We start from the raw sequence: 554,697 nt of genomic DNA on the forward strand, positions 1-554,697 counted from the left end.
GTTTCAGTGCCTGTCACTTTAAATGCAAATGAACCACTGCTTGCCCCACCCCTTCTACTGGTACCAGGTAGGGGTGGGGTTATGCTAATTCAAATCCTAGTTACATCACTGACAACTGAGGGAACAACTCATACAGCCACATGGATTTCAACCTAGGGAGCCTGAAAATTACAGATGTTTTAAAGTTCCATAATATGTGTCCCCTTTAAATACATCAGTGAAGGAGACGTCAAAGAATAACGTTCTGCATGTGTGTAGGAACATCTTAATAATAAGCTGGGGAAAATACCACCACAGCATGGTTGCATGCAGTTTCTTTTTTGTATTTTATTGTAGTCATTTATTTTTCACTGTAAAGCGATCTTGGGTTTCTTGAAAGGTGCTATATAAATTGAAGTTATTAATATAATTTTTTACATGCTCCTCCAGGTGGTGGGTTGAACGTCCCATGATTACCAAGGTGAAGATTTGAACAAGATGAAATCAGTTAGAATCAAGCGACAGAGGATTCAGCATGGAGCTGATGACGGCGGGTTCAAATCAGATCATATTTCAGAGCTGCCTCCACCCACCTTGTTCTCAGAGCCAGGATGAGTCTGAGTTTGTGGCCTCGGGCTAAATGAATCATTGATGTGAAAATACGGTGCAGCCCCTCCTCAGCTCGAAGTGAAAGCTCAGCAGATGAGTTTTATTCATCAGATCCAAACCTGAACAGATGAAGTATGATGAAGCCACTGGAACTTTTAGACCTGGAGGAAGAGACTTTACTTTATATTATAAGAAGTGATTCTCTTCATCAGGGACTCATCTCTCAAAACAACTCTGGGCAGTTTATGTTTACACAGTAGAAGCTCTGACCCTTGTAGACACTGAAAATATTATAAACTATTATCTAGAAGGGACAGAAAAATAAACAAATTCATGCTGCTATATGCTGCAAATATATGCAAATATTCTCAATCTGATTATATTTATTTCTTATAAACGTATTATATTGTGAAAATTCAAAAAGTAGAATAACCTCCTTGTGGTTGTTTCCTTCACCAACCAATGAAGTTACATTAAATACTGTCACACCTCTCCTTTCTGAGTTATAGCCTTAAAGTGCCAGAATATTGTGATCACAGTGAAGTTGATCTTTGTCTTTATGAATGTAATATATTATGAATTCAGAGGTTAGGCCAAAAATGTGCCTGTGATGTCATCGTACCTTTGACCACTGAATTCAAATAAGTTCAACTATGAGTCCTCTGCTGCGTTCCAATAGCGGAGGGAAAGTCACTGTGACATTGCAAAATGTGGTTTTAGCCTTGTGAATGTAACATGTGTTGAAAATTAGCACATGTGATAAACACACCCAAGCAAAGCATCTGGTCTGTCCACTGGAACAGTCTCAATGTATTTGTTCATATCAAATAAAATAAACATAACATCTCCATAACGTCTTCAGTGAATACTGGTGCCATTCAGTGACTGTGACCTCAGAAAACACTTTTTAACCACAACTCAAGACTTCACACAGTAATTACAACAACATTTCACACAACCATGAGGCAGTAATTCTAGTTGCAGGAACGACTGACAAACCAGCATGAAAAATTGATTTCTTTTATTTGCATAAAAGGCACATTTAGAGGACACACAGTACAGAGAACAACGCTGTTGCACTAACAAAAGGGTGTATTAGTAACTTGTGTGTCTGGCAGTGTCCAACTGCCTGAAGCTGGAGATAATAAATTAATTTAACTTTCTTCTGATCATAGTCCAGGTCACTGTCAGCATCCTGCTGCACACAGCTCAGTTACAGTGGGCAATTATTTTTGGAGTAAAACAAGAAACAATATGTATGTGTGATATTATGATATATACTATATTTTTAACTAACACATAAATCTAAGACATGATGACATCATCTGACCCTTCAGACTGTTATGTGTCCCAGTTGCACATAAGAATACAGACTTTAAATGGCTTTAATGCATCAACAGTGGGAAAAACACAAGGTAACATGCACAGGGAGAGGAGGTTGCTGATTAAACTTCAGAGGGGCAGACTGGGCTGCTCAACAAACATCTAATCATCACTAATCAGGTCCTATTGGGCCACACCACAATCTCTATAATATGAGAAATGAGAGTGTTATTAGGTGCCACAGGGATGATTCCATTTGTAGGCCAAGCCTGGAGTTCACATCAACAAAGTTCAATCCACAAGAAGCCAATAGGGTTTTTACATGATTACATGATGCTTGAAGTAAAAATCTAATGTTAGACTATAAACCAACTACACCACAGTCACACAATGACTTTATCATCATCTCTACTGAACTTCAGCTTGTCCTTGTCCAAGTCTGACCTCTTCCTCTCTCAGTAAGTGACAGTTTGTTAGAGTGTGAACACCACCAGGCTGTAAAGGTGGACTGGTGACCTGACCAGTTTTCACAAGTTCACTGTGATGATGTTTTATGTCCTTGACAACCTCTGTCGTCTCATTTAGACACTTGTTGACAACTGGCCTTAAAGCTTTTTTTTACGGATTTATGGATCTGTCAGATTTCATGTTGAAAATGTGTTTTATTCTATTCTTTAGTCTTCTAACTAAAAACACATTCAACATACAGGTTTTGGCTTCATGACCAGAGAAGTGGACAAGCTACAATGCTACTAGTTTGCAGTTAATAGGACTCCATCATAATGTCCACTGTAATACAAACTAACAGCCAATTCAACACCATGGTCACTTAACAAATCTATGGCCTCACTAAAACACAGTACCAACTAGAGGTCAACCAATTATCGGCATGACCGATAATATTGGCTGTCATTCGGCATTTTTAAGGTAATTGGCATTGGCCTTTTTTTTTTTTTGCACTAATAAAATAAATTTATTTTAACACGCGCTACTTTGGATTTGATGCAGCGTCTCTCTGCCTGAGGTCACCACTCTTGGCTGTGTAACAATGTCCCACCCACAGCCACCACTGATCCAATATCTATGTTGGAATTTGTGTTAATCTACAAAAATTTAAGTTTTTTTAATCACAGAGTTTTACAGTGTACAACAGACAAACAAACTGTATACTATAATAGGTCTAATTCTAGGTGTGTTATTTTAAATTTTGACACCAAAATTTCATTTTAACTGCAAATGAATACTGGTGCCAAATATCGGTTATCAGTTTCCTACATTATTATTAATTAGTAAAGGCCCTGAAAAAACCTTATCAGTCGATCCCTAATACCAACTGATACTATCATGGCTTTTCCAGATCTCAGGTTGCTGTAGTTTCCCCAATTAATATATGCTTAATCAAATTACCACAGAGTCAATGATTACATCATTTTGCATAAGGACATCATGAGTGCGTAACAAAGGGGAGGAATGTGAGATTAAAGGTGGCCTCTGAGCAAAGAAAACTGAAGTTATTTACAGCTAGAGCAGCATTTAATAAAAAAGGCAGGAAGTGTGTTGATAAAGCAATAAAATAAAATAAAATCAAAGAAATCTTTTGTCCTCTGCTTGAGATCTGAGACTGTCAGTAGTGTCAGGACATGATACAAAACAGCACAATGGTTTCTTGAATAATAATGAGCGACATAATGCACAGCCAGGTTTAGCACAGTGGTGAATTTACACTGATGAAATATACAGTCTGGTTACGGCAGGTCCACATTATATAAGTCTAACTGGGTCGGGTCAAAGTGTTGCTGTTCTGGATCAGTGTGAACCTCCAGAACATAGAATATAACTGGGACATGGTCTGAGCTTCAGTCTCTACGATAATAACATAAAGGAAACTACAAACTGCCACTGTTTGGATTTAACTTGTTGACATCAACAGACCTGATGTGAGAGAATCTTTCAGGAAACAATCGTGGTGTTTTCTCTAAAGCCTGAGTTGACGACAAAGACTTGACTTGATATCTGACGTTGTAGGACGTCAGCAGACATCTGTGAGAAATATCGCCACCAACGTCTTCAAAGAACTGTGCATTAGGCTTCTCCCCGTGGGACTGACGGGGGGCTTCGCTGTCCCATCAGTTGGTGTTTGCTCCCAACGCGTCTCCACCTGTCGCCCGGGCCTTTCGGCCTCACGCAGTCCTGGGCGGCAGCTTCTGTTTGTAGATTCCAGCCAGAGCTTTGGCGGCGCTGTAGATCATCTGACGCTGGCTCATGCCCGTCATGGCCTGATGCCAGTCTGTCCTGTTGATGTTGGGCACGCTGCGCTCCAGGACCTCCCCCACTGGAACGATCAGCCCTGACCAGCGCAGGCCGTAGTCAGCAGGGGTCAGGGAGTGGGCCTGCAGGGAGGACGGCACAGAAACAGGTTGATGATGAAGTGCTGTGGGTGGAGGAGGTGACTGATACTGAAGGAATTCTGAGGCTGACTGATCTCCGTTTAGACACTGAAAACAAAGCTGCAGCTGCAGATTTAAAGGTTCTGTAAACGAGACGTTAGGAGTAATGTCGCTGTAATCTGAGTTTCTCTGTGCTCTGTTGTGGTCTCCAGGCTGCAGTGTGTGCAGGCTTTTGCATTTGTGTTGCTTCCTACATGGGGATCAGATGAAGGGACAAAGAATGTCCTGAAACGCCTCAGATGCAGGAGTTCTAGTGTGACATCTAGTGGCCACACATCACTGACTGAAAACCTTCAGTGTTGATTTCAGGAGAAGAGGTATCTTAAGGACAAAGTGTGCTGTTTGTTTAAACAGGCAGCTGTAGTGTGTTGTAGTGAGAAGCTGTGAGTATTGTTTTCATCTTCAGTGTAAAAAGCTGTTGCTTTACACAGTTCAGTTTAGCCTAAACCAGTGGGCTGATACTCGTGCTAAGTGATGTGTCACCTGTGCAGTTTCATCCACATTCTGAGCATGTGTGCAATGCATCACTGTAAACCGGAGGCGACTGTCTTCTCTGCAGCTGGTTGCTTAGTTGCAGAAAATACTATGGACAGGGAGCAGCAAAGGCAAAAAGCATGTAGCAGCCATTTTGGTGAGCCTCCTTTAAAACAGGAAGTGACCTACTGCACAAGGGGCGCGAGGGCTATTTGTATCTGTGAGGAAATCAATGCCAGGTGTTGCTGGTTTGAAACCGTGCCACAGTGTTTAAGGAAAAGGTATTTTTGGTTTATATTAGAACCTTTGTTAATAAAGGACTTAGATTTTGTTCACAATAAATATTGGTTATCAATGAAGCTTTGTTTGGACACTCTTTGTTTTACCCACACATGCACGCGTCATCACAGATCAGCCACTGTGAGTTTCTTTTATTTGGGCTTGGAAAGAGAATGGCACAAAAACACTAAGTAGGCGACATCAGCAGTTTATACACATACGTAGCTGTTAGGCAGCTGTGTATGATTGGACATGAACTATGCTGTGATCTTGTGAAGGTCAGGGTCAGCTGACCGCAGAAGGACCGTCAGTACGAAGAACCCATGTGAAGCCTCACTGGTACGACAAGGAGATTACATGTAATTCAGTTTTCTTTATGGTTTCGATGTTGTTCACAGAAACCATGTGTGTTTATTTTCTATTTTTGTTGAACTGTTTTCTGTGGCATTTACTCAAAATAAATCACACTGGAACAATTAAAAGAATGGTACTACAAAGTAAGAGCAGAGAATTCTTATAAAACACTGAATGTACGTGCCCAACAGCTGGAAAAGACAACAAAAAATGTCATTAACTCTTGTAATTAAATAGTCAAAGACTCTATTTCTGTCAGTCAAGACTAATACATAATCCAAAACAAATGCCAGGCCAGCAGTGTTTCTAGTGTGGACAGCAGGAGTAACTGATGTTTTAAAACACGATGATTAGTTCTATACCTGTTGGACGTGGTCTAGAGCCAGAGGAGTGGCCTGAGTGAAGACCTCGATGTGGACGCTGTAACCAGGATCCTCCAGGATCAAACAGCCGATGTCAAACCACCTGGAGACAACCACAGTAGAATTATGATGGCTGCACACACACACACACACATCCTTGTAATGCTATCTTTGTGAGGACACTCATTGACATAATGTATTCCCTAGCCCCTTACCCTAACCTTAACCATCCAAAACAAATGTCTAACCTTAACCTAATTATATCCTGAAGTCTTAACCCTCAAACAGCCCTTGGAAAAAGTGCTGACTGGCCAAAATGTCCTCACCTCCCAAAAATGTTCTCACTCTGTTGGTTAAAAACTATCGACAGTCCTCACAACGTACTAAGTACAAGAACACACACACACACACACGGGGCCTCAGGAGTCACAGTGCAGCCAGCAGACACACCTGGAGGAGGCTGCAGCTTTCCTGGTTAGTGGGCTCTGTGACTCAGTGTGTGTGGAGAAACTAAGAACACTGATGCAAACATTCAGTCCAGTTCACCACAGACTAGTGTGTATGTTGCTGTCAGTCGGATGGTTTTCTTTCTTACTTGTCAGGAAAGAGCTCAGCGATGAAGTTCTCTGTGGAGACCACGGGCTGTTTCTCATGGATCACACCAGCTCGGCGCAGGCTGTCAATGCGCTCCTGAGCCCCCTACACACACACAGACAGACATTAATATGAGTAGTAATGAGCTGATGGATGTGTGAATTTGCACTATGACTATGGGATGAAGTATCTAAATATCCGTAAAGGTCCTTTAAATGGATCAAGTTCAAGAGAATTAAACAAAATAACTATCTGTGAAAAGAACTTTCAATATACAGTACTACAGACAACAAACACACACTCAAACATTTTAACTATTCAGCACACACTCAAACATAAACACACACACACACACACACACAAACCTCATGTTGAGGAAAGGACAGGTCAGCATTCTGCATCTTTCTTTTGTCTGAGCTACAGCTGGACGGTGACGGAGGCTGCAGCCATAAATAAACAGCAGTGAACTGACCTTGACACCGGCAGCGTAGCCCACGGGCTGTGGGGCGATGTTGGACTGACCGGGCTCTCCGGTGACCATGGCCATCCCAAAAACCTCCTGGAAGGCATCTCTGACCGCATCCACGTTCATCTCCTTGTCTGAGGTCACCACGATGTCGATGTCCCCACCAGACCCTGGAGAGCAACGACACAAACACACGTTTGTTCCTCTATATTTCAACATGTAGCTAAGTGTTCTTTAAAGGGATAGTTCAACATTTTGGCAAATTGGCCCATTGCCATAAACCCTATAGTTTTAGGAGTAGGTTTGTTATCTTTAGTTGTCGGTGCAACGCTACGCTACGGAGGCTCATGGGATTTCTTGGTTTCCCTCATAAAACTCATCAAATACACAATCCAACAACTCCAGAACGCTCTGGTGGACAAATTGAGACCTGCACATTCACCACGCTATGAGATAATAACAGAACGTTACGAGACTGAGTTGTTTTCGAGGTAAATTCATGCAAAACCGCTGATGCGCGCTCCCGTCGGAAGCCGTTTTTCAGCAAGCAGTCTCTGCATTTGCCTCTAAAACAACTCAACGCTTCGTTATTATCTCATAGCGTGGTGAATGTGCAGGTCACAACTTGTTTAGTTTGATGAGGGAAACGTGGAAATACCATGCACATCTGTTGCTTGAGCTGAGCAGCTTGCGTCTCTACTCCGCCGATCTAAAAATAGCTTGCACCAACAATTAAAGGTAACAAACCTACTCCTAAAACCATAAGGATTATGGCAATGGTCCAATTTGCCAAAATGTTGAACTATCCCTTTAACGTGGGGGTTGTAGTGGTGACTCACTGATGTACGGAGCCATGCCAGGATCCAGAGTGGTGATCATGGACTCCACAGAGTGTTTGGTTTTGTCCAGGACTGTCTTTACGACAGGGTTACCTGCTACACCCTGAGGACACACACACACACAGTTCACTCAGTCAGGATCAAACTACAGTACGGTGGGAAAAAAAATCTTACATCTTTAAAGGAGCTATATGTAAGAAATGTATGGCAGGTAATTGAATCATATTAATTTCAAAAACTGATCTCACAATATTCACATCTAAAAAGTTTATTCCCAGCACACAAATCATGTTTATGTTTTGATTTTGTGTTTTGCCCTGTTGCTCCACCCACCACTACTCGGCAGTTACCACTGAGCTGCAGCTACAAGCGTTGTGGATCATGTCTGACGTGACTAACATTAAAAGACCTCGCTATGACTCTAAAAAACATCATGACAAAAGCAGAAACAAAACCAGGATCTGCTCAGGAGGAGGTTTGAAAGGTGGAGACAGCTGAAAGCGGAGAAGAACTTGAGGTCAGATGCCGGGGTGGCTCATTTTCTCGTGGACACACATTTTTGCACAATAATCCACATCGTCGTGGTTCCAGTGGCGTAGAGACCGTGTGGTTTGGCCACAATCTTACATATAGCTCCTTTAAATCTCGTGTCATCAGAGCTGGAATATCACAGTGGCGTTACCCTGATGAAGCCCCAGATGCCTCCACCAGTGTTGACGTCCGCAGACACTCTGGGATCTTCCTGCTCCTCTGGAAAGGTGATGGGAGATCCGGCGTCCACTCCTCCTGTCATGGCTGGCTGTTGGACCATGGCACTGGACACCACACCTGGAAGATGAAAAATATATATAATGTACATTATTCCCCTTGTGTTGCTCTGTCAGAGTTATATTTCTTCTACAGGGGATCAATGAAGGTTCAGCTTAAAGGGATAGTTCAACATTTTGTTGATGAATGATAATGATAGAACATTACGAGACTGAGTTGTTTTTGAGGCAAATACATAGCCGGAACTACATTCCACACGGCTGCTGGGCGGAGTGATTTCACAAGCAAAAGCAAGCCTTGTTTTAAGTATTTGCTTTGTGTGTCGTAATGTTACATAATTATACATGATTATTTCATTATCGTGGTGGGGGAATGTGCAGGTCACAACTTGTCCACGAGAGCATTTTGGAGTTGTTGGATTGTGTATTTGATGAATTGATGAGGAGACCTGTACCATTCACCTCTATTGTGTTCACTGAGCAGCTCACGTCTCTGCCCCGCGGATCTCAAAACAACATGCACCGATAATTAAAGGTAATGAACCTACTCCTATGACTATAGGGATTATGGCAATGGGCAAAAATGCCAAAATGTTGAACTATCCCTTTAAGCATTCACTCCTACGCCATAGCTGGTATTAATACTTAGTTTTTATCTGTCTTAATGAATAAGTAGAGATGTGCATTTGTACTTTTGTTTTTTGTACTTGAAACAGACTCCAAAACAGCTTTCTGTGGTGAGGTGCTGTCAAAAACCCCTGTGGACAAGACTAATGGTGCAAGCTGCTGACTGTTCCCTTCTGCCGTTTCTGACTGAGCCTCGCCCTTCTATCCAATCAGAACAGGCCAAAGTCAGCTGGGAGCTCTTGGCTGCCACGTAATACATGAGCTTCACCTCTTGCCCCAAGGCTTCCAGCTGATATTCACTACTGGGAGATGTCACTCAGACACTTCCTGTGTGCGGAGGCTGGGCAGAGTGGAGATATCTGACACGTGAAACAAACGTTCACAATCTTGTGTCCTGATGTGTCCAGATGTGCAGCTCTCACCTGGCATGGTGGCAGCGGTGGAGAACGTCGGTATCAACGGAGTCTGAGGCGTTCGACCGGCGTGACCCCGCGTGATGTCGTATCCTGCGCTCATGGAGAAGTTGGACAGGGGCCGTCCTGTGGGGGGCGCGGGCATGGCGGGAGCTGAGGGCTCAGCCGGTCTGACGGGGGAGGCCAGGGGAGGCAGAGAGGGGGAGGCGGAGGGAGGGAAGGGAGAGGCGCTGGTGAAGGGGGAGGCGGAGGGAGGGAAGGGAGAGGCGCTGGTGAAGGGGGAGGCGAGCGTGGCAGGAGGGGGGAACTGGGAGGAGATGGAGGAGTAGGAGGAGAGGGGCGGGGCCAGAGGGCTGCTAAAGGCGGGGAGGGTGGCGACGGGGGGGAGAGCGGCGGAGACGGAGGGGGAGCTGATGGAGAGGGAGCTGATGGTGTCTGGGAGGGACAGAGGACTGGACAGACCTGAAACACAGAACAGCTACAGTTACACCTCAGAGCTGAAACTGACAGGAGATCAGTACGTGTGATGTCATCAAACCCAAGACTAAATCTTTACACTGAGCTGCTGCTGCTCAGCTGGTTGCTAGTTTCACTACATCAGAATCAGAATCGGTTTCGGCAAATGAGAAAACACAACGTTTAGTTGTTGTGTTTAGTAACTTGTCGTTGTTTTCTCTTTTGCCGTTGTGTTTTCTCTTTTTGTGTTGTGTATTCTGATTTACTGTTGTGATTTGCATTTGAATGTATGTAGTGTCTTATAAGCCCATGTGGGCTGGGGACAAAAAATGTGCATGACATTCAAATAAAACAAACAAAAAAATGAACAGAACAAGGACAACAACAACTGAACAATAAGGTAAACAATACAAAATAGTTAGTGGATGTGGATGGGACTGGATAAACTGCAAAAAACAGAAAGCTGTAAAATACAAAAAAAAACAATAATGTAATGATGACACACTGATTTTTAAAGAGCTGTGATGAGATACGTGCCAGAAATAACAAACTAGATGCAAAAAATGAAAATGAGGCAAAAGTAAAAACGAGGTCTTAAATAATGATAAGAAATGAATGAACAATGACTAACTGAAACAGTCTTTAGTTAATGAATGAAGAGCAGTGATGCGCTACACAGCTGCAGCTGGACAGATGGCCTCTACAATGTGACTTCCACAGTGCTGTGGAGTGAACTGGAACAAATCACAGGTCCTGACTGAGGATGGAGGGGGGGGTTAGAGTGGACTTCACAGCTGCTCTCTTACCTATGGTCATCGGCGGAGCGCTGACCGGGGTGGCCGCGGTCAGAGGGGGAGTGGGAGTGGTGGGGGGTGTAGTCTCGATTCCACTCTCTTCCATCATCTTCTCTGCCTGATACCTGCACTTCAACCCAGAATATAGCTGCAATAAGATGTGAGGGATTAGGATGTGTTCAGCTTGTTGTTTCATTCATTCTTCAAGTCTATATGTTTTTGGACACAATTTTTTTTTTACATCTGTGCATTTACACCACCACTATAGATTTGTAATGAAACAGTCAAGATGTGATTTAAGTGCAGTCTCCTCAGCTCTTAAACAGAAATATTGCATTCGATTTTAATCAGGGGAAAACAGAGCACTAGTGCCAGAACAACACTAGTATTGCCAGATATCAAACCAGTGACATACACTTACAGTATTGACACTTGTTGGATGCAGAAAACCAAGGTGGAATTACTGACTGTCAATGCCCATGTCCAGTTTAATTATCTGTATCCATACACGGCAGAGCAATTAAAGGAATAGTTCAACATTTTAGCAAATTCTCCTATTGCCATAATGCCTATACTCATAGGAGTAGGTTCATTACTTTTGATTATCGGTGCATGTTGTTTTGAGATCAGCGGGGCAGAGACGTGAGCTGCTCAGTGAACACAATAGAGGTGAATGGTACAGGTCCCCTGTCCCTCATCAAACTCATCAAGTACACAACCCAACAACTCCAAAATGCTCTCGTGGACAAGTTGTGACCTGCACATTCACCACGCTATGAAATAATCATGTAGCATTACGAGTTGTTTTCGATGCAAATACATAGCCGGAACTACATTCCAGACATGGCTGCTGGGCCGAGAGATTTCAAAAACGCAGGTTTGGTGCAGCTATATTCAAAGTTTACTCAAGAAAGTAGTTCTGCGTATTTCCTTCATGTGTTGTAATGTTAATTATACATGATTATTTCATAGTCTGGCAAATATGCAGGTCACAATGTTTTGGAGTTGTTGGATTGTGTTATTTGATGAGTTTGATGAGGGATAGGGGACCTGTACCATTCACCTCCATTGTGTTTAGCAGCTCACGTCTCTGCCCTACGAATCTCAAAACAACATGCACCAATTAAGGTAATGAACCTACTCCCATAGCAATTATTAAAATAGGCGAATTTGCCAAAAATGTTGAACTATCCCTTTAAAGTTGTAACTTTGATTTGAAACATGGACCACTCCTGCACAACACTGTAACAGCCTATGTTCCTCCATTCAATACTAACGAGACCCAGCCTGGCGGATGTGCACCAGTTTCTTGAATACTTTAACATTTCAAGGAGGAACTGTTGTGCCTCCATCAGACTGTGACCCAGAAGTCTGCTGCCACGTTTCTGGACCAGAGAAACTAACTTTTAGTCCCCTGGGCTTTAACTCAGTGCTGTTCAGGACGACACACCAGCTCTGTCTCAGGTTGTACCCGGTTACTTAAAAGCAGCTGTGGGTTTATCTAACGTCCATTAAAACGCTGTTTCTTCCCCGCTGCTCTCTGTACGTGTCACCGTGAGCGACACAACACCCCCAGTGTTAGCTTCTCCTCTCTCAGCGCAGCTCCACGTCCAAACCGCGCTCCGCTCCGGATTCAAACATGCACAAATTGCGTTTTTTACATTTTTGACCTCATTACAAAGGAAACAAGCGTCACTGGACGGTGTTTATTCCTCTGAGAGTAACTGTTGGACTACTCACCTGCTAGCTGGAGTAACGTAACTCTGCAAACCCCATGCACTGCCCACCGACCCACTGTGATGACGTCATGTGTTGCCACGTCTGCTCGACCTCGACTCCTCCCACAACCGGGAGCACCCGGACAAACACGACACCACGTGACCACACCGCTGTCCGACGGTACTGTGCCAGCGTCAGGGTGAGGGTAATAAAAATATAATAATAATAACAATAATAAACTAAATATTTTGTTTTCAAAGAGCAGTGATGAATTCAGGGTAAAGATTTAACATGAATTAAAAGTTTATTTTTACATTACAGTTATAATACATCTAACATTTGTACATTAATGTTGAAATAAGAAAATATGTTCTTTTTAATGTTTACACGTATAAAATTAAATTGAACAGTTAATTACAGTTAAAAGACGGTACACATTTTGTGACACCTGAGTGAATAGATTACCAGTTTTTCCATAAAACATTAATGTCATATACAGTACAAAGTACAAAACTGGAATGGAAAAAATAAATGCAAAGCTTGTTAATTCATTACTAAAATTAAACCAACGTTAAAAAAAAGAAAAAAATTCAATTGTTTAAAATAATATAACTATTCCTGAAGTTGGTAAATTATATTATTCAGATAAATTAATAACATCTATCTTGTATTCTTATTGCATTGATTCAATACCATACATCAAATAGAAGTTGTCTGATATGGACTGTTAGAGGCTACAGTGTTCTATTATATTAATTTTCAAAACAATAAAACTGCCATCTTCTCCCAATCTCTTCTGTTCACATCATATGGTAACATCTGTTTCTATGTATCTACCTCTACATTTTAGCTTGAAGTGTCAAAGTTATTGTAGGTAGAGTCAATTTTATATCAATGTATCAATAAGTCTTAAACGTATAAAGCTTCCATCTAGAGAACAGTTATATTATACAGTTATACTACTGATAAGTAGGAATGTCTATCTTATTCTTCCCAGGCATCGGAAAAAGTACATAATATAAATTCTTCCACAAAAGTCTACGTGCATAATAACAGTTCAAATAAAGGCCATCATCAGTATCAATTACTACTGGACCAGACAGCCACTGATAAAAGGAATGACTCAACAGCTCTTATTTCATCAATAATGTCAGCTCATTTTAACCTTAATATTATCTTCACTCACCACATGTTTCTAATCAATGCAAGTTTGCAGTTTTGTGTTTTTCTTCAGCACTGTAAAGCAGGCATCAATGAAGTCGAGTCAGAAAAGGGACAGCTTGTACACTCTGGACCTCTGAATGCCACAAGGGGAAGAGCTGCTGGGTCGAGTTTAACTATAATAAATCATGATCCAGACTCTGAGCCTGCTTTGTGTCCAGAGGACAGGGAGGTGGACAGCTGTAAAAGATGTGAGGGAAAGAAAAATCATATATAACTTCCCAATCCATCCCACGGCCCTTTGCTGCATGTCATACCCTCTTCTCTTCTCTCTTTAACTTTGTTATCTCTCTCTCTCACAGAAAAAGCAGAAAAATAACTGGAAATAACAGTTTAATAAAAATAAAAAAAGCATTTCTGGCAAAAACAGACCGTGCATGCAGTGGATTGGTTTGGAGTTGTACTGGATTACCGTAGTACTGTGAAAGTGCGCATGTCATGAATGATGCTAAACTCAATAAGTAGACCATAATGCACGGAGGTTTGCTAAAGTATGATCCAATATATCTACTGACTTTAACATTAGAAATAGAGTCTCCAATAAAAACCCATCTCTAATTAAGGTCTAACCTTTGTAATTAAGATTAAAAATTACAGTTAGTTGAAAACAATTGTTTTCTTTTTTTTACGTTTTAAATCAAATTTCCATGGAAATCCAGCTTTGTTTTGTTAAATCCTGGGAACTACTGTGACCACAAGTCAGGGTTTTAAACCCATACAAATGGAAAAGCAGCCGTGACATGAATCATCTTTATCTCTGTCTCGGTGAACCAGTGTTAAAACATTTATAAACTGAGCTTTCCTGAGACAATGTCTTCATATATAGACCCAGTCAGGAGAGTAAAGTCCTTTTGAGAGGCATCTAAGAAATACAAAGGTTCTTGGATGACATCTGGATTAAAACCCTCTTGGACCAGCTTCACCTTCTGCTGCTTGAAGGTCTCAGTAACATCCAGAGAAGTCTGAAAATACACAGACACAGATCAATGAGTTTACTTTACATTTAAAACTACACACTGAGTAGTTGTTACAATAATAATAAAAAAATACATTTTATTTGGAAGAGCTCAACAACACTTTACACTTTTAAAAATCATAAAATAGAGTGAAGTCAGAATAAAATACAATTCAAAAACGGCAATAAAACAGACAAACTTATCCATTAAAAGCTTATAGGTCTTGTATGTTGGGAGGTGTGTGCAGATACGGATGGGTTTGTGGGAGTGAGTTATGTATGTAACTCACCTGTATTCTGAGGAAGCGCGGCCAGGCGTATGCAGGAAGAGTCTGTACTAAGTGACTGTGCAGCTTCGGTCCATTTAACTTGTGGTCATGCTTTAAGACAACTGCAGCCATACCTGCTCGGCCTTCAGATCCTGCACACACACATTTGGAAAAGGTCACCAAGCGATGCTGAATGAATGAACAAGTGCAAACTGACTGCAGACTCCTTCTATTTCATCAATTTAATGTTTTATTTCTACGACACACAGGTAAGTATGACTGTGGGGTGGAAGGAGCTCCTGGTTCTGCTCCAGGTAAAGCCTGCATAGTCATGATTGCGTTCCAGATTTTTCTTACTGTTGCTGGAGCTTTTTTGTTCTTTTTTATAAATCCGTCACTGACCTGGTACACTGACTCCATAGACGTTGACTTCCCTGAAAAAATCGAGGAGACCTAAAACCTCTGACACCTCTGTGGTGGACACGTTCTCTCCTTTCCACCTGTGGAACAGAGTTAAATGTAGTTAAACCTACAGACAGTCAGATATTTGATGCTATATTGTAACTTATTATTGAATCCAAAGAAAAGACATTAATTAACGCTTTAACGTAAATAGTACCCAAGAACATAAATGCAGTTTGAATAATACCACAGAGCCCTATATAAGTGTGGCCTTTCACTCTTCAGAGTTCAACATACAGTATAAACATCTACTGTAGCATAGTACACTGTTATTATCAGCGTATTTTCACCGCCTACGAGAAGTCCCATCTCAAAATAATACACCAGTTCAAGAGTACCATCTAAAGTAAAAATTCACAGTGCATCAGCTGGTCGGAAAAAAGTTTTTTTTTTATCTGGAACTATCTAACTCACTCACTACTCCTCTGTATTCCTCTACACAGACTCATTGATAACAGTGTACTACTGCCTGTGTCTCAGTGCAGCGTGATGCGCCGGTGTTTCTCAGTGGGGGGGGTGGAGGGGGCGGCAGAGACATTTCTACTGCATCTAGTGAACTTAATGGGCATTTGAAGCTTATACAACCCCACTTAAAAAAAAAGCTGAACTATACCTTTAAATTAAAGAATTTTTGTGTCATTTTTTTTTTCAATAGGAGACACTGTTCAGTGACCAATACATGACCATTCAATCACATGTGATCGCCATGACACTGGGTAGAAACAACAAGCTGAAACCATGAACTAATCACTAACCTACACTGACAGAGAATCAGAAAAGACCTGAGTTGTGCTGATTCTGATACCTGAAGGTGTCTCCGATGCGGTCATGGAAGTAAAGGAAGTCCCTGTGATCATGGAGCAGCAGGTCTCCAGTGTTGAAATAAACGTCCCCGGCTTTAAACACATCCCGGACCAGCTTCTTCTCAGACTGGACCTTGTTTCCAGCGTAGCCCAGGAACTGGCTGGTGGCCGTCAGGGGAGCCACCAGGATCCCTGGCTGTCCTGTGCACAGAAACAGGACATACAGGTGGAGGGCTCATCAGCTCTTCCTCTGTACTGCACGCTGGATGTACGAGTGTCATTTGAAAAGGACTCAGCATGCCATTAAATTACCTATTTGTGCTCGTATGCATCTTCCAGAGGCTGATCTGACCGGCTCATACGTGTGTGGATCATATCTGAGGAGCTCAAATGGCATAAAAAGCTAGAAAAGAAAGAAAAAAGAAAGACAGAAAGGTTTTTGAGACATGACATGAGTGAGCAATGGTTGACACAATACAGCCAGTTAACAGAACCTTATCAGGGCCATGTAAAACAATCCCCCATATCAAGACCAGGGTCTGAACATATCAAAGCAGAACATGTAGCAAAACATGCACACCAAATAACTAACTAATTCATGAATAGAATAAATGTGACCCACTATATAAAAAAAAAACATGTACTGTATGTTACAGTGATACCTGGAACTTGATGAACCATTGTTTGAAGGGATAGTTCAACATTTTGGCAAATTGGCCCATTGCCATAATCCCTATAGTCATAGCAGTAGGTTTGTTACCTTTGATTGTGGGTGCAAGCTATTTTTAGAACGGTGGAGCAGAGCCACGAGCTGCTCAGAGCTATGCTACGGAGGCTCATGGAATTTCTTGGTTTCCCTCATCAAACTCATCAAATACACAATCCAACAACTCCAAAACGCTCTGGTGGACAAGTTGTGACCTGCGCATTCACCACGCTATGATAACGGAACGTTACGAGACGGAGTTGTCTGTGTGTCAGTGGTTTTGCATGAATTTACCTCGAAAACAACTCTGTCTGGTAACGTTCTGTTATTATCTCATAGCGTGGTGAATGTGCAGGTCACAACTTGTCCACCAGAGCGTTTTGGAGTTGTTGGATTGTGTATTTGATGAGTTTGATGAGGGAAACCAAGAAATCCCATTAGCCTCCATAGCATAGCTCTGAGCAGCTCGCAGCTCTGCTCCGCCGTTCTAAAAATAGCTTGCACCTACAATCAATGGTAACGAACCTACTCCTAAAACTATAGGGATTATGGCAATGGGCCAATTTACCAAAATATTGAACTATCCCTTTAAGCAACATGTCATATATTATAGATATTACTGAAAATATCCAGTTTGAGTTGAATGTTTACCAAACTAACATCATTCTGTCAACCTCATAATTAATGTTAGACTCATTGTACATTATCAAGGATACATATTGTACATTTCATAATCATCTCATTTTAACTAATTAACTGTCTACATACCAGAGTTGGCAACAAAATGTATCATGTTTAAAATTAGAATTTGTTTTAATTTGAATTATTATCAACTTTATGGCATCATAGGACTTGTAGCATTTTCTGCCAATTAGTTTTGGTTCAGTCTTTCATCAGCTGAGGTTTTCATTAATAAACCCACTGTACACTACAGAGTTAACTGATACACTGGGATTTCTATTCATCTGATTTGAGTTCTAGGTGTGGGTGGAGCTCCAGAAACACCACAACAACACGCATTTCAAACATGACAAAGCAGTCATCTAAATGAACATACTCTGTCTGTAAAAGCACAAGATTAATCCAACTGCAGAATAAGGTAAGATGTGTTCTTCCTGACCTTGTTGAAATAGCTTGCCCTCCCAATCGGGCCCACTTCATCGGTGTAGTTGAGGAAGCCGACGCTGGCCTCAGTCAGGCCATATCCCTCTCTTATCTTGATCCTCCCAAAGCGTCTGACAAACTCCTTCCACACATCTGACCTGAGACCACTTCCTGCTGCCAGCCGAACCCTTTGAACACACTCCTCTGGAACCTGGAGGCAGGAAAGGGTGTGGATGAAAAAGCAGTATTTAACTTCATAAAGATGTAGTCACACATGTTGGCAAGAGTCATTAGGGAGTTGTATTAGACGATACCTATGCCAAACAGTAAAGTATACAGGTAACATTGACATAAAACTGTAAAGGTAACATTCTGGAAGAGTCAGAGTCAGGACAGATTATCCAGTTCAACATAAGATAAGTGAGTTCAAGTCTGGTTTTAGAGATGTGCATTAACTCTGGTTGTTATCGCAACCCAGTGGTTAAATTGGCTTTTGTAAGGAGGGGGAGCCCATTTTTATTTAGGGGAGACCGGGGATGGTTGTAACAGCATCACTTTCACCAATAAGGGATAACATTAGAGTGATGTGATCAATATCATGTGTATACCCACTCACTCCCTGACATTGCTTGTGAATTTGCATGGCTGTGTGAAGAAGTGTGTATAGGTTTTACAGCCAAAACACTATTTTTTTTAGGTCAAAAATGTTTGGACCAAGTCTAAATTTTGACTATCGATACTGTTGAAGTTTGAATCAGGTGACTTAAGATGAAAGAGCAGGTTTTCAGGTGAAATATGAGTCATTTCATAAATGTTTAGTTTAAACCACCATGCTGGTACAGCTAGTCAAACAGGGGTGGGGATGGTTGTTACACCTTTTATCTTTTATCTTTGTGTGTCATTCAGTGCCCTGATCCCTCTGCTTCACCATGGGCTTCTTTCAGGCCACACTTTACTGTTCCTCCACTTCTGACTTATCCTCATCTCTATCTTGATAGCTGTACTGTCAGGTGTGAAAGGAGACTCCCACATGTTTATTTTCAGCCTATCCCTTTAGCCTACGGCACCTGATCTATCTGATCATACAAATCAGTGGCCCTGAAATGTGTGTTTGTCTTCCCATTTTGGGTTTGCCTGTATGGCACACACACACACACACAACACGCTGTGCTGTCTCTCTCTTCTCAACAGCCGGTCCGGACGCGTCAGTTCGAGTAACGTTTGGCGGGAATATGTAGCTACAAATGACTCAGGTCAGGCTGTTCCTCAGACTTCTCCTTTTTTTTAAGCAGGTTTGGACATTTTCGGGGACAGCTTTATCCGGTGACAGGTCAGCCTAATTGGGGACTGTCATTACACTTTGTTGTGACAGTAGGCTACTTGACTCTGAGCGTCAGCAGCACTGTGTGCAAGGAGCTGCGGAATGGATTCAGAAGCTCTGACACCGCGCTCTGAAAACAGCGCTGAGTGTGGGGGGGTCCAAATGAATGATTTTGGTATGATGAAGTCGTATAATGGTAGCTACACCCACGATTATTCTATTATCTACAATTTAATAATTTGATGGCACACACTGGGGTGGGCTTGATACACATTCAAAAGATGATTTAAGCTCAAAAGAGTTTTTTAGCTCAAAGGGTATTTTAAAAGCATTTGAGCTTTTAAAAATATATACTTTTCTTGCTATTTATGTAATATACTGTATACCTAAAAATGACCTTCTACAGTGTAGTGAGAGTCCTTGTGGCAAAGTTACAGACAAGAAAAATCAACATGTGTTAAAAGCAGATTCTATTATATTAACAGAGCATCCATTTAGTTTGGTTTGGTTTTATATTTGAAAGCATTCTACTATTCTATCTATATCTCTATCTATCTATCTATCTATCTATCTATCTATCTATCTATCTATCTATCTATCTATCTATCTATCTATCTATATGAAAAAATGCCTTCTATCTTCTAATGTCTGCATTGAACACTGCAGCCTGGACTTGTGAGTCTTACCACAGGATGGTTGACCAGGTATCGACAGAGCTCTCCTATGTACTGCACCACAGTCACTTTGTGCTGCACACAGTCCCTCCAGAACTGACTGGCAGAAAACTTCTTTTTTAACACACACGTTGCACCTGCGGTCCACAGGAAAAGACAGTGGGGATGAGAAGGCAAAAACAGGAAGAAGTCGAAGACAATAAACTTCTAAAAAAACTCAGAAAAAGACTTTAATGCATACTCTATGTCTAACAATGCAAAACAAGAACTGTTTGTGAGGAATTTCCTCTGCTTTGTTTGCTTTGCCGTTTCTTCTGGCATGCGAGGAAGTGAGAATTCCTTATAGACCTAAGAAAAGCATATCTGCCGTCGTGTTGGTTTCCTCCAGCATTTCTAAATATGACTGGAAAATCTTCCAGCAACTGTTTTTGTTTGATGCCACTGATGACACAGTCTTACAGCTTTGTTCACTCACAAAACACAGCCAACGGAACAGTCATAAAAAAAAAAAGATTTAAAAATGAGGGAGCAAAACCAAAAGCTTAGGAAACTAAGCTCACAGATCGGCTTTGTATTTCAATTTGGATAAATTTATGCACAAATAACAGATGAGCCAAACTATGGTGATTTTGCAGTTTTAATCCTCAAATGTTCCGTGTAATTCTTTGGGAAATACACAAATTTACTTTGTTTGAGCCAAATCTGATGAAATTTCCTCAAGTTATAATGAGATATTGTGTTGAAATGGCCCAAAACTTGTTTTGTGAGTGAACTTTGACCACCAACATGGTCCACTCTCTTCCTTTAGGAGCTCCCACTATACTTCATTTACAAGGTAAAACCATGGTTTGTCCGGTCACCATGACCTTGACCTTTGACCACCAAAATCTAACCAGTTTACCAGTGATCGTTTTAATGTTTGTGCCAAACCCGAGGAAATTCCTTCACAGACAAGTTCCTGGACATGAAAGCGGGGTGGGGGTTAAATCCTACGCTGACTGAGGTACAGCTGTTCTTGGGTGGCACGGTGGAGCAGTGGTTAGCACTGACGCCACCCAGAGACAAGGTTGAGGGTTTATTCACGAGCCTGTGGCCTTCCTGGGTGGAGTTTGCATGTCTGTGTGGGTTCTCCCCACGTTCTCCAGCTTCCTCCCATAGTCTAAAAACATGCACACCATTTATCAATCTTCTTAGAATTACTCCTAAGAACACTGCTGAGAGTTGACTTAAAGAGTTCAAGTAAAAAAAAATCTTGGCTGAAATCTGCACTTAAAGGTAGTCATCAAGTGTCTTACTCACACTTTATCTTAAAGGGATAGTTCAACATTTTGGCAAATTGGCCTATTGCCATAATCCCTATAATTTTAGGAGTAGGCTCGTTACTTTTAATTGTTGGTGCAAGCTATTTTTATAACGGCGGAGCAGAGCCGTGAGCTGCTCAGAGCTACGCTACGGAGGCTCGTGGAATTTCTTAGATTTCTTCATCAAACTCATCAAATGTATAATCCAACTGGTGGTTGAATGTGCAGGTCACAACTTGTCCATCAGAGCATTTTGGAGTTGTTGGATTGTGTATTTGATGAGTTTGATGAGGGAAACCAAGAAATCCCATTAGCCTCCTTAGCATAGCCCAGAGCAGCTCCGACGTTCTAAAAGTAGCTTGCACCCACAATTAAAGGTAACAAACCTACTCCTAAAACTATAGGGCAATGGGCCAATTTGCCAAAATGTTGAACTATCCCTTTAAGTTTGAGAGTAGGACGAATTTGTACAAATTGTCAGCACTTAAGACTAAAATGGCACTCTAAGACGCTTGGTAAATACAGCCCGAGGTTGACTGGTGACTTCAAATTCCCTGTAGTGTGTGTTTAAGTGGGTATTGTGTGTTTCTATGCCGGCCTGAGATAGACTGGTGACCTGTTCAGTGTGTTCCCACCCTAACCTCAGCTGGGGTTGCCTCCAGCATCCCATTGACCCTGTGTGGATAGTTGGATGGACGGCTGTTCTTCTTACCAAGGTGTATGCATCCTCCCATTCCCAACAAGGAAGCAGACATGTGGTAAAGAGGGAGAGTTATGTAGATGATGTCATCAGATGTGGCTCCACACATTTTAAAGAAGGCCATGCTGGCAATGGTTTTCAGATGACCCACACGGGCCGCCTTGGAGAGACCTTGAGGAGAATGATACCACAGTTTGTATTGAACCTTTTGCTTTACTATTGGTTTATCAGGATCCATTGATTTTTTTTTTTTACAATAGAACTACAATATTGTCCATATGTGATTTCTGTACGGTATGAGGTGTCAGTCTCCTGTAGGTGAGCCTACCTGTTGTGCCCGACGTAAAAATGAAGAGGAAGTTTGACATGATGTCAACTTTAGGAAGTTCACTTAAGGTTTCTCCAGACATGTGCTCCACCTTGTCCAATAAAGTGTTGACGTGCTGCAAGGGAGACGTGTGATCCACCACCCACACAGACACGTTGTCCCTCTGTAGGTCAGGCAGCACCTCCTCCACCAACTGCATCAAATCTGGAGGGGCAGACACAGTGGGTCAGAACCAGAGCTGCAGCGTGTGGTCACAAACATACAGAGCTGTTGATATACAGTTTGTATTGTTGAACAGTATTAGTCAAACCATAACAGTCAGGAACTTCAAAAGTCAAGGTAATAATCACATCGGTGTGAATCAGGGACAGCCTCTTTCATTCAGGCACAGGTGTATTTACTGATGGGAGTGGTCACTGAAACCAGCCAACTATCAGTTCAACTGATAGCTTTTCAAATGTGAGGAAACTTTCATCTTTTTATCACACTTGCACTCTGCACAGTCCGTGATATGTCACAGCACACTGCTCTCTGTATGACCATACATGTATATATTTTTAGTTTTTATGGTGGAATTGGCTCATTTTGACAAATGACTTGAGAAACTTGGAGATGACTTTAAGAGTTTAGTGTCACACTTCAAGTTTTATTATATAAAGACAGCAACACAACACAGTATTGTCATGATTTTCACTTAAAGTAACTATAGTGGGATATTATGATTTCAATCAATCCAATCTCTCAGCCTCACACCAAATGATTCACATTCTGTCAACTCTGTTTTCTGTTTGGTGCTGGAGTAAGTGTCACTGGATCTGTTTTTCTCAAGTCACAGATCTTCAGAAAATTCAGACAATTAAATGACATTTTCCAGATCTGTTCAGTTGTGTGCTGCTGACACTTCACTTTCCAACCCCAGTATGTGTGACTTTAAGTTAAAACTAAAATAAAACTTGTATTTCTTTGCTTAATGATTCGTGTGAACTTTTGGGAGTGAAAACACAGAGTCTTAGGCTGATATGATCTTGTGCCTGGTTAATTCAAACTGTGTCTAGTGTTGTGTTGATGAACAACGCTCACTTCAGAGATAGTAAGTGTGAACCATTTCACAACACATGGTTATCTTCTGTTATCATACCATACATCCCAGCTGGGTTCGTCTTGTTTCCCCTGGAAAGGATTCCTCTATTCTCTCTGTGATTTGTTACATTGTAAGATGTTTTATCAGCTTGAAGAGGGTGTTTTTTTGGTGTGTGTGGTCTATTAATATGTGTTTTTAGTAGGCCTAATTTAAGCATTCAGGGCCACCACAGACAGTCAGCATAGCATGAACTCTAGCTAACTCAAGGGCCTGTGGGAAATAAAGGGAAGCTTCTCATTAAGGCTTGTTGTTGATAAGAATCAACACTGTGCATGTAAATGAATGCACTAACTATGGGAGGTCTAACTTGAAGGGGGTTGGGGTGGGGGGTAGATCAAGGGGTTATGGGGGGGGGGTTAGGGGCCCCCCAAAAAATCAAATCCAGCCAATATAACCAGTCATAATTGGTCAAACCCTTATTCTGCCCAGAAAAATAATGAACAGAGTGGACGGATATACATCCCAAAAAACTGCTTTTTTCTCCCATAGACAGCACCAGATGGCTATTCGAACATACAGTACACCGAGGGGTTTGTTTACTTCAGGATTTACATGTTTATAAACAGAGCTGTAATACAAAGTCTCGCCAAGTCTCACGTGAGAGTCAAGTTGACGGCTAACTATGTTTACAGGTCGTCTGAAGCTCCCGTTTGTTTGATTAGGAATATAAACTCTATTTTAACATTAACAAAGTTTTGGAAGTAGTAAGAGTCTGGGTATTGTTTATTCTACCTAGCCTATAAATATAGGCTGAGCACGTCAACTTGACTCTCTCAGCTCTGTTTACAAACATGTCCTTTTTCTTGAAGTAGCCTAAACAAACCCCCCGGTGCATTTTTGAAACCATCTGATGTTGTCTGTGGAAAGAAATGACGGTTTTGTAGGATGTAAACAGCCTATCCATCCACTCCCATTATACGCTGCTGACAGACAGAATGCTGCATACTAGGGATGTCACGATTACTTGTTTTGACAATTAATCGTGGTATTAAACGCCACAATTAATTAATCGTAAAGATTCCTAAATACCGTCACTTTCCAAAAAACATGATGGTAGAACCTTATCGGCAGATGTGAAATACAGGTAAATGCTCAGATACTGGTCCATTTATCTAACGTAACACAAATTGGTAGGAATTTAAATGTTAGCGTGTTATTTTTAATAATAAAAAAAAAAAGCAAAACAAAACAAAAACCGATTAAAATAAACGCAAATATTTGGTATAGATAACATGACCTGAAACATTTCCCCTGGGGGATTAAGAATTGGTCATATATTAATAGATACTTGAAACATTTTGTATAAATAATGAGTAATGTAATTATATTTTGACTGTATTTGATTTTACACATTCATAGTGTTGTGAAATTAATTAGTGCATAATAATCGTGATAATCGTAGTGCCGTGATTATTTCTCTGACAATAATCGTACCAAGAAAATTTATAATCGTGACATCCCTACTGCATACTAGAGCAATTAAAAAGAAAATTTTCAGATTCATTCTTTTAGAGCTAAAATATTTGGAAACTAGAGCCCCGCATTGAATTTGCCTGGAATTTTCCTTTAAATTAGCCTTGTCCATTTATCAAGCTAATGATTTTTGCAATAAGACACATGCTGACTTTTTTCTATTCTAACTTTAAACTCAGAACTCTGAGTTTCTATGAGCCCCCCCGCCCCCCAGCCCTTGGGGGTGAATGATTGTAAAGGGCCCCAAATAATCTGGATCCGGCTCTGCAGAGACTCGTGTGAGTTTTACAAACAACAGTGTTTGTCACATCGCAGTCTCTGGCCCTCTGTGTGTGAGAGAGCTTCACTCTTGACTCCCTCACAGACTCACAGACTGACTGACTGACAGACTGACTACTGACTGACTACTGACTGACTGTTTAAGACCAGACCGAGAGAACGTGTCAAACCTGCGCCCACCACCAGCGTCCTGGCTCCGCAGCTCTGAACACAGTGGAGCAGAGTCTTCGCCTTCACGTTGACGTTGAGAAACGCCACTTCGCAGCCCAGTTTGCACAGTCCCAACCACGCACACATAAAGTCCGGCTCGTTGCACATCAACTGGGCAACAATGTCCCCCTTTTTCAGAGAGCCCTCCGTCCTGAACGCGTTGGCGAACCGGTTGCTCCTGTAGTCCACATCCTGGTATGTCAGGGTCTGGTCCTCGAAGATAATGAAGGGTTTGTTCGGGTTCGTCCTCGCCTGGTGGAGAAAACAGTCGAGGTATGTGGTGATCCCTCGCTTCATACTGGCCTGCAGCGTCTTTTTGTACCTCCGAAGTTTCAAATAATACATCAGATCATCCCAGAAGTAGGGATAAGTGGTCCTCTGGTACACGAGCAGGGCCAGCAGTCCCGCTACAACGCTGCTGAACACCAGAGTGATCATCTTTGACTTGAACACACCTCACCTGACTCCAGGACTTTCTCCAAACCTTTAAATCACAGCCTGCAATCGCGCATGACTTGAAGAAACCTGCAGCCGAACTGATAGCTCGCTCATTATGCCGTTTCATGGCAGCACGCTGACAGCCAATGAGCTATGAGCACACGAACATACACACACACTCTCACACACACTCGCCACCTACCACCCCCAAGGTGCAAGACATATTGCAGATGACCTTTCCCCTGCTTTGCCTCCCTTGTACTTTGAGTTTGTGTCAAGACAGAAGGACCTGCTGAGGAAACCTAGTTCTGGTCTGTCCCCACCCGGATGTGGGTCTCCGGCAAACTGGATCGTCAACAAGAGCCCCCCTCTTCAGATCTCAGAGCCTCCAACATAAAGGGACTGCCATCATGCCATGTAATAGCCTGTAATAAAAAGGAATTCACAGGACTCATTATGCTGCTGATGCACATTGTTATGTATGGAAAATCAATCAATCAATAAATAAGAATTGTGATTAGATGAAATATGAGGGTGGCATGTTGGGACATGTAAGTCTGGGAACTCGTTGAAAGACCAGATGGGCTGAAAAGGGAAGTATGATGGTATGAAGAAACGTACCAAGAGGAGTGATTAATGTGCTTTTTACAAAACACTGTTTTTAAACCCTTTTGCATTTTGTAATAATCAGGAAATATGTTGATGAAGAGATGATCTGTACAGAAGCAAGGCAGTCGGGCTATTAGAAAGCCTACTGAAACACGAATTCTATGATGTTCTGCTGTTGATTTCATATATGACAAAATACTGTAGATTACAGGGTGTGTTACTGCAGATTACCTTTTATGGTTATGGACCACAGAAAGAACATTATGCACATACACAAAGTCGAACTTGGGACTCTGGACTGGGTCGGATCATCTCAGATCCAGTCGGGATGAGGAGAAGCAGCTGTGGCCAGCTGATCCCTTCAACCACCTCCATCCAAAGGGTTAAATAAGAAGCTAACCAGGCTAATAATGTGTGATTTATAACAGTATGATTCTTATTGATTTTGCAGTTTGCAGTTGAATGCTTTGACCCTATGTGCTAAACCTCATCATTTGTATTGCAATTAAAGTACAATTTGTATTCTCTGAGACAGTAATGTATTGATTAGCTATGTGCATTTAAATGATATCCAGGTATAACAACCCACATTATATTTGTATGCTCTTATACAAATGAACAATGAAGGTTTACCGTCTTAATGTATTTTGAATGAAAACTATATAAACTAAGTCAGCTATCCTCTTCTGAAGTAATTTTAATTTGAATGCATCAAACTTTCAAACGTATGTCATATCATCATTAGAGGGAATAAGTCAAATCACGTAGTTCACCCTTCTTTAGCCCTTTGAAACCCACTATGTCCTCTTTGTGTTACAGCTCCTCAAGGAATTTCTTTTAGGAAAGATGAACTTGAGAAAATCAAAGATCTTCATATGTTTACCACTGACCAGCTACAGTAAGATACGATAAGATAAGATAAGATAAGATAAGATAAGATAAGATAAGATAAGATAAGATAAGATGAGAAGACTTTATTGTCCAATGGTTTAAAAACACAGTGGAAATTTGCCTTTGGCATCTTGGTAGTCAGCCAACAATAACAGCAGGACACATCTAGCACAGTAACAATAAAATAAATAAACACATGAAATACAATAAACACATGAAATACAACAATACAGTATCATACAACAGCTGCGGTTTCACTGTAGCTCAAAGTTCACCTGAAGATGCTCTGGTTCAGGATATCCACTGCAGACGGCACAAATGACTTTTTGTACCCTGCTTTTTTTCAGCTGCCTGCTAACTTTTTGGTCCAGTGTATTTGCATATTCTGTATACAGTATGTTTATCATGCTGTCTTTGTGTTTTACATATTCTCTAACTCTATTTTACTGTAATTGTCATTTGAACAGCTGTTTTCAAATGTACCTTAGAAATAAAGTTGACTTGACAGGACTTATACCCTCCATGTTCGAACTGAGGAAACAGGAGAACCTGCAGGAAACATGGATTTAGTTTTCACTTCTTCAGAGTGAGTTAGTATGACTTCACATACTGGACTTATTTGCATTACTCAGCCTGTCTTAGCTACCAGATCAGGACACAAATGGTCTCTCCATAAAAAAATAAAAGTCCTACATACAGGATAAATGTAAAACTGTCCTCAGGACAATGTGGCTCTGATACACGTGTGATGTCAACAACATGTTTGATTGCATCATTTTCAATGAAATATTGATATTCAATATGCATTTTATTAAAGAACAAGACACATTTAAGTTCACTCAACTTCAATATTTGTCAAAAATTTGACAGTGAACAGTCAAGTGCTGGTAGTGCGGCGTAAAAGTACAATCAATAGAAAAACCCCCACAAAATGTGGCAACATACCACACACTACTGTGATCTATGATTTATCATAGATCATCCTTACACAGTCTAGACACTGTGTAAGGAGGATCAATGATAAATCATAGATCACAGTCTAAGTGTGCGGTATGTTGCCACATTTTGTTTTGTTTTTTTTCTATTAAATATTTGTCAGTTCCTGTGTTCAGCAGCCCAGAACCTCCAATAATTTTGACAACTTTAAGTATAAGCAGAAACAAACAGCAAGGTCAACAAAAACTTTATCTGCGTAGATATTACTGCAAACAACATGATCCAAGTGAATACAACAGATTTGTCTCATTTATTCATTCATGTTACATAATTACACTCAGGATTGGTCAGTACAGCCAAATACACATGCACCAAGTGCAAACAGTCACTAATGGTTTCTGTATCCTGGGGGTACAGACATTTGACAGGCTGTGGGGGGGAGGGGCATTAAGTATCTGAACTTACAGTAATATCATGAGAAAGTCTTAAGGGGGGATGTGTAAAGTACCCAGGTCATGTGACTTTATTACGGTGGCCCTGAAGTGCAAAACACAACAGCAAATCAGACAACAACGGCAAAAGAGAAAACACAACACAAAAAGAGAAAACACAACGCAAAAAGAGAAAACACAACACAAAAAGAGAAAACACAACGCAAAAAGAGAAAACACAACACAAAAAGAGAAAACACAATGGCAAAAGAGAAAACACAACACAAAAAGAGAAAACACAACACAAAAAGAGAAAACACAACGGCAAAAGAGAAAACACAACACAAAAAGAGAAAACACTACACAAAAAGAGAAAACACAACGGCAAAAGAGAAAACACAACACAAAGAGAAAACACAACACAAAAAGAGAAAACACTACACAAAAAGAGAAAACACTACACAAAAAGAGAAAACACAACGGCAAAAGAGAAAACACAACACAAAGAGAAAACACTACACAAAAAGAGAAAACACTACACAAAAAGAGAAAACACAACGGCAAAAGAGAAAACACAACACAAAAAGAGAAAACACAACGGCAAATCAGAAAACACAACAACAGAAAACACAACGGCAAATCAGAAAACACAAAAGCAAAACATTTTGGGCAACACATAGCGGCCTCTGTGCTAGTCCCGCTTGCGATACTTTTTTTCCTACTATGGCCACGCCAAGACCCGCCTTACTCTGCCTCTGATTGGCTGCCTCTGCAAGGCTAAGCCTATCCCTGCATCTTACCCTAACCTTAACCACTCCCTTCACACGCCTAAACCAACCGTCTTTGCCTAAACCAGCCCGAGGGTACCTACCTTTTCCGGTTAATGTCGTTGTGTTTTCTCTTTCTGTGTTGTGTTTTCTCTTTTGCTTTTGTGTTTTCTGATTTGCCGTTGTTTAGTAATTTGTCGTTGTGTTTTCTGATTTGCCGTTGTGTTTTCTCTTTTTGTGTTGTGTTTTCTCTTTTGCCGTTGTGTTTTCTCTTTTGCCGTTGTTGTCTGATTTGCCGTTGTGTTTTGCACTTCAGGGCCACCACACTTTATGGCAGCATTCAAAACTAAATTGATACTTTTATGTCAAACTCCAAAACTGCCGCCTACGTGGACAGAGACCCTGGACATAAGTAAAGTGTTTTTGTTTTTCTTGTTAATTACATTTTGGGGGGATTTGTTTTTGAAATTATTGGTATTTAAGGATAATTTTATGTATTCTTGTTGAAAAATAATGAATTACATTAACACAATTTTGATAAACAGGCATTGAATGTCTGTATCCTGGGGATACGTTGTCCAGACAGGGGTATGTAAAATTAAATATTTGATAAATTGGTAAATGGCAAATTTATAGCTACCCTAAACGGGCAATGTATCTTGGGAGATACAAACTCTAAAATGAAAAATAAAGGTCATATTTTGAAAAAAAATCATGAAATTGTGTTATTCTACCCTAGAAACATTAGAAAATAGCATTTTTTTATTTTTCCAAATTTTTTATATATGCTTGCCCATTTAAGGGTTAACACTGTTTTACTGTTATACACTCCCAACTTCAAATGGTCACTTTACATGATTTGTAAGGCAGAAAATTAAGCACTTAAAAAAAAGTGCTCAACTAGGTGTAGCCTCATTTAGTTTAGTAATATTGCAGTTCAGGTTCAAAAGACAATTGCAGTAACACAGAGACAAATGCATTTTTTTCCATTTTTTTCTCTGAGTTACAGAAATCACTGCTGAGTAAATATGATGTAACAGTTTTCCCCCCTATTATGAATCACCCATAATACATTTCTTTAGAAACTGTAGGGAACAGCAGTTGTTTTCCTGTGACTATCACCAGATGGTCAAATAATTTCTATTTAGCAAAGGACACAGTAGAAATTGACCCACAGATAAAGGGCTTGTCCATAGAAATTCCACCACTTAAAGGAACTCTGTGGGGACTCCATATAGCCTAGTTTTGTAAATCTTACAGGCTACTTAATCTTAAATGCAGTGAAGGATCTTAGTTAGACGGTGCAGCAGTCACAGTATGAAGTAATCAGGGTGTGCTTTGGGGGTAACGCGCAGTAAGCCAATCAGAGATCTCCCATCCCCTCTGTAGACCGGGTTCGGACGTCCTCGTGCGGTCATATCTAGTCATGACCGACCGGTCCGGTGTGGGTCTGTCTCTGATCATAGTGCAGCTTGGTCTCATTTTCTAACAGTAAAATACTGCGACACTGACTTCAGACCAGCAGGTGTCGCTTTCTACCTTTCTGCCGTTGCCTCAAGGCGACGACGAGTCTGATCAGATAAGGTCCAAAACTTCATGACCACCGTCTGCGTCTTCTCTTCTTTGTGTTGCTTTGAGTTTAATTTGTCGCGTGTTATGCATAATATATTAGGCTATATTTAACAATAATAGGCTACTATTACCGTAGGCTATATGATAATTTCAAGGATTAAATTTGGGAAATTGACTTTGTTGGTCCAGAATCTTATAAGTGATCATTCAAAAAAGTTTGTTTTAATTGAAATCCAAGTTGTATTATTATTAATATGGTTGTTGTTGTGATTATTAGTATTATACACGTTAAATGAAAAATTGAATAATATAAAAGTGCATAAAATAATGATTGTGATCATAGGCTATACTATAAGAGCCATTACAGTGAAATCATAATAATAACATGTTAATAATATGTTAGGTCTATATTCATATGGTGAATAATAGCGGCAATAGGTTTTTTTTTTATTCGAAACTTTAGCTGTGTCCCAATTCATTCAATTTTGTTTCACATTATAAAAAATAGCGGTTTAGAGGGGGTGGGTCCTTACGTCATTACGTCAGTGAAAGAGGCGTCCCATATTTGGTCGCCGCTTCCTGTGACAGCTCGGCGCCTCATGATGGTGTGCATGTTACGCCTGCTGCAGTCCGGTTCCGTGTTTGCCGCGCGGCTCCGACAGCGGGACCGGCTGTGTAAGTTGGCGGGCATTTCAGTCCGACTCTACAGCACCAAGACGGCGCCTCAGATACCGGGCATGGAGTACCAGGTAAGCGGTGTCACAGCCTCCTCAGCCCGGCTGCTAACGAGCTAGCGACTCAGCGAGCCACTAGCAGCGTGATAGAAGTTTATTAGAGACATGAGTTGACGCGGCGCCGCGGTGTTTCGGGATGGAAACACGGTGATAGCAGCTGACATTAACTTTAGCTGCTGATGTCAGCCGAGCCGGGGGACGGTAACCTGTCACCGTAGCTGCTGCCTGGACGCTGTGTGCCAGCGCTATGAAAAGTTACACAGCGTGGACACAGCTCCCAGCACATGTGAGCTGTACTATCTCTTATTGCCACACTGGCTGGACTGAGTGGACGTCAGTTCAGTTTAGTGAGCTAACACGTGCTCTAAACCTCTGCTTTGGTGCCATATTTGAGAGTTTGACTCGCTCTTGTAAACTTGGACATGTAGCTTTTTTCCTGAATACAACTGAAACCAGTACAACAGACAGTAGAGGTGTTTTGTGTTCAGGGACATGTCAAGACAGCCGGTCAGAAGACACTAATTAAACCTAACTTTAATGAACCTGAAGATGAAACTGTCAACACTACTCTGGGCGAACAGGCTCATCTCTGTGGTATGTTCCCTAATGGTTCGTGCAATTATAGTTTTGCAGTCTTTAACCAATGTTCCCCAAATGTTCATTTATGAAACATAATAGTTCAGGTAAGCCTTGTCAGGTGCTGCCACCTCCTTCTACTGTAGGCTATGTGTTTCACTGTGCAAAGTGAAAACTATATCAAATTAAATAATGCACAGTGCATTAAGTTTATCATTGCATTTTTATTATTATTTGTGCATAGAGACATTACAAAGCCAGACTCTTAAACCTGGACATTGAACAGCCTGTGCTGCATCCACAATGGCTGCAGCTTGAAATGTCAACAACAACCTATTCTTAAAGTCAGTGTAATAATTGACTGCAGTTGACTAATGTATATAAACTCACTTCAGTGGTTACATAACCTTTGAAATGAGCAACAAGTCATACAGTAGTACTCTGGTACTTAAACAGTAAACTTTAATGACCTCCAGATCAACCCCCTCCCCCCCATGATAAGACTGTGATACTATTTATATATCACTTTATACATTTATAGTTCATTATGCCCAAGTGAGTGGAACAAGCTGCCAATACAAATCAATACAGAAGTATGTCTGGTCAATGGAAACCCAACTGTTTGGCTGTAAACATGGTGGAATTACATTGCAAGGTAAATATTCAAAGTTTGTATTTGCATGTCTTTTTTACAATATCAACTTTATAGTTATATCTTCACAAATGGTTTGCTTTTCATAGTTTATAAAGAGCTAGCTATGTAGCATGTGTTACAGTTAGTTAATGAAAGTGAAGCTAACGCTATAATAATGATCTTGCCAAGTTCATCCAAATATTTGAATTGAAAATGTTGAGTTAACAGTTAGTGTCTGGTATCTTTAAGAGTAAGGATGATGCCGTGTCTGTGTTCACTGATCATATTGAATTTCTTTGGTTTTGTTTTGTTTTTAATAATACAAAGTTAGCAATTAGATAAGAATGTGTGCTGATTAGTACAGCATAAACATAAACTACAGCAGCAGATCTTACAGTAAGCTAATAGAGCTGTTTTTATGTTTTTCTATTGACTTGCCAGTCTTTGCCAACAGTTTCAGCCACGGTTGTTTTTACAGGCCTTCAAAGGATGTAGCAGTTCAATTGGGATACAGACTTATGCAACTATAGCTACCTGAACGCCTTTAATGTTGGCGTTTGTTGGTGCTCTACACAAAATCAGCAACAAGTTAGTTAGTCCTGCAGTTTCGTCACAAGATAACATCACTGGAAGAATGTAGGGCTGAGGTCACTGACCTCAAGGGAACCAGAGGTCAGACAAACTGTATGCTGAAACTCCCAGGCTTAAGTCATGAAATGTTCATGGAGTTTGTTTATCTGCCACAGGATAACATTGACTTAAGATGCTGAACTGTTGCGTTTGCTGGTAAGTAACTGCTGTTATGATTAATTAATTAACGCGAACATTAGCTATGTAGCAAGTTATCAAAATTACAGACAGCTCCTTTAGCTTTTGGCAAAATTTGAATATCGGTTAACTCTCAGTTTACAGAGGTGAGAAAAATCTTCAGGACAAAGAGCTGGATAGATGTCACTAGCCAAACATGTTGGACATCTTGTTATTTTGTATTTTTGGCAGCGGTCATGAGTCTGACAACGTTTCTGTGAATGTGGGAGCAGCTGCATAGATATGTGAGTGATACATTATGTTGTTAGCTAGAAGTTAAGAGCCACTCTAAGATCATTTGGCTTTTTCTTTTTTTTTGGAAAACATCCAATCCATGTGAGTTATGTTAAGAGACGTAATGTCCTGCGTTGAGAGACTCATACTGGATGCAGGACGTCTTGGACATCGCTGCGAGTGGTTGAATACAGAAGTTTCCTGTCTTTTGAGCCTTTGAAATATTTCCATGTTGTTTACCTGCATAGTTCACCAACTTCTCTCCCACGCTGGGAGCCAAACCGCATCTTTCACGCAGGTGTGAATGCAGATATCAGATAGAAGTCACTTCTATTAGAACATGTAAACAGACAGTCAAGAAAAATTGGATAAAGGCAACAAGTCGGAGTTTAGCATCAAGACCCGAAGTGTAAAGACAGCCATAGTGGCTGTAGACATAGCTGTGTCTTGGCTGTTATTATAAATTAGTGTATCATTATCTATGAATATCATGCACACACTGAACAGACAGGGCTGTGCTGGCTTTATGGCGTGGTGTATTCTGAACTCTTGTGGTGTTTATGTAACACATCAGTTGTACTTGATAGAAGCGCCATGGAATCAGATTCAGTGTGATTAACAGTGTGTGGCTGATGTTGACAGGAGGAGCGAAGACCTTAAGCACAGCACCTACATATCTACAGCTTTACAAGTAGCCCTCCGAGTCACCTGGTGTTCTGCACCAACCTGTTATTAAATGTGATCTAACAGTCTCAAATGTATTTAATAGCTCCAACAGCCTGAAAGCAGCTCTTCCAGTAACTGCTGAACAAAACAGCTCAGTTTGGTGCAGAATTTGGCTTCAGACCAGAAATATTCTCAGATTTGCATTTTTCTTTTCAGCTCAGTCACAACACCACTGCTGCATTCAGGTCTGGGCTTTGACAGGAAGGTGGATGTGTTTTAATGTCTAGGGTCATTGTCTATTCTGACATTATCCTGGAAATCAAGTGAAATCATGCAAATCTACAACTCTTGATTTTTATTTTTACAAATCTAACCCAAACTTAATCTGATTAACACTGATTAACTCCTGACTCCAATTATTCTGTTGCCCTTAGCCAAGGGGTTCAGGTCCATTTCCAGCCTACACTGTGAATGATTTGTATTATAGGTTAGAACAATAATGATTTGTGTGTCAGTTGATATATATTGTCCGTTCGTATTTGTAACTTGGATGTTGATCTAACTATATTTTAAGACGATTTTATACATGATCGAATGTAAATCCAACATTTACACTAACCCAGCCAATCAGAACAGCTGTAGCTGTATAGTGAGGTAATGCAGAAATAGTTCAGAGACAATGTGCACTTCGATACAGCTGAATGATCTTGTTGTCTTTGTTCATTTTCAGTTCAGATGCAGACTGGTACGGGCTGACTGACCGTCACAGCTCACTCTCTGGAGCTGGATGGACACTGGATTCAGTGCTGAGGTCTTCTCTTTCTAAATGTTGTTGTATACCTTCTATGCTTTGATCTTGACTGGCCTTTCATCATGTCTTTTCATTAGCAGCAGCTCCCCCCGTATGACCTCAGTGACTCATGCAGAGGCTCCAGAGGGTGATGCCCCTACCTGGACCTTTGTTATTATCAAATATTTTTGTAATTACACTGAGTGAAGTTGATACTTATAGTGATAATAATTTAATCAAGCAATTCAGAAGAATATGAAGACATTACATCAATATCTCAGTATTAAGAAATGATAATAAAATAGTGGGAGAGGACAAAGAATGATAGCGACCTTCTATAGACAGATGTGTGTCTGTCCACATCATGTCAGCTGAGTTCACCACAGCTGGATCCAGTCGAGGTGGAGAAACATCTCAAAGATTAACCGGAGAGATGGAGGAAACCTGAGCTAAATTTTAAGTGTCTGAATACTTAATTATTTTAGTTAATTGCTATATCTTTGTTTTGAATTTTAATACATTTGTAAAACCTAGTTGCTAACATGTGATATATGTATTTCTGTTGTAAATCATAGCATACTGAACACAATCCTGTAACACAATTCAGTTTACCGTACATGTGGCGTCATACAAATTGAATATATTTTGTTGTAACATTTGTTGTTTAAAGTGTATTTATCACAGAGTATTTTCAGTAGCATGTTTATCCACGTGATGCTCCCATCAGTGATTGAAGGTACTTCTGTATACAGACGACAAATCAAGCCCAACTATGACACCATAATAAAAGAACATGTCATCCAGTATTAATGTGTGTTGTGTTTTGTTTTTAATAGTTTTTTGGATACCAAGAGGCTGGTTCAAATTTAAAAAAAAAATGTAAACACCTGGTCAATACTACGGCATAAATCTAAGTAACATGAGTGGATCTAAAACATAATGATTCTAATTTGTCTATTAAGTTTTTTTAAAAAGTCGATCCGACACAGCCAGTATTATTCAGTGCCTCAGGAACTCTGTGAGAGAATCTTTAGAAATGTGGTACAAATGTTCACTTGGAGTCAAAGCTGAACTGATAAGAATTTGGTGGTTAAAGGTCACTGTTTCATACAATTATCTAATTTGCAGTCTATCATTTATATCCAAAAGTTCAAAAGTCAACTTCATTGTGCTCATAGCAAGTATTTAAACACTTACTCAACACCACAAGTCTCTAGTACATGCTTTACAACCAGTTGGAACAGGCCTGGATTTAATGTGCAGCCTGAATGGTTGGTAGAGACACATGTGAGGTTGTTATTGTAGTTCATTGAGAATGTGTGAACTCTCTGTTGAGAAGCATAAACAGATTATTTTAAGCACAAAACATTTTCAGATCCAGGTTAAAGTTTTCCTTTTTACCTTCTGAGATTTGATAATAGCTGACCAGCCATCTTATCAACTGATGGATAAGACATGGACTTCAACACAAGTGATCGATCGACAGCCAATAATGACACTTTGGCTCCTAAACTTGTTTCCCTCATTTGATATGTAACATAAAATGAAACAAATCCAAACTTCTGTGGTGGTTTCCAGCTGTGCCGTGGTTCTGAACATGTGACTCTGTGCCTCTGCTGCAGGATGCTGTTTGCACTCTGAACACGCTCCAGACCAATGCCAGCGCTCTGGAGCAGGTCCGACGGGAGCGGAGCCACCCTCAGCAGCAGCTCCAGGCCATGAGAGGCTTCCTGGAGCGAGCCGGTCTCACAGTGAGTCACACGTTACACACAGTCAGCAGGCCTGTCACGCAACAGTGACCGCTGCAAGAATCACAAAGTGTCATTATCTGATGTGATAGACGTCTTATCTGACATGTGTATGTGTGTGTGTGTGTTGTGTTTCAAAGGTGGAGGAATTAAACCATCTCAATATTATTCATGTGACGGGGACAAAGGGCAAGGTGAGCTGCTTAGACGTTCAAGCTGCTTGTGTGTGTTGCTCTTTATATTCTGGGGCTCAGTCAGTAATATTTAACTCATGCAGATGCATGCATATTAAAGGGATAGTTCAACATTTTGGTAAATTGGCCCATTGCCATAATCCCTATAGTTTTATGAGTAGGTTTGTTACCTTAAATTGTCGGTGCAAGCTGTTTTTAGAACAGCACAGCAGAGCCGTGAGCTGCTCAGAGCTACGCTACGGAGGCTAATGGGATTTCTTGGTTTCCCTGATCAAACTCATCAAATACACAATCCAACAACTCCAAAACGCTCTGGTGGTCAAGTTGTGACCTGCACATTCATCACGCTATGAGATAATAACAGAACGTTTCAAGACGGAGTTGTTTTTGAGGCAAATGCAGAGACTGCTTGCCGAAAAACTGCCCCTGTGCGTCAGCGGTTTTGCATGAATTTACCTCGAAAACAACTCTGTCTCGTAACTTTCCGTTATTATCTCATAGCGTGGTGAAAGGTCACAACTTGTCCACAAGAGCGTTTTGGAGTAGTTGGATTGTGTATCTGATGAGTTTAATGAGGGAAACCAAGAAATTCCATGAGCCTCCGTAGCGTAGCTCTGAGCAGCTCACGGCTCTGCTCCGCCGTTCTATTAAAGGTTAGAAATCTACTCCTAAAACTATAGGGATTATGGCAATGGGCCAATTTGCCAAAATGTTGAACTATCCCTTTAAAAACTGAAGAGTTTGGTTTATAGGTGCTGTCAGGTCCCAGCTCTGTGCTGTATTTTGTGTTGTGTTGACATTTTAATGATTGATGGCTCCTCCATTTTCATATTAAGTTGTCAGCTCCTATTATGTAAGCTCTGGCAGAGGCCTGTGCAAACATGTTGTCTTTTATTCACTGAAGGAGAATGTCACTGTTTGAACTGTTGAACGTGTCTGCTTGTCTTTCAGGGGTCAACATGTGCGTTTGCTGAGCAGATTTTGAGAAGTTATGGGTTCCGCACAGGATTTTACAGGTAAAAGGTAGAGTGAGTGAAACAGGAAGTGATGCATGTCTTGGTAACTGTTAAAGTTAATGACATAGAACATGTTTTTGTATTTTCTTCGTGTTCTTGTTCCTTCTTCTTCATCTACATCTTCTCCTTCATCTTCTCATTCTCCTTCTCCTTCTTCTGACCAATTTTGATGAGGTATTATCAAGATTAAATGTACATAAACGCTCATAACTCCTAATTAGCTGATGTTACTGAAGCCAAACTTCCGATGCCAGGTCCCAGCTATGTTCTTCAGTCTTGTAATACTCCATTTTGACATATGTCATCTTTGTTACCTTGATTCAAGTCTATCCCTCGGACCTGAGAGTAAATGTATGAATGAAGCAGTAGCAGTTAAATGGGGAAGATGACGAGGTTGGGCTTTTTATATGTTTTTTATTTGTGCACTTCAGTGTGGTAATTACCTTCCTTGGTTGCAGTTCCCCACATTTGGTACAAGTCAGGGAGAGGATCAGAATCAACGGGCAGCCCATTGGGAAGGAGCTCTTCACTAAATACTTCTGGCAGGTTTATGGACGGCTGGATGAAACGAAGGTAGGTCACCGATTATCAATATGAATTACTTTATTAATCACCAAGAGGAAATTCATTTTTCTGGCAGCTCATCTACTATTTGCAGAAGAGTTAAAAAGCCTGATGGCTGTAGGTACAAAGATCTTCTATATCTCGGTCCTGCATAAAAGAGAGTTTGAGTTGATCATGTAGAAATGTTGTGCCTTTATCAGTTTAAATCTAAGCACTGACACTAATTCTGGCTACTCATTCACCTCAAAGGATTGGATGTGGCAGTGGAGTGAACTTTAATCAATAAAACTAACTGCAGTGATTTCTCAGGTATTTTACCTCATTGTGAATGTACTTGTTACTTTATCTCAGCATGAGCAGAGCTTCAGTCTTAGCTGTATATTATCAGTGTCACAGGTTGTAATTGAGTCCATTGCAAAATGAGACCCTCGATGTCAGGATGAGCGTGACCCTCATGTGACAGACCCGATTGGTTGCATTACTGTTATTCATTGTGTTAGTGTGACTGCTCTTTGAATAGTTTGGGCAGACCAATGGTCAGCCTTTACATAAATACCATAACCACTGAAATAAATGGTTTAGTTAGCACATGAGTTTACCTAATGTTGAGTTTTTTCAAGGGAGAGTGATTGCTTAGGTTGTGATTTTAGCCCAGTGAATAAAGTTTTAAAAATGTACAAAATTTTTCCTGGGTAAAAATTCAGAAAATATACATTAAAAAAAAAAAACTGTGTGTTGTGTAAAACATTTTTGAATTCATGTTTGTATCCACTGGGAAGATAAAAACATAATTCACAGTTTTTTACCCCTAAGTGGTCTCATCGACTGCTGAGAAATACAATCCAAAATGTAACACAAGTTCACAAATGTGCTGCTTCATGCTACTTATATATGCTACTCAGTGCTTATAGAAACTGAAATAGTCATTAGGTTTCCAACTTTGAACAGGTATAGCCTTGTTGTCATTGAAGAAAAGAGTAGAATAGAATAGAAAAATACTTAGAAACACACATATGACAAGTGGTAAAACACACACATACACAGAGCAATAAATAACCTGAGATAATAAAATAATTTGTTTTGGTTTGTTAACCGAGTGAGCTGGTAGCATTCATGCACAGTAGTGTTGGCCTCACACTTTAGCAATGGCAACCGTTTTGTAATCACAGAGATTATTGTTATTGAATATTGAGTATTATTCCATTGGTAAAGTTTTTTAAGTGGATGTATAGTGTAGTACACCCACGTTCCAGAAATTAAAAATTAGCCTCACTGTAACCTATTAACCTAGTCTCTTAGTCTATATCTTAACCCGTGCAAAATCAGTTAACATCTATATCCCCACAAGACCCTCATTCAAATGCTTTTCTCAGAGTGGAGGCATCTCTTTCAGTGGCTGGTTACTCAAACATGAAGTGATGTGCACTACTTGTGGAGTTTATCTTCTGTCACTCGGCATTCATTTTCAGTCACATCCTGTGTCAGAATAGCTCCAAGTTTCATTGATACACTAATGAATGGTCAGTGAGACTTAAAGGAAACTCAGAAACTAAGAATTGTAAATAGTTTTATTGTCCTTCATCATTACAAATTCATGATCCCTGCCTGGTGAATCACAAACATAATTGTAGAGGTCAATTTTGTAACAGTGGACAGTGTGGAGAGCAGTGTGGTCTGGTTCATGTGTGACAATAATACATTTACTTTTTGCATACCCTAGTGTATAGAGTAGAAATACCAATTCAATTCCAGTAATCCCTGCAAAAGGGTTAGAGTCTGCAACACGTTTTAAATTGGATTTACAATAGAAATATTGTAGCTTCAAAGCTGCTAGGATTTAGAAACTCTCTAGTTGTGGTGCCCCCTGCAGGCATATTTAGAAAAGACACTGGTGTTGAGATAAATGAACAAGAAATTAGATTTAAAAATGCTGAATCTGTTAATGTATTGGTTTTATACTGTTATGCTGTACTATGTGAAAACCTCTGACCTCCTCAGGAGGCCCATGGAGGGACGATGCCAGCGTACTTCCGTTTCCTCACCATCTTGGCCTTCCACGTGTTTCTTCAGGAGAAGGTACGCCAGCAGCTTGTCTCTGAAGATGGACATTACAATATGATTCATACATACATACATAGGATTTAAGACTAATGAGACTGAGAGCAGTATGACTCAGTGTGTCCATACATATATCATTATACACTACTGAAGGTTTAAATTCACCTGTCAGTGTTGAAATGACAGTGAATTTGCACTGTCATCTGGGCTGAAGACTGTTTTTATTTGAAGTCAAAAAATCTCATTATCAATAATTAGAATGGTTCATTCATGTTCTGGGTCAGTGTGTTGTATCAGTCATTATTAGTGCAAAAAGTTGTATCAGTCTAATTACTAACCTTCTCTGGATTTCATCATTCTCCATTGTCTAGGTGGACTTAGCTGTTATTGAAGTTGGGATTGGTGGAGCATATGACTGCACCAATATCATAAGGTAGGTTACTCTATGTCTGTATTAATATCTTGGACTGTGGACTGTTATACATATCAGATTATTCCTCACATGGTGTTCTAGTGAGTATTTTCTGGCAGCAGGATGGTGATTATGAGTTTAGGTCACAATAAACTAAAGCTTGTGTTCATAGTAATGAAGGAACAACAGGCAGTGCAGTAGTGTGGCTCATTCATGCGTTTCTAATGTGTAGTCATGCCTCTTGTGTTGCTCATGTTGAGTGGAAGCAGAATAGTTAGTGTCCTGTAGTTGGACACACACTCAGCGATGGAAACACTGTCGTCCTTAAAGTACTGGTACCAAAATAAAGGGGTGTAACTGTAGATATGTTTTTGTCTCTCTATTGTCATTTTTGGGCTTTAATTTCTTGAAAATTAAAATTTTAACTAGCAACAGGCGTTTAAAGTTGGAAGGCAGATCTGTGTTGGTTTGTTGGAAGCATTCAAATTACTGGAGAATTACTTATAGTCTTCTACTACCATCAGTTGAACTCCAAACACTGCCAAAACTGAAGTTATGTTTTTTGGTTACAGGGACACTGTGTTTAAACCTTCATTACTATTAGAGATGGAGCCATCACTGAGCATTGATTGACATTTTTATCACCAGTTGCACCCTAAAGTTTATGGTTTTATTACAACATTAATCAATGCAGTAAAACCAATGTTTTGTCCCAACAGTCGGCCGTGGGTTTGTGGTATTTCCTCTCTGGGTATCGACCACACACAGATCCTCGGAGACACCATTGAGAAGATCGCCTGGCAAAAAGGAGGCATCTTCAAGGTGTGTTGGCTGTTAACACAAGAGAGTTGTTGTGATTGGAAGTAATATAAAAAAAAGAAAGAAAAACTGAAACAAAAGTAAGTGGACCTTGGGTTGAAAGTTTATTTTTCAGATTACTGTTTCCAAAGTCAAAGCTAAACTTTCATGGTCTGTTGTCAATAGACATTTCTTAATACCACTTAACCGGGGTTGGGTCATAATGGCAGCAGGCTGAGAGGGCATTCCATAGGTTAAAGGGATAGTTCAACATTATTATTATCTCATAGCGTGGTGAATGTGCAGGTCACAACTTGTCCACCAGAGCGTTTTGGAGTTGTTGGATTGTGTATTTGATGAGTTTGATGAGGAAAATCAAGAAATCTCATTAGCCTCCGTAGCATAGCTCTGAGCAGCTCATGGCTCTGCTCCGCCGTTCTAAAAATATCTTGCACTGACAATTAAAGGTAACAAACCTACTCCTAAAACTATAGGGATTATGGCAATGGCCCAATTTGCCAAAAATGTTGAACTATCCCTGGACATTTCCCTCTGAGACTTGATGTACAAGAAGTTATCATTGTTCCATATCCAGCATGTCCATACAGTCCACTGTGTGTGAGCCTGATGTGAAATCCTGGTGACTTGTTCATGACCTGCACACTGTAAACAAGGCTGGTTTTACCTGGGCAGTGGCTGGCTCCAATCCGGCTCCAGTTTAGTCTGGTTTGCCGGTCAGTGTGAACCGGTTCACTGTGAACCATTTGGCTAATACCGGTTCCAGTTGACCTGCCGTTGCAGTATGGTTTACATTGACTTTATAGGGACAAAATACAGGTGGACCTGCCGTCCATGAGGATTTTCTGTATCTACTGTTTATTCAGCTGTGATCTTTTCTCACTGGCTGTTGATCATGTGCATGTGTTTTCTTCAGCCAGGGGTTCCTGCCTTCACAACCAAACAACCAGAACATGGGATGGCTGTGCTCAAGGAGAGAGCCAAAGAGATAGGAGTGAGTGACCCTCAGACTAACAGTGTGCTGCTCAGTCCTATGTCATGTAATACAATCTGACGTGCTGCTGTCGTCCTAGTGTCCCCTGCGGGTGTGTCCAGACCTGGGGGACTACCAGGCAGACTGTGGACCTTTGCGTCTGGGCCTGGCAGGGCTGCACCAGCACTCCAACGCCTCCCTGGCTCTCCAGCTGACTCACGCCTGGCTACAGAGAAGATGTCTACCAGGTCGGACAGGATGTCATTTCATTCATTTATTTATTTCACACAAATCAGAAAGAGACATACAATACATGTATACAAACATAATAGTGAGCCAATAAGCTTCAAAAGCTTGTGAGTAGGGGCTCTGACACAGCATTTATGAAAGAAGTCTCCTACTATAAACTATAAAAACAATAGCTAAATAGTCCAAAACATACAGATATATATATATATTTAGTAAGCAAGATTAACACTAATAAATAAATGGCAGATAAAAAATTAACAGGAAAAATCATTTTTAGAAACAGTAGCTCAGTAGAGAAACCAGTTCTGAAGAGCCAGGGTCCAGGTTTAAATATTTGAACTATGGCAATGAGAAGAAGAAAATAACAGAACAAAAATGTATAAAAATATGATCTTGATATGACAGAAGCAGTTTCTTCACAGAGTTGAGCAGGAATGTCTGTTTAGTTTGACCGTTAATTGTATATAAGACATATAGCACATGTCATGTACCGGTATTTGACTCTACTGAAGCTAAGTTAAAAACTGGCTAAAGCACATGTTAACATGTCGGTCTGAGTATAAGTCACTGCAGTAATCTAAACAGAAAGGTAACACATGGAACACAGCAGCAGACTGAACTGAATGCTGTCTTTAATGATGTAAATAAATACACAGAGCACTCCGACAGGAACTTCTTGTGAAATTTGCTATTATTACAAAACATTAGCATGAACTGTTGTTTACTACTAGTCTAAGAAAACACATGTCAGCATCAACCTGATTCTTTTTCTCACCAACATCTGGAAACAAACACCTACAGTAAGTCAACTCAGCAACAGCTAGCTCTGGACTGTCACATGACTTTCTGACATCGTCTCTGTCCTGAACACACAGCTGCTCAGAGGACGTACTGTATATGACCTCTTGTGTTACAAAGACAATGATGGTTAAAGGCCCAAAACGAAAAGTCAGTTATGATAAAACCATAAAAACATTGTGAATAAGGTGTTTAGATCACATATTCCTCCCTGTCTGAGTTGTGACCACAACCTCTCCTCTCTGTCAACAGATAAAAGTTTTCCCTCCAACACTGTTGAGAAGACTGGTTCGCTTCAGGCTGTGTCCTTCAAACCCAGTCCCATCATGGTGAAAGGTGAGTCACAGCTGATCACAGTCCTTTACAGTACATGTGCCTCCATATACATCCATGTGTGTGTGGGTGTAGAGTGGTAAGAAAATGTCAAGCTGTGTGTGTGTGTGTGTGCTCTCAGGCCTGGCAGACACTGAGTGGCCGGGGAGGAATCAGACTCTGAAGCACGGAGCGGTCACCTACTTCCTGGACGGAGCCCACACCATGCGCAGCATGCAGGCCTGTGTCCAGTGGTTCAGAGAGACGGCAGCGCAGCATGAGAGGAATGCAAGGTGAGTGTTTGTGTTGCTGCTCCACAGAGCTGTTTAGCTGTTAAAGTAGCACTATGGCAAATACAGCAGTAATAGCAATAAAAAAAACTGAAATATGCAATAAATAGGTCCAGAGGAGCCATAACTATCTGTACACTAAATATAGCGGTGTCATGCTTGTGGAGCAAATACAGAATTCCTTTTTGTTATGAGACAAGCCGGCCCGGCGCTTAGCTCCACCTCCTGAACGTCACGCTATGTAAAGAGGATGAGGATGTTTATATCTGATACGCTGCACCACTGGCTCCATCTAGTGGCCAAACAAAGTGTTGGAATTTGCAATAGTGCTACCTTAACTGCTGCTCTTTGCTTTTATTATCCAAACACTGAAAACAAGTGAGTACAACGTGTTTGTGTTGCAGCGGCTCCGTGGCCAGAGTGTTACTGTTCAACGCCACAGGAGAGAGGGATTCAGCAGCCATGCTCAAACTGCTGGTGGTGAGTACAGTACACCCACAGAGGATCAGAGATATGGATACTGTAGTTTACATGTTGTACTTCCGGTATTTCACCTTATTTCCTATTAAATTGTTTTTATCATGTTTATTACTGCTGGAAATTCACACATTAAATGATACTCTTTTATTCAATTTATTACATCAAATTAGCAGTAAAATCTGGGGACATAGCTGTAGGGCTGGTCATCTGCAGGAAATCATATCAGTTTTTTTTAGATTGAATCATTATTATTATGATTGTCTGCTCATCGCCCATAGTGCTTCTTTATCACATGACAAACAGTCTCACTGCTTTGGACAGCACACTATGTTTTTATTTGGAAGTTGAGTTTCAGCAGAGTTCTCATCCTGTGGACCAGACTGTAACTGTCTGGACTCACTGCAGCTGCTGATGGTGGTGACAGCAATGACCAAAGTTAAAATCAAATATCTAAATATAGAAAATTTTGAAAAGTTAGATTGTGATCCCAAAATCATCTTCAGTGTTCAATGATAAATGTGTGTAAATCTTGTTAATTCTTTGTTTCCTGTTTCTTTTTAGCCGTGTCAGTTTGATTTTGCCGTGTTCTGCCCAAACATCACTGAAGCCATCGCCTCTTGTAACGCAGGTGAGACTGTTGTTTTCAGGTGACACACACACGCACTACGGCTGTCAGAACCAACTTCCTTATTCGAACAGAATTCAAATTATTTTAAAAATGAGAACCTTTGAAGGTGGAAACTGACATTGGAACATGTGCCTTCCGCAACGACCCAAATTAACATCGTGCATCGCAGCATTCAGGATAGTAAACATGTTGATTAAACAAACAATTTTGTTTATGTGCGCAACAACTTTTTTTTTTTTTATTGATCAATCTGCGGACCACTTGATAACGGATCAACTGTGATCCGTTGCACCACTACTTAAAATATTTCGATTTCCCTTCTTGAAGTTTTATATTGAGTTGGTAAAACAAGCAAATGTTACATAACAGATTTGGTTGGAATGCCCTTTAGTGGACGTGGGATGTAATAATAAGCTGGTATAGGTGTAGTAGGCTACATAATGAGGTAAAAAAAAAATTAATTTGAATATAATTCCAATATTTAACATAAGAAGCATTAGAAATTTGAATCTGATTTGGGGGGAAGATTGACAGCCCTAAGACTCAGTCACTCACTCAGTCATTCAGTCTAATGTTTGTCCTTCCCTTTCAGACCAGCAGAACTTTAACGTCTCGGTGGAGAACATGTTGACCCGTTGCCTGGACAACGAGACGAGTTGGCACCTCCACCACGGCGGGGAGGACGACGACGCCGGCTCCCAGCTGCTGATCCAGGACAGCCTGTCCCTGGTCCCCGACAAGAGCTCAGACACGCTGGTGTTCCCCTGCATCCTCAGCGCCCTGCAGTGGATCACACAGGGCCGGGACTCGGCGCTGGCAGACTCCACCAAGAGGGTCTTCACAGTCAAACCCAGCGTCACAGCCAAAGCCGCCCCGCTCCGCGACGTAGCCGAGATCCACGTCCTCATCACGGGCAGCCTCCACCTGGTGGGAGGGGCTCTCAAACACCTCGACCCAGCTTCCTCCAAGTAACCCGGAGAAACAATGAGACATACTAGGTGGATTCAGCTTGAAGAAGAAATTGGTGCTCTGCTTATATGAATTTATCCCTTGAAAGAAAGAGAATTGTCTGTATAGGTGAAGTTTGTGACTTGAGGTGTTGACCTGAGCAGATTAGCTGCACCCAGGTGATGCTAACAGCCAGCTGGTTTGGACCAGGGCAGCTGCAGACCTTCACACAGAGCCTTACCGTCTTCAGTCTCACCTGAAGCCAAACGTGTTTACATGAATTACCGAGGTACAGCGATGTACACCACCACACACGAGCTGACTCATCTGGAACTGTGTGTGTGATATAATGGTTATTATATTATATCACATTTATACAGACACTGCAGATTAACAGACACCAAAAAGTGCTACAGTTTTTACATTATGTGTGAGACACATGTACTATTACCTTTCACCTTTTTTATTTAAAGGAAATCCTTTTGCACGGTTTCCACTTTTATTTTGTCAGTATTCACAAACACACACACACACACACACACAGAGGACTTAGCTGTTTGTTTTAGACATGTAAATATTCTAACATTAGTGATGACATCAGGTGGATTCATGTCACTGACAAATCAAACGTAGTGTAATGTTATACACAGGATAATATTTAAGTGGCCCTTAATTTAAGTTTGCATCATCAGGGGGTAATACCTTCAGTGTATGTATATGTATGTATGTATAATGATGAAAGATGTCATTGTAAGTGGTGAATATGAGTCAATTAAAAAAAAAAATCTAGATAGTAGTTATATGTTTGTGAATATTCCATGTATTGTGTTGTGGATGAATCCTGGTGCTCACCACAGACTGTAACATCATCTCGTATACAACCTGTTTTATAATGAGCTCACTTTACAGGAAGGAAACCAGTGCCATTTCACCACACTACTACCGTCTGTCACCTTCACACACTGACTTTTACTTCAAAGAGAATAACAAAATATTTATTTGCCCCAAGTCTTCATCTCTTTTCCATCACAGCTGATCATCTGAGAAATCACAGTTGATAACAGATCCAGTATTAAATCCAGATTGACTTTCAATTCAGATCTGGAGATAGAGGGATTTACTGATCAGATCCAGATCAGATTGCTGCTGCTGCTACAGTAAGGACTAACACCAACACTGGTATGATTACTCTTGGCATAACAACACTGATGAAAATAACACAAAGCAACCAGTGCAAATATTAAAGTATCAATTTAAAAGAAAAAAAAAACTTGAGATTATCGTGCCCAGGCTGAAAGATACGTCAGGTGGAAGAGAAAGAGAAATATTTGTATCTTGCCTTCTGGCCCATAAACTAATAGTGTACGACAAAATCAACCTATTTTGCAGGCTGCCTAGATTTAAGTCCATGTAGTTTTATACTGTTCCCTCGGTTGTTATACTGTTACGTCACTAGTTTTTACACATTTCCATAACGCCTCTCCCACCTGAACGTCTCCGCCCACGGCTCGCGAGTTGTTTCTGTGTGGGAGCAGCCATGTTGGATTTGCCGCCTGCAGGAGATCTTCATTCAGCATCATGCCTAGATGCCACCGCTGCTCCGTTGTTGGCTGTAACGACCAACGCGGACCTTTGCATAGACCCCCAGCCTCGGAGGACCTCAGGGCCAAGTGGATTAGTTTTATTTTTGACGGGAATGTCCCTGCTGCTGTTGGCAAAAACCTGTTTGTGTGCGCCAGTCACTTCTCACCAGACTGCTTCTCCAACCTGGGCCAGTTCAACAATGGACTGGCTACCAAACTCTTCCTGAGCACCGGCTCAGTACCAACTGTTCGTCGCCAAACTTCGGCCGGTGAACATGTGAGTAAGGTCGCAAACTGTGGATGGAGGAAAGGGGGAAATTGTGAAAGAAAAAAAAGTCAATGAATGAAGTCAGTGTTTGTTTTGCGTTCTGCTTCAGATAACAGCAGAGACACTCCACATGTTGTTCAATTTGACATAGCTGCCTTTGTGATGGACATCACCGACGTCACTTTGTCTGATGTTTGTAAGGCTAACTAACTCACTAACTCACGACTTGGCGGCCAGGGGCGTCACTCGGTCTTAAGAACAGGGGGGGCTTAAGCCTAGGTTATACTTTCGCCTGGCTCCGTTGGCAGTTGGCGCGCGCACCTCGGCAGAGCGCACAGGCGTTTATACTTGCCGCATTCACCGTTGCAATATTCGTAGCAAAGACAGGGGGCGGTAGATAAAAAAATACAATAGGAAGTAGCAGAAGCAACTAAAAACAGAGAAGAAGTAAGCAGGATTTCTCCTATAGCTCTACTATTTACCTTAATTAAAAAGCTCCGGTGTAATTGTGATAGTTAACTACATGATTTGAAAACCAACCGTCCTTGCAATATAACGTTATCGATCGCTCCATGTATTGATTTTTCGCCGGCTTGTTGTAAACAGATGCACATGGAGGAGAGGAGGGACCGGATTTGCATAGTTCCTCGAGTTCTGGGTCATTTGATGGTGTTTATAACTTAATTACGAGTTGTACAAATGCTAGAGCGTACCAGCTCAGCCAGTCTTCCCTCAAATTCATCCATTTTGAACCGAGCGACACTCGCGCGGCGCGCGCCAAGTTTCAAAATCCTGGAGGTGCGCGACAGCGCAACGCGCCAGCGCGCGACGCCGTCGCGAGGTGCGCGTTTACGTCATTTGTGGCGCGCGAGCCTCGCGCACTCGCGACTGCGTTGAGCATAAACCAGGCTTTAGCCCCCAGGAGATGCACAGGATGTGAGCCAACGTAGCACACGAGCGCACAACTTCACAGACAGTTAAAGTCCCTGGAAAGTGACACTAGATTCATCTTCTGAGTTAATCACATCCCAGACATTTGTCTTATAACCATCCTGCCCAGAACCCGCCGGCCGGCTGGAGCCCTTCTGTGTGGAGTTTGCATGTTCTCCCCGTGCATGCGTGGGTTCTCTCCGGGTACTCCGGCTTCCTCCCACAGTCCAAAGTCCAAAGACATGCAGGTTAGGTTAATTGGTGACTCTAAATTGCCCATAGGTGTGAATGAGAGTGTGAATGGTTGTCTGTCTATATATGTTAGCCCTGCGATAGACTGGCGACCTGTCCAGGATGTACCCCGCCTCTCGCCCAAAGTCAGCTGAGATAGGCTCCAGCTCACCCGTGACCCTAGTGCAGGATAAGCGGTATAGAAAATGAATGAACCATCCTGCCAATTTTGAATGCTAGAAAAATTCGTTTAGTGGGTGAAATTAGGTTTTATAATCATGACTAAAGGCGCACTCAAACTAGGGCCAGTTGATCCGTACCGTGCTGAAGCCCGAATGCCCCCCCTCCCCTGTCCCCCACGGTTGCCTCCGACACATACGTCATCACGTTGATATACCAACACGGCGGATGCGCTCTGACTGCAGAAAGAACGGCGCTTTGTCATGGTTATATTGAAGTTTAATCAAAGCGACGTTAGCGCAACATAATCGTAATCGTTAAGTGACTGTTGTTTACATGCGGTTGCAGACACGTGGTGGAGAACGAGCCCGCAGTGTATTACGTGTGCGCATTCCTGGCCAAGCGTACCGTGCCCAAGCACACCTCTCCCAACCGTGCCAGGCCAGGAAAGTGTACCGTGCTCAGGCACGGAACGCTTGCACTCACACCAGCAATAGAATCCGGACTTTAGGGGGCAAACGTGCTTGGGCACGGTACGATTGCCTAGTGTGAGTGCGCCCTAAGGCAGTTCTCTCAGCTCTGGAAGTCTGCTGCAGGCACCGAAGCCCCGCCCACTTGCTGAGCTTCGTCAAGTTTCAACTGTCAATCAAATGGCCTACCGGCCAACTATGCTAATGCTAATGCTAACTGTAACATCGTACCCGAGCAGCTACAGGTTTGAGCTATACGCTTGAGCCTGAGCCTGAGTCCAGCTCTTATCTGAATGTCTTGGATACACACCGAGCAGTGAGGGAAACACGAACCTCCGCTTGCCCTGATAGCGTTAGCTCGGCGGCTAACACTAGCCACGTTCGTCCCGAGCCACAGTCCCGGTGAGCATCTGCAACATCAGACCCACGGCTGACCGCTACAGCAACGGGAGCTTTGAAGGCTACACCACAACAACAACGAGGGCCGCCGCCGTCAGCACGAGACGAACAGGCCTAGCGTTAGCCGTTGAGCCGGGCTAGTTCTAGCCGCCGAGGCGTGCTATCAGGGCAAGCGGAGATTCGTGTGCTGAGGGCGGCGGCATTCACACGCAATTTCCGTTTCTAGTTCCAGGCAAAACTTTTGATAAAAGATTACTTAAAGGATAATTACCGTTTTTTACAATCTGGACCTTATTTCTAGCATAAAATACGATCATTTACTCACCCAGATAACTTTAGTGTCATTACAAGTCGCTCTGACGAAATTGGCTACAGCCGAGAACCGCGTATATCTATAATGCGAGAACGCGGGGCATGCAATGCAGCCTCTAAATAACACATTATCCGCCACAAAACTCGTTCATCTCACCAATATTTTGTTATGATATGCTAGTGCTATTCCCCTCTGAGTCTGTGGTGGCATGTTATCAACATCCGGGGTCTGTAGGTTGACTACTAACCTCTGACCTGGATGATGTCATCTCCGACCGCGGAGCGGCTTGTTGCTACCGCTGCGTGTTTCCAACTTGTCAGAACAAAATGAGCAGCTGGATAAAGTTCAGCTTCCACAGGCTTCCTCTCCACAACAGTCGGAGATGACATCATCCAGGTCAGAGGTTAGTAGGGCTGTCAGTTTTTAGAAAAATGAGGTTCGAACGATTATTGAATGACCCGTAATTCGTTCGGATATATTCGAATATTACCCCCCCACCCCCCACCCACCCGCAGCACACACAGTCGCGGTGTTTTATTTTGAAAATTGACCGGATACTCTCGTTGTTTCATGTTTGACTTCCTGCCCAGCTTGACGCGATTGCTCGCGGCTCTCACACAAAATAGACCAGACGCTGCACGGCGCGAGCCAGCCGCGGAGGTGCACGCCGCGACACCACACCAGCGGTTAATATGGGCACAGAAAGTAAACTGGCTCCGTTTCTCGGCTGTTCCGCGGCGCTATGCAGGCACCGGGCACTGCAGCCAAAGACGGTAAATAGAGTATCTTTGCTGCAGCCTGCATATCGAGCAGGTCATTACTGCTCGAATACGAACTTTTCCCCCCACATTTGAACGAATATTCGAATGTCGAATAAAAAGTGACAGCCCTAGAGGTTAGTAGGTCAACCTACAGACCCCGGATGTTGATAATATGCCACCACGGGCTCAGAGGGGAATAGCATTAGTTTATCATAACAAAATATTGGTGAAATGAACGAGTTGTTATTTAGAGACTGCATTGCGCTGCCCCGTGTTCTCGCAACACGGCTCTCGGCTGGATCTGATTTCGTCGGAACGATTTGTAATGACACCAAAGTTATCGGGGTGAGTAAATGATCGTATTTTATGCTAGAAATATAGCCTGACAAGCCAGACTATATCACTAAAATGTCTAGTCTGGCAACGACCGGTAGACCTCGGCTCAATCCAGGGGGCGGGATGAAGGCTGTCTTTCAAACTGCCTCTGCACGCAATAGGGTAGCGCTCGACTAATCAGAGCAAAGAGCAGGATGACGTTAGCCTGACAAGCCAATTAAAATGTATGTCGTCATTGCGTTAAGCCCGCCCAACGACTCTCTAAACAGATAGAGCGCTGTGATTGGTGAACAGAAACGGTGTTCGAGACTCAAAAAGTCAAAAAGTTCCTATGGCTCGTTTCTAGACCCACCTACGGAGCAAATATATTTGCTGCCACTAGGGTGCAGCTAGATTTCTAAGCTACTAGAAACAAGGTCCAGATTGTAAAAAACGGTAATTATCCTTTAATAAATGAAAACCTCCCAGGATGTTAAAGAGTTTGTATTGGTCCTCGTTGTCTGTTTAAGGGTTTTTCAGATGAATCTCATTCAGAATGTCACTTTCTCATTCTAATAACCTTTGTAAAATATGGACTTTGGATATAACTTCTTATCACAGGAGAAACCGACAAAGAAAATAATTGTTTTCAAGCCAACAATTTGACATAACACCGGCAGTATGCTATAGCATGAAGATAGTAATCTATTGATTCACCTAAGATGTAGACCTTGATATGTGGTTATTAATCACTGACATTTGTAAGTAAACGTATTTTTGCTTCTTGTCTTTAGGTGAGCACATGTGTACAACCACAGGCTGCAGTCCTCAGTCCGGACTCATGTGTACAACCACAGGCTGCAGTCCTCAGTCCGGACTCATGTGTACAACCACAAGCTGCAGTCCTCAATCCGGCCTCATGTGTACAACCACAGGCTGCAGTCCTCAGTCCGGACTCATGTGTACAACCACAAGCTGCAGTCCTCAATCCGGACTCACAACCACAAGCTGCAGTCCTCAATCCAGCCTCATGTGTACAACCACAAACTGCAGTCCTCAATCCAGCCTCATGTGTACAACCACAAGCTGCAGTCCTCAATCCGGCCTCATGTGTACAACCACAACCTGCAGTCCTCAATCCGGCCTCATGTGTACAACCACAACCTGCAGTCCTCAATCCGGCCTCATGTGTACAACCTGCAGTCCTCAATCTGGCCTCATGTGTACAACCACAGGCTGCAGTCCTTAATGTGGCCGCATTTGTACAACTACAGGCTGCAGTCCTTGTGGCCCCATGTATACAACCACAGGCTGCAGTCCTTAATGTGGCCCCATGTATACAACCAAAGGCTGCATTTGTTGATGTGGCCCCACAACCAAAGGCTGCATTCGTTGATGTGGGCTGTCAGGTAGACCTACCTAAGCGTAAGATGACAGTTGCAACACAGCTTTCTAAGAGGACTCTAACACGCTACAGGAGTACAGGTTTGTGGATCTGCATGTGTATTTTATGTAGATTTTAGGAAATTAAATTGCATCTCTTTTTGGAGTTTGTGTTAGGGAGGGGGTCTGACTAATGAGACATGGACTTTCTTTTCTGTTTATCAACAGGAACACAGAAAAACATGCGCTGCACAGATATTGGTGTTGGCACTTCAACTGATTCCAATACTGCACAACTGTTCCTCATACCAACACTGATAAAGAGGCCACGCAAGAGACCGAGTTCAGAGGCAGAGGATGAAGATCCTGACAGACATTCAGAATCTATGTAATTCCACAACGATCCAGCACACTGTGAGAGTCTGGAGGGAACCATCAGATGTTAGATGAGTTATTTTTTTGTAACCGAAAACTTGTTTTGTAAAATAAAAACAAAATTTTTTAACTCTGATTACTTTTCTGTCTCCACCTACTGCAGTATTTAAGTCAATTTTTTTCTATCAATCAAGATGCTGACATGACGTCTTGGCACATTCTTGTCTGTAGGACATCAGTGCCTACATAACAGTAGGTTCTCTAGAAAATGGAATGGAATTTCAGTTTTGTCACATCCAGGGCCACAGCATCAGGGCCGTCGCTGGGAATTCTGGGGCCCCTGAAAGAATACTTAAAGGGATAGTAGCATTTTTTTAAAAAGTGGGGTTGTATTATCTACAAATAGCCCCTAAATACTTTAATTGCAGTAGAAGACTCTCTGCACTCCTCCCGTTAGCAACGCCAGCCCATAGCCCTGCCCAGAGATTTACAACATACAGTATTGTGAACAGACCCAAAGAAACGGCCTATTTTCGCGGCCTAAAAGAGGTTTTACCTGGGGGAAAAAAATACACAGTTCCATTGTTCGCTATAATATAATTTTTTCCAGCCCTTCAAAGTGCAGGAAAAACGCAGTTTTTATTTGGACCTAACCAACTCACGTATCCCTCTGCCTAGAGTTAGCGCCCGCCGATCAGCAGTTTTTTTCAGGTAAAACCTCTTTTAGGCCGCGAAAATAGGCCGTTTCTTTGGGTCTGTTCACAACACTGTATGTTGTAAATCTCCGGGCAGGGCTATGGGCTGGTGTTGCTAACGGGAGGAGTGCAGAGAGTCTTCTACTGCAGTTAAAGTATTTAGGGGCTATTTGTAGATAATACAACCCCACTTTAAAAAAAAATGCTACTATCCCTTTAAGTGGGCCCCTGCCCTCTGACTTTTCCACTTTTTTTCTTTGACTATGTATGTATTATAATTTTTTATTTAGCCTACTTTTTGTTTTGATGCTAATGCAGCATTACTATGAGTATTAGTCAGGGTCTTATGCAGAATAATTCAGTCATACAAAGATAAGACTACTGGGATTTTTTGTGGAAGAATTATCATCACCTTTCTCCCCTATACAACGGCCCTGCACAGCATGAGGAAAACACAGACATTATAGTGATGGGAATTCCGGCTCTTTTTGGAGAGCCAGTTCTTTCGGCTCGGCTCACTAAAAAGAGCCGGCTCTTCCGGCTCCCAAGTGGCTCTTCAGATTTTATGTTGCTTATCACCAAAATAATGCAAAACTATGTGTAAAATTAATTACTAATGTAAAAAAACAAACATTATATCAAATATTTTCATTTATGCCTTTATTTACTGAACACACTCAACCTTGAATAGAGTGTTACAAAAATAAATGATAAAGTAGGCCTATAAAAAACAAAGTCCAGGGCTCCAGACTAACTTTTCTTTTGCACTTATGGATGAAAATCAAAATCAAAATAATCAATCAAAATTGTCAATGCTGTACATCCTGCATACATATGTGCCTGTACATGTGTTTGTGGAGCCTGCTCCATATGAGATTTTCACCTTGCACAATCTACACTCTGCCTTTGAACTGCTTACTGCTTATTTAAATGCCCAAATGCCCCCCCTCCTCCGTCGGACGGTCAGACTGTCAGATGGGGGGAGGATAGCAATTTGAACGCATTAGCGCGATTTAGCGCATTTGTTTATTACTGTCACTACCCTACCTGTCCATGTGCCTGCGTGAGTGCCCGCACCAGCTAGAGAGAGAGAGAGAGAGAGAGAGAGAGAGAGAGGTGCTGCCACAGGCTCGTGCTGGATGCGCTGGTTGATTAGTTTCGTTTTTACCCCCTTCCCCCGTCGATCTGTGGCTTTCACTACAACAAGCAGAGGAGAAAAAAAAACTAAAACGGCCCCCAATGAGGAGCCGGCTCCCGTCGTTCACTTCAAAGAGCCAGCTCTTCGTTCGCGACCGACACATCACTAAGACATTACTCTTACAACACCAAAGAAGTCGCGTTCCCCCGTCTCATTTCACTTTCAATGGTAACATCCAGTTTAATGTAAATTATAAATAAAAGTTTTCATTGACTCACCTCAACAACCTGCTCACATTACATTATCCCTCACTTATTACAACTTCCACTATGTTGCTGATGAGCCATTCCCTTATCACTTCAATCAGTGGAATCAATGTGAACTCATGAACCTGGGACACTTCATGACCCAAGTACAAAATCATACCCCTCAAGTTCATCTCAAGAAGAGTCTCAGACTCTGAGCTGAGCTGATCATTGACGACGTCTCCATGTGCCAGTTGTCTGAGTTGTTTTCGTTTAACTACTAAAGACAAATTGCCACTGCAAACATCTCAGATTTCTTCTTTGAACCTCGTGCACCCTCAACATCTTTGTCTTTTTGATACTGAGAGTGGGAGGAACAATGAACTGCTCAGCAACTCAGTCCCTTGAGAAATCTGACAGCAAGAAAAGACAAGCTTGTGGGGATCAGAGTGATTGTTGTCTTGATATATTTTAATCATTCACACTATTTAACAGTAGATAAATGTTTCCAGCCAGTACCAAGAGGCTGGTTGAGAAAGTGACAGTGAGTGAGGACAAGACGAGCTGCTGACATTACATTACATTACATCAATGATGATGACAAACACAACGACGATCGTTGCACTCTGTTAGTCGAATGTATGAATGTTAGACAAGTGTTACTTTGGTTTGCAACAGAGACAAATTAGAAAGGCACATCAGTATAGAGAGCAGGTCCTGAGCCAGTGACTGGTGTTATGTTGGCTCCTCATACATATAATACAAATAAAAACCATACAAACTATAAAAAGATCAACAAAACAGCAGGCCTGGGTGTGGCGAGTGAAAAATCAGAAACACAACAGCTTTAAAATAATTCTATATTCAACTTATGTACATGAGAAAGTGTTAATACAGGCGTCGCTCGGCTCTCGATGATTCGACTGAAAAGATTTTGCGTACATTAGCCCCAGCTTCACGGTCATGCATACATAGAGTGGCAGTCGGTGCAGGGGGGTGGAGGGGGGGGCCCGGCGCTTCTCAGCTGTGGAAGATGCGGATCCTCTGGGAGATGCTGCTACGACACAGAGGACAGTTCTGCAGAGCGTCGTTGCACACCTGACAGCAGCACACGTGACCACAGGGCAGGAAGATGACCTGAGACTGGAGAAAGAGAGACAGGAATCTGCTGAGTCATGTTTATAAATCAAGGTTTTACTCCATCAGACTGAGGCCTGAACCAAACCAGAGGCTCAGTTAACATACACCTGCAGCTGTTCATGTCTCTGTGGACACATTCACATGTTATACATTTGACCGATTGACTGAACTTGTCTTATTTCTTCACTTTTTCACTTTTATTGAAGAAGCAGACATTACATATCTGCTACTTCAGAAGTACGTTGGAACTTCCTGTCAGAACTTTCAGAATAAAAACTTAAAATAGCTTCAGATAAAATTTAGCCGAAATAAACAAATGGATAATTAACACACCTCATGCTTTTAAATGGATAGTACAACATTTTGGCAAAATGGCCCATTGCCATAATCCCATCCCATCATTACCTTTATTGTTGGTGCAAGCTGTTTTTAGTACGACGGAGCAGAGTCGTGAGCTGCTCAGAGCTATGCTATGGAGGCTAATGGATTTTCTTGGTTTCCCTCATCAAACTCATCAAATACACAATCCAACAACTCCAAAACACTCTGGTGGACAAGTTGTGACCTGCACATTCACCACACTATGAGATAATAACTGAACGTTACGAGACAGAGTTGATTTTGAGGCAAATGCAGAGACTGCTTGCTGAAAAACTGCCCCCGACGGGAACGTGCATCAGCGGTTTTGCATGAATTTACCTTTAAAACAACTCTGTTTCGTAACGTTCCGTTATTATCTCATAGCGTGGTGAATGTGCAGGTCACAACTTGTCCACCAGAGCGTTTTGGAGTTGTTGGATTGTGTATTTGATGAGTTTGATGAGGGAAACCAAGAAATTCCATTAGCCTCCGTAGCTCTGATAGCTCACGGCTCTGCTCCGCCATTCTAAAAACAGCTTGCACAGACGAAGCTACTCCTAAGACTACAGGGATTATGACAATGGGCCAATTTGCCAAAATGTTGAACTATCCCTTTAATGGGAACCATTAAAAGTAACAGTGAAAACACAATGGCAGGTTTGTGACTGACAAAATTTCTGACCAGGTCACTGTGCTGGGACAAGAACAGACAGGGTTCAGGGTTCAGGTCTGTCCTCCAGCTCTCCTGCTCTGAGGTCCAGACACCACAGCCTGGTGCTACTATGAGGGTTTTACTTACCCTGGTTTCCATGCAAACCACACACTCGGAGCTCCCTGGTCCTTCCACGGGGCTGGGTGCTGAGGGGGTGACGGGGGTCCCTGGGGTGAGCGGTGGGCTGGGCATCTGGAAGGTCGATGTACTGGGAGGAGAGTTGGGGGAGGGGGAGGGGGAGGGAGAGGGAGAGGGAGCACTGGGGGCAACCACAGCTGCCTCCTTCTCCTGCACGGCCTCACAGGCTCCTGCTGAACCACACCATGGACAGACAGTTAATGATACACAGGGATGTCATCACCTGCACACTCACACACTGATTATAGCTGATCAACATGTATGATAATAAGTAAAGAGACATTAAAGGAGACATATTATGCCTCCTTTCCACAAATTAAAATAGTTCCCAGGTGTCTTAAAGACATGTCTGTGACATGCTTCTATCAAAATATACCAAGGATCAAACATCCCATCACTCCTGGGATGTCTGTCCCTTAAAATGAACCATTGCTTGCCCCGCCCCTTCTACTGGTACCAGGTAGGGGTGGTCTTATGCAAATTCAAAAACTAGTTACATCACTGGAAGACAACTGAGGGAACAGCTCATAAAACCACATGGATTTCAACCTAGGGAGCCTGAAGATTACAGATGTTTTTGTCAATTCTCACATTTTGGGGGCGGAAGGCAAGACAAACACCCAGATATGTTAAAGAGCCTTCAGAAAGTGATATTTCCATAATATGTCCCCTTTAAATGATACAGGGTCATTTTATCACCAGTCCTGTTACTTTGTCAACCAGAGAGCACAGAGAGACACACCCATCCCAGCTCCTGGTCACAACTGGTTAACATCTGTCTCAGGTAATGGGATCACAAATGGTGTGAACACACCCAGGATGTATTTGAGTTCAGATCCCTCAGAGACATTCAGACCTGGTCTGGACCACATGCGTCCACATTCTATTAGCAGTGTGAATTTGTGTGAAAACATCTGTTAATGGTTGTCCAATATTTTTGTGTGTGTTGTACCTTGAGGTTGATATCCCTGAGCCCAGGTCAGTAGACTTTTCTGGATTCCCACTTCAGTGATGCCGAGCTGAAAGCAGAGGGATGATGAGTACGTTATAAACAGCTAACCTTTGTTCATGTAACACAACACTGAACTTCTGAGGAGGTGTGGAAAATTTGCAAATGCATTAGCTACTATTCTTGCAACAGTTGTAAAGTAAAGAACATCAGGCTGCTGCAGTAAAGAGTCTGGACCAAAACACTGAGCTCAGCAGGTGCTAATAGTAGGATAAGGCAAGATAAGAGATACTTCATTCATCCCAAGCTGGGAAATTATTGTGTTTCCAGGAGCAGGTATTCACATTAGTACAAATTAGCAGTGTAAGAAAATATATATTTACTGAAATATCACGATATGTCTATATAGTATTTAGATTCAAAAACACTGTGCATGTATCTGCTCCAACTGAACAATGAGAACGGTGAGTAATGGTACATTTACTGTCAGTAACGGTAACGGGGTTATAACGGGGGAAACAGTAACTTTTTGGATTACTCGTTACTGAAAAAAGTAGCGCCGTTAGTAACGCTGTTATCTCCATCACTGATCATGATGCATATCGTATTGCCAGATTCTTGCCAATACACAACCCTGGTACAAATAGAAAAATATATATCCACAAATCTATAATTAATTATCATCTAAAAATATCCAAAAATAAATAAATAGTGCAATGATACAACAACTGTCCAGTGTCCAGTGTTCTCTGTTGGATAAATGGTCTTAATGCGTGTGGAAAGAAGATATTTTTAATCTTTGTAGTCCTGTGATCCACCATCAATAACTAAATATTGACTCAGCTGAGTCTGATGTGAGTCATGATGTTGCACACACACCTTCTTGAGGTCAGATGGGCTCATGTGGCGAAGGGCGTCAGCTGTCACTCTGTGATGAGCCAGGATGGGCAGGTAGTGCTGAGCCGACAGCTTACACATCAGGTTGACCAGCTCCTTGTCAACGTCCGCCTCCTGTGACCACATCTCAGCTTTAGGACAACACACTCAAACCCCACAACTATGTGTGTGTGTGTGTGTGTGTGTGTGTCCTGCTTTGCTCCGTACCTGCACGCGCAGCGACACCGGCTTGGCGTCCAGCAGCCTCTGATACTGGATCATCCAGTAGTTCTGCTGGTTGGACTCGGACTTGAGCTCGATCTCAGCCTGGAAAACACAGAGACAACATGACGCCATTATGTTACAATAGTGAGCTTTTCTATTCTAATAATTGTTTGAATGCAAGTCACAATTATTACAATTAAAAGGAATAAAGACTTGAAATATTTCAGTCTATGTGTAATGAATCTATATAATATGAGTTTCACTATTTGAACTGAACTAATGAAATAAATTAACTATTCCATAATATTCTCATTAATTGAGATGTGTCTGTACACTGGTGTGAGGCCACTAACACTATGGGCCTGATCTACAGTACTAAGATCCCAGATAACAGGCGCAAAATTGCATGCTCCTGGTAAAAATGTGCTTGTTTGGTTAGTGCACGAAAAACAGGTGATCTACTAAGAGTAACACGCTAAATGACAACACACGCAAACCGCAGTATTTAAATGAGGGTTTTGTGCGTGGTAATCGTTTCCGCCATGGAGAGAGTGGACAGAGAGCTGGATGGCCGCATGAAATTTGATCCGATGGATTAATAGAGAGGAGAGGAGAGGAGTGCACAGGAGGAGAGACGTGCGGCGTGCGGCGTGCATAACTTAAATTATTTTTAACACACCTAAAAAACTGCTACAGTTCGCTGGAATGAGCCCGATGCGAGGAAATGCAGAGATATAAGAGCTTTTGCCCTGGCAGGTATTAAATTAATAAAAGAAAAAAAGCTGTGCCAGACAATATTTGCCTTTCAAATGATAAATAAAGACGCAAAAACTTCCACCGCAATCTGTTTCAGGTTTGGAAAATCACGTTGCGTGTGCTCAATAAATCTATTTGCATCTACTCCTCCCAATATTTTGCACGTTCTGGCCGAAACGCCCATATCTGCATATTCATCAAGGCAAACGCTTTTTTGCCCATTTGAGAGACACAATCCTCAGTGCACCCGGTTAGTAGATCAGCTTGCACATTTTTTTGCGGGTGACATTAAGTTTGCACAAGTTTTTATACAAGCAAACCTTTAGTAGACCCTCAGTGTGTGTGTGTATATGTGTGTGTGTATGTGTGTGTGTCACTGACCAGAATCTGGCGCAGCTCCTGCTCCCTCTGGCTCCTCTGCTTCAGCAGCTGCTGCAACAAATCACTCAGAGCCGTGCGCTGCTCCACCAGAACCTCCTGCACACTCAACACACACACTCAGGTGAGGTACGGCCACAACACACACGCATTGTGAAGAATGTCAAAAGCCAAACACAGGACACTACGCTGCCTCTGACAATAACTACTATACTATCAGTCTGTTCAAATGTTATTAAATCCCTTTACTGTTGGTTATCTTCATGAACATCAGCGTGAACAATGATCAACTGCTGCCATGGAGCAATGACAGGGTCGTAACCAAAAGAAATTATAAGGTAATAAATAGGATAAAAGGAAAAAATTAAAGCTCTAAATGTGGGAAAGAAAGAAAGATGGTGATGACACCCACCTGCAGGTTCTCAGCATTAAGACTGCGTCTTTTAACCTCCAGTTTAGTCAGCTGCATTAATTCACCCTCTATGAGCTTGATCTGGGGACAGTGGAAAAGCAAACATGAAGCAAATATGAAGGTAGCAGGGAGGAAGGACGAGCTGCTGATGAAGATAAAACACGGGTGAAATGATCCATCAGATGTGAGCAGAACTCTGTGTGTGAGTTATGAACATATAGATCATAGGCCACGCCCACTTTTACTAATCAGTCTGACACTCTGTCCACCAGGTTGGCTGCTCCTGTGGGTCCAATTGAAGCTCTTTGATTGGCTTCTGGAGAAATGTAGCCATGTGTGATGACTGGACAAACAGTTGATGAGTCATGACGGATACTGACTGAGCCCATCCTTTGCAAAGGCACTGGTTTGTGGTGGTGGCCATGTTGTTTTAGTGATACAATTATTTCCCACCTTGTCATTCTACTGTCTGTCACTTTAGACAAATTCTTTAAAGGGGACATATTATGGAAATATGACATTTTAAGGCTCTTTAACATATATCTGGGTGTTTGTCTTGCCTTCCGGGCAGAATTGATAAAATAATCTGTAACTTTCAGGCTCCCTAGGTTGAAATCCATGTGATTTTACGAGCTGTTCCCTCAGTTGTCTTCCAGACAGTGATGTAACTAGTTTTTGAATTTGCATAATAAAACCCCTACCTGGTACCAGTAGAAGGAGGCGGGGCAAGCATTTACATTTAAAGGGACAGGCACTGAAACCAGCCATTCTCAACAGGGCTGTTTTGAGGATGAAAAGAGCTGTGATGTTTGATCCTTGAGGGATTTTGACCACAGCATGTTACAGACATGTCTTTAAGACACCTGGGAACTATTTTAATTTGTAGAAAAGGGGCAGAATATGTCTCCTTTAAAAACTCCTTCATGTTATTTACTCTTACCACAGATTTTCATGGGGAATGTTGACTAGTAGATGCCATGTGACTTTTTTGTGAATCATCATTCCTGAACATGGATGGAGTAAGTGCGTGTGACACTTCAAACACTTGCCCAAACTTGGTGCAACTCCAAGTTGTAGATTTTAACCTGTGAATGAGAGCTAATGCTGGCCATCAAGATGTAGCCTGCAGTGGTCCAGGTTCAAGGTCAACCAGTGGCCCTTTGCTCCCTGTATCATTCTCTTTCTTTTAGAATTAGAGCAATGAGAAACTTAAAAAGAAAAGTGAGATGAAGCTGAACTTGTTATTCAATGTTTTTTAAGTCGAAATTGGAAATTGAACAAACCCAGCGAGGTTCATCACTTTTTACTGTTCCCTGAAAACACATCTGTTGTGTTTTGAGTCACTGCAGTGCATGATGTATTGTCAAACTGATGGATGTTTCCTGTGTGTCTGTATATTTGCATGTGTTTTCCTAAGCTGCAGGGGCTTTGAGGCCGTCAGTCAATGTGCCCTCAGATCATAATTTCCAAGAATTAAAATAACCTGCTGCTGGGAATCAGTTCAAACACATCACTAGTTTCCACTTTGAGAAACACAAAGCAGAACATGAAACATGATGCTGAACGAAAGCTAAACTGGGATGTCTTGCAAAGAATGACAGAATGTTGAGTTTGTCCAGACTGAGCTGAGACTGGGGAGGGATCCGACCCCGCCCGTCTCCACCCACACACCTGGTTGCGGATGTATCCGTGTACGGCGTCCTTCTGCAGCTGCAGAGCCTGGAACGCTGCTTTCTGCATCTCTTCCTGCAGAGAACGGTCAGAGGAGAGGACAGGTGAGTGAGTCGGCCGCTGACACCAGGTCAGTCAGTCGGTCAATCAGTCACACACCACCTACCTCCTGCAGGATGTGGGCTATGGCTTTAGATTTGTCCAGAGCTTGGAGCGACAGCATCCGATCAAACTTCCTGTCCAGGTTCTCCATACTATCACAGACAGGGGGGAAGAGCACAGACACATGCGTTAAATCTGTGTGTATCAGTGTTATTATAGTTAACTAAAACTAAGGCTAAAATGAAAAATAGCAGTGAAAAAAATAATTTCATTAAAAATCACCATTAAAAAAAACTGAATTTCAGATACAAGTTGCAGAAAGAAAACACCACAGCCCAGTATGGGACTATTTCCAGTATGACCCCCAGGTAGATGAGAGTAAATGTATTGTGATGGAAGTCTGATGGGAACATTTGTGTGATGCAACTAAAAGAAATCCCACGAATTTGAAAGTTCATTTTAAGAGCTCTTCAACAAATCTACCTGAAAAACTAAGACTAAAACTAAACTAAAACTGCTTAATCACTTGTTGAACTAACTAAAACTAAATTAAAATAAAAAATCTAACTGAAAAACTAGATTAAAAAAAAAAAACGAATGACATTTTTAAAACTATAAGAATCTTGGTGTATATGTGTGTGTATGTGTGTGTTTCACCTCCTGTAGGTCTCAGACACCAGAGTCTGTCTGCGACAGTCACTGGCCTCCTGGAGGAGGTTCATGGCACAGCTGTCTGACAGCATCTTCTGCATGGCCGCTACAAACACAGGACACAAGAGTTTGCAATATCAAGATCTGATTGGAGAATGTATTAATCTAGCCATTTAGTGTTTCTGATTAAATTTTGTGCACAAGATGTTTACAGTTTACAAATCAAGTCTCTTGAGGATCATGGCAGGTCTGTGTGTTTCAAAAGTAAGATGAATGTCAAACAGGCACTAAGACACGACCTTCACAGAGTGTTGTTATGTCACTGTGAGCAGTTTCTGGCTTTTGCCCACAGCTGATATTACGGTAAGTCAGCTCAGCTCAGTGTCTTTGTAGTGAACACATAAAAGTGTGTCTTGATTTAATGCATGCAATACACAAACATGTGAAAACACGTTGCAGTCTCATGCTGAAATAGCACCTAGCCCCAGCAGATGGACATGTATTGTTAAAAGTAAATTAAAAACAAAAAAAAAAAGAAAAGGAAAAAAAATGATGATAGAGGAAGAGAAAAAGTGGGTAGGTAAATAAATAAACAAGTGAATAAATTAATGTATGAATAGATAAAAATAAATAAATAATAATAACAGTTGTAATACTCAATAAAATAAAGAATAAATAGACTAATAAGATCAATAAAGAAGTAAATATCTGAGTTGGCAGGTAGTAAGAGATATAAATCAATTAAAAATAAATAATTAAATTCTATCAATTAGAGAAAAAAAAATAAAATTGAACAACTACTTGAGAAACGTTCAGTTTCAGCTCCAGCAGCTGATCTTTACCTGCCACCTCCCGCTTCCTCAGTGAGCTGGCCTCCTCCTGAGTGATGGTGGTCAGATGCTCCATACGGACCCTGAGGGGGAAGACAACAACAACAGCAGTTTATTACAACAATACAGGACATCGCAACATTTACTTAATGTCATAAAATTATGAAAATAGAAATAACTTCAGTGACTTAGATGCCGATGATACAGAATGCTTCAAAACAAATGAGAAACCATTTCTTTACATAAACGTTTCTTTGTGCACCCTTCAACTAAATAGCTCTTTTCCAGTTTCCAGATGGACTCAAACGCACGCAAACGCAAGGCGTGGGATGGGGGTGGGGGGGTTGCATGTGTGTGAGTGTCCATGGATGAGTGTGTACATAAGCCTGGAGAGTCGCTTCATCTAGCCTCACAATCAGTGCCTCAGTTTGCTCATGTCATCGCAATAACACAGCAGGTTGCCATGGAGACGTCCTTGATCGGGTCCCAGACAGAGTCAACAATCAACAGGTGAAGGGAGGGAGGAATAGGAATACAGAGCGTCTCACTGCAGCGATCTCCTGGGGGAGTTGTTCAGCAGCGGCCTTGGCCGAGGCCGGTGCCGAAATACAGATTAGATTATGATTGTTTGGGTTGGGGCGAGTAGTCGCATTTCAATAGACTCGACTTACTTTGTTTGTCCTTTCTGGTTTCCAAATCGATCCATTCGCCTTTGCAAAGCCAAAAGCTTCTTCAAGATGTTTTCCATGTTGCGGTTTATAACCACAGTCTGAGCGCGAACAGCTCTGTCCACCCAATCAACCATGTCGGGCAGCTCCATGGGGCTTTGGACTGCTGTCACCGTCTCCCGAATTTTTCGATACACCAGGGCAATGCCTAATCCAATCAGCAGATAACCTATTATCATGGTAACGAATATGTAGATATCCTCGATGTCCTCAATGGAAAGAATCGCCAGGCACACGACCCTCCACTTCACCGACGAATCCATTATGTAACCAGCGAGGAACGTTCCGTCAGGGCAGACAGGTTCCCCCACACCCGATCTTCTCGTCGAGAAAATTCTGTCAACTGCGTCGGGAGACCAGTTGACCAATTCCATGATTTAAATTTGGAGAGCAATGCAGAGAGAGGCTCCCAAAGTTTGAGACAAGACAGGATGAGACGTGAGAAGCAAAGCTGGGAAGATAAGGGAGAGATGCGTCCGCCTTCGCTGAGAGCAGGAAGAACGTACGTACCGGTATTTGCTTTGAAAACAACTCCGTCATGAACGTTCCATTATTATCTCATAGTGTGAATGTGAAGGTCACAACTTGTGAGTTGTTGGATTGAGTATTTGATGAGTTTGATGAGGGAAAGCCTGGAAATACCGTGCGCTGTGCAGAGCTCACATCTCTGCCCCACCGATCTAAATACAGCTTGCACCGACAATTAAAGGTAATGAACCTACTGCTAAGACTATAGGGATTATGGAAATAGGCGAATTTGCCAAAATGTTGAAATATCCTTTTAAGCTACAAAGTGCAGGATCTGAAGATGAAACTCTCTCTCTCTCTGCAGCAGCTCTGTGAGGAGCTTTGGCCTGAACACAAACAAGTTAGCAGCAGGTTAACATGTTTACACTGACGACATGCTGCTCATTTACTTTCCAGATATTAGATCACAGAGTAAATATGGGCCCGATCTGCTCTTTCAGCCTCAATGCTGGATGTGATGGATCTTAATGCTGGATCAATGTCTCCACTAGAACTGTAGATGCTCCATTTCCATTAGAGTTGTGCTATGAACAGAAGCACTGTGGTTTATGGTATCTACAGTTAGCAGTGTACGTCTGGAGGCGACCATGTGCCAGTCTGTCAGGTAATTTAAAGCATGTCCAGAATTCTGTTCTCTGAGATTCGTCCTTCAGGCAGAATAAGTTCTTTGTTCTAAGTTTTAATAATAAACTCTTCAATCTAATGTCCCCCCAGGCCCAGGCTCCCTGGCTCCAACACGGACAAACAGAAAGAAAACACACCGAGGTGTGTAACTGTGTGACAACAACAGAGGGAGCAGCATCTCCAGAGGAAGGCTGACATTAATACAAAAGCCACATTAGAGTTGGTTGTTATATCATGGCTACACCCCTGGTTTGAAGGAATAAACATGCCTTCAGAATTTAAACCCGAACATTATCCTGCTCTTGATAAATCATTTTTGAATATTTCTTTTCAGTCAAAGCGTCTCTCCTCCAGTTTCTATTTTTGTGTATCTGTAGCATTTAGTGTATCTCCCATGATAAGTGCTCTGTAAACTGGTTCAGTCTGGTAAAGGGAAAACAACTGAATGACAGTGAGTGGCTCCTATCTCTCTGTCATGGATCACTCACCGATCTTCCTCCATGGCCTGAAGAAACTCTGTGCTCTTCTTCTGCCTGGACAGGGAGGTGTAAACACACTGTGGTCAGCATGCTGCATTTACAGATCTCTACAATAAAACACAGCCGCTGTGTGCAGGTCCTCACCGGTTGTTGTCCATCAGCAGGTTGCTGATCCGGCTGCTGATGTTGTCCTCGGCTTGTCTCACTTTCTCCAGCACCTGCTGCCTCTCGGCCTCCTGAGCCCTCTGCTGCTGGCTCAGCCCCAGCTCCACTCGCTCCTGCTCCTGTGGACCACACAGATCATTCACAGTGATGAGGCAGAAATCATCAGGATGCAGCACAAAATCAAAGCTTTCAAAATACAACTGATCAGAAAACCCCCCTGAGCTGTAGTAACTTCACTGGGTGATGGGTAGTTATTTATATGAACATGTGACTGAACACAATGAACTTCAAAAATATATCTATTCATACTTTCACACAGGGTTTCCAATGGACAAAAGAAACTATGCCAAATGTTCACATGTTTACATTTATTTGCATTAATTAGGTCATATTCTCATTGCAATACTAATGTTAATCCTGCATTCCAATTTGAATGGGTTTAGATGTCCAAACTGAATGAAAATAATGAATGAATGAATGAATGAATGAATGAATGAATGAATATAAACACCTCAATCAAAATAAACAGGCTCAAACCGAGTGGAATTTCATTTAGTTTTAAAGGGGTAGTAGAATATTCCTTTTCCCCAAAATTATATCATGAAAATGGTGAAACTGAATGTTGTTTGGTTGCGTTTCTGCGAATGCTCCTTCTTGAAGTAAATGTGTAGTGACGTTTCTTCACTTGCAAATGCTTGAATAAAAGTGATAAAATAATGACAACTACTACTAATCAGATCATAGATCTCCATCTATGATCAATCTGGGCTAGAGTTCTCAACAGGCATGAAAACGAAAACCCGACCTGGCCCGGCTTTCCACTTTTACTAAGAGCTCCCTGGGATCCTTCGCCTTTTCACATCTGGGTGTGAAACTCATGGATCCAGTTTCAGAGTCAAATATAATTTTGGTCTGAACCAGTGTGTCCAGTCAGGTTGGTCGGGCCGGACTCTCTACGCATGTCACACGGCTGTAAAAGGTCCATTCTGAATAAATGCAGTGGCACCAGATCAGAATAGATCACATGTAAACAGTTGACATGAAATCATGTGAATCAGAATGAAAAGAAGTCTGCCTGGCAAGTGTCTCATTCATTACAGTGACAGCTCCAAACAATAAGACCGAGTGCAGCCTACCTGTCGGACAGAGTTGAGGATGTTCTCCTTGCGGGAGGTGTTACACAGTAGCAGCTGGGTGTGCTCCTTCTGTCTCTCCTCCAGGTGGCGCTCAAAGGCCATTCTCTCCTCCTGCTTCTGTTGCTGCAGGGTGGAGGAGGAGGAGGTCAGAGGTCATATAAAATACATGTGTGAAGTGTATCACTGTAAATAACGATCTGCTACCAAGCTGTGATACAATCCTGCACTAGAGCTGCTCCAAAAAGTTTCAGCGGCATAAAAAACTGTTTTTGTGTTTTATGTGTGGTGCAGAGCCACAACAACTGCACACCATCACCACCATTAAAGGGATACTTCACCCAAAATCGATAATTCACCAATTTTCTACTCACCGTCATGTCAAGGAAGGGTTTGGAGAACTTTCGGAGTTATCAAAACACTTTTAGAGTTCCAGGGGGGGTCCGGCTGGCAACAGATTTTCATATAATGGCGGCGGATAGTGCTCACTTTTGAATCGTCCAAAACACACACTATGAAACATCCAAATACCTCCATACTGCTCGTCTGTACTGACCCAAGTGTCCTGAAGCCGCCACATGAAAAAGTTGTTCGGAAAAAATTAATTTGATCTCTGTTTATAGCCTTGTTGTAGTAGTTGCTCCCAGTTGCTCTGTTGATGTTTGTGCACATGCGCGAGATTTGCTGCAAGATGTTCATTCGTCGTTGTAAACCACTGGATGTCTGATGTAAACACGGAAGTTCTCCAAACCCTTCCTTGGCATGACGGTGAGTAAAAAATTGGTAAATTAGAAATTTTGGGTTAAGTAACCCTTTAAGCCACCTCCACCCTGTTTGTTTTCCTGATTCCTGATGCTCTCTTCTTCCTCACCCCTCATCCTCTCCTCAGCTCCACCTCATATTCTTTCATTTTCCCTTCTCTGCATTTAGCTGCATCATCATCCCGTCCTGCTCCACTGCAACAAGGTAAACCCACTGAACTGAAAGCTGAGACTTGGCACTGTAATGTAGCATCCATTAGTATTAGTATTAGAGGTCATACTTGTGGTCTAGCAGCATTAAATCTCTACATTTTCCACCTCTCAACAACAACAATTCAGTGAGCCAATCAGAATAGAGGAGGCTCTGAGCCTTGCTTCTGATTGGTCTGCCGATGAGTGAAAACAAGCTGAAATATTATAACACACATCTGAGGTGAAATCTGAAGTCACAAACCTTCCTCTTGTTGTAGTCACTGAATTTGTTCTGCAACAGAAAGTGAAGGAAGGCTGGATTAATGTCTGACGACAGAGAACAGTTCATACAGCATCAACAGCACTTGATTGGTTGATAGTTACCTGCCAGGCCTCCTCCTGGCCATCCCAGCAGTCACAGCCCTGTTTCCCAGAGTCATTCTCCAGCACTGGCAGCAGATACTGGGATGGAGCGCAGTACTCCTCCCCCAGCTCTGAAAACAACACCGACCAAAAAGACAACAGCCTAAGTATAAGTATAAGTCTCTCTACCAGACTGAGGTCACAGAGATTACAAGAGAAATCCAAGGGGAACCCAACTATAAAAGAAATCTAACACAATCTGGACATAGATGACATTCACATTTATGTTGCATTTATGTTCTAAAGCCGGTCAATAAATGAATGAATGAACAGTATGCATTTCATTAGATTCAACTGACAAAACAAAATATGAGACAACTAGAATCACCTCCTCCACTCACGTTACAATTTATCCCATATGACCATATGTGTGAAATATTGTTATTACCTGGCTAGTGATGCCTTCTTATGGGCTGATGTGAGGTTGATCTGCTCTGATTTTGTAAATATTTTTTACATCATGTGTGTGTATATATCTAGGTATTTTGGGCCTCATGTGTCCACTGGGGTTCTGTATAGAAGTGTTTGGGTATAGTATACACTCTTCTTTCTTTCTGAAATGGACTTCGAGTTGAGTGTGAAGCATTCCCCCCCCCCATTTTTTTCTAAGTTGACTGCTCCAAAAGCTAACTTGTGATGTGCGTTACTCTCTTTCTCCCACTAAATGCTATGATTATCACTATGAAGTCTTGAATCATGGCTAAAATACGTTTTTTTGAGGCCACCATGACTTTGACCTATAGATCTCATCAGTTTCTTAGGGAGTCCGAGTGAATTTCAGTGTCAAATGAGATGTTGAGATGCAGCTGAAATACCTTTGTATTGTGAATCTACCCAGGTATTTATAAGGTAATTGTGTATTTATGGGTCCTGGGTCATATACAGTTGTGCTCATAAGTTTACATACCCTGGAAGGTTTTGTAACTGTGTACCATTCATTAAGGAAAACATGAGCGATCAGACAAAACTGATTTCTCTTATTTTTAATGGGATTTAAATTAAACTGCTGAGACATCCAGAAATAACACAATCATTAAAAAAAAAAAAAAAAGATCATCAGAGAGTCTGACCAACAAATTTTGATGGTACCAGACCGTGGCTATCAACAGAACCCCTCAATTTCCACTTTTATGAGAACTTGAACACTGCTGATTGGCATTCTCAAATCTTTGGATATCTTTTTATCTCCTTTTTATGTTTTATAAAGTTGAACAACCTCCTCCCTCAGGACTTCTGACAGTTCTTTTGCTTTCCCCATGGCTCAGAATCCAGCAGAGTCAGTGCAGCAATGGATGAAATGTGCAGGTGTTTGTCAAGAGCCCAGAATCTCATTGACTTTTTATACATAGACACAAGCAATCAAGTTAAAGGCGTGGATAGTTCCCCTGAGTAGCCATTTAAACCTGACTGTGTCAGTCTGTGTGTATTATCAGGGTAAAATTTTGAGGGTATGTAAACTTTTGATCAGTGCCATTTTGGTGTTTGCACTTATGCAATTATTAGGATTCAAAAAGATCAAACATAATTGTGTGATAATAAATGGCTTCGCCCAGCCACTAACTCTGAATAAAAAAAGGTTTTGTTGCATTATCAATTATATTTTCTGAAATGTAGCCAGTATTTCACAAATTATGCCAGGGTACGTAAACGTTTGAGCACAACTGTATATCTGTTACATCCATCAGTTAAAATCAGGGATGCAAACGGGTCAGGACCAAAAAAGAGAGGAATTGTCTGGCGTGGGGGGGGGGGGGGCAGCTCACCATTTTTTCAGATATTAAAAATGCTTAAAAAAAAAAAAAAAATCCTTTGCAATATTTCAATTTAGGAGATACTGAATTTTAGGTCTTCACTGAATGTTAGTCATAATTATTACTATTAAAATAAACTGAATAAATAAAGACATGGGATGTTTAATTCAGTGTGTAATGGACATGTGTTAGTTTCACTTTAATTGAACACATTCTACATCGCGGAGGCGACGTCTCTCCTTCACCTCTGAAACGGGGCAGAGCTCCGTGGAAACACCTGCCTGACACAGCAACGTAGAGAACCGTGCATGTCCGCGGTGCACAGCTCCACAGACATGCACGGGGGGAAAAACGGCGTCGCCGTCGCACCGACTGCACGCGGATACGCCGCTTTGGGTAACGAGCGCGCACGTCGCGCGTCAACATTGGAGGTAGGCTGTTATCAGTGTAATCAGAGGCGACCATGAATGAGTTCGCATTAGATTGTCACTGTCAGCCTGTTAGAAAAACATTTTACTGACCCCAGCTGAGACCCCCCCCCCCCCCTCCCCTCAAAAACAAAAACTCTTCGGATCTGAACGATTCACACAAGTCACCTAATTGGTCATGAAAAAAGCGAGTTTCGCTTTTCGGCGCGCTGTTTGCATCCCTGTAAAATACTCAAATAGTGAAAGAAAGTAAAAACTCACCGCTGCACAGGAAGCGTTGGATGCTCTCTGTGCCCTCTGTGCACACAGATGCAGGTGGGTAGGTCATGTTGGCGGCATCGAGGGTAAAGCTCTGTCACACACACAAAAACACACACTCAGGGTTTGTCTAAAAGCAGATGTGTGTTTCAGTTTGCATGTGAACCTGCGCTGAAGATCAACAACACACCTCCAGGGTGCGGATGTGAGCCACGGTCTTCGGGAGCTGGACAATGCTGTTGTCGCTCACGTCCAGAGTGCGCAGGCTGCTCAAAGAGCCGATGGATGGCGGCAGCTCGCCGAGACAGTTACCTGTTGAACACACAGGGATGTGATGTCATGATCTGACTCATACACACACGTCCTCTCAGCGGTGGACAAACAGGCGGTCGGTTTCATACCCTTTAGATTGAGTGTCTGCAGAAACCGCAGAGCCCCGAAGGAGTCGGGCAGGGCCTTCAGACGGTTCTTCTCCACATTCAGAATCTGACAGGACACAACAACACAATGAGCACTTTTCCTTCACACTTCCTCTGTGCCGTGAGTTGAGCTCATGACAGTTTTACCTGCAGTGACGTCAGCTTCCCAATGTCTTCTGGGAGTGAGGAGATCTTATTGTCATGTAGATCCAAAACCTGGAGGTCAGAGATGGGGCGTCCGTTAGATTTTGGGGTTTTTTGATAAACAATTTTTTCATTATCATATCTGCTACTTGCTCATAGGTTGTCTATGGAAGATTACTCGCACTGGTTTAGAGGTTATAAACCACACAAAAGCATCATATGCTTTTATTTACCTTCAAAGTGGAGAGAGCACTGAGGTCACATCCTTTTGGCAGCAGCGACCTCAGCTCATTGTTATGGAGGATAAGAACCTGAAGAAGAGCAACACAGGACACGTTGAGTTCAACCACCAACAAACTAGTACTAGTTCTACACTACATATTACAAACAGTGACATAAAAGAGCTGTAACTGAGCAGCTGCACAGAGCATTCGTACCTTCTTCTGTAGCACCTTGCATATGGAGAAGACATTTGAGGGAACCTGTGGCAGAACAGAGCAAAGACTTCACCACCTGCAGCTCTAACCACACACCAATAAACACTGAATGTAATAATAATGAACTTCATTTCAGATTTGGGAGTAAAGATAGAATGGCAATGAAATGAAAGGATGAAGTAAAGGACAATGAAAATAGACAAAAGAATGACGAAATATGTGAATGAAAATATATACAGAATTTTAAAATATTATATAATATGATATAACATATGATTTAATAGATTAAAAAGTGAGAGAAAGGTAAATAAATAGTTTCTCAGCTATCATTTTTAAATGCTCACAGAGTCTGATTGTCTTATAGCAGGATGCTCCATAGTTTTAGAGTGGAAAAGAAACTGTGCTGCCCATTTTCTTGTCTGTTTTTTTCTTGTTTGTGGTTTATTATAAATCTGGCAGTAGGAGATGTGAACGCTTGTGAGGGAGACTAAAAACAACAGAGGATCTTTAATGTAAGCCCTACAAAGCATTAGGAGCTTTACATCCTGGGAGTCAGAGTCACCCCTACAGCTGCAGCAGCATTGTATAAGGTCAAAGAGAATGCTGACTAAACATGTCGGGTGTTAGCTCATGGTTTAAGACTCTGGACGAGACAGAGGAGGACTATTAAAGTCCCAGTTCTGGGTGTGAAACAAATGCACCAAATTTCCAGCTTCCAATTTCCGCCATTAGTGACAAGGCGGCTGACAAAACCCAGCTGAGCCCACATACACACACACACACTACTATATTGTGCTGAGATGTACTGATTGTTTTTGGCAACAACGTGTTTTTTTTAATGTGATTTAATTATTTGATTCTTCAGAGAGATTACATTTATATTTTAAGTAGACTTTGGTTCTGTTACTTGTCCACCTCAGTATAACAGTGCAGTGATGTAGTGAAGCAGAATCAGCTCAGTCTCATGTGAGCTAATGTCTCCTCAGAGAGACTTCCTGACGCTGGGCAGAGATGAGAGCATCGTGATGGATCCAGAGAGCAACAAGTGATCAGATATGGACGATGGAATAAATGGAATCAGTTCCTTCAATTAGACTGCAGTTATACAGCACAATTCATGTCTTAACAACCAATCAAAGCACTTCAACTACTAATCACATTCACTCATTGATACAAACATTCATTCAACCCTGGTAAGATGCTTTTTTCTTCATACACGACACATCAGTGATACACTGGGGGTAGATTTTAGTTCATCTTTGTCTGCCTTGCCCAAGGATGTTGTAACCACCAGGGGCCTCATTTATCATTGTGGATACACGCTTTTTTACACGCTCTTTCCCCCATTTTGTGCGTACGCACTTTTCTCCGCCTAATTTGGGATCTATCAAACCAAAACTTGTCGGGAGTAAGAGCAAAAATTTACGACCAGTCCGACCATGGCGTACCGGCATTTACACGCTTTTTGAAGAACAAGAGGAATTGGCGACACCGCTGCAGAGTCAGAGAACTGCAGTATGCGAGGGAGAGAGGAGCGCGGACACTGTTTGAAGTAGCAAGTGGTGGTGATGATGACCCCCCCCCCACCACCACCACCACCACCACCGCACACGTGTTGACGTCGGCACTTTACATGAAAAGCACAGCGACTCAGATTTTTCCCCTGTGCATTTACACTAGTTTGCTCCTAAATACTGGCTTTATAAAACGAATTTCGTTTTCTTTTGATATCATATTGATATTTTTCCCTTGCATGTAGGCTACACCTCTTCCACAACCAGTCTGTCCAGTCTGGAAAATAATTTCTGCGACGTGCGTGTGTTACGTAGCCAGACTGGACACACAAAGCAAGCAGCAAGCACAATAATGTCGGCGCAAATCAAAGGAAATGAGAAAACATGATCCATATTTTTTGTGTGAATAATATTTATTGTATTTAACAAAACTGGGTGCTGCCCAACATCATTTTAGGAAAAGTCACAGACTGGTGGACTTCAATGTTTTTTTTTTTTGTTTTTTTTTTAAATATATAGCTATGCACAAATGAAAATCAAAGTCTTCCAGTGAACGGAAGTTGGGGGTTAGTGGAAAGGGGTGCAAAGTACTGACTGGCAGTGGAAACCCTGCTTTAAATTATTATGACATAATCTAAAATAAGGGGCAGAATAAATATGATTCTTCTTCTTTCTGTTCTGTTTCATTTAGATTTGGGAGTTTTTTGTTTTTATTGAAGCCTTTCAATGCAAGATGATGTTTCTGACTGATATTGCCGTGTTACCGTGTATCTCGCTTTCAGAGAAATTCCGCTTCTTCCTCCCCTCTCCGTCCGTCTGTTGTCTTCACCGTCTTCCACTGACGTCATTCCACAGGTTTCCAGAGTGCACATGGCTACTTAATATGCACGTAACTGATTTGCATTGACCACATATGGTTGCGTGGGGCCGTTTAGGGGGCTGGGTATGTGTTCTCATCCACGCTTTTCTCAGGTCCGGTGTGATCTATCAAGGGAAATACCGTGCAGCCGTGTGTACGCGGAGTTTGATAGATCTGAAAAGAGTGTATATTTTTTGGTCGTACGCACATTTTGCCTTTCCGTCGTACTGAAAATTTAAGAGGACTTTTACACGCTCTTTGATAAATGAGGCCCCTGGCCCGTTGAGACAGCAGACAACATTTATGTTGAAATACTTAATTTAATGCTTCATGTAACTCTAACTCTATAATCATGTTAAAACATTTACTTTGAATGACTTCATGTAACTCTTCTAAAATCATGTTTATACATTTACATTGAATTACTTCATGTACTGTAATTCTTCCTATAATTATTCTGTAATCATGTTAATATATTTACATTGAATGACTTAACTCTTTTGTGAAAATGCTATAATGTTTTAATTGTCTCTGTTTGGTTGAATGTGGACCTCAGGAAGAATAGTCTTCATTTCAATAAAGACTAATGAAGACCAATAAAAGTAATTCGGTACTCATCCCTAACACCCATCCGTTTGTGCCCCTCCCCTCAGGTAGAAGGCTGCAGAGCATCATCAGGACATCATGGCTGAAGTCCAGCTTCTCTCCAGAGGCGGTGAGATGAACAAACTCACTGCCTCATTAACTGAACCTCTGCTGGTGCTGCTGTGGAATTCACTTGTTTTTACTGTCACTTTATTGCACCACTGGGACCTGAGTAACAAATTCCCTTCCACGTGAAAGCATGTGACAATAAATGAACCTTAAACCTTATAACAGACAAGTCAACAGCCAAGCTTTACGTGACACACTCACCTCTGAGAGCTCACACGCTGAGATGTCCAGGATGTCATCAGCTCCCACCTCCTTAGCCTGAATAAGGATGAGTCACAGTTTGAAACAGAATCTGTCTCTTCTATACAGACAGGAAGCATCATGTTCAAAGAGTTCCACCACTGATAGGTTTTCCATGAATGTTGTTTGTGTTGGCTGGTGCGTGTAACATGAACAGACTCCTCTTACCCTGCATATCTGATATTCCAGTCTTTTTTGGGAGTCTTCGCTGAGTTTCTTCTTCCTGAAGAACAGAGGCATCCTGGGTCTGGCTTTCCCTGTTGTGTCTTTGTCAGCTGGGTTTCACTCCCGCCCCTCCACGGCTCTCCGGAACACCGATCCGCAGACGGACTGAATCCCTACGATCTGCAGACAATTCACGCTGGTTAGTCATTACAGTTAATACCGTACACACAGACACTTGATCCATTGTTAATTAAACAGGACAACAGCAGGGTTCATTGTGACTGGTCCTGCTCTGTATTGTTGGAACAGCAGCTTGGCTGTTCACTGCTTTTCATCTTGGACACACTGAGGTTGTAATCACTGACTACGTTTAAATGCAGTCAATAACCCTTTAATAACTGGAATATTAGCAATAACCTGGTTGCACACGGCCATGTAAACACCAATAACCCTTTTGAAAAACCTGAAAATGACCCCTGAGTTACTGCTTTTCTAACCCGAATATTTGGTCATGTACTGTTTATGCCTATCGGGATATCCCCATCAAAAGGAACATTAATTTGTGTTCTGCGTGTTTGTTTTTATTACAATGTATTATTTATTCTAACTCTTACTCCTATTCCTTACTATTATTGTATAATTATTGTCATGATTATATATATTTTTTAATAACACAAAAAGTTAACGAACACAGAGAAAGTAGGCTACACTAAAAAGGAAAGGAGTGTGCCTCTTTAATTTAAGAAATTTTAATATCTTGTGAGCGCCCCATCAAAATGGCAACAAGGTATTGTTTGTTGTATTTTCTTATGTTTCGGTGATAGTGATTGTGTTTGTGATCTGTGTGTTAATGTTAGCAACAAAAACTTTAGCTAGAATGGCTGAACACCAACGACGCCTCATCGATACTTGTAAAGCTAAAAGCCATCAATTGACTGACTGCTACAGTCTGCTACAGCTCTGAGTTTTTACTCAATCTTTACTTTACTTGCGGTTTTGTCATATTTTGACCACACAAAATGGTTTGGCCACTGGCACAACTTTTAACTCACCTGTAAAGGTTAGAATGTTTGGTCAGCATAAGTGCACCACAAAGAAAAGAAAGCAAGAGAAGAGGAAAACAGAGGCTTGAGGGATTTTATGAACAAATATTTTCAAAAAGAAGGTGATGATATAGCTGCCTGGAACACGTAGGGGAGGATACGCCGGACAGTCACATCAACAAGGGTAGCCATTAACATTTACCAGCGTGGTCGTTACCTCAATGGTCAGCTCTAATTTCAACGTTCATTAGTATAAATCCCACGCAATGATTACCAGTTCTCCATGAAGATGTTGCTAGGATTCAGACTAAACAACTAAACGTCCTGAGGCACTTTCAATAATACCAGGAGACTTCCATCATGTTTCCCTGATGGATCCACTGGGGGATGTAGTGGAGAGATGTACACTGAAGATGGTAGAGGCCATTCTGATCAACTCACTTCATAACATCTGGATGGACCAAAAAACAAAAACAGCAGTGGTGGACGGCTCCTCTCTCTTCTCTGCAGTAAGAGATATAGAAGATCCTCTACAGTTATAAGACACACAAATGAATTTCCCCTTGGAGAATCATTCGTATTATTATTATTCTCATTAGATGCCGTACCTAATGTTTCTTCTAATGCCTGCTGCACTGAAGCTTTAGTTCTGTCCCCCATTTAAGTCTTGTTTCACATCAGAAGCTCTTACTGCTCTGTTTTTGTCTGCAGAGTTGCATCACAATTGAATTAAGTATGGAGTTGTTTTTCACTGCACCCTCTGTTATTGCTCACGGGTAGGCCTATCCTACCAAATATGGACGCTACTCTCCTTATCCTATCCTCTTCTTCTCAAATGTGTTACAGTGATCAAAAACTGGTAACATTAGTGGATGAAATGGTCACAGGTGGACATCGCACTGAGACAGTCCACGTAGTCCACAGTGGTAGCCTGTTAGAGCTAATATCTCACACTTCAACTTCAATCTGTGACATGTCATGACTTAAGAAATATTAGTATTCACAGTTCGACTCTGGGATGTCCTGAGTCATGGATGGTGTGATAACATAAGTGATGCTGTATTGTTATCTCCTCTATGTGTGTACGGAAACAGCAGGGGCCCTGGGCGTGCGTGGGGAGGGGGTGGGTTACTGTAAGTGACGTAGCTAATGTTATACATATTGACTACCACTACTGTTGCCAAAAAAGTGACGAAAAGAGCGGCTCTTAGTCCCTCTTTAACCACTAAGTTAGTCGTAATAACAACGTCATTGTTGGCTAACAACGTGTGGTTAGCTCCAGCGCTGCCTCGGTAACGTTACAGCGGTAACGACTGAGGATGATACGGTTAGCTTCCCAGTGACAACTTAGCAAACACGAGCAGCTAACAGCGGTGTCGTGTGAATAAAACACAAACACACACACAACGACGACACGACGTGTGTATGTTATGACACGGAGTCAGGTTAAAAGCCCGGTTGTTAGACACTCACCGTCCGCTGGTTGTTACGGTGTCACGGCTCCTCTACAGCCGCTGCTGCTCCAATAAACTGTAACAGAAGGAGTCCCGATGTTCGCTGGAGGCGAACGGTAACGGCGGCCGGTGATTGGTCGAGTCAGCCCTCTGAGACAGGAAGTCCAAAAGTGTCCTCTGGGTCGCATTTGTAGTTCATTGAATATTAGATAAATACAGCGATGTGAACCATGATGTACAGTTGTTCACTTGTATTTACTGTTTCGCCTCCGTCTTCCTCTCCAGCTTCTTCTTCTCTTGGTGGATTTCCGGCAGACTGGCTCAAGGCCGCCCTCCATAGACACACACAACTGTTAACCCCGTGTGTACCGTGTGTGTGTTTCCGATCTACATTTATGAAAGCACATGGGTTATTGTGTATCAAGGGAAATGGTCACACGTGAAATAATAACTCGATAAAGCAACATTTAGAACTTTTTCCTTGTTTTATTGAAGAAATTATAAAAAAAAACTCAAGGTGTACCCATGTTGTCAGAAAGTGAAAAGAACATTACCTCTTTTACAATAATACTCTCAACTGAACTGTTTACATTTTCTGCTGCAAGTTAAAACTGTGTAAAAAAAAAAATGCATTCACCTGAGCAGTTTTATATGAATGTTATTCTTTTTAGAAACTCCTCACTTTTTTCACTGCACTTACATTTTTATGAATGAACTCAAGTAAGTTTAAGGAGTTTTCTTTTATTTTGAAAATGTGATAGATTATATACTGTGTTCTTCAGGAGAAATGCTCCGTCAGATAAAGATGAGACAGGATTCTTCCCCGGAGCAACACCACCAACCCTCTCCACAACACTGAGACATGTCATGTCACTGTCAGGTTCAGGAGATATGTGTCCTCCTCCCTGTCATCAGGATGTACCAGTGGTGTATATAGTGTTACTTAGCATAAAAATATATTGTCATTTCCAGCCTTGACATTCATCAAGAAGAAGACATGGGAAAACAAACTTCCTTCAAAAAAACAAACAAAACAGTCTAACCCAACAAAGTTTGTCAAAAACTGGGGTTGACACTTTTTATTCAAACATCTGAACGTGAAATAACATTAAATATTTACAATGTGGTGGTCAACTTGGTCAAGTCAACATGTACACTCTAGAAGCACATGGGACCATTTGAGATAGTTTACCTGGAGGTCCAACAGAATGAGCTACATCTGCTCCAACAGTTGCATGTCCTACTCATCCATCAGTGAACTGAGCAAATGAATAAAAAAATAAAAACACAGTGTTGATCATATACTCTCACAACACTGAAACATCTGAGGCAGGGTTTCGTCGGTGGTCAACCACCACTAAAAGACCCGGTCAAATTCAGTCTGACTGGTGGTGGCCGGGTTTCTGTTCTGATTGGGCTGCTGCTGAGGCATGTGGCCTCTCCGTCTGGGCGGGGCCAGGTATTCGAACATGGAGGTGTTGTGGGTGGAGAGCATGTTCTTCAGGTCTGACGGCATGGGGTCGGACCAGAAGAAGTCGTGGTTAAGTGCGTCGTCGCTGTCTATGCGCGTTGCCGGGTCGAGGACGAGGAGCTTGTCGATCAGGTCCAGAGCGTACGGGTCTTTGACGTAGGCCTTGAGACGATCCTTCACTTTCCTCTTCTGGCCTTTGGGCAGCTCCATCTTCTGGTACAGCTCATATTTCTTGTCCACGCCGGGCCACACCTGATGTACATGAAGAAAAACAGGTCAGGATCCAGTTGACATAATAAGAGAAGCGGCCTCCACGTGATGTCGGTCTTCTCTTACCTCTGCGGTGATGGAGCCACAGAGCTGGCTGATGAGCGTGAGCTGGTGCTGCTCTGTGTTGCCCTGCATGATAGGACTCCTGGTCCACATCTCTGCCATGATGCAGCCCGCTCCCCACAGGTCAATGGGTGGACCGTAGTCTCGCTCACCTGGCAAAAACATAAACAAATTCACAGATAATGTTGACCAGAAGCACGATGTAGGGAACGACACTGCAATGAAGGTATGACCTAATAAATACACAAATATTAACAGTTACCATGGCCCCTGATCCAGGCTTCATCTGACAAGTTTCTAAATGTGAGCTGTATAATGCTGTGTCTAATACAGCTTTTCAATACACTACAGTTTAACCAGCTCTTTATTGATACTCATATTGCTTCTTAAGTTTTGACATTAAAATGAAAGATGAGAATAACCTAAATTACAATCATTCTCACAGCAGCAAAGTGACTTCTTTTATAAAACTTAATAACATCTCTTTGGAAACAAATGTTAAATAAATAAAATAACATTTCTGACATAAAACATGGGTTCCCTCACTGGTCACCAAGAAGTTTCTAAACGTAACATTAGGGGTGCACGATAACTATCGAATGACGTCATTCCAATAAGTGGAAAATAAAATTTTTCCACTTTGTATTTATTTTAAATTCTGAGTCAAAATATTTGCATCAGTTCTAGAGGCCTTTTTTTTCTCTTTCCTGCAGGCGGAATATCGTTGAAACACGAATATTGTGTATTTGTAACATGAAAATTATAAACATGAAAAAATGACTGCACTTCCAGAGCACACAAGAATTAGCTAGCTAGCAATTTAGCTAACTTCAGTCAAAGAAAGGAGGTCACAGAAAGTGAGGGGATTATGTTTAATGCTGAACTCAACAGTTTGTCTAGCCTACTAGCCTAAAGCCTACTTCCAGGACCTCCAGTTCTGTGTCACAGCACAGGCTAGTACAACTGCTTGGCAGCACCTGGAGACAGGCATAATGGCGGGCTGCACCATCTCCCCGCTGGCGTTTACCATGGCAATGGAGCTCATCATTCGCGCATCGCGATGGGTGGTTGGAGGGGAGCGTTTGAAGAGCGGGCTGCGCCTTCCTCCAATCAGGGCGTACATGGACGACATGACGACAATTACAACAACAAGCGCATGCACCAAGCGACTGCTGGATAAACTCCAAGGAAACATCAAACGGGCACGAATGGAGATAAAACCCAGCAAATCTCGCAGTATCTCCATTGTCAAAGGCCAACTTGCAAATGAGAGGTTCCACGTCAACGGCGAGCCAATACCAACAGTTCTGGAGAAGCCAATCAAAAGCCTTGGCCGCTGGTATAGTGCAGAACTTAAAGACTCGAAGCAGGTGGAACAACTCAGGCAGGATACCATCACGGGCCTCAAGCAGATTAACAACACTGCTCTCCCGGGGAAATTAAAGCTGTGGTGCTTTCAGTTTGGACTGCTGCCCCGTCTTATGTGGCCAATCTCCGTCTATGAGGTCACCTTATCCCACGCCAATCGACTAGAGAGACTGGTGAATGCACAGGTGAGGAAGTGGCTTGGACTGCCAAAATGCCTTAGTAGCATTGGCCTGTATGGCAACGGAGCCCTCTCCCTACCAATCTCAAGCATGGTGGAGGAGTATAAATGTGCCAAAACAAGGCTGGAGATGACCCTCACAGAATCCCGAGATCCATTCGTCAGAGGTGCTGCTCCAACCCTAGCAACGGGGAGGAAATGGAAGCCATCTGCAGCAGTCGCAGTTGCAAAGACCGCCCTCAGACACCGGGATATAGTGGGGCACGTCCAACATGGCAGAGGGGGGCTTGGTTTGGAAGCAACAACACCCACATGGCAAAAGGCTACTCCAACCGAACGGCGGCACATGGTAGTGGAGGAGGTGCGCCATCAGGAGGAAGCAGCTAGGTGTGCCAAAGCAGTCTCCCAAGCTCAGCAAGGCCGCTGGATGAAGTGGGAGGGTGTGGAGAGGAGGAAAATCACCTGGAACGAGTTGTGGAGCATGGAGTCTAACAGGTTGAGTTTCATCATAAGAGCCACATATGATGTCCTGCCTTCTCCAACCAACCTTCATCTTTGGTATGGAGAGGACCCAGCCTGTCACCAATGTGCAGCCTCAGCAACCCTCAAACACATCTTGGTGGGTTGCAAAGCCAGCCTGACCCAAGGAAGATACACCTGGCGCCACAACCAGGTCTTAAAGTGTTTGGCTGCCGAACTTGAGAACAAGAGGGTATCCACCAATGCCATTCCTCTAAACGCCCAGTCTACCGTCCCACAGAAAATGTTTGTCCGGGAAGGGGAGAAACGGCGGACCAAGTCATCTCCCCCGGAATCTGGCCCATTGAGCGCAGCCCGGGATTGGGAAATGCGGGTGGACCTCAACCAGAGGCTCACCTTTCCACCTGAAATTGCAGCAACCAATCTGCGACCAGACCTGGTCCTCTGGTCCAAATCCTGCCGGCATGTTTTCATCGTTGAGCTGACTGTCCCGTGGGAGGATGCCATCGATGAGGCATTTGAACGGAAGAGGCTGCGGTATGCCAACTTAGCAGCTGAAGCAGAGGGGCGAGGCTGGAACGTGAAGGTGTGGCCAGTGGAGGTCGGCTGCAGAGGCTTTGTAGCAAGGTCCACCACAAGGCTCCTGAAGGAGGTGGGGATCAGAGGACAGGCCCAACGGAAGGCAATCCAAGAACTTGCCGCTGCAGCAGAGCGGAGCAGTCACTGGCTGTGGCTGAAACGCAGGGACGCAACATGGGCTGCCAAGTGACCGTGCGGTGCCACCGCTTGACACTCACCCAGGTCTGATCAGCCTGTGGTGGGCCAACCCCAGCAGAGGGTGTATTGTGTTAAGTGGCCAAAACACCTGATGAAGCTGGGGCACACAACTGATGATGTGTCGAGCTGGTGGCACCGCACGATCAGTGCCTAAGTCCACCCCACCCAAGAGGACCTCAACTGCTGTGCTGATTAATTTACTTTGGGATCTATAACAACTAGTCCTATTAAGAAGTCTGAGTCAAAATATTTGCATCAGTTCTAGAGGCCTTTTTTTTCTCTTTCCTGCAGGCGGAATATCGTTGAAACACGAATATTGTGTATTTGTAACATGAAAATTATAAACATGAAAAAATGACTGCACTTCCAGAGCACACAAGAATTAGCTAGCTAGCAATTTAGCTAACTTCAGTCAAAGAAAGGAGGTCACAGAAAGTGAGGGGATTATGTTTAATGCTGAACTCAACAGTTTGTCTAGATCAGTAATTAAAAGCTGTTTATGGCTCCAGTTGGTTATGTAGAGAAAGCAAAACTTACAAACAGCTCCTTTAGAGTCTCCCTCACAAGTTTGTTTTTCACTATTTCAAAAGTGGTGAATACGTTCTGGGTCATTTTACATATTATTTAACAAATACATCACTTAAGGCCTTGATAATGTATGCATGTACGAAGTGTCCGTAGTACATATTTATCCCCACTGCCCATGATGTAAGGAGGTGGGGCCCATGAACTACAGTCTCTGTAGCAGCCATTTTGGCCAGTGAGGTCCACTGGAAAGGACACACTGAATTTGACAAAGCTGCAATAGAGGCCTTTATTTTTATATCAATTTAAATAGATGTTAATTTGAGATATCAAATAATTTTGTTTGATATCTTTTCACAAATGTTTAAAAGGCTTGCTAATAGAATATCTTCATTTCAAGAGTCAAAACTGTTTTTGGTTTTGTTTATAGTATTGGTGTCATGATATGTCGTCGGTTATCGGTATCGGCCTTTGGAAGCAGGAAGTTATCGGTATCGGTTTTAAAAAAAAGTTATCGTGCATCCCTACTTAACAACACTAATTTGTGCAGTTTTGTGTTGGTCTCTTACCGAGCAGCAGCTCTGGAGGCCGGTACCAGAGTGTGACCACGCGGTTGGTGTAGCGGTTCCCCTGGCTGTTCTTTGCCAGGCTGAAGGCTCGGGCCAAACCGAAGTCAGCCAGCTTCAGGACGCCGTCTCTGGTGATGAGTACGTTGGCAGCCTTCATGTCTCTGTGGAGGATCTGATCCAACAGAAGGCCACATGCCATGAGACATTGTACTGGTGGGATTTATACATTACTAATGGTATATCTTGGATTTAAGACATTAAGATATTGCTGACTATTTCAGCGGCCTCCCTCACCTCTAAACCAACATGCACCTCACCTTATTTCTGTGGATGTAGTAGAGTCCATTCAGCAGCATCTGCATGACCTTCTTGATCTCGGCCAGGGTGAACTTTACATTGGCGTTGCTCAGCAGCCCGGCCAGGTCGTGCTCACAGAAGTCAAACACCAGGTAGATGCTGCCTTTATATCTGTTGAACTGTGTAGCTGGGAGAACAATGAGAGGAAAACGAAGAATGAAAGACCATCCATCAACAAATTAATACTACGCAAATATGCTTTCTGCTTATTTTCTATTCGTCCCTCTAACTGAAGACATTTTCTGCTATACATGGCTTAAGATGTAACTGTACAAATCCAGAAGAAGGCAGAAGTTGGTTGACTGTGACACCAACCTTTTGTTCTGCAGATCTCAATCAGATTGACAACGTTCTCGTGTTTGAGCAGCTGCAGGATCTTGATTTCTCTCAGCGCTGTGATTGGAAACTGATACAAAGAGAAATATAAGCTGCACTGTGAATATAAGACACACAGGATCGAAAATTGTGGTGCTTTAGTAAATATTTAAATAGAAGACAGTTTACAGAATGTCTCACAATAAATAATGACATGAATGGATGCTAAAGGAAACACTGAGCACAGACACAATATCTCAGATTCAGAGCTGGTGAGTAGATTGAGCAGTAGACTCTAAATGGACACTTACTCCTTCTTTCTCATTTTCCATCAAGACTTTTTTCAGCGCGACCTTCTTCCCCGTCTGTCTGTGCTTTGCTTTGAAAACCTCCCTGTGAAAGAGAAGAGAGAATTACACATCCACCTACATTTCTTTGATTCCTACTTATCAAAATCAGAATGCAAATGAAAATATTATACAAATATTCTAAAAAGCATTATTTGTTTAATGGATCAACTTTCTCTACTTTATTTTATTTATTTAATTCACCTATCTTATTTCAAGATTTACCCTGTAGAGAGTCAGAGACAGGAGCTAGGACATTTCAATGTTTCATTGCTAGATTATATGTACCTTGTATTATTGGTCATCTGTCACATAAACATCTAAACTACTACATTAAAATCACATATCACACATACAATTAATATATTGGACATGTACAGAGCAGGCTGTATGCTCTTAACATATTTCAGAATATGGTCCTCCAGGTACTGGTATTATACTTGCCAGGCACCCTCACTGGGTAATAAAATGCCATTAGCTGGTATCTAATATTGGCAGCCTGCTTGTTAGAGTAGGGGTATCTGGCACAACTTCACCAGTTAACAAGTTGCGTGGAGAATGCTTGATGACCCTGATGAAGGCTACGAAACCAGTCGGTCAAATAAAGTTGTGTTCGTTTCTTAAAAGTGTTGCTGTAGTGTAGCCAGCTTGTTAGAGACATTACTTCTAACTTCATTGATGTAGTGTACATCTTCTCAATAGTATATTTTGATGTGCATCACATTCTGTGCTGTAGCATAGTGGAAAAAATGTACACAGCTGTAATGCTATTCATACAATCAGTCTCACCACGAAAAACTACAACATAAACCATAATTTATTCATAAGGGACCGTTCGTTATTTATGGAATGGGCCACCGGAGGAAAATGGGGGGGGGTCATGTCATAATATTCTTTGTTGAGGGGTGGGTCCACTAAAAAAAAAAAGGTCAGCAAGGGGGGGTCATTCAACATTTTGTCTGGAGGACACTGCAATGCCCGCAAAAAATAAAAACAAAACAAAAACGGGACATTTCTAAGCTGCAAACGCTGATGACAACGAGAGCAACGGCCCCCGAATCACAACGTTATTTTATATTGCTCTGGTCTGCCCTGAGTGGGGTTCGAACCCGAGTCTCCCGCACGGCAGGCGACGATGCTAACCGCTTCGCCAAGAACTCAATAAGGATTTTGCCCGCGGCTTAGCACGTGTTTTATGGGTGAGTGAGTTTAACTTCAGTACCGTACAGAGGCTACGCTGCCTGCCTGCCTCATTGCGTAACTCTACATAGTCTGAGCAGCACGTACGTTCACGTTGCTTTCGTGAATTGTAAACACACAGACGCCCCCTCGGTTTTCGCGTCCAGCAGTTTAGCGGCTAATTCAACAGCAGTGATGGATAACTGTACCGGAGAGGCTCAACAACTTCATGAGCTTCATTTGAGGAGCAAACGGCAGCTTTTACCTGACGGGAGACCAACGCCTGCGCTACGGTAGCTAACAGTTAGCTGGTTTTATCTACTTCTCTCTCTCTTTCCCTCTCTTTCTTACACACACACACACACACACACACACACACACACACAGAGTTGTCTGTCATATCTGTCGTAAACCTTGTAATACGTTGTTGAGTGCAGTTCACATTATTGTTGCTTCGGTTTGAGTGTGGATTAATTATTAATGGTTTGTTGTGTAATGTGAGCTGGTCCAAAATCGCGATTCTGTTATTGATGAGTTGGGTTTTAATAACAGCTGATAAATGGCATGGATTGATGAGAAGGTGTTGCACACATGGTTGTCAAAATGAAATAATGTAGTGTCACGCGCTACGTGATGCGATGTCACGTACTTGATGGCGGGGGGGGGGGGGGGGTCATGTATCTTTTGATAAGGCTTATGCAGGGTCATGTTAAAATTTACTGACTCCGACAGGGGGGTCATGTAAAAAAAAAAAAAAGTCCTGTGAATCCCTCCGGTGGCACTGATGATAAATAACGAACAGTCCCTAACCCTGTAAAAACAGCCATATAAGTTATCTGACACAGACCACCAACTAGTCTGCAGTGCACACCATCAGATGTGTCAATGATGATACATTTCATTGTTGCCCATTTTGAACTCAATGCCAACAACACCATTCAAAATAGTACAGAGGTGGTAACAAGACTGGAACAGTAGTGAAATTGCTAGAAGAAAACAACCGGTCAAACAGCTCTCAATTAACTTGTTTACCTGGCAACAGGTAGGTTAGTCACATTATTTAGGTATGAAAGAGGCTGAGTCTTTCTGAAATACACATAGGGACAAGACCGTGCTGGCAAATAGTGCAACAATTGAATACTTCAAATCTGAAGTCACCTCTGGACGCAGGCAAGGGACTAGGCCCAAAACCAGTATTGGATGGTCTACGTGTCCACTCCAGAAACACCATTTATTTCATAACGATTATACACTTATACAAATATATTCCTGAATAGTATATTCAGATTTTGCCAATGAACCTTGACAATTATTACACACTGGACCTTTAATGTACACAACGGGGGTGCGCGCTGTGGAGCACTGGCACCTCTCCTGCTATCACAGCCACTACTCCCCCACACCCCCTAACCCCGTGGACACACAGTTAACTACAGACTACTACATCTCTATTACCTACACACTACTCTGTAACGTATAGCTCCGGACTGTAACATAAACAAAGGGGAACATCCGGTGTGGACCGGGGTTCTCCGTGTGGCTACCGTCCTCCCGTTAGCACAGCTAGCACTAGCATTCACAAATATAAAACACACAATAAAAAGTTAGTGTAACACTCACCCAAAGGTCCCCTGTCCTATTTTGGCCATTTTTTCATATTTGGAAAATTCGTCACAGAAAGGAAATTCAACTCCGTCATAGTACTTTGACATTATGGCGGCCTCCCGGTCGGGCCTGAGAAGGAGACAATACACTCATTATTAGGATATTTAAGTTAACACAGATACTTTATTCACGATAATTAAGTAGTATATACACATATATTTTACACGTAAAGCTATAAAGTGATTTAAACTTACTTTTCAGCCGCACTGGCGTTACTTGTTCGATCTCGCTGCATCTTTGGACCTCTTCAACCACACAACGACGCAATGCTGTGTTTAAGTGCAACTGGGACTCCTCAGCTTCAGCTTGTTACATTGCATAGCTACCCATTTCAAATATCCCTTCTATCGGGTTACAAGGTTATCACGTCTTTTTCATATTAATATCCCGTGAATTTTCTTCTTGTATTGATGTAGTTTTACTGTTCTGGGTCGCATCGGCTGAACCATTTACATTACTAGATGCAAATTTTTTTGATATCAACCAGAAGTGTGTGAATTCCTATAATTATGACTGCACCTCAAGGCAGCAATATGGGTGACTTTATTTGACAGCGTCCCCTGGTGTCTCGGAGGAAGGGTACCGTCTAGCACGACCCATTAGGACCCATAGGGGGCGCCACAGACACAAAATAGCTGTACCTCAGAACGTGGTTGGCAGAATTCAGAAAATCTGTTCAAGGAGCAAGGAGGAGCTGGAGCAAGGAGTTTTAACCTAAATCTAAAGTATTGGTATTGCAGTATTCATATTGATTTCTGAAAGTGGGTGTAGCTTATTCATCCCACTATCTAAGTCATAAGAAACACAAAAATTGGCGCCACAGCCACAAATGTGCAGTGTATTTCAGTGCACAGTTGTTACCGCAGAGGGAGGCAAGAGGAAGCAGGTATGTCATGAGTGGGGAGAGGAGAGCCTGGTTTTTAATTTGATACTATTTTGATTGGCCTCAGTACAGGCTGGGGTCACATCCTCATGGACACCAGCACAACAGCACTAACCTACTGCTGAGAGATATTCAAGGGGAAACACTGCTCAAAACTGAACCTGAGTTATTTTCTAAAAACAAAAAAAACTGGAACCACTGAGACAGATGCTATAGAGGTCTGTTGGAGTGCCATGCCACCAGTTTTTCCCAGTGCCCACTAGCTACAGCTTTTTTCAGTAGGCTATGTATGGTAACAAATTCAACTTAATAAAATTGTTGCAGTCCTATTGTATTTGCTGGATGATATTTGTATAATCATTATAATTAATCTGTGGACAGACCATTGGAGGAAAGAACAAAATTACTGAAAAATAAAGATGAAAAATAGAAAAGAAATGAAAAAATAAATTCATTTCAATAAGTGTGCTCTGTATGTGGAAGCCAGTCTTCTACATGTCCAGTGATAACTCACATACATTTTTTCAAACTCTGTGACGAAACCTTTGGTCAACAAGGCTGCAGGCAAATATGGCTCAGGCTCTAAGCAACTGGTCAAAGAGCCAGTGTGTGTTAAATATGTTCCAGTCTGTCTTGCGTAACTCAATGTATTTCAATATAGCACCTTTTGGAGGATGTGGCCTCGCATACCCTAAGCAAACAAGGGTCTAGCAAAAATCCAGAGAGCAGAGGCCTGAAGGAGGTTCAACATCTCCAGGATGTGTTTTCATTTCCTGGTCTAAGTGAACCTGACTATTCTGGGTAACCTGTACCATGATGTTGGTCATCAACCGACTGACTGACTGTATAGATCAGATAGACCGTACCTGAGCATCTATCTATCTATCTATCTATCTATCTATCTATCTATCTATCTATCTATCTAGATAGATAGATAGATAGATAGATAGATAAACTTTATTGTCTGTCACGAGTGACAGAAATTCATCTTTGACAGGCTCAATAAAAACACTAAGAAACAAACAGACATTAAAAACAACAATGTTGTGCAATCATTCTAAAAAGGGGAGGGCGGGGGCTGTTAAAAGCAGCAGAATGTTCATTTCTTATTGTTCAGGATGGTTATTGCAGAGGGGATGAAGGATTTTTTGTAGATGTTTTTCCTGGCCAGTGGGACCTTATGGCGTTTGCCTGATGGCAGCAGCTGGAAGCAGTGGTGAAGGGGGTGGGAGGAGTCTTCTGTGATCAGGGTGGCCTTCCTGATCACAGACCGGCTATACAGTTCTGAGAGGGGGGTTTGTGGTGCTCCAATGATTTTGCTGGCCTGGTTAACTGTGCGGGAAAGTTTGATCTTGTGTTTGGATGAGAGGAGGCTGTACCAGGAAGAGATGTTGAAGGTGAGTAGGGATTCAATGAGGGACTGGTAGACCAGAGTTAAAACATGTGTGCTGACGTTGAAAGTCCTTAATTTCCTCAGCAGGTAGAGGCGCTGTTGTGATTTTTTAAAAATGGTGTCTGCATGCTGAGAGAAGGAGAGGCAGTTGTCCAGGTCAGTTCCAAGGTATTTAAAAGACTCAACCTGCTCCACCAGCTGACCCTGGATGCTGAGTGGTTTAAAAAAAGCAGTTGCTGACTCCCTTCTGCCCCCACAGCACAGCTCTTTGGTCTTCTGGACATTTAGCTCAAGACAAAGCTGGTTAAAAGTCTGTGCCAGGTTTTCAACAGCCTGCTGATACCGGTCCAGAGCAGTGGTGTCGGTCAGGTGAGCCACCAGGGCCATGTCATCCGCATATTTAAAAAGGCTGATCCCCTCGCTGTTACAGGTGATGTTGTTTGTGTACACAGAGAAGAGAACAGGAGATAAAACACAACCCTGGGGAACACCTGTGTTTAAAATCAGCTTCTTTGATTTAAAACCATTTAAAAGCACCTGTTGTGGCCTGTCATTTAGAAAATTCTTGATCCATAAAACCAGTGTGGGATGAACTTGGAGATCTAAAAGAGCATACAGCAGGGTGTCTATGTGCACAGTATTAAAAGCAGAGGAGAAGTCCATAAATAAGATCCTGGTGTGAGGGTGTGGAGAGTCCAGATGTTTAGTGACAGTATTCAGCAATGTGAGACTTGCGTCCTCGACACCCCTTTTTGCCCTGTAGGCAAACTGAAAAGGATCCATTTTGTGTGACAGCATTTTAGCCAGGAGGTCACACAGGACTCTCTCCATGCACTTGCACAGCACGGAGGTCAGGGCCACTGGTCTGTAGTCTTTCAGCTCCTTGGCTGGTGTTTTTTTGGGGATGGGAATTATGGTGGATTCCTTCCAATTATTAGGAACGTTTCCCGAATCCAAAAGGCACTGAAACAGTCTTGTGACCACTCCACCTAGCTGAGCAGAGCAGTCCTTAAGTACCCTGCCTCTGAGCTTGTCAGGGCCAGAGGCTTTATGTGGTTTGACCCTATCTATCTATCTATCTATCTATCTATCTATCTATCTATCTATCTATCTATCTATCTATCTATCTATCTATCTATCTATCTATCTATCTATCTATCTATCTATCAGCTAACCACTCATTAATAACACCCCTTCATCAAAGTTGCATGTAATACAATACAGATCTGTAGCTATTATTTACATAAAGTTCTACTACGTTCATGCCAGTTACATAATATAATGATAATGAGTACAGCTGCTTCTGGTCTGTCAGTTTCAACATTCATTAATTTACATTCATCTATAGAAAGTTTTTTCTACAGCAAGACGATGTGTGGATCTAAATACTCTCAGAATGAATGAATTCTGGGAGTCAGTCCCGGAACCCAACATGATGCACTACAATGCAAATACTATGCAAAAATGTGATCTATGCAAATCAAGTTGTAGGCTACTGAAACAGAACAAGCCTCTCTTCTAGAACATATTTACAGTAATAGAAATGTAAGGTGTAAATACAGCATGAACTATCAAATGGATAATGTAAGACCACCCAAGCTCTCCGTCATCTGTTATCCTCTAAAAGAAAGATGCTGGAACGCCTCCATTTGAACAAGCTGCTGGCTGCTCTCTGCAGGATGTTGAAATAATTATGGCAGTGGTTGTGTTTTGCAATGTCATCAAAGCAAGGAAGGGTGTGGCCGGCTGCTGAGGGCTCAGTGATTGTGCCCTGACTTTAACCTGTCAGGGGGTTTATCTCTGTGCTGTGAGGTCAGTACTTCGCTCCACTGACAGTGTCTGTCCTGACAGTGCTCTGTGTCCAACATCAACAACCCACAGTCTTTGATGGGCAGAGCTTTCTGTCACATTACATAACTTGGGAGAATATGATGCCTTCAAGACTGAACCAGGGGGTAAACCCTTCACTTTCTTTAGTGTTGAGCAGCAGCCAGCCTCACCAAGCTTGCCACACTCACTGTGGCTGTGTGAGGACACACTCATTTCCTGTTTCTTTCACAGTAAAAATACACAACGCACTAATTTGGGGTGGGATTTCCAGTGTTGAAATAACAGCAAAAAACAACATTTGCTGTTACTGATTTATTTATATAAGAGTGAAGTCAAGTTTAACAAAGAAAAAATCGATGAATCATTGTGGTAGTTGAAGGAGCACAGTGTGTACAGTATGCACATGATAATATATCTCCTCACAGTTGAAATTATACATGTGCCAAATTTAATTGGGTTTTTATTAATACAGTTGGCTTATATTCTTATTTACAAAGTGATTATTAATAAATTTGCAGCCCTAAAGGAACCCCCTCTTTTTTCATTGATCAGAAATGAAAGGAAATATTAATATACTTCTAACAACACATAAAACTAGAACACATGTCAAGATCTAAATTCCTATAAAAGAAAAATTTGGTGGTAGCCTACACAAATGCACAAATTACTTATGTAGTTGGCAGTAGCAGGGAAATGTTCCCGTATTCTTCCAGAAATACATTACTATTTTAGTCGTTTGATAAATGAAAAATATTCTCTGTGTGTAGGATTTTTATCGAGGACAAAAGTTTTGGGAACCAATCTATCAAATTTCTTTTTGGAATTTGAATAATTAATTTAAGCAGATATTCGGTAGAGGTTGGATCCTTGTAGTAACAAACAAGACTGAAAGAGTAGGGAGAGTTAGCAGCATAAAAATATCCTTAAAGCAACACTATTGGCCTTAAAGCAGAAGTAAGCGGAATATTTGTGTTAATATAAGTCTTAAATAGTTATATCTTCCGACAGCAATCACTTAGAGTGTTTGGTCCAAAACACGGGTCTGTCAGTCACTCTGCTCAGCTGTAAGCCGAGGAGAAAACTTCTTGTAGGCTATACTTCCTTGTATCCTACAACCTTTATCCAATGAGGAGAGAGAACGGCATGAAGCTGTGTGTGCAGCCAAGGGATGCGCGTGAATGTGGTGACGGGACAAGGACCAATAGATCCATGACGAGGGCGGGGGCTGCTAACTCCATCGGCTGACAAGAACGACCGGATCACTTACTTCTGCTTTAATATAATGTTTCTAAACTCATTTAGGCTAAACTACTACTTGACTGTTTTTCTACCAATTAATGAGTTCAGAAACAATATTTTAAAGGTGATAGCTACAAGTTTAATTCCTCCTGGCCAGTAGGTGTAGAACTCACACTGCCTGCTCTCGCTCCAACCTTCCGTTTTACTGGTTGCCAGTTACAGCAGTAGCTAAAGTTCTAATGCTGTTGCCACAGAGATCATTCCATGCCGACGTTGCCAGTGTAACCCAAGGGGGGCAGTTGTCGGTCTGAGAAGTGAAGCTCACTTCCGCGTTCAAAAAACTGCAATCCCCTCGGCTGTCGCTGGGGGCTGGTGTCAGAAGGGAGCAACTCCAGTTGAGCCCCATGTTAAAATAGCCGATTTTACAGCTTAAAAAAACATATTTACAGCCTGGTACATTTTATTTTTTTGGTCTCAACCGATAGTTTCTACCCCCGCACACACTCTGAGGGGGGTGAATTTTTTTTAAACTCTACCATTTTACTATTAGGTTTAAAGTTCTGGCCAATTAGGGCGCAGAACCGTTGAGTGACAGGTCTGGCGACCGCTACTACGAGGCCAGTGGGCGGGTTCTCGGCCGGCCAACGGCCGCACCGCTCCAAATATGGCAAGTAGAATCCAACATGGCGCGGTTCAAACCCCCGTAGTAGCAGCACAAAACAGACTCCCCCAAACCAATGGGTGACGTCACGGGTGCTACGTCCATTCTTTTGACAGTCTATGGTGTAACCAGATGTAAATATTTATATATTTCGGACCCGCCAAAATGTATTAAACAATTATTTATATACTATTTTTTTTAATTCAGTAGGCTACTTTTATTCTGCACCCCTCTAGACATTCTGTGGATGCATTATTTTTGAAAAATTAATCCTTTTGATGAAAAAGTTGTAGTTATAACCTTTAAGGTAAAAAAAAAAAAAAAAATTACATAGTGTTGCTTTAATTCAAGTTACATAACTCAAAACTCCCTGCTTTTACTTTGAAGGCTGCGACCGGAAGCTGCTTTGTCCGTCCTCTCAGTGCGGCTCCTCCACTCCTCCTCCTCCTCCTCCTCCTCTCCTCCACGCCCCCCGGGAGAAACAGCGCTGCGTTGGGTTTCAACAACGGTGTCACAGCTCAATTCAGCGCATTTTCGTAATTCGGCAGCATCGCAGAAGAAGTAGGAGGAAGTGCAATCATGGCGCAGGGGATTAAAGAAAGGTTTGAAAAGTTCCTCCACGAGAAGAACCTGATGACAGATGTCCTGGAGAAGATCGAGGCCAGGACCGGAGTGAGCAGGACCTACATCGCTCTCGGTGAGTGTTGATGGAAAAAAGACACGGAGACGGAGACTCCATCACACGGGGAAAATAGCCCACAGCGCGTGCAGCTCCGCCCGAGGCGACGAGTCATCACTACCCCGAACCGCTTAAACAAACATCACTCCTGTTATTGATTAGCAATAGTTTTCATTTTTTTACCAAATGTCATAAAATATGTGGAGTTGATTGTGTTTGTGGTGACAAAGGCCTTCTCTCTGATTTGTTCCAGCTGTCATCGCTGTCATCGCAATTTACTTGGTGATCGGTTACGGAGCCTCGCTGCTGTGTAACCTCATCGGCTTCCTTTATCCAGCATACATATCGTGAGTGTTTTATCCTGAAAGCATTAAGGAGGGGCTGGGCCGCACCCCCCACCCCTTCCCACACACACACACACACACACACACACGAGCGCACGCACACGGAAACAACACTGTTTGGATTTCGATCACCTCAGAGTTTGCATAACTGTTCATATCTTCAGTTAAGTCACTGCGCTGTCCATACTACACTGTAATTATATTTATTTATTTATTATAGCTGTATTATCTTCACTTCCAGTTTTTCTGAGCAGTCTTATCTTGAATGTGCGTGCTTGATTTTCTTTTGTTTTTTTCAAAGCTTCCCCACAACCACAGAGACGTCATACAACCGTCTCTACACTCATTAGGCTACTTCCTCTATCTACAAAGCTCTGGTGCTTCCCCTTAAATGATCCTGTCATAGAATTTCCTCAAATATCAAACTGTGGATTTTAAGACTCGAACACCCGTGAATCAGTAGTTATCTCAGGGACTGGTGCCCTGTGTATCATGGTAAACCCTCTGCTAGAATAGAATAGAACTTTATAAACCCGTTGCAGGAAATGATTGTGCCACAGCAGCTCCAAAAGAATAGAAATAAAAATAAAGATAAGATAACTAAGAAGAATAAAATAACTTAGATTAGCAAAAATATTAAGGAAATAGTAACAAAATCTGTATAAAATTCTAAGGAGACATAAGACATTTACAGTAACACTTGTGCAACATAATGTACAAAGTGCAGGTGCAACTATTCTGCCTGTGTTGCGTCTGCCTCCAGGCCTCAGAGAGCGGCTCCATGATGAGACAGATATAGAGTGACCAGGATTATTCTCAGCAGATGAAGCTTTGGTTCTGTTCTGTGATTACATAAATAGAACATTTGATAGCTTTGATTAACGATATCGTCCTGTCATTATTTTTAGGAAGCCGAATTAAAAATACGAGCATCAGAAAATAAAAGTAAACAGCGTGTCTGAGTCAGGATGTCAACGTGACACGAGACAGTCGGTCTGAGAGTGACCACAGCCACGTGATTCTGTCACTGCTCATTGTAAAAGAGACAGAGTTGAGCAGGATTCAGCAAACGGCTCAGTTAATTTAGATGTAGGAGATTAAACTTAGTTCTAACTGAGTTGATTACCTGAAGTTACAGTAAATTTGTGGTTTGTAAATTAGTATGGATTACTTTTTGTGTCTGAGTCATTTATTGATCCCTTGTTTGCTGTATTTGCTGACAGTCACAATGAACCCAGGAACACTGCTCCTCAACAGAACCACTGTGAGCTCAGTCCCTCATTAATGAGGAGTCATTTAAACCATCGTCATCATGGTTCAGACAGAGAGGAGACCATGTCACACCTCAGACACTTCAGACAGCCTCCATTATGTAACTTGTGTCATAATAAATAAAATTGACTGAGCAATTTTAACCTTAAAGTTAAACAGTATAAAGACGTTTGTATTAAAGCTCCATATTAAAGCTGCATACAGTATAAAGGTAGATGTTTGTATTAAAGCTCCATATTAAAGCTGAATACAGTATAAAGGTAGATGTTTGTATTAAAGCTCCATATTAAAGCTGCATACAGTATAAAGGTAGTTGTTTGTATTAAAGCTCCATATTAAAGCTGCATACAGTATAAAGGTAGATGTTTGTATTAAAGCTCCATATTAAAGCTCCATACAGTATAAAGGTAGATGTTTGTATTAAAGCTCCATACAGTATAAAGGTAGATGTGCTAGTGTGATTATAAAGGAGGATTAGATTCTATATTAATATTGTAAGCGTATCAAAACCAGCCGTCAGGATTTCTGTTACTTTGTGATGTCACAACAAAGCAGTCACCACCCTGCAGCAGCCACTCCCTAATCTCCGCCCACTTTGACCCATCATACTCCCTTGCAGGATTTGGTTTCTCTCAGTTTTTATGTGAAATCTGCTCTAAACAGAAAACAATCAGCCAATCACAGGAGAGGCTCAGACCCTCCTTTCTGCTGATTGGCTCACTGAACAGTGAGCTAAGACACTGTCATGCAGTAGAAAGGTAAACGTGCTTGTGTAGTGTGGTTATAGAATAGGTCTAGGTTCTATATTAATATTGAAAGCGTATCAAAAAACCAGCCGTCGGGACTTCTGTTACTTTGTGATGTCACAACAAAGCAGTCACCACCCTGCAGCAGCCACTCCCTAATCTCCGCCCATCTAGACCCATCATCCTCCCTTGCAGGATGTGGTTTCTTGGGTTGTGGATGTGGATTTTAGGTGAAATCTGCTCTATTTATATGCCATTACACAGAAAACAATCAGCCAATCACAAGAGAGGCTTAAACCCTCACTGAACTATTGTTCCTTGAGCTCGAGAGAAAACTACATTGAGATGGTTTTTGGTTCTTAAAACCACAAATACGTCTGGGTCAACAACTCCAGGATTATATGAAAGAATGGACAGTTCATTTTCCACAGACTCTGTATGTAACTAGACCTACACTGTGCCTGAATAAGTGAGGTAAACAAAACATCTCACATCTTGTCAGCTGAACTCATGGTTATCACAGTTCTTTGTCCCTTGTCTTTATATAAAAGCCAGGTGTGCTTGTACCTTGGTGGTTTCTGTGAGAGTGGCACAGAATCAGAGTCATTGTGGTGAGCTGATCACACATTGTGACTGAGCAGTGAGCCCAGCCCTGGCACACACACACACACACACACACACACACACACACACACACACACACACACACTGGCTATATGAGCTCCCGCAGGGAAAAGAAAGGCCTGAACAAATCAATGTGCAAATCTGCAGCTCTGCAAAGAAACTACAGAACAGAACACAATGTTTAATGTGAAATTGTGATGAGTAAATAAATGCCTGGTTCACTATGAAACGTTGATGGACAAATCTCTTCAAGGCGCTGAATGGGAAACACTGTGGAGAAGTTCCCAGGTTGTCAGAGAGAACACTAATATAAGACATGATAATGTAGTGTAATAAAGATTCTGCCTTTATGCAACAGATCTTTGAGTGCCATATAATTAACAGTTTAGTTCCACCCTTGAACTGATACAGGACTGTTGCCGAGCAACACATAAACATTTCCCTGACTTGACAGTGTCATATGATATGAGCCCATCTGGAGGAGTCTGCTGAAGTGTCCAGTCTTCTCTCCTTCCCATCCTCCTCTGACCACCACTCAGAATTTACTTGAATGAATGAATGAAAAAGTTATATTTGGAAACGTTTTAATTTTTGCCAAGTTTGTTACAGTCTGTGATAGATGCCATTAATTCATGTATTATAATTAACGGTAATTAAAAGTGGAGCAGTACATGAAATTTAAATTCCCAGTGCTGTTGTTGTTCTCTGTGCCAGCACTCAACAAGTGACTCTCGTCCAATCAGATGACTTAGTTGGAACCAAGTGTTGTATAAGACACATATACAACAATGAACGCTGTGACCCTGAGGCTGTGTTGAGATGTTCATGACATGTGAGTAACAGGCTGAGTGTAGGTGACTGTTACTCAGTGAAACACTGCACCACTGACTTCAGACCAGCTTTTTGTTGGTCAAGTTAACAATGCTCCTGATCAGACCTCATTTCAACACCAACATGGGGCCGTGACGTCCTCTCACGGGGCTCAGGTCATAATGTCAAAAAGGCCTTGACATCTGTAGTGACAACAGTTAGAGGTAGGTCACAGGACATGATTGAAAGACAAGGGGAAAGGGGACATATTATGGAAATATCCCTTTTTGAAGGCTCTTTAACATACAGTATATTTGGGTGTTTGTTTTGCCTTCCGGCCCCCAAAATGTGAGAATTGACAAAAAAATCCGTAATATGCAGACCCCCTTGGTTGAATTCCACGTGGTTTTACCAGCTGTTCCCTCAGTTGTCTTCCAGTGATGTAACTAGGACTCGAATTTGCATAACCCCACCCCTACCTGGTACCAGTAGAAGGGACAGGGCAAGCAGTGGTTCATTTGCATTTAAAGGGACAGGCACTGAAACCAGCTGTTCTGAACAGGGCTGTTTAGAGAGGATGAAAAGAGCTGTGATGTTTGATCCTTGGGGGATTTTGACCAAAGCATGTCACAGACATGTCTTTAAGACACCTGGGAACTATTTGAATTTGTGGAAAGGGGGCAGAATATGTCTCCTTTAACACTTGCCTGAGGTAGAAGGATGACATCTGGCGCCTCAAATACCCTCACCCAGGTAGTCCTGGATGGATGCCACGACATCAACTGAGGTGTCCTCCTCCCCATAACAAACAGACCAGGGGATTAAAACCAGTAGGAACACTGAACAAAGAGATTGACTATAGCTCAGTGGACAGAGGACAGGATGTCTCCAGCAGCTCAGAACTGAGCTGTTAACATTTACTCAGCCCGTTTCTCTGAGAACTTCAGACCCAGACGTCTGAGGACTAATGAACTTCATCTGATTCAAATATAGAGTTGAAAGATACTGAAAGTATCACAGTGGATGTGGCTAATTAATAGATTAAAGTCAGTGTTGAGCTTCTGGCAGGAAACACAACGCTGACACATGATCATAGAGGGTATGATCTCATTGTCAGGTGACCAATGAAATGTTACTATGATAAAAATCACTTATTTCTGTGGTTTGAGAATGAATGGAAACAACTCAACAACATACAGTGCATGGCATGCAAAAGTTTATATTTTTATTATTTAAAGGTCAATATATCCATTAATGTGAACAGTTCAGCAAGTGGAAGATGAAATGATCTCCAAAAAGCATAAAGGATAAAGGGTACCCCCTTGGAAACTCTCACAGTGTTTAAATAGTAAATATCTTGTCTGATACTTTGGTCAAAGTTATCTGAGAACTCAAGTCTCCTGGGTTTCCCAAATGCTGCTGTTTTGTTTTGTTTCCCCTTTTCACTCTAAAATTGTCAGGGGAAAAAGTTAATACACTGATACTGCTTCAAATATTGCAAAAAAGTGTTTCATGTTTTACTTTATGCCCTTTGGAGATCATTTCATCTTCCTCTTGCTTCAGGATAGTTCAACATTTTGGCAAATTGGCCCATTGTTTTGTTACCTTTAATGGTCAGTGCAAGCTATTTTTAGAACAGTGGAGCAGAGCAATGCTACGGAGGCTAATGGGATTTCTTGGTTTCCCTCAGCAAACCCATCAAATAGCCTACACAATCTAACAACTCCAAAACGCTCTCAGGGACAAGTTGTGACCTGCACATTCACCACGCTATGAGATAATAACGGGACGGTTGCGGTTTTGTATGAATTTACCTCAAAAACAACTCTGTATAGTCTACTCCTAAAATGGATTATGGCAATGGGCCAATTAGCCAAAAATGTTGAACTATCCCTTTAACTGTTAACAGAAATTTTGACCAGCGATGCCCAAACTTTAGCATGCCACTGTATAGAACGTAGGTCCAGTTGTTTTTGGACATTTTAAAGTGGAGGAGTCACAGATTCTAACTGAAATAGTCACCGTGGTTTCTGTGGCTCTGCTGGAAATCAGGTGATGTCATCAGGGTTCATCTGGAGCCTGAAGACATTTACAACAGAGAGCCTGTGTGACAAACTGGAGGTTCAGTCTCAGATGGTCATGAGTCATGATGTCTTGTATATAAAAACCGTCTCTCTCCGTCTCTCCTCAGAATCAAAGCCATTGAAAGTGCCACCAAAGACGACGACACTAAGTGGCTGACCTACTGGGTGGTGTATGGACTCTTCAGCGTGGCAGAGTTCTTCGCTGACATCTTCCTCTCCTGGTTCCCCTTCTACTATATTGGAAAGGTAAAGGTGTTTGAAACCAAACCATCAACCTGAGTGTGAGTGTGCAGCAGCTTCCCCCATCTTGACTGCAGCTGGAGAAGGTGTGTGTTCACCCTCAGTTGTTCTGAGCAGAGTAAGCTAATCAGCATGTCGAGGGTGGGGCACACGACTGGAATGATAAAGACTATCTGTGGGCTGAGACCTTTGTCAGCAGCTGGCAATGCATGGAAGTGTGTGTGTTTGCCAGGGAGGGGCGCCAGGCAGAGAGACACAGTGGAATCGTACACATTTTATTTTAGGGCAAGGCAAGGCAATTTTATTTGTATGGCCCGTTTTTACAAACAGTTTGTCTCAAAGGGCTTTACATGGCATCATAACAACATCCTCTGCCCTTAGACCCTCACATCCACTGAGGAAAAACTCCATGGAAAACCCTTTTAACAGAGAAAAATCAGAGAAACCTCAGGGTGAGCAACAGAGGAGGGATCTGTCACCCAGGACGGGCAGACGTGCAATAGATGTTGTTACAGACAAGAAAACAGTTTACAACAGAGAATGTGAGAAACATGGAAATATTAACAACAGCTGAAGAATTAAGCTTCTGGTAGGCAAGGGAGGCAGGGAGAGCAGGCCAGCTTAATGGGAGGACTGGATCATAGGAAGGGAGGGCAGGCCGGTTTAACAGCAGGGAAAGGGTAGGGGGCGATGCAGAGAGATGGAGCTCCCGTGGATCTGTGGAAACACAGAGAGAGTGCGAGACACCAAGGCCAAACTAGTGCAACAGATAATGATACTGACTGTTCAAAATGAGAGGAGAGGAGAGGAGAGGGCTCCATGTAACCAGATGTGTCCCCCAGCATTTCCTTTCCTTTCCTTTCTTTTCCCGTTTTTCTTTTCTTTTCTTTTCTTTTCCTTTCCTTTCCTTTCCTTTCCTTGTCTTGTCTTTCTTTTCTTTTCTTTTCCCTTCCTTTTCTTGTCTTTTCTTTTCCTTTCCTTTCCTTGTCTTGTCTTTCTTGTCTTTTCTCTTCTCTTCTTTTCTTTTCTTTTCTTTTCTCTTCTTTTCTTTTCTACTCTTTTCTTCTCTTCTCTCACCTCCACACTCACACTTGCCATTTTCAATATGTTCACAGACCATTTTTAAGTCAAGAGAGCAGAGCTGCTCCCAGGTCGGTGACGACACCTGTTGCCGTTGTGTTTACAGTATTTAAGTCAACACAACCCTGTTGAAATACACGCTCTGCACCACTGACTGTACTGTGTAAACACTGCACTGACTGAAGTGTCTGAGTCATGGTGTCAGTTGGCTCCTGTAAACCGCCTTTAACCATTAACAAATGTCAAAGGTGCCACTATACAATCAGACTACCTATAGAGGATTCAACTAGTTTATTGATGAACTTGTTAACAGTTAATAAATCATAAATGACCACATTTGATCAGAAAGGACAACAGTGACCACCTGTTACCTGCCAAATAGTGAGCCTACCTTTCTCTGTACAGTTAAGCCTCATATCTCATCTGTTCAGCCTCTGTACCTGCTGCTTCATCACATGTTTGTTAAGTTACTGACAAATAACCACCACCAGCATCTTAATAGTCAATGAGTTTCATTTTGATCAATAATGGAAGATTCACCAGTTCCACCAGTTATAAATTGACGTTACTTGTTGGTAAGATTAGTTATAGTTAGCATTGACTTGATCTTGCCAGATACATCAACGTATGAAAACTGTTTATTTATGATTCATAAATTATTCACCACCAAATGAATAACCTCATTATAAACCATCAATACATTTTCTATGAGCCTCATTGTAAAGAGCAACCCAGAACTGTATCAAATGAAGTTTAAGCTTTTCTGTCAAGGTTTCTCCTTGAATAGACTTCTCCTTTATAAGAGCTGTATTTGATTGTTTTGTTCAGTTGTTGTAGATATATTTTATTTGAATGTTTTATTTGAATACTGTTTAAGAAAGACACATGAGTTAGAAGAAACAGAGAAGAAAGACATATTAAAGGCTGTGTGTGCTTGTATCACAACACAGTGCAGTGGGTGAACAGTAGCAGCACAGACACAGCAGGCAGCAGCATAAACAGAGTCTAACATTACAGCTGTGTGAAACTTGAGAGCTTAGGAGACAGATGTGGTAAAAGTGATGTAAATGTTAATATGAAGTAGCCTAATTAATGAAGTATTTGTATGAATGTGTGCCTCCTCATCAACAGCCTGAGTACTTATGCACTCATGTGCTGCCAGGTGTGAATAAATAGCACCAACACACACAGTTTACATAACCCACACAGGTTGCACACCTCACCACAGCTGGCCAGCTGTGGGTGCTGATGTTATCTGACCGACAGTAACAGACAGACCTAACTTCAGATATCGTGCATAATATTCAAATCCATTCACATTATTTGCATTGCACCAAATCAATATGTTATCGCGAGTCACAGAGTCAGGTTTAAACCTTAAGATAGTGAGGAAAAACTAAATCTAGATGGTACAAGTCCACATGTAAATTTGTGCGCACAAATTGTTGATTACGGTGACACCGTGGTGCACAGCTGCTGACTAACCCTGTGTGATGTTGGTATATTTTCTTCCCCTGCTACTCCCCACACTCTACACACACAGGCCCATTGGTGTCCATAGGTGTGAGTGGTAGTTTGGTTCTGTGTGTCAGTCGTGTGATAGGCTGGTCCAGGGTGTGCCCCAACGTCACTCCTTTCACAACCATATAAGAATATGGAATAATAATATATGATTTTTCAGTCTGCATAGCTGATGGAAATCTGTCTTAACTCTGCACCTGTGATACATTTTAAGAAATGTGTATGTGAGTATATGAGTGTATTGGGTTTGGCCCTGGTGAGGTCACACATTCTATGGACACTTTGATCATATAAATATGTATTATAATCACTAATGTATGTGACTGTCTTCTTTCCCAGTGCGCCTTCTTGGTGTGGTGCATGGCTCCCACTCCCTCTAACGGATCAGTCCAGATTTATAACCGCATCATCCGACCGTTCTTCCTGAGGAACGAAGGCAAGATTGACGGCGTGATGAAGAACATAACGGACAAGGCATCCGAAGCCGCTGACAAGTTCAAAGATGAGGGTGAGTAACCCTGCAGAACATGTTTGTTTGATATTTACTGTAAACACTAGGTCGTTCTTATGATATTTCAAAAAAAAGAAAAAAAAGAAAAATTCAAAAAAAAAAAAATCCAGATAAACAAAAACCTGTTCAATATAAATATAATAATATAATAATAATAATAAATATATAATATGTAACTTTTTACAGTGTAAAACAACTTTACATTGTACAAGGGTATATTAAAAAACAGTAACTTAAGAGACGCCTGTACAGCAGTATTAGGGGCTGTGTGGGACATCATCTAGTAGTACAATGCAATATTATTCTAGTACTTTTAATATTTAAACCCCATTCATATTAAAATTGGGTCTTGGGAAATATAACAGCTCATTTCAACAAAATATATAACAAAGGTCTGGTTGTTTATACAAATTATAACTTTTAAACCTTTACATTTTTTTCCAGTTTAACACATTACTAAAGTGGTTAACAATTCAATATTACATTTTCTGACAAATAAAATAGCTTGACTTCAACATCTATTTCAGATAACCTATCAAGTTTGAAAAAGAAAAATTAAACATTTTAATTTGAATAATTTTGATTTTATGGATAATAAAGATATCTGTTTGTGTGTTTCTCCCACAGCCAAGAAAGCCACAGCAAACATCATATTTGAGGAGAAGAAGAGCTCCTAAGAGGCTTCCTGTCCACAGCGTCGTCTCGTCTTGGAGATGCTTCTGTACAGTAAATGCTGAAAAGTTGCCTTGAAAATGGAAATGGTTGTTTTTAAGAAGAGAACATGTTGAGTTTAAAACCTAATCTTCACTCTCTGTATTAGATGTTACACGTATCACTCGGTTGAAGCCATCCCTCCTCAGTTTACTTATTTAACTTTGCCTTATGGGGGGCTGTCAGATGACTGTTTGCTGGCCCAGGTTTGCTTTATGAACCCAAATAAAGACAAAGTGCTGTAGTTGTTCTCTGGTCGTAATTATTTCTTCTTTGTTCGAACATCCATCCATCTATCCATCCATCCATCCATCCATCCATCCATCCATCCATCCATCCATCCATCCATCCATCCATCCATCCATCCATCCATCCATCCACCCATTTTTCCACTTATCCGAGGTCGGGTTGCCAGGGCAGCAGATCCACCAGTGAGCCTCAAACTTCCCTTTCCCCGGCTACATTGGCCAGATCTGATCCTGAGACGTTCCCAGGTCAAGTTGAAGATATAGACATGCCAGGAGCCCCTCCCTATGGTGCACCTCCCCAAATAAATAACATGAGGTTGAAGCTGGCAAGGAGTATAGGTATACTAGGTAGAACAAGACATATATTGAATCAAAAAACACTATATATCACGCTCATATTACCATACTGTGTAGAGATCTGGGGAAATACCTACAAAACCAACTTCCAACCTATCTACAACCATACAGGATACAACCACCACACCAATAATCTGTAAATGGAGAGCAGGGCCGTTGTATAGGGGAGAAAGGTGATGATAATTCTAGGGGCCCAGAGCCCAGTAGGGCCCACAAAAAACCCCAGTAGTCTAATCTTTGTATGACTGAATTATTCTGCATAAGACCCTGACTTATACTCATAGTAATGCTGCATAAGCATCAAAACAAAGTAGGCTAAATAAAAAATGATAACACGTAGTCTACGAAAAAAAGTGGAAAAGTCAGGGGCCCACTTTAGTTTTCTTTCAGGGGGCCCAGAATTCCTAGCAACGGCCCTGATGGAGAGTATTAAAGTTTGCTGACTTAGTAAAAATTAAAACTGCACAGATGATATACAAAGAAAAGAATAATCTATTCTACTCCCTATATTCAAACAATGTTCATCATCAGGTTGTCCAGCATTGTTACTTGGTCTAGTGACAACACAGTCAGTTACAGCACCTGCACAGACTGTGAGATAGTTCTGTTCTTGTCGACTGTGCTGCTGAAAGTCGACATAAACTATCTGAGTGATGTATTAGACCCTGATATCAGAAAACCACAGGGCTGAGGAGATGAAAGACCCAGACATAGACCAGAATCTGCCACCTGTGAGTGGAAGGTGCTTCCAGTCTAGTACTTTTAAGATGACTCATCTATTTAGTCGACTATTATTAGCTCCATGTTGTGTTGTCTATGGAAATCTTGAGGGATCTGTGCAAGAGAGAATTCGGCTGGGAAGAGATCTCACCCAGTTACCAAGGTGATGTGTTGGCTGCAAGAGCTCTGTTACCATCCGCATGAATGCCACAATGGTAAGTCACACTGATGTCTCATAGAGAAAGGAGTTTTATATGAAGGACTCTGTGTCTAGGGCAGGCAACACATCTCTATTGAAATATGTCAGGAATGAGATATCTAGGTTCAAGGTCTTTGTCGCCAGCTGACAGAAATTCTCAAGCTTTTGTGATTCTCACATTGGAGATATGTAGACCCTGCAAGAAATCCAGCTGATAAGGCTACTAGACGTTTGAGAGGGGATACATCTTTCTGTCAAGGTTTCTCCTTGAATGAACTTCTCCTTTATAAGAGCTGTATTTGATTGTTTTTTTCAGTTGTGGATATATTTTATTTGAATGTGTTATTTGAAGATACTGTTTAAGAAAGACACATGCGTTAGAAGAAACAGAGAAGAAAGACATATTAAAGGCTGTGTGTGCTTGTATGTCAGATATAGTTCTTCAGAAGTGAACCACAAAAAATAAAATAATAATGTTTGATGACAGAACAGAGAAGACGAGAACATACGGAGGAAGGTAAGTTCAACTGTATGTGTCAGAACAGCCTGAGAGTGAGTGGCCAATAATCCTAAGGATCTTCATCAGCTTCCAACAGATGACCTTGAGGTCAGGAAAGCTGTTGCAGTGAATGCACATTTGGAAGATAAGGCTGATGCTGTGACTGACACAATCCATTATTTCTCTTCTTGACTGTGGGAAGGTCTGATTACTTGTCTATTGTGTATGGATCTCCATTAGTCATCACCATAGTGAAGACTATTCTTCCTTGGATCCATTTTTAAATGGCAACACAAACAACTTGGGCAAGTCAGAACACAAAAATATACAATATTAACAAAGATCACATGTACAATCAATACAACAAAGAAGATCAAACCCTCAAGTCATACAATTGGTCTAAAACATAATTTCTCTGTGTAGTACAGGTTTTTTGAGTTTCTTTTTGAATCTTGATTTCTTTTCAATGACAATTGGACAGTCTATTACAATATGATATGGCTCTCTCTAACATATGAAACTGTATTCTTAAGTGCATTGGTTCTAGGCCGTGGTAAAATCACAGCTTGAGGCCTGTCTGGTATTATTGTGATGTCTGTCACGGCATACTAACTGTGAATACTGGCTTTTTGGTTTATGTAAGATCTGGATGTTCTTTAAATACAAAACAGTTTGTTGTTTGTTGCTTGGATCTCCATGTGGCCAAGCTCCCACCTCCTAAGTTACAGTATTAGGTGCTGGAGGCCAAAATCATATTTTTATTACTGAGGTCACCAACCTTGACCTTTGAACACCAAATTATAATCAGTGCCTGTTTCTGCCTGTGGTCAAGTAGACACAGTGACACAAGTTCTACATTTGTATCAGCACTGTGGTAAAACACATCTCATAGTGGCCCTGAGGGCTCAACAGACTGTAGCATATATGCAAACAGACAAAACACAAATTCAGAATAGAATTACCTTCGTGTCTCTCCCTCTGATATTCAGACTGCTTTTAGGTTACATTTCTACGGAGGATTCAGGCCACTGTGGGGAAAAAAGGGGGGTTCTGACTTTAAACTCAGAATTCAGACTTTTTCTCAGAAGAGATTTTTTTTCTTTCTTTTTTTTTTGAGACAAAAAAATCTCCAGAGCTCCATATTCTTTAACAAAAAGAAAGAAAAAGAGTCAGTCAAAAGTCAGAATTCTGAGTTTAAAGTCAGAATTTCTGTTCATCCAGAGTTCAGTTATGGCAAAAGAGAATTTTGTCATTGTAACCTTGAGGTTTGATCTTTGACTGCAAAAATCACGAGTTGAACTTTCAGGCAAAGATATCTAAACTGTCACTTGGTGAGAAGGTGTGGGACTGTTCACATGATGCGGCATGTTAGGGAAGACGGACACACCTTCTATACATTAGGAGTGGGAGAGACAGTGAGACATAGATGCAACACATTAGAGTGGGGCAGGTAATGTAACTCGATGGGACATGGAGAATGACGGCGGAGACAGAGACTGTTGAAATAAAACAGGAAGTTACACAATGACACAAATTAAATTCTTTGCTTAATATGCACCATACTTTAAACACAAATACAAAAACTACCCTTGCTTGTGTACCTCCTTAGTAAGATGGATAGCTGTACAGTGGAGCAGGTGACACTGATGTGACCTTTGCCCCCTTTTTTCATTTATTTTATTTTTTATTTTACATGTCTGTGTCATTGTTGGTTTTTATTTATATTCTATTTTCTTATTACTGTTTATGAATTTGTCATTGTCTCTTTGTCTCTTACTAATAATACAAAAACTCCATCTGTGAAGGCTCTCTGTCATCCAGGTCAAAGTTGGATTTAAGTCAGCTGGACTTGGTTGTTGATTCTTGAAGATGTTTCCACTCTCATCCAAGAGGCTTCTTATGTTCAGGTACATGTTTAAACACAGAAACACTTTAAAGTCTTTAACCCCACCTGCCCATATCCTTACCTGTATTCCCAGTGAAGTGTCAGCCAGAGGGAGATCGACCTTCAGCTCTATAGGTACCACACTCAACAAAGGTCATCATGCTCGCCAAACCTGTTCTGACATTATGATGATGATATCATTTGTCACTCTGAATTAAACAGAAAGGAAAAGACAGTCTGACTGATCAGAACACTCTTGTATGTACTTGCAGGCCAGGCTTCCAGTTCACCAGTTATTTAACATTTAACCGGTACTGTCAATTGTGTGTGCCACAGACAGGGCCGTTGCTAGGAATTCTGGGCCCCCTGAAAGAATACCAAAGTGGGCCCCTGCCCCCTGACTTTTCCACTTTTTTTCTTAGACTACGTATGTATTATTTTTTATTTAGCCTACTTTGTTTTGATGCTAATGCAGCATTACTATGAGTATTAGTCAGGGTCTTAGGCAGAATAAATCAGTCATACAATGATTAGATACTGGGGTGTTTTGTGGGCCCCACTGGGCGCTGGGCCCCTAGAATTATCATCACAACGGCCCTGGCCACAGAGGCTGATGTGACTTTACAAACTGATCATAATGAATGGAGCCGATCATGGAGCCTCTGAACCTCCATCATCCAGTCTGTACTGATAGCTACTGACACACTGTGGGTCACAGGTGAACGCCAACTCACATGAATCATGTCGGCAAGGCTACAACAACAAGGTGGACAGGTCTGTTCATGTTCATTCAAAGTGTGCACATTATCTTCACATTCAGGTGTGTTATTTAACCTGTGAGAGATGCCCTGAAGCATCATTTGTTTGGCTGCCTAACAAAAGTCAAACAACACTTCAGTTTAGAACAGGAGTATCAAACATGCGGCTCGTGGGCCAAAACGGCCCACCAGAGGGTTCGATCCGGCCCACGGGATGAATGTGCCAAGTGCAACTGCAACTGCATGTGTCAGAATGTGCAAGTCACCATGAACCATCACCTAACAGGAAGAAGTCACACAAAGAGCTGCTACTCTGTTGTCATGATCATGACTTCTTACCTCATAACTATGACTTTTCTTTTGACATTTTTTTCTTTCACAAATGCTCTTGATTGGTCGAACACACAGGCTGTAAATAAAGATGGACATCACAGGTCTCTGTGGTTTTAAAGCCCAACATTGCCATCTTTCTAGTTCCTGATGCTGCCCGACTCCCAGCTACTACAACAAATGGGCAAAGGGAGGGAGGGGTGCTGGCATGTGGCAGCTATATTCACATGGCTGTCACTCAAAGCTGAAAACCTACAATTATACAAAACTTTAAGCCTCAGTAAAATTATATATATAGAAAAAACGCTGCACAGTAGTCCTGAAGGGGGAAATTAGCACAGAGAGAGCACACCCGTTTTTATACCAGACTGAACATGTAGTACATACAGTGGCATGCAAAAGTTTGGGCACCCCTGGTCAAAATTTCTGTTAACAGTTAAGCAAGTGGAAGTTGAAATAATCTCCAAAATGACACATTATACATTTTAAACAATATAACCTTTTTTAAAGGGACAACGAGGAGTTTCTATTCGGTTATAAAAAAGTCTCACGTTAATGTGGATGAATCTCCGCTACCCACACTTGTTAATGGGCCCATTTTCGATAAATATATCGTTCTGTCTCTATCGTTATTTTGTTATTATTAGTGGTGGCGGAAATGCTGGTCGAGCCGACCAGCGTTTCCTTCGTGGCGAGTCATGAGAATAACGCAGCCAAATCGCCGTTTATGGTCGGAACTACGACGGTATGTGATTGTCTTTGAACCTCTGACTTTAATTATTGATGAATGAAAACATGAGTCTGTCTTGCGCAGGTCAAAGAATTTTACGGTGCGCGCGGAGGCTCATAAATGTAGTGTGAAAACGCTTCGCTTTTCCAAAACTCCTCGTTGTCCCTTTAATTTCAAGGAAAAGGAAAATGCCCTGCATAGTTAGTAGCTAGTAGCCCCCCCTTTGGAAATCACAGTAAGTAAATATCTTGTCTGATACCTCGGTCAAAGTTATCTGAGAGCTCAAGTCTCCTGGGTTTCCCATTCTTTTGCAGGCTGCTGCTTTGTTTCCCTGTTTCACTTTAAACTTGTAGAAAACAAAAATAACACACTGAAATGTTTAACTAAGATCATTTTATCTTCCACTTGCTGAACTGTTCACATTAACAGACAATTTGACCAGGCTCGCCCAAACTTTGTTCACATGCCTGTCACTCAAAGCTGCACACCCTCAATTATGCAAATGTTTAAGCCTCAGTAAAATTATATTTAAAAACAAAACACTGCACAGTAGTCCTGTAGGAGGAAATTAGCAGTAGGGAGAAAAAACTTAATTTAATTTTAATTTTTTTTATACCAGACTGAATATGTATCTGCTGTAACACTGAACACAGCAGTCTATGGGAAATTACCTTGTTAGAGCCAGTCTCAAGCAGCCATTTGAATAAGTGCAGCTTCTGGTTGGAGGTTGAACAATACTGTATTTTACAAACATTCTCTCCATCGGCCTCCTTCCTGATGGAGATACAGCGCCTTGCAAAAGTATTCATACTCCTTGAACTTTTCCACATTCTGTCACGTTACAACCATGAACTCAAATGTATTTTATTGGGTTTTTAACGTGATAGACCAACACAAAGTAACGCATCATTATGAAGTGGAAATAAAATGATACATGGTGTTCAAGATGTTTTACAAAACAAAGTCCAAAATTGAACTTTTTGGCTGTCATGCAAAATGCTATGTGTGGACACTGCACATGAACCTGAACACACCATCCCCAGTGTATCATGGTGGTGGCAGCATCAGGCTGTAGGGAGGCTTTTCGTCAGCAGGGACAGGGAAGCTGCTCAGAGTTGATGGAAGATGGATGGAGCTAAAAACAGGACAATCCTGGAGGAAAAGCTGTTAGAGACAGAAAAAGACTTGAGACTGGGATGATACAAAGCAGATCCATGTGTTAGAACGGCACAGTCTTGAGAATCTGTGGCAAGACTTGTAAACTGCTGTTCACAGACGCTCTCCATCCAGTCTGACTCAACTGGAGCTGTTTTGCAAAGAAGAATGCAAGAATGTGTAGATGTGCAAAGTTGGTAGAGACAGACACACCCCAAAAGATTTGCAGCTGTAACTGCAGCGAAATGTTCAACAAAGTGTTGACTCAGGGGGCTGAATACATCTGCACGCCACACTTTCCAGAATTTTTATTTGTAAAAAAAAAAATCTTGAACACCAGTGTCATTTTCGTTTCACTTCACAATTATGCTCTACTTTGTGTTGGTCTATCACAAAAAAACTCAATAAAATACATTTAAATTCGTGGCTTAACATCCAATAAGTTCAAGGGGTATGAATACTTTTGCAAGGCACTTCAATTAGATACATTAGAATAAACAAATGTCAAGGGAGGGTGATGTTCCAATGTCAGGCTGAGGTTTATATAATAATGTGTCAAATGGTCGCTTTTTTTTTTAGAGAGGAATCACTCCAGCTCTTTTAAAATCACAGAAGAAAGGACCTCGCTCCACACACACACACACACACACACACACACACACACACACATGAATCTATTAATAGTTGCTTTGGAGCAGCTGAGCTTGTTGAGCATCTCACGGTGTGTGTTCTGTCTCTCTCTGGGACTCCCTCTCTCGGTGTCTCATTCCTAATGCTGGCCTCTAATATCGGCTTCTTCTTGTATTTCTTGCTTGTGTCCTTGGATGTTTCCCTGTGTATTGCATAGTCTGTTCTCTTTCCAGGTCTCCATGGTGATAGAGAACAGGTTGCTTGCTTGCTCAGCAACAGATCATGTTCTTCTTGCATGTTTACAAAATGTCTTTGTCATCCGTCCAGGACGAGGATCCCACCTGTGCTGCTTTTCCTAGTCTGTGATTGTCCTGTAACTGTTATGTATATGAATAAACTGACCACACTGAAACAAGCAGACCTTCATTCAGTGCTTTTATCTCGGATGACATTGCAATGGTGAAGCATTAACACACATAATGCACTTACAGTATAAAACAGCCGTCAAATGAGTTAGTTGTATAGTTTTTAGCTGTAACAATAAATGTTAATTTGATCTGCATATATATTTCAAACCACCCCCCTCCAGTCATTTGTACATTATTGAATGTCACATTTCCCGCCACCCACAGTCTCATTAACGTCCACGCGAAGAATCACTGTGCAATATCATAATAATACTCTCGTAGTCTTGGCTCAACTATGGAAAATCCAGGTCGTTCGTCTGCCCTGGAAGACATGACAAAGCAAAAATGTTATCTCTCTCACACACACACACACACATACTGGATTGTTCAGATGTCAGCTGTGGCAACAAGTCAACCTTGCGCTGACTTACTTGTACGTCCAGCAGGTTCTCATGAGGTCATACATCTCCTCTGGACAGTTCATCGGTGGGTCCATGCGCTTCCCACCCTCAATCATCTGCATCACATCATTTCCTTTCATTCCCTGTCAAAATAGATGCACGTACCGATTAGAGTAAAAAAAACAGTTTGGAGGACTTGATCACTGATGTTATCTCAACATAACAAAGCTGCACAATCTGGTTTGTTACTCCAGAGACAGCCATAGACACAACCAAGCTTCAACCTCCATGGATGAAACAATGGAGGATCATAAGCTGCAGTTCCTCTATTCACCACTAGAGTGTGTGAGTTGTCCCCATAGACTCTCATGTTAAAATGCTCAACTGACTACAATTTCCAAAGGACTTCCGATGTCTACAGCATGTACATATCCTAACCCCACTCTACCCCACCCCTTTTATTTTGTGCTTAATTAATTGTATTATTTTAATATATTTTTTAACTCCTTAAAGCCTGAACCATCAAATAATTGACAGAAAACTACAATTCTTTAAAACTGGACATTTTAAAGGACCTTTTGGGGAACAATGTGAATTTTGTTGTTGTTTTTTTTAATTTTTAAAAATGATTTGCTCACAGATAATGTGTAAACTGTGTAAATTTTGTTTTATACATAAGATTTTCTAAGAGAAATAGCATGACACTGACGATGTAGAGGTCTCAAAAACTGTATGTATCAAATATGATAAAGTTGGCATTAATACTTTCCTCTGTTTTTCTTTTTTCCCCCTCATTAACAAGTTAATTATGTATTTTCTCTATGTCTATTTTGTTATGTTAAATTCTTTACTATATTTCACAGTTGAATTCACCTATTTGTAATGAACTCTTCTGTTACTCCATACAAAGGTGTAATGAACAACATGCTTGTACTGAGAACAAAAATTAAAAGTTCCAAAAAAAATGACAGTGACCAATCAGCCCTGCCAATCCCAGCGAGGGAACGACTTAATATTCACTTCTGAGGTCATCAGGACCTCTAATAATCAAAATAAAGTGTCACTTTGTCTCAGGTTGGCAGGTAATTGTTCCTACCTTGTATGGTTTCTGACCGTAGGAGTAGGCCTCCCACATGAGCACTCCGAAGCTCCACACATCACTTTTGGAGGAGAATTTGAAGTAGTTTATACACTCAGGAGCATACCACTTCACTGGCCACTTCCCATGACCCTTTGCCTGGAGGAATAGATAGACAAACATCAGTGGCTGTGACTTCCTGTTCTACTCTACAGCCTGAGCAGGTGTCATGTTCGACTCTGTGTGTGTCCCGTGTGACTGTCAGCTTTTACCTTGTAGTAGTTATTCTCTTCACCCACAGCCTTGGACAGTCCAAAGTCACTGATTTTGGCATAGTGCTGCGTGACCAGCAGCACATTCCTGGCAGCAAGATCCCTGTGGACAAAGTTATGTTCCTCCAGGTACTTCATCCCCATGGAGACCTGATGGACCAGCTCTGTGATGTTCTTCCCACTTGTTTGCCTGGAAATGATCATTTGGGATTTGAGTATGAATTACAGATGTGATACAGATAAGTGCTTCATAAAAAAAAACCTTTAAGATACCTTCAATTCTGAACATGAAGTTTAAAGGAATAGTTCAACATTTTGGCAAATTGGCCCATTGCCATAATCCCTATACTTAGGAGTAGGTTCGTTACCTTTAATTGTCGGTGCAAGCTGTTTTTAGAACAGTGGAGCAGAGCCGCTAGCTGCTCAGAGCTACGCTACGGAGGCTAATGAGATTTCTTGGTTTCCCTCATCAAACTCATCAAATACACAATCCAACAACTCCAAAACGCTCTGGTGGACAAGTTGTGACCTGCATATTCACCACGCTATGAGATAATAACGGAACGTTACGAGATGGAGTTGTTTTCGAGGTAAATGCAGAGACTGCTTGCCGAAAAACTGCCCCCAACAGAAATGCGCATCAGCGGTTTTGCATGAATTTACCTTGAAAACAACTCTGTCTCGTAACATTCAGCAGCTCACGGCTCTGCTCCACCGTTCTAAAAAAAGTTTGCACTGACAATTAAATGTAACGAACCTACTGCTAAAACTATAGGGATTATGGCAACGGGCCAATTTGCCAAAATGTTGAACTATCCCTTTAAGATCAGCTTTTAAACTCGGAAAAAAAATCTGTTTATCAATTAAACTGTGTGTAATAATTGAAATGATTAGGGATGTGGATTTCTTCCCTAGTCAAACATTGGAGTCACTATTGGTTTGTCTTTACTGAGACTAGAATCCTATGAGCTGCTAAAGGCTCCAGCTGGCTCCATGTGTCACATTTGTTGTTCTCCTAGATGCTGGTGGTCTATTGTGATATCAAATGTCAAAACAAACCAATGCATATCATCATCCCAAATCATTCTGTAAATTAAATAACCTATAACAAGGATCTGCTTGGAGCACGCACTTGTTTTTCTGCAGGAACTTGTTGAGCGGTCCCAGCTCAGCCAGCTCCATGACCAGCATCAGGTTCTCTGCCTCACAGATGCCGATCATACGGACGATGTACGGGTTGTCCAGCTGCTGCATCACGTTGGCTTCCCGCAGCATCTCCTCGCGCACCGAGGGGTTGTTATCGTCGTTCTTCAGGATTTTGACGGCGACCGACTTCTCTGTCCTGTGAGACGGGAAGGGCACTTAACACAACATGCACTTTGCAGATGTTACACAGCCACACAAACACAGATCAATAACCAGAGAGCCACAACATCATGAGGAAATATGACGTCCACAAACTCTATGCATTAATTCTACATATATAAACACAGTGTTCAAGATAATGTTCACACATTCAAGCATTCATTTTGTCTGATTTGTCGTGTGCAGACGTCTGCAGAATTTATGTATTTTGCATTTTCTCAGAGCACACATGGAGGACATAGAAAAAGAAAACATTATGGGAATGACAGAAGTATAATGTTTGTGCTTTCACTTCCTTACATGATTTGGTATTTACAGTAAGATTTAGAGTGTGTTTTCCCTAATCTTTGCGCTTTCACTCTCAAATGTACTTTCTTCTTACCCATGGGCGGAGAGGGTGTGTGTGTGTGTGTGTGTGTGTGTGTGTGTGTGTGTGTCAGCTTCATCATCTCTGGAATGAGGATGTTTTATTGTGTGGATTTAGGGAGATCGTGCTTGTAATATTTTTTTCATTTTATGTATCTTTGTGAAGTGTGCAGAATGCAGATGCGTGATAATCTGTCACCGTGACTTTGTTCACTTGGTGATAAAAAATGGAGAAGTGGTGCTGGTGGTGTGTTTGGTGTGAGACAGCATACTTCCTCATCTTGTAGATTCCCTTCATGACGGTGCCGAAGTTCCCCGAGCCCAGTTCTCCGTCCTCCAGGAACAGCTGGCTGCGGTCCACCGTCGAGCTCCTCAGTTCGTCTGGGTCTGCATACGGACTCTCATATACCTCTGTGTCCATGGGCATGGCCTCTGTTGAAGAAAGAACCGGATCACATTAGTCCATCCTGTACAATACACATATATATCAAAGAATGTGGACATGGATATTGTTTTCAGCATGTTCTTTACTTTAACCTAAATTACAAAGAAGTAAAACTTTGAACAATATGATCATTTACTGATGCAACATGGTTTGGGTTAAACAGACATTTAAAAAAAATACTAAATACACTTCACATCAAATGTATTTGATATTGAAGTACACTTGTAGATAGGGTTAGATTGGGGATAGATTGATTTTATGTGTGTACACTTATAGGTGTATCAATATTTCAATGAGCCTGAGTTTTCCTACTTTCTGATACTGGATAACCATAACATCCAAACTAGGTCTGTTCTGAAGGTGTATTGTTTAAGATACGACATGAGATAAATAAACTGATATTACCATTAGCTAAGTAGAAGTTTCTGATCTTAAATTAACCAAGTTTGAACTCAAGGTTAATGTGAATAAAATCAAGTTTTACTTGTAAGTTTAGTCGAGTAGCACTGCTTTTTAGTTCAACTTCTGAATTAGAAACCAGTGTGAGTTAAATTACAGTACACCTCCTGTCAGATGGGACTCCTTCAATGGTTTATGACATATTAACCATCCAACAAGTCAATTGATTATGACTTATATTTTAATGAAAACCCCAAATTCTGCAAATCAAAAAATGAGAATATAGTGTAAAAGTTCACTATTTAATGGTGTCACACTCTACTCAGCTAATGAACTCCAAACACCTGCAAAGGCTTCTCTCTTAGTCTGGTTCAGTAGCTCCACTATCATGGAGAAGACTGCTGACCTGCATCAGATTCTACTGTATTCAGATGCACCTGTACTTATTGCTCTCAGTCTGATACCTGGTTTGGAACTGGAGAGTCAGAGACAGGTGGGAAATCAACAAATGATCTCTCCACAGTCAAACAGAAGAGAAAATCTGAACTTCCTGCATGTTCCCCCTGCTTCTATTCAGATCTCATTGTTTGATTATCACTTGGCTGCTGTACTGTCAGATGTGGGCTACCAATATTCTCTACATTTTTACGTGGGCCGAGGCTCAGAACCACGTCTTCTAAAACTCACACAGATCAAAAAACACTAGTTCTTTTAGTAAAAAACCTTCATGTTGTATCACATTTCCTTTCATAGATGCAACAATTATAGAGAGATCGTTTTGGTTTTATTTCTTTGTTTCACTTTCAGCAGTAAAGATGAAACTGTGGTGTGTGGTGTGACTGGTGACAGCGTCTGAGAGGCACTTCAGCACCTGAGCAAAAATAAAACTGAAGCCGCCTGCATGGCTGCAGACTACTAGAGGAACAAGACAGAATATGTTTGTCTCTTCACTAAGTTTAGACAATTACATTTGCTCACATATTCATGTACATGCAGTGCTGTGAAAAAGTATTTGCCCCCTACTTGATTTCTTACTTTTTTGCATATTTGTCAAATTTCAATATTAGACAAAGATAACCCAAATAAATCTAAAATGCAGTTTTTAAATTATGAATTCATTTATTAAGAGGGAAAAGCTATCCAAACCTACCTGTTTTTTATCCCTTAATAAATGAAATCATCATTTAGAAACTGCATTTTATATTTACTAGGGTTATCTTTGTCTAATATTAACATTTGTTTGATGATCTTAAACATTTAAGCATGAAAAATATGCAAAAAAGTATGAAATCAGGAAGGGGGCAAATACTTTTTCACAGCACTGTATATGATGTGACCATCCCATAGTTTGGGAACCACAGGTCTAAAGGAGAAAAGTCTGAAAAGAAACCAACATCCGTAAAGTAACAGCAAGCTCAACATACTGTGCAGGAGTTTGCTCTAACATACCAGCAACAATATGAAATCTGGTTAACTACAGCCATGTTAACATCTGGGATAACTTACCTTTACCACCTGCCTGATTGACGGGCACCCTGGTTTCATAGGGATTGAGATTGTCGGTGTTGTTGTGTCGAGAAGTCTGGCTCTGTTGTTTACCATCACAGAGAACAGAGAGAAAACATAAGATGAAGCATATTTTCCACAGAGTGCACTGGTCAAATATCATTACATGTATATGACGACTGCATTAATTCAGCACTGAGAAAACAATATAATGTTTCTCTTATGCAGCAAGATGCCACTCTTTACATGGAGCCTGTGTTTCAGTGATAGACTGAATGAAACCAATTGAGAAAAAGAGTGAGAATTGAGAAAATGTTAATTTTATCCAAACAGTTGGTACATTTAGTATTTATGTATCAGCTATCAGTTAGTATCACGTTAACACACGGGGTCCATTAAATAGGGCATTCCATATAAAAGGGTTGAGAGGAAGAGAAGAAATGCATGGCGCCAATTCACATGCATTCAAAGAAGGGGTATGGAACAAGTTTCAAGTAAAATGTGCAATGTTCTTCAGAGCACTGACACATACAGCCTGCCCCACACCCCTGCTTTAAGAATCTTCACATTCAAGACCCCCAGTTGAATGTCGAGCATTAATAACTAGAGTGCCATAGAGGGACTTTTGTTTTTTGTTTTTTATCAAGAGCAGCTGCATTTATGAAAGTTGGAGATGCTGAACTCAACAAGCAAAGAAAGGCGAGATGCAAAAAAAATAATAAAAAATTCAAGGTCAGTAAAAGCAGGGGGTCAGGCAGAGTGTGCTCAGCAGCTGGCTCTTACAAAGACCACGTTCAGCATGACCAACCAAAGTGCTGGTGGTTCACCAGAGCCTCACAGGAGACGACTCAGTGTTGTGTTTCAGGGATTCCTTTGTCAGCAACATGTTTCAAAACCGAATACATCAAACACGTCGTAAAAGGCCGGCGAGGCCGTTCGAAACCAAAGGCTGCTCCACGTAATGTCCTCTGTCCCCGCAACCTTCACTCTGAGACCACAAACACCCCACTCATTTATGTAATTGGTGTCTTGTGGCAAGTGATGAGATGTTAATGGTTTGTCTTGATTTTTTTCATATGAACGGATAAGAGTCATTCTATAATCAGGGGTACATGTCATGACTCATGTCCATGGGCTGCATTCATCAATTTGACCAAAAATGCACTTTAAGTAATGATCAATTCTACATCAGGGCACATCTCTCTTTCATTTAATACAAAAACCCAACAGATCCCATCATTTATTTTACTAACAGTGCATGTTCTATACTGATTTGCTATTTTAGTGCAGATTTGCTAAATGTCAGGTTTTGCTCTTCAGATGAACTCATAAATACATATTTGGGGTACATTTTCACAAAATATTTGTTCATAATTAGTAGTAAAAAAAAAAACCAAGAAGAATGTGTTTTAAAACTAAAAAAGGGAGACAGTGGGCTAGATCCAGACATCTGAGTGGTTGGTTTGAGCTGGTTATCAATCAAACATTAAAGAACCAGACTGAGACCTCCTTTTCAGCTGGTCAACTGGCTGTTTACTTTTGTACAGATTGTTTTTGGTGTGAAAGCCAAAGAGACAAAACACAGGACTGTGACACCAGAGCTGTATGATTTTAGAATTTACTTAAAGAGCAACTATGCAAGTCCTGTCACTTTTCTGCTGTTTTGCTAACCCTCCGCCTGGCCATGTGCATTTGTTTACAACAAGGCTGGCAAAAACTCAATAAATGTTATGACGTGTATGTTTGTGTAGTCTTAACTCTCATGAACAAAAGATTATGGGTTACGGAGCACATTTGTGTCATGAGAGCTGGGACACTGGGGCGGTGGTCAGGTACTACACTGATGTTGCACGGTTGGTTTTCGCCAGGTGAAGACAGAGAGCCTCCATTCTCACTGTAACAAGTCATAAGTCATGTAGTCAACTATCACAGTTACTCCGGAGCTTTTTAATTAACATCCTGCTTATTTCCTCTTTAAAGGAGCTATTTACAACACACTTCTGCTTGTGCAACCGGGTGTAATGGGCATCGTGCAATACAACCTGGCACTTTAAACTGATGTGCACTTTAGGGCCTTGTGCAATAGTATTTAGCAGTTATATTCTTATAGGGCATCGTGCAATACAACCTGGTACCTATGCACTCCTGCACTTTAGCACTTGTCACTTTAACCCAGCACTTATGCACTTTATCTCAGAGAACAAAACTCTTATTGTCCCCCTGCCTGTGGAATGTGTTTGTCAATGTTATATATTGTCATAGTCGCCTTTTTGTCTTTTTGTGTTGTCTACATTATCATGTGTACTGTTATTGAACTGTTTTTATCTTTATGGGACTCCGGATGGAAATTAGCACTTTGCTATAATCCGGCACATTTACATGTTTTTATGTCCATTAATGTGCACTGTCCCATTCAAATAAACAAATAAAGTAAGTAAAGAACTATTGATGGCACTAGAGGAAAAGTTGGATGATCATCCTCAATATTTAAACCATAGTTATTAACTTCCACTAAGACAATATGATGGCCCAGCATACTGACTTAACCATACTAAAACCCACATCACCATCAGGTTAAAACTATAAATAATAAAAGAGAACATTCTAACAAATACAGTTAAAGGAGTGGAGCAGCCTTTAAATAGGATATGTTTGGTTTTGACATGTTTGATGTCGTTTGGTCTTGACATGCACAAGGAGGAAGGAGGAGGCAGATAGTGATCGGACACAGCGTCAGAGTAAAGTGGTTGTGGTTATGTAAGTGCACTGAGGAGCCGCTGGGTGGTGTGGGACTGCCATCAACAAGCACACAAACCACAACCAGGAAAAGGTTTTGTGTGAGCAGTCGGATCTATCGGGGAGGAGACGTGACAGGGCAGAGGGCTGAGAGCTTCAGGCACAACTCAAGTGAGACAGGGAGGAAAACTGAGTTAGTGAGCAGCAATCCACACTAAAAGCTAGAGGGGGAGAGCTGGGGGATGGGGGGCGGGTGGGGTCACACAGCGGTGACCGGCATGACGAGGCAGGAGGTGTGTTAGTGCACCTTTTTTCGGCCGGGTATGGGAACAGTTTTGAGTTTGGAGAGAATTCCACCTGCTGCATTTTGCTAAAAGAACCAAAAAGTCAGAGAGGTTATCAGCAGGAGACCTGACAATGGTCCAGTCAGGCATGTGATCATTACAGGAACAGATTCAGGGAAAAGATAAAAAGGGATAGTTCAACATTTTGGCAAATTGGCCCATTGCCATAATCATTATAGTCATAGCAGTAGGTTTGTTACCTTTATTTGTCGGTATAAGCTTAGAATGGCGGAGCCACGAGCTGCTCAGAGCTACGCTATGGAGGCTGATGGGATTTCTTGGTTTCTCTCATAAAACTCATCAAATACACAATCCAACAACTCCACAACGCTCTCGTGTCCAGGTCACAACTTGTCCACCAGAGCGTTTTGGAGTTGTTGGATTGCGTATTTGATGAGGAAATCAAGAAATTCCATTAACCTCCGTAGCATAGCTCTGAGCAGCTTGTGGCTCCGCCGTTCTAAAAATAGCTTATACCGACAAATAAAGGTAACAAACCTACTGCTATGACTATAGCGGTTATGGCAATGGGCCAATTTGCCAAAATGTTGAACTATCCCTTTAAACCAACAGACAAATTATTCGCCCATCTCACCTTCACGATACATACATATACTGTACATTCATCTATACACATAACATATATATGCTATATGTGCTAAGGTGCACCAACAGAAATGCTGCAATTATAGCCTATTATGTTATTAAAATATAGAGAAAAAAAATTGTCAGAGAGTGTTAGACGTATTTCTGACTAAAGGTTGTTAGGAAAATATTTCAAAAATAAAGTTTAATTCAAATTGGCAGGTCAACAGGGGAATGCATGTTTCCTTTCTCTTAACATATGGCATGAATGTAGTTCCTGTTTTATTAGAGTACAAACACATAAATAACTTACCAGGGCGGAGCTTAGTCCAGGATGGTCCCGTGGGAGCAGTGGTCGCCCTGTCATGAGCACAACAGACCACAGATGTGTTAAATCGGAGCATGTTTCTTCATTTTTAATTAAGTAACATGCATGGATGTCATGTTATGTTGTAGACGGGTGTGTGCGTGTTTACCAGTTTCTCCATCAGGTCTTGAACAGGGCTCTGTGAGCACTCGCAGCAGGCCGTCTGGTTTGTATGAGTAGTGCTCCACCAGCTGTAGGAGGGGAGAAGTTATCATAATGGACTATATACAGGCATAGGCAATACTATTTGTCTTTAGATTACAAATGTTTGTAATCTAAAGACGATAAGGAGGCAACCAGGCATCAACGTCTGAGACTGAGTGGTGAAGCCAGATATGAAGAACCAAAAAACTGCAGTTCCTCTAATAACCACTCGAGTTGTCCCCATAAACTCCCACTGAAGTTCATTAGAGGGATACTTCACCCAAAATCAGTAATTCACCAATTTTCTACTCACCGTCATGCCAAGCAAGGGTTTGGAAAACTTTCAGAGTCATCAAAACGCTTTTGGAGTTCCAGGGGTGGTCCGACTGGCAACGGATTTTCATATAATGGCGGCGGATAGAGTTCACTTTTGAATCGTCCAAAACACACACTATGAAACATCCAAATACCTCCATATTGCTCGTCTGTACTGACCCAAGTGTCCTGAAGCCGCCACATGAAAAAGTTGTTTGGAAAGAATTCATTTGATCCTTGTTGTAGCAGTAGCTCCCAGTGACTCTGTTGATGTTTGTGCGCATGTGAAAGATTTGCTGCGAGATGTTCGTGTGTCGTTGTAAACCATTGGATGTCTGATGTCAACACGGACGATTCATTATATGCCAGCTGAACCCCCCTGGAACTCCAAAATCATTTTGATGACTCTGCAGTTCTCCAAACCCTTCCTTGGCATGACGGTGAGTAGAAAATTGGTGAATTATCTATTTTGGGTGAAGTATCCCTTTAAGAAACCCACTTTTGCACATTTGAACATTATCTGGGAGTTAGGGCTGAAGTCACAGATGTTGCAGCATCTCAAAGCTGCTCCCCACAAACCAATGAGTGACATCACAAAGGCTGCATCCATGCACCAATCTCATGTTCATCCTCCCACCACAACCTCCTCTTGACGTGGACTTTGTCTTTTTATCCTGCATCTCTGCACCTTTCCCTTTACTCCTGTCATGATTCCGACCACTAGATGTCATGTTACTATAAATGAGGACTAAAGATCCCCAAAATAAATGACTACCAGTAAATAAATTTGTGCAGCTTAGTGAGGTTGTGTCAGCACACTGAGGCCTCCAGGCCAGATGCAGTAGAATTATTGCTGTCCAAGGACTAAAACTAACACTTCTTCTTTCATTATATCTCATCGCCCTGCAGTTCCAGGCAGATGGAGAATCAATATCAAGAAATACTGCACAATTTCTGGAAGTCTGACTACAGCACATTTCAATACAGTTTACGTAAGTGTAGCTATACCAACCATGAAATACATAATCATATTATTTGTGAAAGAATAAATAGGTATTTTATCACTTTAACTGCTTGGAAACCTTTTGAATATCAATCTAAGAATAACAAGAAATATGAAAGTCATTGTGTTAACCTGCCACAGGGTGTCAAACTTCTTGCCATCTGGGATGGAGAGCTTTCCACTCCGGTCCTTGTCCACGCGATAGTGCATGACCTGTCCTTCATGTAATAAACACAGAGCGTAGGATCCGTTCATGTCTCTCTGTCGAATCCTGTTCACACAAAGTAGAAAACCAGAGAAAGTGTTATAGTCTTGTTTTTACCAGCTCAGGATCATTTCTAAATTCAGATCTTTTAAAAAAAAAATCAATCTCTGATCTACAAAAGTTGTACAACCCTTCATTTAATCTTGGTTTGATTAATGTGGCACACTTTATTAAGTATCAGCTAGGGCTCCATGCTCTGCCCTGAGGTCGTACAAAATGCTGCTGCTCATCTTGTTAATGGATTTTGAATTGAAATGATTCCTTTTTAGTTACAGTAAATGATGGCTTTTCCCCTAACAACTTGATTTATTGACAGGGAACTGTATGTGCCCAATAGAGAACTGAGATCTGCAGTAGTATAGTAGCCTATACTGTAGGAAAAGGTTTGAGGACCACTGCTGCCTTCCAGCCTAGCACAGTTGACTTTCTGCAATAACCCAAATAACTACAGTATAACCCCGTTTGCTTTTTGTAGAGGGTTCAGGATGATGCTAAGTTCAGGATTGGATAACAGCTATAAATCAGCCCTGCTATAGTGTTCAGTGAACCACTTTGATTCAATCAGTTCTTGGCAGATGATCTTACATTTCATTTACCACATCAACTGACTTAGAGCTGCTGTGTCTCATGTTTTTAATTTTGTATTTATTGTCTTGTCACTCCTAGGCCATTCCATTACACCCATTTAACTATTCAAAATATGGACAGGTCAAACTCAAGCAAATTTAATTTTTTTTAAAAAATTTTTTTTTTTACAAGTTTTCTAAGCATTTTCTCAGTTTCTCAGTCCTGTTACGAAAACTTCATACAGTAAAGAGTTCAAAAGCATCCAGTAGTACTTTTTATTAGATTTTTATAGCAGGTGGTACTGAACCCTGCTTCAATTGTCAGTGGTTGCAAATGTGGCAGTACTGTAACTGTCATGAACAATATTATGTAAAAAAACAAACAAAACAAAAAAAAAGTTGATTCCTCACAACAATTGTCAGAACAAAGATCCAGAATGGAGGAGGCAGGAGAAAACAGCAGTTTGACATTTCTGCAAAACTCACAAACAATATCTGCCTACAAACTGTTGCAGAGCAGATTTTAACATTTAATTACAATTTTTTTTTTCTTTTTTTAATTTTTTGTCACACAAAGATGTTTTTTTAAACTTTTGATTTTAATTTTCACCAGTCAAAAGTTTTGAGTCACTCTGAATAACCTTCAGTGGCACAAACACAGTAAAATTGCTGAAGGACTACAAAAAAAAAGAAAACAAAAAATAGGCCACCAAAGACTGAAAAACCATGTCAGTGTGATGGAAACAGACTGTTTTTTTTTTCTTGTTTCATTTTAACTTTCCTGCAGCACTGAGTGTAAATGAGGCCCTGTCTGTGCAAATGCAGTGTTGGAACAAACTTTGTTACAAAAACTCATGTTACGGCAACACCATCATGCAGGAAGTGGTGAAAGACAGGCCAACTGAGACAGACTGGCTGGTCAGGGCCTTCGTCCTAATGAGACAAGACATCAGCTCACCAAGGAGCCAGACTTAAAGCGCATGCAGCTGGTTTCACATGAACTGGACTTATCTGTCTGCAAGTACAACACATCCATTTGAACATGCTAGTGCTGGGACAAACGTTCTGAGCCGTGTTTCATTCACACTGCAGAAGTGTGCTCAAATAGTGGATGAGAAAAAAATCCGTTAAAGTGAGTTGTTTTGAACATTTTCTTGACATCAAAAGTTTGTCATTGTTTGACATTAATGTAGGAAATATGCATAATGCAAACTTTAATCTGAATTACAAAAATAACGAGGAGTGGGGTGGAACCTACTGTATGTACAAGCCAATCGGCTTTGTTCCCTCCTTGCACCATCGAATATAAATGTGTGCTAAATAAATAAACCTAAACCTAAACCTAAACCTAAAGGCTGAGGTTCATAATAAATGAGAGAAATCTTCTCTGTGTCATATTCATATCCATATCCATCCACCTTTATTCCACTTCATCTGTGAGTTGAGGGATTGTAACAATTTCCCTGTGAGATCAAGATTTTCTGACCAATCTCTCTTTACAGTAACTTTAATAATCTGTTGGAAGACTGATCACCTCAGAGAGAACCCTCTCCTCTAACACCTCTCCCATATCTAACTAGCTCTTATTAGCTTTTAATTTTCTTATTTGCTGAGCACATTACTAAGAACTCCATGATCTCCTGGGGAGATGCGAGGGGTGGCGTCCCACCTGAAGCTATGAGACGACAACAGTGAAGTCCCTACAACAACTTCTGGAGCACCAAGAATCTAAAAAAGGTCCAACTGCTTCCACATGGGTCTGAGAGATCCTTATAGAATTTGGCTCATAAAAAGTTAGTTATTATTTTCATTTTTGCCAAGATTACTCATTTCTATAGCCTCTGTGTTGTTCTTAGGAATGAGACACAAATGATGTGTGTTGTGTTGTCATTATTACTGTAATATCCAATATGTGGCCTCAGTCTTTCTAAAATGCAAAACTCCAATGTGTTGTGTGACTCCAGGATATTCTATAATATCCATGTGTGTGTGAGTGTGACACATGCCATACACCCAAATATAAAGCTATGATCATGTTTCCCTTCACACAAGAGGACATAACAGTCACATCTGTGTCTCTGGTTTGGCGACTTCAGGAAGCTTTGCAAACTACCAGAACGGAAACCACAGTGTGTGTGTGTGTGTGTGTGTGTGTGTGTGTGTGTGTCTGTGTGTGTCTGTGTGTGTGCGCATGTGCATGTGTGCGTGTTTGTGTGTGTGTGAGTGCGTGCGTGCGTGTGTGCTACTATAAATACTCTACAGTCACTTTGTTTAAATACAATAAATGCAATATGTTACATTTGAAAATTGAATAGCTTGATTTAAATATAAAACATAGCTCATCTGTGCTGCTCTAAGTGTACATGCAGATTTCTATTTATTTCACAGTCTTACAGTACAGACCCACTCTCACACCACAGTGTTCGGAAACCCAGCAGTGAGAACGCCACACTGTACTGGCAGACCTGTCTGAGCTTCTGTGGCTCACTGTAATAAATCATTGTACCATTAACAATGAAACCATGGCAGGAGGATATTATTGCTTGTAACAATTAGACTACTGTATATCTGGAGGCTCATGTCTTATTGCCAGACACAGAGTGGATTCAGTTAGTATTCAGGTGATTCCTTATTAGAGGTCGACCTCTCATTGATCAATTAATCTGTGTTGATGGAATATTTTATAAAGTATTGTTATCAGCAGTCTGGGCCCATGCCTCAACCAGCTGTGCAGCCACTGTGGTCCAGATCTCCATAAAACAGGATGAATATAAGGGAGAGGGTTGTTTACCTTATTTCAAATGAAAACCAGCAGCTATGCCTACTCAATATCACCTGCTTTACATTTTAAGCTTTAAATTATTTATAGACTTGTTTGTTGCAATTTGTTTGAAGTGAAGGTGGAGCTGGTTTCAAATGTGAAATCAAGAAGAAAAGGGGAAGTGTACGCTCTGAATAAACTCATGATGTCGATGGATGAAAAATAAATGTTTTTTTTACTTTTTCTGTCAGCCAAGTCATTTCACTTTCTTTTAATCTTAGACTTGAACGTTAACTGCGGAACAGCTTTGACTGTAAATGCTCTGGAGAGCTGGAGAAACATTGAAATATTCGGATTATGGTTCATTTTGCACCACTGAGTGTAAACACAGCCGACTGACACGTGAAAATACTCACAGGAATTTTCCATTGGTGCGGGAGCCGTTTTGCAGCCTGGGTTCAGACTCTTCTCGTGTGATCTGTCCGTGGAACCAGGGCATCCGTTCATGTGCGGTGGTGGCGATGAGCTTCTCCAGCTGAGGCCGCTGGCTGATGATGGCCTGCTCCAGAGCTGCCCCCTGAACACACACACAATGAACCCACGCTTATGATAAGGAAAACATTCATGCCAAGTCAGATCTGTGGACCGTTAGTTGTTGTAGTGTTAATTATTTGACACGAAGCTACGGTACATGTTTACACGTGAGATCACACAGTGGTACAATACACACCACAATAACAGTCAGAGCTGTGGATGTTCACACTTCACATGGCCTGAAAGTTATTTTCACACAGATTAAGAGGAGCTACATCACGTTTGCTGAGTCACAAAATTAGAAACTGTTCACATTTGGGTTTTTTTCTTTCTTCTTCTCCTTTTTTTTGCTCTGCTCTGAGTTTTTCTTTTTCAGTATAACATCCTTCTTACAACCCAAAATGTAATAGTGGCCAATAATGTAATAACTGCAATAACGTAATGATTTGGGCCATTTTTAATGTAATAATGCTAATGATGTAATAACTTGCCAATAATGTAATAAAATGTTTGAGCCAATAACGTGATAACCATCCAATAATGTAATATCTTATGAGTCCAGTTGGGTGGGGCTTAAAAACTGCTTCATTGCGACATCACAAAATACCAAAAGTTCTAACAGCTGATTTTGAGGCTCAGTTTCTGAGGCTTTGATACTTTCACAGTATTAATATAGACTACTAGACCTACTTTATCACCACACCTAAATGTGGACAAGATAACAAGATACTTTAACAAACAGTCTGAGTGTATTGCTGCTCTTATTCTATCGTTTCTATGTGACAGTTGTTTTGAAACTCACCTGTAGGTTCCAGGTCTGCTTGACATACTCCCGGATCAGTTTTTCCTTCAGGTCCTCAAACGGCCCCACCTTTGGCTGCATGTTTTTGGGCCGGTTGCATGGCTTCTTGAGCAGAGACACCAGGCCATCCATCTCCTGGGAGTGGTAGTCGATCACATCTATGGGACTCCTGTGGCTCTTACCACCTGCTATAGCATATGTTTCATTTGGTTCTCTCTCAATGGTGTAGTGGTAGCAGCGCCCTGAATGTAACACAGAGAGTGCAAAGCCTCCAAGATAGTTGCGGCTTTGTCGTAGCAGGTACAGGCCGTTTACCGAGCCCGACTGCTTCAGGTAGCTCTCTGCCTCCTCCCTGGTGATGTTGCCATAGAAGAATGGCAACGTATTCACCCGGTCGGCCATTTTCCAGACGGTGGCTCCTACAAGGTCAGTCCCCCAACAAGTATAGCCACCGGGATGCAAACAACCTAAAAACATAAGCAAAAAAAGTCAAATGACGACGTCTGTCAAAAACAGAAGAAATTGATGGATGATTTAACACTTCACTCAGATCAACATGTCAACAACATGTCATGGTGGTCACTAAATTTAGAGTATTTAAATTAGGTCATGGTGACATCAACACCACCAGACCCAAATGCAAGTGTGGTTTGTGCTCTGGGTCATCTTTGGTATTGACTGAGTGTTAGTAGTTAGCCTACAGGTCATCTGTGCAGCAGCTTTTTACGACCCAGAGTTACATTTTGTTGCTAGGCGACATCTAGAGGTCATAGTAATTATGACAGGAGCAAAGGCAAAAGTGCAGTGGTGTATAATATAAAGCAGGCGTCTCCAACCATTTGCTCTCTGCTTTTACAAAATGAAAATAGCCAAGAGCTACCCATGTTTTGTAACAATCATGCTTTCATTCTTTACATTTGTGAAACTTGTATCAAGTTTGTACTTTGTATCAAAAAAAGAAAAAAGAAAAAACCACACGCACATCTGTGCCAAGCCGGTAACATGCAAAAATTAAAAAGAAAATAGAACGGCTCGCACACCACAGGGCTCCAAAATGCAGTCCATTTATTCACAGGAGATAAAATGTGTAACGTTTCGAGCAACAACAGCTCATCTATGTCTGACGAAGAGCAGTTGTTGCTCGAAACGTTACACGTTTTATCTCCTGTGAATAAATGGACTGCATTTTGGAGGCCTGTGGTGTGCGAGCCGTTCTTTTTAATTTCTACATTTGTGAAACAAAACTTTGTTTCCCACTCTTCGTGAAAATAGAATGTTTTTAGCCTCTGAGATATTGTCTCTCCTCTGAGGCTGAAAATCACAGGACATGTCTGTTCTGATGATACAATTCAGCGGTCCTGAAATTTGCATTTGTGTTCTAACAATCCACATTGTACATCTAGGGGCGGAGCTACGTGGGAAACAGTAGAGGAGACACAGCCTGACAAGGAACCGGGATCTGGCACAACACCAGCAAACACTGAGAGCCAGGTAGCATTGTTGCTGCGGGAGAGTCCGTGGAGCTGATTGGATAACTCACAAAAATCACAAAATCACATGAAATGCGGTGCACTTGCTGCCTCCGAAAAACTTACGTTGCACTGACTGCGTGCATGTGACCATTAATAACTATGGCAACAATGGTAAGAAGGCCACAGGTTCTATTATAACCATCACCACCACCACTGTATCAGAGGATTATAAAAACAGGACCTGTGTGGTTGTTCAACAAAAGAAAAGTTCAACAGTTCATCATCGGGGGACAATGTAACACAAAATTTCAAATCCAGCCAGTAGCAGTTGAGATACCATGGTGCGACGTGAGACAAACATCTGATCAGTGTCACATACATTTAACCTGCAAGGTAAAACTGACACATGCGTAAAAATTACCAGCAACACAACGGACCTTGAGCAATCTTCAGACCTCGTCACAGTCACCACGGTAACCGCAATAAAGCTTTCAGACACATGTACAAACTGCTCCACACTGCAGACACCACCAGAAGTCAGTCAGAAATGAAGAAGCCTTTCACATGAGAGGTGAAGAACCTCAAAGAGAGTCAGTTGCCTTTGTGTAATATTTAGAAACAACTGTCTCATGGAGCAGAGCACAACGCTCAAATCCTATTTCAATCATAATCGTTAACTTGTGCCTGCAAAAGCTCGGCCTCTTTAAGTTTCTAAAATGGTGAATGGACTGCAACACAACGGCTCATAACATCCACTTCACAAAGCCTCACCTTTGCACGCCCACGCACACGCAGCACGGATGGAAGCAAGAGGATGGCATCCATCAACATCAACTGTCACATTACTCAACCTTTACAAATGTGACTGGTCAGTTATTTACAAAGGTCATGCCATCTAACAAACACAAGTACAGACACACAAAAAAGGATAAAATATACATATCTAATTGACACACAACTTCTCTTGATCATCTCTGAGATGTCTCTACACTTTGACCGGGAGCACAGATCTAGATCTTATCAGATCTTTGACTCTTTGGGGATTTTCTGTTCTTGTCTCAGACTCTCATACTGGGGAGTGGAGATTGATACTAACGTAACCTAGGAGTTTATACTGATAAGTGTTAGATTAGATAAGATATAGCTGTGCTAAAGGAGGAGGAGTCAGGATGAAGTTTAGATTGAACAGAATAACACAACACAGAACCTGCTGAAGTCTCCCACTGCTGACTCTGGTGCAACCAAGTTTTTCAGATGGTTACACAAGCATACTCTTAAACACAATTTTAATTATTTTAAAGTTATTCAATTACATTACATAAACCAAAGTGAGTGAGAAAGACATTTGCTGTAAAAAAAAGAAAAAAAAGATGTCACTTCAGTTGTGGTCTCGAATCTCGAGTCCAGCTCAACCGAGACCAAGATGAGACCAAGACTTTGAAAATGCGGTCTCAAGACTGGTCTCAAGTACCACAACACTACAGGAAGGTGCCCATCCTGGAGACTACAGAGACAACGTGTACCTCAAAATAAATAAAGCATGCATATCCTGCATGAGGTCTTCTCTTTAATCTTGTACTCAGACTGTGAGAAACCAGATGATCTGATCTGATGTAGCAAAGACTGAATTGTGGCTTCAGTCTTCAGGAAACCAGACGTGATGTAGAAGTGGTCATCCTCTTCACAATCCAGAGGAACCTGAGCTGAACTTCAAGGGTCATAGTGAAGCAATTTCTGTTTCAATGAATCCTTAAATCCTCTTTATGCTATAGCTCATGAGTGCAGATTGATGAAGAGAACAGATGAATTGTGATGATTTTAGCATGGTTTGTGCTCTTTTTGTTTTTTAAATATGTCCTGAAGCATCTACGCAGAATTGTGTTGGATGTTAAGCACCACCCGTGGGATTGTCTGCTACCGTGGAGGACTTCTCTCCCTCACCTTCACACACAGCTGTGAGATAGCCTACATCTCCTCCACCCGTCTCCTCAAAACGAAGAGAAGACTATGAAAACAGCTCTGGACTGAGACCGTGCAGCGTGTCTGAGCCCAGAGCTGAAGACAGCAGTTCTACCAGCAGGGGACAGATACAGGTTTATGATCCTCCACAGAGCTAGGACAACTAACTCGTTATACTGATGTGACAGTAACTGGCAGGGTTTATATTTCAGGGGAAGGACAATAATTCAAGAAATTATTATTTATTATTACTTATCTAATTGGATGTTGAATTAGGACAGGGTGAGCCATCGAACATCCTTTAAGAGTAACTACATCAATTATGATGTAAAATACTCAGATAATCACTTTCTGACATGAATATAAAGCGGGGATAGAACAATTTTTTAAGTCATGGGGTCTTTAAAGTCCCCTTAGGAACAAACATGTCTATGTCTGACACGTTAACAGGGGAAATCCAACAAGTAAGTAATAATAACAGGACCTGAAAGCAACTGCAAAAGTGCTGACTGTATTATTCAAACAAATGGATTATACTCATGTATTTATCTAAATCACAACTAATTAAAAGTATTGCACAATATTTCTTCTTTTTAATTAAATTTGTGCTCAGATGAGATCATAAACCAACCAACAATGTGCTGAAATCAAAAGTTCCGATAGTTTCTATATGACCTGCAGTGCAGCGACAGAACCAGGCTTTGAAAGTGTTTCTGAATGCGTGTGTGTGTGTGTGTGTGTGTGTGTGCATGATATAAAACAGGCTTACTCATTGGGAAACATGCAGAAGTATTTTTACAGGCTATTTCCTATCATCCTATTTACCAGGTAGAGATGTATGATGTGTGTTTGCTGTCTGAGTCTTGACTTGATGGCGTCACTCAGAGAACTCTCTTTCATGTTTTTATGAAATTTTGCACTGCAGGAGATGCACTTTTAATTTTGTTGTTGTGGAAATGACAATGACAATAAACGTATCTATCTATTTATCTATCTTCATCATCCTGCCTCTTTTGTTTTATGTCAATGTCTGTGTTGTTTGCTGTTAGAGAGTTCAGATTTTGATTTTTTTTTTACATAAAACAATTTTAAATTCACATACAGTTAGTCCTCTCCTCAGACGGTATGACAACACTCATGGTCTAATTGTGTGTGTTTTACAGGGATCAGCAGAGAGAGAGCTTAAAAAGCTGATTGAGCAGCAGCATCGGGGAAGTGGCTGCTGACCGGTCTTACAGTAACTTGGAGCTGCTGTCTACTGCAGAACCTGACACAGCCTGAAGAGTCCAGTGAAGGTGTCAATTCAAATTCAAATTCAATTCAAAGCAACTTTATTAACCCCACGTGGAGCAATTGGTCATGAGCAGCAGCTTGACCTGTACACAGAGCAAACCTGTCTCATCCACACAAGAGAAATATGACATCAAAATAAATGAATAAATAGGCGCTGTTTAGCTCATTTCCTGTCTCTCTCAACTAACCTGTCAATTAAAGGCAAAAAGCCGCAAAAATATACTTTCAAAAAAAAAAAAATAGGCCTATATATAAATAAATAAAAACAGTCTGAGTGCAGAGGGGATAAATAATTTTGAGAAGTGGTTTGTTTTTACAAGCAGGTAGGGCGTATCGACGGTGTGGTGGCAGTGAGACTTCACCTGCATGTCAGACAGATTCATTATACTGCAGTGGTGGAGTAAATTTACTTGAGTACTGTACTGAAGTACATATCCAGAGGATTTTTACTTAACTTGAGTATTAGATTTCTTTGGTACTTGTTACTCTTACTTGAATACATTTCCAAGACAAATATTTGAACTTTTACTCGAGTTCTAGAAAGGCTGAAAAGTACTCGTTACTTTCAGGTCTGCTTTTTTTTTTCCTTTTTTTTTTTTTCTAAAATACTATTGGACACAAGCTGTGTTAGTCAAAGAAGGAAACTCTAACCCCTAACAGCAGCACATCAGTGCAGCTGGTTTCAAAGAGTTCATTCTCAGAAACAAGAGTTAAAAGGTCCTTAATTCATTTAGAAAAAATATTCATTGATGTGAAAAATAAGAAATGTACTCTTACTCTTACTTTTACTTAAAGTAAATTGAAAAGCATGTACTTTTGGATACTTAAGTACCTTTAAAAGCAAGTACTTTTTTACTCTTACTCGAGTAACATGTCGACTGAGCTACTTTTACTTGTAACGGAGTAAATTTTGACCAGTAGTATTTGTACTCTTACTCAAGTACTGGGGTCGATACGAGTACTCTGTCCATCTCTGTACTGTAGTCTGTGCACACTGAGGCTAAAATCAAGCTGGATTGGCCTGCATGGCTACAAACATGGCCGCTGGCCTCACATCTACTTTCTTGGACTGTGAAAGAGACTTAAAACTATCACAACCTCTTTTCAGAGGTTTGTGGCAATTTGGAAACTGGCGACTGTCACTGGCCTCTGAGTTCAGTTGTCATTCAGTTCAGTGTCTCTGTGTCGTCTCGTCATGTCAGTGTGTTTTAGAGTGAAGGAGCTGTGAAGCTATTCTCTGACTAAATGTTGTCAAGTGTTCGGATAAGTGATATGTCGATAACACACCACAGACTTGGATAAAAGTGTTTACCGAATAATGTTATGTAATACAATGTAATATGATTTTGTGTGGAGACTTCCAGCTCCTTTTCCTCTTCATTGGGTTATAATGCTGTAATTTATTGAGAATACAGGAAGCTACTGAATGGATGGATATTATTTGTTTAAATTTTTTATTCTGGGGTCCAACCCCAGATAGGCATATATAACCCATAGTCCAACAGCGCCGGCCCGGGGTCTCGCACGTCATCCCTGTCTCTCTCTCCGCTGATTTCCTGTCTCATTCTGTCCCATCACAATAAAGGCATTAAAAGCCTAAACCTAACCAAGCAGATTTAACATCTAAACTGAATGCGGCCCCCATACGTTGATGTGTTGACTAAAATGAGCTACATTGTTGTCAAGGTTGGAAGATTGATTGTAATCTTCACAACTACTGTTGGTTAAACTCAATGTTCATATGAAGAGTCCCACATTTTTCTAAGTGTAGTCATTTTTACTAAATTTAATTCATACGATGACTTCAATTGGTTGAAAAAAATCCTAGCTTTTTCATGGAGACTATAACCTCAGTTTTTTTTTATGTTTCTTTATCAGATTATTTAAATTCTTAAATTATTGAATTTTATCCATATTATAAAATTCATTAAACGTACAAAAGGATTTCTGCAATTTTTTGGTATTGTTAGAGACAACAAAGAGGTAATTTGAATTACCAAGAGCAGCACCATACCTTTAAATCTATTAATCTATAATCTTATATATAATCTAATCTATTCTTTGCTCTTAGCCTTCAGGTATACTTTCTGTAGCTGGAATAAATACACTTCGCCTCTGATCCTTTAAAATAACACTATGCTGAGCAGTAATGTACATTTTACTGTGCATAACACAAATATTAGTGTAACTCTTTATAATCACATCTGAAAACACAAAACTTCACAAGAAGGTCAAGTTTGACATTTGCAAACTTCAGTTGCAAAAACAACAATGAGATTTCTGAAATTTCATCTGCAAATAACGATCATGTCAGATGACCAAAAGCTCTCGAACAACGACTAAACGGACTCTGTGTTAAGACAGTTGCGTCAACCTTTGAATTCAAGCCCTTTCTCTTAGAAAAAGTATTCTTAGCCTCTGCTGCGTTTCCTGCAGTCGACTATCCAGCAGCTACAACTCACAAAACCACAGAGTCTAGGCCTGTACGCCTACGTGTGTAGCCTACACACTGAGGACCAGTGGTGGGAGAAGAACTCAGACACTTTGCATAAGTCAAAGAACTAGTGCAACAATGTCTAAACACTCCACTACTACAAAGAGACGCACGTCTGTTTTTGGACCATCAAAGTAAAAAAATTGTCAGAAAACGCACTGAATTAAGGTCAGTGTCAGTGTGGCTGGACGCAGCAGAGCTACAGTTCAGTAGCTGGGTCGTTTGCTTCAGTCGTTGACGACCTGGAAGTCGGCCCCCCCCCAGTCTAAGACACTGAACAGAAATCTGGGGAGCGCTGGGGCGATTAATGTGGTTGGAAAGAGGCAAAACCTGAGCTGTGCTACACACACATGAGACAACAACTCACAGGCACACAGCTCAACTGTGACAAAAACTCTGGTGAAGAAAAAGTCCAACATCTCCCTCTGAAATGCACTGAATGAGAAATATGAAGTAGAAAACAAACGCAAAACACTCCCAAAAAAGTTCCCAAAATAAGATATTAATTTGATAAATTAATTCTTCATCACTTTCGTCCCCTGATTAACAAATGGAGAAGTGTGTTTTTTCCTTATTAAAATAAAAAGCCTACTGCTGTCTGAGTCAGGACAAAATGTTTGTTCCTGTTTCCTAAAAATATCATTTACAGTCAATATACCTAGAAAACATCAACCGGTTCTGTGCTGTTCATGCTGATTCATTCAACTTTTTAGATCATTTATTCCTCCGAAAACACAGCAAAGTATAGCAGCGATGACCACAGCGGTGACCACAGCCAGAGTTTTGTTTCTTTTGTAATTCAGCAAAGTGGCAAAGAAATAAAACAAAAATCTAAAAACACGGAACTGTGGCAGTTCAGTGTGAAAACGCCCGTCTTAAAACATTCACGCTGCAACTTACTGTAGCTATGTGATGTGGTTGAAGCGGAGCCCGAGCCGGTCCTCTCCTCTCCTCTACCTCCGTCCTCTCAGCTGCCAGCAGCCTGAACAACATGTGAACAAGGTCATCGTCAATTCAGCTCGTCACAAAACAACAGAAGGAAAAAAAAAAAAAGCGTTTGGCGGTCAACGCCAGAACAACAGAGGTGGAGTTCACTCACACTGGATCCTGGCTGCGTTTTCCAGCTGGAGCACATTAACCGTCAGTGTGTTTACTGACACACACACGCTGCTGGAGCGCTGAGGCTTCCTCATTTCAACCACTTCCTTGACAATTTAATTTTTTAACTTCCCTTTTTTTTTTTTTTTTTATCTGAACATTGACCAACGCGTCTGTTTTGCAGAGGAAATGATGTGACAACTGCTGCGACGCAAATGACAGTGCTAATTATTTCAAAGCATATGCAAATGATGAAAAAATAAAATGTGTTTTAAATGTTGTTCTTTTTTAATTTGTCAGGAGAAGAAAGAATTGGACCTCAAGTCCTTTTTTGTGGCATATTTGACTTTAATACATTATTAACTATAAATAATTATTATATAATTTTTCCACTATTTTTATTAAACTTTTTTTTTCATGTCTGTCAAGATCTCTTACATCTACTGATTAATTTAATTCTGCAATGATCAGATAATGAGAGTGTTAAGTTGCTATTCAATTCTTAATTAAAAAAGGAAATTCAATATATTTGTGTCTGTCTTGTGCCATTAAATCTTCACATTGAAAAAATGTTGAGCTTTACTTTGGAGAAAATTAATATAAGTATCATACTGGCCATATGTGACAACTACTAATCATACGTGAATATTATGGAAGACAAACCCCAGGTTAGTCATCTTCTTATTTCACTTTGCTGGCAGCTAATTCACTATGTGAAAAAATATTGTGTGGCTGTTTGCACTTCATCCTCTGCCACCAGCGTATACGTACGGTGCTTTGGCTCTGCACTAAGATTATACTCTGTGTATAGATAAGATTATATCTGTGAAATGTTGTTATGCAGTGGTAATGTACTAGAATAAGTTGTTTGTTTAAACATCATATCTATTAGCAAAATATGTTGTACTTAAGTACTTAACACAGAGAATTATGATACACACTATCTGATTTATATTATAATTATCATAGATTATTATTGCTGTTAATAATGCATTATTAGTAGGCCTATATGATGCATTAGTAAAGCAGTATTTATACGTTTCAGCTTATCAAGGATCACTTTAACCTGTATAAATCATTTACATTATATAAGATTTACATATATTCTGAATAAGAAATGTGAATCTAATAAGCAACAATGGCTTTTTATATAATGTAGTGGAGTAGAAGTGTAACATAGAAGTAGCCTACTGACAACATGTATGTTTAAACAGATGAAATGACTCTTTCTTTCATTTCCAAGCAGCCATGGTTGATTAACAGGCCCAGTTCAGCTGGATCAGTCTATTGATGGATGGATCCATTAATGAAGTCAGTGGGTTTAAAACATAGTGTTGCATTCACATTTGCATCTCCTGCCTCAGTTATCACAACTTCTGTGTTGACCACACTTTCACTTCAAGGCGCTGCGTGTGTGTGCATGTGTGTGTGACTGCGTGTGTGCCGGCCGCTGTTAGCAGCACTGAGGGATGTAAAGCAGCAGGGACAGTCAGTCAGTCAGTCAGTCAGTCAGTCAGTCAGTCAGTCATGTGTCATTACGAGAACATGTTTACCACTCCGGAAGTGCCAGCTGCCCGTGGTGCGTTCACACTCAACAGCACAGCGTCAGTGAAACACACACACACACACACACGCCGGTGCTGAGGGGTTCAGTGCTCTGCTCACCAGCACCGTGGCCAAAAAGTCTCACCTCAATTAAAATGACAAATTCATGTAAATGTGAAATGTTTGTGCCAGTAACTACAGTAGGAGACATGACGTGTGTGTGTGTGTGTGTGTGTGTGTGTGTGTGTGTGTGTGTGTGTGTGTGTGTGTGTGTGTACTTGTACAGCTATACTTGTGAGGACCAGTTTGAGTGTTAAACCATCATAGTGAGGACCGTTGGGGAAAGTGAGGACATTTTGGCCGATTCTCACTTTCTCAGAGCCCTTACAAGGGCTGTTTGAGGGTTAAGATTTTGTGATAACTACGGGCGGTGTTTAGCTCAGTTGGTAGAGCACCGGCCCCATGAGGCTACAATCCTCACTGCAGGTGGCCCCGGTTCGAACCCCGCATCGAGGGGCCCCTTTCCTGCGTGTCATTCTCCCCCTCTCTGCCTCCCTAATTCCTGTCTCTCTCTTGACTGTGCTATCAATTAAAGGCCAAAAAGCCCCAAAAAATATACTTAAAAAAAACACTTTGTAATAACTAGGTTATTATAATTAGGTTTAAGTTATGTTAAGAGTAATGGTTAAGGTTAGGCATTTGTTTTGGATGGTTAAGGTTAAGGTTAGGGTTAGGGAATACATTATGTCAATGGGTGTCCTCACAAAGATAGCCATACAAACATGTGTGTGTATGTGTGTGTGTGAGACAGCTCTAGCCCTTCACACTTCCTCCCTGGGCTGTTTGAAGATTAAAGTCAGGGTTCAGGACTCTGGTTCAGGTTGAGGATCGTACTGTAGCTGTGAGTGAACTGCTGCGTTCTCACGTACTGTGTATAAATACACAAGTGTGTGTGTCCACACTGTGCAAGTGTTTGTGTTTGTGTGAATTTTGTTGGTGCACACACACATACGTGTATTTTCCTCATGCACATGTTCTCTTTAACTGTACGCCTTCTGTACCTTAAAAAACCATTCATGCTAAATTTATATTTCATATACTCATGCATGTGCGACTTTGATGTATTTTCAAATACATAGATTGACATAACTATCTATTTTTGAAAAAGAAGAGTTCAATTTTCCATTTTCACAAACTAACAGGCCAAGAGGATTGCTTTACCTTCGTGAGTTATTATAAAACCAGCGACTGAGGTATCATAAGACCACTCCTGCCTCTAACTCCTCAATCACACACGTATTCGCTATGAACAAACTTGTGATGATAAAAACCAAAATTCTCCAAAGCCTGATGCAGAAGTGATTTAAAAACCACTTCCATTACATCTGTTACAACATCAAAGCATAACTAAAAAGAGTTTTCCCATCACGAGAAATGAAATGAAAAAAATCTGCATCATTCATCTCTTAAAAAAGCAAAGAATTTTTTAAAAAAGCGTTGTATGATTTTGCGGATCGACGGCCTGCAGCAGAGTCAGAGGGGGGAGCAGGAAAACAACGCACCATGAAAGAGATTGTGCAACTCTGTGACATTTCAGACAACAACAGGCTGAAGGGAGGTCGCGGTGGGCCTGCAGGTTGGTTTGGAGCCGATACACCGAGGAGTGGAAAAATCTCACCGTATATGTGCACTTCACATTCAGCGGTTTTTTGTTTTTTTGTCTGTTTTTTGTTACTGTGGCTGTGTCAAACTCACATCTGCTCCTTAGTGAAGGAAGTGAAGTCAAATGTCTTCACTTCCTCAGCGGCTCTGGCCACAGCTCAGTGAGGCCTCAGAGGCCTGGCTGCAGGTCTTTATTTACACACGAGCTGTCACCTTTATCTTTGCAACTGAGAACTAATTAGTTTTATATTGAAATGTCTTGTTTTTTAAACTCCTTCCTACTTCTGAAGAATTTCACTGTTTTCTCACATGCGACTATAACGGACTTGAGACTTGACGACTCTGATGACCCCTGGAGTCTCTTCTCCTCTCTCTACATTCATCTTGACTAGTTAACAAAAACCGGAGGGGCCGTTTTTTTTGTTTCGTGAAGATTAATTATCATTCAAAGTTATTTTGATTTTCTAAAATTTCCCATGAATTTCCCAGGATTTCACTAACAAAGATCTCTCTAGAAGAAAACATTCAACCAGAACTTCAGTCTCCACGGCTCCATCTTGTGGAAGAACAGAATAACTACAGTCAGGGAGGGGATGAAGTTTCATCCTGACTGTAAAACACCACTACCAACAAATATATGTATGTTGCACTTGTGTATATTTTAAATGGTGTATAGATTTGTGTGTTTTGTATATATGTTTTGTACTTTTTATTGTTCTTTCTTTGGGAGAGGCTAGAGACAAATTCCCACTGAGGTGAACAATATAGTCAATCAATCAACAAACAATCAATATTTGGATCAGTTATTCTTCGTCATTCATTAGTTCAAATATCAAAAATAATTGTACTACTCAGTCTGATAAGAGATGCATAATTAGTTATATCTTTTCATTTATAATGTATTTGTAATAAACTATGTGTTATATGTATAATACACTGTGGTAAGCCTACACTAACATCATATTTAAATGCAAACGTTAATTTAAATACACAAAGAACCCCTCTGCACAGAGGAAAAGTGTGTGCTGTGGTATTCAAACTGCACCACATTATGTCTGAGTCTCTGCTTGCTTCTGCCAGGTTCCTCTTTTCTATTCTTAAATATCATCACAAACACGTTGAGTTGCTGCTACATTACCGACACTTCCGGACCGTCCCTGGGCACAGCTTAACACAGAAAATATGATGTAAATGTCAAGTTTGTCTCTCAGTCCTCTGGCCTTCAGAACCTTCAGGAGAACTGTTCATGTCTCATCCACTGATGTAGCCTATATCACCAAGAGCAAAAGGATGAATATCTACGGTAAATCAAAACGGCTGTAAAAAAAAAAAAAAAAAGGTTAAATGCATCATTAATGCTCCCTTTCATTTGGTTTGTATTTCTTACATAACACACTGAGGTTCTAACATATCCTGTGTGAACGGTGTTGAGAAAGCTGGAGGCCGCCAGTTACTTCACACTGGAAGAAGCTGAACAACAGCAAAGCTACACCACAGGGAAATCTACTTTAGTAACTACAGCTATTCTATAAAGCAGTGGTTATCCAACTTTTTTTTACATCAAGGACCTTAAACTGACACAAATTAGACCACAGACACCTCAATCATGGACAACATTTTTGAAACAAACACCAGAAATAAACAAATATTTGTTCTGAGACTGAATAATGTAATAATTTTAGTCAGTGTGTGTTCAAATTACTGCCAGTGTCATGAATTCTTGGAAAATATTCAAGAAACTTCTGGAAAAAATGTAATATTTCTGGGGGGAAAAATTGCGGTAAAATTTTGAGAAAAAGTTGGGGACCCCCTTGAATCTGCTCAAGGGCCCCTGGGGGTCCCCGAACCCCACTTTGAGAACCACTGCTATTGGACCACTACATGGCCGATCAGATCATAATCTGTTTTTTCTTCAGCTATAGCCCAGTGTACTGAGGTAGAGACTGCAACCGCCTGCTCACCCAGGAGCTGGACTCAGGTCAGTGAGTCTGTAAAGGACTGGTTTGAGGACTCAGTGCTGCTGGAGTCGTAGGAGAATGAAAACAGCAGAAATACTGACTTTGACAGAACAGTTGGACACACCACACTACATTAACATCTGTACAGACACTGCAGTCAAGGACTGGACACTGCTTTCCAATCAACCCCCTATGATCATCCAGATCACAACATTCAGGATATAGGGGATATAGAGTAAGCGCCACAAACACATCAACTTCTACAACAGTGCCCTCTAGTGACGTGGACTCTTTTCAACTCTTCCCTAACGTCTCCGTCTTCTGTTCAGCATCTGACTTCAAATATGAAACTGGTTTCCTAAAAAATCTCCTGAAACACTGGCACTGTAAAGAATCCAAACCAGGAGAGCTTCACAGTAATGGTAGTGAAGACTCCCATGATGCCATGCTCTCATGATTTCATCACCTCACACCTTCTTTTGTTGTTGTTTTTATTGTGAGGCCTCTAGAGACTGTACAGTCCCCCTTTGCATTTGCATATTTCTCCCAGAGGACCTGTGTTCCCCCCACACCCTGCACACTCAACAGGCCCACCCGTTCTCATGCTGGGTGCAAGACTACATGTCCCACAAAGTAACGTTTAAGTAAATCTTCAGGATGGTTAAAGTTATTCTGTACATTACTAAAGAAAATCTCAAGGCTCTCCACACCTGGACATACAAACAAGGTTACGGTTATTCAGCATTTTTTGTCTCTTGTACGCACATATCATAATTGTCAATTGTGTTTGGTTATGTTTCTCAGAAAATTGGATTAAAATGTCAAACCAAAAAAACAAACAAACATAAGTCCATCCAGTGTGGGTTAAATGAGTGTTTGCACATTTCAGATGGTGCTTTTTGTGGATACTGACACCATGGGTCTGTGTTGAAGCAGAGAAGGTGAAATTACTATCTTATTAATTTCCAGTAGCTATGTGTGCATGTGTGTGCATGTGTGTGTGACCGTGTGTGTGCTGGCGGTGTCAGCAGCACGGAGCTATGTAAAGCAGTCAGACAGTCAGTCAGTCCATCAGTCATGTGCCATTACCAGAACATGTTGCTGTGTGTGTGTGTGTGTGTGTTGCGTGTGTGTGTGTGGTAAAATCATTACCTTCATCTGCGTTGCTCCTCCTCCTCTCTGCAGCCACATCTTGCAGTATCCTGAAATATTAACAATACAATTATACAACACAATATTATCAATAATTAGTAATCTAACATAATATTACTTATGATTATAGTAAATAATAAACAGTAGTAATTCAGTGAGTCCATTCATGTGGCCAGTCTTTTGATGAAGGTGTAGTACAGTCTGATGACAGTGAGAACAAAGGATCTCTCAATGTCTCCAGGTAAGGTTCTTATAACTGTGGAACAACTCAGTATTAACCCAGACCTCTGACAGTCAGAGACCATCTCCTTGGTCTTGGAGGTCCTCAATAAGAATCAGTTCTTGATGCTCCATTCATTAAAGGTCATTATCAGATCCCTGTACTGTATTTCTGGATGTGGTCAACAGAAACAGAGCCAGAACAGTGAAGCAGAAGACATATTATGCCCCTTTTCCACAAATTAAAATAGTTCCCAGGTGTCTTAAAGACATGTCTGTGACATGCTTTGGTCAAAATCCCCCAAAGGATCAAACATCACAGCTCTTTTCATCCTCTCTAAACAGCCCTGTTCAGAACGGCTGGTTTCAGTGCCTGTCCCTTTAAATGCAAATGAAGCACTGCTTGCCCCGCCCCTTCTACTGGTACCAGGTAGGGGTGATATTATGCAAATTCAAAAACTAGTTACATCATTGCCAGACAACGGAGAAAACAGCTTGTAAAACCACATGGATTTCAACCTTGGGAGCCTGAAGGTTACAGATTTTTTTTGTCAATTCTCACATTCTGGGGGCCAGGAGGCAAGATAAACACCCAAATACAAGAGCCTTCAAAAAGTGATATTTCCATAATATGTCCCCTTTAATGATATGTTCACTGGTTATTCACAAGTGCCGCAAACTCATCACACTTGGCCAAGGAGATAACATTTCCAATGAGCTTCTCTCTCCGTCTCCTAGCCTTTAGCCTAGCCTCAGCTTTGCATCCATGATACACAGAATGCATGATGCACCCCACTTACCATTATCTGCACAACATGTCAAGTACAATATAGGCTCTGGCACTCTGAATAGTAGCAGTGGCACTTGTTGGGAGTTCAGCAGCAGTCCCCTCCATGGGTCAGGCCTGAAGAGGAATGAGTTGACCAGTTCTAACAGGTAACTGCAAATAGGACAACATGTGACCACCCCAGTGCACTCAGTGGGAATAAAACAGAGAACACAGAGCCGTCTCCTCTGACACAAACAGGTCCATCTCCACCCAACTGTATTTCTGTATTTGAGCCATCACCTTGATGTGGAGTTTTCAGTTTCAGTTCTTTCAGCCAATATTTTCTGATGATGTGTGTCTCTTGATATACATCACTCACTGTGTTATTGTCCGTTCTGACCAGAGCTTAGTGACCACAAGTGGCTGAAAAAGTCAGTGGGACAACCTGGAGTTCCAGGCAGCTTATGTGAACACACACACACACACACACACACACACACACACACACACACACACACACACACACACACACACACACACACACACACACACACACACACACACACACACACACACCTCTCACAGTCTGAGAGGGAGTGTGTTCAGTGTGTTTTCTATTGTTTCATATTAAAGAGTTAAAGCATATTTGTCCTACTTTTCCTTTTAGAGAGGTTTATGGGCACCAGTGGAAAAATGAGCTAAAAGACCTATTAAACTGAGATATTAGGCTGAAAGGCCTCAGAGGTTTACAGAGGAATTACTGAAAACATGTAGGAGTATTTTGGAGTTTTGTATTGTTCTTGTGAAGTATGTCCTGTATGTGGCCTTTTATAGAAGAGGCCCAAAAAAAACAAAAAAAAAAACGAGTTGATGTAGTTCAGGTTTGGCTTTAGTGATGTGCAAAACTTTGATCTTGCAGATTTATTTATTATTTATTATCTATTAAAGTATTCCTTATTTTCTTGTCTTTATTTGTAACAAATTTGGTTTTTGATTATGTTCTTCATGGGTGAGGTTTTCATATAAGCCCTTTTGGGTTTCATACCTCCCCCTTCGCACATCCCAATCATAATAACTGTTCATACTATATCACCCTGATGCTGATGAATACTCCAGAGTAGTTTTTTATTCCTCAAAGTGCATCTGGAGACCCGGGAGGCCATCAATAATGACTGAATTTCATTTTTTGGTGAACTATTACTTTAAGACTTTTATTTGCCATTTACTTCACATGACAGTCTATAGCAGTAGGCCTCCATATGACCTCTGTACTCTGAAGCCTGATGTATGATGTAACCTGAACTAGTGTTATACTCTCCAAATCTGTCTGTGCCCGATTGTCCCTGATGGTCCATTTGACGAAAAGTTCACCACAGCAGACTTGGTGTGGACATTAGTGTCGTCAGTCCATGCAGCGATTATTACAAGGGCACAAACTACGCATTACACCTCAGAGGTATATCAACAGCAACAACAACACATCAGTCAAGTGAGTCAGCATGGTGAGAATGCGTCAGCAGGGAGACTGGACAAGACAAGGCAAGAAATGGAGCGAGTCCCATTAAATTCAGACGAGAAGCACTGACCCTGGTGTCCACTTCAGACAGCCATCTGCAGTGGAATTACTCACTGCAGGCACCTCTGCCCAGGGACAAAGAATGTGGTTTTCATCAGGGTTGGAGGGAAGCCAACATCAGCTGACAGGACTCCAACGGCACAAGGCAGGGAGCTGAAAGTCAACCTATAGGGATGCTGGGGCTTACAATATGCTGGACATCACATGGCCTGTAGGGAAGGTCAGACACTGAGACAGCAAAGCTTGTGTTAAGGGGGCTGTGGATCAAGAGAGGAGAGCCACAAGTGGGACACAAGTCAGGGGCTTGATCTGTCCCAGGTAGATGATGTTGAAGGACCACAGACATCCAATAACCCAGAGGACACCAGGACTTCTGATTGAAATGTGTTGAATAGGAGTTAGGGCCTATTTAAATGAAAATATTTATCCAGGTAAGAGAAGGAATTGCAGAAATGTGGCAGAAAGCTTCAGTTCAGCTGGCTGTTCAATCATCTCCCATAAACTAATCAGCACACATGCAGCAAACCTGCAGCCAGGTGGGATTCAAACAAAGCGTATCTTTGATGTGAAATATGAGAAGCCTCATGTGCCATGATCATTACAGGAGTCATTTGTATGTATGTTAAAATGTACAAAGTAAAACAATATAACTTAAGTGTATAGGCTTTGAAGATGGAAAATTTTAGTCTATACAAATACACCGCCTGTCCAAAAAAAGTCACACACTCTAATATTTCGTTAGACCGCCTGATTACGGAATGCATTTGCTGTGGCATCATCTCAATAAGCTTCTGTAATGTCACAACATTTATTTCCGTCCAGAGTTGCATTAATTTTTCAAACATTCTCATGGGGTTAAAGCAGAAGTAAGCGATCCGGTGGTTTTGGCTAACTTTCTGTCAGCCGATGGAGTTAGCAGTCCCCGCCCTCGTCCCTACGTCACCACATTCACGCGCATCCCTTGGCTGCACACACAGAGAGGACCGCCCCTTTAAGCCGTTCTCTCTCCTCATTGGATAAAGGTTGTAGGATGCGAGGAAAGTTTTCTCCTCGGCTTACAGCAGAGCAGAGTGACTGACAGACTCGTGTTTCAGACCAAACACTCTAGGTAAGTGATTGCTGTCGAAAGATATAACTATTTAAGACTTATATTAACACAAACATTCCGCTTTAAGGTCTGGACTCTGTGGTCACATTGGACCACATTTCTTCCTTGAAGATGATGGTTCCCCACTCTCCTTCCAGTTTTAAATAATGCCTTGGACAGTTCAATCTCCTTAGATGTTTTATTTGCTTGATGCATGCCAATAATTGGACCCTTCTGAAATCTTCTCCACGACCACAGGATGTGTCTTCCGACCTGGTTGTTTAAAAAATAAGACTGCTTGTTAAAAAAAGAGAGAGACTGCATCAGTTAGGGTTAGATAAGTTGTTGCCAGCTGAAACATCCATGCAGGAATTATCCAATGGGAGGCTCTTACCTATTTGCTTAGTTAAATCCAAGTAGTGACTTTTTTGTGGATGGGCAGTGTATGTACAGTAGCTATATCAATCCTGAAGCCTATCAGTATATGTAGGGTCTAAAATGATGAGACCACTTTCCCAGAAAGTGAAGTCTGACATGTTTCAAATTTGAGGAATTAAAAAAAATATAAGACTTACCTAATATTATATATTTTATAGCCTACGGGCCTACAAACTTTACTCTAGATTTCATATATTGAGAATTTATATCTTCATGCAGTATGTGCAGAGGATGTAGGCTAGGTGACACATTGACATACATTTCTGTAGGCTGGTATCACGATCACAGTCATTGCCCACTCCCACTCATGTTAAATGAACTGCGACTTTACAATCCTCCATGCATGTAGCTTCCCCACATAGCTGAAGGTTTGGTGTCTGCGACGACAGCAGCGCCTCCGCACCGAGCAGCCTCTGTCTGTGGAGCTGCTCCTCCGCATCGCCTACGTCGGTCCATTTCTGCCCTGGGACATGAGTCTGTCTTAGTCTCACTCGTCTCTTTCACGCACTTTAATAACGTCCTCCATCTCCGCCGCTCCGTGTTTACTGTTTAGCCTACTCAAACTGCATGTGGCGGATGTCCTCTGCATGATACAGTCAGAATAATGATGATGCAGCTACGTGAATCGATAGTGGCGGTCATATACTCACCCTGCAGAGTGCAGTCCATTCACTCTGAGCATCGCTCTTTCACCCCATTGTTATGATCCCGTGGGCTCGCCTACTTCAAGTCTCTCTCTGTGTGTGTGTATGCGGGAGATCAGTCTGAGTGTGTGATGTGGACGGGACGGGTGGTGTTTTCACGGCTCAGCAGCAGAAGCATCCTTTTAGCACTGCTTTTAATGTTTGTAGATGCAGAAAATGTAGGCTACTTCCGTTCTGGGGATGCCAGAACACAGGATCCTGGATTCCTATTGGAGATGCAGGGACACAACGACTTGACTCTGCCGACCAATGATGCTCTCTGAAACACATCACCAGGCTGTCAGACCTCTCTCCTCTTCACTGCTGTGTCACTTTTCAAATTTAAACCTGAGCTGTTCATTCAAATATGATATGAATAGTGTCAATATGATAAGCTATAAGATATAGGCCTACATGTAACCCACTGTAAATCTAAAAATTATCAACAGGACAGTTTCATACATTGACATGTATCTATGTTTAACCCAAACAAATGTTGTTATGCAGGCTTATTGTGGATAAGCCTGTCAATGTTGATATTATACACAACTGGTTCACAGAGTTTCAAACCTCTTTCCCAGAAAAGGGAAAATAAATAAAACTCCAAAAACAAAAACATAGCCTAAACATATAGATTCTTTAATATTACATACTGTTTTGATAAACCTGGATAATAAATATATTTGTCTGTATCCATAGTATGTGGTTACAACGTACTGTAGTTATCATATAGAAATGTGTAGATTTATAGATAAGAAAATGTAGGCTATACAAATATTTAGATGGGCATTTCATAAACATATCAGGGGAATGAACAGTAGCCTATATATCCTGGTATGTATATAGCTACTATTTCTCTGCTGAGGGAAATGCAGATGTCTTGCATTTGTAATAATAATAATAATAGTTTTTAATAAACACTTATGAAACAAACACATTACCATTTGTATGTGAGATTATAGCGAAGATATGGCTGCATCACTCTGGATATAGGGAAATAATTACATGTAATACTACAACTAACAATAATAATAATAATGGGGTTAGAGTTAAAGAAAAAAGAAAAGAAAAATAAACTACAAGTCCTTGTCATGCAAAGGGAATATGAGAAAGAGAACCCAGAGATGAAAGATGATAATTGGAATGATGCCTCAGACAGTGCAAAAAGTTCAAAGACACACCCTCCCTCCAACATCTTTCATTATAACATTAACTCCTCTTCACCATGTTCCAAATGTAAGTTATAGAGTTGTAGTTATAGAAACTGTCTCATCCATTGCCGTGGTAAAGCAGGAAAATACAGCAATTTGGGGCAGGAAATTCATAATTCATAAGATCTATTAGCTACTACTCGGGTCGACCCACTATGTTACTTTGGGATATTTAATGCCTCTACGACTGATATATATTTCAAGGAATTCTACAAAAAGGAAAATATGCTTGGTCATGATTTGACATGCATGTTATATTGCAATTTATAGAATAGCTAAAGGAGCAATTTATGTTGTATCTAGTGTCTTAGTTGACTGTTGTTCTATTTTTCAATTTTATTTTGTTTTATGTGAATCTCTCATACAGAATAGAGTAGGCTAGCATGATTGTGGTGTTTTGTTTTCAGTTAACAACTAGACACATTAAATGTAGGCTACATTAATAAGCATTCAGTGACCCTTCCAATCCCATGAATATAGACATTGTCATCCTTTTTCTACACTAACTTTTCAGGTTTTTCCTTTAGTGTTGTCACCTGTCTGTATCAGTGGATAGAACAGTCCTGATTTCTTAAAAAGGGAACTAACCTTATCCTTATAACAATGCTTTCACATTTTACAGTCCTGCTGCTGATTGAATTTAAACAAACCTCTCATTGTACAGTTTCATTTATTATCACCAAGAAGTCCTTACAGCTCGCTGCCAGATGTTTGCTGCTGTTACTGTAATGAGAAGCCCAGTCGTTACGTCACTGCCCGGGGTTTCCTAGTGAAGTGAACCCTACGGTGTCATGGCGGAGGCCGGTGGTCAGAGGACCCTGGACTGAAATGCCAGCTTTCTACGATCGCAGTTGACCGACGAGCGTTAGACTAAACTTATAACTAAAACGGGAAAGGGGACTTAACTTGTTTTTTTTGAAGACAGAGGAAAACCAACATTGCACCAGTTTTACGGAACTGAATCGTTCGGGGCTGCTCTCCCGAACTGGGAGATAGCTAGCTAGCGTAAGGTAGCGTTAGCTACCAGCAGCTGCTAGCTCACTAGTTAAATAAAAGAAGAAAGGACCTCAGAAGTGGAAAGGTGGATTTAAACAACTATTTCATTGGACTTATCCAGGTAACATAAATAAATGTAAAGTATTATACAGCGTTGAGCTACGCATCTCTTAGTTGAGCGAGAAAGTGAGCTAACGATGCATGTTTATGTGGTAAAAGCCGCGAGAAGTGAGCGGCGAATTAAAACAAGATGGAAGAGGGTGAAGTTAGGTTAGCTAATTTGGGTTTGTGGGTTTAATGATGAATAGTAAATAAGTTCAGGGACACCATGCCCCACTGCTTGCACGGACATTTGCATAGTGAAATGTAGTTCTCTGTTAAAGAGCGAGTGTCGACCGTGACTGGTGAACGAACAGTCCAGCGGTTCGCTACTCAGATGAACTGGGGCAAAGTTTTGTCATTTTGTTAGCTTCCGTGGTAGCCTCGTGCTTCACAGCGTTAGCCAATGGCACTTTCCCTGACAACCCCAGTATGAGCTACCATCGTCCTCAATGTTTACGGAGCTCACGTTGACTTTAAATAAATATGGCACCACATTTAACATTTGGCTCACATGGTTTCGACGCACTTTGTGGAATTATATCGCTAACTGCTGAATTTCTTGTTTTTACAAGTGTTGTACTTTTCTTACATAGAAAATCATAACGTTAGCATAACACATTAGCGCTAACAAACAGTTATTGATTATACTTAGGAGATAGTTGTTAGCATCAATCTAGCTGTTGATGGCAGCACTATTTGCCGATTGTTGTGGGATTTTGTTGTCTGTTTGAGTATGGAGAGAAAAACACTTCTGCCTGGCGCGTTGGACGTTTCTGTGTATGTTGCTGCTACGCACCCCGCCAATAGCTGACACTGGCGTCACGAACCGGTATTAGCTAGTTAGCAACATGCTAAACTGTAGTTACCAGTCAGTCTAAATAGTGCTCTGAGTCGAAGGTTGGGACAACCCCGATTAGTACACGATAGTTTCTGGCCATGGTTGAGGTTCGTGTGGTTATTTTGTTGGTTAGAGTGCTCCCGGAGCTTTGTGTGAGTGAGATAACACGCTGCTGCTGCGCAGGCCCGATAGGCCTCTGCGGTGAGGGAACAAATGCATTTAGCAACAGCCGACCGCACAGGTCTATCTGTTGTAGTTTTAACTTGAAATATGAATGTAAAAATGTTTAAGTATGGAACAAAGCCACACGATCTGACCCTGTACATCAGCGCAGAACATAAATTAGTTTTGGTTTTCTTAAAATCTCGTGCGTATGTGTGGTGACAGCTCCACAAGGACAGTTCATTTGTTGAACTTTGATGCAGGGACTAGTTTGTTTGGGATGGTGCGCACTGAGCTGCACATGCGTTTTACTTTAGGATGTTTACCCGCGTTGTGCAATTTTTCCAGGTTGTGCCAAATATGAACAACCACGGCATAAGTGTATATTTCTCGCATTCCTAGGCGGTATTTCTCATGTTGTTGGTGCGATGTGTGTTTTCTCCCAGGTTAACCACGAGGAACATAGTACAACAGGTCGTCAGGTGAAGTCTATATTTTGGACTTCAACATGGCTGGACGCAGTGAGGATGAAAGTGTAAGCAACAGCAGTGGAGAATCAAGGTAAATCAGTCTCTCACAAAGTAACATCAACGTGCTGTTGATGTTAATCAAAATCTTTATCACCCTTTTTTTTCTACACATAAGTTCAGTTCAGAAAATGTTATTTATCCCGTATGGGCAATTCAGTTTACAGCTCCCAGTTCAATTAAGTTAGAAAAGGAAAAGCACAACACATATAACAATCATTCATTGGACATACAACTCTGACACTTGACTCTCAGTTTTCACTAAATCAGTTCAACTCATGGCTTCCCAACAGCGATGTCATGTACATGTGCAGATATTCTAGAGTATTCCAATATGGAAAAGAATGATTCAATAGGATAAAGTAAATAAATAAATGACAAGCACAAAACTACTCATTAACATTGGCATTCATCAACCTAAATAACTGAAGGGATAAAAGAATTTGAGTCGTTGTTTGTCTTCCTCAGGGGGGCAGGACAGGATCAGAAAGCTTTGGACAATTTGTCTCACACTTGTTTGTGTGCAGGTCGGACTGTTGTCCTATATTTGTTTGCCTCTTACAGACTGTTATCTTATGGTTTGCCATTGTTATTTTGCACAAGCCAGTTGTTTACACTGCATATCAGTTTACTATTCAGTTCAGTTTTATTTGTATAGTGTCAAATCACAACTCATGTTATCTCAAGGTATATTACAGTGTAATATCAACACCAGTACAACAATATTAAATCTTATATTGTCATAGCCCAACCAGGATATTGGCTCACCCTGGTCGCTTCCCCAAAAGGCCAATGGAAATGTTTTCCTTGTCCTTGAGATTATTAAAGAAGATAAGATCTGTGACAATCAATAGTTTATGATCCCACCAGGTTTAGACCACCTTCACTAATGAACTAATTTGAAGCCTAAATACAATCAACAGAAGTAACACGCTAATGTGAGACTATGAACAAACTGCATCAAGGTCACATGACTTAAACATCAACATCACTAAACTTCAACTCGTAATTTCATTTAGATCTGACCTTCTACAAAAGCATGTCCTCACACACACTTTGTAAGATAGTGAGGGTAAACACAACAAGGCTGTAGAGGTGGACTGTTGACTAGATAATGTGATAACAACTTCTGTTGTCTCTTCTAGGCACTAGTTAGTGTCCAACCTTTGTAGTGGCTTTAAGAAATCAGAACTAGAGTATTGTATTGACAGATTTTATGATGAAGAATAAAAGGTAAAAATGTCTTGAGCTTGTGTTAACCATTGACCTTATATAAGTCTAACTAAAAACCCAATTAACACATATTATTCAGGTATCCAGGAGGTAATTAATTTCAAAATAGAATCAATTAATAATAACACCAATAACACCAATGTACAGGTGAAACTGTGATTTTATCTAACATATTGTGTTGTGTATGATTTTACACTTTATGTATTAAAGTTGCGTGAGGACAGACTTTGTTGCCAGAGATCAGCTTCTTTGTGGTGACACTTTTTTCACTGAAATGGATGACTGAGCTGATTAATTTCAGCAATTATATAAAGCAAAAGCAACACTGTATGGCAGTGTGCCGTTACGTTAAATGGTAAGACTGTAATAGATGTTAATACAGTTTAATAAAGGTTTACAACTGTAGGATGTGCTGGTATGCATCAAAAAATGGAATAGAAATTTGATCTATTTGAATGAATGAGTCAAACTGATTTGGTCTATGAATGATTGATCTATTAATCACTAACGCACACACGTCTTGTTTTCTATTTTACGTAGTAACTCTGATGATGAATCCGGTTCTGGATCGGGCTCTGCATCAGGGTCCGGCTCAGGCTCCAGTTCCAGCTCCTCCAGCAGCAGCAGCAGCCAATCAGGGAGCAGTGACTCAGGAAGTGGCTCAGATTCTGGCAGCCAGTCAGACTCTGACACAAAGAAATCCAAGGAGAAGATGGAACCACCAAATAAGTCCAACATCGATGGAGCTGAGGTAAAGAAACGGTCATCGACAGACGACGACGACGATTTCATATTATCACTATTAAAGTGCTTAACACTGTGTGAAACCCTTTATCAATATTGACTGTGCATGTCCATCTTCATCTTTGCATCAGGTGTTAAAAAATGCAGAGTTGTAATACTCAGAATTCACCTGGCTTAAAGGGATAGTTCAACATTTTGGCAAATTGGCCCATTGTCATAATCCCTATAGTAATAGCAGTAGGCTCGTTACCTTTAATTGTCGGTGCAAGCTGTTTTTAGAACGGCAGAGCAGAGCCGCGAGCTGCTCAGAGCTACGCTACGGTGGCTCATGGGATTTCTTGGTTTCCCTCATCAAACCCACAATCCAACAACTTCAAAACGCTCTGGTGGACAAGTTGTGACCTGCACATTCACCACACTATGAGATAATAACGGAAAGTTGCAAGACAGAGTTGTTTTTGAGGCAAATGCAGTGACTGCTTGCTGAAACAATGCCCCTGATGGGAATGCGCATCAGCGGTTTTGCATGAATTTACCTCGAAAATAACTCAGGTAACAAACCTACTGCTCTGACTATAGGGATTATGGCAATGGGCCAATTTGCCAAAATGTTGAACTATCCCTTCAACACATTTTATTATTAGGGAGCACACAGTTCTTTTCGGGTGTTAAACACGGATGAAAGCCCTCTAAACCTCACATATTTTGGTTAACCTTTGACCTCATTCTTTGATTTAGTTCTGGAAGTCCAACCCAAGTATCCTAGCAGTGCAAAGGTCTGCTATGCTCAGGAAACAGCAGCTTCAGCAGCAGCAGCAGCAGCAACTGCAGCAGAGACAAAGCTCCTCAAACAGTGGATCTGATGAGGTTCGTTTCCACTGAGGTCTAATCAAAACACACTGGAGATTTTATCGGTGTACCAAAATGTAACGTCTTCAAATCGATTTCTTACTCTGTCGTTGCCGATTATCTTTTCTAGGACTCGTCCAGTAGCGATGAATCAGATTCATCGAGTGGATCGAAAAAGAGAAGAAATTCTGGCTCCTCTGACTCTGGATCTGGGAGTGGTTCTGGATCAGACTCATCAGCAGAGGACAACAGTGATGAAACGGCGTCAGACTATGAGCCCAGTCACAAAATCAAAAGCAGAAAACCTCCAACCAAGTAAGTGAACAATCATGTCCCTCCACAGCGGTCGCTCACCTCCGCTGACCTGTGATCTTTGAAGATATGCACAATAGTTTGGCGTATGCATCATTTTCTTCACCTCTTGTCGTGCCTCAGGATGAACTTCCGTAACGGGAAGAAAAGCAGCAAGCAGAGGAAGAAGAAGGGCTCATCTTCTGACGATGACGACGACAGCTACAAGAAGGCGGCGTCGGCAGGGCCGCGGCGGCAGGCCACGGTCAACATCAGCTACAAGGAGGACGAGGAACTGAAGACGGACTCAGACGATGTCGTGGAGGTTCTGGGCGAAGACGTCCCGCAGCCTGAAGAAGATGAGTTTGAAACACTGGAAAAAGTGATGGAATGCAGGGTTGGAAGGAAAAGAGGTAAGGGAGATGACGTTGAAGTTAATGACGCCACCCGCTCTCATTTAACCAGGACCTTGGATGAATGAAGAAATATGTGCTAAACCATTCCTTTTTTTCCTCCCAACAGCGATAGGAAGTGTAACCACTGTATACGCGGTAGAAGCAGACGGGGACCCCAATGCCAACTTCAACCCCAACAAAGAGGCTGGTGATGTCCAGTATTATATCAAATGGAAGAACTGGGCCCACATCCACAACACCTGGGAGACAGAGGAGACACTCAAGTTGCAGAATGCCAAGGGAATGAAGAAACTGGACAATTTCAAGAAGAAGGAGCAGGAAAAAAGGAAATGGTGAGAGCTTATTTTATTTACACATTATAGAATATGAGCTGCAGGAAACACTATTCACATAGGGTGGATTCAGGGGAATCCAGCGACTATAACCATGCTATCTGAATGTAAACATTTCTATCCGCATGCAAAAAAAAAAAGGAAATATCACCATGTCATCCCATCTGAACAATCAGTAACACTGTCTTAAATTAGTCACATGCATGTAATAAACAAATGTCTCTTGTAGTGTAAACCAACTGCAAGGCCCCATTTAACCTCTGTGAATCTAAAATAGCGCCTTGGCTAACCCCCGACCCCATGTGACCGATGATGACCGGCCACCGTAATTGGTTAAAAATGTAATAGCATTTGTCCCCTTTAAAAAAACAGATGCCTAATTTATTTCATTGGGACTGTTGCATCAGTATGAAAAGGTTAACTGTGGCTGACACAGCTCATGCTCCATACAGGGATTCAAACGGCTCGGCTTCTGCTCTCAGACCTGCTCGGTTTGAGGATGAAAAGTTTTATGTCGTAGTTTTATTTAATACCCACATGTTATAAATGAATTACAGACTATTGTTTACATGTTTCCCTTTCTCTCCAGGTTAAAAGCGGCTTCTCCAGAGGATATAGAATATTTCAATTGCCAGGAGGAATTGATGGACGACCTGCACTCTCAGTACCAGTTAGTGGAGCGAATCATAGGTGGGTTTTCTGCTCTGTACTGCTTGTGTACATCGAGGTCTTTACCCAGCGCCGCTGTATGTGACTAAATACGTATCTGAATTTCCTCCGAGCAGGCCATTCGAACCAGAAGTCGGCGGCAGGCTACCCAGACTACCTGTGCAAGTGGCAAGGCCTATCATACTCGGAGTGTAGCTGGGAGGACGGCTGTCTGATCGGCAAAAAGTTCCAGAAATGCATCGATGACTACATGAGCAGAAACCAGTCCAAGAACATTCCATCCAGAGACTGCAAGGTACCGTATAGTCAGAGTCTCAGTGTGTTAGTTATGTTGTTTGTTTGTTTTGATGAGAATCAGCTGATTAATCTGAGCCTCTCTCAAATGATCTGAACACCAACTAACTGTGGTTCTGCTCTGTAGGTGCTGAAACAGAGACCCAGGTTTGTGCCCATGAAGAAGCAGCCGTCTTACATCGGCGCAGGACTGGAGCTGAGAGACTACCAGTTGGACAGTTTGAACTGGATGGCTCACTCTTGGTGCAAGTACGACTAAAACTTATACCTAATTCTCACCTTCATAAGATAATGTGCTGCTGTCTTCTATCGCACAAATGCAAAAATTCAAAATAGGGAACTCTAAACATGTTTCTTTGCTACACACACAGATCTATGAGGGAAAATATGTAAATAAACAGAATAGATCCCAGGTTCACATGTTGGATGTGTTCTAACAGACACAGAGAGCCTGATCTACTGCTGTTGTTTCATTCATAGGGGCAACAGTTGTATCCTCGCCGACGAGATGGGTTTAGGGAAGACCATCCAGACCATCTGCTTCCTCAACTACATGTTCAACGAGCACCAGCTGTACGGGCCTTTCTTACTGGTCGTGCCCCTCTCAACACTAACCTCCTGGCAGAGAGAGATTCAGTTGTGGGCCGCCCAGATGAATGTTGTAGTCTACCTGGGAGACATCAGCAGTAGGAACATGGTATAGCACCTGTTGCACGCTCACACACTGAATTTGGCTTCATATCGTCTTCTCTTGCAGTCAAATGTTTAGATATACAGGATGCATCGCAGCTACAGTCATTGATCTAATGTTTCCTTTTCTCCCCTGCTTTCATTGAACAGATCAGGACACATGAGTGGATGCATGTCCACAGCAAGAGGCTCAAATTCAACATCCTCCTCACAACATATGAGATTCTCCTCAAAGATAAGGTGAACAGCTACCTAACGTTATTATGGAATATGGTCTTGCCATTGTTTGTGTCACATAGGCTTGTCATGATACTAGAATTTCAGTAGCCGATACCAATACCAGTGAATTTCCATTGTTCTCGATAGTTTTTCGATATCACGATAAAAATAAAAATACTCACGTGCGTATAATGTCCGCATCAGTCCCGACAGGACTCGTCACAGCGCGCTGAGGGCAAAGTTGTTGGTACAAACTCATGGTAAAAAAGGCAGGTACTGACATCTTTTCAGTCCTTCCAGAAAAAGAGTTTTTTGTGATTGTTGGGGGCAAAAATCCTTGATTATGCGGCACGTTTTCTTTAAAAAATGTAATGGAATACGCAGGATATTTATGCAACTTTATACAATGAAATTGAAGGAATTTGCAAAAATTGTGGAAACCTGCAAAAAACGGCGCTTTGATGAATAAGAAAATTGGCAATTTATGCAGCATCTTTGAAAAAAATGCAGCCCCCGCATAAATGTGCGGACTTTGGCTGATTATGCGATTGCATAATTGCGGTTTTCTGGAGGGACTGTATTTTTTGCGTGTCGGCATCGACTTGGTACCGAAGTATCGGTCCTCATGACAACCCTATTGTCACATGAAGTGGTAAATGTCAGTTCTAAAGTATTACAGTATGATGTCAGCACATAACACAACTGTAATAAATGTGTGTATCTCCAGTCGTTTTTGGGAAACGTTAACTGGGCCTTCATCGGTGTGGACGAGGCGCATCGTCTGAAGAACGACGACTCCCTGCTCTACAAGACCATGATCGACTTCAAGTCCAACCACAGGCTTCTGATCACAGGGACGCCGCTGCAGAACTCGCTGAAAGAGCTCTGGTCCCTGCTGCATTTCATCATGCCCGAGAAGTAGGTCACATCCACCGTTACAGCTTTGTCTGTGCTGTATGAATATAATGAATATGTTCACTGGTTTGAGGTGTGAAACACGTGACAACATGGCACATGTGACGAAAGACATCTTGTGTCCTCGGAGGAAGCTGTGATAAATTATAGATAAATCAAGTGATGTCACTGTAGTTGTCATTTATTTTGGCTGAAGACACAGTGCTATTTCTACCAGCATAACACCAAAATCACAGAGCAGAGTGTTTACAGATGACTTGAACTATCTGATTCAGGCATCATGTTTTGTCAGAGGGACGATGTGCTGAATAAAAAAGTCATGATAGAGAGACAGCTTTGCTTGTCAAATATTGTTTGACATTGTTTTTCAGGGATGCAAACAGCGCGCCGAAAAGCGAAACTCGCTTTTTTCATGACCAATTAGGTGACTTGTGTGAATCGTTCAGATCCGAAGAGTTTTTGTTTTTGGGAGGGGGGGGGGGGGTCTCAGCGTCTCAGCTGGGGTCAGTAAAATGTTTTTCTAACAGGCTGACGGTGACAATCACGTGAAACTGAGGCGAACTCATTCATGGTTGTCTCTGATTATACTGATAACAGCCGACCTCCAATGTAGACGCGCGACATGCGCGCTCCTTAAAGCAGCGCGTAGCCGCGTGCAGTCGGTGCGACGCCGACGCCGTTTTCCCCCCTACGTTGCTGTGTCAGGCAGGTGCTTCCACGGAGCTCTGCCCCGTTTCAGAGGTGAAGGAAGCTCTGAGTGGAAAGACGTCGCCTCCGCGATGTAGAATGTGTTCAATTAAAGTGAAACTAACACATTATATAGGCCTATATGTCCATTACACACTGAATGAAACATCCCATGTCTTTATTTATTCAGTTTATTTTAATAGTAATAATTATGGCCTAAAAAGACCTAAAAATCAGTATCTCCAAAATTGAAATATTGCAAAGGAATTTTTTTTAAAAGCATTTTAATATAGACATGTTGGCCTTCTGAAAACTATGTCCATCTATATGCACTCAATACTTGGTTGGGGTTGAACTACTGGAAATTGACTTTTGGCAAATGTACTTATTTGTTAATGGTGAATACCCCCCCCCCCCCGGAAAATTCCTCTCTTTTTTGGTCCTGACCCGTTTGCATCCCTGGTTTTTATTTATCATTTTATTAATGTATTCATCTATCCTTTTTCCTCTCTTTGCATCAATTATTAAAATAAAACAATCTAACAAAAGAAAAAAGAATGAGAGGATACAAAGAAGAAAATACAAAATTTAAGGAGTTAAAAAATAAAAAGGAAACAGAAGCAAGGTATCAAAATGTGGTCATTCTTAGGAGCCAGTATATTGTTACACCAATCTCAGTGTAACAATATGAAATATGATGAAAACAAAGTAAAAAGGTTGAAATTGAACAGGTTTCTCTGACTTTGTATCTCGTACTGTGAGCTGACTCTCCTGTATCTCTGTGTGTTGTGTCTGAAGGTTTCACTCTTGGGAGCTGTTTGAGGAGGAACACGGTAAAGGCAGGGACTCTGGCTACACCAGTCTGCACAAAGAACTGGAACCCTTCCTGCTGCGCAGAGTCAAGAAGGACGTAGAGAAATCCCTGCCCGCCAAAGTGGAGCAGATCCTCCGAGTGGAGATGAGTGCTATCCAGAAACAGTATTACAAGTAAGAGCTGCATGCTACGCTAACATGTAATCAAAGAAAACATGTTTTAGTCATTAAGTAAACCACACACATTCCTGTTTCCCTGGCTGTCAAAAAAAGATTAATAACCTACAAATTACTACTAGTGACTATGCTGTGGACATATTCATGGTGAGGAGATGAAATATAAATCCAGTTTTTATAAAGAAGAAAGCTCTAGTTGCACCAGTATAGATTTTCACCACCTGCTGAGTGATACACAGAAGGGTCGGCCATTATTGAGGGGGTTACAAAGGCCTACAAACTACGCGTCCTGGAAAACCTGGAAAATGGTTGACCGATTTTTTCCATGGAAAACACATGAAAAATTAGGGAAAAAAGTCAAATGTCCTGGAAAAGCTTGAGTTGTCCTGGAAAAGTATTTATCACATTGTGACATCAGCTACGAGAGTTCTATTTGGTACCAAGGATTTCTTTTTTGTCTCTTTTTTTTGTTTAGTTTGTTTAGTGGGTTTATTTCGGTCATGTAAAAACAAGTACAATAGACAAAGTATAAAAGTGTAGATACAAAACAAAAGAAAACAAAAGAAAACACAACCAAGAAAGAAGTGCCTAGTGAGAAAACCTATTGTCTCCTCTGCTGAGTGACAAATAGAGGAGCAGCAGAGAGCTGTAGAGGCCGTGGTTTAAAAACAAAAACAACATGTTTGTGTTCTTTGATCAATGGGCTCTATGCATAACTCCACTACTTCCTGAACTTAATGCTGCTCCTTTATTTCCTGTCTTGCATGTCTGAGTAGTCACAATGGTCAGACACACCTGGATTAATCAGTTTGCCCAATTATGCAAAGGAGCAGCATTAAGTTCAGGAAGTAGCGGAGCTATGCATAGAGCCCATTTGTCATAATTTCTAAGCATGTAAGAGACGATTTCATAGAAAAGTTAGAGCCATAAACTGCACATCTTTAAATTAGACTTCTGGGGGTGAGAGAGGAATAAACATAGAAACAAACCAGTTAAATGTACAAAATAAAGTACAACTGTGGAAAAGAACACTTCTCCAAAGCATGAATGGGATGGGGGATGTATTATACTGTAGCAGCTGGAAAGTGGGAACCCTGAATATAAGTGTGTTGTGTGTGATTTAGGTGGATCCTGACGAGGAACTACAAGGCTCTGAGTAAAGGTACCAAAGGCAGCACATCAGGATTCCTGAACATCATGATGGAGCTGAAGAAGTGCTGCAACCACTGCTACCTGATCAAGCACCCAGAGGAAATCGAGTTCCTCACCAGAGCTGAGGCCTTACAGGTTGGTTGGTTTGTGTCACATCAGGGTTTAAGTCCTGACAAAGTTGTATATAAATGTCTCATTTGGTGTCATGATTGGCATCTAGCCAATAGCACTGGATGTTCAGAGTTGAGGATGGAAGATGAAGTTGTTAAAACACATTCTGCTTTTTAGAAACCCAGATTATTCATCAGCATCATGTTCACAGAGACATGAACTACCATAAGTTTCACACGTTCGCTGTCTGTCATCATTTTGTTGCTCAACAGGTGAATTCACAGTGGGTGTTTAGGGTCACGTCTCTAAAAATAGCTGCAGCAGCATGAAACTCACTCTGAGCAGTGGGAGTGAACCAGAAAGATAAACAATGAGCTGGAAGTAGCAGATTCAGTTGATAATAAACTATCCCCCCCACCCCACACACACACACACAGACCCTCATGCTGCTACAGGCTCGGCGACTAACTGTTATTCCCTCTTGCAGCAACTGATTCGCAGCAGTGGGAAACTGGTTTTGCTGGACAAACTTCTGGTGCGTTTGAAGGAGCGAGGCCACAGAGTTCTCATCTTCTCTCAGATGGTACGGATGCTGGATATCCTGGCTGATTACCTGAGGAGCCGGCAGTTCCTCTTTCAGGTAGCTACACGCCCTTCTCACATGTTCTCTCATCATGTCAAGTTCAGAGTCACTAAGATGATATTTTTATATATTTTTTCCCCTTTTCTTTTGTATGATGATAAGTAACATGGCAGCCACATGATTAGCTGACTGGACAATTGCAGGAATCAACAGATGTTCCTTACAAACTGATGTATAAACATGCTTCACTCATGGAATTTCATTTCAGCTAACTTGAAAAAATGAAATGTGTTTGGCTTCAGAACATCGTCATCATAAAATGTTACTGTGTTTTCCTTTACTACAATAACATTACATTCTAAATTGATAATATTGCCATTATTGTCCATCCCCAGAACCCAAAAGGTGGCTATGTCTTAAAACATGTTTTAACTTGTCAACAAGACAAATGGCAGTTTTGTCCATTTACATTAAAAGAAAACAAACTTTTTATTGTGCAAGTTCAGTGATTAACAAACAACACATATGGCACAGGACAGTAGAAACAACAGGTGTAACATACATAACCAGACAATAACCAAACACACAAACAAACAAACCAAGAAAAAAAGTCAATTTACAATTGAATCTACAACAGACAGTGAGCGGTTATGCATGTTATTGGAAACCACTGTATGGCTGGTATAAATGTGTGGATCTGGATTGTTGTATGTTTTTGCAGAGATTAGACGGCTCCATCAAAGGGGAGATGAGGAAGCAGGCATTGGATCACTTCAATGCCGAGGGCTCAGAGGTGAGTTCTGTTTTCTACTGCAGCTTCACTTTCATTTAATGAAGCCAGGAGTCTTATATCGAGTCAACCCTCCCTATGTGTTTGCAGGATTTCTGTTTCTTGTTATCAACACGAGCGGGCGGGCTGGGAATCAATCTGGCATCGGCCGACACGGTGGTAATCTTCGACTCAGATTGGAACCCCCAGAATGACCTGCAGGCCCAGGCCAGAGCCCACAGGATCGGACAGAAAAGACAGGTCAGCAGCCACTGACTGAAATTCACCCGTTTCTAGTTCTTGTTTTTGTTGCAACATATTATGAAACGGGTTTGCAAGCTGTCACCAATACTAGTTTATACAGTTTGTTACTTAGAACATACACAAAAGATCTGGCTCTCATAAGTCTGTTACATTGTGGAGATGAAGTAAATAAAGACTAAACTGTTGTGGATGCTGAACCGAGACTGCAGTGTCTCAGAATAAATTTACTTTTTTCTCTCTCATGTAGAGCACAAAGTATTACATCTGTGGCAAGTTGTTGCACCACATGCTTCAGTTAGTTTACATCTGTTTCTCAGTGAGATCATGTGAGCTGGTGTATTTACTCCCTGTTTGCTCCCTTTGGTATGGTGATCTAAATAATATCCTGTGGTGTGTGTGTCTGAGTTGCACCATTAATTTCAAACATTAAAGTGTGAGCATGTTTAAGATGAGGGAAGAACATCAGTGAAATCCCTCCTTAACTGTTGTGAAGCAGTCTTGTTTTAAAATGGGTCAGGATCCTACTCCTCAGACTGAACCAACACAGTGTTCACAGTGCTGGATTGTTTCTGTGAACTTCGTGTAAAGCTGCTAGTTCCCAGTGTTGTAACGGGAATTAACCTTGACCTGTGTCCCAGACTCATTTAATCTGAATGTTTAAAGTTTAATTAAATGTACAAGAACCCTGATGAGGACAATAGCTGGCCAGTGGGACAGTGAAAGAGTGAAGCTCTGATGGGAAGTGTAAGCTGGACATAAACAGAAACAGCAGCTCCACAAAGAATAGTTGAAAAAGGCAGAGGGCCTCCATTCTCCCTCGTAACAAGTTATGCCATTGATTAAACCATCACAATTATTCTAATTAATAATTAATTAAGGTAAAAAAAATTGTAGCATAGTTAAGCTACAAATCCTCTTTTAAAAGGGAATGTAATGTGCAGTCAGGAGAAGTGACACTGTGCCGTACATCTCACTGACTCCTCGTGGCCCGGCAGGTGAACATCTACCGTCTGGTGACAAGGGGCTCGGTGGAGGAGGACATCATCGAGAGGGCAAAGAAGAAGATGGTGCTGGACCACCTTGTCATTCAGAGGATGGACACCACAGGGAAAACTGTTCTCCACACTGGTGCTGCTCCCTCCAGGCAAGACAAACACACACACACACACACACACACCACCTGGTTCCCTCCTCCACTTTGTGTCTGTCGATCATCTTGTTAACGACAAATGTGTCAAAATAAGGGCAGCTTTTCTCCTTTTGCCTGTGTACTGCAGACAGCCCTGACTTGATTTATTAATGTTTGAGTTTTCTATTCAGCTGTACAACTCTCATGAATATAGAATCTCAGGAACTCCTTGAGGGCACTTTTTTCTCTCAAAGATATTCACACACCCAACTGTCTTTACTGATCATCCTAATTTTTCTCTCTAGACCTCTTACAAGTATTTTTATTTCGCTAAAAAGTTTGCCCAGACTCAAGGATAAAATGATTAGATTTTGGTGCTCAAAGGTCAACCAGTATTCCAAATCAGATTAATCTCCAGGGTTACGTCTTCTGAAAGGTTTCTGCTGCACTTAGCTGCTATCTTAGTTGGGTGTGTTTTATTTCCTACAGCTCGGCACCTTTCAACAAGGAGGAGCTTTCTGCCATCCTCAAATTCGGTGCTGAGGAGCTTTTCAAAGAGCTAGAGGGAGAGGAGCAGGAGCCTCAGGTACAAACTTATCTACTGAATTGTATGAACATAATTAACAGTTTATCTGCACATGCCAGAGTAGAATGTCACGGTCTGTTCTTCGCTGTAGGAAATGGACATTGACGAGATCCTCAAAAGAGCCGAGACCAGGGAGAACGACCCTGGACCCTCCACAGTGGGGGAAGAGCTGCTGTCTCAGTTTAAGGTTAAAGATACTTCTCAGACATTATTCATAATGGCTACACTCTGTTGCTCAGCAGCTTCCCACTTACAGCCGTTTTGTTGACCCGGCCTGTGCAGGTTGCCAACTTCTCCATGATGGAGGAGGAGGAAATCGACATCGACTCTGAGCGCAGCCAGCGGAGTTGGGACGACATCATTCCTGAGGTGCAGAGGAGGAGGATGGAGGAAGAGGAGAGGCAGAAGGAGTTGGAGGAAATCTACTTGCTACCACGCATGAGGAATTGTGCCAAACAGGTCAACAAGCATGATTACCAGCGTTTAGATTTTGAGTTTTCAGTGTCATGTCTGTGCTCGGGGCTTTTGCAGCAGAATCCCCGGGTGACTGTTCTCGGTTCATGTTCACAGATAAGCTTTAATGCTGTGGAGGGCCGACAGAGCAGGAACAGGAGATACTCTGGGTCCGACAGCGACTCGCCCTCAGACCGAAAGAGGCCAAAGAAACGAGGGCGGCCTCGGACCATTCCGCGAGAAAACATCAAGGGTTTCAGCGACGCTGAGATCAGGAGGTAAAGGTTTCAACAACAGGTTTCTGAGTGTGTGGCTTTTCCCAACTCCCTCCCAGCAGATTCCTCTTAACATCTGTGATCCATTTCCAGGTTTGTCAAGAGTTACAAGAAGTTTGGAGGACCACTGGAACGGTAAGCCACATCACATTTTCAGATCTTATCATCAACAACTTGCTACATAGTTGGCTGACGGCGTGTGTGTGTACTTCCCTCAGGTTGGATGCTATCGCTCGTGACGCTGAACTCGTGGATAAGTCTGAACATGACCTGAAACGATTGGCTGAAACAGTTCATAACGGCTGTGTGAGAACACTACGAGAAAACCCCTGTGGACCAGAAAAGACCTCAGGTAACCAAAGAAATAATGGTTTCCACACAATGTCACAGATTTAATTTCTAAATCATGTGGTTGTAAATAACTTGAATACTTGAGAGTTATTTATTATTAATCCTGCTGGAGGAAAGAGAGCAGCTTCGTCAAGTTTTTATGGTTTAGGTCAGGGGTTCCCAACCACTGGGCCGGGGACCGGTAATGGGGCGTGGATCATTTGGTACCGGGCCGCAGAGGGAGAATGAAAAAATATATAATCGTTTGTTTTGTCTAAGTTACACTTCCGGTCGTTAAATTTTGGGAATTTTGCCACTTCTGTCTGTCCCTAAATGTGGGGACCGGCTCTCCACCACTTCATCACTTCGCAGAAAACTTAAAATATCCCTTCATTCTTGATTAAAGCAGAATATCCTGAGATTGCCACAAAAGCACGTATTAATTGAATGAAAAACGTAACGTACAATCGTTTTTATATTATGTGTGTAAAACTGTCGACTGGTGACCAGTCTGTGGTGATAAAAAGGTTGAGAACCCCTGGTTTAGGAGAATCGTAAAAATTCTTGCTGTTTGACTTTAATTGATTTAATGGCTATTCAAACATGAAACTAAACCCTGATCCATCACTTCAGTCAGTCTATAATCAGTGGTTTCTATACGGATCAATCGAATGGCGCAAAGCTTGCAAAATAGTTTCTCACTGCTTTTATTGATCTTTGATCAGCCTCAGTAGTCCTAATCAGAGTGCCCTTGGATGAAACTGCTTGTTTTTCCGATTGTTTGATCACCAGGAGGCAGACGGGGGAAGGTAAAAGGCCCCACATTCAGGATATCCGGGGTCCAGGTGAATGCCAAGCTTGTTATCTCCCATGAAGAAGAGCTGGCTCCACTCCACAAGGCCATTCCTGCTGATCCAGAGGAGAGGAAGAAGTAAGGCTCCAGATGAAGTGCATGACTTCTGTTAGACACCATCGGACACCACAGCTTGGTTTTATTGAGCTGTTTTCACTCTTGATGAACAGACACCACTAAAGCAAAATGTACCACACTGAGGCCACCTGTCAATATGACAGCTGGAGTAGACTATAAGTCCTTTTAACATTAACTGAATATTATAATATAATATAATAATTCTCTATTGGTCTAGTTCTGTCTCTTTAAGAAGGCGGAGTCTGGGTCATTTATTTATTTATTTATTTCTCAGCCCCAGTCTGTCATGTCCAGTAAATTAATGGCACATACTAGATAAGAGATAGATCATTTCTACAAGAATCAACCCAGTCATGATGAATGTATTTGTGTGTGTGTTTGAACAGGTACATGATTCCATGCCATTCAAAGGCAGCTCACTTCGACATAGAGTGGGGGAAGGAGGACGACTCCAGCCTCCTGATCGGCATCTATGAGTACGGTTACGGCAGCTGGGAGATGATCAAGATGGACCCGGACCTCAACCTCACACACAAGGTGAGTCGGATGAACACACACACACACACACACTTCTGTAATAACAACAATACTGAGAACGCCATTAGACCAAAACTCTAAAAAACAATAACTTACTATGACATGGCATTGTGAAGCATGGGACAGTATTCAACATCAATAGATAAATAAATAAGGTAATTGCACAACCCTAAATCCATACCAAAAATATGTAAGAACATCACAAGAATTAAGAGCCAAAATTGTGATTAAAAATAATATAAATAAAAGATGAGACACCACCATCGATAAATGAGGATAAAATATAGTAAAAATAAATAAGTAACCAGTCGTTTTCCACTGAGTTACAGAGAAGAGAGATGGAGGTGGGGGGGGGGGCTCTATCCATGTCACTTTGACCACTCATAGTCAAGGCTGATGTGTCTCTGCCATTGTTTCCAACAGCAAAAGCAACCATGTTCGTGTCCTTCCAAAACACTGCAAAATCAATGTCTTATGTTCTTTGATAGAAAAATATACAATAACGTGAACTGTGTCCACTGTTGATCAGCTCCTACCAGACGACCCCGACAAGAAGCCGCAGGCCAAACAACTACAGACCAGAGCAGACTACCTCATCAAGTTACTGAGCAAAGACTTGGCCAAGAAAGAAGCACAGAAACAAGCAGGGACAGTAAGTCCACCAGCGTCACAATCCTCATATGACTTGTTTTCATCATTGATGTACAAAGTGTAGGTAACAATAATAGGTTAAAATGTCTACCAGAAACCTAACATGCCCCTGTGTGTGTGTTTGTGTAGGCTAATTCACGGAAGAGGAAACCAAGAAGTAAAAAAAGTAAAACTCTGAAGCCGACAAAGACAGACGAGGTGATGAAGAGTCCGTCCTCAGACGCCCCGTCAGACAAGAGGTCAGACGATGAGGACACGGTTAATGAGGAAAAGGTACGTCCAGATACCAGTGAGTTTGATGTTTCCTGTTCTGAGTTTGGAGTCGATGTGTGTTGATGTGTTTCCACTCTTCTCAGGAGATCGCACCTGTGAAGCCACCGAGCAGACGGGCCCGACCGGAGAGGGTGGTGGTGAAGGAGGAGGAGGAGGAGGAGGAAGAAGAGGAGGAGGAGGAGGACGGGGACGAGGACGCGGAGCCCGAGCAGGATGAGGGCTCTTCGTCTGGGGAGAGGGAGGTCAAAGAAAAAGAGATCAAAAAAGAAAGCAAGAAGGAGAAGAAGGAGGACCCCTGGGAGATGAAAGAGTTAAAGGAGCCAAAAGAGAAAAAAGAAACAAAGCCCGTGGAGGCTGTTCACAAGCAGGAGGAGAACTCAGAAAAGGTGAGGCAACAACTACACAGGACATGATCAATAGTGATTAAATGATGAGAAATGAAGGAGAATACGTGATGATGTGGTTGGGTGTTAACTCTCCGTTGTTCTTCCATCAGAATGAAGTAAAAACTGAGGTACGAGAGCGGACGAAGAAAGCCTCCGACGTCCCGGTTCACATCACGGCCAGTGGAGAGACGGTGCCCATATCTGAGGAGTCTGAGGAGCTGGACCAGAGGACCTTCAGTGTGGTACGTTCCACTGACAGCCTCTGAGCTAATGACCCAAACAACCTCTGTGTTTAGTTTGATACAGCCACCAGGGGATTGTGTTTATTGTCAGTGGCCTGTTCACATTCTCAATCGTTAGTTTAGTATGAAACGTCTTTGTATATGAAACGTTTGTTATTTTCCAAGGCTTTGTTTATACTCCACTGCTTCATGGCTTAGCACGGATTGGTCACAACGTTTTATACAGATGATACACGATGGGATCAGATAATGGGGCTGATCCATGACACCGATCTATTCGCTTCAATTCTATATTTATGAGGCGTGTCAGCGGCACAACAAACACAGAGCAACAACGTTTTACAGAGTTAGGAAAGTAATGTTAAAGTCCAGCCTGATGCCTTCACTGTCTTCCACATGGCAAGGTATACAGTTCAACAGTGGTATTGGATTGGTATCGGTGGATACTTGGGCGGTATCCAAATTTTGATACCTTCAAACTTCCTCCACATTTTACCGCAGTATACGGTATTATCGTGACTAATTAAAAATGATGACGTAAGCCTCAGGTGGCATTACCAAACATTGGCTTGTGTCTTCACCGTTCAGAAACGGAGTACTAGGGCTAAACATTAGCAGACCAAAATCTCATTGGTTGATTGATCACAGGGAAAAAAAACAAACATTTGGAGCCCTGTCTTGTCAAAATTAAGTCAAAATCAATATGACTGAACTGTATATGAAAGGCTATAGGGCTTTTATTTTGAAGGGCCAGATACAGGAAGTCGTGACACTACTCGCTGTCAGTTTTTTGTGTGTGTGTGTTTTTTTACACTGCACGGCAGGTCCGGTCCCTACTTTTTTTTTTTTCCTTGTCAAGAGCGACTTTTCGACGTAAAAGCACGTATCACTGCTGCGTTGTTTTAGTAGGCTAAAACATATTAAAATTCAACCACACGTAAGTGCTACTGGACATATAATCCATTTTAGACATTAAATGACTTTTATTTAATATTTAATCCTTATCTCCTGTATAAGTGCATTGCATGTTTTCATGACGGTATTGAAACTGATACCGTTGCTATTTTTAAACACCTGCAGTATACGGTATTACCGTAATACCGCCCAAACCTAATACACTATAGTCCAGGTATCTTTGAGCTTGTATGTGGTCGACAGAGCAGCAACCACATCTAGCCTGAGGCCCAACCAGAGTCATCTGTAGGGTTTGGGCACAGAGAATCAAATGGAACAGGTTCGATTCCATCGCAATCGTTCAGAAGTTTTGATTTTGGTTCCCCTAAATTATTCTTAAACAATTTTCATAATAGCGGAACAACAATGCTTCCAGTTCTGTTGCTACATTTTATACAGAACTGCTGGAGGAATAATTGTGCAACAGAATAAAAGGAGCTTGAGTCAAAACATGAGCATCCGCGAGAGGAAGGAGGATTGTTGTTGGCGCAGAGAGCTAACACAAGAGGAAGGTTAATAAAGTGGTGGGAGGAGTTGCTGGAGTTAATTAGCGTCTGAATGTTGCAGTGTAAGGAGCGGATGCGGCCGGTGAAAGCCGCCCTGAAGCAGCTGGACCGGCCGGAGAAAGGGCTGTCGGAGCGCGAGCAGCTGGAACACACCAGGCAGTGTCTGATCAAGATCGGAGACCACATCACCGAGTGTCTGAAGGAGTACTCCAACCCCGACCAGATCAAGCAGTGGAGAAAGTTCGTAGACGGCGATGCTCATCATCAACACAGGTTGCATCTCTCTGGATGTGTTGCAGGAATTAACCCGGAGCTCTTTGTTCTGTCTTTTTACAGAAACCTGTGGATTTTTGTTTCCAAGTTCACAGAGTTCGACGCCAGGAAACTTCATAAACTGTATAAGCATGCAATCAAAAAGAGACAAGAGAACGCCCAGGTAGGAGCAGGCTTTACAGTAGTTTGGATTACACCATCATATCCTGTTGTTGTTGTTGTGATGATGATGTTTATTGATGATTTGTTCAGGCAATGGAACAGAACACTAGAAACACTCACGGCTATAAACACGCAGGTACAGTGGGTTTCTTCAGTCCTTCCGCTGCACATCTAAAATAAGAAGTGGTGTAATAAGCTGAGCACTGATCGATTCACCTTCCTCCTCAGATGTGGAGAGACTGAAAGACAACTCTCACCAGGACGAGAGCAGCAGGGACAGCTACAGCTCGGACAGACACCAAGCTTCGGGTCGATACCACGAGAGCAGCGGCAAAGAACGGCACAGCTCCGAGTCCCACAGGAAGACCTCCGGAGGGGAGTCCAGGAAAAGGCCGCACTCCTCCTTCAGCAACGGCAAAGACCACCGAGACAGAGACCACTACAGACCGGACAGCAGGGACAGGGACAGGGACAGGGACAGAGACAGAGACAGAGACAGAGACAGACACGACAGGTGAGAGACTAATCATTTGGTTTGTAGTGGTGTTTGTGTTTGGAAAAAAAAAAAGAAAGAAAAAGTTTCAATCGTGGCGTAATCGTTCTTTTACTGCTCTTGTTTTTTTCTGGCAGTGTAGATGTTTTCTTTAATAATCCTGGGTTTTAAACATGCTTATTTTGGTGCTTTCTCCTGGCGTCACATCCCTGCTCTGAGTTCACCCAATCAGCACAGAGTAAACCTCGAGCCCCGCCCAGGTAGTTGTTAAGGGCTGTTTGGAGTACCTACCCCAGGAGATGGTCCTTCAGGGACAGCTCCTGCTATGGAGACAAGTTAATGACCCCAGCCCAGTAGAAATGACCCCGAAGTTCCTGCAGTGGAAACGTGGCTAATCTCTTCTTTATTATTAGTATTAATTAATTTTTTTCTATTTTATTTGCACATATAAAAAAACTTTAAGCAGTTTGTGTAGAGTATAAGGGAATGTGTGGGTGAGGTCAGAAACCCCAAGAGGGCTTATGGAGTGAGATTCTGTGGAAAAAAAACAATAAAAAAGAATAATGATTATAATAATCTCTCTCTCTACATATGACTGTAAGTGACAGTTATCAGGGTCCAGCAGCTCTACAGGATATGGATTTCAGTTGCCCCTTTGTAGGACTAAGAAACTCTCATTCTGTTTTTCATAAATTTTTATTTTTTTCCTATAAATTAACTACAAGTAGCAGTAACGTAGTTAATAATCCCAGCTCTGTAGGACGTATGGTTGATACTGTTTGTTTTTTTTAAGTGAAATGTTTAATAAGCTAAGCAACAAAAGCTTTAATCGTTCATAACCACATTTTATGCATGAATTTACATGGATTAGATTGTATTAAACCTTTTAATCAGAAGCAATTCAAAGTGCTTTACAGTTTGATTGAAAAACAAAAACAACATAAGGACTGAAATCAAAAAGGAACTATCAGTGAAATAACAATAAAAAGGAATAAGAACAAATACATGAAAGAGACACAAGATCAAGAGTAAAAGCTACAAAGGATCAATAAATAAACAAACAGGAACACAACAGGGAGCTGCTCTGTCAGCCCACAATTGCATGAATTGACACTGGTGCAGAATATTTCTTCACTGTGCTACAGAGTTTTCTTCTGACAGTCTGGTGCTGCCCACTCATGCTTAGTTTGTTTCCGTGCAGATACTACAACGACAGTAAACACAGGAAGCTGGAGGAGTTCCGCAGCAGCAGAGACCACCGGCTGGACGCCAAGGACTACCCCCACTCGGACCAGCGCTCCTCCTACCGCTACCACTCGGACTGGCAGTCGGAGCAGCGGGCCTCGGCCAGCGGGCCCCGCTCCCCCCGGGACCAGCGCTCTCCGTACGACTCGCGCTCGCCCATGGGCCACCGCTCGCCCTTCGACTACTCGTCGGACCACAAGAGCACACCCGAGCAGATCTGGAGCGGCCGCAAGACATAACAGGAGCTGCGTGGGTCTGCTCCCAGCAGCCATAGACTCAGCAAAATGCCTTACAGGGACTGTCGACTCCAACCCGAAGCTGTTCGGAAAAAAAAAAACACTGTGTATCAGTCAGTTCAGCATGACTGTCATCTCCACGCTTCAGCTCATCTCGGGAACCTGGGAGATGAACGCCGGGGGCGCGGCTCAAACCAGGTAGCAGATTATGAAAAAAGAAACAAAAAAAATCAAAGCATATTTTTATATTTAAGAGTTGAAAGCTGCATCGTTGTGTAGGCTCAGCAGCATGCAGCACGATCTTTTCTTTTTTTTGTTATTTTTATAAAAGTTTTTTTTTTAATTCTGGAAACGGACACAAATTGACCCTGAGTGCTGCCTCATATTCCCACCAACCCACGACACTGGATCCTGTATTTGACTGTTCTCTATGTTCATCTGTCTTCTCTGTCTCTCATCATGCTCAATGTGATTATCAAGCTTATTTAAGTGTCAAACTCGACGGAAACGGCACATGACTATGATTAGAAGCTGATGTAAAGGTTGAATCCAGTCTGGGCTCAGGCTCACCACCTGAAGTACCTCGTTTACAGCATTTCTCATTTCCTCAGTAGGTTTTCTTTTTTTTTTCCACCAGGTGTGAATTATTTAATAACATATCTTAGCTGTAAAAAATAACTTGGATTTTTTTTTTTTTGGAGCATCTTGTATCATGTTTTTCCTTCAGTAATACCGTTGTAAATTTTTGTAATATAGTAAATCAGTGGTCTTTTTCCTCAGGCTTTTTGGATTTATTATGACTCTACTTTTCCCCATCAACTCAGGCTTTTTTGTCGTTCTACTATTGACTTTATGTACAATAGGTCTTTCCTGATAATGCTTTCAGAATGTAACTTTTAGTAAAGGGAAAGTTCTTAAACAATACTCAGTTTTATTCACTAGTGCTTAGTTCTTTTGTCTCAGTGAAACAAGCGAGTTGGAAGGAACTGACTTTTTGTAATCGCAGTCTGAAGAGAGACGTCGTCTTTCACTAGAAGCACCTGTTAGATCTTAAATAATCTTTTTACATGATTATGTTTTCTTTACCTTTTTTTTTTCATTTTATTTTCTGTGTAGGCAATAATAATGTTTCTATGCAGCCAAGTATATTTGTGGTGAACCACCCAACTGAATGAAGTCACTGTTACAGTTCACACTGTTGTACATAAATTTCCGCTATTTCAAAAATGAATTTACACTGAAAGTGCATGAATTTTTATGAACTGTTTTATATAGTTGTTTACAAAGCCATTAAAATCAATCAGTGTACTCACTCGTACCAAGTCTTCGACACAGTGTCCAGTTTGTAATTCTGTCAGGACGCTCGTTCCGGTACGCTTTGCACTTTACTGGGAACCCCTGTACTCATGTGACACAGTTCAGCCAATCACGCGGCAGCAGGAGGGTGTAGAAATGAGGAGCTTCAGTTCATGTTCTCATTAAACATCAGAGCGTCTTTGACCTTCTGGACGTTCGAGTTTGTACAACGATTAAAGTGAAAGAGCAGAGGAGAGTGGACGCTGGCTGGAGCTACAGTCACTCAGATAAACACTCTACAACTCTGAAGTCTTCACATCTCCTCAGCTTTATCATCACATCAAGACCAAAGAGAGAAAGCTGACCGTTCCCAATGTGAGCAGCACCTGGTGACACCTGAGAGGAAGAAATCTTCAGAAGAACTAGACTCGGGGAGGAAGGGTAAACCTGAATCAATTCTGACTGGAAGACAATCTGAGGCCTGGTGTAAAATGTAGACACAACTTCTACAGACTCACCCCTGGTCAAAATGTCTGTTAATGTGAACAGTTGAGCAAGTGGAAGATGAAATGATCTCCAGAAGGAATAAAGTTACAGATGACACATTCCCTTTACATTTTAAAGAATATATGTTATGTTATTTGTCTTTGGATTTTTCAAACTGACAGAAAAGGAAAAGGGCCCTCAGCAAAGGTTTGGCCATCCTGCTGCATAGTTAGTAACTAGTAGTAAATATCTTGTCTGATACCTTGGTCAAAGTTATCTGAGCTCAAGTCTCCTGGGTTTCCCATTCTTTTGCAGACTGCTGCTTTGTTTCCCCTTTTTCACTCTGAAATTGTAGACAAAAAAATAATACTATTATTGCTTCAAACATTGCAAGAGTGTTTAATGTTTAACTTTACCGTATTTCTTTAGGAGATCATTTCATCTTCCACTTGCTGAACTGTTCACATTAACAGAAATGTTGACCAGCGGCGTCTGAACTTTTGCATACTGCTTTATCAGTATTGATCTGAAGCTGAAGCTGAGTGTCCCCCCCCCCTCTCTGAGACACAGGTGATGATAGGACTGGATGTCTCCTCCTTTAAGGCCACGGTGCTGGAGACAGTGCAGCTGTTGATGGTTCCTGGATGATACGGTGTGGGATCAGCCTCAGGTCATTTAATCAGCAGTCACTCTGGTTTCCATTTACACCACTACACACCAGGAACAGGTCTAACAGCCCTCTCTGGCATGATGTCATGTGGTATTGCTGACTCAACACACGCTTCACTTGCAGAACTACAAACTCACACTTTGGTTTTTAGTCCAGTTTTCAAGATCTAGACCTTCTCTTAAGCTGTGTGCCTGCCACACACACACACACACACACGCTCATGAGGCCCATTGTTGTGCCATGTGTCATCATAGTGTTTGTCATGGTATCAGTCCTTTGTTATCTCACAGACGAGCATCAGGACAAAGACTTTACTTTGTGAATTCAACATCTTCACAGCATTAGAAAAGTTGAGCTGACTGTATCATAACTAACAACATACTGCAGATGAAATGGAAACAGTTGCATATTAAATCATCAAGTAACATTATGATCTAGTTTGTCTTTACAGTTGAGTTTCAGTGCGACGCTGTGAGAGCTGCTGCACCAGCAGGAGGCAGCACACTCACAATCATCTCCAACTGAAAACCTAAGTTTAGAGTTACCAACTTTACTCAACACTAGTTTTCTCTGTGTTTTAGTATGAAGGTCTCATCACAGCTGCTTTTGATTTACCTTAAAGGGATATTTCAACACTTTGGCAAATTCACCCATTGCCATAATTCCTATAGTTTTAGGAGTAGGTTCATGACCTTTAATTGTTGGTGCAAGCTATTTTTAGATCAGCTGGGCAGAGACGTGAGCTACTCAGTTAACACTACAGAGGCATATGGTATTTCCGTGTTTCCCTTATCAAACTAAATACACAATCCAACAACTCCAAAACACTCTTGTGGACAAGTTGTGACCTGCACATTCACCACGCTATGAAATAATCATGTATAATTACGTAACATTACGGCACACAAAGCAAATACACGGAACTACTTGTATTGCGCTTTTGAAGTCACTCTGCCGAGCAGCCGTGTCTGGGATGTACGCATTTGCCTCAAAAACAACTCTGTCTCGTAACGTTCCGTTATTATCTCATAGCGTGGTGAATGTGCAGGTCACAACTTGTCCATGAGAGCATTTTGGAGTTGTTGGATTGTGTATTTGATGAGTTTGATGAGGAAAACCAAGAAATCCTATTTGCCTCTGTAGCGTAGCTCTGAGCAGCTCACGGCTCTGCTCCACTGTTCTAAAAATAGCTTGCACCGACAATTAAAGGTAATTAACCTACTCCTAAAACTATAGGGATTATGGCAATGTGCCAATTTGCCAAAATGTTGAACTATCCCTTTAAAGAAAATATACAGTATACATCAAGTATTATACATAAAATGCTAAAAATTACATTTGCGGTCTACAATCTGTTTTCTGAAGTAAACTCATGAGGCCATTAACCCAACCAAGACATTTAGTGAGGTTCATACAAATCCCATGTATCAGTACAAAAAGTCAACCACACATACACACAGTGATGTTAAAGGGATAGTTCAACATTTTGGCAAATTGGCCCATTGCCATAATCCCTATAGTCATAGCAGTAGGTTCATTACCTTTAATTGTAGGTGTAAGCTATTTTCAGTACGGCGGAGCGCAGCAGCTGGCTGCTCAGAGCTACGCTATGGAGGCTAACGGAATTTCTTGGTTTCCCTCATTAAACTCATCAAATTCAACATCCCAAAACTCCACAGCGCTTTTGTAGACAAGTTGTGACCTGCACAACCACCACGCTATGAGATAATGACGGAACGATACGAAACGGAGCCGTTTTCGAGGTAAATTCATACAAAACCGCTGATGCGCGTTGCGTTCAGGGACAGTTTTTCAGCAAGCAGTCTCCGTATTTACCCTGTATTTACCTCGAAAACGGCTCCGTTTCGTATCGTTCCGTCATTATCTCATAGCGTGGTGGTTGTGCAGGTCACAACTTGTCTACAAAAGCGCTGTGGAGTTTTGGGATGTTGAATTTGATGAGTTTAATGAGGGAAACCAAGAAATTCCGTTAGCCTCCATAGCGTAGCTCTGAGCAGCCAGCTGCTGCGCTCCGCCGTACTGAAAATAGCTTACACCTACAATTAAAGGTAATGAACCTACTGCTATGACTATAGCGATTATGGCAATGGGCCAATTTGCCAAAATGTTGAACTATCCCTTTAATGTATGTAGGTATAGACCTGTATCTTGTTGTCGGTCACAACAGATTTTGAAATATTAACCATTTAGCCCAGTATTTTCCTCTGACTCTGGGTGGCGTTACCTTGACCTCCACTGCTACACTCACAAACCTTGGTGTCACTTCTTGACCTGGACATGAACTTTACCTCACACATCAAACACGTCTGTAGGACAGCCTTCCTCCCCCCTCCTGCCAAGTGCGTCTCTCTGTGGGAACTGTTGGTTTCTCTGTAACAATGTAAGGGCAGGAAGTAGCCATTTAACTGGGAATCTTAAAGGTCCATATACCAACCTTTACTGGTTCAATCTGTCCTGGTCCTGTCCATGTGGAGAAAGTCGAGTGAAGCAACAGAAACATTTAACTACTGACATTTACAATGATTTTCAGTGTTTCTGTCACTGACTCTGAGACTAGGAGATAAGAAAACATAACCATTAGATATGTGATGTCATGATAAAAAGGCAACATTTTTGAGTTCAATCATTCACAAACATCTCTAGACAGATATTACACACATCTGTGGAGAAATGAAAAGGCTTGTGAAACATCTCTTAGGCTGGTTGACCATTTCACCTTTGACCTTTTGGAAAAAGCTACAGTGCCTCTTTAAAATGTAAAACAGCAGAGGATAGAGGGAGATACAATTACTATTTCTGCTTGCACATGATAGATTTAATTACTGAGCACCTTTAGAAAAGTAATTCACTCCACAACAAGTGAAGTCAATTAGCACATCACAGTGGACAAGACCAATAGAATCTTATGTCAGATGTGGAGTCATTCATCTCATCCAGTTTTTAATTTCAGTGCCTGTGTGTCTGTATGTGTGTATATTGATACACACACACAAAAGTATACCAGAATGTACACCAGTATGTATATATATATATACTATATACAGGGCTTCAGACTAACTTTTTTTGCTGGAGGCACAGTGGCCCTGAACTTAAAATTTTAGGAGTACAAGCAGAAAATGTAGGAGCACAAATCAACTTACAAAGCAAATATTCACATTTCTTTGTCATTCATGATCCTCACACACATTGGTCTGACACCTGTAATGACAGATATCAGATATTTTGAGTCGCACCTTTAACGTTTCACCGGTGTTAAAAAAAAAAAAAAGGCAAATTTACTAGTCATGCAGGTTCAAGTAGATGAAAAATGTACTTAGACACTCAAATTTTAGGGGGTAAATGCTCCTATTTAGGGGCAGAGCCCTGATATATATACCTATACCTATACCTATATATATATACATATTTGTCTATATGTATCTATGTATGTACTATATATATACACACACACCTATATTGTATATCCTGTATGTGTGTGTGTATATGTCTTTCAACAACCTCTGTGACCTGGTTAATGTTGGTTTCATCACACCATCAGCAACAAGTGTGATTGAACATGTTTCTGTGTCTAAGCTGTGACATCTGTGCTGTAATTGTGTGTAACCACGGCTACCTGCTGCCTTATGCATCACAGTTCACTATGCGTTTTAGTGGGTGAAACCATGTTTGGGTTTTGCAAACTGCAACTTCTGCAACTTGTGTCTAACTGCTGAAACCTATTTATAGTTTTGCCTAAAGAGTGATTGAATGGATAAATGGGCTCCGGCCACTGAGGATTTGATTCAGACAGTGAGGTTTAGTGTTTTAGCAAGTCAGAAAATCTAAAACACCAATCCAGGAGGAATCTATCAGTGCTGACAGTCTGGGGGTTTCTTTATCCAGGTTTTTCAGATTTCTGCAAAACCCCCCTGGACAGAACCAAGCTGTTACACTGTTATTACAGACACCTGTGGTGTGAAACAGTGCAGAGCCGATGAGCATCTCTCCTCGTACCCATCACTGAGGATGATGATGCACAGCTGAAACCGAGGCCGAGATCACAACGTCTCAAAGTGTTTACTCCACTCGGGGTTCCCCTCGGCAGCGTTTGGGGCCCACAGCCACCTGCTGAGAAACAGTTGAAACAGCAAACAGCATGTCCTGGGAGGAATCAGGCTGGGGCTGACCTGTGGTGACAGAAGCTGTTCGCCAAGAAAAATAAACTTAAAAAAGAAAAAAAAAAAGGTCAAAAAACACAGTGAAGGATGCCGCTTACAGTTACACCTTCAACGTTTCCCATGAGCAGCAGCCTGGGTTGCCTTCAGTGTTGGGGAACCGGTCTTTCTTTTTACGCAACCTTGACTTGTGGTGGGATTTGAAGCTGGACATCTGCCGGAAGGAGGCCAGCCACAGTGGGGATGTGCAGCCTGGTGTCAGGCTCTGTGCAGCAGCAGCACCAAGCCACAGGCCAGGCCTGCACGCAACCGCTGGCCAGGGGCTCAACAGTCTGTTAACAGGCTCACATACACACACACACGTACACACACACTCCATTTCTATCCTCCTGAAAATCCTGACCCCAGCATCAGCACTGAGGCTCCGAGGTCACAGGGCCACGACTCGGCCCTGAACTCCGTCCTGGTCTCAGACTGGAGACAGACGTGGCTGCAGTGATGTCACACACACACACACACACACACACACACACACACACACAGGCCGACTGGAGACTGGAGACTGTCTGGGACTTCACTCTTCATCTCTCACCTAATGTGCGTTGAGCTCGCAGGTCGAATTTTGTTTCAGTTCTGAGGTTGAAGTAAATAACACAAACTGACTGAACACATTCAATGTCAACCAGAGATCGGAGCAGTGACTGAAAACAAGCTGAGGTTAATGTGTTTAACTGAAACTAGATGTGAAAAAAACATTTTAAATAATAAAATTAAGGCCTTATCACCTGATGACAAACTGAAACAACAACAAAAAAAACTAAAATTGGAGAGAACATGTGTTTAGTTTTGGTCTCTGTCACTTTAGAATACTGTAGTGAACACACACTGGTGTGGAGAGGAAGAGATGATATTGATATATAGTGAGGGAAGAGTGCCATTGTTTTTCTGATGTGAACTGTGTGTGACAATCTGTTTTATTATTTAATGGGTAACACTTTATAATAAGTACACACTATTAAGCATTAGTTAAGCATGAAATACTGAATTCATCATTTATAACACATGTAGTTTATAAACACAATTAAAAATGTTTTACTCATCATTGATAAGCAATAACTGTATTTATAAACTACATACTAATGAGTATATGTGCGTTATAAATGAAGAATTCAGTATTTATTAATGCTTAACTAATGCTTAGTAGTGTGTACTTATTATAAAGTGTTACCGTGTATTGTATATCTTGTATGGGCTGATTTTACGTGGCTGCTACCTTGGCCAGTTCTCTCTTGTAAAAGAGATTTCCGATCTCAATGGGACTTTCTGGTTCGATAAAGGTAAATAAATAAATAAATAATAAATTGATGATGATGAGGAGGATGTCCAGGTTGCTCCCCCTAGGGACCGGTGGGACGAGTTGAGCAGGTTAAACCATCTCAACCACCACTGACCCAGCTGAGGTGAAGTCAGCATTTTAATGTAACCACTGGGACGGTTGAAGACATCGAATAGATGAATATAGTTGTTGTTGTTGTTGTGGACAGATGAACAGACGAAAGGCTATCATATATATATATATTTAAATACACACACAAACCTCAAAAACAACTCTGTCTTGTAATGTTCCATATATTGTGGTGAATGTGCAGGTCACAACTTGTCCAGTTGAGTTGTTGGATTGTGTATTTGAGGAGGTTGATGAGAGAAAACAAGAAATCCTATTAGCCTCCGTAGCGTAGCTCTGAGCAGCTCACGGCTCTGCTCTGCCATTCTAAAAACAGCTTGCACTGACAATTAAAGTAACGGACCTACTCCTAAGACTATAGGGATTTTGGCAATGGACCAATTTGCCAATGTTGAACTATCCCTTTAACCTGATGCACATCAGACTGTTTCATAAAAACAAAGTCTGAATCATTTCATGCAAAAACAAAATTAATACTCTCTTGTTACCTTGCCTTGAGCCTAACTGAGGTCTAAGACTAATGTTTCCATGGTAACAATCAATGACATCTGCATTGACCAGGGCACCCAACAGCTAAAATGAAAACTTGGCTCCTAATTTGTACAATGATGCTGTTGTAGAGCGACAAGGACACCCCCCCCCCCCCTTTTATTGTTACACTAACACCTCTTTGTAAGTGTTGATTCTTCTTTAAGACAAATGTTTTCTACTCAGGTAAAGGAAGCTGAGTGTTTGGATGTGGTTTCAGCCCTTTTATTTGTAAAAGTCATAACTGCTTTGCCTCTAAAGTCTGACAATTTGTTATTAGTCTGTCTTTGTGAAACCAGGCCCAGGCTTTATTAAGTTCTCCTGAGCTCCACCCAAGCCCATGGATCACTGTGACCAGCACCCATGGGTGCTACCAGACTGAACCTGAGAACTTATGGGTGATGTCAATTTTATTTACAACCTAAATTCACTCATCCAGAGGTGTAAAATGCACAAGCAAGAAGCTCTGTGGTTGAAAACAAGTGTGTGTAGGAGGTTTTAATGTTATACAGGTATGAAAATGTGACAGTCTTAGTGATAAGTGAGGTGGCTCAGTGTTTTGTTGTCTGGTCTCTGAACATGAACGACATGAGGGAAAAACCAGCTGTTTAATGATTTCATGCAGACACCTCTGGTGTTATTCAGTGCTATGAACACAGTAGTACATTTCTACCATAGTAAAAAAAAACAACAAACTTTCTGAAGCATCACTCATCCGCAGAAGTCACAACTTTATGGACGTTTCAGCAGCAGCTCTTGGATTGGTTCGTTAGTCAGGGAAGCAGTGTCCAATGGTTAACTCACTTGGTTTCTCCAAATGCTCTAGTGACAGTTGACATATCCAGCTTTACACGTGAACATTTAAGTCACTGGCCCAAACAGGGGCCAGGATCGACCCTCATGTCCTGCGGGCCCCTGGATACTGTACAGGTTAATGCATTGATGTGAACTGTCGCCCATAAATATGTTGGAAGCGGTGGAAACAGGAGCAGAGCTGAAGACAGAACTGTCTCTGTACAGAGGGACGTCTCATTCCCCCTTGAAGTTAGGACGCCTCTTCTCCTTGAACGCAGCCAAACCCTCCAGTCGGTCTTTAGTTGGAATCACCTACAGAACACGTGTGTCAGTACTGAACAAGACATGGTTCACTCAGTATAGAGTCAATGTTTACTAAGGCCCCACCGATGGAAATAAAAAAGTTTGATAACCGATATATTGGCTGATGCACAAAATAAAATAAAATAAATGAAAACAAATAGCTTATTTTGATCCCTTAAATATAGTTCAAACACTTGTTACAGCGATCTAAATTAAAGGCAGATCATTATACTATTATCAAAGACTTTTATTTTTCAGAACTGCTGTGTGGGGACAGCAGCATATGAACAATTCTAAGATAACATCATAAGCCCCAAAATCAAGTACAAAATGATGTGCAAAAACTTAGTAAAGCTCTGGGAAATAAAATAATCATGCAAAGGGCAAGTCTATGTATGAATTAAGACATTTACTGTCACATCGTTAATGCCAAATAATCTAACAGATTGAAATAGTAGCAAATGGACGTTATTTCCATGTAAAAAACCATGTCATATTCCCTGCACTTTAGCAGTGAAAATATACATGTTAATATCGTCGTCTATCAGCCAACTTTTGCCTGATTAACGATAATTGTCTAATGGCTATAATCAGCCAGGCCCTCATGTTAACTGCCTCCTTTAACGATGAAGTGAATAAAAGTTAATTCAGTGTAAACTCTCACCTGGGCATAGCACGCTTCTTCAATGGCCAGACCTGTGGACAGATCCACCTGAAAGACAAGTGGATGTTGTCAGTAGAACATGGAGAGTTCCTGTTGCCTCTGCATGTTTCTGCTACAACACCTAGCAGCCTGGTGGAGCTCAAGCCTCCGTCTACATTTACAGTGTCGTCCATCTGCTTCAGCTCAGTTTTCACAACAGAGTTTCACTTTACAAAAACAATGACAGAGAAACTCAAAACCAGGGTCTCACCTTTAAACACAAAGAGGTGTACTTCAATACAGTAGCAACAAGAAGAATAAAGTCTCATCATCCAATCATCTTTACAAGAGGATTTCCAGACTTTGGTAACTGTATTGTTTTGTTTTCAACAGCTTCTTCCCTAACCCCAGGGCCTAGACACAATAATACAACGTGTATGTAATACAATACAACGCCCTGAAATCGGAGTATGAGTGTAATTTACTGTAGAGTAGTTGTCATAATCCTACAATAATGTGTAAATATTACAGAATGGGACTTTTTCTGTGGTTTTCATGACAGGTAATTACAAAGCAGAGTACAAGGCCATCTTTTCTCTGAACAACAGGAGATAAAAGAGAGACGTGGACCTGATTGTCCAGAGGACAGTACATGACATGCTGTTCCACCAGCTGATTCAAACAGACAGAGTTTTATACATCACAAAACTAAGGAAACAATACTTGTGGGGATGGGGGGGGGGGGGCTATATACACCAGCTACCATGTCACTACAGAGAGAGGGAGTTAGCATTAGCACAGCCATTAACACTGTGTCAGCCACTGCCTGCTACAAGCTAACAAACAACATAAACATATCAGATGCTAACTATGCTAACCACTCTGCTCTGTGTGCTGGTCTCCTCCTCTGGGTCTGGGTCTGACTGAGGCTCACACATGAAGCTGAGTCTCTCTGATGTTTCCTCCTCTTTCACCTGGAGACAGCAGGTGGTGGGCGGGGCTTAAGGCCTGATCCACATTTCTCAATCAGAAAGTCAGAGCTTCAGATGCCGTGAAAACCTGTGAAGCAGGCGATGGAAAGGTGCACAGACTTTTTCGTGGACGACAGTTTTGTGATGGAAATGTACTGCTCTTTCAACGCATATTGTTTTGAGAAGCAAAGTGCTTTAGTTTTGTGAGCCCGGCCAACTAGCCGGAACTACCTTCGTCAACACCAAAACCAGGCTGGAACTCTGCTCACAGGACGCAGTGGGGGAAAAGTCACTGTTGATGCATGACACTGCTAATGGGGATGTCATACAACTTCATGTCAAAAAATCCAAACTATCCCTTTAATGCAATATTAACACAGTAGAGGAGTTTCTTTCAAAGTGTTTTGGTAATTGAAACACTGTTGTGACTACTGAGCCAAAGCCAGAGTAACACACTGCAGAGGACTCACCTCGATCCCCTGGTTGATTGCCAGCTTTGCCATTCTTATTGCAATGGGGCCCTGTGGAGAGAAAAATTGGAACATGACTTTCAACGGTTTCATAAATGACCGTAAACTGTTCTCGTACATTGTTTTCTTTCTAATGTCCTCTTAACTCGTCAGTGAGTGGTTACCTGAGGGTTGATCTCTCGGGCGAGCTCTAGGGCCTGCAGGTAGGCAGCGTCTCCGCTCTTGTTCTGCTCCACACAGCTACTGACCAGTCCCAGACGACACGCCTCGGTGCCGTCCACCGCCCGGGCGGCGAAGATGAGCTCCTTGGCAAGAGACACGCCGATCACCCTCGGGAGGCGCTGCGTTCCACCTGCACAGGAGAGATCAGACACCTGGATGGAGCGCAGTCCACGCCACAGAGGCCGACGGTAACACACACATTTAAACACCGACATTTAGAATGAGTAATAAAAAAAGGGGGTTGTTGTACTACAAACGTTAAGCATCTAGAGAAGCTGCAAACATGTGGTCAACATTCAAACAACAATGCCACTTCAGTCAGAGGAAGACTGGAGTCTATGCAGCACATAACACCACCTCATCCACTTTATCACCACACCTCAGATAAGAAGGAAACCACTGCAAACACAGAAGCAGGCTGGAGAGGAAGCTTGTGTTTTGGTCATGTGCAAATATACAGTCATTGTGGGACAGAATACTAACTACAAAATCCCTGGCAGGTCTTGCTGGAATTAATACCTGCTGATGCCACAGAAAAGTGGTCACCTGTCTCTTTAAGAATTTGTTACTTGCAGGTAAAAAAGTGACTATAAGTAACTGAACGATTCATTGATTTCTTATTAGCGTAAGATATAATATGTGACTTTTCCACATTACCCATAATAATTTCCCATATTATTTATTTTGTTTAGCTGTGTGTACAATCCAGATAAATCTGTATAATGATCCAAATCATTTGTGTCAGTGACATCATGTCCCTTTTGTGTAAACTTGACTTTTTATCATATTTTTTACAATACACTTGGTGGTTTTCACCTATACATTTTAACCAGATAAAGAATTTTGGTCATCAGAAAAACTGGATCTTTAGTTTTTGCCACCAGTTCGTCCCAACATTTCCTAAATTCGGTGAAAAGTTCCACAGTAACACTGATTTTTAATGGGAAATGCTGTATTGCTGCGTTTAATCACCAGGTCTCCCAGTTAAAACCCCCTGGATGTCTCTATCATTAGTTGTCAGAGAAACAAGCTGAGCCTCACAGCCTCCTGTGTTTGGCTCCTCCTCCTTTAAGCCACTGTTTTAAATACTTTTGATCACCATCCATTAGTTTTAGAGCGGTGGAGACCTCTGTGTGAAAACTTTCTTAACTGACACTGAAGGAACTCAAACTGGAGACCACCACCACCACCCTGTCCCTCCACATCAGGCAGCAGAGCACACTTACAACTGCCATACAAATATATAGCCATGTATAAATGAAGTCAGTGCAGATGTGCCCAACAACAGAAGGTTAAAGCAGACATTATGAAGTAAAAGTCTTACCTGCTCCAGGGATAATGGCAAGTTTGGCCTCCACTAGTCCCATTTTGGCAGTAGTTGCTACAAAGATCGAAGAGCAGCTTTACTATGAATACAACTACACACATAAAAACTACTGGTATAAAGTAAAGAAAACATATAATTACAACATCTTACTAACACACTTTATGTTGGGTTTTAACTTTCATTTGTCAGCTTTTTATAACTGGTTCACAACCAATCAACTGCTAACTGCTAGTATCAACTGTTCAAGGGACAGTTCAACATTTTGGCAAATCGGCCCTTTGTGTATTGTGTATTTGATGAGTTTGATGAGGGAAACCAAGAAATTCCATTAGCCTCCTTAGTGTAGCTCTGAGCAGCTCGCGGCTCTGCTCCGCCATTCTAAAAATAGCTTGCACCAACAATTAAAGTAACATTGCAGAGTTTTTCGGCCTTAAAATAATGTTTCCAGACTCATTGCAATGGTAGAAAAATGGTTAACAGGATGAATGGTGCTGCCACTGCAGCCTGAGCCGGGTCGCGTCGGCTGAAACTGCACTATGTAACTTCCCTGCACGGGTACGAAACACCGCGCTTCTCAACCAGATGGTGGAAGCACTGAGCTGAAACTCGGCAATGTTGCTTTAAAGGTAAGGGACCTACTCCTAAAACTATAGGGATCATGGCAATGGGCCAATTTGCCAAAATGTTGAACTATCCCTTTAATGACTCTACTGAATCTACCAGACTTTGTGCTGCTTCTACTAAACATGAGCAGGAGCTGGACCAGAGTGGTGTTTATCAGTGACCGCTGACTGAGTCTTACAGGCAACTCTGATGTCACAGGCCAGGGCCATCTCCAGCCCCCCTCCTAAGGCAGCTCCATCGATGGCAGCGATGGTCGGTACTGGCAGGTTCCCTGGAAGACAAAACACCAACCGTTCAGGAACAATCAAGAGATGTGAGGTGGTGAGTGAACGTGTCTTCTGTTCTGATCCAGCTGTCACCTGGTGAGGAAGTAGAAACCTCACCTCTGACTGTGATTATCAGTCAATAAAATCTAATTAACCTGCCAAGATTGTTTTGATCATTAAAGATTTTTTTTTCCAGTTTTCAAAGTAACTATGACGACAAAATAAGATCTGACAGTCAAATACATTTCATTGTTATTAAATAGAACCATGAGTCATGGACATGAACATGAATCTCCATCTGCAGCACAGAACAAATCATCAAGGAAATGATCATTATTTGTCTGGCCTGATATTTTTGGTGTCTTATAAACAGAGCAGTCACTAATACAGATGCTGACCTGTAACCTAGAAGCTATTGACAATTATTAGAGCACTAGTAGTATGACTCTATGTAACAATATGATTACTGTAATGGATCATTTGAAGAGGTTTCTACTAGTGATGTGCAGATCGATACTGAAATATCGATACTTCCGATACCAGGTCTGTATGCTCTAGAATCGATACTCAAATGAAAATATCGATACTTTTGATACTTAAAGCAGATATCAGCGGCACGGCCGTTTCGGCTAATGCTGTGTTCAAGGCAGGCTTTTGAAACCGTAAGTTACAGCTTCAAGTCACAACTACGACTTGGTAGCGTTCCAGGTAACCCGTAGCTCGTGTTTTTACCGTCCTGTTGTCTGTGAAAGTTCCCTATAACGGCCACTCGTAACTTCCGACCCGTGAACTCGTACCAGATCGAACTGGTATGACTTCACAGGAAGGAAAAACACAAAGTACGAGTTTCCTTGAACGCACCATGAGTTAGCAGCCCCCGCCCTTGTCAGGCATCAATTGGTCCTCGTGCTACGTCACCACATTCACGCGCATCCCTTGGCTGCACACACAGCCCTTCATGCCGTTCTCTCCCCTCATTGGATAACACTTGTATCCCACAAGGAAAATTTTCTCCTCGGGTTACAGCAGAGCAGAGTGACGGAGAGACTCGTGTTTAGGCTGAAATACTTCATGTAAGTGATTGCTGACGGAAAATAGGACTATTTAGGACTTATATTAACAAAAACATTCCACTGATATCTGCTTTAAGTCATTTGTGGTTATGCATATCATTAACAGAACACAGTGGAAAGTAACTAAACTATTCAGATCTTGTCTAAATGACACGCGGTTGGTAGGAACTACTTTTTCCTCCGCCTGAGTAAGTGCGTAACGTGTAAGCGCAGCGGCATGCTGCTCACGGAGTCAGGTGTGGAGCTATTTCAGCGCCACAAACAGTGAAGATGAAGTCTGTAATATCTGTGGGAAAATTATAAATAATATTATAAATGAATGAATTAAAAATATATATATGTTTGTTTATCCTATTCTTATTTAATTTATGGTTTTATTATTTTACTTATGTTCTTTTTTTAGTGTTTGAAACACTATTTTCGGCTATGTTCTAAACAAGGCCACTATACCTCAATATAGTTCAGAGTTTAAAATAAATATGTTACTCTGAAGTCTTGCATCCTTAGGAAGCTATGACTTAAAATTACAGTACTTTTTTTTATTTTATTAGATTTACCAGGCACATTAGGTGCATATGCACAAAGTATCGGTATCGGATCGGTATCGCCGATACCAGCCTGAATTTTACTCAGTATCGGATTGGAAAGCAAATTTGTGGTATCGAACATCACTAGTTTCTACAGTAAATAGAGAAGACATTGATGTATTTGTTCATGTTATCTACAAAAGGTTTCAACCTGAGCCTTCTCACACAACGACGACAGCAATCAGAGCTGATTGGCTGGAGCTCAGGCGTGTGGGTGAGGGCAAAGTGTGACCAAAACATCTCCATGACTCAATCAGTAAAAGTCCATCAGTGTTTACCCAGCTCTGTGATCAGGGCTCTGGCTTTAGACACAAATGGTCCCACTTCACTCTGCTGCATCTTGGCCCTCTCCTTCAGGTCTGCACCTGCAGAGAAGAGAGAGAGAGAGAGAGAAAGAGGGAGAAAGAGAAAGAGGGAGAGTCAGCATGTCCAGCAAACTGCAGGAGAGAGAGCTCCAGTCACTGTTTATAATGGTTCTGATGTTGGTCCATTAGTTTTATAGGGAGGTGGAAACCTCTGTAAAATCCTTAATGGTTTTTGCTAAGACTTCATCCAGAGTCCTCAGTATGTAACAGGATACAGTGTTTCCTCCACTGTACTAAACATGAAATGTTACAAGCAAAACACCATCCAATAAACAGGAGAGTGAGGATGTACCTGCACAGAAGATCCCAGGAACCAAGCTGCAGATAATGACACTGCGCACTTTGTTATTCTTCTTGATGTCCTCCACAGCATCAAACATCTGGAAGAGAAAAAAAAACATTTCTTCAACATTTTCCATTTTCTATTGGATAAGCAAACAGACATTTATTCTAGGAGATATTTGGAAATGTTGAGAAGAAAACAAGTGTAAAAGAAAGAGCCAGACAAACAGGTAGCTACATGAAGCTATATGTGAAGCAGGACTCGAGCTTTCCTTCTGACTTCATCATCATCATCATCATCATCATCATCATCATCATCATCATCACATTAAAACATTTTAAAAAGAGGAAAAAAAGCCATACATACCATTTTGACCAGATTTTTGCTGATGGCATTTTTGGCTTTTGGTCGATTTATCCCAACAACAACAATACCTGAAAGACAGAGGTACAACATTATGATTAACAGCAGGATGATGTTTCATTTTTAATCAAGAAGTGTCACATGACCAGAGCTGATTACTTCCTGGTTGCAGCATGAAAATAAATTGACGACATCAACAAAGGGTTCATAAACCAACCAGGACCTTGGCTGACAAGCAGAGTGTGTGTCAGAGTGCACAGGGCTGCCTTTAAAAACCCACTGAAGCAATCCCATATGTGTTTTAAATGTTCACTATGTAAAATATTTTTTAATAGTTTCCTGAGAAATCAGCACTTTCCTTTAACACATTACTGAACTACAGTATTCCTACACACAAGACCACCTCACAGGGTGCAGGGGGAGGAGGAGGACCAGTTCTGGTTACATGTTTGGGTCCAGTTACAGCAGCAGCAGGTGTGTCGTGTGTGAGCTGGACCCCCTACGACCGGACCAGGCTCTGGTCTGGGTCTTGTGGGGGTTCTCATCACCTACGTCACGTCAGCGGGATCCCCTCTCGGTGGGCGGGGCTCTACTTTTGTGTACGTCCTCTGTGGACGGCGGAGCGAGACTTTACGTTTCTCACTTTTCCCATTTGTTGAGATATGACGTCACGTACCGTTTTAAAAAAACAACCGTTTTCACCCCCACTTGCACGTGAGCTGCTCGAGTTTCCGTCCCGGGACTTACCGTGGTCCTCTCCGTCCAGATACCGGACCCGCAGGTCGTCCTTCGCCTCGGAGCTGTAGCGTCGTGCTCCGGCTCCGTGGCCGCTCAGCCGGGCCCCGGCCGCGGTGAGCGGCCGACCGGAGAGGAGGAACCGGGAGGTGGAGGAGGAGAAAGCCGCCGACAGCCTGCACGCGCTGTCCCGCTCTGCCGCCGTCACGCGGAGGGCCTGCACCAGGGATCTGCGTCCCGCCAGGACCGCCATGCTCACCAGCTGACGAGCCGCAGTCTGCTTGACTTTCAACTATGAACCCGGTCACATGTCGTCATCACGTGGTCCTCTGCAGTCCGAACGGGACCGTTCACAGTTCACACCATTCATATAATTTGTTATATAAGAACAGTGTCATGTATTGTTATGGATAGCTTGAGATTTAAGTTTAACTTATTGTATATTAATTATTTTAATTATAAACTTACAAGTATTTTTGTTATGTAATAAGTAGTTATTACAGTTATGACTTAGTTGAATAATTCCATTATCAGTTGCAGTCGTTTATAATTTCTAAATCATTGAAAAAAAAATAATATATATATATGTATATATAAAAATATGATATAAATAAATGTGTGTCATTAAAGTAGGTGACCTCTACCACCTCCAGCTCCCAGCTGCCATTGCACAGGGACAGATATGAATCAGTCTGTGAGTTGAGTAAGTCCTGCTAGTGATCAGAATGAAGATGAGTCTGTCCTGTTAGTGGTGATGACAGAAGACAGTTCAGTTGTCACCTGCTTGTCACCCACAGCCCAGAGAGACTGGAGAACAATAAGGACCAAATACTATAGGTTACATATTCACTATACTATTACTTCTCCTTCAGTCTGTTATGAAGCCAGTCATGCCAGTCAGTTTCAATACTCAACATCTCTGAGACTCTTTGTTTGTTGACCAACATAACTTTTATATATTAAACTCAGAACTTCATTTAAAGATGATTATATTATTAATGTGAATGTACGCATTCAGTTGTTGCAGCTGACCTTGACCCTGTGGGGACAGTTACAAACTAAAATGTAAAGTATTAAGTAAATATTAGTATTAGTATCATCTTCTATCTGCCTCTGTGGATAAATCAGTCAAATCATCAAACTTAATAAGGGAATCCTGTCGACTTTTTCGGTAGTTTTGGAATTATACAATTTGTTAACATGTGTAATTTGAAAAACTACTACGGTAATTACAAACCTTTTTAAAATGACATGTGCTCATAGTGGCTACTATGAAGAAATACAAAACACATTTTTATTGACAAGACGTTTATTGTAAACAAAACAAAACAAAAAATCACTGTTACAATAAATCTTGACAAAAGTGTTCTGCTGGGAAAATGGAGTCATCATCATCTTCATCAGTGAGATTTTCATAACTGTGACAAATTAACACAGCACGTGTTTAAAAATGAAGTGTATTGTTTAATGTCATAGATCAGCTAGGGCTGACCACAGAGGAAGTTATAGGGTGTGATGTCATCACTCTGAATGGCTGCAGGAAATTCATTTCATGAGTTTCACAGAGACATTTTGGAAATAAAAATCAAATTTCCACAAACTGAGGAGAGAAGGTGACGGAAGATGTCGGAGATTTATAAAACACATTTACACTCCAATTCTGCAGCCGGTCTCACACACACACACACACACACACACATTCTCAGTAACAAGTGAAAGCCTGAAAAGTCTAAGTCAGCAACGAGGCTACTGAAAAAAATAAACACAGAAGAGAAGCGATGGCTGTTTGGCAACAGTGAACCAGTGAACACAGCACAGGAGTCTGTTCAAGGGTTAAACCCTATGTGTAGGTTTCTGCAGAGACAGTGCAGTGTGTGGTGTGGTTCACTGATGAAGGTGAGCTGCATTAACACTGTCAGTCAGTACAGCTGCAGCTCATGGGTGTGTAACCAAAACACTTTCCTAGAAAGTTTCCAGTAGAAATGTCATTTGACACTAATTACTGGGAAACAAGTGAACAGAAACTTAACTTGAATTTAACTTTATTCATAAGGCATTCATTATTCAATTCTCCTATGTTCATTTGTTCATTAAATATTGTTTTTTTTTTTTTTACTTTAAAGGTCCAGTGTGTAAAATGAGGGGAAAACAGTGACATCTAGCATTCCGATTCTATTATTCATTTATGAACGTGAAACTCTTGAAACGTGCTCTCTGGTTGGCCGGATTTTCCATACCGTACAAGACCCTTGCTATAAAAGAAGAATTCTAAGGCTATGAAAACCAAACAGATTTTATTTTATAATGATTATTATACACTTACCGTATACAAATATATTAATTGGTAGTATATTCAGATTTTGTCAATAAACCTTGACAAATATTACACGCTGGACCTTTAAGTTGCCAATTAAACATCTTGTTTTCCCATGATGTGTATCAAATCACATTTGTCTTTCAAGGAAAGGGGATCACAACCCTTCAAAATAAAACCTCCCTGTAAAGCAGAGGTGTGTGCTGCTTCTCCAACCACTTGACTGACTCCATGGATTTGAGCTTTAAGGCATAGAAGGGCCAAACCGCTGCCCCGCCAAACATGTGATGAGAACGGCAGCATGGTCAACACAACAGTGTTCAGTAGCAGGAGGCGTGTGATGACGGCTGGCGCCCGGTGACAGCAGTCAGGAACGACGTGGTAAAAAAATGAATAACTTTCACACCTAAACAATGTTATCTCGTACATGAGTGATGAACAGGTGATGGTCACTTCTGTAAAGCCTGGAAACACTTTATCTGAGCCTCCTCCACTGACGGGAGAAGCAGGCTGCAACATGTTTCTGAAGGGATGGTCCATTATCTCTCCCCTCTGTCTTATAAATATCTGTTTCATCATCTGCTCCTGATTTAATTATCTGTTTGTGCACAAATTATACTTGATCTGTCACTTCCAGTGAAAGTCAAATCATCTGGCACAGATTTGTTTTACTTTATACACCCTCTTCTCTCCTTACAGGAGAAGCTGTGTCCAGCTGTTTTTAACATTGAAGCGAGTGTTAACTTTGACTGATGGAGCAACATCCCATCAGCCTTTAGTGAGGAAACAGTCCGTGCTGTAAACTCTGCCCTCATCTGACCACCATTTATCTGAAAATGTACAGGTATGGAAACATTATTTGACCCTAATAAGAACCACACAGTGCAACAGCAAATGAAGTGGAAAATGCACAACATTACAAAAAGTTATTAGGAGGAGCCTCCTTCTGATCGGCGGTGCTTTTGGTTGATTCTATCACGGAGGCCGGCTGCGTGGCGGGCGGTCTCCTTGCGGACGCGGAGGCCGGGTCCTGCCGTGTGTGAGTGTGCGAGTCCTCGGCGTGCGAGTGTGCATAGGAAGGTTCTTTTGCGTGGGGCGGGGTCCTGTTAGAGACGGAGGTCCTGCAGCCGTCCCACAGTGTCTCTGTGCTGCCTCTGGGCCAGCCCGACTGCTGGCTCCAGCCTTGCATGTTGGTGACCTGCACTGACAGAGGGCAGGGGGCCGGCTGCTGGTACTCTGAGGAGTCCTGAGTGCTCTGCTGGCTAGCTCCTCCTCCTCCTCCTCCTCCTCCGACGCCATCAATGCCACCGCCACCGCCGCTGCTGGGGGACGGGGACTCGTACTCGGGGTCGACGGCCTCCACTTTGATTTGGATGGTTCTGGCTTTGATCCTCAGTTTGTGGGGCAAAGCTGAAGAACTGGCATCGGGCACTTTGTGTGTGGCGACAATGACGCTTCTCGGGTCGGCCGCGGACGGCGCCGGCCCTTTGGGGACCTGCTGCTCGTCCTCGCCGTCCGACGATTTGCTGGCGGCTCCGTCCTCGGAGCTCCTGGGGGAGTCGCTGGAGGAGCGGGCCATGTGCAGGAAGGAGGCATTCTGGGAGTAGGCGGCGGACAGGGGGCTGGCGGTGTAGTTCCTGTAGAGCTCGTAGGGACTGCTCCTCTCCTGCGCGTAGCCGCCGCTCTCCGCCGGCTCCTGCTTGACCTCCGAGGTCCGACGGACGCCGAAGCCGCCCGGAGTCGCGGCGCAAGTCTCGGGCATGTGAGGTGAATGCTTGATGACCGATATGCAGCTGCCACGCAGATGAAGCTGCTCCAGCTCCCTGCTGGAGGAGCCCTGCTCGGCACCGGGCGGGATGAACTCCTGGTAGAGGTTTGCGGCGGCGCTGGATAACTTCTGGGCTTCCTGCGCGTACGCCGCCGAGCTCATGAGGCCGAACTTCAGCTTCAGCGACAGGAGCTCGGCCTTCAGGGAGGCGTTCTCCTCCCCCAGCGCCATCAGCTTGTTCTCCAGCACCATGTCGTTGATGCGCCGCTTCTCCCGCGACCTCTTGGCCGCCTCGTTGTTTTTGCGGCGCCTCTCCCAGTACAGGTTGTCTTTCTTCTCCTCCGGGATGAACTCCCTTTTCCTGCGACAGCTCGTTTTAGCCTTGAATGGAATCGCGGAGATTTCGTGGCCCATCAGGTCCCTGTTGGCCCCCTGTAAGGCCACGGCCAGGACCAGGGCGTCCTCCCCGCTGTAGGACTCACTGGAGTCCATCTCTTGTTTGATTGATTGCATATTACCACTGTGGTAGTGTCAGTATTCACACAGCTCTTTAACTGTACATCATAACGCTGGTGTGCATCAACAGTGACCAAACTCAGTTCATCCACTGGAGTTCAGGAAATCTGTGGAACAGACAAAGAGAGAGTTGAGTCAGAGTCATGTTGACACAAACTTAATCATCTTACCAAGTTAATGTGATAGCTCAACATGTTGGCAAATTCACCTATTGCTATAATCCCTATAGTCATAGGGGTAGGTTCAGTACCTTTAATTATTGGTGCATGTTGTTTTGAGATCAGCGGGGCAGAGACGCGAGCTGCTCAGGTAACAGTAGAAACAGTAGTCAGTCAGCAGTCCCCTGTCCCTCATCAAACTCATCAATACACAACCCAACAACTCCAAACCTGCACATTCACCACGCTATGAAATAATCATGTATAATTATGTAACACTACGACACACAAAGCAAATACTCGGAACTACTTGCGCTTTTGAAATCACTCTTCCCAGCAGCCGTGTCTGGAATGTAGTTCCGGTTACGCATTTCCCGCGAAAACAACTCAGTCTCATAATCTTACATTATTATCTCGTAGCGTGGTGAATGTGCAGGTCACAACTTGTCCACCAGAGCGTTTTTAAGTTGTTGCATTGTGTATTTGTTGAGTTTGATGAGCGACAGGGGATCATTACCATTCACCTCCATTGTGTTCACTGAGCAGCTTGCGCCTCAAGCAATATGCACCGATAATTAAAGGTAATGAACCTAGGGGTTACGGCAATGGGCGAATTTGCTAAAATGTTTAACTATCCCTTTAATGATATTTTGTCATGTATTTCCTCTGAATGAATATATGATGACTTGTTCCCTTGAATCTGATTCAAGTTGATATTGATGTTTCTCCACTGAGTGTCTGCAGTCAGTGAATCCATGTAAACATCACTCCTTCATCCTCAGTATGAACAGAACTTGGCATATTTCACTATCCCTAGTAACCAGCTGTCAGATGTACTGACAGTGTCAAATAACAATGAAAAATGTTTGTTTAATTTTCCATCTGGCATGCTGTACAAAATGCAAAGACATCAACAATTAATATTTATCATCTTTTAACCAGTTTTGTTTTGTTAGTGACTGTGCTCTTTGTTATCCGGCAGCAGACAGGAGCTGGTGTTTGTTTTCTTATTGTTGCTGCTGTGATCTTATTATGACCGTTGAAGACAAGAATGGGCAAAAGGCACAGAGGCAGAACGAGGCCATTATTCATTAACCTCATGTTGTACTCATTAACAGTGGGATGGGGGGGGGGTGTCACTCTGACCCAGTGGAGGGAGGTGGTGAGCACACAGCAGTGACAGGCTGCTGAGTGAAGGAGAGACACTGCATGTCTTTCCATCCTGCAACTCACCATCTGTGCAACATCTGCTCCTATTTTTAAGTAATTAATTGTACATGTTACAATTTGACATTGTTAATCTTTCTAAGTATAGTTATTGTCATTCTGCAGTTGCTGACACTTTAAGGAAAACCTCATCTTCTCTTATGCCCAGATAAGACCAGTCTTTCTTTGAGATACCTCATAATAAACCTCCACCTCTGATATCACTGTTATTTACTGTTTTCTCTTTTGATCAACATGGTTTCCCATAACTCCCAGACTTTTGCGGGCTACACGTTGCAGTGTAAATAAAGAGACGAGGCCCTGGGCACGTAGAGGAGCTGCAGTCCGCGCACACATGTCAGGCAGTTTACACACACACAGAAAGTGTCTTTAGAAGAGAGCACGGGTGTGTTTGTATACAAGTAAAGACTAGTTATCCACACTGCCATGTGAGCTGTAGTGATCAGTGTACTGTGGTAACATCACAGAGGTTTTAATAACTAACATCAGCTTGTTTAGTACATGCAGGTTGGTCTTACAGTGTGGACTGTGAACTCCAGAGGTATCCTCCATGTTTCTCAGAAAGGCTGGAAAGGTGGAGAAGCTGAAAATACACAGAGAGAGAGAGAGAACACAGAAAGAGAAAGTTACATATTAATATATTAAAAACACTAATAAATGTTTGTATTGTTCTAATTTCTAAAACATTTTATATCTAACTACATATAGAGCTTGTTTCCATGTTATATGTATGTATCAGCCAGTCTGTGGCTCTAAGTAACATACTGTAGGTACAACACTGATTTCTCTCTGTTCTATTTCTGTTGCTCTAACAAGGAAACTAGCATGGCCAAACTAAGGCCCGTGGGCCATATGCGGCCCTTTGGGCTTTTAAATCCGGGCCATCAAATATTGGTACAAAATTGTCCAAATTATAACAAAGACAAAAAACGTTGATGCAGTGGTAAAGAAGGGAGACCAACAACACTGCTCCACAGAAACTGAATGTAGCAAGTTTTCTTTTACTTTTAGGTAATGGCTTTTACATGTCATTTATAGCTATTTATATCCCAGCTCTCTTCTCTGCGGCACCATGACACAAATGCGCTCTGTAACCCGCAATCTTTTGTTTATGACAGCCAACATACATGTTGTAACATCGCATATGTTATATAACGTCATCCACCGCTCTATGGATTGATTTTTTGCCAGCTTCTTTGTAAACAAATGCACATGGCCAAGAGGAGGGTTAGCAACACAGAGGAAAAGCGATCAGACTTGCATAGTTCCCCATTAAAACTCATTGTGGCCCCTGATCCAAAAGGTTTGCCCAAGTGTGCTTTCCTCTACACACCTGAACTCATCACCCTCCATGTTTTCACATAATACCACTGAAGCTGTATTTCATGTGTCAACAATCTGATGCAAGTGTGTATCACTCCGGCCTGAACATGTTTTAGGACAATACAGGTTTGGCTGTGTAAACAGTGTGAATAGGTTTTGCAACACCACCGGTCACATCACAGGACGCAGATCAACTGATCTCACTCTGACAACTGCAGGTTTTTACCATCATGAAAAATTGGACACAGGTTTGTTTTCTGTTTCACTGATCTGGAAACAAACTGCTCCCTGCTTCTGGTTTTTCTCATTTCAAAATGAAAATCAACTGGTCACAGGGTACATGACCCAGTCTCATTCACTGTACCAGCACACAACGGGCCACTAAAACCAAACATGTCGGTGCGCGAGGCTGATGTAACACACACCGTCTGCAACAAAAACAATCAGGTAAACAATCAGTATCGGCTGTGGATGAGTCGGTTTCACTTTCAGATGATGACAAAAAAACAAAACAAAACATGAACGCATAATCCCAGTGCATGTTTGTGAAAAAACAAATCACATTTTCAGATTATGTCTAGTTTACCACTGAGTTACAAGTTCACAATGACACCTGTATGATATTAAGTTTCATTCTCAACAAACGAGTCTGTTTTTTTAATTAACCCAAAACAGTCTACACTGATTCATGGATTTTGCAATGTGTTCTACCTCTACTGTCGAGTGTCGACTAGATCCAACAGACCTGAGGTCAGTCAGATGCCAGAATGAATCAGGTTTTGCTTCCTCAGATCCTAAAAAGTCAAAGCTGGATGAAACTTTAGGAAAATGTGTAATCTATCAAGAATTTTCAAAATGACACATCAACCAGACGACAGGAAAACAACACGCCACATGTACAGTTGTGTTTAACATAGGGTCCATACAGTAATACTGTCGGTTTGAACTTGAACCAACTTTACCTTGAACATACAGCACTGAGCTCAGTTTTCACAAACTGTTGAATAACTCTGGAACAGCTCTTCACTATAAAGATATCGTGGGTTTACAACAACGGGTTTGAGTGGAGTGTTACCTAAAAAGGCAATTCTGTCTGTTTCTGTTCATCCAGGGAAGGAACAAAGGACGACAGACAGCTGTAATCATAACATGTGACCCGGCAGTCACTCGCCTTCATAACACACACACTCATCCTAACACGCACACACCCCACATAACTAATGTAAGCCCTGGCTGTGGCAGGGAGATGTCAGGTTGGAGACATGAAAAGGGTTGAGGGTGTGGTGGTGACATCTCCCCTGGCTCCCAGGGCTGCATGGATCAACATTCAAGTAAATGTGATGAAGAATATAAGTGTGGATTTACAGATTTAATATGATCTTATCAGCTCTATTGTAGTTTACAAGCAACTTGGATTTTTCATGTGTAATTTCTAAAAAGCTAATTTTTTTATTTGTCTATTTCAGCTCAACATTACAGATGTGTAACTGTGTCTGTGCGGGAATAATCTCTCCCTTTTGTCTCTTCTGACAAGGCAACATATGACATCAAGACTAAATCTGGATGACACGTGATGCGGATGGGTGGTAGTGTTACCGCACCAGGGTGGTGGTGGTGGTGGTGGTGGTGGTACTGGCGGTGCTGGTTCACGGTCGGTTCACCCGATCAGAAGGGCCAGGTGGATCTAAAGGAGGGCTCGGCCCAAACGTCCTATTGCCCCAGATTTCCTCATTGTGTCCGTATTACACAATACACACTCCCCTCCGGCCACCGACTACCAGCAATTTCTATGGTTGCAGACATTATGCAATATCTGCCTGTGTGGCAATAACAATACAGGCCTCTGTTTGGACCACTCCGCGTGTGAGAGTAAGTGGGTGTAAATAAAAAAAAAATATGTTAATGAATAATTAACACATATAACATTATAAAAAGCCTTGCGTAACAGCCTGCATTGAAACAATGTGGGCATTTACTTCATTACATCATTGTGTTGCTTACTCATTACAGTGGCGGCTGGAGCGTGGGGGTCTACCGGTATCTACGCCCTACGAGCCCCGCTGCTCCGGTCACTTCACTGGGGTTAATACCGTCCACACACCGGGGCAGGCAGGCAGGCAGCAGCCACAACACATGAAACTCTGTGTTACAACACCGTGTCGCAATGTGTAAACCCGTAACAGACAGGCCCGTGTGCCTGAACACAACACTCACTAGTACACAGCTCCACTGTCCGACACTGTCCGCCTTTTATCAGCAGTGCACGCGCAACAATAAGTTAGAAAGACACGTTCAACATGACAGCGCGAGGTTTAGCCGTTAGCTCACAGAGGCGCCGCGGGGAGAACAGCATCCCACAGAAAAGCTTTGCGACACTTCAAAAAAAAAAAAAAAGGAAAAAAAAAAAGCCTGGCTCGGGGTTGACCTCAAATCACAACTGTACCTCTCCAGCAGCTCCCGGTCGGGGGCTCGGCTCTGGGGGCTCCGCCGCGTCTCGAGCTCAGGGAACAAGTGGAGCTCTCCTGTCAGCTACTAAGACAACAACTACAGCGATATAAAAATCCTACAAAGTTGTAGTTGATGTGGCTCGTTCTCCTCCCGTGTCTTTTTCCTTTCAAGGTGGCTCTGGTCTCATGGATGTGTGTTAGTAGGTCACTGGTTAAGTATATTGGCAGCGCGAGGTTAAGTGGCAGCCGCCGGAGCCAATCGGAGCGCGGCATTTCTCAATTTCAGCCAATCACTCTCGGCCTCAGCGGAGCGCTCCAGTCTCTTATAAATGTATGTCGTCATCCACGGTGCGTATGAGGCGTTCAGGTGCGGTGGTTCACCGGCAGGAGGTTGACAGCGGAGCGAAATCTTTCAGTACCGCGGCTGATACACAAAAAGTGAGCCGCAATAAGTCCTGATGGAGATGTGTGGTGTAAGATCAGACTGGCTCATACGTAGAGTCAAATTCATCACTACATTTATATCTAATAAACCTTTGTTTGATCACTGTGTCTAAATAACAGACGGTAATGATAAGGTTTAAAGAATACACACAAAATAGATAATTAATAATAATAACAGTAACAACAACGACGACAACAATAACAACAGTATTAATAACAACAGTATTAATAGCTTAATAATAATAAAAGAGGAAGGATAAGAAATAGTATTAGTTGGTCTGAAAATGCTAAAACATTTAGTAGGCTATAATTCCATTCTTATATCTAAACGTAGGAATTTACTTCATTAAAAATAAAAATAAAAACGTAAAACGGTTTATCAACAAAATGTAGCATAGACAGAAATAACACAACAAGCAAGTGGGAAAACAGAACAAATTTAATTTTAAATTCATCTAATAAAGATGAACACATCAATGCTCAATACAAGAATAATGAAATAAGACTAATTAGTATTTATTTTGTATTGATTCATTTTCCTTCTCCTTACCACCTCTAGGGGGCGCTGTCGGATCGCTCTAGCTCGTGAAAACTGGGATCCTCCTTGTACCTGGAGGTTCAGAGTTAAAATGGCTGCTGCAGCTGCATACCAGGCTCCGGGCGAGTCCAGGGCTGCGGTCCAAACCTGAAGAAGTATGTCCTCTCCTGACCACTTTTCCTGACCTCCATGGAAAACATCATGAGGTCAAGGGATGATGTGAGGGAGGATTCATAAGGAGTTGGACAGTACAAAACTACAGCCGCTGTGTTGAGAGTATTACTGCACTTAAGTTTTTTTTCCCCTAACCAACTTTATGTGTAACACATGGAGGCACAGTGGCATCAGTCTACATTTAAACATCACTCACAGGAGGCAGCAAGGTGATTTCCTTGTCAACTAAAGAAGAGGATCTGATCTTGGTTGGTCCTTAGATAGCCTACTTAGTCATTCCATTCACTAAGGAACCTCCAGAAGAAATAAGCAAAAATGTCAAACACACTTGCAATGTTAAAGGGATAATCTATCTCCTATAGTTTTAGGAATAGGTTCATTACCTTTAATTGTCGGTGCAAGCTATTTTTAGAACGGTGGAGCAGAGCCGCAAGCTGCTCAGATCTACAAAGGTTAATGGAATTTCTTGGTTTCCCTCATCAAACTCATCAAATACACAATCCAACAACTCCAAAACGCTCTCGTGGACAAGTTGTGACCTGCACATTCACCACGCTATATGAGATAATAACCGAACGTTACGAGACAGAGTTGTTTTAGAGGTAAATTCATGTCGGGGGAGGTTTTATGGCAAGCAGTCTCTGCATTTGCCTCAAAAACAACTCTGTCTCGTAGGCTAACGTTCCATTATTATTTCATAGCGTGGTGAATGTGCAGGTCACAACTTGTCCACCAGAGCGTTTTGGAGTTGTTGGATTGTGAATTTGAGGAGTTTGATGAGGAGAAACCAAGAAATCCCATTAGCCTTCGTAGATCTGAGCAGCTTGCGGCTCTGCTCCACCGTTCTAAAAATAGCTTGCACCGACAATTAAAGGTAATGAACCTACTCCTAAAACTATAGGGATTATCCCTTTAACATTGCAAGTGTGTTTGACATTTTTGCTTATTTCTTCGGGAGGTTCCTTAGTGAATGAAATAAGGAACAACCAAGATCAGATCCTCTTCTTTAGTTGACAAGGAAATCACCTTGCTGCCTCCTGTGAGTGATGGGCAGCTCGCGGCTCTGCTCCGCTGTTCTAAAAATAGCTTGCACCGACAATTAAAGGTAACGAACCTACTGCTATGACTATAGAGATTATGGCAATGGGCCAATTTGCAAAAAAACGTGGTAGGAGCGCACACCAGAATTGAAGAGGAGCTGACAACCGGAACAAAAACAGTGAAGGAAGAAAAAAGCAGTCGCTCAACTCGTAGCCTTGATGTAGAAAATATATATATAATTTATTAAAAAAGGACCGACGTTTCGACCTCACATAGGTCTTCCTCAGGGTGTACTGGCACAGAACACTGATGAGAGGATAAATAGGTACAGGTGTGTGGGGCTCGAGGGGGGCGTGTCCATCCACAATCGAGCCAAGACAACATCAGTATACACAGGGTAACCTCATCACATATTATCACAATGTATGCCACCTTTTTTTCTTTTCTTTAACAATAATATAACAAATATATAGAAGATTTTATGGACACCACCATAATGTGGTGCCAAAAAAATGCAAAAAATACAGCCACAACACAAAATACATAGAAATAATTGTATACAAAAATGTCTATATAGGCTACGAGACCCAATCAAATGAAAAGGATAAATAACAATTTTTTCTTCCTTCAATGGGCCAATTTGCCAAAATGTTGAACTATCCCTTTAAAGTTTGTTAGTGAGTAGGCCTACTTGTGTGATGTATCTCTCAGGTAGGACTCTTGTCAGCAACTTGTTCAGACCTGAGTGCTGAGATAACACCGCCCACATCCCAGGGTCAGATGCATCTACCGCTACAATACCAGGCTGAACCAAAACTGGTGAAGAGGAACTTGAGATGGGAAGCAGCTGGGGGTCTCAGGGTCCAGGTGAACCATATGGAAGAGGTTGTTTTAGTAAATGGTGGATAATGATGTGTTGATTCTCTCCGGTGCTGTCTTAGCATGGAACTTATGTTTCTTCCTTTGCACAAACAGTTTGTTTTTCAGAAACCTCAGGGGCAGCTGCCAGACAAGACAAATGTGTTCAGGCATGTTTTTAGGAAAAAATGAGAATGTCATCTTGATAAACAAAAACAAAGCAGCTTTTTGAAATCCCTTACCGCATCTATCGAGGCCTGGAAGACAGCAGGAGTGTTGGTTAGTCCAGCCGGCATCATGGAGAAGTCAAAGTGGCCGAGTGAATGCCGTCTTCCACTTGTCCCCTGTGATAGCCTACTACTGCACCAGCGGCAATAAAATCTGATCTTTACTGTTAAGTTAGCAAGACCCTGGACATCATTGCAAGTGCAAAGAGATTCATTTGACCCAATCACAGGAAAATGCCAACACCCAGGGAAGGAGATGGATGGGTGTTATCTACGGCTGGAGATTCATTCATTCTCTATTTCTGCACAGCGAATCCAAACATCCACCACAAATTTGGATCCATGTCACAGATTTAAAAGGTGTAAAAACATTTCTCAAATTGATCAGAGCGGTAAAAACACAGCTGTCTTTACAGAAACAAGATCAAAACAGAACAGTGGACATACAAGACAATTAATTCCAGTATACCAATACATAAACATCAGTCTTTTGTGCGTAAAATGTGAAACCCAACACAGATATACAGTTTGTGATTCCTTAGATTCTTTTATTAGTATCAGTTATAAATGACTTATATCCCCATTACAGAGTATATTTTCAACTGGGTGTACAGTGACATAATCAGCAAGCGACATCACACCATGTTCCTCTATCACAAAGGGGATATAGCCTACACCATCTTATTCACATGACTCTACTGGATACTCCACACACTATGTGGGAACTGTTAAATCAGAGTGGTGGACATAAACAAAGAGTATTTTATATTTACACTAGGCTTAGCAAATCTTCACCAGTAAAGACAACTATAAACAAATAAAATTACAAATCTGTATAGCTTGGTTATCAGAGTTGATGTAAAATGTATCAGCCTGGTTGGAAAAAAACAAACAAAAAAATCAACAAGACCCTTTGTTTTTTTGTTTGTTTGTTTAATAGATGCTCAGAGTTCAAAAATACATCTCAGTGAATATATTTGTTAAAAAAGTTACTTTAAAAAAACTGTAATATTTTATTCATCGTACATTCTATTGTTCTGTGATTGTGGCTTTTCACAAACCATATGATAGTCACTTCAAAAGCAACATTAAATTGTCTTTAAGGGTGCAGGAGGAGTGAAGCGTGTCCCACCGCTGCATGAAGCTGTAGTTGTGGTAATAACACTTCCAGCCTGATAAACACAACTGGTTTCCTCAGTTAGTGGAAGAGTGTGACACTATTAAGCATTAGTTAAGCATTAAATACTGATTTCATCATTTATAACACATGAATACTCATTAGTATGTAGTTTATAAACACAGTTAAAATGTTTCATCATTTATAAGCAATAACTGTATTTATAAACTACATACTAATGAGTATTCATGCATTATAAATGAAGAATTCAGTATTTATTAATGCTTAAAGGGACAACGAGGAGTTTCTATTCGGTTATAAAAAAGTCTCACGTTAATGTGGATGAATCTCCGCTACCCACACTTGTTAATGGGCCCATTTTCGATAAATATATCGTTATATATATCGGTATTTTGTTATTATTAGTGGTGGCGGAGATGCTGGTCGAGCCGACCAGCGTTTCCTTAATGAGAATAACGCAGCTGAATGGCCGTTTATGGTCGGAACTACGACGGTAACTGAACGTCTTTGAACCTCTGACTTTAATTATTGATGAATGAAAACATGAGTCTGTCTTGCGCCGGTCAAAGAATTTTACGGTGCGCGCGGAGGCTCATAAATGTAGTGTGAAAACGCTTCGCTTTTCCAAAACTCCTCGTTGTCCCTTTAATAGTGTGTACTTACTATAAAGGTTTACCAGATCATCTTATGCTACGTGCACACTACTGCCTTTTCATTCTTTTCATTTGTGTTTTAAAATTAAAAGATCTGTCCAGTTCACCACACTAACTCTGTATCAGAAAATGATTGCCATCCGTCTGTACGTACACACCTGGAAACCCACATCACATGACCGTTTATAGTGAGCGTGTGCACAGGAAGCAGATTGTCCACTCTGCACCTGATTAGCTGCAGAAAATACAATGAATTAGCAACAGCAAAGATGTTTGCAGCATTAAAATACAGAATTTAACCCAACAACGACAAAGACAACAGGGTCAGTAACACTGTAATTCACTATCGAGGTTAATGAGAGCCAATCAGGGACGAGCATGGGTATCTTACATCAGCGTTTATAGAAGATCTCAGTTTGTGTCCATGTGAACGACAACACAACCCCAGAGTTTTCAAAATAAAACACGTCCAGACGTCTCAGTTTTAGGCACTTGAAAAAACTCCAGCAGGAGTAAACGTAACAAAAGAGAGGCGCCTTAACACAACTAATAACTCCTACGTCATCTGAAGTGGGAGGGTGGTGTAGCGGGGCGCAACACAGGCATGTAAGAGGTACAAACATGAGATACACTTGACATTCAGATGTGTCAGTAATATCTAAAAAAAAATCTCATAGAAAACATTCAGTCTCTTTCACTTTTTTTTGGCAAGCAAGGACAGCTCACAGAATATTTCAGCTCCTCTGTGTGTGGGACGGCGCCGCGCCTACGCGTCCGACAGGTGGACGGCCAGTTCATCAGTCTGTGGGGGGTCGTTGTCCCCTAACAATTCTGTCTCGGGCACCGACGAGTCCTCATTGTGGTCCGGCTCGGCCTGGGACGCCCTGTCGGCTAAGTCCTCCTCATTGGTCCTGGAGTTGTCTCCTAGTAACGCCGACCTCTCTGTGACGGAGGCGCTGGAGGGGGCCGAGGTGATGTAATCCGTGGACGTGGAGCCGCTGCCGCTGTGGTGGGAGCCGGCCTTGGCGACCATCTGCGGCTGGTGGTGCATCTGCTGGTGGGGCATGGCCATGGGGATCTGCATGGGGTAGAAGTTCTGCAGGTAGGGGTAGGGCGACATGGGGTGGTACCCGTTGACGGGGATGTAGAGCTGCGGCGGGACCATTTGCCGGTGCATCGGACCCTTCATGGGCACGAACTGGGGCTGGTGGAACGGCAGGCTCTTCTTGGGGCTGGCGTAGCGCGAGGCGTTGGCCGTGCTCATGCTGACGTTGCTGACGGGGCTGGTGCTCAGGGAGCTGGTCTGGGTGGTGTTGCTGGCGCCGGACGTCTGGGCCGAGCTGTTGCAGTTGGACAGGTTCTCCCAGGAGCGCAGGCGCGCGTGGACGTCCTTGAAGCGCGGCCGCCTCGCCGGGAACTCGCTCCAGCACTCCAGCATGAGGGCGTAGACCCAGGCGGGGCAGTCGTCGGGGCAGGACAGCAGCTGGCGCCCGTGGACCATCTCCATCACGTCCTGGTTGGAGTAGCCGCAGTACGGCTGCAGGCCGTAGCTGAACGTCTCCCACAGCAGCACGCCGTACGACCAGATGTCCGACTCCGTGGAGAACTTGCCGTACATGATGGCCTCCGGCGACATCCAGCGGATGGGGAAGGAGCTGGTGCCCGTCAGGTTGTAGTAATCGGCCGAGTAGACGTCCCTGAACAGGCCCAGGTCCAGGATCTTCACGCTGAGCTTCTCGTAGACCAGGATGTTTCTGGCGGCGAGGTCTTTGTGGACGACCTGCTGGCCGGAGAGGTATTCCATCCCCGCCGCGATCTGGGTGATGACGTGGAGGAAGTCGGCCTGCTCCAGGGTGGACTTGACCGTCTTGTCGTCGTCGGAGCTGCCCACGTCCGAGTTGGGCGAGCGCATCACCAGGTACTCGTGCAGGTCGCCCAGGCCGGAGTAGGCGAACACCATGCTCATTGGCTGCTCTTTGGTGACCACGCCCAGCAGACACACCACGTTCTGGTGCTGCAGGTGGAGGCGGAGCATGGCCTCGTGGCGGAACTCCTCGCAGAGGGCGGCGTCCACCTTGTCTTTCAGGGTCTTGATGGCCACCACCTGGCTCTGCTCGCCGGGCGCCGTGCCGTACAGGTGGCCCTTGTAGACCTTGCCGAAGCGATCCTCGCCCAGCTCCTCCATGAAGCGCACCGCCGACATGTTGATCTCCCTCAGCTTCCCCTGCACACACAAAGAGACGGACTTCAGCACCAGAATGCAACAGTTGTGAAGTTCTTTCCTGTCAGGACCCGTTTGGATCATTAAGTGTCTGTTTCTGTTCTGTCTTGTCTTTTGTTTATTTCCTGTGTTATTTTGTCAGTCATCTGCATCATTGCTTTCTTCCTGTTAAGTTTCCCACTGTTTGTGATTTGTCTCCCCAACCTGTTGTGTATTTTAGCTGTGCTCTCCTTCTGTGACAGATCATCTCATCTCATCAGTGAGGGGGGGCAAGAGGGATCCAGATTGACATGATGTGTTGTGTGTAGATCTATGTATCTATGTATTGATCACAGATCCGTCAGTGTGTGTATTACCTGGTGCTTCTGTTGACTGTGCAGCTCCATGTCCTGGCTGGGGGAGCTGTTGAGCTGGCAGCGCGGCGGTATGTCAGTCGAAGCCTTCTGCTTATTGCGACACGCACACACCAGGAAGAAGAGGCAGGCGATGACCAATGGGATGGCGATGGCAGGGATGAGAATGAACAGGATCTCCTTCCTGGTGCTCTCTGGTGGCTCTGTAACATAAATATGGTAAAGACATAAAAACAGGTTGTAGTGACACAGGTCCTCTTATTTGTAATGTGCTTATCACAACATTGTCTGTGACAACAGCAACACTCAATCCTCATAAATATTGTCATTTTTTCCTTTGATCATTGAAAAGAAAGGCCTTCATCCGTTTCTCCGGTCGGCATTAGTGATGGCTTTATTCATTTGAAACAGTAAAACACTGTGACCATGGACAGTGAATGAAAGAATGAGACAGAGGCTACAAGTGGTGGATGTAACTGTTTGGGATTAAAGAGATAGGACGTCACTAGTGTAGTTGGTCCTTCACTGTGGTCACTATGCATTATTGTGACACTAACCGTATGTGGCCATACGTGGTCTGTGTCTGAGTGATCAGGTCTCACATCTGGTTCGAGCGGATCATTTCGGATGGCCGTTAAAACCAGGTCTGAACAGGGGGATTCAGCTCCTGATCATGTGATTTTTTCCCCCTCTTTTTGCTGCTACGAGCACTTTGCACTTTGTCGACAACCAACAAGCAAACCAGCACTTTATCTATGCACATTCCTGCCTCGCACTTTATACCAGGGGCTGCTACTTGGCCTGCCTTTTACTGTTTAGTGTTTTGTGTGTTGTTCTTCCCTGCACTGTAACAATTTGGTCATTTTAAATGTGGAAATTGTATGTCAGTATAATCCCTGTGCTGTCCACTGTTCATCTGTGTCATTTTATGTCTCAGGTTTCTCCTTTGTATTTTAGATTGTGGTCTGTGTCTGTTGTGAATTATATGTTGGAACTACAGATGGAAATGAGCAGTTATAGCTACATCTGGTGCAACCATCTCCTCATTTCTTATAAATGATTCATGTTATTGCACACTGTCCTTTGATAAATTAGATAAACTAAACTAAATTCTACAACATGAAAGGGAAGAGACGTTTGGTGTGACTGATGAGAAATGAAGCACCACATAGTTGAGAGTTTTCCTGTGGTTCAGGTTCTTACACTTGAGACTGAGGAACATCTCTGATGCTCTACTGTGGGATGTTTTGGATGAGCACAAAGCAGCGCCACTAAACTAACTGTGTATAGATGGAGATTTATGCTTTAACCTCTCTGCTGTTCAGTTGCTGTTTAGATTTTTATTTGTGATCAGCATGCTGACATTGCATACAGGTGATTTACAGTTATGCTGCTGAATCTTGATGTATTTATCATCTGGTCTTCTGTAGAACACCACACATATGGAAATGAGAATGCTCAGAGGTCTACTATCCAAGACTGGTTCTATGTAATCGCAAAAATAGCAAAACTGGAAAGAGTCATAATCTGTAACACAAACTCTGTGGACAAATATGAAAAGAATTGGTCTCCTTTTTTATCTGTTATGGCATGATCGATAATAAAATTGATTTGGTTTGAGAGTAACATTCCTGTCTATATAAAATATAGTCTCTGTCAGGGTAGACCACCACACTGTGTATACTTCGGTTTTGCCAACCCTGTCTGTTTAATTATGTGAATGTGTTGGAATCTACAGCAATGTGTTATGTAAGGCAACTATGGTGCCCAATTTGATGTCTGTGGACATACTGAAGCACTGTATTGTTTTCTTTCTTTCTTTCTTTTCCCTTTTCATTTATTTATTTATAAAAGTCTGTTATTTATTTATTTATTTATTTTGTTGATTGTATTTCATTTTGAGCGGGGTGGGAAGTGGTATATGAGATTGAGAATGTTTTGGAGATGATGAATTGTGGCGGCGGTGAAAGTTCTTTGACTGAATTCTAAATTGAACAAGGCATTCCTTGCCTTCAACACTGTTTTGTGATTTTTTTCTTCTTCTAAACTAAATGTATGCCTCATCTGCAAAACCTTCAATAAAAAGACATAAAAAAAGAGAGAGAGAATGCTCAGAGGTCACCACATAGGTTATAATGCATTACTTACTGCAGGGGTGTATGTCACACAGGTCCACCCTGACATGAGGGTCCAGGGTGAAGCACCAGGGCGCCTGCATCTGGCCTCCCGGGTTCCGACAGAAGTTGTGACTCCCCCAGAGCTCGGGGTATTCCTGGGACAGGTGGTGGCTGTGGGGGTACTGGGCGCTCCAACTCTGGCAGTGGTGTCCAGACTTAGTGATGCTGACTGTGCCCCTGTAGTCGGCCCCACTCCCGTTGTAGCAGATGTGGTCTGTGGGGGAATCTGTGGAGCACACACACTGATTCAGAATAGATCCTATTGGACACTAGAGGAGAGGTGACCCTGGTGGCCATGGTCACAACTGGACTGAGATGTCTGACATTTTTCAAAATCAGTTCAGTTTTTTTACTTTCACATTCTGGAGCTAACTGGATGGAATATTTTAATATTTTGGGAAATATGTTGATTTTCATCCTGAGAGATGCTAAGATTTGCTGCCACATTCTGACAATGAATTTCACTTTGGAGGTTAATGAAGAATATACTACAGTTTTATTCTTATTCCATTCATGAACTCATGTTACTCCCAGAAAGAAGGCAAATGAGCATACACGTGCATCTCAAAAAATAGAATATCATGGAAAAATCTATTTCCCTGTAGTGAAACAGCCCCAACTAAGTATTGAGTTCAGAAGGCCAACATTTCCATATTAAAAATGCTTTTTTTTAAAAATTGGTCTTTTGGAATATTCTAATGTTTTGAGATGCTGAATTTTAGGTCTGACTAAATGTAAGCCATAACATTACAATTAAAAGATGTTAAATAAATAAAGACACAAAATGTTTCATTGTGTGTGTAATTAATCTATATAATTAATTAGTTTCACCTATTGAATTACATAATATATTATATAATTATTATATTATAATATATTATAATATAATAATTATATTATAAACCTTTCCATTATATTCTAATTTAGTGAGATGCACCTGTTGCACCTCAATGTTCAAATATTCTTTTAAACAAAAAGTCAACAACAAGCTCTGAGGCTGTGTGGCTGAGGGCAGTGACTGCTTTGTTGTGACATCACAAGTTACAGAAGTCCTGACAGCTGGTTTTAAGGCTCAGTTAGATCAAAATTTGTTCCTTTAGATTTTTTGTTACTGTACTATATATATTTGACTACTACTAGTCAAACATTCTGTCATTTGTCATCATGTGTTACTAATGGATGGAATTATATTGAAGTGACCAGCTCCATTCTGTGTTACAATTTTAGACTTGCTATAATAATACATTTTTCATTGATTTCACAATTCAATTTCTGTCATGAGTGTGCTTCTCACAGCATCTACTTACATGGACCCAGTTTCTCCTGTGGCACTCCGATCCTCATGCAGGAAGCAGCATCAGTCGTGCCGGGCCGCGGCAGCAGGTGGCAGCTGGGAAGCTTCAGCTGCATGAGGATCATGGGATTGGTGCGGGCCACCGTGTACTCTGCCTGGCACAGGTCGTTCTCCAGGGCCTCGCACTCGTCTCGACAGAGCTGCCGCTGCCGGGGCCCCCGGGAGCCCTCGTCGCACAGAGGGAAGACGTAGTAGCAGAAGGACGGGATGGCGAACTTGGAGCACTGGTCCGACAGGTGGGTGGAGGTGCCGATCATGGTGAAAGCAGCTTGGAGGGAAGAAACAGAGACGCACGTTTCAGCTGATGTCATCTCAGATATCTGCAGTAAGAATTAAAGCCAGCTGTTCACTGTACAATGTGATTGGTCCATCTTTACCTGTGATGCGGTTTTCACTCTCCCCCTGCATCTGCAGTGACTCCACGTAGATGCTCTGGTTGCCGATGAAGCGAGCACAGGCGATGCCTCGGTACGGCTGGCAGAAGCCTTTCTCACGTGACCTAAAAAACAAACAAACAAACAAGGATATCACCTCAAACATCCCAGTTGATAATCCAAGCCTTGGTGCACAAGAGAGCACATATGAGTTTGATTTTAAACCAGATCAGTTTACATCTGTGTCTCAGTCCTCTAATAACCACATATACCACACATTATGAAACATGAATAAAAAAAGCCTTAAAAAAGCCCCTGTTATTGAGACCTCACTGTGCACAAAACACAAAAGCTGCTGCAACAGCACCACCATGTGGCCACTTACTGATGTTTTAATTTTTAAATCCTTCAACTTCGTGTTTCTTATATTTTTGCAGTGACGACAGTGACACACACCATACAGGGAATAGTTTTCAAAAGCAGGTCTTTGCTGAAGTTATTTTCTTTTGGTGCAGTTTTAGTGCCCCAGGTTGAGGTGTCTTCCATCAATGTTACGGTTATAATTACATTTTGCACCTCAAAGCCATTTACTGTGTTCAGTTACATCTACTGTATCTGCTAGAGCAGTGGTTCCCAACCGATTTTCCTTGAAGCTATTGTAAATATTTGTATTTTATCTTTCTGTCCATTTTCCTTTGTTGTGTCACAATTGTTATCATGTCCCTATAAACAGGTAGGTTGTAGATTTGTATTCCTATTGTCTTTGTTTATACATGATTTTGATTATCCAATTGTGTGAGGTATTGGGATTTTAAAATTTGCTAACACTTTATTTGATGCCTATCTAAGCATACCTATAAAGAGTTATAATGCAGTTATAGCACTGTATTAACTATAGTTATGAAGACTCATAAATGATCATTATGCTTTATAACAATAATCACAACACACTATAAAGCATTTTAACATGACTTATAAGGTCAGGTATTATATGTTATAATTGTCAGTAACTCACTGACAATGCCCACATCGATAATACATTATAAATGTAGTTATAATGTGTTATAATTGGCTTATAAACGTGTATAACTATCATTATAAACACTCATAAATTATCATAAGGCTTTATAACAATAAGCATAACACATCATAGAGCATTTTATAATGGCTTATAAGGTCAAATATTATAATAGAGTTATAATGCTCAATAATGTGTTATGCTTATTGTTCTAAAGCATAGTTATACAGTGCTATAACTGCATTATAACTCATTCTAAGTATGCTTATAATACATTATAGAGATAGGCGTCATATAAAGTGTTACTCATTTCAATATGCACAAATATAATTTTGATAACCTCACAACCTCAGAACAGACAAAGCTCTGTGGACCCTCTGAAATCTCTGACGCCACCCTGAGGGAGGCCTGGACCCCAGGTCGCTTCAGTACAGTAGATCAGATTAGGAGACCTAAGCTGACCTGATCACATTATATACTATTAGATAGGAGTGGCTGATAAAATACCCCTCATGTCCTTTACTTAATAAAAGAGTTTAACATTTTGGGAAATAGGACTCTCATGACTGAAAGGAGAAGAGTAATGGGCCAAGTCCGGATTTGATTCAGAGATAATTGCAGGTGATGGACGGTGCCAGAGCTGAGCTGTACAGGATTCAGAACTCTCTGATTAAAGTAAATGTATACTATTGCTTCGATAAATAAAAAAGAAGTCTTTGTACCCTGCCCCTGACTCTAGATGTGGGACATTAAAGGGGTTATATTGCTGGCTGATGAGATAAGCTCCCTGGAAGAGGCATTCAGGAACAGTCGGTCTGACTGAGAACGTGAAGCATTCTTTCCAGTTCAGAGCAGGGCCTCTCCAAACCGCCGCTGAGCGTCTGACTCTTAGCTTGAGGAATCTGTTCTGAGCCCCCGTCCTGGTGAATCAAAGCCACAAGGCGCTGAGAAGAATAAAGCTGCTACCCTCATCATTTGGTTGCATCAATCACTGCGGCATAGCACAAGATCTTCACCATTTTAACAGTTAGAGCACCTCAGGTATGACTGTTAGCTGTGACGTGTCTTTACATGCCCACTTCAGCTCTGGGCAGACACTTCTGACACTACAAACAGAAACCAACCGTCTGATTCACCCTCACCACAAACCTTCTTCTTGTCTAATTAGGGAACGACTTTTTAGCTGTGAGGGGTTTCTAATTAATTCAACATGGGCTCTAAACCTAAAACTTTAATCACTACCACACAACAATGGCCTTAACCCACTGAGTTGACCATGAAATCCATGTCATTTCCAGACTAGTACCTCCATAATCCACTTGGTACTTTGATAGATAAATAGGTAGAGCAGGGATTTTTTCTCTAGGTTGGAGGATTTACTCAGCAAACATATTAAATAATCTGTTATAAACTTCATTAAACTTAACAAAGGAGTTATCAAACTAAATGCAAAGCTTCCAAACAGATCTTAAAACTTAAAACAGACTTGAGATAAGACAGGATCAAGTAAGTCTGGATTTACCAATGTGTTAAACTCTTCCTGTTTTACATAAAACAGGATGTTACTGTAATCTAGCTGCTGGAGTAGCCTGCATCTGTTAACCCTCCTTCACAGTTTGTGATGTGATGACGGAGCTAAACACACTTCTTCTCCCACTGATCACTTTTTCTCTGATGAAAATATGAGTTTGGCTTCTGGCTCTGTTGCTGTTCAGACATTTACTCATACACACACTCATCCACAGGAAGGGGGTTTACTTACGGTTGATCTGGGCCATGTGTGGGCACCTGTCCTGTGAATTCAAAATAAAAATACATTAACTATTAAAAGTGATCTATCAAGTCTTATGACACTTTAAGCATGGCTGCTAGTTGACTAAAAAACTATCATCTGTTTTTACAATGCAAAGCAACACTTATAAATGACACCATCAGATAGATAAAATAACAAAACCAATGTTGTGCACATTAATGACAGAATCAGTGAATAAATCCAGTGAGCCTTACCTAGTTTGACATACAGGACCCCCGTGGCAGAGATGACCTTGAATGAGTTGGAGGCGACACACTGATAGTAGCCGGTGTCGGTCGTGTCCAGGTCCTGGATGCGGAGCTTGGACCCCGACTCCATCTTGCGGATGGTGATGCGTCCCTGCTCCTGGACCACGGGGGCATCGTTCTTCAGCCAGCGGATGGTGGGCCGGGGGTTTCCTGTCACTCTGCAGTGCAGCGTGGCCGTCTGGCCCTGGAAGTGGGTGATGTTGTTGACCGGCCCCTGGAACTCCAGGAAGTAACCTTGAAGAGACGAAACACAGCAGCTGAAATACACAAGCAGGAGTCCACTGCTGCTTTTAAACAGAGCTCACATTTTAATCAACTCTGGATTAAAGGGCCACCACTGCACCCATGGCAACTATCATGAAACTATTTTTTTTTTAAAAACTTTCCTGTTAACATTTCATTGAGGCTTAAAGTTTTGTGTAATTGAGGTATGATTATGGTGTGTGGTGGTTTCGTTTTGAACTGATTTTAAGATTTTATTGTTTGTCTTTAAGGCTCTTCATGGGCCCCTGCTACACATTCATGCCCCTACCAGAGTATTAAGACCTGCCAATCAGCTGCGACTGGTCTACACTAAAACTGAGCTAAAGACCAAAGGGGCGGAGCCTTTGGAACAGCCCGCCATGGCACACACCCAGTCGGCCGAGTCTAAAGAGGTTTTTAAAGCACATGCATTTTTTCTCCCTGGCATTCAACTGAGCTGACACATTTGTTTTTTATTTGTGTTTCATTCATTTATTTATGGCACATTTGAATTTAACTGCACTTTACTTATGTATTTTATGGTATTTTAATTACGTAATTGTATTGTCTACTTTTATGTGCTGTTTTTACTGACCTGTATAGCACTGTGGTCAACATCGGCTGTTTTTAAAGTGCTCTATAAATAACAATAACTTTATTTATATAGCGCCTTTAAATACAAGTTTACAAAGTGCATGACAAAACACATATAAGAGACAAGTGCCATAAAAACATGAGAAATGGACCGCCCAAGCAATATAGCAACACAGGCATCATTGAGACCAGGAGGACTCAAATTAAAATGTAGGATGCAGTTAATTAGATAAAATAAAAAAAAATGGGCTATACGTGATAAAAGGAGATAAGATAAAAGCAAATAAAGTAAAACTAAGAGCATCTGAGTAACATTATGAGATAAAACAGATGATAGAAAGAAAATGATGACATCACATATAGCAAGTCTGTAAAAGTGGGTTTTAAGAAGTGATTTAAAATAATAAAATAAAAACAGCTGAGTCGGGTTGAGTGTGGGGAATGCTATGGCATGTCACAAAATGTGATGCACAAAGTCTCAACCAAGTTTATGCTTCACCTCTTTGCCAGAGTTAGGGTGGAGTCAGACACCCCCGAGATGGTGACAGTGGAGCAGCTCAGGCTGAGCGTCAGAAACCAATGGGTGACTGTCTGTGTTGCAACCACACATCTATTGGCATTCTCATTAAAAATGTGGAGCTCCAGATGTGACTTCTTCAAAAGAAGATGCAGAAGTGCACAGCTGTTGCCCCAGGACTCGAGGGGATTGCAACACATTGTTGCTTCACATACTGCAGTTCAGATGGATTAGAGTTTACAATATTTCCTAATCTGGATACTTTTAGTAGCCTACCTCTGGCTAATCTGTGTATGGTGGGTGGCAGTGGTTCAGTTTTGGGGGGGGGTGTCAGGCATTAGTCTTAGTCATCATTCAGTTAGAGCAGAAGTGTTTCAAGACATCTTGCAGCACTCTTGGCTCTTTGCTGAGACTCCTGTCAGCTATGTAGATTTCTGAATAAGGGAATAAAAAGGCACAGTCCAGGAGTCCATGATAAACACGCACACTCACTCACTCACACACTCACACAGAAGTCCCCTGGTTCTCCGTACCATCTGCATGTCATGCGGCAGCTGGGCTGTGGAGTTTACACAATGGAAAAACAGATGTGTGGCCAGCTCCCCACAGAGCGGGCTGCAGATGAGTGATGTCACCACACAGCTCTTTAATTACAACTCCTCCATCCGTCATTAGAGGATGTACTGCAGCTCTGATGGAGCGAGCCACGGTGTGAGGGCGGAGCAGGAAGGGGAGGATGAATAAAGCTGACAGGCAGCAGCGGTGTGCAGGGACTCTCACAGTACGTAAGAGGTAAGCGTCTCTGTGTGATCAGAGGTTAAAGGGATATTTCAACATTTTGGCAAATTTGCCTATTGCCATAATCCCTATATAGTCTTAGCAGTAAGTTCATTACCTTTAATTGTCGGTGCAAGCTGTTTTGAGATCAGCAGGGCAGAGACGCGAGCTGCTCAGCTAACGCAATGGAGGCTCATGGTATTTCTACGTTTTTATGAAATAACGTAAATAATTAACGTATAATTATGTAACATTACGACACATGAAACAAATACTTGGAACTACTTTCGCTTTCTAAGTCACTCTGCCGAGCAGCCGTGTCGGGAATGTAGTTCCGGTTACGTATTACCTCGAAAACAACTCTTGTCTCATAACATTTCCTTTATTACTTGTCCATGAGAGCGTTTTGGAGTTGTTGGATTGTGTTTGTGTTGTATTTGATGAGTTTGATAAGGGAAAGCCCGGAAATACAGCGCAGAGCTCTCGTCTCTGCCCCGCCAATCTCAAAATAGCTTGCACCAACAATTAAAGGTAGTGAACCTACTTCTATGACTATAGGGATAATGGCAATATAGGCGAATTTGCCAAAATGTTAAAATGTCCCCCTAGCATCTTCGGCAAACATCTCCACCCACACCGCAGCTTCTCCCTCCAAACGCCACATCCGCAGTCGCTCTATTACTCACATTTCACGCATGGTGTAGCAGCCTTTTCCGTTCCTTGACATCATCGGCTTTATCACCTCCACCCATTCACTTCTCAAAATAAGAACGTCCACCGTCCAAGTTTACACAAGTGGTTTCAACCTCCTCCTTAGTCTACTCACTGGAGCTCTACCCTCCCTGAGCCTGACCCTGATGTGTAATTAATGTCGGTGTGACCTCTCTCTCCTTGCATTAGTCACTACTTCAACCTACAGCCCATTACGGCCTGTGGAACACTCTGACATTTCTGTCTCCACCCCAGAAAGTCAAACTGACCAAACCGTCACAACCTGATGCTGATCATTATGGGCTTACCAGAGCTACACACATGGGCACTCGTTGGGGGCAGGGGTAATACTTTCTGAAAGTTCAGGAGACTTTGGGGGTGGGGTCTGCGTACTGAACATCTCTGATTGGATGAGCACTCACAGCACTGTATCTCACCCAGTACATCTCACCCAGTACATTCATTTCCAGCTGTTCGATTGTTTTCCATCATAGATATAAATAAAAAATGCAATTGTAGGAGACAGAAGTTATTATCTCCTTTAGAAAAAAACAAAAAAAACATACACATTCCCTCAGACATTTAGATGTGTCCTTGTTAAGTCTCACTTCCTGGATTCCTCCTAAGGCTGCCTCCTTTGATGTGTGTGACCCTTCTCTTTCATCCTATTTGTCTCAGTTCCCCAAACTCCAATAAACGAGTGTGGCTGGGCCCACTCAGGAATCCACTGGGAGATTCAGACATCACCGGTCATGATCAAAAGTCAAACAACTTTTTGACGGGCAGGTCTGGCTGTTTCACATTTCAAGGCTGATTTGTCTTATCCCCACGAGACAGAGGTCATGAAACTGAACTCTGTCTTTGAGAGTCTGCTCTCTGGAAAGTTTCTAAAGTTGGTCCATCAGCCAGTCCATCAGCTTGTTTGTCTAAGAAATGACCACTCAACAAATGCAGAAAATGACACAATGCCAAAACTTCATTATGGAGGGTTTCTTAAATCAAATATCATATTTGGCCAAAAGCAGCTGGAATACAATCTGCTCAACTGTGGTGTGTTGATAAGAAGCTTTGGCATCAGAGATATGAGCCGTATAGACCTGCTCATGGGAAAATCAAACCCACAATATCATGTGAATGTGATATATGCTAGCCTTAGAAACCCTGCTCAGCTGCCAACTGTCGATCTACTGATATCATGCTTTATTTGGGGTTGCAGCGCATTGGCCAAGGCTGTATGGCCTGGTCTCTGACAGCTACTGAGCAAAATGAGTCAGTAACACACTGTCAGCTACTGTTGATAATAATTTATATGAAGATTTAGTGTGTGACAATAGAAATTTGTCGTGGTTATCTCTTTATGGTGGTTTAATACTTAAAGGTACTAAACTGGCATGGACAATATTGGCTGGAATAAGCAGCTCTATATCAGACCCCAAAACTGATGAAGAGATGGAGCAAAGATCCCCCACTCTGTATATAGACCGATTATCGGCGTGGCCCATAATATCGGCCAATATTCAGGGTTTTTATGATATTCGGTATGGGCTGTTTTTTCACCGATAACCAATAAAACAAATGTATTTTAAAACAAACTCCTTTGGCTCTGATGCAGCCATTTCTCTACCTAAACTCACCAGTCTTGGTTGTGTGACAATGTCCTGGCCACAGTCCCCACTGAACCAAGATTTGGAGTTTGTGTGTTATTCTACAGAAATTTAAAGGGATAGTTCACCTTTTTTTTTTTTTTTTTAAAGTGGGGTTATATGAGCTACAAATGCCCATCCCTACTAGATGCTTCCCCCCACTGAGAAACATGAGGGAAAACTACGAGAAGTCTCGTCTCGAAATAATCCACCAGTTCAAGAGTACGACCTAAAGTAAAAATGTACAATGCATCAGCTGGTCGGAAAAAAGTTTGTTTATCTGGAACTAACTAGTTCTCCTCCGTACAGGCAGGATCAGCGACGTGCTGTATCACCCCATTGTTCAGCTGTTTGGATCTGCGGTGTGAAGAGGCTTCAAAAAGCTGAACTATCCCTTTAAAGTCTTTTGATCACCAATTTTTACAGTGTACAAAAACAAACAAACAGTATACTGTATTCAGTCAAATCCCGGGTGCGTTATTCTAAATTTGGACACTATTTCAACATTTTTATGGCAAATGAATATCGGCTCTAAATATCAATTGTTCTTGATTACTAATAATCAGTATCGGCCCTGAGAAAAACATATCAGTTAATCCCTAATATATATACTGTATAAAATTGTGTTTTATATCAAACTGGGCCTAGAGCCATGTATAAACATACTTAGTTAACCTGATACCAATGCTGATATCAAAAATGTCTGTCAATTGCATGATGATTATGTATACAAGCTATTCAAATGTGCAAATGAAAAAAAAAACAAAAAAAACTGTCTAATCAATTAAAATTTCATGACCCCCGAGCAGTACCTCCACGGACCACCTAGGGGTCGTGGACCACCTGTTGAAGACCTCTGCTTTATAGCAAAGCAGAGCTTTTACTATGTATATACAGTATATAAGTGATATTCCACCCTCCAGGTGTTAGATTTGGATGCCAGTGCTGTACGTGTCTTAACTGATCATCAGTATTTACAGATTTCAATTAGTTATCATTATCAATTATCTGATTAAATATTGTTGAACAAAGTCAAGATAATGAGTCTGTTTTCAGCTGTGACAGGAACATCTCAGTGGAGGCTTCATGGTGGTAGGGTAACTGACAGAGTGGGCAGGCCACTGTCAGACACAGGCCCTGTCAGTGGAGCAGTAGGTTTTACCGTGTGGTCAGGACACATTTGCATTAATACTGCTGAAGGAATGTAGCCACATGTGGCCCCGACCACCTCTGAATGTGGTCTAAACCAGTCCTGGGTTCACACCTGTAAGCAGACCACTCGTGATTGGAGCAGATGTTAATGCCAGGCCTGAACCAACACTGCTGCATACAGATGGTGAAAGGGAACTTTTCTCAGTGAGGAGGATCTCCTGTGCATGTGAAGAGAACAGAGCGAGCCAGGTTGGTGACCCAGAAACAGGCTAACAGCCAGGACTGAACCTCTGGAGCGGCTCCTCCACACATGCTGCTCTGCCCCTGAACTTCGGAAGGTGTTTTACTGAACAAACTGGACAGTTTCACAACATCTCCACCACCGACCCTTTGATCTGAAGAACAGAGCTGCTGATGTTCCAGAGTTTGACTCAGGCACCAAAGTGCTTCTCCCGTTTAGAAGACACATTGTCAGGGTTATAAGGTCAGGCAGCAGATTACTCATAGATGTGGGAAGTACTTATAAGCCAAATGTGAGCACATTCCAGACCAACGTGCTGGAGAACAGCCGTCCAACTGCTCTTCACTGGTGTGAAACCCTCATACAACTGGAGAACCTCCCACTCACACTGACTGATCCTCAGCTTGAATTATGTGCTGCTGTGTTAACATGTGGAATTTGCAGAACTCTTTTGCGATTAGCTTTATCTTGAAGCTAGATTTTATAAAGATGCTGTTCTTTTTGATCATCACCTCCTCCTACGATGTCTATTACAGACAATGTGGCTCAGTAGTCAACCATTCCAACTCATGACCCACAAACTCACAAGACACTTATAGGGGGGCTATGAGTCTGGTTGTTTGTCTGCTGTTTTGGTTGCTTTTATTTCTATGGACCATCACAGTTATTCTGAAGCTGTTTAATTAAAGGGATACTACAAAATCGATAATTCACCAATTTTCTACTCACCGTCATGCCAGGGAAGGGTTTGGAAAACTTTCGGAGTCATCAAAATATTTTTAGAGTTCCAGGGGGATCGTCTGGCAAAGGATTTTCATATAATAGTGGCGGATAGTGCTCACTTTTGAATCGTCCAAAACACACATTGGATGTATGATGTAAACACAGAAGAACATCTCGCAGTAAACCTCGCACATGTGCACAAACATCAGCAGAGCCACTACTTCTAACCGCACTATCCGCCACCATTATATGAAAATCCGTTGCCAGCCGGACCCCCCCTGGAACTCCAAAAGCGTTTTGATAACTCCAAAAGTTCTCCAAACCCTTCCTTGGCATGACGGGGAGTAGATGATTTGGTGAATTATCGATTTTGGGTGAGGTATCCCTTTAAGTTTCTCATTGAACTGGTACAAAAACATCCAAGTAAGTAATGTATCCACTTTCAATCCATTTTCAACCAGATTAAGGGGTCTCATATCTCAGGTGAGCTGTTTCAAGCCACCAATAAAATCAGCGGGGCAAAACAAAGAGAAAGACTTCTACCTCTACGACACATGTTTCAAACTCAGTCTGATTCTTGAATATGATCTCAGCAGGCAGGTTGAAACACACACACACACACACACACACACACACATGGACTCAGGAGAGAAGAACCCTGTTATCATCCATAAGAGGAGGGATCATTACACCGCTCCTTCACACCATGACCAGGTGAAACACCAAGGAAGTCATCAACCTATGGACACAGAAACGTGAAGGACAAAGATCTACCATTCACACAAGGCCGGTTCATAGCTTCCACGTCCGTCTGTCCACGATGGTCCACGAGGACCCGTATGCAGACGTCTGTGACTGCCTAGTCTGTACACACAGCAAGTGTGCCAGCTGTGCATAAAAACTGCTGCCCATGTTTATATGATTTTATTTTCACCCCACTTTATAATCCAAAGACTGCCAAACGGGGGAAGAATTCCACGTCCCTATGGCTCCTATACCTCCTCCCATCCTCTTCTTCTACTTGATTTTTATAGTGGTTGGCAATCAATGTTGAGCTGCATAAGGAAATATGCATGCATGGAGAGCCAGACCAACACAGAACCCAATTGTGTTATGAATCTGAGTGACCTTTCACACAACTGAAGCAGAATTCCTCAGGTATTATGTATTTTATATTTTTCTTTATTGTTGCTGTTTTATGACTCTGTTGTAAAGGGAGTTTCCTCAGTTAATGTTCACATGGAGGCAAGTTACATTCTTTCACTCCACTTGAGGATTCTAAAAGGCCGTTCTTATTACAATAACACTGTTTTTTTTGTGTGTGTATAATGTATGTGAATGAATTATCTTTGTGCGTTCCCATGAATTTATGTGTCTGTCTGTGTATAAACTGTATACACACAGGTTTCTCTTAAAAAGAGATCCTGACCTCAGTGAGACTAGACTACCTGTACTAATGGAGGTTTTAATAATAACTTGCCCTACATGCACAACAACCACATACCGGTACATACATTGATATCATGCTGTAATATTACTTGTATGTTACTTGCCTATATATTTCATGTGTTTAGCCTACCACTGCCTCCAAATACACAATGTTGGCACCAAATGTAGCCTACTGTTGGATCAAACAATCCTACCAATAATTTTCACAGCTGTTCTAATTAGGCCTCACAATTAGGTCACAATTATTAATAATTGCCTGATCACAATCATTTGAACTGACCGCAATCATTTATGCGTAATTGTTAAAATTGTTTCCATATATCTGTATAAAAATGGCTGGATCAAACTAACAGAAATGTCATATCACTATTTCCTCGACTTGTCCTCTATTAAAGGACAATTCCAGGCGAATTCAACTCGGGGGTGTATTTTCCTATCATTTTAGGTCTAAAAGAAGGAATCTGAAGATTTTCAGTTTAATTGCTCCTGTTTTGCGGTAGTTAAGTCTGTCCCCGCATCGCCACGGCAGCAATGAATGGGAGTGGATGTAAGTTCCGCTGTTTAGGCTGTTTCCAGCCCTCAAAGCCGCATTTTTTGTCAAACTAGATCTAATTCAAAGTCTCCCGGAGTCTCGCGTGAGACTCGCGCGAGACTCCGGGAGACTTTGAATTAGATCTAGTTTGACAAACATGTCGGCTTGCTTGGAGTAAATAAACTTCTGGGTGCATGTTTGAGTAGCCATCTGACGCTGTCTGTGGAAAAAAATTGCGTCTTTGAGGGCTGTAAACAGTCTAAACAGCAGAACTTACATCCACTCCCATTCATTGCTGCCGTGGCGATGCGGGGACAGACGCAACTACCGCAAAACAGGAGCAATTAAACTGAAAATCTTCAGATTCCTTCTTTTAGACCTAAAATGATATGAAAATACACCCCCGAGTTAAATTCGCCTGGAATTGTCCTTTAATGACATCATCACACTGCGTCCTCTTCTTCTTGGTTTAATGACACGAGTTGAGCCCCACAAACTGTTTATCTGGAGGAGCTTCATTTCTAATATTCAACGACCGCATTTTGATGATCATCAATTGACATTAGCATCATGGATTTAGTTGCAAAGGCAATAGGCTCTTGTTCTTCATGAGGTGTATGTGTATTATGAAACTAAATTGTGACAGCTCTAGTTCTACTGTGCTGTGCTAACGCTGGTTATACAGGCCACCATCTGGCCTGCTCTGTATTTCTAACTGAAATGCAAACTGTGAGCTCACTCACTGTTACACAAGTCTTATACATTAACAATTGTGTTGTGAAACTGTAAAATGATTACGAAAAGGAAAGAATAATTACACAGACAGCTCTGTATTATTTTCTTTCTGTCCTAAATGTTGATGGAAACTGTTCCCGCTCTGTTCACTCTGGTCCATACATGGTCATTTCTCTACCCTGGTATTAACTAGACGCTGCCAGTGTTGAAGCTTCCCCTTAAATTATAACATGATTGATGTTGAGAGGAGGCCGCGCCGAACACACACCGTGCTGCCCGACGGAGCCGAGCTCAGAGGACGGGGCCTTTACAAAAGGCAGAGGCATTACCGGATCTGTTTGGATTCATTAATGGACTCGTTAACGCAGCCGGTTGCCTGACTGTTGTCATGACGAATGGCTGCCGAGGAAGGTTAGTTTGAAACAACTGAAACAACGAGACTGTAGCAATAGTGCAGTCTCCAGCTTTGTGTTAAGAGCTGGAATCATTTCTTGAGTAAAAGCAGATTATTTCTGAACACTGGATCCTCCTTCAGTGTTAGTTGTCTTTTTTTAAAGAGGAGTGATTAAGTGCTAGGTCCTCCTAAACTCAACTCAACTCAACACAATGCAAACAGGCCTGAAATGTTGAAATAAGATAACATAAGATAAGATTTAGGCTTTACACAATCAGGATTTTTGAGGCCGATCACTGATCATGATCCGATCATGTGAGGGAGCAATATGTCTATTTAAATCTGTTCACTGAATATCAACAGAGGTATGTAATGAAGAACATTATACAGCAGTTTCAGATAAATAAAACAAGTATTATAATATATATACACATTGTTTATATTCAAGCAGCTTTCAAAGAGACTGACTAAACTTTAATCAGTTATGATCTACACAAGAAATCCCTGTGACGTGTCATCTATTGCAGCGACATGATTTGTTCGGTGCAGCACAACTCTCATTATTACTGGCTATTTGTATTGTCTGTCAGAACATGGCTGAATGAAACCTAGGGTCTTTCTATCGACCACGTCTCATATTTCTATCGAGGAAAAGTTATTTTGCGATATATATCGTTATCGTTTTATCGCCCAGCCCTACAATGACATCACTGATCGGATCGGTGAATGAAGACATTACAGCCGATCTCACAAATTGCATAAAATGTGAAATATCGGCCGATCCGATATAGTCGATTAGATTGGTGGAAAGCTTAATAAGATTACAACCAAAGAAAATGATAAATAAAGAAAGTTGAGCTATTGAAATTAGAACGGAATAGAAATCAAGAGCTGAAAACGGCCTCACTAATCAGACACAAGTACAGTTTCCAGGCAGAGGCTCTTTTAAATGGGTGTTAAGAAAAAGTGTCTTTGTGCTTCCACCGTTGGGGGAGGTGGGAGGGTGTGTGTGTCTTCAATCTCATTGTTCTTCCTGATGACCCACTGAGGAGAATAAATCTTTATTTATGGATTTGGACTTTGGTTGATCAGATAAGGATTTCATAAGATTTGGATCATGTCACGAACATAAAACAGCTGCTCTCTTGATTTATATTTATTTATTAGACAAGTCTGCTGAGGAGAAGCTGCAGTGGTGCAACGCTGTAACTGGGATTGTGGGGCCGTTTCCTTTCATGAAGGAGGGTCCGCTGTTTCTCTGCTGAAGGAGATAAGACAGGAAACGCTGATGCTCCTTATCATGTAGAGAAGTGGAGCGGCTCTAATTGTGGCTGCTGATTCTTCAACTTGTTTCAGTTTGAACTTTCTTAAGAGAAGACGTCGCTGGCTGCAGCCTCGGTGGTGATCTCAGTGTAACGACGGGACTCTAGGAAACCGTACACCTGAGTCTGGCATCTCAGACATGAAGTGTTCCCTAAAACATTTCTACACATCTTTTTCTGTCGTATTAAGCAAATCAGATTCAACATATCAGAGGCATTAGAGGACAAATGGAGGAGTTTTTCATCTTACCTTCAGCTGTGGGGGCAGCGCCACTCTGAGCCTCGGCCAGACCATCTGTATCTGGACCTGGATCAGCTGCAGAAACAGCAATAGAGAAGTCATTAACAAAAGGAGCTGCATAAGGAACTGTTTGTGGAGGCTTGGCAGAGGTTTAGGTCTGTAGTGCTCAAGAAGGCCAATGTTCAGGAACGCTCAGAACAATCAGTCCGAGTATGAACGTGTTGTGTGCGAGGTCTGTTGGTTTGGCCGGAGTGTCCGAAATGGAAATGATTCATCCTGTGGGAAGAATTAACGACCTCAGTACAATTTCAAAGCAGTAAATCCACTGGTTTTGATATTTCCTGTGTAACAATGGAAATTTAGATTTGTTGTGGCGCTATTAGAACAAATGAAAACAGCATTAGTTTCTGAGTGATGAACTTCTTAATTGAGTTTGCAGGGCTTCCCCTAGAGAGCACACACTGATCACACACACCTCTTTAAGGTGTTTGTATCATTCACAAGGAAGTGCCCACCATCCCCCACAGAGCTCCAGCATCTGATCTGGGGGCTGCATGTGGAGGTTAACTGGGGTCGGAGCTGAGCTGTAAATCACACCCTGCTGGAGCACAGGTCTGTCTCTTCAGTCACATCCTGCCCCGCTCTCTGGCATCACACCATTATACAGGAACATTTGGGACACCTCCTGATTTAAAGGTTTCTTTCCCAAAACTACCAAGAATCATTTTCTTTGCTCCTGAAAAATTTAGACCTCTAGAGACCTTACTCCTCACAAGACAAATACAGACAGGTTAAAAGGCAGCAACAGTGGTGCACTGGCTCTGTCAGTATGTTTACATGACAGGTGAAAAAAGCAAATTATGGCCTTAATCTGACGCGGCAACTAAAGTGCATGCATATGCCTCATCCAACCAAGACTGGACTTCTCCAGATCCGATTACAGTAAGACACCCAGATAATGCCATTAGAAACCGGTTTTCTTCAGCATGTATACACCTTAATCTGACTGAAACTGGACAATGCATGTGCGCATGCTTCACAACAGTGTGGCACAAAGGTGTAGAAGCCAAAAAAATAAAGCTGATTCAGTGCATTTCACACAGTGCAACCAGCGAGAAGATGTGTTTTATAAAAAAACAAACAAACAAATAAAAAAAACGCATAATTCATGGAGTGTTGCTTATCTTGGTTGGTAGTGCAGGCGCCCCATATGCAGCGGCTACAGTCCTCGCTGCAGCCGGCCCCGTATCGAAGAACAGAATCCCGACTCGGGCGGCCCTTTGGTGCATGTTATTCCCCCTTTCTCTGCCTCCCATCTCCTGTCTCTCTCTACTACTACACTATTGATTAAAGGCAAAAGCCCCACAAAATATACTTACTGTAAAAATAAAAAACCCTGCATCATTTAGTATATAGATTTTCAGCCCAGACTGACGCAGCCGATCAGGAACTGCAGTTGAGTTAAGTTATTTATATTTCCAGGTAGATAGATAGATAGATAAAATACAAAAAGGAAATATATGATAAAATATATCCTACAATGTCTAAAACAATAAAATATACTCTACTAGTGCAAAGGGAACAACCTAGACATAAGTTAAATACAGTGCTACATCATTTTAATAGGATATAATACTAGTGCAAAAGGGCCAACACATAAAAATATTGCCACCATGTTGAGTAGGTGGACACTGTCAATTATTTAATTTTCCCCGTTGCATGTAAACAAGGACCAAATTCCAACGAGACACTCAAATGGAGCTGAGCAGAGCTCATGTAAACGTGGTCAGTGATATCTTGTGTCTGGTTTGTTGTCTGTCGAGGACACTGCCACCTCCCTCTGTCTTGTTGTTGTGGGGCAGACTGGGTTTCCCCTCTGATTTCCACTCCACAGTGTTTTTGAGGAACATGTGTAATGGATACTCAGGCCACTGGGTCTGATTGGACTCTGGCTCTCCCTGGGAGCTAATCAGGATCGGGCACATGTAAGCGAACACGATTCACGGCTCAGTTATTAGTGCGAGTCGGCTTGGCATGGGCTCCCGTCTTCCCCTGTGATACAGAGCATGTGCTTGACAGATGTGGGTGGTGGTAGAAGTTGGTGGTGTGAGGATCGCAGAGACTTAAAACCACCGCATTCCTTTCGGTAGCCATACTTCCCCGTGTAGATTGGACTTTAATCCGGCCATTGATGTAAGACCAAACGGAGACGGCCCCCTTCAATATGAGAGGGACGGATTAGCTCGGCATCAGATGCAGATGCTAGATTTGGATTCAGTATGTCTTGGTTTAGGCAAAGTCCTACTAGTCAAACTGCGGGGATGAAGCATAAGCACCAAAACAAAACACAAGTCTTTGATTTCCCTCTTGATCACATTTAGCCCACAGCTTGAATGAAAACAACAAAGGGTGATCTATCCCTAGAAGAATGAAAAATACATCTACATTTCCCACAATGCAGCCAATGGCATCTTTCCATGAAGGCCTTTCTGTATCTTTTATTCTCCATATAAGAAGATCCTGGCCTGGGTCATGCAGGACGAGCTACAGTACACAAAGGGAACTGGAGTTGTGTAAAGACCATTAAGCGTCAAGGTCAAAACTGGAGCGACCGCTGCTAAACAAAGGAGGTGGTGTGTGACGCCACTTATAAAACACTCATATCATCACTTCATACCACAAGCGCTCGGCTGCAGACCAGAGGAACGCTTCTCTGCTCCGGTCGACAAGCAGCTCTGCTCTTTTGTTACTGACACGCAGAGCAGATCTTTAATAACTTGGATTTATAACACGCAGCTTTTTATGTGATGCTACTTTTGCAATAATGAAGTTAAAAGGATTGTTATCTTGAGGGGAGCAGCTTCTCTGTGTGTCTCTGTTTGACTTATTATTAACATACTAGTCAAGGTTGTCGGTGCCGTTCCTGATCGTTAGTTCGTTTTAACCCCTCTGTAGGTCTGCACAATGTGAGAAAAAGGTGTGTGTTGACACTGTTCAATATTGCAATGATGATATGACTTGCTATAAATAAGCAAATATTTAAATTTGCATATTAACCATACAGTTCCTGACTTTTTCTGAATAGAATAATAAAAAAATATATCTTTAGCATACTTTTATTGAACAAATTGCACATAAATAACCAATCGGTTAAACAGAACATTCATTTAACCCTCCTTAACTCTTCTTGTACCAGATGAAAACCAATTAACCTGCAGAAGGTGAGGGGAGCTAGTGGTCATCTGATTGGCTGAGGCCTCGTCCACACAGAAATGGAACTTTCCCCGAAATGACCTTATTCTTTTCTTGTTCATTTTCAAAAAGATTTCTGTAAACATGGCGTTGTTTCAAGAAGATGTCAGCGTGCACACAAATATAAGTATGCATGTATACAGTGGGCAAAATAAGTATTTGATCCCCTGCTGATTTTGGAAGTTTGCTCCCCCACAAAGAAATGGATAGTCCATAGTTCTTATGGTAGCCTAAGTTTATTTTAACAGAGAGAGATGGAATATCAACAAAAAGTCCAGAAATAATATCACCATATCAAGGTTATAAATTAGTGAATGAAGGGTAAAAATCAGCAGGGGATCAAATACTTATTTTCCCACTGTATGCCAGGCCTGTGTGTGTGTGTGTGTGGTGCTGCAGCGCTGCCACACAAATACACCAAAAACAAAGAAGACAGAAAGCTTGCACGCTGTATTCAAACTCCAAACAATATAAGTCGCCTAAATGTTGACTGGGAGTCGAGCCAGTCCAGTACGACTATCGATGCTGATTTAATGGATGTGTTTCAGGCACAGTATCTGAGGACCCGAGAGGAGTCTGTACAGTCAGTCTTTACAGGTGCCTGTAAATAATGTATGCAATGCAATAATGCATTGCATACAACCTTTTGTGATGTGTTTATTGCGTGTGCCGTGTTGATATCGTGATAATGACAAGGAAATTTCTTCACAAAAACACAGTTGAACTAACTTCACCTGAGACTGCAGACTGTTAGAGTGTCCCCTCTCTGCCTGTGTCTCTGTTCTCTGTCTCCTTTGCCTAATGACACTGTTATGTTACCAGTTCCATAAACACTTCATTCCTCACTCCACAAATGACTTTGACTTTGATTGCTGGCATTTGCACTGCGCTGCACTTGAAAACACATAGTTCTGCATCAGTGGCTTCAGACCTAGCTGTAATACTATACATTAGTGCCGAGTGGTGAATTTCCTCATTGAATGGACGTGTTTCTGGTAGCGTTCCCTGACCGCAGGCGGCTGATTGACTCCATTTATCTACAGTCTCTGTCTTCCAACAACAAGATTAGAGAATGAGTCTAAATACTGGACACTCTATGGAAGGTTAAATGACAGAGTGCTGTGGTCAGTGCCTTCAATGTAGGTCAGGAAGGCTGGATGCTGTGTGAACCTCTTTGTTAGGGTTGATAGTGTGTGATTGTGTGGCTCTGTATTTGTGTGGAAATGATGGTCTGCTGTTGTTGTTTGTGTGTGTGTGGGTCTGATGTGATTGCTCTTAAAGGATTGAGTGGTTGTTGTGTGGTTGGTGCTCCATGAGCTGGGGTTATAGATTTGACTCTTCCTCATCTACAGACTGTAGAGCTCACTGGAGCACACACTTGTTGGCATCCTGGACAGAAACTAATCCTTCCTCACCTCTGCTAGTCAGAGGACCATTGTTCTGTCAGCAGTTCTGTCTGTATATTGTATTTTCCACATTCTCGCCTCCTGACTGTGTGTGTGAGTGTGTGTGTGTGCTGCCGTGCACTGCCTTTTCTCACTCCACATTGCACCCTGTATACAATCCAGTTCATGTGCTGTTTACAGCTCTGCCTGAACCTCACACAACAGTCTGACTGGCCTCTTTATCTTAATTCTGTCCGTGTTTAAACAAAGTTAAATGATGACAGGTCAGCTGACTGTAGATGTTCCACATGTTACAACAAGGTAAAGTAAGCAAAGCATCCAACTGCTCCGGGAAAAGGAGAATTTAAGTTGGTAATTTACACATTCACACATTTATTTAATGTAGTTGGTCCAAGTTTGGGGTGTAATGAACACTGCAGCCTCTCGGGTAATGGTTCTCAACCATTTTCGGGGGAATTAGGCCCCCTGCATATTTTTTTAGCAACCCTGAGGACCCCCCTTCGGCCCCCCACCACTACCCAGGCAAGAGGTGGGGGGCAAAACACTCCCAAACCAATGTGACAGGAATAAAAATAGGCTTTCTAATTGCACAATTGCATATTTATCAACAGCTTTTCAATGCTGTGCACCATGTTCCTATATTTCACAATAAAAGCCCAATTAAAAAATGAATGGGGACTGTTCACTGAAACGTGTTGAGTTTCTAGTAAATTGGACGAGTGAATCAAAAATAATGACCAATTTCCCATTATATGGGATTGGGAAAAATGCCAATTAGCTTAGCTAATGACTATTTTAGTAAAATGATAAATGTCTGTAAAATTCAATATAGTAAATTACATTTTATCGCTTTTAAAGGGATAGTTTTGTTTTTTTGAAGTGGGGTTGTATGAGCTACAAATGCCCATTATGTACACTAGATGCAGTAGAAATGTCTCTTCTCTCCCCCACTGAGAAACACCAGCGCATCGCGCTGCACCGCGACACAGGCAGTACACTGTTGTCAATGAGGGACCATTAATCATCATATTTTCGCCACCTATGAGAAGTCCTGTCTAAAAATAATACACCAGTTCAAGAGTACCATCTAAAGTAAAAATTTACAGTGCATCAGATGGTCAGAAAAAGTTATTTTTTTAAAATCTGGGACTAACTAACTTACTTAGTACTCCTTGGTACTCCTCCACACAGGCAGACTCCACAATGCGCTGTATCAACAGAGACCTTTCTACTGCATCTAGTGTACTTAATGGCCTTTTTGTAGCTCATACAACCCCACTTCAAAAAAGCTGAACTATCCCTTTAAGTACCCCTTGCATTTACACCAAGTACCACTAGGGGTCTGAGTACCCCCGGTTGAGAAACACTGGGGGACATGAGCTGCTGCCTGATGACTGTAACCCCACCTAGAAACCTGAACCACACAACACAGCATGTCATATTTTGTCATCCTACAATGTCAGCACACTAGAAATAACACAACTGAGCTGAGCCTCCCTGAGCCCGGTCTTGATTTCATTTATCTTACACTGTTGGAAAATGTGCAGTCGGGTCCAATAGGATGCTTTTCCATCCAGAACTGAGTGACTGGGAGCCGCTGCATTCCAGCAGCCTGCTGTCTCCTCCATGAAAGGGCCCTTTGAGGGCAGAGAGGCCAGGCCACAGCTCCATCTACTGGAGTTTTGACTGAGGGCCTAATGGCACACCTCAGCACTTTCCTTCCTCCCCTCTCCTGTTAAAAGTGCTTGTAACTGTGTGTGCATGTGGGGTGGGGGGATGGTGGTCTGAGTTGAGTCACTTTTTGGGGACAAAGACAAGTTAATGGGAGGACGGCTTTAGGTCAGGGTCAGGGATTAAAGCATGTTTCGGTCAAGTCCACAAAGGTAACACGAGTAAATGTGCTAGTTGAGGTCAGATTAGTGTTTGACTGGGGCTGTCCATAATGAGTAGGATAGCAGCACAGACCTGCGCCCCATCCTCCACCCCTCACTATATTTTCTGCACTCACTTCCAACCTTTTTTTTTTTTTTTTTGGCAAGGGTCGATGTGACAGTTCATAGAGAGCAGGCCGGAGTTATACAAACATTTCCGAAAGACAGAGCTGCTGCGGAGGCAGTTTCTGGTTCAGCTGAACCTCAGTGGATGGAAGCAAAGAACCACAATGTGTCAAAGGAGGAAAACGTGACTGAAAACTTCGACCGCTGCTTTTCTTCCCTCCGAGAATGAGAGTGCTTAATGGAGTGTTTGAAAACTGCAAGCAACCATAATATTTCTTTTTCGTCGATGTATCTGGATGGATCAGAGTGTGTGGCTATGTGACATGTTTAATGACGTATATTTTGCTGACACTGAAAGCTGATGATCATCTTCCTAACAAGGGAAACAATGTGCACTCGATGCACCAACGGCAGCTCAGCGTTCCTGTGCTGATCACCCTGGTTTCTTGCTGGGAGTGGGCGGTGGTGATAATGGTCACTTGAAAAGAATACGCCCTCTGGGCACCACCACCACTTCACCACCATGCTGACTGGACCTTACAGTGACTCACTATCACAAACAGGGCCTATACACAAGCCAAGGTGAATGGTAGCTGGTTAGCATGCAAAAAGAAGAAAAGAATTAACATTGGCATTGTGCTGCATCTCTAAAGACAAGTGTGTTGCTGTTCTCCTGCATTAGAAGCAGCTGGCAGCCTAAGGCTAATGTTGGCTATGTAGCAATGATGAGTTTTTTAGAGTTTGGGGGAAAATTGTGGCTTTAGAATAACTTAATATTTTCCTTCTTCTCTTATGTTTTATATTAGATGTTGATCAATAATAAGATATATTAAAGGTCCAGTGTGTAAAATCGGGGGGAATCCAGCGAAACGTTCAGATTATTGTTTACAGCGCTCACTCACTCGCTTGCACTCACCCCTCCGGCCGGTAAAGTGACGGTGGCCTCCGAGGACGATAACACTTGTTTACCACAACTGGGACGACTGGGAGTATTTCAGGAGCACGGAGCGATGAGGTGAAGATCTAAACCATTTCCTACTCCTTCTTTCCTTCCGCCTTCTTCTATTTATTAATGCGAAACATGCAAAACTTTCTCTCTGTCTGGCTGGATTTTCCGTTCAGGCTGCCGTACAAACATGGTGGTGCAAGATGGCGACGCTCTCTAAAGCAAGACCCTTGCTATATAAATGAATAATTATAAGGTTATGAAAACCAAACAGATTTTATTTTTATATTCATGGGTAGTATAGTTCAGATTTTGCCAAGAAAGCTTGCCAATTATTACACACTGGACCTTTAAAGGAGAACTATGCAAGACTGGTTGCTTTTTTCTCTGCGGAGCTCCCCCTATGCATATTTTACAACACTGTCAACTGTATTCAGAAACTGAGCAACATCCACCATCCAACCCTCCAGGCTTTGGTTTGGTTTGGTTACTGATTGGCTCACTGGCCTGTTTTTATTAGCCTGGAACAGGAGAGGTAAAACTACACCGGAGTGTTTTTTTTTTTTTTTTGGTTCTTAAAACCACAATTAAATCTTCTTATGGATCAACACTTCAAATAAAAAACAGCAGACGAGTCACCAAAATTCCCTGTTCAGCGTAAACAAAAGAAAAATGTGTTGTTGCTAAGAAACTGTATCTTCAGAAGATCTACTTCATCTCATACAGTGTGTAGCTGAAGCAGAACTGCTATGAAATGGGAGAAGTGCACATGTGAAGGGGGGGGGGTCAGGCCTTCCTTCCTCACGCTGAAGCGGAAACGGCAAACGTAGAACAAGCAGGAGCAAGGCGAGGTAAACCTCCCTCCCTGATCGAAAGGACGGGCTAAGTTTTGGGGAGAGGCCACTTATGCACCATCACAACCAACGTCCTGTCTGGCGGGCCGAGCTGCCAAGGAGAGGGACAGAATCCACGCTAAATCAAACAAGGAAAAAATGAGAGTGGAAAATTAAATTATTACCCTCCCAAGCCAGTTAAGAGTGGGACGGAAAGTCTGGACGTAACCTGATGGAATGTGTTGCTGCTATTTCAACGATCACTTCGCTTGTCCTGTTGCACACACACCTTAACCTCCTCCCCGCTGGAGACAGACAGAGAAGATGTGTTGAAAATATGACCCCTCATAAAGACAGGCAGGTCAGCGTATCTGGTGAAAGCATCTGCCCTGAGGCAAAGCACCAGGCCCCACTGACAGCTGGTTGTTATGCACTCCAAATAAAAAGAAATACCTCATAAAACGTTTATGATTCACTCCTACTTACTGGGTATGTATTCATATTTCCGTTTCTCCTTTTATTACAAAAAAATAGACTTTTTTAATTTTATTTCACTCACTCATTTCAACTTCAATGGTCAAACTTTACATGGTCTTTTTTGGCCACTAGAAGCAGGAAAAATCCAAATAGATCTCAGATGTTTTATATATGTCGCCTATGTATGAAATTAATGACACTAAAGTGACTGTTAATAACTTGACTTCTGCACTGTAAGTGAACCTTTAGACAAATATTTGTTTCAGTGATTGCATCAGTCATGGTTAATGCCCTGACAGAAGAGCTGTGGTGTCAGTTACCACTGATGTTGGTTAGGATCAACAGCTACTGTCTCACCGATACCGATAATGAGTAATCAAGGCAACTCATAACTGATATTTAGAACAGATATTCGTTTAGTAAAAATGGCAATTTTGATGTCAAAATTTAGAATAACACACCTGGGATTAGACTGAATACAGTATAGGCTACTGTTTGTTTTGTTTACACTGTGAAAAGACCTTACATTTTTGTAGAATAAGATACTGGTTACTTCAGGCAGAGAGACGCTGCAGCAGAGTCAAAGGAGTGTGTGTTAACATAAATGTATTTGATCAGTTATCAGTGGAAAAAAACCAATGATCCTATAAATGCCAAACATCAGTCAATATTATCAGCCATGCTGACCCCTGCCCCTACTCAAAGTTTCTAAGTATACTCCCCTTAAAAGGGCTGTATCCATTTTTTTTATTAGCTACTAGACATGCAAACATTTATGGGTTGTATTTAAAACTCTGACTGTTGGTCTGCTGCAGTCATTCAGCCCTCTACTCCTCCGCTCCAACTGAACAATGAGATCCCAGAGAGCTCAGGTCTGTGGCTCATCACATGCTCACTGCAAAAACTCAAATATCTTACCAAGAATAGTCAAAACAAATCTCATTGTACTTAAAAAAAGGCAATATATAGCAATGTATCGTATCGTTGTGACTGTATTGTGATATGTATTGTATCGACAGATTCTTGCCAAGACACACCTCCACTACAAACCACAAATTTCCACTTGTTAATTTCAGTTTTTATGAAGGATGTGCAGTAGCCTACCTGCTCAGGACTGGTGCAGAGACAGTGTTAGCACCGAGCTGCTAAACACAGGGTAGCATTTGGCAGCTGAACAACCAGATTTTTTCCCCAGGGGACGGTGGTGGAGCACAAATGATAAACTTATCTAAACTCAGCTTATCACTCAGAAAACAAAGCAGGGAAATCACGACTGAGTCGGCCAACGCCAATAAGAAGCAAACTGTGCTCTTCTTCATGTTACAAAACAAACCAGGGTAAATGAAGCCACAAGATCCCCAAGTCTGTCTGAAGCATACTCAAACTACAATTATCTGAAATGTGAACCTATGAAAATTTAACCAAACACGCACTGAGAAGGTTTTTCTTTTTTTCTTTTTTTTCCAGCGGTACTGGAAATGTGACACAAACCTGGTCCAGATGTGACCACTTCTGTCACACAGGCTCCATTGCTCTTATTTAGACGTATGTGCATGTAAAGCGTGTTTACAGTCCCTCTGACATAATGACTGAATCGTGGCGCTCACTGGATTGTCAGATGGTATCACTTGCCGTGGAATTTCCCCCCTTTACTGGCTCCGATGCTATCTTCCCACCCCGCGAGTCCTCATCAAAGGCAGCTTACACAGGGGGTAACTCCATCCCCATGACTGAGTTAAAACAACAATGGCCATCTCATAAAAAAAAAAAAAAAAGCAGCGACTTCCGTTCAAATATTTGACCATTTGGAGACTGAAAGACAAAACAATAAATGAGACCTGGGAAGGTCGGGACGGGAGGCGAGCGGAGACATTTGCATTTTATTGACTCTCTGATAAGATACCTGGGACTGCATACCAAGCCAGGGCTGTGGAGAGCCAGGCCCATGCCACGGACTATTTTGGATGCTTGTAAAACAAAGCTCTTGTGTCAATTGTTGGTACTCAGCCATTCTTTCCTTCACCTAAACAGTGTGATGCAGGAGCAGGAGTGTGGATCCGAGAGGAACTAGACAACAGAATACCACCGTCAGTTTCCTTTCAGTTGGATCTTCCTCTGTGCTCGCTGCCTCTCAGCTGTGATTAAGTAAGCATCTGCTGGAGGAGGAGGGAGGGGCTGCCACTTTGACAGGCCTGCTGTTAACATATTTTCACAGACCCACGGCAACCTGTAAAGGCCGAGCACCCAAACATCCTGAGAGCGTTTGACTCTGTCGCTGTGAACACATTGAGTTTCAACAAGTCCTCCGGTCAGGTTCCTTCCTACACCTCTTGAGCTGAATTTGGTGTACAGCCCACAAAGGATTTTATGACATACCATATCTTAATTGTCGTAACCCTGACGATGTCCTCTAGCTAAATGAGGTGCTTCTTTTAACCCAAACCACCCTCTTTCCCTAAACCTGACCAAATGTTTACTCTATCATTGTCACATGAGTCAGATACACTTGTCCTATGCAGTTCTCAGTGATTTATTGAATTGAAATTTGGAACATGTAAGTAAAAATAAGGCACAAGTTCATATGTAGAACCAATGTTATGTAATAACATCAGCAAGTTATGGAACTAAATTACAAGATTGTCAAAACATAATCATCTCATTCACATACATTTTGGAAAAGGAGTGAGAAGAAGTAATGCTAATTTAATCCCTGCCCTTCTCTCTCAATCATGAATAAATTAATTGGATAAATTAATCATTTATCCAACTTCCTTAAAAGACAGAAACAGCAAAGTCATTATGACATTTATGTACATTCATTTATCAATTTAACTGAAAAACATATGGCTGATACTGACTTTGTGTGAGATATTGATATAGATTTATGTGTAGCTACACCTTTCTATTATAATAATAACGATAATAGGATAAATAATTATATGGAGCAATATTAGCCCTCTCATATATACTATATTAGATACACCTAGTTACATTTGTGTTTCACACAGCAGTTATCCTTACACTATCTGTGATTAATTCATCAATTGCATGAATATGTTAGTGAGAGTTACTATGGTAACTTTCTGCTGTGGTTCTCAGTGACCGGGGGGTGGGGGGGGCAGTTACAGCAGTTACAGCAGCAGCTGTTAATCCTCATTTGAACAAGCAGCTCTTTCTGTTGTGGAGATCAATGTTGTTGAACTTAACCCGGATCATGACCGGGATTATTTGAAATCCAACCTGAGACTGTTTTTTAAAGTGGGATCAGCCATGACTGAGCTGGTGCTTTTAGAGTGTCACTGTGAGTTGTTTGTGTTTTAAGCTGTTTTGTGTATATTATATTGTTCATTACTTAAAAACCCCACCTTAGGTCGGGCTCTACAGATTCTTATTAATGCTGTGATTTAGCTCATGCTATATCCCTGTCCCTATGTAAATAGAAATTAAAGGGACGAGGAGTTTCTCCATCGTCAGAACGAAAAATTCTGCAACAATAAAAAGGTCTCATATGTGGATGAATCTACATTACCACTTGTTAATGGGTCCATTTTTGATAAATATATCGTTTTGTCTCTATCGTCATTTTGTTATGGTGGAAATGCTGGGCGAGCTGACCAGCGTTTCCTCCCTTTAGGTTTCACGGACGCTGCCCGGCGGGTCATGATAATAACGCAGCCGAATCGCTGTTTATGGTCGGAACTACGACGGTATCTGATCGTCTTCGAACCTCTGACTTTCATTCTTGATGAATGAAAACATTCTTGGCAAGACGTCCGTCTTTCACCGGTCCAAGAATTTCACCGTGTGCGCGGAGGCTCATGGTGAATGTCGTGTGAAGACACTTTGCTTTCCAAAACTCCTCGTTGTCCCTTTAAGTTACAGAACTCCAAACAGAAAAAAGGCAATTAAATAATGAAGATACAGGTGTAGGCCTACTAGCAGAGATGAAATGTGGACTACAGAGAACAAATAATTTCTTACGAACTCCACAGCCACAGATTCTCCTCTTCAATCTGTTGTATTTAATGTCTTGTTTGTTTGTAAATCATTAATACATTTAGAACTCCATGAATGTCTTTGTTTCAGTTAGATTTTTCTTACAAGTGTCCATATGGCTTCATTTTATATGAATATTAAAACATGTGGTAAATAAATGTTCTGAAAACTCGACAGAGACAGTGTTTACGACAGCCCAGAGGTTTGACTGTTAGCCAATAGCCATCCAAAGAAATACTACGACTGTGTCAGTTTGATAGACTTGGTGTCTTTGGAAACGTCGGGGTCTCCACTAGAGATTAAAATGAAGTTGTGAGAATTTGAGCCGGAATCCTACATGGATCTGTGAAGATGGAGCCAAGGGCAGGTCTGCAGGGATCACAACGATTAAGGCACACTTTGATTGCTGGGACTTTAATAGCCTGTTTTCCTGTTATGGTTTTAATACTTCAGAATGAGGAAATGATTTGAGTGTTTTTCCAGAACGGATGAAGCCTCTTGGATAAGTGGCAATTTCTACAATACATAGAAAATCCAGCCGTAGCTTACTTTTAATACATCTGCTTTTAAATACAACATGTTATGCTTGGTTATAGAGGAGACTGGAGACAGTGGCAACATTTTTTTATATACTTCTCAGTTACTCAGAGACTACTTGTTCTAGACAACCAAACATTTCTATATTAAACTAACATCTGTCTGTAAAGTACATTCACAATATTTGAATGAATGGAAGAATTCAGACTGACGCCAACCCTGGGGACAGTTGCAATAAGATCAGGAACAGTTGCAACATATTAAAAACACATTATATTTGACCATTCAAATGTAGCTTTTTGTCTTCAGATGCACAGTATTGCATTTACAATATTATAATGTTATTTATAGCTATATTTAATAAAAATACAGACTTGTGTAGACGTAGAACCTATCTTGAGTCATAATAACTACAATTTATCTATAGTATTATCAATTATAATTAAAGCAGAAGTAAGCGATCTGGTCGTTTTGGCTAATGCTGCGTTCCAGGCAGGCTTTTGAAACCGTAAATTACAGCTTCACGTCACGACTTACGACTTTGTAGCGTTCCAGGCAACCCACTCGTGTTTTTCCGACCTGTTTTACCTGCGAAAGTCACTATAACGGCCACTCGTAACTTCCGACCCGTGAACTCGGACCAGATTGAACTGGTACTTCACAGGTCGGAAAAACACGAGTTACGAGTTGCCTTGAACGCACCATAACGTCTTGTCAGCCGATGGAGTTAGCAGCCCCCACCCTCGTCATGAATCTATTGGTCCTCGTCCCTGCACACACAGCCCTTCATGCCGTTCTCTCTCCTCATTGGATAAAACTTGTAGGATACGAGAAAAGTTTTCTCCTCGGCTCAGAGCAGAGCAGAGTGACTGAGAGACCCGTGTTTCTGTCCAAACACTCTATGTAAGTGATTGCTGTCAGAAGATATAACTATTTAAGACTTATATTAACACAAAAATATCGCTTACTTCTGCTTTAACACAACAAGCAAAAATACAATAAGATCACGAGAGGCAAAATAATAAAACTATTCACAAAATAACTGTTGAGCTGTTGAGCTATGGCTCAAAATTGTCTATTTTGAAGTAAAATATTCAAAAACACTGTTGTCTGTTGTGATTTGGCTAAGTAGCTTGAGGACAGTCCTCTCAGAGCATCATGTGCTTGACACTCAGACCATGACACATGCTAACCACATCACTTACAAGTCACAACACTGATTCTTCTCAAGTAAGGTTTGATTCATTCATAAGTAAAGTCAAGTATGGTTAGAACTACGGGGTGGGGGGGGGGTGGGGTGTTGGCAGGAATCTGCTAACAGGGGCAGTGATAATGAAATGCTAACACTTGAGCATGTGATGAGCCACAGACCTGAGCTCTCTGAGATCTCATTGTTCTGTTGCAGTGGAGGAGTCGATGGCTGAATGGCTGCTGCCAACCAGAGTTTTAAATGCAAAACAGATATGAACCACTGCTGTGGATGTCAATATGTACAATTTTGAATATAGATACAGTATTGAGAAACAAAATATCCCAATATTTCAATGTATTGATATTTCCTTACACCCCTGGTTAGAATGATGATGTGGATCTTCCTGGTGGTGTTATTACTTCAGCATGTTTCTGATAGGAGGAATACGATTCCTTACAACCATCATGTCTTGCCTCCATAGAGAGTTGGCAATTCACTGAAATTGTCAGTAATTAATAAAAGAATTAATTGTTGGGTGAAAACCTTGCATCTGCTTATTTATTGCTCTTTATGAGTCCATATCAGCCATTTGACTAATTTAACTGTTCCTTAAATACTTTACTGTGTTTCTCCGTCAGACTGAACAGCTGTTTGCTTTGTTCGCTAAAACACACACATTGTGGCGATAAAGGTTTTCACTGACATCAGCAATCTGCTTTAATGTTGAATGATCCAGGATCTAAGTCAAATCGCGCAGGGCAGCAACCCTGTTTCTATTAATGGAGTTAAGTAGGAATGTGTGAGTGATCCAGAGTCAAATATACATAAATACAACAAAGCCCCTCCAAAGACAGTTACACAGGTAGAGAAGTATTCACCATAAAACACAAGAACACATCCTGGGGACGCTTTAACAAGATAATTATGAACAGACTCGGCAACACACTGCCCGTGGCTCCAAATATCTCCTCATCCAAACAGATGATAACCAGGCCCATGCCGGAATCCAGCGCGATTAAAAACATCCAGTGTCGTCTTCTGGGAGGGTTAGGGTTAGGGTTACACTGATAAAAGAAAAAACTTAAAACTTCAAAAAGTATTTTCCTTCTCCACACATAAATACTCCTGAGGCAAAGGTGTTGTGACAAAAAACACAAAGTGAGACACAAAAGGTCTGGCCACTTCTCAAGTGCTCCAGGTGACCTCTGACCTCTGGGTGAGCGTAGCGGGGGTGGGAGGGGCCGGTCTGGCTCTCACTTCGCAGACTATACAATTTATGTTCACCGGGCAAACAACAGATAAAACCTCCCAACATGAACATCCTCAATGCTGCGGAGGGGGAGGCTTCATAGGAATGCACTCGATCATACAAAACTTTATTTAAAATTCATTATCTTAACAATTCATTTATCAACTTTTTGTGCATCAAAATTTGTTGGTCTAACCCTTTTCTCTTTTCCCTCTCTCTCTCTCTGTGTACAGTGAGGTCGCACTCTCATGAATAGTGACCATCCTGTTTATACTCCACGCATAAACACATAAACATATGCAGCGCGAGGCATTCGAGGAACAGAGGGCTCTACAGCCTCTGCCTTCTCTCCTACAAACACTGAGGCCTCCTGCTCGGTTTCTGCTCGGTAATTAGCTGCATATGTTCACATGGAGTTTCCTTTTAAAACCAAATCAAGATTACGCTCATCTATATAGTTTTAATGCACAGTGTCGCGGCGCTGACACAGTTAAAGACCGAGCTCTAAACGACCGATCGCCAGCAAAATGAGACGCCCGTAGAAAAAGCCAAGTCTAATGTGTCTTAAACACACAACGTTTGTTGCAGCGCTGCGCTAACCAAGTCCATCCTGTCTACCAGTCGGTCCACACTGAGCCCTGTCCATGGGAATGTCTTGCGTTGCTCTAATTAGTCCCAGATCCAGAATTATAATTAGTACCAGACCCAAAACATAGCAGCATACAGCACCGTGCCTCCGAACAGTCGATCCTCTCTGTCAACAAATACATAGAAGAAAAAGCTCTTAACTTCATTTCTAGCTGAGGATTGTGGTTAAATTCTGTCTTGCAATTCAAACACAGAGTAAAAAAAACATCCTTGTCAATCTGACAACACAACCAAAAACAAACCATGCTGTGAGTGAGTGTCACAGCTGGAAGTGTTTCTAAGGGACACAAAAAAAATGATGGAGCCCACTCGTTGTTTAGTGCTTTTAAAATAAACCCCCCCCCAAAAAAAAACATACACACACGACCTTGAAGAAGTGAGTCACATCCTGGTTCATCACGTTTTGCGAAGATGTTGAAAGACCCAGATTCTTATCTGGGTTTTTGAATCAAAACAATAAAGAAGACAGTGTTTGGTGACGTTCTGATGGGCATGATATCATCAGAGTTGTTTTCCACACCACCATTGCTGCTTTGGCCTCGAGCTGAATTACCCACAGAGGTCTCCTCCCTCCTCCTCCTTCCCAACACAAACAGATCCGGTGATTATAAGCAGTAAAAACATTGAGTAAAGCAGTTTCGCGTTTAAAGTCAGTGTTTCGTCACAGTTGTATGGTTTAAGGCAGCAGCACCAGCCGTCCTGCTCATACCTCTGGCCTATGGTAGGGGCTAATTCTCCTTATAAAGGCCTCATCCATTTTTACATAAAAAGATTTTCATACGCAAAACCTACTTTTTGGAATTGTTGCATAGAGTCTGATCTGTGTCATTGGTCCATGGTTAAAATTTGGTAATAATTGATGAAAGTGAGTGTGGGCTGTCCGCATGTCCAATGACTAAGATATTTCATCTGGTTAACGTGTATAATTGTATATAAATATATTTTGCATAAATGTAAAAAATGCATGTGGCTTCATTTTGAACTTTTATAATAAATATAAACTTTGAGAAATGTTGGAAATATCTGTAATGATATTAGAAGAACACAGTTCAACAACATACATAGGTCTGGTTGTCCTTCATGTTACAATGTTGAATTCAAGGAACAACCTGATCTGAAAAACAAAACAAACGTGAATTTTTAAAATCCACCATCATTGAAATAAAAAAGGCAAGCCATGGTGAAGCATGAGGGATATGAGAGCACTGAGTGTTGCACGAAAAGCTTTAAAAAAGCAGATCCTGTTCACCTCAACACACGGACCAATCACGGGGCGAAGCATCATGTGTTTAAGAAAATAAACTGCCCAGACGCAGCTTCAGATTAAACCTGACTGAGCAGGTATCTTTCACTCTGTTGACTCTTCACCTCCACTAATTCAAACTGTGTTACAGCGTCTTAAAGAAAAAGCCCAGTGTTAGACCCAGGATAATGTCAGACATGTTCAACCTATGTTTGACCCATTCATGGCAGACGGCTGCCGTGGGTCAATCCCTCCTTGTTACTGTTCACACAAGACCCAACTCTGTGGCTCCATTCACTTTAAACATGCTTGTTGCAGTGTTTACACTGGAGGACCGGGGGTGGGAGACGTTTGCTGCCGAGGTAAGGACGTTTCAAACCCCACACGCTGCTGGCTTCGACTTTACAGCTACTTCCTTTGTAATACAGATGAGTCTTTCTAGGCCAGAGGGCATCCCGGTCGTCAAGCTGGAATGATGGCCACTGCACCAAAATGGCAGCGCAGGGAGCTCAGAGTGACCCATTTACACTGACCGCAAGCACTATGCTGTTTAACATTTGTAATGCCCAGGTTTCAATTTCAGCAGAGCTTAAATGAACAGCGGTGGTTTAGGTCTGCAGGTATCAGGGGATTGGGAAGGGGGGGGGTTCTTTCAGGAGCTCTGTCTCCATGTTGTGCTTCAGTCCTGAGTGTATTAATACAATAGCACCCTGCAGCCTTCCTCAAGCACTTTCACACTCCTTTGAGTGCTTGTCACCAGCCAGCAATTAGCTGCAACTTAGAACAAAGCTAGCACTGTTGAAGGCAGGATGACTAGGCACCAGCATTGATGGAAGACGGTTATATGGTTATAGACTTTTTTACACAGCCTGTTGAAGGCAGGAATGTTGCACCTTTATTGTTGCACAATGTCGGGCTGTCACAATCATGAAATCTGAGTTGCCGTTCAAATGACTGCGATTAATGATTGAATTGTCTTTTTCTGATCATTTAATGCCGCTATAACACAGTTTAATGATACACATGCACCTTATGAAGACGAAGAACAGCCATTTCTTGGCTTTGCAACTAAATCCACGATGTTAATGTCACTAGATGATCAATGAAATGCAGTCGTTCAATATTATAAATGAAGCTCCTCGGGATAAACAGTTTGTGGCTCCACTCACCATAGCAGAAGAAGAAGTGGGCGCAACGTGATGATGTCATTAGAAGAGGACCGGTTAAACCTCGAACAGTGGAAAACGGCAAGGAAACAGTGATGAATTATGACATTTCTGTTTCATCCAGCTGTTTTTATACAGATGAGTGGAAACCATTTGAATGATTATGCTAAATAATTGCGGTCAGCTCAAATAACTGGGATCGGGCGATTATATAATGTTGTGACAGGCCTACAAACATGGCAGCCTCTGCCAGCAGCACAGTCTTCACAGAGCCCAGTCCATGTCTTTATAAGACAGTCTCCAAAGATGTTGATGTTGCACACCATGCCACTAATTCCTGGCGGATAGGAGGGTCAGATACATGACACTCAGTGAGTATTTTGTTTGACTAACCAACACCGGTGTTTTACGGTGTATTGGAATGAACCAAAATGAGTTCCAATACAGAACTAAAACAGTCATCAGGGAGGGAATGGAGGTAGCAGTGTAGATCCATTCACTTCAATTCTGTGTCTGTAACGCAATAGGGCTGCAACTAATGATTATTTTCATTATCGATTAATCTGTTGATTATGTGAACGATTAATTGATTAGTTGTTTGGTCAATAAAATGAGATACTCAGTTTATTGTCACAAAGGAACAAAGAAACCAGAAATATTCACATTTAAGAAGCTGAAATCAGAGAATTTGGACTTTGTTTTCTTAAAGAACTACTCGAACTGATTATTCGATTATCAAAATAGTTGATGATTAATTTAATCATCGATTATTGTTCAATTTAGGAAAGTAATCAATGTAAAGTACTGTAATGTGCCTTCACTCTCCCAGGTATCAGTGTCAGCACTGGGACTGGGACTGAAAAAGTTTCATTGGTGCATCCCTACTTCACACATGCAGCGAGCAAAGAAGAAAACCAGGAAGCACCAGAATGATTTGGCTTGTAGGTCAGACAGATTTCATCATGGAAGCTGGTATAATTCTTACAACACCATCCATGATGCCGTCTCAGCGGTTTAACGCACCACGGCAACAAAACAATCCTCTGTGGCCGCCGTTCTAAAAGAGACATCTGTAAAAGTCAAACTGCAAAGATAATTATGACTCTTTGTAGTAGAAGCTTCAAAACCAAGAAAGTCTCAATTTGTTGACATTTCACAGGGACTATAAAAGATGAGACAAGTGGCACTTTGGTAATGTTGATGCTAACGTGTATTATATAAGATGCCACTCAAGACTCCCAGATTAAAACGAGACAAACTGCACACGCCGTCAGCTGTCTAACATAAAGTTTCCACGTCTCAACAGAACTGAACTTTAAGTTCCTTTAAACGGCCCTGCACGACAATCTACCGCATTTTCACGAACCTCCAAATTAATGGGGTGACCCCTGGCTAACTCCTCTGGCTCTGTCCGGTTGCTGCTACGCTTTGCTTCACTTCACAGTTCGACTGGGGCAGGGGAAACACTGACAGGAGGTAACACAGCACATGGTGAGGGCAATAAAACTCTGGGAAAAAAGTGTGTGCTGCTAGCGCCGTGCAACACTTAATCATCTCCCCTTATGTTTGTCATTTACATCAGCGCCTGGCCTGCAGCTAAATAACAACACCATTAGTTCACGGTGTTCGCCAAACAATGTGCAGGCTCCACGCTGGAGGTGGAATATATGGATATACTATATGGTTTCTTAACTAAAAGAACATGACTGGACATTAATCATTCTGCTGTTTTAAACTGCTTCAGCTCCAACCATTAAAATAAACTGGTTGGATGCTTTTAATCAGAATGAAGTAAGTTGTGTCAGAAAAGTTTAACAATAACTGTTAAGTGCTGTCTGCACCAATGAGCATGTATCCAAACAAACATGAGCAGATACACAGTCGTACAGGCTGAAAACGAAAACTAGCCGATGAAAATTAAAGCGAGCACAAATAGTGTCACTAATATTTCTTCGGGCGAAGGCAGGAAATGGGTTTTGTGTGTTTTATCTGACCTGATTACTCAAACATTGTGTTTCCCTCCTAAGGAGGGATGATATGTGAGCGGGGAGGCTGCGCTCAGACCAGCCTGAGCCGTCTCATTCATCTGAAAGGAGCCAGTCAGGCAGCGCAGCAGGGGGCCGATGCTGGGGGCTCTAGCAAAACAACACAGTGTTGTCCAGCAAAAAAACCCCAAAACTCAACTCCTGCTGCAGCACAGTGTGACGTCACCTTGCGCCGGCCAATCAGACTGGATTTCATTGTACCGGCAGCTTTAAGGCTGGACACAAACTGGTTTTTTATGCGTGTGTTTAAAGGTTTTCTTGACCTGAAAGGCCACATCACGGTGAGGCATCAACACACAGCCCCCCATGCTGGTGCAGAAGAGAAGACCCCCAAGGTTTATGAAGCAGGCTCAAACAGAGCATCAGAAACTGGTCTTCTGAGGTTTGATTACAGGTATGGTGGAGCTCTCTCCATCCTGCTCTAACCTCAGTGTGGTGAGTCATACCACTGGGAGTACTCATTAGTAAGGCCTCAGTCAGACCTGCATGTGGACACACAGGCAGCTGCAGGAACCAAGGACATTATTTTAACACTGTCTAGTCCACCAGGATAAAGTCTGTGTCTGTCAAAATCATAACACCAGTCAAACATGTTCCTACCTCCGCATACTGCTCTCACATCAGTTTAACTCAAACATAAAGAAGCAGGAAAAAAATGTATAAGAATCCTTGAATGAGCTGGTTTCCTGCATTAGAGGAACAGATCCCGACGCTGCTCCAGTACACATCATCATGCTCCTGATTCCTCTGTTTGCTTCAGTGTAAACAAGCCGAGGCAGCATCATGACAGATCTCTGTTTAACAGAGGCTTAAGTCAAAAAGTACAATCTGCTAATAATAACACATGAACGATTACAATCTTTTGCATCTTCGTAGAACACATCCATTAAACAGGCACCTCATTTGGCAACAACAGCCCAGAAACAAGCACAAGCACAAGGACCGGGACCAGGATCAGGACTTGCACAATGTTCACATTCTTCCACCACAGTTTAGACATATTCTCAGGATGTCTGACGTGAGTGGGTCTCTGTCATCATTCTGGACTTGGCTCATTAGAAAAAGAGTTGTAACTACTACCTACTACTACTACAAATGTGATGCGAGCAAAATATATGACACAATATTTCTTCTGACTTACAAGTCAACAAAACATGTAGTTTCCAAACTTGCAACTGTATGACACTGGTAAGAATCAGTCAGTGAAGCCTTAGGAATCAGCTGTTTCTTCCGCCCTGGTCATAACATGTGGTCTGATCTTGACTGGCTGAACCTCTTCACTAGCTGCTGATCAGAGGAACCATTCTTGGACCATTCCCTTTTTTTAATAGAGCTGCTTCAGTCAGGATCTACCAGGATGCAGATCTTCAGCTCAGTCCACAGCTCTATAGGGTTCAGATCTGGGTTCTGACTGCACCACTCCTGAGGGTGGATGGGCTTTAAAGTTTAGGGTGACCGTCCTGCTGCCTCAGCAGCTTCTCCTGAGCTCCAGCAGGTGGACAGACACCCTGACATGATCCTGGACGAGACTTCGATGAACTTGATTTCATCAAAGATGTGGAGCTAGAGGCAGAAGGGGGTCAGGATAATGATGACATTCAGCTCTGGGAGGATGTTTTCATGTTGGTGTGCAAAGTATGTTTACAGAACACTTGAAAAAAACTATTTACGGCTTTAATCCGTCTAGAACTGGACAACTAAAGTGCATGTAAACATGTTAGAACGACTAAGACTGGACTTCTCCGGATCCGACTAAAAAGCCCAGATAAAGCAATTGGAAATGTTCATGTATACGCTTTAATCTGACTGAAACTGGACAATGATTGCGTGCATGCTCCGGGTCCGGGTCAGTACCGACAGCACAAAGTGTAGCAAAGAAGACAGACTATTGTTGTAATCCTCCAATAGCAAACAGCGTTCTGGTCTGCCCTGCCTCTGTGTTCTTGCTGTCTCTGCCAGTTTGAAGCCTGACTCATGTAACCAGTTGTTGTAATGGATCAACTGGAAAGGGGTCCATATTAACCCACTGAAACGATGCATATCGCCACATGTTGAGGAGGTGGACATGTATCCATTAACTATTGAAGTTTCCCCGTTGCATGTAAACTGGGACAAGGACAAAATTCTGACGAGACGCCCAACTCAAGCTTTAAACTCAGTTTGACTCAGCTGTGCACGTAAACGCACCGACTGACTGCACACCAGGTTTAATAACTCCTGACTCCTGTTAACTTCTCGGACGGATTCCTCTACTTTTATCCTTGTTTGTTTGTTGCTATTTTATTGTTCTCCTCTTTTATTTACTATGTTATATTTGCTGCTGTTTTATTTGTGCAGCACTTTAGTGCTATATAAATAAAGATTTACTTAATTACTTACTGGATTACTTATGTCATTAGCCGTAGCCTTTGCGGAACATTCAACCAACCACGCTGTGATGTTCTAAAGAACCAAAGTTGATAATAACAGTAACGTAGATCAAGACCAGGACACATTTTAAGAGTTTGAAAGTTCATACAAAAACAGATAGTCCCAAAGTGTTCACTTCCTGTTTAAAACACTGCCCCAACTGCTGTGTTGAGAATCATCCTAGAAAAATCTGTGATTAATTTGCTTTTTTTCCCCTTCTTTTCTTTTTGTCCTCCCACAGCGAGGATAACAGGACGACAGACTGACACCACCACGGTCCGTTCTAGTGACACATCCTCATGTGTCTGTGTCCCAGCACAGCTGATCAACATTAATCTAATTTGGGCTGATTTGCAGTGGTGTGAAACCCGTTGGCAGTTTGTCTTTCCAATATGTTCCTCCTCACCGGTTGTTTCCACTCATGCAGCAGCAGCAACAGCGTCTCGTGTCTGAGCATTTAGATATTTTTGCAGCAATGGACGACCTGACTTGGGCACGTTAAAAAGTTTTGATAGTTCTACGAATGGGAGCCATCACCACCACCACCACCACCAGCGCCTTAGAAATCACTCATTGGTGGTTTGCTGTAAGAAACTGACAGAAGTCCCGGCTGAGTCAAGTTTGGATGAACATTCAAAATGACTGCTTCTCCACTAGGAACTTATAATTAAAAACCAACCAACTACCATCTGCTTTGCACATATGGAGAATTTGTAATGGACAACAGAGGAGCCTGGTTTATCGTTTAACATAAGTGCTGGTGGCTGCACAATTCATTTCGGTGCAAGACCCGACAAATATAACATCGTCATTACCAAAATAATCATCAATAGTATGTTTTTTTGCATATTGTGCAGCCTGCTCTGAGTATGTAATTGTAAATTTATCATGTGTAAAATAAGCTGCATTTTTATTACATGTGAACTTATGTGTACATTAGCTACTGTGTTGTTCACACATTATTTCCACAACCAAAATCAAGTGTAACAGCTGTTCACATCTGGTAAACCCACTAATAAGAGCCTTCCACCAAAGTCAATCTCATATATTCGCACAAGGAGAGAATTCTGGATGAAACTGTGGTTTCCTTAGCCTTCCTTGTGCATTTTGTATACACACATGTGAAATTGACACATTGAATTAATCAATCATTGAAGTTTTCCAGCATTAGATAAGATCTCTCAATACTGTGACCTGGGTTTAACCACACCAGCTCATCCTCAGGCTTTTGGACTTGCAAGATGGTCTCAAACGTGATTATGCAGTTAAAGGGCCTTTAAAGACAAAGGGGGTTGCATAAACTAGGGGTGGAGGGGTCATTTATCCCATCGCGCCCCACCCCCCATGCTCCTTTCACTTCATACCAAATGGTTAAGTCCTCAAAGCCAGAGCTGAAAACAGGAAATCTCCACAGCTCTCACTCCCGCAGGGGGGGAGTAAATGAATTAGCATAACTGACAAAGACGCGAGATCACCTCGAGCTGTGCTTTCTATTAACATGACAACGACACAGTGGCCATTTGAGTCCGACACAAGAAGCTTTTATATGAAGAGCAGGAGCTGCAGGGGAACACATGTCAGCAGAGGCCGCAGGAACTGTGCTGCTTTCATATTAAAGTGTGTATGCCTCAGTCAGATGATGGAGGATGTCATCTCGTAGGCCTTTCTCTCTAAATCTCAGCAGTGATGGAATAACGGCGCTACTTTTTTCAGTTGTAAAGTTGGCAAATCAAAAAAAGTTACTGTTCCCCCCTTTATAACACCGTTACCTACGGACAATAAAATGCGTCCCATCACATATTAAAACACCCGTGTAAGTGTGCGTTATATAGCTACACTTTTTCTCTCTTTAGAGTCCATTACTAGTCGGAAAAAGCCGTTAATTCGGAGGCTCGTGCGTCGCAGAGCCTGCATGTGCGGAGGAATACTAAATGAGTTGGTTAATTTGCCAACGCAATTACTTTTCCTGGTAATTAGTTACTTTTATAATGTAGGAACTCGGTTACTTTTGGGGGAAAGTAACTATAACTAAATACTTTTTTTTAAAGTAACGTGCCCGACACTGGTTTTCAGTGAACCCGGTGCCAGTTTTTACTCAAGTGCAACAAGAAGCAGTGGAGAGAAAAAGGCTCCATCTATTGTATGAGATCACATCAACGCACCAAGAAAAACCCAGGAATGCCCCCAAACCCCAAAACATCTCTGCCAGCTTTCACACATGAACGTGAACTGTTAGAAATTGTAGACCTCGTGTAAACGAAGTCTACCTGTTGAGCAGTGCGTCACATCTGGCTTTAAACCGTCTTTAGGAAGTTTGCAGTTAAATGGAGAAAACTTACCGTCACATCTCAGGTTCGGAGACAAGAGAAGCATCCAGAGCCAGCTCCTCAGGAATGTGCTCATAGCGTCACTCTTCACTCACAGCGAAGCTTCACTAATAATAAAGATGGTAGTTTCATCCAGTTCCAGCTTCTTCTTCACCTTCTCCTTCTGCTGCTTCTTCTTGGAGCTTCTGTCCGCGTTGTTTTCCAGGTCAGTAGCGGCCCGCCGGGGACAGCAGCACTTCCCAGGTCTCGGAGGACTCGGACCTGAAGGTGCGGGACTACAGATGCGGGTTCAGAGGAGAGAGAACAAAGCACGGTCCGACAGACACGGAGCAGCGCGCGGCGCCGACGTCGCAGCGTTTGATCCCGGAGTGTCCGCTGCTGTCCTCGCGCAGCAGAGAAGTGAAGCTGGAAAAGTGGAGCGGACGCACGCACGCGCGCACTCACACACACACACTTTCGCGCACAGAGAAGAGCAGTTAGGTTTACGCAGAGGGCCCCATCTAGAGACAGGACCAAGGTAGCTGAGCTGAGCAGCCAGGTCACTCACTGCTCTGTCTCATACCCTCCTCCATTTGAGCTCAGGAACTTCGTCTGCGGAGAGCAACAGTGAAAATTAAACAAAGTTAATTGCAAATGATAAATAAAAAAATGCTAAAAATGTTAAAATACAAATGTTAAAAGAGAGAAACACACAGAAAAGAAAAAGAGAGGAAGAACAGAATACAAACACATCAGGAGAAAACGAAAATAAATAAAAGGGCAGCAGCACATATTTATTGATATCAGTGGAATTTACACACATATGTGTGACTTTTTCTTTTTTCCATTATCACTTTTTTTTGATATGTCCTTTTCATTTTAGTTTGTCCCAACCTTTTTTGGCTCATGACCCCATGACATCACAAAGTTATGGTGACCCCTGTCAATCCAGATTTTATATGTTGCATTTTATGTGAACTCGATTTATATTCGAGAAAGTAAAAGTATAACATACAGTTGTTTTAGATTGTCTGTAGCGTTCGTTTTTAATAATAATTTTAAAAAGAATAATAATAATCTTTTTTCTTTTCTTTTTTTCATCAATTACTAGACATTTCAGGTGAGTCCATTTGAATTCCAGGCGACCCCAAGATTGAAAAACACTCCTATCTAGACCTGAACCTATGATTTATAAGTTACAGAGATGATTAAACTTTTTTCAATTCTATTTCAATGAGTCTTCCTTATTTGAACTCCACTGACCTATATAATGGAAGTGTTTCTCAAATAAAGTTAGTTTCATTCCCTGATTGATTTACAAACAGAAGGGGCAGTATTGAATAGGATGTATCCACAAGACACCTAATGTTTTTTAATTCCCTGGGGAGAAACTGAATGTCTCCAGGATAGAACTGGCAACAGAGAGCCAGGAACAAAGACATCTCACAGGCAGCACGAGTTAAGTGGACCACACAGCAGCATAATAATGAAAGGATGTAAGAGACTGTACAAGTTTATATTAGTGGCATTTAAAAATGCTCTTTTATCCCTGCTTTCTGGTTACAAACTGCGTGGAGAAGTGGAACTATTATGAATGTGCATGAATGAATAATGGTTTGTGTAAAGCGCCTTGGGTAACTTGAAAAGCATTACATAAGACCAATCCATTATTATTATTATAAACAATGATTGGATAGACTTACAATTTCAGATCACAGGATATTCTAAACATCAACTGAACTAAACCTTTTGTTCATACAAGTTGGTTGCAGACACAATGAAATGAGCTTCAAAAATATACAGTTTCACTCAATTTCAATGTGACATTTTATTTTAAAACACCATACTTATGAATCTACAATGACACCTGCACTGGGGGATGAAAATTCAAGTTCACGGACAGAACAATGAATCAGTGCCATTATAAATGAGCTGAAGGAGAAGGAGCTTGGTAAAGGTCTGCAGGCCTGTAACTTAATAGCCTTGAGGACATCATTATGACATCACCATGGAGCATTTTTCTCAGGCTTCAGATAGTACGTGTTATTATAAAAGAAAAGATTCTTTATCTTGTTAAATTTTCCCTGATATAACATTGTTTATTTTCCTGAATTGTTTCCTGTCAAACAGTTGCAATGATTAATCTGCAGTTTCCTTTTCCAACTGCTTGTTCCTCCACTTCCTTTGTGTGCTGATTTATGGGAGAATAGTTTGTATAATCCTGTCACTTTTCCAGTGTGAACGGGCAGTGGAGTCAAACCTGTTGAGAACTGGTCTGTAACATGGATTTCTTTTAAACTAAAATAGATTTTTAGACAAAGAGGCAGAGAGTGGTTGGTATTTCAAATATGAAATGGCTATAGAGCTAAAAACTAAAGAAAGCAAAACACACACACAATAACTCAGTTGAAATCAGATATATTTACATTTCAGTAAGTGAAGTGAAGTGGTTGGGTGAAATGATGCCTTTATACACAACAATCGAACAAAAAACAACAACAACAAAAAAAAACCCAGTAGTAAAAAATCAGTGTCTATTTGAGGTAAAACAACCACGGTGTACAGTTCATGTACTAATAGACTGAAGAATATTAAATAAAACATCTCCTCTTTGGTCAGTACAAAAGCAACAGGTCATTTGGTCTGTGAAGATCAAGTCGAGTTCTCGCTGCAGTGGTTTGTCTTTATTAGGAACTGCAGAGGACCCACACTTACATTCATAATAATACACAACATGTAGTTTTGATTATGACACATGATAAATGAGAAGGCAAAGAACAGACAAAGTGTCCAGTAAAACCATGAATGGGAGTGTGTGGTCAGGAGTGTCCCCTCACAGTGATGTCCTACTCTGTCCACCGAGTGGACTCCAGGTGAAGCTGTAGTGATGTCAGCGGTCACTGGCGCTACGCTGTCATTTGAGGACGGCTGCAGCTGCTTCCTGGATACAAGACACCAGCTTCTGGACGTCGTCCTCTGTCTGTTCGATGGTAACCACCACTCTGACGCTGAGGAGACACAGTCACACACAACATACCATTACATTAAACACAAACATTTATTTGGGATACACTGAGGGAAAAACAAACCTGAAATTCATAATTAAATTATTATTCAAAAGAAAAAACAAGATTTTCAGGAATATTGTTGTTTTTTATGCAATATCCATAAAGACTTAGTTATTACAGAGCATAAAAGAGAGAGAGTTAAGAGTTAAGAGTTAAGAGTTAAGATATAATTTTGAGATTTAGATTGTAGATAGAGATATATCATTCTATAATAATATAGTTAGTTTATTTATTTAGCACAGTTTTAAAATATAAAGGAAAATTATGACAGGTAATATACAGTCAAAAATGCTCATGATATTTCCAGTAAACAGTATGAAAGGACAACCAGCTGAGCTACAACATGGAACCTAAAGTTACAAATGTAGTCTCATAATATTACAACTGAATTATTGAAAAATTATACCAGTCAATCTGCAATTTTCAGATATTATTTTATTTCTCAAAATTATATATTTTTCCCTCATTGTGGTGCTTATGCTCTGTAATAACTAATCCTTTATGGACCACATAAAAAGGATGAAATAGTGAAACTGTTAGGAAGTATTTTCAATGGAAGATTAGACACACAGCTGCTTTAGTGTATGTGAGTGTATGTTGATGGTAGTGAAGGACTGATGATGTGTGGCTCAGTAAAGCTCACAGGACCAAGATGTATTAGACACCTGTTAGAGAGTTACATTCATTGTTGGTGGAAGTGGGAAAAATACAGTTGTAGACAGAAGCTAGAGGAGACTCAACACAATGATCCACTGCACAGTCAGGTAGACCCTCACCTTGGCGGGGGCAGGAAGCGTTCCTCTCTCTCCAGGTAGCGAGCGAGGGTCAGAGCCACTCGTCCTTCCAAACACTGAGACAGAAAAACACACCAAATATAAATACCTGTCGTTTGACACCTAAATCTGTGTCTTCACGTGTTAAAATGTTCTGGGCTTACATGATCTACGATGGAGCGCAGCAGCTGCATGTCGGTGTCTCTGGAGCCTGAGCTTTTCTCCAGCTGTAAGTGGAGCGCTGGGGCCACTGGTTCTCCCACTAACTTCAGACCTGGGATTCTGGGACACGGGGAAAACAAACATCATGACATGATTTAACACAGACACGCTGTACTACAAGCTCTTCTCCCTGTTGTCCCCGACATGTATTCATGTGGTGTGTGTACGTAATAACATCATACCCCCTCATGTTATGTCTTTATTTGCTGTATGTGTTTCTATATATTAGCATTTTAGTGACATGTGCTTTTAGGTATTATTATTTCAGTGTTGTACAATGTAATCTTTATAACACCTCGCCCTGGGACTACAGTTGAAAACTAGCTACTTAGCTAATACTGACACATAAAGTAATGTCAATTAATTAGCACTGTAAAAATTTTTAAAAAAAAAATAAGAGTACAGTTAAAAGGATTTTGGCAGCAGTGACTGAATTACTATCTGAGAGGAGGATTTTCAAAATAAGACGCATTACAGTTTCTACAGGCAACATGAGAAGGATTAAATGCTCTGATGGGCAGGACCATTTTGTTAATAAGCTATAGACCAGTGGTTCCCAACCTTTTTTGGCTCGTGCCTTCATTTTGACATCACAAATTTCTGGTGACCCCCGTCAATCCAGATTTTATATGTTGCATTTTATTTGAACTCGATTTATATTCGAGAAAGTAAAAGTATAAAATAAAAAAAACACTGCAGGTCGAGGGCAGCCCGCATTATGAAGGACATTCACCATCCCCACAACAGACTCTTTGCGTGGCTGCCCTCAGGCAGATGGTTGCGCTCCCTCCAAGCCAGGACCGAAAGGCCGAAAAAGAGCTTTTTCCCACAGGCAGTGAGGCTTATGAACATGCCATGATTTTAAGGACTCTTATAGGCTTCCTTATTTATTATATTTATTTTTATCTTAGTTTATTTATTACTGAGAGCGATGTTTTTACAACAGTTTTATTTTAAAATGTGTGTGTGTGTGTGAGAGTGAGGGTATGTCAGGGCATGATCTATCTATCTATCTATCTATCTATCTATCTATCTATCTATCTATCTATCTATCTATCTATCTATCTATCTATAGTTGTTTAAGATTGTCTGTGGTGTTTTTAATGATAATTTTAAAAAGCATAATAATTAGTTAAAAAAAATATTTTTATCAATCTATTTTTTTTTATCAATTACTAGACATTTCGGGCGACCCCATTTGAATTCCAGGCGACCCCATGTGGGGTCCCGACCCCAAGGTTGAAAAACACTCCTATCTAGACCTGAACCTACGGTTTATAAATTACAGCGATGATTCAACTTTTTTTCTATTCTATTTCAATGAGCAGGTTAGGATTAGTGCTCTGAAGGCTTTCATCACATGACACCTCTCACCTGACCACTATGACTGAACTCAGACCCATACCCAGTATTAAGTTGTGCAGGAAACTGTTCAGCCCTCCTCCTCCCCCCATTAATCCTTAGTAAACATGAAAAACTACCACAGCTCTGATGAACTCACCCATTTAAAGACTTGTAAACATGTCGGCACTTTTGCCTCAGGACAGCGAAAATACCTGCAACAGAGGAGGGATTGGGAGCAGATCTGAGAACAGCTTGTTATGAAAACATTCAGCAAAGATTAGAAATGAAAGGCGCCTCTGTGCCTGCAGCAGGTCTCGAAAAAAACTGATCTGGCAAGAAAACACACAGGTGTTGGGGGAGCGTACCTGGATCCTCCTCCATGATGTCCAGAGCCTCGATGGCAGCAGCTGCCAACATGGGAGGGAGCGATGCAGAGAAGCAGTAGCCCTGACCCGACAGACGCTACAACACACACACACACACACACTCAATTTGTCACAGATCACAGAAAAAGCAGTAATAACCAAAAGAAATATGGATGCCAATTGCCAAAGACTCATTTCAAAATGCTACTTTCATTTCCCATTAACCATTAGGAAATAAATGTCAACGAACACCTGAAATAATAAAAGACATGCCCTCTGCAAAAAGCTGATTGTTAAAATAATAAAACCTTTATGCATACATTTCTATCCATTCCATCTATTCCATCTATTCATTGGAATAGCTACTTCTATTCATTTTTTGACTAACTTTGATTTAGGTTTCCACATTTATTTATTCATTTACTAACTTATCTCAGGATTTATTTTGTGGCTGTAATTATTTATTTATTAAACACCGATTCAGATGAGGTTCCATACTGAGGTTGAAGCAGGTCTATATAATGGAACAAATGACTGCAGGTCTGCAGCTGGAAACAGACACCACACAAAGGTGGACTTGTGTTATGACAGCTCAATGCTGAAGTGAGGGAGATGTATTGTTCTTGTTATAATGCAGAAAAAGTCATTGTGACATTCCTCATTCACTGACACTATATTTCAGTGTATGAGGTCCTATGTCAGGCAGTGTATTCTTCTGTAAAATAACACAAGCAGTTCAATAATAAAAATTAAAAAAAATTGGATGGGGGGATGGGGATGGAAATTAGCCGCTTGGCTACAATCCCACATATTTACATGTCAATGTCCATCAATATGTACTGTTCCCATTTTTACAAAAATAAATAAATCTGAAATCTGAAATCTGGATACAGATCAGATACAGACTTAACTTTCAACACTACAGTTGACTATTTAAAGTCAAACACAACAGGCTTCCTGCCTGTTAAATGGAACGCAGCCATAACTGTTGTTACTAAATACAGCTGTGATTTCCTGCTATGGCAGGGATCTGTAGCAAAGTATGTGTGTAAGCTTCATGCAGAGCAGCGACACAGTGTATTAACTTGAGGTAAAATGTAATTAACTGAAATGATCAGACACTTCCAGTCAGTTATTCAACATGTATCAATAAGACTTGCGTTGCATTTACCTGGTGGTCGATGACGAAGGAGCGTCCGCAGCAGAAGCCCCCGATGGAGGCCACAGCGTTCTCCATGTTGGCACTGATCAGGTCAATGTCATCGATCTGCATGGAAACACAACAGACGTCAGATATTTATTTCATGTTTTCAGATGTCACCTCTGTGTATCACCTCTTTACAGTCACTGGGAAAGTTAGTTTTAAATACTAAATCATCATAAGAAAGTGTGAGGTCAGTTAGTTGCTGAGTTGAGGCACTGCTGCAGGTTAGAGGAAGGCAGCTGCAGGCTCCAGGCTGAGAGTCACGTCAAGCACTAGACAAACAGGAAACTGGGCTAAACTCTTATTATAAATTAAATTAATTAAATTAATAAATTATTATGGTTTCTGAGGGCAGTTGTTGACCTACAGCTGAAGGCTTCCTGCGGTCCAGCTAAAACAGATAAATGCATGCTACTAGAACTACAGCTGGTTGGTTATTTAAGTGTGGGATGGCAGCCAGACAGGGCAAGGTCTCTCCTGATCTCATATAGAAACTCTGATCCAGCAAGCTGCTCATGATGACGTACGCTGAAAGGTTGAAAGGCATCCTGGAAGTGGATGAGGGGATGGTTTTTGTAGTGGGGGTGGAATTAATTGCAAAGCAATAGAATATCTGATTTTCATAATCATTGGAAAAACAGAAGTGAAACGAAGATCTGATTAACTGCCCAGCATTCATTTCTAATGAGTGAGTGTGATTTTACAGTCCGCCTTCATTTACTCACATTAACCCCAAAATGTTCTGTGACTCCTCGGCCGTATTCTCCTAACACACCGAAGGACAAACTCTCCTCCAGGAAGATCCGCACCTTGTACTTGTACTTCAGCTTCACCTGTAGGTCACAAAGACAAGAGTGAAACAACAACAACAACAACTGGAGTCGCCACATCACACACAGTGAACAACGCTGCAGCAGCAGCAGTTCAGACATCAACAGCTGCTGTCTGTAGCAGTCTCTACAGACAGAACCAAAAACTGCAGTTCCTCTCCTGACCACTAGAATGAGTCTCCAAAAGTGAGTTAGTCTCTATAGACTCGCACATTAAAGATGAACTATACAGGATTTTTAGCTTAACTATGCTACATTTTTACCTTAATCAAACAGTTTCAGAATAATTGTGATGGTTGAATAAACGACATGTAACTTGTTACAGGGAGAATGGAGGCTCTCTGCCTTCCATGTAGCGTCTCTTGGCCCAAAACCAACCTTGCATGATGATGCACATGGCCGAGAGGAGGGTTAGCAAAACAGCAGAAAAGTGACTGAACTTGCATAGTTCCACTTTAAAGGGATTGTTCAACATTTTGGCAAATTTGCCAATTGCCATAATCCCTACAGTCATATGGGTAGGTTCATTACCTTCAATTGTCGGTGCATGTTGTTTTGAGATCTATGAAATAATAATTTAACATTACGAGTTGTTTTGCATGCATAGCCGGAACGTAGCCGGAACTACATTCCAGACACAGCTGCTGGGTGGAATGATTTCAAAAGTAAGTACTTCCAAGTATTTACTTTGTGTGTCGTAATGTTACATAATTATACATGATTATTTCAAAGTGTGGTTTCAAAGCGCAGGTCACAGTTGTTGGATTGTGTATTTTATGTGTGATGAGGGACTGGGGACTACTGTATGTACCGTGTAAGCTGAGCAGCTCGTCTCTCCTCCCCCAGATCTCAAAATAGCTTACACCGACAATTAAAGGTAATGAACCGACTCCTATGACTATAGGGATTATTTCAAAGGGTGAATTTGCCAAAATGTTAAACTATCCCTTTAAAATGTCCAACTTTACAGCAAAAATACACATTTTTTACAGTTTACAGTGTGTTACAAAAACTGTTTTAGTGCCTACAGCCAATTCCCCCCTTCATGGCTACTGATCAAATCACCTTTTTACATTTTATCCCTTAAAATTATTTATCATTGAGGATGTGGCCTATTTGAGTGTTTACGTGCTAGCTGGGTTGGAGTCGAGGGCAGCAAAGATGGTGCCTGCATGTGTCTTTTGATAATCATTACATCACAGCTCCCTGAACAACAAGTAGCTGATGAATACTGAGCCTGAGCAGTCAGTGAATCTCTGACATGTGGTTTATCATGGAGTATAACACTGACAGCCTGTCAGGTGCCTCAGTTTTCTATTTACCAGTTCAGGAAGAGGACAGATGTCTGCAGTGTTCATGAAGAGTCCCTCCACTACAATGAACTTCCGCGTCACTCGAGCTTTCCGAGGATTCTGCGACAGAAAGAAAAGCGGTGAATCACACAGCAGGAGTGTAATAATAAAAACCTGAGACTTCCCCTCTCAGCCCTGCACCGACCTTCTGGTCCTCCAGCTCCTGCTCCCTCAGAAGCCTCTCCAGGTCTTCCATGTCGTTGTGTTTGAAGTATTTGATAAAGCTGCGGGACGCCTGGAGACCCTTCTGGATGGAGAAGCAGGCAGCTTCGTCCCTGAGCACATATACAGAATAAAACATAAAGAAAAGAGGAGTCAGAAAATGACATTTTCAATTCAAATCATTTAGATCAGGGCTTCTCAACTGGTTTCACCCTGGGACCCACATTTTCCCATGATCATTAAGTCGTGACTCACTTTTATAGGATTCAAACCGAGCCATTTCATTTTTCAAAAATAGCCTTTGAAGTACGTCACCTTTTTCAACATAAACACACATATTTTCATGTGTAAAGTGCATTTCACAGCACACCAATAAGAAAATGAAGAGGACCATGACAATGGGCTTTACTGTATGCACAGCTTCACTACTTCCTGAAATAAGCCAGCTCCTTTATTTCCTATCTTACATTATTGGACCAACTGATTAATCCAGGTGTGCCTGACCATTGTTGTGAGGTCAAACACACCTGGATTAATCAGATGGTCCAATGATGTAAGATAGGAAATAAAGGAGCTGGCTTATTTCAGGAAGTAGTGGAGCTGTGCAACAAAGAAATAAAAACTAGACAAAAAAAGTAAGACCCACAACATGAGATGTTTTCCAACTGCAAACATCAACCCAAACAATCAGGTTACCATGGCTACTGTGGTAGACTGCTGAGTCATGCCTGTCAATATACGTTTTTTTTTTTTCCAAAATAAAAATCCAACATGCACATAATGCTCTTTATTTATTTTTTGACCAGCTGCTTGCAACCCACCCAGAACAGGTCACGACCCACTTTTGGGTCCAAACCCATCCGTTGAGAATCTATGTAGTAGATCATGTGTAATATATAATAATATATGTCTCATATAGTCAGGAGAAGCTAGGAGAACACTATGAAAACATGGCTAAACTAGTTTTTATTTCCAGCAGCACAGTATGTCTAAGTTCAACAGGCTGCCTCTCTACTGATTATCTATTAGTTGACTGAGCAGCTCAGACAGGACAGGTGCTACTGAACATTGGTTGATCTACACCAGACTATCAGTAGCTGTACTGGGTCTACCTATATCTTTTTTAGCAGTGGCAACACTCACACAAAGATGATGTCCCCTCTCTTGGAGTAGGCAGGGATGGCACTGGCAACTGTTGCAAAGCCGTATGAGTAGATGATGGCCTCTTCTGTTTTCATGAATTTGGCCAAACGACTCTCCAGCTCCAGGTGAACATCTGAGGCACAGAAACAGGAGGGTTGTTGGCAGTCTGTTTTTATTCAGTCAGGCTGCAGAGAGCACAGTGGCTTCCCTTCCAGAGAGGCAAAGCTACATCTGCTTTAAACAATTTACTAACGATAAAACAATGCTTTTATTTTGAATCATTTCTCTGTGATTCTGTAGTGGGTGTGATGAAGCTGGCTCTATGTAGGGAAATCAGTGCATTGCACAACCACACATAAACATCGTTATACTGCGGCCTGTATTTTCTTGAATGAGAGGGCCTCAGCCAATCACTGGCTTGTCTCAGATCAGCTCTGCCGCTGCGCAGGCTCCATGCTTTAGACACACTGGAGCCAGATTATCCACATATCTTAACATACACACTGAACAGCTTTGATGTCATCTACAGCCTACTGACTAATATTAATAGGGGGTGGAGGAAAGTTCATAGAAAAAGAAAAGCAGAAAGATTTTTTTAGATTGATGTTTTGTTTTCTCACCAAAAGTCCCGTAGAAACCTCTTGGACCACATGTGCCCACGCCATATTTCTTCAGGGATGCCAAAGCCTTTTGCTGCCATGAGGAGAAAACAGGAAATACAAAACAAGGAAAAGAAATGTAATAGGGCAATAAATGAATTAAAGGTCCAGTGTGTAATAATTCTAAGTGTGTAATCGCTATAAAATAAAATTAGTTTGGTTTTCATAGCCTTATGATTATTCTTTTGCTACAATCTAGAATCTGAACGCTAGATATCACGGTTTTCCCCCCATTCTACACACTGGACCTTTAAAAGTTGTTCAATGTATTTGTAAAATGAGGGATCCAAAATAGCTGACTTTTTATTTTATTTCAATGTATCATGTCCATAATGATGACGGTCACGGCAATGATCCCATTATTCTTTGTCAGGGCCGGAACAGTGGGGACAATTATAATGATATAATTTCTTAGGAAAACAAGTTCAGGCAGCGCTCCGGCCCTAATGTTTTTGCTGCACATTGGAAAAGTACAACTACAGGTGGTAATAGATTAAAAAAAAAAAAAAAAGTAGTAATAAAAGGTACTGACCTTAACCCGCTCGTTGTCGAGGAGACCCAGGAAGTTAAATGATGCAAAGTTAATACACTCTTTTCCATTGATGATGATGTTGTGGCTGGGAGGTCTGTAAGCAAAACACTGTCATTAAATGCTGTGTCCACAGTTCAGACCACAATGCACTGGATAATGTATGGTATATGCTCCATAGTAGTGTTGTGCATTTTTTTAGTCCAATTACATCATTTTACAATCATCAATTTACACTGCACTGTTTTGTGCAACTTTCAGGTAACAACTAGTTCTCTCTCTTCCTACACATTTGACATTTCAAAGTTTCATACTTTTTCCAGACGCTAATTTCGAGACTTCTCTGTAAAAGAAATTCAAAGAAATTGTTACATGTGAGTGATTAGATGTGTATCATGTGAATAAATTATGCAATTAATCCTTTGTTTTCATTATTCTGAATTTGTATGCCATTATGTCACCAAATACTTTCCAGGAGATTGTAGCTAGGTACAATAGCGCATACAAAATAATTTTCCCAAATATGTTCAGACAAGACCAAACCCAGAGAAGTATTAAGATGAATATATTTCCATACAATAGTTTCCATTTTCCATACTTTTACAGACCTGGAAATGTATAAAATCAAATTCCATACTTGTGTAGGAACACTGTTTTTAACCAATGTCCCATAAATTGTTGGGAGTCATCTACAATACGCAGACACACCGGTGTAGAGTGTGTGTGAGAAAATCAAGTGGCAAACAGAAACAGAGGAAGTATCTGGATTTGGCTCCTGAAACCAGTGCTGTTTAAACACAGGTGGCAAAAAACTAACAGTAGAGATAAAGGTTGCAGGTGATAAGCTGAGAGACCTGCAGAATAAACCACTGCAGAGTTTGTGAGGCTGATATCAGTTTTGTTCAGTTTCCTTAAGATATGCGACCCAGATATGTAGAGAACAGGACATGTTACTGCAGCTTCTCTTTTTGGATGTGTGTTGTCATGGTGGCAAAAGGTGGTCCTGGAGACACTCTATTACCAGGTGGTTTTAATAAGAAGCACTTTTCATTAGCAACATCCAAACTATATATACTTTTTGTAGCATCTCTTTTGTTAGGTTTCCTTCTCCCGGCTACACATGCCCCCAAAAACTGAGACTTTTGAAAACTCTGCTGGATCAGTGTAGCCAATGTGAGTTCCAGATAAATACTGTAGTAATGGGTCATTTCATTTGTTGGTTGGATGAACCCTCCACCCTCACCAACACTTGGCTTCAGCCAGTCTCTTAAAGAGGAACTATGCAAGTCTGGTTGCTTTTCCTCTGCGTTGCTAACCCTCCTCTTGGCCATGTGCATTTGTTTACAACAAAGCCATCGAAAAATCAATACATGGAGCAGTGGATAACATTATATAACATATACGATGGTACGATGTGTATATTTGTGTAGTCTTAACTGTCATGAACAAAAGATTACGGGTTACGGAGCGTCTTTGTGTCGCGGTGTGCAGAGGCGAGTGCTGGGACAGGTTCTACACTGATGTTGCAAGGTTGGTTTTCAGCCGTGAGGTGAAGACAGAGAGCCTCTGTTCTCACTCGTAGTCGTAACAAGTCACAAATCATGTAGTTCACTATTACAATTACTCTGGAGCTGTAATTAAGGTAAAAATGTAGCATAGCCACGGGAGAAATCCTGCTTCGTCCCTCTTTAACAGCAGTAGGTAAAGCAGAGAGATGGTTTTACCCGGTGACAACGTCATAGTTGAGAGAAGGGTGGTCTTTGGATACAGGAGGAACCAGAGGCTCGGGCTGCCACTCCTCGATCAAGTCCTCCTTCTCCTGTGACATGCATAAATAAACACAACATTATAAGTTTGGCAACACAATGAAAAAATAATTTTAAAAAAGAGCTGTATGTTTGAGCTGACTTTACCTTCTCTGTGAGTTTATAGGCATCATGAAGTTTGTAGGTCTTGGAGAACAAGAGTCTGATGATCCACAGTATGAGGATCCCCTCCAGGATCAGGTGGTAAGCAGGAGCCTGAGGTAGACACGGACATGGTGACTGTGGTGGACTCAGAATGAAGACATTGTCTACTCAGTAGTCACATTTCCTTTGATTTTTCTACCCCAGTTTCCTGTATCTGTAATAATGAAGCATGTTCCCTCTCTACAACATGATCTGTATAGGCAACAGGCGCTGACATCTCTGTGGCATCTCTATTCCAAATATGTAGGCTTATGGTTTGCTGGGACACATTTTATACTTTATCATAAATGACAGCTGCTGTGGACTTGGATATTGCACATATTGTGATCAAGCTTAGAAAATGGTCAGCCTTATTATTAATATTTAAAAAAAGGCCACTGAGAAGTAATCAACTTTTACAGGCCAATGTGGGTCAATGAACAGACTCATAAGAAACAGAACAATAATGATAAGTGTCTTGTTGAACTGTTTCTGCTTTTAATGGGCCATGATCTAACCAGTGTTTATGCTCATCCAGTCATTCAACAATAGAAACAGAAAACATTGAGAAATGTTCAACAGTTGGTGTGTGTACATTAAACACTATTTCCAACCTTGGCTAGTTGAGCCTGGATGTAGATAGCTAACAGGCTTATACTAAAATCTGTCAACAATAAGGGTCAGGATGTTGGACTACTGTAGACACCTAGATATGTTTGACCATATGATCTGCTGAATATGGTGCGTTTCCTTAGGCTAAGGAAACTTTTAAAGTAAGGGAAAATGTCAACACCAGATCATCCTGTTTATCTCCAAGAGGCAAGAGTTTAATAAAGCTCTGTCTGAGCCTGTGATTGGTTACTTTTTTTTTTTTTTTTACACACAAAGGCTGCTTGATTTTAAAGGGAACGCAGTTAAAACATTACACTGTGAGGCTTTAACTTTGAAAATCAACATAATGACATTGTGATAAGTTAGTTGTGTGAGTGACAGATGTGGTGGAAAGAGGTGTGTGTAGTTCTAGTGTACAGGTCAATATGGACTAGAATGTATTTGTTACTAGCCTATCAGCAATTATAAATCAGATTTCTTTAAAAGTTTCGTCTTTTTTTGTTATGCTCTGGTCTTATTTATTGTTTATTGTATTAATCACTGACTCACTGGATGGGGATTTGATTTACCGTAATTTTGAAATCAGTTTGTCAGGCTGTTACCGTAATGCCTGGTATAGACTCGACCACAAAGTGGGGGGCTAGCTTCACCGTGCTCTGGTTTTGAGTTTTTATTTACTTTCAGACTATAAATTGAACATGGTCCACGTAGAGTTGCTGTTTAAACTAAACGAACAACCCGAATGACTTTTAAAGCACAAACACGTCGCTAAACGTGCTTCTGTGCGTTTGCGCAGTTTGTTTCTTCCATATGTTTTGTAACTTGGTTTGGTAACTGCTGACGAGCAACAGGTAAGTTAGCAGGATGAACACAGAACACGACACACGTTCAACTTCACGATGAATCGTAGTTTCAACGAACTTTAGTTTAAATCCTATTTTATACTTTAGTGATGAAACCACTGAAGAAGCTGAGGAGTCAACTTCCTTGTTACGTCGCCTCTGGCCGCTGACTGGTCGGTGCGTGAGCAGTAACACAGGCAGCAGATGATTGGCTTCGAGGGACAAACATCTCCTGTCCGCCGCGGATGTTTCCTGACCGACGACTTTACAGCCACCGACCGCACGGGACGAGTCCGCCCTGCCAACGCCAGGAGATAGTGCTACTCCGCGGAGCTGTAGAAAGGAGAAACTTACCTCATAAAACGCTTGCACCATTTCCACCAACACCCATTGCTGTCCGGACGCCATGTTTAGCTTCCTAGTGCGACGTCATCAGTTACGTTCAGGTGCTACGAGAACAATAGTATATCTGAAACACATCCCACCGACGTACATTGACAGAGCATGAGACTCTGAGGGATAATCTGATAACGTTTGTAGCCTATGTTCTATTCTCTGAAGCGGATTATCTCAGTTTAATATAACATTTCTATCTTGTATTTTGCAATTATGACTCGTCACTATACCCACAAAGCTACATTTTTGAGATGTTTGTATTATTAAATATTTTCAATAAAGAAAAAAAAAAGATAATCGGTAGCCTAAATCAGTGCATGCACCTGATCCTCGTCGTGAAATAAGAAACAAAATGAAATAAAACACGAAAGTCAGTGGATGCAAAATAAGGAATTAACACACAAATAAAAATTGTAATTCAAAAGTGTAGAATACGCAGAAATTAATGAATCAAATCATAGTGTCAACTAATGGCAATTGGCACAGTGGCAACACAGTAGAAACATAATAGCCTATCCTTGTTTTCTTTCACTCTAGCCTACCACTTTGTAGCCTATGCCAGGAGTTTCTTCTTTTGAACTTTTTATCATTTTATCATTATCATTTTATCATTTATATTTTGTTTTTTAATTGTTTGTATGTTTTGTCCACGATGTACCATAATTAAAAGTTATGTTCTTCCTTCATTTTCATTCCAGTTTCAATGTAGGTCGGCTGCCAGAGTCCACAAGACGTCTGGAGATGTAGTTTGCACTCCACTGTGGTTGTGACACCTTTCTGTCAGAGCTACCACTCAATGGGACCAGACAACCCAGGCTGTCCTTCACTCCACATACACATCAATGAACCCATGAGCCTGTCATTAGTTAATCCATCCATCCATCCATCCATCCATCCATCCATCCATCCATCCATCCATCTGTCTTGATGACAACTCACCCGAAAAGTGTCAGTTCAGCCTGCTGCAGAAAAATGCCCCTCTTACTTGTTCACATAACACAGTCTGACTGTGGAAGGCTGTCTGTACACAGATGACAACCACACTGCTTTGCATTTAGTTTTGGGAGGTCCATGCTGCCCTCTGTTGGACAATACTGAAATGTAACACATCCCTTCACCTGATTAATAACTGATTTAAACCAGGCTATCCACACAGGCAATTTAGTCTCTAATCCACAGAGTATGCAAGTCTTTAGACTGTGGGATGAAGCAAACCCAGAACCTTCCTGCTAAGAGGAAACAGCACTAACCACAGTGCCACTGTGCTGCACTAAACCAGATCAGCGAGGTTCATGTAAAACCACTGACAAGTTCCAGTCATCAAATGCAGCACTAAGGTAAGTAAAAATAATAACATGATAATGAACTGTATTTACACAGCATCCTTATACACAGGGTGCAGATCAAAGTGTTTTGATAAATACAAAAGAAAAGGAGAGTTTAAAGATAAATAGATTAAGACTGATTAAATAAATAATGAATGATGCTTAACTAATACTTGACAGTATGTAGTTAGCATTACCTCTGCTCTGATCATAATGAATCAAAGTGAAAACAACCACACTGACATAATACAGGTCAGAGAATATACCCATACCTTTGCGCATTAAAGTTTAGTGAAATAAAAAGAAATGTATCGTCTACATACAAACACATGCTGAAGAGTCAGCTTTACTGGAAAATCATTCACATACAGTATGTAGACTGAGTTACACTTCCTTGCGAAGAAGAGAATCATTTACAGTAATCATTACCAATATTATTAAGTGCTGAATAATGATATAATGCATGTCTCCTGCCGACTATTTCATCACATTGTCATTTAAAGCTGTGTTTTTTCCAAAGTCAAAGATCATGGTTGTGGCGCTCGTGCAGTGGGAATGTGTGTGTGTGTGTGTGTGTTTTTAGGAGGCAACAAACAGATATTTCTTTCAGAGCAAACATCTTTAGTGGTCTTTTAAATACACAGTATTCTGGCAGATTAGAAAGGACAAACATTACAAAAAGAAATCCAGAGTCTCAAGTTTCCTAGTTTACAGACTGTAATTGTTACATGATTCACCAAATGCCACGTGTGTTCCTGCCCTCAGTTTTAGACATAAGACACTGGGTGATATTAACCTTTTTACATCAGCAACATTATTTACATTATTTTACAGATATCTCAAAACAGGCTCAGAACAGCTTAAACCTGTTTACTATTTTAGGCCATTCAGAGTAAATACAAACTACAATCAAGCTAAAATTCAAAAGTGACATTTTTTTGTGTGGAATATTATAATTCTTATAACCGCAAACATTAAAATGTGAACAATTTCCGTCACGATTTTCAAAAAGCTAAAGGCCAGCTTAAGCTTGCATTTCATTGGACACACTGAGCCCTAAAATTTGTGCAGTATTAAAGATAAAGAACTGTGTCATTGACTACTGACAGATGACTGGGTTAATTCTGGTCATATAAAGATGAAGTGGTGACTGTTGTGGAATTCATGTCCCACTGCTTCAGCAAAATGTTGTGTTGGGTTCAGTCTACAGATCGTCAATGGTTGAAAGTCCCTGGAACTGAATCTGGGTTTTGCTCAACAGGTGATGTTAACTCCTGGAAGGTAGAGTGTTAGCAGTGCTATTCATTGTGATTGGTCAAGTATCAACCACAACAATCATCAGGAAGTTATCTCCTAGGATTCCAAAAAGTTATACAAAAAAAACAATGTAACAGTGGACAAACCAACACTGAAGAAATGTAAGATTATGTAAATAGTAGTTTAACATGATGCCATTGACACAGACTCTGATTTTGGGCTCTGCTTGGAGGGTGATATACATGGTTCAGGCACTTTAAGGGGCAAGAACATATGACTTTACCACTATTTTACTATTCTGTGGAGCTGGAGAACCAGAAAGAACAACTGGTGGACAAACCATCACATCAGGGTTTCACTAGCGTTCAGTAAGAGGAAGCAGTTTATCTTGTGATGGCCCAACAACGCCACACATTCTTCATCTGCAATAAGCATCTGTTAAAAACTTTACTTTTTAAGAATAAAAATGAATATGAGTATTAAAGCATGTATTCTTGATGGTTTACATCTGAAACATCCTGGATTGTAATAACACAGTGAAAAGCTATTAAATGTCCTGGTTGTGGTTCCTGCAGGGCCTCCTCCATGTAGTCTTGGTAATTTCTCTACCATGCTGCTCTGTCTACTTTCATACAGAGCCTAGAATAATGTATTAAGTAACACTCCATTCATGCATAACACAAAGTTATTCAGTACACTAACACAACGAACAAAAAAACAAAACAAAAAGAGAATGCATCTAACTTATATCCAGTATGTCACCAGAAAGATATGAAATAATTTCAGTGTCAGAGCTCGTAGCCTTCATTCTGCCACGGCAACATTTCACAGACACCAATATCAAGTGTTCAGAAAATCAAAAAGTACCTGCAGTATACTGAATAACAACCTCTCTGGGAACCAGGGACAAATGCATGACATTTGGGTGTCCATGTCTGAACTGTGATTCAGTAGATAGCCATAGCCTCGCTGCTTTATCAGTCCAAAATACCAAACTACTGCGTTAAACTCTAAATGTAGCACAGTTATCATATGTCCATGTGTTGTGGTTACTGACACTTAAGAAGAAAAGGTCTTGGTCATGTATGACATCATTTTTCCATTTGCTTTTATCAGGAGCTTCTGTCTGTGTAAGGGACTCAAGCTGAGGCCGCTGTCAGTGGTGTAGGCGCTGACATATGAAACAGACCCTTAGGGTTGGAGAACCAAACTTAAAGGAGACATATTATGCCCCATTTCCACAAATTAAAATAGTTCCCAGGTGTCTTAAAGACATGTCTGTGACATGTTTTGGTCAAAATACCCCAAGGATCAAACATCTCAGCTCTTTTCATCCTCTCAAAACAGCCCTGTTCAGAACGGCTGGTTTCAGTACCTGTCCCTTTAAATGCAAATGAACCACTGCTTGCCCCGCCCCTTCTACTGGTCCCAGGTAGGGGTGGGGTTATGCAAATTTGAAAACTAATTACATCATTGCCATACAACTGAGGGAACAGCTTGTAAAACCACATGGATTTCAACTTAGGGAGTCTGCAAATTGCATATTTTTTGGTCATTTCTTGCATTTTGGGGGCCAAAAGTCAAGACAAACACCCAAATATTAAAGAGCCTTCAAAATGACATTTGAATAATATGTCCCCTTTAAACCAGCTCACCTGAGCAGTAAAAGCTGTTTTTGTTCACCTACAGTATATCAACAAAAAACAACATGGTTGTCTGTATAAACCAAAATTGTTTTTCATCTTTAAGACTTGGGATCTGATCACAGTGTGTGAGCCTCACTCAGACTGAGGTGTGGTCAGGCCTTTACAGCTGCATCAACATGTTTTCACCTGATGCCCAAACACACCATGCCAAGCAACCAACTGGAAACAGGATCGACACGGGGCCACAAGGATCATATCAACATGATCTTGGTTCCAAAAACCTTTGATAATAATTGAAATGGTCCACAGTAGATTAGCAGCACACCCATAAAATGTGCAGCACGAGGAGGGCACAGATGATGGTGACCACAATATGAATAACTGATGATGATTTAGGAAAGATGGTTTAGTGGTTTAAAATAAAATGAATTAAACAGGAAAGGATCTGAAATGACATATAATCAACAAAGCTTAGGAACTCTTAATATGTTTGTAAAAATGGTTTTTGTACTTTGGCTAACTTAAATACTAACTCACCACTGGCTGACTGCATCTGATGTCATTACTTTGTGCAAACATCATCACCATCAGCAGCTCCCTCCAAACTTCAACATCTAATCTTTGATATAATTGCTAACATTCAACCAAATTGGCCATTTTCTAATACTGTTGTTATAAACAGATATTTGACTGGTGTTGGATATACACAAACATCATAAAGGTTTCAGTATGCTTGAAACAAAGTGCTTTTGATTATTTGAAAGCATCTGAAACCACTTTTCCAACAGTGGGATTACAATAGGGAGTGTTTTTGCAACTTTTCCAAATCACAGAATCATCGTGCCCACTAATATACAGCAATTAGTGGGTGTGTGGAGATATGACGAGCAGGCAGGTCACGTCTTGTGTTTACAGCCAAGTTCAACAGCACAAATGTTCTGCCATCATCTAAGTATGAATGTTATTTGAGATTATAAGATACAGTTCTTGGAGAGAGATCGGGATCAGTTGAAACACCTTTGTCATTACCCAAGGTCGGACGACACCTCATCGAGCCGGTTTCATTCTCTCCTCGACACATGGAATGACCTATGAAGACTTCATTGCGGTTTTTACAAAAACGCTATAAAATATAAAAAGCTGTACCTCCGAACTCGTACCCACTGTGTTCAGAGAAAAGTCACGATACATAATTACACTGATAATGACAAGGTATAGAATGAGAGTATGACGTGGGTATAAGGTGTGCCTGCTCCAGGGATCATCCAGTGCTGAGGCCGTTGACTGGAGGTGAGACCTAATCTGTGTGCCGAGTCTCTGCACCATCATTCACTGTCCAGCTCCTTGAGCTCTGATGACGGACTCTCTCTGGCTGGGAGGATGTCGTAGTGACACGGGATGTGGCTGTTCTTTGGTAGGTCGTATGGATCCTGGCCGAACTGTGCGGAGCCATCGCTGTCTCCAGTGAGAGGGATGGTGCTTAACGTTGGCTCTGAAATGAAGAGATAGTATAAATACTTTATGATTTAAACATTTGGGGACAATTTTATAGTTCAAATATAATTCTCCTCAGTGCGGAGACTGGTCCAGAACATGTTTAGTCAAGCTTAGCACGCCTGCTTGCCTCCAGAAACTGCTTTATGAACTAAATTTCACCTCATAAAGTTGGAACATGTTTGCAAACAGTTGCAAATTTTGACATTAAACGACAGAGACACTTATATTTTTAATCAGAGTCATGTGTGTGTAGTGTATTACCTCAGTTTTAGCTCTGGTTTCAATCAACTCCTGAGAGGAACATCTGACTCATCAGGAGCTGAATGCTCAGCAGAGCAAACTGCTAATTGTGTACAGTGTGGAGTAAGCAGTTCTCTTCCAATATTCTTTATGTTGAGATTAGTAAATATCATCTTATAGCGTGTGGTCAGTCAAAGATTAGAACTGTGTTGTTAGCAGTCAGGCTCTGTACTTCTCTGCATCAACCAGATATTGTAACAACTCCATAGATGTTTAGACAGTCCATCAGCTGACTGGTGTACCCAGCTGAGATGTCCTGCACTGACCTTTGTCAATAGGCCAGTATTGTTTTGTCTCTTTTGCTCAATGTCTGTCATGGCCAATCCCAACTGGCTGGTTAACAAATAGGCACTGGTGTCACATGTGTGTTTGATATGATGTAGTTTGCCAGTATGTTGCTGGTATAATGTTACAAGCAGGATGTAGTAGAAACCACCTCTTGTTATGTGTGTGTGTGTGTGTGTGTGTTAGCTTTCCAACATCAGCTGTGACTGCATGCCGTCTTCTTTGCTCTCTGTTTTTGTTTGGATTGATGCATAATTCAAAATGCTGTGCTAGGTAATGTTTCCTTTCCTCTTACCTTAGCTACACACCTACTTTGCTTTGCTAGTTTTTACACCGCTGTGTTTATAATGATCTCATGATAATGTTTGATGATGATCTTTTCATATTAAAAGATTTGCTTTGCTTCAGCAAGTGAGTCATCATTGTGCCATCATTGTGCATCCATTTGGGGGGTGTAGTTTCTGTGTCTGTATATGTTATGCTGCTGTAGCTTGCTTACTGTACCCTTTTGTCCCTCCTATAAAAATGAAGGTAGGGGCAGCGTTTAGCTCACTTGGTAGAGCTGCCGCCCCATGTTGAGGCTATAGTCCTCACTGCAGGTGGCCCCAGTTCGAATCCTGCGTCGAGCAGCCCTTTCCTGCATGTCATTCCCCTCTCTCTGCCTCCCCATTTCCTGTCTCACTCTCACTGCACTATCCAATTAAAGGCAAAAAAGCCCATAAAAATATACTTAAAAAAAAAAAAAAAAAATGAAGGTAATGGAAAAGTGAAGGTAATAGTAAGGTAATGCTTATTATTTATTCACGAGTTATACCCCTTTATAATTGGAGAAATGGAGCATTATTGTAAAGTGTGAAAGAACATGATGTCCTATGACGATGGCGCACAAAACTGCACAAGTCACTTTGGAACATGTATCTTATTTTTTATTTATAGATTGATTCATTTTATTGAACTGTTTTGATTTTTCATTCATTCATTCATTCATTTTCTATACCGCTTATCCTGCACTAGGGTCACGGGTGAGCTGGAGCCTATCTCAGCTGACTTTGGGCGAGATTGATTTTTTTTAACCTATATCTGTAGGAAATTTGCTCTTGGCGTTTTAAATTATTTAAATTATTTGTTTTTATTTCATGCTGTTATTTCATAGTTTGCAGCACTTTCTGTCGATTCTAATTTGTTTCTTGTTTTATGTTGTATATCTTGTTTTGATTGTTTGAATTGTGATGGATGTTTCGACTCTCGACTGTGAAACTAGTTTCCCCTTGGGTATCAATAAAGTAACCTGAACCTGTTGTTTGATGATGATTAGCATCCATCTGGGCAGAGTTTCTGAAGGAGTATGTGGTGAATGTGTTATGCTGCTGTTCTTGCTTACTGCTCCTTTTTATGCCTCCTATAAAACACTGAGAACAAAGCCCATGCAAAGGGAAGTAAAGCGCCTCACCAACTTCATAGACGTTGCGGTTGTTGGCGGGGTTGCTGTTGCTGATCTCAGTGTACGGTGAGTCCCGTCTGGCCGGTGACTTCATTTCCACGTAGCCACACTCTGTGTTTCTGGCTGTGAGCAGCGGCGGGTCCTTTATCGTGGCGTATGGGTTTTCAGAGCTGTTGAGGGAACAGGAACTGGCGTGATAGGGAGTACCCTTCACCAGATCTGGATGATAAGAGACACAGGAGCCAGTGAGAAGTGAATACCAGTATAACTGTCATTTTCAGCAGTAATTGGTGTAAATCCAAAAAGTAGCCTACCTCTTAACGATTTGCCCATGTATCTCCTATCAATTCCGTATGCTCCTGGTATGAAGAAGAAATGGAAAATCAAATGGTGGAAATAATGTGAGGGATTATTAGTGTTGCTCAAATCATCATTTAGTAAGAGCTGCAGTTGCAATAGAGAAACGCCTTTTGTTCAGTAACTACATATCTCCACTAACTGTTCACAGTAGAGGGGCAGAATGTCTTTTTAACAATCCACTAAACACACAGTGATGACACATAGGCTATAGTGAGACAGAGGCTCTGAGTCATTTAAAGCCAACATCGATGCAGCATCGATACGTGAGTCCACAGCACTCTCCAACATCCTCCATGACTCACCCAGCTCATTGAAGCAGTCCCCTTGTTTCCAGTCTGCAGGCAGGGTGCCGGTGTGGTCAGGCAGAGGAGCCCCCTTCCTCTGACCCACGTTCTTCAAGTTCACAAACAGCTGGTTGTTCTTCTGCAAATACAGCATCACATAGAGTTAAAGGGACAAACATCAAACCTAGGTACCACTCAAAAATAAGGCTACCCTTATGAAGGATTTGTAAATGGTTGGTTACTTTATACATGATAAATATACAATTAAAAACAAGTTATAACACTGTGATTACAACTTGGTCACTGTCTGGAAAAATGAAGGTAATGCTTACTATTTATTCATGAGTTTTACCACTTTATAATTGGTGAAATGGAGCCTTATTGCAAAGTGTGAAAGAACACAACAGTGGGCTCCCTAATTGGAAAACAGTAGGTCACTGTTGCTCTTGTAACAGTTGTTAATAAGCAAATTAATAAATTGGATGTGAATACAATTGTTACCTTTATTTTTTTAGACACTGTGTTTTTAGGCATTGCTTTTTTTTTTTTTTTTTTTTAAAGTATATTTTTTGGCCTTTTTGCCTTTATTTGATAGCACAGTGAGATAGACAGGAAAGGGGGAGGCAGAGAGAGGGGGAATGACATGCAGGAAAGGTCTGCCCGACGCAGGGTTCGAACCGAGGACGCCTGCGTTGAGGACTGTAGCCTCTACATGGGGCGGCCGCCTTAACCACTGCACCATGCACTGCCCCAATTATGAAATAATTTTTGAGTCGCATCGTATCGTGAACAGGAGAGAATCGTATCGACAGGAGCTTCAGTGTATCGTTAATGTATCGCATCGGTGGCAGCGTATCAAGATGCATATCGAACCGGCCTCAGTGGTGGAGATATACAACCCTAACGTGAACCCATACGTTGCTGTACAAACCTCTTTTAAAGGTCCAGTGTGTAAAATGGGGGGAAAACGGTGACATCTAGTGTTCAGATTCTAGATTGCAGCATTCACTTGTTCGCTCGCACGAGTTATTTTATAGCGATTATACCCTTATACAAATATATTCATGGGTAGTATATTCAGATTTTGCCAATAAACCTTGACAATTTTTACACACTGGACCTTTAATTGACAGGATAATGAGAGACTCGGAGAATGACACGCAGTACAGATCGGCATAGTCGGGAATCGATCCCTGCATTAGGAATTGCCAACATTCCCACGTAGCACCCCAGGGTGGTGTTAACTTTAAGTGGTACAGAATATTCATTATTTGCAGACAGACCCTCTTCATAATGAGCTCTCACTCCCATACCTTTCCATAGGGGCCGTTGTTCATTCTTGGGGGGCTGATGCACTGAGTCAGAGTGTGGTAGCTGGGGTTGGAGAAGTAGCTGCTGGGGTGGGGCTCACATGGTGGAGGGTGAGCATCTGAAAAACATCAAGGTGAGAAGATCTGAGCACGATGATTAAGTTCCTAACTTACAGGATATCATTACTATTGTATATTTATTTATTATTCTACAAAGAAAATCACATTGTGTAACAGGATGTCCCGCTGTGAGCTACCTGTGATGGTGTAATCTGCGGTGACCCTCATGGCAGGAGTGTAGGTCACGGCCGGCATGGTCTGCTCTTTGCCCTTCTGCTTGTTCCTGTAGATGATGAGGAGGAGGAGGAGGAAGAGCACCAGCAGCACCAGGACAATGATTCCTGCGATGGCTCCGATCTGGTACGTGTCCACCGGCAAGGCTGCACTGGTCAGACTGTTGAGACTGCCCACCACCACCACACCAGCTGTAGAGGAGGAGGAGGAGGAGGAAGGGTCAGACAGGGAGTCAGAGGCTGTTTACTTTGAATGAACATTTAAATCATAAATATAAAAAAAATAATAATATGAGAATGAGAAGTTTGATAAAGACTGGTCAAGTAATCTTCATAAAGTAAATTGATCTGCTGTATTAAAATATACTTTATTCCCTGATGACCGGAAAAATGTAGATTTTTAATTTTAAATCTTTCATGTCTCTGATTGTGACTTTTTTTTTATTTGAGTATTTCTTTTTTTTATGCTCATATGTTTTCTCTATTATTAACTTTTTATTTGAAATTAAAATGCAACAGATCTATTCCAATTCCACCTTTTATATGGAACATTTTAACCACAGATATACCTACAAGAAGAAAATCTTGCCACCTGGTTGGTGCTATTAAATACTGCTCTATACCTTTCTAGGCTGATATTTTGTCATCTTCAAACCAGTAACTAAGACTTTTTTAACATAAATGCCCAGTGGTACAGCTTGAAGTTTGGACATGCTAATCCCCCAGCTTTCTTATTGCACTGAAGTACAGACCACTTTATATTGGGAGGTATGCCATTCCAGACATAGCATCGTTTGTTTTCTTTCTGTTTATCACCCCTCAGAGTATCTTAATGATGATGATGATGATGATAAACCCTCACCTTGGTCACAGCGGGCTCCCTTCCAGCCTGGGTTACAGTAACATGTTCCGGTCATGTGATCACAGGTGGAGTTATTCAGACAGTCACACACCTGTCGGCAGCCGTAACCGTAGGTACCTGGAGGACACTCTGGGAGAGAAAATGTGATGTTATAAATCAGTGGATGTTGAGAAGCATCTGAAGCAAAGGAAAAAAAATGTACCTAACAAAGACTTATGGAAACAGTTGATGATGCTGAGTGGAATTGGAGAGTCAGTATGAAAATGAATGGATGCAACTGTAAAACTGTCTTAAAGGGATAGCTCTGAGATACTAATGGAACGTTACGAAACGAAGCCGTTTTCGAGGTAAATACAGAGTCTGCTTGCTGAAAAACTGTCCCTGAAGGCAACGCGCATCAGCGGTTTGCATGAATTTACCTCTAAAACAACTCTGTCTGGTAACGTTCTGTTATTATCTCATAGCGTGGTGAATGTGCAGGTCACAACTTGTCCACCAGAACTTTTTTAGTTGTTGGATTGTGTATTTGATGAGTTTGATGAGGGAAACCAAGAAATTCCATTAGCTGTAGCTTAGCTCTGAGCAGCTAGCCGATCTGCTCTGCCGTTCTAAAAATAGCTTACACCGACAAATAATGGTAATGAACCTACTGCTATAGGGATTATGGCAATGGGCCAATTTGCCAAAATGTTGAACTATCCCTTTAACCTCTTGTGGGCTCCAGAATGTGGAGATAGCAAAACTATCTGATCCCAACCAGTATACTAAAACAAGCCCTCTTGACACCAATTAGCAGTCTGGCTCACCCGAGTAGATAAAGCATGATTAAAAAAAATCTAATTGAGAAATAATAAAATAAAGAAAAGAACACCAGGCGGCCTGGTGACCTCTGTGGGACGGTGGAACGTACTCTGCTCACAGTGACGTCCCATGAAGCCGGTGCGACAGGTGCACTGTCCAGAGATGTGGTCACAGTCTGCTCCGTTCCGGCACTGGCAGGTCTGAGAACAGTCCTTCCCATAGAAACCCAGAGGACAGCCTGCAAGGAAGACACCACACCGTCACACCTCACGTCACAGTCTCACCATGCTGTCTTTCTGAAATGCACAATGAAGGTTGTGTTGTCTTGAAGGCAACCTTTTATCATATAGAGCAGCAGAGCTCAGTGCCTGGGGGTGCATGGATTTACAAAATATTTCATCTAGAAACACCAAAGAGTTCAGGAAGTCCTCTGGACACTCACAGCCTCCTTCCTTTTCTGATAGGAGCTACTGTTTTGTTACAATAAGACTAAATGTAAGACCAGCGCTGAGGCGGAAAATTGCCATTTTCCTCAATGTTCCTGTCTGCCTCAGCCTGGGGTGCATCTATCGCTGCGGAAACCCCCTCAAATTGTCGTGGCAACCTCTGAGCCTCAGGTCAGTTCAATAATCAGAGACTCCTCTGATATCTCTGCAGTTAATCTACTGCTGAGCCCATCTCCCATACATTTATATGAAGTCTCTATGAAACACAACCACACATGAGTTTCATTTACAGTTGTACGCAACAGTCTGAAGTGAGAACAAGTGAGAAAAGCAAAGTGTGAGTGTGTGTTTGTGCGACTGACGCTGTGTGCAGTAGAGGCCGGTCCATCCCGGGGTGCACTTGCACTCCCCATCATAGGCGCTGCAATAGGCTCCGTTGTGACAGTTACATGTGTGGATGCAGTTGGGTCCCCACTGACCAGGTGGACACTCTGCAGCACAGACAACACAGACAACATGTTAGAGCTTGCAATCAGATTGAAACATAATATCCTCTCTCAAACATTATAAATAAAGCATCATTGTGTTATTTATGAGTGTGTGAACGCACGCTGGGAGCAGTCGCTGCCGATCCAGCCTGGATAGCACTGACAGGAGCCGTCGATGGGGTTACAGGTGGCGTTGTTGGTGCAGCTGCAGCTCCATGCACAGTTCTTCCCAAAGCGGCCGCTGGGACACACTGTAAAACAAAGTGTGTTTGTTTAAAGTGTTGGTGAGACTTAAACTACATAGCTTAACTACAATTTGCTGTAACTTGCTGGTTATTGCTGGTTACTGGTTACATTCATATTTTGTGCTGCGTTAAGTATTTCAACTACTCTTTGGGTATTTTTTTGTAGTTTGACTACTCAATTTACAAACTACAATTTCGTCCAATAACATGAAATAATTTTTATTAAAAAATAAAAGACCTATATAATATAAATTTTATTTTACCATTATTGTGTTCCAGAACTGTCTTTGAAAAAAGGCACGAATCATGTCATGACATCCAATAAGAGGCATATGTCGACATCTTTGTATTTTTTATTATATTTTTTGTTGACTGATTTACATTTCTGATTTACAAGTGGGTATCATCAAACTCATCAAATACACAATCCAACAACACCAAAACGCTCTTGTGGACCCGTTATTATCTCATAGCGTGGTGAATGTGCAGGTCACAACTTGTCCACCAGAGCGTTTTGGAGTTGTTGGATTGTGTATTTGATGAGTTTGATGAGGGAAACCAAGAAATCCCATTAGCCTCCGTAGCGTAGTTCTGAGCAGCTCGCGGCTCTGCTCCGCCGTTCTAAAAATAGCTTGCACCGACAATTAAAGGTAACAAACCTACTCCTATAAGACTATAGGGATTATGGGAATGGGCCAATTTGCCAAAAATGTTGAACTATTCCTTTAACACTGAGTTAAATGAGTATAAGTAGTTGCTACAGCTATTTTTTTTAGCTGTAGTTTTACAAACTATACATTTCTCCATGGGTAGAAATGTAGTTTCTTCAAACTACAGCCAGGCTGAACTACATGTAGTTTTACAAGTTATAAAAGTAGCTTCCCCAACACTGTTTGTCTATCGTTCATGTTGAGCTGGGAGTTTTCCCATGAATCTGATCTCACATGTCATCCACGGCTGCTGATGAGCTTCACACATTCATATTTAGAGCAGGCTTTTTTCTCTGAGTGTCATAACAAGAGTTTCTTGGAACAGCACTTCTAGGACTACAACCAGCAGGACCCACGTGGGCCGACCCCCGAGGCGCTTGTAACACAAGGCGCTGTGGTGCTCACCCTCGTTACACAGCGTCCCCTTGAAGCCCGGCAGACAGTCACACTGTCCCGTGATGTGGTGGCATGGTCCGTTGCTGTGGACGCACTGTGGACAGGTCTGGCTGCAGCGGTGGCCGAAGTAACCAGGAGAGCAGACTGCAGCAGAACCAGAAGAGACTTTGTTTAACCTGGATTTCTGATTCTCTACAGTACAATTGGTTGATTGTTGACTCTAATTTGCTTGTAGATGTGAACATGGGTGTGTGAAGTTGTTAATTTCTATATGTGGGCCTGTGTGTACTGTCCAGGGTGTATACCCTCTCCCAATAGGACCCCTGATTGGTATGTTAAATGGATGGCAAGTACAGCAAGAGGTGGATCTATAAACTCTAATGTCTACTCTGCTCTGCTGTTCATCTATGTTTCTTCTTCATAAGGTTTGTATACGTCTTATGTCTCCAGATGTCAACTCTTTTCTCTAATTTGAAAAATGGACAAAATGAAATGTAGTTCAAAGTTCTAATAAACTCCTCCATCCTTATAGTGGGGTATTAGCAGTGTGGTGCTGATGCAGGACTTACTCCTCTGGCAGGTGGTGCCTCTGTATCCTGGAGCACACTCACACGTTCCTTCATCCGGAGAGCAGGAGGCTCCGTTCTTACAGTTACAGGGGACGGAGCAGTTCGGGCCCCAGCGGCCCTCCGCACACACACTGTCACAGTGGATACCTACACCCATACACACACAAGTGATGTTTTTAAAACACATTTTGTATAGTAAAAACTGACTTCAGCAACAGTCACATCACAGATGAAACTCATGTCTATAAATAAAAAAGAACGAACAATATTGAATATTTATCAGGCTGAGAGTCATATATTAGGACAAGGCTTCACTTTATAAGTGACGGAAAAAAACCTCAACATTCAAGTAAAGTTGATTGGAGTAGTGAATTTAACCTAACCTTAAAGTATTTCCAGTTTGTACTAGACACAACTTCCCAATTCTTATGTGAGAAAGACATGTTAAACAAATTATGATATATACTGTATATATATATATATAATATGAATCAGAGGAGTTTTACAGAGTGAAAGAAACTTTAAACCCTGTGCTTTTTGTGACTGAACAGACAAAAACAACTTAATATTATTGATGCCATTAAATAATTAGAAGGGATCCCTTCACTATTAGATTATTATCATATTATGTTTAACACATGCTATTGCAATGCCAAATTCAGTGAAAAAAAGAGTCTCACCAGTCCATCCAGCCAGACAGCGGCAGTGACCAGTGGAGGGGTGACATCCATCAGCGTGACTGCAGTCACAACGCTCTTTACACTCCAGACCATATGTGCCGTCCTGAGGAGGATCAGAGCTGCTTTAGTCTTTGATGCCAGTTGATGTCAAAACTACTACAACAACTACAAATGTGATTTGCAGTGTAAAAACTGCAGCTGAGTATGATATTATTAGAAAAGTGTTGTTAGTGGTATTCTTATGTTTGGAATTCCTAACATTTGTAGAACTATACTAGCATGTATCCATTATAAATACCCTGTGCGGTAACACTTTACTTGAATAGGTATTCATAAGATTGACATAACACAGTCATAACCATGACATAACAGCTGTCATAAACATCAATGAATACATAAGACAGCTGTCGTTATGTCATTTGGTAAGTTATGTCACTTTTAATGCAAAGTTGACATTGTTTGAAATGTCCTTGTTATGAGAACTTGACATAAAGACAATTTAAACTGTCATAGCAGACCTAACTGCCAAACTTTAAAAATTATGTCAAGTTCTCATAACAAGGACATCTCAAACAATGTCAACTTTGCATCAAAAGTGACATAACTTACCGAATGACACTTAACGACAGCTGTCATATGTATTCATTGATGTTTATGACAGCTGTTATGTCATGGTTATGACAGTGTTATGTCAATCTTATGAATACCTATTCAAGTAAAGTGTTACCCTGCAAACTCTTAATGCTATATATCACAAACATGCTATAATAAGAGCATCTGTTAATACAAATAAGTCTTTTTTTCTTTCTTTTTCTTAGTGGACTACAGTTGTGTGTGAGTCTGTGATTTCCTCACTGCCCCTGAGCACAGCCATACTGGGCACTAGAAAGATGAAACAAACACAAAACAAGTAAACACTCCTGGGAGGGTCCATGTTCTCTCACCTGACAGTGCAGCTCACACTTCTCCCCCCTCCACCCCGGGGAACAGGTGCAGTGTCCGTCCAGAGCGTTACACGAGCCCCCGTTCCCACACATACAGGTGAGGTTACAGCTCAGACCCCAGGTGCCGCTGGGGCAGTTGATGGAGCAGTCCACCCCATGCCACCCTGATGACACAACATCAGATCCAATATACAATCAGCGCACAGTAGCTGCACATTAAATACAACACAATTATCTAATAATGTGAACAATGAGAGTCATCAGGTGAGAAAATATCATGTGTTTCATAACAAAGTCTTTGCAATAGAGAACGTACAACATGGTGTCCTACAGATAATAATATAACTAGGCTTGTTCTACTTAACCATGGTCATGTCTTATAAAAAGAGGCTTTTTCAAAATCCAAATTATAGAAAAGTAGATGACTATTAGTTTTTCTACAGTATATTAATACCAAGTACATAAGTTCACCTTTGTTGTGTTTTTGTTGTTGTTAATGTTGTTGCTACTGTTTTTTATTTTGTTTTTGTTGCTGTTGTTTTTTGTCCTTCCCTTTTGGTTTAATTTTGCATGGATTTGTATCAATGTTTGGGATTTTTGTGAAATAAAATATATTAAAAAAATACTGTGAAAGCATGACAGTGATCACTACACAAGGAACCAAGGAAACTATGGGCCATTAATTAAAAATAAGGTGAAAAATAGTATAGAGTCATTGAAGTTAAAGGTTCATATCAAATTTATCTAAAATGAATTGTTACTGTATCTATATTATAATGTATCTATCATTCCTACTCAGCTCACCTGGTTTACAGGAGCAGGATCCATCCACAGTCGAACACTGAGCTTGGTTCTTACAGCTACACCTGGACGAGCAGTTGACGCCGTGTGTCCCTGCTGGACAGGGGATGGTACAGTTGGGACCCTGAGGAGGAGGACAGATAAACACTGATGATTAAACATAACTGAACTGATTCGATCCATAAGTGCATCACAACTCTTCCCACCTCTCCGCTTCTTGTCTAGTTGTCACATCATGAGACATTTAATCTGTGTTCTGTGAAGAGCAGATGTGTGACATCCCTGATTTATCTCCATCAGTGCAGTCCAGGCCGATGTTGCCAGCTTTGTTCATTTTCAGCAGCTTCTTTTAATAAAGAAACACTAGAGGCTCATCTGGCAACCATCAACATCAAACTGTGTTGTGCACTGTTGGCCAGGCGCAGCCTAATGATGAACAGTGGAGAAGTCAGTATTTACGGTTCAGAGCTTTGACTGTTGGATGTGATGGGTTTGTATGTTATTGCTTATTTATGATTCTTGGTGCAATTTCTTCAAAACAAATAAAAACACAAGATTTAATCAGCTTGTTCATCTTGTTTGTTTGTTCATGTCAGACATCGCTTTATTCTGAAAATCCAGCAGGACAGGTGAGCTTCAGGCTCTCAGGTGAACTCTGATGTCTCAGGACAAGATCGATGTCCAGGGCCTGAACGTGACGATGAGGTGTGAGTATCGCTCTGAGAAAAAATATCTGATCATGTTTCAGTTTCACTTCATTTCTTCATATTAACACACTGTTAAATCTCTGTGTATAGAGATGCTAAACTATGAAGAAAGCTGAAGATCACTGCTTTGAGAAATCTCCTGTTTTCCCACAGACTTCAGTTCCCATGCCGAGGGATATAAAAGAGCTGTGAGCAGACACACATGGAAACAATGAGGAGCTCTCTGCCGGGCCGGAGACCACAACAACGTGCTTGGAAACAGGTGTGTGACTGTGTTCTGGTGAGCCAAGGTCTGACTGCTGAAGCTTCTTCTGTGAAATTCATTTCTTCATGCGTTAGTGTTTTAATGATGCTGTATTACAGCTGCTCAGGTTGGTTTAGTCAAATTACATTTGATATTTACAACTCAGGGAGAAGCTTATTTCCTTCATTCCATTTATCTGTTTTTGGTGTCATGTTTGTTTGGTGACATTATGAAGTAGTGAAGTTCTTCCACTGTCAGTGGGTCAGGAGGTTTTACCACCTGAGATCTCCAGCCCAGTTGTTCTGAGGTAATCTAATCGGATTTTGGATAATGGATTGGATCAAATCTTGAAAATGGGTTGTTTAAAACTAAAAACAGATTCTGAGATCAGATCACGTAATCCAATCTTGGTTTTAATCTGGATCAAACCCTCAGTTCGTGTTCAAAACGTTTTAGTAGGATCAGGAAAACTTTTATCCGAAAATCAGGATTATTCTGATTCCAACAGTTTGGTGGATTCAGGGAGTTCAGGAACAAAATGTGATTGAAATCAAATTCAAAGTGGTCAAATAAACAACATTTATCATGTAGTACATTTATTGATTAATATTTTGTACCTGATTTCCAAAAAATTAAAGAGATAAAGTAGAGAAAGTTAACTTTTGATTATTCCACAAATTAAGAACTTTTCTCAAACTACTGGACATGTATATGAAATTTGATGTTTGAATTTGAAACACATGGAAAAATATTCACAATGTATTTCACTTAAACAGCCAGACCGGATAAGGTCTGGTTGTTTAGAAGATATTGAAGGAACAACAAAGACAAGGGATTTCAAAATCTGGATAATATTGATCCAGATTAAACCTTCTTCTCTTCAAACAAGAGAAGAAGTCCAGTTGCTTTTTTTACTACAACTCCACAATGACTGGATGAACTAGTTTCATGTTTAAGTCCTGGAGGAACTGTGATGCTCTAGTAACTTTTGACCCAGTGATGAAGTATTCTTTAGTTCTTCATTAGAAAACCATAAACATAAACATAAAAAAGTAAAATACCAAACAAAAAAAACACAGCATGTAACACATGTCCATGGAAATGATAAAAGAAAGAAAAAAGAAAGAAAAGAAACCCATAAACAGGATAGATACTGTTGAAGTAGTTGCAGTTCCTAATTCCTGCCAGTAGATGCTGATAAAGAACCATTTTTACTGACAGCACCTTTACTGACTGAACTTATAAGTGTCCGGGGGGACAGCAAGGCCACACACACACAAACCTGGTGAGTGAACATGACCTGTAAACAGTGAGGGACTTTACCGTGAAGCCTGGAGCACAGATACACTCTCCGCTCACGCTGTGGCAGTCGGCACCGTTCTGGCACTGGCACACCTGCTGGCACGACTCGCCGTAAAACCCTGGGGTGCACGTCTCGTTGCAGTAGAGGCCCGACCACCCGGGCTTACACACACACTCGCCTGACATCGGGTGGCAGCTGGAAACAAGAGGAACACATCATGATGCTTGTGCTTTGTTCTTGTTAATGATAGAATCATTATTGGCTGAGGGATTTGATATGTGTGATGTGGTTTTTCCACTTGTCTTGAATTTGCCACACAAAACAGCACAGGCCTTCTGATGTTGATGTGATTTTTAGCAGCAGTCTTAACACTCTCTGAAGTGTTGGTGCAACTACACAACAGTTTCATGGTACATCACGACATTGTGTTGCATTTTTTCTCTTGGTAGTAAGTCACCTAAAACATTTACAGTTTAAAACCTAGTTTTTGTCAGTTATTTGACCATTGCCTATCTGGTTTAATTAGAGACATCATTTTACAGCCTTCTTGTATTTTTACTATTATTAACGTAAGGCAAGGTAAGATAAGGTACAATAAGATAAGATACTATACTATACTATACTATACTACCATACTCTGCTATACTCTACTATACTATACTATACTATTATACTATATTATTATACTATACTACCATACTCTACTATACTATACTATACTATACTATTATACTATATTATTATACTATAATATACTACCATACTCTACTTTACTCTACTCTACGATACTATACAGTACTATACTATACTATACTATACTATACTATACTATAATACGACTGTCAGGCTGAAATTCTTTTTACAACCCTTTGCAAAAACAAAAACACATCCCATAACAATAAAAAAACTGTAGCAGTTTAAAAGAAAATATAAAACAAAACAAAAACTATTTTCCCTCTTAACAGTAATTTAAAAAAAATCAACATCACATCTGATGTTTTCCCTCGTGATGCACCCAGTGTAGTTTGACAACTGAGAATCTGTTTTGACGTGCGCGGTGCGTATGAACATTCTGCTGTGAAGGACTAATTGTTCAGAGATTTGAAAAATACTTTTCTCATTAGAGAGCTGAGCCCAAGGGAATGAGAAATACTGTAAACCTGCGCAGGAGCTGACTGAACGTCACTGACACTAATGAGCTGAGAGGCTCCGTGATGTTTGCCCCTCCGGGGGCAGCAGGGTGGGGGGATTATCTGCACAGCGACAGGTGGGATCCCTCTGTGTTTGTTAGTCACTGTGTTTGACTGACAGCTGCTCCACCTGACACAGCAGTCCCATTGAGCAGCGGCAGAACAGCCGCTCCCTGCACTGACACATGCAGCTGCCAGCTGTGCCCGTCTAACTGATCACTGATCAGTTGTTTACAAGGTCAAAATCACACTGGCAACAGATCACCACTCGTAGTTAACACCTCAGCTAGACAGGCACATTTTAACACTGTGGATGCTACGTTGGAATGAATCTAATCACTGACACATAGTCAAATTATGGTTGAGTTGTTAATATTGTGGCAGGTTTAAATACATTAGCCAAACAGGTGGTCACATACCACTATAGACTGATATACAGCACAGTCTGTCTGCTAGATAGAAACATCTTATTCTATACGTCTCACAGTGATACAGTGGTTACCAGTATACCACTATCACTTTCCAGGAACAAGCTTCCGGGTTTGAACCTGCAGACTGTGGTGGAATTTCCATGCTCCTAGTGTGGGATTCCCCACACAGCAGACGTGTACATCACTTCCCTGAATGAGCCCTGGGCTAGGTGTAGTGATAGTGGGTCCACAGTGTTCCCTGACCGTGCCCAGTGTCCGCTGGGATCGGTTATATCAGTATATTTGTTTCTTCTTTCATTCTTAGATAAGTTGTTTGCTCCTTCTGTTCTGATGAGAAATAACCACTGTACGGGAAGACAAATTACCAGGAAAAGATATAAAAAAATTAATAAACTGTGTAACTCAAAGGCTAATGTCACATTTTAAAGGGGTAGTTCAACATTTTGGCAAATTTGCCTATTGTCATAATCCCTATAGTCATAAGGGTAGGTTCATTACCTTTAATTATCAGTGCATGTTGTTTTGAGATCCATGGGACAGAGAGCTGCTCAGCTAACACAATGGAGGTGAATAGTACAGGTCCCCTGTCCCTCATCAAACTCATCAATCCAACAACTCCAAAACGCTCTGGTGGACAAGTTGTGACCTGCACATTCACCACGCTACGAGATAAATATGTAACATTATGACACATGAAGCAAATACTCTGAACTACTTGCGCTTTTGAAATTACTCTGCTCATCAGCCATGTCTGGAATGTATAGTTCCAGCTATGCATTTCCTTGAAAACAACTCAGTCTATTTATAGCGTGGTGAATGTACAGATCACAACTTGTCCACCAAGTGGTGTTTTGGAGTTGTTGGATTGTGTATTTGATGAGTTTGATGAGGGACAGGGGACCTGTACCATTCACCTCCACTGTGTTCACTGAGCAGCTCACGTCTCTGCCCCGCGGATCTAAAAACAACATGCACCGATAATTAAAGGTAATGATGAACCTACTGCTATGACTATAGGGATTATGGCAATAGGAGAATTTGCCAAAATGTTGAGCTATCCCTTTAAGGCCATTACTCAATACAAGAATTGATGTGATGAGTCAATCCATAAAACTTAAATGCAAAAACAACAACAACAACAACAACACGAGTCACGACCATTCCATTGGTTTTTATGGGCATCACAGATGGCTTTGTGTTTAAATCTAAATTTTAACCAGATTGTTCAAAGTGCAAACAGTCAATTTACTCATTCGGAGAAAAGAGGGTGTGGCGTGTTGTGAATGTGCACTCCAGCAGCAGGAGGTGAGCCCGGTCCTGAGTCACACCTGCTCCATGTTCACCCTGAATGACAGAGGAGGCTGGTACACAGATGGGTGCAGCAACTGTCCAGCAGCCCACTGATGTGGGGACCCACTGGGATTCATTTGTCCCACTTTAACTAATGGCCAATCCAACTAGGCAGGGTTTTGTTGTTGTTGTTGTGTATGTGTGTGTGTGTGTGTGTGTGTGTGTGTGTGCATGTGTGTATGGCAACCCCCACACTGGCAGTTGTAGTGACTATCAATAGGTTACAGGTAATAGAAATGCAACTGAAGTTGAGCTGGTTAAATCTACCTCTATCTCTCGTCAGGTGTCAACACTTTAACCACCTTTCAAATTAAAAGCCCTACACAGAGTTGTGTTTCCAGGTTTCTGTCTGCATTTTGGGGCCTATTGGAAACCGACCTCGTGACAGAATGAACCAAAGAAAGGCAATGGGAAAACACGGAGGTAAAATACGAGACAGGTGGAGCATAAGGAGAGAGAGCACAGGAACACAAGACAATTTCAAAATAAGACAGTATGTAGGGGAGACGCTGCTTACCTCTGTGTGTTCTGTGCAGAGCACGGACACTTCCTGTCACAGCGGAGGCCGTATCGCCCTTCGGGACACAGTCGGACATCGCAGATCTCCCCCGTGTACCCGGGCTCACACAGACACACACCGTTGGTGTGGTAGCACTTGCCATTGTTCTTGCAGGCACATGTCTTTGCACAGCCTGCACCATAAGTACCAACTGGACACTCGTCCTGGCATCTGCTCACAACAAGAGACACAGAGATCAACACGGTCAATTGATTGAGAAGGTGGAGCTTTCATTTAGAATATTAGCTATACACTTAATTTTGTCGTTACTGTTAATTTTCTATTTTAGTTAATAACAGTGCTGACATTTCTGATGATATAAGAGGGGAGTGTTGTTGCAAAGATTTAAGACAAGCTTTACAAGTTAGGGTGACATCAGGTAAATTGGGCCACTTTTTGGTAAATCACTTAGGAAACTAAGAAAAAGCACTGTGTGACACTGAATTATATTTTTGTAGTTAATATTGACTGTTTTTAATATTTTTTTGTTGAAATGACATAATAAAATATAATTGTTCAAGTCCTATAGCTTTTGAAACGTCGGCTGTCCAACATTTTTGAGATGAGCATTGTTCAGGTAAAATGGGCCACGTGTTCAGGTAAAATGAGCCACGCATCAGCTAAAATGAGCCACCCAAGCAAAACACAGTCATTTCTTCTTCCTTTTCTTCTTTTTTAAAGTTTAGTTTGGGGCTTTTAGGCCTTTAGGTGATAGGGCAGCTGTAGAGAGACCGAGAGACGGAATGACATGCAGCAAAGGACCACCAGAGGAATCGAACCGGGGCCAAGGACTATAGCCTTTGCATATGGGCACCTGCTCTATCTACTGAGCTAAACAATGCCCTCAAAACACTATCATTTATGATAAAACAATTCACATAGCCTATATAGCCTAATATTATTATATAGCCTAACATTTGAATTAATGAACAATAACATTGAAGCATTAAGAATGAATAGAATATTAGAATAACATCATGACAATTTTGGAACTTGTGTGTGTTTGTGGTGTTAGTGTGCGTGCGTGTGTGTCTGTGTGTGTGTGTGTGTGTGTGTGTGTGTGTGTGTGTGTGTGTGTGTGTGTGTGTGTGTGCGTGTGTGTGCGTGCATGTGTGTGTGTGGTGTTAGTGTGCGTGCGTGTGTGTGGTGTTAGTGTGCGTGCATGAGTGTCTGTGTGTTTGTGTGTGCACAGGTCACGATGCCTCCTGCACCAAAGCTAAAACACACACACACAAACACTGGGTCTGTATAACAACAAGGACAATGTGGAGATACGTAATATATGCTGGAGAAACCATCAAAACTCAACAGTGAAGGTGGCTCATTTTAGCTGAAATGCTGAAATGATGCATTAAGGTAAATTGGGCCACCCACAAAAAATGCATTTAAATTAAAAATAAGTAAGTTTATCAAGAATTTTGCATTCTATCCAATGGGGGGAATCACAATGTGTATTATAAATCACATTTTTTAATGTAGATCTGTTTTTTTACGGAGTTATCAACCTTATCAGTTTCAAGTGAAATTTGTTTGCCAGGCCACTTTTTGCACACTTCTCCTCAGCAGGCTGGATATAAAGCATTGTCCCACCCACAACAGCAACCAGATACCACTCAAATCAATTGTTTTTTGTCAAGTACAGTTGTAGCAACAATTTGAAATAATTTACAGCCATTGCCTGTTAAAACTTAAAAAGCTAGGAGGCTCAAACCTTAACTGGCTCATTTTACCTGATGGCCCAATTTACCTGATGTCACCCTACATGTTCATGTTTAAATGAAATGAGGGAAAGAAAGATCGGTAACACTTTATTTGATGCCTATCTCTATAACGCATAGCCATACTTATAATGAGTTATAGCACTGTATAACTATAGTTATAAACACTCATAAATGATTATAATGCTTTATAACAATTAACACACTATAAAGCATTTTATCATGACTTATAAGGTCAGGTATTATAATACATTATAACTGTAACTCCTGTGAGCCTGTGGCTGCTTCACCACTCTTCCTTCCTTGGACCAACTTCTGATAGATCCTGACCACTGCAGACCGGGAACAGCCCACAAGAGCTGCAGCTGCAGCACATGACAGACCCAGTCATCCATGGAGAACTGGATCAGATCCTTACACTGAACATTTTTCCTGCTTCTAACACATCACACCTTTGAGGACAACATGTTTACCTGCTGCCTAATACATCCCACCCACTAACAGGTGATGGTGAAGTGTTATTATGCCTGGCTACCGTGAGCAGTGAAGGTGAACCATGCTTGTTTGTTTAAAAATGCTGGGTTTGTTGGGAACATCCCACATCAGTAGCCCGCAGTTTCACCTCAGCTCATTTGGAACTCTGGCAGAGCTGAAACCAAAATAAAATACCAGGTGGCAGATTCCTCTACTAACTTTGCCTGATGGAAAACCAGAAGAGCAGAGAGCCAGGAGGAGTGGAGCTGGGACCGCGCCACAGAGATGGATTTAGCATCACTATCCTCTGTGTTGGAAAATAAGTGCAGCTAAGGTCCCTGATTGAAGCAGTTTACACACTTGTTTGAATCATGGCACACCGTTGAGAAAGCTCTGTGGTGAGCTTCTTGTTTATGTCTCACTCAGTGGGTCTATATTATCTCTGCCATGATTACAGCATAAACATATATCGGCCCAAATCAAGCAGGGGTTTGAAAACAGCAGGACCTAATCCTGCCCCATCACTCAGAGCAAACCCAGAGAATTTACAGAACCTTCACTCGACAGTTAAAGTTGTATTTCTTATATTCTAACAGCAGAGACATGTCAACATCCCCTCCAGCTGACAGTATTAATAAATGCGTCACATTCTGTTCAATATATCATCTGCATTCTTGCAGCGTCCTCCACCAGCCTCCTGTTAATGGTTTCCAGTGGGTTTGGGTGTGCCATGGCCGGCCCAGTTCCAAGCAGCACTGCTGCTGTAATGTTTGGTTTGCCTAAAACCCTTATTTACTCATAAAATTACACTTGGAAAGGCTATTCCTGACTCGTCACTGGTCTGCTTAAGTATATGGTACGTGCTCTCTGATATTGCTAATTATATGGCCTGAAGCCCTGCGTGGCGCTCGGCTGAGATCTGTCTGTGAAAACACTGACTTTGCGCTTCCTGGTTGTGTTTTCTCTCTTGGCTCTGGGGGGATGTGGACGAGTTCAGCAGACACACATGATTTCATTTGGATTTTGTTTTGTTGGGAAACTGATTTATGTCTTGGTATGTTGTTGCTGATAGTTTGTGGATGACATTTGGATGTTTTTTTCTCCTTATAAACACTTTCTCAAGTTGCACAAGCGCTGATGCTGAACACAACATGAAAACTGATCAAGTCACCACTTCATCTTCATCATCCTCACTGTGGTGACACTCAAACCCTCACAAACTGTGTGAGAGGGAAGGCTTCTGTAGAACAGTGTTTCTCAACCTTGGGGTCGAGACCCCACGTGGGGTCGCCTGGAATTCAAATGGGGTCGCCTGAAATGTCTAGTAATTGATTCAAAAAAATTACTGATAAAATACTTTTGTAACTAATTGTTATTCTTTTTAAAATTATGATTAAAACATCATACACAATCTTAAACAACTGTATTCTTTACTTTTAAATAAAATGCAGCATGTACTGTATCTGAGCTGGCGCATCTTGATTGACGGCTGAGGTCACATGACTGCACATGATCGCGGGTTCGCCAGAAATTTGTGATGTTAAAATGGAGCCAATGGAGTCACGAGGCAAAAAGGTTGGAAACCACTGCTGTAGATGAGCTCAGAGCTGAATGAAACTACAAGCTGGGGTTCAGTGGTGGTGATGTCATGTCATGTGACCACAGTGTAGTTGGTTTATCGTCTAAAACCCTCATTGCTGTTCATCCCACCTACAAAAGAAGGTTTGCCACAAACAATCAGATCTTCACCCTCTGTAGACATCTTTAAAACTCAGCTAAAAACTTACCTCTTCTCTTTGGCTTTTAATTCAGTCTCATGAACTCCCCCATCCCATCATTTCAAATCACTTGTTGTTTTAAATCTCTCTTTGTTTCTGAATTAATCTTGTATGTAAAGCATTTTGGTCAACACCTGTTGTTTTTACATGTGCTCTAGAAATAAAATTCACTTCTGCTAATTGTTTAGGCTTCAAACATCAAATATTGAACTAAACCTGTTAGAATCATAAAACACTGGTGTTTTTTTCTATAAGAGAGTGGAACACACACACACACACACACAGTGAATAATGGAGCAGCAGTGTAAAAGAAGCTCTTACCGTTCTCCTGTGTACCCAGGGGTGCAGAGACACTGTCCAGTGGACAACACACAAAAGCCGTTGTTGTGACATTGACATTCCTGGGAGCAGTTTTGTCCAAATCTCCCCTCAGGACACGGCTGGCCACACACTGTACCCTACACACAGCAGTGGAGAGAGAGGCAGACTGATCAACAAGCTGTTTATCTGATATTTTACACATGTTTTTATGTTTTTCCAGGCCAGCTGACATGACTGGACATAGCTCCTCTGTTCTGTAGCGTGCTATAGTTGGAACTGTTTACTTTGAAGTTATTGAAGAGTGAAGTGTTTACCATCCATCCTGCAGGACAGGAGCACTCTCCGGTCACATGGTGACACACTCCTCCGTTCTGACATGGACACCTCTCCTCACACTGCCGCCCGTGTTTCCCTGGAGGACACAGGTCTTCACAGCTGGAAAGAATGAGAACACAGTGTCAGGTTCTATCTGTCCACTGTCCACTGTCCACTTTCAGCTCAGACTTACATTATTGTGCGGGTCCAGAGTATTTTGTGGGGGGGGCAAAGGGGGAAACAACAGTGAATCTGGGGGGACCATCCAAAAGTAACATAAAAGGAAGGCTGCCATTGATCGCTCTCTTGAATATTGACACTGTTTGCAGGATGTCAATATCTTATACTCTTACCCAGTAGTTAGAGCTCAACTACAAACATCCTATGCAACAGTCAGTGTATGCAGAATAACCAGAACAAGCATGACTTAAATGGTGAAATTGAGAACAATAACAAGCTTACACAATGTCTTCATTTCCTACACAGAACACTGGGATGTTTGCTGTACAGAGTTAATTAAGAGCCGTAGTCAGAAGTTAGTGCCTTTGTCTCTGTGCAGTGAATAAAGCAGTGGTAAAGAGCTTTGACTGACATTACCACAGGTCAATGACCATTGGGGGGGGGGGGTGGCCAATCAAATTCTAGGGGGGGGCATGGAAGACCTGCCCCCGATTGTGCAGTGTATATTTCATAATTTCATCATTTATTCGCAGTGATTTCATGGTTAATACACAAAAAGAAACAGATATTTATCTTTAAGAGGCTTGGAACAGCTAATTATTGGGGTGTTTGGTTGGTCAAAATTGATCAGACATTGCAATTTATTTAATGTGTGCTCATTACTTGCCAGTTAACCAGCTGCCAAGAGTTCCCATAGAAACATTAAGTCAGTATATCAAGGACATGGCTGTAAGCAAGTTTCAGTTGATTAAATACTGGCTGAGATCTCTGACAGACACTTGTACAAGTTAATAAGAGAAAAAATATATTTTGTTGGCCTTGGTTTAGGGAACATCTGTGTCAGTTTTGAAGAAGACTAGATCTAAGACTAAACACTTTTTTATCCAAAGAATCCATTGGCTCCTCATATTTGAAAATTGGACACTCGTTTCAAAAGTCCCACATCTTCGACTGAGCTGCTTAGAAGCTTTGTGAAAAGCATCATGGGAGCATGCCGTACCGGTGTACAGAATGTCAAACCTTTGCATCATGTGGTTCTAGCTACTATACTTTCATGACAAAGAAGATAATTACAAAGAAAAGTAGAAAGATAATGAGTTCTCCCAACAATGCTCTGTGTGTTGTTGGGTATTAAATACCATACCAACTTTAAATGGTTGTATATTTGTCACGAGCATTAAAACACAACTTCTACCCAAACATGAGCCCTGCTTCACTGTGGGCACTGGGCTGTTGCTTTCATGCCACTTGTGGAGACTGGAAACAGGAAACCACACACTCACAAAGCTCCAGTATATCCCGGTGAGCACTTGCATTCTCCGGTCACATGGTCACAGACGGCACCGTTCTGGCACTGGCATTTCTGTTGGCACCCGGTTCCATAGGTGCCCACTTCACACTGGGCCTCGCAGCGCCAGCCTCTGTATCCTGGCGTGCAGATACAGGCTCCGGTGATGGGGTTACACAGGGCTCCGTTCTGGCACTGACATCTGTTGCTGCAGTGGGGGCCCCAGTGGTTACTGTCACAAGCTGAAAGACATTTAAAAAAAGGAATTAAGATTGATTGTTATATTCTTTGGGGAAAAAAAGCGAGGTTATGTCCGCACACTGATAGTAACAGTGGTTTCTATTGCACACAAACGTTTTCGACCTGTTGGTCTTCTTCAGGTGCTGTTGGAACAATAGAACACACACATATATATACTGTATATATATAAACATGAACCACATGTCACAGGTGTGTTGTTAATGTGTGGTCCAATTGGATGAAATGGGGCAAGCCTGAAGGTGAGGGGCACATCCTTCGACTTAAAGTTGCCTCACTGAGCGTTAAGACAGTGGAAAAATTTGACAACCATTCATAAATACAAACAATGACATCATATATTAATTGATAGCCCAGATAAATGTGTAATCTTCTTTGACATTTATCACTGCACAGGTTGTAGGTTTTCATTTATCATGTCTGATTGGTAGCAAAGCTGAAAAAGGGGCTATTCAATTAGTGGCCCCAAGGCCAAAATCAGCCCATCAGTCAAGTCAGACCAGCCTGCGGCCCAAGTTTTCTTATAGAACAAAAAAAGAGTGCAGAAATTATGCAATATTTTTGCCAAAAGAAATGTTTGCCTCTCCTATAAACTGTACATGCCCACTTTACGACATCTGCGGCACTTCATGACCAGAGAGAGTCTGGGCTGGAGTATAAACATGTCACTTTCAAAGTAACTAGTGCGGCAAATAGTATCTAAAAAACTAATTACTTTTGAAATAAAGTCATCAGAACAGTAACATGACTATTTTTAAGAGTTGTCATCAGAACTACCGATAATTTCATTATTTTTCCAGAGTAAATTTGCCCAAACAATGCTGCTGTCGATGAAATGGTAACAGAAGATAGCTCAGGAGAAAGTCTGGCCCACAGGCCTCGGCCCTCCAACTAAATTGGCCCCCTGAAAACTATAGTTGAATAGCTCTGCCTTATATAATATGAGCTACTAAGGCAGATACAAGAGACTGGGTGTGTAATTCTCATCTTCCCTCAGATAAAGAAGACATTATATAAAGATTGTCTTAGTTCTGATCAATGTCTGTTCATCATGGATCACATGATCAGTCTGCATCACCAAACCTTATAACCTGTACAATAAAATAATATGATCATATCTGTTTGGGTTTCACCCAGGTAATGACAGCCCTGTTTTCAAAGGAAGGATCTGGAAATAGGATAAAGCTTGTCTTATACATGTGTATATGTATCATACATGCACTGCAGGTTACAGGTATATCCAAACCCATAGCAGTGGCATTGTAATGGTACTGGCAGGTTATGACAGTGATTGGGATGGAGGAGTAGACTGTGATTGCTGTTTTTTTCTCTGATGATCACACTGTATGATTGAATATTTTCAAAAAAAAGGAAAATTTGACTATAAGCTTTCCTTCAAAGTAAGAGTCTTTCACAGAAATATTGACAAAAGTAGGCCTAAAATATTTGTATTTTAAGTGTTTTTTAAAAAGAAAGAAAAGAAAAGATAAAAGCAAAGTACAGACATCCAAATTTCAATGAAAAACCAAATTCATGAGAAAACTGCCCTTTTCTGTTCAAACCAGCTGTCAGCTGCATCCTGTTTGCTTTATTTAGCCTTGTGATACATCAATAGCTTGACTTCAGTCCACCTGTGGCAAAAACAGGTCTAAAAACCTCTCTGAGGCCGGTGCATGGTGATCTCAGTGCAGCCTGAGCCAAATTTGCCATCCCATCATTAAGCCGAGAAACCCAATCAAACAAACTCCGGAGGCTAAACCCAAAGCCTGCTCCTCCTCATCACTAACAAGAAAACCATCAGCTTCTCCAAGCAGCCGGAGCCTCCATCACTGTGTGGCGATGACCCGAACCCACCTCATTAACCTTTGGCTTTTTTGGATTTCAGTCCTAACCAGACCACACCTCATACACACACAGCAGAGAGCCCTGCAGTCTATCTGGCCTTCCCATCGCAATACATAATGAAAGCTTCACCATGCGTAGCCGCGGTAAACTGGTAAACCTGACAATGTGTTGCACCGCACGTTTATTCTAGACGCCTTTCATCTTGAGTTGAACACGTCAGGAGTCCATTGGCCTCTCGGGGGCCAGGCAGCGACTGGGGACAAAATAGGAGTCAGAAAGGTTTACAGTGACTGCCAGACTTGTAATTATGGGACTCTGCGTCATGGAGGCCTATATTAAGTTCAGTGGAGAATGAGATTTTTTATTAGGAAAAAAATACAAGGACTAGATAAACTACAGTGTGTGTAGGCTGCTATTGCAAGCCATTTAGCATATATATATATATATATATATATATATATATATATATATATATATATATATATATATATTATATCTATCTATCTATCTTGGATATTTGTCCTACATTAGAAAAGGATGACTGAAGTAAACACAAAATGCAGTTTTTAAATGATGATTTTATCTTTCAAGGGAAAAAAACCCACCCTTAGCAGCAACAACTGCGATCAAGTGTTTACGACAATGAGTCTTTCACATTGCTTTGGAGATATTTTTGCCCACTCTTCTTTGCAGAATTGAGGGTTTTTGAGCATGTACGGCCTTTTTAAGGTCATGCCACAGCATCTCAATTGGATTCAAGTCTGAACTTTGACTAGGCCACTCCAACACCTTCATTTTGTTCTTTTTAAGCCATTCAGAAGTGGACTTGCTCGTGTGTTTTGGATCATTGTCCTGCTGCAGAACCCAAGTGCGCTTCAGCTTGAGGTCACAAACTGATGGCCGGACATTCTCCTTCAGGATTTTCTGTTAGAGAGCAGAATTCATGGTTCCATCAATCACAGCAAGTCGTCCAGGTCCTGAAGCAGCAAAGCAGCGCCAGACCTTCACACTACCACCACCATGTTTGACTCTTGGTAGTATGATGTTCTTTTTCTGAAATGCTGTGTTACTTTTACGCCAGATGTAACAAGGCACACACCTTCTATTCCAAAAAGTTCAACTTTTGTTTTGTCAATCCATAGAATATTTCCCCAAAAGTCTTGGGGATCATCCAGGTGTTTTTTTTTTTTGTTTTTTTTTTGCAAAAGTAAGACCAGCCTTTATGTTCTTTTTGGTCAGCAGTGGTTTTTCACCTTGGAACTCTGCCATGGATGCCATTTTTGCCCAGTCTCTTCCTTATTGTTGAGTCATGAACACTGACCTTAACTAACCAACAGTCAATTCACGATTTAATAAGGGGGGGCAATTACTTTAGGGCCAGGGAGGTTTGGATAGCTTTTTATCTATCTATCTATCTATCTATCTATCTATCTATCTATCTATCTATCTATCTATCTATCTATCTATCTATCTATCTATCTATCTATCTATCTATCTAATAAAGAAAAAAAAATCTAAATAAGATTCTGTTATTTGAGCTCCTCTCCTCTACTACATAAACACAGTCTGATGTTTATGTGCCTTGCATGCAAAGTAACACAGCCATCCCCATCCATTCCACCATTCTGAGGTTGTTCAAGTGATTAACAGGCTCCTTTTATTCCTCCTGCATTAGCCTACTTCACTCTGACCTGATAGAAAGTGCTTACTTCCTTTTCCTCGGGCAGTCTGGCCCTGTGTGACAAACAGTTGTGAGGAATAAAGGGGGGGATGGGTGGGGAACAAAGAGGAGGAGGAGATTAGGGATACTGAAATGCACATGTAAAAACCCTTCCTGCATTCAAGTCTGCCATCCTGGTACTTTTGTGAAACCTGACCTAGATTGAAGAAAGGCCAAACTCCAGGAGCTCGGGGCTCCTCATCCACTCACTGCAGAACAAACTGTTCTCTTTCACTGGCCCATTCAATATGGTCGAGAACAAAAAAAAAGGACCGTACTGTGCCAAGGCTCGGTCACAAGGCTGGATGCATCCCAGTCTCAGACGGGATCTCGTCGTTTTCAAGAAAAAGACCTCGCAACGCTCGACAACGCTCGTGTGTCAACGGCAGATTCTCAGTTGTGTTTAGTCTTCACACCTCAAACCAAGAAAAAGAAAAACGACATCAGTGGGAAAAAGAGTTGTCAGCGTCAGACACATCATCACCAACTGGATCCTCATAGGTGCCCGATTGCAACACAAGAGGCAGCACAAGGCCCTGCAGTGTTTTGTTTACAGGACATGGCATGCCTGACAGAAAAACCATCATCTGTAAATCCTCCAGATAATGTGATGTTCTATTGATGGGCTCAGTTGGACATTACATGGACTAAGTCCTCTAGTGAGCTGGCAGGGTGAAGTCTGCCTCATGCCCCGTCCAACTAATTCACACGTCGGCATTCTCACGTAGCTATAGCTCCTCCGCTAAATGTTGAGATAAGTTCATTATTGCAAGTTCATGTGTGAAAACAGCAAAAAAAAAAAAAGTCTTGAACCAGTAACTTGAGCTTCCAGTTGTTGACGGCTGGCCCGGCTCTCACTCTCCACACTTGAGCAGGGACTGGGACTGGAATGTTTTTCCATCTATTTAGTGATTACCCAGTCTACCAGGCATGGGCCACCCATGGGAACAGAAAATGCCTCTCACACTGATACAGAGGATTCGCAGTGAGAAAAAACATCTGTAGCACACCCCCCCCCCACACACATTTCCATGCTGAGTGGGAATGTGTATCCTCCTCCAGAGGTTTATCATCATATTACAATAAAACTATCACAGCCACTGAGCCACGTCTTAACACAGGGATACTGGGCTTTCATGTGTAGAAAACAAAGAGCCAACACCACAAATCATCTGTTTGCTATTTTCTTTTTTTTCTCCTCTCTATGAAATCTGAAAATAACCCTGATCATGTCACTGTGATGCCAGAATTATTTTTCTAAGCTCGGGCTCTGAGACCATGAACAGAAAACAGGAGGTGTGGAGTTCAGCAGGCATCAGGCCAATCAGAGAGGAGCTAATTAGATGCTATTGAGTTGCATCATGGGAAAAGTTAGGAGATTGACCCTGAATGTTGTCATGTATTAGCATCTACTACTTCAACCACAGTCAGTTTTATTTGGATCTAATGGCACTGATTTAATTTAATATTGCTAATTAAGTTTCATGAGTGTATAATCACCTTGAACTAAGAAGTGTGTTTCTGTTAGCTTAGAATAAGGGCACAGAAGTGGCCATTTTGAACTGGCATGTTTCTATGGTAGCCCAGAATGGACAAAAACAAACACTGTCTCAGAGGGTCAGGGCGTTTTATTGTTATTATTTTACCTTTAGGCCACCATAGATTCTCTTACACATGTGGATCTGTCACCTGTGTTTCTCAATTCCATAAATGTATGATATTAAATCTTTGACACTCTTCGTTAGGCTGACAATTTAAGAATTTGCAGACATTTGGCTCAACAAATATTTAGCAAATAAATGATTAAAAACTACAAAATATGTTCAGATACACAGCTGTGTAATGATGGACTCACTCAAAGTCACTTTTTCAAATGCCTTTACTTATCTTATTATTCATATTTTCTAATCTTTTTTCTTTTGTAAACATCAGTTTATTTATGCATTTCTTCATCTGAAAAACATTTATTTTTGACAAATCAGTTCCAGATTTGAACAATAGTGTGGTTGCTAACAGGTGAGGTCTTTTCTGATCAAACATAAAACCTACAAATAATATTTGCAGCCACAAGATTCTGATCTTTAATTTGATTTCACACTTTGTAATGTTCATGTTTTATCCAGTGTTCATCAAACCTGGGACATTCCCTATCTGGAATGAAGTGCAAACGAAGGGTTAGTAAAGATTGTTGAACAGTATTTTGCAGTCTGTACTGAATTGCACTTTGACAGATAGGGGGCAGACATGAACATTACTATAATTGTATTTTTAATCAAATAAAACATGCTGCAGCAGCTGCAAGCCCCTGCAGCTGCTGTCCTCAGTATCTGTCAGTAATCAGAACTGTATTGTCTTCAGGGATTGCACGATCTAGTTCTTTGATTTCTTAGCAGTCACCACCAGAAAATGATGCTCACATACAAGTCAATAATAGGAATTATATTCTAAAGAAAGGTAATCCCACCCACATTATGTTTGGATTAACATACTGATGGTAATAAATGTTTTTGCAGGGCAGCTGGATTTCTTGTGAGTGAAAAGCCATTTTGCCAGGCTCCCGTAACTCACTTGTGGCCACTTGTGACCAATCAGCGTCCTGTGAGGGAGGAGCTATTGGCAGCTACAGAGAAACGATAAAGCTGCTCAAAAATTCCCTTCGAAGATGCCAAGAATCATAGCTAGCTTTCTGTCCTCGGACTGTAACTTGTTGTGTGTCTTTTTCTGTGCTCTCCTAATAGCCCACATCATACGATGACAGGTGGTTCATCCCATCACCTGCCACGTACTTTCCCATCTAAGCAGCCATACTTGCCACCTGGTATTGTGCAGCCAACCACCAAGTTATATTTAAACATGGTAGGTACAGATTGTGGTTTAGCTCAAATAGACCTATGCATTAGAATCATTTATATTTATAATGTTTCTAATAACTATTTTAATTATTTTACAATTCATTGTGGTCTCTCACACTATAGACACTTAATTCATATCAGTTATGTTTATCAGGAATCACGCGCCATCCAGTCGCAATGAAGTGACTGATGATATTTATGACGCCACACCTGAGAGTGCGGTCTCCCTGAAAATATGCTGGTCCAGCTCAGATCTATATAAATATTAAAGTGTATATATACAAGTTGTTTTTTTTGGTGTTGTTTCACTTCTTACAGCAGCAGTAGCTCCACTTCAGCACCACTAAAACACTTCTTACGTTTGGAGTCCGGTGCTCCCTCTTTGGATTATAGCCTAGTTTTGAGCATTTCAACTTTCTTTCTCGCTTCACCTTCTCAGTATCTGTGTGCACACGGCCCTGCAGTCTCATGCCCTTTTACGGGCATTGGAGCGTTTACCTATGCTAATCCTATGTTCACCTCGCACTTGCTCTCAAGGAGATGGCATTCATCAATGTAGTTTCTGTGGAGAGCACGTTCATGAATCTGATGATTTTTGTTAAGAAATTTCTTGAAAAACGTCTTAAGAATGAATTTAACCTTCCACTTGTGTTAGGGTCGTCACCGACCCGTTTTAAGGTTTTTAATGCATAAAGGCACCATATAAATTAGTTTATTGCATCAAGGCTTTTTGACTTGGTCAGGAACCTCTATTTAAACAGAATAAAACAAACAAACAAAAAAAGTGTGTTTTACATCTGATTCAAAGGGATAGTTCAACATTTTGGTAAATTGACCCTTTGCCCCAACGCTCTCGTGGACAAGTTGTGACCTGCATACGGAACGTTACGAGACGGAGTTGTCCACGTAACTTGTGTTTTTCGGAGTTGTTGGATTGAGTTTGACGAGGGAAACCAAGAAATCCCATTAGCCTCTGTAGCGTAGCTCTGAGCAGCTTGTGGCTCTGCTCCGCCGTTCTAAAAACAGCTTGCACTGACAATTAAAGGTAACAAACCTACTCCTAAGACTATAGGGATTATGGCAATGGGCAAATTTGCCAAAATGTTGAACTATCCCTTTAAGATTTGGGTCAAAACCGACCCTAACACAAGAGAAGGTGGCAGGAAGCTAACAAGAGGGAGGTTGGGGTAGACTGACAAAAAAGGTCCAGGGACCCACACCAAAAATAGCTAGAATTCTTAATTGGTTCCCACCATTGTCATGCTGTAGCTTACTGTATGTGAAGCTTATCATCTGAACTTATAGCTGCAAAGGCTGAAGCTCAGTGTGTTTAGTTAGTGGGGTTTCAGCGAAGCCACATATTCCAAATAACCCTTCAAAAACAGTTCAAAATGAATTGAGAGAGTAAAGTAAATTGAGCAGTAAAGCCAGTTGGGTTTAAGGGAAAGTATTAAAGCTTTCTTTTGCCAAGTGCATTTTAATATTTCAAATGACAGTATTGTTTATTGATGTCGTAAAAAACATCTGGACATGTTTAATAGTCTTACTGTCTTGTCTGCCTGATGAAGACCACAGAGCACGGAGTACAGTGGGATGTATTGGAGCTTTGTCGGACTTGAGTACGTTCAATAGAAGTATGTTGACTTAAATCACAGGAAAAACATGACGTTAAGACCAATGTTTAGAATTTCACTGTTTAGAACTGGAAGATCACTGGACAGATAAGAGACATAAAAGAGGATTTGACACTGTGAGATACAGTAGAGGATGTTGTTCAGCTGGCTATATTCACAGCTGAACTTGAGGCCTCCTGAGCATCTTGTGCTGTTATCATGTGTACTAAATCACAAGCTCCAGTGCCCCAGGGCATTTCCTACCACAGTCCCCCCCACGCTATTATTCGTGCTTAACAGTGAACACAACCTAACCCCATTTCCTGTTCTCCAAAGAATTGATCCTCAGATATATTGCTTAAGCCCACTGACCCATAAAACTCAGCCAATGCATTGTAGTCTTTGTCTGAAATTAAAGGAATAAGGGGGGAGTGAATGAAGAGTGGCTGAACGTCTTGAAGTGAGACAAGAAACGTATACGCACACAACACATTTGCCTAGCATAATGTCCAGACTGATACTGACCTGTGGGCCTCTAGGACGAAATCACAATTAAGAGATACTATGTAGAGAACACGATGACATTATGCGCTCCGCTGTACTGAGCTAAATGAGATAACAGAAAACCTCAATTAAGAAAACTGTATAATGTAGTTAACAACCTCGAACCCAGTTTACTTTCAATAACCCATTAAAATGAAGTATGTAGGCCAGAGGGGGGAGTTTGAAAAGGTTCACTGTTCACCTGAAGGAATCCTTAAAGCTGTTAGTATAGTTTTAGGTTGGCTAAGTCAAAGTCAGCATTAACAACATGTGATAGAACAAGAATCAAAACAGGAGTCAGCACTGATGTTGCTCTTGGTGACTTAAAGGGATACTTCACCCCAAATCAAAAGTGAACTCTATCCGCTGCCATTATATGACCCCCCCTGGAACTCCAAAAGCGTTTTGATGACTGAAAATTTTCTGCACGTTGCCTTGGCATGACGGTGAGTAGAAAGTTGGTGAATTATCGCTTTTTGGTGAAGTATCCCATTAAGTACACAATCATCATTTATAACACATGAATACTCATTAGTATGTAGTTTATAAACACATTTAAAAATGTTTTACTCATCATTGATAAGCACTAACTCGATTCATAAACTACATACTAATGAGTATTTATTAATGCTTAACTAATGCTTAATAGTGTGTATGTGACCGATGTTGTCTGGCCTGCCCTGAGTGGGTTTCGAACCCGGGTCTCGCAGACCGCGGGCGACGATGCTAACCGTTTTGCCAAGAGGTCAATGACCACTTGGCAAGTGGGTTAGCACATCTTTTATGGGTGAGTGAGTTTAACTTCAGTACCGCTAACCGCCACACACAGTCACTTCTCCTTACTGGTACCTCGTGACTGTGACTATACCCGCGGATCTCCGTTACACTTATTATAAAGTGTTACCAAATACATTTAATGCTGAACTTCTTCTGGACAGCTGAGTAAATTAAACAGCTGTTATTGCTAACATAATTGAGCTCCTTATTTATATATAAATAAGTTATCATCATCATACTGTTATCATCAATGAATAAATCTCATATAGCTTACAGAGCCAAGCCAATGTGCAACAGCAGCCTCACTATGTATCCAAAGCTGATATATCATAGTGTTGGGTGTTATGAGAATCATAATAACAACAGTTCGACTTTAAATATGCTGTTCTCATCTGTACACATTTTAATTGTGCTAATTGTTCTGTTATCTTTTTTTATTCTGTCCTGCCTGCTTCAGTGGCTTGGCTGCAGGTTTCCATCTGACCTGTCTATGTGTGGATTAATGACACATACTGTACGTACAAGCTGCAGTCAGTACAAACCAGAGGCTGCTCTGATAACCTTCTTTCACTCTTTCCAAACCTAATCAGTTCTGGCCACAACTGTCTGAGCTGCCATGCTGCAGTAAATCAGTGGGAACTAGAGGCTTCTAGTTAATTTTGCGGAGGGGATTGGGGCATGTGTGTGTGCGTGCATACAGTACATGTGTGTCTGCGTTTGTGTGCGTTGTTTAGTTCACTTAATAAGAAAGTGAAAAACAAATGATGATATGATTAAACTTCACATTTCCGAGTCATTTACACTTTTTCTAAGTTCCAATTGACAAGAATAAAGTTTTTTTTTTAATAGTTGAATGCTAATGTGTGTGTGTGTGTGTGAGAGAGAGCAGACAGACAGGCTGGGCTTAGTGGGGCCCAGGAGAGCCCTGGGGCCCATACACAACAATAAGCTTCTTTATTACAGACTGAAACTGAAGACAGCGGGGGCACACCCTGTGGGCTCTTCATGCATATCAGCTTATAGGCTCGCATGGAGACACATTCAGCGACTCATAAGCAGAAACAAAAATAACCTCCCGCAGATAGTGAGTAGACACTGTCTGCAAGTTTCGATGCAAACAAAACAGCTCAGGTTTCAACCAGTGGACATAAAAGGACCCAAACTAATGCTAATTAAATGAATCTGGTGTTAACCTGTTGAGAATCGGTATTACTATGCTGAGAAGATGAGTTCTATTAGCCATGGTAAAAATAACGCTCAATATTAGAGCAACAGAATCCAAGATGTGTTGACTCTTAGCCCCTAGTATGTGTCTGTATGTGCCTACATTTTCCATAATGCAATGAATACATCACATCTGTCTTTCTCTAGAATCATTTTTTGAAGTTTCAAATCCAAAGGCTCCAATAATCCCAATGGCAGCACTATGGCATCAACTGGGGCGATTTAGCCAGACTTGCACCTCCAGAGAAACACAACAGATACAATCAAAGTTTCCATGTGGTTGTAATGTTTAACATCTGTGGTGTGGCCCCTGAAAGCCTGAACACCAGGGGTAACCGCATCTTCAGGGGCAATCTCGTGCTCTGCTGGTGGGCACAAGAGCCAGATTCATCATTTTTTTAATGCTTTTGTCTGGAGATCCAACTTCCTGTTTCACTGTAAATTCCTCAACACAGAGGCACAGAGACCTCATGGAAATCTAAGATTTATCGACTAAAAATGAGACTGAGGAAAAACCCTTGAGCCTCAGCCACCAAAGCTAAACTTAAGTTAAAACATTGGAATTGCGCTGATGCCATGTTTGTTTTCAAAATCTTATACTCTCTACTATATTTGTGCATGATAAGTGCTGTATGGTTAAGGTCGGGGAAGATCGTGGTTATGGTTATGAAAAAGCAAACATTAATTGTAGTCTGGGATGGGATGTGAGCTCCGTTCTCCTGCTACACACCCATCCATCATTCCAACCTCCACACTCTTACATTCTCCCACGCTGCATAATGCAATACTTCCTGTCTTAGCGCTGAAATTTGGCACTGTCCATGGACTTTATTCCTCAGGACACTGGACTACAAGAGGCAATTCAGATGTGTAAATCATGGGACCTTCAAGGAAGTACGATATAGCCCTTTAAAAACAAACTGTATGTAATGTAATTATAAATGGATAAGATTTCAGTTGTTGTTCCTCTCTCATTAATAAAAGTATACCCAGACCCTGTATTCAGGACTTGAAGCCTCTTTGGCAGCAGTTAGAGATTCCAGTCTTCTTGGTTAAATCTCTACAAGCTTTGCACATCTGGAATGCTGCTGTCAGATCAACTCTGTCCGACTGGATGGGACATGTATGAGCTGCTGAGGTTCTCCTCAGGTGTTCAGTGAAGTTCAACTCTGGACTTTGGTGGTTCCACTCAGGAACAGCTAGAGACTTGTCTCAAAGCCACTTTGGACTCTTTTCTCAAGGTCATTGTCTTCCTGAAAGGTGAAGCCTCACCCCAGCCTCAGGTTGTCTACACTCACTGACCTCTGAGTTTGGCTGCAGTCACCCTGCTGACCAGTTTCCCTGCCCCTGACACCCCTGAAAACACACTACCATGTTTTAATTTGAAAACACTTTTTTTCAAACTAATACAATCTCCATCCATATGGACATTAACAGATCTGAAAATGCATGCAAACATGAGCAATCACACACACTGGGCACACATTGCTGGTACACACAGGAAGCAGACTGTGTGTAGGCCTACTGTTGCAGCTCATTAGCTGAAAAAAAAAACTATTAAAAAAAGAGGTTAAAATACAGAATTTCACTGAACATAAGCTGCAGCAGACAACAAGGTCTTCACCAATGGTTGAGACCCAATCAGGGAGCATCTGTGGGCGTCTATGTCATCATCAATGAATCTATTCCAGTTTTCATACTAAAACGGGTCCAGCAGCATCGTTAGATGCAAAAATGTAACAAATGAGATACATTTTAAAATGAGGTGTGCTCAAAACTCACTTTAAAATGTTTTTTCCCTCCTTCCAGATCTCATGGATTGGTGTTTTTCCCAACATGCAGTGCGTAAATACCTTTGTACCATATTATGCAATTTCAGTTTTGATTTTTAATTTTAAAAATTGCTAAATATTCTATGCATGTTTTACTTGGTTCATTGGCTTTTACATGTCTAGTGATTGGAAATCAGCCACTTCAAGTTAATCCTTGAGGTCTATTTTTCTTTTCTTTTTTCACCATGCATTTCTATAATGGTTGAAATCTCAATTGCATTTACACCATTAAGATGAGGAAGTTCTCTGAAACTACAACCTCTGAAGCTGTGGATACTCTGTCATCCCATAATGAAAATGAAGGAGCCCCTTGCAAATGGTCCAAAGTGACAGATAGTGGCTGATGGTAACAACAGTAGAGACTGTGTGAGGGTGTCATAGATCATGCTGATGTCTCCACGAAGGACAGACCTCTAGATAAGCTTCTGTGGAGACTAATTCAATTGGAGAGTAACATCAGCCTGAAGTGAGGGTCTGTTGGGCTCAGCCAGACCACAGTGAAGAAAGCACAGAACGGCAGCTGCTGCTGCTGGGGTCAGGACCACGTTCAGGACAATCAGCATTCACAATGTTGATGTATTTTGTTAAAGGGATAGTGTTTTAGGAATAGGTTTGTTACCTTTAATTGTCGGTGCAAGCTGTTTCTAGAACAGCGGAGCAGAGCCGCGAGCTGCTCAGAGCTACGCTACGGAGGCTCATGGGATTTCTTGGTTTCCCTCATCAAACTCATCAAATACACAATCCAACAACTTTAAAACACTCTCATGGACATGTTGTGACCTGCGCATTCACCACGCTATGAGATAATATCAGACCATTTTTGAGTTCATGCAAAACCGCTGATGCACGTTCCCGTCGGGAACAGTTTTTCAGCAAGCAGTCTCTGTATTTCCCTTGAAAACAACTCCGTCTCGTAATGTTCTGTTATTATCTCATAGCGTGGTGAATGTGCAGGTCACAACTTGTCCACCAGAGCGTTTTGGAGTTGTTGGATTGTGTATTTGATGAGTTTGATGAGGGAAACCAAGAAACTCCATTAGCCTCTGTAGCTTAGCTCTGAGCAGCTCGCGGCTCTGCTCTGCCATTCTAAAAACAGCTTGCACCGACAATTAACAGTAATTCAGTCATTCCAATTTAACCTCAGGCACACAAAGAACAACACACATACATATAAACACACACACACATACTCACATACATATGCATCTTCCACCACAATATATGTACTGTACAGCACCACAAACACCACAGCCGTTGTCTTTGTTATTTTGTCTAAGTTGTCTTGTCAATCCTTGTAATAAGTTGTTTTCTATGTCCCTCTATATTCGTGTTTTTCCCCATCTGTCCTGTAACTGTAGTACCTAATAATAATAATTAAAAAAAAGAAAGAAAAAAAAAAGGGTAACAAACCTACTTCTAAGACTATGGCAATGGGCCAATTTGCCAAAAATGTTGAACTATCCCTTTAATACACAGAAATGTAGTGAAGTTACAGAGCATCTCGTGTTTGGACAGAGAAAACATCTGACAAACATGTAAAAGCCCGGCCATGAGAACGGAGCGTTTCTCTGGTGTGTGGTGTTTCTCACTGCTGGTGTTGCTGTGGTTCAGCCAGTAAGACGATACAACAGTCTGTTTTTCCTCTTGAGTGCTTTCACAGAGAACCGGAGTCACACTCACACAAAAAAGACGTGACCGCTCACAGACAGCAACAGCTGGAGGACTTACCGCTGGAGCAGTTGGAGCCCCCCCAGCCCGGTTCACAGTGGCAGGTGTTGGGAGCCATGCAACGGCCGTGAACACAGCTCTCCGCACAGTGAGCTGGACAGAGAGGAGACAGGAAGACAGGCCGCTGATAAGTACAGTCGCTCACAGACAGACACTCCTAAAGAAGACATCTGCATTAGTATTAGATATGTAGGAGGAAATCACCTCGGCTTTAACAGAGCTGTACACACTGGGATCTGACTTGAATTACAAGAGTTAAGACTTTGGACTTCCGTGTTTAAAGACTCCACTTACTCCTCAAGTGCCAATATAGAAAAGAAAAGGATAAGTCCACTATGATTAAAATAATAGTGAGATACATAAATATGAGTAAAACTTCTGTAAAACAGTGATGATTGAGTTTGCTGTTTTATCTTTGGTTTCTTCCAAAGAAAGTACAATAAAAAATATAATCCACATGCAATATGTCCAAATCGGTACAAATAAGCAGGTATAGCAGCAGGTGGGTACAGTAAATAAATAAAGATAAATTCTTATTAAATAACAAGATAGTAACAATTGGTCTCTGGCGCTCATGTTGTGTTCAGTGCCTGTGTATACCATAAGGAACAAAAGACATCTTATATTCTCCAGCTGGTCCTCGCGGTCCTGAATCAATGACCAGACGGAAGCAGTTCAGTGGGTGTGAGGTTTAGCCTTCCTGTCAACAGCACTGTCAAATATATTACCAATTATACCAATTCTGGAGAGCATGATTTATTTATTTTTTGCTCTCTCCACTCAAGCTGCTGAACCAGGCTGATGCCCTCGGTGTGTCATTTCAAGTGTGTGTTGGCAAACACCACTTCCTGATTGGGAACAATTGTTGCTTGTCTCCTTAAAATGCCCTCTGTGTTCTCATTAAAGGTTAGAGTCTGCTCAGTGATTGTGCCCAGATACCGAATCTTCTTCTCAATCTCATGACTTCCTCTTTTTTAGATATTTTTTTTTATTGGATTACTTGTGTTAAGCATTATTAGGCTATATTCATCAGTTGTTTCTGTTTTTTGGCCCCTTGCTGTCCGATCCTCAGATCAACTGCAAACAACAGATCTGACATATGAGAAAGAACTTCAACTTTCAGCTCAGCAATTACTGAGAGGACGGCACAGCAGGAAAGGTTAGGGACGTAAAGTTTAACAGTGTAGATTGATAACCTCACCTCAAGCAACTCAATTAAACTGTTCAACATTGATGTAAGTAAAGAAAAGCAAGGACAGAAAATAACAACAGCAGCCAATGCCTCCTGCTCTTCTACACATTCAAGTCTGATTCTTGTCTTTGATTATTGTTTCTGCAACTGGATGTTCATCATGTTTGGAAAAGATTCATGTGCAAATGATGTTTACTTTCCTTTAGATTCTGGTTTGGTCTCCTGCAGCTTGAAGAAAAATATTTGGATATTCAACTGCTAAATGCCCCCCCCCCCCTCCCTCCCTCCCCTCCCTTACTCTCTCTGTCTCTCCCTTTCTTTTTCACCTCTGACCCAACATTTACACCCACTTCAATCTATTTTTGATGTGAGAGGTGAGAGAGAAGTCAGACATTATACTTGTGTACCTCTGATTCCCACTCTTCCACACACACACCAGGATATATCTGGGCACCTCACTTTCACATAGATCAGAGAGACGACTTACTGAAAACTGTTATGAAAAATATAAATATTAAAGAGCTATACATCCAGAAAAAAATGTATCCCTCTTCCCATATTTGTCTATATGACAGTCTAGACCTGTCAAATACGAGGCAATGTTGATGTGTTGCAGCAACAGGCTGAAGCGACCAGCGACCAGTCTAGGTCTATGGGTTCATCACGACAAATTTCTTTCACAGTGTTGATCCTCTGTTAGTAGAAAAATATGAACTTTGTGCACTAAAAAGGGAAAATGTGATTTAATAACATTCATTTCTGTAAAAGAACAATAGCAAGAAGCAGTAACTTCCTTTGGCACCAGCTGCTATTTTCAGTATGGTCTCACTAAATCTCTGATGAGTCATTAACAAACTCATTTCATTAACAAGGCCACTCCGGCTGCATCCAAACTAAATCTAATAAATGTAACCTTAATGCAATCTGGTCTCTGACATGCTGTGTGGTGTGAGGATGTGGTGGATCCTCGCTGCGCTGCTTTGTTGAGGAGCTCAGGGAGACTGCCACTGCAGCATGTGATAGCTGCTTACACAACAGAGTCTTTTCACACCAAAATAAATTCCCCTCTGAACTCCCGGGGCACAATATCACATCCCCTGCCTGCCTTGCATCAAACCGCGGCCTCCCGTCTCCTCCAAAAACACACACATACTATGACTTTCTTCTCTCACCAACCACTGACACTGTGTGCTCACATAATGCTTTCTTTTTACTCTCTCCTCTGAACACCAGTTGTTGTTTTTGCCACTGTGGCTTCACACCTGTCACCGCCTGCTGGCCACAGAGAGGGAGGGAGCAAGGGGCGAGGGGAGGGGAGGGAGGGTGGGGGGCTAGCACAGTAGCCAGTAAGGTCACTATAATAAAAATACACGGAGACCCTAAAGGTTGTGTTTTTTCAGCTTGTGATAGTGATTCAGTTGCACTGTGCTCAACAGCATCTTCATATATTAAAGAGATACTCCAACATTTTGGCAAATTGGCCTATTTTATATCCCTATAGTTTTAGAAGTAGGCTTGTTACCTTTAATTGTTGCTGCAAGCTATTTTTAGAACGGCGGAGCAGAGCTGCGAGCTGCTCAGAGCTGCGCTACGGAGGCCAATGGGATTTCTTGGTTTCCCTCATCGCCGCTGATGTGCATTCCCATCGGGGGCAGTTCTTTGGCAAGCACTCTCATTTCGGTACGACACTGGCTTTGCATTTACCTCGAAAACAACTTTGTCTCGTAACATTACATTATATTATTTTTTATTATTATATTTTATAGCGCGGTGAATGTGTAGGTCACAACTTGTCCACAAGAGCATTTTGGAGCATTTCGATTGTAAGAAATTCATTTAGCCTCCGTAGTGTAGCTAACTTCCCTGCTCCAGCGATCTAAAAATAGCTTGCACTGACAATTAAAGGTAACAAACCTACTTAGGGATTATGGCAATGGGCAAATTTGTCAAAATGTTGGGATATCCCTTTATATGTTGCATTATATTATGTATTATTTTATTTTCCTTACACTGTCCAAGTCACAACATGACAAACTTTTACTTTTTACACTACACCTGAGAGCTGATCAAGGTTGAGCATACTATGTTTTGATTTTAATGAATTTAGATTGTTGAGTTGTGAAGAGTTTTCTTGCATTCATAACATTAATACTATAGGATGCCTGATTGATGAAATACCAACAAAATAAAACCATTCATGCAGGACATGTAATTATAGTGCTATGGTTTAAGGGTCCCATACAAAGGTAGGTGTGCATGTGTGCTTTGATTATGAAGCGGGAATATAGGTTTTATATTGTGAAAGTGTTAAAGCCTTAGTCCACATAGAAATGCACACAGGGGTGCCGTGTGTCGCAGTGGGTTGAGCAGGCACCTCATATGCAGAGGCTATGGTCCTTGCTGCAGTTGGCCCCGGTTCGAATCCCACATCACATATCCCCTTTACTGCATATCATTCCCCCTCTCTCTGCCTCCCCATTTCCTGTCTCTCTCAACTGCACTATCCAATAAAAGGCATAAAATGCCCCAAAAATATACTTAAAAAAAAAAAGAAACGCACACAGCCTCTATGAAACTGAGGTTTAAACCAACCGTCAGGACTTCCTGTAACTCTGTGATGTCACAACAATAAAGCAGTCACTGTCCTCAGCCATGGCCTAAACCCACTGAACGTCCATCCAACACTGCAGGATTTGGTTTCTCTGGGTGTCTGACAGTTAAATAAATATAGAATTTGATATTTTCATTGGTTTACTCAGAAAACGGTCAGCCAATCAGGAGAGAGGTTTGGAGAATGCACTCTTCTGATTGGCAAACTGACCCATTGCCACTAAATGTAGAACTACACAGAGATAATTTTGGTTATCTAAATACATCTTTGAAGAGTAATATAAGGACGTTCAACATATTCAACATCAAGGTACTCACGAGCACAGATCTCTCCGTCCTCGTCAAAGCCTGGACAGCACTGGGACTTCCTGCGGTACATGGTTTTCTCACCTCTGCGATATGCTGTCCGATAGCTCACCCTACACACAGACAGGAAGTGAGATCACACACATATTCACACCATGTAATTAACTTTCATTGATCATTTCATTGTGTGGTATAAAATGTGGAGTAAGTTCTCTGCATATGGAGCCAGGAGGAATTAATCATTTAAAGGGATGGTTCAACATTTTGCCAAATTGGCCCATTGCCACAATCCCTATAGTTTTAGGAATAGGTTTGTTACCTTTAATTGTCGGTGCAATATATTTTTAGAACGGCGGAGCAGAGCCGCGAGCTGCTCAGAGCTACTACGGAGGCTCATGGAATTACATGGTTTCCCTCATCAAACTCATACACAATCCAACAACTCCAAAAAAGCTCTCGTGGACAAGTTGTGACCTGCACATTCACCACGCTCTGAGATAATAATGGAACGTTATGAGACGTTGTTTTCGAGGTAAATTCATGCAAAACTGCTGATTCATGTTCCCGTCAGGGGCAGTTTTTCAGCAAGCAGTCTCTGCATTTGCCTTGAAAACAACTCTGTCTCGTAATGTTCCATTATTATCTCATAGCGTGGTGAATGTGCAGGTCACAACTTGTCCACAAGAGTGTTTTGGAGTTGTTGAATTGATGAGTTTGATGAGGGAAACCAAGAAATTCCATTAGCCTCCGTAGTGTAGCTCTGAGCAGCTCACGGCTCTGCTCCGCCGTTCTAAAAATAGATTGCACCAACAATTAAAGGTTACAAACCTACTCCCAAGACTATGGGCCAATTTGCCAAAATGTCGAACTTTCCCTTTAACTCTGTTCTGATGACAACCCTGTCAGACCAGAACAATTCTTATTATATACGTATGAGAAGCCTATCCACAAGTTTCCGAACGTCATCTATGGTCAAAACTGGCTTCCGGTTTGCCGGTTTGGTGGAATTTTACGTTTACGTTTCCATGGTTTTCAGGCGTTGTCATAGTTGCGGTAAACGCATATGGATCTATTAACGCTGGCTTTTAACACAGATGTCAATTTGTGTGATATCCACTGTTAAAAGCTGCTGTGATGATCCATGCGTTCTGTAGCTGTAATGCTATTTAAGCAGGTCTACTGCACCAGTGAAACAGAACTGACTGACTGTGAATTGCATTTGAAGGAATTTATATAAGAAACTGTGCGAATGTCATGCTACTGGTTACTTGGCCATTCTCTCTGCAGCTGGAAGAGAAGTGTTTGTAGTGACTTTGAAGTCTTCTGTTTAAACCTCATTTCTGTGGCCTGGATGCTCAAGAAAAAAGAAGTCAGTGGACTTTGTGATAACAATTTCTGTCAGACTTCTAATTTCTAAGTTGCAATAAATAGATTTTGTTTGTCCTTACTTTGTGATCATGTAGTTGCTAGTGTAGACTGACGCCACAATGACATAAGCTTGACAAAAATAAAGGAACTCAAGCAGCTTCAAGCCACGGAGGAGAAGGAGGAGGTGGAAACACTGTGGCCTGGTTTGGTTAACAGATGAGGGAAGCGTGCCAGTGCACTACAGAGACCAAAGCAGGCCGACCGCCCACCCTCTTCACCCATACACACAGGTTCTTGTTTGGTGCCGTCCTTACCTGTGTCTGGTGCACTTGAACCAGTTGAGGATGTCTGTGCAGCTGGTGTAATAAACCTGATCGAACGGATGAGCGTACGACTCCTGCACGGTCACCGAGTAACTGAAACCACAGGAAGAGACAGAGGAGAGACACATCAGATAACACTGCGAGGGCTTAGAACCAAAAGGGCGTAAGTGACATTTGACAAACTTTACAGGAGAGGCAAAACAAAATTTTGACCAGACTTCAATCAACTGTATTCATTAACCTTAAACCACAACATTGCAACCACAGAGATGCTTATATGAATGAGTATTTATGTAATAAACTTTTGACATATTAACACAATGAACATGTTCTTAAACATTTTAAAATCAAAAAAATATGTCAAAAACGTCACATACGCCTTTTTGGCACCAAACATTTTCAAGTCTTCTAGGACATATTGGGCGTATCTGCTGAACAATGCATTGAACTGATTGAATAATTAACACTTGAATAAGTAATTAATTGTCATGTAACTCATTCATTAATTATTCTAAAAGGGTCCTATGTTCCCCGCGGTTGCTGGTCGATGGACTCTCTCTACTTATCTGGACTCTATCCATCTATCTGGCCTGTCTAGCCTCTACCTGGTCTTTTTACTGTACTAAACTTAACCAACTCCTGTCTTTATTGCCTAAACCCAACCAATGGGACAAATACACTTCTCACTCAAAGTCACAACTCAACTTCTCACTCAAAAATAGGCAAAAATCTGCAAAGTCACAACTCCACTGCAGGTATGGGACAAAAAATGGCATGTTGCCCTGGTCTTTTTGGGGAAAAGCGGGGAACATAGGACCCTTTTTCTATGAAAGGGTTCTATGTTCCCCAGTCACACACAAAACAGGTACATAGGAGCTGGGGAACATAGGGATGACCCCAGTAAGGCTCTCAAGGCATGATTCTGTCTTACTGTAATCACTCTTGTGAGGGCATACATTCAAAAACAACTCTGACTCATCTTTAACTTCTTTAATATAGGATTCATCAGTTTGTTTCATAATATTCATCAAAATCTTTTCTGCCTCAGACAGTTCCATGTCTGCAGTTTTCTCAGCCATTTTGAATGCTGTTTAAGGGCAACAACTACGCTTACGCCCTTCTGGCTCTGAACCAACATGTGGGTCCGACATGTATTTAGATGTATTTTTCTTCTGGCTCCAAACATTACTGACATTTTTGAGTTAGGTCTTTATTGTTTTGTTGCTTTATTCAATACAGTTTGATCTCAGATGGGTCATTTTGGCATCATTGGATAGAGCTCATTAAGACCTTTCTTTTGATATATAGAACTCATTTTCGCCCAAAATGTCACTTACGCCCTTTTGGTTCTAACCCCTCGACTGGCACTTTTACATTTCATTATGTCCATTAATGTGCATTGTCCTCCTTAAATAAAAAAAATAAAAAAAAATAAAACAAAAATACAAATAAAAGATATAAGGATCAGGATCTGTGTTAGTGTGTGTGTGTGCTTATACTTATGTTTATTTATTTGATATGATATCACAAATACATTGAGACTGTTCCAGTGGACAGAACAGATGCTTTGCTTGGGTGTGTTTAGCACAAGTGCTAATTTTCAACACCAGTCCATAGGCGGCAATTCAAAAAGCACAGAACATATTATTAACAGTATAAGATAAAACCAAGTGCGTGACGCTACATCATGACAGTAGCATACTAAAAAATACACAGCACAAGATCAACGAGAGGAGATTGAGCAAACAGAAATCATGAACGTAACAGTAAAAATAGCAACAGTGAAAAAGTCCATATTTATGCATGTGGGCATTGTTGTTTTGCTTTTAACCACGCTTTTAATCCTCTATCAAACGAGTTTGTATCAGTCTCCAGTTTCAGGTGAGTGGGTATAGTGTTCCATAAGTTTTATTGAGAAGGCGGACTGTCCAAATGATGTTGTACACTTGGGAACAATGCAGTCGCCATTGTGGGAGGCTCGTGTGTTTACTCGGCTTGAGCTACAGCGTCTTTTTATCAGTGCAGAAAACAGGGGTGATACACAGTTATGAAGACATTTAAAAACGAGTCTGATATTACAGTAAATTATAAAGTTTTCAAATGCATGTTCATCCCACAGGATTCTGAAACACATCTCTGTCTGAAGTGAGTATTTGTATGTGTGTGTTATTTAAAAAAAAATCAGGGCCCCACTATTACTTGGGGCCTTGGAGATTTATGGGGACCAAAATGCAGGACCCTGAGTTGATGTGGAAGCTGTGTCATTAACAGGTCCCCACAAAAATAGTGATATGCAGGTATGTGTGTGAGAAATACTTATGCGTACAGATGTCTCCATTCTCATACAGTGTGCGTGTGTGTGTTAATGTGCGTTTCAAGTCGAGAAAATTTTCACTTTTATCTAATAGTTCACCAAACAGCCCAGAGCACATGGTTTTGATTCAACAAACATTTGTGAAGCATTATTTTATGTGTGTGAAAATTCTTTATTGTGTTCAACAGATTTACTGGAAATAAGAATATAACCTGGTTCTGATTAGAGGGGAAACAAGAAATCAATTGGTACAATAATACAAGCCTAAATCATAGAAGGAGTTATAAATTAAATTAATAGATACATGTTAAATAAAGTTTCCAATAACAAGTGAATAATAAATGAACAGTTTAGTTGGTGTTAAGTAGAGGTTTTCTTCCAAGGACATTCCTATTCCCTCTACAAAAAGTGTTTATTTTTGTTTTATAAACCAATTAAATGAAGTGTGACTCTACTTTCATGCTAAAGCAGGGAGCCAAGGCAACAGGCTTTAATGACTGCATGTTGTTTAAATGAGTCATTTGTATTGTTTTTTGCAATTGTCACATAGTCAGTGTTACTCTTAACAGATCAAATATGTCGGTTCAGCTTCAAACTGATTTTTTTTACTCCCAGATTTGAAAGCATCCTTTTTGTTTTGCTTCTATTTCTATCCCCTTTTTCACAGCAGCAACTATTTTTGCTCTTGATTTCATTGCATTTTGTATTCATGTTACAAGCCCATGCAGCATCTTACTATACTTCATGTTGTGCTACAGGAAAAGTTGGTTGAAAGGAGCCCTTTACCTCAGCAGCCCTGCTACGCTAACGGACTGCTTCCATTAACATTAATGAGAGGGCAGTGTTATTTCACACAGAAATGTTGGCCCGAGTGTGGCCTGTGGTTCCCTCATATGGTTTGATCTCCTTCTCCAGTGTTTGACCTGTAGAATTTGTTCCCGTGACAACCCAAATGGGCGGCAGCGTGAAACTGTCTTTGTGAAGCAGGTCCCTGTAAAAGAACATGATAGCAAGAAATTGTTGACTGACCTCTCCCAGTGGCTGCAGACGTTGGGATCCTCCAGGTTGAGGGAGGAAGCGATGAAGGGCAGGAAACAGAAGGCCACGGCCAGGAGAAGAGTCCTGTGGCCGTGCAGTAACAGAGCCATCTCAGTCAGAACTGCACCTTCACACAGGGAGGGGTGAGGAGAGGACACAAGTCAGAGGGTTTCAATCTTACAGGATAGTGATAGAAAAGAATAAAAATGAATCCATTTAAAAAAGAGAGGTCAAAGTCACTAACTCAATCAGATCTCTCTCTCATTATTTTGAAATAAATCAAACCATAAGTGATTTTTTTGGGGGGGGGCAGCCTAAAAATCTAATTTAATTTTCATTCCGTGGAAACCGACATAAAAGCAGGGAGTGCAGCAAATGCTCCATGTGGTATACACCCTGAGCATTTGGCTCAGATTAACCCAAACTTTGTGTCTTTGTGTGTTTTTATAATGGGATACAGTTTTGAATTACTGATGTATCAATTTCTACTCGACTTTCAGCAAGTGTTCCAAGTCAAAACCGGTTCTAAGACCAAAAGATTTAAATGCAATCTGCAATTCTGCTCTCTGGCAGGAGCAGTTCAGGGGGCTCAGATTTGAAAGATGAATGTGAACTATGGTTATTGGTTATCTAATGCTAGAAATCAGATAAGATGCAATGGTTTCTTTGTGGGTTTCACTAACAAGTTGAGTTTTGAGAAGCAGCAGCGGCGGCAGCATCAATACATCACCATAATCAGAAGGGTGTGTTGGGTCTGTGTTGAGTGAGTTGACTCTGCAAATGTTACGGTCTGGCACCGCCTGCCTGAACTAACTTTGGCTTATGTTTACCACTTGAAATCTCTTTCAGCACATCGCACACAGAGACTGGAGAGTGGGTGTTTTAAATAGAAGAGAATGCAGGTTAAGTCATTATTCTAAAAGATACCCTCTCCTGCTTTATCTACCATCCAGACCATTGCGTCTTCTCAGACCAAGAGCTATCAAAATAAACCGTGCAGACCACCACTGGGAGTCACAACAGAAATTTAATACTGAAGTGTTGTGGTCCTAATGACTCGGCTATCGAGCCATCCAGACCTGGAGGAGGACCTTGATTATCAGGAATCTCTGCACTTCACATGCTGCACAGCAATGGTGCAGATTATATAGCATCAAAATCAGCACCTAGCGATGGTCAGACACCATGAGTCTCATAGTGACTACATCACTAATGAAACGTTCCTGTGTGCCCCTTGTGTTTCATCTGATTTCCTTTTCAATATGAAGCTAAGTGAGTAGACAGTGTCCAAGTCCAACTACACTGTAAAACAACCAGTTAAAAATAATGTTTGTTGCTTAATCAGAGTGTTTTGGAGTTGTTGGATTGTGTATTTGATGAGTTTGATGAGGGAAACCAAAAAATCCCATTAGCCTCTGTAGCGTAGCTCTGAGCAGCTCGTGGCTCTGCTCCGCCGTTCTAAAAACGGCTTGCACCGACAATTAAAGCAGAAGTAAGTGGTCCGGTCGTTTTCGCTAATGCTGCGTTCCAGGCAGGCTTTTGAAATCGTAAATTACAGCTTCAAGTCACAACTTACGACTTTGTAGCGTTTCAGGCAACCCACTCGTGTTTTTCCGACCTGTTTTACCGGTGAAAGTCACTATAACGGCCACTCGTAACTTCCGACCGGTGAACTCGTACCAGATCGAACTGGTACCACTTCACGGTCGGAAAAATACGAGTTTCCTTGAACGCACCATAACAGTCCTCGTCCCTACGTCGCCACATTCACGGCGTTCCTTGGCTGCACACACAGCCCTGCATGCCGTTCTCTCTCCTCATTGGATAAAAACTGTAGGATACGATAAATGTTTTCTCTTCGGCTCAGAGCAGAGCAGAGGGACTGAGAGACCCGTGATTCAGTCCAAACACTCTATGTAAGTGATTGCTGTCGGAAGATATAACTATTTAAGACTTATATTAACACAAATATATTACTTACTTCTGCTTTAAAAATAATAAATCTACTCCTAAAACTATAGGGATTATGGCATCGGGCCATTTTGCCAAAATGTTGAACTATCCCTTTAAGAGCACATCCCATGTTGGCAATGCCCAAAATCTCTCTCATCACTTTCCTGTCTCTCTCCAGTATCCTATCAACATCTGTCTGGTGCAGCCGTCTCATGGCTGCACCTCTTTGCACTACACAACATAAGATTCATACCACCTCCTTTGCACACAGTTATTTACTACTAAATAATAAACCATCAAGTAATTAAACAAATTGATCAACTATGAAGAAACCAACACCATCAGACTGTAAATTCTTCAGAATATTCATGACGTCAAAGGACATAATCACATTTAGGAACAGCTGTTTGTGTGTGAACCATGACATGAGGTCAGAGCCGACTGACCTGCAGGGAGCAGGGTCATCTAAGTTCAGTTGTGGAGCTTTGATCGTGTTTTTTTCTGAACTAGCAGTAACATGACACTGAGCTATATTAACATTTACAGTGAAAGTCACAGGTTTCATTATGTACAGTCTCTTAAGATCATTCTTTTCATGATTACAGCTCATTCCAGCCACTTACTGTATCTCTGCAGTGCCTCACTGTAAACATTCACCACAAAGCCCTATAACCACAAACATGGAGGACTGCATTATGTTTAATACCATTTGAGGATCAAACCTGGACAAAACAGCAGCATTAAACCATAATACTATTGCTGGGATAAATATATACACTTGATTTGAGAGCTGCAGCTTCATATTAGCTTTATGCTTTATGATCCATCATTTCAGAAGAGTTTGTCTGGTATTGGAGTCACGCTAAGAAGACACCACCTCACAGCTGGAGTTGACACAAGGAATGACAACCAGTACAGAGATCATGCAAGTTTTTGTTACAAAAACAACTGAAACCTGTGGTTTTAGTTTGTACAAAATTATAAATGGCACTGTGCTCTTTAATGGAGGAGGAGCCTCGACCCAGTCTATCATACGTTGCATTTCCAATGCAAAATCTCTTACTCATCACTGCATTCTCTATGATTTAAGTGGCTGGACATCACTGAATATTCATAGACGGCAGCACTGGTACATATTCATCTACAAAGCTGTGTTGGGTAAACTTCCAGAATACCCCTTCTCTCTCTCTATCTATTGTTGTAGCTACCATCTGCATGGTTGCTTTAATGTACCTTGGACAAAACATGATTCTCCTACCATAGGCTAAAAAATGGTCTTGGAATAATTTACAAAAAGTTCTTAGAGGGATATTTCAATTTTTTTTTTGCAAATTCACCTATTGCCATAATCCCTATAGTCTTAAGGGTAGGTTCATTACATTTAATTGTCGGTGCAAGCTGTTTTTAGATCGGCGGGGCAGAGACGTGAACTCTGCACGGCACACAGTATTTCCATCTTTCCCTCATCAAACTCATCAAAAACACAATCCAACAACTCCAAAACGCTCACATGGACAAGTTGTGACCTGCACATTCACCACGCTATGAAAGTAATAATGGAACGTTATGAGACCAAGTTGTTTTCAAGGCAAATGCGTAACCGGAACTACATTCCAGACACGGCTGCTGGGCGGAGTGATTTCAAAAGCGCAAGTAGTTCTGAGTTTTTGCTTCGTGTAATGTTACATAATGATAAGTTATTATCTCATAGCGTGGCGATTGTGCAGATCACAACTTGTATGGTGAGGGAAACATGGAAATACCATTAGCCTCCGTTGCGTTAGCTGAGCAGCTTGCGTCTCTTCCCCGCCGATCTCAAAACAACTTGCACCACCAATTATGAACCTACTCCGAAGACTATAGGGATTATGACAATAGGCAAATTTGCCAAAATATTGAAATATCCATTTAAACTAAAAATATTTATATCTATTAATGGTTTTAAGCGTATTTGTATCTATAGATATCTGAGTTTTTGTTTTATTGTTTATTGTATATGGGTTGATTTTACATGGCTGCTACCTTGGCCAGGTCTCCCTTGTAAGAGAGATTTCTGATCTCAATGGGACTTCCTGGTTAAGTAAATGTGAATTAATAAATAAATAAAATGATGTGTGTTTATACACTGAAGGAACCAAAGCCTGTGTACATGTTGAAAATGATGTGAGACATGTTCTAAGGTGCGAACGACTAATCCGAACTGCTGGGTATTAAAGTACCGCCTGAATCTCAGGGGGGAGACTTTTTTTTGTAAGTCTAGTCTCCTTCCTTAATGGTACAGAAACAGCTGGCGGCTATACAGCACATGATATGGCAACTTTATTACTCCAGATGCTTGATGAATCTAAAAAAACGGGTCAGTGAGGTTAGTCCCGTGTCTTGTGGGGGAACCTCCTGTTGAAAACGGTCGGTCGGTGGAGGAAGCCCCCGTGAGATGTCTCCAGCGACTGCGTGGCTGCTGACAGTGTGTCTGTGCAGGTGCTTTATGGGCCAGCAGAGGCCAACGCTCTAAGGTTTCACTGAGCGAAGAGAGGGCACAGCTGCAACCACCGACGCCGAGACCCCTCCCCGCCCCAAGACAACTGCACTGCTGCACAAACAAGGGCCATGCTGTGTGTGTGAAAGGGCTCTAGACACACAACCTCTAATGGGGTGGATTAGGCCGGGCTGCATAACTTTGATACACTGTTCCAGGCAGCACAGTATTGATGCCTCTCTGTCCGCTCACAAAGGACTGCCAGGAACCAAGACCTGCTGTCTGAAGTCCCTCCAGGACCAGACAAAGGGTGCACTCAGGCCATGGACCAATATTTATCTGCAGGGGCACAGTCAGTTTTTTTTCCAGGGCTTGAAATTGTCAAAATGCAGCTAAAATATGACGTACAGATGTGTGTGATCTTGATTCCCTTTTCCACGGACAGTAAAGGCTTTGAACTTGTTACAAATGATCAAAGACATGTTTTGTCTGTTTGATGTGACTGAGGTAACCAGATATTATTACGTATCATATCATTGTTTCTGTTGCGGTAATGAGATAATTACCAGGACTATTCCATGAGATAATAACCAGGAGAAACTACAGTCACCCTCTTCCTTGGCAACAATTCTTTGTTATGAGCTGATGAGGGCAGATCTGAATTCTTTTTTTTTTTTTTTGATCGATCTGAAAATTAACTTATATTATAAAAAGACACATGACATCTGCCTTTAATTGAAATGCTCTCTAATCAGTGCATCATCCCATCATGCAGTCTGTCTGATCTCTGATTAACAAAAGTAATCATAATGAGAAAACAGGCTTTGTTATCTCAAGATAACAGGATCATAACCTCATTATCTGGCGATAACTGCAAATTGTTTTCTCCTGATGATGCCTTTATTTCCTCTGCACACAACGAAATCTGTGCTAAATTATAATAAGAGACAAGCAATGTTGTTGTGACCTACTTACCTAGCTACTACCACAATGCCCACCGCAGCAAGTCACTGCAGGTTAAACCCCCGTCCAGCCAGACTATCCCCTAAACCTTGCATTTCCTGTCTGTCTCTATCAAATTAAGGCCCTAAAATGGCAAAACTCATTTATTAATGAAAAAACTGCAAGAGGGGAAAAAAAGAAGAGCAACAATATAGGGTCTAGATCAGGGGTTCCCAAACTTTTCAGCCCTTGACCCGCAAAATAACAGTGCCACAGACTGGCAACCCCCGCTATCGGAGGTGACCGACACGCACCAATAGGTGCATTCGAAAACAAGCGTATAACAACAACACAAACCAGAGCAGCTTCACAACAAGGATCTGATTTTACATAGCAATTTACCATGTGATAAAAGTTATATCCATGTAGTAAACTATCTATCTATCTATCTATCTATCTATCTATCTATCTATCTATCTATCTATCTATCTATCTATCTATCTATCTATCTATCTATCTATCTATCTATCTAATCTCAACCAATGAGATGGGTGGGCACTGGGCACTATTTGTGGAGCACAGCATTCTGGGTTTAATTTGAACTACTACTTCATCTTTTTTTTTTTTTTTTTTTTTTACAATTATGGCTGAAGTATGGTATTTCTATAATAACCTATATAAATAATAATAATTTTTCTTTTTTTTTTTTTGTATTTTTTGAAATCATCTCGTGCCCCCCCGGGGGTTCCTGACCCTCACTTTGGGAACCACTGTTCTAGCTTCATGGATGTAAACATTTGGCAGCAACATTTCTCTGCAGGCATGACAGCTATGACATCATGATGATTTTAGGACACACGAGGCTCAACTCCAAACTCTGCAAGTGTTCCCGTCACACTCTGTCTGTACACACAGAGTGGTCGGGCACTAATGTCCCACAGTGCTACAGATGGATAAACTAACTAACAAATGCTTGTCAGCATGCACAGCATGTGGAAAAGGTTTGGTATACAGGTTCACACTGAAATATCACTAAAAATCAGTACGCACAGCATAGGCCGTCACTTTTTCTTTACTTTGAGGAAGATGTGGACACGAGCAGCTCTCTAAACTTTCCCATTGACGCAGTCGTACCAAACAAAACAACAGCTGAGATTGATGGAGCGGACCTACAGCTGACTCTCATGGATGCTAAGCAAGCATGACAAAGTACAGCTTGGACTGATTATAGTTTACAAGTCCGACCACACAGTGTTGACTCTGATGTGCCATGATGACAGTCACGTTGAGGATGACACCGAAACAAGTGATGCAGAATGAAAAACAGCCTCCCTGACTGGAGGGGAGATACAGTATATGCAGCCAAGTTTTCCAACAGCCATCACAAACAAATTCTTATCATTTTTAATAAGGACTTCATTTCCATCCATGCAAATTCAATTTCCACATCACAACTCCAATCCCCTGTGTTTTATGAGAAAGGAAATTGATCACACAAAGATGTTTGTTGGTTTCACTGCTCCTGGCACCAGGGATGGAAGTAACAAGTCACACTAAGTCACACTTACTCTCCTCACTAAACACAACAGCTTTTTGTGTACTTGTATTTTTAAGTATTTTCAATTAAGTATTGGACTTTAGGATATTTAGAGTTGAGATAAAACAAATATCAAGAGTCAAATCAGCAGCTGATGCAGGGAAGAGGCAAGTGACCCACATCGTGTGACCAACAGCTGCATACACTAAATATTAAAAACATGAAACAATGACTTATATCTGTTCACTTCTATCAGTGAGGTGTGCACCACCTTTATCCTGTTTCAAATCATCTCTGTTGCGGCTGCAGATCTTCCAAGCTCTAATTGAGAAGGCAGCAATATGAGACTACTGAATAGACCAGCTGTACAGTTAGTTTACAGTGGGAATGAATGAACAGAGAAGCTGGATGATCACGGTGCGCATGACCCAGAGTGATGCTCAGAAAGACATTTTGAATTAGCCGGGAGCCCCTGCCAAGATGGTGACGGTGGAGCAGCTCGCTCCGAGCTTCACAACTGCTTTTCGGAAAACTGGAGGACATCACGGAGGTTATGTCCATTTCTTTTTCTTTTCTTTTTTTTACAGTCTATATGGACACCTGTTTTATTGTATCAGTTTCATAGCCTGCAAAGGGCCTGACTAGAATTCACTGGTTGCTCTTTGCTATTGTATTTAAAAATGGTGAGTTTGTTGAAAACCAAAAAGTTGATAGCAAAAACGTACCAGGTCCTATCCACAACTCTACGCATATTCTGCAGACAAGGTGGATATTTTTCAATTTATTAGTTTATTATAGCCTGTCAGACATCACATAACTGTTGCCTGTGATAAATACTACAGGCTTTGCTGATAGAAGCAATGGCTACTGCTGGACTGACTGTTATGTTAAACAGCTGTCTATATGGACCACTGATACAAGACCCGTTGACAGCTCAATGAAAGATTTGTTCCAGCTGAGTAAAGACGGGTCAGTGAGGTGGAATCCAAAAGGTTTTGTAATTCTATGGGACACTGTATCGTTTCACTATTGTCAGAGAGAATAGTAGAGTTTACAACCCATCCCAGGGGAGGGTGTCACTTTTCCTCCCACCTTACTTCCCATTCGAAAACACATAGGAAATTATTTTCCACACAAGGGTTTGAAAACGTACTGTCAGATGTGCCTCCTGGACATGACGAATGCTGAATGCCAGTACGTACGTATATGTGGTAAGGTTACATGACTCATCTAGTAACAAAGAGTTATTCATTTTGTTGTCATGGAATCAGCTAAACATTGTTGTGAATATTTGATCCCTGCTGTCCTTGCTGTAATCTTTGCACAAACTAGAACTTGCTTGGTCATCTGGTATTTTTTTTTTTTTTTTGCAAGGTCTTTTAGTGGGAGCTGTTTTTGGTAATGGGCCAAAGGACAATCCTAATGAAGCTGACAAATAAGTCATTTTCTTCAAACCTTTTTACTTTCTTGGTTTGAATGTCAGTCTTGTTCATTTCAATTCACACCAGTTTAAGCGGAACCAAAGTGGGAGGACGTTACTCCATGCTAGTCAGGCTCAACATGCAAAATGGCTTTTTTTTTCTTGCATCTCAGTAATCCTTCTTCTGTTTTTAAAGTTTATTAATTATTTGCTCTGGCGTTGCAGTGAACCCAGCTTTGGACGTCGCTTCCACAGTTCAGCGTACAACTTACTTTTATAGCTTTTTTAAAAAAAACAAACATTTCATTTCTTCACCAGACCACATTCGCTACCTTCTTCTCCTTCCGGCTCATTTTCACAGCCGATATGATGATGTCACGGTTTGCAAAGGAAAAAACAACATTTTTTGTTTCCATTGAGCAACTTTTCATTTTTCCAATCCCATTCTTTTTTTGGTCTGAACGTACCAGAACTGGCTTGGAGAAAGAGAAGGAAAAACAGAAGTCGTGGTCAAGAATGGAAGGCTGTCGGGTATTCATGAGTTTCAAATGTAGTCCTACACCTGCCTGTTGGGGACCAACACAGGTGTTTCAATTTGAGTTGTGTTTCTGATTGGTGTAGAACTAATTAATTAGTTTGAAACACCTGTGGGTCCCCAACATGGCAGGTGTAGGACTACTGTACATTTGAAACTGATACCAAGGTAGAGATGTGGAGAGGTGGTCAGGGGGTGAGTTGTGTTGGCTTGAGGGGGCGTAGCCTGGCAGGGAAGAGGGAAAGTACTGAGCAGGAACTGGGTGACCGAACTGTGACAGTCTCTAATATATGAGCCCGTTATTATTGTCACATGAAGACTTACATTTATGAAATCTGCCAAAAATCAAGTTGAGATCTAAAATACGTCAACCACCAGAGAGTGCACCGCTACCATACACATGGTGACAGAGCTTGTGTAAACTAACACAATGTTTATTTCTATCCTTTGCAACTCAGTTGTGTGGTTGCCATCTAAAAACATCATCTTAAGTTGTTAAACAGGCTTTGAGGAGAAGCTGGATTTTCCCAGGCATGTGGTGTCTTTCTCAATGTGATGATCACAGGCTGGTGCGGGATGGAGCATGGAGAAATATATACACTGGTGTGATTCAGCCAAAGCCAGACAGCCGGTCGAGTTCCTCTCTTGCCTCTTTGAGGATCTGGATGATCTTGGTATTTCACCTCTCAGCACTTCCACTGCCTTGGTTCTTCCTTCTTTTGAATATCAATTGTGGCTCTCCTCATGCTCTTCTGGACTTCATTCCCTTAGATGCCTGTGGTTTTTCTGATTTCTGACGTGGTGCTTTTGTAGACAGTAGCCTGCCATTTCCAAACAACCATGCTCTCTCTAGTTCTTCTGGTGGTTTTCAGGTTTTGAGGATGGCTCTAAGCTCTTGCTTTTCTTCTTCCCAAGTCTAGCAGTATAGGCCTACTTTTTTTTGATTGCAGAGGTGGAGTTTGTTTAATGTAGCCCAACTCTTTCAGAACCCATATTGTAAATAATGCTGCTATGCAATACCATCTCATTAATTTTAATCCATCTTTCACTGTTTAACACCACCATCTCCATTTATGTCATTGGTTGTCGAAGTTGGTGTCATGTCCTAAATTCATTCTTCCACCTTTCTGGGGTTACCCCTCAATAATAATGGACCAAACCATCATTCATTCATACACATTCACACCGGTGGTGGTAAGCTACGTCTGTAGCCACAGCTGACGGAAGCGAGGCTGCCAATGTGCGCCAAACGGCCCATTTAACCACCACAATGATCATTCATATGCATTCACATGAGGCAAGTTGGGTAAGGTGTCTCTTGCCCAAGGACATTACGACCTCTGATTATTGGACGACCTGCTCTGCCTCCTGAGCAGGGCCGTTGTATAGGGGAGAAAGGTGATAATAATTCTAGGGGCCCAGCGCCCAGTAGGGCCCACAAAAACCCCAGTAGTCTAATCTTTGTATGACTGAATTATTCTGCATAAGACCCTGACTGATACTCATAGTAATGCTGCATTAGCATCAAAACAAAGTAGGCTAAATGAGAAATGATAATACATACGTAGTCTGTGAAAAAAAGTGGAAAAGTCAGGGGGAAGGGGCCCACTTTAGTATATTTTCAGGGAGCCCAGAATTCCTAGCAACGGCCCTGCTCCTGAGCCACTGCCGCCCTTGATTCTTCCATGTCAGACATAAGATGTCAAGGCAGTGTGATGGGGCGGCTGTATAGCTTCTGTCTGGTATAGGCCACTCTCGTAATAATGGCATACAGCTTGATGTTATTGCTGCCTATCTTCAGACGAGTCTTCATTATTAGATGTTTGATCCCATGTGCTCTTCCCAGGACGGCTCGGTGGGGCCCCTGGCTCCTCTCTGGCAGACACCCACCCCCCCCACCCCTTCTGCAGGCATTAATCCACCAGTGGCTGGTATCACTACTGCTTCCTCTCAAACGCCTACTTCAAGCACTCTCGAAGCACTCTTCCCATGGGACAGCAAGCTCCAACATTTTAGTGGTCTTTATGGCTGCAGACTAGATTAGCTACAGTGGCAACGCAGATTACTGTTTTATAGTGTTACTCTGTCTATTTTTTTTAGGTCAGTACATTCTTCTTTTTGGGAGACAAGAGTTGGCTGAACATGCTGCCCACCCACTCCCAGACCATCAAGTCCTCAACCCACCAAACATAAAACACTTAGCTCTGTGACATGTCAACATGGTTGCACTAACCTTTCCTCTCAGTTGACACACCTGTGCTTGGTGGTCTGGGAAAATGGGACTGTGCATGTGTGGCTGTGACAGGTGTAACTTATTAGACCAATTAAAGTCCCTCAGGCCCTATTTGTTCAGACTTTCCCCAGTGAGTCCCTGACCATTACCAGGAGCAGGTGGGTGGCACATTTGGAGAAACTGCAGTGAAATGTCAAGGGATGTAAACTACACCTTTGAGAGGGTGATGGGTGATTTTTAAATGTTCTGCTATATTATACTTTATTCAACCAATAAAGTAGATAGTCCTGCAATAAATCTCCCCTCAAGAAGGTTATAATGTTCACTTTTTTATTGAAGCTAATGTAGCCTAGATGATGTAGTGGTGCTTCTCAATCTGCACTGTATTGTGTGTTTCAGCCACACTTTACTGGGGGCTATAAAGGACAAAATAATAATAATAAAAAAAAACACCTAGACACCACAGCGGGTGGTCATAGTGTTTATGGAGATATATCAACCTACATAACCCAAACATTACTGCTTCTACAACAGCAGGAAGGCAGAGATGTAAACAGCAGAAACTCAGCAGCAGCTGCAGCCGACAAATGCTCCAGCACTGGTTTCACTTTTCACACCCTGGGTCTATGTTCATTTGTTTAGACACTCTCTGGCTGTTACTTTCATTTCCATCTGTAATTAATGTTTGTAAGTTATGGCTTTTTGATATAGTTACTGTTTCCTTCAGCCTCTTTCTTTCTACTTTACATAAATACACCAATTTTATAGACTATATACTCAGAAAGCTGTAGGCTAGTTATTGTTCATGCACTGGAACATATTATTGTGATCTCAGTGGATGGTGGAAGAACCAAAGAAAAATATTTCTGCCATCTCATTTTTTGTGGCTACAGAGCTTTTACTGCCCAAATATATTAAAACATTACTCTGTATCAATAAAAAAAAAGAATACTATTTTTAACGTAATATTGACCCACTGCCAAAACCTGCTCCACATCCCCAAAGAAAAAATGAATCCCTCATTAATTCTTCAAATATTTTGAATTTCAAATATAACCATTCAATGTCACATATGATATATAAACATGCAAATAAACCATCACCCCCTTTTTTTTTTACACTTATTTTTTCCAAAATAGTCATTCATGTTGAATGGGGAAATAAAACTTCCCCAATGATTTGGTGAAAAATGCACCAAAACTGGACAAAACACATTAGCTGGAGTTCTGCAGTGTACTGGTCACACAGTCTGCCACAAACACTTGGGGGCAGAAGCAACTCATTGCAGCAAATCACAGAATAATAAAGAACAAGTAAACACATTACAGCAGAATAATGTTCCATCCAGACACTGTTCCCTGACTGTGGAAATGAGTGAAGAACTGAAAACACAGAATTCGGTTCCCTGACAACCAGCTGCAACATCCTCCATCCTAAAATAGTGAAACCCTATGACTTTTAAAGAGCTGTTTGGTTTCCGTTGAGTGGTGTAGTAAGCCGTGCCAGGCTCTCTGCTCCTCAGCTATCAATGGATGAGAGAAGTGGTAGGATGTGGGTCAACATCACCTTCTGAATTTAATGGCTTGAATTCCCAAGGCACGGATAAAAGAATCGTAGTCTTTTTTCTTTTTTTCCATCTTTTCTTTAGTGTTATTTATTCGTTGAACTTTTTAGCACAATGGGCAAGAAATTCAATATTCCCCTATCAAAAAGTTATTCTTTGAAGGGTGGAGCAATTGGATCATTATAGCCTACTGTTGGATCAAGTCATTAGATTACATCCTGCAGCAAGATATACTTTAAGCATAAGTTATGTGGTTTCTTTCAGAGACCATATAATAGGCACACACATACTGAATACAGGGTATATTAACACCATATAGCTACTATTTAATGCTTAAACTGTGCATGGCTTCCCCTGAGACCATTTTCCTATTCCCCTTGACAGAACACTGGACTCTGTAGCCTACACATCTTAGTGTAGCTGCGGAGTTGACTCTTGATTTGTGCAGATGATCTGCCTGAATTTGATGTCTTTCATTATTTCAAAATTTGAAACAAAGTAAAAATAAAAAAAATTAAAAACTTTCATTCGCCCCGCACAGGTAGGTTTCTGCTTACTTAAAAGACAATATTTACCTTATGTATACGAGAGAATTCGGCTCCTGTCGTGGCGCATGGATGCGTCCTCCGCTGTTAGTGATAGTCCAGTGGTTAAGAGAGAACAGCTCCGTCCCTCTGGAAGCCCATAAGAACCATTCAGTGTAGTTGTTTGTCGCAGGGTTCACTCTCCGGCAGCGTCTCAACAACACACTGACTAAACTTCCCTCATTCTTAAAACACTGGCAGGACCACCGCGTGACGTCACTCACCTCTCCACCAATGACGGGCTATCATCCACCTACACTCACCAGGCTACAACCACTGATTTCACATGATGGAGGATGGAGGTAAACAACAGAGCACACTTGGAAGAATAGAAAGAAAATAAATGTCTGTTTTTATCTTTTATTTAAATTGGAAAATTTACTGTCAGAACATATAAAAATATAAACAAATTACATTAAATAATATGGTTAGTGTGAGAGAAAAGATCAAAAACACAAAACTAAAGTATGTATTTATTTATTTTCTTTAAAAGTAAGTCACCTTTTCGATCCTGTTCATGATGTTGATGGACTGTCATGAGATCGACATGAAAGTAGGCTACACATAGTCTAAAAGTGCCCAGCCCTGTCTGAAACAGTTACAACAACTGAGAAAGGATCAATACATAAACAGATATTTTGATCATAGATGCCGAAAAACAGATAATATTTACAAAAAAAGTAGCATAGGTAATTTCCTCTATTTGGACACTTCTTAAATGCGCTCTCTCTCTATTTAGGGGCAGCATTTGGTTAGTTAAACAGCAGTTTGCTGTGTTCACCAATGACATATAGGAATAGGATAAAATCATAGTAACCGACCAAAACAAGCCAGTTCCTCTGACTTTGATGTGGGACAAAACTATCTCTTTCATGAGTAGTTCATGAGTATTATATTTTGAGAATTGTGTACTAGTCAGTGTAAAAGTCGCTTCCGGCCTGACCGCAGCTGACCACTGTGGGCTGCGGCGCTATTTTCATGTCTTGGGTTATTTTTTCAGTGAAATTTCCGATTCTATTTGTAGGACTCAGAACGCAGCGTCAGCGCGCGAGCCAATCACAACTCGAGGCTGACTTGCCGTAAAGTGTGACGGATGTGTTTGGTTTGGAGGAGAGAGGTGTCCTCTTCTCTCAGAGCAGTTACCTGTCACTGTCCCTGTCCTGACACACTGTTGTGGACGAACAGAGCAGCGGTGAGTGTGTGTTTGTTACCTTGGTGTTTTGTCAGTTATAAATCCAAATAACAAGCGTATAAATGAGCAGTTTACAGCCGGCTAACTAGCATGCTAGCAGGTCAGGGTCTGTCGCAATAGCAACACATGCATCAGTAACTTAGCATCAGGGGTCTTCAGAGAGGAGACAGCCCGCTGGACGGCAGTGAGCGGTCAAAGCTGTGCCCCCCCCCCCCGAGTTGTCCTTATCACTGCCTTCACTGCTCCGGCTGAACAAAACAAAACAAAATTCGTTCTCTGACTTCGACTCGTTTTCATAACCGACATGAACTACCGGCGACAGGCTGACGTCAAGCCCCGGTCACATTCAACTTCCCGTAGCATCGGTGAGCACGCGGACACTGGACGGTCCAGCTGCTGGCACAGCTGTTCAGACCTGTGTACCTGTCAACAGCGTCGCTGCCAGGCCGCCACACACCTTCAATACAGAGATTATATACTCTAACTTTGATAACAACAGTATCAGAACATGTCCCAGAGGTCGCATCCAGAAACTGGTTGCCACACTTGTTTTATATGAATGTTGCTGAACACGTAAATGCAACACGTATAGTTTTAGTCCCATTCTTCATGATCCAATCCCTGCACAGAGCCAGAATCTTCCAAGTGTCCAAAACTCAATCTGAATAACTCTATACAAAGATAGAAGTTCTCATTAACACACATATAATAACATTACAGGAACCTTCATAGACAGACTATTTACTGTGCGCTTGGAAAAGAAGAACAAGTGCTGCATTCATATTTTATAATACTTAAGCTGAAGCTTGAAATTACTACTTACTACTACTTAATACTGGGTTGTCAGTGAGAGTCTCAGTGTTCAGTGCATACAATATGTTATTGTTTCCATTAAAGCTTTTGTGTATGCTGTAAAACCATAAATCATTTTGAGGATTAATTGTTTTTATACTCTTGGTTCCTTGCTATGACTGTTATCTATTATTTGAGAGCTTGTGATGGGGTGGATAGGGCATATGGGGCTGTGGAAGTGGTGTGTTTTGTGTCTGTTGGGTAATTGTAATGTATGTTTTGTGTTATTTTTTGTATCCGTGTTGAGACCCCCTTGAAAACAAGATACCGCATTTCAAGGGGCTATCCTAAATAAGATGAAATTGAAATATGTGGGTCAACAGACTCATAAACCTAAAACCAGGGGTTTTGTAGCATAGTAAAGGTGTCACCAATCGACCAAAACCTTGTGGACACCAGACATGTAGCTGGTCTGGGGGAACAACAATAGTAAAAAGGAACACTAGAGGAACGTGAAACACACTCAAGAAGAGAGTGTTCGGTTTGTAGCCTTCTAATAAACAGAGCCTTTTTTGTAAACTGGTGTGTTTCTTGCAGTCATAATGTCACAGCCTGCTCTCCTGGTCCTGTACGGGAGCCAGACCGGCACCGCCCAGGACACAGCCCAGAGGATCGCACGGCAGGCCAAGAGGAGGCATCTGCAAGTTCAAGTGTTGCCTTTGGATAACTACAATGTGGTGAGTCTGGTGTATTATTGTGAGTGTGGTGTATTGTAGTGTCCCAAATCTCTTACCACTCTCTACATAGGCCACTATTTAGTGAGATTACCACTTTGTATCACCGTCTGAATGTACAGTGAGAATTATTGCCCCCTATAAATTGCATTGAACTCATGCTTAAAGGGATAGTTCACCATTTTGGCAAATTGGCCCATTGTCCCTATAGTTTTGAGTAGGTTCGTTACCTTAAATTGTCGGTGCAAGCTATTTTTAGAACGGCGGAGCAGAGCCGCGAGCTGCTTAGAGCTACGCTACTGAGGCTCATGGGATTTCTTGGTTTCATTCTCATCAAACTCATCAAATACACAATCCAAAACACTCTCATGGACAAGTTGTGACCTGCACATTCACCACGCTATGAGATAATAACGGAACGGAGTTGTTTTCGAGGTAAATTCATGCGTTCATTGGCAAGCAGTCTCTGCATTTACCTCGAAAACAACTCAATGAAACCAAGAAATCCCATTAGCCTCCGTAGTGTAGCTCTTCGCAGCTCGCAGCTTGCAGCTCGCAGCTCTGCTCCGCCGTTCTAAAAATAGCTTATGATGACAATTAAAGGTAATGAACCTGCTCCTAAGACTTTGGGGGGTATGGCAATGGGGCAATTTGCCAAAAGCCTAACCCTAACAGTGTTTTTTCATTTATCCAGTGAGTTTACTATGTGGTCCTCTACACTGAACTCCCTGGGTAGTGAGTAGGGAGGAATAAACGACATGAATGCAGGTATTTTTAAAAGCTGATGTGAATAATAAAACCGGTGGTTTCATGTGTTTCCTCAGGCCAACCTGATCTCAGAGCCTCTGGTGGTTTTTGTGTGTGCCACCACAGGCCAAGGAGACCCTCCAGACAATATGACGGTGATAAAACAAACTTGCATGTGGAACACACACAAAAAAAGATGAAGATCAATGGTGTTTTTGAGTTTTTGGGCGACCCTTTCATTATCCTCTCACCTTGTGCAGAACTTCTGGAGGTTTCTCTTCAGGAAGTCTTTACCTCTGGGCTCTCTGGGTCGACTGGACTGTGCCGTACTGGGCCTGGGGGACTCCTCCTATCCAAAGTTGGTGCTCCTCAACATTCACAGTTCTCACACTTCATATTCAGAACGACTCACTGTCTTCATAACACCACCTGCTTTTGCTCTTAGGTTTAATTTTGTTGCCAAGAAGCTTCACAAGCGCCTCCTGCAGCTGGGCGCCAACTCACTGCTGCCTGTCGGGCTGGCTGATGACCAGCATGACCTCGGGTAAGAAAGTCATTATCACTGACAGATACAGTAACAGGTGAGGTGAAGCAAAGAAAAGCTTGAATTTATTTCTAATCTGACACAAACAATTAGATACACATAATACAGTTTAAAAACAAATTAAAACATAGTATGATAGAAAGCTATGAACAGGATTGAACATTTGAGATTTGACTGCAACTTTAATGCTGATTATTTTTTTGGCTTCATCAGTTGATTATAACATTTCTGAAGAATTAAAGGGTAGGCACTTATAAGCTGAATAGTTTCAGCCTACACCTGATGAATTAAGGAATGCATTATTGAAGGTTGATTGATTGTTGATTAATGCCTGACTGTAACAAATTGTGCACAAGATGGAATAAACTGCTACTACTATTTTCAAAATGTTAAATGCTATGAAGGCACAGCTGCTGGGTTTCTAACCCAAAACACAAGGACAAAGGCTACATCCACACTAGTGCATTTTAGTTTTAAGAAGCACCTCATTTTAGTTTGAAAGTTCAGTGTAGTGTATGATCATTTTTAATTGCTCGATCAAAGTGGTAATCTTTAGGGGCGTAAGGAAATATTGATACACTGAAATATCGCGATATTTCGTTTTGCAATACTGTATCAATATTCAAAAACACTGTATTGATTTTCGTATTAACAATCAACATATGCAAACATCCACGGCGCTGGTTCATTCTCGTGTTGCATTTAAATCTCTGACTGCTGGTTGGCAGCAGTCATTCAGCCATCGACTCCTCCACTGCAACAGAACAATGAGATCTCAGAGAGCTCAGGTCTGTGACTCATCACATGCTCAAGTGTTAGCTAACTGAGCAAAGACTAAAAGGAAAAAAATCACAATCATCTTGCTTATAGTATCACAATTTGCAGTATATTGCATCGTGTACGTATTGTATTGCCAGATTCTTGCCAATACACATCCCTAGTAATCTTTCAAGATGTTGCATCATTATGCAAGTCTGATCTGTTCATGGGCAGCACATGGACAGGCATTTTTCACTTTTAACAGCTGTTAGAAGTGAAATCTGAAACTTTCACATTAAAAGACAAGCAGGAAAGGGAGGATATCTGTTTTTAAGCTGCTAAAGGCTTTTAATGTGAAACAGCATTGCAGGAAGTGTTTAGTTTTTCTGAAGGTCGCTAGGTAACTGTTGCAAGTGAGAGATGATGCTGATTTCTTGTCTTAAAGAGACAGAGCAGTGATCAATGGTTCTACCTGACTGTATACTGTGTGTTAATGAGTGTTTCTGGGCTCATTAGCTCCAGGAAGTAGATGATGTTTTCACATGTGTCATCAACATTTACAACACAAAGATGATAAATGCACAACTTGTTACCATAAAAAATAATTTGTGCACATACAGATATGATTTGAATTGAAATAAGAGAATATTAACATTTTGCTGTTCACATGTACAGCAGCACATCACCTTTATGGCCATGTTTTGGCCATAACTCTCTCATTGATATGCACATTATGACACAATTAACACAAATATATAATATTAATCCAGCTAATCAAAGGTCAGACTGTGTCTGGAAGGCAGAGGATGTGACTGGGACATTTCTGTCTGTCATATGTTGACTTCAACATCTATCTGAACAGGGCAGATGCTGTGATTGACCCGTGGCTCACTTCGTTTTGGTTCAAAGTGCTCACCCTGTTCCCGTCTTTGGCCGACGTGACGCCGCTGAGGGAAGACGAACCGTGAGTGTGAACACTCGATTCTCACTCTGTGGTTGAGACTTTTACGTTTCCGCTTCATTATTAAATCCTCCTCGGTGTTGATGCAGCTGGACGCTGATTTTCTTTGCTTGTTTCTTGTGGCAGACTCCCTCCAACCTTCTCCTTCCATTTCCTGGACGATGCGAAAGAGGAGACGGAGGACAGGCTGAGGATTAGCACGGACCAGACCGTCCCCTCCCAGTCGCGGCCCTTTCCTGCCAGACTGCTGTCCAACACGAGAGTAACAGACCCGTCACACTTCCAGGATGTGAGGCACATTGAGTTCGACATCACTGGATCCAACATCAAGTGAGTAACTGAAACATTAGCTCAGGTTCCTGCACCTCACAATGTATCCATGCCAACCACATTCTCACTATGTTTTAAACACCAATCAGCCATAACATTATGACCACTCTTAGGTGAGCTGAAAAACAGTGATTGTCTTGTTACCATGGCATCGGTCAGTGGGTTGGATGTATCAGGCAGCAGAACATTCTGTTCTTGAGTTCTTAAAAGGCCTGAAAATAAAAACCTGACCCGGCACGACCCACCGGTGTTGAAGCCTGGACCTGGCGCAGCCTGACTCACTAGCATTAAAGGGATATTTCAGCATTTTGGCAAATTTGCCTATTGCCATGATCCCTATAGTTTTAGGAGTAGGTTCATTACCTTTAATTGTCGGTACGAGCTGTTTAGAGTTCGGCGGGGCAGAGCTGGAGCTGCTCAGCTAACGCAACAGAGGTGTGCTGTATTTCCATGTTTCCCTCATCAAACTAAATACACAATCCAACAACTCCAAAACGCTCTTGTGGACAAGTTGTGACCTGCACATTTGCAACGCTATGAAATAATAACGTGTAATTATGTAACATTACGACACATGAAGCAAACACTCTGAACTACATTCGTTTTTGAAGTCACTCTGCCGAGCAGCCGTGTCTGGAATGTAGTTCCGGTTACGTATTTACCTCGAAAGCAACTCCATCTCGTAACATTCCATTATTATTTCATAGAGTGGTGAATGTGCAGGTCATAACTTGTCACTAAAACATTTTGGAGTTGTTGGATTGTGTATTTGATGAGTTTGATGAGGGAAAGCCCGGAAATACCATGCACTGTGCAGAGCTCACGACTCTGCTCCATTGAAAACTCTGGGCCTGGGTCAGAGCTTGAGATAATAACGGAACGTTATGAGACTGAGTTATTTTTCGAGGTAAATTCATGCAAAACCACTGATAAATTCTCGTCGGGGGCAGTTTTTCAGCAAGCAGTCTCTGCATTTGCCTCGAAAACAACTCTGTCTCGTAACGTATGGCAATGGGCCAATTTGCCAAAATGTTGAACTATCCCTTCAATGTACTGTAAAATAACTTGATGAGTTTTAATATATTTCTTCCTTTAAACAGGAAAGTTTGTAGTGTGATCCAGACTTGACCCATCCTGAGCTGTGTTGTTGTGCAGGTTTGGTGCTGGTGACGTTGTGATGATGTATCCCTGTAACGCGCCAGAAGACGTGCAACAATTCTGCCAACTGCTGGCGTTAGATCCAGAGGCCAGCTTCACTCTGAGGCCCACAGACAACACTGCAGGTGCGTGTGTGGTTAAAAAAGCCACAGTTTGAGCTACAAGCGACTGCAGAGGTGGGCAATAATTCTGAGCCTTCACCCCTCTCTTTGTTCATGATGGTCTGTCTCCTCCTCAGTCCCAGCCAGGCTTCCTCAGCCCTGCACCGTGCGCCACCTGGTGGAGAGCTTCCTGGACATCGCCGCCGTGCCCCGCCGCTCCTTCTTCGAGATGCTGTCCACCTTCGCGACCAACGAGCTGGAGCAGGAGAAGCTGCTGGAGTTCAGTTCGGCGGCGGGACAGTCGGAGCTGCACAGCTACTGCAACATCCCCCGACGCAACGCGCTGGAGGTGAGGGAGGAGGAGCCGGTGCTGAGGCTGCACCTCAAACCTTACAACAGGGGCATCCAACTGTTTGATTTGATTAGAAAAAAAACCCAAATATCTGTGGCTATGACTTGTTTAGTTTAGCTTCAAGATGTTTCACCACTCAATTCACTAAAGGTCAGTTGCTGGTATGAATTAAGTTCGGTCTTGGAACATCTCTTCACATTGAACTCAAGTGATGGTCTATTGGCAAATGAGATGAAAACTATTTTGTCTTAAGTGAAAATGACTGAACTTTCCACCACATCTGCACCAGATGGGTTTTGCTATTGACTTTCTGCCATTTTTCTGAGGCCATGCCTGCTACAGTACCCAGCTTCCTGTTTTGTTGTCTGTATTCACATTAACCCACCTGGATTACAGATGTTTTTAATGAACTGTAGAATAATGCTGTCACTGAGAGGTCAGTGGGGAAAATGGGAAGGGAACTTGGGTCATTATAGGTAGGGTTGGAGATCCTAGAAAACGTCGTCCAGCTCAGAGCTACATCACCACCTACCAGACCTCAGTGTGGTACATTCTATTGCTCGCTGTTGTTGTCTTTCCGTGGTTGTAACTTGTTGAAGACTCTGATCTCACACACGCATTTAGCGAGGTAGAGCGGTACAACACTGTTTTTACAGGATTGTCCGTCACTTTTAATGTTTTCATTTTGGTGAAAAAGCATTTAATTAATTGGTTGCAATCGGAGAGTGAAGAGGATTTCAAACAATTTTGTGAAAAATGCTCCAGAACAGGATTTAACTGATACAATGTGATGGTTCACATAGTATTAGACAAGGTTGTGGGCAGTTTAAAATCAATCGTGGTGATAGGCCTGTGGGTTGGACTTAAAATGATGCCCTATTCCAGCACTTGTCATATGATTATTGTTTGTCCTCAGGAATCAGGAATCTGTTTGGTCTGTCTGGTTAAATGTGTGCAGCTGTGTTTCTGATTGCTCTCTGTGCTGCAGGTCTTGGCAGATTTCCCCCACACCACGGCCCAGCTCAGAGTGGACTACCTCCTGGATCTGTTCCCTGAGATCCAGCCTCGCTCCTTCTCCATCGCCTCCTCTCTCCAGGTACAGCATCCAGACATTTAACTGCTATTATAAACACAATCTGTGTTTCATCTATATAACTTTGATTATATAAGTAAAGGCAAATCACATTAAAGAGAAGTCTGTCCACACAGGCTCACCCACACAGGCTTCAGATACTGGTGGCTGTCGTCCGCTACAAAACCAAGCTGGTTAAACCTCGGAGAGGCCTCTGCTCCACCTGGTTGGCCTCACTGGACCCCACACAAGGTCTGTCACTACGTATTATATCACTCAATATTTAAAACAGATAGCTAAAGGCTGTAGCCACATATCTCTCCACATAAAGTTGGCATGTTTCTGGAATGTTGGATTTCTCTTAATTATTAATTAATTTAATATTTATTTTTGACAGGAATGCCATTTAAGTGTCTTTATTTTAGGAGGTGGATAAAAACATGGTTTCATTTTAAAATAGAAACTCAGAATTAGCTGTGTGTACATTGCACATTATCCTGAATTTATAAATGTATTACATTGGATCAATTAAAAAGTACCAACTGTTAAAGGCTGGTAAGTTTGGGAACCCTGTAGAGCGTGGTGTCTGTAATATCATGCTGCAGGAATTTTACATTTTTACTTATTTACAAGGATCTTAGCTGGTGTTATGTTTTTTGTTTTGTTTTTATATGTTTGTTTTGTTCCGTTTGTTTGCTTGTTTTGCTTTTTATTTCTATGGACCATATTATGTATCCATCCTTTACTTGTAAAAGTGAAAAATTAATTTAAAAAATATTGTTAAAAAGGAAATAAAGATAACAGCAACATAAAGATAAACGGCAGGATCTGAAACCAGGCAGTATTCTTAATGACACTCCTTTGATATAATGTTGATTTATACATATCACTGATTGTGTGTGTGTGTGTGTTTTAAACTGTTGCAGGGGAGGTGTGTGTTCCTCTGTGGGTAAAGAAGGGCACTATGAGGTTCCCCACAGACCTGGACACCCCTGTCATCATGGTTGGACCTGGGACAGGAGTGGCTCCATTCAGGTCTGCTGTACAGGAGAGGACGGCCGAGGGGAGGGCTGGTGAGAGCTTCACGTCTCTGACTTCATAAATGAATTTTTGTCCGTCCACATCATGTCGGACCGCTGATAATGAGACGCCTCCTCTCTGTCTCTCTGCTCTTCAGCCAACGTCCTGTTCTTCGGCTGCCGCTCAGAGTCCAGGGACTTCTACTTCAGGTCAGAGTGGGAGGAGATGATGAAGGCCGAACAGCTGACACTCTTCACTGCCTTCTCACGAGACCAGGTCAAACACACACACACACACTCTCAGTATTTGTATGAACAATCACAGGCGTGGACTGAAACTCAACCGCTCATGCTGACACACACTTTGCTGCCAGGGAACAGATGCAGGAAAAAACAACAGACAATAGGAGAAATTAAATAAAATAATAAAATAAAATCTCTGATCAGTGAGGCTGTGGTGGACACGGTGAAGAAAACCAAAATAGATAAAGAAAGATAAATGGATAGATAGAACCAATATAATCGAATGCAATCCAGTTCACAACACCATGAATGCCCTTTTTTTTTACTTAACAGAGACACAGAGGCTGAACTCTACTGACACATTAAAGGGATAGTTCAACATTTTGGCAAACTGGCTCATTGCCATAATCCCTGTAGTCATAGCAGTAGGTTTGTTACCTTTAATTGACGGTGCGAGCTACTTTTAGAACAGTGGAGCAGAGCCGCGAGCTGCTCAGAGCTACGCTACGGAGGCTAATTTCTTGGTTTCCCTCATCAAACTCATCAAATACACAATCCAACAACGTGGACAAGTTGTGATTTGCACGTTCACCACGCTATGAAATAATAACAGAACGTTACGAGACAGAGTTGTTTTAGAGGTAAAGGCAGAGACTGCTTGCCGAAAAACTGCTTCCAACGGGAAACAACTCTATTGGCAATGGGCCAATATGCCAAAATGTTGAACTATCCCTTTAAAATCAGTATGTCCAGAACAATTTGGCTTCAGTTGATGTATGGGATGATGCATCAATTTGCTCATATAAGCACAAAAGTAATTTAAAAGTAATTTAACAAAACAAAGCTTCTAATGTTGACATTCATGTCACAACAGTTACTAATACGACCAGACTGGAGTGGATCATGTCGTCCTTCATGTGCTCCACCAGGCTCATTCTGACTTGGATGAGGCAGTTTCTTACATTAAGAAACTGCCTCATCATCCATCATTCAACCCTGCAGTAGATTCACATCGGCTACGCCCAGTGTGGAGAACTACCTGAGCTGTACAGATGTTTTTCAGGGGACTGGTAGTGAAGCGCTGGACTCCTGTGGTTCAGAAAGATCCAGGAGTTAGTTGTAACCAAATCCCACACATGGCAGCATGCTGTTCAGGTCTGTGGGCTCACAGTCCACACATTAGCAATGCCTTTTCTACAATACCAGTGATCCATTGTTAATGCTGCTCCTGCCTCAACAAGCACGTGTCGTTCATGTCCTCTGACTGTTTGTTTGTTTGTTTGTTTGTTCAGGAGGACAAGGTTTACGTGCAGCACCGTGTGAAGGAGAGCTCTAAGCTGCTGTGGGACCTGATCGCTAATAAAAGTGGCTGTTTTTACATCGCTGGGTGAGTGTAAGGCACATGTTCACATCTGGATCACATCTATTCTTATTGTCTCTGTGGTGACGGAATCACAGTGCACCCATCTTCCCATTACTTCCATATATAGCTGACTATATTGTGATGGTTGCAGGATATGGTACCAAACCTGGCAACTCACTCACTGTGATAAGTTGCACCAGAACCAACACCAGCTGTTGTTCAATTTTAATTCACTTCAGCTCAACTGCCAAAGTACAATTCAATGGAATAAAATCATCAGAGAAGAGGAAATGTCAAATATAACAGAATATAATTATTAATATGATTAATAATTGAATGAATTGATCATGAAATAAAGAAAGGACAAATAAATTTGATTAACATATTACATTGAATACTGAGACATTTAGGTGTGAGCAGTTTCAATTAAAATCTCGTGATGTTTTTTGTATATAACTTTACAATATATTGCTTTGCTTATTTGTGTTATATTTCTGGATCTGCCATTTGCTTTTTTCCTTCTCTTTCTCTTATTCTTCATTCACTATTTTTGTCATGTTTCTGTGCAGCAACGCCAAACAGATGCCAGCCAGTGTGAGTGACGCTCTGAAGGAGGTGTTTGAGAAGGAGGGAGGCATGTCTGCCAACGAAGCTCAGCAGATGTTCGACACCATGGAGAGGACGGGCCGGATCCAGTGCGAGACCTGGTCCTGATCACAGGACCTGCATTTGATGCAACCGCTGCTGTGAATTCACACATGAGCACTGCTGACCATAAGAAATGGTCCAAACTGGTCCTGCTCTCAGATAAATACATTCACTCAGGCTGCTGAGCCAGATGAACTCAAGAGCACAGTCAACATGTCTGACACATGTTGCTTTATAAAGCAGCTCACACTTAACAATCCAAACCCAGAGGTGAGCTGAACAGTTAATAGACATATTATCAGTTGCCTTTCGGTCAAATGCAATAAATCAAATCACAGGAACCATTAGTTTTTTATGATAAAATTCAAATGTGTCTCAACAGACCATGGAAGAAGCGCTGTGGTGCTATAGAGATGCAGTGACCTGCAGATTAGATTCTGTAGACACAAGGGAACATGTGGATTTGTTTCACACTCAAATTCAGTGTGAAAATAGAAATGTTAAAAATCACAAGTTCAACTGTAATCATATATCACAATATCTGCCTAAATAATCACAAAAATGTGTTGTTTTTTTTATCTGTGCATCTTTCAGTTGTAGTTGTGACTCTCATGTCTTGTCATTTCACTATTGCTGCCTGGCAAGGCTCCAGTAAGTCACTAGACATAGACATGGACACAACCTCTCAAAAGCAGAGCTTGTCCGTCTGTGCTACGACACAGGCAGCTGAGCAGGGACACACACGTACTTAGATGCTCTAATTTATTTTTAAAAAAGCAGTTTATTAGGTTTAGTTGAGCTGAAATGATACAGTGGTAACCACAGTGATCACTTTTACATTTGGCCTTCTCTAAGTGGGAACCTTCTGCCTTCTTGTCTATGCTGCTTCACAGAGCAATGACATTAAACTTCATAGAAACATCTTCAGTTTAAAAAAGTAGTTAAACTCAAATGAGTTACTGTGTCTTCAGATAAACACAATCGTGCTTTATTTAACTACACTGCTCTTCACATGTGATTAAATGTGACAATGAATTACTTTTTTCCGATATCATAATCAATGTTTCATCTACTGTAGGAAACAGCAGTGCTCATGACTGAAGGCCACACTGAACTGCAGCTCAGCGTCTGAACTAACAGTAAATTAAAAAGTAAACTGAGTGGAAGCCAAAACCTGTCACACAATAGATGCATAGTGCAACATCACCACATAGTGGTCTGTTCAAGCTACTGCTACTGATGTGATGAGGTGCTTGACCATGTGGGCTGTAGCTGTAAACCTTTAAGAGAACTGAACTGATCAGAGCTTCTCTCTGTCGTTCTTGGACCTTTAACCCTTTAGTCTCATGTGATCCGTTAATGTGTCCACGGGAGGAGAGGCAGATTCCATTCAATTCAATTCAATTCAATGTGTGCTTTACTGTATGAATGAAGGAGAGCAGCACCGTAACAGTCACTGTTGTGATGACTGATGCACTGAACAGGCAATGTTTTTTTCTTCAGTACTTTAATTGTAAATCTTAAAGTATAATTGATAAAATTTTCTTGATATGCAAGAACATATTTTCCCTTTTTCACATAAAATGAGTGTTTATCCTGACACAGCGCTCTTGGAGGGAATTCCTCTGGAGGAGCAACACTTCAAATAAACATAAAGTATTTATTGTATTTACTGAGATTAACAGACACAGTCTGTTTGTGTGCAACAACACGAAGGGAAATGTATTATGTATGGAAATAGTCCTTATTTGAGGAAATTATTAAACTTGACTATGAGACACACAATATATGGACCAATGGTGCAGCAGTATATGCAATGTGTGATGTAATGTATAAATAAATCATAATAAACTTGTCCAAAGATATACATACACATCAGGTTGATTGGTGACTTTAAATTGACTGTTGGTGTGAATGTGATTGTGTGTGTGTTGTAGACAACGGATAGATGGGTGGATGTTGTTACAGAAGATTGTGTTTGAGAAAGATCATAAAGAGCCTGTGAACCGGTCCATATGATCCATATGAAACACATGGATCCAAGAGCTGGTTAACCATTTATTGCTTCAGGAGATGATGGATGGATGGTTTCTGTGCAACAAACATTAAGTATGTGCCTTGCCATGCATGAAAAAATAGCAATGGAGAAATGGTAACTGAAAACATCTTACATTATCCTCACATCCAAAAGGGTAAAACAAGGAATTAGTCACCAGTGTCAGGCCTATCCCCTTTACAAAAATTTAACTAAATGCAGCATACAACTCTTAATACCTCTGTTTCAAAGTTACAATAATTGACCAGACGCTCTTTTATTTAAGGGAACAATTTGAAAACAATAACTTGAAAGAAAGGACATTGGTTTTCAGTAGGTACAGCCAGTGCAATCTCTTCCTCTGACATGTCAGCTTCAGCTTTTGAGCAACCACCCCTTCAAATATGAAATATTAGAACTGACTGGGTATCAATCTCACTTCGTAGCATCTCCAGAAGAGGAGTCTGCTGCAGGTACTAGACAGGCCCCAGGTCTAACACACTGTTGACCATTCATGGTAACTTCCACAGTCTGGACTTCCACTGGCCATCACTTTAGTTATTTTCCCCACAGGACACAAAGCCCAGTCGAGGATCCACGTCTCTGCCATTTATGGTGAATTTGAAGGTTGGGGAGGTACAGTAGTCCCTAATAAATTGAGCGCAAAACTATGTCTTCATCGTCTCCTACTAAGGATCTCAGTACCTGTATAGTGTCTGTAATGTAGATGCAGATCTGACCATATTTTAGTTGTTGCATGTTAATTCATAGGCCACAGCAGGTGATTGTGTTTGGCTTTTTGCTTCAGTACTAATAATATAGTTTGATCAATTCACATTAACTTATGTCAGACTAGGAATTCAGTGATGCCATTTAAATGTTATTTTCCATCAGTGCTCATTAGATTTTCACATTTGAATTCAAGCTAGAACATTGTGGCTTCTCCTCAGTCTGTTCTGTGAAGTCAAACTGAAAATGACAAGAAAAAACACAACTGAACAGAAATGACCTGATCTAAAACGGGTTGTCAAACATGTGGCCCGTGGGCCAAAACCAGCTCGCCAGAGGGTCCAATCCAGCCAAGTGTGAAAATTATGTATAAGACAGAAGATAAATAATATTGTTGAAATTGCACGTATTTTTTAAAACATCTTAATGACATAGCTGTATATTTTCGCACTAAAAAAAATGGAATCGTTATTTATATGTTAAAATGTTATTATTCTACTGGTTCGGCCCACTTGAGATCAAATTGCCCTGAACAAAAATGAGTTTGACACCCCTGGTCTAAAAAAAACCCTAGAATGTTTTCAGATTCAAGCTACACACAACTGATCTGAATATGAGCAAGATTACTTTACTTTAATTTAATTTTTTTTGGTAATCTTAATTTCTTTTGAGGAGCTGGGCTACATCACAGTCATGCTGCTAAAGAGGAAGGCTCCAGTGGTCTTCCTTGTGTTGTCTGAAATATGATCGGGTTTATTAGAGCACATACATTCTATGTAAATATAAACAAATGTAATGAATTTTTTCATTTTATGATTTTCCATATTTAATTGGCAGTTGGAAGTGCTGTATCTGATGTTTTTTATTTCATATTTAACCAATAAACATTGTATGACTGTCATGTCCTGCTGCAAAATGTTGAGTGATAATTAGCCATGTGACCCACGAATGGGGGGAAAGAAAACACACACCGCCTCAGTTTGATGGTTTGTTTTGTTTATGGTTGAGTTTTCCCTGAGATAAAAGTCACTGAACAGTCCACTGCTGCTGCTGCTGCTGTCCCCGACTCCCACTGTCCACTGGATGAAACCGTGTCCCTGCTCCTGGAGATGATCCACCACTGCAGCTGCTGTCCACTGGATGCTGCTCTCTTATTGTTGGGTCTGTTCTCCTTGACAAACCTGTTATTGACTTCTCAAAATCAATAGTCACAGCTCATTTTCCAATTGTTTTCTTAATTAGGTTTTGTCCATAAATATTTAAAAGCCCATAATCACACTTCCACAGAGCCAGAGGTCATGTCTGCACATCATGTTTTGTCCAAAATCTAAGCATGAAGAGAAACTGGAACATGCACGTCTACTATATTTGTTTTAAAAATGACTCATTTAACTATTTATCAAAATAGCTCATAAATTATCTATCAATTAATCACCTTTTTGTGCTTATTACATTGTCTGTTTGCTTAAGCAGGTAATTCAGACAGAAAACAAACAGCATTGTGGTATCACAGTACCTAAACACATCAAGCTGTGTTTTCATAATACATCGAATCCACATCCAGTGGACAACGGGCTTCGGTCACACACACTGTAAACTTTCTGTAGGATGTTGCTGCTGTTTGTCGTTCTGATGAGGAGAGTTTCTATTGGCCCACTGTGACCTCTGACCTGTGAGCCTGGTCCAGATTACACTGCAACAGTCAAGTTCATGCTTACAATTTCTTTTTAAAAATCCTGGATGGGAGATTGAGTGAGTTTTCACAACACGGAGCTGCATCTTAAGGCCAGAAACAATGACTCAGCAATAAGCACAGAGCCGGGCGCCGATGCTAACAGTTAGCGACATGCGCTGCGCAAACACATCACACTGCAGATCGCTTCCAGACGGATCATAAATAGAGAAAGGCCACTTCCTGCCCCTCTATCTGAGAGCCAGCGTGTGGACTTGGTAGATCTCCTTAGGGAAGTTCATCTGTTGCTCCTCGTGGACAATCTTCAGGCCCGCCTTGACCACTAGACTGCGAACTATTTCCAGCTCGCGGCAGACGCTGCTGTCCACCTCGTCGGGCACCACGCCCTCGTACGACACATTGTCTTTGATGATGACCAGGCCGTTGGGGCGCAGGGCTTTCTGGCAGCGGCGCAGGAAGTCCACCAGGTGATCGTCTGTCAGGTGGCCTGAGGGGAACGGGACAAAATGTTAGATCTTCAAGTTAGAACTTCAGACTACAGAGCACTGATCTACTCAACCACCGCCATAGCCGGGTTTCCACTGCAGGAGTTCCTGGTAAAGAACTTTACAGGAACTGTCCTCTCACTCGGCCGCCGTGTCTCCACTGCAGAGCAGGACCCCCAGACTCTTGAGGCAATGTGCAATGGTTTTGATCGCGCAATCATTTTGCGTCAGTCTTTTTTTTTACTGCTCTTGTAATATAAACGTTTTTTAATAACAATGGGTTTTAAAATGCTGTTTCAATAGTCGCGTAATCGCATGATTCCCTCTTTATTTCTGTCAATCTTCCCCCCAAATCAGACTTGAATTTGTAATGCTTCTTATGTTAAAGCAGAAGTAAGCGGAATGTTTGTGTTAATATAAGTCTTAAATAGTTCTATCTTCCGACATCAATCACTTATATAGAGTGTTTGGTCTGAAACACGGGTCTGTCAGTCACTCTGCTCTGCTGTAAGCTGAGGAGAAAACTTTCCTTGTATCCTACAACCTTTATCCAATGAGGAGAGAGAACGGCATAAAGGGGCGGTCCTCTCTGTGTGTGCAGCCAAGGGATGCGCGTGAATGTGGTGACGTAGGGACGAGGGCGGGGACTGCTAACTCCATCTGCTGACAGGAAGTTAGCCAAAATGACCGGATTGCTTACTTCTGCTTTAAATATTCAAATTTTTAATGGCTTTTTTTTAAAGCTCATTATATACACCTATACCAGCTTATTATTACGTCCCGCATCCATTAAAGGGCATTCCAACCAAATCTGTTGTGTAACATTTGCAACACTCTTAAGTTTTACCAACTCAATATAAAACTTCAAGAAGGGAAATCGAAATATTATAAGAAGTGGTGCAAAGATCACAGTTGATCAGTGATCGTCACACAAGTGGTCCATGGGTCATTCGATAAAAAGAAAAAAAAAAAGGTATGCGTGTAATGGGAACACCTCGGGGCACCGCCCCAGCCGAATAAACGGGCAATTAAAAAGTAAATTTGAAGCTGCAGGTCTACGTCGCGCCCAACGACAAAAGTGTTTCTTTTATCAACATGTTTACTGCCCTACTATTTATCTTTTTTTTTTTTACTACTAGCTACTACTACTGTCATATGTCTTTTACTGTCTTATTCTCTTTTTTCAGCCGTGAAGACGTTTTTTTTTTTAAACAACGCTGGTTTTTAAAAATGCTGCTTATTCTCTTGGCGTCAAATCCCACTTTGAATCTGTCCAATCAGCACCCAGGAGTTTTTCAGGACTGATCTGAGTACCGACCCTGAGGCAAGGCCTGCTTTCGGCCCCGTAAAAGTTCCTAGAGATGGCCCTTCAGGGGACATTCCTGCAGTGGAGACACGCACCAAGGGCCCCGGCCCTGTAAAATGACTCCAACTCTCCTTCAGTGGAAATGCCCCTCATAACTGAACAGGGACATCTGCTGATCACTGATCCCATCAATCTCCTGATGACAACCACTGCAGCTGACTCACCAATGACCCACTGGATCCAGATGACATCATAGCGTCCACTCTCTGGTACAAAGTCCTGCAGACCGTTGCAGAAGTAGTTCCCCACTCTCTTGCTGTCCTCGCCCAGGTAAGTCTTGGCTTTGTCCAGGAACTCCTGCGTCACGTCCACCAGGTCCACGGTCTTGAACAGAGGCAGCAGCAAACGCTTGGTTATCCTTCCGATGCCGGCCCCGCAGTCCAGAGCACAGGTCTCGCCTGTTTTCCCCTCTTCTTCCTTCAAACGCAAAAACACATAAAAGATCAGTGGTGAGTAAAAACTGCTTCTGTCTAAAAGAAGAAAGAAGGCTTTGATAAAAGCATTCGAATAGAAGTATTACTCTACTCTAATTGTAGCAACATGGTTAGAGGAGGAGAGCTGGTCATTAAACATTGCGTTACCTTCGACCTTAGTTTTGATAACATAATTTGATGAAAAGACTGATTGGCTGGGATGAGTAGGGGTTGGGTGACATTTGATGCTCAGTGTCGTAGCATAACAGTCACATGAAAAGCCATATGAGCATATTTGGGCCCACTGAAGTGGTGGCCAGATTCATAACTCTGGTCTGATTTAAGGTCAAGTTGTGTGTCCTGTGAATCGAACCCGGCCTCCTACTTGCTAACATGCTAACATGCTAACATCCAGATTTAGTGAAAATGGTCATTAGTGAGTTACAGTGGAGACATGGACATATCTGATCAGATTGGACTGAGAAGAGTTTCTTACACCGAGGAACTTCTGCAGGAAGGCCTTGGAGCCGTTGATGTCGATACTGGAGATGCTGCCGTAGCCTCCCAGCATGCCCTCCACGGTGGGGGGGACGTCCTTCCAGTAGCCCTCAGCGTTGGAGTAGAAGCTCGCTTCATCTCGTACTATTTCAGCCATCCTGTCGTGGTCCACAAGCAATACGGTTCAGTCACATTAAAGGGGGCATATTATGGAAATGTGAGAATTGACAAAATTCCCCAAAATGTGAGAATTGAAAAAAAACTGTAATTTTCAGGCTCCCTAGGTTGAAATCCATGTGGTTTTATGAGCTGTTCCCTCAGTTGTCTTCCAGTGATGTGTTTTTGAATGTGCCCCGCCCCTACCTGGTACCAGTAGAAGGGGTGGGGCGGGGTGAGCAGTGGCTGATTATTTTGACCAAAGCATGTCACAGACATGTCTTTAAGACACCTGGGAACTATTTGAATTTGTGGAAAAGGGGCATAACATGTCTCCTTTAATGTTCATGTTAATTTTACTCACAGAGCCTGAAAACACAAATCCCATCAGGACACACTCTGTCCTTAGAGCCTGTGATCAGACGAGACAGGATCCCCCAAAGAAAAATAAACTACAAACATCGAGATGATGAAAACACCAGACTGATTCCACTTCTGTTGATCAGCTTTACTCAAAGTGTGACTTGTGAGTCTGCATCAGTTCTGATATATTCATCAGTGAATCAAAAAGGAACTGGCAGACTCTCACTTTCAGCTACAGCTGAGCTGAGGACAGTCTTCTAAGGTGTTTAGCAGGATTTATCTCACACTACTGTGGTTTCACCAGACTCTTCTTCTTCTTGTCCATAAATAGATGGACCAGGTTCCTGTTTTCCAAAAAGCATCTTCAGGCTGAGATATCAGGATATCTTGGAGTAAATATAGCCTATTGCTTGGACTGAGATTTTTTAAAAACATGTCTTATTACAATATAAGAATCAATCCATATACAAAGATTTATATATTTCTCTCTCTTTTAAATTCACCTACTGACTGGCTACTCTTGACCCTGAAACTACAGTGTAAGTCATTGAATTATTCCTATTGTTAGTCTATTATTAGTTGTATCAGTATTGTTGCATGTGAAGTGAGCTGCAGTCATCAGGGTGCATTCAGCTGTGTGAAGATTGTGCCTAAAAAAAGATGAACAGTCCAGGCCCACACGAGGTCTACCTCCTGCTCAGAATGTAAGACTTGCGCGCACACTAACACTCTCTCTCACTCTCTCTCTCACACACACTCACACACACACACACACACACACACACACACACACACACACACACACACACACACACACACACACACACACACACACACACACACACACACACACACACACACACACACACACACACACACACACACACAGGCATCCAAACTAAGTGACAGTTCAGCTGTCAGTGCCCATTTCGTGTCCAGGGCAAAGGCTGTGACCAACATTACACAGACAGGCCCAGTGAGCCACTCTCAAAACACATTACCTGCCTTACTGCAGGGTGTCCATGCATAATAATAGCCACATTAAAACACATTTTAACATGTAGAAAAGTATAAAAACATGTAGGTGTCCTGAAGGGAAGGATGGTTACAATGACCATTCAAGGCCCACAGGAATTGTTAAGACGTGATTCTTTTAGAATAAAAAAATAGATCCTCATTGTAAAGTTCACTAGCTGGCTCGTGTCCATTTAAATAAATAAAATCATTGAAAGCTGGATACTATTAGCTAAATTGTGCACTACATAGTTATAATACGTGTATTATCTGAAAGAAATCTAACACCTCATGTCCTTCCACGCTCTGAGGTTTAAATAGGAAACTACTACTCAGACTTCCCATCAAACTGCTCATTACAGTGTAAAGTGATGCTACGGCCCTGCACGTGCAGCGTTAGACAGTAGTATCTGGTCAGCCTCCGCGAGCTCGGTCCCCCGCGTGAACTCCGGTGACTCTTAACTTTATTAAACGGACTAAGTTACAGAAAGGAACACTGACCTGGTCTCGTGTCAGCACCGGCTCCGACACCCCCTTCACCTCACACACACCCGGTCCCGGTGTCCGTGCTGCGGCTTCTACTTCACTCCGCCGACGGTCCTCACGGAGAACGTCATTTCCTTATTTGGCTCCTGAGAGAGGCGGACGGAGGCAGCAGCGCCCCTAGCGGCGGATTAAATATACACACATAGGAAAAACTTTCAACTGTTTGGACCATGGATGTATTATATTATCGGTTTGGATTTAACAACATAATATTTTAAAAATATATATTCTGTAGGCCTATCAGCATTGTACATCAACCCCTCTCAGCAGGTCTGGAAGGAGTTGGCGGAGTGTCACCTTTCCCAGGACTGAACCAGGCCTCTGCATCCCTGCAGGAGGAATCACTGAAAACAGGCAGAGACACAGAGCTGAACTCCATCATCCTGTTAGCAGCTTCATACAGACCTCATATCATGATTAATCTGAAAAATCTTGATTAATTTCAAGGTTCAATTTACTGTCATTTGCATGAATACGCATTAAACAAATTTTGTGTTTTGGTGTTTGGCACTCTCGCCTCAGGGTTCAATTCTTGGGCCAGGGTGGAGTTTGCATGATCTCCTCGACCCTGTGTGGGTTCCTCCTTCTTCCCACAGTCCAAAACATGCACACCAGGTTCATTGGCCATAAGTTGCCCTTAGTGTGTGAATGTGAGTGTGTTTTGTTGACCAGTCCAGGCGCTGTTAGCTGGGATTGACTCAAGCCCCCCTACTGTGACCCTACATGGATAAACGGTGTATGGGATACATACTGTATATGAGGTTTACAGTGAGACACTGAAGAGTCTGTCATTCTATTTTATGAAGGTACAACAGCGTCAGATGAGAAATAGAGAAAACTGAGAAAACGTCCTGATTACATAATAAAACATGTGCTAATCTGTGAAAGCTGACCACATCAAAGTAACTGAGAAACACTGTAAGACAATAATATCCAGAGGACAAAAGCTATTAAAATGAAAACTTTCAATTTTAATGTTTCCATTTAAGTCACATTCTATTTACTTATCTGCAATATTGTATTGTATTTCACATAATAAAGTCTTATACAGCCTAATATTTATGTTATTATCATGTAACAACACAGTAATGCTGGATTCTGTTGCCCTGTCTACACCATTGACTACTTGATGTCATGTCATCAAAATGAACTAACACACACTACACAACCTTATGAGGTTGCACACAGAGCCACAACCAGTAGGCTACTTGAATTCACATCATTCCCTCCTCAGAGATGAGCCAGGTTTACTTACACAATAAAAAAATATTTTTCAAACAGTTCTTATCTGTCTTCAGTGGAGATTCCATCTTTAAATTGAATATTAATATGTGTAATCATCCACATCCTCTTTGTTTGTCATAATTATAAAAAGGTGAAGTTGCCTGAGTGGCGCCGCAGTGCACTAAATATTCCACAGGAGGGCAGTGCAGTGTAGCAATAAGAAAGAACAACTTCAACTCACCACATGTAGACTAACTATCATGACTCGTCCACATGTGCATTCTTCATAAAGGCCAATGCTTTATAATTACCACTTATTCACATTTTATTTGTTGTGTCAATTTATTCCACACGGAGATCATCAGTCCTGATGAAGTAGTAGTAAACAGAGTATGAATTTTAAGGGGACCATAATAGAACAAGGGAGCATGACAGAACAGTGATGAGCATGATGACTTGTCCCTCCTATGACAACAGATGGTAGAGACTCACCACCGTGTTTAAACCCAGTGGTCTGATTGGCCCCTGTCAGATTTCCTCTGACTCTTCCACCTCCATCCACTATAATGACCGGCAGAACAGATATTTCTGCTGCTAATCCATAAAATCAACATCATTTGCGTCATCTGTGAGTTTTCATCATTTGTACACACAGACACACACACACACACACACACACAGACACACACACACACACACACACACACACACACACACACAGACACACAGTCATTACGCCTCAGAGAACAGGTAGGTTTTGAGTTTGCTCCTGAATATTTAAATGGTTGTGAAAGACATCAGCTCAGCCTCCAGCTTGTTCCAGAGAGCAGCACCACAGAGACTGAGGACACCTTCACCACACATGGATCTAATCCTGGTTACAGTTAGAAGATCCCTGCCTGACGTGCTCCAAAATATCACCAAGATATGTCTCACTGCTCTGTGTGGGTCTGTCTGTCTATTTTGGGATGGTCCAGTTTTAATTTTTTTGTTTATGTAAGACTGTTTCACAAAGATAAGGACCAGGGAATCAACATATGCAACTAAACAGTTTCAATATTTGAATATCGAGATTTCTTTTATGTTGATTAATTGTGCAGTCTTAATAAAAAACAGATCCATTTTTAAGCCAAATGCATTAGACGCCTCACCCCAGGCTAATTCAGACCGAAAACCAATGTTGCCATGGTAACAATCAATGACACCTGTGCTGACCAGTAGCATCCAACAACCAAAAAAAACAACCAAACAGGAAAACATGGTTCCTAATTTGTGGTTTGCAAACAGTGAGCTCAGAGAAGATTGGGAACACATGACCAGCCCTCCTCAGTCTCTCATCTGATTGGTTAACATGCTACTTTTTGAGCCTAAACCAATATCAGTCCTCATCATTAGGCTATGTCATGCATGCCATGTCACTGATTATGATCACTCAAAAGGTGGTAATTCATAGTAAAGATGGTGCATACAACAGGAAACTGAAACACAGGCACAGCAGAGAAAGTGTACCATGTATCTGCCACATTTATGATTGCACAAGGTGCAACTTGGTTTCCTATTTTTAAATTTTATTTTTGCCAGAAATAACTTGTCTAACTTGTGGAGAAATATTTGGGATTTGGTCATTTATTTCATGGGAGAGCTCTGTGTAAGGGGCTGCCCTGGTCCTCAGTGGAGTCAGTGTGATTCTGGTTACACAGCAGGTAACATGTTGGGAATTTAAATTTATAGATGTTATATGTATATATTTTAACTTTTGTGTGTACTAGAGGACATTTATTTTTATTCAGCACTTTTATTTTCATGATTAGTTTAATAATTTGCACTGCTGGGGGCGGTGTTTAGCTCAGTTGGTAGAGCCCCCGCCCCATGTGTTGAGGCTATAGTCCTCACTGCAGACGGCCCCGGTTCGAATCCTAACCCTATCCTGCGTGTCATTCCCACTCTCTCTGCCTCCCATTTCCTGTCTCTCTCTGAACTATCCTGTCCAATAAAGTATATATATATATTTTATATGTATATATAAAAAATAAAAAAAGAATAATTTGCAAGCTGCTAGCCCAGTAAATAAATCACACTTCAGTCTTCAGTCTGTGTTTTCCCCCATGGAGACAGAAACCTGCAACACTCAAAAGTGTAGGCTACTTCCTGTAGTTAGAGTGCTTACTTTCAGCCACCTCTGATACAACACTTAATATGCTGTAAGTGCACATGGATTCTATTATTGTATAATTACTTCGTTAATAAGTTGATCACGTGACAATTTGGTTGGGATGGGATCTAGAGAGGAAGGCTAAGACCAGGTGGTGCATGACTGTGACTGTGAGTGAGTGTGACATACCATACATCACTCAGTGCCTTCAGTCACCAGTAAGGGGAGCTTTAGTGCAAAGGCTGATACATTTAGGTCATGTAGAAAATTTGTTCATTCTGCTCATTCCTGTACTGAACACACACACACATACACACACACACACACACACACACACACACACACAGGCCTATATGTTCAGTAGCCTATATAAAGACTTATTGTGAGGTCTTTGGACTCAGAGACACCCCAAACACATAAACATAAAAGACACACTATGTATATTAATAGAGGAGATAACCGTCTTATACATCAGGTACTTTCAACCAAGTAATCTGATTGGATGAAAAGCATTCCATGTGCTGATATCATGCAGGTGTAATGAGAACTGGATGAGAACTGGATATGGCGCCAGTTCATCCCAGTGGCCACTTATAGTACTGCAACAAAAAGGGCACCAGTCCTTTTATGACTGCAAATCAGACAGAAAGTTATTCATCTTTGATCAGTAAATTCAGTTGCGTAGAAGTTTGTGAGAAAAGCCAACAAATGAGGCAAAGTTATTGTTTTAACACATCAAAGTTCTGATTTTGTAATAGTGATAAACAGTTATTGGTCACATTTCTTAGTTGTTGAACCAAGGCTAGGCTAACTGCTTTTCAGTTAGTAAATCATTGACTGGATCCACTGATGTCATACTGTAGTTGATTTCCCATAATTAACCCCGTGACACTGTCTTTCAGTGTATCTTAATTCCTAAGTCATTTGCCTTATATGTGATTCTGTGACGTGTATCATCAGTGTGTCATCCTAACGATCACCAGCCTGTCACCGTTCATCTGTCCACAACCACATTCATCTATTTGATGTCTTCAACTGTCCCTTTAAAAGGCTGACTTCACCTCAGCTGGGTCAGCGATGGTGGTCTGAGATGGTTCAACCTGCTCACCTTCTCCCATCCAAGGAACCATCCTGGACGTCCTCCTCCTCCTCATCATCTCTCTTCCGCTCCACTTTGTCAGTATATGTTCAGTGTACAGTATTCTAAATGTTCGGTTGTATTAATTATCATGTAAATGAAATCTTTCTGAAAGAGAATCTAATTTGATCTTTTCCAAATCAAACATCAGGGACATTAATATATTTAATGGAAATGAAATACCTGTAGCAGCTGCATTTGTGGACATTGAAATTCTGCAGCATGAGGAAATATTATAAAAGTCTTCAAATGAGTCACAATTTGGAAAGCAAGTACAAGTCATCAAATAAGAAGGAAGATGAGTTTTATTGAATTTGATTAAATTGCATTATTGAAGGCAGATGAATTTTACTTTTCTACCAAATATAGAGCAAAACCGAAAAGGCTTGGTGCATCATAGTTGGATAATTGAAAATAAACCATGGACAAAATGTCATAGATAAAAATGACCTAAATAAAAGACAGACTTTATTTGAAATGTTTCACTATAAATAAGTTGTTCCTCACTGGGTTGGGAGAACAGTGGGAAAAAGACAGAAGCCTAATTAACAACACAACAAATGACTTTTTTTTTCTTAAAAAAGAAAAAATAAGACTTTATATACCAAGGTGAGAAAGTAAAGCTGTGCCTTGTTTTATTTGATATATTGCATCCAGTGCTGTGGGACCTACAGTTCTGGATCAGACACACCATCACAATGTCAAAGCAGTCGTTCCACTATTCTCTCTGCCTGTAGAGTTCAGTTTAAAACTGTTATTCTTTTATGTGTTTGAAATAGACATATAATTTTGTTATATCTTCCGACAGTATGAATCATTTGCTAAATGTATAGATTGAAATGAGTTCAAGCAAAGGCAATTGGACTTGTGTTCAGTTTTCACCTCTCATAAGAAAGGCTTCTTAAGTTCTATAAGTGGTTGAAGAATCCCAAGTATTGAACCTAAGTGGGCTGAACACCTTGGAGTTGGTCTGGAGAGTTACCTCGCCCTGTCATCATGTGAGTTGTTATGATGAAAGCTTTAGATATTTGGAATTCATTTTAAAGGTAGAGTCAGTGGGTTTGTTCGTTGCAGTTTGGAAAACACAACGTTCAATTTGGTCATTTTCTACTTCCTCCAAGACAGCGACTGGACGCTCTCATCCCAGAGGAAATTGTTGATACACACTAACCGGCAAAGAAAAGGAAAAACAGTCTGAGTGAAGCGCTGGGGCTGACGGCGGCGAGTCACCGAGGCTCCCATTGCCAGCGACGGCCAGGTATCTGGGCCCGACAGTCCAGTTTTTCCTTTCAAGTCTATATTTATTTTTTTAGGAAAATCAATACAGACTCTACGTTTAAACCTTTTAATTGGAAAACATTAACATGTATAAATGTTGCACTATTCACAGTCATTTGCATCTTAATGACACAAATTCATCATAATCATATACATTTTTAATAAAAGATTTCATTATACATTCTAAAGAATTACTAATATTGAGAAATAATTTGCACATGCCACAGTTATTCATTTCAGGTTTCAAGTCAACATATTTATCATTTTATTTTATTATTTTTAGTTAGGGAACCCTGAATAACGGAATTGAACTGAACTGAATATATTCTTATATCAAGTCAACTAGTACATGTATGTCATTTGACTGACATATAGTTTTAGCGATTCTTATTTTTTCAGGCATTATCCTCTGAAATGTTAAACAGGAAAAAGTAATTGTAACTTGTAAAGCAGATGATTTGAACCTGCAGTACGAGCACAGGAAGCCTGTCTATATAATTACATTTCTTCAGTGAGGCAACATGATACCACTGTATTACAGTAAGGAGGCACAGTCATGTTAATGATTTTGTAAAGGCATAGTGGGCAAAACCCATTTCTGTATCATGAGAAACTTTGAGCGCCACAGACACAGAGTTACTGTAACCATAGCAACTCACACTCCCGCATGAAGTGAGAGGAGCAGTGTGGAGGAGCTACACTGATGATGGTCTGAATAACTAACTAGCTGATCTTCTCTTCATCAGCCATGCTCGTATAGGAGCAGGATGCAGGATGTTGGAGGACATTTGAGCAAATACCTGATTTTTCTTATTAACCAGTGGTTACCACCTCAGTCGTTGAAAGCTGACCTGTGTAAATCTTTGAAGCTCTTGCTCACAAACACCAACCTCTTGTAAAGGATCTTCAATCATGGGCAGGAACAGGAATCTGACAATAGCCTTGTGTCAATGGAGTGAAAAGAACTGTCTTCTGCTGAACATCTCTCTAAAATTAAAAATACATAGGCTACCGGTAAGTTGACTTGAGAACAAAATATCAAGGTCACCTTGGTATTTTTTATAGCTAATGTGATTCTTATGTTTCCAACTCACTCACCTCCAAGGTGAAAAATAAGATACAATTATTGAATGTACTTTATTAAAAAAAAAAGAGGTTCAGAGGTAGAATGAACCAGATGGAGCAGGAGAGAAGGAGGGGAAGACAGACCACTGCAAGCTAATAGTTGGGGATTGGTGAAAAAGTTACTAAAAGAAAAACTAAAATAAAGGAAAAACTAAACTAATAATAAAGAATTAAGAACCTGTTTAATCCAGAACCTCCAACACAGTGACATGACACTCATCTGACCACTGGTGGAAATATTGCCAGTCAGTCAGCCAGACTCTGGCTTACAGGGCTCAGGAGACTGTCCTGGGCTGCTGGTCCAGGTTGGAGGACTTTTAGTTCAATCTGAATGCTTTTGATCAAAAGTGAAAGATTAAAATATAGTATAGTATTAGTATTTCTCCACCATGAAATTTTGGGAAAAGCTTTGAAAAATAATTGAAACCAATGTGTAAAAAATGTAAGTTATCCAGAATATATATTATACATACATCCAGTGCCCCCCCTCCCCCCTCCCCTCAAGAAGCGTATGCCTCTTGTCAGGCCATCATTGTAAATAAGAACTTGTTCTTAATTGATTCTGCCTGGTTAAATAAAGGTTAAAAAAAAAATATTCTAACACTTGAATTAAAAAGTGTTTAAAAAGTGACATATGCCAAACATACTAAATCATACAAAAGCAGTTGCTAATGGAACATTAATAAAACTCATGTGGGGGTCTCTGTCCGTAATGATGACAGCATGTAGAGTGGACAACTGCTGTTTAGAGAAGTGATCTCATCTCTGGGTTTGAACAAGAACATGGAGAGAGGAGGCTGAGAAACAATTCCTTCGAAAACAAAACCGCCACAAAGAATCCTCACCTCTGTAATAACAGAGAGGAAATAGAGTTGAGAAACAGAAAACATGAAGAGAGGAGATAAGAAAAGAGGGAACTACAGCTGTATAGTTGACTGTTGCACAGTTGGATTGGTGCATTTTCTCATAAATATTTCAGGGAGGTAAACTCCCACTCAACACCTCTATCCTGCACCCACTGCTGTGATTTGAACTGCAGAGAGACAAAGAAAATAAATCGACCTCACCATTACCTCAGCTCTGATATGATTTACAAAAAAAAAAAAAAACAGCTCCTGTGAAAGAGTGGAAAATCACTCACTTATTTGTTCCACTCTTCATGGTGGGGTAGAGCACTTCAAGGAGGTTTGGTGAAAGTAACCCTGCTGCTTGTAGGATGTTCAGCCAGGGTTTAAAGGACAAGGCAGTTGTTCTTTTGTATTGTTGTTGTATTTTTGTATTGTTCTTCTGTATTTCTCACTCGTGTCATCAAATACCATTAAGACCTAACTGAATGTTTCATCTGAGTTAGAATGGGCCATGGGGAGCATTTAAAGTAGCTATGGCCTCATGAAATAAATCTATCCAACTTCTCTTTGGTAGGATACATGGCCTGTTGTGACTTTTACTGATTGAGAAAAATCCTGAACCAATAAAACAACATTAAAACTTGGCTTCCTATCACAGGTGTGGGCTTATTGTTGATCCTGCATGAAGAATCCTACAACTTGACTGACAGAAAGGTTAAAAAAAGGCTTTATATTAATGGGAAAACTAGAAAATTTCCTTGCAGAAATTTTGCCACGGGGTTCGCTGTCAGGATGTGATCTCTGTCAACCCACGGCTTTAAGATCAAGAGTCAAACTATCAAAGTGCATTTTTTGTGATCGTGTGTGTGTGTTTGACAGTAAAGAAAGTGATAAACACCACAAACATTCTAGATGTTCCTAATAATCTAATTTAAAACACCTGTGTCAGCCTGCCCTCAGACGTTGCCATGGTGATTTTACCCAAGGGGATGGATCGGGCTACACGCAGACGTAACTGACAGATGGCCATCTTGCGTCGGTCCACTGGCTCTGACTCTGGCCGCAATAAGGTGGGTGATCCAGTCATCTGCACTAAAAAGCGACACAGAAATCTGTGATATTTTGAGAGTCTATGATTTGAACTGTTTGCATAGTTTTATGTAGGCTACATAGAAAAGTACATGATTTGCAATGCAGTATTATAACTGTTCATAACAAACCAAACTGTTTTAAAATCGGTCAAAAACTGAACAAGTTCTGGTTGTTTTAGTAGAACACGCGCCATAGGCTTAAAGGGATAATTCAATATTTTTGCAAATTGGCCCATTGCCATAATCCCTATAGTCATAGCAGTAGGTTTGTTACCTTTAATTGTCGTGTAAGCAATTTTTAGAACGGTGGAGCAGAGCCGCAAGCTGCTCAGAGCTACGCTACGGAGGCTAATGGGATTTCTTGGTTTCCCTCATCAAACTCATCAAATACACAATCCAACAACTCCAAAACGCTCTTGTGAACCACACTATGAGATTATAACGGAACATTACAAGACAGAGTAGTTTTCGAGGTAAATACAGAGACTGTTTGCTGAAAAACTGTCCCTGAAGGCAACGCACATCAGCGGTTTTGCATGAATTTACCTCAAAAACAACTCTCTCGTAACATTCTGTTATTATCTCATAGCGTGGTGAATGTGCAGATCACAACTTGTCCACCTCTCACATTCAGGCTTATTGTGACAAAACAGTAGCTCCTATCAGAAAAAGAAGCAGACCATGAACAGACAGAGACCTCCCTGATCATATTGATATATTTTTGGGTGTTTCCAGAGTAGCCTAAATGTTCTGGAAACCCATGTGAGTTAAAAACAGAAGGCACTTTGGCTTTTCTCTGGAAATCTGCTCCACAGTGGCGTCATTAGGCCTATTTTAGGGGGGCTGAAGCCCCCCTAAAATATTCTTAAGCCCCCCCAAATAATTTGGTGTTCTTTTATTATGTGACTTTTTTTTATATATATATATGTGGACATTGTATTCTCCCTTTTAAGAACCCCAGCTGTCACCCGCATTTGTCTCTTGTTATTTCTGATTTGTTTAATTTAATTAGTTTGTTGAGTGTGTGACCACCCCCCTCCCAGATGTGAGTTGGTTGCGCCCATGTTGCGCGGCTTGTTTGAAGCTCTGCTCCGAGCCTGCAGTGACGGGCTGCAGGAGCTCTGATGTCAACAGAGGGAGAGTAAGTCCACCTGTAGCTAAAAGAGGACTAGCAGGTATCAGACAGTAAGCTACTACATCTTCTAAATAGCAGTGTTGTTAAAATGACCAGCGATAAAATTTGAATTCATGTGAGAAATATTAATTTGTACGTTGTAAACGATCAGTTTTTTTAAAGCTAAAGCGAAGATACAGATATCATGTGAGGAAACCGAGACACAAGTCCTTCTGTTGGTACCATACCATGGCATGATAGCTTGTCAGAAAACGGGCTAAATAATGCTCCAAAGTTCGGCTAGTTTTTTTTTTTAGATTCTGGTGGGGAAAAACTTTTAAAACGGGGATCCTGAACACATCCTGTCATCATGTGTGTGTTCCTCTCTCTCTCTCTCTCTCCTCTCTCTCTCTCTCTCTCTCTCTATCTCTCTCTCTGTCTGTCTCATGCGCCCGTGTGTGTGTGTGTCTTGTGTATGTGTGTAATGTGTTACTGTAACATCCTACTTTTATAGCTTGGCTTGTGCTAAAGAAAATAACATTTAGCAGTAAAACAGATTATTTAATGGATTAATTTAAAATACTAAATGATATCTGGTGGACACTGCTGAGACAGGCAGCACAGACAGACAGGGAGAGAAATGCTGTGTAGGGAGAGGCCCCAGACTGAGACATGCCGCCTGAATATGCAGAAGATACAGGGTAAGACACAGGAATATATTTTTAAAAAACAGCATTGATAACAATATAGGTATAAATTATATATCTATTTTTAAACCTAGTCCAAATAAAACTACTAATAAAAGCAGAATATTCAAATTAAAATTGGATTCTCATGTCAGTCATTTGCACAACCCACCCAATGTCTATTTAAGCTCAGAAAAAAAAAAAAATCTGAAATTTCTTGTGAAGGTCCTTGGTTGTGTAGAAGATGAAGGGGTTTCTAGGGTGAAATGTGCACTCTTTACGCAATAAATATTGCTCGCAGTTGGAGTCGCACGTCATTTCTGTTGTCTGGTCTTATTGAATTGGAAACTGTGAGGAGTCTGGGTGAAATCAAAAGAGCCAAAAACTGCTGTATTTGGATGGAGTGTATAACCATTATGACACAGGCTTACTAGTGAAATATAATTAGATTTTCCCAGTCCACCTGGACATATTCCGTGATAGTCAAACACCTGAGAAATTACTCAGGTTTCACTCTTTTTAGCATCCTACCTTTTACACGGTAAAATTCAAAAGTAGTTGAATTCTTAGATTCAACTAGCCCATGATTCAATACTCTAAATTTACTCTAAATTCTAAATATTGTGTTTTTTCTGGGCCATTGTGAAAGTTCGTGCTTGCGCACTACATTCGCTCACATCCTGTGCATCTACTGGGGGCTAAGCCCCCCCTGTCCTTAAAACCTAGTGACGCCCCTGCTGCTCCAAATTTTGTATTGGAGTCAATGGGCAGCTGGGTGAGATCTGGCCTCACTCAGATGCCCATCGTTCAAATTCTGTACCCCTCCCTGATTTTTGAGCATGTTGTGAGAAAAGGTTTGAAGTTTGTATACAACTGTGGAAAAAATCATGTGTGTAGAGTGTAATTTGTCCCTAGCTACAAAGCAGAAGACAAGAGACACCAAGGTCGTAATTAAATCCAGACACCAGGTTATCTTCTTATTCTGAGGTGGGCCACGAATGGATCAATCTTCCAGTTACCGAAATAGCAGCTTTTGAGTATAAGTGACTAACACTATAACTAATCATCTTGTTGTCATACTGGACACAAGCTGCACTAAGCTGCACTGTGTCATTTTCCTTTTCACTTGCTGCTGCTGCCTCTCAACACTGAGTAAGAAAAGGCCTTGAAATACACAAGTGCTGTTTTCCTTGTCTGCACATATGTGTATAATAACATGTGCAATATCATTACTGATCTCAGCAGTGAAAGTTGAATCAAGAGCAGCTTGGCAAGCAGACTTGTCCTAAAGTATGTCACCAGCCAAAGATGACAGAATTCATTCCTCAGTAGCCATGTTTACATGTGCATTTTTTCTACCATCTGATTATAATCATTCTGAACGGAAATACCAACTTCACTGCTTACATGGACGCAAAATAAAGTGATCTGATTAAAATGTGTGTGTAGATGCATCACGCAGTTAATCAAAAATAAATTCACCGACATGCGCAGTGAAGTTTTGCTGGTCAAATTTGTTGAACACAGTAGAAGAAGAAGCTTTTCCATCCGTGAACAAACACTGTCAAATTTCGCCTTTGCTCACCCCTCTCCCCGTGCATACCTTCTCTTTTGTACGTGCCTGTCGCCTCCTCTGATCAAATGGACCTATATCGTGTGCTGCAAACGTTACTTTTGTTTCAGTTTTTCTCTTTAAAAACTCTCTCTACAAAAAACTTTTAACTAGATCTGCAAAAGTCTCTGGTTTCTGCTGATGTCTCTGTTTGACGTACAACAGCAAATGAGGCCATCAGTGGGAAGATCAGCTATTTCTTATTAGTCTAATAAACTCTGGCAGTGGTCGGGTCGGTCCACCAGGTGAAATGATTTACGGCGCTCAGACTGGAGACAGCGGTAACGAGCCAGATAAATGTCTTTACGACAATATGCACTAGAGCTCATGGGAAATGCAGTTTTCCTTCTGGCAAAACAGTACCGCTTTTGTCCACAGGGGTCGCCAAAATCAACACAAAATGAAAGTTCTTTGTAGATGCTTTAATTTTGCCACAAGCACAGCAGTTGTGCAAGGGGGTCGGCTATAGCACGACTCTCGCATAACAGCAACAGTTAATTTTGTTTCCCTTCCACCATCAAAAACCATGAGCCAATGGATGAAGATCAGAAGAAGAGACTTGCAGTGCATGTCCATATAACGGTTGCAAATAGATACCAACTATCTTCGTAACAAAAAGACACACCAAAAAACATCCAAATACCTCCATGCTGCTCGTATGTAATGTCCGCCTTGTATTGAAGCCCCAAAATGCGAAATTGTCCCACTAAAAAAATTAAATAAGTCTATATTTCAAGGAAGCTTCTGGAAGCTCCTCTTCCCGGTTCGTCAAATTTGGACGAACTGGGAAGAGGACAGACCCTGGTTCGTCCAAATTTGACGAACCGGGAAGAGGAGCTTCCACTATACAAACAAGCTCGAAAATAGACTTATTTAATTTTTTTCGGGACAATTTTGCATTTCGGGGCTTCAATACAAGATGGACATTACATACGAGCAGCGTGGAGGTATTTGGATGTTTTTTGGTGTGTCTTTTTGTTTTACGAAGACAGTTGGTATCCATTTGCAACCGTTATATGGACATGCACTGCTATGCCGAGACCCCCTGTAACTCAGAGAAGCCACGGAGGACTCTGAAACTTCTCCCAGTCCTTAGTCGACATGAGGGTGAGTAGATAATGAGTGAAATTTCAATTTTGGGTGAACTATCCCTTTAATGCTCATGAATGACAGAGATGGTAGATTCAAAAAAGCTGTTTGCAACCTGACCTGTGTGTTATAGCACCTGCTAAGATGGTGCAATTGTCAGCTATAGCAACTGTAATGAAGGCAACCACCAGCCTATGAACTATTTAATACCTCTGAACTGCTGAATCATTTGGTCCATACAGGCTACAGGATAAAGTTTATATTGCCTCTGCAGCATTCTTTCACTTCTCTTTTTTCCACTGTCTGCACAGTAACAAATACAGGCCCATATAGAGCTGAATCATATTTGTTTTTTATCTGTTTTGAGTTTGTTTTGTGACACAACAGTGTGAAACATTTACTCATGTTTTTCTTGGCTTTTAAAAATCATCTCTGTCTGTGTACAAAATAATTCACTAATTATTGTTGAGCTTGAACTGAATTAGAAAAGCTCAGAGCAAAATGAGAACATAATGCAAAATCCAAAATTATGAAGTATGAACATTAGCCTCAGTTTATTTTTAATCAATGTGAACTGAAGTCTGCGGCCTTGTTAAATATGGCCGTCATAGCCGGCGTGAGTCAATCCAAACCTCCACATCTACGTCAACGGAGGCAGACAGAGGGACAGAGACAGACAGAGGGAGAGATGCACAGAAGGCAGACAGAGACACACAGCTATTTAAACTTTGGTGTTGTCTCCCAGCCTTATTGGGAAACCGTCCACTGTGAGCTCAGCACTGAAATTAGATATTGATCCTTCCAACCCCCTCCCTCTCTCCCTCCCTCCATCCCTCCCTCCCTCCCTCCCCCTTTCATCTCCCCCTCCCTGGCTGTGGGACTGCATATATTCCCTTCTGGGGATCCATTCTCTTTCATTTAGTCCTTCTCTTGTTCCTCTCTCTCGCTGCCTCTCTGGAGGTTCCTCTCAATTGGGATTATTGTCATTTATGCATCCTCGGTTTGCATCAGGACATGAGGACATTTTTAAGAATGAGATTTGAGGATGGAAGTAGCCACACAAACACACACACACACAATACAACCGTACTGACTTGGATGTTTTCAGATCTTCTCAATACATTGTCTTTCATAAACTTCCTACAACAGAACATGGGATTTATTCTCAGTCTTTGAAATATGGATATGACCTCAGAGAATCTTCTGAAACAGCATCTCTACAACAGATGGTAGAACATACATCTGCTGTTATTGTACAGTAACCACATGAACGGGCTTGCCAATGTCAACCATTGACACAGTGCTAATGGCTCGGGCAGATTGAGAAAGGATGATTTGGGTTAAGACAAGTACTTCTTCATCATTAGATAATGTTTGGCATCATGGATACAATAATAAAGATCAATAGAACAATATAAACTGCTGGTTTCTCATGGGAATTGAACACCACGTTCCGTGTCACATCCATCCACCATAACCCCCTTCTGATGTGGAAAAAAAAATAAAAAATCAGACTTTTTCCTTTTTCATAGGAAACTTAAAGCATGTTGTGGTTTGTTATTCTGGATAAACTGGTTTATCCTTCATGCTTTCATTCTACAGTCAGTCAGTGGGTTGTTTCTGAGTCATTAGGTTCTGTAATATGGAACACAAAAGTGCTGACATAAAAATGTTCTCCTGAACAGTCCAGTATTTTTAAATTCAGTACTTTAATACCTCACCTGAAGTTAAATCTGACCAGAGGATCTATACTCTGACTCGTGTGATGGAGCTGTGCAGTCTGTCCTCCCCTGCTTAAAAAATCTGCTGATGATGATTGTCATGCACTGGCCCTTCCTCATCTGTCACTGTCATGATCTATTCATCACTGTAGTGTGTTATACCTGCATCCAGCAAGGGAGAGCCGATGTATGTATTGCATATAATCAGCAGTTGTAGTAACATCAATAAAAGGCGCTTATCATCAAGGCTCACAATCCCACTTTGCAGTACACTCATATTACAAGATAAACTGCACTGGAGCCTCTATAGATTCCTGATTAGTTTCTGGATGTTCCTGCATAGATGTTATGACCCTCTTATCCTGGTTGATTTTCTATTAGCAGTTAATTACAGACATCTGCAAACTTTCTCTACATCACCTGACATCATTGCTGTTGTAATCAAGATGTCTGAACCAGCCCCCATTAGTCGTACCAGCTGCAAGGTAAGAGTCGATATATGAAGCCGGTTTGTCATTCTCTCACTTTTTCACTCTTGCTTTGCGTATTTTAGAAAGGAGTGAGAGAAGTTTAGCTGAACTTCAGTGAGAGACTCTCTCCATTCTGCTTTCACCAGACTCTTGTAATCAGCTGACTTTACATGTTTAGTGACAAATGAAATCTCGCGGCAATCTTAATCAGCCAATCACGTCCCTGTCTCCTTTCTCAGACACACCTCCACCATTCTCACCTCTACTCTTCATGTCCAGTGTGACTTGCCGAGACCTCCTTCACTCATGTAAACCAAATATATCACAGTCACATGACTTCAACATCACTTGCACTGAAATTCAACCAGCCAGAGACTTCATGACCAGGGAACAAGATTGTCACAGTCCAGTCCATTCAGACAGTAACTGATATCGAACAGAACCAGTGAAAAGATCTTCCCTGGCTTAGTTATCCAGAAAGCCAAGGAAGTCTGGCTTTTCTTCTCAGGTGGAGTCAGTAAGCTCACCAGAGGAAACAGAGTCTCAGAAACCAGGAACAAGAAACCAGGATAAGTGGAGCCAGGAGGAAACCAGGAGGAATGCAGCAGAGTAGGTGGAGTCCCAGGAATCTAGAACAGGGAATCAGCACAGGTCCCAGCAGAACACCTGCTACAGGAAACCAACAAGCCAGGGCTGTCATACCCCCTCCCATAAACCAGAGACCCCTGAAAGTCTTTGGTTACCTCATACCAAGATCCAAGAAAGAGCATTGAAGAAGAACAACAACCAGTTCTGCATTCTAGATAGAAAGGTTGAGGATTATAATCAGTGATGGTAACTGTTCTGCACCCAGAAACCATGGAACCAGAAAACATGGAAAAGCCCAATTGGATGATGCTGGCTGCACTAATACCACACAATCATGTGCTCCACCTCGTTTTCCATCAGTTTTGGAACATGATACATGCACTGCTTAACTGGTTTATCGTCTCCAACATCTATGTCAAGCTACACAATATGAATCCATGAATGCATGTTTGAGAACAGTGAAAGGTGAGAGATGATCAAGTGAAACAAAACAGTTTGTTGAGCATCTGACAGCTGAGCCTCCAGGTGGTTCAGATAAGCTGAGCTATCCAGCTTCCATACCACTCCTCTCTGATGGGACATCATGGGATCATGGCAGGCTTTGCAACCACCAGCGCAACTTCAGATTAAGGCACTTGCACTAATGTATCAACCCCCCCTCTCCAACATCTGGGTTCTCACAATCGTATCACATCAGTAGTCTGACGTAACAGCATTGTACACTCTTTCCTCTGACGGGTGTATTAGAAAGGGTCACACACACAGACATCCATAATCCATCAATGGACACTGTAGAAAAACCTGCACTCTCCAGACAAACCAAAGCATTAGCCAGGGAAGACCCATCCCATGAGAGAGCCGTCTACAATGGGACCATAACCTTGACTTCAAAGTCTGGTGGTACCTTCCCAGCTCCCTATGACATCCTGCTTCAACCAAGGCCAGAAGAAATGACTTAACACCCAGTCATTGGTTTTCTTCACTCTTCACACCCCAACATCAATTTCCTGAACTTGGAAGACAACAACAATCTGAATCACCAGGCCTACCCTGATATTGTCAACCAAACATACACTTCCTCAGCAGCACACCTTCTTGCAGGATGTAGCCATAAGACCAACCCTGTCAAATGGAAGCATTATTTAAAGGGGACATGTTATGGAAATATCACTTTTTGAAGGCTCTTTAACATACATCTGTAATTTTCAGGCTACCGGTTGAAATCCATGTGGTTTTATGAGCTGTTGCCTCAGTTGTCTTCCAGTGATGTAACTAGGATTGGAATTTACATAACCCCACCCCTACCTGGTACCAGTAGAAGGGGCGGGGCAAGCAGTGGTTCATTTGCATTTAAAGGGACAGGCACTGAAACCAGCCATTCTGAACAGGGCTGTTTATAGAGGATGAAAAGAGCTGTGATGTTTATTACTATTTTAATTGATGGAAAGGGGGGCATTATGTCTTCTTTAAAGATCTACAGTGTGTTCTAGACCTGCAACAGGAAACCAACAAGCCAGAGAAAATGCATACAGCAAGTGGTGTCCCAGGACAACAGTGGACAAGGGACAGTGATAAAATACAGGTAATTCCCATGTTTTTGGCTCATTCCTGTAGAACTTTGGAACAGTAAGAAGAACCGGGTGAGAGAGTAGACATGCTGGACAGCTGGATGTGATGGTAGTCTTTTCCCATGGAAGACTGAAAAACTTTTTTGTGCATTTCTCCTCATATCTGCTGTGCTATAACCAGGGGTGATAGAAGTTTTACTTTTTTTTTTTACCACCACTACAACCACAACCATCATTACTTGTGTTGTTCACCTTCCTCCTTTGCTTCATCCATCACTGACAAAGAAAAAAAGAAACATTTGACATTGTGTAGAGCTATGATTTATTTCAGTGGAAAATATTTTATTGTTGATAGGTGATGGGAAGATTCCTCACAATTATCACTGCAGATAAACAGATTACTAATCTCTTTATCTTTGGATTTAAAAATGAGCATGCCAGAACTCACTTTTCACAGGAGCTGTTTGGCACGTGATGTCATGTAGCATTGACATGCAGGGCCGTTGCTAGGAATTCTGCCCCCCCCTTAAAGAATACTAAAGTGGGCCCCATACCGCTTAACTTTTCCATTTTTTTTTCTTAGACTACGTATGTATTATCATTTTTTATTTAGTCTACTTTGTTTTGATGCTAATGCAGCATTACTATGAGTATTAGTCAGGGTCTTACGCAGAATAATTCAGTCATACTGGGTTTTTTTGTGGGCACCACTGGGCGCTGGGCCCCTAGAAACCTTTCTCCCCTATACAACGGCCCTGTTGATTGCAGAGCCACTCATATCAATGCTGTGACGGTATGATCATCGTCTCACACACAGCTCATCTGTGCTGCTGTCTTTGTTGCTGAAGCAAAACTGAAAATCATCACATCACAACTTATTCTACCACACATTTAACTGGGGAGATTCTGCAACAAGCGTCTGCATGCTAAACCCCACAATTCTTGATATTATCAGTCAGCTGCAGCACATTGGCAGAAACTCAAGCTCATGTTAACTAGCAACGATAAAAGGCAGCGCTTCAGAGGCAATTCTGACTGATTTAGAGATTCTCCAGTCTGACTGATTTAGGAACAATTAACTACGTGACTATGTGACTACGTGTTGTTTAAGATGACATAACAGTGCAATGACTTTTCATGAATGATGGTTTTAGTAGGCAGCTATTGTCCTCTTCTACCAGTAGGGCAGGAACGCAAAGGCAACACTGCAAATGCAGAAGAAACGACAAAAGGCAATAAAACACTGAGGTAGAATGCACAAGGGAGAAACCAGACACAGGTGGAGCAATCACACACAGGTGAGACACATGAGGTAATCACAGGAGGGACAGAACAGGAAGATGAGACATGGAGAACTTCAAAATAAAACAGGAACTAGACTGGGAACAACTTTCACTCCAATTTCATTTAGAAAGTTCTAGCCATTATGAGTCTCTGCCTCAGATTTCATCAATTATTGAGCATCCTCTCTGAAGCTGGTGTATTATATTGCAATCTGTTATTATTTATTCTTCTAAATTGAAATTAGCCCAAATACCTTTGCAAACAGCATATTCAATCTATCATTTTGTTATATATATGTAAACTATTTTGTCATATAAAACTCATGTCTCATATCTTGTAGTTCATTTAAAGTATTTTTGTAAATTGAACAATCATACCTGACCTGCAGGTTAATACAGTGCTCTCATAGGTGATTTTGTGAGTAGTAAAAAATGTAGTGTTGTTTTCACAGGAAGACAAAACACTGGAAATATTTGACATGAAATGCACATTTAAATGGATATTGGATTTTTTTCAGGGGCATTTTTCAAAGTGTAGGGTTACTTTTTTTTTTTTTTTTTTTTTGGTGCACACACATAACTGTTCCAGTCTGCTGGAGCTCCCGGTTGGCTCGTCTAACTGGGAGCTCACTGGTCAGGATCTACTGCAGGTAAAGTACAGACTACGCATGACTACCTCACACAACCCCACATCCAAACATCCAAACGACCCCTTTTACAGGCCAAATCAAGCACATAATGTCCAGTCCAGTATGTGATGTGAAGCTATGACTTTCAAAAAGGGATAGAACTTTATTGATAATCAAATTTGTGCAAGTACAGTATGTGTCTGATTCAATAGGAAAGAAACATATAGGGAACATAAGTTAGATGTTTAGAAACTTGGATAGAGCAAAGAGGGATCATTAAAAAGTCAGCTGTAAAGGGTGAAGAAAGGCAAACTAAAGCAACATACAGCAAAATGTAAAATAATTATCATGATTAATTATTAATTTTTTATTTTTCCATTCATTTCTATGGTAACTTCATTATTTTTGTTGTGTGAATATGACATGATAACCACATTAAGGCATTCGTTCACCATCAAGTTCATCATTCATTCAGCATCGCCTCTTGTTATTTGCTTTAAAATGAACCTTTCAGAACAGAAATGTAACGATCTACACAAGCTTGCTGAGAGGAAAAAAACAAGCAGCCCTTTACTCCCCTCCCATCTCTTCCCTTTCTCTTTCCTCTCCCCCTATTTCCCTCGGGCTCACCTTCACTCATCACCTCAACTATTTTTCCCCTTCTGTTGCCAGGCAACAGACAGGAACAGCATCACGTGGAGACGTCAAAACCACAGGAAGGGCTTTCAGATAGACACATCATGTAGATGCTCCATGAAAGAACCGGGTTCTTTATGTATGTTTTTAAAAGACTTCTTTTCCTTTTTTTTTCTTTTCTTGCCTCCGTGCACTAATGGAAAAATGTAAAGGAGCAAATATTCAACGAATGTAATCATTATGAGTAATAACATTTTTTGAAGTTTCACATCACAGTTTTTTTTCTTCAGACCCAGAGCATCGGCACAGTGAATTTAAAATTAATTAATGAATAAAAGTCTCTTTTTTGATTTTAAAAGACCAATACAATAAATGTGTGGCTGGAAGATACAGTATAGGCCTTTCAACACAGTTACCAAAGCTTGGAAAGCCAGAGGTGAGATACACATGTCAAAATACTTGTATTCGAGTCTAATGCTCAAACTGCAATGATGAAAATCCTCCAGATAAACACCTCAGTCAGAATAAACAGGCCGGTAAATGGTAAAAAATGTCAGGCAGTTGCAGTGGCATGGCAAAACTGAGCATCATGAAACATGATTAAACCTATACTTTCTGAATACTTCCCAATGATCTTCTGTGGGTGAGTTAATTTTTAATACAACCTGAAGGGAACATAACAGAAAGGCTAGATAGTAGGAAAAAATAAAGAATATTCAAACAGTCTCATGAAATCATGAACAAAGCCAGGCTGGACCACCGTTGACCAATTGAAAAACCAATGGAAAAAAAAAAAACTTTGATGAATGCCTATGACAAAGCTTTACAAATTTGGATCAAACCACACCAACCCTATTGAATGAAGGTCTGCAAAGAGTCTACAATCCAAGTGGACTGTAGCATTCAGTTGGTGGCAGTAATTTGCCAACTTTCTGTGTGGATCAGACTGTGGAGGAGAGGGCTTCATCATGTCCCTCAGGATGATGGCCTGTCCTAGGAGATGGAGACGTTGGTAGAGGGGGGCTCTCATTGTAGAAACTGTGTAGTGGACCCAAAGACAAGTGTGTTTTCCACCTGACCTGGAGCATACCTTTGATGCACCTGTTTCAATCTGACATACAACTCTCCAGTTGTAGCATCTGCCGTACTGATGTAGAGAATGTCACAATGATCTGCTGCTTCTGTTCTCAAAGGTGCAACCCATCAGTATCAGGTGGCACAAATAAAACAAATCAACAAGCCACTGAAAAACCATGCTGCCAATTCCCTGTCACTTCCTACCCAAGCCCTCATTGATAGGGACGGAGGACCAGGTAAACTTATACATGACCTGAACCTTCATTGTTCAGAATGCACACCCCTGGTACAGTTTTTAGAGCTGACATGTGGATATGTTTGTCCTTGGGCGTCCAAGAATCCTCTTTGTAAGTTTTTGTGGAGATAAGACCTTTGTCCACTTGGAGGAACCTACTTTTAGGATTAGGTTTGTCCTGTGGTGTCCCTCTTGCTGTGTCCCCTTCCATTTTATGTTTGTCCTGAGTGCATATGGTATCTGTGTATAGACTACCAGTCAAAAGTGTGGACACACCTTCCCATTCAATGGTTTTTCTTTATTTTCATTACTTTCTACATAATCTATGAAGGAACTCGTATGGAATTATGTAGTAAACAAAAAAGTATTAAACAAAGCAAAATGTGTTAGATCTTTCGAAATAGCAGGCAGCAGTTGTCAAGGCATTGTCAAAATGTCAGAAATTCTGTTATCTAAACAAAAATCTGATAAAACATAAATTGCATCTTGACAGCATGGACATGTTGGTGATGTGTTTTTAATGATAAGTGTTTTGCTTCATAAGAGAAAATCTGATGTTTAAAAATGCCACTCTTACACTGACTGCAGTTGTTCCCATGAGAGCAGAATTCAAAATGTTCTATAAAAAATTCTGATATTTGCCAAACTTCATCAACCATGATTCCAAAATACTGTCATTTTTTCTGGAAGATTGAAAATGTATTTAGCAGGAATTGGATGATATAGTACTGTTTACAGTCAAACGTTTTCATGCACTGTTGGCTCAATTTTTGATAAATCAAAAATCTGTGTGGATCGTTTGTGGGGGACAGTCTGGAGATGCTCTCTAGCAAGTTTGGTGTCCTTGGAGTTGAGTAAATCTGGCATGGTGTCGAACATTTCTATGACATTTTGCATGAAGATGAAGATTATGGGAAGTAGTACTTCCTTGGAAGAAAAAAAGAAAGAAAGAAAGAGTGGTGTTTACGAAGTCGGGACCTTCTGAGCTTTCTGTTCTCTGCAATAAAGAACTTGTGTGTGCACTATTTTACAGGTCAATAGGACAGGGTCCTCAGAGGACAATCTGCTTAGATGCAATGTCAGACACTTCCACATTTCAACGTTCGGTCACCGTTAGCAAGTGATCCAGGCTCTATATGAGAGTAAAAGTCCATGGCTGAACAATTTCCTCTGCAAGTTTCTGCACTAACCATTCTCTTTCTGTCCTTGTTCAGACTCTGCCTCCAGATCCTGAGACGTCTCACTCCCCTCAGTGCGCAGATTTTTCAGCACCTCTGACACCTAAATAAACACAATGCCCACATTTCTCGGACTGCTAACAGAATGATTCTAGAGTTTTGCCATTCTGTTGTCTGCAGTCTGCTCTCCTCCCTGCTGTCTGCTGACTTACATTGTCTCTCCCACAACAAATCCTGAACCACCTGATCTCTCTGCAATCCCAGGTGAGCACCATGCCCTTGTTGAGTAAAACCAGTTTGCCACCATATCACCTTCATGTCTGTGCCCTGGCTGGACCTGCTTTCTGGAACACCTCTGCCATCCCGTTGTCATACAGCGCCAATCAAAAGTTTGGACACACCTTCTTGTTCAGTGGTTTTTCTGTGTCTAATTACTTTCTAAATTGTAGATAAATATTGAAGACATCAAAATTTGGAATTGGACAAACTTCTACTGGTAACTCCTTCCACTCCATCTTACATTAAAAAGACCCTGAGATACTTGAGTTCCTCCACTTGGGGCACCAAGCTTCTAAAACAGACATGCTTTTTGGCAAATTGGCCCATTGCCATAATCCCTAGCAGTAGGTCTGTTACCTTTAAAGGGACAACGAGGAGTTTCTATTCGGTTATAAAAAAGTCTCACGTTAATGTGGATGAATCTCCGCTACCCACACTTGTTAATGAGCCCATTTTCGATAAATATATCGTTCTGTCTCTATCGTTATTTTGTTATTATTAGTGGCGGCGGAAACGCTGGTTGAGCCGACCAGCGTTTCCTTACTTTCGGTTTCGTGGCGAATCATGAGAATAACGAAGCTGAATCGCCGTTTATGGTCGGAACTACGACGGTATGTGAACCTCTTTGAATCTCTGACTTTAATTCTTGATGAATGAAAACATGAGTCTGTCTTGCGCCGGTCAAAGAATTTTATGGTGCACGTGGAGGCTCATAAATGTAGTGTGAAAACGCTTCGCTTTTCCAAAACTCCTCATTGTCCCTTTAATTGTCGGTGCGAGCTATTTTTAGAACGGCAGAGCCAAGCCGTGAGCTGCTCAGAGCTATGCTACGGAGGCTCATGGGATTTCTTTGTTGCCCTCATCAAGTCATCAAATACACAATCCAACAACTCCAAAACGCTCTGGTGGACAAGTTGTGACCTGCACATTCACCACACTATGAGATAATAACGGAACGTTACGAGACAGAGTTGTTTTAGAGGTAAATTTATGCAAAACAGCTGATGTATGTTCCCGTTGGGGGCAGTTTTTCAGCAAGCAGTCTCTGCATTTACCTCAAAAACAACTCTGTCTCGTAACATAGCGTAGCCCTGAACAGCTCGCAGCTTGGCTCAGCCATTCTAAAAACATCTTACGCCGACAATTAGAGGTAACAAACTTACTGCTATGACTATAGGGATTATGACAATGGGCCAATTTGCCAAAATGTTGAACTATCCCTTTTAAATATCACAAACAGGACTAAGGACAACGAGCAACCATGATGGAGTCCAACATTCACTGAAAAGACATTTCAGAATGGAAACCACCAAAATTAGCACCCCTGTACAGGTACATCGCAGTTATACTTAATTACCGATGCACCTTGCTAACAAAACTAGCCTTAGTTAATAACTTAATTTGATTGCAACCTTCCGCTGTTTGCCTAGCAACCTGTGTAACCTGTGGTTCTTCCTGGCAAATTGGAATATTTACCAAATGTGAACATGTATACAATAAACTACGAAGGGTATATTTTTTACTTTACTCAAAACTTACCTCAAATTGTAATGCTAATTGAACATTGCACCACAGTCTATAGGAGTCTGTTGTTGTTGCTCAGGTTTAAGTAGACATAGCCTAAATGGTGTCCTCAGTTCCCAGGTCAGGTCCACCCCTCTTCTCCTCAGCTCCACTCTCTCAGCCAAATATGGTTTCTTCTGGTTTCTGAAAAACCAAGATGGCAGTGGCCAAAATGTTAACTCCTAAAACACCAGGTCATAACCATTAGGCGACATCATGGTGGGTTGTCACAGATCTGCTTATCCAAAATAAATAAATAAATAAAAATACTTATAACGACAACAATAACAATAGTTCTTGTGTTTGTGTATGTGCATGTGTCTCAACTACACTACATGCCATTTATGGCAGGATTTGGTTGCCATTTGCCTCACTGTGTGTGTGCATGTGTGGATATGTGAGCCCAGCTCAGTGCTCATCAGCCGCTGTGTGTTGTTTGCTGCTGCTGCTGCTAAGAAAATGTCCACATTTTATTTATCTTAAGTCAGTAATGTGGCTCCGTTTCATGCAAGTAAACTCATCCTTATCTCTGCACAGCTCTCTTTCTCTCTGCTCTGCTCTGCTTTTGATTCTCTTTTTCTTCCTCATGGCAAGCACAGCAGCAGCGTTTCCTTCTCCTCTGTGTCACCTCCACTCCCTCCCTCGCTTGCTGCCTCTCTGCATCTCCTGCTGCTTCCATCCTCTCTTTTTTGTTGTGTGTTTGCAGATGAAACAGGCAGCCTGCCAATTTTTCATATTTCTTGGCAGTAAAGTGGCTAACCAACTTCCTGGGGAAGAGGAGGGGTGGTGGTGTGGCTGAGGTTGGGGCGTGCAAAAGGTTACATTTGCACAATGTATTGGTGAAAAAGCAGAAAAGAGGCGGGAGGAAAAGAAAGAAAGAAAGAAAGAAAGAAAGAAAGAAAGAAAGAAAGAAAGAAAGAAAGAAAGAAAGAAAGAAAGAAAGAAAAAGGGCTGGCCTGGATCAAAACGACTCCAATGTTGTGGGGTAATGGAAAAAGTCGTCCGGGGGAATAGTCACTATGCAAGAGTATCATAACAATGATGTCTGTCTCTCTTCTTTCTCTTCATCTACCATCTCAGGAATGTTCCCTCCCTGCAGCGTGCACACACATCCTGACTAATCTTAAATGCCAGGAGATAGACCTGGCTGGCACCTACAACAAAACCATAAAACTTATGAAAAAAAACCCCAAACACATGAAGTCAAACTGTCACAACATAGACAAACACTCTCTGTGAATGTGACAGTGTTCCGAGCTGGTTGAATCATAGTAGTTTGGTGTCTTTCTCTGCGTATGTGTGTTTGTGTATGGATGTGCGTGCCCATTATATCCCAACAAATCTCCACCACAGAACATCTGCATACTCTGTGCTGCTGTACTTTCAGGACTGACTGAGTGTGGAAAACTAGAGTAAGAGAGAGGGAACGTTAACCAGTGGGGCAAATAGAAAGGGGGAGAAAATTATGTTTTATGTTTAGAGGCTCATCATGCTGAACTTTACGAAGGTAGAGCAACAGTAGGGTGACCAAATGTCCACATTTCACCTCCTGTCCGGGAAGTCGGGGGGGTTTTATGAATTCAATGTCCGTCATTGTTTTTCATGGGACTGCAGACACACAAGAGCTGAAGCGGCTCGACTTAATTCTCGTCTGATTGGGTTGGTCAGACGTGACTGGCCCATTGAGAACTCAATTGTAGCAGCCCATACAGATCCATGAACATCTGGAAGCTCAAAGGAACAGGCAAGCAGCCCACTGCTTGAGAGCAGTTAGGCCAGTGGTTCCCAACCTTTTTTGGCTCGTGACCCCATTTTGATGGCGCAAATTTCTGGCGACCCCACGATCGCGTCGCTCTTTATCAAGATGCACTAGCTCAGATATTTTTATATGCTGCATTTCATTTGAACTCAATTTATAATCAAGAAAGTGAAAGTATAGAATATAGTTGTTTAAGATTGTGTGTGGTGTTTTTAATCATAATTTTAAAAATAATAATAATTAGTTAACAAAATATTTTTTATCAATTACTAGACATTTCAGGCGACTCCATTTGAATTCCAGGCGACCCCAAGTGGGGTCCCGACCCCAAGGTTGAAAAACACTGAGTTAGACAGTAAAGAGGCCTGTGAGTGAGTGAGCGAGAACCTACAGTACAGAAAAAAATAATAGAGAGAGAGAGACACACACACACACATCACATAGGCTATCACTGAAAATTATACAATTGACCTTTACAAAAGGAATGGGCTTTATGCACAGCTCCACTACTTCCTGAAATAAAGAAGTAGTGGAGCTGTGCATAAAGCCCATTAAAAGAGGAATGTGTCTGAAAATAAAATTATTCCAATATGGGCAACTGTGTATACTATGAGGCATCTTTGTGTAAACTCCAGGTACCATTTAGGCTAAGTATCTCGCGCTGGAGCCTAGTGTCCTCTTTTTTGGAAATCAAAATATAGTCACCCTAAGCAACAGTCTGTGAGGCCACTACAACAGTGGAAGTACCAGACAACACTGGTTGGATGATGAGCATGGCAACATCTGCTGAGCTGTGTTGTTAGCGTTCTGCCTAGGTATGGTGGGAAAGCTAACTAGGAAGCCTTCCACGCACAATTTGAACTGTTAACTCAGGATGGTAGGTGGTCGAGTGCAGAGAAGCCCTCCAGCTGGTGATGTGTCTTACCAAAGATGCTCTGCCAGGCCTCCTGCTGCTATGCCTGGATGATAAGAGTGACCGTGCTGCTTATGTTGGAGCTTTCAAGAGCCGATGCTAGCCTGCTTTGCTATGAGCTTTGCAGCTGCCAGCAGCATCCTGAAGAGCAGGTGAGAGAGCCTGGTTCATTGTGCTTACGCAGCATGTCCCCTGCTTTATAGAGTGAGTTAGCATGTGGCCATTTCCTCCAGGCCTTGTTAAGGGTGTGCCTGGATGCTGTTGGCTTATCCCAGATGTGATGGAGGATAGAACAACCGTTTTCCCCACTGTGGTAAAGCTTCAGGTCACAAGGGACCAATCACCTTAGTGATTTGGGGGGTGGGGCAAACATTGATCCGCAGCTCAGTGTGGGTTGCAACTTTGGAAGACGCATTAGACTCAGTGCATTAGACTGCACTGTTAACACAAAGAGGCAACCCTCACTTTTCCAGATGTTCATGTGGTCCAGATGATCAAAAGCCACCCAAAATGAACTGCTCCGCACCCCAGTGGCAGTTATAGCCATAGATATACTATAAGACGCTGCTGCCCAATGACACAGCGTTACCACAGGGCCGCCATCTTGGCTCAGTCAACTGGCTCCCTCAGAGCATTATGGTGCATATTCTACTAAAAAAACCAGAACTTGCTCAGTTTTTGACCAATTTTCAAATGGTTTGGTTTGTTATGAACATCAAATGCAATTGTATGATACTGCCTGCTTAAAATCCCAAATACTTTTAATCATGTAAGTTACATGTGAGTAACATTATAGTAACATTATGCAAATAGTTAAAGTGATAGATATATATGTACAAAATTTCACAGAGTTAAAAAACATTTTTTTAGTGTCGATGACTTGATCACCCATCTACTGGAGCCAGAGTCAGAGCAAGTTGCCTGATCCAATATGGCCGCCTGTTAGTTAGTACGTCTGCGCATATAGTCTGATCCACCCCCTTGGTTATAGCAACCAAAACAATAATGGATTGGTCTTATATAGCACATTTCAAGATACCCAAGGAACTTTACACAAACCATTATTCATTCACAGTGGTGGTAAGCTACGTCTATTTCTAGAAGCATGGCTGCCAATGTGCTTCAAACGGCTCCTCTGACCACCAAAAAGTATTCATGTGCATTCATACCATTCACACCAGGCAAGATGTCTTGCCCAAGGACACTATGGCAGTGACTGGGGGATGGAGCGGGATTCAAAACTGCTGATCCTCTCTACCTCCTGCGCCACCGACGCCCCCAAATGTCAATGGGGCTACCAGCTGCTCCTTCCTCAATGATTCACCTGGTGATCCACAGCTGCAGCAAACCTCAGCCACTCCTGACAAGGGGCAAGAGCCTTAAGTGTCAGAGAAGTTTAGCAGAAGAACAATTACGGCCTGTCTCCCAGTGAACAGGTGCTGCCATGGCAAGTTTAAGGACAGTTTTTCATGGTCGGATGGTGATGTAGGCCAGGAAAATCTCAACCAGCACACAACAACAAAACTGGACATGTCAGCCTGTTAGGATGAGACCCCAGTGCCTTCCCCTGGCCAGACAGACCGCAGCAGACAAAGCTGAGAGATGCAACAGATTGCCCCAGTTGTCTTTGTTCCCAAGAAGCAGAGATATGATTGGAGGTTCTGTGTCTATTTCAGACCTCCCAATAAAGTGACCATAAAGAACCCCTACTCCCCGTGCATTGATCAGACCCTGGACACAGTAGGTAGTCTTTCTGGTTCTCCTCTCTGGACCTGAGTAGTGGATACTGGCAGGTCCCCATTACCCCTGAAGCATGGCCAAAAACTGCCAGCAAAGGCTTGTGGCGGTTTGAGTTCCTCCCATTTGGCCTCTGCAATGCCCTTGACACAGTTGAAAGGCTGATGGACAAGGCAGGCGTTCCCTGCCAGAAGTGAGTTGTGTACCTGGATAATATCCTTGTTCATGGAGGGTCTTTTGGGTTAGCTCTCAGGGCTCTGAAACCGCACCCCCAAAAGTGCTGTGTGGGGGCATGGTCGCTACTATGGATAAAAAGGTGTAAACAGTGAATGACTGGCTGATCCCCTGCTGAAAGCTTCCTAAGAGTAGCCTCATACTAAAGAGCGTTTGTGATGAGGTTCTTCTGAATTGCTACACCACTACCGCCATGGACGTCGGAACTATTTTCTGAGAGGGGGTGCGGGATTTTTGTTGGGAGAGTAGGACGTTACACACACCTGGGACTTTTCTTTTATGAAGCATTGCACATTTGTGCTCCGAAAACACCCAAAACGGATCTTTTCTGAAACGATGATGTCATATCCCGACCGCTCTACCTGTACCGAGACCATAGACTGTAAAAAAAAACCGAGACACACCGCGACGTAGCCTACAGCTTCAGTCTATGGACGTAACTTAACAACAGCGGCTGACTACTGTCGGTCCCTCGGACACTGCAGCTGAATCTCGCCCGTTAAATCATTATCGATCGTCACATTTTCACTGACACGACTCCCAGTCAACATTTAATCCACTTGTAATGTCTGGAGTTTGAATACTACGGGGAAGCTTTCTGTCTTCTTCTCTGTTGTTGGTGTTTCTGTGTGGCAGCGCTACAGCGCCACACACGCTCCACACAGGCCTGGAGTAGGTACTACAGCGTTTTCTACTGAAATGGTGGGAGTGAAGCGCTACAACAGCGTGACTCCATACGCCAGATGCCAGGCTGCTGTATGGAGCCAGGCAGGCTGTATATCACATCAAAAGCATAGATCTGCGTTATATGAGATAAGTCTAAGTCAGACAAATTCAGTTTTTTCATTTTTTTTTTTTTTTTTTTAAAGCTAATTATGTGGATATAGGGAGGCTGGTGGAGTGCGGGAGGGGGGGGGCGGATGGGAGAGGGTGCGGCCGCACCCCCCGCACCCCTAGTTCCGACGTCTATGACTACCGCCTACTCTAAGAAGATGAGCCATTCTTGTGGACAGAGCAGTGCCAGGTAGCATTCATGTCACTACAAAAAGCCCTTGTAGAGGCTACAGCTTAACCCACACTGGACCCTACACTGCTTTTTGTCCTTGACACAGATGACGCCTGGCAAAGACAGAGTGGTGGCATTCTACAGGCAGACATTCAATAAAGCTGATAGTCGCCACTGGGAGTTGCCCCCTTTCATCGGTGCCATCCTGCATTTCAAGTATTATCTGGTGATGTCCACTTCACAGTGAGGACTGACCACTCTGCTTTACAGTTTCTTATGTTTTTCAGGGAGCCAGAAGGCCAGCTAATGTGCTTTGAAGAGCTTCAGGCATGACTTCTATGTGTTCCAAAGACCTGGGGCTCAACTTGAAAATATGGACACTCTCCAACCGCCCCTGCAATGCTGATGGTAGCCATGACTGCTAAATATGTACCCTCTGATAGACTTGCAACCTTTCCAGGATGAGCGCCGCCCTCTCCCTATGTTGGTTGGGATTGGCTCCATCCACTCTTGTACCCCTGCACATGGATGGATGGAGGTGGGACAATGGTAAGCATTAAAAGAAACAACTGATACAAGAACTCAGGCCAATCATCATAGAGTATTCTCCATGTGCGTCACAGAATATTTCAAGGCTTTTTTCATATTAATAATGCTTCATGACTACATGACTACAACCAAGTGCACTTTGGTATGTTCATGGTTAGACACAGGTATTTATCAGCTCTGACTACTACTGTCAGTAATGTAAACACAACATAAAAACATAAAAACATGTTGGCTAGGTTAATCCTCCAGTCAGTGCCCCTGACCAAAGGCACTGGCTCATAATCTGGAGTTGGTCCCCGGGCGCTGCACCGTGGCTGCCCACTGCTCCTCAGGGATGGGTTAAATGCAGAGAAAGAATTTCACTGTACTAGTTGTATATGTGACAAATAAAGTACCTTTACCTTTACCTTTACCAACACCAGGTGTTGACTAAATAACCAATTAAATATATTGTGGGAGGGTGTGTTAGAGGTGTGATTGCCACCTTTTATGTGAAGAAATAGGCTGGGATTGGCTGCAGCCCGTGACCTTGCACAGATAAGAGGTATAGACTAGTCTCTGTAAGTTGATTTAAGTTGATAGTGTAGGCCTACTGTAATAAACCCAAACCAATAAAACCCTGTGGTAAAACAAAGCCATATAGAGAATTCTACTGCAGATCCTCTACTGACCCCTAGCTGGAAAGTGAAGCCAACAATAAAGTACAAAAAACTGCAATTCCTCTTTTGAGTTGTGTTAAGGCTGGCTCCAAAGATATGTTTCCTCTGCAGGAGTTCCTGGGGAGGGGGGTTGGAACTTTACAGGAACAGTCCTCTTGGCCTTCTCAGCAAGACCCACCGAACTCTTGAGGCAACAACAAGCAACAGTTTTGATCATTGTGCAATCTTTGTGCTGGCAGTTGCTGGCTGCTCTTATTGTTATTGTTTTCCTGGATTATAGATGCTTTCTAACAAAGCTGGGTTTTAGAAATACAGTTTTGCATGATGGCATGATCGCATAGTTGTCTGTCCACTTATCATACAACTTTTACTGCTACTGGCAAACGTCTTTTACTGTCTTATTCTCTGAGTATACCCAACCAGCACAGAGTAAACCTCAAGCCCCACCCAGGAGTTTTTCAAGGCCGCTCTGACTTCCTTCCCCAAGGCAGGGACTCATTTAGCCCCCGTAAAAGTTCCTGGAGATGGTCCTTCAGGGGCAGTTCCTACATTGGAGACACAGGCCAACAGGTCCAGCAAAATTACCCTGAAGTTCCTGCAGTTGAAATGCCCCTAAAGAGTGAGTTATTCCACGTAGTCTCCCATGTTAAAATCATGTTTACAGTACTGTACAAAAACAGTTTGGTCTCTACAGCTAATTACCTCCCGCATAACAACTGTACAAGGGTTGAAATTTATACAGTACAACACCCTTATTTAAATTTTATTAAGGCTTAAAGTTCTGAACACAGAAGAACACTTATAAGCTTTAAACCCACTCCTCAGAAACCAGTAATAAAGCCTACTTCCATCTTTGTTTAGTGTAGCCTATGGTCAACCCTCATATTAAAATGTTCAACTGATTTTGGTTTCTAAAGCTAAGTTTCTTCTGACAGCTGTGGTTGTGTTTACATTTTGATAAGAATTAAAAATTCAGTCAGTGAAGTTTCAGCTCCACACACATCCAACCTCTTTGGCCATTTTTTTTTGAATAGCTGGGAGATAGGGGCGGAGTCAGACACCGCCAAGACGGCAACAGTGGAGCAGCTCACACTGAGCTTCAGAACCAGGCTCACCAATAGGAGGCTACCTACGTCCATCTTGTGATTTAATGTTGATCACCAAACACTGCATAATGACATCACCATCAGCCCCATCTGCAGTGTGTGGATAGTGCTATTTGTCAAATGTTACAATGCTAAAATGGTAAAATAAGATAGCGAACGAGATAATGACTGACAGGCACACAAGCGGTTTTCCTTATTTGGAACATGTATATTTAGGTTTGTTACACCATCAGTATTTTCATAATCAGTGTTTCACCGCACTGAACACGTGTACGTCTTTTATATTTTACTCCTCGTTATAGCAGGGTGAATCGAAGACAGTTCCAAACCTGCTTTTCAACAATGCCTTTGAAATAACAGCTTCCACTGCTGAAATAATTGTCTCTCTGTGTGTCTCTGCCACACAGGAACAGATGCTCGCACACATACTGAAACAAACCCTCCTCTTCCTCCCCTGCTCCCTCTCCTCTTTGCTGTGCTTCTTCTATAATTCAAATTCTGTCATGCTTGTTCCAGACTGCTGGCACCAGACCCCTCCCCCTCGCCCTCCCCCCTCAAGTCTCTCTTGCTCTCTCTCTTTTTAGGAAAAGAAAAGCAAGAGGAAAAAAGGGAGAGCGGGGAGAAAAAAAAAAGCTCTTTGAGGGACAAAGCTGACAGAACCACACACACACAAATACACCAAGCTGAACTAAGCACCAAATGTGAAAAAGCTGGCAATGCATTTGGATTCTTGCAGAAACACAGACCATCATCTGCACTCTCTTTCATACTTTCTCTGCCACTTTTTGCATTATCCACCAACCCAGATTTCAGCTGTAGAGATCAATCATGCAGTTAAAGGGAAACTCAAGTTTACTATTGCATGTCACTAAAGTGGGGAGGACCTGAGAGAGTGACCCAGATCAACTCAGCAGAGGTCAGGATATTCTGATATGTAGTCATCACCAGTATGAGTCAAGCTCCAAAAGGATTGTATACTACTTTCCCATGATGCAACTTGATAGAATATGTTGTGCCTGTCTCTACGTCTTGGTTTCTCTGACTTGATATAGTGCTTCCAGAGCATCAGAGGTGGAGCCTGTGGGTTGGGACCTTCATCACCATGATCACCACATGATTAGAGAAGGTTTAATCCCAGATTTTCTCATTTTTAATTCTAATGTCTTTGTGAACCATTTCCTCTCTTTATGGGATTTGTTGCTCTATATACAACGACACCACACTGCCTATGTTGTTATTGGCATAAGTACTATTGTTGCTACTTGAACCATGAGTCACTTGAACATTAATATACAGTATGTAGCCTACCATGGAAATAGCAAGTGAATGAACCTTTCTCATTTATATTCCATCATCTAAGTTGATAATGAACAAGAACAATCAATTAAAATAAAAAAATTAAAAAATAGAGATCACAAAAGATTATTATCAAGAAATGTAATAATTTGGATAAAGCTGGAGAGAGTTGCGATGGAATATGTAAATTCAAAGAGTTGAAATATTCATCAGTGTGAAGATGAAGCAGCTCTATGAGAACAATGGTCCAAACTTCCTTGTGAATTTGAGCAGTTCTGATCAGTGTGAATCATGCAAGCATTGGCCAATAGGCTTTATGCACAGCTCCACTACTTCCTGAACTTAAAGGGATAGTTCAACATTTTGGCAAATTGGCCCATTGCCATAATCGCTATAGTCATAGCAGTAGGTTCATTACCTTTAATTGTAGGTGTAAGCTATTTTCAGTACGGCGGAGCGCAGCAGCTGGCTGCTCAGAGCTACGCTATGGAGGCTAAGGGAATTTCTTGGTTTCCCTCATTAAACTCATCAAATTCAAAATCCCAAAACTCCACAGCGCTTTTGTAGACAAGTTGTGACCTGCACAACCACCACGCTATGAGATAATGACGGAACGATACGAAACGGAGCCGTTTTCGAGGTAAATACAGGGTAAATACGGAGACTGCTTGCTGAAAAACTGTCCCTGAACGCAACGCGCATCAGCGGTTTTGTATGAATAACAATAATGTAAGGCCCCGTTTACACGACAACGCTTGCGGATGAAAACGGCAAAATATGTTATCGGATGTGCCTTTCGTTTAGACAGCGACAGGCAGCATTTTTGGGGCTTGAAAACGCAAAAAAGTGAAACCACCCTCCAGAGTGGAAATCTTAAAGACGCAAAGCATCTCCGTGTAAAGGGTGAAAACGCAAAACCTCTGCTCCGATTGCTATGACCTGAGGAGGACACAGAGGGCAGCATTACGATGACCAGCATACAGGCTGCCGGAAATCAAGAGGAAAGAAGAAGAATACACAGGCGTGCGGACTTGGTGGTGTTGTGTGTTGTGCGGCACGCTACCACCTAGGCTCCTGGCGTGCATACAACATTGAATTACACAGACTTTTGCATCACTGTATGCACGCAGATTTCCACCCCAAAAACGCTCATCTAAATGCGGAATAAAAAGTGAAGATGCGACGCCACAAGGGAAAGGGATGTGCAGATACTACTGCTGGTTCCTCACATGAACACGAAGTACAGGCTGTACAAGTTTGAAATTTGTTTATGATGCTTGATAAAACGTTAGGACATTACAAATGTGACTGGGATTCTCTCTTGAATATGAATATTGTCAAATATTTAAGTATACAACCAAATTTATGAAACTGGAGCAACCAACATCATCATCCTTTGAGCCGTGAAAACTTGAGCCATAAGTACACAAAAAGAAAAATGTGGATGAACTGTCATCTCTGAATTTGAATTTCAAGGATCAATGTCAATTTCACCTGAGATTCCATTTGTAAAAGGGGAATATGACTGACTTAACTCTTGATCTTAGAAAGGCTAATTACAAGGTCCTTTTAGCTGTTGTTGTCATCATATGATGCTAATTCTATTCTAAGTCAACATGGATGACAAATCTTTATTAAAAGAAAAATAAAACTGAAAAATATTTTAAAAGTACAATTAAGTCACAGCTGAGTAAAGTATCTTTGTCCAAGCAGCAACTAACCCCACAAATATATGTGCCGAATAAAAATAAGGAAAAATAAGTTCATTTAGCATAAGCAATGCAACTTTTGGACTCTTGTCAATCTCTTAACTGCTGTTCAGGAGATAAGTTGGTGGTAACGTTCAATTGTGAACCAATAAAACCCACTGCAACTTTGAGAACTTCAATTCTACACTCTTCAACATTGGTCTACTTGGCCATTAGACTAACAATCCTTCCTGTCCTTCCTCTGCATCAGACAGTGAAACAGTGGGAGGAGAAGTTTGCGTCCAGGTGGAACTGCTCAACTTAGTCTGACTAGCTAATCAAGCCAAGGTGCTGAGCAGGGTTTTGCTTTAGTTTTTAGAAAATCTGATCTTGACATGTGCCCTATTTGAAGATTTTGTCTTTGTGGATGAGCTCTGTAAAGACCTTGGCTATCTTTCAATATGAACTGTGAACAATGTGACAAAGTTGCAAATGCCCAGGAAGTTCCAACATGGCAGTCATGGTCTTGATGTGTTGGCTTTTCCTGTCTGGGGTTCAACAACCTTGGTATCCGCCAACAAGTCAATGTACTCAACCTACAAGCTGCACCATTGACTTTTTAAAAGGGACAGATTGACTTGAATTTTGGTGAGGTGTGCTTCCAACAATTGGCTCAGCATCACTCATGACCTTTAAATGTCCGAATGTGCAGTGATTCCAGCTGAACTGTCAATTCATACCCTCATCATTCTGTAGCTGTAACATCAACTTTACCCAGAAATCACAGGTAATGAAGCAATGCTGAATGACTCTGCCCCAACAAGGGTCACTGGACTAAAGAGTGTGAAAGAACATTCAGAGATCTTAACGAAGCCATCTGCACCCAGTGTGTTCTCCACAGCTGAGATCTAAGCAAACTGTTCATCCTGCAGACAGATGCTTCACCAGTTGGCCTCGGAGTGGTCCTCCTACAAAAGACAAATGGAGGGAGGAGGCCAGTGGGGTTCCTAAGCCCCAAGCTGCAGAGAGATGCACTTACCATCGTGGAAAAAAAGTATTTACCACTGATTTACTCCATCTCTCTCTGTTCAGACAAAATCCTTGAAATTTAGAAAGACACAGCTTTGCATTTATAGCACTTTATATATTATTATTTTACTTAAATGTACTTTTTTAGGTTTATAATCATGCACTGAAGGGAATGAGCAACTTTGAGAGACTCTAACACCCTGACTGTTTGTCCAGAGTATTGCGAGTGCAGTGCTCCTATAGAAGACAGGGGTGGAAATGTAACACAGATGTACTTTGTTGCCAGGTTTGACTGGGTTTTAGGTTACAGTACCAAGACATGAGTAGCACATTAAGAAGCAGACAGTTGCAACTGGAATATCTTAATGGTTTAATGAGTATTTATTGGATATTGTAACATTGTGCATGTGGTTTATTGTCTCCCCAGCACTTAAGGCAATATATGTATTTTTGTGCTCCCTGGTCCATATACTGTACCTCATTTGAATTAAAGTTTTTTTGTTGTTTGGTTATATCAACTGTATGTTCAACACATGGAGAAACATTACAGTAAATGGTTTGTGGAAGTAAAAGCATCCTCGTAGCAGTAATAGCAGTGATTTTAGCTGGTTGGTGGCAGAGTATAAAAAGCTGCAGTTTTCCACCAAGTTGCTGGTGTTGACCACAAATGCCCCGCAGCAACTTCATGTTTTCTCGCTGAGTACCTGTAAAGTGTTTGGAGTGCACATTACACCAAATGGCTGGTCTGCACCATAGTCTTCCTCAGCCTTCATCACTTGTCTGCTGCACAGTGGCCATTTCTTACCCTATACCCTTTAAAAATGGACTGGTTCTATGGGTCACAGCAGAAGAAACAAGACAAACCCAAAGAAGGCAAGATTACAAAAGAGGATAAGATGCATTGGGAACTCATTAATTGAAGTTGTTTTATTTGCTGTAAAATAAAAAAGAAATAAAATCCTACATCTATATTTTTCTACCTTCAGAATAGATTTCAAAAATGCTCACAAAAACGCTACAACTGCCAGCTGAAATAAACCAACAGCAGTCCTCGTGCAGACGGAGAGAGGACGAGCAAGAAAAGGAGACAAAGCTGGAGGGCTGTGAGCAGAATTTTTGCAAGCTTCACTTCTGTTCCACTGCTCCCCTCCCTCGTTCCCTCCAGTTAGCTGGAGACACAGAGAAAAATGGAGGCAAAACACCAGCCACACAAAGGCAGGGCTTACTTTCTCCATTGCCTGCTTACTAATCGGCATCTTTGCTGCGCTTGATCCATGCCTGTCGCCTGTTACACGGCAGCATTGCCATGGCGACCAGGGTCTGAGTAATCATTTGTGCAATGACCCCTATTCTCCAGAGGAAAGACGAAGGGGTTGGAAGAGAGCTGAGGGGGGAGGAGGCTGGAATGAAAGCATAGCCAGCAAAAGCAGAGGAAGGGAGGGTGGAGGGAAGAGGGAGGAGGGTGGAGGGAGGAGGGAGGAGGGTGGAGGGAGGAGGGAGGGGTGGTGAGCAGCAGAGCAAAGCAATAGGGACCCAGACAGAAAGAAAGAAAATAGATTTTCTTTCTACTAGCAGCGAGGAAAGAAACGTTTTATGTTTTTATATAACGAACAGAACTCACTCTAGAAAAGTAGGGACATGCAGAGCTCAAGTTGAAGATTACAGCCGTTAGCAGCAGCATGGACCAAGAGCGTTGTTTGAATATATACATTATATAAAGTGTCAACATGTGTGAGGACATGGCTGATGTGCAAAACAAAATTCACACAACAAGTTTGCCTAATTGGTTCCCACCAGTGATTCTGCTTTCCCAGGGCGTGGGTCTATATCACTAGACATGGACGTTGAATGTCTGAATCCATTATAATGATATGCTCTTAAACAATTGCTGGAAAGTCTGTGCAATATACTTCAATAGAACAGCAATCTGTTGATGATGTTGATGTTTGATTATATACTAGATATCAGCTTGGTGCAATAATAATAACTATAATAGGCAACAACTGACAATAAAGAAACATTGATTCTACTTGTTTGAGGCTCTCACTTACAGTTAGAAATACTATTATGTTTCTGGATCCATATGTGTGTAATCACCAGTGAAATTATATAAATGTACAAATTATGTTTGAAATATGTACTGACAGAAATAAAATAGGAACATATTTTTACAGCATGTGGAGCAAGTGACATCTTTTCTGTCAGAAATAAATAAGAAATGAATGTATAATTAAAGAAATCCAACTAAACACTTCTGTAGAAAGACAGAGCTGCAGCTGCAGTGACGCAGCAGACACAGCCAGTGTAAACACACACACACACACACACATGATTCTCTGCAGCAGCTCAGCGACGCCACCACGGACACACAAAGCAAAGAGTTTGGTTGGTAGAAGTGTAAATATGTGATGATCTCATAACTTCAGCAGAATAAAAAGATATAAAACACACACACACACACACTCACACACACACACACACACACACACACACACACACACACACACACACACACACACACACACACACACACACACAAAATGCAATTTAAAGTTAGTACTAAGTGCGGGACTTTTGACCAGACTATACTGACTTTGTACTTTAAGAAGTAACATTACAAATAGAGATTGAGCAGGGAGCCACTACAGTATATTGTATAAAATTGTGTATTGTATTAAACTGGGCCTAGTGCCATGTATAAACATACCTTGTTATTGTGCATTCATTACTAAGCTTTGTGCATTCATTACTAAGCTTTTCAAATAATACACAGGTTCAATCAATCAATCAATTTGTTTATTTCGGGCATGTCAATTTAAATCATCATCATCACACTTCATCTTAGTTCAAATAATACAATACACACGGCCGAAAGGGAAAGCGGGAGAAGCAAAAGCTTATGCTAAACATGTACAGGTACAGTGAATACGGAGGCCATCCCACTGCCATTCATAAACAGACCTTGTTAACTGATACCAGTGCTGATATCAAATATGTCAATTGCATGATAATTGTGTATACAAGCTATTAAAATTGGTGATTTTATTTTAAACATAAATGTGGAAACAAACAAACAAAAAAAAAAGTCTAATCAACCAAAAATGTTGTGACCCCTCTATAGAGAATGTGAAGCTGACGTCACGCCGCTTTGCGTTGCGGGACGTCGGCGCCATCTTTGGAGGAACGCAAATGTAAACAGAGAGTGGGGACTGGATTCAAGACCCAGATTTACTCCCTCCACTGACTTATCCAGACATCATGAACTATCTCGTTTTTGGTATTAGTGCATACTACTGTGGCATTTTTTTACGCAGCAGTACTGTCCCACCATGATTACTTTTAAGCGACTTTGGGGAACTTTTTTTAGGGAGACGAGCAAGTGTTTACATCCGCGATCCTCCAAAGATGGCGCCCAACGTCCCACGGCGTGACGTATCTTCACATTCTCTATAGTCCTCTGTGGACCCCCTAGGGGAAGCGGACCCCCTGTTGAAGACCTATACAGTGTGTTTGTTGTGTTTTTCTAACAAAAAAAATGATAGGGTTAAGTTGTTTGTTACAGTAATATCATCACAAAGTGCCCTCATGTTATCTTGAGTTGCAGATGTGGAGGCATATAGTATTCATGGATGGACACGTGTGGTGTCAGGAATCCTCCAGGGAAGGAAATGATCTTTGTGTGTAACATACCATCATTAAAGGAGACATATTATGCCCCCTTTCCACTAATTAAAGTAGTTCCCAGGTGTCTTAAAGACATGTCTGTGACATGCTTCGGTCAAAATACCCCAAGGATCAAACATCACAGCTCTTTTCATCCTCTCAAACAGTCCTGTTCAGAACGGCTGGTTTCAGTGTCTGTCCCTTTAAATGTAAATGAACCACTGCTTGCCCCGCCCCTTCTACTGGTACCAGGTAGGGGTGGTATTATGCAAATTCGAATCCTAGTTACATCACTGGAAGACAACTGAGGGAACAGCTCGTAAAACCACATGGATTTCAACCTAGGGAGCCTGAAAATTACAGATTTTTTGGTCAATTCTCACATTTTGGGGGCTGGAAGGAAAGACAAAGACCCAAATACATGTTAAAGAGCCTTCGAAAAGTAAACATTTGAGAGATAACTCTCCCACTGTTTCAAAGAAGATTTAAAAGTGGAGTGAAACCTGGAAAACCAGAGAAAGTGAAATGATCGTAGTAATCTACAGTATAAGTATGTAATGATTTCACTTTATGGTTGAAACTTTTGTCCCTGTCAGAGTCCATCCATCCATTGGCTTCACTGTCTATCTCTGCAGGGTCATTGGAATCCCAGCTGACAAAGCCGACCTGTCCAGGATGTAACTCACAAGAGCACAAGCACAGAGAGAACACGCAAACTCTCCATACATAAAAGGGAATCAGACCCAGTACCCTTGTTGCTGTGAGCCATGATCTAGTCAGTGGTTGGAACGTGAAACCCAGAAAACATGAGTTATGCTCAAAGATAGCTTTAAAAACCCAATAATACTTCTTTTTAGTACAGGCCTGTGTAGTGCCAAACACTCACTCATGCACCAAGTATGGATTAATAAACTAGTATAAAAAAATGTAAAAAAAAAAGTCCAAATGTGCATTTCTTCCTGTTTGAGTAATGATTAAAAACTAGAGCAACCAGCTGTTTAGGAAATGACTTCAACATTTGTTTGCTTCTAGTTAGGAGCCTGTTTTTCCACCTTCAGTAACTGTAACAACACCTGGTTCTCACCTGACCACACCCATCACCACAGTGGGTGTGGTCCGGTGTGAATGAGCTGATGAACTGTAGTTGGGCTGTTAGGAAGAGAAAGCTGCTTCAGCTGGGTTCTCTGGCTCTGTCACACTCTCACAGGAGCTGGTGTGAGTTTTCATTACTGAAACCTGCCATTATTGAAACTCCACCTGCTGATACTGCAGCCTCACTTTCATCCTGTGACATGCTGCATCATGACTGTGCCTTTAGTAGATCAAACTTTTGATATTGGTTGGTAGCACTCAGATTCACCCCAGGATTTGTTACTATTTGAAGGAAGGTAAATTGATTACAAATAGGCCTATATACTGCATACAGGTTTTTATGAATGACCAATCAACGCTTTTATATTGATAATTGATCAAATAAGTGCATTTTATATGAGAGATGGGTTTCTGTTCTGCCCTAATCAGCCTCACATCCAGATGCAGGCAGCTGCTATGATCATGATTAATCCACTGCCTCTCGTTCCTCACCACGCAGACTGAGTCAGAAACCACTTGGTGAATAGAGCCTGAGCTGAAACCCTGCTACAAACAGATACTGGGCATCGTTGAATGATCAGCATGTGTAAAAAAAAAAAAAAAAAAAAGCAACTGTGGTTTAAAATATTGACCCTTTCAGCTGGACTATAGTCACATGCTGTGTTTATGTAATAATAAAGTAGCCTAAAGATGTTAGGTTTATTTAAAAAAGTCAAGTTAAATCTGTATCAGACCAGATTTCCATTCCAGTTGTTCCAGTGATGGACCAGCACCCTGATCCTTCATCTGTGTCTGGACTCGTCAATCATGAACCACATCACAGTTACATTTGCAGATATTTGCCATGTAAATAACACATTTTGTCAATTGTGTCGTTCACTATCCAGAAGGTCGGTGGTTCAATTCCCGGCTCCTCCAGTCCGCATGAAGTGTCCTTGGACGTGTGAATGATTAGCTTCCCGAAGCCTGTCTGTGAACAGCCCTGTATGAATGTGTGTGTGTGTGTGTGTGTGTGTGTGAAAGGGTGAATGCAACAGACAGTGTAAAGGGCTTTGAGTGGTCAGAGAAACTAGAAAAGTGCTATATACTGTATAGTCCATGCAAGTCCATTCACCATTTTGCACATCTTCTATCAAATCCTCTGCACATCCAGCCAGGCAGGACACTATTGTACACAGGTGTAAAGTATTTTTGTGCAGTATTTTTTTCATTCTTATATATAGTCATCTTTTTTGACAGTTTATTTTACCTTTCACTATATATATATATATATATATATATATATATATATATATGGATGGTAATAAATCTTAGTTTCTAGTTCTGCCTTTATGATGACATCATCATCCCTTCTGCTATAGCCACACAGTAAGATAAGATAAGATAAGATAAGATAAGATGCCTTTATTGTCACTGCATTTAAAATACAATGAAATTGCAATTGCCCATTACAGTGGTATTTCAGAATAAACATACACACATACAATCAGTGCACATCATAAAACAGAAAATGTTCCTCAACACAAAACAAAGAATGAGGTAGGTTAGAAGAAGATAAGGAAACAAACATAGCAGGTTATATGGGATGAAGTGCTTGTAAGTGGTGATATATGTATGATATGATGTATGATGAATGGATAAGAGTATTTGTTGAGTCTGGGTGGATTTCTGTTGACCTGTATCGCCTCCCTGAGGGCAGAAGTTCAAAATGGAGGTGACCGTGGTGGGAGGAGTCTTTGGTAAGAGTCTGTGTTTCTTTTGAACAATTTAAACAACATCACACTAATATAAAGTTCAAATATTAGTAACATACTTGGATGGGAGAGATACAATAGTTCCCCCTATGGATGTGGAGTGAGTAGCACAATGTTATATACATTTATACTTTACTTACTTTTACTTACTTATTTGCCTACTTTACTTTATTAGGGGATTTTTTTTCTTTTTTTTTTTTAACATTTACAGATCGTTTGAATCCAAAAACATGTAAAAACACGATTTATATATTTTATTTCCTGTTTTTCCAAAGGATTTGTCGCCTCACTTGCAGTACCTTCACCGCCCAGAATAACAGAATAACAAACAATGAGATGTTAGAGCTGAAGTATTTTCTCTTAATTTCCTCTTTGATATCTTATATCTTGTATCTTATATCAAAGAGGAAATATCTGAAAACATGGAAGACAAAAAAAGAAGAAGATGTGTTCATCATTTGGGTGAACTAAGCCTTCGGGTATTTGTGTTGATTTTGATATTGATTTCACTGTAATTGGAAGCAACATACATATGTTGCTCAATCTTGTATGCATCAGTCAAACGTTGTTTTTCATCTTGGGCCAATCACTCACAGACTTTATTCATCAGGGTTTCATTAAAAATCCAATCAGCAGAATCTGATACTTTGTGCGACAGACATAGAGGGTTGGATGGAGATCAGGCATTATGGTCGCTCTCAAGCTTCACTGTGGAAGAAACTGTCTTAAATAAATCATCATACTCCTAATTTTTTACAGTTCATTTTGGAATACAGTGTAATGTGATCGGCTGTGGAAGCTCTTCTACAAAGTCAAACAAGAGTCCGAGGATGCAGACCCATGGCAGCAGAAACAGACAGACAACTATGGTCTCCAGTGCTGACCGAGCACACACGCACGCACACACACACACACACACACACACACACACACACACACACACACACACACACACAACAAGCTGGGAGAAAACAGCATTGGCTTTGCTGACACCTGCAACTATGCTGCAATGCTGCACTGTGTGCCTGTGGGGCAGAGAGAGTGAAATAAACATGCTTAGGAAGAAACAGAGGGATGAAAAATAAGAGAATGTCATTAGAGTAAGCAGACGAGTGGTAAAAGGAGACAGAGACGATCGAGCAGTGAGGCTGAATAGATGAGGGGGGAAACAGAGGAGACGGGTGAGGGAGGGAGGGAGGCAGAGATCAGGGGAGTGGAGATACAATGAGGAGAGAGTGAAGGTGGTAAATGCAGTGTAATGGAAGAGTGTGAGAATGGAGAGAGTGCATTATGGTGAGGAGAAAACAGCATTTTGTGAAAATGAATAACATATGCAATTGCACCCCATGTGTGTTGCTGGTGTTCACCTGTATAGATAGGTGATGCACAGCAAACAGTGACAAAGACATTCTGCTTCATACAAAAACATGGGTAACACTTTATAATAAGTACACACTATTAAGCATTAGTTAAGCATTAATAAATAGGCTACTGAATTCTTCATTTATAACACATGAATACTCATTAGTATGTAGTTTATAAATACAGTTAGTGCTTATCAATGATGAGTAAAACATTTTTAAACTGTGTTTATAAACTACATACTAATGAGTATTCATGCGTTATAAATGAAGAATTCAGTATTTATTAATGCTTAACTAATGCTTAATAGTGTGTAGATATTATAAAGTGTTGCCAAAACCTGTCATATTGTGTGGAGGTTGTACTTCTACTGGCAGCATTAACAGATGTACACACAAGACAGTCGTGTCAGATGTACCGTTGTATTTTTAACAAGAGAAAGAACTGCACTCACTTCTGTCACAATGTACTCTATTGTATTAGATTTCATTATTTATGATAATAACATCTCTAACTGTGGAGTGTTTTTGTCAGTAATACAGTGGAGTTTTATATGAACTGAACGGTTAAATATTGGTTGGAAATTATAATTATGTGTTTATTCATGACAAAGAGGCTGTAATATTGTCTATTTATTATGTTGCAGCAACAAACAGACACAAAAAAGATTCTCCACCCAGGATCTGTGGAGCTCACAGTGACCACCAGGTTCTTGGTCTCTTCTCACCCCCCTGATGGCTCAGTCAGTCTCATTCTGGTTCTGTTCTTCCTGCAGGAATGTTTGTGAGCTTCATTACACTCCTGTCTGTGAGCTCTGCAGCAGCTCCTTCCTCCTCCTGACCTGCATGGTCAGCTGTGACGCCTCCTACAGACAGATGTGTGTCTGTCCACATCAAGTCCAGTCTTCACCACAGCTGGATCCAGTCAAGGTGGAGAAACATCTCAGAGACGATCCAGAGAGACGGAGGAACCTGAACTACACCTCAAGTGTCATAAGTGTCTGACTTCAGATTTTCCTTTTTAATACAACATTTGCCTGTAGACACACAATACATAACCACACAACACATCAACCTCTTGTCTGCATTAATCTTGTGGGTGGGGTCAATGGTAAACTTAGCTTAGCATGAGGACTGACGGCCTGGCTCTGTCCAAAGTTCAAAACTACAAACTTCAAATCAGACAAAGATAAATACAGGAAATCACAAAGCAGCAGAGACACATTCACTTCAGACATTGTGTAATAAGGCAGTGACACACTCACTGTGCTAGGCTAGTGCGTTCAGTCAGTGTATGTACAAACTATCTGACATTTATTAATTTTTTTAGTTCAGTCTGTAGCTACATAATTGAAATACATACTTGATGTTTTTATGTAACATACTGTACATTTAACACAGGAAAAGCCTTCAGCTTTAGAAGCAGCCATGACCAGAGATAGATGTGTAGTTCATGACCAAAGAGAGAAAAAAAGTATGCGGTGGGAGTTACTGAACAGTGCTCTTTAATTACCAACAGCTGAAGTGCTCTTGAGCAAGGCCACACTCTTCCCTGCTTCGCATGCTGCAGGGTTCTGTGTTTGTGCATTTCAACATTGAACTTAAATTTGACTCGTTTTCTGTCAATGGAAAAATGTATTTAAAATGTTATAGACACATAAGACCCAAGAGAATGAAATATTTAGAAACATATTCCCTCGCTGCCGTCTCTCTAGTAACAGGGACAGGCTCTGGTGTTACATGTTGATATTGATTTTTTTTCCCACAGACCAATTTCATTCACCTCCATAGTGCTGAGGCAGATATCTCAGAGAGGAGCATCTCAGACTATATCTGCATGGCTCTTTGCCTCCACATGTGTATATGGTGGAAACACGTTATGCATTGCATGCTGCAGTGTGGAACTGTGTAATCTGAGCTCAGCAAACGTCTACTTGGATTAAGAGAATATTGATTTCTCCTGTTGGTCCAGATGCCTCTTGTTCTGCTCTGCTCAGTGGTACACACCAGTGCACTCTTTGTCAAGATGGAGCTACATTAACATTACTGCAATGTATTATGTAAAGTAGATTTTTTTTAATGCATTGTATAAACATGAAAACATCTTTTATGCTTGAAGAACATGAGGAACCAAAGGGTTCTCCAGTCACTGAGCTGCTGTGTGTGGAGCTCATGGAGTCTCGGATCCATCACCTCCAACAAAACCTTTATCTAGTGAGCATACACACTAAAAAATGTTGGGTTATCTCTGTAACCCAATTTCTGAGTTATTGGTGTTGGGTTAAATTTGGGGGTTATTTTTCTAGAGTGTAACACATTTTCAGGGTTATAGGCTATGCATTTAACCAAATTCCTGGGTTGTTCAAGTAATTGGGTTATTTTTCAGTGAGTAACCCATTCGTTGGGTTAAGGGTGTAAAAATAACCCAATGTTGTAGTTAGCATAACCCAATTATTCAACCCAAAAGTTGGGTCAAAAAGAATAACCCAACCTGTTGGGTTAAAATATCCCCCAAAAAAGGGGTTCGTCCTTATTTTAACCAGCAGTTGGGTTAAAATTAGGTTATTTTTTAACCCAACTGTTTTTAGTGTGTAGACCTTTACATAATGAAGTCAAAGGAAACTCTCTGTGCCACCCTCCTATTTTTGCAAACAGCTACCTTCTCTGCAAGAAGAGATGAGTGTATGTGTGTGTGTGTGTGTGTGTGTGTCCTCCCCTGCATCACACATTCATCATTCATGGAGCACGTCTCAGTCTCAGTCAGTGCATGGTGCAGACGCCCCTCACTGTGGTTCCTGGGCTCATCCTGAGGGACTCCCCGGCGTCGTCGCTGTGACTTCTGGTTCCTCCTGCATGAAAATAATGATGCTGTTACACTCTGTGGGCTGCAGGCGCACCATCCCACCTCAGAGAGAAGAGGAAAATTTGGAAACAGTAACAAAACACTAATCACGCGGGGGCAGAAAACTAGTGCTGCACTGGCCTCTACAGGTTCAAGGCAGGTTATTGCACTCACTTGGCAGGCTTTTGAACCTGTGATGAATGAGAGGAGGCCACTGCAATGCTGCTTCCCTGCGCTGTGTGACAGAGTGGGGTTTGAGTGCGGTGTTGCTCAGACACACAGATAACCTGGTCAATGTGTGTTTTTTCTCTTATTCACACACTATCATCCTTTATTCAGCCAGCTGTTACATTTATGATTCTATTATTCATCAATTATTGTTTTCCCACAATAAAAATGATGAATATTCATGGACTTAGAGTATCACAGACATGATATGATATGCAGGACATCCCACCAACACTCTATAGCTGCTGTCATGTAAATTGCTGACACTGTGTCTGCAGTGTCAGCCACAGGTTAGTGTCCAGAGGTTGTTTTGAAGCTTTTACAGCTTGCTGCCGCCTGCAGTCACCGGTGAAGCACATGTGGCCAGAGCCTGTGCAGTCTGAGCCTGAGTCTGCTACAGAATGAGACGTTCGTCAATCTTGCCGACGCCCCCAGAAGAGCGCATGTCTCTCTCTCAAGCTCAAACTGATACAGTGATCAGCTGCCTGTTCAACATATCAACTGGTGCCAATCGAAAAACTGTGACAAAAGTCTGAGGTTCGTCTTCGTTGCTATACCGCAGCCTGAATTTACAATGCATGAAATTCTGATAAAATATAAATAAAGAATGTCAGTCAGTCTTCTTCTGCCACCTCCACACATTCAGCAGTCTGAGGGAATTACACAGTAGGAATCACACAGCGAGGTGCTATATCTAACATCTGTCCTGTGTCATACACTCTGTTTTACAAACCTTATAGATGATTTAAGAAGACTTGTGCTCATAGTTACTGAAAAAACACAATATAACACAAGAACCAGCAGCAACAACCATAAAACAACATGTCCTGCTTTATTTATGTAGATGTGCAATGAACAGGCCTGTGTAAAACTCAGAGGGATGATAGTGATGTCAAACAGTACAGTGTGATCCAGTGTGAGACAGATGACGACTGTGAATTTTGAGGCTGTAAAACCAAAACAATCTGCTAAACGATGGTAAAAGGCTGCAGAGAGCAGCCGGAGCTCCGTGGTGACGCTTCTCTGCAGTGACCCCTGCAGTACGACTGACACATGACACCGGACATCATGGCTCTTTATTTCAGAGCATGTATTAGAGAGGGATCCTGTGCATATGTATCTATACCTACACCAGCCATACGATGGATACCAATGATAGGCTACTTTGTGTAGTTTTATGATTTAAAAACCATTTCAAGCATCAAGAAAAAAGTGGCTCCAATGAAAACTGATTTAAGTGTGGTGTCATTTGCATAACCAATAAATATTAAAATAACAATTTTATTTAAAAGGCTCTTGTGCCTCTTTGTACTGGAAACACAAAATTATGTCACAGTAACAGTCTATTGTCCCAGAGAGCTGAAGATAACATGAAACAACCCCCCCACACCCCTCAGCTGTTTGTACACAGACACTGTCACTTTTATTTGCTTAAAGTGGTTTTCTTTATTCAAGCAAAACAACTGTACTTACTGTCACTATATTTTGCAAAAGGCCATAGGTGAATATTCATAGACTATTACTTTATGAAAATCACCTTTCAGTCTTATGATTGTTTCTAATTTGCAATGTTCATATGATTGAATATGAAAATTCATAACTTTTTACATCATACAAAGTATTTTAAAAAGTCTCCAGTGTGAGATGAGTCCGGGAAAGTGTGTGTGTATGTGTGTGTGTGCTGTGGAGGTCCCCGCTCTGGGACAGCTGAAATATGGACCCTCCTGTTACATAGCCTGAGTGGAATTTGAATAGTACTGAGGAACCGCCGGGCGCTGATTGGCCCAGAACGACATATTTCCAACGCGCCAGCCTGTCACTCAACGAGCCTCGGGCTGCTGATTGGCTGGTCCGAAAGAGGGCGGGTCCGCTGGCTTCACTCTCCTACATATTCTGGTTTCAGGGCATCTGCAAATGATCGCTGGATTTCACAGGGAGACGGGTCGTTGTGTCCAATGTTTCTCCACACAGCTCTGACTGGAAGCCTTTCTCTCAGAGCAACACGGTTCCCAGCGACACGAGCGAGAGGCGACCTTCCTCTCCGCGGACAGCAGCTGATGTGGGCCGGGGGAGCGCATTAATGATCACCAACATGGAATGCGCAGTGGACGCGCAAAGCTTGATCTCGATTTCCTTAATGAAGATCCACAACTCCAGGACGCAGAGAGGGGGGATCAAGCTGCACAAGAATCTGCTGGTCTCCTATGTGCTGAGGAACGCCAGGCAGGTCTACATCAAGGAGAAATATGCGGAGATCTACAGGATGCAGCAGTACGAGGAGGTGAGGACGGTCTGCAACGAGATCCAGGAGCTCAACCCGCTGGATCTGGACGCGGAGGACGCGGACGACGAGGAGCAGGCGCGGGTCGCTTTCTGCGGCGAAGAGACGGGTCTGAGTCTGTGCGACTCCGCGTGCCACAGAGGCGCGGCGGCGGCGCACGTCCGGGCGGCGAGCGCTCACGTCGGCTGCCCTTCTTTCGAGGACGGAGGCAAAGAACCGGAGCCGTCCGACTACCGGAGCTGCTGCATGGAGGCGTCCCCGGTGTCCCACTTTGAGCAGTTTTCCGCAGACAACAGCAGGCACTGCAACAAAACCACGGTGCTGGATTTGGACACGCATGTGGTGACCACCGTGGAGAACGGCTACCTCCACCAGGACTGCTGCTGTGACGCGCTCCAGTGCGGCCAGGGCGCGCAGTGGACGCCGGTGGCCAAGAAACGGAAGGTCGAGTTCGGTTGTTGCGCATCCGACGCGGAGGAAGTGTGCGATTTCACAGCCGCTCGCAAAAGAGCGAAACGCGAGGACTGCTCCTTCTCCAGCCCGGACCACTACGCGGACACTTCCAATATCTCCAACCTGATCTCCATCTTCGGCTCGGGGTTTTCAGGGCTGCTGAGCAGACAGGCGGACTTGGAACAGATCTGTAGCAAACAGGCCCTGGCCAGTCTCGGAGCATGGACCCGGGCGATCGTGGCATTTTGAATCAAACACTTTATAACAGGGGAGACCGGGGTCGGTTGTAAGAAAAAAAAGAAAAAAAAACTCATTCCATCAAGTATTAGTAAACCAAACCAAATGGAGAACAGTGTTCTACTGCCAGTTCCTGCTGAGGAACATCGTTGTTTAAAGCTTAGAGAGGCATGTTAACAAAGAAAACGTCCCCATGCACACACCAACATCGTTTCTGCCTGGAAACAGATGGTATTGGAACTTTTTTTTTGCGTTGTTACAAGGTCAAATAAGTTTCAGTCAGAGCGAATTAAATGCAACACGAGAAAAAAAAGTTGTGTGAATCCCTCCAAAAACTCCAGTGGAGGGTCAGAGGAGACAGAGTGCACACTCAGTGAGGAAAGAAACAGCAGCATATCTCAAGTGTAGTGGTGATTATGTATTTCTAAAAAAAACTGTGCATTGCCGCCAAATTCACATTTCTTGTGATCTGTCACATCTCATTCAACTGTCCACTTTGATCCAAACAAGTAAAAAAAAAAGTGAGAGAAACAGTTGGAACTGTGCAGATGGCTAAAAATTGGAACATTGCAAATATTCTTGATTGGATGTGTTGAACATTGATCAGGGCATTTAAAGAAAAAAACAAACACACATGTTGAAATCACAGTAGCTCTGACACTGGCTAACCTCAGTATCCTGTAATCTTTAATACAGCCAGTGTTTCAAATACATGAGTTGGGATGGTGAAGAAGTTGCACCTGAAAGCATCCTGATCTTCATCATCAACACCATGTGACTGTGGTTCATCAGTGTGCTGCTTTTCCTGATTGGAAGAAAAAAGCAGGCATTTACAGCCGATCCCCGGCCCCCCCCAACACCCCGCCCCGCCCCAACCCAACCCAACCCCCTGTAATGTATAAAGAAACTTTATTTTTGCAAGAAAAAGAAAAAGCTATTTAAAATTTAGCAATTTAAATGACAAATAGTTTTGACAGAGAGAGAAGCATGTTTGTGCCATATGTATACCACGTGTTTTTCACAGCGGGAGAGAGGCTATACATGTCTACAGATACACTTTGGTGACTGAAATCTGATGGGATGGATTGACTGTTGTTGCCTTAAGTCCAATGCACACTACTGCTAACCACTGTCAGAAGTGAAAGTACATAGAAAGTGATGGAATGTCTCTCCTGCCCTGGGACGAAGAAGAAAAAAAAAAACCTTCTCCATTGTTAAATGGAACTTGCACATTCGGAGCAGTTTGTTGTCATTATGAAAAATCACCAAGAAGACTCATGTGTCTCCTAGGTGATCACCTGGGAGACACATGGAGTCTTAACCAGCTCATATCACTTGATGGAGTGCCAACACTTATTCCTGTAATGTTATGGGGCTGTTCCTGTGGTCATCACTACACACCCCACAGCAGTTTGACGTCTCTCTAATCACAGTTATTGCTCAGAGCCTTCACAGCAATTCATGATTCCAACATGTCTTGGTTTTGTGAGTTTTTACTTTATTTTGTAAAAGACTGATCTTAGTCCTTTTGTTTTAAAAAGGCAAACTCATGATTTAGCCATAACCTGAGGATCCATGCATTAGCTTTATGAGCACTATGTGTACCAAAATAAAGAGAGTATTCAGCCATTCTCTACATAGTTTGTTGTTATTCTTGTATTTTTGTGTTTAATAAATTGTAGCTTTCCGGGTACAACTGTTTCACAAAATATTTGTAAAAAATTTATAATCTTAATAAAAAATTGAAACCTTAATTTCAATTGTTGTTGTTTTTTCACAGACTCATGTTGTGTGGTGCTGAAGCCTTTGTCAAACTGAGACAGACTTACAGATAGGTGTAAGTAATGGCTTTATTGATGCTTAATGAATCCTTTACTATAATAAAAGGCAATGTATTCCTTTTTAGTTTGGTAGCAATAAAGACCCTTTCCAATAGTACATCAGATTTGCATGTGCTTAAGAAATAGAATAACATCTAGAGAAACAGGGTTATTAGCTTCCTTATACAGACAGAAGCAGCTAGTAGTTAAAGCACTGCCATTGAAGAACATTAGTTCACATGTTATATCTATGTTTATTTAACTCAAACTGTAAAAAGAACAACTGGTTATTTTATGACACTAGCTAATGACTTAACAGTAATGACTTACAACAGATTAGTTAGCCATTCAACATTGATAAAAGCATTAGTTACAGTATCTAAACCCTATAAAGGAGGTAGGACTGACTCTATAGTATTGGTTCAGTGTAAAGTTATCCAGTACAGTACAACAAAGCCTTTTTCAGGGCATCTGCATCCCATGGTTCTCATCAGTTATCTGTTATATATATAGTCAGTCAACCCAGTCATTGTATTATATCATACAGTCCTTCATACATGTGTCACATATTGCAATCAAGCTTTTTCCATCAGCAAACTTCATCATGGGATGTGGTTGAAGCCACTAAGTGGACTTTTATACTATTCCACATAATGAATCATCAAATATTGGTTGATCTAATGGTATCGTTCAGGTTTGTTTTATAAAATAGTGGAAGTAATTAATAGCTGAAAGTCATTTTTCACACCTAAGTCTTAAGTGTGACTGAGCCTGCACTTTCCACTCCGGCCTGATTCCCTCCCCTAGCTGCTAAACTTTTGCGTCCTGTTATCTCTGCTCTGTGCCACTTGGTGGTGTTCTTTAAAATCAATGAATGAAGATATCAGCTGTGTATGCAGAGCAGAGCCACATCAAGCTGACCCTGTCTCCAACTCTCTCAGCTCTCCTCACACCCCTCCTCCTTCCTCCTCCTCCTCCTCCTCCTCCTCCCCCGCCCACTCCTCCTCTTCCTGGCTGCCTCGCATCGCTCTGCCCCGACACATCACATGCTGCTCTCTCTCTCTCTCTCTCTCTCTCTCTCTCTCTGCTCAGGCTCTGCAGGCTGTTTGCAGCTGCCGGTACCCATAATAACTTGCAGTAGATAGGTCGTAATGGAAATGATGAGGCAATGAGAACAATGCATTGGGTAATTGTACAGAAATGAGATGCAGGGGGGTTTAATATCTGATGGCATCTGCCTGCTGCATTAAAACACACAACTTTTTGCTGCAGGAAATAAAAATGACAACAAAACAAAAGCTGGGAACGACAGAAACCTGAGTTCTTCTGCTGCTGACAAATGACAACGGTTCTGCTTCATGATGTAGCCTACACGGCTCCTCCATCTGGATCATGTGATCACACAAGATCAAAATATTTAAATCACTTTTTTAATTTATTTCAATGAAAAATCATTTAGAAATGTGTAAAATGTCTTTGTCTCATTCATTCATATAAACAACACAAAACAAAGACACTGATACTGTGAACACGTGAATATGTGAAGACATTAAAACAATAGAATATATACATTCAAATAAAAAAAAGGCAAAATCAAAACAAAAGGAATGTTTTACCCAGAGTTAACTTATTTCCAAATAGTTCTTATCAATTTATCCAATTACCACCTGATCCACATTAAAGGACAATACCAGGTGGTGGGGGTGACACGAGGGAGGCGGGGCAACCAGCGTTGTTGTGTAGCGATACTGAGAGGAGGAGGACGGGAAGACAATAGAGGGAGGGGGAGAGGAGCAGTCTGGAGGGGGTTAGTGGAGGGAGAGGGGGGGGGGGGGGGGCATTCTTTGTCAGGAGAGGAGGGGGTTGATGTGTTGGGGGGTTTGCAAAAGGGGGGAGGGAGGAGGCTGTGTGTGTGTGTGTGTGTGTGTGTGTGTGTGTGACGTCTGTGTGTGGCACGGTGGTTGGGGTATGTGTGTGTGTGTGTGGGGGGGGGGTGTACTGTAGGGAATAGGTCTATAGGGAGGGGGGAGGCAGACTGTGGTATAGCAGCAACTGCACAGGTCAGCCAGGTTGCACAGAGGTCTGTGGGGGGAGGGCAGGGCAGAGGTGGGGGCAGGGGGGAGGGGTGGGGGGTCAGTCCAGTCCAGGTTCTGTCCTTTAGGTCCAGCATGGAGACGGACCCAGTGTTTCCTAGAGAAGGGTTTGGGTTTGGATGTGAACACAGTGACATGTCTGACCTGCTGAGAGAGGAACATGAGGGTTGGACAAGTTACATGACTCTCGCTTTAGATAATAACATGGTGTTTTATTGGAGCTAAAGACGTAGTGTGAAAGCAGTGTGGTACAGTGTGTGTAGGTGCAGGAATGTACTCACTGTCAATGAATTTATTCTTTAAGATCAGTTTTCTGTCCACTCAGGGTTCATTTACTCTAAACATAGTCACACTGCAGCAGGGTCTGGAAATCACTGAATAATCCTTATTTCACTTTTAATGTGAAAATTAAAACTAAAAATGAAATTATGTAGTCTATGCTGTTTTGTTTGCAAAAATGGAAAAAGAAAAAGAAAAAAAGAAAAGAAAAGAAAATTTAAAAACTGACCCAATTTTGGTGTTTGTGAATTCACTTTTCCATTTCCATTTGGAGAAGACAGTAGGTTAGTAGGCGGACTGGAAGAGGAAGTGAATGACAAAAATGTCAAAATAAAAGCAGAGAAGATTTGAATGTGTAATGGGTTATATAGTTATAGTTATATATAATAATCGGTTGATTGTGTCAACCGATACCAGGTCAGGATAATGTTAGATGATAGATAGATGAATAAAAGTCACCATATGTTATCAATAATGTTTTTTTTTTATCACAATTGAGTTTTTATGTTATGAAACAAAAAAGCTTTATTATTATTATTATTATTATTATTATTATTATTATTATTATTATTATTATTATTATCAAAAGAACATGTGATGGACTAAAACCATAGAGCCAGACACTGACATTGATCTGCTCAGACCTAATGAAACACAGATTTAGTCCATTTCCATCAAAACATACCAATGATTTAAGAGGTGTCTCTCAGTGAAACTGATTTTCATTCTGTGGTTTCATACAGTCGGAGCCTTTGTTTTCAGCTGCACTGTTTACCACACTTCATAGTAACCATGGTCTCCGTGCTTCTAGAAATAAACAGTGACAGGAAAAAGTCAAAGAATGAGCTGATGATGATGCAGCACAGCAACTGAGAGATTCAAAACTACAGTGTATTGGGCAGCAACGATAAATCCAGACATCTGCCTTGTTTACATATTTAAGTAAAATGAGGAAACTGGCTTATTTCCATATTTAATGAGACACATGCCACGCCCCTTGCCCCATATAAAAAATGACGTAGATTAATTGACCCAAACATAGATGCCTTGTAGAACAATGAACAGAACTGATGCTGCACATCAGCATCCAGGAACGTTGCTAGCAAAAAATCAAAATGAACAAGCGCACACACAAGTTACTGACATTTGAATTTTTCTGCCTCTTGAATATTCATTGGGACGGCTCATTATTCACAACATTAACACTAATTCAATATGAAGATATTACATTCTTGTAGTAGCCTTTCAAAGGCTGCAGACTCAGGACCTTTATAATGTTGTTATCATGGTAATGGGGTCGATGGCAAAAAATTATAAAGTAATCTCTTCACTATTTTTTAATATAAGAGCTGTCATACTTATACAATGATTATCATCCGTTATATTAGCTACAGTGAAACGTGGTGCTGCTGTCCACTGTCTCTGTAGCAGTGGGAGGTTTAGTCCGATCTCAGCGGCTCTGAAGGTCCAGGCCGTCACAGAAAGACACTGATCAACCAACAGGAAGAAGAAACAGCTTCAAAGAGAAAATAATTCTCAATTCAATAATTTATCTACAAAATGGTTTTATTTACAAATGATGTTATTTGTTCATGAATTATCACTAGAACTTCCCAAGATGGCTATCTATACAACAGCAGCGAACAACAGACCAGCTGTCATATAAACAGCTGTGGCCATGGACATTATTACAACGTTTCCATATTGTTTTCATGTAACATTCTATATGAGAGAGAAAAAGAAAAAGAGACAGAGTAGTAGAAAGTCATATGCATGTTTGTTAGCATTGTGAAAGACTTATAGGTAGCTGTCCATAATAAACTACAGACAAATAAGAATAACAATCTAATTAAGATTCTTGTTATGAGAGCACACACATCTGCAGATACAGGTGTGCAGCAAAAGTAACAGTGCATGTACCATGGGCGTGTCCGATGGTGCCGCACAATTCCTTTTTTTTTTTTTTTTTTTACATCCCTGGTCCTCCATAGATCATCATTCAATGTGCAAAAGGGATTTTAGAAACCTGAAAGTTAAGTAACTCATGCATTATTCAGATGCTAAAGTTGCCTTGTTAGCTTAGCTGCAAACCCACGCTCCTCTTTTCAGTATCTGTCTGTACTTCAGTGAAAACCATCTAGACCACACGTGCGCATGTTGTTTGTGTGATGATGATTCATATCATGAGGTTTGTTTTGCTTCATCTCTGGATTCCATCATTGTGTCATCGCCTTCGAAATGCGCGCCCATGAATTTGGGGGCGGAGCTTCATAAGGAGTGTACGTGTTTTGCTGCTGAGTTCAAATATGAAATATATTTCGCCAAAACTACCATTTAATTGTGTCTCTCACCATATCCCAATCTGCATAACAAAATGGGCCACACCCTTGTCTCATTTGCATAGGATTACAGAATTTGCATATGCTTTGCATATCCCAAATGGCAACAGCCTTATTTGCATAAGTTAAAAAGCAAAAATAGACCACATGTCTTGTCACTCACACAAACTACAGTACTGTTATATTTAAATAAATAGGACACACCCCTGTTTGAATATTAAGTAGCCCACTAAACACAATGTTACACTGGTCATGTCCTGCTTTTGCATATTTTCATATTTAGATGATCCACAATAATTTACGTATAAATCTATAAAAACACAGCAGGGAAGTCTTACTCATAAGAAAAATATAGACCACGCCCATGTGAAAGTCAATATTTTTGCAACTGAAGTGATGGTTATACATTCAGCTTTTTAGACTATGGCTCCTATCGGCATATTTTGTGAACCTGCCAACAATCACAGACTCTTGAAAAGAAGGGAGGCCAAAGAAAGAGGTCACAAGCAGACTGATGGATGGAGCGTCCATGTCCTCAATTTTGCAGAACCATGAGCCTCAATTAAGTTTAACCAGGGAGTTAGATAAAACCAAAACTCTTTGTACCAGGCTGTAAAAATGGAGTCTCTCACTGTTGGAGCCACACTCTAGTGGTCTGATTTTACCTAAATGTAAATGTAGGCTACCTGGTTATTTTCCGCTTCTCTTCTGCGCTAACTTAAGTCTGTGTCTGCTTCCTGTTCCAGAGAGCGCCTCCTGTGAAGCAAAGTCCACTTCTCAAGCCCGGACGTGTCGGAACGGGTCGGCACAGCTGTCCAATTCCAGACATTCTTCTAAATGTTTGGCCAAGATCTTTTGTGAGAACACATCAAATCGATCAGCTGAAGCTGCTGCTGCTGCTGCTTTAACAGCCCGAGCATGTTGTTGAGCAACACGTTCTGGAACAAACAGTGGTGTGTGTGTGTGTGTGTGTGTGTGTTCATAGCTTCTAGTTGTTTTTATTTCAGCAGATCAGTCGATGTGATATATTTAACCGTACACCAAGACTTGGTGTTAAGATTTACAGCATCACCCGAATGCACCACTGCATCGTCTGGGCCGCTCATGGTACTAACGCTGCTCTGTCTGTAGAAAGCCAGTCCTCCTCCTCCTCCTCCTCCTTCACCTTCATGTGCTATGCTGAGCAGCAGAGGCCTCGTCTGAAATGAGACACAGCTGCTCTTCTGGTTGAGCAACATTCACACAGGGTCCTTCAGTCGCTGCTCCACTGCTGTGCTTTATTCCGTCACTCTCTGCTCTGCAGTCCAACATCCTGTATGTAAGGGGAATTCCAGCGCGGTCCTTACAACCGCTGCTGGTGGAAGGACTGTTGCATGTTGTTTTGGAGGCGTTTTTCGTAAAACCATCCTACACATTGAGGAAGAGTATTAAAGATTCAGACTTGTGCAATATTCAACACTTTCTCCTTCATCTCACAATCCATCTGGCTCACTGCTGGGTTCATCTCAGGGTCACATGAAAGAAAAGAGTCTGTTTCCAATGAAATGTTTGGCCCACCAACAGGTATGTTCTTAAGTGGCATGTATGAGCCAGGTCATTCAGAAGAGTTTTCTCAGCTACTAACGGAATTAACTAGTGGTTTTGACCTGATCGTATTCAAGGCAGCTGAATTTCTCACAGGCAACACTTCATCCTTCCTCCAAACTGTTGGCTGGTGAGTGTCTGGAGAAGTAACACAGCACATTTACATGAGCACCATACACAAGCACTGTACAATTTCCTTGAATCTGTACTTTTCTGAGATATTATTGCTATTGAGAAGTGGATTTCTATGAAGAACCTTAACTTTGAGACAGCTTTTCTGTCTGTGCAATGCATTTTATTTTATTTTGAAAATGTGATAGAGCATACACTGTGTTCATCACAGGAGGGGGAAAAATATAGCATGGTTTTCTGCATGTTTCTTAAAGCAGAAGTAAGCGATCCGGTCGTTTTGGCTAATGCTGCGTTCCAGGCAGGCTTTTGAAACCGTAAATTACAGCTTCAAGTCACGACTTACGACTTTGTAGCGTTCCAGGCAACCCACTCGTGTTTTTCCGACCTGTTTTACCTGTGAAAGTGCACTATAACGGCCACTCGTAACTTCCGACCTTATTATGTATATTATATACCAGATCGAACTGGTACGAGTTCACAGGTCGGAAAAACACGAGTTACGAGTTGCGTTGAACGCACCATAACGTCTTGTCAGCCGATGGAGTTAGCAGCCCCCGCCCTCGTCATGGATCTATTCACCACTTTCCGTAGAACGCCGCTGGGCGTCGCCATGACTCTCAATTCACCGACAAGTCGGTTTCGCACTTCTGTCTCACTTCAAGCAGAATGGAGCTAGCCTAGCAGTCTGTCTTAGAAGTGTTTTTATTATTATTACAAGTTCATAGAATGTCCTCCGGTACGACATGTGCTGTTGTTGGATGCACAAACAACTCAAGGAAAGTTAAAGATTTTATGAATGGAGCCTGTAACGACCATAAAGCCAATCGCAAGAGTTGTGGATGTCCGGTTGCTACGTTAGCCGCTAGCTGTTGCTACGTAAACAACCGACTTCCGGGGTGGTGTGACGCAATGGATCATGGGAAAATAAAGTGGTGAATTGGTCCTCGTCCCTACGTCACCACTTTCACGCGCATCCCTTGGCTGCACACACAGCCCTTCATGCCGTTCTCTCTCCTCATTGGATAAAACTTGTAGGATACGAGAAAAGTTTTCTACTCGGCTCAGAGCAGAGCAGAGTGACTGAGAGACCCGTGTTTCGGTCCAAACACTCTATGTAAGTGATTGCTGTCGGAAGATATAACTATTTAAGACTTATATTAACACAAAAATATTGCTTACTTCTGCTTTAAGTTCTTTATAATTCCCTTTTTTTTTTTTTCTTTTTTATATTTGAGTATCAAGTACTCAAGTTAAAACCTGACAGAAGAACTTTCACTTGTTCTGAGGTTTTGATAAAATCAGACTGTCTGCTTCACTCCATAGAGAAAATGTTTTCACTCCTCTCGAAACTTCTGAAAAAGACTGATTCATGAACTGGCATTTCTAGTAGTACAACAATGGGAATGGCGCAACATCTGATTGGTTGAAGTGATAGATATGTGAAAGACATGAATATTTTCTGAAAGTGACCACCTGTACAGATGGTACATATATTTCACTTCATACCTTAACTGAACTTAGAGTTGAAAAGTGATACCAAAATAAACTTTCATAAACATGTAATTCATATTTGTGCTTTTATTGGCATTTCAAAGCAAAGCAATACTCTGTCGTCTAATATCTCAGTGACTATGACTTCACCACCTCTCATTTTCACCTGTTACTTAATTATCGATGGGCATTTTTGCTTTTAAACATGTTTAAAATTTCCCAGCGTGGGATCAATAAAGTATATAAACCACTGCATTTATCTCAGTCCCAGTAAGACTGATCATTGAAAACAACTCACCGACCGACAGTGTGCTGGGTGAACTACAGACACACATGTTTCTGTCTGATGCTTTATAAGCAATAATTGTTGTGTTGTAACTGTTGTTCGTCTCTTTGGCAGTATTTTTGTGAATGAATGTGAACACGTAAACAGGTGGCTTTATATGACAGTTTTTGGAAATGAAAGAGGATGAAGAGACAAACCAGGCAATTTCTGACTTAAGCCACAGTGTGTTTGGATGTAATTATAGCATTTTTCCAATTAGGAATGAGCAGCGCTGTCTTCTATTATATCACCATTATCACCATTGGTGGCGGCAAAGAGGGAAATTTTCAGATTTTACACATTGTGGCCTTAGTATCAGAGAGGAACTTCGTTTACATGGTAGGAAACCAAAATAAAACATGAGGTAACTTTAGTTTATTATGTGATGTCAATTCAGTAACACAAAAATAGCTTGTCTTTGATTTAATTAAGCAACACATGAAGTGATTTCTAAATGTGGATGTGCCAATAGAATAAATCCAGGATTTCACAGTGAGTCTTTTCAACCTGGAGTGGGAAAACCACAACTTTCCAATTGAGTAGAGAATTTTGAGTGAGAAAAAGCTGCACAGCACAACCACAATCATTTATTCACCTATGGTTCATCAGTTTACAGTGTTTTTCACAACTGCAGTGATAAAATCAAAGTGAGCAACTAAAATGTGGGTACATTAAAACGTCAGACCTTAAAGGCAAAAACCAAAGGGTGCAACTAAGACTGAGGAGGAAACAAAAGATTTTCAAGGCGTCGCACAAAGTCTTATTTGTATCATGTCACTCTGCGAATGAGCCTACTGCTCAGGAGGATCCAAACTCTGAGGTAAATCCAAGCATTAAGGATCAATGAGCGCAAATCTACAAAAGAGGATGCTCCAAAAAAATCATAACCACAACATGCTCAGCATTTTTGTTGTGGATGACGCAAAAGCCTTCACGACCACACACATGCACATGTGGGAATGCATGTTAGACTACACGTGGTTGATTGTTGCTACTGTTGTATTTGGACATGAGGATGCCAGAGAGAAGAGGGGGGGAAATGTTGGTTTCCAAACTGTCGGGATTTTGGTCTTTCCACTGTGAGCGTGGGGCTCCTCCGGTAGAGTCAGGGGTTCACGGGCTGGATGGAGAGCAGGCTACCAAATCTGAAGTGCTGGATCACAGGGAACTTCTCCAAACACTGGAAATGGGAGAAGAAAAGAAAAAAAAAGACTTTTTATTGACATAAAAAAACGATATTCATGTCTAGATATTTGTCTTAAAGGGATAGTTCAACATTTTGGCAAATTGGCCCATAGCCATAATCCCTACAGTTTTAGGAGTAGGTTTGTTACCTTTAATTGTCGGTGCAAACGATTTTTAGAACGGCGGAGCAGAGCCGCTAGCTGCTCAGGGAGGAGGCTCATGGGATTTCTTGGTTTCCCTCATCAAACTCATCAAATACACAATCCAACAACTCCAAAACGCTCTGGTGGACAAGTTGTGACCTGCACATTCACCACACTATGAGATAATAACAGAACGTTACGAGACAGAGTTGTTTTAGAGGTAAATTCGTGCAAAACCGCTGATGCGCGTCTGGAGCAGTTTTTCTGCAAGCAGTCTCTGTATTTCCCTCTAAAACAACTCCGTCTCGTAACGTTCTGTTATTATCTCAATGGTGGTGGTGAATGTGCAGGTCACAACTTGTCCACCAGAGCGTTTTAGAGTTGTTGGATTGTGTATTAGCCTCCGTAGCGTAGCTCTGAGCAGCTCGCGGCTCTGCTCCGCCGTTCTAAAAATAGCTTGCACCGACAATTAAAGGTAATGAACCTACTGCTATGACTATAGGGATCAAGGCAATGGGCCACTTTGCCAAAATGTTGAACTATCCCTTTAACAAAACATACACAGTTTCTGAAAGTGTGCCTACTTGTAAAGCTAGATGGTGAACTACTATAGCTGACCAGCTAACCTCTAAGGCCCTGTCCTCCCCTTTTAAAATGGAAACCCCCTCCATCTGTTTTAGATCCACATCAGAAATAATCTCTGTCCGTACTAACACACCTGAAAACACACACCACATGACCATGTAAACTCTGCAGTTGGGTCAGTACAGAAGAAGAGTCAAGTATATTGTAGCGTCAAAACACAGGACTTAACTGCAGCGAAGATACACAAAGACAGTGATGCTTGAAATTCATTATCATGTATTGGAGGGTGATGAGAAACAAAAACAGAGGTCCAGCTATTTTTCAATTTTGGGAGCTTGAAAACCTCCAATCTGCAGTCACAATATTCTTTTTTCCTGCTGTTCTGTGTTGTGACTGTAGATTGTAGTGGGAAAAAGCTGGCTAACTGTTCGGACTAGTAAGTTCTAAACAAAATCCATAATCAGACACTTATTGATACTGAAAATTCAAATCAGATGAGATGCTATCGATACCAACAGTGTCAACTTCCAGTTGACACACAAACTTCACACATGACCGCTGCAGACCGGGGGCTCACAGCCCCTCCCCTCACTAGCAGCTGAACTCATCAAAGCTGGTTGACGTTCACAACACTGAGCTGCTGCTGTCGCCAACATAAAACTAACGTCACATGGCTGGTTCAACATTTACCAACAAGGTGGGCCTCATAGATTCCTGGTGTTGGGTCAACATAGCCTGGTCCTAACCAGACTCCTGCACTTCATTGCATTTGTGCAAACAGACTGGCCACTCTCCATTGAGAAACCTTTACTTCCTGGTAGGTGGATACTCTGTTGAAGTTTAAAACTATTGGATCTGCCTTTACCCAATTGCAAATGTTTAGTCGATGATCCCCCATCACAATGAGCAGAGCAAAGCGAGTGTGCGCTAGATGTCCGTCAACGACAGCAGCGTTGCCACAATGACACAAATGGCTTCACAAACATCCATCTTCGCCGCCATTATTGAACCAAAACTTCAAACTTAGCGCATCGCCTATCCTCTGCAGGAGAGCGTTTCAATCCCAAGCTGAGTAATGAAGGGAAATGCAAATTGAGTGGAAGTACGTAGGTGGGCGGAGCCAACATAGAAGCGAAAAAGACTCAGAATCATTGGAAGAAAATAAGAGGAAATGTTTAGCAAGTTATATTTATTGTATACTTATTGTATACAACTAGAACATTTTAATTCAGTGGTTTGGTCACTTGGATGACCAGTCCAATTTTTCATATTCAGATCACACAGCCAAACAGAGCAGAGACCAAATAAAAGCACCTTGAACCTGAAGTCCCAGTCGCACAGCATTAACCTTGACCTATAGGGAGTGCTGCAGTTAACTTGTCCCACTGGCCTTTCACTTTGAACATGTTCAAAATGGCCATTGAGAAGCCCAGAGAACGCCCTTTGTGCGTACTGACTGACACAGACCCAGTTTCGGGGAGCAGGGGTGGGGGTTTTGGGTGTCTGGGTTGGGGGTGGGGAGACTGCATTAGAAGAACACCATGGAATTGAACACTTGTGCACAGTCTGTGTGGTGACACGGGCTCTGTTCAGACCTGGTGTTAACATGTGTCTGCAGTGATCCCATCACAAGTGGTCAGTTCTAAACACGTCTGCTGTCTGACACCTGTTTAAAATCTGATCAAATCTCACTTCCTGCTCTGTATGTAAATGAACCGCTACGTGTGTCTGCATCCTCAATGAGCCTCGGGTGTGTTCACACCTGATGTTAGAGCTGACCACTTGTGTCCTGTCTGAGCTGATCTGGGGTGGGAGGATGTCAGAGAACTTTTCTGTTAAATCTGTGAAACCATCAGTGGGTCAAGGAGCACACATAAACTTCTCATAAACACTGACAAAGTGAAACTGCCTTCATTAAACAAAAGTTGAATGCACTATATCATTGATGAAAAAGTTCTCTACAACCAAGTTTAAAAATAAAATCTCTTTTAATTTGGGGAATAAATAATTATTGGTCTTTTTTCATTGGATGACTGCGCTGCACATTTTCTTCCTGCCTGCCTGACTCTCCATCCTGGTGACTGGACACCAGTAGGTTACCCATGAACGCTCTGCCAACAGCACCAGCTTGGACTTAGCTGCTGTGCTCCTTTGACACGATGGCTGTGGGATTCGTACCGTGACGGGAAGAGAACACGGTGGCGACGGCAGGGTTTGGTTGGACAAGAGGTGTTAGGGTAACGAGACAATCTAGGGTGAAGATGGTGAATAATGTTACTAAAGGCAGTAGTGTGATTTAAAGGTCCAGTGTGTAAAATGGGGGGAAACCCGTGACATCCAGCGTTCAGATTCTAGATTGCAGAACTCACTCACCCATCACCCGTGTCGGCAAAGTGACGGTGGCCTCTGAGGACAAAAAACTTCAGGACTATAACTCAAAAACTTTTCACTATTCTCTACTGACTAATACTAACTCACTCTCTCTGCTGTTTCCTTCGTCCTTCCTTCCGTGTTCTTCTTTGTTGGTTTATTTATGCGCGTGAAACAAACTCTCTGGTTGGCTGGATTTTCCATTTGGGCTGACATACAAACATGGCGGTGCAAGATGGCGACCCTCTCTAAAGCAAGACTCTTGCTATATGTATGCTTTTAATTTATTGGACAAAGAAAGTTATATTTAACAAACGCTAATAACAATTAGTTATTCACTGAAATATATAACCTACAGTATACTTATCAATTGTGGTTCTTACAAAAATTATATCTTATAAAATATAAAAGTAAATATGTCTTTTAAAGCTCTGACCGTTGAATTAGTGCATACAAAATAATTCAACTTTACTACTTTTACAAGCACATTATTTACCAACAACATAAAGTGAAGCATTGGCTCCATAGCCATAGGAATAGGCGTCTGGTCCCGCCACAGTCTCGTTTGGGCCCATAGTGTCTCACAGAAAAAACTATTATTATTGTGGTGTTGAACAGCGTTTCACCATCTCTCCTCTGCCAGTCAGCCCCTCCCCCTCCCCCTCTTCCTCCTCCTCCTCCTCCTCCTCCTCCTGCTGCTGCTGCACAGGTCGCGCTGAGCGCTAATAAACGCTAAACGCGCTAAATCACTAATTGGACGCAATCGCGATCATCACCCCCAGTCAGCAGACCCATACAGCGCTGCTGGTGCATCTTCTAGCTCCGACTCTTTTCACTCGCAATGATCACAAACGTTTCCACGACTGATCGGCTGATACTCTTGAGTGAACACGCTTCGCCTCGTCAAGAAATGAGAAAAAGGAGCAGGACATGCCTATGAACCGATCACAACACACCGACACAGTCGAAGCGTTCGGTTCAGACACTTTTCATAAACCGTTCCTTCCCTAGTGACTTATATTCATGGGTAGTATATTGAGATTTTGCCAATAAACATTGTTAATTATTACACACTGGACCTTTAAATACTTCAAAAGTTTGTTTTTGTTTTTTTGCTGCAAATCAAGATCAGTTAAGTTAGGTTCTTAAACTTACAAAGGTAATGATTTTCCACAAGGTGTGTGTATATGTATATACAGTCCCTCCAGAAAAACGCGTTTAAGTGCAATTGCAATTTGGCAGAAAAATCATGAATTTACATCAAAAATGCATGAAATATGTGGGGCTTGCATTACTTCATCATCTCCACACATTTTTGTTGAAAAAAAGTCACATCTATCTTTGCAGACGGGAGCAGCCATTTTCCCCCAGTAAGTTGCCTTGGGAACATTATGAAGTCATGTTATTACGCAACGTCAAACGTCATTGCCTCGCGCTGAAAGCTAGCGCACATCATGTGATGAATAAGACAAATCAGTCTCCTTTACCAATGACAATAAGTGCAAAAAGACTGCGTAAAAGCAGTTTCATGATGTCTTAAATGAAAATGCACTCTGTGGTGGACATCGATTCTGACACTTTGCTAAGGCCAAGCATTCCAGGATGTTTAGCCAGCTTCCACAGTTTTTGCAAGATCCTGCAATTTCAACGTAAAAAATTGCATATAGTCATAAATAACTGAATGTAGACACACTGCAGCACACCTTTGACTGCCAGGTCCTGTTAATTGTAGTCTATTATGAAATTAAAGTATCTCTAAAAGATAGTTTGCGATAGTCTGTTAGCATGTAGCTGACTTAAGTATTTAGCTGGTGTTGTGTGCAAAGAGGTATTTTCTTTAGAAATGGAATAGGACTGTACTTATTTACCAGAGGCTAGTTAACACAAGGCCTAGAAGATTACAGAATAAAACCAACCATCTAGCTGGAGAGTATTATTGTTTTAAATGAAAATGTGTTGGAGAGGATGTAGCTGTTCTGACAAACTGACCATTATAAAGGCTTATTTATCTCAGGTCCAGGGTCCAGATCTGGACCAGGGTGCTGTCCAACCCAGACCAGGACATATAACCTATACATTAAGAATTACTTAAATTCTGGCGCAGGATTTCTATTTTAACTGCAGCGACTGCTCCAGCCTGAATGCCACTGACTGGTCACATGATGCTAGTCAGCAAATGACTGTGACTTGAGTCAGTGAGTGAGACAGACACACAGAGGAGAGCAGAGACAATAGTCTGAGGAATCAGTTGGGGAAAGTGGAGGAGAAAGAAGGAGAACAGGAGGAGTTAGGATGTGTGGACTGGACACTGCTAATTATAAATATGATGAAACAAGGAAATCACTACAGTGACTTTTTGTTTAATTTTTCCAAAACAACCAAAAGCTCAGTTGCGACTTTAAAAAAGTGAAAGAGCAGTTAATTATCATTAGAGCGCCAATTAGTAATAAAAGCTCTTAGTGTGTAAAGTATGCTGGTAGGAGCATTTAGGATTTACACTGTAGCTAAGAGCTCGGCAGCTGCTCTTTATTCACAGCGGGGACAAGATAGACTACACAATTTATAACAAGTCTATTTACCATTGTTGCACTGAGCGTGTTTGTCATTTCACACATTCAGGTTCGCACAGGCGACCGGACCCCCAGAATCAACTGTGTCTGAGACAAACAGTGGATTCTCCTCTCTGGGTCTTGTATAACTCTCTCTCTCTGCCTCTGCCCCAAAACCCTGTGTGGGGCCAGGAAAAGGGAGAGAGGAATGCAAGTCTGCTGATGGTTGCTCCAGGCTCGGAGGAAGGTCGGGACAGAGAGAAGGGGAGGATTTAATGAAGGGAATGGCAAAGGAGGAGGAGGAGGGAGGGAGGGAGGAGGGAGGAGGAGGGAAGAGGAGGGAGGAGGGAAGGGGGAGGGGTGTGTGTGTGTGTGGGAGGGGGGGAGGGTTGCAGACAGCTTGGCCCCTCAGCTCTTTGGGAAGACTCACAGGCCCGCTCTGGAAAACACAGGATGTGGCCATGCAGGCGGGCAAAGAACAGGCTTAGACATCCCCCCAATCCCACCCCTAACCGCTCACACACACACACACACACACACACACACACACACACACACAGACACACACGAACACACGCACACACACACGATTCCATTCTCTCCTTTCTTCTCTTAACCCTTTCCTGCCTCTGCTCTCCTACCCACAGTGAGTCAGTCACACAGCGTTCTGCTCTAACTTGTTCGGTGCCGTTGGAAACGTGCTTTTATATCTGACGACTATTTTATTTTAACGTGGCGTTCAACTGTTTTATTTCCACGTCACTGCTTGTGTTGTAATCACACTGACAGATCAGAAAATACTGGATCACATTTACAGTTCTGTGACACATAAACTCACTGGCCAATTTATTAGGTACACGCAAATAAAACAAATGTGGTGTAACGGAGGAGGTCTCTTCTGTTTTTATACAATCTGTTTAAGGTCATTTTGGGCGCTGGGATTTGTTGAATTGTACCGGGCGATACTGTGAGGTGTTCCTAATGATTTGTCCACCTTCATTCATATAAATGGAAAGGGACAAAATATTAGGAACACCTTATTGTGCATCAGTGACTCTTCGGTCAGCTGCAGATGAGAGCTATCCATGTTTCCACTCTCTGCACTTCAGATTTTTATGCTTTTTCTATATGAACCGCAATTTATCATCTTTTCAATTATTTTCCATCCACGGTAAAACTGACGCTTTCTATCGTGCACGTACCCCACAATTCACTGGGCCGATCATTCAATGAAAAACCGAACCAGTGAGTGAGAATGAGAGCAGAGGAGGAGGAGGAGGAGGAGGAGGAGGAGGAGGAAGGAGGAGGAAGGAGGGGGCGTACCTCAGCCTTGTACATTTTGATCAGGCCCTGGTTGACTTTGGACCAGGAAGGAACAGCGCTGATGTTCCACAGCTGGTTGGAGTGCTCAGCAAATGGACCCGTCTTCATCTACAGAACAGAGACAAAAAGACAAGAGGTAAAAGAGGAATTCCCCATCAGAACGACACACGGCTCATCTCTAAAAATCTAACTTTAAATGAGTTTGAACCTTTCTAAAACCATCGATAATGTCATATATCCAACATCACCTCTAGTGTACCAAACTGCTTTGGTTCACTTAAGTTTGCTCAGTTGTGATGGATTCCAATGATGAGCCATTTTGATGGTAGATGAGAGTAAGTCTACGTCCACACAGCCATATTTTTCATTTTAAAACGTTCCTAAAAACACACACACACACACAATCATTCACATAGATTGGGCAGATGAGAGCCGGTGTAAACAGGAAGCTGACTGTCTACTCTGAAAGACTCAAATACTAAAAGATGGATCAGCTGAGAGTTGAAGCCCTGAAATGCAAATTGATCGATAATCATGTTGGTTTCACCGGCTGGTGAGATCGTTTTCCAAAGACTTCACCTCCTGGCTTCGTCCATTATTTACTTACATTTTAAAATGCATCTCTTTTCCCCTTCCATCTATACTACTCCAAAGTTTTTGACTCCCCCAAAAATTTGGCTTTCACAAACGCTGTTGGCCCAGTCTCAGGGGCCGTCCCACATGAAAACAGCATTTTGAGAAGCCAAAAAACTGTATTTTTCAAAAGACGGGTCCCAGAGTGGGTAAATCTCAAAGTGCCGCCCCAGCGCTTGCGTGTAGACACCCAAAACAGATCTTTTTTTTGCGAAACAAAGATGTCTAGTGATGCATCGAACTGGCTTTTTCAGTCTTAATGCTGATACCAATACCTGGGCTTAGCGTATCGGCCCATACGAAAGTAAGTAGTACGTGAAAATAAAACGTTGTTGCTGTGTTTGTTGTCTGCCGGCATGCTGCACGTGCTGCTGACACGTGATGTAGCACGCATCACAAACATTAAAGGGATATTTTAACATTTTGGCAAATTAGCCCATTGCCATAATCCCTATAGTTTTAAGAGTAGGTTCATTACCTTTAATTGTCGGTGCAAGCTGTTTTTAGATCAGCGGAGCAGAGCCGCGAGCTGCTCAGAGCTACGCTACGGAGGCTAATGGAATTTCTTGGTTTCCCTCACCAAACTCATCAAATACACAATCCAACAACTCCAAAACGCTCTGGTGGACAAGTTGTGACCTGCACATTCACCACACTATGAGATAATAACAGAACGTTACCAGACAGAGTTGTTTTCGAGGTAAATTCACAACTGTGAACATTTACTTGTAATGTTTGGAGTTTGTTTACAGCGTGCAATCTTTCTGTCTTCTCTGTTTTTGGTGTATTTGTGTGGCAGCATTACAGCTCCACATACAGGCCTGGCATATGTACTACAGCGTTTTGAATCGTTTTCAGTGGATTCCTGTGTACGCAGACATTTCTTGAAACGATGCCATGCTAACGGCTAACTCTTTTAAAACTAACAAGAAATATATCAATTTTTGGGAACGTGCTGTTTCTGTTTGGACAAGGCTTCAGTTTGAAAATGTTGAGATTGCATGGTAGTCTGAAATGGGAGACGATGGTCAAGACAGTGTTGCTCTAATTGGGTCTCATCAGCCTCCACTACCAGTGGTGAAAACAACACATTAATGAATCAAAGTGTTACTCACCTTTTTGTCTTTGCTGTTCCTTGTTTGTGATACTATGAGTACTATTTACCAATATTAGTCACACAGTCTCCATCCTGTTTACTTCAGCTTGCACAGTCCTAGTGTACATGAATGTGCTCATGTGTGTTTCGGTTGTGTTAATATGGACAGAAATTATTTCTGATACGAAGCTAAAACGCTAATTTTACATTTGAAATGAAAACGTAGCAGTGTGAATGCAGCCTACGTTTGAAGCTCTGGGCTGGTGTGTGTGGAGATCTGAGAGTTCGGCGCTGGTGCGTGTCAATATTTCTGTATCAATAACACAAAGAAATCCGCAGGGAGTTGTGCATGTTCTTTGCTCTGTGAAGTTTTCATAGCATCTTTCAGCTCGGTGTTTTGGTTTTCGCGGCCTACAGCGCGCAGAAAAGCGGCTGATTACGTTGTTTGATTTTTTTTTTTTACACTAATGACACTGCTTTCAGCAATACAATAAAGAGCGCGCAGAACAAAAGGCTGATTGTTGTTGCTGCAGTCACCTGAGTAACCATGATTCATTCTAGTTTCGGGATGAATCACAGAAAAAAACCAGTGCAGAGAAACAATAGGCAGGCATGTGTATTGTAACAAGTATGACAAAAACAAAACAAAAACAAATGTATGGATTTATAAATGTATGAATGAAGCAGCGTCTTCAGACTGTTTTCCCATCATTTTCCCCCAAGAGGCTGTGGAACCCAAACCCAGACCCTGGGGCATCCATCTAACAACCTCTCCTTTTTCCATACTCCCCCCACCACCTCCTCCTCCTCCTCCTCCTTCCCTCCATCCACCCTCCCCCCTAGCCCCCCTCCCTCTAGCCCCCTCCCATCCCCCCAAACCCCCCACTCTCCCACATACACAGACACACACACACACACACACACACACACACACACACACACACACAGCTCCAGACACTTTCCAGGGCCTCACATGAGAACACATGGGGGAAGGGCCATGGAAGAGGGAGGAAAGCAGGCGGAGAGGGAGGGAGGGAGGGGGGGGAGCGGGGGGTGGAGACAACCCGTATTCCCTGGAGGAAGGAGTGATTCACAGCAGCATGTGGTGAAGGAAGTGACTCATGTTTAGGACGACACACGCACACATACACTCACACGCACACTAGGGCCTTGTGTGTGAATAAAAAAAGAACGGCAGTTTAAAGTATCCATGTGTGTGTGAATGGAAGGGAAAATAGTCGGGCTTAAAGGCAGAGCAGCGCAGAGCAGCACTGGGGCTTCCGGTCAAAATAAGTCTCTGACCCGACCGAGACGAAGTTGCAACGCGTCGTCTATTCAAAATATATTTGGTTTTGGGGCGTGCGGTTTCAAAAAGAGCAAAACTGGTGATTTCAATTCATTCCAATAGAGAAACTGATCACAGGATCGGTTCTGTACTAGTTCAGAAACATTAGCCTGTCCTTTGAATAAATACTGTTATCCATCAGTGATGAGTCACATGAACATTAGCGTTCTCATCAGTTGCGAGTGAATTTTATTTGCTCCCCTAGAAACATTTTATAGAGCTATATGGTATGTGGCGGTGGGGAAGATGTTCAGCGTGGAGCAGCGGCAGCCGAGTGAACCGAACACATCAGTTGTGACTCACAGCCAGGTCGCCTCCTACAGCCGCTTTCTTTAGAACAAAATGATCAAATGAGTTTTCGCATGTTAGCACAGCACGGCCTGTTATTGGTGAGCAGTCCAATCAGATGTATCTGTTTGACCCCAGCAGGCTCCTGTTCAAGTCAGTTAGCCTGATTTCATTTACTTATGATTTGATACCAGTCTGGATTTTACAGTTAAAAAAAAAAACAGATTAAAGTGATGCTTTATATTATTTGATGTGGGTTCTTTGAGGCACTTAGACATAATAATCAGTGTATTAGCTGCAGTAGATTTGGGTCATCGCCCCCTCTCAGTTCAGAGAAGCAGCAGGAGCTGAGCGACGTGCTGCTGTGGACGTTTAACATTTAACAAAAATATCAACAAGCTACTATCTTCAATATATTTTCACTGCTTGCCATCAATCAGCTCTTTCCTCTGGAACTCTAAGCCGTTGTATGCATTGAGCACAGCTATGACACACGCTGTATCACTCTGCAGATGAACAGTTTCAAGTGAGAAAGGGTGACGTGTAAGCGCAGGTTAACGTTTATCTGGAGCCGCTGTCGTAGCAACAAGCCCCGAAGCAAACAGCTGCAGAAGCTGCAGACGTATTCACAGCTGGACCATGACTTGTGTTTTCAGACTGAATCCTCCATAGCTCTCTAATGTCCAAGTAGAGGTGACCATTGGTCAAACTACAGGTAAAACTGAAGTCACTTTATAAAACTACAGGTAAATGATTTACTTCAAACTGACCCAGAGAGTTTTCATTTATGAACCAGACATTTAGGTTACAACCAGAGACTGGACATACAGCGGGGACAATAAGTACTGACGGCATCAACAGTCCTGCATGGTGAGCGCGCATAAAGGCCATGTTGGTTGAGTCCATTACTCATTGTTTACCTGCTGATTCCAGGTCTGTCTAAAGCTCTCTGTGAGTTCTCATTGGCTCTTGGACTGAGTATTCTTTGGACTTTGTCAGTAATCTTGTAGGAGCACCTGGTTGTGGTGAAATGATGTTCTTTTCACTTCCGGCCCCAACGATGCATTCAGGGGTTTAGAAACACGTAACATAAGTTAAAGGGATAGCTCAACATTTTGGCAAATTTGCCCATCGTTGTAATCCCTATAGTCATTGCAGTAGGTCCATTACCTTTAATTATCGGTGCATGTTGTTTTGAGATCAGCGGGGCAGAGACGTGAGCTGCTCAGTGAACATAATGGAGGTGAATGGTACAGGTCCCCTCTCCCTCATCAAACTCATCAAATACAAAATCCAACAACTCCAAAAAGTTGTGACTTGCACATTCACCACAATATGAAATAATCATGTAACATTATGAGACACAGTTGTTTTCGAGGCAAATGCGCCGTCGGAACTACATTCCAGACACGACTGCTGGGTGAAGTGATTGCAAAAGAGCAAGTAGTTCAGAGTACAGTATTTGCTTTGTGTGACATAATGTTACATAATTATACATGATTATTTCAGAGTGTGGCGAATGTGCAAGTCACAACTTGTCCACGAGAGTGTTTTGGAGTTGTTAGATTGTGTATTTGATGGGTTTGTCACTGGGCACTGGTTCACTGAGCAGCTTGCATCTCTGCCCCGTGGATTCCAAAACAACACGCATCGATAATTAAAAGTAATGCACCTACTCCCATGACTAGGGATTATGGCAATAGGCAAATTTGCCAAAATGTTGAACTATCCCTTTAAAGCTGTGAAGAAAGCTCTTTGCTTTGATCCATCATGAGATGCTTCTTGTGTTACACCTTGGTAAGGAGAAATATTTTTATAGACATCAATTATATTCATTAATATAATTAAAAAAGAAAAAAATCTATCAAACTATTAGGATGCTATTAGAAAGCAGCTAATATTAATGAGCACTGATAGGAGACAGGATGATTTTCTAAACACTGACAAGATCCCAGCTGCTTTCTTGTCTTTCATCCCTTTATTCCCCCTTTTCTTCATGTCTTCTTCTCATTCCCTGTGTTATTACACAGATCTTAATTTATGGACATATATGTTTGGATTTATTGTTATTTGTGGATTACTTGGGTTGTTACCAGCATCTGGTGAAAATTTAATGTCAATAGCTGCATTAGAAATATATTTACTGAGAAAAATGTAATACTTTAATACTAATTTTCCCTGCTGTAGCTACACTGGTTTTGTGGACGAAGGCGACACAGATGACAGGACAGACACGTCATGGACGCGCTTCCTGGCTGTGAACTCCTCGGACAATGACCTGCTCTGTCTACACATTGACTCAGTCGGACATTACATACTGTACCAGACTTAATACTGAGGAGCTGACTGGCCACACTTCTTTTTACCAATCACTACAGACCAGGCATGTCAACCAGTCACACCCTCAAAGACACTTCCCACTGGGGCCTAAAATTCATTAATCATGAATTATTCTCACATCAAGTGGATAATGACATCTTAATGCGTTGCGGAAAAAAAAAACAAAAAACATAATTTTGTTGCTATTTCATTCCAGAGTCTATTGGAATCAGAGATCAGAGTCAGCCTCTATAGTGCACACGTTGCACTGGCTCCACTACAGTATGTGCATTTTTATATACAGGCTATGATAATACAATGATTTTGGAAGAACACACAAAATTATTTTAAAATTGATTTGAACTTTGATGATACATTATTTTAATTACTGATATATAAATCAGTCATATTGAGCAATTTATAGGTTGATGTTTGTAAGTTCAGTGGAAGGGAAAGCTGTGCCTGTTCCTGATGACAGTGAGAGCAGCAGTGGTGAAAGGTAAAAGGTGGGGGGAAGCAACAAGTGATTCGGCAGTTTTAGTTTAGTTTTTATTTTTGAAGAATTGACTAGTTTCTATTTAGTTTTTTAGTCTTAGTTTTTTCCAGGTTTTAGGAGAAAGCCTCTGTCAGACCTCTGAAGATGAATTTCCAGTTTTTGTGGGATTTTTCCCTTTCAGTTGCATCCCATAAATGTTCCCATCAGTCCTCATCACGTTACATTCACTCTTATCTACCTGTGGGTCATACTCCAAGTCATCCCATATTGAGCTCTGGCGTTCTCGTTTTTTGAAAAATAGTAATTTCTATTTCAGTTTACAAAATTATTTTTTCACTGCTTGTCTTAGTTTTAGTTAACTTTATTAACCCTGGGTCTGTCATGTGCTGCAGCTGCAGCTCTTGTGGGCTGTTCCTGGTCTGCAGTGGTCAGGATCTATGGTCCAAGGAAGGAAGAGTGGTGAAGCGGCCACAGGCTCATTGATACACGTGGGGAGAGAAGGCTGGCCCGTGTGCTCCCATCCAACAGACCAGATACTGTCCATAATGCTTCTGATAGAAAGCTGTCAGAACACACAGTGCAGTGCAGTTTGTTGTGTGTTTGGCAGCAAAAGGGACCGACACAATATTAGGCTGGTGGTCAGAATGTTAGGTCTGATCGGTGTACAAGACAGTGAGGATGGATGTTAGGAGTATCAGGGTTATGGCTCCTCCTTTTTTTCTTTCTATCTCTTTTTCTAAACACTTCTGGTTTCCATGGAGAAATAATAAAGAGGTGTGGTTTAGGTGAGACGACGTCACTGGGAGTTAACGAGGTGATGAGTCTCACCTGTGTGGTGAGCGCAGCTGCAGCTTGATTGAGTGTTACCATGGAGACGCTGCCCTGAGAGGACCACAGCTCCACACCCTACACTTCTGAGAACCAGCCTGTTTTATCATGAAGATCCATCCACCGTCAACCTACAACCTGTGTGGGAAACCAGTCCAACTCCTCTCTGTTTCTGTCCCCCAGGCTTTTCTCTTTAAAGGGATATTTCAACATTTTGGCAAATTCGCCTATTGCCATAATCTCTATAGTCAGGAGTAGGTTCATTACCTTTAATTGTCAGTGCAAGCTGTTTTGAGAGCGGCGGGGCAGAGACGTGAGCTGGTCATGGTATTTCTTCGTTTCCCTCATCAAACTAAATACACAATCCAACAACTCCAAAACGCTCTGGTGGACAAGTTGTGACCTACACATTCTCCATGCTATGAAATAACGTATAATTATGTAGCATTACAACATATGAAGCAAATACTCTGAACTACTTTTGCTTTTGAAGTCACTCTGCCCAGCAGCCATGTATGTAGTGCCAGTTCCAAATCTGTCTCATAATGTTACATTATTATTTCATAGCGTGGTGAATGTTCAGGTCACAACTTGTCCATGTGAGTGTTTTGGAGTTGTTGGATTGTGTATTTGTTGAGTCTGATGAGGGAAAGCCCAGAAATACCGCGCGCCGTGCAGAGCTCACGTCTCTGCTCCGCCGATCTCAAAACAGCTTGCACCGACAATTAAAGATAATGAACCTACTCCTAAGACTACATAATAGGGATTATGGCAATTGGCAAACTTGCCAAAATGTTGAAATATCACTTACACTCCAGGTTAGGACTAGTTTTTGTTAGGGAGCACTTAAACCCGCCTAGACCTGACTAGTCCCTCACAAGAGAAAGAGGAGCAGCACTGCACTGAGAAGCAAGGCCACAGTAAAAATGACATACTGTAACTGGGCAAACACAGGTGAAGTGCAGGACATGGCCTGGTTTAGGTTTATGTCTAAAAAAATCTAGTATACCCTGACAGGATGTATTCATTAAAAATATCAGCAGCACAAAATGGTTATTTAGGCCTAATTACACTTGAAATGAATGTTTTTTTCCCCATTTAATACCCTTATCCTACATTTCATTGACTTTTAGAAGTCTTTACTTTACTTATTAATCAATCTGTCAATTTCCAGAACCCAAGACATCTTCAAATGTTAGTTATATTTTGTATTAAAAAAAAGAAAGACCTAAAACAACTAATTAATTTTTAGACATATCGCGAACTGCAGTTCTAGGACTGTCATGACAGACATGCTAATTAATTTTACTTTACAATGAAAACAAGAAAAGGCAGTGAAAAGCCATGAGGAACGGGTGAGGAGAACCATGGACCGCTCCGTTGACGCGTCAGCAGCATCTCGTGAACGCGAGGAGTATAGGGAGAGGTCAGGCGTCAGGAAGAGGAGGAGGGGCAGGACGGAAGAGAGGGAAGGAGGTGGTGTGTCTCAGTGGGAAGGAGGAAAAGGATGTAGCAGCTCCACCAAAGCCCTCCCCCGCTTCCTTTCCCGCCTTTTCCTCCAAAAACAAAGCGCACGGGTTCCTGCTCCGACTCTCCACCGCCTCCATCCAGCTCCCTCTTTCCCATCTTCCTCTTCCTGAACACAACCCCACTCAGCTGTGACCCGGTCACTTTCATCTAGTCATATGTATGACGCATATACAGTTGGGTGACAGTGAGTACAATTAGGCAATTGACCTATGGTAAGCCACGCCCCCTTACCCTGCATTTCATTACTGTCACCATCTCAGACAACGAGTTTAACTAGAGACCTTTGGACACTGATGTACAGTTACCCTCGTACAAAAACTAGAACAAAATAAGCTACTGAACTCCAATGGCGGCCCACGACCCCCCAGTACCTTGACTAAGACTTTAAAGGGATAGTTCAACATTTTATCAAATTGGCCCATTGCCATAATCCCTATAGTCATAGCAGTAGGTCCGTTACCTTTAATTGTCGGTGCAAGCTATTTTTAGCAGAGCGGCGAGCTGCTCAGAGCTACGCTGCGGAGGCTAATGGCATTTCCTGGTTTCCCTCATCAAACTCATCAAATACACAATCCAACAACTCCAAAACACAACAGAGTTGTTTTGGAGGCAAATGCGACTGCTTGCCGAAAAACTGCCCCCCACGGGAACGCACATCAGCAGTTTTGCATGAATTTACCTAGAAAACAACTCCGTCTCGTTCTCCTATCTCATATATAGCGTGGTGAATGTGCAGGTCACAAGAGCGTTTTGGAGTTGTTGGATTGTGTATTTGATGAGTTTGATGAGGGAAACCAAGAAACTCCATTAGCCTCCGTAGCGTAGCTCTGAGCAGCTCGCGGCTCTGCTCTGTCGTTCTTAAAACAGCTTGCACCGACAATAAAAGATAACAAACCTACTCCTAAAACTATAGGGATTATTATTGCCAAAATGTTGAAATGTCCATTTAAAAAGGAAAATAAAAATACTTTGAAAAGCATATATATTTTTTAGATGAGTGAGATTAAAGTGAGTAAGTTATACATGCAAAGAATCTTCTCTACAATACAAGAGATAGGAGCTCCTCGGGGTGCAGGAGCTGAATGCAGCTCATTGATGGTGCATTCCAGCTGTACTTGGAAGTCAGAATTTCTAACATCTAGTGTCTACAAGTATATAAACATTGTGTTTTCGTTTCATTTCATTAATCGGCAATTTTTCTGACTTCCATGTTGTTTTTCCAAGTGGAAAATACTCAACTCGCAGGCCCTTATCCAAGCTCTGAGTTCAGACTTCCAATGTAAATGAAACGCACCATTACATACCATGATATATTTTACATTTGTTAATATATCACGGTATGTTTGATGTTCAATTGCTCATGCCCGAGTTTTTATCTCTTCACCTGATGTTCTCAGTAAAGTTAAGCTGCAGCCAACAAGTCAATACTGACTCCAAGTGTGTTATTTTATCATAAGAACCAAATGAACTATAACACATACCACCACCACCGCTATAATGGCAGTGTATCTCAGCAGCAGCAGCAGCAGCAGCTGTGAGGGCCCAGGTGATCTTCAGAGTGTACAGAGGTGAAGCTGGGCCTAAATGTGTGGTGTTGGTCTTTTACAATGTTGTTAATCCTAGTATTGCTGTATTGTGCAGAAACATGTGGGACAGGCCGGAGGCTGGAGTTTTTGAACTCCTAAAAAAGATTTTCAGAGACTCTGCTATATCTGTCCAAGTGTTTCATTTAAAAACTCTTGGATTTTATGTGTTGTAGTCTGGACGGACAGAAGCTGAGACCTTTGGAGACAATGACCGTCGCTCCCTCTCCTCAGCCTCCACTACCAGTTACAGTGTAACTGACCTTGTTGTCTTTGCTGAAGTCTGCATCCTGTTTACAGCACCTGGTCCAGTGGTTCCCAACCTTTTGTGGCTTTTTAATTTAATAATTTCTGGCGACCGTCAATCAAGATGCTTCAGCTCAGATATTTGCTGCATTTTATTTGAACTCGATTTATAGTTGAGAAAGTGAAAGTATCGAATCTAGTTATTTAAGATTGTGTGTGCTGTTTTTAATCATACATTTTAAAAAGAATAATAATTAGTTAAGATTTTTTTTTCATCAATTACTAGACATTTCAGGTGACCCCATCTGACTTCCAGGAGACCCCACGTGGGGTCCCAACCCCAAGGTTGAAAAACACTGACCTAGTCCATGTCCAGTGTAGGTGAGTGGTCATGTGATACGTGTTTGCAGGTGTGATAGTGACAGAGATCAGATCTACAGACTGCAGTTTCCACAGTCAGTGAGGATTTGATATGATGTCATCTGCAGATGTTGGTCTATACTGTGTTTCGTCAAAGGAGAATAGATGTTGGACTACTTAATGTTCTGTCTTCTCATGAGCTTTTTGGAGCAGCTGATTCCCTTTTCCAGCAGGACAGCACCAAAACCGTGGCCAACTGGTTTGTTGACCATGATATCACTTGCCAACTTGCCTGACCTTAATATACTCCATAGATTTTCCATGGGACATTCACTGTCCAAGGGAAGATGAGAAACACCCAACCCATCAATACAGACGAGCTGAAGGCTTCTAGCAAAGCAACCTGTCTTCAGGAACACCTCAGCCGTTCCACAGGCTTATATCCTCCCGTCCCGTCCCCACATGAACTGATGCTCTAATTCCACCTGAAGGAGCCTGACCAAGTATTAAGTGCGTAAATTAACATACTTTACAGAAACTGAACATTTCTGTTTTGTAAATATTTTTTGGATTGGAAATGCTCATCATGGAGTTTTGATGTTCATGAGTTTTAGGCTGTAACCATTGAAATTAAAATAACACATGTTTTAATGTTACAGCTGAAGGGTGTATATTATAATGTTGGTGTTTTTTGTGTGGAATTCATATCCATTAACCTAAATGTAGCCAGTACATGAAAACTCCATTTTAAAATGATCTGTGTGTTATTTTTAATATTATTTTTTTATTTAGCTATGCCCCTCTGGCTCTAACATTGTTTTCATGTATAAATGATTCAGATAAAGCATCTTTTTTTCAATAAAAACATGTGGGAGAGAAACATAAAAAACATAGAGGGGAATATTACTGCAGCAGGTCTAGTCAGCCCTTCATTTACTACTGCACCATCAGCTGGTTTGTGTACACAGTGTCCATGTTGGACATATGACATGTACCAGACACAGGTGAACATCAAAGGGATCAAATTAGAGTCGGAATGACATTCTGCTTCTAGTGATGTTCACAAGTCATTCAATAAAATCAGCCTTTGTAAACTGGTGAATTACATTTGTGAAGAGAGGTTTGTATTTGTATAAAAAGACAATATGAATAAAATGATGTCATGGGTGATATTACACAAAGATGCTGCCAACATCTGTGCATTGATACTAATATGCAGATAACTGGGTAATATTTAGTGCTTAAAAGCTCCCACACTGACAATGAAGTTAGGCGTAGGGTTTTTAGCCCTTTTTTCACGTGAATCTGATTGGACAATGACGAGTCAATCACAGAACAGAGTCCAATCAGAGGGTAGGTGCTTCCATAAACTTAAACTCCAAAGTAAATTTCCAAGATGGATGATGGTGCAGACTTTTCCTCACCCAGTTGGGTTTAATTATATTTAAAGCCCCAGTGTGTAACTTATTTGGCTTTTTATTAGCAAAAATCAAATATTGCTTTCATAAATACGGATTTCACTTAAGTTGAAGCACAGCCGCATACAAAAGAAAGCTTTCTCGTACCTTAGAATGAGTTGTTACAAGTCGTTACAAATACATACTGTAAGTGGGCACCGCACCGCACCGTGGCGGCCATGTTGCATCGCCATTTTTTACGTTCAGTGGCAGCGTGACCGTAGGTAACCACGGAAACTCAGCGGAGCTGTCGGCTCGGGGAGAAAGTTTTCCAGGTAGCGCCTGTTAAAACTGTCACCACTGTGTAGTGTGAGGAAGGACGGAGGCACTGGTGTTGCATTCAGGTGCAGTCAGGCAGACGGCCGTCGGCAAACCAACCGGATGTCATTTTACTCGACGAGAGAAAGACGGTGAAACGTGGGTCAGGTAAACAATACGACATCACCATGACAACATATTGTCACGCCTGTATTGTTTCGCCTCGTGCTGGCGGAGCACTTGTTTACATAGAGGCTTGTTTATCCTGTTACATGCAGCATCTGTTGTCTGTCTGACGTCTGCCCCATTTCACGTGAATGCAACATCAAGAATGCGTTCCAATATCGATATGCAACTGCACTGCTAGATGGGGGGATTCCTACATACTGGGGCTTTAATGAATAATCTGGGAACAACCCTTCAAACTTGAGAATCTTTTTGACCCTAATTTCAGCCCAAAAATATGTATTCAATCTAAAATATAAATAGCTGTGAATGTGTGAGTTGTGTTTCATTTTCTACCTCATTTATGAACTTGATGCAGTCCAGGAACATGTAGTCTTGGTGATGCTCATTCACCACCCTCTCGTCGATGAAGTGGCGAGGTTCCAGTGTTGGGTGATCTGGAGGGAGATTTAGGTGTAAGATCACGTGTCCACCAGCAGATGTCTCTATTTACCTTCCTATTACACAAGCTCAGACTGCCTGAGTCCACCAACGGTGGATTTGTACATTCCTCGATGCCACATGGTCCCAGATCTGAACCTTTCATGAGTTTATAGTTCCACAGCAGAGACCTGGTATCAGTACAGTACAGCTGTTTAGCTCTTATTCAGTGCTACTGCTGCATCTCACAAACAGAACACTTACTTATAGATAAAACAATGTAAAAAACAGATTAAAATTCTTCTTCTTCAGGGCAGCCCTGTCATTACAGTGATGAGATGGTCCAGTTCGTCAGCCTGTGAAACCTTTCTACTGCATCTAGTGAACTTAATCGGCATTTGTAGCTCATAGAACCCCACTTCAAAAAAAGCGGAACTATCCCTTTCACATGAGGCAAATGTCACTGTCCAACTGGATTTGACTATTTCCTTATTCCACCACAAGAATGATGTGTCATGTTCTTACCTACAAACTGGGCGCTGCCCCATATGAAGGGCAGAAACTGGAAGTCGTCCAGTCCCCACACACCTTGGCTTCCAGCTGGCTCCATTCTGTAGGTCCTCTGCAGCTTCCTCATCACTGAGAGATACCTGAACACACACACACATGCATAAATAGAGGAGTGATCTCACCCACAGGATCAGGAGTTAAATTTAAGATAATCTGGGGCTTTGACCAGTTTCAGTTGTGTGTACCACAGGGAGGGTTCCCTCAAGTTATATCATAGTTACCATAGTTATACCATAGTTCTCCTGATAAACATAAGAGTGTTCCTCTTATATTGCTAAGTAGAATCATGACTTGGAGGTCAAAAAGTTATTCTAGGCAAAGAGATTTTCTCAGCACCACATCTTGACTAAAGGTTTCTGAGGGACAGTGTATCGACTCTAAAACTCCCCAAGGAAACTGATCAGCTGCATGAGGCACGATCCGGCAGAGCAGAAGTGACTCCCCCACCAGAAGTTAAATACAACATCCTGAGTTCTCTAAAGAACACCTTCATCACAGATACAGAGTGTTAAACAGCACACACTGTATGCCTGAGTGCTGACTGTTGACACTAAAAGAGAAATTAACTAAAGGTGAGTCGTATTTCATTCAAATAAGTGTTTTAACTCCCACAGCCAAGAGTTTATTCCAAATCCTGAAAAAAGTTAAAATTAAAAATGCAACAAATGAACTTTACAACATCATAAACACAGGAAAGATTATTCCCTCAGCTGTGGGACAATGCACCTTTCTGTCACATCGTGGACCTTGAACCAATAACCATCATCATGAAACGCAGATATCGTTTCCAGTACAGTACAGTTACGTACATAGTGACAAGACAACAGAGTCTTTGCAGTGGACCTGTCTGCTTTATGGCAATGTGTTTGTTCCACATCGTGGCATTAAAGGACAATTCCAGGCAAATTCAGCCTGGGGCTCTAGTTTCCTTATAATTTAGGTCTAAATGAATGAATCCGAAGATTTTCTTTTTAATGCCTTCTGTTTTGCAGTAGTTCTGTCTGTCCCTGCATCGCAGCAGCGATGAATGGGAGCGGACCGATCTTACGCTGGTTAGGCTGTTTACATCCCACAAAACCACTTTTTTCCCCCACAGACAGCATCAGATGGCTTCAAACATACACCAGGGGGTTTGTTTACTTCAAGAAAGTTGACATGTTTAGAAATGGAGCTGTAATACAAAGTCTCGCGCAAGAGTCAAGTTGACACACTCAGTATGTCTCACGCGAGACTTTGCGAGTTCACGCGAGACTTTGTATTACAGCTCCGTTTACAAACATAGTAAACAAACCCCTTGGTGTATGTTTGAAGCCATCTGACGCTGTCTGTGTGTGTGTGTGTGTGTGTGTGTGTGGGGGGGGGGGGGGGGGGGGGTTGGTTTTGAAGGATGTACAGACACAACCACTGCAAAACAGGAGCAATTAAAAAGAAAATCTTCAGAATCCTTCTTTCAGAACTAAAATATTAGGAAACTATAGCTCCAGGTTGAATTTGCCTGGAATTGTCCTTTAACAGGCAGTGTGTGACTTTGGAAGTGGGCTACCCAGTCAGAAGTTGAAAATGGTATTGGTATTTTCCGTTTCTGTTTTCCATTAGCTGTGACCACAGCTGAACCCATGGTCAGGATAATCACAAGTGCCCCAGGTTACAGGAACTCATAACACTGATGCATGAGATAGTGTGTATTAGAATTAGACACCGCCTATGTCCAGAAACACTGTTGTGGTAAACCAACTACTGCTCTACTACCCTACTACTTATATAACAGACACTCAGCAGCAGTAAACAGAGATTTCAAACATGTATTAGTGATCAACATTATTTTGCATCATCAGGTCAATCCTCTGAGCAGCTACGCCTTTAAGACACATGATTGGACGCTGCTGGGAATCACTATCAGGAAGTGAGGAGATGGGGCTGGGGCTAACTGGTTAGCATGCTATCTTCAGTAGAAGAAAATACATGATCAAGGAGGAATATTGGTGTTTGTTTCTGCCTATGGAGAAAGCCGATGGTGAGTAAAGGAAGCAAGTGTGCTGATGATAGTATTGAAGAAACTTGGGTTTTGTACTGATGATGGCATTGCATTAAAACTCACTAAACACTGTCTGTATTACAGTGGAAGGACAACCAACCAACACCAATCTCATTGCGGTATCTATCTATCTATCTATCTATCTATCTATCTATCTATCTATCTATCTATCTATCTATCTATCTATCTATCTATCTATCTATCAAGCAATACAGATTTCTATGGCTAACAAAAAATCTTTGAAAAAGAAGGAGATAATGTGCATAATCAATGTTATATGGGCAAAATGAGGAGATAAAAATCTGAGTAATTAATAACAAGTGGAGAGAGTGAAAATAAAGTACAAAATATTCAAATGTATATGTCTGGAGAAAGCGGCAAGTGACTGTATGTAGTGTTTATAGTGCTACGTACTTAGTATGAAGAGGAAGACTGCAGCAGGAAGGGCTCACCTGTTAAAAACTTTGAATACAATAGCCATTTGATCGTCTATCCTGAGAGCTCCCACCTTACAGAGGCAGCAGAGGAAAGCAGCAAAGGCAGCTTCATGACCTGAGGACACACACACACACACACACACACACACACACACACACACACACACACACACACGGAGCATCAACCAAATATCAACATGTTGTGTGCACACATCTCATCTTCATTTCTCATTCCTCTCTCCCTCAATGAATCATAACTTGGCTTTATACTTTTCACAGCATTATGACCTCACTTTCAATGTGTTTCCTTATGGATTAAAAAATACAATTAAAACAATAATATTTTAAAAGATATACACTACACAGTCTTTAATATGAATGCTATGTCTTTTTCCTCAGCTGTTGCCTTTGTGGAGATCTGAATGAAGCCGCTGTGGACAATAGTGGAGTTATAATGTAATGGTGCCCCCCACTGGTCAAACGTAGAATATCATCTGTGCTTTATGTTTGTAGATCTAGAACTTGAATAGTTCAAGGGAGATAGAAAGGGACAGTGCAACATTTTGGCAAATAAGGTTAGGTTCATTGCCTTTAATTGTCGGTGCAAGCTGTTTTTAGATCAGCGGGGCAGAGACGTGAGCTGTTCAGCTAACGCAATGGAGGCAAACAGTACTTTTGCCTTTCCCTCATCAAATACACAATCCAACAACTCCAAAACGCTTTCATGGACAAGTTGTGACCTGCACATTCACCACATTATGAAATAATAATGTATAATGATGTAACATTACGACACATGAAGCAAATACTTAGAACTACTTGCACTTTTGAAATCACTCCACCCAGCAGCCGTGTCTGGAACGTAGTTCCGGCTACGCATTTGCCTCAAATACAACTCTGTTTCGTCATGTTACATTATTATTTCATAGGCTGGTGAATGTGTGAGTCACAACTTGTCCACGAGAGTTTTTCGGAGTTGTTGGGTTGTGTATTTGATGAGTTTGATGAGGGAAAGGGGAAAGTACCGTTCGTCTCTGTTGCGTTGAGCAGCTTGCATCTCTGCCCCGCTGATCTAAAAAAGCACCTAAATATATGATCTAAAAGCACCGACAATTAAAGGTAAAGAACCTTCTCCTAAGACTTATAGGGTTTATGGCAATAGGCGAATTTGCCAAAATGTTGAACTATCCCTTTCAGATTTAAGGAGCGGCCACTGAGTATCATCCCAGACAGTGGCCGAAATCTCAGAAAATGGAAAAGTAATGTGTGAAATGTGGTTTGATTTATTATTATTTTTGTCCATTGACTTTTTAACATTATAAGAAACACAGGATGACATTAGACTTGTGATTTTACTGAAAGTTAATGAATAAATTAGGTCTGATTTAACTGTGTTTTGTATTGAACTATAGTGACAATGCCGTTACCTGTTCCATAGTCTATCCTGGTGGAGTTCCCCACAGACTCTTTCAGATAGACAGCTATCTCTGGAACTGCTGCACTTTTGTCAGCAGGGACCACTGTTGACACCAAGGCCTCTGCCTCCTATTCAACACAACACAATACAACACAGGCATCACTTTCTACTAGGGCTGTTTTCGACTAAGGATTTTCATAGTCGAATCTGATTCGTCAGATTTTGCCATAGTCGACTGATCGTCGAACCTTTTTTTTTTTTTTTTTTTTTTTATAGATAGCAGCAAATTTGCGACTTTTTCCGTTTCAAACAAAAGAGCTAAAACACCCCAAAAATATGGTAGGTGTAAAACAAATACCTTTATTTATTTTCCACACTTTGGATGATTTTTAGTAGCCATTGTGAGCCAGGGTATGCGTTTATGTTACGTTGCCCTGGACAACGCTCCTTTTGCTCGGACTGTGAGTCATCCCTCATCCCTCAACGTGGTGAAGGATAGCGGTGGTCGTGGACACAGAGAAACCGGGTAAAACATAGTATCAAAACAAACGGAGGTCAGAAGGACTCGACAATCCGTACATTACGTTAATCAATCCTGTAACACACACAGTGTGACCGCGGCACCGGCAGAGAGACAGACAGGCTGCAGAGGGACGAGATTACAGCTGTGACTCCCGACACTGATGGTGCGTTCATGACAACTCGGAAGTCGGAAAAAAAAACAAGTTCCTCTTCTGAAAAACTCTGACATGTCAAACTTTAGGATGTGTTAGGGAATAATTCATCTGTCTAACCATCAGAACTATTAACACTTGAAACGGTAAACACAGCTGATCCATCGAAAAAAAAAAAAATCACCGCTGGAGTTAATTTATTTTCCGTGACTGAAAGCAGGTTCTTGAATGTAACTCGGTCAAAGTCAGATGTAAATGTTTTGCTGTTCTGTCAGGTCATGCATGATAAATGTTGACAAAGTTAGACTGTCAGACTTCCTTGATTTTAAACTTTGGCGGCTCTGCCCCTCGTCTTTTTGCCACTCCGTGAGTGTTCTGCAGTGACTTTGACGGTCCTACTGCTCACCTCCGCTCATTTGAAAAAAAAAAAAAAAAACCTCCGCTCATTTAATTGTGCAACTGCAGTGGGTGATTTATTAATACGTAAGACTACCGTTTAAACGCACACATAATTTTGAACTCTTTATTAACAGAAAGTAGGCAGATTTTGTATCAAAATAGTCTTTTTATAACGAAAAAAGACATTCTATGTAACAATTTATGCTCAGCAGCCGTGGGCACCCCCATATAGTCAGAATGGTAGGGGTTAGATTCGACTACGAGGTTCATAGTCGAATCAGACCCCTCCGAATCGAATCGTCGAATCGTCGACTTTTGGAGGTCAGCCCTACTTTCTACATACCGACCGAGCGTGTGGTTGTATGCACGACTGGCCGTGTTTACACCAGGTATTAACACGTGTGTCTGAGGTGATCTGATCACTGGTGGACATCTATTACAATGTGTTTCCACGTGGGTCTCGTCGTGTGTCTGACTTGCAATCTGATCTTATTTCCCTGATTTAAAAATGTGCATCATTTCCATTTACAAGGGAAATGATGCACATGTGTCTACGATACAATATTACTGCGATACTAAAAATATTGCAACATACTGTGATACATTGCGGGAGCTTTTTACAACTGCAAATGATGTCTTCAAATGAAAACTTTTTTAACATCTGTTTTTTTCTAATAAGATAAACTTCTTCACACCAGCACTGGGCTCTTCACTTGAAATCTATCACCCAAGATGTATTTATGTTAATGCCAGGAGTGAACAGGGCCAACATGAGTGAGGGAGTGAATGTGCACTAACCTGATCTAGTTTGGCGTACCAGGTTCTAAAGGCTTTATTACCAAAGCGTGATGGCTGATCAACAGGAGGGGTCTCGTTTATCCACTGGTCCAGAGTCCCCAAGAGATCTAGTAAGTTCTCCACTGTCTGTCACACAAGACACCAGCAACATGCGATACACCAATTAACATCACCAGAACATAGTTTTAATGAGCACACAGAGAGATTATTTCTCTGTTTTGGTTCCTGTTTAACTGGAAATGTATGTTTTTAACAAAATTTGTGAATGTGGAGCTCCTCTCCAGCCCCCTAAAAATCTTTTAGCAGCTCATGATGAGATGAATAACGTACCTTAGACACTTTATATTCACATGTGAGCTTCTTCCCTTTTACACCTTCATTCAGTGTCAGGATGAAGCCCATGTAATCAGCATATGCCTGGAAAGAGGAGAGATATGTTGAAAACTGGAATGTATTAGGAGGTGCACATGGTCAGATACAAATAAAAATCAATATTATGACATTAATATTTTTACAGTACTGACATTGTTCACATTAAGGCAAATGTATTGAAAAATATATAAATATATAAATGTAAAATGATAAGAGTGATGTACAATAAACTATGTTGTACTACATAAGAAAAAAACTACTTACACATGCTCTTTAAAAAATGTAATAACTGTTATTACTTTCCATTTTAATTTTAATTTGAAGTTTAAAAAAATGAAATGTCAATTGCTGTGGGAACGTTTGAGGCCATTATCCATACTCCTTATCTGTGGGAAACATTAAAGTGTATTGTGTACTATTAAAGTGTACTGGCCAGCTCAGTTTCAGTATCACTCTAATGCAAAAAAAAGAAGAAAAAAAAAAGGCAAGTTAGGCTTTTAGGCTGGTGAATAAAATGCACACACACACAGAGGCAGGAACCTACCTGAGATCTTTTCCACTTGCCCATGTCAGGGACCATGCTGATTTCTTTCTTGGGCACCATGAAGGTGACTTCAGGTGCTTCATCTTCAGGAGCGGATCCTAATGGATTCAAAACACAAGTTAGAGACTTTGGTTTATGTCATGTAATTCAAAAACTTTAAGATAATTAAAATTGTTCTACAAAGTTATATGCTTGTGTAACCATCTGAAAAACATGGTAACACTGCAGAGTCAAAAGTGGAAGGAGACTTCAGCAGGTTATATGCTGTGTTCTTCTGTTCAGCCCAAACTTTGTTTCAATTAAATATGGTATTAGATTTTATATAAATGTATCCTTTCTTTTTAGCTGAAGAATAATGTAAATATCAAGCCACATGATTATTAAGAGTACAGGCACAGAATGCATTAATGGTCTTGAAAATAGTCTTGCATTGGTTTGGTCTCGGTCTTGGACTTGGTCTCCCCCCCTCTTGTCTTAGTCTAATGGTCTTGATGGTCTCGAGTTAGGTGGTCTTAACTACAACACTGAAATCCAGAGGTCTGAGCCCAGGTTCCTTTTCTATAAAACCATGCATTTTTAAATCTGCCTCTTGTGACAGTTGAATGAAATAGTGGCAGTAGCCATTAAGCAGGATGTTCATGTTGACTCATATAACTGTTACATTTGGATGCATTCCTCCAATCAGGGAGTGAACATGACTGGTTTAGGTATGTAGCTAAAGCTCGGTAAAATAATTATCTCTCAGTTTAACTTTTAGGTACAGTTTGTCTGGATGATATTCTGAATAAATGAGAACAAAGCAATAGTCTGTCTCATGTAAACACTCCACATGCTAGCTAACCATCCAGACAGTAAAACCAGAACCTGGTGCTTTTAGAAGAAGTTGGGAACAACTGCTGACAAAACAACACTCGGGTATAAGTTTGTGTACAGATAGATGTCATGGACAGGGCTGACTAACTTCTACAAAATGTACCAGAGCTTTGCTACAGAACAGCAGTCATGTACTCTGCAGGCTTAACTAACGTACGGTGAATTCATTAAATGTCCCGTGTTGTAGTATGGTGCACCTGCTGAAAACAACACATTTTAACACGGGGAGCAGCACCGCTCCAGAGGTTTCCGAAGCTCAGCACAAACATTGAACGGCGCTTTACCTGACTGCTGCTCGGTTTCCGCCATGGCGATGTTTGGTCTGCTTCTTCATGGGATTTAGACAGCGCTCAGGCAGCCATGACTCTTCACTGCCCCCTGGAGACTGAACAGGGAATGACAGCTTGGGCTCCGGACTAAAGTTTGGACTGTGTTTTTTTTCTTTTCTTTTCTTTTCTTCTTTTTTAATTACTTTCTACATTGTAAATTAAAACTCAAGACATTAAAACTATGAATGAATACGCAATTATGTAATAAACCAAAAAGTGTTCTTGTCCTTCTCTCTTTAGCTTCATGAGGTCGTCACCTGGAACAGTTTTCCAACAGTCTTGAAGGAGTTCCCAGGGGAGCTGTTTATCCCATCAGCATCAGCTGGGTTTAGGTCAAGTGACAGATAACACTTTGATAACAAATTAGCACTTTTGTTTTTACAACTCCTCATGTGTTCCTTCATAGTTTTTATGTCCAGAAGAAGCTAGAAAGACTATTGAATGAGATGGTGTGTCCACCAAACTTTTGACTGGTAGTGTCGTCTAATTTAAATAGGCTAACGACAAAAGGTGAAAAAAAATTGTTAATAACACACACACATAGGAGATATAGGCTACATATAAATAAATAAGATAATAAAAATAAGTATCTAGTTGTTATATATGCCTTATATCTTACCATTTATTTTGAGTTAATTACTTTATTAATTTCGTTTTTTTTTTTTTTTGTTTTTTATCTTTACTGCATGAGATAATTGTGAGAAAATAAATTATTTTCCTCAATTGAATTCGCTTCCTCCGTCCTACCCATTAATGATGACAGCTAATGATGTATGTAAATTTCAACACTCCGCAGTCACACCCACCCATTCCTTTATGGCAGGCTGACACCCGGCCTGCTTTCACGGCTCGGTAACTTCACCCGGTCACTGTGTTTAGCAGCTGTTGCGGTGCAGAGGTGCTCCGACGTCTGACTCCGGCTGGTCCACCGACCCAACACAGCGCACTGAGCCACGGTGCGGGACTCTGCTGACCCCGGTGCAGTGGACCTGGAGCTCTGACCATAGACTGTTACTGACGGACCACGGGTTGGGGGCGTCACCTTGTATGCAAAATGTGGGGCATTTTCAGCAGAACTATGGTGAGTAATGCACCTCCAGCCGACTGTGCTTGTTTATCACTGGCTCAGAGCCAGTTTCGCTGCATAGATACGAGTTGACTCCATGATTACAGCCGTCGACAGACAGCGGTTTAATGGTGTTGATGCAGAGTCGGTCACCGCCGAGGAGCTCGCTCAGCGGTGAGGGAATGTTTGCTAGTTAGCTGTTAGCACCGTTAGCTGGCAGCGGCTGTTAACGGGCTGCTCACCGAACTGGGTCAAAGGTGAATTTGTGCTCAGCCAAGATTAAATATAGCGAAAAGGCATCAAGGACAAGGTCGACCCAGAGCTTACTATTCACATTCACTCGTCTCGGACTAGTGTAATTAAAGTTTTGTTTTGTAGAATGATTCTGAACTGTAGTAACTTTGTCAACATATCGCTAAAGTCGTGTCATTCGTCATCATATCGATCTTTCTACCTGACAAACACACGTAACTCGTCTGAAGAAATGGGCCGATGTTACACTGTGTTATGGGTAGAACAGTGTGATCCGTAGAAGTTGTTCATGTGATCAGCTGTCATAAAAACTGTTCATCAGTAACTTCTGCTATCAGACACTTGCTAAAAACAAATGTTGTTCACCCTGTCGCCAGTCTTTAAATAGATCATTTAAACACAACACTCAGTCGCGTGGCCACTGGGATACACCTTATAGCATCAAACTGTTTTTAATTACTACGGTATATCTTTATATCTTGACATGTTTTCTCGGAGCTCTGTGTTTATGTTGACATGACAGGTCAACCAGAGGCTCAACCTGCTGAGGTCGGGTAGAACATGAGTCTAGACCGCCTCCTAGTGGTGATATGGCTGTGTTTAATATGGTGACTGTGGTGGTCCTGATGTTCAAAACAGTGTCAAATCAGCATTCCACATGATGTTTCCATTACCATTACTATTGTTACCATTACTGATATCATTACTGCCATTGCTATTTTTATTGCATGGTGTTATTTCCCCCACATCCTGTCTTGCTCTTTCTTTTGTGTGGTTATTTTCTTTCTCTTTTCCAACCCCAATGGTCAAGATGTAGAATTTTTTGCAGTGTTTTCATGGTAAAAAACAAACAAAAAAACTCATTTCAAAATGTATTTGTCATACAGTGTTTCACAAAGTGGATATAAGTGTAGAATATATATGTATCTAAAAAAAGAATATATATGTATCTAAAAAAATACTACAACATTTTTGAACGTATAGGCAATGAGAGGATCCAGGCAATTAAAGAAAATACCGGTATGACTTACTGTTTTTGAAAATGTTATGTTTACCATCAGCACAATTTTACAAGCTGTGATGTGTCTGTCTTCTTTCAGACAGTGCTACCTTTCCCGGCACTGTGTCCATCCCTCCCCTTATTTTGAATGTTATACTATAACACGTTAAACTGTGTTTTGATGAAATGTTAGGCCTAATAAATGGGCCCGAATATGCAGTGTGTGCAGTATAACCTCAATTTCAACCAGTGACAACTGAATAGACAAATAGGTGGTGTGTGGCTATTTGCTCTGTTGTACCCGCATTGCCAGTTATACTCGTTATTAATATCAACAGTTAAACTCTCTGTGTATGAAAAAGTAGCCTACTGCCTTGTCTGCGAAATTATTCGCTCTACATTGAGATGAGGTCTGGTGTTAATGAAAAAGTGTACAAAATATAGAAATGTCTCTTCAGCTCACCTGAAAGTGGTGATTCAGAGAATGACATGAGACCAGATAAGATAGGATTTTAGCTGTCAGTCTTGCAACTGCTTTGTCATGTTGATAATCTAACAGTTGTTGTGTATAGCCTGGTATTGCACTGCCAAGTTGGACTATGTTGGAGAGTTTGACCCTGTGTTTGGCTGTCAGGAATCTAAACCAGGATACAATGGTGAAGGAAAGAACACTCAGTATGAGAGATGTAGTCAGTCACCCTGCACTAACCTCCAACCTCCCTCTGGTTGTGCAACATAAAGAGTCAAAAACCTTGTAACCCATGTATTTGAACAAATATAGTCTGTGTGATTTTGTTGTTGCAGTTCTAAAAGGATTTAACCACATGTGGTCCAGACACACACTGGGTTTAGACCCTATGGAGATACATTTGTGTCTTTATCATTCAATCAAAAAACAAAACAAAACGTTGATTTAAACAAAGAAGATATTTTCAATCAAACAAACTTCACTTCAATAAAAAAAAAACCTTTTTCAATCAAAAAAAGTGTTTGAATGCAAAAAAAAATTGATATTTGAGAAAAATTGCATTTGCCTTTTTTCTTTAATTGAAAAGGTTTTCTTTTTTTATTGAAGTGAAGTATGTTTTGATTGAAAATGTTTTGTTCAAATCAACTTTTCTCTTTTGATTGAATAATCAAGACACAAATGTATCTCCATATTGACCTAAAATGCATTTAGAAATCAGATCATGATCTATTTACATTATCACTGATGTGCAGTTGTAAAGATATTGAAGACTTGTGTATTTAACTGTGGACTGAACAGTTGCCATCTCCTGCAACCAAATTAAACACTTTGAAAAGTAATACTGTTAGAATAGACTTTTCCAGTAAGCCACAGTTGTCTTGTGAATTAAGAACAGCACATTCTTACAGTACACATGTTTTTAATATATACTCTTTGACCCACAGGTGAAGGTGGGGATGGCGAAACCCTGTGGCTTAGTAAAACCAAACCACTTGGTGAAGCCAGTATCGGCCACTCGGGTTGCCGGCAGATACCTGACACATCAACAGGGTCTGCCCCGTCTGCCCGTCCCCCCGCTGCAGCAGACCTGCGAGCGCTACATCACGGCCCTGGAGCCCATCGTGGAGGAGGATGAGTTGAAACACACACAAGACCTGGTGCAGGAGTTCAAGAAAGCGGGAGGGGTCGGAGAGAAGCTGCAGAAAGGCCTGGAGAAGAGAGCAGCCAACACCGAGAACTGGGTGAGCTCAACTACACCATGTTAGAACAGTTAAAACTGAATTTATATCATCTGTTTGCTTTCATTGTATTTTCTGTATCTCTGTAGTTGTCAGCGTGGTGGGTCCAGCTTGCCTATCTGGAGTACCGGCTTCCTGTGGTGGTGCATTCAAGTCCTGGATTGGTCCTGCCTCGTATGAACTTCAATGACAAGCAGGGACAAATAAGGTAACCGCATCAGGAACGCAAATCTTTCGCCGCCGATTTCAAGTCGATTCTAAAATGAGTCAATAAGTCAAAGAGATGGAAGCCTTCAGTTTCTGCCCTGTTTGGGCACAACATGGGTTTTAGAAGAAGCAGCTCTTTTTTACTTACATTATCTGCAGCTTTACTTACATTGTTATGAGCTTATAATAATGATAATAAACTTTATAGCATTTTTCTTAACAAAGTTACAAAGTGCTTAACAAGAAAGTCAAACAACAGACAACAGGGATCATGAAACAGGAGAATAAACACATAAAACACAATCAAACATTTACAAATGCTTTTTGGTAAAATAATGTTTTAAGAAGAGTTTTTAGAGATGCTAAGGAATTATTTCAATAAGTAGACTGTTCCATAGTCTTGTTGTGCTGTTGTTTGCACTAATCATTTTAATAAAAATAACAAAACACGCAAGTTTCATAGAATACCGTCAGCTTGCACCCCTTTTAAGGCAAATAAGAGAAAATGGTTCATTGGAGATTAATTTTGAGCAATTTAATGTGTTAGACACATTGGTTTGAGTGGTGATAAAGCTAGATATGCCCATAGGCACAGCTGTATAACTGCTGCATATGAGTTGTTGCCGATCGGCAACTTGATCCTCCATCCTGAGATAATGATCGACATTTTTTTAAAATGCCGTTATAAAACAGACTTTTATCACTAGGTGATCGCTAGCTAACATCGTTTTGAGTAAACCAGACCCATGGAGTAAACTTGAAGGTAACTATGACAACCGGTTCTTTCTGCAGTCACGTTGCGCACGCATCCGCCGTGTTGGTAAACAAATTATGCAACAGCCTATTTACCAACTTAACTTGGCTGGTCCCTACAGTATGGCTCAGTGGTTTCCAGGCAACGACTCCAGATGCTCGTCACACTTGGCTTGTGCGCAGCCCAACCTCAGATAGTCGGTTAAAGATGAAGGATGGATGTTCTTCTATTTTGCGATTCAGTACAAAAATGAATGGAAACACCTTAAACTGCAAGAAAATAATTCGATACACCAATATGATTGCAAAACAGCACACAACGTCATTACGCACAGCTTTTATATTTTTATTGATATTTAGATAACTCGATTGCCAAGTGGATGGAAACATGGTTAGAGTGTTTTTTAATTAAGCAGCTGCACTGCCCTGTGATAAATTATAAATGGACTGCACTAATGTGTAATGCTTTTCTGGTCTTATCAACCACTCAAAGCACTTTACAATGGAAACCACTCATACTGTGCTTTTCTGCCATTCACACACCAGGAGCAATTTGAGGTTAGGGTTCATCTGCAAGGACACTTTGCTTGGAATTGGACCACTGATCTTCTCGATTAGTGGATGACCCGTTCTGCACCCTGATCCTCAGTGATCTGTTTTGGTTTTTTAAATATGTTAATCACTTCCTATGTTCACAAAAATGAACCAGCAAAGGTTACAAGGTTGCATTCAAACGATTAATCTCCTTCTCTGTGTTTAGGTTTGCTGCCAAGCTGATTGCAGGTGTTTTGGACTTCAAGATGATGATTGACAAGTGAGTGCTGAGCTGAAAATGTCCTTATGTAGTTATTAGTTTCTTTAGTTATTAGTGTCTTTGTTCAATTTGACCAGAAATATAACACCAGTTTCTCTCTGTTTATGTAACCTATAACACTCCTCCACGATTATGCTGCTATAGTAGTTTCTCTATCAAAGTATGTGTGCATCAATCCTTGTATTGACGGTAGGTTAGTGTGTAACAGCAGTGGTTGCCATCTTTTGCAGCGAGACACTACCCATAGAGTACCTGGGAGGAAAGCCCCTGTGTATGAACCAGTATTACGAAGTGCTGTCGTCCTGCCGTATCCCCGGTGTGAAGAGAGACTTAATAGTGAACCACGCCAAGAGCTCACCGCCCCCCAAACACATCGTTGTAGCTCACAACTTTCAGGTGAGTAGCACTGGTGTCTGTCTGACCGTGAACCAGAAAGCCCCGCAAGAGCTGAACAGACCACTAATCCCTCTGTGTGACACACAAACTCCTGTTGTGGGAATAATGTTCATTATGAGTTTGTCTGTTTGCGTTAGGCTTTGGGGTCTTTACAAAAAAAAAGCCTGATTGAGCTTTTCCTTTCTTCCCTCTGGGCTCAGTTCTTTGTGCTGGACGTGTACAACAGTGATGGGACTCCGCTGACAGTCGACCAGCTCTGCGTTCAGCTGGAGAAGATCTGCAGCGCCTCGGCACAGCCCAGCGTGGAGCCTGTCGGCATCCTGACCACACAGCACAGGGACTCCTGGGGCAAGGCCTACATCAACCTCACCAGAGGTGAGCAGGCAGGCCGCTGACGCTGAGCACAGTCACACTCACACTCAGAGAAACAGAGAAATCAGAAGCCTTTAGTTGCATTTTAGATTAAAGTCACCCATAATAATAAAAGAACTAGAAAATTTCCTCTAGGAAATTTTGAGAGGGCCACAGGAGCTACTGCTGGGGTGTGTACGTTATGATGAGATTCTTCAAATATTTCAAATAATTAATACTAATAATATTATGATATTATCAGTGTGTGATTGGTGAAAAACCAGAGGGAGGAAAGTTCGGGATCGTGGAGGGGGCCAAACTGACCTGGCTTATAGGCGTCTATATGGGACAGGCGTTTTATTAATTTTTAACAAATCTAATGCTCAGCAAAGATCAAAAATCTATAATAGAATCAAATGGTTCTGTTATTAAAGTTACAAAGAGTAAGAACAGAAGGAAAGAGTCGGATCCAGAGCAGCATTCATTTACAAGTTTAATCAGCACAGATTAAAGGGATAGTAGCATATTTTTAAAGTGGGGTTGTATGATCTACAAATAGGGATACGTGAGTTGGTTAGGTCCAAATAAAAACTGCGTTTTTCCTGCACTTTGAAGGGCTGGAAAAAAATATATTATAGCGAACAATGGAACTGTGTTTTTTTTTTCAGGTAAGACTGGCGTTGCTAACAGGAGGAGTGCAGAGAGTCTTCTACTGCAATTGAAGTACTTAGGGGCTATTTGTAGATCATACAACCCCACTTTAAAAAAAATGCTACTGTCCCTTTAAACTTATTCTAAATAAATGTGTGCTCCGGCCACAGACTATACCGGCTCTTTCCTTGGGTCAGTCATCGGACCAGGCTGAACAACGCAACAGGAAGCACCGGGTTCGGATCGAAAACATTTAATAACTCTGATTCGGACCATGGGCATCTTTTCTTTTTTTTAAATTTTTTTTGTTGCGGTCCGGTCCAGATTTAAAGCTGCGAGTCCAGCCGCATAGGGTCCAGGCTTCAACACCTACGGAGCAGAGCGGTGCGAGTCTTTGATAACTCCAGCAGGAATTAAGCAGCTTAGAAATGATTTAACCAGTGATCGTGGGCTTTGAGAGGTTTTGTACATCCATTTACATACATACATTTGCCTCGGTGTGTTTGCCCCGTGGCCCTAATAAATGAGCTACATAGCTAACAGGGCACCCATTTGAGTGTGTACCAACACTAGACTAGATAGTAGGGGTGTGGGGCGGTGCGCGGCGCAGTGGGTAAAGCGGCCGCTCCATGAGAGGGCAGGCTATAGTCCTCACCGCAAGCGGCCCCGGTCGAATCCCGCGTCAGGCAGCCCTTTCCTGCATGTCATTCCCCCTCTCTCTGCCTCCCCCTTTCCTGTCTATCTCTACTGTGTACTATCAAATAAAGGCAAAAAGCCCAAAAATATACTTTAAAAAATAAATTAATAAAAAGATCCAGTGGTTAATTTATCCAGGAGGAGGTCCGGGAACACCGCGCGACGGGATGCACAGGGTTCGGATAGAAAACATTTAACAACTTGGATCTGGGCTTCTTTTCCCATTTGAAGATTTTCTAGTGGATATTATGAGCCAATAGGTTGCTACCGAGCAAACAGAAATCACCATGCTGCTCTGATGGTTCTGTAGCGCACTGACCTCAGCTTCTTTGGATCGTGCAACTGTAGTGGGTGATTAGGATGTTTACACAGGACTTTGGGCCCGAGTGGGGTTGCGTTGGCACCTCTAAAAGATATCAAAATATGTAACTGTTGCAGTTTGATTCCATTCATAACACCATACACATACTTTTGTGTGTGTGTGCCTGCTCAGATAAGACCAACAAAGAGTCTGTGTCTGCCATCCAAAGAAGCATCTTCACGTTGTGTTTGGACGGAGCGAGGCCGGGAGTTTCCGATGAGTCGTACCGCAGCTGCGCCGCCGTCCAGATGTTGCACGGAGGAGGCCCCCAGCTCAACAGTGGCAACCGCTGGTTCGACAAGACACTGCAGGTGATGAGCACTTCTTTAGTCACGATGAGTAACTTCACATGTGGTTGGGACTCAGCACGTCAGCACATTCTCCAGGCAGGACGTGATGTCTGAAGTCTCTTTCTGTCTTGCAGTTCATCATCGGAGAGGATGGGACATGCGGCGCAAACTACGAGCACGCTCCCGCTGAGGGCCCGCCGATCGTGGCCTTGATCGACCACGTTGTTGAATACACGTAAGCAGATGAAACGTTATTGATCCTCTGGAGGTGTTTGTTTGGATTTTAATGTCCACATTATGGCATTGTCTTAAATCAGCTGTAAACACAGTAAAAACAATTATTTATCATCCCATGTGTCTCATCTCTTGGTTACGTTGTTAGGCTTCCTTATCCATGATATGGTTGGTTTTGCACTTATAATTTCAGTTTAAACTCTCATTATTGTTCTTATTGTTATAACCAGGTCGTAACCGACCCTAGCAACACAAATATCATAATTTTAACTAGAGCATTTTCGAATTTTGTGAAATGTTTTGTTTCATTTTGTTTAAATGGGGGTTCCTGATGACAAAGACAAAAAGCCTTGATACAATAAACAAATTTGTGTGGTACTTTTATGCATTAAAACCCTAAAATGGGTCGCTGCTGACCCTAAGAGGAAGGTTAGTTGCAGTGTTTTTACTGTGTTTGTTTTTGTTCCCCTCTCTTCTCTTGTGCGTGGTAACAGGAGGAAGCCAGAGATGGTGCAGCCTCCCTCGGTGCCTTTACCTTCACCCCAGAAACTGCACTTCAACATCACGCCTGAGATCAAGAAGGACATTGAGGAGGCCAAACAGAGTATGAGCACGTAAGGGCAGCAGCAACATTCTATTATATATAAATCCTATATGCCTAAGATAAGGATGCACCAGGTCTCACTGTCCTGACATTTCTTCCACCACAGACTGGCCCAAGACCTGGACGTGAAGGTTATAGTATTTGGCCACTTTGGGAAAAATGTCCCAAAGGCCCACAAGATGAGCCCTGATGCCTTCATACAGATAGCACTGCAGCTGGCCTACTACAGGTGAGAAGCTCAGAAGTTTGTTTTCAGAGGCTTTGAATCCAGAGCAAGAGGAACTTGTCAGATGCTTCACGGCTTCATAGATTCTCAGAATCTGTTGATGGTTTTCTCATCATCCCCCCTCTTGTCCCTGCAGGATATACAAACGATGCTGTGCCACATATGAAAGTGCCTCTCTGCGTATGTTCCGACTGGGCCGGACGGACACGATCCGCTCAGCCTCCAGAGCCTCAGCTGCCTTTGTCAAAGCCTTCGACGACCACAACAAACAGGTGGGATGAAGGGGAGAAGTCTGGATGTGTATGTGATCACAGCCCAGACTCTCAGACATGAGGAGGCTGGAAGCTTCAGCAGCCAGACTAGTTCTCAGACTTCACAAACATAGACAAGAACAATGGAGTTACACAAATATCACACAACCAGTTCTTACGTTTTTGCGTTTTTGTGTCTTTATTGAACAAAGCACAGTCTGAGTGCTGGTGGCAACAGTCAGTGAACCTTGGACTTGAAGGGATAGTTCAACATTTTAGCAAATCGGCCCATTGTCATAATCCCTATAGCTTTAGGAGTAGGTACGTTACCTTTAATTGTCGGTGCAAGCTATTTTTAGAACGGTCAAACTAATCAAATACACAATCCAACAACTCCAAAACGCTCTTGTGGACAAGTTGCGACCTGCACATTCACCACGCTATGAGATAATAATGTAACGTGACAAGACAGAGTTGTTTTCAAGGCAATCTACTCACAAGATCTTGATTATGGCAATGGGCCAATTTGCCAAAATGTTGAACTATTCCTTGGAGGTGGTTGAACCTCCTCTGAGAGCAGCTCTTCACTAGCTACTGATCAGAGGAACCATTCTTTTTATAAAGCTGTTTCAGTCAGGAATGGATCTACCAGGATGTCTGGTGTGAGTGGATCTTTAGCTCAGTCCACACTCCATTCCTAAGGGTGGATGAACTACCCTGGACGAGACCTATAGATTTACTTGATGTGGATTCTGATGCTCCACCCCCATATGGAAAAGTGCAACACAATGATCTGAGTTATTAGTTCAATTTTTTTGTTTGCTCATTATTTAAATAGATCATATTTAAAATCAGGGGTTCACTCATTCTTTCCTGCCTCTATATGATTTGAATCACTAAGCTTGTTGAGGAATTTGACTTCACATGGACGTTGTTTTGGCAACTTTGGATATACAGTATATTTAAAAGCTAACATAACCTCCTAACTTTTCTTCACAGAATGCAGAGAAGCTTGATCTGATGGATAAAGCTGTGAAAGCACACAGGTCATACACAAACATGGTGAGTGGTGTCCTCAGAAATACTCTGTCTCAGAACTCTCATTGCAGACATTAAGACAAACACAAAACAATGTTTCCTTTATTTGTTAAAGCAGAAGTAAGCAGAATGTTTGTGTTAATATAAGTCTTAAATAGTTATATCTTCCGACAGCAATCACTTACATAGAGTGTTTGGTCCGAAACACGGGTCTGTCAGTCACTCTGCTCTGCTGTAAGCCGAGGAGAAAACTTTCCTTGTATCCTACAACCTTTATCCAATGAGGAAAGAGAACGGACGAGGGCGGGGACTGCTAACTCCATCCGCTGACAGGAAGTTAGCCAAAACGACCGGATCGCTTACTTCTGCTTTAATACTTGACACCCAGTGACTAACAGTGCAGATGAATGAGTTCTCCTCCTGTTACAGGCGATCAGTGGCCAGGCCATAGACAGACACCTCCTGGGCCTCAAAATGCAGGCTGTGGATGAGAAGGTCCCCATACCTGAGATCTTCAAAGACACTGCCTACGCTAAAGCCCTCCACTACCAGCTGTCTACTAGTCAGGTATGGACCAGGGTTGAAGCTCAGACTTCCAGTTTCACATAGGGGTGGGAATTGATAAGAATTTAGCGATTCTGATTCCATTATCAATATTGCTTATTGATCCGATTCCTTATCAATTCTCATTGGGTGAGAGAATAAAAGAGAAATGGGTTTGTTTGCATTAATGGCTCTAACATTTAAAAAGTAGACAAGCAACAACCTGCCTGGAGAAGTTAAAACTATAGACCACTGTGTGACACCACTGTGTGTCACTGTGTGACCGCTGTGCTCACAGGAGTTATTCCAGTGTTTCCATTTCATGGTTTTCACACATCTGTATTTTTCTCACTAGTTATTGTTTTCAAATAATGTTAATTTTTATATACGGATCGCGATAGAGTGAGCGTGAGAGAAAAGACACCAGATTTCACACGGCTATGAGCAAAACCTGAAACGAGTTGGTTAGAAATGAAGAGAGGAAAAACACAAAAAATAGACATCTGTATGTCCAGGCGACTTTGTCCTGTCCTCAGGACGTGAGGGAGGGAGGACCGGATGGACGGTGGCTCAGGTAGCGATGAGGAAACTGTCACTGACTGTCAGCTACACATCTGTCAGCAGCTCCGCTCCACGCAGGCACGTCACAAACTTTATTTTGTGAGAACAATCTAGATATGGTTTAGTAAACAGTGACATGTCGGATATAAACACTAAGCCCCCTCATTCATAATGATGATTGAATTGTAATTTATCTTCATTAATCGCTCGTTCAGTTCGGTAATTACAGGTCTGTGGGTGAGTAGCCACATCACCTCCAGGTAGAACAACTGTAAAACACCAGGAGCTGATAAAGGCTTACAACAATAACAATCCAGTTAATGTGTGTTGTTTAGTTCAGAAACACTCACATTTGCAAAAAAAAAAGAAAAAAAGTAAGGAATCGATAAGCAGGATCGCTTAATAGTGATATAAATTCTCCATCTCTAACATACAGTAGCGGCTGCTGGTCTTTCAAAGAGGGGAAGCTTATTTTCGGCCTGCATCATCATACATATACCAAACTAAACTCAAACAAGGAAATATGAGAATTATTTGAACTAAAACAAGGAAACGGTATAATTCAGCAGGTTTAATGAGACGCTACAGTAATGTTATGAGAAGAAAATCACGCCAGTCGACCTGCGATGAGAAGCTGATTCTGAACAACTGGGTCTGAGAAGGGAATGTGTTCTAACTTCGTACACATTTTTAATCAATGAAATGAAAACACAACAGCTATTTTTTGACATTTTAGAGGAAGCAGAGCTTCCTTTACAGTCTTAGAACAACCGCCTCTGCTAACATAGCAGAGTGATTCACACCTTCCAAAGCCGACAAACAAACCCAAAATATCGTATCTGAGGAAAAACACCCCCCACGGGTAAACATCAAGTTCCTTGTTGAAATATTTATCCACGGTGCAGCATGTTTAAGAACTTCTCACAGTAACCTGTGACCTGCAGCTCTGTGACTTTGACTTCATCCTCAGGTAAAGCAGGATGTTAAAGTAGAGTTTAATACAGGAACTGTCACACAGCACTCAACCTGCAACTCAACATGCTAGTGACGCCAGCATGAAGGGATTATATACAGGATTATATCTCCCTGTACAGACAAGGACCACCCCTCCACTAGTTTTAGGTTCCCCACACAAACACATGTCCTCTCATCACACTAGTGAGCAGGACAGAGAGACTGATTACTGTATTTAACCACTAAAGTTAAGACACAACAACACTATAGAGTCAACTGTAATAACAATAAACAACATCCAGACCAAACCAAGCTGTAAACAAAAGGCCGATAATGGAAACAATAAAAGGAAATTGTTTTTCTACTTTTCAACTTCACTTTGAGTCTGAGTGTTACATCAAAGTCATGCAGAACAGCTTCAGGATCAGTTCCAAAGATGTTCATCAGTGCTCCACATCTGCAGTGTGTCAACACCGAGCACTAAGCTCTAAACTTTCTCATCTCCTGCTCTGGAACCTAGACATGACGTCAGTGAGTGGATGCAGCTGGAAAATAACACAGGAGCTGATCTCATGTTGTCATCATTTTTTATTCTAGATTGGACGTTCAAACAAACAAAGGAAATTAAAAAATGTAAGCACAGTGTGTAGAGAGGATTACAGCTGCTGGCCACTGCAGCAGACTGTCCGTGTGCTTGGTTCATACATTACAAATAAAACAATAAAATGTGTTATTAATGTGATTAGAAGAGGTCTCAGAAAACAGTTGTTTGTTTTGGTGCTGCATTGTGTACAGTAAAACCTTTACGCATATATAAAGTTCCTTTGAAACTACGTATGTACTGGTTGAAACTGAAAGTGACGCCTCTGCCCTGCTGATCTCAAAATAGCTTGCGCCGACAATTAACCTACTCCTATGACTATAGGAATTATGGCAATAGGTGAATTTGCCAAAATGTTGAAATATCCCTTTAACAAGTTCATAAATCCTTCATAAAGGCAATCTGATTATAATTTTTTTTTTTAACGAACCACTTCTTTCTCACATCTCCACCAGGTCCCATCCAAAACAGACTGCGTCATGTGTTTTGGCCCGGTCGTATCCAACGGATACGGCGTCTGCTACAACCCAATGAACAATCACATCAATTTTGCCGTGTCATCTTTCAACACCTGCGCGGAGACAAACACCGGGGACCTGGCCCGGGCCGTGGAGGGAGCGCTGTTGGACATGAGGACACTGCTGGAACAAACTCCAAGGGCCAAACTGTAAACGCAGACTTACTAACGTCTTCACAGATGAAGTGGACATCACAGGGCTAGTCTGACATGTGGATGACCGTACCTCACACTAATAGGTACAAGGGTTCTGGTATCAATCACAATCATGCACTTTAGATGATGCTGGGGAAATGAAAATGCACATTAGATGCAGTAATTATGATTTACAGCCTTTTTTTAAGACACTTCTGTTTTGTCACACTGATAGACAATAATATCATCATCCAGAATGTTTACAAGAAATATGAGAAAAGAAATCTTGCCAACATATTATCACCTTGTGTGAATGGATATGTTGTCACCGACAAATCATCTGCTGAGACCAAAAACAACTAATTCTTTCTAGGGCAAATCAACCTGTTTAAATCACTGAGTTCCAGCTTCTGAAATGTTGGTACATTATTTTTTTCTTCATCTTTATCGTTGCTCAGACAAAACAAGACTTTTGAACCTTTACACCAGTGTGCCTCACACCTCTGTCAAAAACCTTCTGCTTGGGTGATATGAGTTTATCATAGTGTTACAGTGTGTCTGTACCAATTATTAGCTTACAGTCGTTTTGTTTTCAGGATGCAATTTGCATTCAGGATGAAACCAGAGGATTGGTATTATGTCCTGTCATTTCAGATGTGCTGTTGTACACTAATGTTTTCACTGTCATAGCACATGTTATATTCAACTGACTCTGGTATAAACCATGCAGTAGCTGATGATCATTCTACTGACTATGACTCAGGGCTTTCATTTAGTGAGTATCATGTATCCATCTAATCCCACTTTCATTTTACTCTGAAGGTCAGTAGCATCTCTGCCATTAACATAATGGCAATGAGCAATTTCACAATTATTAGGGCATGAGCCCTAGAGGGTGTGGAGATCTTACTGAAAATGTAATGTTTATTATTACTACTAAATGAAGATGACCTGTTTGGGAGCCTCGTTCGTCTTGAATTTACTCTGCATTTTTGCAATTTAAGGACAATAAACTTGAACAAACTCCTCATAGAGATTAAATCAGATCAACCTCATATTTGGTAGCTCTTATATTACAGTAATTGTGAAGCTTTTGACTCTTTGTCAAACAACCTGCCCCAGGTAGCGTAGCGAACCCTAGCACATATTGTCCAAACTTGCTCAGACTTTACAGGACTGATAAGAGTCCCAGCCTGAAGACATCTAAACCAGATCCAGTGTCCATTTGGTGGCAGGAAAATGTCCTATACTCCTAGCATGTTGACCACCTCAGAGCTGGTGGCATGGCAAATTCCAATGTTTTGCCATAGAAGAGTGAAATTCGTATGATATGTATTATTCAGTCTCCTGAAAAGTCACATGTTTGATGACATATGTGATTCCGTGACATCATACTCATAGAAAACAGGAAATTACCCTTGAATTACAGTTGTTCTTTTCAGGGTGTGGTTTACACATAAATACACATGTTGGCTGTGTCAAGTTCCCTCCTGGCAGCAGCCCACAGGTACAGAACCAGGATCAGTCGGGTTCAGTGTATTAATCTGTGCTACACTCAGTGTACAGTCAATTCAAGTCTCCGTTTGTTCATCTGTTGGTTACAATTGTTTTATTTTCCACTGTACAGCTCCACCAGCACCTGCAAGAGCAGTCATCTTATCCAACCTCACAAAGTCTGAAGACAGGATAGTAATAATAATAGTAGTAATAATACTTGGTTCAGTGAAGTGCCATGAAGTGTCTTTTTTTCTTCTTCTTTTTTTTTTTTAATTTTTTGGGAAAGATGAGTACACCTCAGTTTGTGATGTCATATTGATTGACTTATGTTGGCCAGTTGATTGATGTAATTGTCATGAATGTAAAAAAAAATTAGGTTAATTATAGTGGGAGCATTAGATGGGAGATGACACAACAGGTAGTATGTGATGGGGGGGTAGTTGATGATTGATGTCAATTAATTGATTAAAATTTTTTAAAACACTTGCTTTGGCTTCTTGGTTTGTTTCTTGTGTTAGAGGATTAGGGAGACACCACTGACATGTCTCCTGCCTTCATGTGCTCACAAAAACCCAGTAGTTGTATGACTGACTTATTCTACATAATAACCGACTAATAATACTCATAGTAATTCTGCATTAGCATCAAAATAAAAATGATAATATATGTAGTTTAAGAAAAAAAAGTGGAAAAGTCAGGGGACAGGGGCCCACTTTAGTATTCTTTCAGGGCGCCCAGAATTCCTAGCAACGGCCCTGCTCGCAGATGCAGAAACATCCTTAAATTGAATCCTGATTAAAAATAGTTGTGTTGATTCATAATAATTTCCCATGATGCAATTAATTTGCAGTTATTTGTTACAATTGGTCACAACTTTCAAACAAAAGTTGAGAAAATTAATCAATCAAACAACACAAAGATTTAGGAGTAGACAGATCAGAGGAGACTTTGTTGTTGTGAAGGAGAAGCAGCTGAAGCAGTGGGAGTGAGGTAGAACATGTTGAACTCTTTGGTCTTGGTTATGCACCTGATATTGGCTGACTGTTCTCTATCCAGTGACGGCTTCCTCTCTACATTTCTTAATCCACCTTCACCTGCTTTAATCCCCTCATACTGTAGAATGTGTCATCTGTAACTTTATGCCTTTTAGAGATCATTTCATCTTCCACTTGCTGAACTGTTCACAGAAATTTGGACCAGGGGTGCCCAAACTTCTGCATGACACTGTATGTGTGTGTCTCTCTCTGTGTCCGCCCTGCTCTGCCGTCCTGCTGGTGATCACCTGAGCAGTGGCAGGGCGGTCCTGTCTCTCCTTACAGGGGCACTGGCAGCACAGTCTCCTGTTTTTCTTTTGGTTTCAGTTCCCTGGCCTGTTTAGAGTGCCAGGTTTTTTTTGTTTTTAATGAGTTGGAGTTCCTGGTAGTCCTGTCTCCGTGCTCTTTTTGTTTCTTTTGTTTCTTAGTAAGTAAGGGCCCTGGATGTGACCGTCATTCCCGGCTAGTTTGGGCTTTCTTCAGTTTGGCCAGGAACTCCAGCCTCTTCCTTTGTTTGTTTTTTTCTTTACTTAGGACCTGCTGTTGCTTGTTACTGCCATTAATTTTGTGTTGAAATTAACGAAAATAAATTATAACTTTCTGCACAGAGCTGGTGTCCTTATATGTTGCGACCTTCTTTCCAGCCAGTGTGGTTGAAGAGTTCATAACAGTGTTCAGTCCTAGTGGGCTTGTTCAGCTCACACCTGAGCTTCTCCCTGCCTCCATCTCTGAAGGCTTCAGTTCTTCTTGTTAAGGAAAGTCTATCCAGGCTTTATATCTCACACTGGAGAGGGAAATGTAATGAAAACTTTTGGCTACCAGTTCCACACATTGGTTTTCAGTCTCTCTGGCTGACTACATCAAGCTGTCTGTCTGTTAGAACTGGACTTGTACTGACGCCAACCATCAGGCTGCTGAGAGGGAAGGAAAGTCCCACAGGAGAGGTCTTCTCAAATCCTCCTTGGCAGTGGCTGCTGAGCAGAGCAGCATCTGGCTCTGACCCAAACCAGCACTCAAGAACTGGGCAGCAGGATGACATCAGCCAGTAGGAGGGAGGGGTAAAAAGCAGGAGGAGTTCACACCCACAACTATAACCAAGAGCTTAACCCACCCACCCCAACCCTGACCCAGTGACCGAACATTACAGTATGAACTGTGAAACCAAAGAAACTCATCTATTTTTAATAATATTGGACTCCATCTTTTCAATAAATTTCAATCACAGTTAAAGGGATAGTTCAACATTTTTGGCAAATTGGCCCATTGCCATAATCCCTATAGTCATAGAAGTATGATTGTTACCTTTATTTGTCGGTGCAAGCTATTTTTAGAACGGTGGAGCAGAGTCGCAAGCTGCTCAGAGCAGCTGTCTTGATTTGTATGTCTCATTGCTCTCGTGGTAATGACAAATAAAAGTACTTTGACTTTGACTTTTTAAAGCAGAAGTAAGTGATATATTTGTGTTAATATAAGTCTTAAATAGTTATATCTTCCGACAGCAATCACTTACATAGAGTGTTTGGTCTGAAACACGGGTCTGTCAGTCACTCTGCTCTGCTCTGAGCCGAGGAGAAAACTTTTCTCGTATCCTACAGTTTTTATCCAATGAGGAGAGAGAACGGCATGCAGGGCTGTGTGTGCAGCCAAGGGACGCCGTGAATGTGGTGACGTAGGGACGAGGACTGTTATGGTGCGTTCAAGGCAACTCGTAACTCGTGTTTTTCCGACCTGTGAAGTTGTACCAGTTCGATCTGGTACGAGTTCACGGGTCGGAAGTTACGATTGGCCGTTATAATGACTTTCACGGGTAAAACAGGTCGGAAAAACACGAGTGGGTTGCCTGGAACGCTACAAAAGTCGTAAGTTGTGACTTGAAGCTGTAATTTACGATTTCAAAAGCCGGCCTGGAACGCAGCATTAGCCAAAACGACCGGATCGCTTACTTCTGCTTTAACCTTTACCGTGTTTATGTTTTTATTTTGACCTTTTATTTATTAAAGGGACAATGAGGAGTTTCTCCATCGGCAGAACGAAAAATTCCGCGACAATAAAAAGTCTCATATTAATGTGGATGAATCTACGTTACCACTTGTTAATGGGCCCATTTTCGATAAATATATCGTTTTGTCTCTATCGTTATTTTGTGATTATTAGTGGTGGCGGAAATGCTGGGCGAGACGACCAGCGTTTCCTTACTTTCGGTTTTGCGGACGCTGCCCGGTGGGTCATGGGAATAACGCCGCCGAATCACCGTTTATGGTGGGGAATACGACAGTATCTGAACCTCTTGAATTCTTGATTAAAGCAGATATCAGTGGAATGTTTTTGTTAATATAAGTCCTAAATAGTCCTATTTTCCGTCAGCAATCACTTACATGAAGTATTTCAGCCTAAACACGAGTCTCTCCGTCACTCTGCTCTGCTGTAACCCGAGGAGAAAATTTTCCTTGTGGGATACAAGTGATATCCAATGAGGAGAGAGAATGGCATGAAGGGCTGTGTGTGCAGCCAAGGGATGCGCGTGAATGTGGTGACGTAGCACGAGGACCAATTGATGCCTGACAAGGGCGGGGGCTGCTAACTCATGGTGCGTTCAAGGAAACTCGTACTTTGTGTTTTTCCTTCCTGTGAAGTCATACCAGTTCGATCTGGTACGAGTTCACGGGTCGGAAGTTACGAGTGGCCGTTATAGGGAACTTTCACAGACAACAGGACGGTAAAAACACAAGCTACGGGTTACCTGGAACGCTACCAAGTCGTAGTTGTGACTTGAAGCTGTAACTTACGGTTTCAAAAGCCTGCCTTGAACACAGCATTAGCCGAAACGGCCGTGCCACTGATATCTGCTTTAATGAAAACATGAGTCTGTCTTGCACCGGTCAAAGAATTTCACGGTGCGCGCGGAGGCTCATAAATGTAGTGTGAAAATGCTTAGCTTTTCCAAAACTCCTCGTTGTCCCTTTAAATGTTTATCTATATGGCCTAATGTCCTTTATGTGTGTGCAGCATTCCACCCTCAATCCGAGACGAATTTCTCCCACAGGAGACAAATAAAAAAAAACTTTAACTTTGACTTTGAAATAAATTTAACACCAAAATAGTAATGCAGAGCTCCTGTAGCCGATGTCATATCTGGCCCTCTGCATTGGGTTTCTCACGGCCTGCCCTAGGTGGGGTTTGGTCCCACGACCTCCCGCACCGGAGGCGACGATGCTAACCTCTTCGCCAAGAGGTTAACAACCACTTGGTGGGTTGGTTAGCACGTGTTTTATGGGTGGAGTGAGTGCATATCCCACATGTATAAACAAACACACGTGGTGATGGATTGCCTGTGTGGCTGTGACGTGGATGAGCTTCCTGTCCATGTGACCACAGGAAGACACTCTCTCACCCTTGAGTCACTCTCTCTGCCTCCCTGTTTCAGACACACTCACCCTGACCCCGGCTGCATGTCTGAAGCCACAGACCCTTCATGAACAGTCACTGACCCACTGACCGCCACACACAGCCCTGTCTGAGCTCCACCACCAGCTACACAACCGGGTCATTCCCATCTAGTGGGTTCAGACATGGGTTACTCCCGCCCACCTTTAAAAGTCAAGTGGCTTTTAAGGTGGTTGGGAATAACAAAGACTGCAAGGGAACAGATCATTCACTTAAATAAAACACTGAGGCAATACTTTCAGGTGATGGTCATTTGTTTCTCACAGTGGGACTTTCTGGTCAGTCTTCAGTCTCCTACACACTGAACTATTCAGGGCACTTCTTGTAAACAGTCAGGCATGCCTTATCTGGCGACTGTGACTCATGATTACCAGAGAAAAAAACACACACACACTCCATTTCCTGCCCTGAGGTCCACAAGGATTTCACAACCACTACGAGTTTGAGCACAACATTCATCACTGGTTTCTTTAGAAGGGAGTGTTTTATCGGAGAGTAACTTGACACTTTGCCTTCTCGTAACGTTCCAGGGTAAGACCTGCAGCAGCTAGTGAGTAGAGGCTCATTTCATTTTAGTGACACTGGACTAACTGATTTTACCTCCAGAGCCTGATCAACAGATAATTATTGAATATTTCTATGATAAATATACTGAGTCTGTGAAGACTTTCTGATATATTTGCTCTACAAGGAATATCGAGAAAAAAAAAAAAAGGATTATAATGATCAGGTGGTTGTTACTGAGCTCACTGGTCTGCCTGAGCACACAAGATGGAACAGCACAAGAAACTGGTGAGTCTGACTTTATCCAACTTCTCATGAAATAACTGACTATAATGTATTAGCATAATGTGAAATGTAAAATACTTCCCATTTAAAAGAAAGGGAATGGTCTTTAAACTTTACATTTTCTGTAGATAGAAGGTGCTGATGTGCTCCTGCTCATCATATGAATGAATACAGCATATTTAAGACAGCTTAATATGTAATAACATCCAGTCTAGGTGAACAGGTGGAGGTGCAGTCGTCATTAACCTCATCAGCACCAGAAGCTCTCTGGGCTAAATTGTAAATGAAATGTCTTAAAGATGTAAGATCCCAATCATGTTCTAAGTTTGCCATATGTGTTGTTCTTTTTAAAGTTACTTAATGCTCTTTTAAACCGTCCCCATGGGGACAAATAAAGTGTCTTGAACTTTAAGTGATGCTGGATTTGTGTTATCATGGGAAGAGCTTGTGTGCTTTGCTGTGCATTACATGCTCGTCATCTCTGAGCTAGTGGCTCTCATTGCAGACAAGTACGCAATTATGTACAACATTTTTTTCATGTAATGCAGAACATCTCAGAAGCGAGCCTTTCACTTTCTCAAAGTCATGTCTGCAGTCATACGGTGGTCTTTCTTTCTTTCTTTCTTTCTTTCTTTCTTTCTTTCTTTCTTTCTTTCTTTCTTTCTTTCTTTCTTTCTTTCTTTCTTTCTTTCTTTCTTTCTCTGTCACTAGCACAATTGAACACCCTAATTTAACAGAGCTTAACTGGGTTTTACTTCACTGTTTGTCAGGCTAGTGAGGACTAGTCGGACTGATGCGTTTTAACTGATGAAGCCCAAGAGGTGAAACGTCTTCCTAGACAAATACAAGTCCAGTTGCCTTTGATTCAATTTGTTGCCCAGAGATATCACAATTAAGGCAAGCTGATTGTTGATTTGTTGTTTTGTAAGGGCACTGATACTTAATTTTTCTATAAATTGTTGAACAAAAAAGATAATATGGCTACTAATCTTATTGTTGAAACTAGAATTTCCGCCCTGTGGTTGTATGTAATGTTCTTGTAATTGCTGTGTGAAATCTTAGGTAAAAAGTAACGGCTTCAAAAGGGTTTTGTGAGGTCACACTGATCTTGACCTCAGCTTCAAATCAGCTGATTCCCAAGACTAGGTAAAAGTCAGTGTGACCTTCACCTTTGAACACCAAAATGAAAGGCCTGACGTTGTCCACTTTTCCCTAGCAAGATTATGTGTGGTTATGAGTGCCTTTGGTCAGCTCAATTTATATGTGTTCTCTTGAGCCAATCAGAGGCTCAGTTTCCTTTTCACTTTTTTTTTAAAAAACATGTTGTACCTTGTTAGCTCACCTACTGAATGGAAGGTAAAGCGAGACTGGCTGGATGGGCAGGGGTTTCTTACATGAAGCAGGAAGTTCTGTCTCCTTGTGTCAGAGGGAGACTTTCTGATGGGCTTTATACTTTATGTGCAGCTGATGATGTTCTCTTCACTGTTGATGCTCACTCCTCAGGTGTTCTGCAGTGCAGACCTCTGAATACGACTCTAACCGGTTCTGACCAGACGATCACGTTAGCCTGGGACGATGACCCTTCATGCTTTCCTCTGCATGACGTTCTGATCTATGAGCTGGTGGTTCTCATCGCAGACGAGCAAGTGCATAATGTATGACATGATTTCTATTACATCATAGTAACAACGTGCATTTAGCTCAGTCCACTTTTTGATCAGTTTGTATTTACTTTGGAAAAAAAAAACATTTTGAAAGTGTGACATACCATACCATTACATACCATACAATACCATACCATACCATACCATACCATACCATACCATACACAGAGAAAAATAGAAGTACGGAAATATACTCAAAAGGGTACAAACCCTTGTCGCTCCAGGCGTACCTTTTTAGAGACAATTTTGTACCCTACCATAGTGCCTTTTTTACCCCCAAAAGGTACACATAGGTACTCTAGAGTACAATAATTGGTCCTATAGGGTACAGTAGGACAGAACTGTACCTTTAAGTACAGAAATGTCCCCCTTCTGTACCCCTATTTTTCTCTGTGTACCATACCATACTATGCCATACTATACCATACCATACCGTACGCTGTGTTAATCATAGCAGAAAAAACAATCAGAGCCAGTTCCAGATGTGTTTTTTGAAAGTTTAAAAACATGATAAGATCCGATTAGTTAGTTGTTGTTTTTTTGTTGTTAATTCAATTGTATTTTTAGTCATCAAGTTGTTTTACAGTCATTAGGTTCTGTAAGGAATGGGTTTACAATAACTGACAAAGTTAAAGTGGTCCAGTAGTTGCTAAATAACCTCCACTTCTAGAACAACCAAGCATTCATATGATTTGTTTATGATTCGTTTTAGGATGAAGTGGCGGTGATGCCGGGCCACTTAGGGTCCAGACACTCCTGGAGCTGGACGTCAGACTGGGCCTGGCAGTGTGTTTCCCATTCAGTCAGACTCAGCTCTCGATACAAACTCCAAACAAGCTCATGGACTCTTCCAGGTTAATGTCCACCTTCTATCTTATGATCAAAATCTATAATCATCACTAATAATCAAGTCATCATTCTTACAGTCCTATTATTAACTCTTGTGCAGTGGAAAGCTCAACACGTCCGGGGGTTTATCCAAAGGACAGAGTGTACGAGGTCGGCAGCAACGCCACCTTCTGCTGTGTTTTGTCTGAAGATCAAATCTTTGACCAAATGTATCTGAGTGAATACGGCAACAGCAGCATTATCAGCACTGTCCAGATCAGCAATTGGACATATGGAGTGACTTTCCACCTGGACCAGCCATCAACAACCACCTGCAATGATGTCAAGTGTAAAGCAAGGAGCCAGGATGGTGTCACTGAGCCAGGGGCTTGTGTCACTGTTGGCTGTAAGTATGATCTAGGCTTGTGCTGGATTTTATAATTTGGGAATTTGAGATATTCTTTATTATTTTTTTCCCCCTGTTATTTATTCATTTGTTTATTTTCATACTCACCATGACTCAGACCCACCTGGGGATAAGGATCTTCAGTGTGAAACCCGGGATCTGAAATCCATTGACTGTCACTGGACAGTAGGAAGAGACACAGAACTGGTTGGATCCACAACTTACTATCTGAATGGAAGGTAATAAATCAACAGCTGATGTAAGAACATTAAAGCATAAAAGGGCTGAAAGCCGGATCCATCTGGGCTGGAACTTTCACAATAAATACGTAATTGTGAAACGGAACCAGCTGTAAACAGTGGTAGAGTACTCTTTCAGTTTTACACAACCAGTCAGAGATTGGCTAATCCTGCAGCCTGAGGCCTGAGCATTGTTTAAAGGGACATTGTGTAACTTCTCCTGTTATCTATTCGCAAAAATCGATTATTTCATTCAAAAGTCTGTTTTTCATTAATCAGTAATCACCTCCATCAACAAACTGAAGTGTTCCTTTCAGCTCTGAATTTGCCGTTCATATCATTCATATCTCCATGGAGCGGGTAAGCTCGGTGCTGGCTGCCATGTCGTGACGGTAGGAAACCACGGAAACTCAGCGGAGACACCGGAGCTGTCGGCTCAGGTCGAGGTGGCGTCTGTGAAAAGTCACCGCGGTAACGCAGTGAGGAGGAATGGAGCGTTACACTGATGCTGCATTCACCTGCAGTCGGGCAGACGGCCGGAAACCAGATGTCATTTTAGTCACAGAAGTCCAGAGAAAGCCGGTACAACGTGGGTCAGGTAATCAATAGGATATCGCCATGACAACATACTGTCACGTGTATTGTTTTGCCTCATGCTGACGGACCACTTGTTTAGAGGCTTGTTTATGCCGTTACGTGCAGCAGCTGTCGTCCATCTGCCGTCTGCCCAATTTCACGTGAATGCAGCATGAAAAATACGATTGAGTTGCTTGTGATAAACAATCGCAATGCTAGATGGGACTAATTCCTACACAACGTACCTTTAAGTAACTGTATTCAGGCTCCTCCGATTCAATTTTTTTTCATTTGAAAATTACTTTTTATTTAAAGCAACTACAAATGACTTTTAACAAGATATGCAAAAGTCTCTGTCCGCTGATATCTCTGTATGACCTACAACAGCAAATGAGGCCATCGATGGGGAAGATAAGCTATTTCTAATAGTGTAACTCTAGTCCAGGCAATGGTTGGCTCAGTCCACTTGACAAAACAGCACAGGAGTTGCCAAAATCAACACAAAATAAAAGTCTTTTGTAGATGCTTTAAAAATCAAGCTATCATCTATTTAAATTTGTGAATTATATTAATCCGTGTACACGGATTTGGAATACCTAACATTTTTGCAGCAGTGTTGGTTTGGTCTGGTTCTTGATAGAGACCATGTTGAAAAAACAGGTGGAACAATACAATAGAATTGGCTGAATGATGCTTTGATACAGTGCCAGTAATAGATGGCGGCATTAAGTTAAATACCTCCAGGAAAATGTTACAGGGAGGAATTTAAATGAAGATATTTTCAAAATAAACATGTCATTGTCTTGATATTTGTATTCCAGACGCTGTGCAGGCAAGTCTCCAGCAAGATGCTCACGAAAGGTGAAAGTTGATGTTGGTGAGCAAAACTGGACGTTGACGGTGCAAAATAAGCTCGGGACAGTGGAGCTGTCAGACAGGGCAGACATGACAAAAAGAGGTACATCTTTATTATGTTCATACATATTTAAAAACACACATTAAGGTTATATGCACACAAAACAGAGGCAAATTGACTAAACTAGAAACATAAGCTATTGTCTGTTGGAGCAAAAGACCAGCATGTAATTGTTCTCATGAATGTCAAACAGCATAGATTTTAGATTTTGGGCTGTGGTCAATTGGGTTGAGGTTTCATCTCATCTTTTACATGTGAATCCAGCAGCACAGTATCAAAATAAGTTAAGATACCGTAAGCAGAAACTGACACAGCAGAGCATTTTTATTTTCATTTTAACCGGTGAAAGCAGTGATCAGCGCCAGTGTGTGAAGCAGCTTCCTAAAGCAGCTTCCTTTCTTCACATTCTCATACTCTAATTTTCATTGGCATGTGTATCTATAGGTGAAATGCTGTTCTGGGAAGGCCTGTTCTATAAATAATCTGCTGTTTCCTAAATCCAGCTGATTATCCTATATCTTGTGTTTCAGTGCACATGTTTCCTCCAAAGGGAGTGACAGCTTCTTCTGTCAGTGCCAGAAATGTCAGCCTGAAGTGGGGGTGGGAGCGGGAGCTGCCACAGTACAATGAGCTCCACATAACATGCCAAGTGAACGTTAGTGACGGTACAACAAAGACCATGGTGAGTTGACTGAGAAAGAAAGGTGAGACATTAGCAAGAATTAGTAGAGTACTAGTACTACTGAGTAAAATCCTTCTCTGGTACCATCTGTGTTCTCAGAGTGAGAGCAGTGGACTTGGCCTTAACTCTTCCCTTCTGACTGACTTGATACCAAACTGGAACTACAGCGTGACCGTACGATGTGGAACAGCACAACATTTCTGGAAATGGAGCGACTGGAGCTCGAGGTTCGACTTCCACACAAAGGGTGATGGTAGGTAATAAAAAACAAACTAAACAGATACACTTACATTTTGTTGTTTAGTAATAAATGTTCCAGTTCCAGCTGATGCAGTGGAAGAAAACAAGACTGCAGGGAACAAAGCAGTAATAGGCTACCTGGGCATTTTCAATAAAGGGAGAGAGAGAAAATAAAATATGCCTTGTACATGCACCTGCCTTCATGAGCTATTGTTATGTACATCGTCTTATTTGTTATTAGGTAAATTGATATGTAATTTCAACAGTATTTTAATTGTTTTATTTGGTTCTTAGGTTGCCTGTAACATCTGGGCAGGGACAACGGATGAAAAATAGCCTTACTGGCTAACTCTGGCTCACTTGCAGTTTTTTTTCAATTCTGTTGATCAGTGTTGCACTGTCCCTGTCAAATAAACCAATAAATTTAAATTAAATTAAAACCTGGGGCAACGTGTCCCCCTCTGCCTCCCCATTTCCTATCTCTCTCAACCACTTTGTCAAATATTGGCCTTTAAGTATATATATATATATATATATATAATAAAATAAGGCACAATGTCAATGTCTTCCTTCATGTAAATAACAAACAATCTGAGGAACAAAATTTGGAAACAAAAACACAAAAGCATAAGAGTGAGAAGAAGCTGTGCTTATTGCATCCCACCCCTTTCCCACAAATCATAAATAAATCAATCAGTTGTCCCACAAAGAGAAAATGAAAAAAATATCATGTAAATAAAAATGAAAAGTACTAATTGTTTAGTTTTTTGTTTGAACACCATCTTCCCTGTATCTCTCCAGAGTTATGTTTTTGTACTAGTGTCCCCAATGAATTGCTAATCTATAAAAAGAAATATCTTGTACCCATATCACTTCAGGCTGTATGAAGATGTGTCACCGAATATTTGAACTGATATCGGCATTAGTGTTCATGGTTTCTGCTCATTCATTATCCATTTTCTGCTCAGTTCCAGATGCTCTTGATGTGTGGATGCAGACAAAGGATAATCACGTTATAATCATCTGGAAAGTAAGTCAGTTATTTTATCAGTGGTCAACAACCAACAGGTTGGAGTTTTCTTTATGAGTGGACCGACAGACTCATGTTCGTTTCATCCTGTTAAAATGACAACATACATAATGAAGGCAACAGATGGGGGTACTGTTGTCTTCAAACAATGTCGGCTTTAGAGCAGGTTAACTCTTTTAATGAATGTTGAATGAATGAAATGCTGTTTTTCATTCATCATCAGTTTTAAATAATTTGTGGAAATGTATAATTCTGTTGTGGCATTATAGATTATCATTTTGTAAAGCTCTCTGTAGGCTTACGTAATATTTTTTAAGCACAAGTTTTAATGGGGACAGTAAGACTCACCAGTCAGATTGGGTTTTTAACATAGCATTCTAATTAGTAACTTGGTGTGAATGGGCGTCGTGTATGTGTGTATGTGTACTTCCATGTATGTTTACTATGTACTATGTAGGCTATGTTTGTATTTCCGTTGATAATGTGGACCCCCTCGAAAATGAGATGGCACATCTCAAGGGGCTATCCTGTAAAATAAAGTCATAAAGTCATCTAAGGCATAAGTAAATGATTTATTAACCATACAGTAAATACAGTCATTATTACAAATTACACACATACAGTAACAGGCCTGGTCCCCTCATGCTCTTACAGTCTTGGTGTTATCTCTGCAGATGCTACTGGCCAACCAGAGTCATGGACACATCACAGATTATGAAGTGAGATGGACAAAGACCACAGAGACCGACCGAGAAAACAGAATCACAGTGCCTAACACCCAGCATGAACATAAGATCAGTGTGAACACCACTGAAGAGCATCTTGTCACAGTCACAGCTAGGAACAACAATGGCAGCTCACCTCCATCCACCATCACTGTCCCCATCTATGGCCCAGGTAAGAAGCTAATAGAGATGGAACTACATACAGAGAATACAGTTCAGGCTTTTAATGACAGATCCACCAGTTGTGATTAGTCGTGAAAAGAATTGGGCAGATTTTCATGTTTAATATGAACATGAGGAATGATAATGGCATCCCCTAATCCTTAAAGGGATAGTTCAACCTTTTGGCAAATTGGTCCATTGCCATAATCCCTATAGTTTTAGGAGTAGGTTTGTTACCTTTATTTGTCGGTGCAAGCTATTTTTAGAACGGCGGAGCAGAGCCGCGAGCTGCTCAGAGCTACGCTACAGAGGCTAATAGAATGTTTTGGTTTCCCTCATCAAACTCAACAAATACACAATCCAACAACTCCAAAATGCTCTGGTGGACAAGTTGTGACCTGCACATTCACCACGCTATGAGATAATAACGCTACAATACAAGACAGAGTTTTCGAGGCAAATGCAAAGACTGCTTGCCGAAAAACTGCCCCCGATGGGAACACACATCAGCGGTTTTGCATGAATTTACCTCGGAAAAAAACTACAGGGATTATGGCAATGGGCCAATTTGCCAAAACGTTCAACTATCCCTTTCGCATTGTACACATTGGGATACTAAGCTGCTGTCATAAAGCAAACTTGAAAAATGAACTTATCCTTTATTATTAGCTCATAAAGTTGTAATGACAGACCTTGATGAAACAGCTGCCCATTCACAATTTTATTAACATTAGATTTGCTTTGTTTGGTAGAAACACATTACAGTACACAACATATGGGACTTAAATATTAAAGTGATGTGTCTCTCTCCTCTTTTTGTGAAATCTAACTGTACAAGTGTTTATTTTCAGACACAACCAGAGTGAACACATCTCGGATCTCTGGCATCAACGGCAGCTTCATTCTGTCCTGGTCTGCCAGTCCGATAGCGAGCTGTGGATACACAGTGGACTGGTGTCCTAGCTCAGGTCAAGGCAGTGTGCAGTGGATCAAAGTTCCTCCTCATGAGACTAATGCAACCATATTTTCAGGTATGTCCTATTTTTTGCAAGAAAAAAAGAAAGAAAGAGGAAGAAGAAGTATATCCTTGAGTTCTAACTCATCTCTGTTGTTATCTCTCCACCTCAGAGGACTTAAAGGACGGAGTGAGGTACTTATTGTCCATATATGCCTGCACCCGTGGAGCTCCAGTGCTGCTAGAGAGAAGAGAGGGCTACATACAAGAGAAAGGTAAGACAGTGGTTTAAAAGTACTGTTTACTGACAGGCTTTGTAAACAACTGTCACTGCCACTTGACATCAGGCGTCTCAGAGTGAAATCAATACTTTGTCAGCCGGCCTCAACCACCCCCATCTCCTCCCACCATGCTCTCAGTTAGTAACTAACCACAACCAGGAGACGAGCATCACCTCATAGCACTGCTGACTGTTAGTCAGCCAGCGCTAGCAACATTTGCTGAACACTTGATATGTAACCACAAGTTAGCTGAGTCTATTATGTTTACTGTAATCATCATCACTGATAAAAACAGACATGTGACATTATGAACCATCGGGAAAAAACTGTTCTGAGATGTACAGTATGTCTGTCCATTTTGGTAATACCAGACTAGTGCTGACTCCATGGTAGGACGGGGAAAGAAGGTTGACACTGATGAAGCCAGGAAACACAATCTGTGTTTATATTGCAATGATCCACAGTCTGACCAAGGTTTGAGCTGGAAGTCCAGTCCACTCACAATCTGCTGGTGTCTTCTTCAGTGGAGGACACTCACCAGAATGCTGTGTACTGCATGTGTCATCTCACCTGTGGACGCTGCTTGTGTCTTGATAAATATGGGGAAGACCAATGGTTTAGCAGGATACTGAGCATTGGGCACAGTAACTTGATTAGTACATTGCACATCATGGGGGAAACAACCTACAGGTCTGTGTGACAACTGTCAGGAGTCAGAGTCATTTTAGTATGTCCTGAAAATAAGACATGTGGAGGCTAGAGTGAAGAGCATCTTAGAATATTATTAACTACGACTGGACTAAACAAATCTAAGTTAAAGGGGTATTTTAACATTTTGGCAAATTCGTCTATTGCCATAATCCCTATAGTTTTAGGAGTAGGTTCATTACTTTTAATTGTCAGTGCAAGCTATTTTGAGATCGGCAGGTCAGAAACGTGAGCTACTCAGCTAAACGCAACGGAGGCTCATGGTATTTCCATGTTTCCCTAATCAAATGAAATACACAATACAACAACTCCAAAATGCTCTCGTGGAGAAGTTGGGACCTGCACATTCGCTGCGCTATGAAATAATAACATATAGTTATGTAACATTATGACACATGAAGCAAATACTCAGAACTACTTACTTTTGAAATCACTCCGCCCAGCAGCCGTGTCTGAAAGGTTTTTTCAGTTAGGCATTTGTGTGTAACATTACATTATTACTTCATAGCGTGGTGAATGTGCAGGTCACAATTTGTCCACGAGAGTGTTTTGGAGTTGTTGGACTCAAAACAGCTTGCACCGACAATTAAAGGTAATGAACCTACTCCTAAAACTATACGGATTATGGCAACAGGCAAATTTGCCAAAATGTTGAAATATCCCTTAGTGATACAGTGAGAAGAGATGGAGCCTGAGGGTGGCAGCAATGCAACATAGAGGGATGCCAACTGCCGTTACAAACCGAAGAAGAAGACGGTTTAGCAGGAAGGACTTAGGTGCACTAACATGTACAGAGAACACTACCACTGACTACCAGAGAAACTCAAATTACAACACATAGAGAGAGGGGGTGTGGCTTTGTGCTCATTACTCCACCATATCTTCACATACAAAATAGATCTTTGCTGATTTGTGGTGGCCTAGCTTTAATGAAATAAGAGCACTTGTTTAATATTTGACCCGTTGTGTTGTTGCAGAACTACAAGATAAACTCTTAAAAGCCAAATGTACGATGCAGGGTTCAAATCTGGAGGTATCCTGGGATCCACTGCCTCTGTCAGAACAGACTGCTTTCATCCGAGGCTACGTTCTCTACGTGTCAGACAACAATACCATAACCTCCCATGTCAGCACAGGTATTGTGAGGTCAACTGATTTGAAGGTACAGTAAGGTGAGGTGTTTATTAATGTGGTAATAACAGCAGTCTCTCTTTGTTCAGATGACCCTGAGGCCACCACCCTCACAGCAAGAAACCTGAAAATCAGCTCCTATTTGTTCTCAGTGAAGGCACTGACCGCGGTGGGAGAAGGTGGCACTGGGTCCTGCTCTGCCACCTTAGTACCACAGAGTATGTTTTTTTTCCTTTCACTGTCAGACTTTCAGTGGAAATTCATTTTCTATACTGTAGTAAAACCATCTGGTTATTTCCTGTTCCTCAACTGGACTCTGTCTTCACTCACCAGCTGATGAATTGATCAAGGCGGTCATCATCTCCCTGCTCACGGTTTCTCTCCTCCTTCCCCTCATCACTGTGTTTTGCTACAGACACTGGGGCTGGTAAGCAACAGCACATTGTTCTGTATAATGCAATTGGCTCCTGATGCCAATCTGAACGAGGTCTTGTCGATGTCATATCTTTGATTGTGGTGTATTTTGTTTGTATCACAGCATCAAGCAAAAGGTTTACCCTCCAATCCCAAAACCACTGTTGTCAGATGCATGGTTGACATCACCGGTAGGTTCTCAACATCATCGTCTTAGAGAGGCACTCTATCCTTTCACGTGTCACAAGGAGCATCAGCAGTTGTCTGATATAAGCTGTGGCTTGTGGCTTCAGAGGGAGCTTTTTCTTTTATGACTGAAATCTCTGTGAAATTGAGGCCTGTCTGTCCTGTGCGCTCTCCTACATCTTGCTGCTTCCACCACATTCCTGCTCTCCTTCCATGTGGGATTATGCCTTTGAATTGACACTTAGACAGGGGCGTGTCCAGACATTTTTGATAGGGGTGGCCCAGGTGGGGTACTGACTTATGGTGGGGTAGCATGAAGCATGAGCATGAGCGCCTGGGCACACAAGTTTTGGCCATACCAGGTTTTTTCTGCAAACCCATAGGCTACCTACTGACACTGCAAGAAAAAATAGACCAATTCATTAGATTCACATGACGTCACTGTGTTTCTGCGCCGCCATATTTGTGTCCAAATCAGGGCAATCTGGGCACAGATCACAGCATGTCACGTTACCAGAACAAGTGGATTAGTAGGAGGAAATCAGCAAGAGACCGAAAATTGACGTTATTTGAAAGATGCCAGGATTATTTTGTGCTGTTGACTGTGATAGCAGTCGCCAAAGAAACCCCGGACTGCAGTTTTATTCCATCCCAAAAGACGTAAAGTTATAGAATAAATAGTTGACTGCAGGCAGTCTGTCAGTGGCAGCATGGGCTGTGACAAGTCTCACAAAAAGAGGGGATTCACTTTTTTTTAATAACATGGATATATTGAATTCTGCATTTTGATTACTTTCTTATTAATTACTCACTGATTCTGCATTTAGGGTCTTTTATTTCTGTATAACAGACCGTTGCTAAGTAAAACGGGCCATTGCTAGGGACGCCGCCAGAGCGGACAGAGAGGACGGGCCAGCGCAGTGTCACAGCTGTGACCAGCTGTGTCTGTGCCACCGCGAGTCCGTGACACAAACGTGTCCCGTATCACAGCGCACATCGTAACATTTACATGATAATTCATCAATCTACTGATTGATTATCAAAAGCTTGTTGAAAACAACTACACACGAGTCGACCGGGAGGAGGGTGAGGAGCAAACAGCGGAGAAGTGACCGGACTAAGGACTTTGATCAACATTACGTCTCAAATTAATTAATTCACTCATAAACTGTGTAATAAGTGGGATAATATAGAGTTAGTCTGTTGTTATAGAGATATAAACCCAGACAGGGTGTATGAAACCCTGTCATTTTGTCAAGAAACGGTAATTTCCATCCTGCGGTTTGCATGCTGTCATATGAGAAGACCTGTCAAATCGGACACAAATATGGCGGCGGTCCCTTCGACGTGACGTCACTGCAACCCATGAATAATCAAAGTACAGGAGTGGCAACATACAATAAGTCATAGAAAACCTCAATATTTCATTCTTGAAAAAAAAAAGAGACTTGACAAAAGCCAGTATAAAATTGCCTCTGACTAGGCATATAGCCCATCATATTTTGGGGTGGCACCTGGGGTGGCCAATCAGATTTCATGGGTGGCCACCCATGGCCACTTCCTGAACACGCCCCTGCACTTAGAAATTTCTAAAAAATCACCTCTATTTTAGAACATTTACCATGAACTGACAAACAGTCACTCCAGTGACAAGGCAGAATCGTATACCGCATTATCTGTGGCTGAAGCACAGAAGAAATGAGGGAACTTGGTTGTTGAGACTGAGCATCCTGCCTTGTGGCATCTCAGCCTGGTTCAGCATAGGCTACAGTTAAAAGCCCAGGTGACCTAGCTAAGCTAACACATGAAAATCATGGGAGTAAGGCAGGATCCCACACTACAGGCTGTTTCTGAGAAAACCATCATCAGCCAAGTCCAGAAAATCATTTCAGACCACAAGTTCTCCATTCTGAGGACCAGCTTCTTCCTTCTGGTTTCTACGTAAATCATCTTTTGTCCCGTTTTACAGCAAATGTGGTATATGTCCAAGTCAATCTTAGCTTTATTGCTTGCTAACTCTGCTCTGTATTAGCCTTTCTCTCTCTCTCTCTCTCTCTCTATCTATCTATCTCTCTCTCTCTCGTTGCTCATACCTGCCACCCTAAATGTGCAGCTATTTCTACATCTAGCTCTTTCTACATCTTTGTGAGTCATCAAGTTTTTATGCAAGTGCAATGCTGGCCAAGGTGCAGAAAAGTACAGTATGGCCCATGATTAGTTCTGTTTCATGAAGTCTGTGTTTTTTGGGAAGATGACTATAACGGGTTCTTTGCAATATATTATACTTGTTATACTGCAGTTTTTAAGCATGGAGTCCATGATTGGTTCTTACTATAGTACTATTATCAGCCTTTTTGTACATGCACCTAAGATATTTTTTCCCCTTTTTTCCAGGGTGAGCGTAGTTGTCGTCCGCTTTACATGGAGGTGTGTCACCACAGTGAAGCAGCAGACTTCATGGATATTCCAGAGCTGCAGTCTAAATTGGGAGCACCTGTCAAGGATTGGGTCAGCCATGAAAAAACACCCTTTGTTTATACTCAAACTCCAAAGGGTTACTACAACAAGCCCCTGAAAACCTGCACCCCACCAGCCCTCCTTTTACCCACTACTACAGACCCATCCCAGTCGGTCTTACCACGCTCTCCATTGAGAACTGTATTTCCTAACCTGTCATACGACCTGATACTGCAGACTGGTGATCAACAGTGCGGCCCGGGGCCTGAACAGTTAGAGGTAACATCTGGTGGGTACCAGCCTCAGATTAACACAGAAACCTTCACCTTGAACCAGGCACAAGAGGTTTCGTTGAGTCCTATGACCTGTGTCTCCGCGTACGTTTCATTACCACAGTGACCTTCTCAATAGTTGCTGCATGTACATGTAGTATGTCATAAGCATGCTAACAAATATGTTCATAAAATGTAAATTAAAGGGATATTTAACCCAAAATCGATAATTCACCAATACTCACCGTCATGCCAAGGAAGGGTTTAGAAAACTTTTGGAGTGATCAAAACGCTTTTGGAGTTCCAGGGGGGGTCCGGCTGGCAACAGATTTTCATATAATGGCGGCAGATAGTGCTCACTTTTGAATCGTCCAAAACACACACTACGAAACATCCAAATACCTCCATACTGCTCGTCCTAGTTGTCCTGAAGCCGCCACATGAAAAAGTTGCTCAGAAAAATGAATTTGATCTCTGTTTTTAGCCTTGATGTAGCAGTAGCTCCCTCATGTGTGAGATGTTCTTCCGTGGTTACATCATACATCCAATGGTTTACAACGACGAATGAACGTCTCGCAGCAAATCTTGTAGTCAGTACGGACAAGCAGTATGGAGGTATCTGGATGTTTCATAGTGTGTGTTTTGGGCAATTCAAAAGTGAGCTCTATCCGCTGGCATTATGTGAAAATCCGTTGCCAGCCGGACCCCCCCTGGAACTCCAAAAGTGTTTTGATGACTCTGAAAGTTCTCCAAACCCTTCCTTGGCATGACAGTGAGTAGAAAATTTGTGAATTATTGATTTTGGGTGAAGTATACCTTTAACTTGAAGCTGCTGAGAATGTGAACTTTTATACTTTTATTTTTTGTTTCTGATTTACTGTAGATATATACACTGAAACTAGCTTCACTGCTGTAGTTTTTGCCTTTCCAGCTGGCATATTGGACATGATCACTCAGTAACACTAAATCATGAGTCCATGTCCAGACTTAATAATTTTTTTCAGTAATTGTGAAATCCATGCAGAGTAACTTGCAGGAAATCCAGCTGTTGCTGGTAATCTTGAGTCAGTGGGTGGATCAGACACGTTTTACACATTTCAGTTCTTGGAAAGTGACCAAGATGAACACATAGTGAAACCAGAATGTTGTTCAAACCATTAGCACTTTACTCCGATTTCAACAAGATAACAAGATTACAGGGAGTATAAAGTTTACCTGGCATGACCTCTGTGACCACTGGGCTGAGTTCATGTCTTTGGTATTTGGTCTGGAAACGTTAAAGGTTTTAGCAACCAACAAAACAAATACATACTGTGGATAGATGATTCAGAATTCAGTCATGGGAGTTTTGCAGGGTTTGGGAGTCAGTGTGTAGACAGCTGTGGTGGTAAATGTTATTTATATGAAATATATTTGATCACCCATATAAAATGGAAGTTTGAGTCTTCATTAAATCTACTGTCATCCAGTGTTGTAAATAAGAAAAAAACAAAACGGTACTTGATGATGTGGACCATGTGGGAATATTCTGATCTTTTCATGCTGAGCATTAAAAGTGTAAATGTAATAGGCTATATTTTGTTGTTCCACATTAAATCACATCCTGACTGATGCTGTGTTTTTTTTTTAATTATCAACTCTATCTTATAAAATATGTGATTCATTCCTTCCAGAGTGTCTGTAGCTTTATTACTGAGCCTGTTTGACTGATAGATTCATAAATATCAGGCTTACCTAATACAATAGTTGTTGACAATTCCTGTAGTGATCACTAGAGGGAGCCAGCACTGTATCACGGATGAGAGGATTCTGTGTGGAGTGAACCTGGACAGTCCAGAAACTACACTTGTGTTGTTTTGAGGTAGCCTACTTAAAATATACTGGTTTACCTCCATTTTATAGTACTTTAATTATTGTACATCACTATATCATTAAAGCACATTAAAAAACTAAAACAAAACAAAGACAAGAAAGAAACAATGCAGATGAAAAGATAATTATGGGCAGTATACCAACATTATGCCTCCTTAAGAGACAATCAGTGTGTAGCTGTGCCAGGTTCAGGTGCTTATGACTTATTAATTATCCCACCAATGAAGTTTGGTGATGGTGTGAAGTATCTTATAGGATCATGGGAGTTGTTGTCTTTACCACTGTCACTGCAGCCAGATTATGGATTTCCCCAGTTAGGATCCCACCACTTGTTTGGAAGGTCTTGAGTCATTTCCTCTACTCCAATTGGCCTTCACGCAGAATAAATAATGAATAAAGCAGTTTCATATTAAAAGTCCCAGTCAGAGGGGGCTGTGAGCCTGGCTGATACTAATATTTGCTCAGCTTGTCTCTGGACATTCATAGTCAAGACATCATGGAGTCAAATTACCTGAAGAAGTTTCTACCTCTCTCTCTCTTAAATGACAAATTTCACTAGTTTTGAAAACCTTCATGTGTTTGACTGTACTGAAAACTTAAACGTATCTGACAAGTCATTCACAATCAAAGTTTGAATGTAGAACCTTGTTTATTTTGTGCTATTGCTAGTTTTACTTCAGTAAAAGCAGGGACTACCCTGATGGAATCCAGTGAGTATACTGTGTTCACAGTGCACTACATGCTCGAGCGCTGAGTGAGGAATCTGATTTGAGACACAGGCTCTCTCTCTGTCTCCTGTACAGTATGATGTCATCAGGCCTGTTTGTTCAGATGATGTCAGGGCAGCTGATAACTCTCAGATGTGCGAGAGAGATTTTTTCCATTACATCTGGTCAACCTTCTCCCTGAGCAGCCAGGACTCGGAGGAATGTCTACTCTGCTCCACGTTGGATACAAACACTATCAACTCTGATTGAGCACAAGTCAGTTTTCAGTCTGATGCAGTGAACCACGCTCCCATACCGTCATGGTCAGAAATGTTTCACTCACTCTGCCTGCTGCACTATTTCTACTGATGGGTTCTGTTTCAGACTCGCATCTGAAAACCGGCTGCGTCACAGCGGCACAACTGTGCTGTCACATTTCAAAGGCTCCTTTAAATTTTCTTGTGTTTCCCAACATATCCCAAGATTGGTAATGGAAATGGTGCGGCAGCAAACAACCAATCAAGAGCCTGGGGATTACACTTTTAGGATTACACTGCTGTTCGCTTAGTTCAACCAAAGATACTCTACTGTGACAAGATGGCTCATTCCAAGTAGCACCAATGACATGAAATGGTATACACTTCCTGTCTCCTAAGGGGGCGTGGTCGCCTGTACACCCACCTCTTTTCTAAATGTTGTGATGATGTGTGTGAAGTGTAAACAGACAAAAGTTGTTGGTAGATGTAGCCTAAGCTTTGTGAGCTATTATCTTTTCTTCTGCATATTACTGTCACAGCTAACAGTCATGTTTAGCATTACAAAAATTAGCGCAGGCATCCACAAACGTTACCTAGGAGATCTGTGCCAGATTTCGCAATGTGTGTTGTATGTTGTTGTGTCAAAATGTTCAGAAGATACGTGGCTTGTTTAAAAAAAAAGACTCTAATATTTACTTCTATGAATGAAAGAATCAACTGTAATCTGTGCTCACATTCACTTCTCCCATTGGAGTCAATAGACTCGAGACCTGCTGCTGCTGGGGCAATGGAGAAACCCATGTCACACAAAAACAGGAAACTGACTCGTCATGGTGCATCTTGTTTCGAAACCATATCTTTGAGACAATGGTTAAGATATCTGTTAAAAAACAAATAAGTCTTGAACCATCAGGTTATAATAGAAATATCTTTTTTTTTTCTCTCTCTTTTTTTTTAACCTCAAACTTTGTGATGTGACAGAGTGAAAATCCTTTGTGGGTTTGGACTCCAGAATTTTCATTCTATCATGCACGACCTCGGTTTTATTAGACTCATCTTGTTACTGTTGGCAGTAGCATTTTACTGTGTTTGTAACCATACTTATGTTGGTTGGTCAGCCAATTCAATTTAAAGTGAAATATTTCTACAACAAATGGACTGGGTGGATAAAAGAAATGTTCAAGCCAATAACAGAAATATTTTGGGGGAAAAAATAAGCTTTTGCAGTCTTGCTGACCACTTAGAGTGGTTCTCATTGGAAGCCACATAAACCAATTGGCAAACATGCATTCATACAGCATTTTCCCCTATGCCCATAGGGCTTTTCAACCCCCCACACCCCACCCTCCAACTCATACATCTTCACACCACTGACACATTTGGGACTCTTAGTCTTAGCTCCATACAGCATTAATAACAAGCCTGCATTAGCACTTAGTCCCAGTTAGTTGGCATTAACAGGCATCAATGTGGTCCAAAGTCATGCCAAGCAACACAATGAGCTGGTTGTCACATGATTTTCTGGTCCTATATTTAGATAAAGCTGAGGTGCTGGTGTTTGGGCCGGGCTTACAGACACCAGTTTGATCAAGTAGCCGATATGGCTCTCAGCAACTGTGGGATTTGTTGAAATCTGGCAGCCAGGATTGGTATTACATTTGATCTCCATCTTTACATCTGAATCTTAAAAGCATAACTAAGACCGCCCTTATGTAACAAAGGTAGGCTTCATCTTTTCTGTCTATAATATTCAAACCTTTGCATCATGACTTGTTTTCAAGTCCAGTTGAGCCCTGCAACCAACAGTTTTATCTACAACTGAGACCACAGTGGACTTGGCTCCATATCCATGTCAAATCATTATGCTAAATCTTACATCTTCCCACAATGCACCTTTCCAGTCTGTTCTCAGAATTAAACAAGGAGCTGGCTGCAGGACCTGTTGTTATTGTGTCCCCTCTCTTTGACTATCCTCCCCGCTCATATCAGATGGACTGACATAAAACACCAGGAGGTATATTTACCTCCCACCAAATTCTCCACCGTGAGTCGGCCTCAGTCATCTATCAAACCACAAGTATGTACAGTAGAGTCCACGTTGCCCTGCCGACAAGATTACTGTAAAGGTTCTGATCACCGCTGCAACTCTCTAACCATCTGTTGTTTATTCCCTCAAGCACATGGCGCCCAGCCTGTGTGCTTCTCACTCCTTCTCTCTCTATTTTTATGTCTTTTCTCCTCCCTGTCCTGTCCCTTCATTCAGATTATCAATACTGGTCCACCTTGCTCTCACCTCGTCCCATGGTTTGTACTCTCCCTTGTTTACGTATCATCCCAGTCTCGCCCAAATGTCCTCGACTGACTCACTCAGTTACGTAGATCATCTTCCAGGACATTTCCAGGATACAGCTCATGACAGACAGGAATCACACCATGCAACAATATGTCCCTCACTGTGGAAGTATACGAGATCATACTTTATGGGCTTAAGCCAAATCAATTCCTTGTCATCCATGTACCTAGTACGGATGTACCCGAACCCGAATACGTTATTCGGAAGAACACAAATAATAGGCTACTTTGATCCAGAATAGTTTTTCTGTCCAGAGTTTCTCCTCATTATTCGGGAGCTTTTTTCTAAAGAAAAAGGAACACTTGGATGCGTGTTTTGAGCATGGTTTTGAGCCAACTACAAGAGATTAAAACAGAACGGAACAAAAAAACATGTTGGTGCGTGTTTTGAGCCAATCACATCCATGCACGAGCCACAGTTTGGTTTTGGTGAAGAGAGCCCTCAGGCTCTGTCCCTTGCGTTATCGCAGCACATAACCAGGTGACTCTGGTTCACACTCCAACACAGTAGGTGGCGGAAATGCACCTTAACCGGAAAAGAAGCGGCTATAAAACGGTGGATACCACCCCGCAAAACGACTCTAAGTAAATGGACTTAGCGGAAGCTTTGCGTCGGACGGTTCACGCCTCTGCGTCGTCCATTAATTTCTGGTAATGGACACCTCGTTGGGCATTGTCCCTTACTTATTCCCGTTCTAGTTAGCCGAGAGCTAAAGCGGAAGTTAGCCGGCTAGCTCGGTGAAAGTTTATAGTGCGCCCACTTCTGGTTTCTTCCCAAATACTAATAACAAATCCGAAGTTGTTTTTTTTAAAGCCTGAATCCGAACTTGAATACAAATAGTGTACTGGCTGTACACCCTATACCCTGTGACCTCTGGAAGGGGCCTCCGTCTTTCCCTAGAAGCTGGTCCTGCAACTCTTCTGAGTTAATCTTAATGCTTCTGTGTGGCTGACATGTGGAAAGGTCTCCCCATTCTCCAGTAGACCAGACCAGCAGTCTGCACTGTGTGGTCCAGGCCCTAGATGGCTCTGAAAAAAGTCCATGTAGACTGGTTCACAAGTATCATTGCAGCTGATCCAGAGTAAGAGAGGCAGGGAACAAGTGAGATGAACAGCATCCTGATCAGCTCAGCACCTGCAGCTTCCCTCTTACTCTTCTGCTCTTGGATCTTCAAGGTGGAACTTCAGTCCATCACCTCTGGTGGACACTGTGTCCTCTTCCACCTCCAGGATCTCTGTTTCCTTAGGTCCCATGTTATAGTTATTGTGCACAGTTGGTTTTGACATTCTGCTTTGCTGCTGGACACAACCCATTCAAACCATCCAGAGTCCATGCTGCTTTTCTATGTTCAGCCCCTCCAGGAGGTTCTTCATCCATCTTAAATGCGGTCCAGTCCTGTCAACATCCCTCAGTTAGTCTCAACACCAAGATAATGTAGCTGATTGTCAACTCCTTTCACTTAATACTACACACAGTTCATATGTAAATATTGCTGTAAAGCCCGAGGATCCTCATTGTCAGCCATGAAGAAGATGAATTCCTTTCTTAAACCTAGGCTCTCCATCTTCTATGACTTACACATCTGTAAAACAGCTTTACTACCGGTTTCCCATCACAGGTAGGATGACAAATCACTGTTACACTCTCTCCCCCAGGAAGCAGCAAGATCTTCATGTCTCCAATAGACATTTTCTGCATCACATCATTTATAGTATGGACCCCCTGCATTGTTTTAGGAATGAAGTCTCATTCCTAAATCCAGTAGAAGACATTTGGGATGTGGTAGAACAGGAGACTGATGCAGCTGATGAATCTGCAGAGATAAACACATCAACATGGAGCAGAGAGAATCAGAGGGAAGCTCTTCACTTCATTTTATGGAATCCATGACATAAAGAACTGATGCTGCTCTCATAGCAAAGAGGATCCAGAACGTCACAGTATCAAACATAAACTTCATATGAACTCTAAGCATCAGATTTATGTTTGTTCAGTTATTTTCTCCAACATGTTTTCCCTCTCCTGAAAGATGACTCAGTTCATCTTCTTCTCAACAAGCAGTGTACACATCAGCTGTGTGTGTGTGCTCGCACGTGTGCATGTGTGTGTGTGTTGGCTGCTCCACCTACAGTAAGAACTATAATTAGCTTGCCCTGCCAAAGTAAACATTATCTACCATTGCACACACACACACACACACACACACACACACACACACTGGTTATTTGTTGGTTGATTTTCAGACAGAACAATTGAAATGAAAAATGAAAATGAACAGAAACAGAGTGACATGAGGACCTGATCAAACTGGTGAGACGACACGTCTCCTTTGTTTCCAGGAACAGGAACATTACAAAAATCAGAGAGAACTTCTCTTTCCACGATTACACCACAAGTGTAGCTTGATGCTCCACCACTTTGTGCCGTCACGTGAAGAAATGATTCATGTTGCACATTGAGTAACAAGCAAGGAACTAATTCACCTTAAAAGCTGCTCATACCTGAACTAGCCTCTGACAAACACAGTGAGTTCCTGTAAGTTTAAAGGGATAGTTCACCCAAAATTGAAATTTCACTCATTATCTACTCACCCTCATGTCGACTAAGGGCTGAGAAGTTTCAGAGTTATCCGTGGCTTCTCTGAGTTACAGGGGGTCTCGGAAGCTCCTCTTCCCAGTTCGTCCAAATTTGACGAACCGGGAAGAGGAGCTTCGAGAAGCTTCCACCACAAAACAAGCTTGAAAAATAGACTTAGTTAATTTTTTTCGGGACAATTTCGCATTTCGGGGCTTCAATACAAGACGGACATTACATACGAGCAGCATGGAGGTATTTGGATGTTTTTTGGTGTGTCTTTTTGTTATGAAGACAGTTGGTATCCATCTGCAACCGTTATATGGACATGCACTGCTACGCCGAGACCCCCTGTGACTCAGAGAAGCCACGGATAACTCTGAAACTTCTCCCAGCCCTTAGTCCACATGAGGGTGAGTAGATAATGAGTTAAATTTCAATTTTGGGTGAACTATCCCTTTAAAGCTCCATACAGCATAAAGGTAGATGTTTGTGTTAAAGCTCCATACAGTATAAAGGTCCAAAATAAATGTCCATGTAGTGTGATTATAAAGCAGCTTTAGGTTCTATATCAATACTGTGAATGTATCAAAGCCTCAGTCCACAGCTTTTATTCAGAGACAGCACCAATTTTCAAATCTAGAGAAATTCTTTATGTCATTACAATACTGTACTGTGTTCTTTGGGTTATTTGTCAGTTGTGTGACTTCCTCCTTACAGGGTGGCCCATGCAAAGACCGGACAAAGAAGTAAAGAAGTTGTTGGACAACATGGCGGTAGAGGCTGCTGGACATTACATTGCTATTTCCTCATTTTCCCCCAACTCTGCATCTAGTCTGCAGAATCTCTGCCCTGCGGTGTGAGTGTGTGTGTGTGGTGAAAAAAGGGGGTTTGGTTTGTTCTGTAACAGAATAAGCGTTACCTCACAATTTGATCCATGATTCTTAAAGTGCTCACTAGCTTCAGTGTTTCTGCATTAACAGCAGGAAAAGAGACAAACTAAGGTCACTTGCCACTGCTTTTTCATTTCAGAAAAAAGAAAGAAAAAAAAAGGGAAATTTGTGACAAAACAGCATGAATGAACTTTTAATACACCCCCTCATCTGTGAGGTCAATTTTCATCAGTTTTGATAGAGAAGACAACAACTCCCATGATACCACACTCTTTTGCTCCACCCCTGACAGCTGAAACGACATGTGTTTCAAACCAAGCGTCAGGATTTTTTGTAACTTCCTGTCAAACCCTAAGCCCCGCCCACCCAGGTGACCCACAGTCCAACACACATCACCTGGCCTGTTGTTAGTCTAGCTCCAGAGTCAGGTCTGAGAGAAGAGATGTAAAACTACGCTGCGGTGGCTTTTGGTTCAGCAAACCACAAACACATCTTCTACTGGATCTGGATATTTCTACTTAGCTGATATCAACTAGTAACGATGAAGAGGCAGCAAAACATCCTTTCATTCATCATTTCCTCTTCTGGTGCTTTCCATATTTGTGAAAGCCTGCCTCCCTCATTGCGCTGCAGCCGCTGTGTTACTGGAAATGAAAGCTTGAATTGCCTAAAGCCTCTGCCTACACTGCATCTTCATTATCATTGTTAGGATTACTGTTATGATTGTATATTTTACATTTTCTGTCCCTCACTTAGCTCATTTAGTAAAGAGGTTCTTAACCTATCAACTCACTCATGAGTCACACGGCAGTGACAGACCTTGTAGCAGCGTAACATGAAGTTATCCTCCGCAGCAAACACACAGGTCTCATGAACACGTTTAATCAACAGTATGTTAATTAAATATATTCATATTTTTGGTAAATGCTGAACTGAATGAATTAGTTTGTGAATGATGAATGTGAATGTGAATGGTACTTTTATATTTTACAACAGTATTCCAGCACACTGCATGATGTCTCCATAGACCACATGTTTAAGTCAGTTTGTTGAAGCAGTTTTACAAGAACTTGTATTCATGCAAACTGTGTCCTTCAGATATATTTTCATATGGCTATCTCTTCCCTGCACCTTGTTTTGGTTTATTTTTTAACTTTCAGCAGAATATGTGGTAAAAAGCCTCTCGATCTCAACATCTTTTTCTTAGTTTTTTGTTTTAAATGTGACTCATGCCTTTGATTTTTCAGTGGTACAATAACTCATTTGGTTTGGAAGTGGCAGTGACTTGGCTGGTGATGAATTAAAAAAACAGAACAAATCACAAATGTGGAGTTCATAAAATGTAATAAATAAGTTCATTTTTGAAACTGCAGACTTATAATTTATTCATTTTGTTATTATTATTATTATTATTGGAAATGAACTGAACATGAGCTCCTGACCTAAACTTAACTCATTTTTTGTTTTTTTGTTTCTTTTTAGAGTGCATGGCTCTGTGCTCTGTTTGTCCCAGTGGTCACCATGACAGCTACCAGACATAGGCTGCACCAACTTTGCATGAAACCAGCACTGTGCCAGGATCAGTTGAATGTGTTGGTGCAGTTGGCCCTGTAGCCTACACCTGGAGCTGGTAGACCTGTTTTGAGAAACAACCACTTCCCATTCAACAGTCCTTAGATTACCTGTCATTGTACTGTGTGTTGTCAGGTCCACCTCCAGCTGACCATGGCTCACATCTGTTTCCTGATGAAAACGTGTAAAATCTGCGTGTGAGATTAACTGGAAAATCGTTATCTAATATATTCAGAACTACTTTGTTGTTTGTTTTCTTAAAACCAGTGGCCACCCCTTAAAGAAACCTCGACCAATCCTGATCCCTCTGTTTGGGAACCACTGATTTAATTGAAATCAATATTTTTAATAGAATAAAAGGTGAGCAAATTATATCATATTTTGAGACATGGCCGTGTAAACAAATGACTTCATTAGAAATGTGGGAATAAGCTAATGGACAGAAAACGTCAGAGTGACTCACTTTATGAGAGAGAGAGAGAGAGAGAGAGAGAGAGAGAGAGAGAATGAGAGACTCCTCTCTCTCTTTGACTCAGTATGTGTAGTCGGACGGCTCGCGGCAGCTCTCTGTCTCTCTCTGTGAGTATTAACCTTCATCACTAGTTGTCATTGTCCGCGTTAAGCTGCTGATGTTGTGTCATGTTGTCACGTTGTGTGTCAGGTTAAACTAACCGCTCCGCTCCTCTCCGTCAGTCAGTCCTACTCCCGGCGCTTCTTCCTCCATCGCCGCGCTGCGTCGCTCCGCTGCCGGCCTCAACTTATCGCACCGGCGCCGACTAGATGGAGCCCATGTGCGGTCGTTGAATAGTTAGAATCGCATTATAAGAACTGATTGTATTGTTTGTGAGTTATTGTGTTTTGGTAAAAAAACAAACAAAAAAAAAAAAAACAGAAAAGAAAAGGAAAGTCTTCTAGTGGCTACTTTATTTTGAAATGTAGAGAAACATAGGCTACAGTAGAAATAAGACACATAAAGAAAAATACAGGTAGAGCAACTAATGTTTCTGTTGGTGTTGGTTTTTCTCATTACCGTGTGTTGTCAGATTAATAATAAGAAATGTTGATATGTTGGGGTTTAGAAACGCAGTTGTCGTGACGTTCTTTGTCCACTAGAGGGCGGTGACTAGTGGCGCAGGCAGCGTGGCTTTGAAACGACATGCTGATGTTATTAGATACCTGGGTATTATCAGTAGTTGTGACTGTGTGAGAAGTGTGTTGTGTCTCTTGAGGGAGGAGACTTTATTTGATCCAACAGCTTTGTCTTGTCACTTTTTGAATAGTTTGCAACACATAAATCAAAAGTCAAAGTGCACATTGGTCCCTCTGTAAAGCAAGAGAGCACATTAGTTAGTAGTAATGACAGAGTTGTGGTCGTGCAGGAAAAATGGCCTCAAGGAAAATAAATCAATCCAAATGTAAGGGCTCAAGTTTGCAGCTGTCATTGTGTGTATGTAAATATCAATTTACACATTTGGGAATATCTGTCTTGTGGCTTTATATTCAGAACATGTGTGAATATTTTCAACACTCAAGTTCACTTTGTTTCGATGAGCTCTCATATGCTGTATCTTTTTCTGTCCTCCCATTCATAACAACACAAATGTTAATATTTCAAACAAGTGAAGTCTTTTTTTTACTACATTTTGTTTTTACCTCACTCTAAATGCTAAGACATTTTTTTTCCTTCACCCTGGCATACTGCTCTGATTCATTCTCAGGAAGCAAATGTTTGAGATGATGATGATGATGATGATGGACCTGAGCTGAGTCAGATCCTCACACGTCTCGTCCACGGACGGTTTAGCTGCTGGATGACACAGTGTGTGGCCTTTTGCTTTGTGCTGTAGCTTCGGCTCTTTAAGCTCTGTGGATAGGCTTTACATCAAGTCCCACTGACCGGTCACATTAACCACCACTGTAATTGTTCTTCCTGTCGCTGCTGACTTCAGAGACGTCTCGTCCTAATGGAGGGTGAAATCTAAAGTCCTGAAAAGTGTTTTCCAAAGATCTTATATCAAACGTTATCTGTCTGGATCAACACTTCAAATAAAACCCAGGAGAGGTTCAAATGTGGACCTTTAAATGGACCCTTTAGAGGTTTTGACCACTAGAAAGAAACGACTGTAGAAGTGCATTCGCATGTCACGTTTGTCCTCAAGCAAAACACTGAACTGCAATTACACAACGCTGCAGTGTTGTTTTGGACAAATGAATGAGGTGGAAATATCTACAAGATAATGTTGTCCACATTTTTAGAAATAACCACAAAGGAACAATATTAGAACATTTCATGAGAACCTGTGGGGATATAAATTTCCAGTTAATTTTATGAAAGGAAAAGTCAGCGTGACGGAATTAAAGAGGAACATTCGTGGAAAAAATGTGTGGATGATGTATAGTGAGAGAAAATATGGATTTAATAACATGAAATGAAGTAATTGATGCTGTTTGTTCTCAAGCTCAACACTGATCTTCAGCCGGACGCTGAACAGTAAACATGATGTTTGTGAAAGTGAAACAGGAATCAAGAGAAAGCAGTGGAACTAACGGTTTTACAAAACTGAGCTTCATTTTCCAATCGGAGAAAACAAACAACATGTATAGAAATACACACAGAGACACACACACACAGACACACACACACACTGGGAGAGAGCGGTAGAGGGAGAGAATCAGCAGTCCTCCAGTTTACACCTCAGTAATCTGTCTGCTCTCTGTCCTCATGGTCCTCCTCTTCCTCTCACTGATATGTTTGTTTTTCCTACAGGGACACGTCTCCTCCTCCTCCTCCTCCTCCTCTTCTTCTCATCTTGGTTTCTTCCTCTCTTCATCCTGCCTTCATCCTTCAGCCGCTGACGTCAGTGGAACATTTCAATCTCCTCTCATATTCAGGTTAATCTAATTATGAAGATTCCCTCTGAGATGCCTCGTTGTCAATGATGGCCAAGATGGAGACTCCGTTCTACCACGACGAACACCCCGCTGCTGTCTCCAGCTACGGCCACATCGCCGAGTACGAGCGTTACTCGGGAAACAAGATGCTGATGGGTAAGAAGGCCATGTCCATGGCGAGCGCTCATCACTTCCCCGGCGGCGGCGGCGCGGCAGGAGGGAGGGGAGGGAACCATAGCAACCTGGGACTTGCCGGGAACAGCTCCTTGATGGCGTCGGCCTCTGCGGTGGCGGCGTCTTCGGCGGACATGAACCTGCTGAAGCTGGCGTCCCCCGACCTGGAGCACCTGATCATCCAGTCCAACCAGGGCCTGGTCACCACCAGCCCCGTGCCCAACGCCCCCAACCCCTTCATGTACCGCAACCAGGCCACCAACGAGCAGGAAGGGTTCGCCGACGGCTTCGTCAAAGCCCTGGCAGACCTTCACAAGCAGAACCAGCTGGTGGGCGGCGGCCCCATGTCCCCGTCCTCGTCCTGCACCGTCTCCCTGCAGGCGTCCTACCAGAGGAACCTGATGTCCGGCGACATGCCCGTCTACACCAACCTGGGCAGCTACAACCCGGGGCAGATGCCCTACCCCGGGGGGCAGATAGCGTACGGCGGAGGGTCGGACAGCGGCGGTGGAGGCCCTCAGCCGCACAGCAGAGGCCTGGACGCCCCTCAGACCGTCCCCGAGGTCCCTCACCCGCCGGGCGACCCCATGTCCCCGCCGTCCCTGTCCCCCATCGACCTGGAGACCCAGGAGCGGATCAAGGCCGAGCGCAAGAAGCTGCGCAACCGCATCGCCGCGTCCAAGTGTCGCAAGCGGAAGCTGGAGCGGATATCCCGCCTGGAGGAGAAGGTGAAGGTCCTGAAGAACCAGAACTCGGACCTGGCCTCCACCGCCGCCATGCTGAGGGAGCAGGTCGCTCAGCTCAAACAGAAGGTCATGAGTCACGTCACCAACGGCTGCCAGATCGCCGTCGGCTCAGCTCCATCCACCAAGTCTGGAGGAGGTGGAAGTGGAGGAGGTGGAGGAGGAGGAGGAGGAGGAGGAGGAGGGGGCACCAGCAGCGAGGACTCCAGCTGCTGAGCAGACAAGGACGGGGAGATAACAAGTTATTTCACAATTTTTGGTATTTTACCAAGATGTTTTATTTTCTTGCTCCTGCAGAGCGAGCAGAGAGCGAGCAGCTCTGCGTCAACGGCGTCTCAACCAGACAGATGGATGTTTAAAGGGATTTACGCTGCCTGACAGTAAATCACCATCAGTCATCCAACTGGAGGAGGCAGAGCTGAGAGGAGACCCAGCTCCAAACTTTGGATGATTTGTTTTTTTTTTTATTTTGACTGTGAATATTTAAACAACAAATGCAGAGGGACTGACTCTACAGACTGTTGCTGTTAAGAGACCTGATCTATTTATTTGATGGCAGTTTGCAGCCGATGATGATATTCTTTATAAACTGAACTGGAAACTGAGAGGTGATTTTCCAGCATTGGTAAATATTTTTATTTATAATAAAAAGAGACTAAAAAACAGAACCAGAGGCAAGAAGAACACTCGTAAAAAAACATGATCAAAAAAAGTCAGTGATGTGTGTGGATGTGATGTAATCAGACTACTATCTGCAGCACAGCTTTGTAGTTACTATTTACACTAATCAGAGTTTTCACAAACATTGTTTTTTTCAAAATCCAGTGAAAGTCTCACTCCAAATGACCCACACAGCGGTGTGTTGGGTAATCTCAGTACTTTAACCTGCGTACTATTATTTCACTATAATCTAATTGTGTTCCTGCACATGAGTAACTGTGGATTTACAAAGACGTCCAGCTGTGTGGTGTTTCAGTCATCGTCAGGTGGAACCTTCTCTCAGTTCTTTCTATAACTTTCTGGGAACTGGAGGAAACGTTTGGGGAGGACGTCTGCATCTGGTTTCACTTTATTTATTTTCTCTGTTTTCAGTTTGCTCAGATTACAATGAGGTTGAATCACTTGTAACACCTTTTTTTATTATTATTTTTTTACTTGTCAGAGAGAGAATTTCTCTTCAACTCAACAGCAACTTCAGATTCAAACATGTTGATTTATATTCTCTGCAGCAAGAGGAACAATACTGTCAGCATCACTGTAAACATGAAGTGTTTTCATATTTCTTTGGCTCTCTCATCTCATAAAATAGCATTTAACAAGCAAAGATATGACTGTTGAATAGCATTCATTATTGTGATGATAATGGTGATAATATACATAGGTTTGGTGGTTTGCAGGTTATACAGAAGCCCACCTTCAGCCACTTTTTGCAGGAGGTAACGGGCTTCCAAAACAGAGAGTATGGTTTCACAGTAAGACGCTAAGGCCCCAGTCTGTGATCATGATTGTACATCAAGAGGAAATGACTCAGAGCCCCAAATAAAACCCTCTGGACTGTGTGCATTTATATGAATATAATCATCTTTGAGGAGGATGTAGGACCCTGGGGGGTTTTCTGAGGTCCAGCACTAGAGTGGGTCCTTGAGGACGTAGAGGTTGTTAGGACAACAGTACAAGTCTTTGTCCTGGAGAAGGTTGCAGAAGTCCCTCAACACATTCTTGATGTTCAGAAAGATGCTGTAGACCTCCTTGACAATGTTGATATCATTTTCACAGATACATGACAGACAGTCAGAATTTACTCTTTGATAACTGTGCACATTTGGATTTCTTTATTGAGGTTACTTGTGTGAATACGCAGATATACAATACACACAGTGAGCACTTTACGAGGAACACCACAATGGGACACTGAGGTTCCTCAGTTCTTTGTGTGATGTGTTGAAGCCTCTGAGGGCCAGGTTGGTCCACGGACTCAGACTCAGACTTTGATCCATCAGAGAAAAGCAAGGCAAATTTATTTGTAAAGCCCGTTTTTAAAAACAGTTTGTCTGAAAGGGCTTTACACAGCATCATGACAACATCTCTGCCTCTGCAGGTCTTTATCTGTCCAGTGTTGGTGAGTGTGTGTCCACTGCAGCCTCAGGTGACCATAGTGGAACCTGGCATGATCTCTGCAGCTGTAGCCACTCCACAACAAGGCTGGACTTGTTGTTTGTCTGAAGCCTTTTTTTGCTCTGAACACTTGCAGAGTGGTTATCTGAGTGACCATAGGTCCACCTCTCTCATCGGCCGCTCACTTGGAGGCTTTTGTTGTTGCCTCACTCTGAGTAAAACCTCTAAAGGCTTTTTGAGTGAAAATCCAGGAGATCAGCAGTTTTAGAAACTTTCAGTGACTACCTGAGATCAAACTTTTTCCTCACATCAACATGAAGTGAAGCTCCTCACCTGGATCTGTAGGATTTTATCCCTCATCCTGACATCATGTGATTGGCTGATTGGATAATTAGCATGAAGTAGCAGGTTTACAGGTGTTCCTAAGTCCTCAGTGAGTATTTATCTTGGAAAGGGCAGATTGGCTCTTTAATATCTCAGCACTTATTTACTAAAAGCAAACATGATGTTGTTCATAATGTTTGGTGATTACCTACGCATTCTCATGGAGATAATTTCCCTTTCTAACTGACGTTCTTTTTTTTATTTTGTACTGACTTTACTGTGCAGTCAGCATGTCAGTATCATGTTACATTACAGCTGTCAAATAATAATAATAAAAAAACAATATCAAACTGCAAATGAATGAAATAAACAAGTGAGCAATAAAAAAAGACGAATAAAGAAAATAAGGTTCCACTATATTGAAGATCTTACTTGGAGGTGAAAATAGCATTTCCATTGCAGTTGCATGTTTTCTTTACATGAGAGGCTTAACGAGTGTCAAGCAAATATTTTTTACTTGAACTAGGCTTTTGACATCTCTAATGATTCTATTTTTGTACAAATGTATAATAGTTGTTATTGATATACTGGTAATGTGTGATACAATCTGATTTCATCAGGCAATTGGTCTCTATTTATTATGAATATCTTTTGTTATACAGACATATTTGTTTCTTTCACACTGTTCTATTGTGTTGAGATGTTTGTGTAAATATATCAGTGATAAAATATTCACCTGCTGCTTTCTTTCTTCTTACTTTATGGTTATGAGGTCGGGAGCCCCAGGATGTAGTAGGTGTATTCTGCTGAACATACATACATTAAGTACCTCTTCATTATAGAAGCCAGGAGCCAAAAGGTAAAAGGGTGAGTGAGTGAGTGAGTGAGTGAGTGAGTGAGTGAGTGAGTGAGTGAGTGAGTGAGTGAGTGAGTGAGTGAGTGAGTGAGTGAGTGAGTGAGTGAGTGAGTGAGTGAGTGAGTGAGTGAGTGAAAAAAGAATAATAGAATAGAATAGAATGAATAATAGATTTACAAGTAATGATCAGCTCATACAGTAAGAGTAATGACTACTTCCTGATTCAATCTGAATGAGGCCAAACATTAAATATACAGAATGAAACAATCTGACAACATCAAAGGATTTGGATGTCTTCATTTTTCCTTCTTTACTCATACTGTATGGCTGCTACTTCAAAATAAAGTCAGGATGAGTGAATCAGCCCAGAATCCAGAACGATGAACACATCAACACTGTAGCTAATGAATGTAGAGGCCAAAATAACACTGTTAACCATTCTTAACATGATTCACCCAGTGAAGAAATGTTTCAGTGTTAAATAGCAGGAGACTGAGTTCACTGAACCTCACAGTTAAACCAGTTCCACAGAAAGAAACGCCCTCCACTTCTCAGGAGCTCCGCTGCAGCCCTACAATCTTCACCCATCACTCACTGTAGTATGAGCAGAAATAAATGTATGTGTGAAAAGTGCACTGCATAATCTGTGCAATATGTGAAGTGCATGGGTTCTTTTGCTCAAGTTGTTAGGGCGTGTGCCACATGAGAATTACCTGAGTAATGAATACCTGTTGATTTCTGGAGAGCTGGATGCTGTAACAAGCCATTTCTATGTGTTTCTTGTCTCTTTTCACTGGCTTTGTCAGAGTGGATTTTGTGTTTTTTGGGATGTTCGAGGAGTTAGGTGGTGGGTTTTATTATAGAAGCTAGTTGTCCTTGGTAAATTTGAGTAAAAAGCTTAGGAACAAGGCCAATTCATGAGATTTACCTCTTCTTTTCCCAGAGGTTTAAGCAGCTGATCATCACTCCAGACAGACAGCAGCCACAGCACAGATGGTGATGTAGCAGGACAGTCTCCAGTGTATAACTTTTGAAATTATTTTGATTTGTAGACCTTGGTTCCTGATTACCTTTTATGATGACAGTAAGAAATTAAGTGGCTAAGACTTAAAACAATAATATTTCATAACCATTTGTTTGCTTTGAATCAATAAACTGACAATTTTATCAATGAAACAGAATGTGAGATTGAAAGAACCAATATTATCATCTGTAAATAGTCTTCTCCTTGAGACATTTGATAAATCAGTGAAATTCCTCCACACCAAACAAGGAGAAACACACTTGATCATCTCAATATAACTGTACATTAAAATGTCCCATCCCTAGAACTAAAGGACCTGAGTCAAAAGATACAAATATTTTAAGATTTTTATTTATTGATTTAATTGATGACAAATTTGGTAAAGAGTGGATGGAATCTGGAGGAGTGAAAAAATCTTTCAAAAAATGGTTACCATTTTATTAGAGAGCAAAAGAGATGACATCATAAACATCACTATTTAGAGCTTCTGAAAAAAATATTTGTATGTAGTATATTTGTATGTAGTATATCTGTAGAGCTCCTTCTCATATTGAAATATTAAAGCATCAGGATGACAGTGAACGACAGCCAATATGAAATCTGCCATGTGTTGCCGGACAGCAGCAGTATGATGTTAGGAGACTGATTGACAGGAGTTTGGACTCAGGACTGCTGTTGAGAGACACATGCAGTGTGAGACGTCTGAGACAACACCAAGAGAAGCAGCTACAGCAGCAGCAGACGACTCACTGAGAGGTTCAGGAAATCCATCAGACTGTACAACACCTCAGGCTTGTTATTATCTATTGTTTCATCATTAACATTACATTATTATTTATTTATTAGAAACATTCTTACACTTTGGTTCTCAACAGATACATAACTGAGGAATCAGGAGTGTACTTTGTATTTATTGTCTGCTAGAACAACTCAGCTGATGGCCATTTGGTTAGCTGAGGGGTTATCATCACCATCATCATTTGCCCATTAAAGTTTATGCAGCTCATTTGGTTTCATAGAAAGAAACAGCTGCATTAAAATGACAAGACATGGTACTGAAATTTATGTTAAAATGGAAAATAAAATGGGCCCCAAACTGACACCTGGGGGACACCACAGGGCAAAGCAGCACAGTCTGACAGAGTCTTACACCATTTTATCTAAAGGGTGGAAGAGAACCATTCTGATGTGGTCTGTCCCAGAAATGCTCACAGAGGTTTATTCTGTGGATTATAATTTGGTGGTCAACAGTTTCAAATTCTGCTCGAAGATCTTACAAAAACACAGCTGAACAATAACATCGGCAGACATTAACACTTTCAGGAGAAAAGTGTAAATACATAATACATAGTTTAGTCTATTTTCTCAGACCCGCACCCTCTACCAGAATACCCATAAACTCACCCCACTACAGCAAATTTTGCAACTAAGGACTTGTGTGATCTTTCCAACAGAGATCAAGCACAGAGCTAATTACTGAATGTTTATTCATCAGGTGAATATTAAAGTTGCTGTGTGTTATGTGGACACATGAACAGAATAAATCTTCACTATGTTGACCATATCAACTCTATAAGGTAATAATATACCACAGTAAATTCAAGTGCATGTTTAATTACCGGTATCAGACTAGGACCAGATTTAAATACGAAAACAGGGTTTGGGTGTTCTTTTGAGAATTTATATACAAGAGCTAGGCTATACATTCATATAGTTATACATTTTGCAGATTACAATGTTGCTGATGAAAGACAAACTGAATCAAACTTTAAATCGAGAGCTGTCCTACTCAGTTTTGGTTTATAAAGATTTTACTGGAATTTTGCAAACTTCTACCTGAACACATGTAAGATTTAATTTATAAGATTTGGCGTTTTTTGCAAAATTTTTGGGGGGGATGGAGTGAAAGTGATCCAACCAGTTGTTCGGACGTCGTTCTGCTGGTTTGTACTTTGCTCTGACTTCACACGGATGCGTTCAAGTTTTGAACTGTTAGGTAGAAAACGTTGTTGCTGTTTTTCCATATTCTACTCCAGATGGAGTGACCCACTTACTGAGAGAGAGGCTCTGTGCCATTTGTGGTGACTAATACCCCCTCCACCCACACCTCAACACACACACACACACACATACACGTACACACACTCGCATAGGGAGAGAGAGCAGTATTAGTGTGCTTGCTGTCTTGTTGTTTCTCTGTGGTTTTGCTGTCTGATGATTGTGTTTGTTAAAAGATAAAGATGTTTGTGAATAAATGAATGTTGACAGTGAACGTCAGTGCCTGTTATTGTAGCCTTGAACGTTGTCAGCTGAGAAACCTCCAGTCCACTCACTGCTTCCATATGCCAGCTGATGAAAACTCAGACCTTTTGATCAAATCAAAGGACTTTTTTGTAGCTCCAGAGTCTGATGACCTTTGTTATTTGCTAAGAAAACAGAATAGCTGGACTCAGGGTCTCAGTTTTGTTCATGTACAACATCTTGTTAAATTCAGGGGCCAAATCCCTCAGATGAAGACCGATGGCTTCACAATGGAGGCATGAACTGGTGGATCCTTCTTGGTCCAAGCTATCCTATAAGATGCTATTTGTTGAAGAGTGAGAATGACACCTCCCCCCCTCCTCTTTCTCCTCCTCCATCACCACCAGTTGGCTGGTGCACCCAGAGAGTCTCTGCTGCCCAGTGTAGAGGTTGGTCAACGCTGGTTCACATTAAGATACACCAGCTCCTGATCTCCACTCAGTAAAACAATCTTTATTAATTCAGGTGAGTCCCGTTGTGATAAAATATCATTTTTAATCTAAAAAGGAAAAGGGATTTTTTTAAAAAGAGAGAGATAACCTTAATGTACTGTATATAAAAATACAATAAAAGCAATTTATGGAGGATGTAAAATTCAAATTAAGAAATTCAAAATTGTAATAAAAACAACACACCCCAGAAGGCTCAGCAATTAAAATAGATGTTTCCTGTTGGAAGGGTAAGAATGTTATCTTAGAAAACTGATATTATGATGATGAGTGGTAGTGGTATGAGATAGTGATAAGACTGGGATTTTATAAACACGGTTTGTAACACATGCCTTTTTATGGCATTACGGCATCTGTCATGGATTAAAGCAGGCACAGTAATAATGTTCATCGCAGCCTGCTGAATCTTGTGGTTCCAGTTACATTCAGACCCCCAGCCATGTTAATGGCCTCTCCTGGTCCCACCTACTTTTCTGGTCTTAGAGTTGATCTTTCCTGTCCGGTTGTTCTCTTGCCTTGTCTTTGAGAGATGCTCCATCTTTGTGGACCCTAATGATGTCATTAGTTCTCGAATTTGCATAATACCGCCTACCTGTGATACTACCATACTACCTGTGAGTACCTGTACCGGTAGAGGGGGCGGGGCAAGGTGAGCAGTGGCTCATTTGCATTTAAGGGGACAGGCACTGAAACCAGCCGTTCTGAACAGGGCTGTTTTGAGAGGATGAAAAGAGCTGTGATGTTTGATCCTTGGGGGATTTTGACCAAAGCATGTGACAGACATGTCTTTAAGACACCTGGGAACTATTTTAATTTGTGAAAAAGGGGCATAATATGTCTCCTTTAAATGACAGTATAACAGTCTATATACCATTTTCTGCATTGTATGCGTTTGTACTTTGATCCTACTTAAGATCAAGGATCAAGGATTTGAATATTCCCTTCACTGATTGAAAAGATAAAACGTAATCAGTTTCTATTTTTCAGGAGCATCTTCTCTCATTCTGACTCTCTTTTCTTCCTGTGTGATCATTTGAAAATGTATGAAGACTCAACCTGAAGATGAACTGAGTCTGCTGGGGTCACATGGATAATCACACTGCATGTTAGGGAGACAAAGAGGAATTCTGGGACTGGTATGCAAATCAGCTTAATTTAGGTTCCTACTCCGCAGCTGACCTCGGGTCAGAACACATCAGCTCTGAGCCCCACCCCCGCAGCATCCAGTCCAGTCAGGCATCCTCCTTCGTTCCCCGCTTCTGCCTCATTAAATATTCATGAGACACACCTGAGGCATCAGCGAGCCCACCTTCCACCCTGAGCAGTGATGTCATAACGGGGTGAGGGTGGATTTCTTGATGTAAGCGGGTCTGTGGGGGAGAAATGATACAACATGGTGCATGTCAGTGTGCGTCTGGCAGGAGGAGACCTGACTGTCTGACAGTAGCTGACTAACAGCTGAGTCTGCTGCTTCACCTCCTCTGTCAAACCGTGTCATCACCTGAGCTGTCAGACCGCCTGCAGGATCTGCTGGCTCCAGAACCTGAGCCCCGCTGTGATGAACAACATCCATTTTCATTGTGACTCTGATCCTTGAAAAGCTCAAGCAACACAGCCACACAGTGACGCTGGTCTGTGATACAAAGCAGAATGAAGACATGACTGGAGAGTGACAGCCTATAAGCTGATTATGTTGAGGGGAAGCAGAGGCAGGAGTGTTCCACTCTCAGACCTGCCAACCTTCAGACAGTTCACCACGTGTGTATGTGTGTGTGTGTTGGCTGTTGTATTCCTATTGTCAAAAAGCATTAAAAAAAACACATTTTTTCCTCAGAATATCTCATGCCAACAAGACTTGTATTCAAATCTGTGGTTTGTTTGCTTTGTTCTGATTCAGGGGATAAACTAATACAATTGTTGCCTTTTTCTTTTTGGGTCAGAACAACAACAATTGGGTTAATTGTTCTCTCAGTGGTCGGAAATCCTACCTGGGAAAAACAAAAACCATGGAACAGAGGTATGAATGGGCCTGAAAATTAAAATAATGGCTGAAGCCCGGACCCAATGCCTTGAAAACAACTCTGTCTAACGTTCCATTATTATCTCATAGCGTGGTGAATGTGCAGGTCACAACTTGTCCACCAGAGTGTTTTGGAGTTGTTGGATTGTGTATTTGATGAGTTTGATGAGGGAAACCCAGAAATCCCATTAGCCTCTGTAGCGTAGCTCTGAGCAGCTCGTGGCTCTGCTCCGCCGATCTAAAAACAGCTTGCACCGACAATTAAAGGTAACGAATCTGCACCTTAAACTATAGGGATTATGGCAATGGGTGAATGTGCCGGCTCTTCCGGCATGTTTACATATATTATATCCAAGACGGCAATCCTTGAGGGTGGGAAGTGTTCATCGTTCCACACTCAAACTTTTGACCGTTATATAAGTGCACTAGGTACATTTTACCATATTGTCAGTGTGAATGCATATACTCAAAGTAGTTAGTGTACTGTAAATATGTAAATATTCAAATTGAGACACAGCATGTGAGTGTGTACATTGCCATCTCCATGTGGCTACGTTGACCAGTCCAGGACCCTATATGTCAGCTGGGATTGGCTCCAGCCCTGCCTGCAACAATGGGTAGATGGTGCTGAACAGATGGTGGGGAAACTCTGTGGGAAGCTCATCAAGATTAAAGGTTTGGATGGAATAATACATTTACATTAATAAGTTGACAGTATAACTTCAAACTGTTGCTTTTTTGTACTGTATCGTCTATGTGCTGTCTACTGTCTATTTGTGTATCACTCTTGTATAGTAGTTTGTGGTCTGCGTTTCTTGTCTGTTTGTTATATGTTACATGTTGGGACTGCAGATGGAAATTAGCTGTGAGCTAAATCTGGTGCAACCATCTTCTCATTTTCTGTAAATGATTAATGTCCCCTAAATAAACTAAAAAAAAAATAGCCTGGTACCTGTACGTAGTCATACATCATAGGGTCGACTGTGTGCAGACAAACATCTCTCCAGTCAGTAACCATGCGTACCATGCATCATACCATGAGTTATTAACTCATATTGAAAGTTGGAATAAACACATGTACGTACAACAGCAGATAAGACATGAAGCCCACATCAGTCTGACATGCCGGTGTTCTGCCCTCTGATTGGTCTGCTTCACTCTCTCTCTTTCTTTCTGTTGAAGTTGTTGGCTGAGTCAAATAGTTACTGCCTGTTACATAACCACACACACACACACACTTGCACACGCACACACAGTTTTCAGCTGTGCCTTTGTTTAGTGTTTGGGTTTGATGTTGCTATGGTGACAGTGACTAGAAACAAAAACAGAGGTAGAAAATAAGAAGAAAAGCCTGACAGAGGACTGTAAAACACATCTGTAAACATTTAAACTCATCCAATTAATTATCCAGCCAATCAGGGCTTGTGCTGGGATGTTTTTAACTTCTTTTCACAAACCCTCACCTCACTGCACGCTGGGGAAAGCTTTGTTTTAACGAATGGTTACAGTAAATACACGGAAATCATCCATTCATCCAAATGACTGAATGATTGGAGGGGGAAAAAAACTCAGATTAAGTGAATGAATAATATATATATAAATGAATGTGTGAAAATGGAGGTATAGATAATGAAGTGATCCTGCTGGTGAGAAGCTGAAGTTAAAGTTGTTATGTAACCAAGTTCACTTGTTCATCAGAGAAAACAACAATTTTAGCATTGAAACAACACAACAACGTGTGGAGACAAACATCCAGCCAAGATTTAAAGAAAATTAAATTGATCATCAGCGTCAGCGATGTCCTGAGTCTGATGGAGGGATGATGGAGGTGTGCAGGGATGAAGGGATGGATGGATGGATGGAGGAATGTATTATTGGCTCTGTAGATGTTTGAGGGTGACTCAGATGCTCCGCCCACAGACACGCTGAGTCACCACGAATTGCCAAGTACTGTGTGTGTGTGTGTGTGTGTGTGTGTGAGTGTATGTACCTGATTTAAATGTCAGTAAAGTGAGAGTCTGACTATTTCTCACAGTTTTTTTTTCTCCTGCTCTGATTGGACGACGAGACTCTGAGGGGTTCTAGCAGAAACGCACACTTAACGATCTGCAAAATAAGAACTTGTTCACCACCACCACATCGTTCAAGACTACATTTCCCAGAAGCCCTGCTGGTTGACTTGTTGCCTCATCGTGTTTATTGTCTCCGTGAGGGAAATGTGTTTTGCAATGAGATGAAAAACACACTAGCAATGGTCAGTCAACACAACACAACACAACACAGAACAGACAATTTACACTAAAGTTCCGTGAGGAGGAAAGAGGAGGAATCTCCCTGCACACCACCCAGCTCAGGATTCTGTAACGCCCACATCCCGACAGATTTATAGAGAGCACTTAAAGAAAAAGTATGACAGGAAGATTGTGTCCTTTTAGTCTTCACAGCTGGAGCCCCGAGGAGGGAACTCCACCTCCTACAGAAAGGATGTAGACCTGTTTCCACCCGGGTACAGGCAGCTGACTGAGGACACACTGTTGCAAGGAGAGATGGCATCAAATGCACAACAGAGCGTGCACACACACACACACACACACACACACACACACAGTGGAGGGAGTGAGCTCAGCTGCCTGCGTGTTTTTGACTTGTTTCAGAGCTGCACTCACTCTTACATCCCTGAGCAGTGAAGCTGCAGTGGAACAGCACCACGAGTGTTGTGTTTACATCAGTAGGCCTACTGATCAGAAACAGAAGCAGTGGTCATTGCAGCTTGTATATCTTTATATCTACAGTATATTTTATCCACACTGCTATTTGAAGTGGATTAATGACCAGCAAAGTTTTACTGTGTTTTATTACTCCATGATAATCAATATCACTGTCTAAAAACCTGTCTTTTGCAGAGTCAATGGGTAACACTTTATAATAAGTAGGCTACACACTATTAAGCATTAGTTAAGCATTAATAAATACTGAATTCTTCATTTATAACGCATGAATACTCATTAGTATGTAGTTTATCAATACAGTTAGTGCTTATCAATGATGAGCAAAACATTTTTAACTGTGTTTATAAACTACATACTTACTATTCATGTGTTAAAAATGAAGAATTCAGTATTTAATGCTTAACTAATGCTTAATAGTGTGTAGCCTATTATAAAGTGTTACCCATTGACTTATTATAAAGTGTTACCAGTCAATTTTTCATTGACAACAAACACCTGATAGTGAGTCTCTATTGTCCCCATATAGTAAACATGTTGTGCAGTAAAATGTGTAATGCATCAAACACAGTTAACATAAGAGTGAATAAGACCATTACAAACAATGACTTAAAACAATTAGTGCCCCAGTGCTAATCAAGATGCTCAAGTCTCCAATAAATACCAATTAAAACATTCCAAAATACAAAAAAGAAGGAAAATAAGCAGATATATAAAGACTCCAGAAAAGTTTGTTAAAATTGTGCAGTGTTTCCTTAAAGCGTGTTCACTAGTGTGATTGCAGCTGGAACCAAGCTGGAGGTAAGAAAAAAAAGATCTCTGTCAAGAGGGAAGAAGCAAATAAAATGACATACCCTATTTCCACAAAAAAAAAATTCTAATGCTACAAGCTGATTGACTGCTTTTCCACTGCCAGTCACACACATCTGCAAGAAGAGACGTCATCACTTATGTAGCACACACCCACCCTGCGTTTGACTTTGCTAATTTTGGTGGAAAAAGGATGTAAATGTAATTCCAGACCAGTAGCAGAGGATTCTAAAGCCTCAGCCTGAGTCTGATCTGGTGCAGGTTCAACAGCACACACCCAGAGAAGTGAGGCACCACGCTGAGTGGTGGGAAGTATGGAAGGAAAAAACCCCACAAACCTGCTAATGTGAGTTCAAAGACAAGATCCTGCACTGAGAGAAGACTTGAGTGGTTGAGTGTGAAGGACAAGAGAGTGGATGAACAACAGAAATGGATGGATCTCCATCTCCACCCGGGTCTCCAGCTCTATTAGTCGAATCCTACCAATGAATTATCAGGGACTGTGGTTGATTTATGCTTATCACTGATTGGTCAATCGTTGCATTCTACGGTCTCTTCTTCTTCTTCTTCTTCTGTATCCACCTTTTTCCGAACGTCAAAAACGTTTGCTCCTCCGGTGGAATTGTATGTTTACGTTTCCATGGTTTCAGTAGTCACGTAAATGCATGGATCTTTTCCTTTTTCCTCGAAAATCTATAAAACACATGGGTCATCACGCCAGCTTACAATGGATATCACACAAATGGACATCCATGAGATCCATGCGTTTACCACAACTAGAACTACTGAAACCATGGAAACGTAAACATACAATTCCACCGGAAGAGCAAAACCGGCTTCCGTTTTTGATGTTCGGAAACTTGTGGATAGAAAGAAAAAAGAAAAAAAGGAAAGCCGCACACTCAGCTCCAGTTGCAGAGAGTTTTATTAGACAATGTTTCGGTCTGTTCAGCCTTTGTCAAATCGGAAACTTGTGGATAACAGTATAACACAGTTGCTAGGAAAGCCACTTTGATCCTATGAAACGTTATCATCAACAGAAATGTCCAATTAAATAGAAATTCTAAATAAAAACTTTACATACTAATCCTTGCCGCTGCTGAATCATTGCGGGCAGAGATTAACCCAATGTATTCATTTATAATTTATAAACCAATAAAAGTTGTAGGCTATTTTATGCTATTTATAAACCAATAAAATTCATATTTTGATCAACATTGTGTCTCAAATTATTTATTTAACTCTTAGCCGTATAATAAGCAGCATAATGTAGAGTGAGCCAGTCGTTACGGAGAAACAAAGGGGTTAATTTCTCCATAACGTCCGGCTCACTCTACATTATCCCTTACACATTACACTGATGCCAGTGTTAGCTTTGGCGGAGTGTGGAACTTTGCTGATGTGACGACTCCCTGAAGAAGCCTGTGAGATGCTGTTGAAAGCTGCTTACTGTTTTTGAGTTGAGGGTAAAAATTGCTCCCATGAACTTCCTCTGTCAGATTTGTCCAAACTTTTTTAAGCTTCATGACTCTGTGGTCGCCTCGGCTCTATATTTGGTTGTTGTTTGTTTGTCTTCACGTTTAATGAGCTCAGACCGAGGTTGCATAAAGCCTGTGTGTCAGAGCGGCTGTAGCAGAGGGCTCCGGACAGGTACGCTCCTTGGCTGTCACAGCTCATCAGAGGCTGCCACACTCTGATGCCAAGGCGCGTTTTTTCATGCTGTAAAACGTGACGAGGCTCGAAAAGGAAACTGCTTTCAACTCACTGAGGCAGAAAATATAAACTTTGTAAATTTAGAGTTATCCTTTTTTACTCAAATGAGACTTAAGTGTTTCACAAATGAGGCTTTTGTATTATAGATAGATATAGATAGATATCCCAACTTTGACTCCATCCAGCACCTTCAGGATGGACTGGAACATATCCAGCATCCAATGGTTCCCAACATCATTGACTAAATCCTGCAGCCAGGTTCCAAAGTCATGTGAAAGACAAACACAAACAGTGAAGCAGCCACTCTTAAAGGGATAGTTCAACATTTTGGCAAATTGGCCCATTGCCATAATTGCTATAGTCATAGCAGTAGGTTCGTTACCTTTAATTGTAGGTGTAAGCTATTTTTAGTACAGTGGAGCGCAGCAGCTGGCTGCTCAGAGCTACGCTATGGAGGCTAAGGGAATTTCTTGGTTTCCCTCATTAAACTCATCAAATACAAAATCCCAAAACTCCACAGCGCTTTTGTAGACAAGTTGTGACCTGCACAACCACCACGCTATGAGATAATGACGGAACGATCCGAAACGGAGCCGTTTTCGAGGTAAATTCATACAAAACCGCTGATGCGCGTTGCGTTCAGGGACAGTTTTTCAGCAAGCAGTCTCCGTATTTACCCTGTATTTACCTCGAAAACGGCTCCGTTTCGTATCGTTCCGTCATTATCTCATAGCGTGGTGGTTGTGCAGGTCACAACTTGTCTACAAAAGCGCTGTGGAGTTTTGGGATGTTGAATTTGATGAGTTTAATGAGGGAAACCAAGAAATTCCCTTAGCCTCCATAGCGTAGCTCTGAGCAGCCAGCTGCTGCGCTCCGCCATACTGAAAATAGCTTACACCTACAATTAAAGGTAATGAACCTACTGCTATGACTATAGCGATTATGGCAATGGGCCAATTTGCCAAAATGTTGAACTATCCCTTTAACCCCCTTGTTCTCTGGTAAATAACCTGTTAAGACACACTAACATCACTTTGGCCAGAACTGGACGGTTGCATTAGGTACATACAGGTTCCAAACCAGCACCAATTGGCTCTCATTGGGATCTATGTAAACATAACACTCCAAACAACCAACTCAGTACATTTAAATGTGTCATGACACTGACTGAAACTGATTTATGGCCTAAAATCCATCTACAACTGGACGACTCAAGTGCATGTAAATGTGTGGCTAAGACTGGACTTCTCCAGATCCAACTAAACGCCCAGATAATGTGAATGAAAGCGTGAGCTGAAATAAGTTTTAAAAACAAACAGTCATTCATCGAAACGCGTCACATGGAGCCTTTTTACAGGAGCACCCACTCAGGATGAGACGTAACAGATGTGTTTTACCAGTCTGCATGGCGGCTAGCAGCTCGCCTCTCTCATGCATGTGTGTGTGTGTGCTGTGTCGGTGCATACATATGATGACAGTTCTCCTCGCAGTTGTGTGTGTCCTCAACTAAAGGGCAAGCTCGACTGTTTTCATTAGTGAGAGTGTTTGACTAACCTGTGTATATCTGCTAATTTTAGTGGAAGTGAAGACAACAAAAGTCCTAATGAGTCCTGTTTTGGATGTGTATTTTTTAAAGTGCGTTGTTAAGGGTGTTTCCTCTACTGAAGAACATCTAACCCGGGGTGTCCCAGCCTCATGCTGAGATGAGAGGTCAGGAGGTTACAGCAGACATGGAGCCCTCCTCCTCCCCCTCCTCCTCCTCCTCCTCCTCCTCCTCCTCTTTGCCCTCACTCTGTCCATATGCATCATTTCCTGCAGGCGTTTGGTGTTTTCTCTCTAAATAACAATAACAGTTTATTCTTCAGTCTCAGGAGCAGATTTGGGTTCCAGCACGTCATTCTGGATTAAACTGCGCTGAGTTCCAGTCTCATTTTAGCTCTGGCCCCCCGGGCTTGAGCGCACATCAGACAAACTACTTCCAAAACATCCATGTTTCAGGAAGAGTCCAGTTAGCAGAGACAGTCTCCGCCTGCAGGCAAACAGAATTACTGACTCCTCACAGCTCCTGTGAAATATTAAGGAAATATAAAGTGATTTCTCATTAAAAGCTGTGACCTGAAGTGGACCTGTACCTGCAGTCTGATCAGCTCATCTTTGTTTCATTTTGCTAAAGAGCCATTGAAAAAATAAATTAAATATTCAATATTGGGTTTAAATTTTACTTGTTTCCACTGCAGTAACAGTAAAATGTAAAACTATTCAATTCCAAGTCAAAGCCAACCCTGCATTTGATATTTCACTTGTTTTTTGTATCATTAATGCATAATAGATGTCCTGTGTTGTGTTGTGTTGTGTTGTGTTTAAACATATTTGTGGTTTTAAAGGAGGTATTTATTACCTTTCCCATTGCAACATAGATAGCGTTAGCACTAACAGTTGCTTACATATGATTTGCACTTATAACCTCTAGTCTTGATAACGCAGAAATGGCTGAAGGTGATGCCAAGTGGGGGATCAGTGAACCAATCGGAGGAGAGGAGGCTCCAAGCATCTTTCCTGATTGGGTGACTGTTATCTGAATAAGAATTCAGTAAGAATACAGCAGATTTCAGGTTAACACTGATGTACTGTAAAAAAAAAAAAAAAAAAAAAAAAGAAGAAGAAGAAATTAGTCGGTAAATTCTAAGGTTAAAAAAACTATGACGGTAAAAAGTCTTAAGTGTGAATCTATTTTTTTTATATAATATGTCAGTAATCATGTTTTGATTGTTGTTTCTGTTATTTATTTCTTGTTTAATGTCTTTGTAGGCTATGTGTGTGTATGTTTATATGTGTTTATGTGAATATGTCTGTATGCAGTGGCGCCGCCAGCCGGAATCCTGTACGCACTGTGCGTACATTTTTTTTCATAGGTGAAAAAAAAAGAAGCAATTTTGTTTATTTTGAGGGGGTGTGATAAAGACTCTTGTTGTTTGTAACAGGCTAAACGTGCTGAGTTCATTGATTGTTAAACCAATCACTGGAAGCCTAACGTAAAAGCCAGTCGTTTACATCATGTCATCTGTCTCTTTTTGATTTCTGGCGCCTATTTACACTACCGCTATGTGATGATTACGCCCGGTCCAGTATAGAAATGTCAAAAAGACAGTTGAGCCTTTTCCAGGCATTTGGGGAAAAAAAAGAGATCCAAACCCAAAATCACAAACACGCAGCAGAGCAGCGATAATGAAGGTCTCTCCTCTCTAGCTCCAAACTCACTCGTCTGCACCGCGATTATGGACTCATAGGCGCCGATTCCAGGTTGAGCACCCACTGGGGGAGCCTCGGCCCATCAGCTGTGTGTCTGTGGGTATGTGTGTGTTAATATCTCACGCGCTCTGTTGAATAAACACAAACCGCTGCAGAGCGCGAGCCTGGCACAGAGGTGCGCGCTCTGGCGCATCTGCCGCAATCCGACGTCTATGTTAAGCACACGTTGTTATTGATATTGTAGCGTCCGAGCCGATGTAACTACAACAACATAACACAAACTTATCTGACAGCTCTCACTTCTTCCTCTGCTCCTCCTCACTCACACACACAGGTCTTCCTCACACTCACCCCGGCCCCTCAGTTTCTCATCCAACCTGCCCGTACACATTCACAGTCAGTCAGAAATCACAAACATCATAACAACAACATTACTGCGGGGTCGCAACAATATTTTCAGTTGTGCAGTATATTAATGAGCGACAAGTCCCATTGCTACGTGGCATGATAAGCACACCAGTGTTTGTAGAGCCTGGTGTGTAGAGCCCCCCCCCCCCCCGAAAAAAAAAATTGTTGTAGCCTATTTGCCGTTTCTGTGCGTACATTGAAATTGAATCCTGGCGGCGCCACTGTCTGTATGCATTTATGATTTCTGTCTGCAGTGACAGACATTTGTCGATGTGCACATGCTTTCCAATAACGAATTAATTAAATAAAAAGTAGTCCTGTTTTAATATGCTAGAGTAACAGCACAGCATTCAATACTGGGAATATTCCAGCTAACTTTCTAACTTGCTCCTCCTGAGTAAGTGGGAGGGATTTCCCAGCATGCTGTATATTTTTTGGACATTAAGATGAAAATATTGTGTTCCATGTAACCCAGCTGTGTGTGGTGTGTCTCTTCTAGAGAATTGCTTTGTGTGGTTCTGGTTGTTCAAAAGATTTACAAGGAAAAAAACAGGTTACGACATGTAGGCTAAGTGAGTTGTTGACTTAGTGATATCCACTGAAACATGCAGTTTCCCTTTCAGATTCAGAGATAGGAAGAGTCCTCCAGTGGTTGCATGGTATAAGGGACAAAGAGGTTTAGTTCAACCCTCCTTTGGGGTGCTGAGGAGTTACCTCTTGTCTTCACTTCAGTCTTCATCACAGTAGCCCTTGGCTGGCTATGTTGTAATAATTGTTATCTCTGCTCTCCCTGATGCTGGAAAAAGGTCCCTCACTGCAATGCACAAGTTAATCATTTTTTTGTTTTTTTGTTTTTGTTACAGTGTGCAATGCTTGAGCTGGCAGCATGGCTGAGAGCAGGGCCGTTGTATAGGGGAGAAAGGTGTTGATAATTCTAGGGGCCCAGCGCCCAGTGGGGCCCATAAAAAACCCCAGTAGTCTAATGTATGTCTTTGTATGACTGATTTATTCTGCGTAAGACCCTGACTAATACTCATAGTACACTGTAAAAACTCAACATCTGTCCAAGAATATTTGTCTTATTTCTTGTCCAAATGTCTCATTTCTAGTCAAAACTAATCTCTTTCCACTTAAAATAAGACTCATTACCTAAAAATTAACTTGTTTTTAGATAATTTTCACTTAAATTCACAATAAATAGAAAAATCTGCCAGTGAAAGTAAGTTTTTTGTGCTTGTAATAAGGAAGAAAAAATTGCTCCACTATCAGATTTTTTCTACTTATTCCAAGTGAAAATATACTTGAAAGAAGTAAAAAAGTGTCTAAAAACCAGCTACTTTTAATATGATGTGTCTTATTTTAAGTAGAATGAGATTTGTTTTGACTAGAAATTACATTTTGACTAGAAATAAGACAAAAATTCTTGCTAAGATACTTGAGTTTTTGCAGTGTAATGCTGCATTAGCATCAAAACAAAGAAGGCTAAATAAAAAACGATAATACATACCTAGTCTGAGAGAAAAAAAAGGAAAAGTTAGGGGGATGGGCCCACTTTAGTATTCTTTAAGGGGGCCCAGAATTCCTAGCAACGGCCCTGGCTGAGAGACTGCATTGTTGTGACATCATAAAGTTACAGAAAGTCCTGATATCTGGTTTTAAGACTCAGTTTCTGAATTCAGGCTGTGTGGACTCTGTGGACTAAGGCTTTAAAATTTTCATAATATGAATACATTGTAAAACTTTACTGTGAAATCTGAACAATATTTTTTCTGAATTCATGTACAATGTTATAGTGTAAACTGCAATGCAATCTGGGAGAAAAGGGAATGTGATTACAGCACTGTTGAAAATACAGCACATTTTTTTCAATAATGGCAAACATTGCAACATTACAGCTGAGCATCTTGGGAAGGAGAAACAATGAGATCTTGGAAATTGGAAACTTATCTGAAGCCAAAAGATCATTTAGGGTTTTTTTGTTTGTTTGTTTGTTTGTTTGTTTTGTGTTTTCAGTTTGTTTTCTATTCACATATTTTTTTTCACCATAACACAGCCTACCTTACTAGTGTGGCTTTTATCTCACAGATGTCAAAACTGATGCACGGATGAAGTGATCTTAATAAGGTATGTCATCACTTTTAATCTGCATGAACGAGTCAAAATGTTAGCAAAATTGTGACATTTATGTCTGTCAAAGAGGTAAAAAAAAAAAAGGAAAAGAAAAAAGAGAAAATGTTGCAAGACCGTTTTTTTTTTTTTTTTTTTCAATTTAGAGCAGTGCTGTTCCAAAGCAGTTGAAAAGCTTGTTTACATTAACATTAAAAACCCCCCCTAACCCTCAATTGTTGTGACCTTTGCTGTAATAAATAATTTGTAAAAAAAAAAAAAAAAAAATTCCTCTTTTTTTTTTTCATTTTTCACTGAAGCTACATTGACATGTGAAGAAACAGCAGGACTGAAGTAGCTGCAGAGAAAGAAGAGCAGGGAGATGGTAGAGAGGAAGACAACATCTGTGTCTGCTCACTCAACATGTTGGGAGTTGGGGTAAAGCTTTGCTAATGTAACACTGGTGACATGTTTCTATTTTAATAACTATTTAACAATAATAATGTCCCTCGTTATTGATATTAATACTTTAAAGTATAGTAGTAACTGTTACCAGTAAAGTTACAAGAATACAGTAAAGAAATGTATTAATAGCCTATTTCTTCTAGTAATATAGTGTAACTACAGTACACTCTAATTACACTATATTACTGTCTTACAAAAATATGGGACTGTAAAAATTATAGTAGTGTGTGTGCGCGCACACACATGTGCATGTGTTCTTCACAGGAGTGTTTTGTCAATGCATTTAGACAGCTGCCGTTTCCTCATGGCTACACTGGTTGACGCCTGCAAATAAACACACACACACACCACACAGCCCACATTCACACATTTACAATTGAACACAAACACAAACAAACAAGCACGCACATAAACACATATGGTATGTGACCTGACAGTGGGGTGCAGAACAAAAACCTTTGTGATTCTGTGACGGGACAGTTGTCTGTCTCTATGTTGGGTATACTGTCTATATGGTGACGTGTATAGAAAGTGGGAAAAAGTAGGAATGTGAGTGTTTTTCCTGCAAATACCCTTTTATTTAACATAGGATTTTTTATTATAGTTACAAAAATCTATGAAGACGCAAGCAAATCTGGACCAAGGAAGTCAGATTAAATTTAGATTTAGAATTTTAAGATAAACAGACAAACAGTTTTGGTTAAATTTGTGAACTAGCCCTTAATGTCTTGTTACATTCAATAGGAAACAATGGTCCCTATAATAAGTCTATAATAAGAATGTAAAGTGTTTGTCCTGACTGGGGCCTGTGGTGTTGGTGCTGAGGGAACTGAAGGTCAGTTTAAGATTAAAAACATCAAATCCCTGAAAATGTGCGGGGCCGCTCCTGTGTGGCAGTGTGAAGTTTCTGTCTCTGTCATTAGCATTAGTGTCGGCCTCAACGCAGCACATTAGCTACAGGTTTTACTCTGCTATAATTAATCCTCTTCACACTCATCTATAATTCATGGAGGTGGGGTATTTTCTTGGATTTGGAAGAGAGAGAGAGAGAGAGAGAGAGAGGAGCTTATTTAAATGTAACAGTTAGATGAAAACAAAGTGGTGGCGGTGTGTGTGTGTATGTGTGTGTGTACTTGGGGGGGGGGGGGGGGGGGGGGGGGTAAAACTATATTCCTCATACAGGCTATTTGAGGCAAGAAATTAAAACAACCCTTCATCACGCATCAATCTGATGAGTGTAGCATGAAGTTTTACACTTTTAGAGAATTAAAACTGTTTGATAGTATTTAAAAAAACATTTTGAGGGAGCAGAGACCTGATTAAGACTTGTGTGCTAAAATAAGAAAAACAATGTAAATATAGTCATATACATATATTCAGATTAAAAGAAATTAAAATAAAGTTTAATACATTTAGATGAACATTAGAACCAGTCTGCAGTCATGGAAAAATGTGTTTGACATGGTGGCAGATGAAACACAGTGACACGCTGTGGTAATCCTCCATCAGACAGTAGCCTAACTCCGAACCACTGTCAGCCTCACGGTGCTGCAGCTACTGAGACGCTCGTGTCTGGACCAGAGTGATGGACAGACTGAGTCGTGCTGTTAGTCTGGTCTTAGTCATGAGGTGCATTAATGTCTTGGTGCAGTGTAATTTCACTACCTGTCTCAGACACACACACACTCACTGATTTCTATTCTAATCAATCACATCTATTGGATACAGACTGAAACACTGTTTCATTTCCTTTAAGTAAACAGGCCCACTCATGTAGACAGTCATGTCTTTAAAACCTGAAGTCTCGTCTCTACATTTTCCTCTGCATTTATTCACATTGTAAAAAAAAAATGATGATAAAGATATGGCTACATCTCTGCGTACATTATGTATAGAGATGGATGAAATACATACATGGAAACTAATATTTCACATACACACAATATACATATCAGCCCTGTGACAGACAGGTTAGGCTACATGTTCAGGGTGTAGATGTTACATGTTGAAGTAAATGAAAATATACTGCCCTAATTAACTGTGTACAGAAGATTTAGTCTCTGTGTGCAGAGGATAAGATATGATAAAAAAAAAAAAATCCTCTCTGTTATCTTGTAAACAGGTTTAACAACCAGAACGTGTCTTAAAATGATCGAGTGAGTGTTTTTTGAGAAAGTAACTCACACTGAATGTTGCCAGTACAAACACATTAAGTTGTAAACTTGCGGTTCAGAATTGTCTTCCTCTGAATGATTGTTTTTTAAATTAAACCCCAGTGCCTTTTTTTTTCTCTTTTCGTCAGAAGCCCCTGGGAGTAGATCAGAGTCTAATCAACATGGATGAATCACTCGGAGAAACGCTCCAACATCCTCCTGCTCGGCGTTACAGAGCCGTGAGTCACTCCACTGAAGGAACCCAGCGAGGGATGAAAGTGGTATTAGTGCTGGTTAATTCATCCTGACAGTTGGAAATGTTAAATCCTGCAGGGGGCTCAGCTTAGCATGCTCGCTCTCCTCCTAAGTAGGTTAAATACAAACCAGTGTGATCAATCTGCAGACACTAAATAAATATACGCAGCCGAACCAAACACCGGCTGGAGACCGCGGTGAAGAGGAGGGGGGACGGCGAAGGAGCAGAAGCACCGACAGTATCACAGAGGAGTCCCTGGATTAAGACTCTGAAGCACCAGCTGCCCAGAGGCAACCAGCAGACACACACACGGATTACTAACCACAACAATGGGACCAGGCCCCTGAGGAGCCTCAGACATCCAGGGGCCTTTTTTAACCAGCAGAGCCCCACTGAGCAACAGGACGCTGTGACCAGTGGAACAGGAACCAGGAAGAACAGAGGAAGACGTTTAGAAAGGAAAATGACTTGGAAATAGAATGGGAAAAAGAAAAATATTGATTTATTGAGCTGTTTAAAGGTATAATATGTAGGATTTCCCCCCATCAAGCGGTGCGGCTGCATATCGGAACGTATTCTTGATGTTGCATTCACGTGAAATTTTTGCTAATAAAAAGTCAAGTTACATACTGGGGCTTTAAACTTTGCACAACAGCACTCTCATTGATCCAAGTTCATTTTCAGTGCAGCAAACACAAACACACAGCAGCATCAGAAGTAGATTATAAGGTGAGCCAGTGGTACACATCTCTCCCTGCACTACAAAATTAAACTTGTCAGAAAACACACAAATAATAAAATGAGTGTTGTCTTTTGAGGAAGGCCGTGGCTCCGGGTGAGAGAGTGGAAGAAGAGTTTCAATCTGACCCCCAATTAACAACTGGATTACAATATATCCTATTAATCTTAAAAGTCGTGTCATAAGTGATTAGTCTAATTATAACAGACAGTAAGAAAACATCAAAGTGTGATATCTGTTCATCTTAACCAGAGGCTACAGAGCGTCCAGACTGAATAAATATTCTTCAAATAATATTTAAAGGGATAGTTCACCCAAAATTGAAATTTCACTCATTATCTACTCACCCTCATGTCGACTAAGGGCTGGGAGAAGTTTCAGAGTTATCCGTGGCTTCTCTGAGTTACAGGGGGTCTCGGCTTAGCAGTGCACGTCCATATAACGGTTGCAAATGGATACCAACTGTCTTCGTAACAAAAAGACACACCAAAAAACATCCAAATACCTCCATGCTGCTCGTATGCAATCTTGTATTGAAGCCCCGAAATGCAAAATTGTCCTGAAAAAAATTAAATAAGACTATTTTTCAAGCTTGTTTGTAGCGGAAACTCCTCTTCCCGGTTCATCAAATTTGGACGAACCAGGGTCTGTCCTCTTCCCAGTTCGTCCAAATTTGACAAACCAGGAAGAGGAGCTTCGAGAAGCTTCCACTACAAATTTCAATTTTGGGTGAACTATCCCTTTAACTTGGTTAAAAAAAAAAATTATTACAGTCCTAGTGACTTCACCACTTTCACATTCATCAAAAAAGAAAATTTTGATGAATGTGAAAGTGGTGAAGTCACTAGGACTGTAATATTTTTTTTTTGTAATAGAATTCATGACTGATTTTTTTTTTGTAATAGAATTTATTACTTTAATTTTGCAGCCAGTTTTATGTCTAAACTCAGCTAACGACTCACAGTAAAGATAGTTTTCTTCATTTTGAAGTGTATAGGTTTAAAGCAGTACACACAAAGACAATTAGGCCATTGTTAATGTACTATTGAGAACATGTGGTTTTTATCAACATGATAATAACATCCAGCTTTTCCCTTTCTCAGGATGTGTTGGCAACACTGTTAGTCAAATGAGAGTTAGAGATCATAACCCTTTGTGTCGGTTCAGCAGAAATTGTCATTGTGATATTGTTATCTAGTCCAGACATGTTCCCTTCCCTGGTCCGTGTGGTCTGGACCAGCTGCTCTGGTCTGCAGTGTCCTGGTCTACATCCTCTATATTTTGAGAGTGTTGTGTCATTTGACTGTTTTGGTTCCCACCTGTTCAGTCTGGAGCAGACACACACACACTGAGCTCACTCACTACCTGTGGTTGGGTTGGTGGTTGTGTTATGAGGGCAGTGTTATGTTGTGTGCATAGTGTTATAGTTCAACATTTTGGCAAATTTGCCTATTGCCATAATCCCAAGTCATAGGCGTATGATAATATAGTGGGGCAATCATGTAATGTTACGAGACAGAGTTGTTTTCTTTTTTTTTTGTCATTCAAATTTTTATTTGTTTTAACATGACTTTACAGACATTTCAAATGTTACAGATATGGCATAAACAAATTAATAAGTCTGTTTAAGAAAGTAAAAAGGATAAACAGATCAATGGGACGAAGAGAAAAAAAAAAAAATCTGAAAAAAAAAAAATATATATATATATAACATTGATAATGAACCTACTGCTATGACTATAGGGATTATGGCAATAGGCGAATTTGTCAAAATGTTGGATTATCCCTGAAGAAGTGACTTCTTCATTGCAGACAACGTGTCTCCTGTTCCCTGCTTTATTTTGAAGTTTGTCTTCCTCTCTTCCCCATGTGATTACCTCATGTGTCCCACCTCTGTCTCGTTTCCCAGTGTGTTTTTGTTCATGTTTGTGCTCGATGTGGCCGTAGTGATCCTGCGTGTTCATTGTGTTCCTGCCTTTTGTTTTTCCCCATCAGTGATACATTTTGTGTCACTCCACTCCACCCGTCTTCTCTGTCAGTGTCTGCATTTGGCTCCAACTCTAAACTAAACATTACCAGGTGAACTAAATTTCAGCAATTTAAGCACAAACCTGCATAGTACACCACCAACACACATGGGCCCCTCTCCTCTTCTTTTCAGGGGGGAATGAAATGGTCAGATTCAGCATAATACTGAAAGGAGGGTTGCCAGTTCCATGGGAATTGGGTGAATTTTTAAGTGTTGGACATGGATTTAAAAATTATGTCTGCAGATTGGACTTGGGCAGATTGATATACTTTATTAATCCAGAAGGAAATACATCTGTCAACTGACACACAGATCATTTGCCAACGCTGGATGATGTCACATCAGCACATAACCAACCACAGCATCAGGTGTCAGGCCAGTGAAATAAGGTATAACAGCAAATACATAGCCTATTACAAATGTATTTACTGTAAGTATATGAATAAAATATTGTGCACTGAAGTAAGGTATTCCATTGAAGCTTTTTTAGGACCCACTGTTTTGGGAAAATTGTCTTTAATGTTTATGGTGTAATTTATAGATATTAAAGTAGCCTACAGTTTGCAATTATAGTAGTGCTGTTGGACTTTAAGAGCAACATGAATGAATGAATGAATTTTTATGGGTATATTTTGAGTTCTGGTATTGGGTGGTGCTGTTTGGCTGTTTTTGCCTCACAGACCTGGCAACCCTGACTAAAGGAGACATAGCTCATGAAGGCTGAATGAATTGTGTCAAAACCAAACGAGAAGAAATCACAACATAAATATTTCCCTCTAATATTCCTGCATCCCATCTCATTTCCCCTGCCTTGTCGTCAGCAGCCCAGCTCATGCAGTTCACACATGTGTAAACGGTTCCTGACACCCAGATATCTGCGTCTGCCTGCGTCGTTGGTTTGGTTCATCTGTGTGTGACCGTGACGACCGTGCACGAAAGCCAACTGAGCTGTGTGTTAAAGCGTTGATCCATCAGACGAGCGGGAGAGCGTGCTCCTCCTCGGCTCTCTCTCGCCTCCACACGTCAGCGAGCACTGAACTTGAAATTCCCAACGATATTGATTTGTGTTTTGATGTAACAGTGTGTTCTGACTTCAACACGCCCGGCTCAGACGTCACACTCATCTCTGACACATGACATCACTTGATCTCAGTCATTTATTTGTAGTTCTTCAATGTGATGTAAATCCAGTGTGGGGTGAAGATGAAAACCGCTGTTAAGGTCCAAACAACTGAAATCACTTTTCAAGTGTGTAGAATGTTTGATTTGCTTCAACTTTATTGGTGTTACAGTCACTACTACATTCAGAGGCCACTTTATTAGGTACACCTTGCGGTTGCCTTTTAAAACTGCATTAAAGGGATAGTAGCATTTTTTTAAAGTGGGGTTGCATGATCTACAAATAGCCCCTAAGTACTTTAATTGCAGTAGCAGACTCTCTGCTCCTCCCGTTAGCAACGCCAGCCCATAGTCCTGCCCAGAGATTTACAACATACATTGTTGTGAATGGACCCAAAGAAACTGCCTTTTTTCGTGGCCTAAAAGAGGTTTTAGTTTAGTTTAGTTTATTTATTTATTTCATTCATTTATCGAGCATAAAAACAAAAAATAAAATAAACAATGACAATACTGTAACTCTTGAATGAAAGGGGGCAGAAAGAAGCAAACTTATATTGTCTACCCCTTGTTACAAAGAATTAATTCACAAATTAGATAGTAAGGTTTGGTAAGATAGGTTTTACCTGAAAAAAATACTAAACTAAAACCTCTTTTAGGCCGCGAAAATAGGCCGTTTCTTTGGGTCCATTCACAACAATGTATGTTTTAAATCTCTGGGCAGGGCTATGGGCTGGCGTTGCTAACGGGAGGAGTGCAGAGAGTCTTCTACTGCAATTAAAGTACTTAGGGGCTATTTGTAGATCATACAACCCCACTTTTAAAAAAAATTGCTACTATCCCTTTAATTCTTTGCTGCGTGGAACAATGTGCAGGTTTTGGTCCATTAACATTAATGCATCATGTAGGCTAGTTGTCTGCTGCACATGTAGGCTACAGTATGATGTGAATGTACCATTCCACCACATCCAGACCATGACTGCAGGTCAACTGAGTCTAGTGAACTCATTCTCACAATCAAGAAACCAGTTTGAGCTGATTTTGGAAGTAGCATCAGAAGGTGCACTACTGCAGTGTAGGCCTACTCTGGTCATAAAGGGATGGACACAGTCAACAACAATACTTAGGTAGGCTGTGGCCTCTAAATGCTCAGTTGGCAACGTTTCTTCAATCTTTTTTCTTTTTTTCTCCATTCATTTTCTGTACTGTGCAGATATCCTATTCTCAGCTGATTTAGGGTGAGAGGTGGAGTAGGGTGGAGTCAATTTTGATTGCAAGTCAATCACAGGGCTAACACATACAACCATTTACACTTAATAATAATAATAATAATAATAATAATGAATTTTATTTGTAATGCACTTTATATTGAGCAAACAATCTCAAAGTGCTACATAAGGAAAAAAAAGAAAAGTAAAAGTTAAAATTTGGAGAGAGAACGTCTCCCCAAAGGAAACAACTAATGAAAGGCTTTTTTAAAAAGGTAGGTTTTTAGGCCACTTATATTCACACCTCTGACAATTTAGAGTCACCAGTTAACTTAACCTGCATGTCTTTGGTCTGTGGGAGGAAGCTGTATAGGCCTACCGGCATGCATGGGGAGAACATGCTAACTCCATACAGAAGGGCGCCAATGGGCCGATGGGTTCAAACCCAGACCCTCTTGCCCCTTCTCCATTCTTCTGTTGTCCAATTTCGGTAAAACTTATATGTAGTTTCCTGTTCATTAGCCATATTCACAGCATCGCCAAACGCCATCACTCGGAAGACTCAACGCCGTCGCATAACAACCGTTGAGCTATTTAACGGGGAACTGCCCATTGGTCCGACCTCCCATTGGTTCGACCTCCCGTTACTCCGACAAAATCAACCACAAGTCGGACCAATAGGAGGTCGAACCAGTGGGTGGTCCCGTTAGTTCGAACTGTCATCGCTACTTTGTGACAAGCTCTTCCATTGATAGGAGCATGCAGCTTTCTCTCTCTCTCTCTCTCTCTCTCTCTCTCTCTCTCTCTCTACGCACATCACACACATACACGCGCGGCCCAGAATATAACCACATTCAGTCAGAGAGCCAGATCATGTCAGATCGCGCACAACCATCATAAATGCTGATCAAGATGTGTAAACTGATAATCAAAGAAATACACTCCCCCCTCCGCTCGAGCACGGCTGAATCTGGCCGGCTTGAGCTCACTTCACGGGCGCGAGCCTGCTGCAGCCGCCGCTGCTGCTGACAGCAGACTGAGAGAGAGAGGGAAAAAAGTAAATTTGGCTTTGGTTAGGTTCAGGCAATGAAGAAAGGAGCTGGTTAAGTTTAGTAAAAACACCAGGTAGAGGCTAGACAGGCTGGAAGCATAATGAGCCTTATATGTTATTAATATGAAGTGCTTGTTTTGCACATGATCCGTTTGATCCCAGAAAGGAAAAAAGGATCAATGCGCAGCCTCCGTTTCCTTTCTGATTACGTCCGTCTGTCTGTTCGGAGTGGGAGAGAGAGACAGAGAACCCAATCCACCTGTCTGTAATGTAAGTTTGATTTGATATGAGTGTCAAGGTTTAATTACGGACACTAATGAGCGCGCAGCAGTGCGTAAAAGTCGTGCGTAATGACAGCTCCTCGTTGGTGAAACATAATAAACTGCACCTCTTCTTCCACGTGTGTCTTATTGACAGGTGGAGCCTATATGAATAATAATATAAATGCATAGTGAACGGTAAAAATGTAGAGTTTGACTAATAACTAGTCCAGTTCGAACTAATGAGGACCTCCCATTAGTTCGAACTCTCATTACTCCGAATTGTCGGACTAATGGGAGGTCGGACCAGTGCCATGGACCCATTTAACGTTCCAGTGTTCACCAGAACATCTGATATCGGCTAAAAATACAAGCTTGTTAGCGTCTTCCAGGCTTGAATAACGTTAAATGTATCTCAGGTGTGCGTTGACTATCCACAGTTTTTCTGCTTTTACATTAGGCTACATTAGCAAGGGTGTCATATCAACATTCACGTTACTGTTAGCATTTGCCGGCTAACGTTGTTTATACCCACCCCGAGAGGCGACATAAGGAAAGATGGCGCTGTGAATATGGACAATAGCCAACAGGAGTGGAACTCAGTGTGTTCTCCTGCTGCTGTAGCTCGTCTGCTTCTAAATGTTGTGCTGTGTGTGCAGAGATGCTGCCTTATAGAAATGGCCCATTACATATTTGAGTTAACAAGAAGTTATAGCCTACCTAGGCTACATTATGAGATGGGGAATTTGATAATTTGACTGAAAATATATGGGGGGATTCCTCACTAATAGTGTACCCAAAGGGCTACATATTTAATAATAATAAATATATATTTTTTGTGTTATTTGTTCCATCTGATATATTCCCCTTATCTTCTCAGTCCACACGCTGTGTGTTGAAGGATCAGTCTTCAACCACCTCACTGTGATGCATTTAATTGCTTTTGTTAGCAGTATTTGTTAAAGATATTTTTTTGGCTCTGCCTTCAATGTTTTCAATTTAGAGCACGTCTAAAATATGTGGCTCTGGTTGCCAATGTGTGGGCCAGCATTAAATTAAGTGTGCTGCGGCCAATTTAGCTGGAATTTCTTGTGTCCGGAAGAATTTAACAATCACCTTCCTTTGAAATTCCCTCCACAGTTGAGTTGGTAACTAAATGTGCTTCAGTGCATATTTCATCCTGCGACGTCTTTAAGTTAATTTCAGTTAGCCTATCCATTTCTCTTTTATCTGTATACTGTATTATTCTGATTTATTCCCAGAAATATTTGGTAACAATAGGTTATTAATTCCTTATCCTGATTCCTTGTTAGTTCAGTTGGCGTTGGCTTTGATCCAGTCTTTAGTTGCTGCCTGCATCACCTCCTTTCATCTACAACTATGAAGCAGGGTTTTCTTGGAATTTTTTCCTGAGTCAATGTGAAGGTCTAAGGGCAGAGCATGTTGTTATGATTTTGTGTAAAGCCCTTAGAGACAAACTGGCTGTAAAATGGGCTATACAAATAAACTTGCCTTAGTAAGAAATGTCTTGTAACTGTAAGTACCTGAAGAAATCTGTGTTTGGAAGCTTTAATTCCTCACCTTACTGCAAACGAAACTGTGGTTTTATAATCTGCTCTGTCTGTCCACAGTCACAGCAGCTGATTATTATAATAAGCTAAAAAGAAAACTGTATGTCATATAGGCCAAAACTTCAGCTTGATTTACCATCAATCAAAAAATGTGTCAAACTCTTGTAAAGCGACATTTAAACGAGTGTGTGATAAAGTTATTTGGGAACATCAGCTGCCAAACCAAAATATACTGTATGTCCAATGTTTTTTTTATATAGGTTTGTTTTTAGGTTTTTTATGGGATATCGCTGTTGCCTTTTTACTTGTTCAATATTCTATTGGTCTTTAAAAATCCAAAGTTGGTCAAATTCTACTTTAAATATGCTGAGCTAGTGAGCTTGTATGTCTAAGGATTAAAAAGTTACTCAGGTATGATTTACTTTTTAACACCTTATCCTCAAGCTGCTAAACCCTTTTAACAGATTATTATCCACTTTCATCAGAACAATCTAATGCAGAACAACTGTGTTATTTATCAGGGATGTCAGTGTAAGTTGGCTTGAGCTTCATTTTGGATCAACCTCTTGATGCTCATCTTGCACCCTGCTCAGCTGGGACTGGAGGCGTGATCAGTCAGATGGAGGGACTTTGGAGGAAAAGGCCCTACAGCTGCTCCGCTGCATAAATTTACAGAAAAAAGAAAAAAAAACACGAGGAGGAAATTTATGCTGCTGCTGCATCTTTGTGTTCACGCTGCTGGAGAGCAAGCTGAGCGGAAACTGATCAGATCTGATCAGAGCCACATTCAGGACAAGGCCAGCGGTGCAGGGCTGACTCTGGGTGTGTGTGTGTGTGTGTGTGTGTTTGTGTGTGTGTGGTGGTGGGGGGGCGTTGCACATTCATGGAGCCATGAACTAATTTCATCCAGAGTCGTGGTCGCAGCGCTAAAAATAATAACGCCTCACATGTTGTATCTTCAAACTGGAGGTCAGAATCAGAATCAGCAGCTTTCACTTCTTTACTGCAGCTGTCCTACATTTAGAGAGTTACGGTAAAAATACAAATAAAAAATGTTTCTACAGGCATCCATTCAATGTGTTTTATTATTACATATTTAAATTTTACCTAATTTAAAACTTAATTCTATACATTTTTAATATATTCATAACAATGTTAGGATTAATGGGTTTTACTCTGAAGGGCAAAGGTCATCACTGAGCAGTTTGAGCTGCAAGTGGTCAGTCATTGGTCAATGCTCAAATTGATATCTACAAAACATTAAATTACAAAGGTACATGAGAGAGAAAGGTGACCATCGCATTGACACAACCTCTACTCATCTGGATCACATCTGGATTTACACATACTGCAGCTTAAAGGGGAACTATGCAAGTCCTGTCTCTTTTCCTCTGTATTGCTAACCCTCCTCTCGGCCATGTGCATTTCTTTTCATTGAAGCCGGCGTGAAAGCAATCCATGGAGTGGTGGATTACGTTATGTTTCATATACATGCTACGATGTTTATATTTGTGTAGTCTTATTTGTCATAAACAGAGATTACGGTAACGGGGCCGTTTGTGTTACGCTGCTGCTGAGACGAGAGCTGGGAGTCTCTGATCTTACAAGGTTGGTTTTCAGCCAAGAGACGCTAGGTGGAAGGCAGAGAGCCTCCATTCTCCCTGGAACTAGTTACAAGTCATTGATTTTATTTTATTTTATTTTATTGAAAACATCTTCAAACACAACCAAACACAAATGTTCTGTCTCTTGACTCTCCTAGCTGACATGCAGGTCACCAGTCTATCACAGGGCTGTATAGAGACAGACAACCACACACACTCACATTCACACCTACTGGCATTTTTTAGAACTCCTGATCTGTGTCTAGTGATTCATGGACTTCCTGTTTTATTTTGACATCAATATTCCCTTTTTCTGTATTTTCATCATTTCCTGTCAAGTTCCATTGCTCTTTGCCCATCAGTAATCACCACATCTGTTTCTTGTTAACATGTCTGTGTACACTTATTATTCACCAGGTTGTCATTGTTACCCCTGTGTTTTTTTGCTTGTGTTGCCAAAAATGGTATGACTGGCTTTGCTTTGCCTTCTTCTGATTAGTTTGTCTGTTATTGGCCTGCTTTCCTGACTAAAGATTTTGGGAATTTGGATCTGCACTGTGTGTGTCTTCACTCTGCTACTCAGTCTCTTCTTTGTCTTTGGACTAATCACTAATCTAAGGAAAAGGATTAGAGCCAGGTCACTCTTGGAAAAGAGGTTTTAAATCTCAATGAGTTTTTTACCTGGTTAAATAAAGGATATTGATTGATTGAGAGCCACTGTGGAAAAAAAGTGAGTTCTGACTATATTTCTCAGAATTCTGAGATTAAAGTCAGAAATCTGGAGGGGTTTAAAGTCAGAATTATAACTTTTTTTCCCACAGAATTCTGAGAGAAAAAAAAAAAGTCAGAATTCTCTTTTTTCCACAGTGACCCTCAACCTATTGTAGGATGAAGCAGGAGAACCCACAGAAACAGTGAGAACATATAACAACCCCAGGACTGGGAATCAAACCTAGAACCTTCCTGCCACCACTGTGTTGCCCTTCACTCCTCCTGATGCTATTCATTTAGATTCTCTACTTTTTGCCCTGAGTGTGAGTGAGGTCACAGTCCAGTCCAGCAGCAACAACATTTTTTTTCACAATTTAAGATTTTATCTTGAAAATTAATTTAAATTAAGTGTTGGAGTTACATTAGCTCTGCTCTGATATCAGCCTGTGTGAACATCTTCATGTAGGATGTTGTCTATGGGCAGACCTGTGAACGCTGCTCCTGGGGCCACGGTCAGCCACTGTTACACATACAGTCATGTGATGTGATAGATCTGAGTCAGGTAGTCTGGTTGAACCAAACAAATCAAATGAAGATGTTTTTACACATGTGTTTTGTAGGAAAATAAAACAGTGGTAGGCTACATCATATGAGCCCGGTATTCTAAAACATTCAGAGTGGAGGAGAGGTAGATGGGTGGAGGCTGACTGTGACACTGAGCTGAGACAATTTCAGAGCGGCCAGGACTGTGTGTGTCTGCAGCCTCAGATTAGATTTGCGTGTGTGTATGTGTGTGAAGTTTGTGGAGTTTGTCTTGTAGAGGATTATGTATCCATCCATTTACTGCTACATGTTTCTGAACTAAAGCTGACAAATCCCAAACAAATGACTGACACAGGTGCGTGTGTGTGTGTGTGTGCGTGTGTGTGTGTGTGTGTGTGTGTGTGTGTGTGTGTGTGTGTGCGTGTGTGTGTGTGTGTGTGTGTGTGAGAGAGAGAGAGAGAGAGAGAGAGAGACCCCTTAAGCCTTGAAACTAATAATAAACTGAAAGTACAGACGGCATAACAAATTAACAACAACAACAACTCGCTGAGGTAATTATCTCATATATAAGTAAAACATCTGAGGCATTATGGTCTGTTTATGGTCTCCTACTGTTTGCAGGAGATGGAGCTGCTCTCTGAAGACATGAGCAGACAGAAGACAATGGGACGTCCTGCTCTGATAGAAGTTGGTAGCGTCATGGGACCTCTCACCCATCTGGACTGAGCCTGTGTTGTGTGATTGTGGTGACAGACCACATTCATTGGAGGGACACAGAAGGACCATAAGGCTGAATGTCTAAATTCCAGTAGATGGGACAGGCCCTAGATGTCTCACAGGAAGCAGAATTGAGATAAGATAAGAAGATAAGAATAACTTTATTAATCCCCAAAGGGAAATTCATTTGTCTGGCATATTTGCAGAAGAATTCAAAAGCCTGATGTCATATACAAAGATCTTCTACTGTAGGCGAGTATCTCTCTGTCCTGCAGTGAAGAGAGAGGAGTTGTCCACCACTGCTGGGTTTTTTTGGGGGTTTTTTTCCATCCAGGTGTTATGAAGTGGAGTTGATCAGAACGGCCTCTACAATATTCAGTGTACATCTCTCCACTACATCCCCCAGTGGATCCATCAGGGAAACATGATTGACGTCTCCTGATATCATTAAAAGTGCCTCAGGATGTTTAGTCTGTATCCTAGCAACATCTTCATGGAGAACTTCACATGGGTGGGATGTTGTAGCCTATATGTGTGATCGATGTTGTCTGGCCTGCCCTGGGTGGGTTTCAAACCCTGTTCTCCCGCACCGTGGGCAACGATGCAAACCGTTTCACCAAGAGGTCAATGACCACTTGGCAGTTGGGTTAGCAGGTCTTTTATGGGTGAGTGAGTTTAACTTCAGTACCGCTAACCGCCACATGCCATCACTTCTCCTCACTGGTACCTTGTGACTGTCAATGGCTATACCCGCAGACCTGTAGATGAATAAGTAGGCTATCTGAATTTAACTCTGGCCATGAGTAGCCAGTGGAGGTCAACGAGCAGCACAGGGTCATGTGACCTTTTAGGCTGCTGAGCATGAGGGGAGGCCCACCACAGATGTGTTGCAGCAGTGGAGGTGAGAGATAACCATGGTCTGGGCCAAGACATGGATGGAGAATGTGTTAAAGGGACAACGAGGAGTTTCTATTTGGTTATAAAAAAGTCTCACGTTAATGTGGATGAATCTCCGCTACCCACACTTGTTAATGGGCCCATCTTCGATAAATATATCGTTTTGTCTCTATCGTTATTTTGTTATTATTAGTGGTGGCGGAGATGCTGGTCGAGCCGACCAGCGTTTCTTTACTTTCGGTTTCGTGGCGAGTCATGAGAATAACGCCGCTGAATCGCCGTTTATGGTCAGAACTACGACGGTATGTGATCGTCTTTGAACCTCTGACTTTAATTCTTGATGAATGAAAACATGAGTCCGTCTTGCGCCGGTCAAAGAATTTCACGGTGCGCGCGGAGGCTCATAAATGTAGTGTGAAAACGCTTCGCTTTTCCAAAACTCCTCGTTGTCCCTTTAAACCGTTGAAGGGATACACTTTAGGAGTTCCAGGGGGGGTCCGGCTGGCAGCAGATTTTCATATAATGGTGGCGGATAGTGCTCACTTTTGAATCGTCCAAAACACACACTACAAACCATCCAGATACCTCCATACTGCTCGTACTGACCCAAGTGTCCTGAAGCCGCCACATGAAAAAGTTGTTCGGAAAAAATGAATTTGATCTCTGTTTTTAGCCTTGTTGTAGTAGTAGCTCCCAGTGGCTGTGCAAGATGCGCGAGATTTGCTGCAAGATGTTCGTTCGTCGTTGTAAATCATTGGACGTATAATGTAAACACGGAATAACAACTTTCTGAACAACTTTTTCATGTGGCGGCTTCAGGACACTTGGGTCAGTACAGACGAGCAGTATGGAGGTATTTGGATGTTTCATAGTGTGTGTTTTGGACGATTCAAAAGTGAGCACTATCCGCCGCCATTATATGAAAATCCGTTGCCAGTCGGACCCCCCCTGGAACTCCTAAAGCGTTTTGAGGACCCTTCCTTGGCATGACGGTGAGTAGAAAACCGGTGAATTTTCGATTTTGGGTGAAGTATCTCTTTAAGATTATGGAAAATGACAATAAACAACAAAAACAATAAAACTGAGAGAGAGTTCAGTTTTTGGGATCAAAATTTACAAAATTTTACAAATCAAAATTTACAAAACTTTATTCATTCATTATCATTATCCGCTCTGTTGCTTCATTAAAGCCTACTGTAAAATAAGTTAAGAAACATCATTGAGTGACAGTGTTTTTTCTGTAGTTTCATTATGGGAATTAGTGGATACAACATCTCTTAATCTTCACCCCTGACTATTAGGGGCTGTCAGGGACACTGTAGACAATTTTCACACATGTGAAACCATTCTCATTCATATACTGTACGGAAAACCTGACTCATACATGTAACAGGTTTGCACGCAGCTGAAACCCTCCGAAAGCACAAACACACAACTGAAAACCTACACTCACATACACAATGAAAACTCCCCCTACAAACAAGTGAAACATTTTACACGCAATACTGAAACACACACACACACAACTGAAATACACCCTTTATTACGTAAGTGTTTTGTCTCGCTTATATCTTTTATTAGTGTTTTATTTACCTTTTCTTGCCATCCTCATTGTACTTCACAATAAAAGCACAACCTTCACAATGAAACTGAAACAGGAGCGTTTGTTTGAGACAAGAGGCCACTTCCTGTGAGCTCAGAGTCACAGCAGCAGATTGGTCGCACAACTCTAAGCAGAAAAACTCCAGTGTTGTTGTTGTTATCCATGCCCATCTAATTATTTTGTAGCATATTTATTCTCACACACACACACACACACACACCAGCTTTATAACAAAGAGGTTCATTCAAGTGTGTCACTAGTAAACTTCTACTGAACTAAAACAAACAAAATGAGTTACACTGAAGTTGACTTAGCTCCTACTGAGAAGCACACAGAAAAGTTGAAGTGTATTTACATTAGCCTATACACTTTGGCTTTAATGTTGTGTGTGTTTGTATGTGTGTGTGTGTGTGTTATAACTTCACATGAAGTTCGGTGTGTGTGTGTGTGTGTGTTAAAGTCGGTCTCTGATGCCTGTTTTCATACAAACTTTCTCATGACATCAGGCAGGAATTAAGCTGTCAGACATGACTCAAACCAGCTACACACACACACACACATAGAGAGAGAGTCTGAAACGACGTCGCTATGGTTGCCGTGTGTCATAGCGACGCCCTTTAGCCCCAGCAGAGTGATGTCACACGGTCTCCACCCAGGTGTGCGTCATGGTGACGCCAACAGACACAAACTTCCACTAAATAACAGGTCTGTGTTAACTGAGAGGATAAATAAACACAGTAACACACACTGTGACATCACCACTTTCAGGTATATGCACACATCCATCCATATATATATATGTACAGTATATAATGGAAAAATGATCCTATGGTTTGACCTTCTCAGTTGAACAGCTCGGGGAGATTCGGAGGCTCTCCACCACCGTCATCAAACACCACACGAGGGACTATCTTGTGGAATATCCCTCCGCCGGCGTCAAGCTTCTGGACGGACACCTGACTGACTGACTGATGTGCTCTCTGTTGGTTTTTCCCCTTCATTTTCGTCGCCGTTTTGCGTCCCACTGAAACACAAACAGCAGCACGGAGTCACACTTTCATCCTCATCCTCCTCCACTCATCCCTTCACTCCTGTTCCTCTCGCAGGCAGCTTCTCCTCTCTGACTCATTTCCCCTCGCTGCCTTCACATCCACTCAGCACAGAGCAGAACAAACTCATTCCAGAAAACAAATCAACTCATTAAGTGCGCACTATATGCTGCACATATGCATGGATTAAGTAACTGAGTAAATGCTCTATTCCATAGCATTTGATTCGGCATCGTACGAATACTCCATCATCCTCTGATTTTATTTCATTGCTCCCACTGTTTTTTAATGTTCTTTCTCTCTGTCTATATTTCTCTTTTTATATCCCTTTGTCCTTTGCGCATAATTGTAAAGCACTTCGGCCAACATTTGTTGTTTTTAGATGTGCTCTAAAATAAAGCTGACTTGACTTGACTTGTGGGACACAAATAAATGGCTTCTATGGCACAAATAAGTTCAAGGTGATAAAATAAATAACTGTTGTGCACACTACTATTTCATACTGTAAATACTGCAAATGATTCAAGTTCTTGTCACTCACCAACATTTCTTTTTATTGGGGGAAATCTCTCTCAGACACATCTGCGGTGTGATGCATTCAGGAAACCCCCAAATATTCACCCACAGGATTTAGGCTCATGCAGCTTTATTCCCACAGCAGTCAGTTTGTGAAGATGTGTGAAGACTTTGGCCCAAGAAAAATCCCCTCAACAACAGGGACAGATTTGTTCACTTTAGTCATAAAGTAATAAATCACAGTTTATTTAGGAACTTGCTTTGAAGAGAACATCATCATGACATCTTGACTGGACACTGTGTTTAAAGGGGCTGCAAGCTCAACACCACCCACTCTGTCAACCCCCATGTATTGTATTCATCAATTCTTTCAGTTTAGCATCATTGTGTGTGTAGTTGGTGTTTATTGTGTTGTTGGTGAGTCAGTATTTGTGAGGTTTTTTTTTTTAATCTTTTTTTTTTTATAGCTATGTTGCCGGAACAGTCTCGAAGTTGTTGTTGTGATTAAATTGTTCTTGCATCTTTGCGTATATTTTTCGGGGAGGTATATTGTATGAGCCTGTATAGGGTTTTTAACCTCTCCTGCACTTACTGCTCTTGTTTCATTTCTGTTTTTCTTTTTGATTGTCCTTGATTTTTATGGTGCAAATGAATAAAATTAAAATGAAGAAACATGTGAGTTCAGAATCAAACTTCAGTCTTTCCTCATCAACATCCATCTCCAGAGGTGGAAACAATAAATATTTGTGCTCATCTAATGTAATAACATACAAAAGCTGTAACTGTAGGTCATCAAAGTTCCTGCAAATTAAAGATTTGTAGAGTTCAAGTGAGTAATTAGTGCACCCACATTAAATCATTCAAGTGCATAAAAGTCTGGATATACAGTAGTTGGGGAGAAATTATTAATCCAAGTGCATGAATGAAGTTGTTTTAAGTACAAATTCATAATTAGAGTTCATAAATTAACCACTACAATACAGTTAATCTGGTAATTAATGCATGATTCAGAGTAATTAGGTTTTAGGATGTGAATGGTGATTTTAATATCAAATCTTTGGATTACAATTATTATTAACATCACTAATTTGAATGTGTTTCAGTCGTATGTCACAGTTTGCCACTTGGCCCGTCCTCAGCAGCTGCTTTGCTCAGCAGCACGTTGGCAGCATCATCATTGTTTCATTCACCCGCTCCCTCTGATCATCCTCTTCTCTCTGGGATGTGAACGAGCAGAGCAGCAGGCTTCGTCCCTCCTCCCTGTTTTCCTCCCCCACTCCGCTTCCTCCCTCCAGGCGCTCCTCAGTGTTTTTTGAGGAAGCGGCAGATTATTGGCAGAGAGATCAGACAGTGTTATAGATCTGATAGATGCTGCGGGGCAGATTTGAGTCTTATGGTACTGTTTATATTTATATACTGTACACTGCCATCATTATCATCATTATGTTCATTCCGTTAACCTCCATTTACTCGAATTCATGGGCTCGGAGCTCCAGGTCGGATGCTGAGTCCAGACTGAGAAGAATGAAGAGTGAAGCTGCTGTGTAGGTTCTATCTGGGTCAGAGGAGGAACATTCATCAGCAGCTCAGTCAGAAAACAAGAAAACGATCTGATAGACGGAGAAACTCTCTGTTTATACTTAACCTCTGTGATCCTGACTTCTATTTTCATGTACCCTGAAGTGGCATTAAGTATATGTCAGGAACATACATGCCGACATGGAATGATGAAGTATATATACATATACTACACATACAAACAATGTTATCAATTGTGTGTTTTCATAAAATATCTTATTTCATTAACAATTTAACCTTCCTCTTGTGTACGGGTCAGCAGCGACCCGTTTTTAGGTTTTAAATGCATAAAAGTATCACATAAATGTGTTTATTGCATCAAGGCTTTTCGACTTTGTCAGGAACCTCTATTTAAACAAAATAAAACTTAACTAACTAACTAAACTTAAACTTTTTTTCACAAAATTTTAAAATGCTCTGGTTAAAATTATGACATTTGTGTTGTTAGGGTCGTTATAACGATAAGAACAGTTAAAACTGAAATCATATGTGCAAAACCAACCTTTTCATAGAAAAGGAAGCCTAAGAGAAACAAATGGGATGATAAATAATTGTTTTTAGTGTGTTTTACAGCTGATTTACTGTAAGACTTGAGTCAAAACCAACCCTAACACAAGAGATGGTAGCAGAAAGCTGACAAGAGGAAGGTTAAAATTAAGTCAAGGGGTAGACTGACAAAAAAAAAATGCCCAGGGGCCCGGACCAAAAATATTAGAACCAATATTTTCATGGATAAGGAAGCCTAACAAGAGAAGAAAAACAAATTGGATGAAAACATTTTGTGTGTGTGTGTATTTTACAGCTGCTTTAAAACATGGGTCAAAACGGACCCTAACACCATAGATGGTAGCAGAAAGCTAACACAAGACGAAAGTTAAAACGTATTTTTGGGGGAATATATATATTATTTATATTTATATTTATATAATATTTATATTTATATATAAATAATTTAAATTATTTCACTGCCAAAGTTTTAACTTCCATGTAATATTAACTATGTTTTTTCATCAGTGTAAAAGGGTCCAGTTCAGTCTCTGTTATAGATGACCTGTGTGCAAAATTGAGCAATTAATGAAATTAACTGTAATCTAATTATGTTCTGTCTGTTTAAAAAAGTATTCTTTATTTAAAAAAACAAAAAAACAAAAACAATGTTATGTTTGTGTGTGGCTGCTGGCGGCAGCAGCAGCAGCAGCAGCAGCAGCAGCAGCGGAGCATGCCATGCCATGCAGGCAGCAGGAGGTGATCCAGGTGTTGTTTAATCAGAGCGGTCAGATGGGAGCCTGAGGAGCGCTACAGTTCAGACAGGACGACCTTGATGCTGCGCTGGGGGGCGGAACCTCATACCAAACACGTCGACCTGGATCAGATTTAGCCCCAAAGAGATCTGTTCACCTGAGGACAGTGGGGTGAGGTCTGTGTCCAAACATCACAGACTCAAGTCCTGCTAGTGTCCCCTACAGGCTGCAGTGTTCATTACAGACACACCGACACCAGACTGTTGGACATAACCAACACACTGATGACTGACTGATGATTTAACTACACACGCTCCCTCTGCAGACACCAGTGGAACAACATGGTGTGAAGTTTGCTGGAGGAAAGGTCATGGGGTCGTTTAATTTTGCAGCGTTCGTGTGGAATGTGATTAGGAAATGTTTGTTTATTTGTATTCCCATTGTCCCAGGTTTCATATAAAATGACGTCATATTTAATGAATGTTATTAGTTCCTGGGAAGCTGAGACACCTCAGAGAGAAATGCCCATGGAGTCACAAGTTAATCAAATATATATAGAAAAATATAATTACATAATTTACACATTTTTAAAGGTAATTGTTGCTTTTTCTAAAATCACAGATACTAAAAAACCTGCAGGGATCTAAAGCAAAGTTGTTGAGGATCACTGTGAGGTGATGGAATTAGACTAAATGTAAACACACAGTGCAGCACATTTGATGCAAGTCAATGCATCTTGTAACAAAACTCACAAAAACACAACAAAATAGATTGTTAATGTTGAGTGTAGAGTGTTGTTAATGTAGGTTTGAGTCTATTAGTACTGTGTGTTAGTCTAGAGCACTGGGACAAGTCTACTGTTGTCTGACAGACAACTCTGTAGCACCACCTGCTGGTCACAGGTATCACTGCTGCACAGCTCCCAATTACTAAAACCATGACACACAAACTGTCTGAGCTGAATCATACTGGCATAAATAATATATTTGATAATGATAACATAAGAAAATTATATGTTGACTCCTTCAGATGGTAGAAAAAGAATATTAACTATGGTCTCTTGGATCATCTTTCACTTATGGTGTTTAAAATAGCATCAGTCCTTAAATGACGGAGATACTGATGAATAAGTTGTAATGTTGTTGACTAGTCGTGTAATTTCTCACCCTTTCTTCACCTGATTCTCTCCTTCTTTTTGTCACTGGATCACACTCAGTGGTCACACAATCATATATGAGTGAGCCAGAAACACACAATTCTTAGAAAACGCAGCAAAAACTATACTCAGATGCTGTTTTGTTGCTATTAGTAATTGTCAACTTGTGTGTTCAAGTAATTTCAGAGGATGCAGGTCATGTGCTTGTTTCTGTGCAGATAGTATGTTGCAAGCTCTTATGTAATGTTCTTCAGTGTCTCAGACCTGAATATTTGGACATACTGTATTTGAGGACCAGGTTTTAATAATTTCAGAGAGTAATTCAATATATGGACTGGAGCCGGTTATTTGGAAATCACTATTGATCTTGTCTTATTGCTGTGTGGACTGTTGAAGTTTTACCATCACTTTGTAAGCTGCCTGTTATGTTGCTGCCTCATTGATGTTAATGTTGCGTCTTGACTTTGCTGTTGAGTTTTGTGTTTAAATTGTGTTCTCTGACCTCATCACCTCACTCTCACCTCATTACTTTTGACGAGGTGAGACACTCGTCACTCGTGACACTGAGGCAGGCATCTCACACTGAGGCAGACTCAGTGTGAGATGCCAGGTAGGTGTCACCTGCTCCTACACACAAATGTTAAAGATAGATAGATAGATAGATAGATAGATAGATAGATAGATAGATAGATAGATAGATAGATAGATAGATAGATAGATAGATAGATAGATAGATAGATAGATAGATAGATAGATAGATAGATAGATAGATAGATGCAAGAATCAACACATAAATATAAAGTAGCAATAGAAAAATACTTAAAATATAAATATAAAAGGATCCATGGAAAAGTGTGTTGCAGGGTGGACTGACAGAGCTCGCTGTGTGACACACCTTTTCACCACAAGAGGGAAGTAAAGCTTGTCCACTCCGCTATAGAACTTTATTATCATTGCTTGGAAGCAGTGAAACACAGTGTAGCAACTCTCAGTATTTCTGGTCTGCTCTTGAACTCAGAAAAGACTCAGAAAAGACACTGACAGTATTGGTTCATGGGTTCATTAGTAACCTACAGCAGCAACCTACATATTTTGTGCTATTTCAACAATTCATACATCAAATTGCGCAGCTTCTTTGGGACATTATGGCTATTACTTTTCTCTTTCATACTATTAAAATTTTTGTCCCATGGGAAATACATTGGAACAGGCTTCAAACTCTGTTCTACTCATTTGCTTCCATACTTTCACCTACAGACTTCATTCAAATTCTGATCTGTAGACAAACTTCAAATGTATTCACCCTGTGTATAACTTTTTCATGTCTTTTACCGTTATTGAGATAAATTCTTTCCAAGCACATGCACATTTCTGACCAATTTCGCACTTTTCAATGAGTGTGTATGGCGTCGCTCAGGGTGGTGACATCATCATTCGAGTGCAGGAGAGCCAAAAAAGCGACTGGAACTTTTCTTCTTAAACTGCAACCAAAGATGACACTGTACACTCTTGATTTTGGCCAAAGTTTGTAGCCACACTTGTTCTCTGTCTCAAAATGTCGAGAAAAAAAAAAGCACAGAGATTTAGAGAATAGTTTTAAATATTTTTAAATGCAGCCAAGGAGCTCTCTGCTCTCATTTACCCTAGTTCATTTTTTTCAGACACAAGCAGATGGAGCTCCAGTTTGTAACTCACTGTAAATGGCATTATACTTTGTTTGAATTCACTCTGAAGTCCTCTACTTCTACTTCTGGCTCATTTTTTTAAAAACTATTCTGCCAAACTTTCAGCTATCATTGAATAATCTCAGATTCATAATGGTGTAGAAGAATGATCTGATTGAGTATTGCTACAGTCCAGTGGTAAGGAGACTGCTGGACAACCCCAAGGTCACTGTTTCGAATCTTGATAGGGTATCTTTCTTACAATCTCTCTCTTTCTCGGTTTAGTACCACTTGATTCAACTTGAAAATTTTCACGTCACTTTCAACTATTCAGCTATCATTGGACAGTGTTTGATTTATCATGGTATCAAACAAAATACATATCAGCTTACTTGTGGTTGAGAGGTTGGCTTGCTGGGTTCCCAATTATGAGGTCTAGGGTTCAATTCCTGCCTTAGCTGCATGTGTTGTATGTGTCAGTTTCTACTGATAATTTAGCATGGCTTTCAGCATTCACACGCATTTTCCTTAGTGTAAATACATATTTTTAATGTGACTGTTTAAAGTGTAACTACAGTAGATAAATTAATTCTCCCTGTCAGGCGGATCTCAACCTTTGCTCCCTGTTCACCAGATAAAATCTGCTATCCCACAATAAAATCACAGACACACCTCGCAGTGTCCAGAAGTGACAGTAAAGTGTTAGAGGAGGACGACTGACCTGCAGCAGAGACGAGACAGAAAGTCAAATTGAGTCCATCAGGTGTTTGTCAGCAACACAGCAGCGTCTCTACCAGACACTGGTGAGTACAGCTCATCATATTCACTGTCTGAGCAGCAGCTTTGACACTGAGCTTCATTTCTAGTCACTCTCTTCATGTCACACTAGCTGCGTTTACATGCAGTGTTTTCCTCAATCTGATTGAAAACAATCGGATAAAATGAATCTGATTCGATCTGTATACATGCACGCTAAATAAAGCGATCCACATTCAATCCGTGTATGGCCCCAGCTGAAGCCGATCATAAACTGCTGTGAGACTGACGCTGGTGAGTACTTTGGGATGGCGGCGGCCGGCGGGGCTTATGGCACCAGCTGCTGTTCGTTGAAGACAGCAGTAATAAGCTACGTGCTTCCACATCAGAGTCTCCAAACCAGGAACGTCTTTAACAACACCGGGAAAAGTCGTTAGATTGTCGCTAGTCGCTTTTGACAAAAAAAAAAGGCACCAGATTTTGCGAGAAAGTCGCCACTTTGGCAACACTGCTTTGATTTTCTATTTCCTGTTTCTTATTTCCCGCATATGTCAATATGTGACTCCTACGTAGGCTATTAGGGCGTGCATCCGCAGAATGAATAATCCACTCTATCAACTGAATCCACTCTATTCACATGCGGCACGAAGCTGATTATCAGTCGGCATAGACTACCTCTTTCAATCCGATCGGAAATGTAATCAGATCCGGTAAGGTGTTTACATGAGACATTTTGAATCTCATTGACCTCTTAATCTGATTGTAAATAGGAGTTTTTGGACCCATGTAAACGCAGCTACTGACTCTTGTGAACTGGCACACAGACCTGAGGCTGTTTGTCCACAGATACACTATAGTCCACTTTAAACTGTCTCTGTGTCTCTGCTCAGGACTTTTATAACTCCTCACTCTGAGCTTCACTCTCTACTTCACCTCATTTCCTGCTTTCATGCTGTCAAGTTACCACTTCCTACAGTACTGCTGCCTTACTTCACACTTCCTGCAGCTCTTTCACAATAAAAGACACACACTTTTATTGTGAAGCAGCCAGAGGAAACACCTCTTTAAACCTTCATTTTAACTCGTTGGTCAAGTGAGGTTTCCATCATTTAAAGGGAAAACAAGTTTACAAACAGCAACACTAGCCCATAAAATACATTTACATTAAAAAACAATTGCAGGGCAATTTACAAAAGTCAGACACTATACATTTAAAATCAGCAAGAGAGGGGATATTCTCCAGCCCCAAAGCTTGTTGGAGAATATTCCAAGAGTTTGGAGTGTCAAAAGAATTTACTGAGCTCAGAATGTATAATAGGGACGTTAAAGGGATAGTTCACCCAAAATTCAAATTTCACTCATTATCTACTCACCCTCATGTTGACTAAGAGCTGTGAGAATTTTCAGAGTCCTCCGTGCCTTCTCTGAGTTACGGGGGGGTCCGTGCAGCAGTATTTCTCCATATAATAGTTGTGAATGGATACCAACTTTCTTCGTCCAAAAAGACACACCAAAAAACATCCAAATACCTCCATACTGCTCGTCTGTAATGTTCCTCTTGTATTGAAGCCCCGACATGAGAAATTGTTCCGCTGGTGAGTGCGTGATTTGCACAGACACAGGAAGAGCAGTGAACCAAGACACTGGGAGCTTCCGCTACAAACAAGCTTAAAATATAGACTTATTTAATTTTTTTCGGAACAATTTCTCATGTCGGTGTTTGCAGTGGATGGGCTTCAATACAAGAGGGACATTACAGACGAGCACTATGGAGGTATTTGGATGTTTTTTGGTGTGTCTTTTTGGACGAAGAAAGTTGGTATCCATTCACAACCATTATATGGACAAATACTGCTGTGCGGCCCCCCCTGTAACTCAGAGAAGGAACGGAGGACTCTGAAAATTCTCACAGCTCTTAGTCGACATGAGGGTGAGTAGATAATGAGTGAAATTTGAATTTTGGGTGAACTATCCCTTTAACTCTTTGACTGCCAAAGACGAGTTATCTCGTCTTAGCGAATCCAAGCGTAGTCTGCCAAAGACGAGATAACTCGTCTTAGCGTTTTTTTAATGGCAACGCCATGTTGAATGTCTTGCCCTACTCCTCTGTGAAGATCAGACTTGTATCATCAAAATAAAGTGCAGAAAAACACATTTGGATTGAGAGATATAAAAACTATAGCGTGTTTTTCCCCCCTCACGGAGCGGAGCGGGTGTCTGACTGCAGCGGCGCCGCTCCGTGACACTCTGGCCGCCGGTGAGAGCTTAGGGGGCGGCGGCGGGGCTCATGGCGGCTCGGCAGCTCCGTGCAGCTCCGTGCAGCTCCGTGATACAAAGCACAAACGTTAGTAACAACAACCCCGTCGATCGCTCGTCGTTAGTCGTCAAGAGCGTTTAGAAAGTCGCCAGATTTTGCGAGAAATCACTCAGATAACAGCTTGAAAATCCCCGATCTAGTGTGGATGAGGAACGGACGGCGCCGGCGAACGTGACGAGGAGAGCTAAAGGTGGTGGGAGTGTCTGTTGTGAGCGCACATGTCTGTGGCTGAGTTCAGGGGGCACGTCAGCCAGAGCTGCTGTGTGTGTGTGTGTAGATGTGTGTGTGAGACAGAGAGAGTGAGTGACACCGCTGCCTGCTGACCAGAGGAAGCTGGATCTGATCTAAAGCGCCGTGTTTCGGCTACAAAAACCTGTCGAACTGATCCGCGCGTCGTGTCAGTAGCTAAATATTTTGTCTATTGTCATCAAAAGTCATTTGTCAGTGTTGATTTAGTTGTTGTTTACAAGAGAACAACTGTACAGATGTTGAGGCATCACTAAAGCAAAATATAAAGGAGCCAATTGTACTGGTTCACCTGAAAATGACGGCCGACACAAAAACCTCTTTTTCTCAAGATTTTGGTGCCAAAATGGCATTTTGGGCTAAACTAACCTATATTCAACCGCCAATTTCACAAGACTGGAACAAGATAGAAACAAACAGTTTTTTTTTCTGGAAACTAGAGACCCTCATCTTTCCTTTGATGGGTTGAATGTGTATGTAGTAACAGTACATAATATATGGTGGGTCTACGGAAATCAGTCAAAAAGCTGGAAAATGCCTGGCAAGCTGGAGGAAGCTGCTGTGAGAATGGCTGGCAGTCAAAGAGTTAAGATACATGAAACCACTGAATCGAGTTGAATAAGATCCAGAGCACCGTTCTAATAGGGATGAAATGTATGGGGGCTATTTACCAAAAAACTTTCAGCACTTACTCACTACGATGACCAGGATGACTGAGAACCTTCATGGACATTTTAAATGAATGTGTTTGTTTTCTCTCCCTCAGTGTGTATTAGACATGTCTGCTGCCAGAAACCTGAGGTCTGAAGATCAGTTCCTGTGCTCCATCTGTCTGGATGTCTTCACTGATCCAGTCAGTACACCATGTGGACACAACTACTGCCAGAGCTGCATCACTCAGCACTGGGACATTAATGTACCATATAAGTGTCCAATGTGTAAAGAGACTTTCTACACGAGACCTCAGTTGAAGATCAATACGTTCATCTCTGAGGTTGTTGCTCAGTTCAGACGTGAAGCTCAACAGGAAACCAGAAGCAGCAGCTCAGAGCAACACATTTCCAAACCAGGAGAAGTTTCTTGTGACGTCTGCACTGGAACCAAACTGAAGGCCCTGAAGTCCTGCCTGGAGTGTCTGACCTCCTACTGTGAGACCCACCTGGAGCCTCATCTGACGGTGTCACGTCTGAGGAGACATCAGCTGATGGAGCCTGTGGAGAACCTGGAGGACAGGATGTGTAGGAAGCACGAAAAACCTCTGGAGCTGTTCTGCCAGACCGACCAGACATGTGTCTGCATGCTCTGCTCTGTTTTAGACCACAAGACTCATGAGTTTGTTCCTCTGAGAGAAGAATATGAAGGAAAGAAGGCAGAGCTGCAGAAGACAGAGGCTGAAACTCAGCAGATGATCCAGAAGAGACGACTGAAGATTGAGGAGATGAAACAGTCAGTGAAGATCAGTAAAACTGCTGCAGACAGAGAGAAAGCAGAAGGTGTTGAGGTCTTCGATGCTCTGAAGGAGTCTGTTGACAGAGGCCTGAAGCAGCTCATCAAGGAGATCGAAGAGAAACAGAAAAGCACAGAAAAACAGGCTGAAGACTTCATCACAGAGCTGGAACAGGAAATCTCTGAGCTGAAGAAGAGAAGCACTGAGGTGGAGCAGCTCTCACGCTCTGAAGACCACCTCCACCTCCTCCAAAGCTTCCCATCCCTGAAAGCTGCTGCACCCACCAAGGACTGGACAGAGGTCAGAGTCCGTCCACCATCATATGCGGGGACTGTGGTGAGAGCTGTGTCTCAGCTGGAGGAGACGCTCCATGGACAGATGGAGGAGGCGAAGAAGATCAAGATGAAGAGGGTCCAGCAGTTTGCAGTGGATGTGACTCTAGATCCTGATACAGCACATCCGTGGCTCATCCTGTCTGGTGATGGAAGACGAGTTCATCATGGTGATGTGATGAAGAAACTCCCCGACAACCCAGAGAGATTTGATAAATGTCCCTGTGTCTTAGGAAGACAGAGTTTCTCTTCAGGCAGATTTTACTTTGAGGTTCAGGTTAAAGGGAAAACTAAGTGGGATGTGGGAGTGGCCAGAGAGTCGATTGACAGGAAGGGAATCATCCCACTGAGACCTCAGAAAGGTTACTGGACAATATGGTTGAGAAATGGAAATGAGTACAAAGCTAACGCTGGCCCCTCAGTCCCTCTCAATCTGAGGTCTGGTCCTGAGAAGGTGGGGGTGTTTGTGGATTATGAGGAGGGTGTGGTCTCCTTTTATGACGTAGATGCTGCAGCTCTCATCTACTCCTTCACTGGCTGCTGCTTCACTGACAAACTACGCCCATACTTCAGTCCCTGTGATAGTGATGGAGGTAGAAACTCCGTCCCTCTGATCATCTGTCCTGTCAAAACATCTCGTTCTTTGCAGGAATTGATTGATTCTGAATTAAGGTACCAAAAGAAATTATAGCTGCTGCGAAGCAATGGTCGGGGCCAGGGAAATTTTTTTAAAAGACAAAATTAGGCAATTTTAAAGTGAAAGTTGCAAAGCCGTAGCACGTATGGTTGATATGTTGTGAATTGGGGGCGGGACTAGATAAGCTTTTGCTTCTCCCGCTTTCCCTTTCGGTCATGTGTATTGTATTATTGGATTAAGATGATGTGTGATGATGATGACTAATTGACATGCCCGAAATGAACCAGATAAATAAATAAATAAATAAATAAATTTATTTTCAAAGTTTTTAAATTTAGATACATACTGTAACACCACAATCAGGACTACTGTCTTGTGTTACTAGTTGAACCCACATCCTCTGGCACCAAGAACCAGCTCCTAACTCACTGAGCTAATTGCCTGGAAGTGAGCCATGGTGTGTTGCTTCTCAAATAGACCGGGCAGCATTTGTCATAGCAGTTGCCATAGCAGATGTCAAAATGTCACAAATTGTGTTATCTAAACAAAAATCTGATAATACATAAATTGCATTTTGACAGCATGGAAATGTTGGTGATGTGTTTTTAATGATAAGTGTTTTGCTTCATAAGAGAAAATATGTTGTTTAAAAATGCCACTCTCACATTGACTGCAGTTGTTCCCATGAGAGCAGAATTTAAAATGTTCTCAAAAATTCAGTTTTTGAGATAAAATTCTGATATTTGTCAAACTTCATCAACCACGACTCTAAAATATTGTCAATTTTTTTCAGGAAGATTGAAAATGTATTCAGCAGGAATTGGATGGTATATGTTTACAGTACTGTTTACAGTCAAAGGTTTTCATGCACTGTAGGCTCAATTTTCGATAAATCAAAAATCTGTGTGGACCGTTTGTGGAGGACAGTCTGGAGATGCTCTGTAGCAAGTTTGGTGTCAATTGAGCAAAATTGTGGGAGGAGATAGGTTTTATAAGTTTTACAGATTTTGAAAATAACAGAGTGATGGACTCCATAATTTGTAATGAGTTTAAGTGAACAAAATTTTCAGCAGTATTGGGGCGACATTTTGGTGAAATTTCAAAAGTGTAGAGTTGAGTAAATCTGGCATGAGGTCGAACATTTCTGTGAAGTTTTTTTCACTGATTATGCATGGGAAGTAGGACTTCCTAGGAAGAAGAAAGAAGAAGAACATTGAGGAAAACAATAATATTTAGTGTCAATACTAAACAATGTAAATGTTTTAGTTTTCTACTGAGTTAACCTTCATCAGATCATCATCACACAGGGAAGTTAACTGTGTGATCTGCTGTTTAATCAGGTAAAGTGCTTTACCACTGAAATGAATCTGTAAATGAATTGAGTCTGGTGGTTTGGGGAGTCAGAAGCAGATGCAGGTGTGTATTAATGTAACTGTTGATCACTATGACTCTTGTGAATATGAACACATCTTTATCAGAGATGCTGTAACTGTTGACAAATGTTGTATATTCATCCAGATAAATGTATCTGTGCAGAACACACTGAGGTTGTGTGTGTTTAATATTTGTTAAATCCTATTTCTCTATATTATCATAAATTGCTTAATATGATGACACAGAACACAGACTTCACAATATTGAACATGATATTGTTCCAGACAACCATTTTTATCTCAACATTACTCGGCAGTACAAATACTTCACAGAGGAACCGTTTAAAGATAATGATGTCACCAACAGGTTATTATCAGATATCCAGTTTAACAGCAGGAGGCTGGAGGTGGATCACAGTTTCACACAGAGAACAGTCCACACATTATCTTTCTTAAATTTTAACAAGTAATATTTGTCAGGGTACTATCTATGTTTGAGTTTGTAGTTAGTTAGTTTGTTTCTCTCATTTTATGCGTAATCAAGTATCTGTATTGGAGGTTCCATACATGGATTCGATTCGAACCATTAAGCACATTAGACCAGTAGTGGTGCTATGTGTTTGAAACAATGACCTGATGCTGAGATTATTGTTTGTGTCTGCCATTTTCTTGTTGTTCCGTTTCTCTATATGCCATTTTATTAGTGTGGATGCTGAAAAAAAATGTTTCATCAATATCACAATGATTTTTTTTCTAAAAAAGAAATCAAAAAGATGTGTATCTAAGCAGCAAGATCTCCACAACATCACTCCTTCCTTAGAAATAAAAGCACAGGAGTTCCTTTTTTGAAATAGCAATGCTTTATTTCAGGATATTGTCAGCTTTTATTCTGAAACATTCTGAAAGGCCTAAAGCTTCAACTTCTTGCTCTATCTAACCTCTCACAAAGTAACAACAGTTGTAATGAGGGAAAGTAACAGCACCTATGAAACGAAGTGGATGAACTTATTTTGACATGATGGTCTACTAATTAACAAATTAACAGATGGAGTTGTTAAAAAGTCAATATATTTAGATATTTAAAAGTTCAGTCTCTGTAAACCAGACCATGATAGCTGCTCAACAGCAGGAGACATCCATCCTAGGCAGCTCCACATGAACCACCATCACCAGTCAGCCTCGGGGACTAGAGCAGGAAGTCAGTGGCTATTGAACTGAACTTTCAAATTAAAACATTTACCTAGTAGCCAGTATAAAGAAACACCTGGGCTGGCCAAACATGAACTGAGCACAAAGTGAGACCGGCTGTGACACAAGAGTGTAAACAGAGGACAGCACCCAGGAGGAGAAGAAAATCCCAAAGTAGTACCCAAGCAGCTGGATGATGAGTCACAACACCTGGTCTGGATTTTCAAAATAAAACAGAATCATAAACATAACACTGGATGATGATGATGATGATGATGATGATGATGATGATGATGATGATGATGATGATGATGATGATGATGATGATGAACATCGTTGATTACCAACACATTGTCAATTCCAGTTATCCATTAGCCTGTGATTAAGTTCTGTCTGCCATCTGATGGATTAGAAAAAAAGGCACAAACTTAGTTGCCTTACCTGTCGACCCAAGGTGTCCACAGTCAGCCCACTGTTAAAGGGAGAGTTCAACATTTTGGCAAATTCGCCTATCGCCATGATCCCTATAGTCAGAGCAGTAGGTTCATTACCTTTAATTATCGGTGCATGTTGTTTTGAGATCCGCGGGGCAGAGACGCCAGCTGCTCAGCAATGGAGGTGAATGGTACAGGTCCCCTGTCCCTCATCAAACTCATCAAATACACAATCCAACAACTCCAAAACGTGGACAAGTTGTGACCTGCACATTCACCATAATGTAACATTACGACACATGAAGCAAACACTCTGAACTGCTTGTGCTTGTGAAATCACTCCACCCAGCTGCCGTGTCTGGGATGTAGTTCCGGCTAGAACAACTCAACTCATAATGTTACATGACTAGTTCATAGCGTGGTGAATGTGCAGGTCACAGATTGATAATATTCATTTTGTCTTCTCGTATATATTAGTTCTTTTTTTCTTGTGTTCAGACAATGAAATCAAGAATGATGTTCGGTATGGTTCGGCAGACTCTGACAAGGTTTTCCAAACCGGCCAGCTGATAAATGACACGTCAGCAGCGCGTCGGATGGCGCTTCTGAGGAAGACTGGAGTCACAGTCGAAACTGTCGTGCAGGTCACAACTTGTCCACAAGAGTGTTTTGGAGTTAGATTGTATATTTGATGAGTTTGATGAGGAACAGAGGACTACTGTTTCTACTGCTACCTGAGCAGCTCGCGTCTCTGACCCGCCGATCTAAAAACAGCTTGCACCGACAATTAAAGGTACTTAACCTACCCCTATGACTATAGGGATTATAGCAATAAGCTAATTTGCCAATATGTTGAAATAAACCTTTAAAGCTTACCAGTTCATGTATGTGTGTTATGTGTGTTTAAAAACACCATAAACCATAAAACATACCAACAACCAGTCAAAAGTGGTTTCAGTTTGCTGCTCTCACTAAAGATAAACCCAAAACCTTTCTGATCCTAATCAGAAACACCAAGAATGAAAAAAAAAGAAAAGCTGGATATGTCGTCATAGAGTTTGTTGTATTCCACAGCCTGAAGAGTGAGTCCTGCTTGGCTCAGCAGCAACAGTCAGCCCATCCTATCTGAGATGGGACCTGCAGTAGAATCTAATCTGCCGGTCAATGTGACCACAGCAATGTTCTTCCTCCTCCTCCTCCTCCTCACCATCATCCCTCAATCCCTTTCAGTGTGTGATAGATCTGTTTGGGTAAAATCACGTATCCCTCGCCGAACGCCGCCGGCGCCTCGCAGCCGGTCCTGGGCGCGGCGTCGCAGGCCGTCTTCAGCCTCTTCAGCTGCCTCTCCTGCCGCCGACACTTCTGCTGCGTGGTCTTCAGCTTCTTCCTCAGACGCTCCAGCTGCTCCTCCAGCTGCTCGATGCGCCTCTTCTGCCGCGCAGAGTCCTCCGCCGTGTAGTTGTGGTCGCAGGAGACCGACGCCGTGTCGCAGTGGGCGTCGGGGGGGCTCCTCGCCGGCTCGGGCTCCTCCGCCTCCGCTGCCACTGCTGCTGCTACCGCCACCTCCTCCACCACCACCACCGGGTCAGAGGTCAGGGGCAGGGGCAGGGGGAAGTGGATGTCCGAGGGGAAGGGATGCTCCAGGGACTCCGACTGTCAGAGAAATCATCGTGTTAGTCACAAGAATATTCAATATAATTCATATAATAATAATTTTATGTAGATTTTATGTAGAGCACCAAAAAACTAAACAATTAAATAAATAACATTAAAATATAATAATAAAATAATATAATAAAAAACTCACAGTGACAACAATAAGTAAACAGAATCTGTTAAAAAAAAGGCCAGACGATAAAAGTGAGTTTTAAAGGGATAGTTCAACATTTTGGCAAACTGGCCCATTGCCATAATCCCTATAGTTTTATCTTAGGTAGGTTTGTTACCTTTAATTGTCGGTGCAAGCTATTTTTAGAACGGCAGAGCAGAGCCGTGAGCTGCTCAGAGCTACGCTACAGAGGCTAATGGGATTTCTTGGTTTCCCTCATCAAACTCAACAAATACACAATCCAACAACTCCAAAACGCTCTGGTGGACAAGTTGTGACCTGCACATTCACCACGCTATGAGATAATAACGGAATGTTACCAGACAGAGTTGTTTTCGAGGCAAATGCAGAGACTGCTTGCCGAAAAACTGCCCCCGACAGGAACATGCATCAGCGGTTTTGCATGAATTTACCTCGAATGTGCAGGTCACAACTTGTCTACCAGAGCGTTTTGGAGTTGTTGGATTGTGTATTTGATGAGTTTGATGAGGGAAACCAATAAATCCCATTAGCCTCCGTAGTGTTAGCTGAGCAGCTTGTATCTCTGCTCCGCCGTTCTAGCTCGCACCGAAAATTAAAGGTAACAAACCTACTGCTATGACTATATGGATTATGGCAATGGCCGAATTTGCCAAAAATGTTGAAATATCCCTTTAAAAACCTGGCAGCAGCATTCTGAATCAACTGCAGTCTTTGAATATTTCATTTGCTGATGCCAGTGCATTACAGTAATCTAGTCTGGGTGTGATGAAGGCGTGGATGAGGTTTTCTAAATCAGCAAGAGAGAGGAAGGACTTCATTTTGGTAAAGTGTCTTAATTGAGAAAAACAAGACTGCAGCACCTTGGTAATCTGAGCGTCAAAAGAGAGTTCTGAATCAAAAATGACACCCAGGTTACCGGCCTCTTTGTGGACATTGCTGGAAAGGACACCCAGACTAGAAGAGACATTATTCTATTATCATTTCACTGCAAAAAAAACAAAGTCAATTTCTCAGGAATTTGAAACTAATGTCCATAAATATCTGGACAGTCGTCCCTGTCCCCTGTCTCCGGTCAGGATGTGAGCATGTGGGCCTCACCTTGATGCTGAGGCTGAAGGTGAAGAGCGACGGCACGGCGTTCTCCTTCAGCACCCGGTTGTTGCACTCTCTTTTGAAACAGTCTTTGGTGAAGTGCTGCGAGCAGATGTTGCTGTACTTTGTCGGCTTGAAGTTGTTCCTCCTCATGGCTGCCACCCACTTACAGCAAACATCTGGACGTGCTAGAGGAAACCTGAGAGCAGCGAACATGAGCAGACAGAAATATTATTCAATATCAACATTATGTAAGGGATAATGTAGAGTGAGTAGTAGGGCTGGGACGATATGCTTTTCTCCTAATTCGATTCTTTTGCAAATTTTTTGGGTGCCGACTCCGAGTCAAGTTAAATTGTGGTTCTTTGATATTACCGATTTTTAGTTTGCTTTTTTAACGCCAGACCATGTGAAAAAGTTGAATGACGATGCTGATGTCTATATGATGACTATATTAGGAGCCATATGTGAGTCAGTTTATAAGATTTATTCAGCAGCAATATATTTGAACCATTTTAAAGTAAACTGCTACCTTTAGTTCAACTTATACTCTCTTTTCAAAAGCCTGGACTGTAGGGATGTGAATCTTTGGGTATCTCTATTCGATTCAAAATCATCACCTGTAACAACGGCGCTGCTAAAAAAAATAAATAAAAAGACGGCGCTTTGCTCTCCAGGCGGTTCACCTGCAGCTCCACAGACGAGCTGTCAGAGTTCCTCTCTTCAGCCTGGGGTTTGGCTGCACTTTGTATAAAAAGAGTTCAAAATGTGAAGATCTAACCTCCATCTGAGGCTGATCAGTTGATCCAGAGCGTCAATGGAAGTGGCTGCACAGCTGTAGCAGCGTGTGTGTTTTATAACGGCGAGGAAAAAAACAGAGATCGTCCTCTCAATCGATGATAGAGGGTCGGGTTGCTGATCAGCACAAGCCTAGTCACAGACATTCAAAGGAGTATTTTAATCTGATCAGTTTATGGTTATTATCCGGTAAAGAGCGTCCATTATCTTAGCTAAATTGCGGCAGCGCTGTGTACGGAAAGCAAATATATCGCCCTGCTAATACTATCACAAAATATTGTATTGTTGCTCCTGTATTGTATCACCAGATTCCCTAGGAGTGTGTATTGGCAAGAATCTGGTGATATAAATATCAAATAGTATCACCATAATATCATCATTCTTCTAAATAGTGCGTATTCTGCGTCTCTTTATTTAAGTGGATTCATGTTAAACTGTTCTGGATTGATGTTGATGTATCTAATTATGGGGAAATGATCTGAATAGAGGCCGTGACGTTCATTTAATTCTTCCTGTTTTGTATGGTTAGTTTGACATTCATATATACACATAAATAATAAAACAACATTCACCCATTCAAGCATGAAATTAAACTTTTCTTAGCATCACTGGAGGAACACAAGGGGACTGATCAGGATTATCATCTACAAAGCCGTAAAAAGCCTGTACGCTTGATTTCCTCTTATTTTCTCATTTCTTGTCTCATTCATATTGTTTTAGTTTGATTTCATCATTGAAATGAAGGATTTAAAAGGTCTTCCCACATGTTTCCCTTGCCGACTGCATCACCTCCTGTCCTCTGCTAAACCAGCCTGCCCACCAGTGCTCCCATTAAGCTGGCCTGCTCTCCCTGTATATGACCCAGCCTGCCCACCAGAAGCTGAGAATGAATGAAGAATTTATTCCATATTCCATTTTGCAAACAGTTTCCTTGTCTGTATACAACATCTATGTCGCATCTGCCCATCCTGGGTGAGGGATCTCTCCTCTGTTGCCCACACTGAGGTTTCTCCTGCTTTTTCTTGGGAGTTTTTCCTCAGTGGATGTGAGGGTCTAAGGACAGAGGATGTTGTTATGATGGTGTGTGAAGCCCTTTAAGACAAACTGTTGGTAAAAAAAAAAAAAAAAGAGCTAAATAAAACTTGCTTTGTTGCAACAAGAACTCACTATGATGCAAAAATTTGAGGAGACAATGACTTGACAATGAAATTATTTTTTGTCCGTGCATTTTACTTGAAAAGAAATCTCAAAATTAATTGTTTTGGTCTGGAAATAAGTCTGCTCTTATAAGCTCTTAGAAGTGTTGACAGCTCTGATTACTTGATATCAGATTTTAAAATAGGCAATAGGCAAATTTACCTATAAAATCCCTATAGTCTTAGGGTTAGGTTTGTTACCTTAAATTGTCGGTGCAAGCTGTTTTTCGATCGGTGGGGCAGAGACGTGAGCTCTGCGTGGTGTTTCCGGGCTTTCCCTCATCAAATAAACAAGTTGGGACCTGCACATTCACCACGCTATGAGATAATAACGGAACGTAACGAGACAGAGTTATTTTTGAGGCAAATGCGTAACCGGAACTACATTCCCAAGTAGTTCTGAGTATTTACTTGTGTATTTGTATGTGTGTATTTGTATTTGTATTTACTTGTGTAAACACCATTAGCCTCTGTTGCGTTAGCTAAGCAGCTCAAAATAGCTTGCACAGACAATTAAAGGTAATGAACCTACTCCTAAAACTATAGGGATTATGATGATAGGCTAATTTACCAAACTGTTGTAATACCCCTTTCTAAGTTATATATAGTGATGTTGTTATTTTAAACCAGTTGGCTCATCTTGAAATACACAGGCTCAAACCAACAACTAGTCCTGAAATTATAATAAATATTATAATGACATCTCACATTAACAGTACACTGCACATTTATGGACAAATGATAAGAAAGCAGAGATTGCAGCCAGGTAGCCTATAATGATGCTTACTGAGGAGACAACAGTAGATGGCTCAGTGTAAGTGCCAGCTGTTCTGATGAATTCAATGTGTAGATTTATTTGTCGACTTGCCAGTCTCTGTGCAGAAGACATGGTGTAGATGCTTCTTTTTTCTTTCTTTTGTAGAACTGTCTACTTTATGTTGGCCATGCATTAATTATGAACTTCTAGCATTGGTATCATCTACTATTATGTGTGTTCAATGTATTTTTCTGTGTTGTGTGTATGGACCTGAGTCTGTAACAACATAACATAACATAACATAACATAACATAACATAACATAACATAACATAACATAACATAACATAACATAAGTTAGGCTATGTTTCACATCCGACGTGTTATTAACATAACATAACATGTGAAATGTTAGAAAGCACAGGGTGATGTGAAGTGTGGAGAAGTTGTGACAGGAGTTGACATGTGAACATTTACACCTGTGTGACCTATCTATACCGGTCAGGAGCCATGTCTCGCGTGAACTCCGTGGGGTTGACCCATGCAGGTGCAGGACAAGGCTGGTCAGGTGTGCTGGTCCCGGGCTCAGCTGAGACACCATGTCTCTCTGTCCCTGCTAATGCTCTATAACTCTCTGTCTGTCACCGTGTCAGGAGGAACTTACTTATGGAAGGAGATGTCTTTGTCTTTGTGGTAGCGGTTCTTACATCCGTAGGCTGAGCACGTCTGCACCATGGCTTCAGTCCGAGCAGCGCTCACACACACACACACACACACACACATACACACTCTCCGTGTCTGTAAGGGGCTCGTGGTCCAGCTGCAGCAGCTGACTGAGCCACGGTTCCGGGTTCGGCTTTCTTCTTCGTCTGTTTCCTAGATTCCCCTCTGCTGCTTCTGCTTCTTCTTCTCCGGGGTTTTAAAGTAGCCTGCACTACTGCCATCTGCTGGAGGTGAGCGGCACGTGATTAAAGGGATAGTTCAACATTTTGGGCAAATTCGCCATTGAGGTAGGCTCGTTACCTTTAATTATCGGTGCATGTTGTTTTGAGATCCGCGGGGCAGAGACGCCAGCTGCTCAGTGAACACCATGGAGGTGAATGGTACAGATCCCTTGTCCCTCATCAAACTCATCAAATACACAATCCAACAACTCCAAAACGCTCTGGTGGACAAGTTGTGACCTGCACATTCACCATACTATGAAATTATTATTGTTTTTCTATGTT

General features: G+C 41.5%; 22 protein-coding genes, 3 long non-coding RNA genes and 1 other non-coding gene across 40 annotated transcripts; 12 read left to right on the forward strand and 14 right to left on the reverse strand.

Annotated features, from left to right (window-relative positions):
* Positions 1-3,417: 3,417 nt before the first annotated feature.
* On the reverse strand, positions 3,418-12,632 carry prrc1 (proline-rich coiled-coil 1). 2 transcript variants are annotated; one of them, XM_085794139.1, is made up of 9 exons: positions 12,524-12,632; positions 10,796-10,931; positions 9,543-9,995; positions 8,409-8,554; positions 7,727-7,829; positions 6,894-7,057; positions 6,423-6,526; positions 5,828-5,930; positions 3,418-4,301 (listed from the first exon to the last, which is right to left on the reverse strand). In XM_085794139.1, the coding sequence occupies exons 2-9, from the start codon at positions 10,890-10,892 to the stop codon at positions 4,092-4,094; spliced, it is 1,380 nt and encodes a 459-aa protein (XP_085650265.1). In that variant the 5' UTR covers positions 10,893-10,931; positions 12,524-12,632; the 3' UTR covers positions 3,418-4,091. The 2 variants fall into 2 exon arrangements, with proteins under 2 accessions (XP_085650265.1, XP_085650266.1); XM_085794140.1 differs by having other exon boundaries at positions 12,520-12,585.
* Positions 12,633-12,781: 149 nt separating this feature from the next.
* Positions 12,782-26,028, reverse strand: LOC146977717 (long-chain fatty acid transport protein 6). The gene is made up of 10 exons (XM_085794142.1): positions 25,410-26,028; positions 22,347-22,550; positions 22,031-22,189; positions 20,030-20,154; positions 18,039-18,233; positions 16,525-16,615; positions 16,215-16,413; positions 15,350-15,447; positions 14,969-15,099; positions 12,782-14,685 (listed from the first exon to the last, which is right to left on the reverse strand). Exons 1-10 carry the CDS (start codon positions 25,885-25,887, stop codon positions 14,509-14,511), a joined length of 1,857 nt encoding a protein of 618 aa, XP_085650268.1. The 5' UTR covers positions 25,888-26,028; the 3' UTR covers positions 12,782-14,508.
* A 5,647-nt stretch (positions 26,029-31,675) lies between these two features.
* fpgs (folylpolyglutamate synthase) lies at positions 31,676-47,821 on the forward strand. Its single transcript, XM_085794143.1, has 15 exons — positions 31,676-31,842; positions 37,157-37,285; positions 37,423-37,476; positions 38,428-38,492; positions 38,951-39,065; positions 41,055-41,132; positions 41,486-41,547; positions 42,246-42,348; positions 43,259-43,336; positions 43,416-43,563; positions 44,615-44,698; positions 44,817-44,967; positions 45,369-45,444; positions 46,006-46,072; positions 46,665-47,821. Exons 1-15 carry the CDS (start codon positions 31,693-31,695, stop codon positions 47,042-47,044), a joined length of 1,740 nt encoding a protein of 579 aa, XP_085650269.1. The 5' UTR covers positions 31,676-31,692; the 3' UTR covers positions 47,045-47,821.
* Positions 32,301-33,810, forward strand: LOC146977719 (uncharacterized). Its single transcript, XR_015037294.1, has 3 exons — positions 32,301-32,421; positions 32,945-33,058; positions 33,784-33,810. It is a non-coding gene; the product is annotated as an uncharacterized LOC146977719 (long non-coding RNA).
* Positions 47,822-48,536: 715 nt separating the features above from the next.
* Positions 48,537-54,286, forward strand: LOC146977720 (uncharacterized). The gene is made up of 4 exons (XR_015037214.1): positions 48,537-48,880; positions 53,265-53,288; positions 53,781-53,955; positions 54,082-54,286. It is a non-coding gene; the product is annotated as an uncharacterized LOC146977720 (long non-coding RNA).
* Positions 54,287-56,756: 2,470 nt separating this feature from the next.
* On the reverse strand, positions 56,757-80,249 carry lrsam1 (leucine rich repeat and sterile alpha motif containing 1). Of its 2 annotated transcripts, none has more exons than XM_085794145.1 (25): positions 79,985-80,249; positions 77,472-77,648; positions 77,265-77,321; positions 73,977-74,021; positions 73,773-73,850; positions 73,543-73,611; positions 73,378-73,462; positions 73,167-73,288; positions 72,980-73,070; positions 70,501-70,610; positions 70,379-70,408; positions 69,167-69,289; positions 68,010-68,149; positions 67,875-67,919; positions 65,519-65,589; positions 64,683-64,782; positions 64,090-64,177; positions 63,924-63,998; positions 62,253-62,333; positions 61,844-61,939; positions 60,710-60,808; positions 60,485-60,616; positions 59,609-59,675; positions 58,606-58,826; positions 56,757-57,449 (listed from the first exon to the last, which is right to left on the reverse strand). In XM_085794145.1, exons 2-25 carry the CDS (start codon positions 77,541-77,543, stop codon positions 57,327-57,329), a joined length of 2,220 nt encoding a protein of 739 aa, XP_085650271.1. In that variant the 5' UTR covers positions 77,544-77,648; positions 79,985-80,249; the 3' UTR covers positions 56,757-57,326. The 2 variants fall into 2 exon arrangements, with proteins under 2 accessions (XP_085650271.1, XP_085650270.1); XM_085794144.1 differs by having other exon boundaries at positions 57,083-57,449; positions 58,606-58,829.
* Positions 80,250-81,014: 765 nt separating this feature from the next.
* Positions 81,015-89,800, reverse strand: cdk9 (cyclin-dependent kinase 9 (CDC2-related kinase)). Its single transcript, XM_085794146.1, has 8 exons — positions 89,724-89,800; positions 89,485-89,598; positions 86,650-86,731; positions 86,339-86,429; positions 85,984-86,150; positions 85,667-85,838; positions 81,773-81,921; positions 81,015-81,688 (listed from the first exon to the last, which is right to left on the reverse strand). Exons 1-8 carry the CDS (start codon positions 89,762-89,764, stop codon positions 81,323-81,325), a joined length of 1,182 nt encoding a protein of 393 aa, XP_085650272.1. The 5' UTR covers positions 89,765-89,800; the 3' UTR covers positions 81,015-81,322.
* LOC146977723 (small nucleolar RNA SNORA5) lies at positions 85,242-85,376 on the reverse strand. The gene has a single exon (XR_015037314.1). It is a non-coding gene; the product is annotated as a small nucleolar RNA SNORA5 (small nucleolar RNA).
* A 1,770-nt stretch (positions 89,801-91,570) lies between the features above and the next one.
* LOC146977724 (uncharacterized) lies at positions 91,571-92,636 on the forward strand. Its single transcript, XR_015037215.1, has 3 exons — positions 91,571-91,628; positions 91,782-91,809; positions 91,890-92,636. It is a non-coding gene; the product is annotated as an uncharacterized LOC146977724 (long non-coding RNA).
* Positions 92,637-96,055: 3,419 nt separating this feature from the next.
* On the forward strand, positions 96,056-106,401 carry reep5 (receptor accessory protein 5). Its single transcript, XM_085794147.1, has 5 exons — positions 96,056-96,232; positions 96,468-96,561; positions 102,202-102,340; positions 105,275-105,443; positions 106,074-106,401. Exons 1-5 carry the CDS (start codon positions 96,115-96,117, stop codon positions 106,121-106,123), a joined length of 570 nt encoding a protein of 189 aa, XP_085650273.1. The 5' UTR covers positions 96,056-96,114; the 3' UTR covers positions 106,124-106,401.
* A 7,689-nt stretch (positions 106,402-114,090) lies between these two features.
* syk (spleen tyrosine kinase) lies at positions 114,091-149,891 on the reverse strand. Of its 5 annotated transcripts, none has more exons than XM_085794148.1 (15): positions 149,702-149,891; positions 144,963-145,012; positions 130,330-130,796; positions 129,410-129,570; positions 125,534-125,672; positions 124,049-124,130; positions 123,886-123,932; positions 122,951-123,013; positions 119,908-119,989; positions 117,830-117,989; positions 116,959-117,168; positions 115,827-116,016; positions 115,573-115,713; positions 114,507-114,619; positions 114,091-114,397 (listed from the first exon to the last, which is right to left on the reverse strand). In XM_085794148.1, the coding sequence occupies exons 1-15, from the start codon at positions 149,731-149,733 to the stop codon at positions 114,325-114,327; spliced, it is 2,010 nt and encodes a 669-aa protein (XP_085650274.1). In that variant the 5' UTR covers positions 149,734-149,891; the 3' UTR covers positions 114,091-114,324. The 5 variants fall into 5 exon arrangements, with proteins under 5 accessions (XP_085650274.1, XP_085650276.1, XP_085650275.1 ...); XM_085794150.1 differs by lacking the exons at positions 144,963-145,012; positions 149,702-149,891 and adding exons at positions 138,448-138,529; positions 138,647-138,724; XM_085794149.1 differs by lacking the exon at positions 122,951-123,013.
* Positions 149,892-151,703: 1,812 nt separating this feature from the next.
* chd1 (chromodomain helicase DNA binding protein 1) lies at positions 151,704-175,758 on the forward strand. The gene is made up of 36 exons (XM_085794154.1): positions 151,704-152,062; positions 153,490-153,604; positions 155,344-155,554; positions 156,286-156,414; positions 156,527-156,711; positions 156,832-157,100; positions 157,210-157,435; positions 158,025-158,125; positions 158,221-158,399; positions 158,526-158,647; positions 158,879-159,095; positions 159,239-159,328; positions 160,035-160,225; positions 161,708-161,896; positions 163,024-163,186; positions 163,650-163,802; positions 164,467-164,538; positions 164,626-164,775; positions 165,774-165,922; positions 166,397-166,493; positions 166,585-166,680; positions 166,776-166,952; positions 167,064-167,224; positions 167,315-167,356; positions 167,440-167,573; positions 168,344-168,482; positions 168,869-169,019; positions 169,549-169,671; positions 169,800-169,943; positions 170,027-170,329; positions 170,440-170,571; positions 172,093-172,271; positions 172,368-172,467; positions 172,557-172,602; positions 172,695-172,980; positions 174,161-175,758. Exons 2-36 carry the CDS (start codon positions 153,552-153,554, stop codon positions 174,441-174,443), a joined length of 5,442 nt encoding a protein of 1,813 aa, XP_085650280.1. The 5' UTR covers positions 151,704-152,062; positions 153,490-153,551; the 3' UTR covers positions 174,444-175,758.
* Positions 175,759-183,646: 7,888 nt separating this feature from the next.
* On the reverse strand, positions 183,647-192,381 carry auh (AU RNA binding protein/enoyl-CoA hydratase). Its single transcript, XM_085794164.1, has 10 exons — positions 192,100-192,381; positions 191,356-191,423; positions 190,999-191,086; positions 190,620-190,706; positions 188,594-188,686; positions 187,789-187,845; positions 186,407-186,594; positions 186,243-186,293; positions 184,823-184,870; positions 183,647-184,167 (listed from the first exon to the last, which is right to left on the reverse strand). Exons 1-10 carry the CDS (start codon positions 192,338-192,340, stop codon positions 184,090-184,092), a joined length of 999 nt encoding a protein of 332 aa, XP_085650290.1. The 5' UTR covers positions 192,341-192,381; the 3' UTR covers positions 183,647-184,089.
* Positions 192,382-193,376: 995 nt separating this feature from the next.
* Positions 193,377-202,178, reverse strand: nfil3 (nuclear factor, interleukin 3 regulated). 3 transcript variants are annotated; one of them, XM_085794157.1, is made up of 4 exons: positions 201,837-202,178; positions 198,589-198,653; positions 195,716-196,792; positions 193,377-195,673 (listed from the first exon to the last, which is right to left on the reverse strand). In XM_085794157.1, the coding sequence occupies exons 3-4, from the start codon at positions 196,680-196,682 to the stop codon at positions 195,318-195,320; spliced, it is 1,323 nt and encodes a 440-aa protein (XP_085650283.1). In that variant the 5' UTR covers positions 196,683-196,792; positions 198,589-198,653; positions 201,837-202,178; the 3' UTR covers positions 193,377-195,317. The 3 variants fall into 3 exon arrangements, with proteins under 3 accessions (XP_085650283.1, XP_085650281.1, XP_085650282.1); XM_085794155.1 differs by having other exon boundaries at positions 193,377-196,792; positions 201,837-202,081; XM_085794156.1 differs by having other exon boundaries at positions 193,377-196,792; positions 198,555-198,653; positions 201,837-202,081.
* Positions 202,179-207,364: 5,186 nt separating this feature from the next.
* ror2 (receptor tyrosine kinase-like orphan receptor 2) lies at positions 207,365-253,869 on the reverse strand. The gene is made up of 9 exons (XM_085794158.1): positions 253,481-253,869; positions 227,755-227,820; positions 216,418-216,705; positions 216,173-216,203; positions 213,396-213,517; positions 212,972-213,286; positions 211,636-211,890; positions 209,491-209,690; positions 207,365-209,137 (listed from the first exon to the last, which is right to left on the reverse strand). Exons 1-9 carry the CDS (start codon positions 253,542-253,544, stop codon positions 207,680-207,682), a joined length of 2,799 nt encoding a protein of 932 aa, XP_085650284.1. The 5' UTR covers positions 253,545-253,869; the 3' UTR covers positions 207,365-207,679.
* Positions 253,870-255,849: 1,980 nt separating this feature from the next.
* Positions 255,850-268,926, reverse strand: sptlc1 (serine palmitoyltransferase, long chain base subunit 1). The gene is made up of 15 exons (XM_085794159.1): positions 268,856-268,926; positions 267,012-267,119; positions 266,823-266,917; positions 265,102-265,195; positions 264,531-264,603; positions 263,911-264,043; positions 262,751-262,880; positions 262,576-262,665; positions 261,149-261,256; positions 260,391-260,486; positions 259,220-259,316; positions 259,012-259,066; positions 257,453-257,570; positions 257,292-257,365; positions 255,850-256,455 (listed from the first exon to the last, which is right to left on the reverse strand). Exons 1-15 carry the CDS (start codon positions 268,907-268,909, stop codon positions 256,362-256,364), a joined length of 1,419 nt encoding a protein of 472 aa, XP_085650285.1. The 5' UTR covers positions 268,910-268,926; the 3' UTR covers positions 255,850-256,361.
* Positions 268,927-273,858: 4,932 nt separating this feature from the next.
* Positions 273,859-334,649, reverse strand: megf10 (multiple EGF-like-domains 10). Its single transcript, XM_085794163.1, has 25 exons — positions 334,474-334,649; positions 321,230-321,365; positions 317,878-317,979; positions 316,208-316,308; positions 312,088-312,180; positions 297,691-297,937; positions 296,227-296,347; positions 295,913-296,049; positions 291,580-291,792; positions 288,112-288,286; positions 285,841-285,961; positions 285,037-285,200; positions 284,093-284,195; positions 283,413-283,559; positions 282,853-282,987; positions 281,615-281,743; positions 281,367-281,495; positions 280,668-280,796; positions 279,758-279,886; positions 278,860-279,087; positions 278,606-278,721; positions 277,311-277,431; positions 276,963-277,007; positions 276,658-276,867; positions 273,859-274,617 (listed from the first exon to the last, which is right to left on the reverse strand). The coding sequence occupies exons 2-25, from the start codon at positions 321,346-321,348 to the stop codon at positions 274,451-274,453; spliced, it is 3,381 nt and encodes a 1,126-aa protein (XP_085650289.1). The 5' UTR covers positions 321,349-321,365; positions 334,474-334,649; the 3' UTR covers positions 273,859-274,450.
* Positions 334,650-335,539: 890 nt separating this feature from the next.
* On the forward strand, positions 335,540-347,002 carry ndor1 (NADPH dependent diflavin oxidoreductase 1). 2 transcript variants are annotated; one of them, XM_085794161.1, is made up of 15 exons: positions 335,540-335,674; positions 337,064-337,203; positions 338,025-338,102; positions 338,208-338,305; positions 338,393-338,491; positions 340,113-340,214; positions 340,338-340,541; positions 341,697-341,824; positions 341,938-342,149; positions 343,141-343,248; positions 343,362-343,476; positions 344,151-344,297; positions 344,402-344,520; positions 345,779-345,873; positions 346,419-347,002. In XM_085794161.1, the coding sequence occupies exons 2-15, from the start codon at positions 337,069-337,071 to the stop codon at positions 346,561-346,563; spliced, it is 1,785 nt and encodes a 594-aa protein (XP_085650287.1). In that variant the 5' UTR covers positions 335,540-335,674; positions 337,064-337,068; the 3' UTR covers positions 346,564-347,002. The 2 variants fall into 2 exon arrangements, with proteins under 2 accessions (XP_085650287.1, XP_085650286.1); XM_085794160.1 differs by having other exon boundaries at positions 335,604-335,678; positions 346,419-346,831.
* A 3,679-nt stretch (positions 347,003-350,681) lies between these two features.
* Positions 350,682-355,884, reverse strand: ntmt1 (N-terminal Xaa-Pro-Lys N-methyltransferase 1). Its single transcript, XM_085794165.1, has 4 exons — positions 355,751-355,884; positions 353,715-353,874; positions 352,970-353,222; positions 350,682-351,441 (listed from the first exon to the last, which is right to left on the reverse strand). Exons 2-4 carry the CDS (start codon positions 353,871-353,873, stop codon positions 351,185-351,187), a joined length of 669 nt encoding a protein of 222 aa, XP_085650291.1. The 5' UTR covers position 353,874; positions 355,751-355,884; the 3' UTR covers positions 350,682-351,184.
* Positions 355,885-404,981: 49,097 nt separating this feature from the next.
* On the forward strand, positions 404,982-408,018 carry ier5l (immediate early response 5-like). The gene has a single exon (XM_085794166.1). It carries the CDS (start codon positions 405,376-405,378, stop codon positions 406,276-406,278), a length of 903 nt encoding a protein of 300 aa, XP_085650292.1. The 5' UTR covers positions 404,982-405,375; the 3' UTR covers positions 406,279-408,018.
* Positions 408,019-416,894: 8,876 nt separating this feature from the next.
* Positions 416,895-445,970, reverse strand: ptpa (protein phosphatase 2 phosphatase activator). The gene is made up of 10 exons (XM_085794168.1): positions 445,933-445,970; positions 444,776-444,873; positions 444,190-444,276; positions 443,860-443,985; positions 441,999-442,116; positions 440,587-440,686; positions 438,055-438,179; positions 437,446-437,546; positions 424,485-424,592; positions 416,895-417,509 (listed from the first exon to the last, which is right to left on the reverse strand). Exons 1-10 carry the CDS (start codon positions 445,955-445,957, stop codon positions 417,435-417,437), a joined length of 963 nt encoding a protein of 320 aa, XP_085650294.1. The 5' UTR covers positions 445,958-445,970; the 3' UTR covers positions 416,895-417,434.
* Positions 445,971-446,845: 875 nt separating this feature from the next.
* crata (carnitine O-acetyltransferase a) lies at positions 446,846-460,524 on the forward strand. The gene is made up of 14 exons (XM_085794167.1): positions 446,846-447,058; positions 449,709-450,005; positions 450,092-450,210; positions 451,723-451,776; positions 452,007-452,172; positions 452,373-452,547; positions 454,364-454,542; positions 454,656-454,756; positions 455,250-455,369; positions 455,466-455,588; positions 455,722-455,857; positions 456,836-456,898; positions 457,304-457,441; positions 459,989-460,524. The coding sequence occupies exons 1-14, from the start codon at positions 447,032-447,034 to the stop codon at positions 460,202-460,204; spliced, it is 1,914 nt and encodes a 637-aa protein (XP_085650293.1). The 5' UTR covers positions 446,846-447,031; the 3' UTR covers positions 460,205-460,524.
* Positions 460,525-469,566: 9,042 nt separating this feature from the next.
* LOC146977738 (leukemia inhibitory factor receptor-like) lies at positions 469,567-480,994 on the forward strand. The gene is made up of 14 exons (XM_085794169.1): positions 469,567-469,847; positions 469,966-470,086; positions 471,484-471,620; positions 472,109-472,260; positions 472,360-472,513; positions 473,469-473,530; positions 474,205-474,427; positions 475,269-475,448; positions 475,546-475,647; positions 477,339-477,497; positions 477,582-477,710; positions 477,826-477,919; positions 478,031-478,097; positions 480,487-480,994. The coding sequence occupies exons 1-14, from the start codon at positions 469,670-469,672 to the stop codon at positions 480,946-480,948; spliced, it is 2,220 nt and encodes a 739-aa protein (XP_085650295.1). The 5' UTR covers positions 469,567-469,669; the 3' UTR covers positions 480,949-480,994.
* A 12,822-nt stretch (positions 480,995-493,816) lies between these two features.
* On the forward strand, positions 493,817-496,869 carry june (JunE proto-oncogene, AP-1 transcription factor subunit). Of its 3 annotated transcripts, none has more exons than XM_085794173.1 (2): positions 493,817-494,997; positions 495,034-496,869. In XM_085794173.1, exons 1-2 carry the CDS (start codon positions 493,986-493,988, stop codon positions 495,072-495,074), a joined length of 1,053 nt encoding a protein of 350 aa, XP_085650299.1. In that variant the 5' UTR covers positions 493,817-493,985; the 3' UTR covers positions 495,075-496,869. The 3 variants fall into 3 exon arrangements, with proteins under 3 accessions (XP_085650299.1, XP_085650298.1, XP_085650300.1); XM_085794172.1 differs by having other exon boundaries at positions 493,823-494,997; positions 495,031-496,846; XM_085794174.1 differs by having other exon boundaries at positions 493,823-494,997; positions 495,037-496,846.
* Positions 496,870-543,183: 46,314 nt separating this feature from the next.
* LOC146977740 (E3 ubiquitin-protein ligase TRIM21-like) lies at positions 543,184-544,875 on the forward strand. Its single transcript, XM_085794341.1, has one exon. It carries the CDS (start codon positions 543,184-543,186, stop codon positions 544,873-544,875), a length of 1,692 nt encoding a protein of 563 aa, XP_085650467.1.
* Positions 544,876-548,720: 3,845 nt separating this feature from the next.
* Positions 548,721-554,261, reverse strand: thap1 (THAP domain containing, apoptosis associated protein 1). 4 transcript variants are annotated; one of them, XM_085794178.1, is made up of 4 exons: positions 554,133-554,261; positions 550,725-550,917; positions 549,392-549,469; positions 548,721-549,349 (listed from the first exon to the last, which is right to left on the reverse strand). In XM_085794178.1, the coding sequence occupies exons 1-4, from the start codon at positions 554,249-554,251 to the stop codon at positions 549,026-549,028; spliced, it is 714 nt and encodes a 237-aa protein (XP_085650304.1). In that variant the 5' UTR covers positions 554,252-554,261; the 3' UTR covers positions 548,721-549,025. The 4 variants fall into 4 exon arrangements, with proteins under 4 accessions (XP_085650304.1, XP_085650301.1, XP_085650303.1 ...); XM_085794177.1 differs by having other exon boundaries at positions 548,724-549,340; positions 549,380-549,469; XM_085794176.1 differs by having other exon boundaries at positions 548,725-549,343; positions 549,374-549,469.
* Between the last annotated feature and the right edge of the window lie 436 nt (positions 554,262-554,697).

Source organism: Trachurus japonicus, chromosome 12, assembly GCF_045865225.1.
Source record: "Trachurus japonicus isolate A0001 chromosome 12, Traja_1.0".
Taxonomy (NCBI): domain Eukaryota; kingdom Metazoa; phylum Chordata; class Actinopteri; order Carangiformes; family Carangidae; genus Trachurus; species Trachurus japonicus.

Excerpts from the sequence above, each read along its gene's own strand:
- prrc1 (XM_085794139.1), bottom strand. The coding sequence starts at position 10,892 with ATGATGGAAGAGAGTGGAATCGAGACTACACCCCCCACCACTCCCACT. Across the intron at positions 9,996-10,795 it reads CGCTCCGCCGATGACCATAG|GTCTGTCCAGTCCTCTGTCC; the intron begins GTAAGAGAGCAG and ends TCTGTGTTTCAG. Across the intron at positions 4,302-5,827 it reads CTCTAGACCACGTCCAACAG|GCCCACTCCCTGACCCCTGC; the intron begins GTATAGAACTAA and ends TCCTCCCTGCAG.
- LOC146977717 (XM_085794142.1), bottom strand. The coding sequence starts at position 25,887 with ATGATCACTCTGGTGTTCAGCAGCGTTGTAGCGGGACTGCTGGCCCTG. Across the intron at positions 22,190-22,346 it reads TTTTACGTCGGGCACAACAG|GTCTCTCCAAGGCGGCCCGT; the intron begins GTAGGCTCACCT and ends ATTCTCCTCAAG. Across the intron at positions 16,616-18,038 it reads GGGCAAGCTATTTCAACAAG|CTTTTTATGCCATTTGAGCT; the intron begins GTCAGGAAGAAC and ends TTTCTTTTCTAG.
- fpgs (XM_085794143.1), top strand. The coding sequence starts at position 31,693 with ATGATGGTGTGCATGTTACGCCTGCTGCAGTCCGGTTCCGTGTTTGCC. Across the intron at positions 41,548-42,245 it reads GACTGCACCAATATCATAAG|TCGGCCGTGGGTTTGTGGTA; the intron begins GTAGGTTACTCT and ends TTGTCCCAACAG. Across the intron at positions 43,337-43,415 it reads AGAGAGCCAAAGAGATAGGA|TGTCCCCTGCGGGTGTGTCC; the intron begins GTGAGTGACCCT and ends CTGTCGTCCTAG.
- lrsam1 (XM_085794144.1), bottom strand. The coding sequence starts at position 77,543 with ATGCCTCTGTTCTTCAGGAAGAAGAAACTCAGCGAAGACTCCCAAAAA. Across the intron at positions 73,612-73,772 it reads GTGCTCTCTCCACTTTGAAG|GTTTTGGATCTACATGACAA; the intron begins GTAAATAAAAGC and ends TCTGACCTCCAG. Across the intron at positions 57,450-58,605 it reads TGGTTTGCATGGAAACCAGG|TCTCAGGTCATCTTCCTGCC; the intron begins GTAAGTAAAACC and ends CTCTTTCTCCAG.
- cdk9 (XM_085794146.1), bottom strand. The coding sequence starts at position 89,764 with ATGCAGCGAGATCGAACAAGTAACGCCAGTGCGGCTGAAAA. Across the intron at positions 86,151-86,338 it reads TGAGATCTGCAGAACAAAAG|CTACACAGTTCAACAGATAT; the intron begins GTTGGTGTCACA and ends TTGTTCTCCCAG. Across the intron at positions 85,839-85,983 it reads ACTACATCCACAGAAATAAG|ATCCTCCACAGAGACATGAA; the intron begins GTGAGGTGCATG and ends CTGTTGGATCAG.
- reep5 (XM_085794147.1), top strand. The coding sequence starts at position 96,115 with ATGGCGCAGGGGATTAAAGAAAGGTTTGAAAAGTTCCTCCACGAGAAG. Across the intron at positions 96,562-102,201 it reads CTTTATCCAGCATACATATC|AATCAAAGCCATTGAAAGTG; the intron begins GTGAGTGTTTTA and ends GTCTCTCCTCAG. Across the intron at positions 102,341-105,274 it reads CCTTCTACTATATTGGAAAG|TGCGCCTTCTTGGTGTGGTG; the intron begins GTAAAGGTGTTT and ends CTTCTTTCCCAG.
- syk (XM_085794148.1), bottom strand. The coding sequence starts at position 149,733 with ATGCTCAGAGTGAATGGACTGCACTCTGCAGG. Across the intron at positions 129,571-130,329 it reads AGCAGACCTGGAACCTACAG|GGGGCAGCTCTGGAGCAGGC; the intron begins GTGAGTTTCAAA and ends GTGTGTGTTCAG. Across the intron at positions 114,398-114,506 it reads AGAACCTGCTGGACGTACAA|GGCAGACGAACGACCTGGAT; the intron begins GTAAGTCAGCGC and ends CATGTCTTCCAG.
- chd1 (XM_085794154.1), top strand. The coding sequence starts at position 153,552 with ATGGCTGGACGCAGTGAGGATGAAAGTGTAAGCAACAGCAGTGGAGAA. Across the intron at positions 166,681-166,775 it reads AGCTGCTGTCTCAGTTTAAG|GTTGCCAACTTCTCCATGAT; the intron begins GTTAAAGATACT and ends CGGCCTGTGCAG. Across the intron at positions 169,020-169,548 it reads ACCTCAACCTCACACACAAG|CTCCTACCAGACGACCCCGA; the intron begins GTGAGTCGGATG and ends ACTGTTGATCAG.
- auh (XM_085794164.1), bottom strand. The coding sequence starts at position 192,340 with ATGGCGGTCCTGGCGGGACGCAGATCCCTGGTGCAGGCCCTCCGCGTG. Across the intron at positions 186,595-187,788 it reads TGCCATTATCCCTGGAGCAG|GTGGAACGCAGCGCCTCCCG; the intron begins GTAAGACTTTTA and ends TCTCCTGTGCAG. Across the intron at positions 186,294-186,406 it reads CCCGAGAGATCAACCCTCAG|GGCCCCATTGCAATAAGAAT; the intron begins GTAACCACTCAC and ends TTCTCTCCACAG.
- nfil3 (XM_085794155.1), bottom strand. The coding sequence starts at position 196,682 with ATGCAATCAATCAAACAAGAGATGGACTCCAGTGAGTCCTACAGCGGG.
- ror2 (XM_085794158.1), bottom strand. The coding sequence starts at position 253,544 with ATGAGCACATTCCTGAGGAGCTGGCTCTGGATGCTTCTCTTGTCTCCG. Across the intron at positions 227,821-253,480 it reads TCCGAACCTGAGATGTGACG|CTGATCCAGGTCCAGATACA; the intron begins GTAAGTTTTCTC and ends CTGTTTCTGCAG. Across the intron at positions 213,287-213,395 it reads GAGTGAAAACCGCATCACAG|CTGCTTTCACCATGATCGGC; the intron begins GTAAAGATGGAC and ends CTTCCCTCCAAG.
- sptlc1 (XM_085794159.1), bottom strand. The coding sequence starts at position 268,909 with ATGGCGTCCGGACAGCAATGGGTGTTGGTGGAAATGGTGCAAGCGTTT. Across the intron at positions 264,044-264,530 it reads AGGTTTCTACGGGACTTTTG|ATGTTCACCTGGAGCTGGAG; the intron begins GTGAGAAAACAA and ends TCTGTGCCTCAG. Across the intron at positions 257,571-259,011 it reads GTTTACAAGTCTTTAAATGG|AATCCCAGGTCTGAAGTTAG; the intron begins GTGAGTTCATCA and ends CCCGTGTCCCAG.
- megf10 (XM_085794163.1), bottom strand. The coding sequence starts at position 321,348 with ATGGCTCTGTTACTGCACGGCCACAGGACTCTTCTCCTGGCCGTGGCC. Across the intron at positions 288,287-291,579 it reads TCTGCACAGAACACACAGAG|CTGCCACCCGATGTCAGGCG; the intron begins GTAAGCAGCGTC and ends TCTTGTTTCCAG. Across the intron at positions 282,988-283,412 it reads AGGCACCACCTGCCAGAGGA|TCTGCTCTCCTGGTTACTTC; the intron begins GTAAGTCCTGCA and ends GTTCTGCTGCAG.
- ndor1 (XM_085794161.1), top strand. The coding sequence starts at position 337,069 with ATGTCACAGCCTGCTCTCCTGGTCCTGTACGGGAGCCAGACCGGCACC. Across the intron at positions 340,542-341,696 it reads ATCACTGGATCCAACATCAA|GTTTGGTGCTGGTGACGTTG; the intron begins GTGAGTAACTGA and ends GTTGTTGTGCAG. Across the intron at positions 345,874-346,418 it reads GGCTGTTTTTACATCGCTGG|CAACGCCAAACAGATGCCAG; the intron begins GTGAGTGTAAGG and ends GTTTCTGTGCAG.
- ntmt1 (XM_085794165.1), bottom strand. The coding sequence starts at position 353,873 with ATGGCTGAAATAGTACGAGATGAAGCGAGCTTCTACTCCAACGCTGAG. Across the intron at positions 353,223-353,714 it reads TCCTGCAGAAGTTCCTCGGT|GAAGAAGAGGGGAAAACAGG; the intron begins GTAAGAAACTCT and ends TTGCGTTTGAAG. Across the intron at positions 351,442-352,969 it reads CTGGATCCAGTGGGTCATTG|GCCACCTGACAGACGATCAC; the intron begins GTGAGTCAGCTG and ends CGTTCCCCTCAG.
- ier5l (XM_085794166.1), top strand. The coding sequence starts at position 405,376 with ATGATCACCAACATGGAATGCGCAGTGGACGCGCAAAGCTTGATCTCG.
- ptpa (XM_085794168.1), bottom strand. The coding sequence starts at position 445,957 with ATGGCGGAAACCGAGCAGCAGTCAG. Across the intron at positions 443,986-444,189 it reads GTGAATATAAAGTGTCTAAG|ACAGTGGAGAACTTACTAGA; the intron begins GTACGTTATTCA and ends CTTGTGTGACAG. Across the intron at positions 440,687-441,998 it reads CAGGATAGACTATGGAACAG|GTCATGAAGCTGCCTTTGCT; the intron begins GTAACGGCATTG and ends GTGTGTCCTCAG.
- crata (XM_085794167.1), top strand. The coding sequence starts at position 447,032 with ATGTGGGGCATTTTCAGCAGAACTATG. Across the intron at positions 450,211-451,722 it reads GACAAGCAGGGACAAATAAG|GTTTGCTGCCAAGCTGATTG; the intron begins GTAACCGCATCA and ends CTCTGTGTTTAG. Across the intron at positions 454,757-455,249 it reads GACCACGTTGTTGAATACAC|GAGGAAGCCAGAGATGGTGC; the intron begins GTAAGCAGATGA and ends GCGTGGTAACAG.
- LOC146977738 (XM_085794169.1), top strand. The coding sequence starts at position 469,670 with ATGTATCTGAGTGAATACGGCAACAGCAGCATTATCAGCACTGTCCAG. Across the intron at positions 474,428-475,268 it reads TGTCCCCATCTATGGCCCAG|ACACAACCAGAGTGAACACA; the intron begins GTAAGAAGCTAA and ends GTTTATTTTCAG. Across the intron at positions 477,920-478,030 it reads TGCTACAGACACTGGGGCTG|CATCAAGCAAAAGGTTTACC; the intron begins GTAAGCAACAGC and ends TTTGTATCACAG.
- june (XM_085794172.1), top strand. The coding sequence starts at position 493,986 with ATGATGGCCAAGATGGAGACTCCGTTCTACCACGACGAACACCCCGCT. Across the intron at positions 494,998-495,030 it reads ATCCACCAAGTCTGGAGGAG|GAGGAGGAGGAGGGGGCACC; the intron begins GTGGAAGTGGAG and ends GAGGAGGAGGAG.
- LOC146977740 (XM_085794341.1), top strand. The coding sequence starts at position 543,184 with ATGTCTGCTGCCAGAAACCTGAGGTCTGAAGATCAGTTCCTGTGCTCC.
- thap1 (XM_085794175.1), bottom strand. The coding sequence starts at position 554,251 with ATGTGTGTGTGTGTGTGTGTGTGTGTGAGCGCTGCTCGGACTGAAGCC. Across the intron at positions 550,918-554,132 it reads AAAGACATCTCCTTCCATAA|GTTTCCTCTAGCACGTCCAG; the intron begins GTAAGTTCCTCC and ends CGCTGCTCTCAG. Across the intron at positions 549,470-550,724 it reads CCTTCAGCCTCAGCATCAAG|TCGGAGTCCCTGGAGCATCC; the intron begins GTGAGGCCCACA and ends TTTCTCTGACAG.